Source organism: Corvus cornix, chromosome 3, assembly GCF_000738735.6.
Source record: "Corvus cornix cornix isolate S_Up_H32 chromosome 3, ASM73873v5, whole genome shotgun sequence".
NCBI classification, from domain to species: domain Eukaryota; kingdom Metazoa; phylum Chordata; class Aves; order Passeriformes; family Corvidae; genus Corvus; species Corvus cornix.
In genome coordinates, this window is record NC_047056.1 from 89,725,530 (window position 1) to 90,302,245 (window position 576,716).

Below are 576,716 nucleotides of genomic sequence, written 5' to 3' on the forward strand. Positions count from 1 at the left end.
CCTCTGTATATCTAATACTATAACACTAAAATTTGCTTGCTAATTTTGTGTCTCTGTTTACAACATCAAAATACTTCAATTTTCGTAGGTGTGTCACAGAAAGTGATGTAGATGCTGAGACGTTCGCATTGTGGTAGGTGTTTTACAGGGTTTGGCATATCTAGTTTGCTGAAGAGAAATTTCACAGATGATGTGCATACTGGTACCTGCAAATGCAAAAGATATCCAAGAATGGGTGCCAGTCGGTCTGTGAAAAGATGTAGTAAAATCCAGTGACTGGAATGTTAATTTAGACAAATTTAAAAGACATAAAGAAGTTTTAGACACAAAATAAGTCCCACTGCTAGCTGATCTCATCACAAGTCATCAAATAATGTATAAGCTAAAGCCTTGAAATTCATTAATATATCAATTCCTTCATTCTTCTCTTTCCTTTGTGGGACAAGGTAAAAATAGTTTCCTGGATTACTCTTAGTATACCCAGTAAGACATACTGGAATGGTTCAGCCTCGCTGCATTGTTGGGGTTTTACAAAGAAGTACCTGAGCATTGCCAACATGACAGGCAGGTCATAGTACATGTTCTAGTGTTACACTGCACAAAAGCATTATCCCAGATATAGAATTGAAAGAATAAAAAATTAAAAACTAAGATTACTTAGAGCTGTGAAAAACAAGGTTCACTCTTAGTAAAATTTTAGGAAAAATTTAATGAAAGAGATATTTAGGAGACAACAGCAAAAAAGTATTATGGCCGGGTGCTTTGGCAGAGGCAAAGGCACACCTCTACATCCAAAAGATCATCTTTAAAAGTACATTTCTTATTGCATATTCATCACAATCATGCATGATTCACAAATTCTTTAGAGTTTCTATGTATCATCTCATCAGCCTTATCTTCTTCCTTGGCTCTATTCCGTCTCTGCTCCCTCCATAAATTCTTCTCTCTCTGGTTTCTGTTTTTCCTCTTCTCTTATAAATACTCCAGGAATGTGAAGACTTTCTCTGCCTAGCTTTTCTAAATTGACTATATAAACGATAGACGTTCTACATCATGTGTTACATTACAGAACCTAGGTGAAGTTTTTCTAACATTAAGGAACATGCAAAAAGCCAACATCACAATACATTCATAACAATTATATAACATGTGAAAAGCCAACATCACAATACATTCATAACAGAGCTATCACTGAGATACTGACCAATTTAATTAGGGAACTTAAGACAGGCTATGTTTTCTCTAACCTTATACAGCTGTGGCCACAGGCTCCCTTTTCCAGTCAACAAAGACTGGAGGGAGCAGTCCACCTGGGACACTTGACACCCACCTGAAGATGAACCATACCATACAAGTGTTTACAGTGTAGGTATTAGGTGAGATGAATCCCAGCCACACCCCCAACATCTCCCATGATGAAAACAGGGAAGTATGATAAGGCACACTTCCAATATATTACTTTGGTATTAGGCAGGTAACAAATTTCTCTTAATGTGAGGGCTCTCCAATTCAAAGCCTTTTGGAACAGAAAAGCCCTGACATCAGACAGGCTCTGAGACTATGAGCCAGCATCAGCATTAACAAAATGAACAAATAGATTTCAAAACAAAAATCATGCATAAAATCTTTACTATTCTTTTGGGATGTAACTGCAAAATGTTCTAGTCCAAAAAGTATTTATTTAGGCACAGGCAATACTAATTGAATCTAGAACAAAACTGTCACCTTGGGAAGCACAGGACAGGCATAGCGGGCTCTCTCTGTTGTGGAAGGCAGATTTCATCAACCCACATTTGTTAATATCTGAGTGTTACTTGGCCAGCCTCGAGCAGCAGGAGGGCTGGGGCCACTAAGAGCAGCCACCCCAGCCACGGATATCCTCTGCAGTATGGAAAGGGGATTTAAGGCAGCAGACATCTTTCAGTAGTTTAACTTAAAAAACCAACAAAAAAAAAAAAAAAACAAACAAACAAAAAAAAACAAAAAACAAAAAACAGGGGGAAAAAAACCACCCCCCCCCCCAAAAAAAAAGAAAGGGGGGGGGAGGGCGCTAATAAAGGTTCAATCTTCAGATTTAAGACTACCGAGTCTACAGTTATGCCAAAACGTATCCTGTTTAATGTACAGTCTGGGTTGCTGGCAGACCACGTACCACGGTGATGGGCACATCTTGGTCAAAAAAAAAGGTGCTACCCACACGAAGGCAGCTGCCTTCCGTGATACTCTAAGGAAAGCCCGTGACTCACCACACGGTTTTGTTTTCCATGGAGGATGAGGCGAGGAATGTCGACATAGAGGGAGTGGACCAGGGCTGAAGGCACCCGTGGGCCAAGAAAGATCAGCCTTGTCCGGATCCTTCCTCGGGACCTCAGACGAAAACCCCTGAAAAGCAACTTCTCCCTCGCCTCAAGCCCGACTCGGGCGATCAACAACCCGAGCCCAGCCCCCGGGAGCGGCTGCCGGGCAGCTCCCTCACAGCGGGGTCCGCCGCGGGGGCGGGGGCAGCGGGCAGGCGCCTCCCCAAGCGGCGCCCCCGGTCCTGACGGCGCTTCCGGGCGGCCGAGCCGGGATGTGCGTCCGGGTTGGGTCGGCCCCAGCGAGCGGTTTCCTCTCGCCTTCCCCGCGTCCCTCCACCGCCGTGCTCTCAGAGGGAGCGCCGCCCGCCCGCTCCGTGAGGGGTTGGTGAGAGGGGCCGCGGGCGGCCGGGCGGGGATCGGGCCCGGGGCGCCCCGGGCCAGCGGGAGCAGGGCCGGGGCCGTGGGTGGGGCCGGGCGGCCGAGCCTCCGCCCTTGGCGTGGCTCCTCGGGCAGGGCCGGGAGGTGTCGGTGGGATGGATCCCTGCGCGGAGACCCCCGGGCGGCTGCCGCTCTTCTCGCCCAAAATGGCCATCTGGCTTCCCAGTGCTAACGGGGCTTGCCGAGCTCCGAGTAGCGGGGCGTAGGATAATGGTTAATGCGGTCAAGAAACATCATCTATCCGGGCGAGCTGAGCGACGGCATCGAGTAGCCCCGCTCTGCCAGCACGGGTGTGAGCGTGGTGATGGGCAGAGCCTTTAGAAGGGGAATATTTTCCCCTCCTTCGAAAGGAGGGTGGTCTGATTCTTGGGAGGAAATTTGCCACTGCACCTGCAAAATGTTACTGTGATTATATCCCAGCACAGCAAAACCTGGGGGAAACTTAGCTTTTATCAGGTGGGCAGTGATAAAGTTGCAGCAAGTCGGAGGGCAGTTAAGGGAGATATCACAGCCTTGGGATAGCTGGTTAAGGGAGGAGGAACACAAGCAGTGTTCTCTTCTGGCTTTCCAGTCACAGGGAATGAAATAGGAAGAAAGAAGAAGAGCCTGGTGTTACAGGTAGAGGTTTGGTTTTTTGGTGGTGGGTCAGTCTACACAACAACCACGCCTGCTGGCAATAGATGGGGTACACCTGCTTTGAAGGGGGAAATTCCTTTTGCAAGAGTTAGTAGGACTCACTAAAGGAGTTTAGACTAGGTGTGAAGGGGAAAAGGGATAAAACCAGGCTCCCTAGAGAAACGTTTGGGGGAGGTACACGTTTGAGGGTTGGAGATCCAGAGAGTGGTGGTGAATAGACATCTGGCAGCTGGTTGCTAGTGGTGTTCCTCAGGGCTTTGTGTTTGTGCCAGTCCTGTTTAATATCTTTATGAATGATCTCGACAAAGGGATTGAGTGCATCCTCAGTCAGTTTGCAGGTGACACCAAGTTGGGTGGGGGCCTTGGTCTGCTGGAGGGTAGGAAGGCTCTGCAGAGGCATCTGCACAGGTTGGATTGACGGTCCAAGGCCAATTTTGTGAGGTTCAACAAGGCCAAGTGCCGCACTTGGGTCACAACAATCCCATGCAGAGCTACAGGCTGGGGGCAGAGTGGCTGGAAAGCTGTTGGATGGGAAAGGACCTGGGGGTGCTGGTCAACAGCAGCTGAACGTGAGCTAGTGTGTGTGCTCAGGTGGCCAGGAAGGCCAGTGGCATCCTGGCCTGTATCTGCAGTAGTGTGGCCAGCAGGACCAGGGCAGTGATTGTCCCTCTGTACTCAGCACTGGTGAGGCCACACCTCGAGTGCTGTGTCTAGGTCTGGGCCTCTCTCAGCAAGAAAGACACTGAGGGCTGGAGGGTGTCCAGAGAAGGGCAGTGAAGGGTAATGAAGTGAAGGGTCTAGACATAAGTCCTGTGAGAAATGGCTGAGGGAGCTGGGGTCATTTAGCCTGGAGAAGAGGAGGCTCAGGGAAACCTTATTGCTCTCTACAACTGCCTGAAAGGAGGTTATAGCAGGGTGGGGGTTGGTCTCGTCTCCCATGTAACAAGTGATAGAACAAGAGAAAATGGCCTCAAGTTGTGCCAGGGAAGTTTTAGTTTGGATATTAGAAAAAATTCTTTATTGAAAGGGTTATCAAGCATTGGAACAGGCTGCCCAGGACAGTGGTCGCATCACCATCCCTGGAGGTATTTAAAAGATGTGTACATGTGGCACTTAGGGACATGGTTTAACACTTGGCAGACTTGCTGATCTTTGAGGTCTTTTCCAGCATTAATGATTCTATGATTTTGTAGTTCATTGGCTCCATTTCTTCCTCATTAAAAAAAAAAATAACCACCACCAAAACATAAGTGAAATATCTTTGCAATAGGCCAAATAAATTATTCTCTACTTCCAATTTTTATTACTTTTCAATTAATAAGTGTCAAGCCAAAGCTAGTTAAATAACTTGCCTGAGGTCACTTTAAGCAATCTGTGACAGAAACAGAAATAAATTGTACTATCTATATGCACCCTAATCTGTGTGATCATCTTGCCTCTTTCTTTCTATTCACAGTAATTTTATGAACATAATAGCTATTTACTTTGTTGACAGAATCAGTAGTTTCCTGAATAAACCAGAGAGTCACCTGAGACGCAAAGATGTTGGAAGAAGATATGGAGGTGGCCATCAAGGTGGTAGTAGTAGGAAATGGAGCTGTTGGGAAGTCCAGTATGATTCAGCGATATTGCAAGGGGATTTTTACAAAAGACTACAAGAAAACTATTGGTGTAGATTTCCTGGAAAGACAGATCCAGTATGTATTAAACAGATGACATGCTATTGATTTTTATCTCTCTCTCTTATTTCTTTTTTCTGCTGCAATCCTGAAATTTACAGAGGCTTGGAAAACAAGGCCTGCTGTTTCTGAAGCACACTAAAGGGAGTTGTTTTCTCTTTTGCACTGTGGACTGAAATTATATCCTTTATTCTCCATCCAAAATTTAAAATGATAAATAAAATCTGGAATGTCTGCCATACCAAGCTCTTTGACAAGTTTGCTTTGTATTCTACCACCTGTTGATTATTTTTTAATTTTTTTTGTGATTTCTTGTGAAGAAGTGAAACTGCTTGTGATAAAACAATTACACAAATTTATTAGCCAATATAGAAAAAAATTACTGTGAAAAAAATAATTAAGAGTCTTTATGCAGTATAAGCAGGTAATACCCAATTATGTTTGACAAAGTGGAAAATCTTATGGTAATGAGAAGTAAGAAAATTCTATAAATTCTGCAAGCTGATTTAAAAGACAAAAGCACCCTTCTTCAGGCACCTAAGTTTTGTTTTGATGTCCATCTTATTTTTCATTGTAGAGGGAACTGTAGAGGAAGAAGAGGAAATGGAAAATGGAATACAGATTGTCAGTAAAGAGCATATAATATAGTTGAGGGACTATTGCCATAGTATGTTGTGAAGGTGAATGATTATTAATAGCAAGTTACATTATGTTTAAATCCAGTTGAATTTTACTTGGATTACTCTTATAGTGGAAACAGAAGTATTTCCATGTAAATTGTTTTGATTTGTTCCTGTTACTGTATTGATCACATAACTGTCTTGTTTATTTCAGAGTTAATGGTGAAGATGTCAGGCTAATGTTGTGGGACACTGCAGGTCAAGAGGAATTTGATGCAATAACTAAGGCCTACTATAGAGGTGAAAATACCGTGTTTGTTGTTGGGTAGTTGTTGGGGGTTTTTTTCTGCACATCTCTAAAATATTTTCCTATCTTTGCATTAAGAATTTTAGTTATTTCATGTGTGTGACAAGCATGTTTAGTTGAGCTTTTTCAGTTCTTAAATATTTTTTCTCTTTGTGCAAGTTCTTTGTCTTAATTATGTCTGCTTTATGCAGTAGTGCCCTTTAGAAAACATTGAATGAAATGAGACAAATATCTGTGCAGAAACTGGACAGAATGTAGACATTCAAACAATCAGATGCAAATGTATATTTTCCCTCTGAAAATGTTTCGTTACTTCTGTGAGACACATTTGTCGTATTTGTAAATATTCCAAAAACTGTGGATGAGGCACATAGTAATTAATCCAAGGGGGGAAAAATCCACCAGTCATCCTAGAAAGACAGTTCACAGAGCACAGCAGTTCTTTTGCTAGTATAATCTGCCTTGAATATGTTAAAACAAGAGTAGTAAGAAAAGTGTATTTACTTCATAAAATAAACTGCATTGTTTGTGTAAAGGCAGCTTATCTATTTAACCAGTTACAAATTGCATACTTAACCTTTTTTTGCTTATAATTTAACAATGGTTCTGAAAGTCTCTCTTTTTGTTTTTTTAATGGGAGAGATATAAATTACTTGACAAAGATTCCACTATTCAGTTCTTGAAAACTAATTACCTGGTGATGGGGGGAAAAATATACTGCTATGGTATTACTTCATTTAGAGATTAAAAAAATTGCAAGACTGTAACGCCCTGAAACAGCTTGGCATAATTATTATTCTATGTTTCATAATCAATTTGTCAGCTAATAGGTGGTTATTTTTGTAATATTTCTTGTTGTTGCCTGTAATTGATAATTGCTATTTCCTCAATTGATTGCTTTTTCTTCTTTTGTCATGTGGATATAGATAATTCTTTTACTTTGCAGCTGACAAGTTGAGCGTATGGATTTTAGACGGTAGTACTTGATTCTCTTGGAGCTTTCTTTTTACTGTCCTGGCCTTTGGTTGTCTTGTGTGCTTTGCTCTCCCCAGTTGTTTCAAGCCAAAGACTTTTTCTCCTGGTTACTGGGACTGAGAGGCTAGAATATGGAGTGGTGAGAAGAACTCAGAGTACACCTACTGGCCTCACTTACCACAAGCAACCTGGTGGTTTAAAAACAAAATCAAAAATTTGCATGAGTATCATGAAATCTTGGTCATGACTGCTGCCCAGCATAGTGCTGTTAGATCTCTGCCTCGGAGTTCTTTGTACAGAAGTTCTTAGCTGTGAAGTCAAGCACAGTCATCCTGTACACATTATAGCAGCATGATGGGTATATAATAAATAGTTTAAGGTGTCAGGTGCAGTGGCTGCTCTACACTAGACTTTGACTCATGAAGGACAAGGGAAATTGGAAGAGCCTGGAATGCAATTTTGGTCAAGCTTCAGCAATCAAAAATCTATAATTTTTGTTATTATAGAAACAAAAAGTCAAGCTTACTTTGGAAATACAAGGATTTTATTGCTAATTATTGCTGATAAGGGGAGGGCACCTGTAAGGTAAGATAGATGCTGGCTTTTAATTTAAGGTTTGCTTCTCCCCCAGGTCTCTGTCCCGCTCTCATTGCACCAGGGCTTATGTATGCCCCTGGGACATTGTGTATTGTCAGTTCTTCAGTGGTCAGCTGCTCATCCATGCTCAGACATGAATGCTTCAGAGCTTCTCTCTGAGTGTTTCTTGTCCAGGGACCAAATTCATTCAGCCTTGCAGAGAAACAGAATTGGAGCTGACAGTGGATTTGTCGTGTAGTTTTCTATGTGCAGGCAAATGTGTGCAGCCGGTGTAGTTGCATGCCCATGATCACACAGTGCAAGGAGTCCAGCAGCCTAAAATCAGAATTGAAAGAAGCACTGTATGTACTTAATAATTTCTTTTTCATATTGTATCATGCATCTTCTCACCAGTTTCTATGTGACTGAAGTCAAATGTTTCTCAAGGCAGTATTTGATCACTTCTTCATGCATGTATCTTCTTCCTTCTGCTGCCACTAGTATCTTGAAGATCCTTTTTAGGTTTTTGATGGAACACAGGCATCTTGCTCATTAGTGTGCTACTCAGTTGCTGATTGGTCATATCCTCAGGATCCTCGTTTTGTTGCACAATAGTTCATTCTTCATAATCAAGCCTTCCTAGGATTGCTTTAGTTTGCTTTTGTCTGTAGCAACTATGATAATGGAAGGCCTGCAATACTTGGCCTGGTCCAGTTCTTTTAGATACTGTTAAGGAGGCATTAAATCCTGCTGAGCCTGTTAAAGACAGCCAGGATCCACAGAAGTTAGAATATCAGCAGTAAACAAGAATTTCTGGATGATGATACTGGATTTTGATCTCAGTGTGAGATTAAACAAGTCGCCATCAGTTTTATAGGGAGTATGTGTTTTCTGTCACAGCCTGGAAAAGCTGAGGCAAAGAACTGAGTGAAATGAGTAGGGTCAGGTATAAAGCCCTGTGAGAGTCCCCTCATAGCAAGGAATTTCCTTACACTTTTTCTATTACAGAGGCTTTGTACCATTATGAAAGGAAAAAAAATGTGGTTATGGAGTCTATGGGGATAGGATAGTCTGCCGAGGATCTTTGAGACCAATTCAGCTGACAAGTTCATGCTTTACTTGAATCAAATAGCACTAGTCTCTAATTTTTTTTTTTTCTGAATTGCTCTAGGTATAAATATTATGTCAGTGATTCTGCAGGCAGTTGGAACATTTTAAAATATAGTGGGTAATTGCACACAATCTAATTTTCTTCAGTACTTTAAAGTAGCTTGATGGAATAGCTTCTTACAAAAGAACTTTAATTTAAAATATTCATTGAGAACATCCTGAGCTGTTATGCTCCTGTTTGACACTATCCTGAGCCTTTGCTGCTGGTGTGTTGTACATAATCCATTGTATGAGAGAGGTGGTTTATGTCTCCATTAGCAGTGGGTGACTGAGAAAGTAATGTTCCTGACCCTTGAATACTGTCAGTGCCTGCATAAAAACAGGTCTTCACATGGCTAAATTCTAGGGTTTCTCTTTTTTTTTTCCTCCTTAGAGCTCTTATATGGACACTATAATTTCTTAAATTTTTTATTGAAAACAAACATACTGAGTATTTAGCAGATTTCTTGAAGATGAAAAGAATTTGGCTATTGAAATCTCTGCCCTGCAGTATCTTCTGTTGAGCTCTGTTGCCATGCTAACTTCTGCACCATACTGAAGCATACTGTGGAAAGATCATATTTGATACTGTTTTGCATTGAACATGAGAAGACAATGACTTTTGTTCTCTTCTTAAATAAGCATCTTACAGAGTTACTGGGTTAGTTAGGTCTGATACTTAAAATCCAGTGATCAAAAACTTTGGCAGATGTTTGGCAATACACAATGACATAAGTGTGTAGAGTTTGTCATTGTTGATGACACTTTGTTTTACTGTTGTTTGTTATAAAAATCTTGAAGGTGGTCAAAAATATTTCAGTTTGATTCTTTATTAAAGCCTGTCATGTAATTCCCTTTCAAAGCAGATATGGTCAAGCTGAGGTGTTTTTTACTGTCCTTGGCCACTGCATTCTACCTGTACTATATGTAAATTGAATAAGGTCTGATGTAGTATGCTACCTTCTCTTTACCTACCACATGCTAGGGCTTTTCCCTCTAAACTTACTGTTACCTGTGGTAGCATTCAGAAGGAATGGGTGGAAGGAGGAAGATGAAGTGAAAGCGTCTTTGTTTGGAAACTTCACAAAGGATTTCTTGGTCTCAAAACTGAACAAAGTGGTGCTTACAGATGGTGGGAGTATTTTAATAAATGCTCTCGTCTCCATTAAGCTACTTTGTGAGACAGCAGGCACATGCAAACTGACCTGCTTTGGAAAGAGTAACAAATTTTACACCCATGTCACAGGCATTGCATCAGAATAATTGCATACTTTAGAGTATGGTGTGGACAGTACGGAAAACAAACAGAGTTTTACAACACAAATAGTAGGGAAAATGACGGAAGGCTGCATTGCTACTTTTTTCCTGGTAGAGCTTCAGTTGAAGTTCTTAGGGCAGTTCTTACTGTTGTGTATAAAACCATAGCAGAAGAGTCTTAATATGCATGTGGAAGAATGTTAAAGAGCATAGGAAATATTTCTCAAGATAGACTGGGAACTTGGCTTTTAAAAAGCTAAATAAATCAAACCTAGTAAGAGAACTTGTGTGCTTTGTGTCAAAGAAATACAAAGATAAGCAGAATACAGGAATTGGGGGTACTTGGTGAAACTCAGAGATAAAATTCATACTGATCAAAAATTTTTCATGCTATATGATACTAATTTGAGATGTTCACCACAAGATTATACTAGAGTCTCAAAAACACTAGCTATTTGTTTTACACTCTGTTACTAAATAACAAGTGTATTGAAGACATATAAATAATGAAGCATTTCTGCATGTGTTTATGTGCAAAGAAAAGTAGTTTCTGGAGAATAACAAAAGACCACACATTAATATTTCAGCTGTGGAAGTACCTTCTCAGTATCCATGGAGTTTAATTATTGTTTATTTAGAAAACCATAACAAAAGGTTTTATATAATCTATCATAGTGCTCTGATAGAATGGGTATTAATTAGAAATACACTTATTTTCCCCAAAAAGCTACTAACAATTTACCTGAAATAATCACAATTTTATGTGAAAACTTCTTGAAGTTTTCTGGTTTTCAAAATCCAGATTACTGTACCACAAAGAATAATGTGAAATGTGCCTTACAGATGCTGCATACAGAAAAAAATTTGCCTTCTGGCTTCCATCAGTCTATCTGGAAAACAGCAATAAACGAACCTCCCCTTCCCTTCTTCCAGCTTCTCCTGTTCCTTTCCCCTGCATACATTCAGTATCCTGGAATTAGCTTTAAAGGTAACAGACCCATAGTCATCATGAAGATGGCTGTAATGATCAAAATATTATGGTAATGTATTTTCATTTGGGGAATCTGTGACCAGTGGTTTGACGCAAGCTGGTGGTAAAATTGCATGTTTATAGGAAAAACTTGAAAAATCCCTCGTATTTTAAATATGTTACAATTTATTTTTTCTATTGTTTATTGGCTACATTGCAGGTATTTATAATTTATTTGTGTATTTCTAGGAGCCCAGGCTTGTGTTCTTGTGTTTTCTACAACTGACAGAGAGTCCTTCAAAGCAATCCCTACGTGGAAGGAAAAAGTTGTGACTGAAGTTGGAGACATTCCCACAGTTCTTGTGCAGAATAAGATTGATCTTCTTGATGACTCTTGCATAAAGAAGTAGGAATTTTATTGTACTATTTTTAAGGATCAATACATGCCCCCTGTATACACAAGTTTTAAAAAGAGAAGTCTGTGAGAGTTTCTGGTGAAGACTTTGAGTATCTGGGTTGTCCCACCTGTGCCCTGCATCCAAACGTGCCTAGAAGCACATGGGAGCGGGTGTTGCTGCATGAGTGTAGATACTTGGGCAGATGTGCTTGCAAAGCTAGGAGCTTTCTGTTTGTTTCATGCTGCATCCTGAAGCCAAAAGTAATAGAGGAATGACATGAAAAGTTTGGTTTTGGCATAATATGATTCATGTAGGTTTTTTTGGGTTGGTTTTTTTTAATCAGAAAATCTAAAACTATAAATTTTCTCTCCTCTTAAAATTCAGTTACTTTTAAACTGTGCTGCGCACCACTGAAGGCACATTGTCTGTTTGGCCAGTGAATGCTTGCTAATATTCTTTGCTTTCTTTGTTTTTTATTATTCATTTTTATCAAAACATTATAATGCTATAGAAACATGTATGTGGTAATATTCTCAAACTGCATGATGCTGAATCTTCCTTACTGTATTTTTCTTTACAGATTTTATTGTCAGTTCATTCTGCCCTTGTGTACGTGACCAGTTTCATTCTTGTCATAAAATCAGCTTAACAAATGCTAACTTTTATTTACCACAGCATATCATGTAGAAAATATTGCATGGTCAGTTGATCATTCTCCACTTCTTTAATTTCTATCATCTTCCTGAGAGATTTAAATTATTTCTTCTTTTTTGTTGTTTCCTGCACTGCCTTTCTTTGTTGTCTGTTTGCTATCATTGATGGCATAAATCAGCTTCTGCTTCTGCAAAGAATTCTGAGGATTTTTCAAAGGAAAAGCAAAATTGCATTTGAACTCCTCCTTTATTCATGGTATGTCACTTAGGTTTGGTTCTCAGAATATGGTGTCTGCCTCAGTAACATAATCTTTCTGATGATGTGATTTTCCTTAGGGAAGTATTCATAAGTTTCTTAAACTTTAACATAAGTTCTTTTTCACTTCACAGAAAAAAAGTAATTCTTGATTTCATCTGTGCACTCATCTGATTACATAGCATACTGCTTCATTAAGATATACTTAAGGATTACTTTTTTGTTGCTGTTTAGACTTTGCAGTGATAGTGCTGTTAATTACAGCCTCCTTCCTTTTGGTTTCACCAACCCTTGGGAAGTTTCATTTAATGAAGTCAGTAAATACTGAAAAGAATTCCTTTGAGTCATAAAGAAACTGCATGTAAAATACCTTCTTTTTATAGTGGAGACAATGTAAAGAAATTAAGGATTAGGTATTTTTTGACTGTCTTGAATTTCTCAACCCACTTTGCCATATTTAACTTACCACGAAGCATTTTGTTTATAAGAAGAAATGCTGACAAATGAACCAGATATGGACTTACAAAGTTGTCTTGTGTTGTGCAGTGAGGAGGCAGAAGCACTGGCCAAAAAGCTGAAAGTGAGGTTCTACCGAGCGTCTGTGAAGGAAGACCTGAACGTGAGCGAAGGTAGGAGGTGCTGCGGTGGGGGCGTGTCCTGCTGCTGCTGCTCCCGAGCCCCCCCCGGGCTGGCGCCAGCTGGTACTTAACATTGCTGCACGCTGCTGGTGATCCCTTTTATGTTCCTTAGCAGCGCGCCTTAAACATACCTAAAATTACCTCGTATCAGTGGGTTAGGCCCATTTCTTTGTGCACATCTTTTCCTTCCACAAACGCACACAGCTGCAGTGTTTACAAGTGCCAATGTGTTAAGGTTCCTTAGTCCTTACGACTGTCAGTAAGCATGAGCTCTTAAAAAAATGTATATAGAAGTTCAATTATTGCAACATACAAGTTGTTGAACAGATTATTTTGTAATTGTTAATAGTTAATAAATAATTTATAGAAGCAATTATTTTATATTTTAGTCATATTTAGACACAGTACATTAAAAGATTGCATCTCTTGTAGTGTTTTGTCTACTGGTGATATTTAATTAGTTCCTAAGTCCCACTTTTTAATGTACATACTTAATTTCATAAGAGTAGTGTTAAAATTTTGAGTCTCTGTCTTTTGTGGGCTGGATTTGAATAATATGTACTCCCTAATGATATACTCTTGTTTAATTAGCCAAGATTAATAGCCAAGAAACTCATTGTTTCTTCTCTATTAACATCATTCACCATGGGAAAAATCTGCAAGAGAAAATGTAAAACTCTTCTGAATTATCTTTAAATGAGTTCAATTACAAATGTAAATAATCATAACACATCTGGGTTCTGAAAATTCTGCTTTAGTTGTATACTTTTTCAGATTCCTAGGTCAACTTTTTATGTGCCAATAGAAATGAGAATAGCATTAGTTAATTAGAAAAAAGTCACCAAGTGTTATTAATAGACTTGCTTTACATGACTACTATTATTCTAAGGCTTCTTGCAAAAAAAGAGAAATATATTAAATTCTACATAGCTGCAAAGAGTTCCAAGTTGCATTAATTGAAACACTTGGCAATATGTGTATGCCAGTTTTTTATAAGACTGTTGGGATGTTTCTGTGCAAGACTTCAGTACTGCAAACTGTAAGAGCTGGGCAGACACTGGAGTGACCTGGATTCTGCCCAGGCACACAGGCCTGCCCAGAATCACTCACTAGGTCATGCTAAACCTGGGGTGTGAAATGCACTTCTGTCACCATGCAGAATTTTGATACAATGGCACGATGATAATGATGATGATGATTTTTAAGCATTCTGTGATGTACCTTTTTTCTTCTTAACTCTCCAGTTTTTAAGTATTTGGCTGATAAATATCTTCAAAAGCTCAAGCAGCAAACAGCTGAAGACTCAGAACTAGTACATACAAGCAGTAACAAGATTGGTATGTATACTATAACAAAAAAAACCCCCAGAAACAGTATTTTGTGCCATCAAAGCTTATGGTCTCATCTGTTTTCTTATGGAATTAATACAAGGTGAATCAGGGTCTAATTATTACCTTCCTATCATAGGATATCATCTCCTTCTGTAAAATAACTTTGTGACTCTTTAAAGTTACAAGATGGTCAAACTGATCTACAAAAGTTTCTAGCTGATGTTTGGCAAGTGGCCTTTTACTAAATTAATTTAAACAAGATTGTGCAAGGATTTGAGAAGGATGCTTGTTGGGTTTTTTTAATGTAATTAGCATTAGCATTGCTCATCTCAATGTGGACTTAAAAGACTCATGGGGAAAGACTCTGGTGTGTAATCGGAAGGTGTTTGTAAGTTGCCTTCTGTAAAGAAACACTGAACTTCTCTAGTCCTTCTTTAAAGCATTTCTGAGTCAGTTAATTTATTTTCCTTAAAGCACTCCCTTTTTACTCAAGCCTTTTACTTACCATTATATCAGCAAAGTTTCTGAATTTAAAATCATCATGTTTTTCTTCGGTTATGTTACTCAACTAACCACAACTTTGTGCAGTTACTAACATACACATACACAGATGAGTGCATATGCTGCCCTTCAATTACAGAGATGCACAGCAGCTTTAAATACTGCCTGGCTAGTAATTGCAACTGCCTCTGTTTCCAATTTAGCTGCAAAATTGACCCAAAAATAGATAAAGCTGTTAAAAACTAGTGTATGCATTTGAGGTGCTCTACTGTGCCTTAGCAAGTGTTGCATCCAAAGTGTTAATGTATTATGCTGCAAGCAGTAATCAAATACAAATACTTCTCTTGTCTAAATTCTGTAGGTGTTTTTAATACAGCTGGTGGAAGTCACTCCAACCAAAATTCTAGCACTCTTAACGGTGGAGATGTCATCAACCTTAAACCCAACAAACAGAGGACCAAGAAAAACAGAAGTCCTTTTAGCAACTGCAGTATACCTTAGAGCACTTTTGGAGGAAATTAAGCAACTCAGAGAATTGGATGAAGTTGTGCAATTGAATACAGAATAAAGCCAGCTGTAGAGGTATTTTTACCGGTGCTTTAGCAAATCTTGTGCCTCCTTGACAGAGGGCGGATTTAGATGAACTTGCTGATGCTGTGGGTTTTTTGTGTGGCCGGAGACACCTGGTGGCGACACACAGAACCGTGGCTGCCTCGTGCACCTTGTACAAATTAGGCGAGCTTTTCCTTTTCCAAGGAATTACTTAGAGAGCTATGGACTAGGTATTGCTGAATTGCAAAGCACATTTAATGTAAGGATAATACTTACATGTATAGGTACGGACTGTAACTCTATGGCCCAAGGTAATGTAGCAACCTCGCAACTAAATTTCAAAGAAAATAATAGAATTGGTTAGTCAGGACACTACCAAGAAAAATGAAGAGCAAAAAGACACTACTTCATTTTATGCCTGACCATATTAATATGGATTCTGGCAGTCCTGTGGGTGCAAGATCATTGCATTATATATATGTGTGCTAAGGTATATGTGTAAACGTTTGGGATGAATATCTAGGCTTGGTTCCAATGTGTATGTTACTTGGAGATCAGCTAATGATCATCAAATAGTATCTTCCAATTGTCCTTTAAAAATGTTGCATTTCAGATGAGGCTTTCCAAGCTGCCACTGTGTATGTTTCACTTGCTATACTTTGGGCCTAAAAGCTTAGATTTAAAAATGTATGGTGCCAAAAATGTTCCTTTTTACCTAATGCTATGCTACAGATGTTTTGTAAGTTTGTTTTTCGCAGTCTTAACAGGTTGGACAAATAACATTAATAGCTATTCAGAAGGAACGTATAATCATATTCCTGTTCAAATTTGATTGTTGTATCCTGTGTTGTCTATGAAAAAGGAACTTTCAAAGTGGTGTTACAAAGTATTTATCTTATTTGAAAATTTTCATAGATGCCATAAACTAAGTTACAAGGGTCAAAAAATTGCAGCTGATATATTAGGGAGACGTTCTTGAATGTTGTCTCAGATTCAAAGTTAGCAGCTGCTTAAGGAAATCTAATTCTGCAAGATCAGAGACATGGCAAAAAATTTTCCAAGTACTTAAGTAATTTTACAGAATTGATTTAGATGTTTAGGAGCCCAAATCTAACTTCAAATTTATTTGGGCTAAGGCTCCTAAATCACTATGGTGCTTTTAAAAATGCTAAGCAAGATACCTTCTATTTAGCAAAAATAAACACTTTCTAATCCTCTTCAAGAGCATGCATGCCTTTTAAAAACTATCCATTTTGTTTACATGTTTTTGTATGGTATGATATAATTTTAACTTTCTAAGATTTCTACAAGTCTGCCAGTGACAAATGCAAAATATGCTGCTTAAGAAAAATATTCAGAGTTTTAATAGTTTTTTAAATGGTGTATGAGAGTGAAAATTGGTTGAGTGATCCTGTATATTTTTGAAAGAAGGACTTTTCACTATGTGAATTCGTGTAGGAAGCTTGACTGACTTTGTTTCTAAGTCAATGAGTATGAAAACTGAAATGTATTCTTATTCCCACTGTCTGCAGGGAGAGAAGTGGGTGGCAAGTTATGCACAAACACTAAAGATCTCTGAACTCTGTATTTTATGTTTACTGTATTAGACTTTCCACCGAGTACCATTGTTTCTTTGACGAGCTGTTAGAGATCTCCTGTTGCTGGCAAGAAGGTGGCCTTCACGGCACTCCATCCCTTTTACTATTGCAGCAAAACCCTGTGTTCTTCACCGTAATGTTTCCTGTATTTTCTCTTGGGTAAAGGCCTTTATTTTTTAACAAGTGTGTTTAATCACTGTATGTATAAACAGAGTCAAGTCCTATCTGTCTTAGCAGTTTAAGAAGTAAGGTACTTGGGATGACTGAACATCATGGGGCCACCTCACAAGTTAGGGTAGAATGTATGTGTGAAGAATTTTGACAGCTGTTTTTAATATAGAAACTTTTACATTTCATTGTTTGTCTGCAAGTTTCATGGGTTTTTATTCATTTTTCTTGAAAAAGAAACAAAACTACAAAGTGTCTGAAATATCTTTTTTTGCCTTGTTTGACTTTGTACAGCATACTGAAAAGTAGGTCTTTATTACATATAATGACAATTTGTACTATTATGTGTTATACTGTAACACACTGTACAATTAACATAGGCCATTTGTATTTAAGGTATGTTACTATAAACCACTGTTTTTAAGGACTCAGCAGAAATTTTCATAGGTGGAGACTTGACAGACTTGAAAAATTTAAGATATGTTGAAATGCAGTGCATATACTTTAATGTAGGAATAGTTATTTGCAGCATTCAGTAACAGTGAGTTTTCATTTTACTGCCATCTAAAATCTAAAGTGGCTATTTCTTTGCTGTGACCTTGCAGTGCTTGTTTTCCAGTATGACTGAGATGGAAACTGCCCAAATTAGCATTTTTCTGGGAAGTGCCCTGCATGTACACTGCTTGAAAATTTTGATTCTTTATTCTACTGGGGTTAGTGTGTTGATGTAAACCAGATGACTTGCATATTGCAGGAGCCCTTAGGTATTCACATCACTCTTCAGTGGCACTAACTTCTGCCTTTTGGAAGAAGAGACATGGCTAAATGTTTTAGCACTTGTGTTGTCCCTCAAGAAAAATTTTTATTACAAACATTCCTTCATTCTCCACTCAGTGTTGTCATTAAAACATCCTATGTTTTAGTTAGCAAAACCTACAGGTGCAGAGCTGTTAATAAAAATGCTCTTCTCTTTGCATCCCTGTGACTGCATGGTGGCTGAGGCTGTAGCTCTGTTATGCCCGTGGTACCCTGGATTAAGAGCAAGAGATGGTCATGCCACAAGACAAAAAATTCATTGCCCTCCTGTATGTTCTTTTTATATCTTTTGAATAGCTCATTGGCTGTATTATCTGAACGTTGTCACAATTCTTTGCCCTTGGCTGATAAAGCTACCATTAGCAGGAAACTTCAATAATTGTTAATGCCATAGTGAAATAGGGATTCACTAAAGAGTACGACACTACAGCTTTGTCACTTCTGTGTTGTATCCATTCAGTGAATGGGTGTTCTCCCAGTACGTGGGGCATCGTTAGATGCAAAACAGTAATGCTAGGGATGTATTTCCAACTGGAAATAGCAAATCTCAAAGTTGTATGACTGATCACACTAATTTTTGTGCTTGTGTGTGTGTGGTTAATTAAAAAAAAAAAAAATTAAATATTCCACTTAAGACAATTTTGAAGCTTTCTTATTTTCAGTGTTTCTTAAGGCAACACTTTTGTAGTCAAAATGCCTGAATTACCACACTCAGTCTGATTTCCTGTTTAATTTTTTTATGCTTCAGTAAAATATTTTATTTTTTTCATTATTGGGCTGCAACACATCTGACACGAAGTTTTCCTTCGCGTCACTTCTGTAGAGGTGGGCTAATCTAAGAGCATTGAGCAGCTGAACATGCAGCACTGGGGGGTTATGCACGGTGCATGCACGAGACTCAGCAAGGCTGCATTTGAACCTGTTCATGCACCCTTCAGGCTGAGAGCCACCAGGTGTTACCATGGTGAGTGACCGGCCCTTCTCCTCTGTGGGAGCCCATGGTGCAGCAAGCCAACACCCATGCTGCCCCCATTCCAGTGACAGTTCCTGAGCCCCTGCTGCTTTCTAAGTGTAGTCGTGGACCTTTGGTTGATGTTGCAGTACCTGAACACTAATTGTACCAAAATTAGAGAGCAAGGCTGGTCCACCAGGCTTGAATTCATCAAAACAACCTTGCCATCTTTTTGTAGGAAGCAAAAGATCTTTCTAATAAACAAATAGTATTGAGAGAAGAAAATAATTCTCTGTTAAATGTGGCATCTAAGCAGGTAATCAAAATTATAGAATGAAAAACACAGCAATGATTAAAGATGAAAGGTGCTGTAATGGAGTAGGAGAAACTTGCTAATGTTCCATATGGAAGTGTTCTATATGAGTCATCTCAAGCCAGGTGAGTCCTAGTACTGAACGAGGCTCATTCTCAGGTTTCTAGTAGGAGGGTAATTCTGATAGTTTTTCAGTTCTGCCAAACTCACTAAAGTTGATAGAAAAAAATTAAAATTACTCTTGACCAGGAGAAACACCACTCTCATTACGAGGATTAAGATGCATTGTTACTAATGGCTAAAAGAGGAAATGTACATAACTGGTTTTATCAACATCATGATCTAAAGTAAATGTAACAGATTTGTAGAAAAAAAAGTCAACATACTATAAATCCTCAAGCAGAAAAATAAGTGCTTAAAATTGAGTCTCTGGTGTACGCTGTTCTGTAAAATCCCTACAACTTAATTCTGCTGTTCTCTTGTAAGTGATACTAGTTGCATCATGCAACTTAAAACATGTTTGTTTGCTTACTGTTGAGTCTGATATGAGTCGCTACTTTTGTGGTTATATTAAATTGTCAGTATATTAAATCTCAAAAATGGCTATAACTACAAGCTGTGCAACCTCAATCTGATTGAGAAACGTGCTTGATTCTTGTGTGTGTGTTGCCAACAGCTGGGATCCAAGGCAGCACATGAGAGATCCTCAAAGGAACAAGTGTGGGTCCCCCAGTCTAATATAAATTGTGTTTCTGAGCTCTTGCCGCTGATTTCTTTACCATGTGGTTGAAATACAAAATAGGGATTCTTTTCTGCTCTTTCTGGTCATTTTGCTTTTCATGATTGGTCTGGCTAATACAGTGACAAGGTTTAAGTCAGAGCTTGTAGACTTTGGAAATGGCATTAAAGTATTATTAATATATCAAAGATGCCTGGTGCATGTTCTGAAAACAGGTAAATAGTCACGTGATTGTTGGTTGGGGGGTTTGCAGTGCTTTGGTATTTTTTCTTTTTTTAGTAAAACACAAGTCGGCATCTGTGTCTGCCTCTTTACCCAGGTATCTGAAGAATATTGGAAGTAACAATCTCCTGCTTCCTCTTGCATGCAGTTTTGAACACAGAAAATCAATGTGCTTGCTTAATACCCTAATAAGGATTAGTTGGCAATGTTTTAGGCTCATTACAGAGGCATTGGCCTAGATGACCTTCATAGGTCTCCTCTAACCCACCTATTCTGCAATTCTGTGATACTACAAGTGCTATAAAAAATAAAATTTCCTTTAGATACCAGTACAATGAAGAAGATCTAAGAAAGAAAACAAAAAACTGTAAACTTTTTGCCTGAGTAACTTTGTAATGGCCTTAAAATGCCAAATATTGAAGGAATATTCTAAGCAACAATAAGCTGTGTTCAATTTAAGTGCTGCACAGCATCAGTTCTGAAAACAACCCAGGCCATGTATTAGTGTAAAGGGTTTTAATACTGTTGAATAGCTGGAAGATTTTTTTAAAGGGGAATTATAGAATTAATATCACCAACTCTTAGAAACTTTTCACAATCTCAAAGCTGACACTTGGACTGCTTTTGAAGCACCCACCTGAAATGCTGTTTCTGCAGAGTAAATGCAGTGACAGTGACCTCACAGCAGCTGACGTTTCCAAGAAGTGCAGCTCTGAGTTCCCTGCAGAGCACCTGAGCCCAGCCACAGCGTTTAAAACCGTGGGGCTCCCGAGTACTGGTTGTGCAGGAGCCTAATGTGCAGCACTCTCACCATGGGCTGGTGCCCTCAGCGCATCCAGGTGTGACACTCCAGCTGTAACACCCCAGGCACTGCCACCAAGGCAGCTGTGCTTGGTGGCATCACTCAGATCCTTCTGGCTCCCTTCAGCTGAGCTTCAACCTGAGTCAAGTTCAGCAGGATGGTGGCTGAGCCACAGAACCCCCGCTCCCCTCAGGGCACTGCCACCCTTGAGTGAAGTACTGCAAAACTGGCTGCAGGGGGTTAAAAAATTCCAGGCACACCCTAAAATCTGCAACTCTTGACCGACAGCCACAGAGCTAGCTGGGTGATGATGAACAGCAGTTACTGTGAGTGAGAGGGCAGAAGATAAAAAACCAAAAACCACTCACACAAAGAGGTGAGTAATGCTGGATGTAGAAAGTACCATCCTACACAAGACACACAATAAATACGGTGTTTGCCAGGTGAGAAGTCAAATGTTTTGCTCTGTGGCTTCATAGATTATGCAGAAGTGGAGTAGTAGCTGATACTATCTTTCTATTATCTTTTAAAAGAAACACACAGCAACCTCAAAGCTACAACAAACTTGTGGGAGCAGGATGGTTCACCAGGCATGGAAGGGGCACTACAAGAGTTGGCTCATTTCTAGCATGGCTTGCAAACCCTGGATACATGTGCTGCTTTTCACTTCCTCAGTTACAAACTGGGGGTAGCTGTCTGTCTCTTGAAAAGTATTATGATCAGTTTATTCAAAATATTCAAAATGTGCAAAATTATAAATGGTAATGAGTAGGACACTGTGTTGTTTATGAAAATACTATTAACAGTTTATTAATTGTTTTGATTTATTGCCATGATTTGTCTTTTGTCCCCAAAAGTCTGGTTCACACACTACGTATACAGCAGAGAAAAGCTGAAATCTCATGATAGGACAAAACAGCTTTAGTTTAAAAAAACCCAGGAGAATGGAGGAAAGGCTAGATTTTCAGTTTCCGTCAGTTCAGCAGAAGCACAATTAACAATTTGCAATAGAGCAGTATCAACTCTACAAAAGAACTGATAGCATTCCTTATTGCCAAAAGAAAATGCCAATGCTACCAAAACCCATTAAATGCTTGCACCTTGCAATCAAAGACACCTTGGTGCGTGTGGCTGTGTATATACGTGTGTGCTCATACAGAGAATTTTTTTCTTGGCTTCTGTGTGCTTTCTATGGGCACTTGCTCCTCCTGCGGTTTGCCAGAAGTAGCCAGGAGGATGCGTTAATCCTGTTTACTGTTGCAAGATTGCCGAACAGACGATTTCTGATGCTCCAACAATGTGATGGACTTCTCGGAATTTTCCAAGTTTCTGAGCAGAGTCTCTAGGCGCCTTTTGATTTTCTTCTGATCCTCAATGGCACATCCGATGACCACAGACTGAAATTTCTGATCGATGGGTCCTGCTGGCACGTCGGACGTGCACGCACCATAAAGGGACATTAAGCGCATTTTGGCATCTTCCAAATCATCAAGGAGTTTATTGACGATCTCATCAATCATTTTGGTGGCGTGCAGTAGGGACTCCTGCTGCTGCGCGTTGCGGATGGTTTCTACGGAAACCTCCACAGTGAGGGTTCGGCCCATCAGGCGATTAGCAGTCAAATTCAGTTCTTCTCTCTCACCTCAATCGAAAAAGAGAAAATATCCTTGGTTACAGGCAAATACTTTCCTGTGCAAATAGCATCATCAAGACACTCAAACTGCTATAACTTAGCAGTAAACAACTTTTTTAAAGTAAGTGAAAATCAACAAGATTTCCAGAAGCCAGAAATGAGCTTTTTGCATTTGCCCAAATCATTTCATAGAAGCCAGTGTCTGATTTGAAATGAAGCATTAAACTCTACTAAAATTGTAAGCAATGTTTTTACACTGCTGACACAATGCTTGCTGTGCCACTTTAAAGCAAAACATACAATATTATCAGGAAACATTCAGTAGCAGAACTGGCTCATTAAGGACTTCTGTGCCATTCTGAGGGAGAGATTTAGACAATACGCCAGAAGGCTATAAAGAGAAAACTAGATATAATAAGAGACCATGAAAAACTGGTTTCCTATTTTCTGAAAGTACAGCTGCTTTTCAAAAATATGGACACAACATACTTCATATGTAGGCTTTTGAAGAGCCAGTAAACCAGCAATTTAAAGCACCTAATAATCAGGTTTAGAGAATATATTTAAAGCCATGAATCACACAACTGTGACAATGATCTTAATCATCAGGTTCTTACAGGCTGTACACTTTGTACCACTCATGCCTATCCAGTAGTCAAAATCATTTTCAACTATATTAAATCATCATCAATGTTTCTCCCTCAGCAGAGCTATGTTAATCTTGATTTTGAAAATGTATCAGTGAACTGAGTATGGGCTTTCACATACACAGTAGTGACACTCATGGTAGTCCATCCATCTGAACAGCATGAATTTACAGTCAAGAAGAGGACATCTCAGGATAATGGGTGACACTTCAACAACCTCAACTGACTCCAATGCTGCACCTTTACCAGCAGCAAAGATAGCTGCTCACACAGAGCTGCTCCCTAAGAGATGGGCTGATTTGACTTTGGGTCAGTTGGAGGGTACGGCAAAGCAGCTTCTCACCTTCACTGATGTGCCTCATGTCCTGGCTGTTCTGTATATTGTGGATCATTTCAAGCAGAATTTCTTTCTCTTGTTCCATAGCAGATGCTGCATCACGGAAAGCCTCTACCCTGTACATGGTTGAACCAAACAAAACGTTTGAATAATAAAATAGCTGTTCACCTATGTAACTGCCAAGAACTGTTGTTTTAAACTTCAGCTTAGAGTAAGTAGAGTCAGTTCTTAGTTATCCATGAGACAGACTCTCTGATTTCATGACCTTCTCCTCTGTCTTAACTTCATTTTTCAAGACTCAATATAATTTTTAAAAAACAAAAGGAGGGGCAAACCAAAACAACAGTAATTCAATCAGACCTAAATCTTTTATTTTACTGACAATGCTGTTCTGTCCTACTCCGTGGTTAATCTGGATATGCAGAGCCTGACACTACTACAGCCCTATAGCAGAAGTCCTGTAGCCAACTGGCATTACTATCAGCTGCTTAACTAGCAGAGAAAGGGACTGAGTCCCTGTCAGGGAATTTGGCAGTGAAGGTGGCAGCTGCAGAGATGGAGGCAACAAGAGGTCCTGGCTCCCTTGTGCCACCCCCAGACCAGCAGAACCCGTATAATCCGCCTGCAAAGCAGCGAACACTCCAGAAAACTGAAACACGCTGAAGAACCCCTTTTACAAAGGAGAAAACCCTGTGAGTGGGACAAAGCTCACACATTTTTATTACCATGGCAAGGATTACCCTGACACAAGTGGTGTGCCTTGGTCACTGGAAGAAGATGGACTGCCTGCCCCCTCTGTCACTGGTGCTTTTCATGGAACGATGCTCACTGTGATTCACACAGGGAGGAAGCTTCTGTGGGAACAGCTCCTATTTCTGGGCTTGCAAGGAAGCATGAAACTCTGTCCCTCCTGAAACCAGATCCCTACCCCAGTCCTGTTATTGTGCTGAAACTCACATGTAATGCAGTGAGGACAAGGGGAAAGTCCATCAGAAACTGCCGTCCCTGTAACTATTGGGTCTTGGTAAGGTGTGTGGTTCTGTGCTCACAGCCTGCCCTCCTCGTGCATAAGGTTCAGACCCAGCTTGCCATGGGCAACGTGAAAATGCCGCACGAGAAATCTGAGTCCAGTTTCTTAATTCATGTCTTATTCCCCACCACAGTTTTATAGAGGGGGCTTTTGCATTCAGCTGAGTCATATGGAAAAGAACACTGGAGAGCTCTAATGCAACACTTTGAAGACCTGGTACCAAAGAGGGCAATATCCCACTCCGTTGGCTTTTCTCTCAGACTTGAGGGCAGGGGCTTGCAGAGAACTTTCCAAGCTGGAACTGGCTGCAAGAGTTGCACCAAAACCATCAACTCTGCGTTCACAGGCCCCACGGAAAAGCAACAATATCATGTGAACCTGGCTGATGGTTTGAGATGCTCGCAGTGCACAGCTCGGGAGGTCTAGCTGCATCATGCGAATCCATCCATCTATCCTGAAATGTTTATGAAACCTGGCCAGAAAAGGGGAAACAAACCAAAACATTGTTAAGTCTCTTAGGTGCTCTGCATTCTTCAACATTACTGGGCGCTGCCCTGTGAGCAGTGGCTCAATGCTGTCTCTGCAGATGAGGGCGCATCTCCTGAGACAGGAATGGAGCTGCTGCTCCCTCCTCACAGGCTGGCTGAAGGCAGGTAACCAGGAAAAGAGCAGTAAGAGAAAAGAGGGGGAAAGAAAGCAGAAGAACGGGAGCATTTGAGGATATAGTCACTCTTCACATGCAGCCTGCTCATGAAATTGTTCTGTTTTACAAAATATTTCGCCCAATTTAGTCAGTGAAAGCACAGGCTTCAGGCCCTGCCTTTAATGTTCGTTCTGAGGAGGAGTGGGAAAAGTTAATGCAATGCAAATTCATGCCAAGAGCAAATACTTTTAATTATTATTTTGGACTGGTTAGTAAGAGCAATGAGGCAGGTGGAGTCATCTCATACTTCAGATGTCTGCACTTTATAATTTAGGAAGTCTACCAGTATTTCCAAAATGCCTTGCCATGCCTTTTTAAAAAACTAGTATTTTCACAATTTAAAAAATGCATTGTGCTCACTGGAAAGTTGTAAATCAAAATTTTAAAATGCAGAATTTCAATTTTGATAGTGTTTTTAAATCAGATTCTGTATATCATTGTCCTGACTTAAAAACTAAAGTTCTGCCTTCAGTAGATAAATCAGTCCATAATTTCCAGGGGCTTTGCTGAAAAATGTGGAAAAGCTGCATTGCAGAGATGTATCCTGAACTGGTACAGTTCTAAAGAGAGTGCCTAAAATATCATTGCTTCCAAAGGCCAGCTTGGTATGTGAGGTAGGACCTAAAAGCCAAACTGTCAGAATTAATGTTGCATACTGCAAAAAAAGAAAAAGATAGTTCACCAATTAGAGTTTTGATTGACAGTAATTTACCAAAGGTAATATAACCAAATCTTAAGAACTATTTTATTTGCAATAATTGCTTCTTCAGAATTATTTTTACCATTTTTTTAAACTGCAATATAGAGTGCCACACAGCAATGGGACAGGGTCATGTCAGAACAGTGCTCCAGTGGGAAAAAACCCCAAAAAACAACAAATAAATGGAAACCAGTCACACCAATCTCAGGAAGATAATGTGTCAGGATCACACCTTGCAGTCAGTTCTCATAACTTCTTTCCTAAAATGCATGGTTTCTTAACTTCACAGGTTTCTGTAAATCTTTCATTTCCATGTGGGGGGGATCCAAAAAAAAGTTGGAAGATTTAAACCTCTGACAGAGGTGACTGATGTGGGAAGGGGTGGAAATACAATCCAAGTCTCAAAAAAAAACCCCAACCAAAGAATAAAAGGCAAAGAAAAAAGAACACAAAATACTCATATTTATGCCCAGTTATCAATTATTTTGATGCAGCAGTATGGTCTTTTTTCTAAGAGATGAAAACCTCCAATCATATTTTTACTTGGAGTGTATTTGTTGCTTTGATCATCAACTAAATATTCCATCTATTACCTAACACTGAAAAAGACATTCCTTACTTCTGATTTTCCCTGTTTGTGAGCAATTAGCTGTGCAATGCCTTCCTTTGCTACATACCATTTACATGAGCAGAGCATTCCCGTGACAAACAGGTGGACCGGCCTGCGCTTTTGTTCCCAGATGAGAAACTTGACACCCACTTTCTTAGAACAGCTGCAATAACTCTGTCCTTTAAACTACAGACAGACTTAAACAGCCCACTGTTACAGCCCACGTGCTGGAGGTTCAGATAAGTTTTCAAAGGAAATAAGAAACATCTGAGGATGGAGCAGCTTTTTTCCTGAAATGGAGCTGAGCACATTAGAGGGAGACAAAACCGGGGGTTTCACCGTGGAATCCTCAGCTGCTTCAGCTGAGTGTCCACTCCCAGGTGAGCAGTCCTGTGAACACTGAAATGAATGGTGGGGGAATACGGGTGATCCAAAGAACAATATAAAAAGTACAAAAAATTAAAATCAAAAGTACCCAGCAAAAATCTGACTTATCTCATGTATCATCACACCTAAAACTGTTTTCACTTAACACAACCAACAGAACACAGTGACTCATAAACAAAGCCTCTGGTCTTGCTTCCAGCTGCTCCGAGATATCTTGGCAGTCACGGCAACACGAAGGTCCAAACCCTTACAAGGGGCAAACATGCCACCTGCCCCCCTTGCCACCTCTGCCTCGGGCACTCACTCCGTGGCAGCCAAATTAATTCCCCTTCCCTGCTCACTTTCCATACAGAAGAAAGCCCCTCTGCAAATGCCTATCAGGGAGATACAAAAATACCCCATTACTGTTGGAAAATAAGCTCTCACAGTGGAAAGAAAGGGAAAAAAAGGAAGGCTGTTCAAACTGGATCATTTTACAAAGGCTTTAAACTGGAAGAGGGTAGACTTAGATTAGGTATTAGGAAGAAATTCTTCACTATAAGGATGGTGAGGCACTGGAACAGGTTGCCCAGAGAAGTTGTGGACTCTCTTGGAGGTGTTAAAGGCCAGGCTGGATGGGGCTCTGAGCCATCTGGTCTACTGAAAGGTGCCCCTGCCCATGTCAGAGGGTTGGAACTCGATGATCTTTAAGGTCCCTCCTAACCCAAACCATTCTATGATTCTGTGATTTTCCAGAAGGATGAGGATTGCTTCAGAGTTCAGTTGACCTTAAGCAACTTGAGAACTGAAGATTGTTGAGGGTTTTAATTAAAGGCTGTAGTTCAGTTTGACAATTTTTCACTTATTATATTTACTAGCAACATATTGAGGGTCTATGGCAAAACCAAACCAGCTGGAAAAGGAGAAAGTTTGGAAGCTTTTCCTCCTGTCATTCAAATAAATTTGAAATGAAGTATGTTGATTAGTTGAAAAAAACCATAAAACTTGACTGACTTTTATCAAATTAGTTGGACTTTTTTTTTCATGGTTATTCCACATTTAGAATTATGGCTGGCTGAAAGAACCACAGCAAACTGGGAAGTTTAATTGGGGGTTTAATTGCTGGCTAACCAAACTGTCTGCTTTGTTTCAGAGTCGCTCGGCAAATTTAAAACACATTTTTGCATATTCTGATGTTAATTTTTGGATTATATATTCATCATGCGCCTAGACCTGGATGCAAGCAGTGAGACTTGTTTGCAGACAATGATTTTGTTTAGTCAAATTCTGAGAAGTCTGCAAAGGACTTCAAGGAGATTTAATCAAGCTAAGTGAAAGGCTAATATAACAGCACATCAAGTCCACTCCTGAATAATGCAAAGTAATGCAGGCAGAAAGGGGAAATAAAACTCCTGCATCCCACAGAGCTCTTCTAATTACAGGAAAGTCCTAGAAACATTCTGGGTGGTTCTGTGAAAGCTGCTGATCAATATGCAGCTGTAATGAAGGAAAGGGTGTGTTGAAACAGTACCAGGGGAGGTGAATCAGTGGCATCCTGCACATCCATCCACTTCAGAAAGGACACTATGTAATTTAACAGAGCTGAGAGGACAGGGAAGGTGATTAAAGGCAAGGTATCATCTCTCATGAGCCCAAACTGGGAAAAAATTCAAATGGTATTATTTAGGGAACGTCAAGTAGCAGAAAAAGTCAGGACATGGCACAACGATGAAATTCACAACAACTTTGGAAAAACACACCTCTGCTGCAGAATGCAATGCTGTTCACATTATAGTGACACGATTTAATACACCTCAGAGAGGAGGTGGACACCGACACAAGTAACAAGAACATCCACAGCTGAATCAGTAAGTGCAAAGGGAGGTTTGGAAGACAAGAAGCCTCACATGCCAGCATTCAGCACTGCAGCTTAAAGGCTTGCCAGAGTCTCCGAGAGCCTGAATGACACCACGTTTTATCCTCGGATTTCCTGCATCTTCTTATAAAGCACCTGCCCGCAGATGCGGGATGGGGGCGACAGGGTGGAACGACAGACACGATGCACGGCGGGCTCGTACCCGCCGTGTCACAGCTCGCAGACCGCATCCCCTGTCTGCTAAAGGCTCCCCACACCCTGAAGGGTGACAAATCCGAAGCAGCCCTTCGCGCGTTCTCTGAAAACCGTCTACTTTCGTACAGTCATATACATATACCCAGGCCACGCTGGCTCACCTTAGAGCAGCGGCTCCCATTTGTAAACTTTGTCGCCCATGAAGGAGAACCCTTTTTCCCTCGGTCCCCTCAAGAAGCCTCACACTGCCACCCCTCCCCCTCCCTCTGCCCCGGCCGGGGGAGGGCTCCGCGCCCGCCGCCGGCCCGCGGTGCGGAGCCACCGGCTCGGGGCCAGGCGGCTCCCCGGCCCCCTCCCAGCGCCCGGCCCCGGGCCCCACCTGAGCTCCAGCTGGTCCAGGTTCTCGAGCAGGCGGCTGGAGCGGTCGGCCATGGAGGTGGAGCGGTAGAAGCGGCCCCGGAGCTGCCCGCCCGGCTGCTGCTGCTGAGGCTGCTGCGGCTGCTGCGCCCCCTCGCTGGCCTTGGCGCTGATCCTGGCCTGGGCCATCCCACCCGCCGCAGCCGCCGGCGGAACCTCGCTGCGGCCGCTCCCTCCCCGCGTCCCGCAGGCGGCGGCGGCGGCCGAATGCCGGCACCTCGCTCATGGCCAAAGAAGGAGCCGCCCCGCCGCCGGCCCCCGCGGCCACCCCGCCCCCGCGCCGGGCCCGCGGGCGCCGCCTCACGCAGCGCGGCGGGGCCGCCCCGCCTGGGCCGGGGGGCAGCAGAACCACAGGACGGGCCAGGTCGGGAGGGACCACACTGGGTCAGCTGGTCCGACCTCCCTGCCCCCTCTCGAGTGAGGGAGACTCCACAACCTCTCTGGGCAATCTCTTCCAGTTCTCGGTCACCTCCACGGTAAAGAAGTTCTTCAGATTCAGATGGAATTTCCTGTGCCTCAGTTTCTGCCCATTGCCTCTTGTCCTATTACTTGGCACCACGGACAAGAGGCTGATTCATCTTCTTGACACCCATCCTTTAGGTACGTAATCACATTGATGAGGTCCTGTCTCAGTCACCCCTTCTCGAGGCTGAAGAGGCCCACGCTCCCTCAGACATTCCTGGTAAGAGAGATTCTCCAGACCCTTGGTTAAGCTAGTAACTCTCCGCTGGACCTCCTCCAGGAGCTCCATGTATCTCGTCTCTGCCCCCACATGCCCCCCTCTCCGCACACAGCGATGGAGCGGCAGAGCTCCCCAGCGAGCTGGGGATGGATGGGCTGTGCGTGGGGATGGATGGGCTGTGCGTGGGGATGGATGGGCTGTGAGTGGGGATGGATGGGCTGTGCGTGGGGATGAGACTACAGCAGTCGAGTGTTCCCTGTTGTGACCGCAGCGTCACCTGCCCCGCATCGGTGCCCGGCCACCGCACACCCGGACACGCGGCAGCCGTGTGGTGCCTCTGCTCCTCTCTGTCATCATCTGGGGCACAGAGAGACCCCGGGCTGCCCTGGTGCTGTCCCCCCTCCCCTTTGTGACAAAAGCAGCAAAACCTGGACCAGCCAAAAGCAGCATAAACTCTGGCTGTAGTTAAACCAGAAGCTATGGGAGGAATAACGATGTTTTCAATATCTATATTAACTCTGTGTGAGATGGGAGCTGTTGGTACGAGGATCTGCATTCCAGAACTGATCTGTATGGTTGGTTCTTGGTTTGCTCTTTCATTAAATAAAACAAGAAACTCACAACCACCCAACTGCTATTTTTATTTAAAGCTAATTAAAAAATGAATTACAAAACTGAAAACAGTGGAAAGTGCAATAAACAGGAGGAGAAAAAGTAAAGAAGGGCTTCAAAAATTCAGCAGCTTGAGAAGAGTGAAAAGTTAAACCAGAGGCAGCCCTTACTGCATGCAGAACCTGAACAGCATCCCTAAAAAAAAAAGGTACTTTAGATACTGCTTCTCATAGTGCATCTTTCTCCTGCCAACTGCAAGAGCCCCCTTCTACTTACAGAAAAGAAGCTGTTTCACCAGCTGTTATTGTCCAAGATTATACAAAAAGGCTTACTGGAAAGAAAAGTGTTTTATGTTCTTTATGTGCCAGAAAGAAAAGATATATCTATTTCATGGTAGCCAAGGTAGTGGATCTACATCTAGTATTGTCCCAAGAACATATTTAACTTGACTGTATGAAATGGTACCTTCTTTCTTACAAGCACCAGCAATTCAAGCCACACATAAGCTTTACTTGCCACTACTGTGAATATTTAAAAATGAATTTGCTTTTCCCAGAAGTCAAGGTTTGGGCAAATACCCCATGGCTCTAACAGACCAATTTTTGGCACCCAGCTAAGAGGGATTTTGTTGCACAGGGATACTGTTTTGTATGCTTATCCTGCTGTGATTCAAAATAGCTGTTTTCTCAGGCTTGTCCATTCAGAATGATATCATGTCCCAAGCACTCTTGTTAAATTAATTGCCTGAGTTCTCTTTGTTTTACGTGGTTGGATAAGCAAGGCTCATTGCCTGTGAGATCATGGAAATAACTTCATTTGAACAATTGTTCCGTCCATCTCTCTCCAGTCTCTATAGAAGATAATTAAAAACCATTTCCCACCCCAAACAGAAACCATTTGTAGCCATGACACAGAGTTTGCAATCATTTATTTCCTGGGATCCTTCTATTCTTCCCATGCCAATTTATTAAGCATCAATTAGATTGGGTTTAAAAAGCAGAAATCAAAGTAGCTGAACAGCTCTGAACATTTTTCCCTGGCACAGGTAAACAGGGGTTTAATTCCACACAGGTAGAAGCTACAACAGCTGAATCACAGGCACAGAACAGCTGTAAGTGTCCAAATGTATCACACTTGACTTACCCTCTTGAACAGCAAAAGGACACCTTACACTAGAAGGGAGAATAGCAAACTATGGAAACAAAATGCAAGTTTAAAAGCAAAAATGGTCTTCCACGACAAGTCTTGAAATTACTGCCTGTGGAAACTGGGATATTTTCCCTTTCAGAGACTTGGAAGGACCTTGAAAACTGCTTTTCCTGCTCTCTAGAGGAGGAGATTGCCCTCACCTCCTCTATTTTTGCCAAGGTATGTAAAGGGACAGTTAGCATCACTTTTTCAAAATAACAAATGGTTGGTCTAGAAAGACTGGAGTTCATCCTCACAGGAAGAAAAGTGATTCACAGCTGAATTGGGGGAGTTTTGGGGACACGAAAGGCAGGAATTGGGTCCTTTTGGGCCACAGGGCAATGGGAGGAGGAAGGGCTCATACCTGAAACAAAGCACAGATTTCACCCTCCTCTTTGCCATCAGTGGTGAAGCATGATAAGGACTGCTGGCAATGCCATGCTAATGTCCCTGTCTTCTCCCATGTCCCCACATCTGTGGTCATGTGAAGGACTGCACAGCCCTGCTCTGGCTATGGGCACCAGCAAGAACATGAGGAGAGGGTGTGTATCCCATTGTTCCCGCATTCCCGACACAGCAGTGAAAACACGGGCTGTCTCTTGTTTAAACTACAGCGTTGTAAAAAATGGGCACTGAATGCAAAACAGAGCAATGAACAGAAGTCTCATTCACATGCACGAAGTCCCTTGAGACAGCAGAAAGAGCAGCTTTCCCAGGTCTCAGACATGTGATGTATCTGCAGAAGTCCTAGAGCCAGGAAGACGACCTACACTAAAAGGTAACTAATACACTGCTAAATAGTACCTCAGTTCTAGCTTTGCCTTTTTTCAAACCCTGATATATACCTTGTCACATACCCTAACACTTACACATGAGCTGTCATGGAACAGGATCAAAGAGAAAGTCCACACCCAAGAAATGCCATGAAGGATTATTTTCCTGCCTTCACCTACAGGAACTTAGTGTTTTCAAGCTGAAAGAGGGGAAATTTAGGTTAGATACTAGGAAGAAATTATTTTCTGTGAGGGTGGTGAGGCACTGAAACAGGCTGTCCAGAGCAGCTGTGGATGCACCATCCCTGGAACTGTTCAAGTCCAGGTTGGATGGGGCTCTGACCAACCTGGTCTAGTTGGAGGTGTCCCTCCCCACAGCAGGCGTGTTGGAACTAGATGATTTTTAAGGTCTCTTCCAACCCAAAGCATTCTGTGGTTCTGTTAAGAACCTTCTTTGTGCGCAGGTATTCTGGAAACACAACCGTTCCCAGACATGGCTGAAGGATGCATCCATGGCTCAGGCCAGCCAACCAAAACCAGCCTGCAGTCTCCCCAGCACCATAACAAAAAAGACGGGCCAACCCGACTGTTCAGGGTATGTTTTCAATCAACATACATGTCTGCTGTCATAGTAGGCTGCCCCCTCACTTCACACCTGCTGAACCTGTGCTGCTGTGTCTTTACTGCTGTTGTTAGCAATGCTAATTAAAACTAGCCCTGGGTTTGCCTCTACACGCCGCAGTTGTTTTACTGTGTAGGCAAGCCCCAAGGTCCCAGGCCTGTCAGAAGTCTGAATGAAGCCCTCTGTCCCACGAGCAATCTGAGAGCTGCTATGACCATTTTGGGGCATGCAGCAGTTCATTCTCACTGGAGCAAAGTCAACGATTAAGTGAGCGAGTGCATTCTGTACAGCTGCAGATGCTCGGTTCAACAGTGGAGCTCTGAGCAAAAAACCAAAGGGAAGGACTACCAGAAATCAGGATACTGCAGTCAGTGAAAACCAATTTGCACAGATTTTACAAAGGGAACTTTACATTAAATTTCCATGCATGCAGAGCTTTTCCGTTAAAGTACACACTTGGCATGTATTTGCCATTTGCCATAAGTTTTCTGACTTGTTTACATCCACTTTTAGAATATCTCAGGCCATATTATTTGACCCAGATTGTTACTACTGAGCACCAAACCACTTGAATTAAGAATTTCTACAGGAAACTTGAAGGGATTTAGAAGAACCAAAGAAAAATGCAGATGCAGACTTTCATAAAGCTGCTTAGCTGGAAAGAATTGCCAGAAAGTATCTTTGTGCTAATGTCAGCCAATTTTTCTGAATTAATTTTGAAACAATTCGTCATTCATCCTCCTCACCACCTTCCAATTTACAGCAGTCACTGTAAACATAGCCAGGACACTGCAAGCAGATAATAGAACACTTTCCTTTTAAGAAAGACGATGGCATAACTTCATACCTCTATAAACTTAACTATATTTGGTAAAGATTTCATAAAGGTTTGCATTCCATGACCACTACAGGAACAGTGGTGGTCATTTCTGTATTCCTTGAAGAGCTAAGAAAATTAACCCACCACCCAAAAAATATATACAAAGCAAGTATCTTACAGTCAGCTAATATCTCTCTTCTTAAAAAATATTATTAAATAGCAGATGCAATCAGGCAGATGTAACACTTCAGTGCTCCAGTGACTTTAGTAACAGTTGGACTGACTTATTTGGTATCTCACCTTGTCTCTGAATATGACCAAAATGGGATTTTGTTTGACAAGAATGTGGCACACAAAGCACCAAAGAGTTAAGAGGCTTATACCAATCTCAAGTTGTCACGGTTTCAGTTTTGTAAAACTAAACACCTGCACCATACAGAAATTAAGAGCATTAAAATGAACAGCTGGGGATAGTCAGGTAGAGATTAGACTTTTTCCTCATTAAAGATAAATACAAAAAAGCACTACTGAATTACTTTAGACTAACAAAGGAGGAACTCAAACATCACCACAAAAGTAAATTCTCTTGAAAAGGGCATGACAAATCATTTCTAGTACAAATGTAAAGGATACTGGCTAAGGCCCTTTTAACAGGTTGTGCTTGTAAACAAAGGCAGATTTCTCAGCACATGGAGGACAAACCTCAAAAATTTCAGCCAGTTAAACAAGACTCACCGGACAAAACCATTAAATTCTGGAACACATTTACAAGACTACTTTTCCAGCGGAAGGTGTTCAACCACAAGATGTTGGTGAGTAACAACTCACATGTCTGTACATGCAGTGTTTTAAGAATCCAATTTTCTCTGCTCTTCTGGAAACAGAAGTATCACAAGCCTGTGATGGCAGAAAATTTCACACAGAAAAATTTGAGTTGAGAGAACCTCAAAGAGACCAACATTTTCTTCAAAATGAGGCCAAATTTCAAGAGGTTGCTAATGCTGCAGACTACTTTTATCATAAAAGTAATAGAGAAACTGGAACTCCATTTAGTTTTATAAAAGCCAAAGCATCAATGGTTGGGATTTGCTACTTGTTTTGGTAAGCAGATGACAAGGCCGATACAATGTGTTTAATAAATGGAGCTTCAAGTATACAGAATATGTGTGCACACTGGACTTTTTTTTTTTTTTTTTTTTAATGACACCCATTAAGTCATGGCCCATCAGGAACGAGCAAACTTTACATTTATGACAGAATAAAATGCTTTGAGAAATAAAGCACGTAACTAAATTTTAACATAGCAGACTTGGGAGACTATCCACCCAGGTTTTAAAAACTGTTGAGCAAAAGAACTTTCTCAAGCTGAAACATCCTTTCATGTGAAAGGAATTTGAAACTTTAGGATCTACATGAAGAAAAACCTGCCCAAAAGCTTCTATAACTTGGATGGAGATGCTTTTGAGGATGAATATATTGTTTTCTGTTTCATTCCACTCTTTAACAGAAGTACTGGGTAGGAAAAGTTCTGGAACCGATTTACCTTGTGTCAGTAGCTAAAGGCAACTCAAAATCTCCCAGAACAGGGCTTTCTCAGCAGCAGTATGAACTACACACCTAAATCTGACCAGGAGTACAATTAATCCAAGACTGGCAGTAGTAAAACCAGCAGCAGGCACAAGGGAAAAGCACTAAGAGGTCCTGTTCACCCTCTAACATTTGGGAGCCACACTCAAATGCACCGTAAGTGTTCAAACTATTTTCTGGCATTTGAAGAGTTTCTTCAAGCTGTATGATTGCTAATGAGTGCTGAGATACCTCACTAGATTCTTCATTAATTCTACTCGCTTCAGACATAGCAATTGCATCAGAGTTGTGATTAGAAATAAACCAGTGTCAGTCTTCCAGCTTTTCTAAGCATGATGACAAACAGCTGTAGTTATGCTGACTCTTTGGAATAGTGAGAAAAATCCAGCCTTCCCTGCCTCTTATTCTTTACAAAAAGTATCTGCTTGCATAATGAATATTTAAGGGTACAGCAGGTAGAAGCAAACTTGCAAGGTGAGTGAATCATAAAAAAGAATTAAGTTGACATTTTATTATATTGAGATTTCTTACTGATTGACAGCAATCAATAACTGAAGTATAACAGGCTGGTAAAGCTGGTAAAGTTTGCATAGGTATTTTTAAACAAAACTGAAAAAGATGACAGATAATTTTAAACACAGAAATAATTTCACTTAAAATAAAGACAGTACAAAAATAATTAGCACATTTACATTCATTTATCCAATGCCACCTCTTCATGAACAGAAGAGAGCAAAGACAAAAGTATATAGAAATATTACAGTTTAAATCCTCTCACATGTATTCCAAACAGAAACTAGGACATTTATTTAGATTCTGCTCCCTTAAAAGGTTGTTCCTGCCTCAGGTAAAGGAGAGGCAATGAACTCGTCAAACTTTAAGCCATCAAATCCAAATACTCTTCCACTATTGAAAAAACAAACACATTTATAAAAATAAAGCTGGTAAACTAACTGTACAGCCTGTGGTCCTGATTCTGACATACATAACAAACAGGACAGACACAAAATTATGGTCTACGAAGTGAGACCAGCCACAGGCAAGAGTCAGGCCATATGTTCAACAAACCTGGGATCTAAGCTTCTCTTTATAACAAGATTAGCCAGGCAAATCTGAGATAACTGGACTTTACTATTTTTATCTGTTGCAAAGACCACATGAAAAAGTAAATAAAGACAATGACATTTTGTGACAAAAAAAATTCAATACAAGAACCAATTTAAAAAAAACCCAACTGAACAACCAGGAACCCCAAAATACCTAGTAAGACCAGCCTACTAATTAGGCAATACCTTAAACAGCTAAATTGGAGACACTTAGTCATCACCCATTAGAATCAAATATGAAAAGGCTTAAAAAATTATTTTTATCAAACATAACACATTGCTGTGAATATGAATAAACTCCAGCTGTTCATCAGTATGACAGAGGACATTAGATTATTAATCTAACAATTCCAGATACAGATGCTTTTAAGGTGGCATTTCTGAATCCTTGTAAATATATAAGCAAGCTTCCATTTTTGTGAGCAGTTCTGATGGCATGGTGTTAGTGTACTGAAGTATCTTCATTTACATTTCCTCAAGGCTCCTTTTGATAGCTTCTTGCAGTTCTGCATCCTGCAGTTCTGCATCCTGCAGTTCTGCATAAATAAAACAAGATTATAATCTTAAACTGAAGGTGATAACTAGCCATAAACACAACTACCTTAATATTACTACATAAAGCACGTGCTTACTTCTGTGGGCAATGTCAGTAGACTTCAAAAAAACCCCTGAGAAACAGATGAAAATATTTTCTCTCCTTCAGTTGTATACTATCTTTTCAACACTACAAAATATGGAAAACACCTCTATAACGTTCAACTGTATTAACTAAGAGCAGCCCAATGATTAGTTCAAGACCATAATGCAACTATGTATTTACTGGTCAAAATAATAGCAAGATTAGAACCCATATGTATGTGCCAAGAAAAATAAACTAAGTACTGGGAAAAAACCCACATACACATAACAAGCAGAGAGGTTTCAGTATTTTTGTTCCAGTTCCTTAGCCAGAGACGTGTCCATAACCTATGTTCTGACTTGGCACCAGTGTTGTCACTCTTACTAGGTAGGCCAGACAAGTAGATAAAAAGTCATTATCAACAGTAAGAACAGTCTAGATCAGGGCTGTAGCAGTTTCGATGGTGAGGAGAAAAATTGCATTGCACTCATCTGGCTTCTTAACAATCTCAAACAACTTTCATATTACTCAAAAAAGAAACTCTGTTTTTGCATTACATTTAGGTTGCTTTGGGCACTAATTTCTTGGTGTTAGCGATCAAATACCATAAATTAGACAAGGTTTGTAAGTACAGCAAATATTAATACCAATAGTATAGCTGGAAAAATTAAAGCAGCTTTCAGACACAGTGTCATTCATGAAATTATTCATTTTCTGCTTTAGGAGGACACAAGCACATCCTGTTAAAAAGAAAGAGCTGTCTGTTCTTATGAAAAAGGAAATAGAATTTTAAAACTTTAATAATTGCTGGGCTGTTTTATGCAAGGCTGAGATTTGGAACAGAGATCATATCAACGACTGCTCTCCCATGCACCTGGACTTTCCTGTAACAGCCAGAACTACTGATAAAACAGAGTTTCTTAGAGAAAAATATTACATGGTCACAGAAACAAACAAAAACAAACAAACAAAGACAGAAAACCATTTGCAGACAACTGCTTGCATTAAAATATGTCGTTAGTTAGCCACTAAGCCTGTGCAAAAATCCAGAATAAGGTCCAATAATAAGTTGTGACTCATCGAAGGCAGACTACTTCATAAGGTCAGATGGCTCTGCACTGCAGCACCAGAAGTGGGACCTCCTGTATGCACCAAATGCCACTGCTATCCCAGTACTAGGGAGGGAGGCCTGAGTGCACCAAACTTTCAGTGCTGGAGATGAATGCTTGGACATTTAACAACAGTATTTAGTAACAGTTGGTAAACTTATAACTGAACAAATTCTGGGAACGTAATATTCTGTTATCAGTTTTATCACTGAGCTTGTACAACTTTTTCGTTTTTTTTTTTAGTTTATTTTACTTCCATCAGGTGGAGGGGAAGAATTATCAAGCCTTTCAACAATAAATTATTTTCAAAGTACATTGTGGTCTGTCACCAAAAATGCATGACTACATTAAACACCACCAGTAAGCTCAACAGCAAAAGGACGAAAACAATTTCATATAACATAAAGATAGGATGTGAACAGACAGATATGCTCCTGATTCAACCTTGTGCAAAAATCTACAGCTCTTTTAGGAGACCAGAGTGCTTTATTGTGAAATGATACCTAATCTTCAACTATTTATTCAGAAGTTCAAGTATTTAGTCAATAGTTCTACTCTGAGACAACAGGCATATTAAACTGGTGCAAAGTGAACCCAGTCAAGTCTTCAATTGATCAGTACCCTGGTGTCCCAATGAAACAGATTTTTAGTCTGCTGGCATATTTTTCAGGTTAGGAATTTTTTTTATTTATACCTCATCACAGCATTCTTCACTACTCAAGACTGTCCAGCATAGTTTAGAGAGCATTCCTAAGAGGTCACTTGCTGTAAAACTGATTTTAAGTTTAGTTTCTGTATAGTCCATAATTAATAGTACTCTTGAACACCGAAACATAAAAATTAACAGACCTTCCTGTTTGTTTATTTCTTCTAAGCTCCTCTTCACTGTTTCTTTCATATCTTCATCCTCTTCACTATCTGAACCTTAAATGCACAAATGAAACAAATTACACATTGCTTCTAATAAAGATATTAACAGCCTCTCTTGCATTTCTCTTACTGTAACATCAACTGATTTGAACAGTAGACTTGTTATGATCTAAAAAACATCAAGAGAAGAATACATTCCAGTGGTCGTTTAAGACAGCAACTCAAGAGACAGTTTTCAGCTACCTTCTTCCCCTTCTCCCCATAATTTACAGGCATATTTCTTCAATTTTTTATTATGTTAAAGCAGTAACAAGAAATAATAGCTGCAGAAGCTACCGTGTCTACTGCATTTGTGGGGGTTTTTTGTGATATTCAGTAATTAAAAAATGACTCATTTTCTATAAATTACTCACTTTCTATAAAATATATCAAGGATTTAATTATGAGAAGAAGTGCCTTAGCACATCTCTGCCTACACACAACTGCAGCTGTATTTTATTGCCCAAATACTGCATTTGAACAATGGAGTGCTAAAACTCAACCAAGCAGTGCAATTCAGCAGATGTTGCTGTTCAAGTCTCATATAAGCAGAAAGTTGATACACTTCGTTTAATCTGTTAATTCATCACAACCCAGCCCAGCCAAAAGTCCGCAACCTTTCCCTTTCTTAATAATGCTCTTCACAAGGCTGGTTTCCAGCTCCAGAAGGACTGCTCTATTTTGAAGTGTCTAGTAGGGATTTGTGTACCTAAGGTGGTGTGGGGTTTGTTTGGTTCGTTTAGTTTTTTCCTGGTTGTTTTTTCCCCATTAAACAGAGCCTCAGTAAAGTACAGGTTAAAAACCAAGCCAATGAGTCATGTTATGCATTCATTCTCCTCCTGCTACAGGCTATTGCTATTTTGGGAGATGGTCTCTGTAATGAGGTCTTACAGTATTAGCAATCAACAAGGTCTCCTACAGTCATACCAACAGAAGCACTCCCCTTAAAGTCATCACATTTATGAATACATCAATGTGCAACCCAAAAAAAAGCCAGAAATAAGACAGATATACACTGCAGTTAAAATGGTCTTTCTCCACTCACTTGGCAGACTGACTGTGAACTCTTTTTGGAGCTGCCTATTTCTGAGCAGAAGAGATACTAATTTTTACCTCATTTTCCAAAGCAAACAAAAGAAAGGAAAGAAAAATCCACACCCCCTCCTCCCCCAAAAGCAGTCACTACAATTACTAATGAAAGGGAAGAAAAAGTGCAAAGGAAAGGCTTTTCACAAGAGGCTTCTCCCTTATTAACTATCCTTTTAATCTTCCAGCCTGGAAGACATCTCAGACTGCTCTATAAAGTTTTATACCTGTTAGAGGTGGAACAGTTGAAGCAATGACTCCCTACCCCAATTCTTGGCATAAATACATATGACATAAAAACACTTCCAGGCATGGGACATCCATAGCTTTTCTGGGCAACTGGTCAAGTGTCTCACTCACTTAGTAAGTAACTTCTTCCTACCATCTAATCCAAATCTTCCTTCTTTCAGTACAAAACCATTCTCCCTTGTCCTGTCATTATCTGCCCACATAAAACGTCCCTCTTTTTCGTAAGCCCCCTTTAAATACTGGAAGTCTCCTTGGAGCCTTCTCTTCTCCAGGTTGAACAACCACAACCCTGTCAGCCTTTCTTTCCAGCTCTCTGATCATCTTTGTGGCCTCCTCTGGACCGACTTGAACAGATCCATGTCTTTCTTGTGCTGAGGACCCCAGAAATGGACACAGCACTCCAGCTGAAGTCTCATAAGGGCAGAGTAGAGGGGCAGAAACCCCCTCCTTGACCTCCTCTTTTGATGCAGCCCAGGATGCAGTTGGCCACCTGGGCTGTGACCGCACACTGTTGGCTCACGCCCAGCTTTTCATCCATGAGAATGCCCAAGTCCTTCTCCACTGCTCTGTTCTCATGCAGTTCTCCTCCCAGGCTGTACTCATGTCTGGAATTACCCCGACCCAGGTGCAGCACCTTGCACTTGGCCTTGTTGAACTTCATGAGGTTCTCATGGGCCCACTTCTCAAGTATGTCCAGGTCTTCCTGGATGACATCCTGTCCTTCAGGTGTGTCAACTGCACCACTCAGCTTCATGGCATCTGCAAATCTGCTGAGGGTGCCCTCGATTCCACTGTCTGTGTTACTAATGAAGATATTGAAGAGCACCAGTCCCAAAACAGAGCCATGGGGGTCACGACTTGTCACTGGCCTCCACTTTGACATGGAGCCAATGACCACAGCTCTCTGGCTATGTCCATCCAGCCAATTCCTTATCCACCAACAAGTCTATCCATCAAATCCACATCTCTTCAACTTTGAGATAAGGATGTCATATGGGACTGTGTTAAGCCTTTACAGAAGCCTAGGCAGATGACAGCACAGCCTTCCCTTGTCAACTATTGTAGTTGCTCCATCATAAAAGGTCACCAGACTGGTCAGGCAATATCACAGAATGGTGGAGATTGGAAGGGACCTCTGGAAGTTGTATTGGCCAGCCTCCTAGCTCAAGCAGGATCATCTACTGCCCAGGACTACGTCCAGATAGCTTTTGTGTATTACTGAAAATACAGTGCATGGGGGAGCTCCAAACTTGTTAGATATGAACTGACTGAGTAAAGTGAAAGGATCACCTTCCTCAACCTGCTGGCAACAATCTTCTTAATGCACCCCAGGGTACTGTTGGACCTCTTAGCCACCAGAGCACACACTAGCTCATGTGTCCACCAGGGCCCCAGGTCCTCTCCTACAAAGTCATTTCCCAGCTGTTTGGCTCTTGGTCAGCATATACTGGTGCCTGGGGCTGTTCCTCCCCAGACGCAGAACCTCTGCACTTCCCTTTGTTGAACTTCATGAGGTTCACTGACAGCCCACTTCTCCCCTGTCAAGGTTCCTCTGGATGGCAGCACAGTTCCTCTGGTGTACAAACTGGCACTCCCAGTTTTGTGTCATCAACACACTTGCTGTAGGTATACTCTGCCCCATCGTCTAGGTCATTAACATACATTAAACAGGATCAGTCCCAGTACTGGGACCCAGCTGGGTTCTGACTCCCATCTGAACTTCATGCCATTGATCACCATGTTCCAGGCCTGGCTGTTCAGCCAGTTTTCAATCCACCTCAGTTTTCTCATCCAGCCCACACTTTGTCAGCATACACTCCTGATACTCCAGACATCTTCTAATGAAGAATGTTTTATTTTGAGAAATCAGGCATGTCCTGGCTCTCTTGTCAAAATGCTCTGCACATGCTATAGCTCCCAACTCCTCTGGTGTCAGAGGAAAAGCAGTTGCCCAGTTTCAGAGGCAAGACATCTTAAGATCTCTTGTACTATTCTCTAGTACATTTTGTCAAACGCCCATCAGCTAAGAACCACTGACTGTACTTGTTCTTTCAAAAGAAATCCTACTGCTCACTATTGTCCTCACATACTGACATATTCCTTGTGGAAGAATGAGAAAGCAGGACAGCAAACGCTGGATGAATATAGAGCTCAGAGTGATTTTTTGACATTTTATGCATCTCTCAGAAACCTGTTCTGGGGAGAGACTGGTAACTTTCACAGAATGTAAGTGCCACCCACTGTCCTGCCATCACAGCACCACAGCTTGAACTTAGTTGCCCACATGGCTCAGGGTAACTCCCTCCCACTATGTCTGATCTTCTTTTGCAACCTCCCCGGTTACCACCATCCTTTCATAATTTCCATTAGGTTTACCAGCAGAGACGCGATTTCCCTTCGCTAACCTTCATCCTGCTTCCTTACCACAAAACACACCTCTTGTCTCCTATGTAGTCTCACACTCCACACTGCCCCTTCTCTCCTAAAATACTCCTTCTCTTAGTCTTTTCAGTAACTCCCAAACTCACCTGCCTCTTTCCCATTCCAGTGAACAGCGACATTCACATCACACTGTCTCTCCAACCGCTGACCCTTTTCCTTCTACAGCTGGTATCTGGAGTTTTAGTGCTACATCATGGATACCATTTGTTACCTCATTTCGGGATCCTAGTAATTACTTAGCCAAAAACTTAAGATCAGTACCCCACCCTTACCTTTGTTAGCAATCACATCTGGTATGTGCGACCATGCTGCCTTTAAAATACTGTTCCCTTGGCTTCCAGAAGCTTTTATTTTATTCCTTCTTTCCTATGTCCCTGGAGGATCCTTGCCACATACTCTTCCCCAATACTTACTGCTCTAATCTCTCTTCATTAAGGTAACATAATCTGTAAATGCAAGTACAGCTACTCCCTGCCGAGGGTTACATGATACAAGACCTCTCTTCCTCCATGCAAAGCAAGCTTCACTCTATGTATCTCTGCCTACAGATGCTCGTTCATCTGCTCATTCAAGAGTCGGACAAATAAAAATAAAGCTCTCAAGCCATCATTCTCCTCCAACTGCACTTCTTGGGAACTGTGGCCAATATAGTAATGATCACTCAGACTTTCATCTAACCTTTATCTTAGACACCTCTCTCAAATTCAAAACCAGATTTAAGCTAAACCTCAAGAATTTTTTTGTATGGTCTCAGTGGTGAGGTCTTCCCAGTTCATCCACTGGCCTACAATTATTGTTCAGGCTCATTACCTTAGGTCTCAGTCCATCGCTTTCTCCCTAGGGCATACACATACATTCACAGATGTACACAGGATATGCCTCTGACACACCAAACCCAGCAGTAACTTCCTGTTGTAGCTAAACACAAGGTTACAACTGAAGGGTGACTTTCTTATCACTCCGTACTGCAATAAGCTGTGGCTGCTGTAATAGAGGAATATATTCTTACTACAGAAACTATAATTCATTCACGGTGCATCACACTGCAGATGCTCATGCCCTTCACATTCAGGGAAGTGGGGGCTGGAGGCTGTGACCTAACTTCAGTCATTTGCAATCTGTTAACTAAAGGTTTGGAAAAAGCAGAGATGGGACATATGTAGCATTCACACTGGACCTCAAACTGGACCACACATGGATTTTCATTTTCACCCATGAAAATCTTGACTGTGGAGAAGGAAAGCAACAATTCTCAATGTCTTCTATAAATCGGTTCTTTTGTCCTCTTAAATTCTTTTGTTGGCTGTACATAAAACAAAAGCTTTTGGGCATAGTGGGAGCTAGGAAGCTTAGAAGCATTCATCAAAATGAACTGAAATCCTGCTCTTCCAAACATAAAAGCTCTCACAGAAGCTGCATTTGGTAGTATTTAAATACTTCAGGCAAGAGTAGCAGATTGAAGACGCAGGCTGACAACTCCATTTGAGCACAGTGAAATATACTTTATGGGTCAGTGAAAGAGGTACAGTGGCTATTTGGCAGATAACATTACATTAAGCACACCACTGATTTTGACAGGCTCGTGAGACAGACTAGCTCTTCAAAAGAAAGGACAAGAAATACTTCAAAAAATTTGCTCTTATTATTTAAAAGAGTCTGTTTTACATAAAAGCGCAGTCACTGAAGGATCTCATATGAGCATAACTGGGAGAGATACAGTTGAGCTAAAGACATCAACTTACACAAAAATAACTTGTGAACCAAAAAGTTGTGGCAATCCTGTCAGTGTCCAGATGGATATGGTAACCCCAACCTACCATCATCTTTGCCCTCAACATTGTCCAGCGCTCATTAAAAGTGTACTTTCTGTACTTTCAACCCACAGGACATCACAAGACATAGACAATGGAATAATGATATTTTTCTGCACACTACAAATTTTTTGTTACAAAGGAAGACATTGAAAATTCTTCTCCTCTGCACCTCCCAAACCACTTGATTAACATGCATGAAGCTCCCATCATGTGTTGTGGCTTCAGCATAAAACCAAAAACCTTCTTCATTTATGAGCTCAGGCTTGGCAGCAGCAGAGCACGAGTAAGAATGCCTACTCTTTTCATACCTCAAAGGAAATTCAAGCATTTCCTCCAACCAAGGGTTTCCTATAGTAACATACAGTTGGTATAGTATTGCAACATATGCAGGAACTTTTATTTTTATTTATTTATTTTAAAATTAATGCAGTACCACAGTTCCCACAGCAGTTGTGCTAGTAAAATGGTTCACAAGATGCACCTGTCAAATTGCCACATCCAAACACAATCGAGATGCTCAGAAGCTAATGATAGCTCCGTGAAGGTGATTTAGGGAAAGAGCTTTTTCATTTCGCAGCTCATCCAATACCAACAACAGTCATATTTTTCAACATGATTCTCTGTCGTGTTTCTCACTTACTTCTCTCTCCAGAATAGCCATAGACTTGAGAAAGTCACAAAGCAAGCAATTCTTGTTTGCATTTCCTTATACTCAGCTGCTCTTCTGTAACAGGTCAACAAGTTATACCAGCCTATGATACGCTGTACAACTTTCCATCTCAACCCTCCAATACTGGTTTTGCCACATTAAGACTTGCAAATGATGGCTGATGTTGCTGAGCAACACACTATGTGTGTACAATGTGGTGGCTTTCTCTTTTCAAAGAAAAGCTTTATAAACTCTTGGTAACAACATAATCCCACTAAGCAGTGAATACAGACCTATTACCAACAGTGAATTTTGTAAGACTCTGTTTTAATACAAGAGGGGGAGACAAAGGCAGCTCTTGATGTCTGGGTCCCCCCTTGCTGAAACTAACTAGAAAAAGGGGACAATTCTGTTCTTTACAAGTTTGCTAAGGAATGCCAACAGCCAAAGGAATCATGTGTCATTCCATCAACTTCCTGCTCAAGGATTTTTTTTTACAGTGCCCACATGCGTAACTTAAGTGGAATGCACAGTGAGCAGCCAGCCAGCAAGTTAAGGTTTGCAGCCTCTGGGTAGGGCCAATCGCCGTAACAGTAAATATTAATGTAGTAAAGGACATTGAAAGAAAGGTTAAATTAGGAAAATTCTGAAGCAAGACCAATTTAAAAAAACATACTGGAGTATAGTTTATACACAGAAAAGGGTTAGATCAAAGTCATCACCTCTGAGCTAGTATATGCCAGCAAATAAAGCTATACTAGAAAAACTACCCAGGCAGGGAGCTAAAGTACCCCTATATAGCAAAACAGTCATTCCCCTCTCCTCATGGTCTCATATCTTTAAGTTGCACACCAAACTATACCAGAAGTGAAGCCCATACAGCTGAATCAACTGCTTGCAAGTTACAGCTCTCTTCCAACTCCTCCTCCCAAAAAATATGCAAAAAGTCCACGAAGCAAAAACAGCCACCCACATTAATATACAATTATACAGCTCTAATTACATTACAAGAGATCTATCAGTCTAAGAATTTTAATAAACTCTAAAAGAAACCTTTGTACTGGGAATGCAATAATGTATAATATCACAAAATGATCTGGATTGGAAGGAACCTAAAAGATTATCTAATTCCAACTCCCCTGCCATAGGCAGGGACACTTTCCAGAAGACCAGGTTGCTCAAAGCCCCATCCAACCTAGCCTTGAGCACTTCCACGGATGGGGCATCCACAACTTCTGCAGGCAACCTGTTCCAGTGCCTCATCACACTCACAGTAAAGAACTTCTTCCTAATATCGAACCTAAACACACTCTCTTTCAGTTTAGAGCCATCTCCCCTTGTTCTATCTCTCTATGCCCTTGTACAAAGCCCCTCTCCATCATTCCTGTAGGCTTCCTTCAAGTACTGGAGGGCTGCAATTCAGTTACTCCAAGGCTTTCTCTTTTTCAGGCTGAAGAACTCCAACCCTCTCAGCTTTTCCTCATAGGAGAGGTGATCCAGCCCTCTGATCATCTTCATGGCTTTCTCTGGACTCATTCCAACAGCTCCATGTCCTTCCTATGCTGTGGTCCCCAGAGCTGGATACAGCACTGCAGGTGGGGTCTCACCAGAGCAGAGCAGGGGACAGAATCCCCTCCCTTGCCCTGCAGGCCATGCTGCTTTGGATATGTTTGGCTTTCTGGGCTGCAAGTGAACATTGCTTGGTTATACCCAGCCTCTCATCCACCAGTACCCCCCCAAGTCCTTCTCAGCAGGGCTGATGTGCATCAGATCATCTCCCAGCCTTTACTGACACCAGGGAAGGTGTAGCTTTATGGAAAATCCCTCCCCACTGAGAAAATGAACTCCACTAATGAAAGTGACAATTCTGTAATTAATATGCCAAGAAAGTTTACTGGTATGGTTGCATCTGGCTGGGAGTATCTCCATAATCCACCTGAAAAATCAAGATCAGCAAATGCTTGGGGTGGCCAGAAAACTCTATCAAGCACCTTTTCTGTATCAAAAGCACTTAAAATAAATTCCAGCTCACCACAATTTTTTTCTGGAAAACTATTTAATTATCCTGTTTTTTTCCCTTTAATCAATCAATGCCAATTCATCATTCAGAGATAGCACTTCACTTTAATCTTCTTGGTGGAACAGCAGCATCATGTTATAGCTCTCATAAACTTGTATCAAGACTAGCAGTATAATTTTTCAGAGAACAGTTTAGGGCTAATTCAGAAACAGCTTTCAGTAATATACCCTGAATTTGCAATCCCCCAAAACCACAACAAGAAGCCAGAAAAAGCAAAAATGTCTACAGAGAAATGTCAGGCCTTCTAGGAAAACATCAAAATGCTTCAAAATACTGACAAGTATTAACACTCCATCTCAGCTCTGGTACTCTTTGCATGAAAATGAGCTGGCTCAATCCTCTTTGATTATCCTATATAAAACCAATGTGATCATTTTAGCATGCCATTAGAATCTGGCACTTTAGAGAACTTAAAAATTTCCACTGAGATTTTTTTCTCCAAATGGATGTGTGAGTCATGTGCCAGTGAAGACAATTATGAAATGATAGGAAGTAGCCAGGAGGTCAGAGTTAAAATAGGCAGAAGTATTTTGAGAAAGGATGCTTTAGCAGGGTCACATTTGTTTCAGACACAGCATAAATCAAGCCAAACAGATCTGAGTACAAATTGATAAATATGCATAGGAGTGCTTTAACTTCTTCTTTAACTAGAAAGGAGTTTTCAGACTCAAACATCACTTTTGTCTCCTGCTAGAATAAAGAATACAGGGATGTCAGTTTGTTATACTGAATGAAAATGCTTAATTAAGTCTGTTTTCAAAACATGCCCAAAACATGATTTTCTGATCTCTTGTTCATTGAAATACCACTACAATACAAGAAGCACCAAGCAACAGTTTATGTTACTAGTGTAAGCGTTCCATTTTTTTATTGGAAAGAACTATCAGTTTACTTGAAAAATTGTGTTTAATGTTTACTTTCTACCTTTTGTGGTATCTGAAATGCTGTTTAGCAAGGCACACATCATGTCTCCTTCAATATGGTGAGGATTCAGGATGCGAGCTGGTCGCTGGGTCATTTTAAATTGGTTTTCCAGTTCCAGGAAGCTTTTGTCTCCAGAAAGTACAGTGAAAGGAATTTGCTTGGGCAGGTGCTCATCCAGACGACCAGCCTATAGGGAAACAAATGACAAGTGTTGAACAGAGATCATGTTTTTATCTCATGGCATGTGGCTGGCTTTGTGCAAGACAGGTCTTCATTGCAAAGTTTTCTACAGCAATTTATTCCTGCTTTTATGATCCAAGCCACATTATACCACTGTGAAAGGCACTGTTTCAAAAGCTGGATGCTCATTTCTTCTCTGTGTACAGTAGATGCAGGCAATGGCTACCAGAACAGTACAGATGGAGTATGGAATAAATTCCTAAAAAGCAGCATTTTAGAACTGTCTCCACATAAAAGAAGTCATCTGTGCAGAGCATTTTAAGAGTAACACAAAAAGCATAATGAAACATAAAACCACTGTGGCAAAAATGTGTTTATATAATTAGATAGCTAGTAATTTTATCTAACTGATAAAGCACTATATGGCTTCAAGCTGCATCAGGGGAGGTTTACATTTCCACTGAAATGGTTGCCAAGCATTGGAACAGGCTGCCCAGAGAAGCAGTGGAGTCACCATCCCTGGAAGTGTTCAAAAATCATGTGGATATGGCACTTAATGACGGTGGTAGTGCTGGGTTGACGGCTGGACTTGATGATCTTGAAGGTCTTTTCCAACCTGAACAATTTATGATTCTACTTTAGGAACACAAGTCCCCACGGCATCCCAGATTCCCGTCCCTCACCTGCACATCCCCAACCCTGCCAAAGCCCAAGGTCTACTGAATAAAGGCACTGCTCTTTGGCAGCTCAACAGAGTCTGTGAAACTGGCACCCATTCAACTCCATTGTGAAGATGGCTCGAGATTTGGGCTACTTGAAGAGAGACAAAGGAGTTACAATCACTCTTGAACAGAAACTGTAAGAAGTACAGGTTTTTTACTCTTCATTCCCTAACCAGCTCCCTCCCCTTCCACAACAGACTGTTGTCCTATTTGGGCTGATTTTTAAATAACTTCTCGACCATCTGTCTCCACTCAATCCAGGTTTATCATTCTTTATAGTGGACACAGAAGTCTCATGGAAAGAATCTAAAAATGTAATCTGCAATCAGTACTTAACATCAGTAGCAGATACCGTCTGCCACCCTCCTCTGGGTACAGGACAATAAAGCAAGCGTGCCCTAACTTACATGAACACAGAGAGCAAAGTCTGCTGCTTCTCTTCTGGTACTGCAACGTGGATGAAGAAAGAAACATCCAATCCTCTTAAGATAATTGTAAATTTTGCAATGCACTGGAGGCTTCCAGTTGCTGTATCCTCCTGTACAGTGAAGAGGAATAATATTAATAATAATAAAAACCAAACATGAAAAACAAACAAACCGTGGATTTGGGCAGAAATGCCTCTATGAATTAAGAATGCAAGAAGGCAAAAGCAAATAAAACTGTCTTCAAAGACAGAATTCATGTTGACCAATGTGAAAGCTAAGAAAAACATATAACCAAAATTCCCCAACCCTCTTGTTCTTTAGAAAGAAGGCAAAACAAAGTAGCTAGCCTGATACTACTCATTCAATTTTGTAAGATTTTTTTTCTTGCAAATCCTGACTTATCTTCTGGATATCATATGCTTTTAGACACAATGATGTGTTTTTTCTCCAGTTTGAAGTCCAGTTATGGTTAATGTGCAGAATCATAAGAGCTCTGGAAACAGTACAAGTAACAGAAATGCTTCTCTTAGGGAAACCTGTACTACAGGAGTAACAGTCAACATGCACTGTAACTGCCTGACACACCACGTCAGAACTCATTAAAAAGCGGATCCAAGAACTGGAGGAACAGATGAAACAATGACAGAGTCCTGACAAACCCTTGGATGCAGTCAAGGATAAGCAAAATGAGGCTACAACTGGGAAAAAAGTGCAGGAATTTTCTAAACAGTATGTTAGGCATATAGTTACTGGCTGAGAAAATAGCTGGATAATAAAGATGAGCTGAGTAAAGTGTCTGCTACAGACAAAACCAGTACTAGACTGAAACAAGTTGCAAGGGAAAGAAGCAGGAAGTCTCTCAAGAGAGGGAAAACCAGAGGAGCCTGCACCATAAAAATACATATGACACCATAAAAAGGCAAGCAAATGGAAGGACAATTTGATCAGAGTGACCAAGAATTTTGTAACATTCCAATGGCTAAGAAATAATGGGTCTATATTGCATTATCTGCTAGATGATAGAGTGGCTGGATGTGAGAAAAGATTTTGAATGGGAAATGAAAGCAGTCATAGATGGCACTCCATGTGAGGACATGGAAAACCAATGCTCAAGTAAACAGGCTGCAGAGGATGGTTTATGCCAACATGTCCACCTGCAGTCTGACAAAGAAAAGCATTTCTCAGTAGATTTCTCCTGTTCCCTCCTGACTCTGCTTTTCAGCCTAATGGCAAGAAGATGATATCGAGAATGATCTCAAAGATTTATTAAGAGTCTACACAGAAATGATTTAGTGGTATCTGTCCATGAGAAAAAAATGCTATTTGCAAGTTCCCATCCACTGTGATAGCCCTCAGTCACTGCTATTTGGGAAAGACTTGTAATCGCCAGCCCTGTTTTTTGGCTGCATAAATGTACAACATAAGCATTTTACCAGGGCAGCTGAAAACAATGACAGACCTGCATTCATTCAGTCTGTTAGCTCACAAATGGATGAAAGACAACTGAGTATCTGAAGACAGAAACAATACAGTCCAGACAATACAATGGAGGAACTCAAAGCAAAGCTAAGGCTATACTACAAACAGGAATAATAGAAATAATGCAGATATATCATATAAAAATAATAACTAAAATTTCAGAAATGTCATTTGGGAAATGCAGGAAAAAATGATGCTGTATTTTCACAGGTTAAGCAAACGAGAACAGCATGCCTCAACTAACTATGCAAACTATTATTATGAGAGGGTACCTACAATACTAGATCCAGATGTGCCTGGGAGCCTTAGTGTTCCCAGGCTCAAAACCAATATAGTTGACACCAATAAACTGGTAAATGTTTCTCTCAGATGAATATGACCCATTTTATTCACAAGTAACTCTTTAGCATATCTTTTTAGTTCACATGCTTCAGGGGCCATTCCCATGAGGCAGCCTGCATGCAGCAAACCCATTTGGAAGTAAGGAACTGAGTGGTGCTGATATGGGCTGTGCTGTGCCATCAGGCACCTGTGTTTGGAACATCTCTGGGCACAGAGTCTTACCCAGCCCAAAGGTACCTTTGGGTAAGAGTATTGTACTAGTAGGGGTTCCTAATGATACACCAGTAACACTATGGTTATACTATGATTAGTTCTTTCTCTTAAGTCAGAGAACAGAAGTTTCTGACAATACAGCTCAGACATCCCTAGGTTCGACCAACTTTTTCTTAATGAATCAAACCCAGGTTTTAACCTTGGAAAACAGTAACAGCACAGAAGACCTTGTCACAGCAAACAAGCTTAAGTCAACTAATGACAAATTAGTTTTGAGTAAATTAGATAGAATAAAAAGTATGACTGAAAGCCAGCATCTGAATTCATGTGGAGAAATTCTTCTTTACTAAATAATTCTTCATAAAACCCAGATATAGCCAGATATTTCTTCCAGTCAGATTCCTAATAGTTTCTAATCAGTAGAAAAGTTTTTCCAAGGCGAAGTAGATTGAGTGAATAACTGCAGAAATAAACAAGCCTTCAGCAATTAAAAACTACAACCAAACCCCAAATCACAACAGAATTCAAGGAGTGCACAGGTGAAGTGAAATCTGCCCAGATGTTCAAGCTGGGCAAAGCTTTAAAAAAGATAGTAAGAACAACCAACAGGTTATTCAAGCATATAGAAAAGAGAATGTACATAAATGAAGCAACCAAGCAGCATAGATGAAATAGAAATCTAGGACCAATAGGTGTAATATGGAAAGTGTAAGATATCTTTTATCTTGTTTATCTTATGAGACCCAACCTGGACTATTGTGACTAGTGCTGGTATCCCCAGTATAAGAAGGACATAGAACTGTTGGAGCAAGTCCAGAGGAGGGTCAGGAAGTTGATAAGAGGACAGCTGATAAGAGCACCAGCCTTATGAAGACAGGCTGAGAAAGTTGGAGCCGTTCAGCCTGGAGAAAAGGTTGTGTGGAGACCTCACAGCAACCTTCCAGTATTTCAAGGGGCCTCAGGGAAGCCAGAGAGGGACTCTTTGTCAGGAACTGTAAGAGGACTGGACAAGGAGTAACTGGTACAAACGGAAAGAGGAGAAATTTAGGTTAGATATTAGAATGAAAGTTTGTACTGTGAGGATGGTTAGACACTGGAACAGGTTACTCAGGGAGGTCTTGGATGTCTCAACCCCAGCAGTGTTACAAGCCAGGTTGATAAGGCCTTGAGTAACCTGGTCTAGTGGGAGGTGTCCCTGGCCACGGCAGGGGGGTTGGGATGAGATGATCTCTAAGGTCCATTCCAATCCCTTAACATTCTATGATTTAAAACCCCCAATTCAGTACTTTCTGCAGCTTGCATGTGTACAGGAATGCTGTTACAGAAAGGCCAAAGGTAATGACAATACAGGTAGGCGATACAGAAGTAATACTGGAGTAGAACACAAAACTTAGGAGAATAACTTGCTTTAACAGGGAAGATCAGAGGATTTGTCCCTAAAACTCCTAACAAGCAGATACCAGATTACAGGTCCAGGAGCACAGATGACTGTTTGAATCCCTAACACTTTACATTAATGGCCATACTTGGTTTGCCTTCATCAGCTAACTGGAAAATCTGTTTCTAAGGGGGGAAAAAAAAGTGAGCCAGGCATCAATAGGCCTTTCTGTCCAACCTGAGCAGCTGACAACTCTCATCTTTCAGAGTATTCTTGATTGTCTTCCATGGGAAGAGATAATCAAAAACACTTAGCAAGGAAGTGCAGTGCTACAGTACGTACTAAGTGTAAAACATACCCGACCTACAAATCTGGTGAGATGACACCTGTGTTTCAGGCCATAAATATTCTTAAACTATGCCTTATCTACACTTTAGTGAAGAAATCAATGTACCACAGACAAAAAAAATTATAAAGGCAGATACAGAGAAAACTGGTAGAAAAAGCATGTGGTGGACAAGAAGTTGGTTCAATAACAGTCAGATAAGCAAAAGTATCAAGTTAAAAGGATGCTACTGGCAGACTTTGCAAAACAGTATGATCTTTAAGGTCCTTTCAACCGAAACCATTCTATCATTCTATGAAACTCATGGCAATGTGAGTTCCATCAATCACCGGTATCTTCAAGATGGGATGTACACCTATTGTTGTACAGGATGACAAAGGTCACCCTTTAAAGAACAAGCCAGAGACAGAACAAAATTAAAAATGTAAGAATGCAAAATCATACCTTCTGGAACTAAAAAAACCAAATCAAAACAAAAAATCACAGCCTTATGAGAAGGACTTAGGAGTTAAAATAATCTCTGAGTATTATGGCTGTTCTGATAATTATGAAAATATGATACAGCTTAAGTAAGTTCACGATGGAAGCCAGAAAGACTCCTAAACAGTTCCACAATTCTGGAACAATATTCTAAAAGGAATAATAGGAGCAGTGGAGGTTTAGACTGAGTTTGAAAAGTTTAAGAACATTTCTGTTACACGGTGCCTGTGACACTGCGACTTTAAAAGCTCTAGTGGCTACTTGCTCCTGTTCTTCATTCTCTCAGATTCAAGGAATCTCTGCTCAAGTACATGTGTAGACTTGTTAATCTTTTAATTTCCTCCAAACGTTTTTTACCTTGAAAACCCCAGATAAATGTCCCTTGGTTCAGGTTAGCTGGCAGCTGTGTGAAAAAGCTTCCCCAGTTGTCCAGGTCCACCAACACAATATGAGTCATAGTACTCAGGTAGTCAAGATCAGGAAGTTCACCATCTTCAATGGGATAAAAAGGACAAATTTAAAATCATGTGACTTTCTGGTCAACCAACATGCTTTTGAAAATTCTTGCCTTCATATAAGTAAGTGAAAAGTTACCAGGAAAGTTACAAAACACGATGTTATTTGGTGACTGCATAGATTTTAAAATCAACTGAAGTAGCATTTAATAACACACTAATTAGAGAGAAGACCAGAGTCTGGCTATATGATGGTATAGACCTTGACAGTTTTCTGGAAAGCACAGAAAGCTGTTGTCCTGTTATTTTAATAACTCATTTAATATTCAACTGTGCACCCTCGACTATGGCAAGTCTCTGTGCCATTCAATTGCTTGCATGCATAAAAACACATAAAATGTTTAGATGTGCACTTTTTGCTATACTTCTAACATAAATGTCAACCTCTTAATCAAAAGCACTATGACACCACTAGTAATTAAGAAACACTTCCAATTTCTGAACACAAGGTACACCTTCAGCCTTCTCAATGTCATTCTTAGAAGTGATAATGAACTTGAAAAAAAAATTGCATGCTTGAGGAAAAAAACAATACATACTGGGAATATAAATTCTCAGCTGATACTGCTTTTTGGCAAGCTAAGAAAGCTGTGATGATGGTGATATAACAGGACTGCCCACACAGAAAGCACTAACAGGTTCATAAATATTTATATATATAAAGAAGACAAGTTTCTTTTGAATGTGTATGATAGATCATTTTTACACTTCTAGGCGTTAGATCCCTAACTGGGGCATCCTTGATAGTCCTCTTCCTTTTATAACACCAAATTATGCCCCCAAATAATTTGAAAATCAAATGTTTGAGTCTCAGGATTCTTACATCTGCCTGTTTGTTTTTTTCCAAGACTTCATACATGTGGCATATAACAATACATTGTGGAGTCTGAGGTTTGGAAATTCAAGTACTGAGAATTCAGTATTTGAGAAATAACAAGTACTAAATTCTGAGCTCATTTATAGACTGGATGTAACTAAATGGTATGTGACATGCACTGACAATGAAACAGAGTGTGTTAAGGACAGCAATACTTTTCTAATGTTGAAAGAAATTTTCCACATACTTTCACTAAGTTCTTCAGACTGTTCTGAGTCCTCATTTTTTATTTTCTTTCCCTCTACTGGGCCCTGAAGAGGAGACAACTGTGGTCTGTCCTGAGTTTTGGATGGAGATGCTTGAAATCGTTGCCTGTGAGGTTTTCTGAGCACACAAGCCCCACTTGCTGCAAACTTGAATACTGTGTCTTCTGATTCTGACGCAAGACTTGATAGATCAGGTTTCTGCAAGAAGCAGTGTTTCCCATGATAGTGCTGATGCGCGCTATGAAGATCATCAAAGTTTTTGTTGCATGCAGCACATCTAACAACATACATCTCTCCCTTAGGTTTCACTGACGTGTGACTCTTGAGATGACTGTTCAAATCAGCAATATTCTGTGCCGTTGCAGAACACAAGCAGCATCGAAACCATAAGTTTCCTTTTTGCAGCATGGCTTTCTGACAATTCTCATAATCGTTCCTCCTGTTTATTTTGGAGATGTATGTTGTCCGGCAACCACAGGTTAAAAGGTCTCCTTGTTCAACTGGGAGGAAGTCCTCATCCTTTTTTATTGATAGTTCCATCTGCTCAGGCACAAATGTATAGTCCACACTATGAATCTCCTTGTAATGGATTAGAAATTCTTCTTCTGTGTCGAAGAAGAGATTACCACAAAGGCCACAGAAGTATTTAGTCTGTATCTCCTGATTATGATGCTCTTGGAAGTGCCGCTGTAGTGTTCCTACTTTCCGAAAATGACTTCTGCATAAGCCGCACGAGTACCTGTGAAATGCGTGGCTTTCTAAGGACATGCAATGTTGTTTAATGCTCTCTTCAGACTCAAACATCTCCTCACAAATGCGGCACTGCCATTTTCCCACAACAGGACCACTTTCAGGGGAGAGTTCCACAGGGCTGGAAATGCAGTCTTTATCTTCACCTGCAGAAATGCTCACTGCGTCAGAAGCAGATGGCATAGGTTCATCTTCTACAGCTTCCTGCTCATAATAGTAACTATGTCCACCATGAAATTCAGTTACGTGTCCCATAATATCCTCTTCTCTTAGATCTACAGAGCACGCTCTGCACCAGAGAAGAAAATTAGTCAAGTGTGCTCCTCCATGGAATCGACTCATATGCAGGCGGATAATGCTTGAGTTTTCAGCCAGCTTTCCGCACACAGCACACTTGTGACAGATCCTATTTGCTGATAAAATGTGCTTTTCTACTGACTCTTCTGTAAAAAACTTTTGAAGGCATTCACAAAACCAGGCTTTTACTTTGCAAGCACTACCTTGACTTTGGTTTGCTACTTTATCTTCACTTTTATCTTTTAAATAACTCTTCCGTTTTGAAGGAGTAGACCCCATTTCACTGGTGGACTCACTTGGAGTCAAATGTCTTTTAAGCAGTGGTCTTGACCGATCCACAATGTGGCACAAATGGGACTGATTTTTATGTTTTCCACTGACATGGCAGAACATCAAGATGGACTCTTCCAGTGTACTAAAAACTCTAATGTTATGTTGAGTGGTTTGTTTATGCTGGGTCATCTGATTCTTATCAGCAAACAGCTCATCACAGTTCTCACAGTGACCTTTTGTTTTAAATATCTCTGCAACCTGGGAGATGCTTTTCTTTGACAGCGCCATAGGCCCAGAATTATGACAACGTGTTCTAGAATGGATTAAAAACATGAAGAGGTTATATCACAACCTGAAACATTTTTAAACTTTCAGATATACTCGAAATATTACCTAGTAGCCACAGCAATACAGGGAAACAGCGTCCTCTATGTACTTTAACCCACCTACTAGCGTGCCAACAAAACCATGCAACTAGATGCAATGTATCTAGTCTCTGACATTTGAAGAGAATTAGGTGCTAATTTCCAAAGCTAGAACTTCGATTGATGCTTATGTTGTTGACTGCATTTTCAAAATCAGCTCAGAAATAGTGGAACAGAGACCAACTTTTGTTGTTTTGTTACAGAAAATCAAAAAGGATCCTGACATTGATCAGCTTTCTGCAGTGTGGGGTAAAGCTAAGGGGGCAGGCTTTTGATTGTTTATTCAGGAAGTCAACATTCAGATGGTCCTAGCTGCCCTGAAATCCACTAGTACCACAAAAAGCACGTCTGGGTATCTGTCATTGATCTACGGATGTTCACATTATAAAGACAACTGCCCTACACAAACCTGAAATGAGCCGTTAATTCCATATGTGAGCGCAGTATCTTGAAGCAGGACATACACTTCACCTGGAAGGAGACCTCTTTGCACAGAGATATCAAGAGGTTCTTTGCAAAGGATGGAAAAGGTACTGGATGGCCAGACTTCACTGCATCTGTAAAATGGAATGGTAGAAAGTGCAACCACACATTGGAGTTTTTCCATAGAATTTCAGCTCTCTGATGACATAATTACTATTGTTACTTGTTTGTCACAGGGTTCAGAAAGCAAGTTAACAAGTGTCAGCTGAGCTACAGTAACTGTGCAATGGAAGCTGTAACTGAATCCTGAATTTTTTAAACTTCTGTAACTATCTTATACCTGAATCTGTTTGCATCTTGCTTTTTCATAGTTGGTGACTGACTTTACTTCCCTTTTCCTCCTTCTACAGTGCCAGGTCAGTATCTCTCTTAGGAAGGGTCTTCCCTTCTTCTCCTCCACCTATTACCAGCTTACTTAAGTCTACTCTTAACACATACAATTTTAAGCCATACAGCATTTTTTTTTAAAAAGCACACAATTTATTTAACAAGTTCCCATATACTCTGACCATCTCTTTCTTTCCCATGCTTAATGTTAATTCTTAAATTTTTAGATGGAGAACTTGCTGTTGTTCTGAGTATATGCTCCACATGTAACTTCCGGTACCAGTAGTATAAGAAAACTCTCTTGAAAAGAGAATGGGAAATGGTTTATGGATTAGATACTGTTCATGTTCTGCACCTTAGCAGGCAAATTCTCTTTGATTTTTCTGTTTAGTAAGATATGACGATCAGCAGGCAGTAATTTGAGGTTATGCCTTTTAGCTAACTTCACTGGCCATGATGATAATTATTAATCATGAAGCCTTACTAACGCAACGTAAAAAATGGAGGCCTCAAGTTTTTGTTCTGAGTTTGGCACTCTCCATCTAAAGAAGAAAACACTAACTTGTGCTTTTAATCTTTTCAAAGAAACAGCTCACCATTAATCTTTTTTAAAACCTATGACCTGAATTTAAAAGCATCTGCAGTCATCACATTCAGAATTAATAACCTATTTGAGAATAAAAGTACATTAGAGTGACAAAGCACAAGGGAAACTATAACCATGCAGCTGATTGTCACTTCACTACATGAAAGCAGCAGTACTAACTCGACCTTCAGGGGATTCCTTCAAAGCCTGCCTTTTCTGTACATTTCCTGCAGCCACTCAGGGGGAGGGCAGAAGTCGAAGATTAACTTACTAAGATGAGAAATACCTGAATGAATCCTTTCGGCCATGTAGGCTTATTCAGAGAGCTACAATGTCTAAAATATGGCTATTTAGCAGTTTAGCTAACACTGAAGTAAATGCTTTAATGCCTATTGCTTATGTCAGGAAAAAAAAGCCAGTACAGCTATGTTGGGCATTAACCCTGTTTGCAATGACCAGATCTTTCCTCTAGACTCTATTCATGGTTCAGGATGTTGCCAGCTCACAAATAACCAGTATTTCAGCCTTCAGCAACCATGCAGTCCGTAGAAGCCATCAGACGGGCAGCGATGTTCCAGCTCAGCACTCAAAATTTGCAATTATATGGAGAAGAAATTTTCACAGGTCTTTGCCATCAGGAATTCAAAGGACACTGACAAGAAAAACAGCCTCCAAGCTCACTACAGACAGTAGAGTAAGGAGAAGGAACACAACAGCCACTCTGACTGGAATTGAAAAAGAAATTTATGTGTTTTGTCTAAGTCTCTATCAACATGCTAAATGTAAACTTATTCAGGAAAGTAGTTTCACGGAGTCACTGGAGGATGAGAAGCTTATATGAAAGACTCAACAGCATCTCATTATAGGAAGTGTGATAGAGGAATCATTTCTACACAAAAATATGAATTTCAAAGCATCACATTTAAGATCTTAAAAGAAAAGTAAGAATTCATTAATAACAAACTTCAAAACCTTAACCTATTTTGGGCAGCACAAAAATGTAAGTCACCTCCTATCTTAAGGATGAATTATCAAAAAAAAAAATTAAAGGCAGTACACTTAGTATCACTTAGTAGCAACATACCACTCGGTTCAGAAACCTGGAGGAAGTGGTTCTCTTGTGACATATGCTGCAAACACTCTTCTCTTTTGGTGAAAAGGAGGAAGCAGTTTGGGCATGCAAAGCACTGAATATGCTGTGGAGGAATACCTTTTTTATGCCCATCATTTTCATTTAGCTGGAAGAGAAAATTATCTGCTTAGGAAAAAAATTAAGACAAGAAACCAGTTCCAGTTCTCATGTCCTCCCACTCCTCTCTAATTTCTGTGTTAGTATTTTCACTTTTAGGTTGTCAGCTACCACATCAGTATTTATCTACAGCCTACCCCCCTCTGCACTTCAGCTCACAAGACACTAGGAACTGGCCAAAGTACCACTGTCAAAGCCAGCTACTCATCCACACTTACTACACCATCAACTTCTCCATCCCCTTCCTGCACCACTGGGAGCAAGCATCTTCCCAGGGACTATGGGCTCCAGCAACTCTTAGCCATTTCCTCTACCCAGGCTCTCAGATAAAGCTCCCTCTGTCAATAAAGCAGCTCTTTTACCTCATGTCAGTTCTTCCCTAATCTTGCTAACCTTTAACTCCCCAAAATGCTGCTCCTCAGAGTAGCCTGAAAGGTCTGTGACTTTTGTAGAAGTCAATTCCTTTCACCTGCTTTGCCTTCTACATCAACTTCAGAGCTCTGCCTTCAGGGCAAAAATCCTTTAGTTCTCCTTCTGATATTTTTGCTTCCTTCTTTCTGTATCACTGCAAGAATCTTCATTATATGCTTAGAGTTTTGACTAGGATTATCTCCCTTACACAAAGTAATCCCATCTTCTCGCTGTCTGCAAGAGACACTCAGTGCCTTCCCCCTACCTTGGCTGCTTCTCCTGCTAATGTCCCTGGACACATCAGAGGCACAGAACTCTGAAGCAATGGAAAAAGAGCAGGGGACAAACTACGATGCAATCTTTCAGCTTGTCAGGTATGACTACATATCAAGAGTTATTACTACAAGCGAAATTTAGTCTGGTTTTCAGAATGTCTAAAACTGAGTGTCCAAATTTAATGTGGCTTTTGGAGACTAGGAGAGAATATTTGTTATCAAAACACCCAACTTTGAAAATGCTATCCATTATCCAACTGAACACCAGACTGCTTAAATAAAACCCCCATCTCCTTTCTGCTGCTTCTCTTCACTGTCACTTATTTCATCCTAAATTCTTGCCTTTACCTTTCAGAGTTTTGGAAATGCAAAAAAGGGGAATACCTATTGACAACACCAATAGATGGACAAGAGGCTCAAGACAGAACTGTGGTCCTCCTGAAAGCATACCAAAACATAGAACCTAAAGGTCAGATCTAAAGGGAATACTGTCAGGCTACACCAGGTGTTTGAAACACAGCAGAATAAGAAAAAACTATCTTGAAGTAAAAGAGAGGGAAGACAAAGAGGGTTAAAAAAGAAACCCAACAAAAAACCCCACCAAAAATCAATACATAATTTTAAGTCTTAAACCCTCTACTACATTCAATCAGGCGAGTTACTTATCCTTATGATCTTGCCTTAGATAAAAGATGATCACTGTACTGCTGAGAGGTTGAAAATCTTTCGCAGCATATCACACAGGCAACAGCATTATGTGGGGGTCCATGTAATGTGACTGTTGGGTCACAAGGAGAATGATCAAACCTGAAGAAGAAACAATTAGCAAACTAGTCCCCTCTAAATAGTCAAATAGCTTTTTTTTATGGGAAAAATTCTGTCCTTTGAAGCTATCGGACAAAACCCCTATCTAACCAACCTAAACTGTAAAAATTCCTTACTTCCCCTATCGTGAACTGTTATCAGCTGAAGTATCCTGAAGTATAGCTGAAGTATGTTCTGCAGCCTACCTGTTAAAATGGCCACTCTGGAGAGAAATCATACTGCTTTTAAGAGAACTACATAGACACTTTTATAATTTATTTATTTTTACCTCCCTGTACTAGTTCTGGTTGGGATGGAGTTAATTTTTGTAGCAGCTTGTACGGTTGTTGTGTTTTGGATTTATGAACAACAGTGTTGATAGCACAGATAAGTTTTAGTTATTACTGAGCAGTGCTTGCACAGTGTCAAGGTCTTCTCTGTTTTTCAGCCTGTCCCACCAGCAAGGAGATGTTGGGAGATACAGCTGGGACAGCTGACCTCAACTGGCGAAAGGGACATCCCATAGCATAAGACATCATGCTCAGAAATAAAAACTGGGTGGAGGAGGAAGGGGAGACAGTTGGGAAGACAAATGCCATCACTCCAAGTAACCATCATGTGTGATAGAGCTCTGCCTGTTGATTCCTTATTTTGCTTTGCATGTGCATGCAGCTTTTGCTTTACTTATTAAACTGCTTTTACCTCAGCCCAGTCTTCTCACTTTTACCCTTCCCTCTTCCACATCCCACTAGGGTGAGTGAGCAGCTGTGTGGGGCTGAGCTGCCTATGGGGGTTAACCCATGACATTCCCTTCAACTTCTCACCACCTTGCCCATGGACACATTCAGTAGTTAAAAGGCAGTATCTGCTGGAACTGAACACAGGCACACTGAGTACTGACTAGCAAGATCAGCTATGAACAGATAGCCTACAGCTTTTGCTCCTGCTTCCCTACATCAGGGGCTTTTCTTTTTATTTTACCATCAAATTGTGTAACATAGTCTTTTGCTTTATTTCAAGTTTGGATGAAGATACAACTAAACTGGAGTACAGAAATCTTACTTCTCAAAAAACCCCATATACTAAAAAATGCACGACAAGAGGAAGACATCAATTCTGAATGAAAAAAATAAACCACAAACACCAAGTAAAAGAACAAACCAAGAAAAAAACCCCCATGAAGCTCATCTATATAAACTGTAACATATTTATCGGCTCTCAAAATGAAGCTTTGTCAGCACAGGCAGTTTAAAGCAGACTTGGTACTGATGTCCTAAGTTAGAGCATATTCTTTTAGTATTATTCCTTGCACTGAACTCTTGCACAGTATGTCCTTACCTTTGAAGGTGACCTAGAAGAAGATGTACATTATCGAACTGTCTGTTGCAATGCATCACAGGACAATATTTGGGACTGCTGTTGACTCGAGTCTGACCTGCCCTCTTATAACCACCCCTTCTTCCACCGTTAACAGAGCCTGGTTTCAGACCTGTGTTACAAAACAAAGCACTTAACCAGAAGCTGAATTACAGAGGCTTAAGAAAACAAACAAAATAACACACAAGCCCTAAAACATCCCAAAATCAAACTGTAGTGATTCTTAAAAGCAAACTAACAATGCACTCACTGTCCTTCAATTCTACTACAGTAAGTCTGCTCTTTCACTGTCTCTTCAATTCCCAGCAGTATAACTTTTCAAACACTTCAACACCCTTCCTCCAGGTCCTCCAGGCAGTATTTTAAATTGATTAAACACTGTGAAGTCACACTTACTTACATTTTCCTAAGCAGCAGTTCAACAGTAATATTTTTTTTCTTCCTAGCAACTTTGCTTACAAAAATAATTAACATTTCCTTAATGGTTTTTAGACTCCCTATCTTTACTTTTCTAAGCAGCAAAGTGTTACAAGGATAGCTTTCCTGGAAATAAGTGCTTAAGAACTTCCAAATGAAATGCTATAGCAAAATTAATATTGTAGGGTTTGGTTATGCACAAGGCACCTGCAAGCTCAACAAAATTTTCACATGTTCTGCTCTGTAATGCAGGACTTCGAAATCATCACTCAAACTTAGTTTTCTATTCTCACCTGGCATTTTTAACCACTGGTCCACACATAACCTTGCAGCTTCTGTATCACTGTGTTCCCGAATAAATTCTAATTCTTGCAACCCATGAGCATATTGGGAATCAACTTTCTCCTGAGAGAAAAAACATACCAGACAACGTTGGGATTGAATTTGAAAAAAAAGAAAAAAGACTAAGTATGTATCCCAAAACTAACACATGGGTTCCTAAAAAACACGCCTACAAAAACATAAGTGAGGGGAAAAAAATCTTACAACTCAACTGACTTGTATTCAATACAATAAAAATAGAATGGGAAACGAAAGGGAAACAAAACGAAAGGGAAACAAAACGAAAGGGAAACAAAACGAAAGGGAAACAAAACGAAAGGGAAACAAAACGAAAGGGAAACAAAACGAAAGGGAAAGAAAAAGGCATTTTCACTTTGAAGACTAAATTTAAGTCTGCAGTTTGCATTACCTAATGAGGAAAGAGCCAAGCAGGAGGAAAATATTCTTTAACAAAAGGATCTTTCAGCCTTCATTCTCAAACTGCTTTAAAAGTTACACGGTTATCTCTGACTCCACTTTACAGTTGAAAAAGTGTAGGTGGAGACATAGACAGATTGCCAAATTCAATGTGGAGGAGACAGAATGGGGATGTAGGCCTCCAGACACCACGGCTACCTTGTTCTGTATCTAATCTAGCCTTTTACTCTCTTGTACTGCAGTTGCATAGTCTACCATAGACCATAACAAGCTGTAACTATAGTACAATTATGTGATTTTTAAAAGCTGTTAACAGCGTTGAGAAAATTAGGCTGGGAAGTCAGTACATTTCACCAGCTCTGGATTTACATTTATCCCTGTTCAATTCCAATTTTTCCCCCTTTAGAAACTGCACTAAGACTAGAAAATTGATCAGTTAAAAGCCACAAAAGAGACAAAGTCGATGTTGTGTTTCACACAATGACCCAGAAGCAGAAGTCTAGTTGCTAGTTTCAGGTATGCCTCACCAAATTTTTTTATTAGCTCAGTAGTGAAAACAAAGACACTTGTGACTACAAGGCCTTTATTATGCAATTCTTCCAAAATAAAACATATCCAATACCTTAAAGGCCTTGTTTTTCTCTTCTTTTTGCTGTTTCTCTACTTCAACATGGCGTGCCAGACGATCCAGGGTTGATGCAACTCGTTCCTTCTGATAGTCAATGTGATCCTTACGCTTAGTATTTCTCTACAATTGGAAAGTTAAACTCTTATTTGGTGACTGTTAAGTAACAGACACCAATACATTGACAAGTGATGCCCAAGCATCACGACATAGTTCAGTAAAGATACTCTTATCCTAAGTTCCATGAGCTACCTTGCTAGTTTTCTCTTCCTTTTTACCAGCATTTGTAACTTCTGTTAAAAAACAAACAAAAACAACCCTCCCCTCAACATATTCAAGGCATTTCAACATAAACATTAGCCTCACCAAGCAGTAGAGGAACATGATGCTGAGAATCCTAGAAGTCTCCAACAAATGAAAAGTTAAGTAAGTTCTTCTAAGTAAACAAAATCCCTCCTGACTTCAAAGCCAACAGGCAGCCCATCTAAAAAACTGAGAACTGCGATCATTCTTGCTCTAACACTGCCTACTATCTTCAGAAAGGCAGGTCATTAGCTTTTTCTAGCCTAAGGGATAGACCATATACTGTAGTTTCCTCCTCTTACACAGTCAGCTCTAGAAATCATCCCCGTAGTGTCAGCCTATGCATGTACAGAAGATCCACCTTTCCTTAATAATCAGGTTTATTACAAACATCCACTACTGCAACACAGGAAAACAAAAGTCAAAAGATAGTCACTGCTGCCAAAACCAGCTCTGGTAGGGTCTATCAACGCTCTTTTCAAAGGCCTTGCAGAGCAGGCAGAATAAGTTTGGGGGATAGATAAACTGATGAGCCTGCTTCTGACTTGCACATTCTTAGATTGGATTATGAAGGATTTGGCTGAACTAAAACCAGACTGTCACTGGAATAAGGTCATTCAAGCCATAAATTGTTCTTAAAAAGTTATTTTAGAAAGAAAAGGCCTGGTAGTAGATCAGATATGTTTCCAGGCTAGAAACTGGACACCCTGACTTCTGAGGCTGAATGTAAAGTGACATTTTATTTTCACACACTTGTTAAGATGACTGAAAGAGAAATAAAATTACCAAGGAAAAAATGGAGTGTTGGTATTCTTGCTTTTCACTCAACAGCAGGTAGAAAAATCAAAATACTTCAATACTGGTTATTTAGTATTTGTAAAAATACATCTAACAAGGCTTTTGTGAAGAGTAACTGATAGGAAAAAAATACAGAAGACCAATTACTTTATTCAATCAAGATGTCATAAAATACATTACAACATACTCACATGAAAATAACAACTGCTGTTAGGTTCTTCATCCTCACTGCTGACAAGATCAATGCATTCAAGGACAGGCCTTAAAGGTCCCTCCTGGAAAGGAAGTGTTAAAAATGCACACACAAAAGCATTAAATTGTCTTCCTCAGAGATAAAATGTACCATCTCTGCCATATACTGGCAGTTTGTTCAAGATATTAACAATCAACTATGTAGGGCAGGCTAGGAAGACCTACTGCCTGATGATGAGTAGCAGAGAGAAAAGCAGCATGGAATCCTCTCTGCTGCTCTCAATGCATCTCATTCTTTACATTCTTCCACCATTCAAGGCAGTAAAGCTGTTCAGCTGGCCGGGCATAAACAGTCCTCCTGTCTCACTGGGGAGAAGAGGGATGAAATCTTGGGACAGATGACAAAAACTTCTATGAATCAAGCTGCCAGCCTCCAATTTCCCCCAAAGAGTACTTAACTTTTTATGATTAAATAAATAAAGATAACATGGTTTTCTAAATGAAATATATATAAAAAAAATCCACTTCAGATTTGCTTCTGTAGAATCTGACAGCCTCTGCAATACTTTTAAGAAATCAAACCTTTATTAAACAGATGTTAGCAAGTAAGAGTTCAAAGACACACTCAGATCACCTGACTGTCCAATCAGTTAAAAAATGTGTTCTGAAATGTTTAGCTCTGATCCTAACAGCTGTACCTTCTTCAAGGGCAGAGATTTTTCTTATTTTCTTACTCCCAGGGTTCAGCAACTAATCAAAACTTACCAAATTGACAGCTGAAATGCAGAGTAACTTTCAAGCCTAGAAGTTCAAGTGATCAAAACAATAAATTTAACACAACTATTATTACACTTGTTTAAATGTCTTTTGCACACATTAAGTGTTCTTTTTCCTTCCAAATTCTGTGCCTTTTCTATGCAATTTTTGTGTACCGCTCACCTCCACACAAGACAAGCCCTAAACTGAAAATCATGAGAATTTTAATTACTTTCTTTCCAGCTGGTTCAACTAAATAGTAATGCAAAGATGGTGCCAAACCTGAGGATTCCATCACTATAGGGGAGTTAAGAAGCTGAGGATCAGAGAGCTTCATCCTACTTGTAACTCCCCACAGGATGAGTGGGGGAGTAAACTTGGGCACACAAGAGTCTGAGATTACACAAAAACAACATGGACAAGCTCTCCATGAACAGCTGAAAGCTGGGGCCTCTCTAGCTGTCTATACTGGCATACTTGGCATCCCGAAAGACAAAAGTATTCAGATGTACTAGCATTAACATATGCTCACTCTTCACATCTTATCAGCAGATCCTTCACATTCAAAAAAACTAAAAAAAAAACACCCCCCGCCAAAAAAAAAACCAACCATGAAACAACCAACCAACAACAAAACAAAGAAACAACTAACCAAAAAAACCCCCAAAATGCTTGACTTCTAAATTACTTCTCTAAACAATCTTCAAAAGCCATTCTTCTCACAAACTAACAGCCATGCCACTGAGCAATGAACAAAAGTCACAGCTACTTCCATGAGTAGAAGAATTTCTAGGTTTTGAATTCCCCAGGCAGCTGTGGCGTCTCTACCGTTATTCACAGCTTTGCCTGGAAGCATCAGTATTAAGTCAACAAGACTGCAATTTCACTATGCTATGCACAGTACCCAATTTAACTGTAAATACAATCAAATTTGTTTAACTGGTAACTGGTAAAGATGAAGCCTCATATTCATCTCTAAGGACAGTTTCTTCTCAAGCAGTTCTGTGAAGCTCATTTTTATTGCTTCCCAAAGTTTTCTCCAAAAGCCCTAAACTGTGGTATCTCTTTCCTGCCTTTCCTCATTTCACTCCATATTTGGATAATCAGGCCTAGCTAACAGACACCTTGTCCACTGATACACCATGCAAGGTGCTTTGTTTGTTGTTTCTAGCTTTACATGCATTCAGATCAAATACCCAGTTTACTTAAACAGCACAATTAAACTTCTGCATTATTATACACACACTAGCATACAGAAAGCATGAATATAGCTTTCATGTATGTGACAATAAACTTCTCTTTGACAAATAATTATGTGAGCATAACTGTGTATACACATGTAAACATAATTATTATAGGACAAGTTTACATTAAAATAAATTTTTAAAAATTGACATAAATTGTACTATTTGTGTTCTAAATCTTTGTCCCAGCAGACTTCCAACTTTTAAGACTGCTGAGAACTGACCAACATCATGAGCCAACATGCACGTAACAAGTTTTGATTTTTGTAACGTAGCAAATACAAAAATTCAAATCCCTGGCTGACTTGGGATGGGTGCAAAAATAAAAGAGTTGCTTCATAACATCACTACCATTTTATTCAGTTCCTGCTGTGATGCAACTAAAAGCCAGAGAGACAAATACTTCATTCGGAGTATCTAATAATTAACATCTACGGGGGAAAGGAAGCAAAACCTTTAAATAGTAACTACCATGCTTTAGCAAATCACTTGATTTGGTATATTAACTTAAGTCCAGTGCTTGGTGCCAACTGGAATTATCTATTTGTTCACAGGGCATTAGACCTGTGAATTTCTTCACTCTTGCCTTATCCTTCCCAAGTAAACAAAATGGGGGCAAGACCATCCTATCTTAATAAAGTAGGAGTAACAGCTTGCACTGCAGATTAAATTATATTTCTCTGGTGGTATGCAAAACTTAAAATGTAATGATTTTAAATGGACAAAATACGTTGCAATGAAGAACTAAAAGGTGGGAAATTATGGAAGAATAGTTTCAAGTTTCCTGAATGAGGGTGAATCAGATTAAAAAAGCTGAAAATATCAGGCAGCAGCACATTGACAAAAGTCCTTATCTGATGGAGAAAAAGCACAGTCCTACAGTATGAATTCAAACACCATAGTACAAGTGAATGAAATAGAAAAACAAACAACCCAAAACCACAAAGAAAAAACAGATCAAAGAAACAAAAAACCCACACCAAAGCCACATCTGACTGTCAAGAAGGAAAAAAAAAAAGAGAAAAAGGAAGAAAAACACAGATCATACGGCCGACAACTACTTGTTTTCTATCAAAATGAGCACAGGTTGGGATACCCCAGTGGCTTCTCTAATTCAATTTATATAGTCCCATCTTATGCACTGGGTCTTTAGGACATGCAGGTAACCAGGAGGCATCCATCCATAACATTTATGAAGAGTACAAGTTTCCAGTCATACACATTTATTATATGGAAATGGGATGATCTAAAGCTAGCCAAGCAGTCTAGAAATCCTTTAGCGAAGTCCAAAGTCACCTTCACTCAGAGGAGCAAATGAGAGATCTGAAGACATATTGCTGATATGAGGTGATGGCCAGGGTCACACACCTTTCCCCTAGTATTCATCAACTACAATAGTAAGCTCCTCACCCCAAGATATCAATCCTGCACAAAATTTGAGCAGAGTCATCTTCCTATATATAGCAGCCTCTCTTGGAAGCAATAGTCACTGGGACCACAAAGGATCCATATTATTCACAGGCAAAGCCAAGGAAAAAAAAAAGGCAGCCAGAAATGCCGATTTTAGTTCTTTTGTTTCAGTTCTCTTTAGTTACTGCTCTTGGTGCTCCAGCAGCCCTTCAATCATTACACATTCCAAGCTACACTAGTTTCCTTGTTCATTAATTACCCAGTTTGAAGAAAATGAAGCTTATTCAGTCATGATCACAGAATCACAGAGTGGTGTGGGTTGGAAAGATCATCTCATCCCAACCCCCCTGCCACAGGCAGGGATACCTTCCACTAGACCAGGCTGCTCAGAGCTCCATCCAGCCTGGCCTTGAACATTGCCAGGAATGGGGCATCCACAGATTCTCTGGACAACCTGTTCCAGTGCCTCACCACCCTCACAGAAAACAACTTCTTCCTAATATCTAATCTAAACCTACTCTCAATCTGAAGCCCTTCCCCTTTGTCCTCTCACTATATGCTCTTGTTAAAAGCTCCTCTCCATCTTTTCTGTAGGCTCCCTTCAGGTGCTGGAAGGCTGCAATTAGGACACCCTGAAGCCTTCTCTTTTCTAGGCTGAACAATCCCAATTCTCTTAGTCCTTCCTCACAGAAGAGGTGCTCTGCCCCTCTGATCATCTTGGTGTCCCTCCTCTGGACTCATTCCAACAAGTCCACGTCCTTCCTGTGCTGGGGATCCCAGAGCTGATGCAGCATGGCAGGTGGGGTCTCACCAGAGCAGGGCAGTGGGGCAGGATCCCCTCTCTCGCCCCGCTGGCCACACCACTTTGGATGCAGCCCAGGACACACGGGAATTTCTGGGCTGCAAGCAGACATTGCCAGCTCATCCACCAACAACCCCAAGCCTTTCTCTGCAGATGCACATGAATACTTTTGCATATATAATGAACTTTGAACTCATTAATCAATTTTGCCAAAATCAACCAAAAGATTAAGACGTCTCAGAGATACTCAACTACTTATAATTTTGGCAAAAAACCCCACCTATCCTTCATACTTGAGCACCTAAACACCCCCACAGAAAGTCTGCATGTTGAACTTTGGCTTTAATCAAACACCACACAAAATGGGGGGGGGGGGGGGGGGGGGGGGGGGGGGAATCTAGTTATTATTCAGTATTCTGTTCAAAAATGAGAAAATTCTACAAAAAACAGCTGCTAAAAATACTGGCATCATTTAATCACTTGACCTTAGTAACATGACTTGCTCCTTCAAGAAAAACATCTTTAGATGTGTAGATGTGGCTCCTAGGGACATGGTTTAGTGCTGGGTTAATAGCTGGACTCAATGATCTTAATGGTCTTTTCCAACCTACACAATTCTATGATTCTATGTGACCCTGCCATCCAGCACCACTTCACTGATGACAGATTGAGGCCAGAATGCAGGCAGCATGAAAAACATTCTGCTTCTCTTGGATCTCCAACAGATAAAAAGTGTCTTAAAGTTACATTCACATAAACCATGTCAGCATGTTGTACAATAGAGAGTGCCTCACAATTTGAGAGGATTGTTTAAGGCCTCTAACCCATTATTTCCTTCCTTTTCTAAACTGAGTACAGTGATTTTGACACTGATTTGCAGAATGAGCAGTGATTTATTCCATTAACTTTACTGGGACTATTCATAAAGCAAAATGCTATGCAATATGATTACCAGGAAAGTTATCTACAGTCCCTCATGTATCTCACTGATCACTGTAATTCCCCCCTCATCTGCTGGGATACTCAAGACCATATTTTCACTACAGGACCAACTGACATCATCTTATACCTTTCCAAGAAAGGGCACTTAAACCTTTAAGATCAAGTTGTTATCTGCCACAAACACTCACAAATGAAATTATCTTTATATTCAAGAGTAATGCTTTACATCGAAATATAATCATCAACAGAGTCAATAAAGACCCCCTCTCCTGTTTGCTGGACTACTGAAAGTGTATTTTTTCCAACAAGCACTGTGTTTCCACTACAAGATCTACTTACTCCAATGAACTCAATCTCGTCTTCACTTTCAGAAGCTGGTGATTGACTCTTGCGAAGGTTGTCAGAGCTACAAGACTCCATTATCTAAACGGAAACAAAACATACTACATAATTTCACTTTGTGAGTTTTGTTGAACTATACAGCATTTTCCATTTTATGCCTTCTTTGGCTTTGCAGTCTATCTGTATCCAACAAGTCTCTATCACTCTCAATTATCAGTGACACCAGAAAAAGCGATAAAAGATTCTGACTCGAATCACGCTACTGTATTTTTCCAAATATGTAAAAAGTGTCTTTATCTACAAAGCATGCCAATACCTACACTCCTCCAGCAGCCATAGCTGCAGTGTAGCAGCCCAAGGACATGCCCGGGCCTGAAACCCCAGGAAGAGCCGAGACCCGAGCTCTAGCCCAGCGGCGCTCAGCCACCGCCGAGCCGAGGCCGGCCCGTAACAGCTGCGGGCGACCTCGGGCGTTTTCAGCAGCTGCGGCTGCTTTGGGCCGCTCTAGGACCGCGGCAGAAGGCTGAGCGTCCTGCTCCAAAACAACGGCGGGGTCTGCGGTGCTGAATCACGTTCCCGTCCCCGCCCGGCCCCGCGGCACACGGCTCTGCGGGCTCCGCACGCCGAGCCTGCCGTGCTGCGGCTCGCCGGGCCCGCCCGCTGCCCTGCAACCGCCGGCCCCGCGGCCCGCACAGCGCTCCGGCCCCGCTCACCCGCCGCCGGCCCGCGCGGGCAACAACGCCCGGACCCGCCGCGTCCCCGCTTCCTCTGCGGCCCGGGGGCGGGGCTCACGGCTCGCCGAGATCGGGAGGTGCCGCCGCTCTGCCCAGCGTTCGCTATGGCAGGTGCGGGCGCTGCCGCGGCAGCCCCATGGCGCGGCCCCCTGGCCGGCGCTCCGGGCTCTTTCCTTCTTTCGGGCTCTCCCCCTCTTCCGGCCTCCCCTCGTCCGCCTTCAGTTGGGCTGCATCGAGTTCCTGCTCGGAGGGGGAAAACCCGCACGCCGCTTCCGGGGGAGGAGGAGGAAGAGGAGGCGGAGGAAGAGCGGCTATTGCGGCTGGCAGCCGGGAGAAATAAGGCGGCAAAATCGCCTCTCTGGGCTGGGCCGGGCCGGGCCGGGCCGTGCCGGGCCGTGCCGTGCCGTGCCGTGCCGTGCCGTGCCGCCGTCCCGCTGCCGCTGCCTCCGCCGTGCTGTGCGTGCTCAGCCGGCCCCTGCTCAGCCACCTCACACGGTGCTTTATCCAGCCCAGGCATCTGCAGAGATCCTTTGTGAAGATCTTACGGGAGGCGTTGCCAAGGGCACTGGTGAACTCCAGATACACAATGGCCGTTGCTCCACTCATCTACCAGGGCAATCAGTTTATCATAGAAGTTTGTCACGCTGGTCATCCTGATTTCCCCGTGGTAATGCCATACTGACATCTCAATGATTTTCTTGTCGCTGAGAGGCCTGGAAGTGGTTACTGGGATTGGCTGCTTCATTACCTTGCCAGGGATCAGGATGAGGCTAACTGTCCTGTAGTTCTTCCTGCCCCTCTTGAACATGGAGGTGGCATTTGCTTTCCTCCAGACTAAGGCACTAGCCCCAGACACTATGATCCATGAAAAATAATTGAAAGTGATCTCACCATGACATCTGTCAGTGCCCTCAGTACCTGTCCGTGCATCCTGTCAGGGCCCCTAGACTTAGCATACATATGCCCAGTTTGCTAATGTATTCCCTGGCTTGATCCTCTCCCACCAAGGGTACATCTTCCTTGGTCCAGCCTTTCCTCCTGATTTTTGGAACCTGAGTTCCTGAAGGCTGGTCTTGCTAGTGAAGACTGAGGCCTGTATTGCATCACTAGGTCATCTGCTCATTTAGCAATGGGTCCACATTTTTCTTAGGCTTCCTTTTGTCACCTGTATACTTACAGAAGCCATATGTGTTGTCTTTGACAACCCTAGCTAGATCCAATTCCAGTCATGCTTTTATCTTTCCTAACTTCATTGCCATATGCTTGAACAATATTTCTGTATTTCTCTCAGGTTAGGCATCCTGGCTTCCACCCTTTATATGCTTCCTGTTTGTGTTTGAGTTTGACCAGGGACTCCTTGTTCATCTACACAGGCCTTGTAGCATTTTTGCCTAATTTCCTATTCACTGGGATGAACTGTTCTTGAGCTTGGAGGAAGTGATCCTTAAATATTAACCAGCTTTCTTGAGCCCCTCTTCCCTCCAGGGCTATATCCCATGGGGCTCTTCCAGGCAGATCTTTGAAGAGGCCAAAATTCACTCTCCAGGGCTGTGAGCCTGCTTTTTATACTTCACCCTCCCCTCAGGATCTGGAACTCCACCATCTCATGCTCACTGTGGCCAAGGTTGCCTTGAACTTCATTCCCAACAATCTCCTCATAGGTATAGGTCCAACAAAGCATTGCTCCTTGTTGACTCCTTTACGACTTGAAAGAAGTTACCACTGCACTCCAGAAGCCTTCTGGATTGCTTATGTCCTGCTGTGTTGTCCCTCCAGCAAGTACCTGAATGGTTGAACTCCCACATTAGGACCAGGGCTTGCGAACACGAAGCACCTGCTATCTAGAAAGGGATTGGGAGATTTCTCCATTATGGTGTCTTGGAGACATTTCTTTGCTTACATGCAAGAGCTGAAGGTGACCTCTCCTACGCCCCACCTTCTTGATTTTGCGTTCTGTTCCTGCCCCAACACTGTTGATCTGACCCAGCCCACTGCGGGGCTGGAGCAGCGAGATGCCAATCAATCCCAGCCCCTCCCCTGGATGGAGTTTCCCGAAGAGGCAGACTCAGAGGGTGGGTTGAGGGGCGGCTCAGAAGCCTAAGCCGCACCCCCTGGGCAGTGCCCGGGTCCAAGCCACCTCCCCCGGGTCGGGAAAATTCTCGGTTACTCGGTTGTTCACTGGTTCTTTGTTATAGCTCCCGCCTCTCGGTTTACCCCAGTGGTTCTTGTTAAATTGTATCCTCCCCCTGGCTTGTAACTCATTGGTTGTTTTCCCCTTTCACCGGGGTTTTCAAATTCCCTATAAAACTGAGGACAAACCTGAGGGGGCCTTCCCATCGCATCGCATCGCATCGCATCGCATCGCATCGCATCGCATCGCATCGCATCGCATCGCATCGCATCGCATCGCATTCCATCCCTTCCCAGCTTGTTCGGATTGCGGAACTTCTAACAATAAATCTGTTAGAAGCCAGACCCGAACAGCCTCTCTCTTCCTTTGTCTCCGAGCTAACGTGAGCCGATCCCATCGGCTCCTGCCGTGTTCCCTCTGCCGAGAAGCCAGCTAGCCAGCCCAGCCAGCAGCTCTTTTCCTGGTGCCGAAGTCGCTTCAGCGATGCACAGAAGAACGCAGCTGGACTCGCTCTGACCTGGGGCACGCCAGAGCTCGTGCCTCGAGCACCAAGAACTGCGTTACATCTCCCCATGCCCTTTGCTTTTTCCTGTGTCCATCAATCCCCCACAAGGCTGCTGGTTACTCTCTCCCTTAATTCCTAGTTTAAATTCCTGCTTATGTGGTCAGTGATCCTACTGGTAAAAATAGCTTTGCCCTGCTTAGTGAGGTGGATCTCATCTCTGTCAAGCAGACAGTGATTTGCAAGCAGGGTTCCATGGTCATACAGCTCAAATCCTTGTCACCAACACAGGTTCTGCCAGCAAGTATTGACTTGTCCTATCAGTCCCCCCTCACTGCCATGATTGAGAAAACATCACTCGCACCCCCATGCCCATGATTCTTGTTATTTATCTGCTACTGCTCTCCTGCTTCTTCATATAATTACTTCCTGCCACCCAAAGTAAAAGTCAGTATGGATCATCTTCACTCAGTGCATTGGATTTGAGTGAGCTGAACAGTGTAAATGTCACCTGTGAGTTGCGTGTCAGTATAAAAGAGCTGCTTGCACACCCGCAAAGCACCGGTGTGTGCTTATCAAATCCTGTAAACGCAGGAGAGAAAGAGTTCAAGGCTGCATGTTAAATTTTGGTGGTATATGAGAGAATAAGCAACTATCAGCAATAACATATCACATACTGTAAGGATTAATTAGTGCTCTTGTTTTTCTTGAAAACATAGAGTTACTACTGTTAGTTTTAAGCCCCTTTCCATATGAATATAAAAGCAGCTTTATGACAGAAGATAGACATACTGAGCTGCTAGTTGTATCTACTAGTTAAATACTCATTAACAGTTGTACAACTTAATCACTCTTGTTGGACTATATAAACAACACCGATTTGTCTACTTTTATTTCATTATTAAAATAATGGAAACCTGACTGCCACTTGGAGAGTTATTGTTGCCTAAACTTTAGTATTTTGCATTTGTAACTTGAATTTGCTAATAGAACACTGACAGCAGTCATTCTGTTTGTAGCTTGCATTTGCACCTGATGACTTTTGTTTCTTGAGAGTAGATAATATGACAAGCTGTAGTAAAAAGTTACTAGGGCAGCAAGGTGGCATTATTTTTCCAAATTCTGAGACCCTATGCAAATGATGCTCATTTAAATATGAATTTTTCAGTAGTCATTCATGTAAATGTTTACTCTTGCAATGACCAGTCCAAAATTCCTCTTTGTATGTAAACAATACAGTTAAGGAAGAAAAATAGTAAGGGAATTGCCATGCAGTTATTTCCAACATGCCAACAAAACTCTGAATTCCAAAATTTGTGTATTTCATCTAATTCCCGTGAAAGAACAGTGTTCAGACTTTGGGCCAGCTTAGGAATATTCTTATGCAGAACTTGTTGGGGAGGCTAGGGGAGGTGAGGTAAGGAGAAGCAGGGTTTTTTGTGAGTTCTTCATGAGATCTCCAAGTCCAAATCTCCAAATGAAGTCTAGATATCATATGGGATATGGAAGCTGTTTCAGAGCAGACTGTCTTTATAAACTCAGTAATGCTCTCTAGAAACTAATTCCACATATTCACTATGTGCCCTTAATCATAGAGTAAGTTTAGATTAAACAATATTAGGAAGGAATTCCTTACTGTGAGGGTGGTAAGTAACTGGAACAGGTTGCTCAGAAAAATTGTGGATGTCCTATCCCTGGAAGTGTTCAAAGCCAGGTTGGATGGGGCTTTGAGCAACCTGGTCTAGGAAGATATCTCTGCCCATGATAGGGAGTTTGGAACAAGATGATCTTTAAGGTCCCTTCCAAATTGAACAATTCTATGATTCTAATTCAAACATATTCCAACATTCTTGCTTCTCTCCTTGCTCCCTTAAATGAAGCATTGATTGCCTTTATAACCATTGATTTCCCTCTTGTATCAAAATGGCATACTGCCACTTACACTTGATCTAGAAAATTTAGATATCTAGTGGTTTTGGTTTTTTTACTCCTATCTATATACCCTAATAACAGGGGACATGAACTCAACATGCATTAAACTCCCTGATTTATTCAACAGTATACTTTTTCAGTAAGATTTTTATCCTACTCTTCACATATCTCAATGTTCTTCCCACCTTAGAAAACAAGTGCCCTTCTGAGCACTTCATGATAAACAGTTACCAATTTTTTTTCCATGGTAACCTTCAGTTTCAATCTAATATGCAGTAATAGAAATACATAGTTCAAATTATTAGTTTTAGTACTGCTTACATTTTCAGTAGTAAGTCTCCAGTTACTAAATGCCATACAGTCTAATGGCACTACAGCTGTTAGTTTCTTCTGCAGCAGCCATCAGTCTTCTCCCATTCCGAGGACTGCAAATAATGTGTCCTCTGTCGCTCGTATCAGAAGAATTTTACACTTGGGAACACCACACATTTACATATCACCAGTTAATTTTTATTTTAATGAAAATTTTGGGAGAAGCAGCATTATGCTGTTCTGACCTCCCTTTCTATTACTTCTGGAGTTTCTAATCTGTGATTATCTAGTCTTCAATTTTGTGTTCTCAGAGTGTGTCAAGGTCATTTTGAAAAACCAGTTGTATTTTGTTCCTTTCTGGTCATACTGCAAGACATATGGCCCTTTTGTTAACGGTATACTTGTGTAACAGCTACTTATCTCCTTTCATCCAGTGGGATAACATAAAGAGGAAGAAACAGTATTTTTGCAGCTCACACACTTTTTATCCTTTGTTAAAACATTAAAATATCTTCTTTTTGTTATTGCTTTTGTCCAGAGTACCCACCTATCTCCCTGGGCCATGCCTGGGAGCAGGCCCTCTGCCCTACCATGAAACTCCTCCTATACTTTTTGTGGTGAGCTGCCAGCCCCACTGGTTTTCCACTGACAACTTACAGCGGGATCTGCAGCGCTGCACCAGCCACAGCGAGAGCAGCTGCTGACGTTCGGCTCCATCTACCTGCCCAAGGGCTCCAACACCTCCTGAACTGCACAACAGCTGCAGCTGTGCAGCATCAGCTGTGACAGCTTTAAGGTTAAAGTGCCCTTGTAAGGTGGGCCAACTCCTTCCCCAGGTAAAATGACGAGCTTTACAGAAGCTGGCTTCAGAACAGTTATTAAAGAAAAAGAAAAAAAACCAAAAACGAGAGAGAAAAACCCTAACCTTGTATGTTAGAGTGTACAACAGAGGCTGATGTAAGAAAAGACCCAGAAGACAGTGAGCACAATAAAACAGCACTAAGACATAGTAATGTTTCAATTTATTTGATAGAAAGTCGCTTCAAAAATATGATTAACTATATACATTATTATATATGCTGTACATACAATTACATATACAAAATATACATAATAGCAAACATTCTTCTGTTACATTTTATAGATGGTAGTTAATAGCATGAGATAGAACTAACATATTTCATACCTGCTTTCATCCTGATCCTATCTACAAGGAATTACTAGGTGAGAGATGAAAAAGGATAGCAAATCACTTAATTTGTACCCCAGCCCACACAAAAGTCTTCTCCACAGTGCCTCGCTCTAGAACAGTTAGATGTGCAGCACTTCCCTTCAGGGGTATTTGGCTGATAACCTTATTTTCAGATCTTTTTTCAGTGTTCACCCTAATATTATTTCTATAATAATATTAGGGTATAACTCAGATGTCCTGAAATCCTCCTTAAATCAAGCTAGATTTCTTTAACTTGATGTCATTTCATTTTTCCAATCTGATTCATTAGTTGCTTGTTTGCTGTGTTTGAAATAGATTCAGCTAATAGTACTCTGTTCTGGGAGGAGTACACTCAAACAGGAAAGCTATAGTCCCAAGCGTTCTCTCCTTCCCGTGTCAGCACACCGTAAACCTGAAATCAGTCAGCAAGGAAAAAAATCACAGAACCATAGAATATACTGAGTTGGAAGGGACCCATCAGGATCATTGAGCCAAACTCCTGGCCCTGTGCAGGACACCCCAAGAGTCACCATATACCCGAGAGCATTGTCAAAACACTTCTTGAACTCAGACAGGCTTGGTGCTGTGACCACTTCCCTGGGGAACCTGTATCTTCCCCTCCTCCTCCTTAGGCTATTATAGGGTTTGTGTGACTGCCAGCTGCTTCCTGGGAGATGCACTGTCAGATCTCAAGGGGAACTGCCCAGATACTGGGATTTTTCTGGTACCACGAGGAATATTCTGCCTGTCCACCCTTTCTCTAAGCAAGGGGTAGCATACCAAAATCAAACCACAGGAAGTAGAAGCTGGCAACTCTGCCCTTAACATTAGTTGCTTCTAATGAAGTGTCCTCTATTTCCCAACTGGAGGGACCAGGCATCCTTATCCTATGGACCTGATGGTCAGGGAAGAACAGAGAGCAAGAGCTACTGAACCAGCAGCAGAATCCCTGCAAGGGAATGGCTTCCACAACTAAACAAGCTTTCCTGGAGGACTCTTCCCTGAGCTACAAGGGAACATGGCTTCTTCCATTGCCTGTCCTACTTTGAGAGGTTAAAAATTAGCTGCTTCTTTCCTGTGGATATATTGAAAGTTGTAGTTTCATCGCCCTAAGAAAGTTTTTTCCCAAGTTAGTAGCATCCTTAAACATCTATTTTATTTCTTCTTTTCTGCTCACATGGCCCTGTGCTTTCTACTCCTGTGCAGGCCACAGTCTTCATTTCACTAGGAAATATATCTATTTTCTCTCCATATCACTATATCTTTTTTGCATTAATATACAATAGCTTTCTTTGATCGGTTAAACAGTTTTCCCTCAGCTGTCAAGGTGAAAGCAAGGGAATTATGGTTCCTCATATATATTCTTTTGGTAGTACTTTAAATAATGTTCTTTTCTAACTAAGGGGAACTCTACTTGAATTCTTCAGTAAAAGTTTGTTTTTTGAATTACTGCATAACATGCATATATCTTATAATATCTTAAATCCAAAGATATTAATATGGCTTCATTTTTATTCTAGACTATGGGATTTTCATTGTTTTGAGAAAAAAGTTCTCAGGCTTCTATCTCTGTCCACTGTTGGATACTACCATATATCTAGTACAATTTAGATATTATTTATTTTTTTATTTTATACTAGTTCTTAATCTCCGTTGAGCACGTGAGCTGGAATGAAACACCTGCCTGTTATTCCTTGTCTGAATTCCTGAGATCCTGTCCACAACCCTGGCTGGGAGAGGGCGCTGGTGAGCTGCTGGCGAGTTGAGACTCTACCTTAGACGAAGTGGGTTTGGGACGCTCCTGCTGACCTTCCGGGGTGGGAGGTGGAGGAGTCAGGCAGCTGTCACTTTGCTGAAGTTGTGCATTAGCAGCTGGTGAATCATCATCCTGCTGGTCTTGTGTACTAGGAGGAACAGCCGAAGAGATGATGCCCTGAGAAGCAGCTGTTGAAGCACTGTTGAGATAATTTATAACTAAGTTTGAGATTTTACCATTAAATGTGCAATTAGTACTGTTCTTAGTTTCCAAGCTGCAGAGGTTTTTTATTAGCTAGTTAAATAGTTTTCTTCATTCACATTCCCTTTTTCCTTGTTTCACCTCAGCTTCATGGATCTGAGATCGAAACTTGTCTGTCTCATTGGATTTGACTCCAGATTTCTTGTCTTCAATCATAATTGTACTCTGGGGAAAGGCGGAGGAGGAAGAAATAGCAGCAAGGAAGGATATAAAAGCTGCAGTATCACCAGTTTTTAAAGTTAGTAACTTGTGTGTGTAAGTGGTTACTAAAGGTACTGTACAACAGAATTTTCTCTACCCCCCTCTGTATTTCATTGCTGGAAGGTGGACTGAAGGAGTAACAGAGATTCTGAGCACTTTTAAATTGTCTTACTTTTCTTACAGGGAATATGTGTGTCATCTGAGCTAAAGGAATCACCAAGTTGTCTTAATTACTTACATGGTGCTTAACTGCTTTGACAGTGAGGGAATGCTTAACAGATATAAAAAAAATCCATTATAAATGCATCAGTTCAAAAGACACTATTCAGGCAATATCTGAATTGGTTACAATGGATGTTGGACTGGATTTTACATAAGCACTGATCAATAACAGACACAAAGGCATTTTTAAAATACCAAGTTTAAATTGGAAGGTCTATATGCAGTATTAAATAACAACCCAGAATTGTTTTAGTATAGTCAAGGTCCTCCTATCAAGGCTTCAGGAATACCGTGTACACTAAAGACTCAGGAATTAGCAAAATTTATGGATCCATCTGATGAAGATAAAGATTTAAAATATTTGAGATTTTAATACTTTCAAAGAAGACAAAATCTGTGATTTTGTGCTGTTATTTTTCCTGCTTGTGTTAAGGACAAAGAAAAATACTGCAGTGAATCATTGCATACTGTACGTTACAAATACACAGGACCTTTGATTTACAAAGTGTTCTCATCTCTAGGAGAAAAGCATTAACATAGTAAACTTTATTTTTGCCAGGCTGGTGCATTTGTTTATTGTTTCCAGATGGAAAAACCTGTGTATGCGGATTTTTCTAACAGATATTCTGTAAGTATTTCTCAAGTAATAATTCACAGACCACTGGTGGTCCATGGAGTACTACCAGGTGGCTTAGGAAGGAATTTTAGAAGCAAAGCACTGCTACTTTTCAAACATTTGTGTCACAACATAGTCAAATGTCTTGGGGGGGTTTTATTGTTGTTGGGTTTTTTTGTTTTGTTTTGTTGTGTTGGTTTTTTCTTATGAAGTGTCTTACAGTTGCAAATACAGATTTTAAAAACATGCAGGAGGTAAGTGAACCAGGAAGAAGAAAAATGTTAGTTCACTATAAAAAGTCTAAGTAAGCACAAATCTCTTTTCCCTGTCACCGTATTTTAATCTCTTGTCCTGTTCATTGCTCATTTCTTACCGTGTTCCTGAGGAGAGGCTGAGGCAGCCGGGCCTGTTTAGCCTCAAGAAGGCTCAAGCGGATCTTACCTATGTGCACTAATGTCTGATGGGAGAGTAAAGGAGATGGAGGCTCTTCTCAGTAGTGCCCAGTGGGAGAACCAGAGGCAATGGGCAGAAATGGAAACACAGGAGGTCCTGTCTGAACACCAGCAAACACCATGAGGGGCGCGGAGCAGTGGCACAGGGCGCCCAGAGAGGTGGTGGAGTCTCCCTCTTTGCAGATACTCAACTGAACTGCACATGGCCCTGAGCAACCTGGTCTAGGTGACCCTGCCTGGAGCAGCAGGGGCTGGACTAGCCAACCTACAGAGGTCCCTTCCAGCTCAACCATTCTGTGATATGTACATTTGGTGTATGTGGAAACAGCATGGTGCAAATGGCTGACTTGACCGACCATAGGCATGAGTTTGGTAATTTTATATTAGTTTCATTCGCAAGGCAAAAATGCCCATAATATGTAAGATGTTATTTAATAATTCCTCTGACCCAATAATTAGACTCTTTTGGCAGTAAAGGATTGCCAGCTTAGCTCTCCTACAGTACTCTTACAAATATGTACCAAAGAGGTGTGATTTTCCTTATATTCACTTGTGGGTTAACTGGGGCACAACAGGTGACATGAAAATGGAATTGACTGCTCTCTGGTGAGCCAGAGAATAATAAGAAAGGTAAATAATGCCAAATCTAAAATAGACATAGTGAGCAAAGCAACTCCATTTGTTTACTTCTGTATTCTCTTCCTGTAATTTAATAGTCTTGTGCTGCTTTGTCTGGAACCAATAACTATTTTTGTGCAGTAATGTTAAGCTGGACTGCTTCTGTACAATGTAATTTTTGTACAAGGTTATGGAAGTATTTACTGACTTGGTAGTGCATATACCAAGTAGGTAAATATGCATTGTCATCTGAATTTTAAGACTGCTTTTAGATTTTGTTACTATGAAGTAATATACAGAATTGCACATTGCAGGCATTTTTTTATTTGACTTACCAAAAGCTATGTTTCTGAAAAGCACCTGAGTTAAGATCTTTGCTTAAAATTGGCTTCTTGGTGCAATTGTTTAGTTTTTGTCCCATCATTCGCCTTATTAAAGCATCATCTGTGTTTGGAAACAACTGTTTTGTGATTCCTGCAAAATAAAGAGATGATATATATATGGAGCCTCCAAATCAGGGAAACAAGAGATGTGTGATCTAAAATATTTTTCTTGCATCTTTTAAAGTTCCAGCTACTTCAGCTTCCACTCTAGTTACTTCACTGTCTTTACAAACTCCTTCACAGATTTTGCACATGCTAGCTCCTGTTTTTCTTTGTGCCTTCCATATTGGTGTGCCTGCTCTTGGCAGACTCAAAAGGAACTACAGGGCCACAAGGGCTTCTGTAGTGAGTTATTTCTGCTTGCTAATCCTCTGTCCTTATGTTCTGTTCTTGATCAGAGTCCTTTTCCTATCCTCGTCAGTCCTTATGCCTCTGAATCTTACTTTTCTTTTCCTCAGTAATTTTCATTTGCAGGTGATGCCACTTTTTCTAAAAAATTCCCTTCTGTTTTGCCTGGCTACATTTTTTGAATGCAACAGTAACAGGACTCAACATGAGGAATGCGATTCCTGCTCCATTCTTTTCCATCATCTTCCCTCCCCTTTCATTTCATTTTATTTTGAAGTCCTACAATTTCCATCTTCTTTAAATAATCTGATCTACTAACTCATTTTCTACAGTCCTAGAACTCCCAAGCTTCCTTCTGATTTTTCTTTTTCTCTTGTATAATGTTGACACTTTTCTGTTGAAATTCCAGAGTATTCTCTTCTACCTTAACAAAGTTCTCTGATTTCTCTATAGGCTTTGTCACTGAATTCTCCACAACATGCTGTATTCTGTGTCCTCATTACCTTCTCTGCTTCCCTTTTCAGTTTTGCCTAGACACTAGTAGGATTTAGAATCATAAAATCATTTAGGTTGAAAAAGATTATTAAGATTGAAATCAACCATTTTTCTCATCCCATTAAATCTTTTTCATTTTTCTTATATGCCATTCTGAAACTGTCTCATCTTACTGCCTCTAAATATATTTTTACCATCCTACACACTGTTTCCTTTTATCTCTCTCGATTTTGGGCCTTTTTCTCTAACAAGGTTCTTAAGGAAAAATATTTTTGCAACTGATAACTTTTGAAACTGCTGGCTAACTTCAACAAAACTGTACTGAGGTGAAGGAACGGGAGCTAAGCTGAGAAGGGAACCAAGAGAACTGCAGAAGTCCAAGGGAATGGCAATGGGGGAGGGATTATAGTACAGGAATTAAGGCTATATTGTTCTAGTATTTAGTTACAGGTGTGAATCCAATGAAAATTTGGCTTCATATGCTCACAAAATACTGTTTTCTTTAAAGCTGGTACTTCCATCTGAAATTGTTTTCTGTCCTATGCACCAAATATTTTCTGCCTTAAACCTCAGCATAAACCAAATTTTGTTTGCTTCTCTGATCACTATTTCTGTCTCCTATACAGTCTCATTTTGCCTCTAGTGCTATTTAAAATGTCAGAATTCATAACATTCACTAAACTCCAGAACACAGTAGACATAATTTTAAATTTGATCCAAATGTGTCCTCTTTCTGCCTTCCCTTATCTGTTATCATCACACTCAAAGTTAACCTGATGCCTCAGGATTTTAGCTTTTATATATTTCATATCCTGTAATTCTTTAGTGTATAATTCTAAACTCCATATACAGTGTTAGCTACTCTTCTCCCATTTTGGTCAGACAAAACAATTCCTCTCTAGGCCTAAAACTCAAGGACACCGTACTGTCTCAGGCCACGAGAAATGTAAACAATAGTGAGTTGGGGGAGAGCAAACTTGGAGTAAATGACTTCATTACCTAAAGCTGTAACTGGAGGATTAACCCCAATATGCAAATGGACCAAACTTATAAATGTATGAAAACCCATGACCCCCTCATCCGTTTTGGGTGTAGGCCCTGGGGGCTTTGACTGCCCTGTTGTACCTGAAGGCCCTTCAATAAATATAACCACTTTTATTCTCTTAATTTTGTCTAGCTTCAGTTTTTAGGTAGTTCCACCAAGGCATCAACCTTGCAAGGGCTAAAATATTTACACTATCACTGTGCCTGAGCAGTCACCTAAATAAAACCCACAGAATTCATGCAATAGAAATACTACTGCTTAGCATTTCACTGGCAGTAATTTTAACAGATGGTTCAAAAAAACATGTAGCTGAAGAAGGAAATAGGAAACAGCTCATCACCTGAGTAGACCAGCTGTTAAGCATGACAGCCCCTCCCTTGGAGAAAGCCCCCTGTCAAGTCAGAGTCACATTGAGTAATGTTAACAAGTCATCACCTATGATTTCCTGAACTTCATTCTGATTCATAGCTGGTTTTGCCGCTTTATCCTTTGAAGAGGAGGACTTTGCACCTGTCAGGCTGTGTGTAGCCATGTATTCATGTGTATAAAGTGCTTGCATCAAGTCATTTATAAATTTTTGAGGTTTGCTCTTGTTACAAAGTGCAATCTGCCACTTTTCGATCTTGAACTGGAAAACAAAATTGGTCATAGGCATAACTATTGCAGTTTTCTAGAAATACTAAATAGTATTACCACTGAAATATCTTTTTTATTTTCTATTTTTAAACCACAATTTCAAAAGTAATCTCTGCAAACGGTGTGCTTGAGATAACACCACACTTGCATACCACTCAGCATTTGGGACTATACACACAGATTGATTGTTTTCCAGAAGGAAGTGTGGGGCACACTAAGGACCCCATGCATCCTAGCAAACCCTTCACCAGGCAATCCTTATTACTCACTAGTGGAGACAGGACATGTTCAGACACAGCAAAATCCTTCTGCTTGCACTCCATGCAGGCTGGCTGTGGTCCAGTTCTGGCATGGTTTCTGTACCGCCTTGGTAGCAGGGCACTATGCCCAAGCTAATATTCCTGCCTCCGAGCAGACATGCCCTAAGAACTGTGACATCTGCTCCTGGGCTTTGAGAGTGGCTTCTGCATGCAGCAGCGGTACAGCCTAAGAATTTGAACTCTCCTAATAGGCAATTTTGAGCTACCTCTATGAAGTAAGGCAGGTTGCTTAGAAAATGAGCTCTTTTTATTTCTTTGAAGATGTTAGGTCAAATTTTGTGTATTGCAATATGCAGTCAAAACATACCTTGATAATTCTTAACAGACTTCTTCGGATTTTAGCACCCCATGACAACACACAAGAATGATTTGCATGGATTAGCATGAACTGGTGCATAATAATGTTTATGTAAATTGTGAATGCAGAAGCTAGAATCATTCTTTTGGTTGTGCCTTCATTTTTTTCATTTACAGCCTCTGTGCCTTAGATTTCTCAATCATGTTCTGTTATAATTGCAGATAATAGGGGAACTTCTTTACTCAGTATCTCTGTACACATGTATTTCTACTTAACTGCTGGCCAGTGTCTGGAACAGAAGCAGAAACACACCAGCCTCCAATTACAAATCAACAGTTTGAACAGACTGTTGGTATTCTTCTTAGATTATCTTTGAAATACTACCGTTCCCCTTTGGCATCCAAACCATTAGGCTGGAAGTTATCCCTGGATCTTGGTATTTTCTTCATGCATCCACATTCTGCCCTTAGCCACAGATATGCAAGGTCACTGAAATTAAAGTGAATTTGAGAGTGTACAGGACACTGAATGAAACCTAATGCTTCTCATGGAAAGAGCATTCTGCACAAAAGGAGCTCATTAGTCATGTTATCAATGCAATTATGACAAATTATTTTACTGAAGCTGATTTTTTATATTATGCTATAGCAGTAAAGTTTATAATGTATAAAGTTTTATGCCTGAAATTGCCTTTTAACTGACCTGTTTTTCAGTCTGTTGGTCCTCATCTTCCACATTCAAAGTTACTGGTGAGCTGGAGTTACTATGCATAGCTGCATAGGAATCTGCTAATGGATTGTGAGATGCCTTCCAAACAGCATGTGGATGCAGACTGGACGTAGATGATGTCACTCCCCCTTTGAGCAGTGCTTCAGCCATCCCTACCAGTTCCTCAAAATGAGTGACTGCCTGTGGCAACACTGAAATCAGATGAAAAGAGAGGGGTAAAATAGTATTTGAAGCTTTCAGACTCCACTTACATAAGCAGGTATATTTTTGCAATTAGATTCCTTCATAATGAGAAAGACTCAAAGTAGTCAGCAAAGACATTTCAATATACCTTTTTCCTCTTCTCTCAAAGGTTTTCCTGCTATTCTGTTGTGCTCACCCATGAAGATCTGGCCTCAGTTTCTAGAATAGATCAGTTCAGTGCAAGGCTAAGAGGAACTATTTGTTTATACCCATCATGGCACAAACCAGACTATTTTTCTTTTTACAATCTCAAAATCTCTACAAGTCCACAAGCCTATTGCATATGGGCTAAGTGATGTCTGATTTTTTTCTTCATAGAAGTTACACAGACTGCAGAAGCTTTTCCCTTTTTTTAATCTATAGAGGATATGTTTTAAATAATCTTTCCTCAAAGTAATATTTTCAAATATAAACTTTTATTTCATCCATTAAGAAGAATCAATGCAGAGCAAAAAGGATGCAAGAGATGACATATCAGCAGGATACAGAATATTAAATTACAAAAAATACTGTAAAAGACTAATCCAATTGCTCAAGATGCAAGGAAAATGGACTTACATGTGTGAGAAAAGTTGTTAGATGCTGAGAAAAGGTTTACAAATAATATTTTAAAAAGTGGAGATGAATGATTCAAATCAAGATGAATAACATAAGAAATGCAGTCAAATGGGCAATGACTCTGGTAAACAGTTGCTAAATCATCTAACAATAAAAAAAACCAGATACCAGACTGTCTAGGGATGGTATGGTGTAGCTGGCAAGCGAAGGAGTAAATCCTCTTTAAACCTTATTCATTCACTAACAGTTTGAAATTTTGGATTCAGTTTCGGCTGCCTCAGAGTAAGGGACAGGGACAAGTGAGAGGCTCTTCAGAGGTGATCACTAAGACATGAAGGATTCATTTATAAAAGAACAAAATATTTCATCCCTGGGAAAGAATTAAATTTGGTGCACCTGAAACTAACTCAGATTATCAGTAATGAGGAATCACCAAAGTAATTAGAAATTAAGTAATTTCAGAATAAATAAAATATCAATTGATCAAGAAAGACTGCTAGTAAATATGGTTAGTTGGACTGGTCAGTGAAGTATTTGAGCTTAGCCAATGGTTACACAGCATACAGAAAGGTTCTCTTGGGAACAACTGGCAGGATTAGACAGATTTCTTCATTTCTAACTCTATGATTGCATGGCTTCTGTGTAAGACAGTAAGTGCTGCTGGAACTAAATGCTGCCATGTATCACAGACTTTGATGCTAATGGTAGGCCTTGATCATGTCAGGTGCTTGAGCATCCATAATTCCCATCCAAACGGCCTCTTTATAAATCAAGCTTTTCCTGACCTTCAGGCTTTCCTCTTCATCAAAATACTCCCAATTTTACCTTGAAGCATCACCAGAGACTGCCTTAGGCGGCAGTTTTCTCTCATGGTATCTGTCAGCTTCCTCTTGAGACTTTTAATTTTGGCACATAGTTCTACCTTGGAGAGTTGAAATAAAGGCTCTTCATCATCACTGCTACTTTCACTATATAGAAAGTTGCTTCCTGAATATGGTTCTCTCTGAAAAAAAAACCCCCAAGCAACTGTGATATCTACAGCAACAACAACATAAAATCAGAGCATCAAAACTAACATTAAAATATCTGGCTAAATCCAAAAATTGCCTTGTATAAACAGACTCAGTGCATTTTAATAAAAGCTGTTACCAAACATAGCTATTACTATTCCTATAAAAATTAAAAATGAAAGATCAGTGTAATATATAACTGTTAGGTGATATGTAACCTTTGTCTCTGTTCTCTATTCATCAGTTTTCCAAAGTAGCATCTTTTAGAACTGTTAGCTTCACTATGGCAAAACTCCTATGCCCCCCTCAAAAATACATTTAAGATTGCTTCTGCTTAATACATTAAAATTGATGAAAATGGATGTTTACCTGTTTGTTAATTAACGATGTTTCAAGCTGACTCAGGATGTTGGCAGGAGCAGATGCCTGCAATGATTTCTTTCTTTTTACATGTTTTACCATCTTCCCCTGTAAACAAGTGCATAATGTACCTTTGCATTCCTATAGAGCCTTTCATTACAGTATTTCATAATATACCATAAATTTTTATCCACTGTGCACTTGATATTCTTGGTTAGTATTTTTAAAAAATGTATTTGTAACTTTGTTGACTTTTATATTTTCCTTGCCTATATTTTGTCACTGCAGATCTCAGCAAAACGCACACCTCAGAACACCTGGTCCCTTCCCTTTTTTGTGCACTAGTCAGATTTCTGTCTTATGGGGGAAAATGCAATGGAGCTACAGAGCACCAAAGCCTTGAATAACACTCGTCTCTTGACATAGAAAAGGACAAAATCCATTGGCCTAAATAATTGCTCTGACAGCTTATTGTGCTGAGGTACCATGTGAAGGCTGCCTGTATTCCTACCTTTACTATACATCTTTTAATAGTGTGTTGTATCATTAAGAATCAATAGTTACAGTGTGTTTCATTCCTTTACAGACCTACCAATATCAGGCACATAAAGACAAAAACTCACTTTTTCTTTATCCAAGTCACTGTCCTCACTTTCTGAGAATATCATTTCTATCCTCTTCCTCTTGCCTTTTCCAAGGACTTGTATTTTTGTAATTTCATCTGCTCGTAATATCTTTTGCATCATTTCCACCAGCTCTTGGGGGTCATCTGAAGTGATGGAAAGGAAAAAGGCCAAAGCACAGACAATCAGGCAACTATACCTTAAAAGCAGATTTCATATCAGACAAGTGTTCTGTAACTGCACTCACCACTCATGTACACAACTTTCACCAGGTGCTTTTCTGTCTTTCTTTCTCCCACAGGCCAGTTAACTAGTACATGCTCATTAGGTTTCAGAAGTCTTTCTAGTTCATTGTCATCACAGGGAAGGTCCTGTATCCATGAAGTCTCTCCAATTTGCAGTGAATTATCATTTACAAAATCAAACAGTGTGAATTTTTTCATTGTTAAGTGGCTTTCTTGTCACACAGACGCTTCCTAAAGGACATCATAGGAAAAATAGCATTTACTGTGTCATGCCACAGGCATGTTACAACACTTTAAAAAGCCCCAAACAACCCTCCTTTTGCTGGATATTGGTAGTTACCTTGTATGGAAATATCCTAAGAAAGTGAAAACTAGCCAAGCAGCGAGTTGTGTCCCCGTTGAAGGGTGGGAGATGGTCTGTTTAATACCTGTACATCAGAGAGTTGTCTCCAAAACTATGCACAGAAAACAGCTTTCACTCACAGAGTCCTGGCTCCCATATTAATTTTATGTTCAATCTATCTCTGGCTGGGATCTCTACTACTACTTCATTTGTCTCAATAAAAATTTTAGTCTAGCCTCTGACTAAAAGATACAGGTGTGATAAAATATTTCCCTAGAATGAAGGAAAGTACGAGCTATGCATGCTATTAAGAGGGATGGATGATTATCATCTCATGGGCAGGAAGACAATTGTAGCCACAGAAAACCAACCCAGAACTACCCAGGACAACTGAGTGGGTGAGGTATGACACATCCTGGCAGTGGAAAACTTGATGTACAAAAGAAATGACAGGCTAAGGACTGGAAGAGAGCCGGGCTGCTTCATGAGGAATAACAGCAACAAGGAGAACCCAAACCCAAATATACAGCTAAATAATTTGCTTCATAAAACAATACTTTTAAAGCAATGGGCCATTCTGGGCTTTTTAAAGCACTGAGGTTCTATACTTCAGTATAGATCTTCTCTATACAGGAGAAGGGAACAAGTCATACTTTGAGCTTTATTTTCCCAATTAGGCAGATAGCCTTTCATGAAAGTGTAAACTCTACTGGAAATGTAACCAGTTCATTTAAGTGTTGCCATTATACTCAGAGAAGATATTTTCTACTTAAAAATTATTAAATCAATACATAGAAAATCTGATTTTGTCAAACCTGAATCTTCTTTCCAGCAAACATATGGTCAATTCATGAAGGTGGAATACTTTCACAGAGCTGAAAACTCATGAATTCCTAGATGTGACAGTGTGATTTGCGATTTACTTAGCCTCAATCAGTCAAAAGCAAATTTAGTGCCTCATGCAGAGGCTGTCAAAAAGGTAACTCAGAGCTAGAAAAGGGGAATTACATGGGGCTATTATGTCAAAGTGAGAATATCTGGCTGCAGTGCTCTGAGAAGTAATGTCAATTTGTTTGCAGAAGCCCAGTTTGCCACTATTCCACATGTCTGTGCTATGCCTCAAGAGAGCTAGCTTTCCATACAGGGGTGAACTTGTTAATTTGTAAGAGACAACTGCAGTCTTGTCAACATGTTTACTGATACAATGCAGCAAGCAGCATAAGAAATCACCATTGAAAGGAGGGTTAAATCACATTTTTATGCTGGATGTGTTGGGTGTGATAGCAGTAGGACTGTTAAGTATTACCTCACTGGAGAAAGGAGACTATGTTTGCAAGAATTGACATTACTTTTCTTGAAAGATCAGAAAACATCCATTCCATGCAAATTCTGGAAGAGGAAGCAGCCTGCATAACTCTGCCTAGCCTGACTCACCAGAGGCCTCATTCTGCCACTGATCCATGCTGGATGGATCCTCATACCACAGACAAGGATCATTCAAATGAATAAACATATAGACAAAGCAGAATGCAAAGGAACCAAAGTTTCAGCACTGACCTCACTATGGACAGGTGAGGTCCAAAATGGAACGGCATGTTTGTCTGCACAACAAAATACCAGATTTAAAACAGGTGGTGTATGCAATCACATTGGGCATCAGTATTCTTCCTTCTTTTTCAAAATGCTTTTGAGTATATACTTCACTCAGCTTAACATTTCTCATCTGGCTCGAATCTGCCTCTGGTCAACTCAGCACAGCAATCTCCACCACCCGGTTCTTTGATTCTCAAATGAAGCACTTTGATATTTCCCCCCTTGACCTTGGCAGCTGTGAGCTATTTCTTTACCCTCCTAAAAGCCCACATAAGAACAACAGAATTGCAGCAAAGTTAGAGCTGCCAGTGTGCTAAGAATAGCAACTGACTGATTGACTTTTATATATTTTTTTAATATTTCCCTGCAGTCCTCTAATAGTTTGTCTTTTGTCTCTCACTTTGTATTGAGACAAATATTCTCTGAGCCATGGGACATTCTTGTGGTCCGAACTTGTACAGGGTTAGCAAGCCAGCCCAGGATTTCCAGAGGTACACTGAATACACAGGCTGCTCACAGCATGCAGGGCAAGTGATGATTCCCCACAGCACTAGGGCTATTCACGTACACACTGTGCCAATACCATGCACATCAGTACCAAGCCCAACAGCTTTTGGAAGCTATCAGACTTGCCTACATTGTCAAACAACTTAGTGGAGGCAATGGACATATGGACTTCTGGGTGTTCAGAGCCCATGGTGCCACTGGTAGACACTGTGAAGCACACGGACAACAAAATATCTCGCAGTCTTTACACCAGGCAAGCACCTGGATCCGTGAAAATCCATCCTGCCACTCTAAGCTAAGGACAATTTTTACCATGGTCATGGCGGGACTTGGAGCTCAGCAATTTATCTACATTATCTCTAAAGTTCTTCTGACAAGATTCTTGCCTGTGGTCAGAGGGTGTACTAATAAACAGCAAAACCAATTTCACTGAGGGCCTTAACAGCTGCCATATTCTCTCAGCATGCTGAGAGAAGGAATGTTGCTGCTGTTTATAAAGGGACCAAGGCAGAAGAGCAGTTGAGGAGCAGCAACAGCAACTGGCCAGGCCCCCTGTTCTCTGCTGCAGCTCTACTGGACATCAGCCCAGCTGCTTGTGCTATGGGTAAGATGATGAAATCATTACCTCACCAAATGAAAGTATAAAAGTGTAGCAGCTTATTGTTAGTATTTTTATGTTATGGAGCAGCTTCAGCTCCTGCAGTAGACATTAATCAAACTACGTCTTTTCACACAATTTATTGTGACAATCCATGGGCCCTGGGGATAACACCTAACTGTCTGCTGGCATCATCTCTAGCCAATGATTAAAGCAAATGGAAAGGTAGAACAAAATGTCACTAATAAGGGAGAGGAATAGTGAAACACTTCACTTTCTGGAAGGGAAGTCCTGCAGTGTTTTCTCACCCTGACCTCCCACAGGAGTCAACGTGAACCTTGTCCAAGTCAGGACTGCTGGAGATGCTTCCCTCTAAAATTTGCCAAAACAGATCAAAGGCAAAATATAATGTATCGTCAGACAACAAAGTAACTTGGGCACTGGGATTAACCTTACCAAACTTTTACTGCCTTAAAAGTGAGAGGTTGTCTAGCCACATTTGGCTCAGTCACTGCAGAAAGGGAGGTGATTCATCTCACCCTATGACACATGTCTAAAAGCCAGCAGATGACTTACTGTCTGGGAGAGCCTATTTCTCTCCACCAACTACTCAGTGACTACAGAGATGGTGTGTCTCCTTGCAGAAGCTTGCCTGGTCCAACCCATCTTGTAATAGCTTTTTCTGTTTTTGAATAGATTTTGAATAGTAGGATAGATTCCAGCAGACCAGCAGAAGCTATAGGGAACTGAAAGGATGGCATATGAAATCTGTTAACATGTATCTGGTTGTCTGTTTTAAATCTTTCTAACATAGTTCTGCAAGTCATCAAGTAAGATTTCTGACACTGAATGCTTTGTTCAGTGGTTTATTTGCAGGATACATTATCATTCACAGGCATTACCCTGTGTGCAGCTACTAACCACAGAGACAATTGTACGACCTCTGAAAGCCACCTATGCTTTGCAAGTTATTTAATTCTGGTATATACTCCCTTTGAAAACACTAATTACTGATTTGACAAATACTGACGTGCAAATTTATGATTTTTCACCATTCTAGGTCATTTGTAGAAGGGAAAAAAGAAAAAGGAAGGAGCCATACAATTTTAAAGTTCTGCAGAGTAAGCATTAATTGGACTCTTAATTTTTACAAACACCTCACATATTGCACAAATGCTATAAATTTGTACACATGATATTGTTACTAAGCAACACAAAAAGCCAGAACAAAACCAAACCAAAACAAAAGCACCCAAAAAAACCCGAGGCCACCAAAATCCACAAAGGTCACTTAAAGATATAGGTCACCCTTTGTCTGACACAGTCTGTTCCATTCAGTCAGAGAACTGGCAGATGGCATGCTGAGATCATTATTTCTCTTTTTCTTTCAGTAAACACAGCGCAAAGTGTTACAAGTTTACAACATGAGATTGTATACCCACTTGATGGGTCTGATTCTGTTGGCTTAAAACAGGGTTTTGACACTGATTGCAGCAAATCAAGGAACTGTAGCACAGATCCATCATTATGGTAAATGGTCAGGCTTGCTACAGAGTTGCCTTAAGTCGGTGAAGAACTGATGAGACTGATTGAGAAAAAACATGAGAGACGTGCCCTTGCTTATCTTGTGCCTGGCTCGGGGGAGGCATAAGGACTGAACGATGCCAGGGGTGGAGGCCTTGCTCCTAGTGGCATCTCAGAGAAGCCCCAGAGGGAACCTGCATCTCTGTACAAGCCACGAGCCTCCTCTCCACTCAAAGACTTCTCCATGTACTCAAAGACTTTCTAGTAAAGGCTGTCTAGGTCAGACAGCCTTTACTGCCACCTCAGCAGGTGGAGGAGGACCAAAGTGTTTATTCTACCTTTTGTGTCAACTATAAATTCTGACTGAAAATAACCAAGACCCTCATTAAGCCCTACTTGCATATTAGCTTTCACATCCTAAGAATGCAAATGAAGAGAAATGAGAACATGCCTTACATGTACAATCATAACCATCAAAACCCCACCTACTACATAGAGGAAGGTGGGGTTTGGGGCAGTGAAAGAAAAAAAGAGAGAGGGGAAAGCACCTCTGCTTACTTGGGATCGGTTGATGGACTCTCTCTCCTGCTCCCCTGAAGGGATGCCTCTAGGTGAGCTTTGTGCCTCCAGTGCATTGTAAAGACCTGTGAATATTTTTATATCTCTATCTACCTATCACTGATAGATCTCTGTTACTATTACCTGCTGTAGTGACACATTGTAGTTAGTGCAGTCCTATCACCAGCAATCCTGAACCTGCTTTCCTGTTACTTCAGGAAAGGGTACTTTTTGTGAATCTGGATTGTGAAAGTTTTTATTGAACTCAGATCTATAGTACTGAACTGGTAAACTGCACTATTTGCAAATCTGTGATCATGCATGTTCTTATTGAACTCAACCAGGCTGGTAATGCTGAATCAGTTCTAATCAGAAGCTAAGCCCAGCTGCACCCAACTCTTCTGATTTCTGAGGACCAGGTGGAATGCAAGGGGGTTTATTTTAGGCCAAAGGTCTATAGCCTTAATGCAACACATAATAAAGCTAGTATTTTATTATGTACTAACATTTTATATTATCTGCCCTCTGAGTTCAGCTTTCAATTTTTCCTTGGAAAAAAACCAAACCAAAACCCAATCTTAACTGGTCTTCCAATTAATCTACCTCATAAAAACTTATTTATTTCCAATTCAGCATGATAAGTGGTCGTGACAGATTTGGTTTGTGTTATTTAGACTGGCATTTTTCATTTAACTTGTCAGAATATTAAATACAATGTTGATGAAAAACTTGGGACTGCACTGAAGTCTCAAAATTTCCAATAGCAGGTATGATGGAAAACGTGACCATATTTAAATAAGTTATATGCCCTGTTGTGGGTTCTAATCTTTTTTACCTGCAACCAGTGTAAGATTTACTAATGAATTCAGTGGAATTAGGTGCTGTCAGAATACAGAAGTGTGCTACTGCTCAAAAGATTTGCAGTGCAATATCTTAGTCATTTCTGGAAAAGATGATTCAAAAGCACAAATATGCTGCCCTCAGCTGAGAAATACAGAGTACAGATTTTCCAGAATCATCAGTATCGCTATGTTCCAAATTCAGCTGGGAATCTGGGGGAGCATCTATCAGAACACTACTGCAACTCTTAAGACTATAAACACACAGGAATGATCCCACTTGTCTTCCACAGGAAGGATAGAATGATAAGATTTTAATCCTGATATTCAAGAGGTCACTTCCTCACTGCAGATCACTATCCTGGTGTGACTCGCTGTGAAATAACCTGAGATACTTTTCTAAGAAGTGATGCTATTCATGGTAAAGCAACATCTTTACCTTATTTACCCGGATGGCCTTGACCTTAAAGCCTCTGCAGCATTTACAACTGCCAGGATTACACAGAGAACTTGGTGCAAACCTCATACCACACTCTAAAATCTATTGAGTGACCCAAGGAATTCATGAAGCCATTCCTATTTGTCACAATAGTGCCCTCTTCCTAGGTTTTAGCAACCTAGGAATTCTATAAAACAATATTAATATCTAAATATGCCAAAGTCCTTTGTAGGACTGTGGCTTAAATCAAAAGCTTAAAGAAATCTATTAGAAAAGCTCAGATTTTTGCATCAAACTATTAATTTTATTTGTTAAATTGAGTGATAGGAAAGGCTGAATAATGACTTTTTAAGCAAGTATATTTACTATGTCTGGAAGTACAAAACTTTTGTTCTAACCAATAATTTATTCAATCAGTGAAACATGGCATTCATTTTAATGGATTTTAAGATAGCAAGGTAGCATTATTACTGGGTTTTCAGTATAGGGTTCAGTTCTAGATTAAGATGCTTACATTTAGGTGTCACCGGTGCACCAGGTGCCTTAAGTTATTGCTGTAATCACTGGAGATACAGGGATCAATTTGGCTTTCTAAACAGGTGCCTAGCACCAGTGTTATTTGCTTGGCCTTCAGCTGCTACTCTAGAAGTACAACTCTCCCACAGGTCTTTTATCGCAACTGTCATCCTTTTGGAGATGTCTCAGCCTTGAGCAACTCCAACAGTCATATGAGTCAAGCCCCTACTGAGCACAGTTAAAGCTTCCTGGAGATTCAGCTTTTTTCAAGTTCTGTAGGGTTCAGTTCAGTGGCCTAAAAAGAAATGCATGGCGCAATCTTAGATACCAAAAATTATTATGCCTGGCCTCCAACTGCCTCTTCTGATGGGCACAGACTTCACACAGGGCTTGGACCCTCTTTCAGGCTTATGATGGTGGTTACTAAATCCAGGCACCTCAAATGGCACTACACCCAAATTCAGGGAAATGCATTGTTCTCTGGGCCTTGATGATTTACCCGAGTTTAAATAGGAGCCTAGATATCTCATATGCCTATAAACCATGTGCATTTATTTATCTGTATTTTAATCCACATTCAGATTCACATTAAGGTAACAAGACACCAAATAAAACGCAGGAAGTTATCTTAATTCTACATGACAGATTAGTATCTTTATTAAATAGCTGTTTCACAGCTGACAGATGGAGAACTAATACTCACTTCAATTTGCTTGTTTGTAAATGCCATGCACAACAAAATGTATTAATATACAGACCAAGAAATAAAACTCTTTATTTGTTGAACTGGATGAAATACCTATGCTACAGGAGTTTGTATAATCACAAGAAAGCTCTTTCTTTGCAGGTTAATATACCCAAACACTTAGAAGCAATACGTAGCCTGGAAGGAGAAACAGCATGGCTCTGTCAAGTCATACACTTGGCTGTGCTCATTATGCCCTGGCTTGGGTAATCCAATGCAACCCATCTTAACAGCTCCCAAACTATAAACATTAAAGAACAGTGATGCATCACTTATTTTGTCTAGAGATGTTTATGGGATCATTAGAGGAAGTTTGACCGCATGTAAATCTGTGCTGAGGTGCCATAACTGTGCACTTGCTCCATGCAACAGCCCAAGCAGTCAAATAACCTTTTCCTAAAAGGCTGAAAAAATACTAGACATACTTTCCATATGCAACTAATGCACTTTCAAATTGGACTTATTCAAACAAACCCTCTGAAAACCAGATATGAGAGGTTAAAAGAGGATCTTACTCTTTTTATGAGGTAGTAGAAGTTGTATCTTTCATTCTACCCCAAAGCATTTCTCTTGGTGGCATTCTCCCTTCAACTCTTAAAAGCAAAGAAGTGAAATATTAGCTAGAAAATTCCAGGCTTGATTTTTGGTGAGTATTTAATAACTTAGCAGCATCTTTACTATCTCTTCTTATATGTCGTTACTGGCTCATAGGTGAGTGATCATAGATGAGAAGTCATGCCTGATTAATACTCAAAGTGTTTGCTCTTTTACTCCAAAGCTCTTCCCCAGCTGCTCTGGTTTTGCAGCATTTTGGTAGATAGGAGAAAAAAAAAATCTCCAGTACTATTAAAAGGTCATGAACTAGAAAAAGAGATATATATATTGTCCTATTACTTCAGGGAATATTACTTCAACTAAGAGTAATTCTGCATGCACTTAAGAGAATTGACAGCAAGGCATCTTCCCTGCAAGGATAAAACCCACAAAACTTACTACCACTATTTTTTCCCTTCCTGTAAAATTAAATGTCTTTTTACTGGATGTAGTTCAACCTAACTTCATAAAGTAATATAACAGTGGAATGACCAGTGTTGTGTATCAGTTTGAAACAATCCTTAAACAACTTTCAATTATACAGTTAAAATACTAATGAAGTGCAATTCCCTCTGGGATGTAAGGCCACATACAGATTGACAACTGCTACTTTAAACACTGCCAAAAATGAATACAGAGCAAATTTCAACCAAGGACAAAGGGGCACACTGCTGCTGTAACAAAAAAAAAAAAAAAAAGCCATAGGAGCTTCAGCAGTATATTCCCATCTAGGTTCAAGATCAGCCTCTCTGTCTACAAAGTCAATTTATGCCCACAGAATTCCTGCCAGCATTTTTCCAGCAACATTATGAGCTGTGAGTGTACAACTGTATGGCTCACTCTCCATTTGATTTTCATTCAGTCTAATAAGCAGAGAGAATTTAAATAAGCAAGTTGTTTGAGCTGATGAACCCACAAAATAAGGACAATTACCTCTAAATATATAAAGCTGACAAGAATTTGGTTTTACATGGTCACCTGTGATACCTGCAGAAGGCAAAACGTTCCAGTCATGGAGGGGTTTAGTCTGTAGCACTGGAATCATAGAGTTTGGTCTTGGGTAAATCATACAACCTTTAAATTTATAGTTCACCTTTTCTTTTCAATGAACCAGAAATAATAATACAAATTTATCTAATTTCAAAGATATTGTGAGAATTAACTAATGCTAGCCATACAAAGCACTGTATAGAGTAAACAATTTAGCAAGTTTTGCAGAATGAAAATTTGCAATAACCATGCTGAATTTATAACATGTCCTTTCACATAACAGATTTCTTTTAAATGGGTTGCCTGTATCAAGCCAGAAAAATGTTGTTATTTCAACTGAAGAAAGTTTTTTATAAGGTTTAGTCATTTACCAGAAACTCTCACAACATTTCCTACGGTATGTTTAAGCTGCTAGGGTAGCACTGATGGCATCACATAACCTGTGAGTAGAATACTGAGGGGGAAAGTCAATTATTTCATCGAAAGATGTTGATAACACTCAGATACTATGATGTCTTCTGTATTTAGTTTGCTTGCCTCTTTGGTTTTGACTATATTTACTTTGGTTCTTGTTTGATGAGGAAAAATCCAAATATTTTGTTAGAAAGTATTAGATGATTGGAGAACCCTTCTAACCAGTTAAGTAGTCATTTTAGGCAGGATACTTTACTCAATTATAATTAATTAGTACAAACGCAGTCCTTAAAGCATACCAGTGAAAAGAGATGATCTTACCCTTTCACTCACTCAGCTACTCTTCTGAAATCATTTCATGTATCATCTCGTATTCTTATGTCCACATCACCAGATCCAGCATGTGACCTTTTTCCCTCAGCTCACTGATAAAGGGAGTCTTACACCTGCAAAATGAGGTCCAGAACACCTCAGTCTGCAGGAGCAGAGAGGTGCCTTCACAGAGCTGTGGAGTGCCCTTGAATCCCATGGCTCACACTGGGGGAGGTCAGCAGACCTCTGCAGATGTGGTTTCTCCACTCAAAATGCCATCATACTTTCTTTTTGCAATTTTTTTTTTGCCTTTCAGCCTAACCTATGGCATTCAACTAGAATTTTTAGTTTCTTTTAAAAAGTGTGGCTGAACATCACCTAAATTATCAAGGAATATGCACTGGCCCAGAGACTGTACTGGAATTCTGCAAGCAGGACAGGGGTAAGGCAAGAAATTATCTCCTCTTTCAGCCTTCCCGGGCAAGACTGCTAAGTCAGAACAGGCTATCATGAGAGACCAGCTCAAAGAATATTTGAGGTCAACATTGCCTTGTCTCCCTGCAGGAGGGCTGCTGCTGCTACAGCACATTCCCTGTTCAACTGTTACGCTAAACTGCAGGACTTTGACACTATTTCCATGTTGTTTCCCTACCTCACACAACTTGGGAGAATAGGTAAACTGTATTCAAGAGTAACTGCAACCACAGAAACATCCTCCTGTCCCTTTCCATGTCCAAACATTTGCTGGTCACCTCTTCTCTGTGGGTTCTCTGAAGCAGAACTTTCCTTTTTGACCCCTCTGCCCAGGTAGTTATCACCACCTCCTCCCTCAGCATTGCTCAAGTGAAAGGCTGCTTCCCGCACTCTGGCCAAAAGCTTCAGCTCTGCCAGTGACTTTGTCACTGCTCTGTTTGCCTGTGATCCCCATCAAAACAAGCATCTGCAGTACACTACATCCCACCTGCTCACATCTCTGCAAAAGTGCAGCCACATTATGTGTACTCTGAAATGGCAGCAGGACCCCTTGCTTATTGCAGGATCAATAACTGCCTTCTTAGATTATAAAACACTTAATTCCACTTCCCAACAACTTCTGACCTCCCCTCCCATTCCACCCCCTGTTATCACACAGTCTCAAGCTTTGTTACCTTCTTTTACTTCTCCTCTGCAGTGGCTTCACCTCCGGGATTTCCCTTCTGAGGTCAAATCTCAGATGAGAGGTTTTGTTTTAACCTTCTCTCTTCATTTATTTTGTCTTCTCTGTTTATCATCCTTAAGATTTAGGAAAAGTTCCCTGAAAAACATTCTGTATAGAATCTTAGATTAAAAGTGTGATACACATAAAACTTCCCTTAAATTCTCTTTATTACTATTTGGGGGAAAAAAATCTACCCACATGTAATTTGCTTATTTTTAATGTGGATGAAATTCAGCAATTTAAACTTTATTCACTGTGGAAATAATATTTTAACCACACTACCATACCCTGCAGTATTTAACAAGCACAGAGCAGTAATGAATATAGGGAAAGCCAGAACAGCAGTTTGGTGCACATGTGAGACAGTTGGCTCAAAAGCCTGGAGCAGCAGCTCTCAGAAAAATCATGCATGTCAGCATTTCTTGTACTAAACTCTACTCTCTTTAGCATTTGAAAAAAAATTAAGCAGCTGTCACGAAACTTATTATATCCATTTGGAAAAACATTATCCTCAAGACACCAGTGAGCTCTAACTCTTAGAAGGGAAAAGCTATAAACCTTAAACTAAAAAGCTTTCACTAGAAATTTGTCTGTCAGACGATTTCTATGCACTGTTACCTGAGAACAATGTGAAAAGAACCATTCCGCCTCAGTTCTCTGTGATTTACCGTGCAGTCACTGCTGTGCTACTTTTACTCTATCATCCCATTCTGAAACAATAAATCAGTGGAGAGCTAAAGCTGTCAAAAAGTTTCCTGCTCTCACAGTATCCTGCAGCGTGGCACTGCAGAACGATGCCAGGAGATCACACCAATTTGCTTCATATTTCAGTGAGGTAATGTGGACGATTTGAATAATCTCCAGGTAATCTGCATTAAAACCATTTTACTGCAGTGTACTGCGGTATTAGGAAAGATTTCAATATTGCACCACGTGATGCAACACAACCTTACAGCATTTGGCAGTTTCTAGGCAGTGAGGGAAAGCTTTGAATCCACGGCTGCAATGTAGCAACTTTCCATTTTACAAAGTAACATGAGAGACTGTTTTGGATTACTCTGTTGGTGTATAGCTTGAAACGATACAAAAATCCTGGAATAAATTATTATAGACCTAACCCCCCCCTTTTTTTTCCTTTTTTTACCTACATTCCCCCCCACCCCCCACCCCCGCACCTGGTATCATGAGCATCTTTCAAGGATAACAGACTTCCTTAACCTTAAGGGTACAGGAAATTGTTACAATGTTATTAGCCCAGTAATAAATTAATTTTAATAATATAGAGATTATTTTCCTGTTTTTATTTAAGGTACACAGATAGATTTCCCTCTCTGCCTTTCCAGCTTGCATATTTTTTTAGTTTAACTTAAATTTACACATATGTTTTTCTGTACGTTCATGTCAGTCATATAAAGCAGTAACATTTCAATGTTTCTCCGATATTTACACAGAGATTTTGATTATTTCTATGAAGTTTCGGAAATGTCCTTCAGATTTATGTGCTCACATAAAAGGTGCACGAAAATCACATGAGTTTTGCCTTGAATGAACCTTTTCCCCCAGTAACACGAATAAATGCAATATTGCAAAATGATACCTGGCTATATTTTCAGCAAATGATTTTTGTGTGTGTGTGTGTGTGTGTGTTTAGCAGCGTGAGGGAGTTTAGAACTGCATTTTCAAACACCTCAGAAAGAGTCTTTTAAAGTCTGGAGTATCACAGTAACAACCACAGAGGTAGCAACAGCGACATAGGTGAACTCTTGTCATCATCTGCATTAGCTACCTGCACACGGCAGGATTTTGATGCTGCCTGCGCTGCAGCAGCTGCGGCCCGGCGCTGAGCGAAGGGCACGGCGCTGACATTGGCTGCAGCGCGTTGCAGTTTCCTGCAGTGCGAGGGTCCCTGCAGGCGCTGCTCTGCACAGCCCCGGCGCGCAGACTGCCCCGTCCCGCCCGCACCCGGCTGCCGGCTAAATGCCGGCATCGGGGACACGCGGCAGCACCGCACGAGCGCCCTGCTCACCTTGTCAGGATGGATCTCATTGTCATTTCCCAATCCCTTCCCCCGCCACGAAACCGGCCTCGACCGACGCCTCGGGTCCAGGGTACGCCACAGACCCACGGACCTGCGCGGGCGCTCACTGCTGCCGACACCCCACGCCTCTGGGTCGCAGCCCCTCTTTTCCCACGGGGGGTCCCCCGGTACCTCGCAGCAGCCATTTTCCGCCTCCCTCTACAGCAGCTCCAGCAGTGATGTCACCGGCCGAGTCCCCTCGGCGGCGGGATGCGCCGCTCCTCGTTCCTTCCTTCCTCCGGCACCGGCGCTACCTTCTCCTTCTCCTTCCTTCTCCTTCCTTCTCCTCCTTCTCCTCCTTCTCCTCCTCCTCCTCCTGCCGCCGCCGCCCCGCCCCGCCGTGCCCGCGCCGGCTGCCATGCGGCGCCCGGCCCCGCCCCGCCCGCCGATGCCCGCGGGCGCTCCGGCTCTGCCCGCCGCGCTCCCCGCTCCCGGCAGCCGTGCGGGCACGGAGGGGCAGCCCCACTGCAACCATCGCCGCGGCGGCGGCGGCTGCTGAGTCACGGCCTGAATCTCATCCTGCTCCTCCTCCTTCTCCTCCTCCTCCTCCCCCGCGCCGCCGCCTCCCGCCCGGCTGCCGGCTCCAGCAGCGCGGTGCCGGCGGCGATGCCCGCCCCGCTGCCGGGGGGAGAGGCTGCCCGGCGCTGCCCGGCCCCCCGCCGCTCGCCGCAGACCCGCGCACGCACAGGGGCAGCCGGGCGCTTGAGCCATGATTGCCGCGGCTTTCCTGGTCCTGCTGAGACCCTACAGCATCCAGTGCGCCCTCTTCTTGCTCCTGCTGCTGCTGGGGACCATTGCCACGATTTTATTCTTCTGCTGCTGGCACCGCAGGCTCCAGAAAGGGAGGCATCCCATCAAATCCGTCTTTTCGGGTCGCTCAAGGAGCCGAGGTAAGAGACGCTGCCGGTCCCCGAGGGCGGTGGCGGCTGTCCCCGGCCCATCCCCAGGTTTCTGCCGGCGGAGGGCCGCTCTGGCACGGTTTAGCCGGGCAAAGGCTTTAAAGAAAATTCAAGCCGAGCCCAGGACTGCGGCAGCCTTGTCTCCACCCATCCCTTAGCGAAACCTCGGCTAGCGGGAGAGAGGTGAAAGGCTGGGAAACCCCCCAGCCCTCCCCGGTCTGTCAAAGCGCAGCAGAACTTTATGCTGAACTTCTTCCCGATGAATTAAATATAAATGCCGGGCGGAGCTGCCGGCTGTGCCGGGAGGGCCAGACCCGTCCCGGAGTGTGCGCCAAAGGGCGAGTGGCGGGGTAAACCCGTTAGCCGGGGCGAAATGCGAGGTGCAGCTGGTGGAGCCTGTGTGTCTTTCTGCTTGCCTTCCAGATGCTGTCATGAGAACTCATCACTTTCGCTCTGAGGTAATTTATTTAGCACGCAATTTCAAGGTCAGAAGTTGTTCTCTTTACCCGAGTACATATTGTCGTGGTCTTTTGTTAATGAAATCCCATAGTGAACTTTTCATTTTGCATGAAAGACATAATGTCCTCTTTCATTTCTTGGTTTGGTTTTTTTTTCTTCCCAAAACAAAATGAGCTCTTCATCTGTGTTACCCTAACCGGCCTGCCGATTTGTGTCATTCCCAAAGGAATTGGTTACTTGGAGAAAAGCTGTGCTTACCGGACGTGCCAGACATCCCTCTGTCCAAAGGCAGCCCTGAGCCCAGTTATTGACTTCGCGGTAATAGGTGCAGAGCTGGTCGGGTTTGTGACTGCAGAGCCTCTGCTCGCTTTCTTTGCCCACAGCCCTCACCTGCTCCTTGTCAGGGAAGTTGCCCGCTTGACTTGGATGTTGCCGTGGGAGATCCCAGAAGGATCCAGACTACAAGCCTGCTTGGCAGACACCTCAGTGTGTGACTTTGTGTTCAGAGGTCAGGGGAATCAAAACTCTTACATGCCAGTGCTGAAAGTATAACACAAACCCCAGTCACTTCCTAGGGGTTCTGAATGAGGAGCATAATTGCTGGGAAATTATGAAAAATAATATTTGTTTTAGTACCCACTTTGTTTCCATGCTGCCCTGTAGAACTCCTGTCTAGATATTTCTCTTGCCTGGTTTCCTGCTATTGATTTAAGGCATATCTTCATGCCATTGCCTATTATTCTGAAAGCCTTGAGAGAGAGTTTTGCACTCAAACGATATTTTTGTTTTAAATTATTTGCATTTTTCCTTACCCTGCTGTGGGTGTGAAAATTCTCCAATTATGACTAATGCTTTCAAAAGTGTGCATACGATACATTTTTGCAGCATGGTTCATATTGGCAATTAGTTTTAGATTCTTAACTATTTTGAAATTTGTACACACTGACGAAAAGAAGATGCCATAGGGAGTGTCCTATCTTTAAATCATGAAAAGCTTGAGTTTGTTGTTCAACAGTGCTTCAGTAAAGTGAACAAACAAATGTGTCCCTCTGGAAATCAAAATATTTTTTCACTATTTAGTTTATCCAATATGAAATGCTTGATTTCCATGTAAAATTCACTCAGTCCTGAGCCTAGATGGAGATGAAGTTTAATGTTTTGAAATACGTGCCATCCTGCATGGTCACACTTCAAAGGGAAGTTGGCAGAGTAATTTATTTTTGTTGCTTCAGCATGTGGTTATTTGTTTATCATCCAGTCAGAAGTAGATGAATTTAAAATATTTCCTAGAAGAAAAAATATTTCCTAGACCATTTAGTGAAACATGCTAGAGTAATTGTTATATTCTTTCATAATTTTCTGTATTTTGTTTAGATGGAGTAATACTGCAGCTAGTGGTCTAAACTGCCCTTTTAAATAAGTGGTGGAACTGTTTTCCCCTTCATTATCTGATGAGACTTTTGATAGAGAAACGATGACTCATCTGACATCATTAAATTTTCATTTTCCGATATTTTTTCAAGTAAAATGTTATTTTAATTAATCTAATGGAATTCATTAATGAAAAAACTGCAGGCATACTTCTAATAAAAATATTGGAAACATTATCTGAAGCAGAATTTGACATTCTCTATCTATATCATCACAAAACATAATGTACTTCCAACTGCAATGCGCTGTTGGTGAAAGCAAAGCATGATACATGAAAATACAGGTTTTGCATAATCCCCCCTCTCCCCCCACCAAATGAATGTAACATCTCAGCTCCAAGTTTCATAGCACAAGGTGCATCTGCTAGCTTCCACCATGCTTAGTTGTTTGTCAGGTGTAGTCATAAATAGTGTTTCTTAATTATAATAAGAGATAATGAAAAATAGGCTGATAGTAAATAGCAGTGGGTTGGCATTCATCTCCTGAGAGCTGGGTTCAGATCTGACTTCCATCACATGTGAACGTGCAGGTGGTGTAGCAGCAGTGCACAGAGAATTATAATTGCCCTATCTACAGAGCGGTTGGCAATTCCTGCATGATTGACTGCCTGCCAGGAAAGCCTTATATTTGGAAAAAATAGATGTGTGCAAATTTATGTTGAGATCCTTTGCCACAGCCACAGCTCTCATGGTGCATGCCTTCATTGTCTTCACACAGCGAGAACTATTGAATCCTTTTCCTTTAATACTGAACCACACACAAAAAAAATAAGACTGCATACTATGGGAGGGTAGATACAAAATTTGAAAATGTATTCATGATCATTTTCAGCCCTCCTGTTTTAAATTTTATATGCCACTGGTGAATTGAATCCACAAATAGTTCATTTTTGTGGGCCTTGATTTTTAATGTCTCTGCAAAACATGCCTCATTATTATACATCAAAAGTCTATGCAGATATTACTTATTATAGAATGAACTTTAACACTTGACCCCCTGCCTCAAAAGGAGGTAAACTTGCATGAATCATCATGAATATAAAGTAGGTTAAAGTCTGTCTTTGTTAGAGGTGCCTCATACCAGAAAAAATTAAACGGGAAGATGCGAGAGTTTATTGAGATAATACACTGATGTCTCCACCTCCCCACTAACACTCACTTACTACCATCTGAAGTTTGTCAGGCCTAATTTTTAATATATTTTTTATTACTGTCCTTAGGTTCATTATGACTATAGCTGCTCTTAAGAGTCTTCCATTCTCCAGGTACTATAGAAATTTCATGAAGTCACAAAGGAATCACACCCAGAATGGTTAATGTTTCTAATCTCAGGAGACCTAGATATGCCACTGCTTTAAAAAGAAAACAAGTAAATTTCCAACAGAAATATTCATTGCTACATGACACATCAGACTTTGATGTAGTTGTTTGTACTAGTCTTTCTTTATTTTGAGTATTAGTTTTAGAATAAAATGTCTGTGCTGAACTAAAACCAGACCAAAATAACAGTATAACTCAGTGAGAGTTTTACCAAAGTAGGGACCATGATTCATTGTTGGGGCTTTTTATTTTTATTATTATTAAAAATATTAAGACTATCAATAATTCACTAATGCCATTCTTCTTGTGCTCTCTGTAGAAGTTTTTTTTTTCATGAAGTAGAGGAATTTTCTCTGAGTACTTTGTGGGCTTGGTTGGGCTTGATACAATTCAATGTTTATCATTTTATACTTTAGAAAGAGGTCTGAAAGTCTTGTGTACCTTTCAGTTTAAAAGCATTGCTTAATGTGTTGGTGTTTCCACTTCTTGTGATTTAAATTTCTTTCTGAATTAGTTTTCCTTATAGTTGAAGCCTCTGGAGTCATTGGATTATGTGAGATTTTTACCTTTCAATTAAAAGGGAAGTAAGCTTCAAGCCCTTAGGCTGGAAGGAATTAATCTGAATGGTATAATTCTTAATGTCTTTTGATTTGGTGGTAAGAACTGTTGAAAAGGAAGGTTCTCATTCAGGATCTCTAAATGGTTGGGTTTTATGAGATTGTGAAGGGATAATTATGCTAATTGCTAAAGTAGCAGTTTTCATATTATTGGGGAAAAATGACCAGTTTTATAAATCTTTTGCCTGAAATTTTCTCTGAGCTGTACAGTTTTCTTTATCTTACCTTTTATATTACAAATACTATGACTTCAGGAACTGAGGGTATCGGTGTCAGTGGGCAGTTGTATCACTTTGTATTTATTTAATTTTGACTCACATATTTTCAGCAAGTTTCCTATGAATGCTTCCACTGAGACCTACAGGTATAAATCTACTAGGAAACAAATCAGTGGAAGTTTTACAGTCCACTGTAAATTCTGACTTCACATAACCCAGGTGGACCTAAACACACCAGTAAGACAAATAGGAGTTGACACTTTATGAAAAGACTGCCTGGGAGGGCTGGTGGTGTGTGTTAACCATGTCTGTAGCAAAGGAAGAGCATTTGGGTGGTTTGAGTTTTGCAGACCCCACATTTCCATTTTAGTACACCGAACAGTCGCTACAAGGTTGTATACATTCAGTCTATTTTTGTGACAAGACTGGTAGTGAAATAGGTCATCCAAGAATGATGACAATTTTTAAGAGCAAATGGATTTTCTAAATCATCCATTATGGTACAAAGGATGCAAAACTGTAGTACAACAGTCTCCAGGAAATGTATATATTACTTTTTTGACACAGATGCCCAGAAAATTGTTCATTAACTTATCCCTAAGTGTACCTTTGCCATAATCAATGCCCCTTCTGAGGCTGATTGTGAAACAGTTGCCTAAAAATACAGTTTTAGTTATCTTACAAAACAATAATGAATAGTCTTTGAAGAGTTGCACCATAATTCATCCTGTGCTTTGCAGTTATTTATAAACTGCTCCAGATATGTACAGCTCCACTGAAAGAAGAAATCAGCAGACCCTCCAAGCTGAATTTGAGTCTTCTGTTTGATCGGAGGGAGTGCATTCAAGGGGCACCAGAAATGTGCAGGACTAGCCAGAAAAATGCATTTATTCCCCTATTGAAAGGATGTTTCATTGTCTTTATGGAGCTGAATCAGACTGAAAATATTTTATTTTTGTGTTTGACATGATTTTCCCCCAGGATGTTGAAACTATTTTTCCATTAGCTGTCTAAGAGATAAGGAACAGGTTCAAAGGAAAGTAAATCAGAGACAAAAATAAATTGTTTTCTTAGATGTATGAGAGCACTTAGGTATGGGAATGAATGGAGAACTATAAACACAGGTTACACTGTATAAGGACAAATCCTTCTGTCCATTTTTCATAATATATCCATTAATGTGGCCCAGACAGAGTATGGCACACTGAGCTGTCAAATGGCAAACTAGGTATCACTGAGATTTGGTTTTCGATACGTTGTCTGTCCATCACTCTTTGTCAGCTTTAGTCACAGCAGTTCTGCCTTTAGATAGCCAATAAGCATCGGTCTGTGCTGAGGAACAGCCTGTTTGGCAATTGTATCACAAAATATATGGCAATTGTCTGGTTGCTGCAGCCTCTTTAGCTTGAGTGTCTGAGCTAAACTACCTCCAGAGGAGTTAACTTGGGTATTTGTCTCTGTACCACAATGTAGTGTACAAATGCCTGATACATTTATATAGCCTTCTGGTTGTCTGCATCTCTGCTCTGGCTTCTGATGGTCTGCAGAGCTTTGAAATGCTGAGGGGATCTCCTCTGAGCTCCATCAATCACCTGATAAAGTACTGACATTGTGTCATGTCCTCACGGTTCTTTAGCAGGACAGGGAAAACCACTGCATAAAGATACACTACCTCATAAAAGTACTTACTCTTTAGCTTGCCTTTAATACAGTTATGCTAACAAGCTCATGGCTATCATGTAAGTATTTGGATATCCAGGTTTCTCAGTATCTACTGTTATGTGTGGAAATGTGTGTTTTAGATGAGCTGCAGTTCACTTGTGCTGTGTGCCATTTAAATGCACACAAGCACAGCCCTGGTTCCAAGGGGATGCAGGGGGAGCATGGCTTGTGGCTGTCTGCCTGTTAACAGACACATGGTACACATGAACAGAATGGGAACTTCTAGCTGCTGCCTTTTGCCCTAAACTAACCTCAGACTGAAACCATGAATTAAAATAGATGAGGTCATACTTGCAGTGAGCACATATATTACCACATCTCCTGTAGAAACTGTTCTTACACAGACAGAAAGGATCATGCAGGGCTCCATAGATCACACACTGCTCAGAAAAGCTTAATCATCTCCACTGACTTCTCAGTTACTGTAGTTAGATTACAAGGGCGACAGATCAGGTTGTAGATGCTCTCTCAGAAACAGCTCAGCTCTTTAGGCTGAGGGTATTAAATGTAAGAAAGCACCACATGCACAGTACCTCGGGGTTGTGTCTGCTCCAGGGCTGTTATGTGTGTTTTCCTTGGGCATGGAAACCTCACCCACGCTCTCTTCCATTCCCAGACTGTTTTGAGTAGAGGCACCTTTGATATGCTATGGAAGAATGTGCAGAGCACAGAGTGAAGTCACCTTGATGTTTTCATGTAGGATCTGATTCAGCCGAGCTGGCTTTTTGGGGCCTGGCCATGTCAGACATGTGAGGATACCATCCAGAGCTGCAGCCTCTCACCCTGCTCCATGTGCTCTGCAGCCTGGAGGGGTCTCAGGCTCTGGAGAGTGGGCATGTGGGCTCCCCCAGCCTCCCGGGGCAAGGACTCAGCTCTGTGTGGCAGAGATGCTTTAGCAGGTCAGGCTCACAGTGGACACAGCTGATCTTGATCTAGTGTTAGCAAAGCTGCCTTGGTTTTTAGCTTATTCCTTGTGCTTCTGGTTCACCAGGGAGCCTGGGTACCTGTTACCTGGATACTTGTACCCAAAGTGTCAGCCCCTGCTGTGCTCCCTTGTGCCCTACTGCCTTGCACCAAGGAGAGTCAGAGCTTTGCTGCTCCTGACTCATCAGCAGGAATGAAACATGAGTTGCAGCTGAAGTGTGGAAACACCGTATCAGCTACAGAAACTAACTGCACTTGATGTTTGGGCAAAGACACATTTCTTGCAAGTTGTGCCAATGTCCTTATCTCCCCTGTCCACTCAGCTGTTTAAATACAACACTCGACTTCAGGACAGTAGGGTAGGTAGTAGAGCAGACTGAAAGTGAAACACAGATCCTACAGGCTTAATTGACAATTATATAAATTGATAGCAAAAATTATACTGAAATACATAATCGTGTCAGACTGAGGTATTGTATTTATCCTTCTTCCTTGTTCTAGAAAGAACAAAATGATAGAACCAAGTCGAGGCATCATTCTCTTCTGATCTGCTTCCACTGCCTTCCTTCATGTGAAGGTAGGAGTTGGAAAGTGAATTTGTTAGAACAGCATCCCCTTATGCAGCCCAATAAACTCACTGTAGGCATTTACAGCTTATAGCCTATAGGGCTTCTCAGCTGACCTAGTGTTGATGTCTGCTTCAGGATGTGCTGGATGGTTCTTCAAGCCTCACTGAATGCGTCAGTTAAATTTTTTATTGGTGGTAACAGGAACAAAGGCTTGTTCAGGTATGTTGTTGGTATCTGAATCTAGTTATCTTAATAGATAAATGAATTCCAGCCTAGGTATCTTTTTTTAAAGTATATTCCTGCTAAGTCTCTTATCAGTTATGCATCTATGTTATAATTGAAAAAGTACAGACACATCTTCATATGCTGTGGTCGGATAAATCCTACCAGTTTGTGTTTCAAACAAGCACACTGGACAGAAGAGAGTACTTTCTTTGTATTAGATGGTTGACAGTACTGGTATGGTTTAGCAATCTCTGTTATTTCTTATTCAGCTTCTTACCATATTTTTAATATTTAAAGCTAATTCCTTCTGGCAGATCCTCAATGTATACTGGACACTGCCCAAGATGAGGAGACATGATGAGATGGGAAATGGAGGAAGCAGAGCTGGAAAGGTGACATGCTAGGGGAATGCACTAGTATATTTTAAATTAAACCTTCCCTTGCAGACCACTGATCAAGCAGTACACTGATTTTTTTTTTTTTGTTCTTAAATAATTGTTCCCTTCCTACTGTAGGCTTGCAGTGCCCTGAGGTAACAGGGAAGGAACTGGGACAAGCCATCACAAAGCAGCCGTGGAGAGCTGCAAGGCTTCTTGTCAGAGAATGATAGGGCTGTGTGGAGAACAAGCCGGCTTCTGGGGCTTATAGCTTTAGACAGGAAAGAGTATTTAAAGGGTATCTTGAGGCATGACTGGGTGTGCCATTTGGCTATTTGTTTGCAGATCATCAGATTTTCCTAAAGTTACAACTTACCTGTGCTTTGATAGGAATCCTGACGTTATGTCAGGAAAAACCAAATGTCATGCTAAACAGCAGTGTAATATAGCATGGGTTATTAGACACTGTATTCTAAATTCACACCGAAACCTAGCTTCACACAAGGGTTCCTATGTATTTAATGGGGGGCCTGCTTAGGAACTGGAAAGCAGATTATTGATGTTCTATTTCATGAACTCGGTTGTGAAAGTAATCTTGTTCAGGTTATGTAAAAAGCAATTGCTTTAAATGCCTTTGAACATGTGGACTTATCTTGGAATATTACACGTGCCAAATCACAGTCTTCAATATCTGAGAAATGGTTCCAGCACTTCTTAGAGTTTAGATTTTAGAAGATAAGAATAATATCTCCTAAAATAAATATAAGGCATGCAAAGCAGCATCAGTGAAAGCTTGCTAATGAGGGAGTGGAATGAGAAATTGAATCCAAAATCTTATATTTTATGCTTTAAATCCTGATTCAGATCTTTATAGGAGTAACCCTTTGTAAGATTAAAAAAAATTAGTCAAGAGAACCATACCAAAAAAAAGGTTGCAGTCTATTTTTTTAGTTCTGATAGAATCAAAATAGAACGAACGCAGTTGCATCCTCCTTGGGTGTTAGTGAAGTAATACGCTCAGTGAGTGTAGGTAATCTTCCTGTGATCCTGTGATAGAAAATTTACACATTGCATTACTTAGCAATCTTTGCTATAGATATCTTGGGGAACTTAACTTGAATCTTGGATTTTGGGTTGAACTTGCAGAACTGGCAGTTAAATAAATGTTGTGGGGTTTTCTTTGGTTCTTTGTAAATTCAGGATGGAAATCTTTATGGAAGAGGAAGGAGGGAAATAATGCAATCTTGGCCACTTTTTAATTTAAAACCGTTCTTACGACTCAGATGGATAGATATATGCATATATCTACATCTATCTATCTATATTTCTTTTTTTTCTGGGTAGCAGAAAGAATCTAAAATTTCTTGCTTTCAGTGTGCAGGGGAATTTGATATAATAAAGTTATCTAATTAAACCTGTCTTTTTAGTTGGAGTAGGTATCCAACCATAGGGTTTAATTCTGTTTCAGCCTGTCTGTAAAACAGCTGAGAATGCCAGCATCTTGAGAAGGGTTTGACGCTATGCAATGTCTGCAGGCCCTAAGAGGATGTGGGTTGCATAGACCTGAAAGTTTCCAAGCTTTAAACAGTTGGTCACCAACTAAAGACTATTTCTTGAAGGCCATTAGTTGACAATGGTAACAGATGATAATTCTCATGCACATACAACCACTGTCCAAAACCTTAAAAGCAAGAATGCAAAGCTGGACATTCTATCTGAGCTTCTTTTGGCTTTGATATTCATTAACACACCTTAATCTACAGGAATTACTCAAATATCTGCAAAGGCCTTTGCAAACACTTGAGTTCTGCTGTCACTGAATTGTGGCCTAATGCTAGCTAGCACTTTCTCTGTGATTTACTGAAGGTAAACTGGGCTGCAGTCCAGTGCCCACTGAAGCTAATGGAAGGATTTCTGTTGACATTCAGCTGGATATCAGATAATGCACTTTTACTTCTATTGATGTTAATGCTTACTGTCTCTGAGAACCCATACTGGCTGGAAAGGTTGAGTTCCAAGATCAGAATTCTGACAGCCAATATATTCTACATAAAATACTTATACACTGGAAAAAGTGAAAACTGAATATGGTTTCTTATCAAGCATAAAAATAGAGATAACGTGTGATGAAGGCAGTAGGGCTAGTAGAAACTAGAATGGAGAGGAGAAGGATCTGGTGAATTAATACAATTGCACATTAAAAGAATGGAGGAGACAGAGATTTATATCACTAAAGCAATAATGCACACATGAGGTAGCGTTGATGTATTCATATGGTGTTCTTAAAGAATCAGACAAAGAATTGAAAATAAATACAGAAAAACAAAGACAGTGGAAGAAAAAGGTTATTTAATTATTATTAAAAATGTCCTTACCTGTAAATTTAAATAAAAGCAAAAGTTAGAAAAGTTTTTTTGGAAATGTCAAATTCCTGTTTTTATGATGAATAAATTAAGAATGAGAATAAGCAAAAACATAACAAGGATAGCAGAGTATAACATATTTGGTTATCAAATACCAGACCATACTGAAGAAATGGGGCAAATAAATACACATTATGTTGTTAAGAAATGCACGGTTGAGTATATTACAGAGAAAAGTCCTTAGCCACTTTCTTAATTTTTAGGCTTAAGATCTTCAGAAAGGGCCTTTTGAATGACTTTTAACAGTTCAGTGAGGACTACTTTCAGATGTGTAGCCTCATTGGAAAGAAGATGGGATGGGGAGTGTTTAAACAGAACAGAAAAACATGTTCTACTGTTATATAGTAATATATATATTCATACCAGTAATATGAATTTATAAGAGTACTGTATTGAATTATGGGGATCCATCAAGAGTGGTTTCCATGAATACGGAAATATAAAACTTTCACAGGAAAAAAAAGTGGTGGAAGAGACCAGAACCATTTCATGTAGAAGGAGAAAAATAAAAGAAGTCTGATGATAAAATGTGTATGGAATGGTGAATACCATATTGAAGGCGGACCAAAACCTAGTCACCATGGGTCTGATCCATCCTATTTAATTTGTATACTCACAGTATGGATGTCTTTGAGTGGTCAGCTTGGGCTGTGGTTATGGCCAATGGAGAGAAATGGGTGCTGTGAGGGAGCGGTTCTTCTGGCCTGCTGGCTTCGATGGCTCGAAGGGCAACCTGGGGAGGGCATGTCTGCTGATCTTTGGTTAGGGGAAATCCATATGTGTTTCTATAGACAAAAAATGAGTCACTGAATCAGAGTTGTGAAGTTAAAACTTGGCTGGATAAGGTATTTTTTTACTGAGCACCTTACTGTGAAAGTAATTTTACACAGCATACTCTGGCATGCAGTGGCCGGGCTGGCAACATTCATCATCCATTTGGGTATAAAGATAGAATAGGTTCTTTCAATACATTCCAGAGAAAAAGCCAACCAATCAATCAAACAACAAAAAAATCAAACCAAAACCCCCCCAACATTCAGAGAAGACTATAAAGGATGAATTTCAGCTAAAATAGGCTGATCTCCCCAGCCTGTTTCCTCATACAGAAAAGCTCATTTGAGACCAGGTGAGCTAGCCTTTGGCTCTGCACCAGCCTCCAGAGACACCTTTCCATTCCTGTTTTGTAGAGTTTGATTAGGAAGATCATTCTTCCTGGATTCAAACAGACTCTAACTGGAAGAATGCACATAAAGATTTTTGTGGAGTAGATAATTCCAGGTTCAGTTTGCCTTGTGTCTTCCTCTGATATGTCTAAAACTGATTCTGGTGGTTATGTGAGTTGTTTCTTTAAGGAAGGATACTTTAGGGTAAATCTTTGTGCAGCTATTTTGGTATTTGGAAGACAGGTTTTCTAAAAATACATGTTTGAAGTTTTGTTTGGTTTGCCTTGTTTCAGAATGTTACAGGCACAAAAATGAGTCAGGCAGTAGGTTCTGGGAATGAGCAACTCCCTCCCAGCGCAAAGAACAAGAAAAGGTTTTCATTGCCCAGTGACACAGCATTCACATGGTACTGGAAGCTACAAATTGCTTAATGGTGTTAGGGCATCCTCATTGTAATATCCATGTGATTTTAAAATCTCCACCTTTTCCTCAGTGATTTGGTCTCAGGTGGTGTACTGTACTTCCCTAAGCATTTTGTAACACTTTTCTGCTGGTCTGTGGGCACTGATTTAACATCTAAAATAGTGCTGTCTTTGCCAAACAAATATTTGTGTGACTTCCTTGTTTTTTATTTTGATTGCTGTATTAATATGATGTTTTTAATTCTGGGCTAAACTGTGGGATAAATAACACAGATGACACAAAAAGATTCTGTTCATTTCACTGTTTAGAAGGAATCACTGGCCATCCTAATTTTGCACTGAGCATAGGAGTAGCAGCTACCATATGTTACATCACTTTTAACGCCCGTCTTTGTTTTTGATTACCAAATTTTGAAATTTTCCAGATTTGCATCTTTTCTCTGGCAAAGTCTCATTTCAGGAATGAGTAAGCAGTTTGGGTTTTGGTCTAAGGACTCTGCCCTTGTAACTTTATCTTTGTAGATATGGAATTAATTTTCCACCCAAAATCATGATCCTCTGCCTTTATCACATTATAATCCTCCCCACAGCAACCATTTGTGATACTGCAAGCAGATTATGACTTCAAGAGAAGAATAAGCTTCAGCAAACAGGAGCAGATGAGCTCTTAAAGAGATAAAGATCCCATTTTCTTGCTAGTAATAAACAGCAAAAGTGAAAAATACAGAAATATCAAGGTGAAGCATTGTCTATAAACAGATTTTTCTGGAAATCACAGGTGACTTTTTCATATTGAAACATAATAATCAGTAAACCTTGACATATTTTGAGGTGATGCCACTCGGTGAGACAGACTCACATACTTAAATCCCTATTTGGCATGTGTTTCTAAGCACTTTCAGAGCTGCTTAGCTTCTATCAAATTCTTCTGTTACATAAACATACTTTCCCAAAGAGTTTTATCCAGCTAATGGGATGGGAGTGTGGTGAGGGAGCAGTGCAGAGTATATCACAAGGCTTTGGCCAGTAGCCCTCACATGTAAATAAAACATAATGCATTTAACATTTAGAAAATCTGTCCTGATTTCAGAATTTGGAACAGATTTGCTGGGTGTTTTGGTCTCTTAAGGAATATTTGCACTTACTATGGAATAATCCCTCATGCACACTAGCATTTTTTTCTAAAAGAAAATTTCTACGAGCAGTAAGCTCTGCAATAGTAGGCTCCATGAGCTGTGTTTTTCCCTGTTATTCTGAATAGTCCCTAGTATCATGTTGAATGATACATTGTAAGTATCTGTTAGCTATTTTACAGTGTAGAAAGGAAATGAAGCAGTAAGCTTTCCCACTGCAATAGTGTGGCAGAGTCTCACATTTATGTCTTTGAATGTTTGGAAATCCTTCTAAATCTGCTGGCTGCAGTGGCTTCCACTGTTCCACGGCTTGCTTTGGTTGATATCGACAGGGTCCTGCTCCCATTCAGATATGGGGTGTCAAGGTCTGTCCTTACCTATAGTCTGAATGATTCTATTGCTTCAGTAGAGTAGGAGGGATCATAAAAAAAGATTCAAGAAATTTTGGCTGTACCTTTGCATCAGATGTATTTCACAGCCCTGATGCACCGCATACATGAACCTCCCAGACTGACTAAGTAGATTTGGGCTCTATTTCTGTCCCTCCTCTCCAGTGTTCATGTGTTGAAGGTTGTTACTTGGAAGTTACTTCACCTTCACTTCTACCTTTTTACATTATCTGTTGCATGCAGTGTGTATTTATAGCAATTACTAGCATGTCTATGTAAGTGTGCATTTGTGTCTTTTGGCCATTTAAGGGTATATTTACTTAACAGAGAACACCTTTAAACAATGAAGATAGCTGTTTGTCTGTCTGAGTGTCCAGAACAGACTGTTGCTGTCTTCCCTTGCAGTCTCATGAACATTAGAGGAGGAAATCCAAATTTCACAGAGCCATACTTTTGATGGTTTCAATTTACCAACATAACAGCATTTTAGCATAACTCTTCTGAGATGATTTCCTAATTAAAACAACAACAAAAAAGGCAAAACAAATCATAAAACCCGAAAGCTAATGGAAGGGGGGAGAAAAAGAGCAGCAGATTTATACGGAAATGTACTGCTCCCACTAGTTTTCTGCTGGCAGGAATTCAGGATATTTAGATTCACAGCATAGATTTCTGCAGTTTTATCTAAAATCTAACCTTGCAGAAGTTTGATTCTAAAATGCTGGCTTTGTTGTGTAATGACTTCAGTGAGGTATTCTACTAGAAGAAAAAAAGAAAGTAGAAAATTAGGAATTCCTGCATCTATTCTTGGTTTTGAAAAGAAATACAGTCCTTAAACTGCAGACTGTTACTAAGGATGTAGATTTGGCTCACTTGTTCTGAAAGCTGATGCGACTAAGTGAATGAATATTTACAACTTGGCCAAGTTTAATATCAACCAACATTGTATTCAGTACAAATGGCCCTTGTCAGACTTGTGCATGCTCCTGAGGGGACTCAGTGAAATGAGAGAATGCTCATTGTAAATGCTCTGCAGGTAGCAATAAAGGGATAGCATTATACATGTTGCCATTAAAGGAATGAAATTCTGTAAGGCCATGAGCCATTCTGGATGATGCTCAGAGGTTTTCCCAGAAAGCCTCTAAAAAGCATTTCTGACGGGCATTTTTTCCTGAGTTTATTAATTTGGCCAAATACACTCATATTTCTGAGGTGATATAAATTGTTGCCACCTACCAATTTTTCTTCACTTTCATTCTCAGAAAAGAAGTCCACATTTTCAGCCCATGATCCCTAAAACCATTTCTCATGAGGCCAAGAATTAACCTGGAAAATTTTAATTATAAATTTTAAATTAGAACTTTTTAGTTATAAATAACTAAAAGCGTGAGCTTATAAAGAAAAGCAACAGGAGTTAGTGCTACTGGCTGTGTCTATAATACATATAATTGAGCAATATAGATCAAATGTGATATTAACAGCACTTGGCAGCATCTCTTTATTGTTACATGCAGTATATATGGACATTATGTTAATTTAAGGTGAGCATGCCTGTACCTTGAGTTGTTCAGATCCTGTGTGATTTGCTGTTGTTACACAGCTCCATTCTGGGAGATGCCAAACACGATGGTGGCTTTTTCTCTTACAGGGCTTTAGATCAAGTCCTCGCCATGCCAGAAGACGCGTAACACCTCGCCTGGAGGAAACACAGCCTATAGTGGAAGCTCACCATCTAAGTGAGCAGGAAACTTCTGTAAGAAAAAGAAAAATCAAGAAAAGCAGCCGGGTCCAACCAGACTTTTACCATTCTGTTCAAGTTACCCCGACTCGAAAACCTGTAAGTATTCTACCTTTAGGGATAAACAGCACTCAAAGTATATTAGAGAGCACTCAGAGTATATTACAGTCATGTAATATAATTCTAATTTTTGGGCTATTCATATTCTATTCCTTGATTTAAAAACCTTTTCAGTTCTCATATTCAGCAGCAAATCCAGATGAAAGTTTGTAAGACTGTATTTAATGTTGATGCATAACTCTAAAAAATAATCCAGTCCTGCAAAAGGGGTTTCTGAATTTTGATTTTTTAATTTAATATTTAGACTATAGACTATAATCAAATTAGATATTTCATTTGATAGTTTTATAGTGATTTTTCTTAACAGGTTTTTATAGCACATGTGCATTTTACTGAAATTCTGTACTCAGGTTTATCAGTGATGCTATGTACCAAGTATCATTACTGGATCCAATCTTGAAGTCTCTTCTACTTTATACACTATTTACAATCTTTCTGCTCAACAAAACTTAGATCAAATCTCAGAATTCTTTGCTCCTCAGTTTGATTTGCACACAGTTCTTTTAATACTCATAACCTACTTTTAGTGTGGAAATACAACAGTTTGTTGAAACACACAGTTCATAAGGTAAATTTGTGTGAAGACCTATTCTGTCCTGAAGGTATAATGCATTTCTCTTTTTAATGAGAGCTCATTGCTTTGATACATTTTCTGACTAACTTTTCTGTGCTTATATTAAGGGGCTTGAACAACTTCTATAAAGTTAGTATTATTAAAAAGGTAACTATTGAGCATACCCTAAAAAAGATTATCTTGAAGTTGCTAGAACCTAACAACCTTCCTGGACTGCTGTTAACTGAGCACCAAGAATTATCAGTGAGCTCTGAAGATGGCTTGAGGAAGCATTCCTTAGTGGAATTACATTGCCTGAGAGCAAAAAACTGGTGCAAAGAAAACCATAGCTGCCAATAACTGCCAGAATTTTTGCCTATGACCTGAATTTGTTTGTCTGCTTTCACTTCACTACTCCCCATTTTCCTCTGTTCTCTCATGCTTCTACTCATGATTTATTTTACACTGCTCATGCTTCTGTGGTTTAATTTTATCTGATGGATCTGTCTTCTACTCTTCTTAAAGGATCTGCTGTCACTTTCTTCTCAACCATCTCCCTTTCACTCCCATCCTATCTTACCTTCTAGACTACTTGTCTGGCTCTGTTACTAGGTCTCCAGCCTTCCACCAGGCTCCCTCTGTTCATTATTTCCTTCTGGTCCTTTCCCTGCTTCATTGTCCTTCCTTCACCTCTTCCATCATCAACCCTTTTTTTCCATACCACTCCTGGTTTCCTTTTTTTATTCCCTTTTTTGTTTGATTGACCATACTTTTTTCCATGGTAAGCCTATGCCAAGGGTAAGCCTGCCTGTCACTGCTGAGGCTATAACCAATTGCCACTGATTACCAACGTTGGAAAAAGAGCATCAGTGCTGCTGAATTAAAGAGCTAACACTGTAGAAATGGTGTAAGCAGCAAAACAAGCATTGAAGAATGGATTAGTTAAGCTAAGAAAGCCCTGCTTTTTCCCAAAGTCAGTAACGTGTCAGGAACTTCAGGACCAGCAAAAGAAAAGAAATGTGTAAGAATAGAAGATGTGCGGTGTTACTATATAACTTCACTTTCGTATCATTTCATGTGTCTACTGTCTGCTAAAATCCGCCACTGAAACAATAATAAATCCCAGATTTAGAGAAAACTTCTCTCAGTGCTGCCACCATTATGTCACTTCCCAGAAATTGCTTTTGCAGTATATCTTTTATACAGTTATATAGTTCTTCTGATAGCCTTTCCTTCTACTACCTTGATGAACTCACATTTCTAAAAAAAAAAAAAAAAAAAAGAATAAATTATCTTTATTAGAGTACAATCCAGAAAACATAAGTCACCAATTTAATTTCTCATGGACACTGTAAGTTATTCTGAGTGTATTATTAATGCCATGGTGACAGGGTGAGTAAGGTTTATGCCATTGCTATGACAAATCACTGCAGTGTTGTGAAGTTCCAGGCAGTTGTCAGGATGTCCATCCTGTAGTTTATCACATCTTCGTCCCACTTAGTCTCAATGTCTTGAAGTTGAGAGACTTTTGACCTTCATCTTTGTACAGTTTTACATGATTCAGTGCCAGAAATGCTCTTGTTAATCTGCATAATTTCTTTCCCCTTTTCCCCCCTGTTATTCCTAGCTCTGCCCACTTGAACCACTCTAAATAAATAATCTGTCATCTTGATGTTTACATTATGGCCATATTCTGCTTAGTCATCACTTGAAAAAAGTAATGTATGGTATCTGCTAACCAGAAGACATGATTTCTCCTCATAAAGCTGTTCTCCTTTTTGTTTTTTCCTTACTCATGCCTTTTTGTCCCTATTTTCTGACAAGAAAGGTATCTCCAAAGTAACTATAAAAGAACCTTATGGAAAGCATTTTCTTTGTTCGAGGAAATTTTAAGTCCTGAAATATGTTAGCCTGTGTTGTTGTCATATTAAGATACAGGCATAAAGACTTTTCAGATATTTAATTTAAAGCTTTGGTGGATATTTCGATGCTAGGCTTTCTTATTCTTGCTAATTTAGACTATTTTGTATTTGGTTGGGTTTGTTGTGTCTAAATCTTGTTTTGCAGTTTCCTAGCTGCTGCTATAATTATCTGAATTTGCTTGTATTATTTCTTACTTCCTGCATAGCAATTTGAGATCTTTCCAGTATTGTTCCTGATCTTGTCAGAACTAAATTAGTTGTAATTGTTTGGATAGGAGTACTCCCGCTGAAGACAATAATTGCTCCACTTGAATATGTACATGAGGAGACGTTTGCAGAAATAGAACATTTGTTTTCTCTGAAATTTTAATTGTTTTTTCTACACCTTCCAGGTCATTAATGGGGACATTAAATATATTTTGTGCTAATATTGATCCTTGCCAAGCAAAATTTATAAGGCATTTTCACTTTTATTCATCTTACTCTAGTGCAACATGAACATAGTGCGGTGGCTCACCCTTTTAGGGCACATTGTTATATCTCATGCCCTGTAGGTCACCCTCTCATTGGTGGCTGTATTATTTGGGCTGACATTCTCTATAGGTGACAGTTTTACATCAGCTTCATATGGAGGAGAGTACAGATACCTATTGCTGAGGTGTACTTTGAATTTTTGAACACAATGAAGCACTCTTGAGAACAAACAACTGTGGTTTTTAGGGTGATTACGTACAAGTCAAGGGAGTGTTACATATTGCTCCTTTCACAAACTGGGTACCTGATTCTCTATAGGTAATTACATTTTCTGAAGGTGTGGAAGGATGTCCCAAAGTCTCTTCTTGTGAGCTTGCTGCTGTCTAGTAATACTTCTCCAGGGCAGATTTTAAACTGAGGGTTCTATTACAAGCATTTTGGAAATATTATCTATATTTTAAATAGCGGTCTGCTCTGAAGCAAAGTATAAAATGCTGAAAATTATTAATAGGTGGCCTTGAGTTTTTGTAAACACATGTGGCTTCTGAGCTGTGGGGTCAGTTAGATGTACAGTTCTGCCAAAAAATGTTTGTATATCTATGAACATAATTGAAAAGAGATGCTGCCAAAGCAGAGTCTTTTAACATCTCTGTTGTTAAACAATTTGAAGGGCTCCTAAACTGACCCACTCATGCAGCCACCAAGGATTATTTATGATCATGAGATGTGGTACCAAAATTTGCACTTCTGTTTGTCATGATCACTCTAAGACATGTGGTAGATGAGACTACAGAGACTGGGTCATAAATAAACTTATTTTCTTCACTTTCAGATGTGAAAGCCCTCTTTCTACTCAAAAGTCTTGTACTTTACACATCCAAAGATGGTCTATTTTGCCCCAGAACAGTAGCAACAGCATATAATGAGGTGATTATCTACTGAATAGTGTTACAAAAAAAAGTATCTCTGAAGTAACCTACAAAGAATAAACTGATGACAAATAATCTCAGAAGCACTGCTGATTGTAGGTATCCCTCAGAGTCTCCTAATTTACCTGTTTCTAATTATTTTGAAGACCAGCCTTTGCTGAAGCAATTTATCTCCTTAGGGGTGGGTGCAGCATTGCTACAAGTCAGTACAAGGAAACCAGAAAGAGGTCAGATGTCTGGGAGGTCACATGCGAAAAAAACCTGATGTGAGCAGCTTCATTTGGCTCCACTGAGACTAATCCCATGGCTGAAGTGAAACTTGCACTGTAAAGACCCTGATGAAGAAACCATGAAAGCAAAGTTTGATCAATTTTTAATGCATGTAAAGCCATAAACTGTCCCACTCATGGTCTTTTCAGCTATCCTGGTCTTTACTTATATGTGTTTAACCCTTAAAACTTGTGGGAAAACCAGTATTAGAATTCTGTATGAAAAACACTTAGGAGTTTTTTTAAACATCTGATCCCAAATAAGTTGTAGAAGTCTCAGTATTTGTTGACACCTTACTTGAGAATAATTTTTTTATATGGATAAAGTTGTTCTAGAGGGCTTTTTAGCAGTTTTTAATATATCTCATTAAATAATATCCATTTCATTAATTTCCATTTATTCTTACTCTGATGTTATATATTAATTTTCCAATACCATGATGTCCTTTACATGCTATTTGAATGACCTAAAACATATGAGATGCAAAAATTGCCCAGCACCCTGCACAAGACTTGGTTAATTCCAACTATTAGCTATTTAATCTATAGATTGCATTCATATCTTCTCTCTTTTGGAGACATCTGCTCATGCTGGATTGTGTCTCCTGTGAATTGCATTTAGAAGCAAACTTGGCAAAACATTATCATACCATCTTTCAGCATTTTTATTAACATTAAATTAACGTTCTCAAACGTATGACAAAGCTGTGAGCTGTCAGATTCTGCATGCATGTGTGCACACACACATGCATGGGTCCTCTTTCAGGACAACCTGAGCACAGCCATAATGAAGAAACAAAGGGAACATGTGAATTCTTATAAAAAGGGAAACAAAACCTGCATTTTTCATTTCATTTTTAAGACTGCTTTGGTTTAACCTGGCAGGCAGCTAAACACAAACAGCACCACAGAGCTGGGAGTCTGCCCACTCTCTCCAGTAGCATGGGGGAGAGAATGAGAAAAAGGTAAAACATGTGGGTCGAGAGAAAGTTTAATCAGACAGAAAAGGAAGGGAAAATAATAATAATTGTAAAACAATGTACAAAACAAGTGATGCCCAATGCAGTTGCACGTCACCTGCTGACTGATCCCCAGCCAGTCCCTGAACAGGAGGCTGCCACCCCCAGGCACCTCCCCCCAGTTTTGTTGCTCAGCATCATGCCATATAGTATGGAACGTCCCCTTGATCAGTCGGGGTCAGCTGTCCCAGCTGTGTCACCTCCCAGCTTCTTGTGCAGGGAGGGCAGCATGAAAAAGAGTCATTGATGTAGTGTCAACCCTGCTCAGCAACAATTAAATCATCAATGTGTTATCAATATTATTCTTACCCTTAATCCAAAACATGGCACTGTACCAGCTTCTAGGAATCAAAATAACTCTACCACAGCTGAAACCAGGACAAACACTTAAAATATATTGATGAGAAGCTCCTGACAGTTTATTAGGTGATGGTTTCATAAAGTTTTAAACAAGATTTAAGCATCTGGTGATCTTAAACTTTTTAAAAATACCTCAAGGCACCTATTTTAGGTGCTAGGATCTTTGCAAATATGACTATTAATGCTAAATCCAGTCATGTTTGAAACGAAGAGAAAGCTTTCTGTGGCCATTGGGTTGACTTTGAAGTTAGTTCTTTTTCCAGGCATACACATGTCTACCAAGAGACTGTTTACATCTCTTTTTTGGACTACTGTGTTTTATTACTTTTCTGATAGCAAGTAATTCCTCACTGATAAATTCTTCATAAACAGTTTTGCCCAAAGAGTTCATTTTCCTGCTGTTCTTCCATCTTCTATGACCTCCTCCCTTGCTGCCTGCTCCCAATTTCCTCTTGGCTGCTTTTCCCTCTCCACCCTGCAGCTCATCCATTGCATTATAGCAATTGCCTGTTTCTTCCACTCCTTTTGCCCAGCTCCTAGGCAGTTTAGGTTTTTGAAGGGATTTCTTAAAGGTGTATTGCCATGGGTTTCACTAGGCCAGGGAGGTGATTGCATTACTATGTTAAAACTACTTTTTCCTAAAACACAACAGTGATATGTTAAGAATTAGATCTGGGATTTAAAATTATTGCTGTCTTTCTACTGATTTTTTTGTATAGGTGAGTTACTACAGCTATCAAGCACAGTACAGAAGAAACAAGTTAATTGCAATAGTGCTAATAATTGATGACACATGTATGGAAAAAGACATAGAAATAAGCATAGCAGTAGCAGTACAAATCTGCATTTAGAACACTTTAACTGACTTCAGTTAAATGCTAGCTCTTGTTTGGAGTGTTAAGGTCATTTGAATTGATTGTCCCCTGTGGTGGCAGATCATGCTTGTTCTGAGTGTATTTACTTAGATTTAAAGTTATGTGGTTGAAAATTGCATCAAATCTGTGTTATTTTTCTGTATACCATTGCAAATCATCCTGTACCTGTGGGCAAAGCCCTCTAATATAGCAGGATTTGTCTTGATAGGTGAGCTGATTCCATACCATTTTTATTTTGTCTGAGTCAATTTTCATTCCCAGGGCAAACGCTTATTTAGTGAAAATGGGATGAGAGCTTAAACCAGTCTAACTCTCTTCAATCTAAATTGTTCAAAGAGGGTCAAAGTGCACCCTTGGTCCTTGGAGCTGAAGCTAACTTGCTACTAAATTAGAAGTGAATGAGAGAAAATATTCTTCAACTGTTTTTTCAAAGAAATAGAGTTGTAAAATTCTGACTTGAAAAATGTCTAATAATTTTTTTTTGCCACTGTCATTTTGCCATGATTTCTATTAACTAGGATTTTGTGTTCATTGATAAAATTTTACTACATGCATGCAGCATAGCCTCACAGAGAAATTAAATTTTTAGCTGTTCATAATTTTTCTTTTTTAAATCCCAGTGTCCTTCTGTGAGAGCTAGTAATAGAAACCTAAGCTGCTAAAATGTGCTAGCAGTCTTAACTGTAAGAAGAAATGTTTTATGTATGTGATTATAAATGGTAAATTCTGTACAGTAGCTGAAAGCAGGTTAAAAAAAATTAATCAGTCTGATCTTGTTGATAATGTTGTTTGCACAACTTAAAATGACCAGTAATTGTCTCACAGATGCATAGTAATTATAGCTCAAGTGCAGATGTTTCCTTTTCCTTCACTGCCACAGGAGTCACTCTTCAGAGTTGTATTGTGTAACATCCTACTGTGGCACATAAAAGTACATCTTTATATAGCAGGGACTCCCTTATCCATTTGTATTTATATATAACACTACACATGGGTGTGATGTTAAAAGAATAGTTTGGCAGAGGCAAGTATTCAGATATTATGAAGCGCTGGAATTAAGGTTACACGTGCAGTTTTATTTCAGTGGATTATGCATCTGCGTTGTCATACAGGCTTTAATTGTATGATGGTGGTACTGGTTTTTCACAGGATGTACTCTGCATTCATCATAGGGTGGAAGTGCTCTTAGGATGACTCTTATGTGTAGGAGTTCTGCTGCAGAAGTTGTAAAGCGTATAAATGAATAAAACAGGAGATTGCAGGAAGACAGGATCTCTTATTTCTTTTAAAAGAGTGCTGCCTTGGAGGTTGAAGGGTGGGCACAAGGTCATTGTAAATGAACTCAACAGCTGGTTTAAAACATTTTTTTATCTTCCATTTTCTAAGTGCCTGAATCAAAGCATGTGGTTTGGTTTATAGAAGTTCTCAAGCTGCCATTCACCACTGAACTCTGTGTGTGCTGTAGTCTGAGTATTATTGATACGTAATTTTAATAGCTCTTAAAAGTCAGATCGCTGGCATCTCGATTTGACCTAGGTAAAAAAATTGACCTCCTGGTTCAGTTTGCATCCTGTGTAATTGGGATTGAAGCATACTACTGTAGTGATGAGCACCACAAAACAGTCTATTAAATAACAGTTCCTCCTTCACAGCAGTATTTGAAGAACATGAAGTAAGTTAAGTTCTAGGGCTGCTCATTGAACTGAGGATAACAAACAAAATACTGAATAACTGTTTCTGGAGTAAATATCACCAATCATTTGCCCTAAATAAGAGCAAGACTTTTATTGAGACCATTACTGAGAGTGTAATAGTATATGATCACATCATTATGACTACAGCATAATATACAAATAAACAGGCTGAACCAAGGCTGCATGGTGAACCTTAAGTCTGGGATTTGGAAACATTTTAGTACTTAACTTTTCGGCCTTAAGAAAAGTATTTTAACAGGAACTTTGTGTTTAATTTCCTACTGCTGTTAAAAACAAACTGGAAAAGCTCTGCTGTGCAGCTCACTGGCAGGTTTTGACACTTCGACTACAGTATGGAAAATTCTGTTGGATTTCAGGGAGAGACTGATGGCATTTGTATTCCTCATATGAATCAGTAACACAGGGGAAGAGGTATTTTTTTTTCTAGAGGAACTCTCAGATATTTGCTCATGGCCGGAGTTGGGGTGAAATTTCCCTTTCCTTCCAGAGTCCTTCGGGGAATGTGCTTTCCTGTGCTCATTCTTCCCAAGTGTGGCTCTTTCTGCCCTGTCTCCTCCAGCCTGCTCCTGACCTGCCTCTGCCCACTGCTAACTCCTTCCTTGCTGGCGAGTCCTCACTCCTCTGCTGACCTTGGCCCCTCTGCTCTTGCTCTGTCAGTTCTTGTTTCACTCCTTCATGTCACAGCTCCTCCCAGGTCTACCGGTCAGTCCTCTCATTGCTCTGAGGCACTTGTTCAAGCAGTCTCTTTGATTTCTGTGCCTCCCTGCAGCCTCTGGTTGCATACTCCATTCCTTGGCTCTTGTCTGTCTTCTCTGAAACGTTCTCACACACAGTTCATACCCTCCTTGTTCATTAAAATACCTTGTTCAAAGCCTCTTGCTGAGGCAGTACCAGTTTCATGCCAGCATGTCAGATCCTTAGCTCTCCCCCAGTGCACTTCCTCCAGCGCTGATGGTTACTAATCCCAGCAGTTACCTTGCAGATCTGTTTCTCCTGTAGTCTTTATCCACAGAGTCTGCTGCTCCCTTGAATGCTTTTCAGCTGCGGCTCCCAGACTCTGACAGGCTCTGTGTTTGTCCCTCAGGCTGTCAGTCCCAGTGTGTTTCTCCAGCCCTTTCCTCCAGCATGCCGGTTCCGGTGTTTGTCCTCTCTACATTCACATCATACGGCTTCTTCCTCTTGCTGGCTGAGCACGGCTGAGCGAGTCACGGAGAGCAGAAAAGAAGCAGCCTCCTGCCTCTCAGGTCTAGTGCCTGCCCCCCCTGCTCTCCATGCCTCTTGTCCACACTGCCATCAACCTGAAACCATGGCAAGCAACGATTAAATGCAAAGATTAGTTTTTCCTCTGGATCTCCAAGCTGGAAGGATCCTGGTCAGCTCCTTGGTGGGGATGGTAGGTGTCCCAAGGGTGGAGGTAAGAGCTGTGAGGGTGAAATTTGCTTGCTCATTCTGTGATGGTGGGGTATTGGTCTGGAAGATCTAAAGAGATCTGAGAGAGTCTTTGTTTAGGGGGTGCCAATCTGAAGGGATTTTAGATTATACATTGAAGACATTTTAATTGGGGAATTTGAACATGGCCTTGTTTAAAAAAATAAACTTGGTAAAATAACATTGGTAGTTACCTGAACACTAGGAATAGTTAAATCAAACTATTTACCTTTGCAAAGAAGAACTAGCAGGTGAGGAGAGATTAAAACAAGTTAACTTGCTCAACAAAACCAAAAAAAAGGTGAGAGGAGATAGAATGCAGGCTATGAATACACTGGGGAAGCAAAAAGGTTATTTAAGGAAATGAACGTTGTTGTTGCAAAAAAACCCCAAAAGACCAGGAATAAGGTTGAGGTGGCAACTAGAAGATCACTTGTAATCAAGACAGCAGGAGGTTCTGCAGCAGTTTTCCTGTCAGAGTAGAGAGATCAAACTCAAACTTTAAAAGCTTTACTTTATACTCCCTGATGTCAGGCATAGCAGATGATATTTATACCTCAAAGACTTATCACTCTGACAAATGTAGGCAGATTTTTAACAAAGATGGCAAAAGACTTATGTCTAGCTTAAAGCATATTCATATTTGAAGTATCCATCCCAAAGCCTCCAGTCTTCTCAAAAAAGATCACTGGGATATTTTTTACTGTTTACAAGTAACTACTGGATGTTTTCATAATCTTGCTCTCAGACTTCTCAGTCAGCCTTTGACTAAAAATTGTAACGAAAATTAAGCCTTGGGAAGGGAATATTTTCAAGCAAACTTAAGGAAACTAAAAATGGATTTTATAAGAGAAAATCTCATAATTTAATTATTAATAGTATGTGTGTAATTATAAGAATATGTATTTTCATATAGTTAAATGTTGATTGATTGCTGGATTGCTTCTTCAAATTTAGTTCTAAAACATGGAACTGAAACAGTCTGAAAACTTGTTTATTTCTATAAGGAGAGAAACTTATAAGTCAGGAGTGTTAACTGTTATTACTAAAAGCAGAACATCAGTACTACTGTTTTAGATTTTCTTCATGCCATTAAAAAAAAAATTCTTCTACGTCCTCTTTTTATTTTTTCTTGAAAACAATCTATGCCCATCAGAGGTTCAAAAGCTACTTAGAAATTTAATTTGCTCTTTGATTTCCAGAGTGTTTCCATACTCTGCTATACCTTCTATAGCAAGAGTAATTTACTTTGCTATTAAAACATAAATATATAATATAATACAGTCCACAATGAAAGGTTTAGGAGGTTGAGAAAAGGATTTGAAGCTAGATGATTTATTCCAGACTCTTCCTCTGTTACTTGATTGGCCTTGTAGGTGTAGTAGGCAGAATAAAACTCTGTGTGCCTTCCTCAAATCTTAGTTATTTTGTCATGTTATGTTCTTTTGTGTCTGGCAGCCCAGGGGGATCAGGGTCTGCCATATCTGAATAAAAACAAAATAGCTGCAATTAAAAATTAACGCAAAATTTATTTTTACATAATGGGAAGTTTTTTTACAACAGTTACATTCAAAAGTCATGTAAGGTATATACATTTCTTATACAGAAATAATTCATCATTGTGAGAACATGAAATACTGATATTTTAGGTATTAATATAGGAAGCATTAGTTTTGAAACAAGATAAAGATAATTATAACAGAAGAGCACTGATATTTTCCTGATGGTTTTAGCATAACAACTAATAAAATACCTATTCTCCATGCTGTAACTTCTCAGATACTCAGAGCTCAAAATATTATTTCCACATCTGCAAAATCTTCAGTGCCTTTCTGTTGGCTTCTATAATGTAGGTAAGCTCTTCCAAGATTAAATCCTGCAATTCATATTGAAAAATGAAGTAGAGGAAATAGATGAGGAATAAAGGAATGGATTTAATACATAACATATCATGGCTGTCGTGTTGATGATATTATTAAAGTGACATTCAGAAAGAATCCACATTTTTATTAGCAGTTTTACTAAGAAGCTTTTCAAAAGAACTAATGGCTTTGGCACAGTTATTAAACTGAATATTGTTTGGCCCCACTTGCATGCAGGTCTTGGTTACACTGCAGGAAGTATGCCTTGCTTTTCAACATATTCATTTGAAAAAGAAAAAATAACAAGCAGGTTTTCCTTGCTCAGCAACATACTTGCTTTTCTCTCTGATGACTATCTTCCTTGGTGGATGTTGCTGAGATCTGTGAAGATTGCTTTGACAGTATCTGATCCCTCAGCTCAATCTCACAGTTAACAGGGAGTTATAAATGTGGAGCATTTACCAGCTTTCTGCTCCTGACAGCAGAAACTCTACTTGTTGTAGTGTAATATTCACTAATTTCTTTTTTTAGCTACTAGAAGATGGTATCACTTCAGACCGATAAGTGCTTGTAATTTGGTGTATTTCTGCAGAATTCATACATGAGCTGCACAGTGGTTCCTGTTGCTCCCACTGCATATGTCCCATTCAAGGACTACTTCAATATTTTACCCAATCACTACTTAAAATAGAATGTAGAAGCAGTCATCAGAGCAGGGATCAGAGGCCAGCACTTCCATCTCCCCAGAGAGCACTGCATGCTCCGATGTGGAACGGCTATGCTCCTTCCTCTTTTCCCGTTCTACGTCCAGAAATCTTAAACTTTATTTTTTTAAACATTTTTCCTCAACCAGGAGGTTGTTGAGGAATAGTCTTCAGATTGGCTGCTGGGAGGTGAGGATCTGAGCCTAGGCCTCAAGCTTCTTTTGATAATAAGGAAAAGACAAACAGCCACTTCACTTCCCTTAGAGATCAAAAGACACTAGTGCTGTCTGCTGTTATGAAACATGACTGAGGACCAATTTCAGAAGAAGGTTTGGGTATGCCTTATGCCCCTGAAGAATGAGATGCTTCATCATCCCAAGTGACCAGTTTTTCTGACTGCTTGGTTCTACCAAAAGCTCAGTTTTGCATCACGTCTCTTTTAGATATGTAAGTAGGTGGCTATCCAATAGACATAGTTGGATATTACAAAACTGAATTGCAACACCCAAATGCATAAGTGGATCTAGCTCTTTATCCATTTTGAATTTCATGTCCTCAAATAACCTATTTCTTCCAGGAAAATTTCATCCATAATTTTATTTTCAAAGTGGGGGAATGATAGAGATTGATCTGCTAGCATCCAGAAAATGCCCCACCTTCTTTTGAAAGCCTAAGAAACCATGAGAATTTCCTTGTGTAAATAAAATCAAAGACTCAAAAATGCATGTGATAGAATAAACACTGAATGCTTATTTCCATCTTCTCCTGCCTTTAGAAAGCAAGAATGTAAGTTTTCTCTGCAAAGCAAGTAGATATTGTCTTGGTGTTTGAAAAGCCTACCTGTTTGCAAAGACAGTTTAACATAGAGCCAGACCCTGGGTGATCAGGAGTTTCAGAATTTTCGGATGTATATTTGCCTTCCAGCTTTCTGCTTATCGTTTTATAACATTAAATACAAACCCAGAAACTCTGCAGTAATTTTTGTATTCCTGATAACATAGGCACTTGGAAGTATGGGTGTCCTCGTGAGTGGCACAGAACCAGAGAAAAATACTAATTTCCTATATCTGCATTTACAATGGTGATTCTTTTAAGTTCATCATCATTGGTTTTACGTATCCTTGCTTGTACTTTCATTTGTGTGTCTGTTTTGAATTTTGATCATTTCTGACAACATGCGGTCCCAAGGGACTCGCATAGCCTGATTACATACATTGGATGTTTTGTATTCTGCATTGCATTATCATCTAATCAGGTTAAAGTGGTAAAGATTTACTAATGGGAACATTCAGTTGCCCTAGATTTTGCCTTAAATTTGTTAAGTTATTTTACTTTAAAAGTTGATCTACTTTAATATCATTCAGTCTGGGATGTTAAAGGACAAAAATAGCCTGTTACTTTCAATTGATATTCTAAATTATTTTAAATTAGAAGGAATTTTGCTGAAACATACTGACTAAAATCATTATTCCAGTGCTTCATTTCTGTTGATATTTTATCCATTTCCCTCAATGAATATAATAAAAGAAAGAAAATATATTCCAGGAATTGAGATAGTTCAGTGTAAGTGAAATATAAATAACTCATAACTAAACTCAAAATTAAATGTCAGTCGGTGTTGACCTGTACTTCCCACGGCTTCCAAAAACCAGCATGAAAGGGCTCACTGCAGTGGACAATCTTCTTAAAGATAAAATGTGAAAGTACAAGCTATTTGATTAGAATTCAGCGGGCCAGCACAATCTCTGGTGTGTCATAGGGTTGGGGAATTTTTGCAAAATGAAGATAATTTGGTGTCAGCCTTGCAGCAGCTTTTCCCAGCTGGTTTGCCTGACCGAATTTAAAACCTGACCTCGGCTAATGCTTCCTCACCCAGGCATGACAGTGTACAGCCCACCTTGACCCTTTCAGCTCCTATTTACAGGTGGCTTACCTGGTCTCTGATGGTGTGCATTACTCTACAGCATTTGCCAGCTACACCATCTTCCACTCAGTTTCCACCTGATCTTCTGCAGTGCCTCACCTATGACAAACAACACTGCTTTCCCTCAAGGGAAATCATGCCCTGGAACTTGGCCGAATCCCTCTTACAAGAAGTATGCTAAATGCTTCTTTGAAATCATCCCCGTTACTGGAAACCAGCTCGCTTTTACACTGGCAAGCCTGACTCTCCGGCGGCTGCTGCAATCACCTGATTTCGCAGCAGCAAAGGGAGCTCGGCTCTCGCTGCGCCGCTGCCGCGGAGCCCTCCGCTCCCGGGGACTCGTGTGCGCTGCGCACCCCCGTGCGGCACCGGCAGCGAACCGTGCCACGGCAATCCCGGGCTTTGCATGCCGCCAGCTCCGCTTGGCTGAGCTCCCGGGACACCGAGGGGCTTCGGCGCCCAGGCTGCCCCGCGCACGACTGCGCTGCAGGTGGAGCCGCTCCTGCGGAGCAGCCACAGAGGCTGCAGAGAGCCCTTCGGGCTGCTGAGCAGCAGCAGTGTGTAATCGGAGACAGAGAATAAGCAGCTATAGCAACTGGGCTGTGACCTTAGCGGCTGTCAAGCTAAGAGCAGTCAAGCTCTGACCCTTGCTAAGTCCCTAAGAGTAGGCTAAGTAAGGATGATCAATATTTTAGCGGATATAAAAGACACTTCACTCACGTAGTCCCCCCAAAAGCGTTGTGTATTATTACTGTTATGTTTTTCACTTGTGCACAGCAATGTGCTTTATAGAGAAATAACAGAAGGGCCTTACATATTTTGATTTTAACAGAATATGATAGCCTTTTTTTCTCATGTGTTGTCCTAATTGGCCAGGAACCTTTTTCAGAAGAGTACAGATGTTCTGCATTATTTTGTGTTTTTAAAATTGCTCTGATAATGGAATGCTTATTTGGGACTTACAGCTCTATCATGGAAAAGGTGTATGCTAGAAACATAGAGTCCAGTGGGATGAATGGTACACGTTTTGAACAATGCCTGTGCAAAAAGGGAACAATTACAGAATTCTTATCAAAGCTGTTAATTTAGTCAAGCAAAGTTGTTCAGTTCATTATAAACATCTTTGGAATAGCAAAGTCAAAAATACTTATGTGCTCAATACCTGTGTACACATTACTCAGAAGTATCTCCATGCTGAATAAGAAAGTAGACTGTAATTAAGTTAAAATTGACGTTTCTTAATGTTTTCTAGATTTTGCTGTCATTAAAAACTCCTTTCTGAGCTTTAGAACATTGTTCTAAAAATGAAACAACGTGGTTCTTGAAGAATTAAAAGCTAAAGTGGGTTTTGGTTATTCATTTGGTTACTGCATGTATTAATTAAGGTAGGATAACTTAAAAGCAGATAGCTAGTTGTAATACACTTAGATGCCAAAGACTGCTCTACCATTGCCTGTTCAGCTTGATTTCTCATAAAATATGTGAGTGGGTTCTTCTCACATAGCATATCTTCCAGTACTGTAGCAGAGCTGATTAAAAGGCAGATTCCTTTTCCCTAAACTTGACATCTCAATAGACTGATGGTGCATAATGAACGACCACTTCACAGTGCTTTTGGCTTCTATGGGTAGGAGGAGATGTTATCAAAAATAATAATGGGCTATGAAAGCCTCTTTTGAGAAAAGGAAATTCTACTGGATAAAATTTATAGCTTGCTTTCAAGTATAAATCTGAGAGTTGAGAGATTTTCCCCCAAAACTTCAATAGTAATTGCTACTGTACTTTATTCTTGCATGTTTCAAGCTGCTACATAAATACTAACAAACTCTTGCTATAGCACCTCACAACACTGTGTTTTGGCTTTTTCCAACTTTCATATTATAAGCTAGAAATGCAAAAGGTGAACAAGCTGAAAGCCAGGATCTGTCTCTGTGGGTCTGTGTGATCCAAAGATATTGAGGGTTGCTGATCAGCCAAAAGAAAGTACAGGCCTGAAGCAGAATGTTCAGAGCTGGGATTAAAGGCAACACTTTCTCTTCTGTGGCAAAATCTGGAGCTAAGGACAGGCTCAAAGAACCCAATCCCTGACTAAGCACATGAAGGGCCCTGGTAGCCCCAGCTGGTACAGCAAAGTGCCCTGCAGCAAGCTGAGCACTTCCAGCTTGTATCAGGAAGACACCTATATATGACCATCCTGCTTTATGAGATCCAGTTTTAGTTTATTATACAAACTGACAGCAAAATATTCTCTGCGCTAAAACTAATTATGAAGGCAATCAGAGCTGGTATCAGACATCTCATGTTTCTGTTTTTCTGCACTTACCTTTTGCTCTCTCCACGTCACAATACAGTGAACAAGCATTTGGTTAATTGATTTATGTATTCATTCCCTCCCTCTCAACTCTCACATTTTGAACATCACCATGGACTACTGTAGAAGGAGAAAAGAGAATTGGGATAGAAGTGAAGGGGGTCAGAAGGAAAAAACACTAATAAAGTATCTCCTCTTGTTATAGCAGATTATTTAACTGTATATTATTGTTAATTCTATGCAGAGCAAAGACTGTATCATGTTGTTTCTCTGGATTATGCAGATTCTGAGTTTTAATGGGTAAAATACCCCCCATGACAACTGACAGTAAAAAAATTCAGACAGCAACAATAAATTTTATCAGATCTCAATCACTGTACAAACTTCTTCTTTAAGGAAAAGTACCCCTTAAGCCCCTTAATAGAAAAAAATAAAATTAAGAAAAGGGCTAAAATACAAGTCTAAAATACTATCTGGTTTAGTATCAAATCTGGAATCTAGAATGGCTGAAAGGAGCTGTTGCTGTGTAACAAAATATGCCAGCTTTAAACTGAAAGAGGGTGGATTTAGGTTAGATAATAAGGAAGTAATCCTTCACTGTGAAGTTGGTGAGGCACTGGAACAGGTTGCCCAGAGAAGCTGTGGAAATGTTCAAGGCCAGGTTAGATGCAAGGGCTTTGTGCAACCCGGTCTAGTGGAAGGTGTCCCTGCCCCCAGCAAGGGGGTTGGAACTAGATAGTCTTTAAAGGTCCCTTCCAACTCAAACAATTCTGTAATTCCATGATTCTACTACACCTGTAAAAGTTGACAACAGCACACACCTAAAATTAACATAATTTGATGAGCATCAGGTTGCACTTTTGAAAGGCTGTAACAGTAGCTCCCACATAAAATGACAAACCCATCATTTTCTTGTCTGGTGCCTTGGAGAAACCACAAATCCTTACAGAAATCAGAAAACACAGAGTAGAAAGAATAGCACCTTGCTGTCCATTGTATGCTGATAACCTGTGTTTAATGATGTACCTTAAATTTCAACATGGTGCCGAACTGCTACTGTTCACACATCTCTGTTTTCCACTTTACCATAAACAGGGAAGTCAGAAATGGCAGCAGTCCTCTCCCTGCACTGCATCAGTGTTTATTTACGTTTCTGGAAGAGTTCTTTTTTGAGTAGCTGGGAACCCTAAAAGTCGATACAGTCTATAAACGCCGAGATCAGTCGTTTGTTTGCCGAAGCCGCCTGGCAAAGTGCGACCGAAGGCTGCCCATCGTGCCCTGCTGCCCAAAGGGGCTGCTCTGAGAAATTGTGTTCCTTCCTTCCCTGCTCCCCTCCGTCCGCGTTAGCCAGCCGTGCCGGGCTGTCCCCGGGAACGCGGGGCAGGAGAGGGCCCGGGGCGGTAATAAAAGAGCCCGGCCTTGGCTCCTGGCGGGCCTGGGTCTGTCCCAGGGGCGGATTTACCAGTAGCTCGGTGATGGCAATTTTTCCCCTTGTCCTGGCGGGGGAGCCAAACGCCATCGATCTGTAGCCGGGAAGGTTGCTGTTGGCTTTTTTTTTTTTTTTTTTTTTTTTTTTTTTTTCGGCTGTTGTTGCTGCTGGGTTTATTGTTGGGAAGTGGGAGGCTCATTTGCGAGCTGGTTGCCTAGCCGGAGGCCACGGCTCTACCCCGACATCCCTCCAAATGCACTTTCGCTTAAGACCGGCTATCTTTTGGAGGATCACCCTCGGCACTCCGCACACGCACCCCTTTCCCCTCTAAATTCACAGCAATGGTGAGCGGCGGCCTTCTCCCCTATCCTCCTTTTCCCGTGAGATGCTTTTCCACGCCACGCCGGGCGGGTATTCGCCGGCGCCACCTGAGGCCCCTCGTCCCGAGCTGCTCCCCACGCATCCTGTCTGTCTGTCTGTCTCCCCGTGCAGAGCTCCGGCAACGCGTCCTACCGATGCTCCATGTCATCCTCCGCCGATTTCTCCGACGAGGAGGACTTCAGCCAGAGGTCGGGGACGGTGTCGCCGGCGCCGGGGGACACGCTGCCCTGGAACCTGCCCAAACACGAGCGGTCCAAGCGGAAGATCCACGGCGGCTCAGTGCTGGACCCCGCCGAGCGGGCCGTGCTGCGCATCGCCGGTAAGGCGCGGTCGGGGCAGCCGGGCAGGGGGCGGCCGGGGGCCAGAGGGACCCCCATCCCTTCTTTTCCAGAGCGCGGCCCCGCCGGGCGGTGACTAAGCTCTTTGGCCGCCTTTTCCGGCTGGGTGAACTGATGCGTGTGGAAGGCGAGCCAAAACACGCGCAGGTGCGCCCATTAAACTTTTATGCGAAAACGCATCAGCGGCCGGGGGCTGCAGCCGCGGCGGGGGGCGGTTCAGCGGGGCCGGCGCTTTTTTTCGGCCCACAAGGCCGAGGCAGCCCCCGGCCGCCCTGGGTGGAAGCGGCGCGGGACCGCCCGCAGCGCGGGGAGAGGCCGCGGCGGCCGATGATGCTCCGAGGGGCGGGGGACCAGGCGCCGGTCTTTGTCCGCTCGGGGCTGGGGCTGCGCTCGGGGCGGACGGGGACCGGAACGGAGACGCCCCGGTGTGCCGGAGGCGCCGACGGGCTCTGGTCCGCGGCCCGGCGACAACTGATGTCGAAAATAGGGCGGAGGTCCGCATCTCCCTGGCGAAAGCTGGAAACCGCCTGTAAACGAATCCCAGAAAAATGCGGCGGTCCCCAACCACCCCGATTATATATGCGCCTCCGTAGGTGCTCTCCCGGGACACTATTTCCCAGGGTAACCCATCCTAGCGGCGCTATTAGCGGGGGCAGCGCTGCGGAGCCGGGTTCGCACCAGCCGCAGGATGCAGCCGCGAGTGGGGGGGTTGCGGAGCCGGCCCGGCCGCCCGCCGATCTCGCCGCCGCCGCCGCCCGCGGGCAGGGTGCGCAGGACAGGGGACCGGCGGGCCGGGGGCAGGGCAGCAGGGACTGCTCCGGAACGGGCGCGGCGGCGGGGTCAGGGCTGGGGGGCAGCGGGGGGACGCAGGCGCGGCGGTGACACCTGCGCGGGGCCGCGCCCGCCCCGCCCCGCCCCTCCGCCGGGATAGCGGGGCTCCCGCCCCGGCTGGTTGCCGGCTTGGGGTCCCTCCTTGCTCGGTCCCTGCCCGTGAGTGCAGCGTCCCCACCGGCTCCGTCAGTGCTGCGGGCGCCGCGTCCCCGCCCCGGCAGCCGCCACCCTCCTCGTCGCGGGGGGAGGCGGCGGTGGAGCTCGTCGGCCCCGCAGGCGGTGCCTTGGCGATGGGGCTGGAGCCGGGGTCTGCGGCGGGGAGGCGGCGGCCGCCGCCGGGCTGGTGCCGCCCCCTCCGCGCTCCGAGGGGCGGCTACAGAAACCCGAGCGGCCGCGGGGGCGTTTCCTCGGCAGGGCTGGCAGCGCCGCCCCCGCCCGCTGCTGCCGGGGCTTTTCTTGTGCCGCCCCCGAGGCTGCCGGCCGTTCGGAGCCGCGCAGGCGGGCAGGGCTGGGCTAGCTGCCGGCCATGGCTGGCTACCTCTCCCCTGGCGCGTATTTCTACGCTGAGGAGCAGGAGTACCTGCAAGCCTACGAAGATGTCCTAGAGAGATACAAAGGTAGGGCAGTGCTCCCTGCGCCGTGCCGCCGCACCCGCTCGGGCCGCTCGCCCCACCGGGTGTGGCGACTGCGGACCCGGGAGGCGCTGGCGGCCAGGTGGGGAGGACTGGTGGCCTCGCGTTCCTGCGTGGGTCGGTCTGGGGGGAACGGACGTGGGCGGCTTGTGCTATAAATATAAATACGGTGTCACCTCACCAGTGTGTGACAGGCGCTCTCGTGTGTTTAAAAGTCGCTTTTCGAGTGCAGTGCGGACACAGTGATTTATGTCTCGATGTGTTTTCGTATTTAAAGCTTCTGCTTTTCTTTACCTTTTTATTTGTTTGTTTATTTGGGCTAGGGCAAAGAATTAGCTTAGTTCGTGTAGAACCTGAGTTTTTTCATCGAATGCAGAAAAATAAGGAAAAAGGCGTTTATCATGACGAAGATGCACGCAGCTAAATTCATCTTGCTAGAAATGTAAATTACATTGATTTCTTAAGCATCGGGATGGAAGGGACGGTTTTGGATGATTCATTGCTGTTTTTCAGTACATTTGCTAGTACTAAATTTGAAGAAGCTTATCAAAAGTGTTACAGCTCTGATTTTAATTCAAGTGAGAAAGGGAGTTAACTGTTCATACTGAACCTTCATCCCTGAAATAGTTTTTACAGCATGTCACAGTATATGCTGACATTTGCAGTGCTGAGTCCTTTTGTAATGTTAGGGAATAAGATGCTAGATTTCGTATCTGAAGTTTTTCAGCTGTATGTCTTCAGTCAGTCCTGAAGATTTTTGTTAAATGGTTTCCACTGATGGGAATGGGAGTGGCATAGTTTAAGACAGCTTGATTTGAAGATACTGATAAGTAATTTTATTTATTCTGTGTTGTTAGTGGTAGTATTTGAAAAATAAAGCTTCAACAGATGGTTATTTTGACTATGAGAACTTGTTGGGTGTGAGTGTACTTTATACTGGTGTCACTTGCAATTTCATGTGTCATTAACAGTATTGACTAATGACTCCTTTGTGTCTGTTGCCCATTGTGTCAATGCAGCTATCGAGCATGTGCACCGTTTCTGTACTGAAATGCATTAGTACATTTCAGTTGAGAAATAATTGCCATTTGATGGTTGCCATCATCTTCAAAAGCACATCTTTATTCCATTCTCTCCTTTTTTTAAATCATCAATTTATATGCAGCTGATCTGATTTTTGCAAAATTTTGGAGATAGTGGACTGTTTACTTTGTAAATAACTGCTGAATAAACTTGTTTTTCTCCTTTGGATTACCTTTTATTTCCTGCTAGAATTAGGTTTAATAAGGTTCCTTCTACTACCAATTACTTGCTTATAAACCTGGGAAAGAGATTAGGCCTAATTTCGCCTGTTTCAATGGGAGTTTCATCAGGAAAAGAACTGAAAGGTTTGATTTTTTTTTTTTTTTTTTATGTTGGGGAACAGTAGGATTTTAATTAAATAAACTCTGAAAACTAATTTACTTCTCTGTAAGAAATAAAGCACATTCTGAAAGTATTTGAGTATATCATATTGTGGGAGTAACACAGAGTCCATTCACATGCTATTTTCAGTGACAGCCAAATCCTGAAATTATACAGAAGGATCCAATATGTGCTGTCTTAGTTTTTAATGTCTTATTTGGTATATTGGTATGCTGTGTTTTGCTGCTCGAGGTAGACTTTATTTAGCCATCTGGAGCAAAGGTAAAGATTTGGACTTGTTTTAATTAAGATATATTGGAAACCTGGAAAACGCATTACTTTTTAAAATGTGTTTTCAAGCCAGTCATGATTTCCCATTTGAGTCCCAGTAGTATGACTTCACTACAGTGGTTGTTGTTCTGATGACTTGCTATGGGAGCTGATCTAATCAGAAAAGAATTGCTACAATATAGGCTTTGAAGAGGGAGTGCCATTTCTCTGAATTTCTCAGTTTTGTAAACACCTCCTTTAGTAAATTCTTACTCAAATGTGAACTTTGTTGACTTTGTAAGATGAGCTTCAAGCTGTAATTTTAAAGCTGATGGTTCTTATTTTTTTTTTCCTTTTTACAGTCTGCAGAATGGTTCATACTCATCTAAGCCATTATCAGGGTGCCAAATTATCTATGTACCAGCTGTTGAGTACTGTAACTAGCAGAGTCAGCTGTACAAAACTCGTTGCCTGTCTTGGAAGGCTTGGGATCGTATGATGCCACATCATTAAGATGTTCAGGCAGTTTGATTTAGGAAGATAAAAGCTGCCCTTTTCAAACAGAAAAATGAATTTTTACTCTTCCTCTGTTTCTGTAGCCAAAGTAGGCTGTGGATCTTGAAGATCATGCAATACCAAGTACCTTGTTGCTTTAACGGTTGAAAGCAGGATATTTGTGTGTCTCCAAATTCTGTCTGCTGATCATGTCTCTTGCTGTGACAGTAAATAATTAGGCAACTGTTTGCTAAATCTGACATACCGCAGAAGTGCTGTTTGCTATGGGAGAAGAGAGTGTTGTTTTCTGATCCATGGTCAGCTCAGTTGCTGGCTGTCAACTTTTTTTTTTTTTTCTTCCTTGATTAGTAATTATTTGGCAGTATTTCTAAAGCATTTTGATGGAGGAAAAGAAGTCACATTATCTCAGATGTTTTAGAAATCAGGTCAAATCAAGCTACTTCTTCAGGGGAAAAACCTGTTTCTTTGTTGGTAGCACCTCTAAAAATTTGAAGGCAAACCTTTATTATGAAAGTGGCAATAAAACATCTAGTATTGTTTATCTGTAGCATTTTACACATTTCACATCTTGTTTGTGACTGAATAGGAAGATGAGAAATCCTACAAATATTTGTTAATATAACTAAAAATTAAACTTTTTCTCCAAAACTGTATTTGAGTTCTCTAGGAGGTTGTAAAGAACTTAAAAAATTATTCTTGGTGCTCTGTAAGTTACCTCATCATTGCCTGGGAACAAAATGTAATGAAATTGTTAGTTGTAGCCTTCTTGTTAAATAAGAAAATGTCCAATAGTATTTCATCTACATTTCATTTTTAAAACATTAAATGCCATCTCTGTCAGATGGCAGAGGAATGCATTGTTTCATGCCATTATTATTTGAGTATTAGAAGTCTGAATATTATGATTTTAAGCTGTAAATGCAGTATGTTCATTAGATTTCCTCTGCTATAAATCTGAAGTAATAAACTGAGAATCAAGATATGGATATATCATCCCTCTGAAATGGTCACTCTTTCATGTATTTTTCAGTTCAGGTAGCAAACTTTCATTTGAATAGCAGTTGCAACAACCGTTTTCTGAAAGATTTTGAACAATTATGTAACTAGGTTGTCTCCATTTTGACATCATTTTTGATATGGGCACATCTGTTAATGACAGCGTGATTGCGGTATCTGGAAAAGAGCTAATTCACGGAGTTAAGTGTTGACTAAATCGTAGTTATTCAACAATGTTCTTTTAACTATGCAAGCCCTTAAAATTTTAAATATATAGGATTATCTGGGCTCTGTAGAGCTTTTAATGTTCTAGATTTATGCATCTACATCTATAGAAAATTCAGCTTGACGTGGCTGCCCGTGAAAAATACAGCCTTGCAGTTCAGGGTTTTCACTAAATTGTTGCGAATGCTAGGAAAGGTGTCACATGAATGTTTTGTTTGGAATGGGTGCCTGATTAGTGCTTCCTTTGGCTACTTTGGGCTTGCTGCATAACCCTTCCTTGTGTCTGTAGGAAGGAGGAGTAAGTCTGGGACTGGGGACAGCGAAACTCGGGTGAGGTTGTTAAACTTTGGTGCATTCTGTTTCACTGTTGGTGTTGCTCTCCTGCTTTAAAAAGATCTGTAATACTACACATTCAGCTGAAGCACAGCAAACAGCTCTGGTTCTGTATTCTGAGAACAAAGACACTGGAGATGGGCGAGAGCTAGCAGGTCATCTGATGCATTTTGTTGCCTGTGTAGGGTTCAGAGACAATGTAATTTGTTCTAATGATTGATTGAGGTTAGTGTCAAGTAAAGCTGTTCTGACAGTAGGGACAGGTTTTGAATTAAGATAAAAACAATAGATGCCTGTTGTCCAGCTCCTTTGAGCTGACTTCAGTAAGGGAGCATTTATGCAGAATGGTTTTTATACATCTGAAAATGAATTGCTGCTGCATTTTAGGAATTTGGAGGCTCCTAAATGTGTTGGGTATCAGACTTAGTCCAGGGATATTCTTCAGAGAATATCTTCTTTATAGAGCAAAGACAGGAGACACCATGACAGATGCTCTTGGCTCTGGAATATGCGAATTTCTGAGTTTCCTTATTTATGCTTTGAAGTTGGGGACCTGAATTTTTAGTTAGCAGAAATCTTGCTCTTCTGGGCTCTTGGCTATGAACTAATTGGATCTTCTGCTTCAGGGTTCTGATTTTGAATGCAGAAGGAAATCCTGAAGTGAGTAATTGATTAGGTAGTTTCCACTATGGATGGTTTTCTTTGACCTCTTTCCAGATACTGGTAGTATCTAGCCTTCGGCTTGATCACTTTTAAATTTTGTTTTTCAAATGGGAAAGTTATTTTGGCTGACTAGTGGGCATGTGTGGATTATCCAGCTGTGCGTCACCTAATCCTTTCTTTGCCACTGTGCAAATCTTCAGCAAGACAACACTGTTGTTTCCCATGTTCCTAGCATACTTCCTACAACAGGTTACCTTCCTGGGAAGGAAGAATTGTAGCCAACAGAAACTGTCTTCAATTAGGGATGGAAACATAATAGCTTTTGTGCTGCCTGAAGTTGGACAAAATTAATGGACAGCTTGGGCCACCTAAAAATGTAAAACCTGCAGTTTACTCTCTTTCAACATTGCTCTTTATTAAGAGTAGAAGTTCTGACTTTTGAAGGGCTTGGAGATGGGATGTTTTCCTGAGTACCTTCATCCTAAATATGAACCAGATCTTGCTGATTTGACTTGTATGAGGTCTTCACTTGAGCTAAGTTGAAGAGGTCTTGGAGTAAAATAAGAAGAACTTGAATATTGGGCAATTCTGTGAGGTTTGTCTGTGTAAAGGCCTTGAGATTCGGGTAGCACTTTCTGAAGCTTAGTTTGATGGGATACATGAGCTGCAGCTGCTTCTCCATGATTTTAATAGGTACCTGTTTGGTTGACTAGGGCAGACAGAATTTGGCTATTGATTCAAATATCTTTGGTATGTGAATTGGAGTGGAGATCAAAGGTCTGCTTCGTTGCTTTCCTGGTACTTCCCAATTCCCATTGAGTCAGCAACATCTTTTAAATAGAGCTCATAGGAATATTCCATAATTCTTTTTTTAGGATGAAAACCAAGAGATGGTGAAGTATGAGGAGAGAAAAAAGGAAAATAAATTTCAGTCACTATTGTGTTAAAAGGCTTGTTTTGTCTCAGTTTATATTTTTGGTTGAGGTGTTAGTAATTGTTTTCTATGATCTATTTGGCTTATTTCTAGTGGTATTTTGCTTGGAAACCAGATTATGCTGTATTTTTTTCCCCTACGCTATTTAAAACACGCCTGATTTGAGGAATTTATTCCACCATTTCAGCATGTACTTGAAATTAAATGCTTTATAAAATAAAAATGGGCTTATTCACATGCTTGAATTTAAGTGCAAGTATTTTATAAGTTCAGGCTTAAAATAATAACGTTTTGTAAATGTCAAATATGAATGCAGCTTATTGCTGCATGCCTGAAATGTTTCCTGTAAAACATCATTAAAGCCGTTTAATTTAACAAAGCCTTGTTTTTCTGTAGTGGGTGAAAATATTCATGTACTGAATGCTTCCAGTCAACCCAGCTTTCAAACAGGTGAAACAATGCTTACAAAGACACTTCAGTCTGCTGGTTAAATCCTGAAGGGCATGTTAATAGCCAAATTTTACAAGTTGATCTGTGTAGGCAGCCTCGGTGCTTTTGTGGGGAAAGACTGGCTTTGGAAACCCACCCACGCAAGGCTCTTCCCAAGACTGGGGCCCAAGTAATAGTTCATCCTTTGATAAGGCATATTCCTGCTAAAATCAGGCCTCCTGTAGGGTATTGCAATTTGGCTGTAGCTGCTTTAAAAGCAAGTCATTGTGTTCCTGGATTTAATTTTATTTTATCTGGTACATAATTTTGCTGTGAACTTTTAATCTATTAATTCCTTGGATTTTGTACAAGATGACAATAGCTGCCAATGAATCTGTCAAAGGGTGAAGATTCTAGGCAAATGTATTGAGGGTTAAATTCTGCTCCTCGCAATCACACAATTAGTGTAACTATTTCTGTAAGACGAGGAGGATTAGTCCTCTGATGGGCTTTCCAGTGGCATAGGCCAAAATCTGCTCTTGATTATAGCCACATGGCCCTTTTGAACTTGGTTTGCTTTTATACATATCTTCATTGTTCAGCTTCAGAGTTAACATGTGAAATTACAGTATTTAATGATGTGTTCTGCAATGCATATAAATACAGATCAGCAGTTAAGTGGGGTTCATAACCTAATTGTGTTGGAAAACTAAATTAGTTTGGCCTGAGGTTCAGGTATCCAGCTATCTGACAGCTATGACACTTGGCACCATGTGAATCTAAAATTAGTAGAGCTCTTCTATACTGGGATTAGAGAAATGTGTGTATGTTTTAGTTCACAAAATGGGTAAAAGTCTGACTCTGTACACAGCTTTCAGAGGCATGTTTTGGGCAGTTTGCAGATGAGACTATAGGTGAACAGAGAAGTTCTAGAAAGTCTCTTGCTGGGTACTGAAATGGATATCCTGTCAGTCTGCTCACAGACTCTGCTTCTGCCTGATCAGATTACCCTCTGTGTGTTCCTCATGTGACGAGTCTCCTAGGCGCAGTTGAAGCAGCATTAGAAAATGAGTGTAATCATTTGGACAGACATTTTGCAGTAATAATAATGATAAAGCATCCTGAACTGTTCAAGCAAAACAGCTTTTTTTGAAAGAGAAATGGCACTTGCAGTGCTGTGGTTTTTATTCAAACAAAACTTCCGTTAATTTTTGTGGGAGTCAGGAATTTAGCTATTGATGTTAATAAATATTTAATGCTTTAAATTACTTTGCCTTTAGATAAATTTTTAATTTCGAGATAAAGGGTTTACATTACGTCCTAGGAATTAGGAAATGACTAGAGTACTTGTCTGGAGAAGCCACTGCTGTGTAGTTGTATGTAACTTCTGGGAATAAGGTATTGTTGCTAAGGTAGTTATGGTTTCAGAGTAGGATATTTTCAAAAGAACATATAGCAATGTGATTGCCAGTCCCAATGACCTTTAATAGCAATTAGGTTCTTCCCTGCTGTTTGTGCCTTGGAAATTTTCCTCCAGTTACTGTATGTTCATTATTGAGATCCACCTGATGTTGAAAACTATTTCATAATAGCACTTATTACAGATTAGTTCTGCATTTAAAACTCAGTTTTTGAAAGGTTTTAAAGATGAAATCTTCTCTGGTGGAAAATTAATCATAATTTTTAGAAAGTTGATTTCTGAATTAAGAACATACATTTCAAACATACTGAAATTTTCTTTGTAGAGCAGATGTGTTACTCAGGCTTTATGCCTTCTACCCTCTTCATTCAGTTTTTAAGAAAACAGTTGCTGAGAAACATTCGTTGTGGTTTTGGGTAGCTTTTTTTTTTTTCATTTTTCTTTGCTGGAAATTTTTGTCTACCTCCAGTTTACACTGGAGTTAAAGCAGCATTTGGCTCAATATCTCTTTAAAGTAGAGAAGAACAGACACAGATGAGCCACAGGAAGAAAGCCAAAGTTGATTAAGTCCCTCGATGAAATTACCTTATAATTTTACCATGCTCAACAGGATACTTTTACATTGTATTTTTGTTTCAATATTTTAAAATAGAGCCCTCGTTAATGAAGTCCATATACTTCTTGTGAGGCCAGATCTATCCTACCTCTGAGAATATCCACCCAAATTCTCATTTTATGCTGTTTCAAATTGTATTAAATGAAATCACATTCATTCTCATAGACCTTGTATGTTTCTACTTAAATTGTACATTTATTTTTGCTTTCTCATGGATATACATTTCCTTCAGATCTTGGATTATGCTGAGTCCAGCCATCCAACATGCTGTTTAAAGTGGGTGTATGGTAGGACTGAGCCGCATAAACCAATCATAATCTAATTTATAAAGATTATATTAGTGTCCTAGAAACAATACATGTTTATGCCTTGATACTTTGACTGTCATACTGAAGCATTGCTTTGGGAACCCCATGATACTCAGGAGAACTTAAAGAATTAAGTTTACACTTTGAGAGCTTGTGTGTCTCTGCAATAATTTGCATTTTAATACCAAATATAAGGATTGGATTAAATAATAAGTGGGGGATCATCTTTATTCTAAGCTTGAAACGTACTTTGAATTTGGTGCCCAGATTTTTGTAACCATTTCAGTGGCAACACCGTGAATCATCTGTTGGAGGTCTGGGTGTATGACTAAATTGTTGATGGATCTTTGTATAATTTGTGCTGGATGTTGGATTTATCTCTTTGTGTTTCCCCATCTAATACTCCTTGAGTCTACTCACTTCTGATCATTTGGCTTTTTAGGGGAATACTTCTTCATTGGAGGTCGGGGGAAACTTGTTTTTTTAAGAAGACTTTGTTCCTAGCATCTGAAGACCCAGTGCGATTCTGTTACTCTACCCTTGGTTCCCCTTTCTTCCTTCCTTCGTCACTTTTAAGTTAAATTTTAGCTGTAGGTTGGATTCCTTGTGGACCTGCACCTACAAAGTGCAGGCAGAAAATGGGTTTCCTTTGAGGTTCTTCCTGTGGAGTGAATTGTACTTCCTTGCCAGGCTGGCCCCTTCCCTCTCATGGTGGAAAAAGGGAAGACCTCTATTCCATTCACCTTCTGCCTGCCACTGGCACAGAGAGCACTCTGGAGCTCTGGCTCTAGTCCTAGGAAGCAGTGTGGGCTTCACTCCCTGAGCTGTAGTTGAAGCTGTAGAGATATCTTTGAGATCTTTCTTATCATAATGTAATGTAAAAACTGTGTGTGTTGAATGAGATTTCTCAGGCTATGTGGCCATGTGCTGGTTCCTGCTGTGCACTTGAGTTCCTAGAGTCGGGATCAAGCCTGACTGGGACTTGAGTATCAGGTCGTGCGCTGATGTGCTTGTGTCCTACTGTGAGCGAAATTCCACGCTAGTTTAATCCCTGTCAGGGAAAGTGCAGAGAGAGGGAACACCACCAAGGGGACAGACAATAGCATGATCACTTCTGAAATGACTGTTTCTTTTGCTCCTGGTTTCACTACTCTGGCTTGCACCTGGATGTGTGAGCATTGCTGTTCAGGGTGAGAGAGTCAGTCTGGTTTTGCACTGCCAGTGAAAGCAAATGCTCCCACCCTGCTGTGTGCAACCAAGTTAACTATGAAATGCACTGAGATGTTTTCTGTATCTTAACTGTAAGATGTTAACTGTATCTTAACAAAGATTTGTTTTCTATGTATTGGCTTAATGACTTGGCTGATAAGTAATTTTAAGTTGATTTATTTTCTTTTTTCTTCTGAGTAGATAGGTTATCACAGTATTTGTCTTGATGACTAGCAATTAGTGTTGACAAATGGCTCAGATGCTATATGAAATAATGGAGTCTGCTTGCAATTTGATTTTGTCAGTCTAGCAATATGCAAAAGGGAGTCTAATTAACATTTTGTGTATTTTCATAAGGTTTTTTTCGGTTATAATGTTTTTACTTCTATATTTCAAGATTAAAATCTCAGCTTCTCCAAGTTCTTTCTGTGCCATGGTGCTAAAGCATTTAATGGCTGTACATATTCTTCAGTGCTCCTACTATTGATGTGCTTTGTGATGTGAGGGTGATTGAATGTAGTACTTTTGTTGCATTGCTGTTTTATGTAGTATATCTTTGATATACTTTGATACCTTTTAGGTAGTTCTTGAATACCAAGTATAAGTTTTATTGATCTTTATGCAGTTAACAGTTTTCCACTGATGGTAGTTCAGAGATCCTTATATTCTGTTTTTAATTTGCAGGTTTGTTTTTTTTTTTTTTACTTTTTGTTTTAAATTCCATTTCCTATCTTGCAATTTATAATAATCCTTCTAGTTTCCATAAGTGAGTTTGAGTCTTAACATTTTGGAGTTCTCCCAATATGAACACATTGGTATCATCAGACAAGACTGATTTTTTTTTTTTTTTTTTTTTTTTTTTTTTTTTTTGTTGTTGTTGTTGTTTGCTGCCTTCTCCAGCTCTTTAGTAAATGTAGAATGCATTGTTGACTTCTGGAAAACCACACCATTCTTCTTACATTGGAAAACAGCCAAAATTCAAGACTATTATTCTGCAAGTAATTTTTCAGGCTACAAAAGGATTGTGCACTATTACCTAGTTGGTTTTAGTTAGCTTTTGTAAATATGTGTCAAATTTCCTTTTATTTACATGTACACACACACGTGTGTGTATATGTATCTACACAGCCATACACATAGCTGTTTTTGTTTCTAACTCAGAGGAAATCAAACAATTATGGGGGAATTTGGTTTATCATGACAGAAATTACCGGAACAGGGAAGTGGCGAAGTCACCATTCCTCAAGGGATTTAAGACGTGTAGATGTGGCATTGGGATCATGGTTTAGTGGTGGACCTGGCAGTGTTAGTTTTAAGGTTGACCTCAGTGATTTTGGAGGTCTTTTCCATTCTATTACAGAACATTACATTACATTACATCACAGTTTTCCATTACATTATGAGTGTTGCTCCCAGTATTTTAGGTTTGGTTTCTTTGTTTGTTTAACTTGTGTTTTCCAGTTACTCTTGGTGGAACTGATCAGAGCTGCACCAGTAATTTCTCAAGATTTTAATTTATTTCTTATGTATTATTTGGATAACAGTGCTGTATTTTAGTGTAGGTTTTTGTAAACAGGTTTTTTTTTTTCCTCTGATACCTTAAGTCTGTTCTGAATTTCTAGTTAGTTGATAGTAGATGACTATGTAAGCTGCTTGTAGTGGATGTGTTTAGCTTTCCTGTCTACATAATTTATTCTTTGAGACTTCTTCCTGTGATGGAACTTGGTAATTTTTCTGTAAAGGAGGCTGTGGGGAAAGGGAAAACAAAATGTTGTCTTAAAGCCTAGGTCCTTTCCTGGTAAAGAATTCATTCAGATACTTAGCCTTTACAGTGGCTTTTCTAGTCTCATTGTCTCCCTGATTCTGGTCATCCATGAACATGTGCATTATTGTCTGATTTTTGTATCAAGATGCTTCTTTACTTTTGATAGTTACTAAGTCTCCTGCTTTGTTTGTTATCCTGATTTTTCCCACCATTGTTTGGTTAGGGCTTCTATCTGACTAAGAATTTTGCTATGCCAGAAACTTTTCCTGTAGCATTTACTTGCTGGCATTAGACATTTAGCCTACTAGCCTTCTGGTACCAGAGTAAATTACACACCCAAAGTTCATGTTAAAAGGGACCAACATTGCGATCTCTTTCCTTTTTTAAAAGTTACTTTATAACTTCCCTCCATTATCTAGAAATGTCTGTGGTACATCTAACAGATGGGAAAATTTTAGAAAAATAGGGGCATGTGTGTATTGTAAAGCAAAAATTTCCCTTAGTATCTAATGTTTTCTCATTTTATCCTGCTAAGATATGTATTTGGTCAATGGAGCTTTGGTTTCAGTTCTCCTGTTTCTCTGTGACTTACCTGTTATGCTTTACTCTGTTTTATAAATATAAATCTTGGTTATTTTTAATATAAGTAATTTAAAGATACTATTATTGGCCTTTTTGAAATCCAACATAATTTTTGACATTTGAAATCTTAACTGCATTAAGATCTCTCACTGTTTGGTAGCCACATATTGATCTTCTAAAATTTTTCTAAAACTTGAACAAGAGGACATATGGAGTGAAATCCTCACTGTTAAATGTTAGTCATCCCCAGTCTTGTCCAAAATACTGACAGTACATTCTGTAATCATGCAGATAATGTCTTGTTAAATTATATCTTGAGACAACTGATCAAAACAAAGACTGAATCATGATTTCAAGATTTAACCTTTTAAAATTAGCAGTATTACTTTTTTTCTGATTTGGAAGGCACTAATGGCATTTTTATGAACTTTATATTTGCCTCTTCTCCCAATTGTCTTGCCCATGCTGAATGTTTCCTGATGGACACTGTCGTCTGCTTTGTGAAGGGTGCCATCCTTCATGATCTGGTTCTTCCTGTGAGTTTGTAAACAGGAATTTTCATGTGTCAGTTGCTGCTGATATTTTTAGTATGACAACAATTTTATCTGCAAGCGGAGCATTTTATCTCACATGTTGGGCTTTTGGCATCAGGATAAAGCTATTTTTATGTTTAAATTGGTATCACAGTTGCTGTTAGTGTTGGTTTTGGTAATGGGCTTGAATGTCCCAGCCCACCCCGCTGGGCTCCCCCAGCATCCCACAGTCTGGGACCCCATGTCAGCTCCCTGGGAATGACCCTCCAGTGATTCCGCAGCAGGGCTGGTCTCCAGCTCCCCACAGCCAGGCACTGCTGGGTTCCACCTGTGGGCCCATGGCCTGGCTCAGCCTCAGCCCATGCCCAAGGAGGCTCCCAGTGCCCAGAGCTGCCCTGGTTGGGCAGTGGGATGGGCCCTGGCTGCCAGACCTTGCCCTGCTGCCCCTCCATGAGAAGAACCCACCACCCCCAGCACCATGACAGTTCTGTTCAGACCCATCTTTTGCTTCACCTATTTGTTTGTCAATACTGTATAATTTCTTCACTTGTAATTTTGTCCTCTCTCCTGGCCTCATGGTATGTGCATGGCAACTTTTCCTATTAGAGTGTGGTTTACACCTGCCTGGCTTTCTGTACCTTCCTGGCAGGCCATGTTATATCACATCTTGTTTAATGTGCTGCCTTTGTGTGATGACTTGACAGAAAGATCAAATGTGTGCTTAAACATAATGGCTTTTATTATTATCATTCACAGTGCTTAATTGCTTTAACCTAACAACCCAGTGATGGAGAAGTACTAACCATAGAACAAGTTCATTGCACAACTTAAAAGGTTCTGAAAAGTGACTTTAACAAGACACTGAGAAGGTGGGAAGAGCTCCCTTAGGAGCTAGGAGAGGCTCACACTTTATGCATAAGTATTGCTAGTTGGAAACATAATTAATGTTTGGAAAATACTGTGATTCTTGTAAGAAATGCTCTGCAGTGTGTTGTTATGCTGATTTAATGCCTACCCCTCAGGCCACCCAGTGCAAGCAAAGAAATCTCATTTGTCTGGTCCAACCAGGAAATTAAGTCTGAGAGGTACCAAAGCCTTAATGCAAACTCAGTGATGTTTAGCAGTATGGGCATATGTAACAAAATCATATAGAAGACAAAGGACAAAATCCAGTCCTAAATCCTGCCTAAGTTGGGATCTTTCATGCAGTGGTCCAGGTTAGCTGCTTTCTACCACTGCCATCTTCTTTAGGTAACTGAATTTATGAGTATTAGTGTATCTGTGTCTTCTCAGAAATACTTCATTCCCAGAGGTGATGCTCTTTTCCTCTGCCTAGGGTTCACTGTATGCCAAAGGTCAGATAGCAAACTGCCTGAATGTTTTCTGTGGCTTACTAACCAGGGAAACCTAATCCAAAACTGAATGCTGCTTCTGTATGAATTTGCATAAGAATAACAGTGATTTGAGTGTTTGAGAGTTAGGGGTAATTTTAGGCCTCTCTGAGCAGGAAGAGTTTTATCTGCAACCAGAATGACAGGAGTTTTTCTGCTATTTGGTTAGGAATATAATGTTTTTCTTTTAAAACTGAGTTACTGGGTGAACATGTAGGAGTAAAAAGGCTGAAAGGAAAGCAAGTTGTAGATTGGCGTGCAGGAGAGAAAAGTGTAGGTTCTGGTCTTTGCCTCTAAGGTTGTCATTGCTTTTTGTTCATCTATGTTTATATCCATAAAAAATTCAAAGGATAGAATGAAACACTGAGCTGTACTCTACAGTATGGTGACACTTCCACGAAGAACCAGAGCCAGAGAAAGTCCACGAACTTATTCCACCGTGACAACCCATATAAAATGTGGAGCTGTCAACAAGAATACCAAGAGAGGTTATGATACTGCCATTTGAGGATGTAACTAACTTCATTGAAAGCACTGATAGTGTCCTCCACTCTGTTGAGAAGACAGGATCTACACAGTGATCTGTGATAGGAACTCTATAAAAATTCCAGTAGGATCAGATGTTGGCAGGCAGCCTGAGCAGGTTTTATGAAAACAGCAGTGAAGATTTGGAAGATAACTGAGATTTCCCTTGTCCATAACACCTTCTGTGCTGTCGTCTGGCTAAGAAAATTGAAACTCTGAGAAACTTGGGGAGCAGTGAGCATGGGCTGCTCTCCAAGGGACAGGGGGCCCAGTGTGATAACAAGGCTGGTGGACACGCTGCCCCCAGGGCCCAGACCCATGACCTGTGAGCGGGGCCAGCCTGGGGGAAGTAGCTGATTTGGATCCCCCAGGTGTTCTGAGATGTGCCCAGGAGCCTTAAGAGAATTCTAAGGGCTGATGAGTCTGCAGCAGTGGCTGTCACTCCAGTGGGGCTAATAAACACCTTGCTGCTGAATGTCTTTGCACATGCTACATCACTCCTTCCCTCCCTGCCCAATACAAGGTTTTACTTTACAAGGTCTACTCTGTAGAGTGGTTATTTCTAATATTGTTACATGTTCCTTAAACAAGATGTCTTTGCAGAGATTTCTTTGCAGTATCCTGTTGCTCGGGAAGGAAAGTTTGAGTTGTTCAATTGGACAGAAGATGTATTTATTCTGTATACCAGTATACTTCTTTGGCATGGTCTGGATAGGAGCTGCTGTGTATAGCCAAGGATGTTTTAGTTTAGAGGAGGGGATCATCTGATAGATGAGATTGAAGTATGCGTTAAAGTATGGAAGAGATTCTTGCAGGGTCTTGTACAGTCTCATGTAGACTTCATTACTGACAGTCCTTGACTATTTGTTTCATTACAAGCAACTTTTTTTTTTTTAATTACACTTTGGCTTGCCACCCACTGTAAGTTTTTCTGCATCTTGTCCTTATGTCATGACACTAAAGCTTCTCCTAGCTGTCAAAAAGCCCATTGCTGCAAGGTCAACTTGGGATCCAGTGATTTTGAAATTTATGAATCTCCCCATGCATAAATGTTGCCTTCATGACCTCATGCCAAATGAAATATCACTTGAGCTATTTTTGGTAGTTCTTCAGTGGCAGATTTCTACCTGAGTCTCCAAGCAATGGCATTTCACCAGGACCATGAAATTCCTGTGGTTCATTTCTGAATGATGAATTTTTTTTAAAACCTCCCTTTTTAGAACCACTTTTAGTACAGAATAAATAAATACATGTCTAATGTTCACAAGATTCTGATTTCTTTTACTGACTATTGCCTCTTCTGTTTGTTGTGGTATGTGGAAGCTAAGAAGGCACAGCTATGTCTTCACAGATAATCTTAAAGTGCATAACCTAGTTAATCTTGCCAAGATGCCAGCTGTCTGGTAACCTTTTGCTCCAGCTGAACATCAGGGCTCACTGCAGAAGACCAGTTGCTGCATCTTCCACCCACTGCAAGGATAGCTGTGAAGGGGAGTAAGTGCAGCAGCAAGGTAGTGTAAACTCCAAACAGCCAAGCAATACAAGCAGTACACTTTGGGCTGAACTGCTGGGTCAGATGTCCAGTTCAGAAAAACAGTGTTTCAGCTGCTGCTTGTCCAAGGCAGCTAAAATGGCTCTTCCATGTCTGCTGTGGAGAGCATGGTGTTGGCCAGACATGTGCAGAGGGAGTTACACTGACTCACTTGCAATAGGGTATGAGAGTTTTGTACACTGTAATCCGGTAAGACCCAGGGCACATGATCACTTCTGCCATTCAGAAATGCCCAGCCTCACAAGCATCACGGGTTTAATACTGCCTGCCTGCCTCTGAAAGGACTGTAATTGCTGTGTGGTGTTGCAAAAGGACAAATTGCTCTAGACTAAGATAAAACGAAAGATTACAGTGCATGAGCCAATCTGTATTAGCTGCCTCATGTGCCTGCTCATGCTCAGTGGTGAAATGGGATGTAACTAACTCTTCTTTCAGCAAGTACTGTGCTTCTAGGCACATCTGACATTTGCCTCAGAGTAACTGTGATGTATCTGATATGCTCTGTGTCCCTTTGTTGCCTGGCCTCACAGTACCCCACTTGTCTTGGGAAGGCATTTCCTTTTCCAGAATGCAGCAGTCAGCATGATTGATGTTTGCAAGGATTAAAGGTAAGGAGTTCAGGACAGTCATTGCAATACTTTGAAACCTGGATTAAACAGTTGAGGCAAAACTTGTTTTACGGTTGCATCAATGCTAGTAAATTAGCATGATCAGGACAATTCTGTGACACTGATGCCCACTGCCATGGAGGAGCCTTCATTCATGCTCTGAAATTCTTTTTCTCCACACTGGGGTACAGCCAAGCTCTGTTGGGAATGGTGGATGACCCATGCTCACCCTGAACTGTGCCTGAAAATTGTCTGGGAGGTGGACAGCTGACATGGGCTGAAAGCAAGCTAGAGGTATCTCCATCAAAAACCTGCTAGAATGGAGGGATTTACTTCTGCTTCCCATGAGCACCTGGCTGGTGTTTAATTTGCTAGTATGGATGTAGTCTGAAAAGTGTCCTAAAAAATTTTACAACTTTAGTTGTTTTATAATTACTAGGCTATAGTAAGTGTCACGTTAATTAAGGAATCTAAATTCTGATGTCCTATTTTAAGGAGTATTCACAGTGGTAAGATTGGAAAAATTGTATGTGCAGATTTAGAGCAAAGACTTTTTATTTTGGATATCAAGCTATGGGGAGAATTTCCAGGTTAGTAAGCGTTATTTAATTTGTTATGATTTTTATTTGTTTGAGAAAGTATGCCATCTGCTTGAGTAAGAGGCTTCAATGCTTTTCCTGACCTCTTTTTAAGTTGTTGCTTTGTAGTTATGAATTCAGTTTGTGTTTAAAATGGGTGTTTTACAAGGGAGTATTTCATTGCATAGGATAAACAAACTTATGCCAAAGACATTTCAGGAAGGATTGAAGCAAAAAAAAGGTGTGAATCTAAGGTTTGGTGGTATTACTACATGTTCCAAGCAATGCTTAAGAGGTCAAGAAAGTTGTATTTGAGCATTGAGAAGCTAGCAAAGCTTATGAAGTGTAGGTTAACCAAAGACGGTTGCTTTCTTCTTAGGCCTGATGGGCAAGGAGTGTGCGTAATACTTGTATGTATTTTTAATAAGATTTTCATATTGTTGGTAATAGAAAAGTTACTTGAACATTGAAATATGTCAAGTCCATGCTGCAGTTAGCTTAAGTGCAGTGGAAATGTGACTACTGGTTTAGAGGTGAAAAGGGAGTTATGAACAGTCTACAACAGAGTTAAAAGCTGAAGCCTTACATATGAACAGTATTTGCAGACTTGTGTTGTAGTAAAAATTTGGGAGATTGTGAAATTATTATGAATTGTGTGCTGCTGTTATGTTCTATCCTGTAGCCTTTGGCAGAACTGATGATGAAAAATGCAAAAGTAATTTTGTTATGTTGATGGATTGGATTCTTCCTCATGTGTTTGTTCCAAATAGGAGTTCAGGTAATGTGAAAGATAGATCTTGTAGGTAAGACTTATTACTTCTAAAAATATAATCAATTTGTATGGAAGAGGATTTTTAATCCTTTTTTGTATTGAAGACATTAATTTTGTTTTCTCAGAGTTGACAATAATAGACTTTTTTTTCCTAAAAATAGCTTAACTCCTTAAAACACAATAACTGATTTAAGACTTCTTCAGAAGTCCTTCAGAGAGCACTTAGTTGTGTTCTTGTGTATACACAAACCAGTGCTGTGGCTGTGCAGCATTAAATTGTCATTTTTTTAAATGTAGTGACCATATATAGTGTAAATATTCAATTGATAAGCTTCTAACAAAAGGATTTTTCTTTTCCTTCATAGCAAAAAAAATATTCTAAAATATCAAAATGGCATTTATAGTTTGAAAAGACCCCCAATAATATTTGGCAACAAAAAAACCAAAACCAGGTAATAAAGTAATGAACCTCCTAGCTTCTCAGTGGTCCTCAGGAGCTGCCAGTCGCTCTCTGCTACTCAGAGACATGGGATGTGACATGCAGATGACGGCCCATCATCAGCAAAATTTTGACAGGCTGTTGGAAAGCCGTGGTAGCCCATAAATGTTTTCAGCCACCAAGCATGAGGGGCTGTGATCTTTCCAAAGTGACATGGGAATGTGCCTTGGGTTCCAATGAACTCTAGGAAGCACGGGTACCCCTGAAATGCAGGTCTTGCTCTCTAAAGGGCCATGATCAGCACTTTCCTGGTGGGATTCTCCAGCTTCTGATATGGTTTTATGATGTGGCCAAGTGCCACATAAATGGTTTTTGGACTGCATGGAGAGGAGTATGTGTTGTCATTAGGGATAGCTGAAAAAAAAAAAGATCTAAAAGGGATCCTCTCATGACTGGATTTATTTATTTATTTAGTTAGTTATTTTTATACAGCTTATATGTTGATACAAGCATTTTCTCCCTATACCATGGCGGGTGGTTTTGTGTGTGTTAGTGTAGCTTGAATTGTGAAGTGTATATGTTTGGCCTGATTGCTGACATTTCTTTTTCTTATTTTAGATGTGCATAACAGTGTTTTATGCATGTTTCCCTTCTCAAACAATTTTACTTTTGTTTGGTGCCATTGCTTTGCAACAGGCATATGGTTTAGTACTTTGTAACAGATGTGTCTAGTTAAGCTGTACGATACATGGATTCTCTTTACATTAACTTTGCCCTGGACACCTAACTTTATGTTCAGACTCACTCCTTTGGCCACATTTAATTTGTCTTAGCTCAAGTTATACATTGTTCCCCAGTTTTATCTTTCCTGAAAACTTAAATTGCTCTCATTACCTTTTGGCAAGTTAGCCTAACTCAGGGGAGAGCAGCCACTGGATACATGAGATGCAGAGGGAAATTGAATTACTCCTCAGTCATTGTTTTCACTGGGATATGAAGATGATGGGTTAGCAGCTAATGACTTGCACTCATTTGCATTGTACCCTCTGACAGATTAGACTAGTTGAATAGTAAGCATCAGCCTCCAGAAGAAAAGATTTTAATGCGTAGGGTGATAATTAGAGTTAACCCTAATTTCAGCTTTAGATAACTCTGCTGGTAGAGGTAAGGGAAAAAAAAAAGATGACCAAAGAGCATATTCTATACCTGTACATCAAAAAATGTGTACTATGATGGCACCCAGGTTTTGGGCTGAAACATTTGAATTCAGAGCAGTTTCAGAAACATCTGATTCTCCAGCTCAGGATGCTGCTGGCTGATTTATGGACTTTGGGAAAATTTTTATACTCCTTCTCTTCAAGGCAACTGAACAATATAATTAGATGGAATTGTCAGCACTGTTTGAGTAATGTAAAGATATAGTAAAATGAACAGAAAGTGAAAATGTAAATAGTAGATAAAAAGTGTTGCTTTTTCAGTAAACTAGAACGCATTTAAAAGACTAAAAGAGCAGAAAAATATCTAAAAGCTGTGGTGAATACGTAAATCTGAGCTCAGAATATCATGCTGTGCTGCAAAGCTTTATTTTTACTGTGGTGGATTCATTATGTTTGTGGAGGTGTATGTAGCAGAAGCAGTAAAATTATAGAACTACTTAAACTGTACATATGGCAGACTAGGAAGAGCTAGTCTTAAGAAATATATGTTAGGCATGTACATACTTTTTTCCTTTATTTTTTAATCAGCATTTACTATTTTTTTCCCCTTAATACTTTTCTGTAATCTGAAATAGCATCAAATGCTTGTGGGAGCCAGATCCAGAGATCACCTCCTACATGAAATGCTGACATGGATACCTTGTTCTGTTCCCAGCAGTGCACAACAGGCTCTCCAGAAGTGATACGGAGTAACTGAATTTGTAGCAGATAAGATCAAAGGCAATACTTACTTTGCAAAAGTCAGTAGTTTCTTTTATGCTGCCACTGCATTTTGTGGCTTAGGTCAATCTTCTGAAGTATGAGGAATGAGTTCATTGATCAATTAAATATCTTTCTAAAGCAAAATACTCTGAAAGCATGTGAGTTTGTGTGACCACCCAGCCCCAGAAGGCAAGCCCTCATTCAACCCAGTGTTGATTGCTGATATGATACTCATGATACAGTGATTTACAGACACTTCCAGAAGAGCTGATGCCTTTTGTGGAAAGGAGACAATTCTTAAGGTAATGTTCTTGTTTTCGTGACTTTTCCTCCCATGTTGGAGTTACAATTACATTGCATAATTGAAATTGTCACTGAATAGGGTTAATAGAAGTTTGTAGGAAAAATGAGTTGGCCATAATTTTTTATTTATCTAGATTCTTTTTAAAAGAGAAAGTAAATAGCCATGCAATATGGGAGTCTTTTCATGTGAGAAACAAAACTGTGAAAAGGAATGCAGAAATTCCTCCAATAAAAAGGTACCCGCCCACATTGGGGCCTGAATAGATCACTGCTGTAATAAGGTATCTAAATTCAGTCATCACTTGAAGATCTTGATACGTGTCTTAATAAATAACACTGTTACTGCAAGTCTTGTAAGGATAAAAAAAAAGCTATGTTTTCATTAAGAGTTTACAACTAACAAAGAATTAAAGATGGAGAGGGTGAAGTGTGTGTGTGTCTGCATTATGTGTATGGGCTCGTATTGCCCTGATTGTCACAAGTGCTTGATAAAGCACGGGTAGCACATCCCTGCTCAGCTGTGCAGATGAGGGAGGAGATGATGTGAAAGCTTGGCCGAGTTAGTGATTTTGCTTTGCTTTTATTCATTTGAGGGGAGGGAAGTATTTCACTCCTCCATTCTCCTAGGGATGGAAAAGAAGCCTTTCTGTAAAACCGAGTGGCTCTGGGTGTGTGAATCTGGACTGTGCCAGATCTTCTACAAAGGGCTGCAAATCTGAAGACTGCCCTACAGAAAGGAAAGAGAGTAGTAGTTGCTCTCGTCTCTGCTGCATAGACTATGACAACAGATATTTATACTTCTAAAAGTTGATATTTTTTTGCTAGATTTTAAAAGGACTTTATGATTATATAATGGATGAGGAAATTTCGGGAGTATTTCAAGACTTTCGATAACACAGCTTCCCTCCCCTTGCCTAGTCACTGAATGTTGGTTGATTTCCTGTGTGTAGAATTTGTTCTGGAGAAGTATTTTGAAGTTAGGGTGTATAAGATGGTATTTGAGCTTGAGTATAAACTGGTTTTTGACTTTTTTTGGTGATGAATTACTGTGATGCATAGCTTAAGACTGAGTTGCCCAAAACTGGTCATGCTCTGTAAAATAACAAATGATTTTTGTTTCTTTCTATCTGTTAGTGGTAAGAGTAGTCCACCATATACAGGGTTTTTTGGGTAAAAAAGTGTAACTAGCCTGGTTGCATGAATCCTTTTCAGAGAAAGGTATGTTAGCTAGTGCTGCTGAGAGACATTTTTAAAGGCCCTTACTCATTAAAAAATAATAATAAATTACATAAGCATTATTTCAGACATGGTCTTCTAAAAATACTGTGCGATACTTGTTATAGAAGACTTAATATTAAATTATTCCGTTGCAGTTTTGTTTTTCCTTATTGCGGTTAATATTTCAGGGTATTTAAGTCACTTATATATGTGGAATTGCACTACTGCTTCTAACTGTTGTTGGCAGAATGCTAGGGAGTATCACTTTAAACAGTGAGACTAGCTGGACTAAAAGAGCCTGCTATGTCCATTGTGGTGTCAAATACAGACATGTAGGATATGGTTGCAGAAATCATATGACTGATATTTTCCCCCTTAAAAAAAATACTTTGAATTCATTTTGGCTGATCTAGATGTTGTAAGACAATTTGTGTGAAAAAATAAAACCCAAACTTTGACAAAATTTTTGACTTTTATCTGGTAGGTGTTCTGACTTCATACGTGCTTTTGGATTAATGTATTATTAGATAATTATAATATTGTTGTTGTATATGTTGTATATGATTTTCCTAAAACATTCCTAAAGTTGTGTATGGTTTTCCTAAAACAAATTATCTTAAAAAAAAATCTTCAAATGCCGTAAGATGAGAAGAAAGCAGATATAAATAGGAAGAGGTGAGGAACCTTGTGAAAAAAGTGCACATCATCTCAAGGTCAAACTCTAGAGTGTCATCTTCTAGTAGTGAGTTCTCTGAGGCTGCTAGGTCATGCACATTCTGCATATTTTTGTAGTAATAGTGTTACTGTGCAATTGCTTCATGCTGGGGGAAAAAAAGAAATTACTGGGCCAAAATCTCTGCTAAAAAGATCTATTATGATTTTCCTTATTTGAAGTTGAAACCCAACGTTGCAAATACCTGGATTTCATTATGAAAGGAGAATTGTTCAACACTTTTTTGTTTGTGGGGTTTTTTTCTAGTGGTTTGCCAGGTACCTGGCACCAAGGAGTAAAATATGACTTCATTTTTTTATCATGAAAAAGAAATGGGAAAACTTTGAAAAAATATGTCTGTTGGTTATTTTTTTGCAAGATAGAGAATATGGTAAAGATAGTGAAAAATAAAGAATATGATGAAGTGTACTATGCTGACCTATTTAGTCTATTTCATCTCACTGTGATAATCTTGGATTATGCTCAGTAATTCTGCTAACACTATTTACAAGAAACTGTGGTCTTTTTTTCACTTTCCTAAATGGTTTGAAAGTAACAAAACTATTTTAATAGTGATGGATAGCCTAGAGTTTGAAAAGTACTCATGATTGGAGAACAGTAATAAATGACAAAAGAATTGGCTTTTCAAAATTGGAAAAAATGAGATGTTTTCAAGGTGAAATATTCCAGAGAATTGAAAACATTGTGAAAATTATTCAAATGGAGGCAACAGGGCTTGCAGCCCTCCCCCAGTGCTTTCTTTTTGTCCTGGAATAAGCACCTTTACCTTTTGTAACCACAGTAGTCCCCTTGCCTGATTTGAGTGATTAAAAGGCTTGTTTGCACTAGATTTGAGGTTAAGATCACAGTTCTCCCCTCCTTGTAGCTGCTTTGACAGCACTGGAGTAAAATAACTTTTGCTGTGTGAGATGTTTGTTTCCTATATATGACTGTCTTCACCTTCCTTCTCAGTGAGAAAAAGACTCATGGTTTTGTTCATAAAAACATGCTTTAATATTTAATTAGTATTGAATTAAGTTTTTATTCATGTCCATGACAGAAATTATTTTTAAAATTCTCTAAACAGTTCCCCATGCTTCCCCGGTTGTGCTTGAGGGGAAAAAAAAAGTATATATACTTGCATTTTCTATAATTTTGCGTCAAGGTAGTAACTTTTGAAGTTGACCAGTTAAATATTAGACGCCATGCTATTGTGCCAGAGCAGAACGGCACTACCTCCTTCTGCACATTGAGACTATGCATTTTTGGATAAAGAGGACACTGACGTTCTGATTTCCAATTCTGCTGTCAGCAGTAATGAATTTTCAATATGCTACTGAAAGGTCTAGGAAAATTGGAAGGCAGAAACTGGCAGGTAAATGTGATGAATTTATTTTGGCCTTACTGTTGGATAAAGGAGAGCTGGAAAAGTCAGAGGCTGCCAAACAGAGCTTCCTGGCAAGAACAACTGCCCTACCTCAGGCCTTTGGAAAAAACACTCAGTATGACTAGATGTGATACAAAAATCTCTCTCATTGCATCTGGGAAATCGTTTGCAGCCTGTTGCCATCAGTCCAGAGACTGGAATGTTCGTGTCTCTGCAACTGATTTGCATCCAGGGCCAAGGCACAATAACTAAGATTGACTGTCATTGATGGATCTCTGTGTCATCCTTTTTTGTTCCAAGTCTGGTGGTTATGTAGGATTACAGTGGATTTTGTTTTTATAGTCCAATTTTTTTTTAATTACTGTTTTCCATTTCCGTGGCACCTATGCATCCCGGATGAACCTTGGCTCCTCACATTCTGTTGGACTGTGGATGAAGACCTTGCAACGAGCTTTGTGGCAACCACACACAAACTCCGTTGCAGATTGATACTTTCAAAAAGTTCAAAACAAGCTTGCTCTGGGTTTTTTTTTTTTTTCATTTTAATCTTATAAATTACTCTTGTTAATCTTACAATTTTAAAAGCTATTTTGAAGGGTTTAGCGGTGCAAGAGCAGTGTAATCTTACAACTGGTGAAGTAACTGTTATTTTAGATTTGTCCAGTTTTATATGAAGGAATCAGGAAGATCAAATTGGCTGGAGGAGTTAAGTTACTCTTATAACTCATTCTAAACAGGAAATTAAAGAGAAAAAAGCGCCCTGCTGTGAAAATAGTAATGCACTGTGAGCCAGCGTTGAAGTGCAGTAAATAGGAAAAATGTGGTGTGGCATTTCTATATGCTTATAGTTTGACCTGTGTATTGACTACATTTATTAATGCCACATAATAAATATGCATGCACAGTTCTGAATAAACAGTACCAGCAATCGATCTGCTAAGGTAGTACTGAACATGAGTATTAGTTGTCATCAGAGGTTCTTTTTATACTGGCAATAACTTTTACCAGGTGATGTAATTTTTTTTTCTGACCATAGAAGTGTAGTGGATTAACAAACTAAAAGCCTGTATAGTTTCTCAAAGAGGGGAACAGATTTATGGATATAAGATATTTTATTTCTAGCTTGTGGTTCAAGTGTGGTGAAGAAATGGTCTTTTGAATCCTTTCTATATCTTTCCAGCTGGAGAAATTTTAATGCTTTACTTAGGATAGTTAAGCAGTCAACTTGGCTATTTGGAGAACATTGTCCTAATTCTACAAAGATTGGATAGACTTAACGTTCTCTTCCAGGTATGTTTTAGAGTGCAGAAATTAAAATCTAACATGATTTAGATTATATTGACTTGAGTAGCTGCCTTTTCTGCATGATGCAGCACAACAGTTGAGTTCAGCTTGTCAAGTTGTGATGACTGTTTTTGCCTATCTGGGGTCTGCTAGGGAGCCTTCATGTTGTCAGATGGTGGAGTTGGCTTCCTCTCTCTTTTGACAGATGGGGAATCAGTTGATCTTCCAGAGGTAGTGTAAGGATGTGATTTTAATTCTAGACCTATCTTCAATACAAGCTGACTCCTCCAGACGATGGTGAAGTGAAAAAATGGATTAAATATTGAACCTTTGATTTTCTGTAGTTTTCCTAAAGTCATTTATTTCATAGCTTAAGTCTTCATCTGTGGTGATCATGGGGGCCTGCATTTGTTTTCTGTTTGTGTTTTTATTTTAGCCTTAGAAACATAGTTCTGTTGGAAGGCTGCTTGAAGCTATTGCAGGTGCTCTTTGTGATACCCTGCTGCTTAGTGAGAAGTACCAATATTCAACTGCTCCCAATTGCATCCTTTACCTAAGGTGATCATTTAGTCTATTTGAATTAGAATTTGAATACTAATAAAACCAAAAGAGAAGAAGTTTTAACTTTCAGATTTTGTCCCTACTTTCACCCATCTTGCTTTTTGTAAGAGTGCTCCTCAAGGTCTGGGTGTTTAGGTTTGAGGGAGTTGGAATCAGGAAGCTGGCCTGCCTGGGAGAACACATCCCTGTTGTTCATACTGCACAGCCATGAGATTTTTTTGGCTGGCAAAGTGACTCCTATAAAAAACTCTGATTTCCAGTGCCAGTTCTGGTTCTGGAAGCTCTGTAATAAAATGCCTCTTAAAAGTAGTTAGGTAACAAGACAGAATCCCTCAGCACTTTCCAGTTTCTCATCCCTGGAAGGGAAAAGTTGAAGTCAGTTATTTTAAATTCACTCTGTTTTATTTATATGCTGAATCCGATTTCTCGGTGGGAACACATATTGCATTCTGGCACTGCTACCTCACATATGGCTCAAGAGGCTCTGATCAGGTTTCTGAGCATGGAATTAATCCCATTCTCTGGCTATTTCAGCATCCCTTCCATCATCCTGGACAGTATCAGACCACTGCCAGGTTTCCACTGTACTAAAACTTAGAAAGTCTAATAATATTAACCCTACCTCCCCTCCTAGCTTTCTACATTAAGGATGTTGAGCAGTGCTTTTTTATCTTGTTTCTAGAAAATGAGAGACAGGGAGTGTAATAACATATTATTAGACGGTAATACTTAATGGTTACAAGAGGGTTTAGGGGTTTACTTAAAAATAAATTTAAATCACATTAACTTATTTTCTTCACAAAGTCCATCCCTACTGAAGTAACACTGTGCACAACTGCCCTTGGAGTAAAACTTAAGGAAGGAATTTTTGTTAATCACTATTTTGTTGTTTGACACTTAATAGGTGAACAGTGTTAAGACTGGTAAAAGAAAAGGTGAATTTATTCAGTTGTAATGAGCTGTCATTTTTCCACAAAGGAATTTTAAGACTCCTTTTCTAAGATTTAAACATTATATTGATACACAAATATACACTGAGATGTAGCTACTTTGATTCAATAGTCTGATTAAAAAAAGCCATCTCACTTACTTTGGGACCCAAGCTTTAGATACCCAAGTGAGAGGCTTAGAAATATTGAAGATTAAATTTTCCAATATTGCTTTTAAATCCTGTTTCCTCCTTGGTTGGTAAAGCATATTCCAAACATGACTTTTCTACATTTGTTAGCTCTACGTGTCTGTTACCGGTTTATGCACAAAAAGGTACAGGCACAAATTCTGTGATAATGTGGCATCAGTCAATACTAGTCACCTCAGATGTTACCTCCTCCCTGTCTGCTAATCCAAAAAGGTAAACCTATATGAAATAGCAGTTAATCTGAAGTAGGTGACTATGTAATTATGTTGCTTATTTATGTGGTTTTTTTTTTTATTTATGTAAGCTTTACTTAAGAGAATGGGCAGCTCTGCATCTTTAGTCCTCTTGCTGATGTTTGCTGTTTCCTTTCTGCTGAGTTTGTATGCCTCCATTTTGCCTAATGGGATATTATTTTGGTAACAAGTAAGGAGTGCATTCCCAAGCCTCTTCTCCCCTGTCTTTATTATACTATTTTGTGTTTAAGCATGGATAAAGCTATCCAACTTGGTATCAAGGGATCATGGTGGTTCCCTACATAATTCTGAATCCTATTTTCTGTAATGGAGCTGACCATTTGCTCCCCAAAAGAGCAGTGCTAAGGTCAAGGTTCTCATTTTCACTACTGCTGTTTCACGATGATAAATGTTTTTGAAAACTGTATAGCTGATTATTCAGACAAACACAAATGGTACACAAAGATAATTGTTGGCTTTTATGGAAAAGATGCACCTTTGGAATCACATCATGTGAAAAGTAATTCACAAAATTGTAACAGAAAGAAGGAGAGGAACTCCTGAAAATTAACTGTGCTGGAAGATGTCTCTCTACTAGCTCTCTTTTGGAAATGCAAAGCTCCAATGAGTGCCACTGAAGATGGATACCTGTGCTGGGAAAACTGTCAGAAAGCGTTTTGGTTGTCTCCTTGCTGTTTGTCTCCTGAGATACCAAATGTGTATGTAACAGAAGTGGGAACTGAAGGACTTGAAACTCTCAAGTTTCTAACTTCAATCTCTTTTACTATCAGGGAGATATAACTCCTCTTGCTCCACAGCTGTCAATACAAAAGACTTTAATTTTCATCTGTAGTATTCCACTGACATAAAAATATGATTTAAATATAGTATTGAAATCCATGGTAGGTTTATACTTGTCACTGCTTTTTATTGTCTTAGTCATCAATCTGTTTCTTAGCTACTTCAAAAGGGCACTACTAAAAATTGATGCTATTATTTTTCACTTATATATGACTCTTGTTCTGAAGCATGACTACTTGTCACAATCTGCATTTTTCAGTGGCTGTAACTGAAAGCTAAAGCTAAACCTTTGTTTTCCCAGAAGTTTTATGCAAATGAAGTCAGATGCTGGGAATTTGATTCTCATGTTACCCCCCTTGGTTGTTCCCTCTGTCATCATGCCTGTATCTTTGGGTTTGGTGGCCCTTTTCAAAATGCTGGAGAATTTTAGGATGCTTATCATACCATGGCCATGGGAGTGGGGCTTTGCCTCTGGGTAGTTTGGTCTTCTTGGCTGCACAGCTGTTGTTACAAGGATGGTGGTACTTTCCTCTTTGGAATCACAGTCAGCTCTCAGACAGTCACATTCATGTAAATAAAGCCTTCATCTTGATCTCACTGAGGTTAACAGAAGTGTTTCTCTTTGATTGTAACATCTTTTGTTCAGACTGTAAGCTTTTAAGAAGGTAGAAGTATACAAGGATTTAATTGTTCATATTAGGATTAACTGAGATTATATGAGTTTTTCAGTAGTCAGGTCACTAAACTAATGCTTATGATTCACAGTGGTGCAGCATGTTTGGGAAACTCATGCCACTGAAGTTTAAGGAGTTAGGTGTAAGACTGATGAATTCTGATATAGAATTGAGTCATTAATATCTTCCCTTTCTAATGCACTTGTCACAAATATGATACTTGACACTTCCTTATGTCATCATCTGGGATCAGAATTCTCCAGGTTTTCCTTAGTATGTCTTTCTCTAAATCACTGGTCCTCTTATTTTTGTGCCTTACAACACTGACTGTTGTTACTAAAACTTTTTCTGGGTTTTATGATTTTATAAGAATCTAAGTTTATGTTACAAATGCTAAGATTTTTGGCTTGGATGGTAACAGTGAAAATTTTGGTAATATGAATCCTTAAAGATTCAAAAGCTGAAAGCAATGGAAGTGAGGCTATTAAAAATAGAACAAACACACCCACAAAAAAACCCACAAAAGACTAACAAACCCCCAGAAAAAACCCTGCCTTTATGGATTTGAAACCATTCTTATTTAAGCCAAACTTGTCTTTTATTTTTAGTGTTGTGAATAGTCAGAACTATTTACAGATATCAGACATCGTAATACAAAAACTATATTTTGTCCAGATCACAGAGTTTTGGGATGGCTTTGAAAGAGTTACTGGGGCAAAAAAAAAAAAAATCCCCAAGTGCAGCTACTGCAGTTAGCCTCAGGTTGAATAGCAGAAAAAGAGATTTCCCAGTTATCTGTGGGGTATTTGTATAGTAGCACAATTTACAGTTGAGGTTAGGTGATCAGGGAGGGTGTGACAGAGTGCATGTTTATTGCTGGTGGCAAGTTAAGACCAAAGGTACTTGCAGTGCCAGGTATTGTTTTAATGACTTGACCAAAAAGCTTGTATTTACCTTCTGTAAAAAATAACTAGAGCTGCCAGCGTTGGAAAAGATGATGATAATTATTTAATTATGTGAGAAAATGATGGCTTTTATTATGCAGATCCTTTGAATTAAAAAGCCAGGTGAGGTTTTATGTACTGTCGAATAGACTCAGTGCCTTTTAAAGCATTTGATGTAGAAGATTAAATTAAAAGCATGAAAAGAACCTCCTCTAGGAAAGAGATTAAGATGTGAAACTCTCAGGTGAGAGGGAGTTAAAAATCATGGGTTTGTTTTTTCATTTGAAAAGGAGTTATTTGATTTACTTGCTAGAATAGTAGAGAATGCTGTAAGACTTCTAAATTCTTTCTTACCAGCTCGTAGGCTGTGGCTGAAGTCAGCACTAAACCTGCCCTGAAATAAGATTCAATTCTTAAAGTTCAAATAGTTGATTTGACAGCTGCCATCCAGAAGAATTTTCTGTTGAGCTTTTAAATCTGCAATGTTTCTTGTACATTTAAGTCTTCCATATATTTCAGATCATTCCCCAGGTGTGTTGACCCAAGATCTTTCCATAGTGTTGGGCAAGTCATTTGGTACTAAACAACTTGGGGACAAGAGTTGAAAAGCAATAGCAACAACATGCCTTCATCTACATGATGAATGTGTTGTATATGTCATGTGAAGTTATTGCTGGGAGCTGCTGCAGAAGAGCAAGATCACAGCTGTGTTCAGTGTGTTCCTTATGCAGTGCTGAATGTATGACATGAAGGGTAAGAGCCTGTGCTGAGGCAGGAGCTGACCTTATCAAAGGAGAAAATGGTTTTAAAAATGTATGAATCTTTCTAGTGCTTTTTATGGGAGAGCATGGGGAAAAACTTAGCTGTGCCTGGAACATGATAGTCCATTTATTTTCGTCATTCTTGGCCTGGTTTGTTGTTGTTATACTTTTGTTGAATAGTGATGCAAATCTCTCAGTTTCAGTGGTGATTTAACTTTGGCAAAGGAATTGTGTGGATGCAAGGCACACCCCTCATTATTATTTGAATGTTTCTATTACAGTGCCATTTCGGTAGATGGGAGGTGAGGATACATCTGTACTCTGCACAAAGGAAACCAAGTGCATGGGGATGTGTGGACAGATGGATAAAAAGATAATTTAAGATGAGAACTAGGATGATTTGTCAGACTGTTGATATAATCACTCTTATGGAAATCCAGTTTTTGGACCAAGACATCTTTCTTGAATGGAAAGAAAAGTAGATATTTCATAAAATTTTTATTCTATCACTTAAAATTTCTGTATATTTTGACATCAGATGGTCTCTTCTCTGTAAGCTCTGTTGATACTTATTATCACAGGGGCTAATCATTGCAGAAGATAAATAGCTTGCATTAGTACACAAATTCATATACACACCATGTGGAATGCCATGATGTGTTTCATTTGTAACTTTAAAATGTCTCTTACGAGAGGTTGTATGGCATGCTAAGACTGTGTAGATGAAATGGAAATTGTTCAGCCTTTCACCTGCAGCTCACTGGGGTGCTTCCATCACGACCTGACAAACGACTGGGCCCCAAGGGCACCCCAGCTCTGCGTGTCCCAGTCCATCCCTGCTGGGGCTCCCCCAGCTCTGCGTGTCCCAGTCCATCCCTGCTGGGGCTCCCCCAGCTCTGCGTGTCCCAGCCCATCCCTGCTTAGGCTTCCCCAGCTCTGTGTGTCCCAGCCCATCCTATGGGGGCTCCCCCAGCTCTGCGTGTCCCAGCCCATCCCTGCAGGGGCTTCCCCAGCTCTTCGTGTCCCAGCCCATCCTATGGGGGCTCCCCCAGCTCTGTGTGTCCCAGCCCATCCCTGCAGGGGCTTCCCCAGCTCTGTGTGTCCCAGCCCATCCTATGGGGGCTCCCCCATGTGCACACGGTCCAGGCCCCATGGCAGGTCCTGCCCCAGCCCTTGCACAACAGGGCCTGTCTCCAGCTCCCTGTGCCCTGCACCCAGGTGCTGCTGGCTCCAGCTGTGCTCTGACAGGAGGAAAGTTAAAAAAAATGCAATCCAGAACCTCTCCCTCAGATTTCTTTTCTTTGGAAGCCAGTTCAGCTGCAGCATTGTTGGACAGCCAAAGATATACACAGAAATGCTGCAGTAGTCACCTAGATTTCTCTTAATTTTGCTCAAGGTGGATTTGATTGTTTAATTGGTCCCTGTCCTTTCTCATGCCCCTTCTGGGCAGCAAGATAAAATATTTCTTCTTCTTGGACTACTTCAACCAGAACATGTTTCCATTTGTTTTAATTTCTTCTGCCAGGTGCTATCTGTCTTACAGCTGCAGTGAGACAAAGTAACTTTAACCTTTTACTCTGTCTTGCCTGGTTTGTTGACCCCATCACTCCTGGAACCCCAGTAGTGCTGTTGCCTTTTCCTCTGTTCTGCCTTGAGCTGGAGATGGGCCTTGACAGGCTACTGGATGAGCTGTGCTGCAGATACTGTGTATCAGCACAGTGCTAATTAATAATTCTCTGATGGTGAGAACAAGAGGGAGCAATGGCAGAAGCCTTCCCTTAATGAAGGCTGTTTTCATGGCTAGAAAAGTTCAAGAGAACTATAACTTCTGTTTACAGGTGCATGTGCAGAACAAAAGCTGTTGAAAAAGGCAAAAAGAATGGTATTATCAATTTCAAGAGTTTTGAAAGGAAAAAGCTGACTTTGGAGAAAGATTTTTGACTTGGGTAGGGAGAGCAGGCCCTAGTCTCTTACTGGACTAGTTTAATATTTTTTCCTCAGTTTTAAGTTAAAAGACTGTATAATTACAAACCAAGAGCCCTTGCCTTGGAATAGGAATTGGTAGTATGAAAGTTGCAGCTCCAAGTTAAAAATTTCAGCAAATCTTTACAGTTAGGTCTGACCAAAAGTCTGAGTGTGTCTTTAAAACAAACTAGGTAAGTGTTAATAATACTTGTTAAAATTTAACTGCAGGATTTAAATAAAGGGCTTGTCTGCACAACTTCCAAGATTCCTTGGTGGAGGGGGCTGGCTCCAGAAGAATATTTATTTTCATTGATCTTAGTCTGCTATTATCTAGTTTGTCTGTACAATCAGTTTAAACTGGAATATATGGTGATGGTATTCATCAGGTTAGGTGAGTTAGTTTAAAATATTTTTAAAATTTGCCTTATTTCTTGACTGCTTCTGGAACTGGTGTGCCCTCTTTCCAATGTATTCTGAGGTTGTGAGAATTGGGCGTGTCACTAAAAAAACCAGAAATTTTGGAAGTTGCAAATTTTAAACAGTTATGGCAAAGGTCTCAGAATGGTAATCAAGGCTTGTTCTAGGAGCTAGTTCAGAGGAATTGTACATGACTCTGAGTCAGTGTGGACCTTGTAGAAACCTTCTGTACGAATGAGGATGGGTGTATGGCTGAGCTGCAGCTTTTTGTCTCAGTTACTTCCCAAACCAGTTGAATTTTTTTTTCTGTTCATGGGTCTTGCACCGTAGTTACTAGAGTGATAAAATCCTGTGCTAAAATTGGTATTGGAAGGAGAGGTTCTTTGGAAAAAAGGGCTTTGCTGTTTCCTTCTGGAATTGCATTTCTCTTCTATAAGCCCATTGCATAACAAACATAACAACCTGGAGTTTTATTTTTATTATATATATGCATACATTAATTATATATTAATTTTTATTACATAAAACTATTTGTAAAACTATAGTTTTACAAATATGTATATAGGCTCTTGGGCAGACGTGTTACTTCATCTTGCTTTGCTTTCTGCATTCTTTGCTGATGGACTGGGTGGTAAAAAGTACAGATAGAGCTGGAAGATTATTTTCACTTACTTCCTTTAAACTTTTCTCGGGGGGGTGCTTTAGTTTAAAACAGTTTTTGAAGAAGTGCAGGCTAAAGATGGAAAAAAAAGGTTTGCAATAGGTGCCTGTTCCTGTATTTTTTGAGTACTTTGCACTATGGAAGACAGTCACTACCACAGTACCAATAAACTAACAAAGGAATGGAATAAAATATGTTTTTTCCTGTCTTTTGTCTTCCAACCTTCTATCGCCTCACTTAACTGCATGAAGACAGAAGAGTGAAGTACAGTTCACACTGTACTGCAGACGCACATCCCAGGGAAGTGGTGGGGGCAGATGCAGCCAAGTTCACCATCAGAGCACACTGACACCCTACAGGCATGAACAGAGGGCTCAGTGACTGTAGGAAAGTGACATGAATAGCTTTGGTGCCTTTATTCTGTTTCATATTAAACCACTCAGTTTTAACCACCTATTTATTTAGGTGTGTTCAATGCAAGTTAGAGGTTTTCCAGTGTACTCACAAAATACTGTGAGAACATTTAATGTCTCCACTCCTCCGCTGGACTGGCGGTTTCCTAAATATGTAGAGCTGAGGACCAGTGGGCATGTTACTGCTTTTCATTTATCATCACTTTATTTCTGTTTTAAATTTCAGATTTTTGTTTATTTTCAAGGGATTTATTTTGAAAGCGGGTATGTTTATGTATTTGTCATGTTTCTTTCTGAAGATGTCTAAGCAAGCCACTTTGAACAGGGCATGAGCTTCCATTTGCTGTTGGTAACCATGACTCATCGGTGTTATTTTTAACACTGTAACCATGAATTTATTTTTTCTTAAGCGATTCTGATTGTTTTTCCTACAGTTCAGGTTGGATTTTTTTGGCTACCATAAATCAATTTGTAAACCTAGGTTATATATCTGTAACACAGCAAGCTATCTAGAAATGAATATTTTAACAATCACTATTGTGTTGTAACTGGAGCTGTTAATGTAGGGTGACATTCTTGCCCCTTATTAGTCAGTGGGCTTTGTGCAGCTGTTCTGGATGGCATTTAGGGAGACAAGATCCATCACACCTACAGTTCCTGTAGAGTCCTTGAAAATGAGGAATGTCTCTGCCGTAGGCTGTATGATTTTTAAAAAAAGAAAAGTGTCCTTGAAAATCATGGACATAATTACGCTTGTAAACACATCCAGAGTCCTGCTGATTTGGTTCAGCCAGTCCAGTGAAGATGTAAAGGAAAGAATTAAATACAGACTTGGGTTCTTTTTTGTTTGTTTTAACTTCCTAAGGAACATTGTCCCAGCCAATCTTAAAAAAACTTTTCCCTCATATGTAATCGTATTTTCTTAGAAGCCAGAACTTGTGCTGTGACTACCATTCTAAGTAATGCTTTGCAAAATCCTGGTTTCCTTAATAACCTTCTTCTCCCTCCATAACAATTTCATGCATGTGTCCCTCAGAGATATTGGAGGCAATCCTCAGCACTGTGTGAGGATTTTCCAAGGAAATACTGATCTGCCTGTGAGACTGGACTCTGATACAGCTTTAACCTTTGTAATGTTAATAAATTTTGTATTTTTTGCTTTTTTTTTGGTGGTGAGCCATTAGCCTATAAAATGTTTGCCTCTGCAAAGACGGTGGTACCAGGCCTGCCTGTTAGACAGCTTTTTGCATTCTTTACCTTTTGATTGCTGATATTCAGTAATCTTTACTCCTCTAGTCATAAAAATACAGTGTTTAAAATACACCTTCTAGCACAAGTGTCCTGCACTTTTGCTTGAAAGATCTTGTCCTGCTGACTGGTTTCTAAGTCATGGACTGCTGCTGCAGCGTCCACCCCGGTTACTCCTTGTTTCAGGCTTATGGTCTGCACAACTCTGGATCTAGTATTTTTTTTTTTTTTCATGAGACTCACAGAAATTGATATTCCTCATAGTATTTTATAGATAATAAATATGTAGTCCCATTGTGTTATGGGGACAGTTTCAGAAGTTCTGTGTTGGGACTTTGCTGTCTGTGGTTCATGGAGCATCGTTGCCTGAAGATAAGTTTCGTTCATACCTTCTTCATTGTTATTAGTAGAAAATATTGCCTATTTTCAGGGGGATCATTTAATCAGGTCTGCTGTTTGTTTGTAGCTGTACCTTACACAAAAGAACACAATTTTCATGAGGTTGAATTTGCTGCAGCAAGTGTAAAACAATCCTGGTGTGTAGAACAAGCTGGTTGTTGACAAAATCCTATGGAACTGTAAATAAATTTCTCTTCACCCCAAGTTGTAGGTGCACCACTACTACCCTACTGTAAAATCAAGTATTTCATATCTTATCAGCATCTTGTGATTAGGCAGACTTTTATCTTATTTCATTACAGTAATTTCAGACAGTAATTAATTTGATCCTTTATTTCAGGCAGTAACTATTTCAGGCTTACAAGCCAAACTTTGGACTCTTAGCTTTTGGAGAAAAAAGCTCCTCCTTTTAAAGGACTGGGACATTTATAGAGACTCTTAAGTGGCATCTGACCTCACTTCTACTTAAGGTAGTGTGGGTAATGCAGCAGTTCAGATAGGGAGCTTTACTGCTCAGTGGTTAACCTATGGGACCAGGTGCCATAACCTGACCTCCTTTACACCCTTTCATATTCCCTCTGGCTGGACTGGCCATGGCCTTGCCTGCAAGCTGCAAAACAACTATTTTGGCCTGACAAACTCTGTTTGGGGTGTTTTTTATATGTGTCATTGCATAAGTAAGACAAGACTTTGATTTGTCCTTAATACTGTGGTGAACATACAAGAGAAGAGAGATAAACCAGGCCTGTTTTACCCAGTCCTTGGGCTGTTAGCCTTCATGGAAGTTTGCTCTTGGTTTCAGGAGCGTGGTTCTGGCTCTACCACAGTGGGCAACTTTGTCCATCCATCTGTTGTAGGGATGTTTTTCCTTCTTATTTGAATAAGAGCAGTGTAAGTGAGAAGGCAAAATCTCCCCTGTGACTGAACACGGTTCAGTTCCTTTTGCATGATGGCTGCTGTGGGCTCTTCTGGGAGCCTCTTTTGTCCTCCATGGTCATTGCTGTCACCTGGTCTCCTTTCCTCAGTTTTGTGACACAACTTTGTGTGTCAGGAGCACTCCTTGACCTGGTGCTTGGCTGGCGCCTGTCGGGGGGAGCTAACCAAAGCTCATGGGGTTCATGATCATTCTTTCTTAGCATATGATTTCTGCTTTTAGGCTGTCAAATCCCTGTGCATAAAAGCACTGTTAATTCTATATTGCAATAATAATAAAAAGCTATTAGAACAACATCCATTTATAGCCCAGTAATATTTTCAAAGACTAAAAATAGATCCTAACTTGGATGGAGAGTGAAGTTTTGTTCTGGCAACCCCAGTGGTGGTAATCAATCCCTCTGCCTGAGACAGGCAGGTGGCATGTCACTCAACTTGCCTCCCTTACTGTCATCCTTCTTCTGTTGGCTTCTGTTCCCTGTCTTGGCGTACGTTAGACTTCTTAAGGTTATATTTCATGATGTGTCAGGTTTGGTTATAATTTTTAGATCTTGTGATTCTTTCATCTTTAAATGAAAGAAAATAAGAACAATTGCACTGTGTTCCTGCTCCTTAACTTTTTCTGTAAATAAGTAAATATTGCAAATATTATATTTAAATAACAGATATGTAAAATCCATAATTTAGCTGTGATTTTACCTGTGACTATTTTGTTTATTTCCAGAGAATATTTTGGCATGTTCAGAGCTTTGTATTAACTTTGCTTTTTAAAATCCTTCTTCACCTTGTTTGACTTCAGTGACTAAGCTGAAACAACTAACTGCACTCTCCTGCCTTCCTTGCTTTTGTTGCTCTCTTTGGTTGTTCCAGTGGCTTCTCCTTGAATTGAGTCCTCCTTGTTCTTATTTTCCTTTCTCCTTTGACATTGTGATGGCTCCTTGGTGGTCCTACCTCCCATTCAGAATTTCTGGACAGTCTGATTCATCCTAGTGACAGCAGTAGTGAAGATGATTCAGAACTCCCTGTGTATTGATCCACAAACTTCTGCATGTTCAATCATCTTTCCCTTTTTTTTTTTTCTTCTTCTTTGTGTGTGTGTGACTGTTGAGAGCACTTACCAGCCTCTAAGGCTGAAACATGTGACTCTTCTCTTGAGCTCTTATTCTGAGGCTACAGAGTGGTTCTGGAAGCTTGCCTTTCTTTCTGTGCATGCAGCATAAACTTCCCTCCAGAGAGGTCTGAGTCCTGTACTGACTGCCACATTATAGTCTCCAGGTGCTAAGCTTAACCAGTCATTTCAACACTCATTTTTACTGAAATCATTATCTTTGTATATTGCTGCCCTGGAATCCTCTTCTTCCACTACTTAATGTAATAGCTTCTTGTCTTTATCTCCAGTACCACTCACAGCTCTCTCTGCTGTATCATTTCTCATTCCTTAAATTTTTGTGTTCTTCAGACAGTACCATTTTCAAAACTCCCTTTGCCTGTAGTTCTTGGGTTTGTTCTTTATCAGCTGCTGTTTATGCATGGCAATGAATTCTCAGAACTGAGCTTTTCATCTCCTTTGAAACCTTAAAATCTCCATCTCTGGTGACACTTCTCTTACCTACTAGACAGCATGGAGCTGTTATTCACAGGAAGTTACCAGAGGTCCATGGGGGAGTTTAGGTGTCCCAAACTCCAGGGGATCAGAAGAGCAAAGTTGTCCCAGCTCCTTGAGTGCTGCCTTGGCGCCTTGCACTGCACAGTAAAATCCCTGGCTGTGGTGGTGCAGTTAGATGGGAAGGTGCATTTAGGTGGTTAGAGTAAATTTAATGAAGAAACAGGGACCTGTACTCATATAATCCTGAATCCCCACTGACCCCTTGTTCAATAACCTTTGGTACTATCTCAGGACTGATAAATTTTGCATCATCATAATGGATGATTCAAATGGTACTGTATCTTCTTAATCTATCCAGCCATGAGTATGGGAAGGAAATGGTTAATTGAATAAAATATGCCATTTTAATTGGGTGCTTATGTGTGGAAATTCACTTTCAGAGTGTTAATTATTTCAGGATCATTTGTATCTAATTAATTAGCACTATTATTCCTTTTTCTATCCTGCGTTTGCAGCTCTTACATTAACTTAATTGTACCAGCATAGCCACACAGAGAAATTATGTGGTTTGCCTCTTTTACTCATGTAGGTGGGTTGTTTGTTTCATTAAAAACAGAAAATTTGTGATCATATTGAACTTTCACAGCTCTCTGTTAAGTTAAAGGCAGAAATACATTTTCATACATACTGTGAATATGTATGGTAAGTCTGAATTAAATGGGGAGATGCAGAAATTGGATAAATGCTCAGCAAATTTGCATGCTCTCTGAAATCTAGAATAAGAATTTAAGGTGGAAAAGATAATTTGATGATCAGGGCCACCTGCCTGCCCAGGTAGACTTCCCTCCTTAGCATGCTGTTTCCAGTTGCTTTCCATTGCTTTTCCAGATGGTTGTACAGCTGTATATGCTGTGTTGCAACTCTGTATTCAGTACAGCAACGCTGTATGTGAAAAGCAGTCACATGTCAGTCTTTAATAATTTTCCCATTTTTCTACTAAAAATCACTTTGCACATCTCAGCATGACAGTTCAGTCAACTGGCTTCTCTTTACATGAATGAAAAAAATGCTTTGCTGATAAGTCTTTATGAAGTGGATTAAGACTGTAGTGAAACAATATGCTCAAACCAGTTCAACTCAATGGAAGTATTTACTTTAGGTTTGTGTGGTAAACAAGAAAAACAGTCAATGAAATTTTCAAATTATTATATACTTGTGGTAAAAATAAAATGTGTTCTTTGGGTCAAATCTTTAGATTAAATTGGCTAGGATACATTTTATTTTAATATATTACTCTTTTTTTTAATGAGTTGACAATACATTCCTGGAAATCTGATAGTGGTTTCAAACCATGTGTGTGTTCTTTGTCTTCCTACAACACAGAAAACATCCTAGTAGTTATTTTTACATTTCTTTGTTGTGGAAGAGAATCTTTCATTGTTCGTGAAACTGAAGGGAGAACAACGGGTGAGTGTGCTGGTGGAGATGAATGAGGAGCAGTATCATATACATCCGTGGGGTAAACATCAGCTGGTGAGATTTTTTTTTTTTAATGCTCAAGGGTTTTGATTCTTGTTCCCATTATTTTGACATCCCATGCAAACCAAATTACTCTCCTTTAACATAAGTATATAAAAGAGTTTGAAGATCAGAGGAGGAAGAAAGACCTACTGATTTAGCCAAACCTAGTAGAACAGATCTCAGCTCGTATCCCTTCTTTTCAAGCTCTCGAGTCTGTTAGTGAGTATATTCATGTACTTTTTATGCTACATTAAAGTTTCATAGTCTTAGGTGATTCTGAAGAAATGGCCTGTGGACCATGCTGTTCAGAGGCTGTGTGTGTCACATGGAAACATTGCTGCTCTCCCTACAGTTCTGCTCTGCAGCAGTCTGGAGTTGGTACAGTCATGCAAGCACAGGGCTTGAAAGGCTGGCTGAACAGTTTTCAAAGGGAATGCTACTCTGGGTCTTCTTTTCTTCTCTCAGGACCTTTGCATGGGTTTCTTGGAACATATGCCACTGCTTTTTCTCCAAGGGAGAGTATAAAAAGCAAAGCAGAAGGACTTGATCAAAGGACAGAAATACCCTAAATCAGCGTAGATCTCTACTGGCGTCTGGGGATTTGGGGAAATGCCTGCAGTCTTCTTAGTGCAGTGATGCTTACTGCTGTGACCCGAGTTTGCACTGGATTGATGAAATAGGCTTTAGTCTCATAAGCCTTTGTTGTTTGGTTAGGCATGTCTTTCCAGTGTCAGATTTCTGTTAAAACTTGGATCACCATTTCAAAATATATAAGCTGTCATGTGGTGGTGTAGAAACCCATTTTTAATTTGTGTTAGAACTTCATTGATCACTTATGAAAAAAACCCCAAACAACCAAAAAACAACCACCAAATGTTATGATCTGATAAGTGAGGGCTGCCTGTGCCCAAATTAAGGTGAAAATGAGACTACATGCCGAAGTTAATAATACTGATTTTATTTAACAGTAAATGTGAGGTAGAGAGTTAGAAATAGAAAAGGGGGGGATGGGGAGAGAGAGAGATAATGACAGCAAGACGGATTAAGCAGAAGATAGTTACCACCCATGGATCCAGTGCCATCCGTTGGTCCTTCTTTACCCTGGGCTTCCTGCTGGTGGGGGTCCCAAGGTCATTCAAAACTTTCCATTGTTTATACATTTTAGTAAACAAAGGAGTTAATGCTTATTGGCTACACATTTCTCTTATTCCATTGGCTAATGTTAACTAGTCTCTTGCTTAGTCTTTCTGTTCTTTTGAGTTGGTGGATTGTGAGTCAGTGGTTGTGATTTTCCCACTGCAGGGATTACCTTTTATCCAGTCTGAGCTGACCAGCACTGTTGCTGAGTTGGCTTTCCTTGTGGCCCATAAATTCTGCCATTATCAGTGATACATTCTTCTGCCCCAGCTTTGTTTACCTCTCCCTAGGCCTGAGATAACACTTGGACAATAATACCACCTTTCTTACTGCAAGTTCCTGTCACAATGGCTTAACTTACAGTCCAAGTTTCAGGTATCCAGTGGTGGTTGGTGGTCGCAGCGGCCGTCTGTCCTATCACTTGGGATGATCTTGCTTGGTGATAGGTGTATGAGCAGTTGCTTCTTCACACGGTTTGCCACAGTAGGAATTTTTGTCTGGGTGCATTACCCGGGTGCTAGCCATATCTCCTTCCACCAGGTGTGGAGCTGTCACTCTGTTCTGTGCTTATCTCATGGCAAAGTCCTTGTGTGGCATAACAGCATCTGAGGCAGGCAATTGTAATCCATACATCAAGCTCACAAACTTATTTTTTTTTAAATTAGTTTAAATTCTGGTTGGAGAGGTAATTTAACATGGGGTGATGCAGCCATAAGTCAAGGGGTGCTACAATAGACTTTGCAGTACAAGGTAATGTCTGCTGAGTTTTTTGTTGGACTACTTACAGGCTTGTATGTGTCTTGGTAGGTGGATGTGACATTTTCACATGGGCCTTCTCTCTTATTTAAAAGGAAAAAGTCAAATAATACTGAAAACTGAATCGAATTGGAAACTGATTATTTTTGTGATATTTTTCCAGTACTGCTAGTTTCCATCTGTGCAGTTCTACTTCATTGGGCTCTTTGTAATAGTTAAATATGTGTCCTGCTATAGGGCTGGAGGGAGAGGTCTGCATAAAAGGAAATACTGTAGAAGGTCACTGAGCTTTGAGAGTTTTGTTCACAGGATATTGTGCTAATGCAGTACTTACCCAGGAGTGACACTCTGGGCACAAAAGAACTAAACATGGAGCTCTGCAGTGCTCCAGAGGACAAGAATGTTTTCTTATGTGACTTCAGTTAATCTGAATTGGTTAGTGATGTTTTTTAAAGGCCTAAATAAGAAAGTTGAATGCTCTATTGAATTCTTTTTTTCCTTCTTAGGTGGAACAGGCTTATAGGTAACCACTATTGATTCATTATTTCCTGGTGTATCTCCTGTGGCCTGCTTGTATCTCTTGTTGATTTCTTGTTTAATTCTTCAGCTATCAACTTTGAGGAGCTGGGACCCTTGTTTCATTTATGGTTCTAAATCTTTTGGAATGCTCATTGCTGGGACTGGGAGACACTAGAGGAAATGCTTTTTGAACTTAATTTCATGTCTCTCTTCTGATTAGTTTTGAAGTAGCTACTTAACCATTCCGAAGGGCTGACTGAGATTGTATGAATTTTGAAGTCATCCCTTGGGTTTCCTCTTGGTTTTGATGTATATGCACACACTGATATATAACAATGTTTCTTCCATACAGTTGTGGAAATCTGTGGGGTATGCCCAGCCGCTGCCCTGGAGGGACGACTGCTGAGATAAGGAGATTGAGCAATCTCCCAGCAGGACTCCCTGGAAAGGCAACCACTCCTTTGGGTTATGGCGAGGAAAGGTAGACCCGCAATCCTTTGGGAGACACTATGTAGATCATTTTGTAACCCATTGGTCTGTCCTAGACCCTCTGTAATCCATTGGTCCCCTTGCTGATCCCCTGTATCCCTATAAAAGCAAGATCAATGGGCCCCTGTGGCTCAGAGAGAGCTCGTCCCCAGCTCTCCCCTTCGCCGGAGGGGACCCACAATAAAGCTCCCTTCGTGCGGAGCCAGCCACACGGGCCTTCTCGTCTCTCTCTCTGGTCTGGCTTGGCCTGGAGGCTGCCCTGCAGAGCTGAGCTGGAATCACGAGCTGATAATGACTAAAGAGCTGACAGCTTCTGCAAGGGCCCCTCTGCCAGCAGCTGAGAGGAAGACACTGGACCCCGGGAAGGTGATTCCTTTCGGGACCATCTCCCTGGACCGGTCATCTCTTCCTGGATCACAGCCTCGGACCCCACCACCAGCTGCAACAGAAATCCTTAAGTTACATTCCTGCAAATCATACCAGAAGTATAGCTCTTCTTTCCAGTATTTTAAGTTTTACATATTATCTTCTGCATGGGGTGGTAAAGCCAGGCAGGTCTGCAGTTTTAATGCAGTGTTTCAGGTGTAGGACAGCTGAATTCTTCATCATCTTCAAGCATAGACTCAAAGTAGTGGCAGAAAATGGTTCAAGTGAAATTTGAGTGCAGTTTCCTATTGAGCCAGATGGGTGTGCAATTAGCAAATTGTTGAATGTTTTCAGGACCGAAAGTGTTTATTTGCCGTCTGTTGTGGTTTCATGTTCATCTGCATTTGTAGGGTTGAGGTGTGGTGTGTTACAGAATATCACAAGCTTAAATGGTGAGCCAGTCATTCTTGTAGTTTAGGGTTTTTTTGTGTGATTTTTTCTGCACATGGTCTTGATTTTGATTTTGGAGGTGGTCGTAGCTCTGTCAGAATGAATGCAAGTTAGATGATGGCTCATTCATCTGCACTTAGGATCAAACTCTGACCTCCAAAAATATCAAAAATACTTATTTTGTTTTTAGCAAACTTTAGAACACTATTCTGTGTTGTGCCTTCAGACTTCTTGTTTCAGCAAATACCTCTTGATGTCAGTTATGTCAGTCTGGGTTATGAATGTTGATGTTGATCAAACCCATCTGACATTCATGCTATCTTGCATGATCTGATGTACTTGGGAAGCAAATACTTTGGAAGCCAGGAAGGGCTTAGAGGGTTTAGCTACAGCAGTTGTTCATAAGCTGAAAAATATGTCTGTGGCCTGGTATGTGAATTCCTGGTCCCAGGTACAACTGGTTTACTACAGTTACTCAAAGTAAGTTGTTAAAGGATGTCCAGAGTCTGTCAGCAGGAGTGTGAGGTCTTCCATGTGTCCAGTAGGCAAGTGTACCCAAGCCATGTGGGCAGCTTGAGCTCCCTGGACTCCAGAGAACCCTTCTCCTCCTGGTTGACTATTGGAGTTCTTTCTGCTAGATCTGTATCTTACACAGACTCAGGGAACTGTGCTTATTTGTTGATTTATAGAATTGTGTCTTTTCTGTAAGAAAAAAACCATGAAGGGAAGCTGGAGGGGATGTTGCAGCTAATGGTATGATTTTATTGTTGAGTCTGTATATGAGAACTCGATAAGACCATCTAATCATTTACCAGATTGTTGTGGGCATTAGAGTCTAAATGTTGGATTTGATTTTACAGCAAGGTAGCAACATATCTTTCAGACAGAGCACAGTATTTTGCAAAGCTTTGTACAAGAGCAAATAGAACAGTTTACATGTGACTAAGGACTTTTTTGATTTCATAAGTCTTTTGATTTCGTTCCAAGTATACTACTAACATATCAAAGCAATTAATTTCAGATTTTAATAGATGGAAATATTAGTCAAACAGATTATCCTGATACCTAATTGTGAAGAATTGCAGCATTTCAAGGATGAGTGTTGTTCCAGATCACAACATTTAAACTTCTGTAATATTTTAAGTCTTCTCTCCATGAATTAATCTGCACTTTTGTTTAGTTCCTTCACTTGCAAGGCTGGGAAGCTGCTGAAATGGGTCACTGTTGGGTGAACAAACATGCAGCAAGTAAAGCACAGATGAAAAGACAGTATCTTTGGATTCTGTTTGCAGCTGTTACATTCAAGACAACTTCATTGGGAAGTCCACTTAAGTGATGACTGAATGTAATACAAAAAAAATGCTGAAGTTTCCCAGTTCATATTCAGTCCTTGTAATTTTTATTATGTGTTTTCCTCCAACTTTTGTAAGACTTCCCAGTCTTTGATGCATTTGTCTGTTGTCAAATTTAGTTCACATTCAGCCTACAAATTACACTGCTCATTTCTTTAAAGAACGTTTTTTCTGAAAACATCTGCATTTTTATAGTTGAATGCATAGTCACAGAAATGATGTGGCAAGTAAAATTTCCAATACTATTTTGTAAAAGAGAAATAAAAATATTCTGTTTGAGAAATATGTCAGATTCTAAACATTTTTTATTTAATGAAAGCTGAACCTTAATGACATAGAAGCTAGCGGGGGCTTTACTTAGTGGAATTCAGCTGTTAACCTCACAATGAGGTCTGAGTTTGGTCTTATTGGACTGAAATTCCAGGAAAACCATATAATTTCTAGCTCATTCTTAGCTCTTAGTGTGTATAGTTCACAGTTTAATAAAAATAGAGCATGAAGGGGAATCAGAATTTAGAATAAATGGGCAAAACTTTTTATTCCAATTCATCTTTGTAATCGGACCAGCTGTATATGTGACCTTTCATCCCAATGTGTAAGAGATTTGATTGGTTTTCAGAGGAACTGAAACTGGAGAGAGACTTAAATTCTTCACAGGCTAACTGAAGCAACCAGACAAATTAGGAGAAGACCTAAACTGAAGTTTGTATTTCATTGCTATTTAAGTTAACAATGCAAAGCTTAGGCTAGGTGTAAATTTGAAATTCTTCCATAACTATGTGCATATCTGATGTGACATGACATGTAAAGTGAAGCTTCATAGAAGCTGATGATTTGCCTGTCAGGAGAATGCAGAAAAGGAGCCACTGTTTTGAAAGAACCTTGCCAAATCAGTGTGGACCTCATCAGAGGGCAGCGGTTGAGTGGGATACATTTTCTGGAAAAACACAGGATGGGTGATGCCAGTCGTCAAATTTCTGTTTGTGAGGGTAGCAGTTGACTGTGAGAAACATTGGGGAAGGCCAGTTTCACCTCACCAGTGTCCCCCTCTGACGACAGCTGGTAGTGAATGCCTTGGTAACAATACGAGAATGATCCAGTGGGACTTCTCCCATCCTTGGGTGGTCTGTGGTTAAAGACACTGCTAGCAGTGATGGAAACACCAGCACATAATGCAAGCTTTTCTTCAAGGGTTTAAACATAAATAAAAAATGTTTTGGATGTGAGCACTTTCCCTTAGGTTATTCTGGTTGCTGATGGAAACTTCACTTGCATAACCTAACTTTCCCCTTGGCACTGCATCAGTTGCAGATTTCAGGTATGTGGGAGTATCATAGTGAGAAAGTAGCTCCTTGTGCCTCGTATTTTTCTCTGAGAAGCTGCATGTGTATATACTCAGTGGCAGCATCTTTCATGCCTCTTTGTGTATGTGTGGACCACATAAGTGGTAGTTGAAGCTTCCCACCCCTAGGCCAGATGAGTAGGAGTTGAAGCTTGTCACGAAGGAGGAAGTGATGGAATTAGCAGAAAGTGGGAAAGAGAAATGAAATAATTTCACCTGAATGAAGAAGACTTTAAAGGTAGGGTTTAGGTTTTCATTATTTTTAAGTGAGCCTCAATTAAACAATACATTTCAAGAGTTTGTTGCCTTACTTATGAATGCCTAGCAGCATTCATTTTTGCTTGCATTTCTTAAACAGTAGGCTATATCCTACGTGTAAGGATCCTCTGTGTACTGCTTGTCTGCCCTGCTGCTTCCTGGGATTTTTTTTTTTGGGTCCTTCACCAGGATGAAACCCCATCATTATGTCTTACTTGAAATCTCTTATCCAGATTTCACTATCTAGACTCATTAAATATATGTATAATTATATATACAAATAGTTTTAATTCTTCCTTCTCACATGTGGGCCATGCCTCTCTGTTGCTCCATGCCCATACTTTTTTCTTCTATATTTAAACTGTGTACATTACCAGTCTGCCTCTGTTTATCCACTTATTTTGTATTTGTCTGACAAGGTGTCTATTCAGTCTTTCTAAAACCAAAAAAGTAATGTGATGTTGACTACAAGATGAGTTCTTACAAACTGCTAACATTATTCCCTAAGCTGTCCTGATACATGAATACCAACAGGGACATAAATGAAATACTGTGAGTTCTGATTTCATAAATCCAAGAGGAAGCTGATCAAATTAAAAAAAAATTACAGAGGGGGTAAAATATAAAATGTTGCTTTCAAGCTTGACAGATATCTCCTACTCATCAGCTGATTTAAAAATAGCACCATTATACATTAAAATGCATGAAGTAGTGCTTTATGTTTTATATTTCAAAAGAATATCTGTAGCAAAATATTCTCTGTTAGAGGAAACAAATGCCTGAGAAGAATCCAGATTCTCACATGAGCTTATTGTGAGAAAACAGACATATTTACCCAGGGCTCTAGAAGGTGAAGATAACAAGAACTTAGACATCCTTTAGCCAACAACCTAATTTTCATGACAAATACTAAATGTCCATTGCAATTCTAGTTCTCTGTTGCTTTAAGTGCTTAAGTATTTCACAGAGCTTTGGGTTTGGTCCTGGAACTATCACACTTAGACTCATTTATCTTTACTGTACTGGGGTTGATTATATAAAACCACCTAGCCCCTAGGTTTATTTTTTGAGAATTTTTTAGCATTTTTACAGGACCTTACCATAGCTTGATATTTTTACAGTAGGAAGGATATATATTTTTTTTATTATGGGAAGAGCATTACTGAAGTATGTAAGATTTTACATGCCGTGTGTCTTAATGGAAGTTTGACACAACAGCACACAGTTCATAGCACTGGTCAGTTCTTGTACACTTTCATAATGGAATTTTACTTTATTTGCTCCTAAATTGATCTAGGTAAGGTTATAATTAAGAATACTCACTAAATATATGAAAGATAATTACCTGTCAGTAAGGTTATTTAGCCCTTCCCTATGGAAAAACCTGCAGTTTAACTTTTCAAACTAGCCTTGTTTGAACTGAGATTTTACCTTTCTGAAGACTCTTTCAGATGGTGATGGGTTTGTTGAATGTCCCCCAGTTCCTAATTAATGAGCAAGAATGAATATTTGATATAGACATGGGAGGCCTGTGAGAAGTTAAGCTCAAGTTTGGATGAGCACGAACCTCCAAGATAAGGCGTTTTAGCACAGACTGGAGAACTGGATTTGTTCCTGATTTCTTACATATTTTGTGATTCTGGGTAATGCCCTAAAACAAATGTTTTCCCAAGAGACCATACATTAATTACGCTCTATTTTCTGAGTGTGATGTTGGAGATTCCAGGGTCTAGCTTACAGAAGGAATGTTAGTAATGCCAGAGGAAAACCTATCACAAAATGAATTTTGTGTTCAGAGCTTGAAAAATGATGAATGAATTGGTGTTCCATATTCAACAAGAACATGAAATACATAATTGAATAACTGTTCCATAAATGAATAGCATTTCTTCTACGTTATAGACATTAGTTTCCTAAAAACGTGCTAAACAATACAATATGTATTATAAATAGCAACAACATGTGTAGGAAAACTAGTGCATTTGTATATGAGTATAAATATAAGTGAGTTATATGAGTATTACATGAGTTTTCTTATATAAATATAGGAAAACCACCTATCAGGGCTTTTGTAAATACCTGGGCAAATGTAGAAAAACCTGTTGACTATCTGGACATTCATATGTGCAAACAAATATCAGCAGAGAAGCAAACATAACTTAGCAAGGCCAAAAGCTGCCTAAGAAAAGGAGATACCCTTTTCTAGGTTTGTCACTGGGTGTAGAAACTCCAGACTTTGATATTGTCACCATTAGAATGAAGAAAGCAGCATAGAAATTGGCAGCTCATTTGGAGAATAAGGAGTTTGTATTCCTGCACTCATTTTGCATTTCCTTACGTCAGTGTGGAGATGAGTGCATTGTTCTGCTCATTCAAACTGGTGGTGTCTCGTGTGGTTGCTCAGAGAAGATTTCAGGTTTGTCTTCAGGTAGAGAGGAGCACTCAGTGGCTTCTGCGTGTGAGTCCCAACAACCCCAGGCAGAGCTAGAGGCTGGGGGCAGCGTGTCTGAAAAGCTGCCTGATGGAAAAGGACCTGGGGGTGCTGATCCACCATGGCTGAACATGAGCCAGTGTGTGCCCAGGTGGCCAGGAAGGCCAGTGGCATCTTGGCTTATATCAGCAATAGTGTGGCCAGCAGGACCAGGGCTGTGATTGTCCCTTTGTACTCAGCACTCAAGTGTGGTGTTGAGTTCTGGGCCCCTCACTACAAGAAAGCCATTGAGGGGCTGGAGTGAGTCCAGGGAAGGGCAATGGAGGTGGGGAAGGATCTGGAGCACAAATCCTGTAAGGAGCAGCTGAGGGAGCTGGGGTTGTGTAGCCCGGAGAAAAGGAAGCTCAGAGGGGATCTTATTGCTCTCTACAACTGCCTGAAAGGAGGTTGTAGCAAGGTAGAGTTGGTCCCTTCTCCCAAGCAACAAGTGACAGGACAAGAAGAAATGGCCTCAAGTTGTACCAGGGGAGGTTCAGGTTGGACATTTGGTGGAATTTCTTCACAGATAGGTTGTCAAACATTGGACCAGGCTGCCCAGGAAAGTAAATGAATCATTATCCCTGGAGGTATTTAAAAGACATGTACATGTGGCACTTAGGGGTGTGGTTTAGTGGTGGACTTGGCAGTTGTTTGTTAACTGTTGGCGCTCCATGATGTTAAAGGTCTTCTCCAACCTAAACAGGTCTGTGATTCTCCCCAGGTGAGCACGGAAAAGGCATCAATGCCATGTGTTGCCTTTGGTGTAATCCTCTAAGTGAAATTGACTTCCAGAGAAACTGTCCTGAATTCCAGACACTTTGAGCCATGTAATTTTTTTTAGGGGTTTGTGGAAGGGAGCATTGGTGTTAGAAGGATCTGGGTCCTGAATTTGTACTTAGAATTGAGGAATGACAAAAATGCACAGAAGGAGACCTTAGTTGCAGCAACTGTTTTTAAGTCCAAATATTCTAACCTGAAACATCTTTAGATGGCTTTGTGTTAAAGTGTAGGTTCATAAAGTAGTCTATTAAGACTTGGGGACATTTTACTGAGGTACTTTCCAGGCACATAAAGCATAAGAGACTTTGAGTTTGTCTGATATGTCAGAATAATGTCCGCAGGTAAAAGCGGACAAGCTCAAGTTGATTAATTAGCCACAGAGCGTTTCTTGTGATGATCTACAGATGAGATTATCTAGGAATATGGGCTTTCTTGCTGCAACTCCTGCTTCACCTGCATTCTTAAATTACCTTGGTTTAATAAGAATTCTGGCTGCTGGGTTCAGGGTGACTCTTCTTTCCATGCTGCTCACTCCTGGTAGTGGAAAAAACCAGACTTCCTGGTTTGGAAAGCTCCACATTTGTACTCAAATGGGTATTAGTGCACCTAACATTCAAAAAACCCCCTCAAACACAGATCCCAATTTATTTCTCATTGTGAGGTAAGGCCAAAGGGCTCGCAGTTTTGCTTGCTCGGACAGCACATGGGCTGTTTGTTCCTGTTTTTTTTAAAAAAGGGGTGTTGCTACTCTCTGTCAGCCAGGAGAAGCCCTGGTCACTCCTTGGCTCTCCTTTCCCTGTAAAAAAAAGGAGCTCTGAAGTTTTGAAGGGCAGAATGAGACAGTGTGCTGAAGATGAAAAGGAGGAGAGTGCAGAGCTGGTGGGAATCATGTGCTGCATGGGTCAGTAACACAGCCCGGAACTGGGCTGGCATGGCTGCCTGCGGGACAGGGCAGAGCTCTCTGGGGGGAAGCTTCTCTCAAGGGGCTTTCTATGGGTTTCCTTCCTTAGCTGGTGTTTATGTGGTCATTTGCCTGTTTTCTGCTTCATCTGGGGTGTTTCATTTAGTGTGTTCTGCTCTGAGCTCGAGCACGCTGAACACTGTGGCACTGTGTTTTTTCTCCTAGTGTGCATTTGCTTTTCTGGGAGCATTTGGTTTCTTTGATTTAAAATCACAGTTGTGGTGTTTTGGTGACTTTTTTCCCCCCTTTAATCCTGGTGTTTTTCACAATATGTCAGGTGTCAGCTTTCCTCTTATGCATTTGGGTCTGCAGTTATAGAATTTTTCTCTGAGTGCTTGTGTAGTGTGATATATATATATGTTTATAAAGGAACACAGATAGTAAGCATCAATTCTTCTATGTATGTTGCATTTTAGTTGAATATAGAGTTGAAATGAATAGTGACTTTGTATTCTAACAAGAGACAAGACAGTGAATTTTTCAACTTTTTTGTTTTTTAACTGTCATCAAAGTAACATTTCCTAAAATGTAAACTTCTGTGTACTTGGTCAAAACTAGATGAGGTTACCATAGGAAAAAAGACACATTGTACATATTCTAAAATTCTGCAGTTGAGAAACTTTGTGTTCTTTTTAAAACAGCTGCCCATAATTGAACAGTTAAAAGTGAAAGTGGAATTCTTTTATTTCTGAGATTTTTCTGTTCTCTACATTTACTAAATCAGAGCTTTCGCCTTATTAGGATAAATAACTTATGTCAGAAGTGGTGTCTTGCTAGATGAAGGCTACGGAGAAATTTATATGTTGCAAAAGATTTTCTTATTCTGACAGTTTTATTTTTCCCAATAGTACAGCTTTGTTCTTTAGTTTCTCTTTCTCCTCTTTATTTGGGTCTTCAAGTAGAATAAGAGACTGTAGAGCTGTGAAGTGGGAAAAAAAGCATGTGCCAGAAGCTTAGAATATCTTGAGTAGTGTGGAAAAAGCATTTAGGAGACAGCAACTATACAGAGCTGAACATACAAGTACACTGCACATACTGCCACAGCGAGCTGTGGCTATGAAAGTTTATAGGTGTGTTAGAAAGGACTGGAAAAAATAACAGAAAAAATGTATATATGACTATTAAATGCAAAGATATGAATGAGCATGTAGAAAGTCTGAGTCACATAAGAGGACTATGCAAAGGCTTCACAGGCTTTCACTTGTTTTGTTTTTGCTTTTGTTTCCCAATACTTATTTCTCACTACTGTTAAGAACTGCATATGGTGCTCAGTTTGACCTGGGATGGACTCTTGTATAATGTCATGATGTTTTGAAAGACCCAAGTATCACACCAGAGACTTCAAAGTCCTTGAAAGACCTTTTGTGAATTTATTTTAATTGATTAATTGTTGTATTTGACCAACCAGACAACAGTATTTTTTAATGTAAAATACAGGATCTGGTTCAGTCTTTTAGTGATGGCAGTAGGTATATAGGGATCTTGTTTTGCTACCTGAGATCATTGCTCATTCTCAGCCACACTGCAAATAGCCTGAGTCAATGAAACAGCTGTAATTGTGTTGTACAGGCTGAAGGGCTCTTGCTATTTTAGGCTTGCACAGGTGGTCCCAGTCCTAGAGCATTGTGACTCCCGCTCTGGGAGCTCCAGGCTGGTGACCGGGCTCTGTAGCAGTTGTACTGGCTGTGGCCCTGCACAGGTAGCTGGAGATAATTCTTGTGCTGGAGTGCTGGTTAGGTTTTCTGCAGTGTGGCTCAGTAGAATACATGCTCCCTGCCCATAAGTGGGATGCTTTCTTACCCTGAGCCTATTGCTTTTATTATTTCTTCACAGTGTTTTGTGGGCAGTCATTGATGCAAACTGCCACGCCAGGGAGCAAACTGCTGGCAGTGGCTGGGTCCCATATCTGGGTTAGTGGACATCTCTGTTTATTTCATAGAGGGTTAAAAGAGAGTCCTTTCCCTGACTGAAGCTGTAACTAGTCCTGTGTGTTTGAACAAGGGTGCTATTCCAGATGAAAACATAATGAATGAAAAAGTTAGCTTTCATATTTTAACAGATTTGCTACTGCTAATACATTAGTAATAATTTGATTATATAGACTATGAATAGCATTTATAGCTCTTAAAACTTTGCCATGACCTTTGCAGTACATTTTGAGTGCCAGTTGACTTCTCCTAGGCAGTTAGATTTTTATTAGTAGGCTACTGTCATACGTGAGGGGCTGTTGCCCTGAAGGAACTTACCTGGAGCTTCAAGAAACTGTTTCATATCATGTTGTGATGTACTGAAAAGAACAAAATTCTGTGCTATTATTTTGATTAGATATTTTTGAGCTTTTGCAGGCTATACCATTAAAAAAATTTATTAGAAAATTAATTTTATAAAGGTATTAATAAAAAAACTCCTGCATCATTTGTAGAGCTGTTAAAACATTTCTCTTTCCTTTTTACCTCTAGATGAGCGTGACAAAGTACAAAAGAAGACATTCACAAAATGGATAAATCAGCATCTCATGAAGGTCAGTTGTTATTTCTGTCATGTCTGGATGACTGGTAGCTACAGCAGTGATTGTGTCTTTTACTACATGTTTCATTTCAGGATGCAGCTGTGTTACATATAAAGAAGATCTTAAATTGTGAAGTTTATGCATGTGCTTTGTCTTTGAGGAGTCATGGGGGAGTTGAAATGCTGCCCAAGGTGATCTAATTGAGTACTTGAATTTGAAATTAAAATGAGTCAAGGTTTAAGAGACTTGATTTCTTTCTATAGGGCTTGGCTCATTTCTGGAATTAGTGTGTCATGGCTGTAGCACCACAGCTAAGGCAAATGAAAAAGAAAAATATTTGAAGTACCATGCTGAGGACAGGGGAATGACTTTGAGAGAGAGATCTCTAGATCATCCTGTGGCATCAATATGCTGCTCATGGATAAGAAATAGAGGCTTCCTAAGGGCAAAAGTCACTTTTCAGTGGCTTTCTTTAGAAAAGCAGTGAACTTTGCTTCAGGGACAAAGCATGTTATTTTAACGACATGTACAGATTTCAGTCGACAGAGAACTAAAAGCTGAGAGTTTACCTTCACTGCATGGCCCTTCAGTTCTAAATTTAATCTGCTGTTTCAGTGCCAGCTGTCTAGCGTAGACATTTCTCTGGAGAAACAGATTGTGTGGTTACTTGACATAACTTGCTTTGATATCCCCCCCACTCTGAGTTTGAATTCATGCAAGAGTCATATTAAATAAAAATGTATCTGCAAACTGTCAGAGTTGAGATTTAATTAATGAGTGCCATGTTCAAATACTGTTGGGAAGATCTCCTTGTATTCATGTTTAGAGAAAACCAGAGTTTTTTAGGGAACAGCTTTATTATTTCTCTCTGTCTGTTGCCTGCTCTTGCAGGTATTTGAGAAATATTGGACGTTGAAACAGAAGAGAATTTCTACAGGGATGTGGATGTTTAAAATTACCTTTTTTTTTCACATCTTTTAAAATTTAGAAATGTATGGAGCTCTTGGAAACCAGGCTCAGAATTGAAGTGGGGGTCAATTTTGTCTTTAGCAAGAGACTTCTCTTGCAGAGGGATCTTTTGGTCCTTCTCACTATGACTGAGCCAGAAGGAGTGGTCCTGCCATCAGCCTCTGCACAGCATACAACCTTTCTGTGGGCAGGGTGAGTCTGGAGTCACAGAACTGCTCATACCGATAGGTTTTCTTTTGTGAATTTGTTAGACCCAAGGGAAACATGCTGTATCTAGAAACAGCTACTCCAAGGACCCCTTCTATGCAGAAGCCTCCTCCTAGTATTCCTGAAACATCCAAGTGGCCCCATGTCCCTGCAGAAGTCTTTTACTTGCTAAGGAGAAAAGGCAAAAGGCAGGTCTGCAACCTTCCTTTTCTGAGTTTTACCTCATGTTTATAGGAAAGGTATCCATTATAGGATGCTTCAGACAAATTAGATTTGAAGGAAAAAAAATCCATCCAGGAAGGTTGCCAGTACTCTGGCAGTAAAATGCAATATCCAAATTAACCATCAGGCATTTCTTCATCTAATTGAGGGCAATTGTTGTCATGTTTATAGGGGCTATTCATCTTTTTGTGTATTAAAGAAGCCTTTTAAAAATGCAGCTTTAGTTTTCTGTGGGATGCAGAAAAGCCTATCTGAAGCTTTTTGGAGAGCAATATTTAATACAAGTTAAAAATAGTGCCCTGTTTTACAGAAGAGCAGTGTACAGAAAATTATATTTCTATACAACATCATTTTACACATTTCTAAAACATGCACAGTCGTCATTGCCATGCTGGAGTAGCTTAAAAAAGATTTAGACTCTAAACCCATAAGGAAATGAGGGCAAAGAGTTCATGCTAAAACCTGTTGCCTTGCTTGCCAAGGTCAATGGCCTTAGGCCTTCATTTTCAAATAGTTCTGGGTTGGGTGATTGCAGAGGTAGAGATACAGATAGATGAGACAGATGGGGTGTGTTGACTGTGTGTATTGCTGGCCTTGATTTTCATCTCAGATTGCTCACTTTAGAATTCAGTTTGAGGGTTGCTAACTCACACAAATATAGTTTGACTATAGCTCTTCCATTAGCTTGGAATTTATGTAGCAATGCAACTTTATCTTCTGGAAGTAGTTTGAAAGCAGGTAGTGATACAGTTGTCAGATTTCTGTTCTTAGACCATTGTTTCTAGAATGGTGACTTGTATGGAAATTGAAGTCAGTCTTTCAAATGTTCTCTATCTTAAGACATAAGGGCATATTTACAAAAACACTATGTTGTGGAGGGAATGTAGAAAAAATATCACAATAAATGAGTGCATTTCTAGTGGAGACAGCAGGACCTCTCCTAGTCAATGCACTAACTTGAACCTGAGCCCTCAGTTTCATCTACCTTGTATTTAATACAAATTATATGCAACTCATATTTGCCCATTCACTGCCAATAACTTGTTTCAGACAAACCAGGATGGGAATTGTCTCATTTCAGGCATTGCAATAGGTTTATTTGACCCGGTTACCCAGCCTTCTCTAGTAGGTAGCTGAGGGAACAGGCCCTTCTAAATGTCCCCCCACTAAGATATCTACCTAAGGGGAAGATGAATTGTATCCTAGAAATACTTTTGCTCCACTGACTGTAAAAGGAAGTCAGTGTGCTTTAGCTGTCATGTGTAGGGTTCAACAAGAAGTAGAAAAGATGATAATGAAAATTATGAGAGATCTTGGGAAAGACCAGACCACGTGTGTGGATATGAGCCCACTATGGGCATGGGGATGGATCACATTTTAATTTCATCTTTTTTTCCATCCTATTTGTGTTGTTTTCTTTCTCCTGTTTCTTTTCTTTGTCCCCTGATTATTTTTTGCTTTTTTTATCTTTTTCTTTTCTCATCTGTTTTCACATTTTCCTTTCTTGTTTAGTGCTTTCCTTACTCATTCTAGTTAATCTCCTGTTCTCCTGCAGTCCTGGAGAAAGTCCTGAACTTTCACACCTTTCTACCAGTATATTCAAGAGGTTTTATTCTAGGTCAGCAGCAATGACGCTTTTACGAGTTATCATCTTTTGTTGGGGAATGGCATGGAAGCCTACTGTCACTTCTAATTAAGTTCAATATTTATGGGATTTACTGAGTAATCACAAACAAGAAGATGACTGATAAATATTTATCCTTCTGTTGCCCATCTCTAGTTGCATTGCATTCAAAGCATGTAAGTGCATAATATTTAAAATTCAGTGTTAGCCCCTTGTCAGTTTAGTTGACTAGTAAAGCATGTTGTGTACTTTGCTAAAATAGAAACATAGTCACTGCAGAAATATTTCCTGCTCATGTTCTTGAGACACCTAGTTTTATACAGCTACATAATGTGTTATTTGCAAAATTCTGCTGTTTAAGTAGTATTTGAATTCCACAGTTCAGGGTCAAGTGGACTGTCACTACATTTTTTAAATGCTGAAATTTTTCTTTTGAATTGATAACAGATTTTCTGAGAACTAATTGGAGCTTTAGACTTGCTAAGGCTACTGTTTGCTGTCTGGTGGTGTGGCTCCAGTTTAAATGTTATCTTTTATGTCTTGTTGACATACAGACTGGAGAGGTGAGATATTGGACTTTAGACTCACCTGCTGCTGTGGTATGGGCTTCCAGGGAGAACTCACATGCCACTGTGGTGGTGGGGTAGAGATCTCTCTTCTATAAACCAGCCTCTGCTTCCAGCAAGTGTTTCATGCTGCTGCTGTAAAAATAGGGTGTTAAATCTTGCTAGAGCAGTAAGTAACCCTTGATGTGACAAGAACAGGTAAATGTGTGGCTGCAAGTTTTATTCTACTGTAGTGTTCACATGGTCCTAAAGCACCCAAGGAGAAATCCAGCTTCCATGAAAGCCCAGAAATTCTTCCTGACATCCTTTGAATTCAAAACCCCAAAACTTAAGAAAATAGTGAGGCAAGTGTAAAATACAGGTGGAGAATGAGATAAAAGTCAGAAAATAAAAGACACTGTTGATGAAAATGGAGTAAAAGCAGATAAATTCCTCTTTGGGGTTGATTTTCTTTTTCAAATTAAAAAAACCAGATTCTTTTGTAGTGCCAGGTCTTAGGCATGAGAGATTAAATGGGCTATTTTGAAATACTTTGTTTCTTTATTAGAAATTATGATGTACAGAAAATAGGATTAAAGGCAAGGCAAGCAGAGACTGGCTAGTGATATAGCAAACACCCAGGTATATTCCCTTCAAGGGAAAATGTTTCTTCCTTTTCATGGAAGAAAAGGTTGTAGAGAGCCTCTTAACTGACCTTCTAGCAACACTATGGGCCTTTGGGTGCCTGGGCAGCTCCCTGGAGAGCTGTCCTGTCCATGGCACTGACAGGGAGCCCTGACACCTGGTGCCACCCACAATGTGGGTTGGGTTTTGGGACCCTTGGCTGACCATGCCTTGGGAGAAACATGCTGCTGATGAGAGCAATGGGCAGCATCCCTTCACTAGTCATTAGTTGCTCCAAAAGTCACTTTTAAAGGTGTTCTTAGCAAGAAGGCTTTTGTAAGTAGCAGGATAAAATGCTTTTGAAAACTATTGTTTTAAAGCCCAGTTTCAAAATCATGAACTGTGTTACAGTCATAGTGCATTAGCGAGAGAGAGAACAGCTTTTTGTTGTGCAAAGACGGAATGAATAATTCAGAATAGCAACCTGAAGTTATTGATTGCTGTGTGTCCTTCAGGCAGCACACAGTTTGCAAATGGCCTCTTAGGTCGATTGCTTCGTGAAATGTTCAGGTATGCCTGTAATGGCAGCAGGATCGACCGTTCCTGATGGAGCACAGTCATTCCTTGCTGAAAGCTGGCACTTAACTGACACTAGTGGCTATCATTTTAGATAGCACTACTCTCAGTATCTTCTTTTAAGCCATGCAGTTAAGATGTCATTTAAAATTCCCCACCTCTGCTTTTAGAAATGAGTACTTTGTAGCTCTACATCAGTATTTAAAGGATGAGGCACCTGGTGTTAATCTAATGGTAGTAGCTTTTTAAAAAATTCTCAATTTAATACCTTTTGATTTTGAAACATACTCAGAAAAAGCTGCTTCCCCTCCCCCCCCCGTCCCGGTGTTAAATAAAATAAGACTGATACCTTGCTGTGCTGGTGCATCTAAATAAGCTTTGTATGCATTCCTCCCACAGTTTGTTCTGACAGCTGCTGCAAACTGTGTTGGGTGCAACTTTTGTAAAATCCCACTTCCATGTGGTTTCCAGCTTGCTTTAGGCATTGGGTGCAGCTAAAGTATTAGTATTTCCTCCTCTATTTTGGAGTTCAGTTGTTTAACTACACCTACTGTTTCCAGGTGGACAGAAGTGTATTTAAGTTTTTCTCCTAAAAGTTTCTGCAGTTGAATGTTCAGGACAATTCTAAAAGGTCTCAAAGTGTTTTTTCTTTGAGACATGCTCCTTCTAAGAAATAAAGTAACTCTTGAAGAACATCATCAGTTAATGATATATAGAAATTTTATTATTTTCCCTGGAAATATGCACAATTGTAGTTTATTCATGCTGAGCTGTGTACAAATTTTTTCAAAAATCTTCTACTTGGAGGTAAACCACACTGCTTAGCATAATCTATAGCTGTTTGCAAAGCAGCTCAGCAAGCAAACTGGGGGCTTTTTTGGTGTTTAATCAAAGTTTAGATGAGGGAATAAAGTAACCAGGAAACAGTGAGGAAAAGTAGTGACAAATGCCAGATGTTAAAGCTGCAAAAGAGGAGGAAATTGTACAAAGTTTTAAAGGCTTCATGAAATGCATCATGAAAGTCTCTCTGCCAGTAAGCAAATAAATAAAAAATAAAAAAAAAAATTCAAGTCAATAAAAGCTATGCCACAGATTTCAAGTTTATTTGATCCTCTCTAATGCATTCAGACTTTGTGACTAATTGGGAGTAGGAAAGAGAATAATTGAAACCAGTAAATTAAATATGCATGAAATATAGGATAGCTTGAGCACATTGATATTTTTATGGCATGCAACCCTACTGAACCAGTTGAGTACATGCTTTTATGTGTGTTGAGTTTTTTAAGAAATTGGTTTATATAGGTGCTCTTTTATGAAAGAATGAGTATAAGGAGAACTAAGTCTGCCATGCGATGACTGCATGATCAATTAGAACCACTAGAATCAATATGCTTCCTATTATAGACTTAATATATTAATGTATTAATTCATTCTCTTTTTGTTCAGTCCATTGTTTGCAATTAACTCTCAGCATAGATTTTGTTTTATATTATTTATTCCTTGGGGATTGCAAGAGATAAAATTCTAGCATTTGCAATTAAGTGTTGACTTTTTAATTAATTGTTAAATTATGCATGGACTTATTTTTATCTATATACTTTTGATGTATCTGTTTCTAATAATAATTTATGTATCAGTTTAGAAATACTAGGGCTTGATCTGGCTCCCTTTGGGCTAATGTAACTGTGCCATTGGCTCCAGTGGGAGCAGTTTTTGCCCCAGTATGTGGGCTCCAGACAGTGAGCAACTTCAAACATTTAATCATAAACATTACCTAAGTATTTTGTTCTACAGCAATATTTCATATACTCTGGAAAGCAAGGCTTGCCCTGAGATAGTGTAGATGTGTGACTGTGTGAGGACCTAAGAAGGCATCAGAATAAACATGTTTTTTCCTATAAGGAAACATGTTCTCTGTTAAAGGCATTTATGGTGCTTTGAACAGGGACATTTAAAGATAATCACATAGTGTTCACAACCCTCCTCTACTTAGAATATCTTGAATTTAATTGGAATAATATTTTATCTGCCAACCTTAGTATATTGCCTGCTTCAGGCATGTTTGGAGTGTATTGCCTTTGGTGAGGGTTAGTTTTAAGCTGAGTTTAATGTTATTAGCATTGTATTTGCATACTTTAAACAATTCCTCCCTGGTCAGTTACATTTGACAGCATGTAGTACAGGACAGGAATGGTGAAGGCAAGTTGGAAACGCAAAGGGTGATGAGAGCTGGGTGTACTGAAACACTGTGGCACGTCTCTGGCCAAAGATAAAACAGAAAAAAAAAAAGGGAATGTGGCTGCTGTTGATTGGAGGCATTGAGCTGGATCAAGGAAGTCGATGGTGGATTTTTGGTCACTAACTTAGCATTGGAAAGACAGGACTGTGTAGCGATGGGGAAAATCATTTATCCTCGTAATTAACAGGAGGAACAATGTGGAGTTCTGCATTTGAACACCTACAAAGGAACCTTCCATAGCCTACATAAGAAAGGCATTTCTGTGGCACAGCTCAGCTCATCCCCAGGATGGTGTGCAATCCACTCTTACTGTTTTGTTCCCTGCCTGCTGCAGGAGTTGGGGTTGGCTGCCTCTGGTGTGGACAAGTTTTGTGAGTGAAATGCCATCCAGAGGGAACTTCAGCCTGCCAGATTCAGAAAGTTGCTATCAAAGCTGCCTGGTTAGACAGGTCTGGACTGGCTGGGAGGGACTGCTTCAAAATCCAGAAAGGGAAGGCAATTTGCAAGCAAGTGGTTGCAAATCCCAGGCTTACTTTTTGAAGCAAAGAGAGAAGTAAGAAGTAAAAGGAGGATAATGAATGAGGGAAAGCGGTAGGTAGGGTCTCCTGGGGAAGTAATACAGGAGAGGCAGAAATGCAGGAGATCTGGCAGTTATTGAAGGTGTTTGTGTTAGAGACACAAAGGCAGGCTACAGACAGGCAGAACAGATAGGAGACACCATATAGAAAATACTGCTGCTTTCAAGGTGTGTGAGATACAAAGGAGCTGTACAAGAAGGGGAAATGAGGGAAGCAGGACTAAAGGCTTTTATAAAGTTAATAAAGCAAGGTGGGGTAAAATCAGAGAAGTATAGGGTCCAGAATGAATTAATGTTACATGGAAGATCACGGGAGAAGGGCTCTGTAATTACGTTAGTTTATGAAGAAAAAAGAGTATAGATACATTACCAAGGAATAAAAAAAGATGAATAGTTTTGATCAGTGTAGAAACGTCAGAATTATGCTGGTGTCTTCATTCTACAAAATGCTGACTTGATGAAATACATTTTAATAAGATGAGGGTGAAATTCAGATAAGGAAAGAACAGATTGAAGAATATTTAGATAAGTTATGTTTTCTTGTCACACAGCTTTATTTACTCCACAGTTAGTAACTAATTGAAGTGATTTGTAACATTTTATCATTCTATTTAAGAATTCAGAGGAGAGGGGAAACTTCTAGAAGTCTGCAATTACAGTAAGTATAATACCTCTTCCCCAAGGAGAAGAAAAGAATGAGGAGTTATGGACCTTGCAGGGTAATTTCTCTCCCTGGAGAGACTGTGGAACATCTGGTCTTTGAAAGCAGGTGGACAAAAGGGAAGTGGTGTAAATGGTATGTCTGTACTTTTTTACATGTCTCGTTAGCAGATTACTGTCACAAAGTTTGGATGAAAAGATGACAGATACAGCTTGCTGGGGGTATTGCCGTTAATAACTGTTGCAACTGCAGCTGGAACTGGCACTGGGAAGAGCCAGTGCTATCGGCTGCTGCTGCTGCCATAGCTGCTGTCAGGTGCTGCAGCAGCATCATCTGGCTCTGGGAGGCAGCACCCATGAGCAAGGAACTTCCACTGAGAGGGAGCATCCCAGTGCCTGCTGCCCTCACTGTATCTCATCTTCACGTGAGCTTTCAAGCTCTGTGCCTTTACCTTGTAGGGTGAGGTATACCTGTTTCTCTGACACTGGCTGTACATCTCTCTGGCTCCAGCCTTTTGTCATGTCAGCAACCAGCATCATCCTTGCTCTGCCACAAATCTTACAGGGTTCATTGCTTTCCCTGGGCTGTGTTGGCTTACGCCCAGGGAGCTCCTGGAACTACGCATGAGCTTTTCATCCTGCCTGTGGGCAGCATGGTGCTTAGGAGACAAGGAGGCAGCTTGTAGTTCTGCCTTCTCATAGACAGGCTTGTGGGCACTGGCCGCGTAACTTCTGATCTTTGCATGGACAGGAGGTTTGTAGCCATCTCTAATAAAGTAGTAAGAAGATAAGTTTGCTTGGAAAATCAAAAGTAGGTTGTGGTAGCTTGAGTTTGTTTAGTCTGAAACTGAGAAGACTGGGAGGTGGACATGATAACGTGTCGTCAGTATGTAAAAAGTGTGCAGAGGCTGGTGAACACATGTATTCTGAGGTTGAACTTTAAGGGAAGGGACAACAAAAATGTCTGTTTATTTTACAGAAGATTTAGCTTGAAGATTAGTGAGGAAAAGTGTCCCTCTCTGTAAAGCAAGTAAGTGTAGTCAAACATTGAAGCACTTGTACTGTATTTTACATTTCCTTCATTTGGATTTTCAAGAATAAATTAGAGAAGCATCTCTGGTGTTTTCTAGCCAAGCTGCACAGGACTGAGTGAGCTGATCTGTTCAATCCTTTTTAACATTACACTTTTACTATTCTCTGGCAGCCTTCTAAGGCACAACCCTTCTCTGGTGAAGTATTATTCAACTTTTGAGTCTTAATGCTGATCACTGCCAAATTCCTTACCAAAGCTTATACTTTTATTAATTTAGTGATTTCAATCTGCAGTAATCCTATAGTTCCGGTGAGAATGCCTTCTTTCAGGTGGCTGCCATGTAAAGTGAAGCTTAGTGATGTTTGCTTTATATTCTTTGTTAATTATCACATTTATACCTTTGTAAATAAAATATTTTTAAAAGGGGACAGAACAGAAGAGACAAGTGAGGCTTTAAGCAGGTTGTGAGTCGCATTTTCTTTGTTTGATTTTAGTAATTTCTGAAATTTATGAATATCTTTAGTCTTATACACAAAAGCATTGGAACAAAGTGTACTGACCTGAAGAAAAATCGAGAAGGATTATAGTGGTGCAAAAGAGGGAAGAGAAATGGACATGCTTGCCTTGAAATCCCAACTGGTGCAAGAAGTGTTGTTGGGTGGAAGTATGAGTGGCGTGGCACAGGACTTCACCTGACATGCCACAGGTGGCATCTGTCCCTCGTGCTCTCTTAGAGCTGTCCACAGAATGAAGGTTAATTCAGTGTGTTACATTCTAAAACTTGCTGGACATCTCTGTGACTTTATATTTTAGAACTTTAAATTGTAGCAGTGATGGAGTAGATTTCTATCACTGGACATTTTATGTTGGTAAATATGCATTTCTGGTTGTGAATCTGCATGGGCTCCACTGAGGTGGATGTACTGATCCCAGTATGCAAATTTACAAGCAGATGACCAAGACTGTGCCCAGGATTAACAGCAGTGAGGGTAGTGCTGTGATAATGGTAATAAGTAAGTGGAGTGGGACAGGGGTGGGGGGGATTATATCTTGAGTGGTTGGATTGGTGTTGGTTGGGTTCCAGCCCATTACTCAAAATGTTTTGAAATGTGTCTAGTTCTGGCCTCCTCAGTACAAGAAAGACATGGAGCTCCTGGAGCAGGTCCAACAGAGGGCAACAAAGATGAATTAGGGGCTGAAGCACCTCTCTTACAAGGAAAGGCTGAGGGAGCTGGGCCTGTTGAGCCTCGAGAAGAGATGACTGAGAGGGGACTTGTCAATATGTATGAATATCTAAAGGATGGGTGTCAAGGAGATGGACCAGGCTCTTCTCAGTGGTGCCAAGCAATAGGACAAGAGGCAATGGGCAGAAACTGGTGCACAGGAAGTTCTTGAATATGAGGAAGAACTTCTTTACTGTGCAGGTGACCAAGTGCTGGAACAGATTGTGTAGCCTCCATTATTGGAGATATTTAAGAGCCATCTGGACACAATCCTGTGCAGTGTGCTCTTGGGTGACCCCATGGAGCATGGAGGTTGGAGCAAATGATCCACTGTGGTCCGTTCCAACCTGGCCCATTCTGTGATTATGTTAATGGCGCCAATTTTTATTTCCTGTAGGAAGTGGAAAGGACTTTGGACATTTAGGACACTTGTTTAAAGTTCTTCTGTACAACGATGGTGTTTCAAATATCACACATCTACTGAAATCCACAAAAGGACTCCTGGATGTGCGTCTTTATGTCCTACTGTTTGTTATATGTGTAAGATTATGCCTCTGCTTGCATACTTGCTTTGGGGATGTCATAGGTTAGCAAGCGAAGTCTCGGAAGTGATGTTCTTACAGCTTTCCCCTTAGGAAAATACTGGAATGCATTTCATGAAACAAAATATGGGAAGTTAAGAAAAATATTTAGCAAGATTTAACAGTGGCTGGATTAATTTTTTTTTAATTGAACAAGAGTATATTTATACCTTGAAGCCATACAAATATTTTATGATTCATAGAGTTATCCAGTTATGTGGTATAATTGAAGGCCAGGGCAAAATAGAGTATATAAAAGCAATGGATGATTGAGTTGTCTGGGAGAAATGTGAAGGTTAATGTAGGGGAAAAAAAAAGTGACTGATTTGAGCTTTTAGATACAAGGACAGGCTGTTAAATGGGTGGAACACAGGAAGGGTGTTATTCTGATAATAGAATGCAAAGCATTGGCCAGATGAGAAAGTGAAGGATGCAATCAAGGATGAATCTTCAGTTAGAAAACATCTGTTATAAACAAAGATCAGGGGTGTTGAACTCACTCTGTAAAGGAGACTTGTTTAAATGTGCCTTAGTAAAATCATAAAGGAATTTTATGAAATTGAGTAACATCATCTGTGTCTGCTGTTTGTGAGAATTAATACCTAGAAATGTATTCAAGCAGAAAAATTACTCGTGAGTATGAAATAAAGAACTGTTTATTTTCCGTGAACTACAAGAATTGTTTCCTGCAGAGTGGATTATTAGACTGTCCAGCAAACGAAGAGAGTGAAAATGAGTTTTGGAGCCACTAGGCCTAAAACTGGATTTGCCAGGCTCTGCTTGCAAGTAAGCAGGAGGACAGAAGAGACCTGGTGTGTGCCAGCTCACTGCCAGCCCTGGCTGTGGGCCCATGCTGTCTGGCTGGGGAGAGCAAATTGGGGTGTCCTGGGCAGGGTGTCCGGCGCTGGAGCTGCGGGAACAGCACCATCTGCAGCCCAGCACTCCGGCCGCCTGCGCCCTGCCCTGCGCGGAGCCGGGGCTGCAGGTCCTGTCACACCGCTTCAGTTCCCCTCATCAAGGGATGCAGTGATTAAATTCTCTTAATTAAATTTGCGTGCTTGCTTGTTTTTAATGGAATGAGTGAAGTTTAGTATGGGATTCAGTACAAAACAAGGATTGTGACCAGGGTGTGTGTTTGGAGTTCGGGTCTTTTCACAGCAGTGAGTTTTGGGTTTAGAGTAGGAGATTAAAGAGCAGGAGTGACTCGGGGAGCCTGTCAGTGTACGTGTCAGTCTGCACGGAGCTTTGCTCCTTGATCTCTTGGCATGACACCAAGCTGGCCATGGAGCACAGCTCAGTGCCTCACTGCCCCACGCAGCACAGTGGGGGGAAATTACCTGCGGAGGAGTGGGCCTGTGGTGTGTTGAGCAGTGCTCATTCTTTACGTGGGGGAATGTAAGAATTCTGTTGAGTAAAGTAAGTACTCTTGAAGATGTTTGAAGAAGCAACTTGCTTGGCAGATCCGTCACATGGGAATATTTTGACAAATCTCATATTTTGACAATTACATGCTTCACAGATCTTGTTACAGCCTGTTCAGATTTTGAGTGTTTCTCATAAGTCATACTGCTTGTGTCAAGCTAGTAAACCTTTATTTTTGTACACAAATACGACTTTTTGTATCAGTGGTTTTTCTATTCTTTACTCAGGGCATAGGTTTATTTGTTACCATGCAGTTAGAATTGCCACTGTGATTTCTTAATTTTTAAAGATGAGAGGACTAAAACATGCATGTTCTCAAAACTTACAGAAAACTGTTTCTTCATAACTAGCAATTTTAATAAAAGTTTTTCTTTAAAAACAAGCTTAAGTATGTTTTTAGGAAGCTGAAACATTAGGGAAACTCATCAGGGTGTCAGGATCTCAACAGTGGCCACAGAATTTTTCCAGCTCTTTGAATGCGGGTGGGATTTGCTGTGGTACACTGTAGTAATAGAAGCTCTTAACTATTTATCTATTGTCTTGGTGAAAATTGTTATACTGTAACTGAAATGAGTGGGAGTTCGAAGAGATCTTTTTTTCCACGGGCATTGACTCAGATTCTTAAAGAATAAATTTGAAGTTTATTGTGAAACTCACAGTGGCCTTGAGCCAGCTGTCATTTGGACTTGTCTGTGACCTCAGTGGTAATTAAGGACTGACCCCTTTTTTCCCTGAACACACCCCTTACAGTTCTAACTTTTGAGCCTTTTCCCATTTTCCTTTGGAAAATCTGTAGTGCTTTATGTCTGGGCTGGGCATTTAATTAACTTTGCTTCCAGAAGCAAGGAGAGCAGTACTTGAAAAAGACTTTCCCAGGCATTGTGGTCTGAACAGCCTCAGTTGGATCTGTAATATTATAATTCTAGATAACTCCTGCGTAATGACACTGATTTTATGAAGGCTTGACAACTGAACTTCAGTTATTCAAAATAAGTATGGTTCAGCTTTGATTCTAATTTTGCCCGTTCTGGAAACCATAAGAAAAGGCCTAATTTGGCATGTTCTCACATTAATCAGTGTGGCTTAATTATAATATAGAAAGGGAGACTTCTGATGTTTTTAAAGAAGATACTTGATTATAGTAGTCTGCTTTCCTCACCCTGTAAAAAATTGGGTAGTTTTGCAAGTACACGAGCACAAAACTCTGCCTTGTTTCCAAGTCATGCAGCTTGCCAGGGCTACAGTGATTGCCTCACCTGCCTCAGGGATTTCCTGGTGGCCTCCAGTACATGGGCGTTACTTAGAGTTGTTCCTGCTTGATCCGATTATATTCTCTCTCCTACCTCTTCTGTCTCCACTGTAGATTCTGCAGCACATTAATGTTTGTTTCTGCTTCTTCATACACTATTTCAGTTGGGAATGTGCTCCCTACGTTTTAGGTGCTGGTCTGGAACACACTACACCCTAACATGAAAGTCTGAGGGATCTATGAGTATGCTGGGTGTGCACCCACTGTATACACAGAAATGGGTACAACCCTATTTTCCTATCCTATTTACTTCTAAGTAAGAAAAAGGGTGTGATTCTTCTTTGTTTTAGTAGAATCATCGTAGAAGCATAGAATAGTTTGGGTTGGAAGGGACCTTCAAAAGTCACAGAATCACAGAATAAGCTGAACTGAAAGGGACCTTCAAGGATCGTCCAGTCCATCTCCCAGTCCTGCGCAGCACCATCTCCAAGAGTCACACCAGGTGCCTGAGAGCATTGTCCAAACAAGTCCTTCTGGAACTCTTGTCAGGCTTGGTGCTGTGACCACTTGCCTGGGAAGCCATAGTCACATGGCTTATGGAATATAGTCATGTGGAAGCCTGGGAAGTCATAGCAAGGGAGAATGGAGCTTTCCTTACCACAGGCATCATAGTATACATGCCAGAAGATGGAGACCAGAAGATGAATCACTTCTGAAACAGTGCCTTACATTCACTGTCTTCTTTTCACTGGTGAAGCCATTTTGCTTTTCTTGTTTAAGTTTTGTCAGATGCACCTCAGCCACTCACCGTTTCCCACGTCTTCCTTAAAGAATCTCTTCTCATGTCCAAATTATCAAATCTGCCACACTCACATGAGTATATTGCAAAAAGTTGCCTGAGGGCAGCATGTAACCTACTTCGTGTGTGGACTTTGTAAAATGTAGGGCTGACAATTCTGTGATTTTATTGAAAAGCCACAAGAACTGTTAAGAAATGCCAAGGGCTCAGCAGATCCCACACATCTGTCCAGGGACCCCCATGTACATCCAGTATTTGTGGTACTGTGTGTTCTGAAGGAGGCTGAATGTGGCAGTAAAGAGCAATGAAGGATTTACATTTGTTTCTTGTAATTTAAAAGAATTCATTATATGTGTTGAGAGACAAGAGTTGCCCAAGTGATAATTACGCAGAGTTGATGTTTCAAGCTTTTTTGAAGTGTCAGTGTAGGATCTCTTGAGGAGCACAAGATGCTCCTTTTGGAAGAAGTGATCTGATGCTTTGAGTGAACATGCTTGCTCACATCAGTTGCCCAAATACAGCATTTTAGATGCTCATCTGCTGTTCAGAGTATTGGAAGAAATTCCTTATTATGTTGCCCTGTTACAGGACGACTGGCACAGTATTTCCTAAATAATGAATCCTCACAGTAATTGTCAGCCAGTGGCAAAACTTAGACAGATGCATAATGTGTACTGCTGGTTTTTCCTGTTTTGACAGCTCTATGCCAGCTTTTTCATATCCAGTGTGAGTTCATCTCTGAAGTGTCTGTGATTTTTGAGAAAGATAAACTGGGGAAGGTGGTTGCATCTGTAATACTTAGGAAACCTCAGAGCAGAAGAAACAAACAGAAGGTCAACAAGTAGGTGCTGTGAGATACAGACTAGCAGGATAACAAAGTTATCTTGCATCTAATGGGAAAAAAGAGCAGACAACAGAAATAGTGGTATTTTCTCACCCTTCAATCCAGGTACCTGTACATTGGGCAAGTCCCCTGAGTTTTATGTTGAAAAGAGTGTGGGCATTGACTTGATGCTGCACGGACAGTTCTTCACCTGTGGTGGTGCAGGGTCTTTGAGATGGACACCACATTCCTCTGTCCTTAACCTTATGTCCTCCCATGCCTCTGGCCACTGCACTGTGGATCTGTTCCGGCTGGGGATTCTGCTGGGGAAGTGCACAGTGACATATCCTGGGTGGTGGGGCAGGCAGCCCTCTCACAGGGTTTTGTCATAAAGAAAACTTGCCTACTTTTAACAGAAAGAGTTTAGTACTTGGGTTGATATAATTCTTTGAATGTCAAAATAACGAGTCACAGTTGTTTTGGGTTAAAGATTAAAACTCTTTGTGCTTTTCCCCTCTCAAGCATTTATCATAATTGAATCTTGTATCAGGGACATCAATGATTTATGTGGCTTCCCTTTTCTTTCCTTTCACCAGAGATGTAGTAGGAGAACACCTGTTCTGTTTCTTTGTTCAGCTTAACAGTACTTCAGTATTATTAGAGAAATTTTTTCTTAGAATTTTTTTTTACATTAAATTGCTTGTAGGATTAAAAAAAAAGTAACTAAAATTAAAATGATACTATTTTGTGTATGTGTGTGAGATTGTAAAGCTATGTATATGTATTAGAGTATTGGATTGTAACTTGAACTGGCTGTGTGTGCAGTCTGTGTAAACATTTTGGAAAATATGTTCTGTAATTCCTCATGGAACAGTCTTCTAGATGACTTGTTCTGGCTAGTCTTCAGCACAAGCATAAATATGTTCTGATACTACTCTCAATTAAGACGATGGTGTTTGTGAAAACAGATTGCAGGGTAATTTCATGTTTAAAAATTCGAGTAAGAAATCTTGAACTGAAAAACATTTATGAAGCTAATATTACGTGTGGAGATGGTTATTTATGCAGCAGGATGAATCTCAAAATTCCCCCAAAAGTGTGGCAAGCAGAGCTGTTATATAAACTCGAAGATCTGGGTTGATTGTTGCTGCCCTCATCACACACATATGTTGGCAGTCAGAGTGTGTCTCCCATAGATTTCATATTGGAAGTACAACTCATCTCTAGCAGAGGTGAGGAAGAAGAAAATTTCTGATGTCGTATTTTATCCTAAGCTTAGGAAGTTTCTGATCTGGTGGTTCAACAGGAACACCAGGGAGCTGACATTAAGCTGTAGCTGGAAAGCCCTCAACCTCTGCCCTAGGAAGTCAAAAATCTCTGATTCTGAAAAATTAGGTCCCTTCTGTCACATTTAAAGAGCAGCTGGCTGAAATGGCTTAAGACATTTCACATAAAGTTATATTTAAGGTATTGGTAACAATCAAGAAGTTGGCCTGTGGACAGATATCTCCCAGATTTGTTGTGCCTGTCAGTAAAGGTAGGGCTTCCAGCTGTCTCTCTTGTCATTGCAGCCCCTCACTAGATCAATCTAATGTCATAGTTCTTTGGTATGGTGTGTAAGGTGGATGTGTGAGTCATTGGGAGAGCTCCCGAAGTACTGGGAAACCTGGGCTGACAATACATGTTGTTAATTGGTGGATGGTACGCCTTGATTAGAAAGTGTGTTACTTTCGGCATGACTGCAGTGAACATGCATGCTGCTGACAGTACTTGTCTGTTGGGTACTTTTTTACAATTCATTGAATCTAGCTACTGTTGTCATAATGCTCACTATTTAGGTCTAAATAGGAGAGTATCTGATATTGTTTAAATTGTCAGATACTGATTTTTTTCATTGCTACATGCATTCATTACATGTAACTTAATATTGGTTTTTTTTTCCCTTTTCTTTAAAGTGATATAAATATGATGGAACTGTGCAAGTGCAGACACAGATGTGAATTTTGTCTATTACAATTAATTTATATTTGTAAATTTGTCATGAAAGTGAAGAAATTAAAAAAGCAATGCTGAGGTATAGCTGAAGTTTATCTGTATTTTAAAAGATATGTGTTAATATGAGCATGAATTCTCAGGTAGAAACAGGAATCATGTATTTAATTTTTGCATTTATCTGTGCAGGTTCGAAAGCATGTGAATGACCTATATGAAGACCTAAGAGATGGACATAACTTAATCTCACTTCTAGAAGTCCTTTCTGGAGACACCTTGGTAAGCTTTTGTATCATAATGCAATGGTTCCAGATTGTTAATTATGCACTTTCTCTGTTTGTTAACTTGTTGGGTATTGACTGCTGTAGATTTCTTGGATATTTTCTGAAATCTGTGACCTGATACAAAAGACACAAGTTGTATTTCTGTTGGTAAAATATGCTGGTGTGAATTCTGTGGGGGAGTGAAATCTGTTCTCTTCCTTTCTTGTGGTTAGTGAGACTTCCATTCATAATAGGGTAATGCACTATTTCTTCTGTTCTTTCCTTTTCTTTCTGATTTTTGTTTTAACAAGTATTGGATGCTTAATATCTTTTTGCATTTAAGGGAGTAACTTACAAATAACAAGGATAACATGTCCCTGAAATGGTCTAACACACTCCTCAGGTGTCATTTCCTTTCTTTGTGAGCATTACTTCCCTTGCTTGGTATTTGTTCTCTTCATTATGTTCTTCTTTTCATGCTCTTCTTTTCATTTGTGGTCTGTCTTGTGTTTTTGCTGTCCTGTCTCCTGTCTGTTATATTCATTAGCCAAGAGAGCGAGATTTTTTGAAGACCTTACGGTTGGTGAGTTCAACAGACGCATGCGCAAATGAACAGCATGAGGATTTGGAGGATGAGGATAAGGGGGTAGGTGCCGACCCCCATAACTGTACTAATGTAGTGTTTGAAGTGTGGTGTTTGCTAATGTAAATTCTTAGTTTGGTGTGCTGCAGTAGTGGGCTGTAGAAAGGACAAAAGAACTTTTGTTGGTAAACCAGGATACATGTGTTTATGGTGGAGGTATGGTAAAGACAAATTTTTATTCAGCCTTTTTGTGAACGCCTAAAATGCGAATGTTCAAGATTTCAGTTTGTTTTTTTTCATTAAACTGTACAAAAACATGGCACAAATGTGTACTAGACAACACTCTCCGGATGCTATAAAATAATTGTTTTAAATAGTAGATAGGGAAATACCATAAATCTATTAAATTAAGACTTTTTTAGACTTGCAGACAGTATTGTCCATATACAAGTAATCTAGACAAAGATTTGAAGGTTCTTCTTAGTGAAATCAATGGCAAAAAATTGATTTGTCTTAATTAGAAGCACCAGTTAACTGCGCCCATGGTGTGTGTGCCAAAATATTGGATAATATCTTGAAATAAAGTAATTCAGTGTGCAGATCTGTTTGTTAGAATTTACCACACGTAGTAGTGATTTTTATCAAAGCAGGTAGATTAGAAGTCAAGCAACAGCTTTGTGTTGTGGCTGCTAAAAATACAGATAGTTTGCAGGGTTTATCTTTCTTGCAACAAATGCTGAATTATCGATTCACTATATTTTGCCCATCCAGAAGGGAAATATCTACTTATAATGTGTAAAACGTTGGGTGCTTGTTAGTCTGAGCGAGCTGTTTCCTGCCTTTTTAGACCTTGCACTTTGGTGTTTGCTGAAGCAACTCACTGTCATAGGGCCTGAGTGCCTCCCTGGCTCCCGTGCGTTGTGCTGCAGTTGTGATTGCAGTGGAATTTGTGTGCTTTTTTTCTGGAGTGCAGCATAACTCAAAACGCTGCATTTTTAAATAAAAAAATATTTCCCCTCTGAGATGCTAACTGTGTATTTTGGGATTTACTATACCTTCCTTGTTGTGGAAAACCTAGTTCCAGGTCTGCAGTCCTTAATTCCATCCGTGGAAACTCTTTGATAGCAAGGACTGTAATGCTTGATCCTGAGTTCCTGGTGTGAAAAACAAGGGGCTAAATAGGAGATTCTGTAATGAAAATTAAATTTTTTTTTTTTTTTCAGTTTATGCTTCTTATTCAACTTCATTTTCCTATGTTTCTTTTTGGGAAGCATCTGAAACTCCAGAGGGGGGTAAAAAGGCAGTTAAGGAAGGCTTGGGCTTATCTGTGTGTTTCACAGTGATTATCTGAGGAAATGCTCATATTCATGGCTGATCCCTAGCAATTATAGTCCGCTTCAGTTTATTGCTGTGAAAGTTTGTGAAAAATCTGAAATAAGGAAGAATAGAAGGACTTGGATATGATGTTGATGGTATAAATTTAACTGCTTTCCCATGCTGATCTGTGACAGCTAAGTATGCGTTTTCTGTGTGATTCTTCTTCTTGGTGATTTTGCACTAACTGCATGCAGTTTTGCCATGTTTCCATTAACACACCACTCATTTTTATTTTAGAGTTTCTTCTTGACAGTTTTGACTTTGCTTTGAGGGGACTGACTTGTTAGTTTTTTTCATGCTTTAAAATGTTCTACCCAAGTCAAGAGTTTAAACTTACATTCTACGACTGTTTATGTTACATTATTCTGTTTGGAGGAAGATACTCTTTTTATTAGATGCTTTAAATAAATACGTGTAGATATCATAATGATTATGCAGTCATACCATTAAGCCATGAAGTTCCATACAGAGGTAAGCTTTTCCATCAAGAGTTTACCAAAACAATGTAAAGGTCCATGACATTACTTCTGTTTTGTTTTGCTTAATACATTGTAAATATTTTATAATAATGTATTCCAGTTTAGTTTCTGTAGGCAGTAGCCCTCTTGGCCTTAATAGTACTTTACAGGGAACAGCCTGCATGCATCGAAGTTGCAGTTGGGGACCAGTGATCTGTCTTGCCATCCACTGTACTAAAAAATAACTAAGTTAATATAAGTAGTTAAAACGCACTTTTCCACCAAAGGTATTGACTTCATTAAAGCTGTAGTGCTTCAAATACATAGTATCTGTTAAATCAGACTGTTTGTACTTTTGTCTGATGAGAAAATCTCACAACTCCTGTTTTCGAATTGTAGCCCCGAGAAAAAGGTCGGATGCGTTTTCACAGACTCCAGAACGTCCAAATTGCACTTGACTATTTGAAAAAGCGCCAGGTATGATGAAAATAATAAAAAAAAGAATTAATGAAAATTTTATCACCTGTAGCTATAAATAAAATAATTTATCCTGCTTTGTCTCTTGTGCATGTTGTGTAACAGCTGTTTGTGTAGGCTTGGCTTTATGTCATGCTTGAGATGGTTAAGAGAGATGTAGGAAAGGTAGTTTTATGCCACCCTTCCCTGAGCAATAACAACACATTCCATATGCTATATGTTGTTAAAGAGGAGAAAATTATAGGTGAGATCCTTAGGAGTTGCTTATAGTAAATTTAACTGTCTTTCTTGCTGCCAGACACTAGTTGGTATGCAGGTTTGTTCACAATCTAATTTTTAGTGCACAGTGCCAATTCAAATATATTAGAATGTTGTGTGGGAGTTCCTTGTTTTGATTGTATTTGTTTTGGGAAAACTTTCTCAAACTTTGGTCCTGATTAAAGCAAAACTGGTCTTTTTAGACCAATTACAAAGGTGTTAGAGCCACCTGGGCACTGTGGAAGATTCAGGCTGAATTTCACTTTATAATATCTCTTTTTAGCCAGTGTATCTCCACACTGTTGCGTGGTTTTCTGCTACTCTGAATTTCTTTACACTTTTCAGTATCTTTTAAAGACTTACAGAATTCTTGCTTTCTCCCCTTACCGAATGGCAATTTAAAAAAAAGCCAAAACATGTAAGGAAAAACTGTTCCTCCCTATCCATCACATCCCAATGAATTGACACTGAAAATCGTTCTGATTGGTTGATTTAAAAAACAAGAATTGTTTTTGCTTCTTCAAAGGTTTGAGAAAATGTGAGGTAGCAAACCATAAACAGACACTTAATTTTGTTATGAAACCAGATGTCCTTTTGCATTTTGAGAGAAATTTCAAACTTGCCTTTCAGGTCACTGGATGGTATGTTTGCACTGAGAGCTCAATCCCCCTTTGCTGAGTTCAAAGCAAACTTTTCCTGTTAACCTAAGTGAGCCACTGAACTAGTACACTACAAAGTAAATGAATGGCTACTTGACAGTCACAATGGCATTTTTATGCAGCAGGACCTTGGGACTTGTGCTGCACCATGCCTTATTTATGCATGGCAGACCATGTGTATTAAAATGCAGGAGATTTAGGGCTGTGTCATCCTCATGTTTATGAACATGCACATGCTGCCGTCGACTGTGATCTAAGGATTTTTGTGCTCTCTTTAGCCTCGCAGCTTTGTGAAGATGGCTGTATTCTAGCATGCAAAATGCTTGTAGGCCTTTGGTCTTGGCAAATTGTCAGTGGGGCTTGCAGTTGATTAAAGTTTCAGCCCTCTGGTAGGTGTTTCTGAACTGTATGTAGCAGGTAACTTGCTCAGGTTGGCTGTATAACCTCCAAATACAATGCTTATTGTGATTGTAGGGCAGAGAGATCCTATATATTGGTAATTTTGAAGCCTGACTTGAGAAATTAGCAAACAACAAGCTGTGGAATACACTGTCTTTATTGCAGGGAGTGAAGTTTGGCTTTTTTTCTCCCTCCAAATAGTTAATATTATGTCTGCAGATAAAAAGAAGGACATGCCTTTGCTTGTTCAGTTGATAGCAGGGTATATGTTGAAAAGCGTGTGCATCTAACTTTACTAATGTAAGCATAAAATGTCTTTTAGCTTAGTCATCTCTAACTGCTAGACTAAATGCATGCATAATACATATAGAGAAATTAAATGTGTTAATAAAATCAGACCAAAAAATGGAATTATTGAACTCTGGGTGTGAGTGTATTGGAGTGTAATAGCAGCTCTTGTTTTAATCTATTAACCATTTGCTTATAGCACTATGAATGAGTACAGCATCAGAAACAATAATAATTGTTGTCTTTATTAAGCCATTGGTTACTTAAACATGATACTAAATTCCTAGTTTTATCAAGCCAGACCTCTGTTTTAGCAGGCCAGTTCTTCTGCTGCAGAATTCTTGCTCAAGTACAGGAAAGCATGGGGTGGAAAAACAGCAGCGATAACTTCCCAGTGTCAGTACTGCCCTGGGACTGATAGAGCAGCTACAGATCATTATATTCATGTTGTCCTGCCATGCTCTGTTGTGCCTTCCCCTTTTGACAAGAGCCGAGGCAAAGGGTATTTGGCATGGGGAACAGATCTGCTGGCCTGGTGACAGCTGAGAAATTTCTTCATCTCAGTGTGAGTGGGAGAGGGCAATTCCTGGCAGGCCACTTACAGGCAGAATGCAATTCCTTTCTGCTTTTGAGAATTAAAAAAACCCAGCAGAGTAGGCTCAGGAAGTGAGTAGTACATCCTTTACAATCATGCCTGTGTAATGCAATATGTATTTGCGATGTATTTATTTCAATTTTGCCTGTATTTTCTTTCTGTGATGGCAGGTGAAACTGGTTAACATCAGAAATGATGATATAACAGATGGGAATCCCAAACTGACTTTGGGGTTGATATGGACCATAATTTTGCACTTTCAGGTAAGCCTGGTTTTGCTTGACAATATGTTTTCGGTCAGATTCTTGCATAGTTGTGAGGAATGTCAACTTAGACAGGACTCCGCAGATTTTATCTCTTCTCTAATGTGTTTCTGAAGGTTTTGATGATGTATCTTATTTCATGATGTAAACTGAATCTCGAGATTTTATTTGCTAATTTCCTGTGTGTGGAGTGATAGAAAAATAGCTTCTGTTTTGAACATCATTAAAGACAGTAATTGATGTATTCCTTCCAGCATTTGGACATATCCTTCTTGTTTTATTCTACAGACTTCTTTCGATGTGTATTAAAATATATTGAAAAGTTTAAAATATTGTTTTCATTCAGGTTCTGCTGCTGTATTTTAAGAAGCTCTGCTTTCAGCCTCTTCTAGTAGCTCCTCCCATGTCAGCATTTGTTTCTAGCCCCAGCGATGGTAGCATGGGTCACACTAGGTGGCACTCTGGTTGTTGTACACTGGTGGGATTGTGTACAGTATAATGCAGCCTTACAGTGTGTGGTGTTAAATGGCTCCTCAAAAGGAGGCTTGCATAATGGTCCTGGCTGTAGATGATGTAATTCAGATGACAGATAATTCCCATTTAGTGACTGCAGCATTGTTAACGATAAACTCCCTGCTGTGCAGGCATTTTAAATGATCAGAAATTTGCAGGATCACACAGAAAAAACATGGTTCACTTAGGAGTATTCCACACTGGATTTATGACTGAAAAAAATTTCTTAAAAAACCCCAGAAAGGCTGCTAGGATCTAATGTGCCCTTCTACAAATCCTAATGAGGAGCAAAAACATGAATAGGGCCCTGATATAAACAGGATGCACATCTTAGCCCAGACCAGCATGTAGAATAAAGGAGAAACCACTAGCGAGGGCCTGGAGTTCCCTCAGCTCCCCTTGTCACATCAGTCTTTGCTCCCATGTGGTTATATAGAGAAAAAAAAGCTGGGTGTAAATATATTTAATCATGACCTACGGGATTAGGCTGTGATTGAAAATTGCTCTATTTTAAGAAATAAAGATTATTAACGACTTACTAATAGAAGCTGTTAGTGGAACTTAAACCTTTACTTGATGTGTATTTTATGTTTCTGAACCTGAATACTAGGCTGTAGGTTGCAATACCTACCCTGAATGCAAAAGAGGTTTGTAAAGTGGTATAAGACACACACCCTGCACTAGCCTGTGCTTGCGTGACATTTACTACTATGCCACTTGCTTTGAAAAATATGGCAATTTGGTGTCATTGACACCCATATATGGCTGCTTTGGGCTCAGAACGTGAAGTTCAGAAGAATGTACATGCTTAGACTACAGGTTTTTTGTATTTCTTCACTTAGATTTAAAATGAGAGAAAAATCTGAACGGAGACGTGTACCAGTGGAATCTTCACCAAGGGATAAAGCTTTGTGATAATAATTGTGTTTATGCATGGAGTAATCCTATAGTTATCAGGAAAGTTGTGATTAGATTCAGTTTGAAGTTAAGACACCTAAATCTGGGTGCTTATGGAAAGTGATGTTCTTATGCAGTTGTCTAAGTTGTCCCTTTAATCTGATAATCAGAGTGATAGAGGGTTAGTCTATACAGTTAATATAGCCTAGACAGTGAGTCAACTAACTATCTACTAGAGGTTCACTCCACTCGACTAAACATAAACATCTGTGCTGTTGGAGATTTATGAGACACCCATGTGAGTATGAGAAGCATGACATGGATCTTATGGGAAACCCACTCTCATCTGGGAAGAGGCAGATCAGGCAGGATAAACTGCTTCTTAAATGGTGGTAAACATGTTTAGCAATGGATCTGAGGCCTGGAGGGCTAGGCAATATGGAGGGTGAGGCTGATGGAGCAATTCAGATGCCTTGAACGAGACGCCTAGAGCACCTACGGAGCTATTCCTTGTCCAGCATAGTTGCTGTGTGTGTTCTGAGATGACACTTCATATCCAGTAGCATATGCAGTGGGAAGCAGGTTTCCTTAGGTCTTGTGATGCATATGCCATCTCCATGTGGATATCTCAGATAGCTTTAAGTGTCTCAAATATTCTAGGTGGTCAATTGACTTTCTTATGTCTCTGCTTCAGGGTGTGAAACATTGCTGTTGATTGTACTAGCCAGATCCCCAGGGCTTTTGATTCAGTCTCCTGAAGACAGGTGGCATTTGAGTGATGTCTGAGGTGTGCTAGAGTATGCAGGACATGTGTGTGGACTTCTCTGATGAGACACCACACCTGTGAGAGACTCATGATCTTCTGTATCTGCAGCTGGAGGCCAGCTGGGATATTGCACGATATCTCAAAGAGCTCCAGAAGCCCATTTTGAGGAAACTAAATCCTGCCTCCACTGCATAAAGTGGTCTCTTCAAAACCTAGCCAGAGTGTAAACATGAGTATCTAGACACCTAAGTGGTGGAGTTTTAACCTTAATTACCCCTTAATTTTCCCAGCATTTGAGAAATAGTTAATTTCTCAGTGAGCATAAGAAGCTGTTTTCTGTGTGATGTTACTGGCTCTGCTACATATCAATTATGTGTGTTCTAATAACACTGCAATCTGGGAAATAGTCAAGATGGCAGAGAATTTTTTTGGCTGTTGTTTGTGGCTTATTGTTTCTCTGAGTCATGGTCCATATCTGGAGGATATTGTTTCCTCAAAATAGAAAATCCCTCTGATTGTTGGAATGATTTAGTGGAAAGACATGATAAAAAAAAAAAAAGATAATACACATTTGAGGATTATGTTTCTCTTGCATCTGAATTGCATCTAGAGATGGTGATGGCTTTGTGAATTGGTACCCATAACTAGATAAATATAAATTTTATTCTGAGTTACAGCACTGACTTTTGCAGCTGCACAAGTCCAGAAAGTATCCATTCTTCTGTGTCCCAAGTAATTACATAAGAGATACTGACAAGCTTGAATGAGAAATCTGGTGGATTGTTAAACTGAGTATGTAAGGAAATAACTTACTCTGTGGGTATTGAAAAACCCCAATGTATGTGTGCTACTAGGATTTATGCAAGCTTTCAATGTACATATTTCACATGATTTTAATAGTAGGTGGCTTAGTTTAAATTCAGCTTCATAATGTCATAACTGTTATAAGTTATTTTCCTGGCACCTGTAGAGCATGCTGAATCGGTTTATAGTATTTTGCATAATCGTAGGCTGTAGGTATAAATATCCAAATTAATACTTTCATGGACTCCTTCTTCAACATCCAATACATTTTCACTGACAACATTGGAGATGAACAACTATAAATGAAAGCAGCATTTGTCCTCATAAAGTCATCACAATGCTGTGAAAACTGGTGATCATTTCTTTTCAAACCACTGCAAACATTCTTTAACAAATGTTAAATGTTTAAAATCACTTGCAGTTGGTTGAAAAAAGCATGCTGAAGCAAAGCAAAACTTTAAACTTTGAACTTCCATCTAGCTAAAATTAGGCCTTTGTGAACTCAGACCTTAAAAAATTTCAGAAGGTTTTAAGTCATGACTCAATTGACTTTTTCTATTTCAGTTTCATCATCATTTTGCAGCTCAGGAACTGCCATTAAACATTTTTCCTTCCACTCTCCCCTGCTTTTTGCTGTCAGACCTCTGCAGGATGCTGCTTTCCAAGGTTCTGGTCAGTGATGATTTTGTCCATATATTACAGTACTGTCCAGCCCTCTCCAGCCAGATGGGTACTTTCTCTCAGGCCTCCTTCAGCACGTGTAACCTCTTTACATTTCTCTTGCCAGCCAGCAAATACTTCTTTTTGCTGCTGACTCCCCATAAACCTTTAAGAAAAAATAATTTTTGATTAATCTGCCCCCAAGCAGTCTATAGACTGTTGATTTGGTCCAGCATCAGCAGTTAAACATTTACCAGTGTTGGTGAAAGGGTGAGGCAGGTGGATTTGTAAGGCTGTGACCTGCATACAGGGTGGCCAGAGGAGGAGGCAGCTCAGCTGTGGTAGCCCATTCCAGTAAATGATGTGCAGAAGACAGAGGGATATCCCGTGGCAGGGGTCACCATTCAGTAGACATGCTGCCTGCTTTCCTGAGGTGGCCACGTGTAATCTGGAGAGCTGGGTCTGGCCTTCAGTCACTGTTCTCCTGGCAACCATTCCTGGTGCTGCCTGGGCTGTGTGCCTTGCAGCCCGAGGACTGAAATTTACTCTGCCTCTGCTTTAAAATAACCAGAACAGTTTTAGGTCTGGTCTTCTCAGAGATTTAAAAAAGGAGCTATGTGGCCAGTTGTCCCGTCTGTGACTGTATGTGATTGTAGAATAAAGTGTGTTCCACGTTGTAGCTACATTGTCTGTCATTAGCCAATACAGCAGCATTACCTGTCCTTCAGCATTTGTTAGGGTATACTTGTGATATTTTATTTCTCAGCTGAACTCCTAGTTGTTTCTTCTGTAATTCTTCAGTGATTTGTAAAAAAACAAAAAGTAAAATTCTTAAGTCTTTGGTAAGAAAATGAGGGCAGAATTCTTGAAATTTCTGGGACTCACCTGAATCACAGCAAGGGTGAGAGAAGCCTGAAGTCATTAATGCCATGAAACCACCAATAAGGAGCAAATTCCTATTTTTGTAAGCCAACTCACTGGATATCAAACCTCTCCTGTTGGTGACTGTGACTTGGTAGTTGAACATCTCTTTCAGAATTTGAGGAGTAGTTGCCAGTACCGCTCAAACAGCTCCAAACCTTTTGTTTGTGCTGGCAAGCCTTTGTTTTTGTCGTTGTTCTCTATCTTGTGCAACTTTAATTTTCACTTTCTCTTTGGCTTATGTTTATCTCTCTGTTATTCTGCATGTGACCTTAGGGCTGTGCAACAAAATGCTTGCTGTTTATCTGGTATGCTGTTTTAGTACCGTGAAATGACACGTCCCATTTGTGCTAAAGGCTCCATTACTTGTGCTGTGTTGAGCAAACACACTAAAAAGAGGGGAAAGGGATCTTAGATCCAGGAGCACCTGAAAATGTATTCCTAGTAGGGTTTTGATAAAAGATATCTGGCATGGTCTGATTGGCAAAGGGGAATAACTTCTGTACAATAATTGCTAACTATATGAGATGAATGATAAAGCAAAAATTAGCAGTGTACAGAGGGTGAATGGTATCATCATTTTGCAGACCAACAAATACACAGATATTCAACAACATAGCCACTATAATGTGTTATGCACCTGTCCCACGTTAAGAACATAATGCATTTCCCAGTCACGGACATGCCTGACAAATTACAGAAATCTCTGGTTAAATGCAAACCCGTACAAATCTGTGTGAGCTATTTCATGTTTCAGTGCTAATCGTTTGTTTTCCATGTCTTAAGATTAACCTCTTGTTTGTGATTAAGCAGCCTCTAAGACAGATCAAATTGCAAACAAGTGTTGGTCTAATTCTTTATTTAGGTTATGCTTCTTAAGGGGTTTTGTGCCAGAAAAAATCTGTTGTTAATCTCCCCATAAAACTTTGCGGCATTGGTGGGTATAAATTTGTATGTTTTACAGGTTTTGTTTAAAAGAATACCAACAAAAATCCCAATACCAAAATAAAGAAACACAGCAATCCCCGGTAGTATTTTTAACAGCTTTGATTACCTGGATCTCTGGCTTAAACCAGTGCTGAACTTCCACTCAGGTCTAGTCAGATTAGTCAGATGTCCAAGGGAAAGACCTTGGTGCGGTCGTCACTATGTTGTGGTGATTCTCACAGGCTTCAGAGGTAGTCTCTTGATATTCTAAAGAATATCATCTATCCATTCTGTAGCTGACAGATTTTAGAAGAAATTTCAGTTTCCCTCTTCTGAATCTCCAGTGTAAACCTGTTAACTGTGTCTCTTTCCTTGCTGAGACCAAAGTTATGACTTAATAAAATTTCAGTTAGCTGAAAGGGGTAATTTTTTCTTTAGTTATTAGCATTTTAATTTATCATCTTTGCTTATTTTGCTTAGGGTTTTTTATATAAAGAACCCCAACAACTGATATAAATGCATTTATCAATTCTGTTGTCCTTGATCTTTTCTTTGGTTCAAGAGCATAAGCGACTTAGAAAGTTAAAGTGACTATAAAGTTACTGTTTGGTTCTTGGGAAAAACAAAAGGAACAGCAGAAAGAATTGTTAGCAGAGAGCTGATAGCCTTCTCATGAATAGCTGGTAAGTATTGTTAAAGTGGTTAGTAAGTCTCAAAAATACCTATTTCTAGGAAGACAAAAAGACATAAAGGCTACTAATCATCTGCAGAGGTATATTTGGAATGCATTTATTTCTAGCTAATACTTAGAAATGGATAAATCATAGAGCTGATAAATCATAGAGAATATGCTGAGATGGAAGGGACCCTTCAGGATCATCAAGTCCAGCTCCTAACCCTGCACAGGACACCCCAGGAATCACACCATGTGCCCTGAGAGCATTGTCCAAACACTTTTTGAGCTCTGTCAGGCTTGGTGCTGTGACCACTTCCTTGGGGAGCCCGTTCCTGTGCCCAACCATCCTCTGGGTGAAGAACCTTTTTCTAAACCTAATGCTCTGCTGCCACAGCTTCGGGCCCTTCCCTCAGATCTTGTCACTGGTCACCACAGAGAGATCAGTGTCTGCCCCTGTGCTTCCCCTCACAGGGAAGCTGTAACTGCAATGGGGTCTCCCCTCTGTCCCCTCTTCTCCAGGCTGAACAGCCCAAGTGACCTCAGCCATTCCTCATACGGCTTCCCCTCCAGACCTTTCACTCTTCTAGGACTAGCTGCAGTTACACCAGGTGTATTCGAGTAAATTGACCTGGAATATGCAGAAGTAGGGCAGGATTTCTGGGAACACTTATACTGTAACCAGCGTTTTTGAACTGACTCTTGTATTTTTGCAGTCTCATTTTTTTTTTGATTTTACTTCCGAGGCATCTGATTTTTTGAAAAATTGAGTTATTCTTAAGAAAAATAATCAAAATTTAAGGTATGAATGAAAGAGGATTTGCAAGATCAGGGACTCTATGAATTACTGATTGCATTACGAAATGTAATTGGTAGCTATAAAATAACAATACGTGTTTCTTCTGGCCTATCTTGAATTAGATATGATTTAACATTTTTGTGACAGTCAGTGTGCTACTGAATCTACAAGTGTTTGGACATAACAGAGTGTTCTTTAGGGACATTTTCTGTTTAAAAGAAGGTGGTATCATGCTGACTGTTAAACAGACGTAAACAATTTAAAGGAAATATGTATCAAATCACACTGCAGTAAAGCACAGTAAAATAATATAATACTGTTTAGAAAGCTTGATACCCATGTGTATTAACTGAAAAATGCACTTGCATTGAAAATTTAAATTTGCAGTATTTTTAAGGAAATTCTTGCCCCCTGTGAAATTTGCAGAGGAAGAACAGCGTTAGCAGTGTACATGTGGTAGGTTAGTTTAACACATTTTAAATTAGACAGCCTGAAGATTTGCAGTTGTTCATTCAAATGCTGGACACTTGTCTTTAATATTTTGCATAATTTCTGCTTTATCAAAATAATATATTTTTATGTATATCTTAAGATTATTATACTATGATCTCTTTAACCTTATATTATTACTAGGCATCTTGTTGTTAAACCAGAAACTATATCTGTGTCAAATGAAATCAGCCTTGGCCCATTGCACTTTAAAGTCCTGAATCATCTTTTCTGATGAGAGAGAAGACAGAGAAGTACATATTCAGGTGTAAAAGCTGGGGGTTTTTTTGTACAAACACAGGCATGTCATTTAGAAATATTTTTTTTTTAATGTATTTTTCTGTTAATTAAGGGGGGCTGTGTCAGGACCCAACACAGACCCATGTGGAAGTGTGCTTTAAATCAGTAAGTCCTCTGGCCTTAGCTGAAAGTCACTTTTCTAAAGTAATTTTTCTTAGCAGACTAGAATACAACTTTTTTATTGTGAGTAAAAGGAGCATTGTCACAAGTGCCCCTGTATGTTGAGCATGCTACAAATGCAAATACAAATTGAGGCTATGAAAGAGTGTAGTCATAGAATAAACGTCTACTTCGAGAAGAAGCATGTTAGCATTGTGTCTGTTCATAACTGCCCATCTGTCACAGTATTCTGTGGTGTTACAGTATAAAATTTTCCAAGCATTACTGTCTAATTTTACCCCAGTGCCCTGACAGTAGTCAACAGTGAGCAACTGTATCCTTGGAAATTCTTTGGAGGCTCTCTTAGTTCTTTGTTGTATTATTCATTCTAGATCCTGTCAGTAAAATGTGGAATACTTCACATTTTTTGAGAGACGAACTGGCCTTTAGGGATAAAGCTTCTGGGTCTCATTATTGCAATTCCTTTCCAAATAAACAAGGGAAATTCAGTGGTAACACCTGATAATGCCTGGCAAGTCGCTCTGTAATTCTTTCTCAGAGTGAGAAACCATATATATCTGTCCTTGGCAAAGTATGCTGGTTTTAGTAGACTTCCCATATCCATGATAAAAACAAAGAGGAAAGTTAAAAAAATTTTTCCAAACAAAGTATACTAGAGATTAGACTTGCTTGCACTTTAAAAGTGTATGCTTCTACTTAGTTTTAAGTATAGTTAGATGCTTCTTGGATCTTGCGTTCAGAGCTACACAGAAATGCCTTACAGAAGCATGGGAGGAGGATAAAGCTCCATTTTTATAAACAATAATCCTAAGGTCAGTTTTCTAGATAGATTGGCTTTTATGATTTGTTTCACTTTTATCTGCCAGGAGGTTTAACTCTGCTTCAAAGTTTCAGCCCCAGTACGCAGTGTCACTGCCCTGAGCAAGCTGTTGTGCTTTTATGACGGCAGTGAAGCAGCAGGTTATTTATAGCTGACAAATCAGTGAAAAATCACATTAGCCGCTATGAAAACTCCACATACAAATAAAAACTTGACCCCCAGCAAGCTGTCAGAGCAATTTCTGATCCTGTAGTTTAATCTTTCCATTTGTGGATCATTGGATAGGTAATAAAAACATATGAAGTGCAAAACAAATCTGCTGACTAAATCCCTGCTATTTACTGTGCTGCTTGCTGTTGGATTTGGAGTGTAGCTAATAGTTTCAAAGGTTGCTACATATTTTTCTGCTTTATCTTGCTCAAGTTACTAAGTGAAACAGGGAGTTAAAATACATGTGAGAAATTTCTATTGCTCATAAATGCTATGTCATCTCTGTGAAAGGCAATCAGCATTACAGCCCAATGCTGGAACAGTGATGTTTTTTTAAGAGGATTGGTGGCCAGAAATAAGCCACAGTGTCTAATCAGACACAGGCCCTGCCTGGGCACCGAGCCACAGCGTTTATTGCGTGTGCATTTCTCATAAGCAAAATGGCTACGTACTGAGGCGGGTGGATGTGAAGTCTGGAAGAAATTACGGTGGAAACAGCAGTTCTTAACTTTCTGAGGAGAGTTTAAGTGTATATAAATACACGGGAATGAATGAAACTGTGTGGCTGTGAGTTACAGACAGCCAAATGGGGAATGTCTGTGGATGTGTGAGGGCTGAAAAGGAAGAACAGTGTTTAGATCCTGCCAAAGCTCCCTTAAGTCCAGATAAACATTCCCCTGGAAGAAAATATTTCAGAAGAAAAAGGAGAAAGAAATCAACTGAGGAGGGATCGGATTCAGTGCACGTTAAAGAAAATGAAGAAAAAAGACAGTATGAAGTGGAGATTTCAGAAGACATCGGGATTCATCCCAGGGGTGTGGGACTGGCCGACTTCTTCCCCGGGAGAGTGACAGTGGCTAGTAATGCTCTGCCTGTGAGTACAGACCTTTCAGCTGATATTGCTAAAGCAAAAGTTTTCTCTGCCGAAGCAAAGAGTGATTCTCTTTGTGAGGAGAGCTTTCATGGTGATAATCAGAGGCTCGCCAAGTCTGGTGAAACAGACACATGGTTAAGGGAAGAAGAGAAGAGAAATTCAGAGAAACATTGTGCATGGAAAAGGAAATATTCAGAGGATGATAACAGGAGAGAATTAGCATTTCTGAAGAAATCCAGTGATCTTTGTTATAGAAAAGGAACTACCTTGGATTCTGCTATCCATATTTTAGGCAGACAACATGAAGAAACTGAGTTAAACATAACTTCTTGCAGAATCATGGAAAATGTTTCAGAAAGCAGTAAATCTGGAAAGTTGCATCCCTTTCTTTCTGAAAGTAAAAGTGATCCATTACTTGAACAAAAGTGGTTTTATCCTGATGCTGTACTTTCCCATTTGCCAAAAGAAAAGGCATTGTTTAGCATTGCACCGAACAGGAGCAAGGTAAATATTTTGATACAGTACATTATCCTTAAAAGTTAGCTTAGAATAAGTATTTGGTACTTATTTGAATAAGTATTTTTTCTATTACAAAAATATCTTCACTTTGCGGAGTATAAACCTTTTATCCATGCTATGATACTACATATATTTGTAGGACAGAACATCACACTTGATCTTTTTCAAAGGCTATGTAATAACTCTATACTTTAGGGATATTGATATATTCTTGTGCTATTTTCCTCTCTGTAGTTTGATCTGTTTCCTAATATAGGAAAGAGATTTTCATGTTAAAATGTTGCTAGAAGGTGGAGTGAATTTTAGGGAATTTGCATTCAGTATTTGCAGTAAATTTTGTGACCAGCTCTTCATGGTCTTGTAATTCCTTTGGGTCTTGTATCAAGGAAAGGAATATTTCTAATTCTCTTCAGTTATGGCCAGTAGGAACTGAAGAATGATAGAGCTATGTAGGCAGCTTGAAATAGAACAAGAGAACATTAATCATGTTAATAGCACTCTACACCTCTTTTAAAGGATCTTTCCTCCCAAACTGCCTAGATGCCCTATTAATATTAATTATTGAAATTCCGTCTTCCTCTGAGGGTAGGATTATTTTATTTTTATAGTAAAAGAAAAAAAAATACATTCTTAGTTGCAGAATATCTGAAGGAAAGCAAATTTTTGGTAACCATGCTTACCAATTCAATCCATATTTCCAGTTTTGCCCCACTCATCTTCAGGACAACTGAAATCTGTACATGTGAGTCAAATGCTGATACCGAGATCTGGTCCAAAACTGGTTCCCCTTGCTCAACAGGGACATATTAGCTTTCAGTTGAGTGAACAGAGGGAATGGGCATATGCCAAGGGTACTTGTTACATCAAAGAACTAATTAAATGTCTTTTGCTTATATAATTTACTTTTCTAACAGAAATCAAGCAATACTTTTTCCGAGCTTAGTTTTTAAACATAGATAACACACCCAATTACAACACACAGTACACAGTAGTACAAATAACCTCCTAATACACATAGAGATCTTTGCCCTCCTAATCTTAGCTGGAATTCAGGAACAGCTTAGGAATGTTCTTTGATTTGTACAAAATGTCACTGCTGAGTAAGAGGGTGTGAGGCTTTGTCTGTTCAGCTAAGCATGGCTGCTTTTTCCTGTAGAATGAAAGTAATACAGCTCCTAATATTGCTGCACTTACTACTCCAACCAGGTCTATACCTCTTTTTACCACAGAGGAAGGGAGAAAAAAAGAAGACTTCTGTTGAGCATGCACCTCAACAGATATTGATAAAACACTGCATGAATATGAAACCTACTGACATGTCAGGCTAAATGTCTCAGTTGCTGAAATGTCTGGCTTTCAGTTCAGCTCCCTTTCTCAACCCAAGATTCTCAGTGTAAGGAATTTTAAGAACACTGAGGTTCGACCTCTAAACAAAAGCAGGAAAATCTAGATTTCAGACTTTAATTACTGTACAAAGTCATAACCAATTTCCTTCTGATTGTTTCTGAGAACTAGGCAAGCATTTTAATGCCTTGTATTTCTGTCTTTTTTATACTGAGTGAAGCTGGTATTTATACAAGTTTGCAAAGGTCCAGTTACTGGCCTGAGCTAGTACACAAGGTTTGCAGTTAGCAGTCTCAGCTTTACCGTTTTCTTTGCTGTAATTACAGAGATCAGTAGCCTTCCCTCACCTTGTCAACTTACCCATGCTGTAATGTACTCTCAGCTTACACAGTGCTTCAGATGTGGCTGGTAATTGAAAGCACATTGGCTGTTCAAACTGAGGCAGGCACCAGAGGAAACTCTTTGGAACAGTTGGGTAATTTGCACTGTAACAGAAACATGACATCTTACCCTCTGAAACAGTATGGTCCCCCTCTATTGAAACATATCCTTTGAGTTTCTTTCTGTGGCACAGTTTCTTATGCATGTAAAAAATTATGATTTTGTGTTCAAATATGTGCTACTTCATTACCTCTGTTTTCCTGATTACAGAACTCACCTTAGAGGCATCTACTGAAGCGTTGCTCCTGGCTACTCATTAATAGCTTTGAGAGAAAAGTTTGTTACTCTCTGCTGAGGCCTAATAAGCATTTCTCAGATCATAGTGTGGCCTGGGAGGGAGACAATACACCACCACAATCATGCATCTCTAGCCCATTATATACTTTAGTGCAGTTTAGTACATTATGTCAAGTTTAGACTTGGTTCAAAACATTTAGGATAAGATGGTATCAGAGGGAAGACTTCTTACTATCTGTATGAGTCTTACTCTTCTTCTGTTTGCAGTGTGAAAATGAATCACAGAAATCCAGCACCACTGTTGATCTCTTAGAAAGTCTTCTCCACTGCTCTGCTCTTTGGGCTCCAAACTGCATCACTAAAATCAGTGCAAGGAAAGAGCTCGAGGCTTTTTAGTGTTTGGATTTTGTATACTGTGTGATGCAGTGGGAATTTACAGGCTGAGAAAAAGCATGTGCAGTAGCAGACGTGAATGCATTCTCCCAGTTATAAGCAAGAGAATATTTAGTGCCAGTTAAGACCTTGATCCTGAAATAGAAGGCCTGTTTAGAGAATTACCTCTGTTACTTTTTCTTGCATAACTTTTAATTCACAGGCTTTGAGATAATTTATAGAACTGTGTCTCTGGCAAACAACTGTTCAAGCTCATGCAAATGCTGTAATTCGTTCTTTCCATGCTTAAGGAACAAATGTGCTCTAGTTAAGCAGTTTATAGTGAGTAAATGATAGGTGTGTGGGATACGAAATGTTCACGCAAACTTTGCTTGGAAGGACTAAATTTTATGAGTAGAAGATTTGATTTTCCCTTAACTTACTTTCTGTTCTAGTATTCTTAGTTTAATAGCCCTTCTGTTTTTCTCCTATGGGAAATGATGTTAGAAATACTGACAATAATGCACAGTTGGTGGAAAAGTATCTGTACTGCCCTTATGGGATTATCAAAGGAAAGGTGTGCTCTCTCCCTCTCCCTTTCACCTTATTTTGTTATGGTAGTATTTTACTTGTTAATAAGTTTCAAGTTAATAGGGCATCTTGCAAACTAGAGCCCATATTTCTAAGTATATTAAATATAACCATTTGACTCACCATTTCACTTAGTGTATTTTTATACTTTTAAAATACTAATTCAGTGTTTATGAAAAAGTCTGGAATGTTAGCCTTGAAAGCTGAAATACTTTATTTAGAGAACAGAAGTGCTCAGGCTGTTTTAGGTCTCAGGCTGATGTTAATGTTCCTTAACCTGTGGTGAAATGGGCTACCTCCATGAATGATGAAAAGCCTATTCCTTTTCTTCAGATGGCTAACTAGGGTGCTTGGAAGATTTTGCATCAAAAACCTGTTGATTTTCATGTAGTAAACTGAATTAACATTTTAGCCATCCAAAATTTCAGCTGTGAGCTTCCCTAGTGGTCATATTCAGAATAAAAGTTCTCCTTGTGTTTGTGTCCATGGCTAAAATGTTGTTTATATCTAACAACAGGTACAAGTACAGTCTTCAGATGTTACCTTGATGTATGAAATTACTTGTTGCCAGAGGAATCTAATGTGCACTCAAACATGCTGTGTTTGCACTCTCAGCAGTCTGAAGTGTACATAGCCATCCCTGCTCAATTAACCATGAAGGAGCCTAAAGGTTTGAGCTTAGCAGTAACGAAGGTCTATTAGCAAATCGCATTGTTACCTTGCTCATGCTAGAATATATTAAAAAAATCTGATAATTAAGGATTACACACAGAGGACTTTCTGAAAATGACAGACAAAAAATATAGGTTTGGGTTTGTTTGGTTTTTTTTTTTTTTTTTTTTTTTTTTTTTTCTTATGCTAGACATCTGGCACTTCCAGATGACATCATCTCTTTCAGAAGCGCTGTCCAGATAAGCAGTAAATGGTTGACTTCATTTATATTGTGATCTGGTTGTTCTGCAATGAATAGAAACTAAAGCTACTGAAAAAACATTTAGTTTGCTTTCTTGCTTTGAAATACCAAACAATAAAGCTAACCCACAGGAAAAAAGTCTTACACTGCATCTGAGTTCCCTGGATTTTTACAAGAAAATTTTCAGTGGTTACAAGTTGGTCTTCTGCCACGTTGTATTTTCTGTTGTCTTTACATACACAACTCATCCCATCTATATTTCATTCAGTAAATACTCTTTGCAGGATTTTGATACCTAGAAACTTACAAATGATCAAACTGCATGTGTTGTCTACTGTGTTTTGAACACAAAAAAGGGGTTTTTTTTCTTTCTGTTTGATCTTTCTTTAAAATCTGCTGAAGCTGGAGACAATAGGATGCAAAAATGCTGTCAGATATTCAGAGGTTATTTAGGGGCTAGTTGAACAGTTAAAACTTTTTCATTTTAGCCTTGGTGTTTGTATTTTCCCCTTACCTAGATCCAGCAGATACAATGGCCTGTGATAAGTATCTGAAGAACTGCATTCACAGCTTGTGATTTTGTGGTCACTTGAATAGAAAATAATGTAAATTTTTTCCCTTATATTAAATTTATTTACAATTTACTGTATAGGTGTAAATGCTCATAATCCCCTGAAAGTATGAGAGATGATAAAGCAGAAATTGCAGTAAGCTCTATTGCCCTGACATATTTAAAGCTCTTCCTTTAGTTCCCTGCTTCCTAGCGCTTCCCAGCACCTTGTCTTAGGCAGCGACATAACAACATCAGTAGTCAAGCTACATATCTTTCTTCTTGGCACTGTGTTTTGTGTGGCTCTAGTGTGAGAAAACCCCATAATTTCCAGCCTAGCCTGTTGGAATTCCCCCTGTCAGAGCCTAGACAGAAGATACCTTTGTGTGCAGAGATTCTGAGGCCAGGAGACATTGTTATGACCATCCCATCTGACCTCATGAATGTAGCTGCCTGATGTACATTAAAACAGGGTTGCTGGAATTGGCACAGCTCAACTGAAGGCTCTTCTGTACCTAACTCAAGTACTTAGAGTTGTTTGTGGGCAAACCTGCCCTGAGCTGAGGCTGGCTCTGGAGCCAGAGCAGTCCTGTGTCTCCCTGCAGTGCTGAGTGTGTGCTTGTGGGGAGCAGCCTCTTACAGGGCAGCTCACAGAGGTGCTTGTTGTCTACCCCCAAACTGAGGCATTGTCACAAGCCCTCTTGTCTCTGCCCAAGCAGCTCTGCCTGCTTTTTGTATTAGCTGAGCTACAGTATTCAGGTCCTTATGGTACCTGGATTCCTGTGTAGTTCATAATAACCTTATATTATATATCTTGTTTGGATAAGTGGTAAAAGGCGGTCACTTAGAAAAACGACAACATGCCATAGCACTTTCTTTCTCGAGGCATGTCTTATTTTTCTTCCTTTTCAGAGTTTACATTTACAGTGAGTACAGTTTCTGTAGCATGAGGTACAAACAATATGTGTACAAATTCGGGAAATGTCTGCATCATATTTATACTGTGGTAATTTTCTAAGGAAACTGTCTGAACTTCATTAGGAGATAATCTAATATACTGTAAAGTAGTATTTGAGTGTAAAATTCCCAGTACTTTCCTGCTTTCTCTGATATGGAGTTGATAATCCTTAAATAATACAAAACGGAACCTTCTTGATCAGACAAAATTTTTATTTATAATCTTTCAGTCTTTTAGTCATTCCTAAAATACTCCTCAGAAAATTTTGCCTTAAAGCTAGTATTGTCAGTTTTCACTCAGAATGACTGTTTTGTTACTGAATTCCAGAGCATGTGCTATAAATTAACCTGTTTTAAGAGAGGAATTTCACAGCTAAATAAATTATGAATAACATAAATACGGTTATTGTACAAGTGTGACTATATACATATAAAACATATTGCATTTTATATATACTTATATAGCATTTATATATAATAAATTATCATAATAATAATACATATTATGGATTAGATGTAACTGTAGTTTTTACATTAACTGTGTTTTAGATATCTGATATCCATGTTACTGGGGAGTCAGAGGATATGTCTGCTAAAGAGAGACTGCTCCTGTGGTCGCAGCAAACAACAGAGGGTTATGCTGGAATACATTGTGAAAATTTCACTACCTGCTGGCGCGATGGAAGATTATTTAATGCCATCATTCATAAATACAGGCAAGTACTCTGTTTGCTCCCTTGGAAAATGTTAATTAGAGCATTTTAATGTACAAAGAGAGAGGGCTCTCTGGTTTATGTTGTAATAGCGCTGCAGCTGTGGGGATGACACTGACTCTTCCTCAGTGATTTCCTGCTCTTTGCAGCCAAAGGATGCCTCATTAACCTTTGCATGTCCCTCCTTCCTCAGAGAAGTATTTCCAGGAATACTGTATGTATTTAATGGGGCATGTTCAAGCTGTTAGGAAGGATGTTTCCAGAATTCAGTCTTCTCCACAGTCCCTTTTTGTCATACTGATGTTTAAGTGTAGTTGGGGTAGAGGCAGAACTGACCACCAAAGTCCAAAACTGCACTGCTGGTGAAACAGTCAACTACTGTATGATCTGGGATATGTCTGAGATCTGTCTTCTTCCTTGTGTGACTTTACCTTTGGAGTGTAGAGCTTCTTCAGTGTTCATGTGTGGAGCCCAGATCTACTCTGAGATGCATTTCCTGTAAAAGGGTATTCTCATGGAAAATGTGACCAGCTGGCTCAAGTGTTCTCAGCCTGAGAAGGGATTTGTGCTTTGGTGACCATACTCTTACAAAGTTAAGCAGACACTATAGAGTCACTGGTGGCTGCGACTAGAGGCTAAAGGGTACAGGATATTAATCTGAAATACAGCTGAAGATGTCTACTGACAGGGGAGGATTCCTAATTCTGGATTCTAAGTGAGAACAGGTTTCTCTTGACAAAGCTGACTTTGGCATCAAGCTTATCAGAGGAACAAGATTTAATCATTGATGTGCTCGCTGTTCCCTCTTGGTTGGTGACATATCTTCCTTACTGTGTATTTTTTTGGTTCCTGAATTGACTAAGAAGGTTTGTGTCTTAGAGGATCATGTGGGAGAGTATTCTGCCTGCTGGGCTAATTAGTGTGTACTGATCTGTCCTTGACTGCACAAAGCTTTCTGGGTTTATCATAGCACGTGTAGTTTGTACTGTATGCCCTGGAGCATATCATAAGGAAGTTTAAGAGTACATGATTTCGTTGGTATAATTTGAAGGAGTGTCCCCAGTAAAGGCAAATTCGGTGTTTTTTCATGCACATCAAGCAAACAGAGCCTAGAGCAGATTATTTTGTTCTTGGATTTCCTTTTGTGGGACCACTTGGCCCACCACAGAAGGAAGTCTAGGCAGACACAACATACATGTGATCCTTATGGGGATTAGGACATTAAAGTAAAATGGGAGACAAGTGCAGCCTTTTCCTCACAGGCTGTGTGTAAAGGCTGTGAGCATCACACACAGTGCTAAAAGTCCCTGAGAAGCTGGCTGTGGCAATGCATAATTTTGTGGTAAAATGAAGCTGCATTGGAGTCAATGAGGTTGTTTTCTGACTATGCTTCTGTTCTGGGTAGCTGGTCAGGGAGGAGGTGCATGCCAGCAAGAAAGTCTCTTTTAGTAACATTGGCAAGACAAAAGGAAATGGCAAAAGACGAGGGTGTTTTACCCAGGACAGAGCAGCCAAAGGAATGAACATAGCACAGGCAAGTATTTGATAAAATAAACAATATGAAAGATGCAGAGGGATTGGAGAGAGAAAAAAAAAGGAAGGAGCATAATGAGATGGAATAATGGAAAATATTTCCCAAGCTTCTTCAGATCCTTGTCTCTTACACAGAGCAGTGTAGCCTTTACTGCTCAAGCAACTGGTAATTGTGGTACGGTTCAGTTATTAAATAAAGAAAAACTCAAATCCTGTCCTCTGGCTGTGCAAATGTTAATACCTTGGGATATGACTGAATTGCTGTGCTGGAACAGTGTTCCTGGCATTACTCCATGAGTTTCATTCACAGTGTTTCAGCAGGGAAGAACAGGCACCTTTGACTCGAGTGTGTTGCACAAAGCAAGTGATTCAGTGGCTGAAGAGCAGAGTCCCCATTTTGTGTGCTTCTGTGCCGGTTTCCACTGAGCTTAACTTCCTTCTGTAAACATAACTTCACCTAAGGATTGTGTCCTTCTCAGGAATGTTTACCAACCTTATCTAATGTGGCTTTGCTGTGAGAAGTTACAGGTTTTTGGATTCCATTTCAGATTCTTCCACTGATTTCAGTGAGTTTCTGTGTTTCTTTCCTCTTCTGTTTTGTACCGTTAAAACAGAGCTAATAATTTCCAGCTCTTGCTCACAAGAGAGGAATGATCTTCCCAAACAGTCATCTGATATTTTTAACTGTATTGTTTTACTCCAGAGACCTCTTTTAAAGCTTGGTTTGTCTTCTGAGCAATAAGTAGGTTAAACACTAAAAAATCTGCACAGTTCTGGCAGTGATTCTCCATTTGCTCTGTTTGTCTGTTTTAGTAGCTCCCAATTTGTGGATCGCAGGTGGTGTCAGGAGCTGGTCTGAGCATCCTGTGGATGCTACCAGCTGGTGTGCTCCACCAGGGTGGATGATCAGATGTGCCTGCTTGGGCACATCTGGAGTGGGGTGGGACCGTGGTGCTGCCGCTGTGGAGTACCCCCGTGGGGGCACATCTGTCAGCTGTGTTGCAGAGTGGCAGCCCCTGCACCAGGTGTGCTCTGCTCACTGGAGATACTTGTCTGTACAGAAGCACCCTGGGCTGGGAGGAATATCAACTCTGCAGATGGGGGATGGGGCTCTTCAGGTAGGACATGACTTCCAGTCCTGGAAGGGATTTAACTGGGCTCAGACCTAATTTTAAGGGCATGACATTTAGTGCTATGACAGTACAACCCAGAAGGCTCCAATACCCAGGCTTGTATCTAGAATTGCAGTTGTGCTGAGCCACAGTAAGCTGGATGTTGGATGGAGAGCATGTGCTTACCCATGCCAGGGCACAGCCACGGGAGCTCCCTAAAGAGGTCCATCAGGGCAGGGTCTGGCAGCCAGGGCCAGTTCCACTGCCTCAGTCACGAGTGGGGCAGCCAGGGGTGCTGCAGGGCAGCCCCAGCCCTCATCACTGGGACCTCCCTGGGCGTGTGGTGAGGCTGGACCTGGCACGTGTGTTGCCCACAGGTTGGCTGCACCACTGCAGGGGCCATAGCTCAGCTGTGGGCCAGAGGCCAGAGCACCAGCAGCTCCCAGAGGACAGCCTTGGCTCACAGCCCTGGCACCAAGGCTGAGAGGCCTTCTCTGGATGCGCCATAGAGAACACAAGCTATATGAGTCCAACATGATCTCTACAGTCAGTGGTACACGAGATGGGGAGATGTCACTGTCCAGTTCCAGGTGACAGGACAGGAGTAGCAGGCCATAATTACCTCCCCTCCAGGCATAAGTGATTTTTTTAAATTGCAAGTACGTACCAGCTTCAAGACTTCAGAAAATTGCTGAAGCTGTGAAGGGCTGGGCGAGGAGCTGGGCTGTGACTCAGCCGCCAGCAGGCAGGGAGTCTCTCCCTTCAGCAGAACTGGCAGCCTGCCTTCTCTTAACAGCAGGTTAGAATTGTTTCTTTTGTTTTTCTGTCTTGACAGAGGATCTTTGCACCTCTTAGTCCAAGCTAGTTAAGATTTGTGATGCAGAACTGCAGGTATAGTGCATGGACTCCCCCAAGAAGCATGGGAGATGCCCCATAGGACTGGGATACCCACTGCAGCATCTTGGTGGACATTGGTGGTCCAATGGGTGACCCAGGTTCTTCCCTGTCTCCCTGTCCTTCCTGCACCCACTGCCGTGCTGGCAGTGCTCCACTCCAGTGTCAAGCAGGGATGTGGGCTGTGTGCAGGTGCTGGATGGAGCACATGCACTGTTGTCAGTCACCTGCTCTCCTGAGCAAATGCAGGATATTTGTTTTCTGTCCTCTTGAGCAATGAGGATTTGTTTGTCAGAGCTTCTCATAAAGGCCTTCAGTTACTTTCTCTCTTACTTCTAAGAGTATGAGTGACTTGCCGGTGATTTTGTAGTGCTCTTTAAATCAAGGAAAGTAATTTTATGAATAATGGAAATGAGAGGAAAAAATTGCTCTATTTGAGGTGCTTGGATCCATATACCATTTGATTTTTTTCCCATCACCAAATTTAGAAAAAGGTAATTTTTTCTATGTGAGAAGATTTCTTATGTTTTCAGCAGTTTCCAGTGGTCTGTGTTTATAGGGTAAGATTGCAGATTGCTTGGCTGCGCTTTTGAAGAGTATACAAAGTTTCCATTTGCACCCTGTGCATGGTTAAATCCCTGGGAACAGGGCTTCACACTGACCTCAAGAACTGCCTTGGGGGGGCTCCATTGCAGGCCCTGGAGTTTGCTTTAATCATAGAATCACAGAATAGTTTGAGTTGGAGGCGCCCTAAAGATCATCTCGTTCCAACCCCTCTGCCATGGGCAGAGACACTTCCCACTAGACCAGGCTGTTCAGAGCCCCACCCAAACTGGCCTTGAACACTTCCAGGCACGGGGCATCCACAACACTGGGCAATGTGTTCCAATGCCTCTTCACCCTCACAGTAAAGAATTTCTTCCTAATATCTGATCTAAACCTACTCTGTTCTGTGGGAATACTTGTCCTTAGATAGAAAGACCAAATCAAAGTATAACATTAAAAAGTGAGTTTTAATACTGAACATGACCAGATTTGTATTTAAATATATAAGCTTTCACACTGTTTTTTGAACCTCCACACCTTTCTTCAGATATGTGGTCAGGCCATTAGTGAAAGCTACAGATACACCCAGGAGATTCAAGAAGATGCTGTATGGCTCATCTGTTATATCATTTGCCTTTTTTAGCTTAATTTTTCATTGAAGACGTATGTCATTTCATTCAATATGTGGTGTTGGAAGAAATCTGACTTCAGGCAGTTTCTAAAGTACACGATGTTCCTTTTGTGCCATCATATAGTGCATAGCAAAAACCTGTAAGCCAGACTTTGGAGACTGACTTTAATCAGGGTGTAATGCCCAGATTTTTCTGGAGATATTACCATCTGCACCCTGGGATCTTCATCCTGCACCATTATCACCTCAAGTATTTCTAGTCACTAGGCCGTGTTTTGGGTAAATGCTCTTGATTTGTGTTTTCTTTCTTTTTTTTTTTTTTTTTTCTGTACATACCTTTTGCCCAGAAAGAAGAAACACTAATTTTTTAGAACTGTATCCCAGCTATATCCCCTATATATAGAAACAGTTTGTTTCCATAGAGAGTGAAAGCCGCTCTTAATTCAGTAGGAGTCATATGCCAGATTGGAGCTAGTAATCTACATTGAACTTGGCAGATACATTTATTTTACAGCAAATTCAGATGAAAAGTTATACCAAAGTAGCAAAACCGTTGTTTTGATCTCAGACTGCCCTGAACCTTTGTTACACAAGGACTACAGGAAATTTCAGTTAAAAAGTGTCTGAAATGGAATTTAAGAAATAGTAAAAATAATAGCTGTGAGATCTACAGTTGGCACCTGTAGATGCTTCGTTAAGGACAATGGATGCTGATATTCAGAAAACAGACATGGTCACAGACCAACTCATCTTAGTTTCTAAAGAAAAAAGATGTGGTATAGAAGACAGGAAAAGATTATCACTCGTGTATGTTTTTTGTAAAAATATGTGCACTCCTTTATACATTTTATTTTTGTATTCTCACAGCTTTATAATAGAGAGTTAATTTTGATTTTACCATTTACAAAAGGAACTCCAGCAAAAGCAGTATGTTCTTGTTTAACTAGATAATACCATTTAATGAGTACCCTCAGTGGTCCCTGTATGGTGAAAACCAGCATCTGTTCAGGAAGCCCTGCAAGCTCAGTTCCCAGATAAAGTCAGTTTTTTAAGTTCTAGTCTCAGGTGTTAGGTCTGTTCTAGTAAATGAAATGGGTCCAGCCCCTGCTTTCCAGCCCTGAGGGTAAGTGGTACAGCAGAGCTTGTTGTCTGCATGGCTGAACTCTCTCTCTGCCCCCCCAGACAGGGTGCAGCTCCTTAAGAGCAGTCCTGGGTCAGTGCTGTCCCTGGAACAGGGCTCATGTATCGCCTTGGAGAATGTGGTCACAATGGGCCACAGCCATGCTATGGGAAGAACCAGTAGCTAAAGGTCATGGGCCCTTGCTCTGCCTTCTGTACACTCAGATATGTCCAGTTATGTCTGGACTTCTAGGTGAATTTCAGCAACCATACAAAATGTGAAAGACTGCTTAGTAGGAAAAGGGATAAAATGTGTTCAGGTCAGGCAGCAGTCTGACAAGCAAGCAGGACTACAGTATACACATGAAAGGTTTAAGACAAGAAAGCAAGTGAGGTTATTTCATGTAATGCTGTACCAAGGCTTGCCAAGACCACATGTAGTCAGTTGTCTCTAAATTTTGGCACCACCTAGCAAGTGTTAGAAATGCTACATAGAGGGAAGGGGGTGATAGAGTTAAAAGGGATACATTTTGAGCACAAGAAAAATGTTATTACTGTACTGTTAAAGAAATACAGGGATCTGATGCAGAGGAGCCTTTGTTACTGGTAAACTTTGTGCAAGACCTTAATGATGTCTGTAGTTTTAAGTTGCATACAGTGTAGTGAGTGAGGGAGGAGAAGATGGTTACTATTCCCAGACAAATGAGGAACAGTGACTGCATGGAAGAAATGTAGGTACACTGAGTGCTTCATGTGGGAGGAAGAGGAATAGAAGCTGCAGTTTGTTCCCAGAGGAAGCAGCATATGGAACATGTCCATAAATGCTAGATAAAGTGAGAGAGACAAACTTTCCAGAGTCACAGTGCTTTTCTTTTGAAATATTGCTACCATAACTCAGTATGCTTTCAGAATTACGAAGCGGATGTTTTTCTGAATGTGGGTATAGCAGGGAGCAAGCTAGATTGCTGCCTGCTAAATAACTGTTCTGGTTTTGGAACAAGCCGTTTCAACCTGACCCAGGATGATTTGCTGTGTAGATACAGTTGGTTGAACACTAAGCTCCCGGCCGGCAGTGCATGTGGCATCCCTCTGATGTTAAAACGTGTTGCAACTGCTCAGGTACTGACTTGAATACATTCCTTAAGGGAAGGCATGGTAACGCCTCAATTTGCAGAAACACGTTGAATGCCCTTGGGGAATGAATGAGAAAGAAACTAAATATTACACAGTGTCAAGCCTTAAAATGCTAGGGGATATGTTTGAAATAAAGAGATTAGTTGGGTCTGCTAGTTTTGGCTTGCTGTTTTGTGACTTGTACTTCATTGTAACCCAGCTTTAACACACAGAAAATTTCAGTTTGCCCCCCCTTTCCACCCACCTCATTGTGTGGTTCTTACTGTTTTCAACAGGTTTGATTGTGTAGAATAAACAAACTTGGCGTTAAGAATTGGCAGTTTGGGAAAACATAAACTGCATTTAGGATGCTTAAAAACACTGATAAGCAGACATGCTTTTAATATTACTTGCCTGAGTATATTTCTAATGGATTTACAAATAGCAAGTTACCTAACCTGGAGTTTAATTGGATGCACTCAGAAGAATTCTGTGATGGCACTTGGTAAAGGCTGTATTAAAATAGTACTGGAAGCGTGCCTGCAATTTTAACATCTTGTGTTGTGGTGGTGGTTAGCCTTAGTGGGTATTAGATGGAAGACTTCCAGTCAGTTGGGTTGATTAATTTCAGACCTGGACTTAAAATGATCTCTGTGTATGTTATGCTGGATCCTACTGCTAAGTAGCAGCTGAATAGCAGTTTTCTTTTTGCAGTAACTGAGGGGGAAAAAAAAAAATCTTGGGATTAAATCAAAGCTTTTATCTTGTCATTTTAATGGGAATAAAACTTAAAGTAAAGCTTTGAGTTGAAAGGCCAGGTTTTTTAATTCGGGTTTCACATGTTTTGTACTCTTGGATTGGCAAAGACCAGGACACCTAAGGCTGTCAGCAATCTTTATCTAAAAGGATATGGTGTCTGAGCAGTGGGGGCATATGTGCCCACAATAAATCACACAGGGAAAGGTCTTGATCCTCAAGGAATGCCTTTGGCAAATTTGTGGCACACTGAGAAATGGTTGCCTCCAAGACAGGATGGCACAATGAGCCTTTGGGAAATTGTTTGAACTCATTACAGTACCTCACCCCTTCTTCCTTGTCGGTAGCTGTATTAACCCCACTGGGAAGCCATTCTGTCAAGCAGCCACTGCAGTGGTCTGGAGGGAGTATTCTCAGGATGCAGAACAGAAAAATAATTTGGTTGGGTTTCTTCCTTGTCTCTTTGGTATTCAACAGTTCAAGGTACATTATTTGTGCTTATTTTTGTGGATTGCATGGTGTGGGTTGAGGTTAACAGCTATGAGCCTCATTCCTATTTAAATTTTATCATAGCCAAAAAAACCAAAGTTGCTGTACCATTTCTGGTTTTGTAATGATGGAAACAGCTCTTAGTACTAAGAGAGTGTAAAATCTGTTTTTAAAGCTACTGAAAGGACTAACAGATCCTTTCTAGTTTCATTCATGTGTGTACTGAATTTGAAACCAGCATTGCAAACTTACTGCCAAGTTGTGATTAGGGTTTGTTTTGCATGGCTAAAGATGAACTCCGCATTTAACTAAAAGATCTTTGATACTGCAATGCCACAATTGTGTTTTTATCTAAATCACTTGGTACAGCAAGTTACAGGTAATGTTTTTCAGTGCTAACAAAAGTGGGACAGGAGGCTTCAGTAGCTTTATTAAATCCAGTGCTTGTCAAATCAAAGGCATGCTCAAAGAAGGAATTACCTGAATTAGCTCTGTATGTTGTTGTGGGCTAAATTAATGTTAGGGCACCTGACAGCTTTTGCTTTCTTTATTTTAAGTGCAGTTAAAGCATTCATTCTTTTTCTGTTGGAAATCTTGATATGTTGAGATGTCTGAAGAACAGACAGGAAATGTAAATAGTGTGCCCTTGTTATACTATCTATTGCAATAGTTTTTTCAGATTTATTCATCATATCTGAAAATTTAAATGAAAAACTATGAAAAAATAAGCAAAGGAGAGCTGAAGAGTTCAGATCACATGAGATTTTTTCAGTTCCCAAGGGACTAAAACGGCATTATTGTTCATCTTTATAGAGGCATTGAGTGAAATCTGTAGAGATACATAAAATCACGTGTAGTGCAGGCATTCTTGTCATACCAACAGAAGAGGACAAAACCAAAAAGAGGATACAAGGCATAATGATCATATGAAATGCATTAACACAGTATGTAATTGAGGCTGGTGACCTGTGGAACTTTAGAAAAATTTTTGCCACATGCTTGAACAAACAATAAGCAGAGCTGTATGCAGCAGCATGCTTTTTGCTTTATCACAGTTGCAAAGATAAAGCTTTCCTATAATGACAGTTTTCTAATTGAAATCTTTGATTTTCTCTGAATTCTGAAGTGTTGCCTAACTTCAGTGACATCACAGCTCAGCTTCAGCCAGTGGTTCGATGCTTTGGGGTAATTTTTTTTATCACCATGTCATGTGTGAATCGAGGGCTTCTGAATGAGGGGGAGGTCTAGGGTATAATGGAAGATAGTGTTGACTCAGAGTTGACATTTTATGTCCTTTCCTCAGCATGGGGTTTTTGACACCAAGGAGCCTGCTACAGAACCTTGTGCTGTATGTCCACATCGTGGTCCTTGATTCTGATGCTGGACGAGATTAATGCCACGAACTCATACCTCCTTGCCATTTTTAAGCAGAAACTCTCCTCTTCCTCTTCTCTAAATGATCAGACTATCCCTGAAAAAAAATCAGGAAAATGTGGTAGGCATATGTATTAGCAAAGAGTACCTCCGACACTGTGATTAGATCACAGTGGTCACGACTATGTGCAGAGTACTGCAAACATGGGGAATCAGTGAAAGTGTGTGGGGCACAAAGAACAGTATGTGTTAGTTGAAGTCCAGCCATCATTCTCATTGTGTTGTTGACTCAGTCTTTCTGAAGCAGGTTCTTTGGCAAGCTGTTTTGAACAAGACTTAGATTTGTACCTGATGTGGGGACAAATTCTTTAGTGAGTTCCAAAACATTGACTCTATGCATAAACTGGTGTAAACAAACACTTTGGTATTTTTGAAACTATGTTAAGAGAGAAGCTAAATGGTAGGCCTAATTATATAGGTTAAATACTAGACTTTACTTCATCATCTCATTTGCAGAGCTCCTGGGAAAGTAACAGGAGATGCATATTTGAAGATAGAGCTAAAATTTCTGTTTTACTTGAAAATTTATTATTTTTTAATTCCTTTCTCTGCAATGTTTCTATTATTAACCAAAATCTCTAAAACAGATCATAATATATTGCTTGTGCTCTGCCCTGAAGTATATGTTTAATCCTATCTGTTCCAGAAGTTGCTCCATTCTTGTTATTGAAAAAAAATTTTATTTTATGACTGTGTGTTCTGGCATGGTCTTTCATTTGTTCTAGTAATCCTTCCATCCCTAAAAAATGCATGAGTCTTTCTGGCACCCGTCCTTTTCATTTTTCTGTGAACAGTGAAAAAAAATTGTTTAACTTCTTCAAGCGTTTTCTAATTACAGCAGTGGAAAAACTAATTGGACTGTAGTGACGTGATGCACTTCACTCTGCATCTTCAGTTATGGTTTTCTCAGAGTTCTGCTTGAAACTCTCTATGTTACTGTTTCAACTATATATAAGCCAAGAATGAAATATCCTTTAATGTCAGGTATTACTCAGGTAGCATGCAGAGTTTTGACTGAAAAAAGAGTTGGAGATTAAACAGTTTAGATGGTTCATGTAAATAACTTCAAGCTTCTCAGCCTTCTGAAGGCATTAACAGTATTTTCATGTGGAATATTACTCTGATGTATATATGTTTTAATAAAGATAAACATTGTTGTAACTTGAGCAACTGTCATCCCGGAACAGTGAGGAGAAGGAAGTGATTTCTTCGTCAACTAGGAAATATAAAGTTGAGTTAAACATCTTTTTCTGTTTTGAGATATCAAGTCCCCTTCAAATCTAGTCTTTTATTTTAATGGGCAAATATTTTAGCTGCTAGTTTGGATCTTAAACTGTTTTGCTAGGTATTAACCTCTGGAAATGAGAAAATCTACATGTACCTTACATTAGTTATTATACACAACTCTTTGATTTCAAGGACTCTTTGCAGACCAGAAATATCTGCTGTTCTTCAGATACTGTTCTCTTCCTTCTCTTTGTGGTGCTAGCTATTGTTTTCTTGAATTTATTATAATTTTGTCAGCTTCCTAATTAAGGCGGTATTAATTATACTTTTTTTCCCCATCACTTCTGATACAAATTGTATCTAATTTCTAACACCTACACTAAGATTTCAAATGGCAGGCACCAGTCTTTTAATAAATTAAATGATTAATGACTCTCAATGTAGAAGCCAAACCCTTGACTTAGGTGTGGCTGCAGCAGAAGCATCTTCTTTGCATGGAATGTTCCAACTCAACTGGTGTTTGGGATGTTGATGTGTGTTTTCATGGCAAGGCCCCAGCCTGCTGAAAAATCTGCCATAAGATGACTCACAATATTATGACAGAAGGTAGAGTCATTGTATGTTACTTAAAGGGCATTTAATTTAATTTGTTCTTGGTTATGCATAAAACTATTTAATAATGCTATGCAAATGGATATAAAATATATTTATAATACATGAAAAATAGCTTCTACAAAACTCATGTTTTTTCTCTATAGCCTTAAAAAAAAATGTTTCCATGATGGACGATGCTTTTAAATCTAGTGTTTACTTCAACTACGACAATTAAATCAATATTGGAGGATACTCATCACAGCTGCAATTTCAACAGTTATTGTTATTTCCAGTTAGTGGACTGGTAGCTCTGCAAGCTTACAGCATGTAAAAATGGCATTTATTTCTATTTAAAATTGCAAAAAATCCCCAATATTAAAACAAAGGAACAGTATGGCAATCAGTGATTTCCTGAGCCATGTTTTTTGAATGCATTTTTCTCGGGCTAAAAAAAGTCCTTTACTGAGCTCTGTGAGGTAAACTCCTTTTCCTGTGGCTTTGCAACATATCCCTCTACTACTTCTGAAGAGGAAAGGGTGATCCACAGAGGGATCACCAGGCAGCATGCTCTTGCTGTGGCTGGTGCCAGGTGCTTTTGCATTCAAGTGATAATTCTTGTTTTTTCCCTTTCATAAACCATCAGTGGACTTGTTCTCAGTCAGCTGCGGAGCCTTCATCTGATTTAAAAAGCCAAAGGCAAGCACTGTCAAGACAGACATGAATGCCATCTTCTGTAGTATTTTCTCGTAGACCAAGACTTTAGATAAATACAGACCAGTTAATCTATGTCAGTATACTATGTGCTAAGTGTATAATTAACTGAAAATGGCAGTATTCAGTGCAATTTTCCCTTGTTCTTAAAGTGAAACTGTAATATAACCCAGTGCTGGTAGGAGTTGTGGGATGGGAAAGTATATTTAAAAGGTGGAGAGGCATCTCACAGTGTAGGCTCTGCTTCAGCTGAGTGCTGAAGCCACAGCACTGATGTAAAATGATGTATTATGCAGGAGCAGTTGTTTTTATTGATTTCGTTACCTGTATTGCAGTGAGACCAATGTTACCTCTTCTTCATCTCAATGAAAGCTTTATTCTAAGGAGATTATTGTGTCAGTGTCTCTGCAGCTTGCAGCTTGTTTTCTGGGAATAGTCAAGGCTTTTACAACTTGTCCTTTCATGTTCTGAGAGCTGGCAATTGAACAGGCAGTAAAAATGATTATTCTTGGGACATTTTTATCAAGCATGAAACAAATGTAAAGAAGGCAGGAGGAAAAAAATAACCAAAGCAAAAGTGTTACGCTTACAAGAATGTGATTCTCTTGTCAAAACTGCTGGTAAAGCAATCTTTATTACTCATACCATCTCCATTAATGAAATGGGAGATGGGGGTGCTCAGTTTTCTTTTCTAGTACTGTCTTTTATTTTTCATGGATTTTCTGTGCTGCTGAGAGCAACGGCTGATATTGGTTTCATTGCATTGTTTTCGTTGCACTGGAATTCAGAGAAGAACAGCGTGAGCTTGATCATGTTCCCACTAAGCATATTGGAAGTGGAAAGCCCCGCTGCCTTAGGAGGATTATATTGCACTGCTTGTGTTTTATTATTAATTAAATGTTCTTTCAAGGCATAATGGGTGTAGTATTATTATCTGTCTTGTAGACTTCTCTTCAAAAGAGCACAAGGAACACAGTGATTCTAAATGGCTGAAAAGAAATAGATTTTTATTTACCGTGTCCTTGTAGTTGGTTCAAAGATGGGATTGTATTGAGTTTCCCAAAGTTAATACAATTTTGTTATCAAGAGAATTTGGGGTGTAGCCAAATGAAATGTTAACATTCATTTTGAACAATGGTATTTAACAGTTTTATTTCTATGTGTTGCAATTATTTAAAGCTTCTACTTGGTAAAATTAAGAAAATACTTTCTCTGGAAACAAAAATGAGAAAATTTAAGAACTGAATTGTTTGCTAAAAGTTGTATGCCAGTTTTTTTTTTCTTTTGGGGTTTTGTTTTAGGTTTTTTTCATGGTGAGTCTGGTTTTCAGTAGTGTAGGATTTCAGTAGCAAAGGTTTCAGACCCTTGTGGCTCTAGTTGACTTCAGTGAGATGAGCTTTTGCTCAGCATGTTTGAAAATCCCTTATTTCTTTTTGGTGGATGGCTGTGAGGATTCCAAGTGCTGAAAGAGGGAAGGAGTAACACACTGACAATCACAAGACCTAAAAGCCAACTCCTACATAGAAAACATAAAGCACAATATTAGTTTTGAAGTTTTACATTAATTTAAAACAATAAAGTAGTGATGCTGGTACAGGATAGTACTTATGGGCCTTAAAAATATTTATAGGCAAGATGGGCTTAAGACAATAATTCCATTAAAACATGCTTATTGTGGCTGGAAATGGAGTTTAGCAGGATGAAGGTGTGGAGGTTTTAAGTGCATGGGGCTGAGAGTTACCTATAAAAGTGGCACCAATGTATATCTGAAAGCAGGGCTTCAATGCATTTGAAGAAGACCTTTAAAGCTCATCAGGAAAAGATTGAAGGGATGTTTTTGTGACTAAACTTTGTTACTATGCGGCTTCTGACGTGCTGAAGAATTTCATGCAGAATGACTGAAAACTTGTGAAAGTAGTAGAAATTAATTCCCTCCTGTAAAAGACAAAAATGAATTTAATCCCCTCAAGGGCAGTAAAAGGACAAGGTGTTGTAATACCATGTCGATGCAAATGAATAAATATGCTTAAGAAAATAGAGGTGTATATAAGGGATGGCTGGAAACTAGTTTGTAGATGAAGAACTGAATGTTATAATTTTCTGTTGCTTGTGTTTCTCAATTAGCAGTGGTCTCGGCTTGTTCACCCGATTTTAGTGAAATCCTTTTTTAATGAAAACTGTTGCTGTATCCATCCATGCTCATGGTTTGATTTACCAGTACAGTTTATTTAAAACTGGTAAAGAGTTGTAACCAAGTGTTGCTGTTTTTATTTGACAGGCCGGACCTGATAGACATGAGTACCGTTGCTGTTCAAAGCAACCTTGCAAATTTAGAACATGCTTTTTTTGTAGCAGAAAAACTTGGTGTTGCCAGACTTCTGGATCCTGAAGGTAAGAGAGCTGCAGATGGCTCTGTTGCAAAACCCCCAACACTAAAATAAAATCCAATCTGCCTGCAGGTTGTAGCATATTTGTGGGCATTCTTACAACTATGTGATAAAGCACTGTTCTGTCTGGCTCTTTTAGATGTCGATGTTTCCTCACCTGATGAGAAGTCAGTAATAACTTACGTGTCATCACTTTATGATGCATTTCCCAAAGTACCAGAAGGTGGTGAAGGCATCAGTGCAAATGTAAGTAGAAGACCACTCGTGCAGTGTGTGAGCTACATTAATAAAATTCTGAATTTCAGATCCAGAATGTTAGCTAGGTCTTCCATAGGACTGTTCTCACACTTTTCTTTGACGTGGTTTTTCTAGGCTGAGATTTTAGAGTCTTAGCTATTTCATATCATGGACATGAAAATATTTGTGCTAAGAGCTTAACTGTAAACAGTGTGCCTGAAGTTGGAGATAGATTGAGTCAAAGTTCTTGTTTTTCAGTTGTGGATGTATAAATTACGCCAGCTTGAAATTTACTAATCTAGAAAATATTTTGTTTTCAGTAGAATTATTTGGGACCAAAACTGAAGACTGAAATCATATATTTGGAAACTTGAACTGATCTCTAAAGAGCAAATTAATACTGTTTCAGAATTGTAGGATTTCAAAAATCCATTTTATTTATGTGTGAAGACTTCAGCCTTCAAAGCTGAAGCAAAAAAGAGCTCTTAGATTATTTTAATCTCTTCTGTAATCTGGATTTTGCTTTGTCAGGATGTTGAAGTCAAATGGGTTGAGTATCAGAATATGGTGAACTACCTCATGCAGTGGATCAGACACCATGTGACAATAATGTCTGACAGAACATTTCCCAACAATCCTGTGGAATTGAAGGTGAGGTGTGGTGGTTTAAACTCCTTGTTGGAATTACACTTTATCTTACTGACTCAAAGCATACTTGAACAAATGACGTGCTTGTTGATTTATACAATCAAGTCAGCTGTAGAACAGTACTACTCCTTAACCTTTTCAAAGTATAATCAATACATTGCTAGCATATGAACAATCAAAAGGAAATCTATAGCTTGTCACTGATTGTTTTTTGTAGAACTCTAGTAGAACAGTATAAAGATAAGCTTGTGAAGTATATTAGGAGAGGGTTTAGAGGCTAAAGTTATATTTGCTGTAAGTAAAAGTTGATGTTATTTTTCATGTTTCTGTAGGCACTTTATAATCAATATTTACAGTTTAAAGAAACAGAAATTCCACCGAAGGAGACAGATAAATCAAAAATTAAACATCTATATAAACTGCTAGAGGTAAGTTTTAACATGCATTGAAATGTATAGAAGTTCCTTTTCTGTGACTTAAAATAACAAGTACATATGAATTGTTAAGGTCTGGATAGAATTTGGACGCATCAAACTTTCTCAAGGCTACCATCCAAATGATATAGAAAAAGAGTGGGGAAAGCTGATTATTGCCATGCTGGAAAGAGAGAAGACCCTTCGGCCTGAAGTGGAGAGGTATGCTAGTGAATATTTGACAGGCTTTGTTAATATATTTTCTGTCGTTTTAACCCATATTGAAATTCGTAAATATCTTTTTCTATGATAATGTCCATATTATTTTTCTAGATCAAGTATTTCTGCCTTTGTTCAAGGTCTGAAGTTCTCTACCTGCTTGAGGCAGGTCCAGACAGAAACAACTTTGGTGGTCTCAGAAGGTTGTTATGAGCAGCATCTGTGCCTCAGATCATCAAAGCACTTATACGCATATATAACCACTTCCTTTGTGCAGTTAGTCAAAGCTGGGTTTATATCACTTCACTGTCTCATTTCAACTTGATTTCATATGAGCACCATCCTCATTCTTTACATGAAATGTGTATTTTTCTTGGTGCACAGCATTGTAGGATGACATCCTGTGTAGAGGTTGTTTAAAAAGTTAGTGGTACTCAAGAGCACACCAAGTGTTTAGATGTGCAAAGGCATAGTAGCCTTCTGTGATAGGCTGTGTGACACTTCTATACCTCACTGATAACATACTGAGCATAATTAAAGTTGTGATGCAGTCTGAGAGCATTTTTTAATGGTATGTCTTTTTAAGTTCTGTGGGAGACACAGGTGCTATCCATTCATTAATTAAAAAACCCTCTTAAAGTTAGATTTTTGGGGCTTTTACCTGTGGGTAGATATAGACACCTGGATCTGGATTCATTCTGCTTTACTTTATGCATCCAAAGGAGACATCTCAGATTGGAATCACTTTCTAGAGAATCTTGTTGCTGACTTTCTGGTGACAACAGGATGACCTGGCTCTCTGAAACTAGGTGTGAAGAATCCAGACCATTGTATAGGAAGTCCTCAGCAAGAGAGATTTCAGTCAGGACATCCCAAAGATAGTCAGAGTTGATTAAACGTGTGTCATGCTTACAAAAGCAAGAGCATGACTGAAATGGCAGATTCAGTAGGAGGTGCTGATTCACACACCTTACTGTGAAACAAGTTCCTATAGAGGAATACAAAGTTTTCCACACAATACTGAGTTTTCCCTCTTAAGCAGAGCACAACACTGGAAAGCAGCAGCAGAAATACGGCCTGCTAGATCTTGTAGGTTAATCTGTCCCAACCTGCCAAAAGCAAAGTGTCTGGCTTCACCAATAGAAATTCTGTTCATACTTGCAGAAAGCTGGATTATCTTTGTTGAGAATGTGTGTAAATGACTTTAGTTTATTTCTATTTTGTTCATATGGGCTGAGCACAGATAAACAAACATGAACTTAACTTCCTTCCCATATTTAAGAAAGGGTAAACAGACTTAAAAGTGACAGATCATATGGTGATAGTCACTACATGGCGTGGTCACTGTAAAATGAGAGAGAGAAAATTTCATTAAGTGATTCTGGTTTAGTCACCAAGTTAAAAGTATTGATTGATGTAGACACAAGAATATCATCCATGTTTGTTGCATTGGTTACCAGTGCATCTTATCATTATGAGGTGTTAATACAGCTGCTGGGGTGAAATTTGATTGTGGCAAAAATGTGACTTCAGCCAATACTGAAATCTGGTAAGTAATAAAACTTTGCCTGCAAGTCTGGTAAATACATCTCAAAGTATCAACACAAACAGACAATGTGTGTGGCCTGATTGGTGTATGGGGTCAAAATTAATATGGTATCAATGAGGAGGGTGCCAAACTGAGCTCTAGTTTGCAAAGCTAGCAGAGTTTGGCATTGCTGCAGGGGTGTGTCTGTGCCTTTGCCGAGCTCTTCTGTGTAAACAGTCATCTTATGGAATGGGTGCGGTTCTTCAGGAATTCTAAAAGCAGGGGGTGAAATACTGAAAAAATCACCCCATCCCAAATTCTGAGTTAAAATGTAAACTTAAGAGCAGTGATCAGATTTTTCTTACTTATTTTGTGGTCAAAATAGCTAGAAGCAATTGGCTGTGAGTGTGGAAGAAGATGAAGGGAAATTTTCAGGAGGACAGTGTAGTGGGACAGGATGGTTAATGAAGATGCATGCTTGGACAGTGGAGGAATGATGGTAGGTTGGATGGTGTATAGGTTGGATGGTGTATAGGTGTCCCAGATCATATTGTTACAAGCTGATTAACCATGATACTCCCCCAGTTTTATTGTGCAGTTCTATTTGAAGGAAAAGGAGCACAGCCTGAAGGTTACTTGTATTCTACTGTTGAGCGTGGATTTCTCTCTTCACTCTTTTTTGAAGCTTTCCACTGAAGAGTCTGAGAAACACTGCAAAGAGTTCTTTTAGTTCTTATTTGGTTTATAGTTATCTAGTGACACTTAAATAAAATATTTGGTGTGTCTGTTTCCTAGAGACGCCCCACTGTTGCTGCCTAGTCTGTACTTGCAAAGCTTTAATGCAAGGTAGGGAAGCCAAAAGCAAGGTAGCGTACATAGCCCCAGGTAAAATCCTTTGAAGAGCTGGCAGAATATTAATTGCTGGGTTTTAAATGTGCATACTGAAGCCTATATAAAGGAGGAGTCTAGGTGTTTCAAAAGCCAGTAGTGGAATTTCATCCCTAGAAGCTGTACATTTTGCAGGAGTTTTATCTTCATTTTTCAGCAAATGCAAACAGCCAGAAGAACTGTGCTCTGGATGTAAAAATGAATAGCAGTAGTTACAGCTATCATAGCAGTGATTCGCTGTTCAGCAACAGCACTAGTACTCGAACCAGCGTTGACTCTAATGAGAATTTCCTTTCTGTTAATTGTGGTCCTACACTGATTAAATCTTGTATAAGCTTTGGTAATGGAACCTTAGAAGGGAACAGGTAACTTGGCATATGCATTTGTGCTTTGTGTTAGATGCTGTTGATTAATTTGTTTGTTTTTAAAGTCATGCAACATGATTGTAAATATAAATAACATAGTACTTATTTATTTTCCTGAAATGCTTTGGTATCACCTAGGTTGGAAATGCTGCAGCAAATTGCAAACAGAATTCAGCGGGACAGCCGGAGCTGTGAGGACAAACTGATACTTGCCCGGAATGCTCTGCAGTCTGTAAGTCAGTCAGTGATTTTACTTGTCTGTTTTCACAGACTTATAGAAGTAGAATGGCAAAAAAAATCTTAAGGATTTATGAGGGCAACCTTAATAGCTGCTACTTTTATTTTCATTGGACTGTTAAGGTAGCATTTCTTCAAGAAAATACCACAAGTTGCCTAGAGTGAGTTCTGTTACTGTTTCGTTTTTTTTGGTCTGTAGTTAGATAAAATGCTTTACAATTGTTTCAAGATCAAAATAAGTTTTTAGAAAAGAAAAGGAATTCTTAGAGCTGATGTCTCTTTGCTTTAGCTGCGAGGCTTATGACTTTCTCTTATTTATTAAGGACACCAAGCGATTGGAGTCGGGCCTCCAGTTCCAACATGAAGCAGAGATAGCTGGGTATCTTCTTGAATCTGAGAATCTTCTCCGCCAGCAAGTGATTGATGCCCAAATTCTTATTGATGGAAAATACTATCAAGCAGACCAACTTGTTCAAAGGTACTTTACAGTGCATTTGTGTGAATAGATAAATGTCCCAAATATGGATTCCCATTATGGACCAAATTTTCAGTTCTTTATGCATAAACTTCGTGGTCTGTCACTGGGCACGCAAATATCAGGTATTCCAATGGGTACATTGCCCACAAATGTTGAAGACAACAGGAGCTATTTGTACTCATTTATGGAAATGAAGTAAACTCCCTGAACATGCCTTAGTGTTTAATGTTTACTGGATATCTGTGTGTAAAGATGTTAGCTTGCTTTATTGCACATAAAATACATTTACAGTTTACTAACTCTGATTTTTTTAAATGGAGGCAAGATTTCTGGTGACAGCTGTAGGTGTATTAACAGGTAATAAGTGGGTAACATTAGGTTATGTGCAGTAGTGTGTGCAGTGTTGGCAGAAAGAAGCATTTAATCTGCATAATTCAGTTTTATGAAGAACTGGCTCCGAAATTTTTTTGGGATTCTTCCTGGACTGGTTGAGACGAAGCGCATAACTCCTTGGCAGTGAACTGTAGGTGTTTGATCTACTGCAACGTGTAGTATCTTGTAAGATTTCTGGTTTGCTGATTGTTCCCTGGAATTGTGTATAGCGCATGTTAGTGCCCATAGCATTTTTTCAGTCATTGCCTGATTTCTACATTTGTTATCTGTATAGAACTGTAAGCTGACATACCCTGTACTTTCTGATAGAAATACTTATTTATAAATATTTAAGTGCAACTAAAGTGTAAGAGATTATGTGAGTTCGTATCACTATTCAGTTGATCATGATAAACCTTAATCATAAGCATTCATTGGGGTTTTTTTTAAATTTTATTTTAACAGAGTTGCAAAACTTCGTGATGAACTGATGGCCATACGGACTGAATGTTCTTCCGTGTACAACAAGGGGCACGCACTGACCACAGAGCAGACAAAGCTGATGATATCAGGAATAACCGAGAGCTTAAACTCAGGATTTACAACAAACCTAACCCCTGAATTAAATGCTGCAATGACCCAAGGTTTAACACCTACTTTGACTTCTTCCAGTTTGACATCTGGCCTTTCATCAGGTCTTACTTCCAGACTGACACCAACCATCACTCCCACTTATCCACCAGGCATCCCACCACGGTTAATTCAGAGCTACGTGACAGGAGTAGACAGCGGGGCTCTGCAAACACTCAAACTGATGCAAATCAGAAAACCCCTTATGAAATCAGCTTTTGTGGATCAGAATTTAACAGAAGAAGAGGTGAACATGAAATTTGTCCAGGACCTACTGAGCTGGGTGGAAGAAATGCAGGTAGAATCTTTGCAGAAACAGTCCACTTTTAATTATTATGTTTACTTTTTGTACATCATGGCTAATCTTTTCTTCCTGTTTGTAAGGTTCAACTTGATAGAGCAGAATGGGGTTCAGATTTGCCAAGCGTTGAAAGCCATTTAGAAAATCACAAAAATGTCCACAAAGCTATTGAGGAATTTGAATCCAGCCTTAAAGAAGCCAAAATCAGTGAGGTACTGCACCATCTTCTTTATTTCTTTGATTGCTTTCTTACTGGGTGACCCATTAACTAATGTTGAATTTTAGAACTGTGTTTGGGTTTCATAGTCTTACCTCTATTTCTGATCTCTACACGACTTATGATGAAATCAGAATGGTTTAACGTATCTAACCTTTTTATTGTCTTTTGATCTCATATACTAAATACAGATCCAAATGACTGCCCCTCTTAAACTCAGTTATACAGAAAAACTGCACAAACTGGAGAGTCAGTACTCAAAACTCTTGGTAAGTTTAGTCATACCTCTTCCATGTTCAGCTTTTCGGTGTGCATAATTTCTGATAAGGGATGAGCTTTAAATTCTGATTCTTGTAAATCTTTTTCATTTCCTTTTGATAAAGAACACATCAAGAAATCAGGAAAGGCATCTAGATACTCTTCACAATTTTGTGTCTCGTGCTACTAGAGAGTTGATATGGCTGAATGAAAAAGAAGAGGAAGAGGTTGCATATGACTGGAGTGAAAGAAATCCCAATATAGCAAGAAAAAAGGAATACCATGCAGTATGTATTGCTAGTATAATCCAGAGGGAATTATTAAGTAATCTTTAATAATTAGAGAGAGCTCTAAAACTTTTTTTTTGTCTGAAAAAAGGAATTAATGAGAGAACTTGATGAAAAAGAAGAAGTTATAAAATCAGTACAAGAAATAGCTGAGCAATTGCTTCTTGAAAACCATCCAGCCCGGCTAACCATTGAGGTAAGTTAGTAAAACCAGCACCAAAACAGACAAAGTTTTGGGATTTAAAAGAGCAGAGTTTTGGAGGAAAAGAAGGGAAGTGCAAACTTAGAGAAAATTGAACAAGACTCTAAATAAAGGGGCCTTTTAAAATTTCCTCTTCAGCATCTCTGTTGTGTTTATCTTCCAGTTTCCAAAAAGTAAAAACACTTTTATAAAGTTATGGTTACACCTTGGATTGCTTAGATGAAATCTAAATGTTTCTGGTTGAGCAGTTAACTTCTAGACTTGTTGATACAAATTGCATTGAAAGACTGAGGGCACAGAACAGTCCTTACGTGGTTTCTGCCCTGTTGGATTGAAAGAAGTTTCAGTAAGGGCTTTTCTCATCACTTACTGTATGTGCAGGTTCCTATTATGATTTAGGGTTGGTTTCATAACTTATTTGTCAGTGAATTATGAAACTTGTTTGGATGTTAAAAATCTGACCGGGTGATGTGATCTACTTCAGGCTTGAATCTAGCTCTATGTTATAGGTAAGCAATTTACAGAAAATTTATTTTACCTGTTGTAGGGTCATAACAGGTTTTCAAAGGAGAATGTAAAACACTTTTCCTTGTAGACCTTCAAGAAAAGAGTAGATACAGACAGTGGCTGGTAAAGACTGAAACAATAAAAAGCTGATTTATTATAGAAGAATGAAAAAAGTCAGAGGGAATGTATTTTTATTGTTCTTCAGCTCTGCGAGTTTACATCTGCAAAAATGGGAAACATGAAGAAAACTCCTCCCTTCCTTCCTTCTCATGACATCTACTTTGAATAATACATGGCATTTTATGTAATGTGGGCAATTCTATTCTTTAAAAGTATAGGCTGCTCTAATTGGTGTGGTGTATAAATACACTAAGGATGCATGTTACGAATGCAGGCCATCGCAGTGACGGTGACTGTGCAGGTTATTGCTGACTCCAATAGTGCTATCCTGGCATATTTATAAAAAATATCCTTTTAAAAAAAATACTTTTCTACAGAACAATGTATGCATTAATGCATCAATTTTAAATTCCTGGAAGGCAATGGACAAACAGTTTTGAGCTGGGAATGAGAGGAATTGAAACCCCGGGACTCGGGGTGATTTCCCGCGGGCAGGAGCGCCCCCTGCTGACGAGGGCGGGTGCGGCGCGGCTCCTCGGGGCTCCCGCGCTTTGCGTTCCTGCGCCACTCCTACAGAAAATCGGGAGTCACCCACAGTCCTGGGGGTGGGTTCCGCATCGTGTATGCAGTGCGACTTTAATGTACGAATTGTAGCTAGGCAAGACTCCAACTGTTTTGACCGAGTAAATAGGGACGCAGAGTTGTTGATGAGCTTAGACCTGAGGAATGTCAGGAGCTGTACTCCAGCTCTTGCTGGAAGCTCTGGCAGGGATTTGTTTGGCCAAAATATGACCAGGCCACAGGATGGCGATTTCACAGCCCCTCTGGGCAAGTTTTGTTATGTTTGACTATGCTGTAGTGACAGGGTTTCTTTCTTACATCTAATTGGAATTTTCCTTACTGCGGCTTGGTTTTCCAGGGTGAAGTGATCAGATTTACCTGTTTGTGTTTGCCACATTCCTTTTGTGTTTTCTAAATTCTGTAAAGGTATGCAAGTTTCAATTTTAATTTCCATTTGTAAAATACATCTCCTTTTCTTAAAGGCCTATAGAGCTGCAATGCAGACACAATGGAGCTGGATTCTTCAGCTCTGCCACTGTGTTGAACAACATTTGAGAGAAAATGCTGCATATTTTGAGGTAAGAAAGTAAATCAATCAAAATGTGAAATGTTTTAGGTTTCGTCCATAGTCAAAAAGTTTCACCAAAAGCGCTAGTTGTTCTCTCATTGTAATTGTAGAATTAATATTTGTCTTGTACAATCATTAGATGATAAGCCATGCTCCCACAGTGTTGCCACAACTCTGTTTCTTCACTACAGTTATATCAGTTCACAGCAGATGACAATCTGGCCTGAGATTTTTTCAGTGTTGCAGCTGCAAGTTGAGACTCTGAGAATGAAACCTTGTTCTCTCCCTGTCGTGCACAACTGCTGTCAATAGAGCTTCTGCGTCTGATGCAGCATGGAGGGTGTTAGTGATGGCCACAGGAGAACATATTCTAGATGATTATTCCAGGACTACTCAAAGCAAATGGAATGTGCAGCATTAATAATAAACAGAGCAGAGAACACCCTGACAGCAGACACATCCAATGAAACACCCATCTGATTATCTCATTGTCACCCATTCACATACTCAGCAAATGATGCAGTTACTTGCATGAGCTGGATAGACAGAGGAGTTTTTTTGTTGGTTTTGTTTATTTGTTTTAAAATCCACTCATTTAAAACACTTAAATGATTAGGATGAACCTTAGTGTCTTCTGGGTTGCATGGTTGAAGAGAAAGGGAGGTGATGAAGGCTTGAGATGCCTTCGTACTGAGAAGGCTGAGAACCCAAAGTTAGGGAAGGGACACTGGAGAAGACAAAGCAATCTGAGCCCCTAGTGATAGGGGGAAGAAACTGGAATTCTTGATTTAAGAAATGAGGCTTAAGGCACAGAATGGGATTTCACTTCCCAATCATGCCTAACCAGGATCCTTGTTTGGGCATGCAGATACCCTTGCAGAACTGCCAAGTGTGGCAGCTCATTTCTCTTCCTGCACAAAATGTTTTCCCCAGCTGTGCTGCCTGGATTTTGCACCTAGTTTCTACAATTTGTAGGCTTTTTCTGTGCTTTCTATATGAAAGTAATTGAAATTCCAAGGAAAGCAAGATTCACTTAATAAAATTTTTTCATTACAGGAATGGTCATTAACTGTAGGTTCAATAACTGCAGAATTAATTTTGCATGTAGCTTGTACCGAGAATAACTGGTGTTACAGTGTGTGCCTTTTTGAAGAATACATTTAGGCATGAGATCATGAGTGGTTGAGTGTGGTAGAGTGGTCACTTCAAGCGACGAGAAAAGCTTGTCTTAAAAGACAGCACTTCAAAACTTCGTTGTGGCTGATTCTGTATTTTTAAAGTTGTTTAAAAATAACCCAGATAATTATTTCATCCTAGTTTTTCAGCGATGCCAAAGAAGCTATGGAATATTTGAAGAATTTAAAAGATACCATATACCGAAAATACAGTTGTGATAGATCAAGCAGTCTACATAGGCTGGAAGACCTTGTCCAGGAGTCTATGGTAAGATCTATGGTAGGATCCTATTAGCAGGAGTTAAAATAAAACAAGGTTGTAGTAGGATATAAAATTTGTTAATATTATTCCTTTAAAGTGAAGGAAAAACTGCTGATTTTTCAGAACTTATAAATAAATGACTATTTTTCATAACTTTCAAATACAATTTTATTTATTTATATTTACAATACCAGATGTGGGAAGAACAGTGGCTTCTGAAAGATCCTTTGTTTTTGTAAAATGTGTTACTTTTAGGAAACACAGTAGAAGGAGTCAGAGGGGAAAAAAGGGTAACAGGATCAAAGAAGCAGTACTGTATTCTGGACATCTCTTATGACGTATTCTTTTCTTAAATGTTCTAGGAAGAAAAAGAACAACTCTTGCAGTATAAGAGCACAGTAGCAGGCCTTGTGGGAAGAGCAAAGGCAATAATTCAGCTGAAGCCAAGGAACCCTGACTGTGTACTCAAAACATCCATTCCAATTAAAGCCATCTGTGACTATAGACAAATTGAGGTTAGAAACTAACATTTCCTCAAACCAATTACAGATGTAAGAATTCAGCTAAAGTTTCATTAATTACCGTGTTCCTGGAGAAAGCTGGGCTGTAAATTTCTTCCACCCTAGTAAACAAGACCAAATCCTTGGGTTGGAACATTGGTTTTGTTGTTGTGTTGCTTATTTGTTGACAGCATTTGCAGAAGTGCTTTGTACAATTATTTTGTAATGCTTGGCTCATCAAATTTTTCTGCTTTTCTGTTAATACTAGATAACTATTTACAAAGATGATGAGTGTGTATTAGCAAACAACTCCCATCGTGCTAAATGGAAAGTCATTAGCCCAAGTGGTAATGAGGCCATGGTTCCATCTGTGTGCTTTACAGTTCCTCCACCGAACAAAGAAGCAATAGATACAGCCAACAGGTAGGGACAAAGTAAAACAACCTATTTTCTATTAAAATCCACTTACGTGAAGCTTGGGTTAAAAGAATATCTCACAGTTGGGGTTTTTTTTGTTTGTTTCTTTTTCTTTTTCTGTTTTCATGTGTTACCCTGATCTGAAGTTGGAATTTTTTTTTGTTTCAGAATTGAACAGCAATTTCAGAATGTTCTGGCCCTTTGGCATGAGTCACATGTAAACATGAAGAGTGTGGTGTCCTGGCATTACCTGACAAATGAAATTGAAGCTGTTCGGGCTGGCAATGTTGCCTCGGTAAGTATTATGACTAGGAAGCATTCACTGGGAAGTCATAGGATGCACTTCTCAGGAATCAGTGATTTGCAGCAATCCACATCTTCCTGGGAGTAGCTGGCAGCAGTGGCCAGTGCTGGGTACTGGTGTGGAATGATCTGCCTTGCTCCAAGCAGTCTTTATATAGCTATAGTTAGGTAAGGAGCAGAGCAATGGAAAACTACCTGCAGCCAGGTCTCCTGGTGTCAGCAGAGACCTCTTAAAAGCAATGAGCAGTGACTAAATTCTGAATTTTGTTCTACAGTAGACACTCTTTCTGTATCTATGTTGAAAATATCTGGGGAGATTAACTTCATCTGGCTAAGGTTTATCTTCCTGAAAACCCCCATTATTTCCTCATAACAACTGCAACTGCATCTTTTTAATAGCAATGGAACAACTGTGAAGCAACATTTAGTCTTTCAAGGTGAAGGCAGCTGAAAACTCATTCCTCATAATGCATTTTTTCGTTCTTATATGTATCTGTAACTTGAAATTTTAAATAGCTAGTTAGGCCCAATTTGTCAGAAATGGAATAGTGATATAGATCAAATTATGATTCTTTCTGGCTAAAACTATGTGATGTCACAGACTGTTACAAATAATATTTGCGATACCCAAAATGACACTTTCCCACCTAATTTATCACTGTTACTGCTGGAAAGAGGAATCTGAGATAATTCTTGAAGTGTCCCTACTTGTCCTTGCTGTTGTTTGTTGCTGCATGGCATTAGATGGGAGAAATGAAGTCTGATGTAGGGTTGGCTTAACACAGCCCATTCCTGATGTGCAAGATAGAAAAGGATTTTATGTTGAGTGTCAATTATCAGCTGTCAAGTGGACCTACAGCTAAGGAACAGTAAGCTTTCAGAACCTCAATTCTTTGACTTTACCATCTTAGTATTTGATCAGTATTGCTTTTTGATAAAAAGCATTACAGGAACTGTGTGAGTGATGCACCATTGCTGACCGTGCTTTGGGTCTATAATCTGTTTCAGATAAAGACAATGCTGCCAGGTGAACATCAGCAGGTTCTAAGCAATTTACAGTCCCGCTTTGATGATTTTGTGGAAGACAGTCAGGAGTCCAAAATCTTTACAAGCTCTGATACAGCACAGCTGGAAAGGGAAGTTAATGTTTGCAAGCAATACTATCAAGAGCTTCTCAAGTCTGCAGAAAGAGGTAAGACTTAGCTTAGAACAGTAGAAAGATGCCCTTATGAGAGAGATTTTGTTCTTGATCTTGAGATCTCTTTTATCATGTTGATACTGTTACTGCCTGTGTTCTTTTGAACAGTCATTTTAACAATGCAATTGCATTGTATAGAAGCTCTTAATATTTTTTAGAGTTTGTATATATTGAGCTATGTAAAAATATTGATGTGTTACATAATATACAGAATGCTACAAAAAATTTACACCTAAGAATTTAATATGTGCATTACATCTCACTGCTTAGTTCTGTGTTCCTTGTTTTTGAATGCTGGAAAAACAACTTGGTTACTTTGTTGAGTTCATAACAGAATTAGAACTTTTTTCACCCTGTTAAGGCAAGGAAAATGTCATAGCTTTTTTCCTAGCTCCACAGGATGCCTGTAGTTACTGCTCTCTTAACTGTAATTTTAATACAGTGAGAATGGAAAGCTTAAAATATCTCTTCTGATTTACTGTTGAGTAGTTGATGACTTAAAGAAATACAGTAGTGCAAAGCTGATTATTTCATTAGCATAGTTCACTTCAAGAAAGACGTGGTGCCCTGTGCACCTGAAAGAGAGGATTTAATGTGCCTGATACCACTGAGTATAGCAATGCCTCCATAGGGGTAATGCCTTTGCCTGTGCCGAATGATGACAGACAGGAATTTTTCATGTGTGAGGAGATGATTTAATAAAAAAAAAATCTAAGAGTTCCTAAAATTTGCCTTAATGGAAATTGATGGCATTTTGGCCAGTCATGAAAAGACCTGTAGAGCAATGACTTTATAAAGTGTGAGAAGTTGTGGTGCAAATGACATGATGACTTTGCTGGCTAACATGTGCCTTAATTCTTTCAACAGAGGAGCAGGAAGAATCTATTTACAATCTGTACATCTCTGAAGTCAGAAATATCAGACTACGACTGGAGAGTTGTGAGGAGCGGTTAATACGGCAGATCCGGACACCAATGGAAAGGGATGATGTACACGAAAATGTGCTCAGGATTTCAGAGCAAGAGGTGAGCCTTTCGAGAAAGTCTGTTTTACCTAGGAAAAGTTTTATTTACAAAACAAACATATCCAGACTTTTAAGTGTAAGCCAGGAAGGTTTGCAGTGTACCTTAAAAAGAGAAGTAAAATATTTAGCTTGTGTTTATGAGAAAAAATATACTGATCAATGGCAACTCCATTAGTTTCCCTATTACACGTGTTTCTCTTTAATTTTTTTCAACACTGTCCACATCAAAAAAGCAAAGGAGGGCAGATCTGTACTCATAGTGATATGTAGAATATATATCAGGTTGATGGAGGATGAAAGCACTATCAATCACCTTTCATTTTACAGAAACTGAAGAAAGAACTGGATCGACTAAAGGATGACTTGGGAATCATCACAGATAAGTGTGAAGAGTTTTTCAGTCAAGCTGCTGGTTCACCTTCAGTCCCTACTTTACGCTCTGAGCTCAATGTTGTTATTCAAAACATGAACCAGGTTTACTCCATGTCTTCCATTTTCATAGATAAGTACGTACTAGGCTGTCTTCCATCACATGTTTTAGTTTACAGTTTTTTCTTAAATTAAAACTATTTGTATGAATAATACTGATCAAGGAAAAGGGAATTGACATTTTAACATGGTATAAAGGGGGTACCCTGTGACATGAAAAGGCTGAAAAACACAAGTGTGTTGAGTGTTGGTATTGATGGTTCAGTTAACAGGGGGTCACTCTTTTTCAGATTAAAAACTATAAACTTGGTGCTGACGAACACCCAAACAGCAGAATCATTAGTAAAACAATATGAAACTAAGTTGTGTGAAGAAGAGGCAGTAACGGCTGACAAAAACAATATTGAAAATCTGATGGGTACATTAAAGGTAAGAGCTGGCAGATGCCTTTTCATGGGCAAGTAAAAAAAAAAAAAAGACAAAAAACATCTGTCTTGTAACACCTGATTTGGTTATGCTACACTCTACAGTGTATCAAACATTGGCTTGTGTATTTAGTTTTAGGAGGTATTAGGATTGACATTTCAGAAAAAAGTGGCAGCTTTGGAGTACTGGGATTTCGATATTTTGAAAGCATGTTCCTGCTGTTGCAAAATGCGTTGAAGTATCTGAACTTCCAAAAGTGGCACTTGTTAATGCTGCAGTAAGATTTTCTTTTCTCTTCAGAAGGTAGCATATACTTGAGGTAACATAAACATATATTTATGTTATGTAAATTTGACCACAATAACATTCTTGCTACTGCTTTGGTGTGCTAATCAGGGTTTCTTAGGAAGTTTGGCAGATATCTTTGAGAAATTTGAAAGATTGAAGTTCGGCATTTTTTGTTTGCTGTATATAACTCATTTTGATATTGCAAATTATAAGTAATGCTTTTTTGCTTGGGATGATGATTGGGATCTGCCAATAATTTGTTTTGAAAGCTGTAGTTTACAAGGTGAGTGTGTTCATTTGATGTCTGTGTTTTGATCTATGTGTTGTGGGGATTGCTGTTACTTAGAATTATTTTGCGGTTTATTGCTTCACACCCATTCCGGTGCTACTTGAGTATTTGAGCAAGCAGAAGTAAAATATTAATTAAAACATTTTTGATTGATTCATTTATACATTTTACTCAGGTAAAATACTAGTTTATAAAATAGCATCATAATTTAGGAGTTATTTAAAACTTTTCATTTATCACCTACTAGCAATGGAGATCTGAAGTAGATGAGAAAAGACAAACATTCCATGCCTTAGAGGATGAACTGCAGAAGGCAAAGATGATCAGTGATCAGATGTTTAAAATGCACAAGGAACGTGATCTTGACTTTGACTGGCATAAAGAAAAAGTTGATCAGTTGGCTGAGCGGTGGCAAAATGTTCATTCTCAAATTGAAAATAGGTTTGTATGATTTTTTTATTATAATCTGTTCATGTTTTATACTGTTTGTTTTTTTTAATTTCTGAGGAAAAACAATCAAATTAATGTTAAAACAGTTCTGAATAGTTTTCTGAACTGTTTTTGGAATGTGCTGGGATGAAGACCTTTGTTGTGCAGTTGACAACATTGCCTTACTTTTCCACTAGAAATGTCTGTGACTATTAGGCTCCAAAAGATGAACAAGATACAGAAACTTACTACTTATCTTTACACAGTAAAGATAAATTTCTTTTTTCTTAAAAAAAAAACAAGCCTGCAGAAATGGTAGGCAGTCAAATGGAAATACCATCTGTTTCTCCACATAATTAGTTCTGATGGGCTAAATTGATGAGCTGATTCATTGGTTATGATTGGGTTCATGTTAATTTGCTTTTAATTACTCAAGTGTTGAGTCTGGAAGTTCTTAGCTTCCATTGACTTCTGTGATAATTTTGGTGCAATAACTTTTTGGTGAAGTGCCTATTTTTTTAAATATCCAGTAGAGATAGTGCTCTAAATTCAGCCCTTTACTGTCAAGTTGATACTGAAAAAATTTGCTCAAGTGCACATGCCTACACAGATGTGCAGATACAGCAGAACACACCCACCCGTATTTCTGAAGGACATGTCCATATATGGCATTCCTGGAAATGCTTTTTTTCTTCAGCCTCTACAGTTCTGTTTCCTGTATGTAAAGGAGACTGAAAGAAAAAGTATGGGCAAGTTGAGGAATTCTCTACTGTACAGTCTGAATCTGTTTCCTTTAAAATGTACTTTAGTTTGTCATTATAGAAAGCCTGAACAAGAGCATTGAAGATAGTGCTGTTGATGAAAAAGTTCACACAACCACCATTTTTGTCCTCCCTTTCTAAGGGGTGAACATACATTTGGGTGCAATATTGAAGTTATTCACTTGTAATTAACTAGTTTAGTTGTGTCTATTTAACATTGCTGGAAGTTAGAAGGAAGATGGGCAAAAGGTGACTCACTCAAAGTTGGCCGCAGAATGGCTGGCTTAAGTTCCACCTCTGATTTTTTGTCAGTGTAAGTGTGTCAGAATTTAAATGATTAAACAGTAGTTTTATGAGGTACTGAAGTGTCCTTATTTCTTCAAGAGAGTAAGTATGAACTACATGCTCTCCTCCCAGGACTGTATCCTGAACAGAAAATGCTGAAAAATAATTGCTTATACATAGTGGCTTCTGGTGTAAATAGGACAGATTGTGGTAACTGCAGCCCAGAGCTGTAAACAAGCTGCTTTCTGCAAATATTATCTCTGCTTCTTCCTAGCGGCTTGACACTGATGATCATTACACAAAAAGTATGTACAAATATTGGCTGCAGTTATCATGATCCTTTCCCTTTTTCATGGTTATTAGCTTTGAAACATGCCTAAGTATGAAACCTGAGCAATAAAATTTCCTTTCCTTGCTCTTTTTTAGTCTCCTTTTGGCATCTTAAGAACAACACTAGAGCAGTTCAAAGTATTCATTCCAAATCAAACTGTAAAAGGTTGTTTAATTAGTATGTTTATTCTGCAGTGTTGAGTGGTCATATTTATATGATATTTTAAGTAGACTCATAGAATATCCTGAGTTGGAAGGAACCCACAAGCATCATCAAGTCTTAACTCCTGACTCTGCACAGAGCAGTCACCAAAATCACACCACAATAACAAGTGGCAGTGTAAGGATCATGAAAGAAAATCTGTCAGTATTTCCCTCAGTGTGGAAACGACTTTAAAGAAATACACAAAACTCTCTTTTCAGGTCAAAAACATGATTTAAAATTAGATGTACATGTTCAATTACTTTTGCACATTAGCATATTTACAGTCTTTAGTTTTAGTGTAACTCCTGCTGTTTTGTGGGAAGCATGGAGAGTATAGTGAACCACTACTTGACTCCAGCATGACACACTCCTCCTTGATTCATAGGTCACATTTGAAATACTCTCACTTGTAACAAAGCTGACTGCTGTAGCAGAGCCCTCCCTCTTTCTTGGAGTATCCTGTGCTTGTGGAGTTTCAAGCAGTTGAACACACTAATGAGGGATATATAGAGTTTCTTGTGTAGTAGGATCTCTCCTGGATGTCCTTTGTGACAAATGGAAAGACTTCATCAAACTGGGAGCCCTGGTGTTTAAGAAGTGAATTTGCTGTTTAATTTAGTGTTATTTTAGTATGTTTATACTGTGAACTGTAGCAGAGCTAAGACATTTGAAGCCTTTAAAGCTGTATTTGCCGTAGTGTTGTAGTTTTTGTCTTTAATAATCATCTTTTCCGCTTTGATTTGTCTTCTAAAATAAAATCAGGTTGCGTGACTTAGAAGGTATTAATAAATCTCTCAAGTATTATAAAGATACTTATAATTCTTTGGACACTTGGATTCAACAAGTGGAAGATACTCAGAGAAAGATTCAAGAAATACATCCTGAAAATAGCAAAGCATTGGCTAAACAATTGAACCAACATAAGGTATGAAAGGGATGTCATTGTGGGAAAGCACTGCTGTAAGCACTGACCAACAAGTTACAATACCAGTGATCTCAGTCTTGTTTAATTATATGAGGGGCTTATATCCATCAGCCCTTACTGTAGAACTCCAAGTAATCACCAGATTTTATGATTTTGTGTTTATAATGCAGCCATGAATACATCACTCACTGACTATTGTCATTTTATAGACTAGATTGTTTGGTCCTCAAGGTATGCAAGAACATCAAAGCCTTAAAACTTCTGGACAGTCCTTATCACATAATTTTATATTCAGTGCTGCTTTTTTTTTATTTATGGATGTAGAAATACTTTCATGGAAGCAGAGCTAAACACAACATCTGTCTCCTGCAAGAAAGAAATACAGTTTAAATAAACAGGATAATAAATTATATGCATGAAAGGATATATTCCTGATTTTGTTTTAAGTTCATTCACCAACTATTAAACCTGTGAACCTGATAAAGCTGAGGACATAGGCTTGAGCATAATTACTTGTACACACGTGGATAGGAGCATATTAGATGTTAGATAAAGTAGATGTTATTGTAACATCTATTTATATTAGACACTGTTAGATAAAGTAGAAATGTTAATTATAATAGTAATAAAAATAACTTTTTAAGGTGAAAATGTACATTCATATTTTACAGATGCTGGTTTCTGAGATTGAAATGAAGCAAAGCAAAATAGATGAATGCCAGAAGTATTCAGAGCAATACTCAGCTGCTGTGAAGGTAACAGTTACATTACACTTATAATCCTATTTTTTTAGTGTCAGTATCATGTTTAATGCCAACAATTTTGTGTATTTTCTCTTCTACAGGACTATGAGTTGCAGACCATGACCTACAGAGCTATGGTTGACTCCCAACAAAAATCTCCAGTAAAACGCCGAAGAATGCAAAGCTCATCAGACTTCATTATTCAAGAGGTAAATCGGTTTCTTATGAAACAGGAAAATGTGAGTCTTTGCTTAAAACAAAGTAAACACAAGAATTCAATTTTGGATTTATTAATGATTAAATATGGTAATCTTAAAAAGATTGGTTTTTTTCTCTAGGTACATGATGTAACAAATATTCTCATTTGTTATGCTGCATTTTGGTAACAAGACAGTATAATGCAGCTGATTAAAACAAGTCACCCAAATTATAAAAAACTGTTTGAGAGTTGTGCCTCAGTAAAATTGTTTAGAACTACCTCTGGACTGGATCTTGATAACAGTAAACAAGAAGTTCATCTTGACCATAGTAAAACCTTCCATATCAGGACACTTGGATAGATTCTAAGGCAAATCAGCCTCGTTTGGGTGAGAAAGATAAATCTGTCTCCCTGACACCTGTTAGAGTGAGGAATAGTGACAAGCATGGCTTGCCCCTCTTAAAACCTTTTCTTATAGAGGAAGAATCAAGCGACTGTGAAGTCAAAACATTGTCTTCTGTTTCTTCTCCTTATGGATCTCCTCACAGATTCTTAGGATATATTTGTTCAAGTGCACCTTGTTGACAGCAGTGAACTTTGGAATCAAAATTAGAACTTTGGATTCCACAATCATAATTTTGAAACCAAAATCAGGATAGGTTCTAGAGCAGTATCTATCACTTCTTTCACGCTTAATGGGAGTGTTTACCTCTATGACACCTACCCCCCTTTTTTGTTTCTCTACAGTTCATGGATCTGCGGACTCGGTACACTGCTTTAGTGACCCTGATGACCCAATACATTAAGTTTGCAGGTGATTCTTTGAAAAGACTGGAAGAGGAAGAGGTAGGTTCATTCTCTGTCAGTCAACCAAGCAAAAAGAACATCTAGGCAAGCAAACAGCAATACACCTGTTGGAATAATTCACAAAGTTACCAGCAGATATGGAAAACTAAAATTCCTTATGTAGTGCACATTATACAGAAAAAGTGTTAACACTGTTATGATTCAGATAAGCAAAATCCTGTACCATCCATACATTTTACCAGTTCTTTCACCTAGAAAGATCATATGGTTCATTAAATTCTGATGGAGATGTAGTTTAAATTTAAATACTAAACTTTCAGTTTTAATACCCTAGGGCTTGGTCTTTTGGGTAAAAGCAGACACTAAGATGAAGGTAAACTACTAAGATGTAGGCTTTTAATATTCCATAGTATGCATTCTGGTCCACTTAACAACATACAAGGAAGTTCTTTCAACAGGGAGATGAGATGCCCTCTTAATTAATTTCTGAAGTTAGTTTGACCCCTTCATTTTTTTCCTTCTGCCTTTCTACTGTATTGATTCCTTGGGGTCAAACAGCATTTTATTTATGCTTAGAGTTGGATCTTACTAGCAAAAGTAGGTTATGAAATTAGGCAGAAAAATTATTCAAAATACATGCTTGCTGCAGAGAAACCTTCCAAATAATTGAGAAAAACCAACCTTCTAAATTTTTCACTTTCTTTTGAAAACTGTCTCTCAGAAAGAGATTATATAGTCATTCTTTAAGGACGACATTGTTTTAGTATAAACTGCATAAATTGGATAAAATTGGAGAACACCACCATATGGGTATAAATTTTAATGTTATTGTTACAGGAAAAAAAAGTTCATAAATGAATGTTATATAATTCTGGTGCTGATTTTGTCTTTATTGGCTTTTCTTGCTATTGAATACCTCTGAAGCAACGCTAACAACAGCATGTATCTTTGGGCATCATCAAGTGGTGGAGCAAACTGATGGAAACACATAATGTTTGTTGATAGGTAGCCATTATAACTGAGGATTTAGTATGACTAATCATGCTAATGGCACCAAGGATAAAAAGTCAAAGAACAAGGATCAAGAAATTTGTGAATGTCAGTAGACTTCACGTTCTTCGAGAACAAGTGGAATCTTTCAAAATGTTTTGAGTTTCAGTCTGCTCTGAGTCTCCAGGATTGCTTTTTTTGAAATCAAGTAGCCCCCATCTTCCTTTCCTCCTCTACCCCCTGTCAGCCTTCTAAATCTTTGGTAGCTTCTTTGAAGGTAACTTAAGCAGTTTTCCATTCTCAAAATAATATAACGGGTTTTTTTTCTTTTTAATAAGGGTAGCAAATCAGAAAAAGAATAATCTTTTTCAAAAGAGGAATGAGGTTTGTTTTCTTCTGGGAAGAAAAATTCTTCACAGACCTCTGAAATCTGTGATTGTTCCAAAATTTTCTTTTATGCCAGCCTTTCTTCCTACCTCTCTGTATTTGAGAAATCAGAGAATAAGGTAAAAATAAGATACTTTCCTTCATATCTCAGTTTAATCCATGTGCTATCATGCTCAGAGTTTACCAGAAGACAATCAACTCCAGCAACCTGGGAAGTCAGCTGAAGTCTTTCAACATTCGGGAAGTAAAGAAGCTCTTGAATTGAGAGAGGAAAAGAAACCTAATGAAAGCATGATGGATGCAGAATATTTGCAAAAACAGAACTCTTCCAGTAAACCTGAATACACAGAAAATAAATTGGAAATGAACAGAAGAAAGTTAAATGTAGAGAGATGTGATAAAATCAAAACTGATAGAACATTAAAGCAATGTCTAAATTTCAATGGTCAAGAAAGTAGCATTAGTGGCAACAGAGACAGTAAGCTACATACAGAGCAGGAGAGTTTAATGGGTTTTGGTAATCAAAGCAAAGAAGAAAAAAATGGCAAAAAAGATTGTTTTGTTTCAACTGAGATCTGTGTGAGTGTGAACAATGATCCTGGTGAAATGTTAAATGAGCAGATTACTAATAGAGAGAGACAGAAAACAGAAGGAATGTCAGAGAAGTTGCCTGAAGTGGAAATGATTCACAAAACCACAGAAAAAAAAAATTCAAGAAAGGCAGGGAGTGATGTTTCAACAAAGCAACAATGCAAGATGCAATTAGAAACTGATTTTGAGCTAATAACAAAGAAAGCTGAAGTCAGTTCAAGAACTGGAAAGCAGGCCTTGGGTATCAGCCCTTATGAACAGCAACATTTTTCACAGGGAACTAATTTTAAATGTCAGTGTAAAGAGCATTGCTCTACAGAAACCAAAAGCCGTAATACTTTAAAATCTGAAGACAGAGGGTTTCAAGTGTGTGGTGAAAAAGGTGATTCTCTTTCAGGTGCAGGGGATGCAGCACCTTTAGAAAAAGTTGCATCCTCTTTCAGAAAGCTGACAGTGCACAATGGAAGTGAACAAACGAAGTTAAATTTGCAATCTATGAGCAATCCAGGTGTTTATTGTCATGTTGAAAGGGATACTGACAAACTGCAGAAAGCATCTCTGGATAAAGGTTACCTCTTAGCAGAAAATGAAATCCTAGAAAAATCACATTTAAATTCAAATGAAGTCAAGAGTACAGTGCAAGAAATGTTGACTGTTTCTTCAGGAAATATTTCAGAGGGTCACTGTGCAGCAAAAGTCTCTGAATCGTATCCATTAGATTTTCATGTTTCACCTGTGCAGAATGATCAACATTTAGGTACAGAATTGTTAGGAAATGATGGTGATTTAAATGCAAATTTAGGTGTCTCAGGAGTTTTTTCTGGAGGAGAGCATTATTTTCCATTATCAGAACATGAACTAGCAAAAAAGCTTTTGAGTCACAATGAGAAAATAAGCATGAAGAAAATACCACAGGGTAACATTTATGGTTTGCACAACATAAATAGAAGTGGGAAGAAGCAGAGTGGAGAAGACAGGCTAGAACAGGGTCAGAAATGTAAAGATTTATTGCTAGTTTCAGAAGTAGACAGTAGAGATGAGGATAATAGCACAAAGGTCCCTCGAAAAACCACAGGACTCCAGAAAACATTTAGTGAAAAATTAGGCAAAAAAGCCTCATTTGAAGAAAAAGAAAATAAAAAAAAAAGAGACAATGATAATGAAGAGAAAAGGAGCACAACTATTATTAAGGTACCAGAGTTTTTATGCAATGCAGATGAAAGAGTTAATCTAAGAATGATTCTAAATCAATGCAAATCAAGATTTGAATTGCAAATTACATCAAGGTCAAGTGATTTAAGATTGATTGACCATAATTTAAACAATGAATATGCTAATTATGCATCAATTACTGTGCATTTTGAGATGCTTAAGTTTTTTAAGTTCTTAGAAATTAATTTTTATACTTACTTTGTGTTAATATTTGCCATCCTTTTCTCCACCCAACTGATGCTCAGCATGTTGATTAGAAAAATGAAATCTAAGATACAGTTTGTGACTGTATCTATATTTTTAGGTCTTTTTTTTCAAGCACAATACATTAGAGTTTGTGTTTATGTGAGTATAAGAGATCTGATAAATTGATTTAAGTGTTTTGTTTCTGTTGGGGGCTGTTCAAAATTATAATACAGGGAAATACAGAGAGGAACTGAAGAAGCTGCCTTTGCATTAGCCTTTTAGGAAATGTCTCAGATATTATATGAAAAATCAAGTAAATCTGGTAAATTTTAAGTAACCCAACAGTTTGCTTGTTTGAAAACATTGCTGTCATTACCCTTTGTGCCCTGTTTGTATGATCATAGGAATGAATATAGGTGTGTTCTTACTTCATGTTAGCTCACATTTGGTAACTTAGCACCACAACAGGGCTAATGAAGACAAGGTATGTATAGTTTCAACCATAATGTTACTGGTGATTACACATCTTCCTTAAAAGACTTGCTCTGGATCTGCCAGTATATGGAGACTACTAGCCAACTGATTTTCATTAGGATTTTCCTAATTACCATGTTTACACTTCTGTGTCTGCACTGCAGAACAGCTGTACTCTTACTAGTCCCCCAGCTAAGCCAGTGGAGGCAGTGGGACTGGGGAGCAAACTGTGGAGCCCAGCTGTACTGGGGTTTGGATACTTCTCTTTCTGGAGCTGCTGCATCTTGGCTCTAACTCTAGATACTGTTTCTTTTCTTGGAGGGGATTTCCAAACTTTTCTATGTCATTTGTGGTTGCAAGCTTAAATCCTTCTTTCAGCACCTGCTGAGCTGATTGAGAAATGGTAGGCCACTTTCTCCTTGGGAACTCTTGCACACTGTGTTTGGCTCATTGTTTGCTCTACCTATTTGTTTGGAGAGAAAGCCTATGCGACCTGTTTGGTGTTGCTTTCTGCTAAGAGGCATCTGACTGAAGTGAGAGGCTTCAGGACTTCTTCACTTTGTGGATGTCTTTGTCAAGGGTTTCATATTTGGCTAGTGGTAACTTCCTGAAGCCTTCAAGAGAAGGTGATGGTGGTGGGAACTGCTCATCCTGCTTTCTGGACATACCATATATACATGAGTAAGTATTTTCCCTTCTGCTTTTCTAAGAGCCTAATATGTTCCATATGCTGTATTACAAAAAGTGCATTCTAACTTACCCTTCTCTTTTACAGATTTTAAAGAATAAGGAAGCATCCACACGTCAGGCATATTCAGATCTAATGGCACAGCAAAATAGTACAGTTGCTGAGAATAAAAAACTCATGGGAAAGGTAAAAACACTTGAGGAGACATTGGAGAATATGAAGAAACAAAAAATCCAAGTGGAACAGGAGCTCCCTAAAGTGAGAGAAGCTGCAGAAAAAGAGCGGAAGAAGCAGCAAAAGGACATGGAGGAGATCTGTCTTCAGAAGACCAAGGCTGAACAAGAGGCTAAGCAATGTCGTATAGACCTAGAAAGCATTGAGAAAGAGAAAGCAGATGCAGAGCAGGAGTTGGAGTGTGTAAGGCAGTTCATTTTTCAGGCAGAGACTCAAAGAAGTATACTGGAAGAAAACCTCCGTGCTTTTCGAAATCAAATAGAAGAAAGCACTTTTACCAGAAGAAACCTTGAAGAACTTCTAAGAAGAAAAGATACTAATCTTCATGATTTAGAGAAACAAAAAAAAACCTTGATGCAGGAACTGCAAAAAAAAACAGATGGAGAGGAGAAACTTATGAAGCTCATCAAGCAAATGGAACAAGATCTTGACTTTAAAGGGAACCTATCAGAAATAAAGCTGCAAGAAAGAGAGAGAACTGAATCCAGAAGAAAGATTATTGAAGGCACATACACTGTAACTAGAGAAACTTCCCCGCCAACTTTTACAGCTGGGCAAGGCAGCCAGTGTAGGATTGATTCTGAAATCATGAGTTTCCAGAAGAAACTAGAAGCCAAAAAGGTAGAAGAACTTAAACAAAAGATAGATGATCTGACCCTTGCTAACAAAAAAGCTGATAAAACTATTAAAGACCTGAAATATGAACTGAATGAAATTGAGCTTCAAAAATCATCAACAGAAGAAAAGTCTCGTTTATTAAAAGAAAAATTAGATAAAGTTAACAATGAACTTAAATGCCTAAAAATTAAGTTGGAGGAAAAAGACCAAGAAGAACAGAGATATTTGCAACAGTTGAAAGAACTGGAAAGGCAGCTACAGAGAACCACAGGTAAAGCTGAAGAGGTGATGCAAGAAAATATTGATCTTAAGAAAATTAAGATGAACTATCAGGAGGAGCTGAAATCTGTTCAGCAAGAAAAGACACAGCTCAAAAGAGAAGTAGAGGAATTAACCAGATCACAGACAAAAACTGAAATCACTATCAAACATTTAAATTCACAAATCAGTTCTCTTCAAAAAGAGAAGCTAGCAGCTGAACACAGAACACAGTCATGCAAAGGAGAAGCAAATAATCTTCAAGACCAGTATAAGAAAATAAAAGAACAGTTGCTTGAAAAAACGAAAGTAGAGAAAGAAAACCAGCATGAAATTCAGATGCTGAAGAATGAATTAACCAAAAGCAATCAGGTGTCAGAAACATTGAAACAACAGATAGAAGACCTTAATAAATGGAATACTGAAACAAAACTACTGATGAAGCAAATTCAATCCGAATCAGAGAAGATGGCTTTGGAAAAACAAAATATTCAGAGGAAAAATGATGCGTTAAAAGCCCTAGCAGATGGTTTCAAAGAACAATTGCGTACAACAAATGAACAATTGCACAAACAAACAAAAATTGAGCAAGAATTCATATGTAAAATCAAAAGCCTAGAAGTTGATCTTGCAAAAACAAAAGACTTAGCTAGTGACTATAAACAAAAATGTGATAAACAAAATGCTTCCACCCTTAGCATTGACCGGGAGGTTAAAAATTTAAATGCTCAGATGAGTGCTCTAACTATGGAAAAGAGAATGAGTGAGCAGAAGATAGTGCTACAACAAGCTCATATACAAGAATTAAGTAGCAAATTAAAAAAATTGCAGGATGAACTCCATCAGAAAACTCTGGATGAACAGATGGCACGCAAAAAGATGATTCTGTTTCAGGAAGAATCCATTAAGTTTAAACATTCTGCAGAGGAATTTAGGAAAAAAGTGGAAAAACTACTGGAATCCCATAGCATCACAGAAAAGGACATTTCCGGTATAAAGCTAGAATGTGTTGCTCTTCAACAAGAAAAGCATATGGCTGAGGAAAACATCATGTTGTACAAGAGGCAAATTGAAGATCTGCAAGAAAGGCTTAAAAAATGTCACGAACAACTACAGCAAGGGAAGCAGGCTGAAATGGACTATCATCAGAAGTGCAGGAAACTTGAGGAAGAATTGGAAGTGCAGAAGCGCGTGGTTGAGAGCTTGAAACAGAAGATGGATCTGCAGGTCAGGGAGAGTGAACACAGGTTTCTTTCATTTCAGAATGAAGTTCAGCAAAATAATAAGCTCCAAGATTCTGGATTTAAATTGAGCTGTGAGAGAAGAGGGAATGATTTCAATTACCTGAGTGAGACTGCAGCTAAAGAATTTGAACAGCCTCCTCCACATACAAAACCAAGCTCACCTTTGTTAAGGCAGAAACAGGGGAGATCAGGTTTTAAATCTGATCAAATAGAAGGAAATACATTGTACCTGAGTGCTGATGATACAATACCAAGAGAGGTGCAGTTTCAGATGTCAAGCATAAACCAATCATCAGAAGATTCAAGTTCGCAGTCTTTTACAGAGTTTGTTTCACAGATGAGTACGCAGTTCCAGATAACTTTTGATAAAGCAAACCAAATCTGTGGAACATCTGAAAGGGACACATTGAGAAACAGAAACCTACACAGTTCCAGGCAAACCATTAGACATGGAGAAGACACAAAACATGAATTAGGAGTGGTAAAACTTCATCCCTTGGAGGTACACACTACATTTTCTGAGGGTTTGCCTTCCTAATGCTGCTTTTTACTAGTCGGTTTGGTTGGTTGGTTTTAGTTATGCTTTATTACTATTCTGTTTAATATTTCTAATGTTTCTACCTTGGTGAAGGGAACCCCTTCTGTCTTACACAAAAAGCTTCATGTTAGACCTTACTAGGTTTGTTAATGTCTAAGAAAAGTTATTTTAAAAATTTGTATTGAAAATAGGAATTCACATTCACTGTTGTATCATTATTGGTCAAAGTAAGCCTTGATTAACAGCAGTCTGCTCTTATAGAAGCAAACAACAGTTACTGATGCTTAGTCTAGTCATATTCCTGTTATTGAATAAATATTTGAAATGGCAAATGCACTTCAAAACTCAAGCTCTCTATATATCTCTGCTTACCAATTTTAGTAGCAGTTCTCCTTTCTGACTTGCGTTCAAGTTCTCCCTTTGGTTTCTCTGGTGGTGGATTTAGGAGTGAACTATGTACAGCACAGTCTGCAGTTGTATTTCTCACTGTGTCAAAAACTTCCTATTTACAGATAGTGGAGAACAAGCACTATGACATGCATGTTGAAGTCACAACATTAAACCAAGAGAATGACAAGACTTTTGGTAATGAAGAGAGAATGTTTCAGGGATCCAAAACTTCCGAAGGGTTTAGGAGAGAAGACTTTGCAAAGATGAGCTCTTTCTTAGGAGAAGAGGTTTTGAGAACTGTTGATGATGCTACTCAGCTGGAATATTTTACAGAGGAATATGATACTATTAAATTTCAAGGTCTCCGACGTGATGTAACTGCCAGACAGTTGACTGAAGTTAAACTTTTAGACAAGCTCACTGTTGAGCAGCTCATTTCAGGGCAGAAAACTATTGATGAGGTTCAGAAAAGTCTTGAAAAATTTTTAACTAAACCTACAGCTATAGCTGGGCTGTACCTTGAATCCAGCAAAGAGATAGTCTCTTTTGCTTTAGCAGCAAAGAGAAAGATCATAGGAAAAGCACTGGCGTTAGCATTTTTAGAGGCCCAAGCAGCTACTGGTTTTATTATTGATCCCACAACAGGTCAGAAATTCTCTGTTGATGATTCAGTTGTTAGAGGTCTTGCAGACAGTGAATTTAAGAGTAGACTGCTTGAGGCAGAAAAAGCTGTTTTGGGTTATTGCTGTTCTGGGAAGGTGCTGTCTGTGTTTCAGGCTGTGGAAGCTCATCTTTTAGAAAGACAAAAAGGTAAAAATATCCTTGAGGCTCAAATTGCAAGCGGGGGGGTTATTGATCCTGTGAGAAGTGTTCGTGTACCTCCAGAAGTTGCCGTGCAGCTTGGCTTGCTTAATAACACCATTTTAAAATTTTTGCATGAACCTTCAAGTAATGCAAAATGTTTCCAAAATCCAAATAACAGGAAAGCTATGTACTACTGTGATTTGCTGAAAATGTGTTTGTTCAGCATAAGCAGTAAGTGCTTTCTGCTTCCAGTTGGTGAAAGGAAAATAAGCAGCCCGTCAGCAGAGAAAAAACATAAAACTTCTGTAGTAAATGTTGACACAGGAACTGAAATGGCTTCATATGAAGCTTATAAAAAAAATTATATTGATAAAGCTACATATCTTGAGCTTTCAAAACAGGAATTTGATTGGAAGGAGTCTACGTGTTTTGACTCTGATGGCAATTCTTTTCTTTTGCTTACAGATCTTAAAACAGGTGTACAGTTTAATATTGAGGAGACATTAAATCAGGGTAGAATTGACAGAGCATTAGTCAACAAATATAAGGAGGGCTTAATCACCGTTAATGAGTTTGGTGATATATTAGTTAGCAGCTCACAGCCAAATAAGGACTTAAACAGTCCTATTGCAGGGTTCTGGCTTTCTGAAACCAATGAAAGAATTCCAGTCTTGAAAGCTTCACGCAAAAATTTGGTAGATAGAGTTACTGTGCTCCGATGTCTTGAAGCTCAGGTTAGTACAGGAGGTATAATTGATCCATTTACAGGAAAAAAATACAGTGTTTCAGAAGCTTTGCAAAGGGAGTTAATTGATGATGGTTGTGCCAAGCAAATCCAGCAGTGTGAGCTGCTCTTTACTGGGATCATTCATCCTGTAAGGAACACTATTATGTCAGCTGTTGAAGCCGTGCATTTAAGTGCCATAGACAAAGAAATGGGCATGCGCTGTCTGGAATATCAGTACTTGACTGGTGGCTTGATAGATCCAAAATCTCATTCCAGGTTAACAATGGAAGATGCAATTAAGAATGGTATTATTGATGCTATCACAGCTACAAAGATGAAGGATGAAAAATTGCACAATAAAGTTTTAACATGCCCCAAAACTAAGAAGAAGATAACCTACAAAGAAGCTTTAGATAGAGCTGTTTTTGATTGTCACACTGGGCTGCGGTTGTTAGAAGCAGCTCAGCCTATGAAAACAGGAATTTCCAGTCTTTTCTATAATTCATAGTGGACGAAAGATATAAGTACTCATTTTGGGCTTTGCTTTAAAACCTGTTAAAGTTAAGGAAAAGATCTGTGATGGCCTTTATGGAAAATCATAAATGGTGTTTTCTAGCATTAATTACTTGCTGCAAAACTAATTATTATGAACAACTAATAAGCAGAAACCACTGAAACTGGAATTAGATATTACTTATTGCAAAACTGAAATTTATAGACAGGCAGATTCATAATTTCAAAATGCAGTCTATGTGTTCAGTCTTTACCGGCAGGCCTTGTCTGTCATTACCTTACATGTAGGTAGTGTAAATGAGAAATTATACTGAGGTTGGTGAAGTTACTAGTAGTGCAAAGTGGGTAGATTTAGGTGAGACAAAAATCATATTCTTACATTAAAGATTGAAGGGGATTGCCCATTTTTTGGACTGAACACAGTGTAGTATTTCATGTGACCTGTTACTTAAAATTACAAATCAGTTTGCAGATACCATTTGTTTTACAAGAGTGGCAATAAAATATACAAGATTAAATCTGCAGTGCAGTAAGCACACATGCATCAGTACTTTTTCTCACACTGGTATTTCATTAATTTTAATGGGCTGTTTGCACCAAACAGTTGTGTGCCCTGTCCTGAGTTTTTCTCTCATTTCAGGTTCTTTTTTTTTTTAGAATTGTTTTCTGCTCTAATAGGCAAATGAATTACAATAACACATCAAATTTAAAAAAAGATCCATTGAAATAAAATGTTTTCATTTCTACTTGTGATACATGGAAGGGCTTAAGCATGTTTTCTCTGTATTGATAAATGTCCACCTAACAGATTGTGTATATATATGAAAAGGAGTATGTTTTCCTGTGCAGAAAAAGATTAAATGTCTCAGTATTTTACTTCTACTTTTCTTGTTTCTGTAGACATAAAAGCAATGTATTCTTCCTAATTGTAATTTGGTAATCCATGTGCATAATTTGCAAAATACTGTTATGCTATGCTGGTTGTACATATCCTTACCTGAGGGTAATGCAAAGGCAGCAATTCAAAGATAGTTTATATGCAAATTTTTTTTAGATTTTATCTGCTGAGTAATGGCTGGGAAGCTATGCTTTTTCTTGCTATCAATCATTTTATAATGATTGTATGTGTGTATGAATAAGCACCTTTATCATAATTACAAATCACTTGATGTATTATTTTGTTAATGTCTATAATTATGTGGCATTTTTGTTCCTACATCAAAGTGTCATAGTAATGAATGTGGTGGTAAATAAAAAGAAATCATTTTATGTTTGTGGTGATGATAATGCCATTGTGGTAGAATTGTGTTTCTGTGGACATTAATGTTACATATTTCAGCAATTTACATTTACATGTTTTTTTACAATTCATGGCACTCATCAGAAATCAGTGGAAGAGGAAAAGAAGGAACATGTTGAGAAAGCTGGAGATTTACTGAAATGGGTGTCAAACCTCAGCAAGACACTCGGCAAAGAAGAAGGAGAAAAGGCTGAAAAGACAGATTTACCTAAGCAGCAGGTACACAGATGTCTTTGATAAAGCACCACTTCCTCTTTTTAGGTTTTTGCATAGATTAAATTCCAAAATAATCCATAAACACTTTTTTTTCCGCCCTACAAATCACCGTCCACATTTTCCTCAGTACATAATTTCACATTTGATTGTGAGTAGAGAGTTGGGTAAACAGACATCAATGTTTAGGGACACAAGCATATTACTCAAGAATAAGCTCCCACTGCTTTTTACAGACCTAGCATGTGACATATTCTGACACTGCAAAATATCAGTTTAGAGAAACCGGACCCTGCACGCCCTTTCTCAGCCTTTGTAGAGGGAGAGTGCATCGTGTCAGGACAGCCTTTTGGGTACCAGGAGGGAGAAAGTTGGTAGGAGGGGCCTGAAGGCCAAGCTTCTATTTATTTGCTTTTCAAAAGTTAAAGAGGGGTTCTCTTAAGGGATAGTCAAAACTGCTGCCCTAGGAAGTATAGCAGGCGTTGACTGAGGCCTCTTTACTATCACACTAGTCCACAGGCTGTTGGAATGGCTCATCTTGGTGCCGTTGTATTTAACAGGACATTGTCACTGTGTACAGTTGTAACTCTGACCATAAATTTCCATCTGTGAAGTTTCCTGTCATTTCTAGGACCTCCTCTGCTAGGCTGGCCCCATTAAATAGCTTAGTTACACCTAAAAAGGTTTCAGTAGGTGCACACTGAGCAGCAGAGGGACAGAGCAGTGTCTTGTCCACATCCCTCAGTAAAGGGCTGGATGTGTCATCATACAAACATAATTTTGGCCCTCTTGGCAGCCTGTTCCTGTGTTTTTATTTTGGTGATGCATTCTGGTGCCACAGTCACTGGAGCAGCATCTGCATAAATCCTACTTTCTGTTGGGAAGGTTGGCAGTCTTGATGACCACTGCAGCTTGTAGCTTTTTCAAAGAGGACCCAGTGCTAGCTCTGAATTTGTCCCTATATCTACAGGAGGAAATAAGCTTGTATTGATTTGAACATATTGATTGGTAAATTAATAGTAGTTAGGATCAGAATTTGCAGAAGCATTCACTGCTGGTCCTCTTCTGCCCTTGTTAATGACAACACTGCAAACCTTTATCAGTGTTGGGCCAGCACTCAAGTCCTTAGGACATCTCAGCTTACCATGGCATCTGTGGGTGTTGTCTACCCTGTCCAGCCTGAGTCTCCAGTGAGTAACCTGTGAGCTGGCTGTCTTGGCTTCCTGTGGGAGATGGGTGTTTGCTGAGGGTCTTTGTTTCCTTTGTGAAGTGGCACGATGAGGTAGCTGCACCTTTCAGAGGTGCCTGGGTTTGTGCCTCCGCTGACTAGCAATGGTGCCTTGACAAATTGTGTAGAAACATGTAGAAACTGGTGATTTGATAGCTAATGTCAGCTGAAATACATTTCACATAGAGGATTAGGGTGGCTGTGGGGTGTAGTCAGGTACTGGGAAGAGAAGCTGATGCCAGTAGTGACAGGGTGCACACAGCAGCCACAGTGACACTGGCTCCCTGAGTAAAGGGATCTCATGACCCCACCTGCTACTTCAGCCTGCTCACATCACCTTGTGTAGTGCATCCAGTGGTTCTCTTGGTTCCTGTGCAAGCAGCACAAGTGGTGAGATAGTGGCTTGCTGGTGGTGATTGCAAAGGGAGACTGTTTGGGCCCTTTGATACAATGCGTACAAGGACAGAATTGGTTGTGTCCAAACCCAGGTGAATGAAGGGCCCAAGCACCTTGCCTGAGATCTAGCATCTGTGTTGAAAATATCTCCAGCTGGCAGAACTCCCTTTTGATAATTTGCCTTTATTTAATCAAAACGGGTCCTTTTCTTTGAAGAGACTGCAGGGAGTTTCTCAGGAAAATTAGATTAAATTGCCACAAGTTCCTCTTCCAGAACAACTCCTTTAGTGGGGATGACACAGAACTGATAGTGTGAAGAATATTAATTAATAATTCCTTTTTTCCAAGTTTCTCATGTTGCATATGTCTCTGTTACTGAATTTCATGAAGGTGTGTGGTCTTCTGATATGTTTTTTCAAAAATTTGTTCTCTCTCATTTTGGTGAGCAACTTCTTGAACATGACCATCTTACACAACTTTTATAAAGCTGCTATAAACTGTGCCAATTATAATAAGTAATTTTAAATGATTGGTTAATTTTCCATCAAATAACATTTTGAAATATTCTATTTGTTTTGCTCAATAGTTTTCTAAAAATAGCTTAATTAAAAGGCATATCACAATGACTTATCCATATATAAATTATACAATTCCGATAAATAATACTGCTCTAAGGATAGCCAGTATTTTAAAAAAATCAAACTCTTATATTATTGAGATTAGTCCCAGATAAAAATACAGTTTTGTTTGTTTTTCTTGTTTTTATTTATGTACATAATGAGGTCTTGAACACAGGTTATTTATTTTTCAGATTTCCCTTCATGAAATGTCAACCAAGAAAGAACAAATAGCTGAAGCTCTGCAGACTACTCAGTCATTTTTAGCTAAGCACAGTGACAAGTATGCCATTTTTTATTTTTCAAATAATGTAAATTATTGACTCAATACATACTGTTTACTTAAACAGAAATCATATCCTCATCTTATAGTTCTAATTGCATTTCATGTACAGTTTCGGTTTTTTTTTTGTCTTCCCATTTGGTGAAGCTTGATGCAACTTTGTTTATTTCAAGAATTTGATTTGGTTTATATACCCCTGGTCAGCTTAAAGAGATTAGACATTTAAATTTTCATTAGAAGTCAAAATAATTAACAATTTTGTTGTAAATGAGTACTTGAACTACATGTCACAAGATTGTTTCATCTGTGTCTGAAAAGAGATGGTTTAATGTAGTTGATGGACCACCCCGGGACTCCTGGTTTGATATATGCGTGTTCCAGTAATCCCCACTGTAGCAGTTTAAGATACTAAATTGCTGACATATGTCATGACTCCTTGCTGGTTATGTTACCTGTTGACTGGTAATCAGTAGACAAAGGCCCATGCAAAGGTTAAATGCTTCTTTTCCTGAATTACTGCAATCAGATTGTAGCTTTCTTGAACATCTTTGTAATTAGGCTGTATTTTTTCCAGACTACTTGTATTTATGTCTGCTCCCCATTTTTAAGTAAAGGTAGGCAGATCACTCCCAACAAGTCAAAAATTACCCAGAGATCTCCATCTTCCATTTTTTTTTCATAACAGAATGACAGATGAAGAGAGAAATGAAATGGAAAAGCAGGTTAGATCCCTCCAGGAGAGCTATAGCTTGTTATCCAATGAAGCTTTGAAGCAGCTGCAGGAAGTACATCTGGGTGATGAAAAGATGGAAGAAAAGGTAACAAGATTGAAACTTAGCTTTCAGTCTCTCTTGAGATTTACTGCATGGTTTTCAAACCACACATGATCAGCAAAAGCAGAAGCTGCAATTAACAGTGTGTGGAAGGAACTTGGTATTTAATTGACTGAAGGTGGTGTGTATTTGCTATGAAATACTGTATGTGACCTTACCTGTGCACATGAGCATTCTGTTCATCAGACTTCTTTTGTGAAGAGTCTTAATAATGTGTGCCTTGCATGAAGAAAGATAAGCAATTCATTCATCTCTTAACTCTTCTCTTAAAAGCCATTCTTTGACTGCTAGATAAGTCTGCGTTTCTGCTGCAAAAATGATATTGTAAAATAACATGTTAATCTCTCCCATATATCACTCAGAAATGTCCTGGAAGAGATCTACTTTCCATTTTTCTTAAAATTTTTCTGGGTATGAAAACAGGAGGACATAATACAATTAGCTCTGAGACACTATGAATATATTTGTTAATGGATATTAGACTTAAATATGGAGTTCTCAAAAATTATCTTGCAAGCGAGTGTTCTCATATACATATAGAGGCAGAGTCTGTGTAATGAGTTCAGATAACGTTGCCAAACTGACTTCATGCTTTCCATGCCAACTAAATGCAATATTTGGTGCTAGAGTATCTGATTCCATATTGTTGAGTGTATATACAGAAATGCTGTATGCTGTAAACATGAATAGCATGGTTGTGTTGAATCACATACTGTTTCCAAATATTCTAACCTTTCACAGACATTTATAGCATGAAAATGTGCCTTTCAGGTATATGTTCTATTTGCTCTCTCTGCAATAATTTCTTCTATTGTCTTTCACTAACCCTGTTTATGTATGCAAAGCATAGGTTTTCAATTCACAGATGCATGTTGGTTTTAAATCTTTTATCACATCGTGTGCTGTTGAATGACTGACATAGATCACTTGCGCATTTGAGCTGCTAACATTCACAACATTCCTCCAGGCCTGGTAAGTACATGTTTTTATGCTTATCATGCGTTCAAAGTCCAAAGAAGATTTTAAATATACAGTCCAAAAATACTGATAGCTTTTCTTTTATATTTCCTTTTAGGTGAATAAAGTCATTGCTGGTGTCATTGACCAAACAACTGGAGAAGTCATTTCAGTCTTTCAGTCTATTTTAAGAGGTTTTCTTGACTATGACACCGGAATTAGATTGCTTGAGAATCAGCTGATTCTTTCTGGAATAATTTCTCCAGAATTAGGAGTGTGTTATGATTTGGAAGAAGCTGAAGCTCATGCCTTAATTGATGAGCAGATTCTGTTGCACCTGCAAGAATTAAGTAATGCAAAGAAGCTTATGTCAGAATCATCGTTAGCAAATATTCCAGTTGTTTCAGCTTTAGAACAAGGTCTAATTTCAGAACCTCTGGCTGTTAAAATTCTTGAGAATCAGCTTTCAAGTGGGTATTTGATTTTGCCATCTACTGGAGAAAAGCTGTCTTTGCAGAATGCTTTCCAGAAAAACCTCATTTCTCCAACCTTATATGCAAAACTCCTGGAAAGAAAAGACACATGTAAAGATCTCATAGACCCCAACTGTGCCGAGAAAATTTCCCTTGAACAGATGGTTCATAGAAGCATAATACATGAAGCAACAGGGTTAAGACTCCTACCTGTGAAACCACAAGAAAAAGGGAGAATTATGTTGAAATGTGGAAGGAGGGTAACTATTTTGAGGGCAGCCCATGAAGGGCTCATTGACAGGGAAACGATGTTCAGGCTGCTGGGTGCTCAGTTAATGTCTGGAGGAATCATTGACCCTGACTCAGGGAAGCGAATGACTGTGGAAGAGGCCATGAGACAAGGAATGATAGATCAGGACACTGCCTGTGGGATCCTCACACATCAGGTTAAGACTGGTGGAATCCTTTGTCAAAATTCAGGACAACGCCTGACTGTTGATGAAGCTGTACAATGCAACTTAATATCATCTACCAGTGCTCTGCTGGTATTAGAAGCACAGAGAGGCTTTGTGGGACTAATTTGGCCTCACACTGGTGAAATATTCCCTGTATCAACTTCTTTGCACCAAGATATGATTACAAATGAGCTGGCATTCAAAATACTGAATGATAGAAAGAAAATAGCTGCACTTTACATTCCAGAAACTTGTGAAATAATCAGTCTTGACAAGGCTGCAGAATCAGGGATAATAGACAGTAATACTGTATCTGTTTTGACCAATGTGACTTTACCAGATAAAATGCCCAATGTAGAAGAATTAAAGTCTCCTTGTAAAAATGCTGCAAAATGGTTATCGACTTACGAATTTCTGCCATCTGTATGTCATGACTGTGAGGAGGAACATGAAGATTCTGGCACAGAAGACCCTGTATGTCATAATCTAGATCAAGCTAAGAAACTATTCATGTCTTACCTGATGGTAAATAGTTATATGGATGCCAACACTGGAGGGAGACTTTTGTTATATGATGGACAACTGCAAGAAGTCATCAATATGTTGCTGGAAGGTGATAGGACTGGGTACAATGCTGGTGTGTCAGAAATGGAACTTAGTAACAAATATGTAAGCTCAAAAGGAATTAACCTAAAATCAGTAGACAGTGTTCAGGGTGATCTTTCGGGTGCTGAGAATTTTTGTAATAACAGGAAAGTAAATCAATGTGATGATTTAAGGAATTATGTATCTTCACAAGAAGATCTCCATGTGTGTAGGCCAGATGTTTGCAATACTCTTGGTACTGAGCAATCAGAATATACACAGGAGATTTTGTTAACTATCCCTGCAGAACTCAGAAATGTAGTAAGTAGCACTCAAAATTCCATAAAGAGAAATGAACTCAGAGGTTTTTTGGAAGTTTCTGAGTGGACAGAACTCAAGCATAATAATCAGCGGACAAATTTAGGAAACATTGAAGGATACCTTCCAAATGACTCAAATACATGTCTTATTTCAGAAACAGCAAACAAAGAGATTTGTGTGGGAGACAGTCTGGATAATGAAAACAGGAATGATAAAATGTTACAGAATTCCTTGAGTGTGAATGATTTGTCAGATAATGAAACATGGAGGGAGCTGGAAAGGTGCACAGAATATGGGCCTCACATATTTCAAGCTGACAGTAGCAGAATGGTACAGGACAGCAGCAAGAAAGATAACTTTCAGAGAGGTCTTGGTTCATCCATCAGTGCAGACACTGAATGTAGACTTCCAGAAGAATTGGTTAGTCAATGTGGTGTCCCACTAAAGTTTGAAGACAATGGATATGGTGAGCAACCTCTACAGGAATATGCGGGTCCATCCCTAGAGGGCTGTCCCTGCATACATGGAAGGCCATCCCTGGAGGATTGTACTGATTTTCAGAATAAACTGTGTCTAGGAGACAGCATAGACATGCACCATAGGTCTTCATTGGGTGGTGATACTGTCATGCACGATGGACCACCTCTGGGGGACAGCAACAGCACAGCACAAAGACTGACAGTAGAAGAAAGTGATCTTGTATTCCACAAGTTAGTGCCGTGTGACAGTAGTTCTGACTCATCAATAGATGGGGGCGATGGCATCCCACAGCTTGAGAGTAACTGCTTGCAGCATAAATTTGGTGAGGTGGCCTCTGAAGAGGACAGCTCTCAGTTGGATGATGGTGATGATGATGATGCCTATGAAACACCTCAGGGTGATGATGATGACAGTGACGTCTATGATACTCCACAAATTGATGATGATGATTCCTCTGACACTTCTCGAGGTGATGAAGGGTTTGATACCTTGCAGTTGGGGGATGATGATAAACCGGAGCCAGAACTGGCTGGAAGATCAGTTCCATTAGGTTTTCTGGAGGAGAGAGGTGGACGAATAACCCTAAGAAAAGAGACCAGCTCTTTGCAAGAACTTGCAGCTAATGCTGGAGAGAATGTTCGTGCAAATGTGAAAGGGCAACCTGAGACCATAACTATAGCTTCTGCAAATGCCAAAACTATGGAAAAAATCCCTGAGGAAAGGGAAAGAATGGGGAGTTTTGGAGAGAAGGAGCAAGAGTTACCAGTTACTGTTGAGAATGAAGGAAGAAAGGAAGGAGCCATGAGCTATTTATGGAATATGTGTGAAGGAGATGTACAAGACAGGAATGAGGAAGTTGAAATGAAAGCAGGAGGTGACCTGTGTGGGGAGGAATATGAAGGTACACAGGAGGAAGATTATGAGGAGGATTATGATAGCTATGATGACTCTGACACTGATTCTGACAGTGAAAAAGAAATGGATATTTTTTATTCACATCATCAATGTATAAGTAAAGGTGACCAGCTGTTAATTTCTGTAGAAGATGTAGAAAGGAGCAATGAAAATAATCAGAGTATTGATGACTGCTGCCATTCTTTAGACCACAAGACAGGATATACTTTGCATTTCCAGTCTAACCATGAAAATGGAAAACTATCCTCAGTAAAATGTGAGTCAATGTCAAATGTTTCTGAAGAAAGATGTGTTGGTCTTTCATGTACAAGTGAAGAAGATAGACAGGAGGAAACAGAAGATGACTATGGGACTTTTGTAAAAAGTAAACACATGTCACAAGATACTACTGAGCCCGTTCAGTCTGAAAACACCTTTGACACTAAATGGATATCCACTAAGAGTGAAGAGAGTAATGAAACACAGTTTAGGGTTCCAGGATCTCAGCTTCTTGATGATACTGTGAAATCTGACATCACTGTGACAGCCTACCTACAGCAAGCTACTGATGATGATGAAAGTACTTGGACAAATTTGCTTCTCTCAGAATGCTTTACTGATAGTGTGAATAAAGACAGTAATACCATGCCAATGTTAGATTCAAATCATGGGGAAAGAAAGAGAGAGGCACTATTTGCAGAGGAAAAAGTATTAAATTATCTGGAACAACTAAAGGAAACTTCATCCCAAATGCACAATAAAATCCCTACAGATATGCCTTATGTGAGTGATAATAGTTCACTTAGTGACCCGGTACATCCAGTCACCAGTTGGAAGCATGGTCAAATAGAAAGAGGTTTTGAAAATCTAACAGAAAATAAAAATAGAGTAAATATTATGGAGGAATGTGATGTCATGGGGTTAAGTAATAGTCCCATTCAGATGGAAAGCCTCGGGGCAATATTTGATGCAACAGTAATTAAAGCTGATAGAGAAACTCCTGTTGCAAGTGAAGGAAAAGTAAATGTTGATCAAGCTTTTCTTGACATTCAAGGTGCAAGATCAGATGAATTTAAGAGAGATGTTAACATTTCTGCTTCTTTAAAACAACATACAACATGCATAAAAGAAGGTGGCCATTCAGAACTCGATAAAACTGAATTCTGTTTTGATGACATGGAAAGAGGGGAAGAGGGTATACAGAATGAAAAGGATTTTCTGCTAAATGTGGAAGAAATGCATTCAAGTGAATTTAACACTTTTCCCCCATCTGATACAGAGAAACCAAAGGAGATTAGCATAACTAAAGAAACAGGGAGACTTAACTGTCAAAATACTGACAATGTTCTTAAAGACATTCCAGAAAGCAAAAGTGGCAATGATAGTGAAATCTCCCCCATAAAACCAGATGCTTTAGGAAGTACTGAGGATGCCAAAGAATTAGGGGATGGAAGTGACATGCTACCTACTGGGAGACATACCCATACCACTGATGTTTCTTCTGCAATTCTGAGTAGCATTGTGGATAACTTGAATTATGGTGCCCAGAACGAACATGAGATGCTGAAAAACACAAAGGGAGAAAATGTCATGGTTAGTGAGACTTCCTCCCTTGGAAATGGTTTCAAAAAACAAATGTCCATGGAGTCATTGCAAAAAGAAATGGGGCCCTGCAAAGATTTTCAAGTAAAGGAAGGTATTTCACAATCAGCAGATGTGTCTGACACACTAATGGAAGACTTACAGAATTTATTGCAAAGGAAATTGAATATGGGACATATTTACTGCAAGCAGGAAGGTGAACCCCTAAGTTACTCTGATACCAGAACTTTAATGCAAAATTTACTTAAAATGGTTAGAAGCACCCAGCTTGCAAGTGAAATGTCTAGTGGGTCAAATCTGAAGCAAATAAGCAATGCTGTTAGAACTGCATTAATGGTTAACACGCTGTGTACAGAGCCCAAAGAAAGTGATGCTCCTTCACTGCTTTGGCCTGATTACAGAAGTCCTGATCTTCTTCATGATATTCTGAAGCAGGAATCCTGCAAGCAAAAGACAGCTGATCCAGATGAAAGGAAGAGTGAAACAGACGTAAGAGCTCCTGTTCCCAAGCTTGCTACCACTGAATTTATGGAAATTTTTCAAATCTCACCTGGAGATGAAAGTACAAGCAAGTTAGAGGAGCTGATAAATGGTTTGCTTATGAGCTCACAGGTTGCTGGTACCACTACAGAACATGAGGGTAAAGGCAAAGGAGATGGGCTTTATTCTCTTTCCTCAACAGAACTATCAGAACTTGGATCAGAAATTGATGAAGGAAAAACACTGGCAGATAACACAACCACTACTTGGAAAAGTGATCAGGAGCATGGGAAGACAGACAGCCTGTCCAAAGGCTTTACTGAGCCTGTTTTCAAAACAAAAGAAGCAGTTGTGGGAGACACCCCCACTAGCATGGTAAGTAACAACAGTGGTATGTGCTCAGTGTCCTTTGTTAAAGGAATTGCATGGATCTTTCCATGTGCTGGACAGAATAATTGAACTGGAAAAATGGTTGAAAACTCAGATTATAAATTTAAAATAAATCATAATAAAACCAAGGACTTTTATTGCTTATTTTCAAGTCAGTTTGGAAAATCTTTTTTTAATTTTTAAAACTTATTTTCAGTTCGATGGAGTACAGCATTGTTTAAAGTTAACAGAGAAAATGCGAGAACATTTGGCAGTGCTTCAAGATATGAGAAACCACCTAGATAAACAGCAGCCTATTAGTAACAGCCTGGAAATACTGAAAGCTGAACTGGAACAGCTAGAGGTAAGTAAATTGTTCTTTATGCTTGTACTTCAGTGGTGGGTGGTAGGAATAGCCCTTAGATTTTAAAAGAGAGATTTAAAATATAGTTAAAGCAATTCAGATTTAAATGTCTTTCTTAGTAACTTAATGCATTTTATATATGTTCTCTTTGTAGTCATTTGAATCAGGACTGGCTACCTTTGCAATTATCCTAAAAAAGGACATGAACTTGGCAGAAGAATTCTTAAAGTCTTGTAACAGGGATATTCCAGAAGAGAAACTTAAAGAGCTAAAGATAAGCTGTGACTCTTTGCAGGAAGCATTTTTGGTGGTCTGTGATAGATCTTCAAAACGAGCAAAGCAAATAGTCAGCGCTGTTGACTTGGAAATGGTATGTTTTTATCGGCATATGGTTTTACCTTAATTTTCTTCAAGGTAATTGGGCTAAAATAAAGGAATTTTCTTTTTCTTTATTTTACCTTAGTATAAAGATACATGTATCATTCAATTTGATATGGTAGAAAATGTGACTAGACTCCAGGAGCATAAATAAATATACAACTTCCCTTTCTAGTCTAAGCTTGCAGGATTACACCAGCAACTTTTAAACCAACTGCACAGATTTTCAGACTGGATCACAGAGAAGAGTAAAATCATGCATGACTTCACAAAGAATACTACTGATATAGAAGAGGTGAAGAAAAGTTTACAGCTGTTTAAAGTAAGTGCTCTTTATGGCAGGTGTTGATGCTTTTGGGAAATGTTGCTCCTTATTATTAATTATTAGCTATGTTTGTTATTCCTTCTCAATAACCTCTACTGCTTAAAGAGATGACTAGAAGTAATTACTTAAGAAGGCAACTACTTGATAATCCAGTAATAAAATCTTGTTGATTTGCTTTTTCACTTGCAAAAAATGTTGATAAAGTTAGGATTACTGAGAAAGCTATTGGTTCTACTTATATTGTTGCAATAAAACTGAGCCTTTTAGAAATCTAATTTATAATACAGATATTTCCGTGATTAAAATTGGGTCTTTATGCACAGGGTTCAGAACCTTTACTGAAGTTTAATTGCCTTCCAAAGCAATTACATGTGAGAACACAAGATGGGAAAAGATAAAAAGCCTCTTCATTACACACCCCATAAAATGAGTAATGGAAAACAAAGCAGAGCAAATTTTTAGTAATGTTCATATGCTTCCATATGTATGAATAATAAAAATAATTTTAGTTGTTTTAATGTGCTTAGAGTTCCAGAGACAGGGGCTCCACAGGATGTAGCTATTGGCAGAATTTGCCACATTGCTAGAAATGGTGACATTTTTGCTGTAGAGTTAAGAATAGGAATGATTTCAAGTAAATATTTTAACATTTCTATATCTTCAGACCTAGAACCTAGAAATGTTATACCTAACCTGCCATAAATCCTTTAGAGTTGAAGTTTTTAGACAGTCAGTTTTCAGACATCCATGAGAGAGCAAAGAAATAGAGACATGCGGTTTTTATTACTTGGATACAAGCTGTCCTGAGGCAAACCATGCACAAGTTCTAATGTCATACCTGAATGTGTCAGAATGATTCTGAGTTTTGATTTTCCATGGCTAAACTGTCTACCAAAAGTATTTTGCAATAGGGGCTAAGAAGAGATGGTAGGGATACTTGTGGTTTATTGGTACTCAGTTTTTCTTTGTTGCTAGTAATTCCCTTCACTTCATTTACAGAACAGTGCTGCAGAGCTCAGCTGTAAGAAAATGCAACTGGAGTCCACTGCATTTGATGTTCAGTTCTTCATTTCTGAACATGCTGAAGATCTTTCTCCTAATCAGAGCAAACAGCTGCTGAGGCTCTTAAATACCACCCAGAAATCTTTTCAGGAAGCACAGGAAGCAATAACTTCTCAAGTGGAAAGTTTAGAGATTCAGTTACAGGCAGTGCAAGAGCTGGGTGATCAGAAGGTTTGCCTTTCTGTGTAAATGTGTGCTGAATATTTCTGTCTATGGATGAGGAATTTTAATACCAGCATGCAATATTGAGCATATTTCTATCTTTTCCCTTTTTACTACAGATACATTCATAGTTCTACAAAGATGATATTGATCAAGTTTGGTGAATTTTTGTCTTTCCTTGGTGGGAAGCTGAGGAAACTCACAGAAACAGCATATGAAATTATGAACAGACACAGGTCTGCTCTTTCTAGCAATGAGAGAAATTGACTTGAGGTTTCTCACAAGTGTTGTTTCTTCAGCAGCTATATCAGTAATTGATCTGAGCTATATTGATCACTGAATTTGCTATACCATTGCATAACACTTTGGTCTTGCTGAAGATTTTATTTTCCTTTAATTTGCCAGCTCGTCTACTTATGTGATGTTTTTTCTAGATCTTTGTAGTCCAAGAACCAGATTTGTTAAAATCCGTGTACCATGGATTGTTTTGACTGAGATGGGTTAGAGGGACAAACATATGAGTAAATCAGCCAAGATACTTGCAGTTCTAGGTGTGGGCACTGGGAAAACTGTGCGTCAAGTTGGGCCATCTACTACTTCAGCTGGCACAGCTGCAGCTGGCAGGCGTAAGCAGCCTTTGTAGAGTCAAAAGAGGCTGATAAGAGCTGCAGCATAACAGCACCTCTTCTTCTTTTAAAGCAGCACTGTTAAGACTCAGGGTTGCCACCTCAGCCCCTGGTTTACGTGTAAATAAAACTTAAAAGTGCTTTAGCGTTCTGAAGACTTGGTATTATTTTGCCATTCTAAGAACATTTCTTTCTACTATATTTTGTAAAAGAAGCATAAAATTGAGTATAGGAAAGGCACAGATAAGTTTTGTAGGACTTTGTAACAATAATGAGCTTGCATGTTTTGTTCTTTCCTACTGCTTAAAAAGTCTGCAGTTTCTATTCAGGTAACATATTATGCATACTGAAAAGAGCTAACTCACATTCACAACTAACCTCTGTTTTGATGTCCTTTTTTTCAGAATTAATAGTGTTTATCACAGGTTTCGAGCGGTTAAGAGATGGGATTTTCACTCCTGTTGTTTGGAGATTTCATCCTTCACATATGTGCATGGCCAGACTTCTATTGGGCAATTCCATCAAACATGGTCTCTTTTACTTACAACATATTTGAGGTTTCTCCATAACTTCTGTATATTCATCTTGCTCTTTGTACCACTGCTATCATGTTTACAGCATACTTTTAAAATTATTGCTTTGCAGTATTGATGTTCAAAGATTTCTAATATCTATTAGAGCGTTGGTTCCTGAAGTGAGGACTTTTTGTCTTATTGTTCAATTGTATTTGGCTCTAATATAGGCTGTGGCTGAGCGGCAGCAGGAATGCAAAGAGAAACTGCAGGAAATCTGTGATTTGCTTACACAGACTGAAAATCGACTCATTGGACAGCAAGAGTCTCTTGTTATTGGAGACAGCAAGGCTGAGCTGGAACAATACCAGACCAAACAGGAGGTATGCACAATTCTAGTCAGAGGAGTTAAAGACGACTGAGTGCAGAGGAGAGTGACTAGACTCTTTTGTTGAGTAACAAGGCTTGTCATGTGAGAGGAGAGTAAAATAGATTTGTTTGACCTACCAAAAGTAAAGGCTTGGTGGCATGCATTTAAACTGCTGCCTGTGAATACACTCCAGTATGTGCCAGTGGGAGAAGAGAAACTTCCAAACGAGGAGACACTAGAATAGGGAGTATGTGCTACACATTTCAAGAAGCACTCTTGAAGTAGGCATGAATTTTGTTAATATATTAGCTTGAGATTGTTCCTGTTGAATGTGATAAAATGCATGTTTATTATGCTAAAATAATGTAGCCAGCTTTTTAGCTGGTATCAGGAAGTGTTTATTCCTGTTCACAGTACTTTGAAAAATTTAGCTGCAGGGTTTTCTCTTGCCTGAGGCTTTCCATTGTCTCACTCTTGTTTTGTTTTGAATTCTGTTTCTTATTAGTGTTTCTTGCAATCTCTTTGGTGTCCTCATGTAGCAAACCCCTTTCTGTTTGTTTGCTTTCCTTGCTCTTAGCTGTATCCAGTCATCTATAAACTTTTAGTCTGTCCCGACTGACAGCAAGTTTATGAGAGTTAAAGGACTGAGGGGCTTGGTACTCTTCTTCTTCCTCTTTTTCCTAGTACTAGTTTACTATACTGTAGAGCTCCAAGTCAGATTTAGTAATCTGTAAAAGGAGAAATTTCCTTATTCGTCTTGTCTTGCTTCACTTACCTTTGAAGTAATATATCTAGTTCGTCAAAGTTGTTTTTAGAGTCAGTCAGTCATACAGACACCCCTGGGGTAGCTTTTAATATCCCTTACCTGTCTTAAGGATTTATGGCCTAAATGGGGTATTCATGGGGAGTGAAGAACTGATACAGCATATGCCTCATTTTTTTTTCCACCAGCTGTTTGTGACTGCCTAGCAGACTAGTTGTTATTTTCTGACTGATTTCTTGGAATTGCCATTGAAAAGTGTGTCTTAGGAGGGAATGGGGGTTAAAAATGGTCTTTTATAGATCAAGTCAGAGCTTTCGTCCTCAGTGTGCTGTTTGAAAGGGAGCACAGAGGGGTCAGATACGGGGTCCTTTTCTTGATACAGGGTCCCCAGGAAAATCTTTCTAATGTACTTCCTGAAGTGTTAAAATGAGCTGCAGTTTTAGCTGCTATATTCTATAATTGCTGCAAAATCTTTAGTCTAGAATGAGAATCAAATGTTCTGTCTTGCAGCTCCAATATTGTTACACTGCATAAAAAGGTGAAAAATGTCATTTTTTCAGTAACTGGGTGAATGTATTCAGCAGTGTAATTATGGAATTAAAGCTCCTCTCAGATAATTGGGAGGCAGACTAGGAAAATTGCTTTGGGTAAATTAAAACTAAATATCTGTCCTCTATGAAATTCAATGGATGTAAACATTCTTGAGAGACTGAAATATTATGATTGATTACAACTGAAGAAAAAAAATATTTGCATGCCATTTCTGGCCTGAAGAAACCCAAAAAATATATAAAAACTTTCATCCAGGAAAGATGATTACAATTTTCTGATTTCTATTCAATTGCCTTATTTTCAGCAGCTTTATCTCAGGATAGAAATGGACCAGAATTTGTCAGGAGACTCACTTTACTAACTGCACTACAGCAGATTTACTTAACTCTTGATTTCTAAAAAATAAGATGTATGTTCTTCTGTGTACATGGAAATGCAATATTTGAACTGTTAAAGGGAAAAAAGTGGCCTCAGTCTGAATAGGACTGTAAGCAAACAGATTTGCAATTAAAAAAAGAAAAAAAGACAGATTGAGCTGCAACAACATTGTCAGATGTTGATGTCTTTGATTTTAATTGTTGTCTACCATGTGTCATGTGCAGCTGGAAAGGACCAGTGTGGTGCTTATCTCTAGAAGAGAGATACTTCCAATAAAGTTAATTGGACAAATCTCATGAATAATTTACTTGCTCCTATTTTCTTTCTTTTTTCTCAAAAGGAGATACAAAAAGACATGAGAACAAGTGCCCAGACACTGGCAGAGATTGTGAAAAATACTGAAACCTTCCTGAAAGAGAATGGAGAAAAGTTGTCACAAGAAGACAAGACTGTTCTGGAACAGAAACTGAATGAAGCTAAGACAAAGTGTTTGCTCCTTAGCCAGAAGGCAGAAGAGTCCAAAAAAGAACTGGATAAAGCTATGACAACAGCAATTAAGCAGGAAACAGAAAAGGTTTTTAGGCAACCATTCCATACCTTTATTCAAACCTTTTTCATGTCGTATGGTATTAGTCGTGCAGCTTACTGTTGTGTGGTGGGTTGACCTTGTCTAGGTGCCAAAAAGCCATTCCATCACTCCCTTCCTCAGCTGGACAGGGAAGAGAAAATTTAATGAAAGCTTGTAAGTTAAGGTAAGGGCAGTTGCTGTCACAGGCTAAACAGGCTTGACTTGGGGAAGTTAATTTATTACCAATCAAATCAGAATAGGATAATGAGAAATAAAAACTAAATCCGCCCCTCCTTTGTTCCTGAACTCAGCTCTGGAGTTCTCTCCCTCATTCCCACTGGTGCAGGAGGATGGGGAATGTGGGTTGCAGTCAGTTCATCACACGTTGTCTCTGCCTCTCCTTCTTCCTCAAGGGAAGGATTCCTCACACTCTTCCCTCACACAGGAGACAGTCCTCCATGAACTTCTCCAATGTGAGTCCTTTCCATGGGCTCCAGTGTGATCCCTTCTAATACTGTCCCTGCCCGGCTCTGTGGGGTCCCATGTGCACCCCCAGAAGCACGGGTGGGTTCAGTGTTACAGTCGGTAGCAAAGAGGTGAGAAGGGCATTTGCGTGCCTTCCAGCAGGAGCATTTATTGCTGCTACACTGCCGAAGGGTGCAGAGGCAAATAGGAACATGAGCCCAAAACTCACGGTTTTGTCTGGGGGCGGGGAAAAGGCAAGACTAGGGAATGGGGACCAATGGGGAAGTTCTGGGGGCGTGACGAGGGTGGTAGAGGCTGCCAGCCAACCGGGGAATTCAAACTGGGGTAGATTAACACAACAGAACAATGCATCCCGGGAGAAGCCCCCTTGGCCACCCCAACACCAAGTGGCTCCTGTGGTACTAGGCACTTGTCTTACTGAGAACTCTCTGTCCCTTGTAATGTATGTTCACCGGCCACCACAACTCCTCCTTTCTGTGTCAAACAAAAAGGCCTCCTCTGGGGATCCCAAAACCCAACGTCCCAAACAACCAAACATACACAAAACAATGACAATGATCAGAAGCACCCACAGCCCAATATCCCCATAAGTCCTAAAATCTTTCAGAGGATTTTCTCTCTGGATGCTGGAATGGATGCTCTCATGGGCAGTGGTGAGGTTGAAGCAGCACAGTTCTCCTTGGGCTGTGGTGCAGTTCAAGCATTCACTGCTGGTGGTACCAGGAGCATCCAGAGGATGGCAGGATGATAGGTGTTGGGTGCTGGGCACCATGGTGGTGAATGCAGGCACAGGCTCTGGCAGTTGCTTCTGTTGGGGTTTCAAACAAAGTTAAAATTTTGCAATTTCAAATTGGGGGGGGGTGGGGGCGTGTGCTTTCCCTTCCCCCCTCTTTTACTTAAAGGTCTGGGGAAAGGGGAATGGTGTATCAGTAACAGTATGGGTATGGGAACCTGTGTCTAGGGAATGGATAACAAGTAGTAAATAAAGAGAGGAGTGCAAGTTAACAGAAAACATCTCAGTAGGAGTATTGGGGAGTATGGTTGTGGGAAAGGTGAAGCAGAGGGATGGTGGTAGGGAATATTAACTGTTGGGAAAGCAACACCCTTCCACAGAGTGCAGTCCTTCAGGCACACTGTTCCAGTATGTGGAATGACCCCATGGGCACAAGTTGTGCCATGAGCCTGCTTGAGTGTGGGGCTCCCACAGGGTCACAGCCTCCTCACATGCTCTGGAGTGGGGTCCTCCCGGGGCTGCAGGTGGATCTCTGCATCCCCTGGTCCTCCTTGGGCTGCAGGGGCACAGCTGCCTCACCATGGGCTGCACCATGGGCTGCAGGGGAATCTCAGCTCTGGCACCTGGACCACGTCCTGCCTCTCCTTCTGCACTGACCTTGGTGTCTGCAGAGCTGTTCCTCTCATATATTCTCACCCCTCTCTTCAGGCTGCTGTTTTGCATGCATTTTTTTTTTACCCTTTTACTATGTGATCCCAGAGTTGCTATCACCATTGCTGATACTTGGCCTTAGCAAGTGGTGGGTCCATGTTGGAGCCAGTTGGCATTGGGTCTGTCAGACATGAAGGAAGCTTCTGACAGCTTCTCAGAGAAGCCACCCCTGCAGCCCTTTTGATTCCAAAATGTGTCCAAGCAATCCCAATACATATTGATAAATTGTGTAAAGGTTAATATCATATTTCGTTTGGGTAACTAATAAACTGTTGGTTTATTCTCTTATAAAATGAACAGCAACCTCAATATTAATCAAAAATTTTCTTTGATGTTAATGCATTTTAAATGGTTTATTTGTATATTTATTTGATATTTTGTGATCCTTAAAGAAGATTCCTAAATTGAAACTGTGAAATTTCTATGTAGGTTGCAGCCATAGAACAGCTGGAAGAAAGTAAAAATACAATAGAAAACCTTTTGGATTGGTTATCAAATGTGGATAAAGAAGCAGAGCATGGCCGGAAATTTAAGCAAGTAATAGAACAGAATGGAACACACTTTGAAGAAAGAGATGTGAAAGTTTTGGAAGGAGAGGAGGATGATGTCAATGGTAATCTGCTGGAAATGCAGCAAGACATTGAAACTCGGGTGGATGGACTAGTAAAAAGCACAGATGATAATCTGAACCAGCAGTATCAGAAAGTCAAGGTATTGTTACTGGGTTTATTCAACATTTAGGTGCTAAGTGTATCACTCCTTATTCAACATAATAAACTCAATCTCATCCTTTCTGTCCTAGGCTTTGGAACAGGCACTAGGAAGACAGTAATACACAGTGGTAGGAATTTCAGTAGTTAGAATCTATTGCACATTTGTCACTTTTTTGCTGTTACTATAGTTGTTTCATGCAAAATAAGAGAAAGGACACATTCTGCAAGGTAAATGTAGAATCTTTGTGGTGAGTCTATTATTATTTTTTGTCGTGAGGAATTGATGCAGGCAAATAAAATGCAAAACATAGCAATATGAATTCATACCCTTTGTGTGACTTCTTCAAAAATCTTTGCAATACCCAAATGATTCATCCTCCTTTAGACCCCTGTGAATACTGATTGCAAATTGCTGCAGATAATAGTTTACTGAAATTATAGTTTTCATTCCCTACAACTTTAACACATGGACAAAGCAGTGTTTGAATGCTTCAGAAAGGTGAGTTACATAAAATTACGGTGCAGCATTTTAAAAATAAATTTTCCTGGTAAGATAATTGGAAGCATTTAAAGTAATAAGAGCTCAGTTTTATGGTGTTTGCTGACTTACATCTGAGAAACCAAGAACCTTTAGGTGTGAGCTGATTGACACCTTAAAGAAAATTATTATGCTTGTAGCTGACAGTATTTTGGATTTTCTTTTTTATTAAAAAACCCAAAACCCAAAAGCCCAAAAGCAACTTAAGAAAATAAGATTATTGGGTTTTGCGTACATGATATTTTTACATCTACTTTTTTGACAGTCATTTCTGCACCTAGTGCCTACAGAATAATTGATCACTGTACTCATGGAAGAAAAACATACTGTTTATTTTACATAGCTAATTTTCATGGGAGTAGAAGACCTTCAAGAATGAAGAATTTTTTGAAAGAATATATTTGAAATATGTTTTTCATTTGGAATACAGTACTAGTTCCTGGACTTAAATTTTTTTATGGGATTGAAAAATTTACATGCACAGATTGTGTCTTGATTTTTAATGTCAACTGTATCTGTTTTATTACTAACTTTATTTGTTAAGAATCATGGCTCTTGATTCTGAAAAATGAAATTTTAGAACCCAAGTAATAATTTTTGTTCACTGAGTGTAAGAAGAAAGTATCTGTACTATGTTTGATGCTTTCACTCCTTTAGGTTTGCTTATCTGTAATGGTAGCTACAATATAAGTAATGGGACATGGAGAGTTTTGATTTGGAAAGTTGCCTACCTTTGAATGTTTTATTTGTGAAATCCCATTTTGAGACAGAGAATTAGGAAAATTTTGGTTACACTAAGCACACTACCATAAATACTTAGTAATAAGCAATTTAATTTTATTAGGAAAAAATGTAAAGAGATTGATAGTGTCTAGTTTTGCTCTACAGAGTTGTCTTTGAGAAGTACAGGGGAAAATGCTTGTGTGATAAATACATCCAGGTACTGCTGAAGTTGCAATGATACTTGAACTTTTCCATATGGTCATGGCCTGTACATCTGGCAAAAATTACCGCTGAATGTGTTGTAAAATTTTTTGACTGCACAGAAATATGATGACTAAGAGTCACACTTTCACTTAAATTACTGAGAAAATGTGGGGTTTTTAAATAAATAATATGAAAATCAGAAACGTCTTTTATCATTTTGATTGTTTTACGTGTCCTTTTATAAGGAACCACGTGAGAAGGTGCTGGTTCTAATTTATTCTTCTTTTATTTGTAGGCTCAACATGAGAAAATTATTTCACAGCAGCAGGCGATCATAGTAGCAACTCAGTCTGCTCAGGCACTGCTTGAGAAACAAGGGCACTACCTCACCCCTGAAGAAAAAGACAAGATGCAGAGGAACATGAAAGAGCTGAAGGCTCAGTATGAGACTGCTTTGGCCGAATCTGAACGAAAAATGAAATTGACCCATTCTCTAAGAGAAGAACTGGAGAAATTTGATGCAGACTATAGTGAATTTGAAACCTGGCTGCAGCAGGCAGAACAAGAACTTGACAATTTGGAGGCAGGGGCTTCTGACTTCAGTGGTATTATGGTCAAACTGAAAAGGCAGAAGAGTTTTTCAGAAGATGTTATATCTCACAAAGGTGATTTACGCTATATTACAATTTCTGGGCAAAGAGTTTTGGATGCTGCGAGGTCATGTAGCAAAAGAGATGGTGTGAAGGTTGACAAAGATGGTATCGATACCTCAGCTACATATGCTGAAGTGCAAAATAAACTGGATAGAGCTTCAGATCGCTTCAAATCTCTCTATACTAAGGTAAGTTTTATTTATACTGAATAGGAATGACTATTGTAATTGATTTAGCAACTTGTGTAGACAGGAGCTAGCTGATGAAACAAACACTGTGGGAAAGTTGTAAATTCTTTGTTTCTTGAAGTTAGAGCAAGATGGTTTTCTAGAAGATCTACTTTAGTCAAGTGTCAGACTATTAAAGGTCTGAATGGATGATACTTTCTACTTTGTGTTATAAAGAAGAAATGAGACCAGAGTTCATTGTTCTTTCCAGCCTTAAACAGCCTCTGAGACTGTGGCAGCTCAGAGTGTCTTGGGTTATGTTTTGGGGTGGAAAGAAAATTGTAATACTTTCACATGTATAATGTTTCTTTATGTTACTTGCAGTATTTCCCACAACTGCTTATTTACTTGTCTCCCTACTAATAAAATGAGTGTAAAAAGAGAGAGACTATGACAAAAATAACAGGTGAAGTTTAGATTTTAATTTGTATCCTGAAATATTTTGTCCCAATGTGACCTTTGTTGTCAGCACTAGGCATGAAAGAACTTAGTGATTTGAGGACAGCGGTTCTTTTCCACTGCTCTGCCAAGTAAACATTTTATCCTTAACAATCTCAGATTAGTGTCTAACTAATGAGTAATTAGCAGTGCAAAATCCTCTAGGTACCTCAGAGAGGGAAGATAATCTAGCTCTCTGTGCCAGGTTCATGTATGGAATCTGTCTGATAGAACTAGGCAAACATCACCAGCTAGTCTCACATGCCAAATTTCCAGCTGTTTTCAAAAAACCAACAGTGTTGTTCAATATTGATAATATCCCAGAACTGTAAACTTCTGAGATAATTATTAATTGAACCACTGAAGAGAGAGTTGCTGTCAGTAGCCCTTGAATGTGCTATTTCATAATTTTCTAAGGTCATAGGTTCAAACTCCTCAGTAGAGCTTTAATATCCACTGGTACAGTGTTGATCTGCAACAGTGGCCATCTTTGTCTGGAAATTTTTATCTCTTTAATGTTTTCATGCTCAGAAATGTAAATTCTATAAAGCCATGTATTTGATTGCTTGATTAAAAAAGCAGTGTAAAACTTTTGTTCTCGGTTTGTCAAGGCAGCTCTTCTTTTACAAAAGCACATTTTCCTTTTCCCACTTAACTAGTATGAACAGGGAAGCTAAACTGACAATTGCATTGGCATGCTCGATTTCTTCCAGTTGGTTTATTTAATTAGTTTGAGTGTGAATGTAAAGATTTCATAACAAAATTTTCAGAGAGCTTATTTTTATGCACATAAAAATCCCATGCCAGCGGCTTGATTTGTCAATTTTCCAAATTCTATCCTTCCCATATATACATTTAGAAGAGTTATAATAGACATGCTTTTTTAAATATTTGACAATAAATATGCAGAACAAAGTAGATCTGTGGAGTCTTTAAGGACAGAATTCTAAAAAGTGAGATTGTCCAAAATTAGTGAGATCTTCTGAGTTGTAAATGAATTTGTAGTAACCTTTTTTGCCTTTTGTAAAAGCTTCTTGCTTTTAATAAATACTTAGATTGCTTTTACTTTTATATTTATGTATTTGCACATGTGTGAGACATGATTTCATAGGCTTATATGTTGAAGGAATCTTAAAGTCAGTTCTTGGTTAACTCGTTATATAAATAAGAATGTTCTATGTCTGCCCACCAGATGGAGACCAAGTACCATACAGTGTCTGGAAGGTTCAGGATATAAATATTTAACATAACTATTTATAAATATTATGACTTGCTACAACCAGATTTTGCTTGTGAAACCATCTCCAGAAAGTCTGAAAGAGTTTCACTGACTTTTTAATATGACAATTTGCTGTAAACATTTTGGGGCATCCTAACATATAGGACTAATAGGATCTTGTTCGGATGACATTTTTTTTAAGTGAATAAAAACAAAGTGTGTGTACAATACCCAACCATATCACTTTGGATTCACTATGCAGGTAAGGTAGTTATGAAAACAGTACTCCACTGTTTGTATTTCAATGAATATACACATCTCTTCTGATTTTTCATAATAATTTCTAGCTTCCACTGGCTTTCTACATTTCTACTTTCCATTAGCTGTCTACATTTTTGGTGCCAGTGTTCTGATAAAGAATCTTTAAATTGCTGAATCAAAAATTATTCTTGAAGCTTTTCTTATTCTAGTACAGCAAGTAAGATTCCAGTTTCCCACCTGCATCAGTTATTTGATCCTAAATCACCCTTTAGGAGCACAAACTGGTAAGACCTGCATAGCCTGTCCAGCTGTCATGTCTTAGTTCAGAAATCAGTTAGACAGTGAAGTGATGGCAGGAAAAAATGATGCAGTATTACAGGAAGGAATGTATGACTTTGAGGTTGGTATGCAGCACACAGTTTAATGCCTGCGTATTTGCTTGTTTCTTTTCTACTATTTTAGTGTAGCATCCTTGGAAATAATCTTAAAGATCTGGTGGATAAATACCAGCATTATGAAGATGCCTCATCTGGACTTTTGTCGGGTCTCCAAGCCTCTGAAATAGCTGTGAACAAACAACTATCAGAGCCAATTGCAGTGGATCCCAAAAATCTCCAAAGACAACTCGAAGAAACCAAGGTGAAAAGCTGTAAAATGCAGCAGTACTTTTGTCCTAAAAGGAGCTGCTTTTTGTCTGAAAAACAGGATAATCTAATATAATTCAAGTGGCTGCAGGCCAAATTGTTGCCTTGCATGTGGGCATACAGCTTCTATGGTTCTGAATTTTGGCTGTCCAGAGCAATATCCGAAAAGCGCTGGGTGAAAAAAAATGGGGTACCAAGATGCCATTAGCAGTGGTGACTGCGTGATGTGTTTTCTATCACTTTGCTAAGATAGGGTGAAATCTGGAAAGTTTTTGAACTAAGAAAGGATTTAGTGCTTATGGTTTGCTATCAGAATAAGGCTTGGATTGGGTTCCAGATAGAGAAGTCCTTTTGATGGTTGTCTGTGACTCTTGATTTTTTTTCTGTTCACGTTTGCGTGTTACTTCATTATGAAAGGGATAATACCAGGTGAACAGTGTGATCTGAGTAGTCTTGTTTGCCTGTTTCAGTTGCACCTAGTGCTATACGCCCAGCAGAGAGTGAATTTAACATAATTTGTACTGCATAGAAAAATGATATTTTTTATTTTTCCCCACTGAGGATGTAACTCATGACTTTATGTGAATCCAAGTATCAGCAAGACAAGTTAGTGATAGAGCTTGGGAAGGTAAAACTCTGGCTATCTGTATAAAGTGTAAATTTGGAGGAGGCTTTAGAAGTATAAGGTGAGTTATATAAAGTTTCATGCGGTCTGTCATCTTTGAACTGACTGTTATATTTTCATAAACACATTCAATCACCTATACTATAAATAAAATGCAAGATTATTTGTTTTTCAGTGAGCAAGACCATTGGTCAGGCACTTCCTCACTGCTTTGTCTGTGCTTGGTGAAGTATCAGTGCAGGTCAGACACACTTACTATTGAAAAATGATAGTCAATAACTTTTGGAAAGTACAGCTTTAACCATTTCCCTTACATCAACCTTTACCTCTGGTATCTTTCAAATTGGCTGCTGGAGATGCCTAACACTTTGGTGCATGACAGCAAAAGGAGTCAAATCACAGCTGTGTTTAAGAAAATGAAAGTAAAAGTGTAGATTGTGAACTCCTAACTATTGAATGTTTTAGGTACATTTGTGCTTCCGAGCACAAGAAGAGTAGGAATAAAACCAATTACAATTTGAAGCTTCATTTAAACTTTTTGTTCCTTATGCCAAAATGAATTATATTCTCTATAATGCAAATTTTCATGGAAGTAATACAAAAGGAGTGAGTACTAGGGTTCTTTTTATGAAATGTCTACATGGATTACTTGCCACACAAAAGAGCACTCAATGAATATGAGTTGGGAAGAAGGAAGAGAGTACAAAATGTCAAAAGATTCAAAGGAAGAGAAAAAACAGGAGGCTGAAGAAAGAAAGCCAATTAATGGAAGCAAAACAAAGAGTATTTTGAGGAAGTCAGGTGTTGCAAGTTAAAGCTGTCCCTTGTAGCCAACGCATGCAGCTGATAATCCAGCTACACACAGACCTTGGCAGCATGGTGAGGTCTAATCTTTTTATGGGGATTAACTGTTCTTCAGAGTATTCTTCGCTGCCTCTGGCATCAGCTTGCTTGCCTTCTGTTAGCATACAAGGTTTTCTGGTACATCTTTTTTTTCTTTCTTTTTTTGTTGTTTCTTTTTTATTCTTTTTCTTTCTGCACAAGTACTAGCCTAAGCCTCTTCAGATCTCTCAGACTCATTGTGTCAAATGGGTCAGCAAGATGAGGTACTGTGCTCTGGCACAGTCTTATGCTCTGGGTACCAGTGCTGAATGCACTGACACGACTTCTTTGTGCTGGCAGGGCACATAGGATCTTTTGATTCATATATTCATTGAGTATCAATGAATATCAAAAAATAAATGAGAAATCCTTTCACTTTAGACTTCTGTAAAGTTCAAGTGAATCAAAACAAACACTGGGACAGTGGCCAGAAATAATTTAAAGACTAATTGCCCTAAAGTACTCTTACACACTGGAGAGACAAAGCCACTAGAAGCTGATTCAGCCTTCTTGTCTTCATTGTCTCTGGAGCAAATCATGGCTGGGCTAGTCTCTGAACATGTGTTCCTTGGTTAGATGGACAAGCCTAGGCAAAATTCAGCCGCACTGTTTCAGAGGCTCCTGACTGTGAAGGCAATTATCTTATTTCAAGCTATTCCTGTTTACTCTACAGTATCAGCCTGATCCTTTGTCGATACCACTGGTGGTGAATGTGTAACTGCTGCTGTTGATTGTGCGCTTTTCCATCTGAATTGTTCTTAGATGCTGAGTTGAAAAATATGTTTATAATGTAGTCTGTACAAGGGGTCTTTAGAAACAATTAAACAAAAGACACATTTGAAGTAACATGCAAGAAATAAGTTGAGTCAGACAAGTATTCTAAAACATAAGGTAAAAAAGATGGTGAATGAACTAAAACAAGGGCCAGAAGGTTAACAGCAGCCATAACCACCAGTCAGGATTTTTCTTAAGGTGAGGTCACAAATTGAGTTAGTTTATTCCCAGCACTAAGTTTAGGTTCTGTGACATATCTCAAGCCTTGCTTATGTAAATATCAACTGTACTGAAAAGCATAACTGATAATAGTGGAATTTTACAGGTTCTTCAGGGACAAGTGTCTAACCACCAAATTGCTGTAGAAAAACTGAAAAAAGCTGCTGAAGTGTTATTGGACACAAGGGGAGAGTTGACACCAGACAAAGATGAGATTCAAAAAACACTGGGTAAAATATTTGCTTTTATTAATGCCTCTATTTATCACTTGTGTCTGCATGCAGGTTCTGGAATAGAAAAATTATAGTTTCCACATTCTTGTGTCACTGTCCAAGTCCATGTTTTGTTGAGTCATAAGTCATTACAACACAATAACTTTATTGTTGGTCTCTCTCCTACATTGATCCATATGCTTTTCACTGTCATTTCATTTTTTCTTTTTACAGAAATAGGAATTGCCGAGCAGAGGTAGTGATTTGCTGAGGATCATAAATTCTCCAGAGAAACATGACTCCAAGGAACCTGTTTACAAGCAGTTATTTGAAGTTTGCTTAGTTTAGGAGTTATTTCCTTCCAACTTTAAGAAACTGTCTATGGAGGGGTTGACTCTGGCTGGCTGCCAGATGCCCACCCACCTTCTCTCCCATTCCCTTTGCTCAAGTGGATGGGGGTAAAAATTAAGATGGAAAAGCCCATGTGTTGAGGTAAAGACAGGGAAATCACCACTTACCGTTTACTGGGCATGGACAAAATAGACTTGACTTGGCAAAAACTCACTTTCATTTATTGCCAAATAAAACAGGTTTGGGAAATGAGAAACAAAGACAAATCACAACAACACTATGCTCCATCCACTCTTTTTTCCAGGCTTACCATCACTCCTTCCTTCCTTCCCAACTACTCCCACTTCCTCCCTGCCAAACAGTGCAGTGTGGGTGGGAAATGGATGATTGTGGTCAGTCCGTAATTTCTCTGCTGCTGCTTCCTCCTCACACGTTTCCCCTGCTCCAGTGAGGGACCTCTCTGCAGGCTGAAATCTTTCATGCTAATACTGTTCCAGTGTGGATATAGGCTGCATTTCCTTCAGGAAATATCCACCTCCTCTAGTGTGGGGTCCTCTACATGCTGCAATGTGGTTATCTGCTCCTCCATCCCCCCCAGGCTTCAGGGGAATCTCTGCTCCAGCACCTGGAGCATCTCTTCTCCCTATTTCTTCCCTGACCTTCATGTCTGCAGGGCTGTTTTCATACTTTTCCCTCATTTCTTAGTCCCATGCAGTGTTTTCTCTTTTCTTAAATACATTTTTAGCAGCACCACCAGTTTGGTTGAGGAGCTCAGCTATGCCCTGTGATGGGTCAGCTGGAGTTGGCTGAAACCATCTGTGTCTTCCATGGGGCAGCTCTTGACCTCCTCTCACATGAGCCAAAAAAACTTGTCACTAACAAACCCTTACCACCTACTAATACTCTTTCCTATCAGTAGTGAGAAGTAGCACAGCATGACATTCACCCCTGTCTGAAGTTTGAAGGTGCTCTCTGTGTATCACACAACTGTCTCTTCATGAAATTCCATAAGTAACTTGAAGAACAGTGAAATAAAAACCTGTGGCTTGACTTTTTGGAGTGAGTGATGAAACTCTGTAGGAGATACATGGAGCTTGTAACTTCCAGAGAGTTATCTCAAGAGTGTTGAATGTCTAATGAAGAACCATCTGGATGAACCTCTCAGGTCTCACAGTAACATAAGAGACAATTGTAGAAGACCTGTCTTAATACTCTGCTATTTTATTTCTTGGGAACAGTCAACAGCTGTCTTAAGCTAGAGCTTCATGGAAATCAGTTTCTAACTCTGGGCAACTACAGCTGTATGCTGCTCCCTCATTTCCCTTGTCTGGTGTGTTTCTTGGCTCTGTTTGAAATTTTTCGTCTTTGCTTCCATGTTTTTACTGACTAAAGCTGCTTTTTTTCCTTCGTTCTAATGTAGCAATTTTTGACTCAACTTACGAGAACTGGTGAAGTGAGCTAAGAGCTTAGTTTGGCTAGAGGAAAAAAATTGAAATACATTTTCTTTTTATCAGATGATATTGTGGAAAGATATGACAATTTATCCAAATCCGTGAATGAAAGGAATGAGAAGCTTCAAGTAACTCTGACACGATCCCTAAGTGTGCAGGATGGTTTGGATGAAATGCTGGATTGGATGGAAGGAGTTGAAAAGAGCCTTAAAGAACAAGATCAAGTGCCTTTGAATTCTGCTGCTATTCAGGATATTATTAGTAAAAGCATTGTAAGTAGAATTCTTTGAAAGAAGAAACATCTGTTTGATAATGCAGATTTCAAGAAAGAACTGAAATCTTAGGTTGGCACCTTTAATGGATTCAAAATACTTACTAAAGAGGACAGTTGTGTCAAGTGAAACTGCACATAAGGATTTCTGTAGCTGAAATAGACTATACTGATGGTCTCGCCGTACTGATTTGTTGTTTTATGTGGTAGACGAATTTCACTTCTTAAAATGTAGTTGCAAGTAATACAAAGTAATTCGTGTGTGTTTCAGATGCTAGAACAAGATATTGCGGGTCGCCAAAGCAGTATAAACACTATGAATGAAAAAGTGAAGAAGTTCATGGAAACAGCAGATCCATCCACTGCATCCACACTGCAGGCTAAAATGAGTGAACTTTCAGGTCGGTTTTCTGAAGCAAGTAACAAGCATAGAGAGAAGCTTATGAAAATGGAGGAATTGAAGACTAAAGTGGAGTTATTTGAAGGTCTGTCAGAAAAACTTCAATCGTTTCTAGATGAGAAAAACCAGGCACTCAGTGAGACGGAGGCACCAAGAAAGGATGTTAGTGAAGTGTCTCAATACATGCAGGTACTGTAGCTTTCAATTTATATCTGTTGTGCATTCTTAGTCTAACTCATCTAAGTGACTGCATAAGAAACAAGGCATGTTTTTTCCCCACTTTGGTTGGTTAGCTAAAATCAAGAGTTTAATTTTGAACAAGTGGTTGTAAAGTCTAATATGAATAATGTCATCTTATTTTGCAGGAAGCTAGTGTAGAATTGGCACAACACAAGAAGGATCTGGAAGTTTTGAAGAAGCTTCTTGAAGAACTTTCATTCCATGCTCTTCCCGGAGATAAAGCACTGGTATTAGAAAAAGTAAATGCTTTGTCAAAGAAATTCAAAGAGGTAGAGGAGACGATAAAGGAAAAGTAAGTTGAATAATCATAGTGTTTCCATTTTGGCTAATAACACAGTGTGAATGTTGTGATTACTGCTATCCTTTTGCAGGCAATCTCAAGATATTGCAGTTAACCAGAGTAAGTGAGGGTTTTTTTATAGAAAGAAAAGATTCTATTTGAAAATGCCTCTGTAGTTAGTCTGTCTGGCTCAAGAGCTCTAAAAAGGGCCATAAAGACAAATAATTTTTCAAATTTTGTGACATTCACATGATTCTTGGTAATTTTAAGGAAACCCTACTTCTCCCCTTCTTTGATAGAACACAAATTGCTGCTTGTGCATATTGTTTTAGAGTACCATTTGGCATCAGGCTGCAAAGGAAAACTGGAGAAATTATAAGAGATTCCATAGAAGTTACCTTTACAGTAAAACTAGATTTTGCACGTTCTGCTTATATCCATAAAATTAGCTTTTTGACACTTTGAATTTAGGAATAGTAATACCAGGTTGATAATATTTGTTAGTTTAATTATTAGAAGGAATACTTTGTCATTCCTTTGTCTTTAATTGTTTAGAGAAGAGGATGTATCATCTTGTCAGAAAGAAATGGATACTTTTGAGCTCCTTGTAGAATCATTAAAGAAATGGATAAAAGAGACAACAGAACGAATTCCAGCAGCACAGCCCTCTCTGAATACAGAGGAGTTAAAGAAACCTTTGGAAGATACATTGGTAAGCCATTGCAAGAGAAGTGAAATCTGGCTGAAGGAAATAAGGCATCTATTACTAATATTGAAATACAGACCTAAGGTGTAAGCAGTCACAGTAATTGGGACTGGGGGGCTTGCAGTCTGCATTTACATTCCCATTTGCTTTGTGTGGTTTGCAGCAGATTCCCAAATAGCAAAGTTGTTCCTTTCTGTACTACACTAAATCTCTTAAGTCTGAAGTCAGTTTTGTAATGAACAAATGACTATCTTTCTTAACCAGAATTTAAAAGATGAATGGACATTAAAGGCACCTGAACTGCAGAAAATGAATAGCAGAGGAACTTTGCTGTGTAATCTAATCACTGCTGTGACTTCTCCTGCCAAACTGAGAGCAGTTGCCAAATCAGGTATGCTTTCGTATAATTAGGTAAGCCTAACATTTCAGGAATTTTAAAAACCTTTAAGACAAAAATTTAAATTATTTCACCCTTGGATTAGCATTCTGAATATTATGGCTTGTGAGAAAACATTTAGCCATGTCTCTTCTGACCATTGTTTGCTGTGATTCTCATTTAAACTGTCTAGCTGCTGTAGTAATTCAGCACACATTCTCATTGTTTTACTCTGCCAAAATAATGTAAAAGTGCACTGATGTAAATGATTTACATGTCCTAGAGCTGTTATGTAATTCCCAGATAGTACATAAAATGACAGTATCACAGTTGCCTTCACCTCATCCCAGAAAGCTTCTGATAATGAGAAATTGACTTATTCTGATCACTGTTCGGTGCTTCACATATCCATCAAGGCTTCTGCCAGCAGGAGAAATACAAGCCTTGTTTTGCAAACACTGATGTACCTGCACAGAGATACCCGTGTAATGGCCAGAAGGCTATTCTGTGACGCCAAGCAAACACAGAAAGGTTTGCGGAGTCGTGGAGTTTTTGTTAGAAGGGTAATGAGGAGATGGTTTATATAAAAAGTGAGCCTAGATAAACCTACTCATCCTAATAAGATATCGTAATTAGTATTAGTCAGTGTTTTAGTTGAAACAACGGCACAGAAGGGAATCAGCTTTGTATCCCAGCATGATTTTCCTGGGCCAAAATGTGTTTTCTGTCTGGACATTCAGCTAAATTCTATTTTACTGGTAATCATAATTTAAAGATAGCAAGTCTATTTCCATGATTTTTTTTTTACTCTAGTGTTAAATATTAGTTTGTTTTAAAGAAACCAGTAATTCTGCCAAGTATCATTCCAGGCATAGTTCAAGGATGTTGGGCGTTTCAATGGCCATAAGCACATTTTCAGTCAATTCTTGAACTGACTAGATCTGGAAATAAATTCAAGTGTGTTGGCCTTCACTGGTCATCTGCAAATATCTGGGAGGCTGGGGACTGACACAGGATATCTCTTGGGCAAAAGTAGAACACTTTCTTTCTTGTATCTCTTTGTAATAGCTGCCTCTGGTTTTGGTGGTTTTTTTTTTGTTTGTTTGTTTTGGGTTTTTTTGTTTTGTTTTGTTTTTTTTAACTTTAAATAAAAATATTTAAAGAACATTTTGGAATCTTCTATTTGGGCTCATTCCCCTGCCTCTTTTTCTACTCCTATGCATCCAGATAAAAAAAATAGTTAAATAGCTATCACATAAGAGCAGCTATAATCCTCCAGACCAGAACATTTGCCCTCCTTGACAAGAGCTGTACTGTGTATCACTTTATCACTGTTATAAATACCAGAGTCCAGCTAATAGAGCGTGAAGATCTACAAGACCCTGGCTGGAGCCTGTGACGTCTCTTATCTGGTTTGTTTTCTCTTGCCATCCTCCAGCTGCCACTAATGTGGTCCTCACTGTCCAGCTGGTACCAGGGGGTGGATGCATAGCCTTTTCCAAGGCAACCATTAATCTTCCTCTGTTAATTGCTCATCTGGGAATACATATGTGCAGGAGAGCGGGAAGTGAGTCTCCTTGCAGTTCTCTGCAGTGTGATCATGTGGCCCTGCTCTTTGGTCTGACTCCATTTTACAAAGCCCATTAGCTCTGGTTTCAGAGGCTCTGATATTATGTTTAATTAGTAGGGCTGCCTCAGTGAGTGGCTGCCTCTGAGTGACAGTAAGGACTTCAGGCATAACAATAAGAGTGCCACGTTGCAATTCCTATCATGGAGCACATGTTTGAGTCTTGGTTATAACAAGATAGGGATCAATCCAGTTGGTATTGAGAGCTGTCTGTGCAGAGTTACAGTGCTGATAAACCATAGAATCATTTTAAGTTATAAAAGACCCTTAAGATCATTAGGTCCAAACATTAACCAGCACTGCCAAGTTCAGCACTAAACTGTGTCCCCAAGCAGCATGTATACATGTTTTTTAAATACCTCCAGGAATGGTATCTCAACCACTTCCCTGGTGGGTAAAGGTACCAAGTAAGCAGTGCCTTTGGTTATGGTGTCTGCAATGACCACTCTGGGCCTCTTTGCTGTTTAATGTTTAGTGCTCTCCTCAGTTGCAGCATTTGCCAGCTAGTCCTCTCCCAGGCTATACCCATCATGGGTGGGTAAAACTGTGCTCTCAGTAGCAGGGTCCTTTTGGGGAGAGGAAGGAAGTGATGTTAGCAATGTGGTTGTGAATAGGCCTCATAGCTAGGGCATCAACCTTTGGCCCTGGTCAGTTATTTAATACAGCACTGTGAGCAGTAGGACTGCTTATACATCCTATATATGTGCACACTTCTAAGTGCATTCATCTACACATCCAGCTGCTTGGCCTATGTGATACCACTTATGGTACTGGCTGGCTGGAGCTTCATTCTGGATGTTGTAATGACAGCTATGGATCATGCTGTTTTGAAGAGGAAATGCAATGCTGGGATTTTGGTGGGAAAAGGCCCAGATAAGCAAGAGGCTTCATCTCTTTTGATCTCTTTTGACAGGTGGTACAATATTAAATGGTGAAGGAGGAGCTCCAGGAACTCAGGATTTCTTGAAAAATAAAGGTCAGTAAAAATTTCAGCATGTGATAAAGAAATGTTGCTTGTCAATTGCTGTTAAATATGGAAGTATTTTTTAGATGTTGTACATAAATCTGCTTGTGGCAGTCATTATTAGACTGAAATTTCACATCACCATCACGTAAGACAACTACATTGACTAGGGCATGACATTATAAGTACTTATTACAATACCTCCCAATCTCATCTGAGATTTCTGAATCTGAATTCCGATTCAGAAATCTGATTTCTGAATCAATATATACTTTTATAACTGTATACAGGGATGGCTATTTTCCTGTAATATGTGACTTTTGAGAAATACCTTCCTATGAACTTTGAAACTTTGACACCCCTCAGCATTCACGACATGCATATATACAAATATATGTATACAAAACACCCTTTTTATATACATTTGTGTCACTGTGACCAACTCTTTTGTAGAAACAAAGGAACTTTTATATAAGGACTTTATAGTAGCTGAAATGTAGCCCAGTATATGAAAGTTTTGGTCATGGAACTGTTACTTAAAATATTGAAACAGCAATGGGTAGAAAGATTGAAATGTGTTTGTGCACTTGTATGTATTGAAATAATGATTTCTGTGAAATAAGAAGCTCTTGATAATAGGAACTTAACTCATTCAGAGGTAGTGTTGCCACATTTAGAGGGGATTGGAAATAACTCTAACATATTCAGTGACTTCTTATTTGGGGAGCTATTAGCTGGTGTAACTCTGATTAGAATCCATGCAGTATTGTTTCAAGGGCTTGGAACTTCTAACAGTCTTTGTGCACCTCTCTTTGCAGAACTGACAACTGTTCAACAAGCTATGTCTAATGTAAATCACAGCTATGAAGATTTGGGAGTTTTATTGAATGAAAAGATTTCAGAACTAGAAAGTATGCTTTCAAAAATGCAAAATATTCAGGAAGAATCAGCCTCAATGATGCACTGGTTGCAAAAAATGGACAAAACTGCATCAGATTGGGAAGCTGCTCCAACAGATAGTGAAGCAGTTAAAGCCCAAGTTGAGCAACATAAGGTACTTCGTGCCTTCAAAGAAATACTTTTTCTTGTATTTATTAGGCAGATGCTATGAAATAACTGATATCTCAGCCTAGATTAATATTGCAGAGAGTATTTAAATGATCCTACTAAGCATATTAGTCAGGCTTAGAGCAAATCTGGCAAACTGTGTCAGTGGAATAAAGGAGCACTGTGTCAGGGAGAATGAGTTTTGCAGGTCAGAAAATAATAATTTCGTTGGACAGTTTGAAAAGGTGAGGCTATACTGATTATGCAATAAACTTCTTTGATCTTAGTGGTTTAGAGGTATATAATAGATTACTTGTAGTATCTGAAGGGCTGTATGTGTCCAAAAGCTGTTTCTGCAGCTGCTGGTTCACTGACGCTTCACAGACCTCCCGGTCTCTGCAGCTGCAGCAGCTTATGTCTCTTCCAAGGCAGTGTTTCTCTTCAGCAGCCCTGTCATGCTTGTTAAGTTATATAGCTGCACAACAGTCTCCTTTCCCCTTTATAATTGATATGAGAAAACCACTGAATCAGCAGTAAGCTTCTGTCCTGTTTCAGCATTGGACACATATGCTTCCCTAGCAATGAAGGACAATATTTACACATGTAAGGTTCATCTATAAAGGGAAATGTAATGGATAGGGAAAATTCTTTTCTTGCTTGTGATTGTCTATAAACAAAGACAGAATTTGATTTAACTGAGTGTCTTTTATATTTGACTGGTCACCCTTAAAAATTAACCTGACCAGCTACCAACTTCCTCAGTTGGATAACATTCAATCCTAAAATTCAGCCTAAGTGTGAAAGAAAACCAGCTCTTTATTTCTTAACAGAGAATGTACAAAGCAAACATGATCATCTAACCTGCAGTGTAGTAATAGAAAAGTATTCACAAATAGTTGGAAAACTGAGTGAGTGCTCAGGCAAGAGTCATCTGATGCTTTGGAACTTTTACTAGAAGTTCTAAATCAGGTAGAGTTTGTTCAGTGTTTATTTTTGTGGGGTTTGGATAATTAAAAAGCAGCTCTGTGAGGCAAGCTTCATTACTTAAGAACATTCTTATAAGAGCCCTTTGCCAGGCATGTAAGATATGTTCACTTCTGTCTGCAAGAACAGCATTAATTAGGATTTTCTGGGGTATCTCAGTCTTCTGTTAGGTCTGTATTTAAAACCCTGATTCTCTTTAAACTATGGGTTTAGGGGATCTACATGAAATAATCTGTAATAGCAGATTATTTATTTTTATTTTTATTATTCATTTACTTCTACTGAGGTAAATGAGGCCACACCATACTCCTCTGTCAGTGCTAGCTAGGTTATTTCTGCTGTGAACTGTACTTTGCATTAGTCAGTTTGTCTTCTGTACACAAATAGGTTCCAAGTATATGTGAATATGATGGGACCTAGTAAATCTTATTTATTTGAATAGTTCTGTCACTTGTTCAAATTAAGCAATAATTATTAATATAGTTTATATCTCTCAGGTTCTCGCTTCCAAAAAAAATTGATTAACAAATTATGTCACTACAACATGTTTTGAGATTCGTAGCAGGAAAGTAGTATATACAGGCTAAATATTTATTTTTTATCTTCATGTTTGGCACCTCAGTATTATGGACTGCAAACTTTACCATTCTTCTTTATTCTCTTACTTATTTATTTTATCACCTAAATTTTCAGCTTTTTGAAACTGAATTAAAGCAAAGTGCAAATAAAGTGCAGGAACTAAAGGACAAAGTTACAGAGCTGTTGGAAAAGAACCCTGACTCTCCTGAGGCGCCTAAGTGGAGACAAACATTGGATAAAATAGGTACTTCTATAAAGCTGTATTATAGCTCAGACTGATTGGGAAGTTGTTTTATTATGAGTTTTTTAATTTATTAGCAATAACTAGTATTTTTAATACCTTGTTTCCTCTTATATCTTAAATTCTGTGGAAATAACTCCCTTTGCAAGAGTGCAGATCTGAAGTAATTCCAGTGATGTCCATGGCCTTTGAATTTGTATTAGTGCAGAGGCTTGACTCTCTGTTTGAGAGGCTTTATCGTATTCAAATGGTGTGCAGCTAAAACTTGACTGTCCAGTTACTGCTCCAGATATATATTTTGTTCTTACAAGATATAACAAATTAAGCTGATTCTAATTTCATGTAAAGAATGGTTTGAGTTGTTTCTAGTGCTCTTCTGCATGATTTTTTTCCCCATGTACTAGTGGCTTTTGGCACTCTGTGGGTTGCTAGTTTTTTGCTGTTTTCTAAAATTGATTGTATAAATTTTGCCAAAAAGAAAAAGAAAAAAGGCTAATGAAAAAAAAGAAAATGACCATGTTTAATCAATAGATTTTGAGACATTGAAGTGCCTAATTGTCATGAGCTTTAAAAAAATTTTTACGTTACTCATATTTTAAATAAATTATAGGTCAATAGCATTGTATGTCAGTCTTCTTTCATAGTGATAGGCATTTCCATCGCTCCACCAAGAGTAATTTTGAATCTGAGAGTTTTTCCAGTCTGTCCTTCTTGTAAGTGAAACTCTGAAAAGTTTAAGTAGCAGGTAAGGTGTCCAACAGACCTTTAGTAGTGTTGAGAGGGGATTCATACAAAATTAGCAGAGGACTGTAAAGCAGCAAAAAGCACTGTAAAAAATTGGGATGAAAATCAGGAACAGGGAGAGTTAGCAAAATACCAGAGCTGACTGAGCAAGCACTGACAGTATCACAGAGGGGAAGGGGGAGGTTACAAGATTAGGACTCAAAGGCTGCTCTGGAAGCCACTTGCCCTAGTGGAAAAGACCACAGACTGGCATAGATGTGAATCTAAGCTTACCCAGTGCTTTTGAAATACTTATGTGCAGAAGTATTCTCATTGCCCATCATTAGGTATGTGGTTCAGATGTTTTAGATGAATGGTTTTAGATGAATGATACAGACATTTGAAAGAGTTAGGCTTTTTCAGAGGGCTGTTCAGAGTTGAAGCCTGATTTCAGGCTTCTGAACACCCTTGAAAATATATGGGGCTTTTTTACTGAATAAGCAGGAAGATTTATCTATCTAAATGAGGCACCTGAGTTATAACTGAGTACAACTCTTTGCCTTCTATGTCGTTTGAGACCAAGGCCTAAATTTGGGGGTATTTCATTTAGTAATATTCTTATCCAATTTTATTAGATGTTGTATATTCATCACTCTAAAAATTCCACACGTGGCTGACTGTCATCCAAGTGTATGTGGGTCTGACTTTTAAAAGATGTTATTTGCAAAGTCACTGCAATAAGGCATCTGGAGTTAATCAGCAAGAAGCCTTATGAGAGAGCTCTGTTTGTGTTTCATATATAGTCTGCTGTCTCACAATCCATCTGCTAGAACATGCATGCAATATGCTAACATTATCATTGTTAGATTCCAAATGGAAAGAGCTCAATCAAGTTACGTCTGAGAGACAACAAAAACTGGAGGAGTCTTCAAATTACCTGACCCAGTTCCAGACAGCAGAAGCTCAGCTAAAGCACTGGCTTGTGGAAAAGGAGCTAATGGTCAGTGTGCTGGGACCATTATCAATTGATCCTAATATGCTGAATACACAAAAGCAACAGGTTCAGGTGAGTAGTGCCAACACACATTATTGATTTAAGTTTCTTCTGCCTTTTTGCTATTAGCAAAGTACTATTTTGCATCTAGAGTAGAGCATGGTTAGTATAAGCCATTAGATTTATTTATCTTTGGGTATCAGCTTACGTAGTACTTAACTACAATAATTACAAGAAAAAATTATCATAAGAGTGAAAAGAGATCAGAACAGGTAAAGAAAAATGTGGAGGAGACATTGATCCTCTGATATATCTTTTTGTTTGTGGTTTCTCTGTAATGGAATGTAATGTCCCTTTGATTTTTATTAATGTGACATTTTACTGTCATTCCTCATATACAGTCTGTAGTTAGAACTCTCTTTTTGAGATTTTATTCCCTTGACTGTGCCAGTAGCTAACAAAAATATGAAGGCAAGTGAAATGCATTACTGTGGATGGATATGGGGCCAAGGGTGTCAAAGACAGAAGAAAAAGTATAATGAAAAAATGGAGTAATTTATTGACAGCAACACAGCAAACTTCAGACAAAAGAAACAAATGTGGAATCAGATGAGGTTGCGGAAGGTAGAAAATTTAATTTCAAACATTTCTATTGCTGCCAGTTATTCTAAACTGATGGGAAATTATTTGGTTTTGAAAAAAGAGTTATTAAAGCTTTAATATCAGTATTGTTTAAAATGAAGTGTTTAAAACATGAACTGTGTTCCAATACTATGTGAAATACTATGACTCAATATTGGTTTGGAAGTGCTTCAGAAGTCTAGACAGATGGCGTAAAACTATCAAATATCACTTAACAGTCCTTAAAAATTCAACCTAATTGACTTAAAAAGTTTGGAATGTTCTCTAAAGTAAAACCATTATATTTGTCTCTTCTTTTGCAAGCACTGAGACTTAACTGTCAAAAAAACCCCTGAGAACCAGTGATATAAACTTTAAAGGTCTTACACTTCACATTCAGTCATTTTGTGAATTAGCCAAATAGTCTCTGTTCTATAATAATACATTGCAATATTATGTCAGAATACACCTTTTTTGAAGTTCTATCTTAAGACAAATATCAAAACTGTCTAGGAAAGAAGACATTGCTGGAAACTGAACAGCACTTATTTTGCTTGGTGTCGTTACTTAATTACTGTAGTGTTAACAGAATTCATTGTTAACTTGTATCTCCTGGTTGAATTTCCATTAGATGATGTGTAAATTTACCTAATTTTTTCCTCTTTCTTTGATGTAAATACTTGGAAACAACACAGTTTATGAAGAAGGCACATTTATTTCACTGGCTTTTAAACTTGGATACACTCAATAAGAGAGCTTAGCTACAACAAATTCTACATGATTTTGTGTCAGAAGCACTTCTTTTTTTCCTGAAGTAAATTCTTTTTAAAATTACCTTTTTTTCCTAGATTCTGCTCAAAGAGTTTGACACCAGAAAGCCACAATATGAGCAGTTGACTATGGCTGGGGAAGGGATTCTGGAGAGACCTGGTGAACATCCACCCTCACATGAAATTGTAAAAGAGCAACTGGCAGCTGTGGCACAAAAGTGGGACAGTCTAACCAGCCAACTGAAGAAGAGATGTGACCGAATTGACCTAGCCATTGTGAAAAGCATAGAGTATCAAAGTTTACTCAGAAGTCTGTCTGATAAGCTAAGTGCCTTGGATAGTAAACTAAGCAGCAGCCTGGCTGTGAGTACACAACCTGATGCTGTGAAACAACAGCTGGAAATTGCTAAAGAAATGAAGGAGGAAATAGAACAGGAAATGAAGAATATAAATGCAGCACAAGCTCTTTGTGAAGAGCTGTCAACACTGGTTGGGGAAGAGTATTTGAAAGCAGAACTTACAAGACAGTTAGATGGCATCTTAAAATCATTTAAGGATATTGAGCAAAAATCAGGTCAGTATTTATTTAAAGAAAACAGTAACTAAGGCATAAAATAAGGCAAAACTTTGTGATAGAGGTGTTAAGTGAGCTGAGCCTGGTGCCAGCTCTCTATCCAGTCCAACTCCCAAGCAGCTGTACATTAGAATTTAGAAGAATCCCCATACCTTGAAAAGGTAAGAACAATGCTTGGGATCGCTAGTGGATAGTTTGAGAGAGAATTTGGAGTAAAATAGAAAGGCTGCTTTTGTCATGTCTTCTTCAGGTACATATTCACTGAATTAGAATACCAATAGAGGATGCTGTTCACTGATCTAACCAACTTCATAGGGGCCGAGTAGAAGCCAAAATGATAATTTCTAGGCAAACACCAGTTAATGGCTTAGTGAAACACAATGGTAATTGTATAAAACTGTCTGTGACAGAAGGAGGCTGGTAGTCTGCAGCCTTTCCTCGCCTTGTGAACAGCAGAACTGAGCAAGTAATACAATGCAAGTGATATTGTACTTTGTTCTCCCTAGCAGCCTCTGTTTTAGGTTTTTAATTTCCTCTGGTCACAAGGAACTTCAAAGAATCTCCCTAGGAACATGTATTGCCTGTAGGCCATGATTTAGACTCTACAAGGTTATACCACTTAACATTCCCTGTGCTTACACTTCATAGTACCATGGAGCACAATTGTGTGTTTTTTACTGCCAGAATCTGCCCAAATGGGATCCATGTCTGACACAGACTGGATAAGCTCACCTCATTTGATTCATGTCCTACTACCTTCAGTGCTCTGCTGTATTTCAGGAATGAGTCTGCCCCTTGCAAGAAACTTGGTTGTCTTCCAGTCAAACACCACATACCAAGGACTGGCTTTCTTTAAATTAATGATCATGCATAATAGAATCAATATTCGTTATTATTTTTTCACTGAATACTAGCAAGTTCTGATAACGAACCTGTGTGCTGCCTTCTCCTTTGTAGATAACCATGTTCAGCAGCTTCAGTCAGCATATGCTACTTCTCATCAGTTCCAGCAAATGTCTAAGGACTTTCAGGCCTGGATAAGCAAAAAGAAAGAAGAGCTGAACCAGGCTCGTCCTGTGTCAGCCAAACTTGATGTCTTGCAATCACTAATTGAAGAACAGAAAGATTTTACTAAGACAATGAGCAGTCAGATTAGTTCATATGAAAGAATTGTTGCAGAAGGAGAAAGTATTTTACAGAAGACTCAAGGAGCTGACAAAACAGAATTACAATCCCAAATTGCCATACTCAAAAATAACTGGGAAGAAATGAATAAACAGGTAAAAGAAAGGGAAGATAAATTAGCAGATTGTCTGGAGAAAGCCCTCAAATACAAGCAGCATGTAGAAAATCTGCAGCCATGGATAGAGAAGTGCCAAAGTAACCTGTATGAATTAAAAGTTGGCATAAACCCTGTTGAAATAGAGGATTCTATTGTTCAGGTGAGGGCATGGCAGAAGGACCTGGATAAACACCATGGGATGGTGGAACTATTAAATAATTCTGCTGAAAGTTTGCTCAACGCAAGTCAAACAGATAAAGAAATTGTTGAAGAAGAAACTAAGAAGCTGAATCAGAATGTGAAAGTGGTTACAGAAGAGTTACATAAGAAGAGAGACTGTTTGGAAAATATGGCACAAAGACTGAAAGAGTTTCAGGATTCATCCAGGGAAACTGAAAGACAGCTTAGAAGTGCCAAAGAGCATCTGGAAGCTCATGACTCACTTGGACCGCAGTCATTCAGTAACAAACACCTGACAATGATGCAGGCCCAGCAGAAAGCTTTGCAAGCTTTAAAGCCTCATGTCGATTTAGCAAAAAAGCTTGCCCAAGACCTGGTGGTAGAAGCTTCTGATTCAGCAGGTGTTTCTGACCTTTTGCTCCAAGCTGAATCTTTGGAGCAAGAATACACTGCAGTGAAGCAGCAAGTTGAGGATAGGTGCTCCTTCCTAGAGACCAAACTTCAGGGAATTGGCCATTTCCAAAACAGCATCCGAGAGATGTTCTCTCAGTTTGCAGAGTTTGATGATGAGCTTGATAGCATGGCTCCAGTGGGGAGAGATGTCAATGTACTGCAATCACAGAGAGAGGACATAAAACATTTCATGAAAAAGTTGGAGGATCTTATAATGAATAATGAAAATGCTAATAAAAATTGTAAAATTATGCTAGCCACAGAAGCTGAAGCTTCTCCTGATCTTGTTGGTATAAAGAGAGACTTGGAAGCTCTGAATAAACAGTGCAACAAGCTACTAGACAGAGCAAAAGCCAGGGAAGATCAAGTGGATGGTACTATTTGCCGTGTTGAGGAGTTTTACAGTAAGCTAAAAGAATTTTCCACTCTGCTTGGGAGAGCTGAAGAACATGAAGAGTCACAAGGTCCTGTTGGAATGGAAACAGAGGCTATTAATCAGCAGCTGAATACATTCAAGGTAGGAAGATTGCTTTCTTACTATTATAAAATATTTTACCACAATGCCATTTTATTGTATGTCATAGTGAAAGGGACTGGTTAAGTGCAGATCTTAGAGGAGTCTTGTTTCACAGCAGACTGTTCTGTCTGTATTCTTTTTATCTGTTTTAAATGCTCTAGAGAAGATTTCCTTTGCTACAGCTTGGCAGACATTGGGAATTTTGCATCTCATCTCCTGGTTCCTGCGCCCCAATTCCCTCTTCACCTCTCTTCACTCTCTTGATTCTGTAATCCATCTGCCTTTCCGTTTTTGAGAAACTGCATATTGTCTCCATTTGATGTCCATGTATTGCACAAGTTCCGTCTTCACAGTGGTGTGAATTTTAGATTCCAGTGTTCACATACCAGCCCACATTCACTTTGCTCATCTGAGTAGTTTATTTTTTTTTTTTCACCTTGATGTAGACTTCAGCATACTTAGGTTTAAGATGTTACCTTTTGCCATTTTCTGATACACTGGCCAGTTTTACCTCACCGAATTCCACCCTTACCTAGAAACATCCTAATAAAAAGAAAACAGGCAAAATAATCCCCCTATTATATTTGGAGTTCTCTGTAGCAATAGTTATCCAAAATGCACTCCAGAGCTTCTGTGTGTAGCTTTTTTTAATATGCCAGCTAGCAATCCATGTGCAGCTCCAAAAAATGCATTTCAGTGATAGCGAGTGTTAATTGAGCTTTGCTGCTGAAATAAGTACAGGTATCTGCTTGGTTTAGGTTACAATAAATGAATTTCCAGTGCTCACCAGAAAGATTTATAGATGTAAGTAGTGTTTGAAAAAGATCATAAATCTCCTAATGGCTATATAGTAGCACTTAATATTCTGCACTGCTTTGGTTTCATTCCAGTATAATACTGCTTCAAATGTTTGTATGACTTGTGCATTGGTTGACACTTAGTGATAAAGCCAAACCTTCATAGCAAGATTTGATAAGCCATACTGTTAAAAACTTGATGACCTCAGAAAAGAGTCATTACATGGCTGGCCCAACAGAGGGTGCATTTTGCTTGTTTAAGCCATTTTAGAAAGGAAAATTAAACCAGAAAGCTTTCATCTGGGAATTTCAAATGGAAGTTACTGTGAGCTTTGATGCTCTTTGAGAATGCATAAATAGAGACAAAAATCTTGAACAAATAGTTACATTATGAGGATATTCCATTAGACTGGGAGGATTAAATTTGTATGCCAGTCTATGCTAACAAGTCTATCTCAATTTAAAAGAGAAACAAATGGCTTTTCTTTGTATATGATTAGTAAAACACTTAGGATATTGGAAAATAGCAACAGCTCCTGCTGTGAATGCTCTTGCTTACACTGGCCACAGTACAGGACTTCAGTTGTAGCCAGTTTGGGATTTCTGATGTCACCACATTTCTTACATTTTCAAACATTAGGTGCAGCTTCAGGTCTTACTTAATACATATTTTATACAAAGAATTGTATATATATAAATATGTATTTTATTATAAAGAAAAATGCTTCTGGAGTGTTAGAATCTGATGAGCAGATGCTAGGAGAATCCAGTTCCCTGTGTGTTGTCTTAGTGTTGTAGTTAATCAGGGCATTGGACACAACACAGCAGTTGAGCAGTTTGGGAGTGACAGACCTGCGCAGACCTGTGGGGTTAGAGTGTCCCTGAAACACAAGAGCTTATGTGGTAAGAAGGGCCAAAAAACCCTGGAGAGACTTGAATGAGAACAGTGATAGCAGCATGTTTATATCTAGAAGTCTACTCTGGGATTTTATTTATATTAGATATTTATAAGCTTAGAAATGTGTTTTGCTTGAAGCAACTATTTTAGGCCATGCTTTTGCTTATGATTAAAACCACAATGCCATTAAACAGGAGGTGAAGAATGATGAAAAAGTGAAGGGGCTGTTTAAATAAGTGAAAAGTAAGTGCAGAAATAAAACAGCAGAGTGAGGAGCCTTTGAAGAAAGGAAATGGGGAGACCAGAATGGGAAATTTTACTAAGTGATAGTGTAGTTAGTGAAGGGATACTGATAGCAGCAGGATAGGGATCGACTCTCCTAATATTTGGTGTCAGTGCTACTGGGGCATATCAAAATTACAGTAAGTAATCTATCTGTTTATACTCTTTGCCCTTCCAGAGAGCAGTTCTACCTGAGGCAGCAAACTGTAGGGAGACTGGCTCCCACAGATCCTGCTCCACTTGTGGTGTGTTTGTGTTTGCTCACCTGTTTGTGCACGTACACAAACATGACCTGAAAATGTAGCTGTGGCCACAAAACCACTGTCCGGCTCCTTATGTCTTTAGCTCCTGTGGTCAACTATAGTCAACTTCAATTCCTCAAGAGTAAAGCAAAAGAGTTGTTCTTTAGTGCAGATGTATTAACATGAAATCTTCACTCTCTTCAGGGAAGGAGCTCATGTAATGGGCCAGAGGTGGTTTTTGTGGTTTAACCAATTTTTATGTACAAAGAGCTAGAGCTGTGTGCATCTTCTTGGCATGACATTAAAACACATAATGTTTTTTTAAAAATAAACTGGCTTTGAGTTGTATTATATATAGATATTTAAAAAACATATGCATACTTATTTATACTTCTTCTTTGTGATGTACTTATTCCAGTCAGTACATAGTGTTAAATTGAAAGTAGTTGCCGTCACTGTTAAACTATATTTATTTACAATGCAGTTACAAAATTTGCTTTCAGTAAATGAAAATCTTCAGAGCAGTTCATTTCAAAGTAGAGCCATGACTCTTACTTCACTTCAGGAAGAGTATAATCAAATGAAGAATTTATGTCAATGAATATAAAACACACACAGAAAATTACTAATTAATTTGGCTTTGTAAGACAGTTTTTACCCCAAAGACTGTATGCAATGTGTAGATTAGTCCTGAAAGGAAATTCCAGTAAATTAGGTTTGTTAAGGTGTGGTGAATCTGCCACCATTCTTCAAAAGCAAAACAAAAACGAATTGTGCAAATGGACTGAACTGAACACTCTGGGTTTGAGTAAGCTGCAGTGCTAGAATGTTTGCAGTTGGAGAAGCATTTGCAGCTAGTTTCTCTCTGAAATAGAGAAAGAACCCAAAGTTTAATTATTTTACTTTCTGAAACTTTTTCCACAAAAATTTCTTTTTACTGTCATTAAAAGTCATTCTTCTTAGTAAAACCAACATGGCGCTTTTACAGCTTTCATGAGTATGTGGTTCATTTGATTTCTGCTTTTATTTTTGGAATAAAAGTAGATATAGTTGTTAGAGGTTGCCTTCTAATTGGACTTTATGGGAATTTTTAGGTAGCCTGAGTATTCCTGCCAATGAGCTTGAACTAAGATTTTAATTGGCTTATGTTATAGAACCACAGAATTGTTTAGGTTGGAAAAGACCTTTAAGAACATCAAGTCCAATGTTAACACTGCCAGGTCCACCGTTAACCATGTCCCTAAATGCCACATCTACGTGTCTTGTTAGTTGTGTAGAGGGTGTCTGTCCTCTGATTTTTTCTTTGAAGGCAAATAATGTTGAAAGCATAATCAGAAGTTTCTCTTGAAGTTTCTTTTTGAGCTAAGTGTTGCATATCCCATGCGCTGTTTACTAACCCTAGAATAAGATACTAAAATCTTCCATGGGATTTACTACAGTTAAGGTCTGTATTGAAAAGCAAAGGTAATATAAGCAACTATTAAAATTTTTTTAAGGGTTGCATTTTGAAAGTGACTTATCCATCATACAAAGGTCTTCAGCAGAAACAGTGAAAAATGGTAAATTATTTTTTAACTGTTAAAATAATTTTGCTGTTGAGCAAATACAGACCAATTTCAGTTATACACTTCCCCAAAAAAATCATGCAGCACTTTGTGGATTCAGCAAGGATCTATCTGGTTTTGGTTGTTGTGGGTGAAAATAACCATGGATGATAGGACCGTTTATCAAAAGCATCTAAGATTCTTCTTGCATCTTTACCATTAGAGTGTATTCTCTGCTAGAGAATCCAGAGGTGATTATTTGTTTGGCATTATTGTAATGTTATATGGCTGCTCACCAGAGAGGAGGAAGAGAATTTGTCTTGCATGACCCTAGTGTTTTGGTATGTAGCTGACTGTTTATCAAGTAAATCAATAAACATGAGGTGTGGTATATTTGTATTTCTCGCATACAGTATATCCTGCTTTCTGCTTAATGTGGAAAGCTCAAGCTGATTGTAGTGAATGCACCGGGTTAAGTTTTAGCACTAAGTGCCATATGCTGTCCTTAAACTGAGGTTTGAATTGCCGCTATAACTGATGGCTGCTGTGACACAAGCAGCTCAGGTCATTAGGGCAATGGCTTCTACTGGAGTGGAGCTGCTTGGTCATGGCAGCTCCTCCTGTGCTGTTGGCAAGTTACCTGTGAGTCTCCCAACCCTTCACCTCCGTGAATATGATCTAGAAGTGTATGTGCAAAGTGTTGAACTGTATTTAAAAGACGTAAATGTCCCAAACTGGAATCTTTGTCCTGATAGGCTGGTTTTGAGCTGCAATAAATCCCCCTGAAAAAAAAAAAAAAAAGTATTTCAGATATAGTTGGGTTTTCCCCATATTTTAATGTTTCTTTCGGTGGGAGCTGGATTCTTCGGAAGTGGCTGCCGTGTCAGCCAGCGCCGCCCTAAGCTCTTGCCTCACAGCCCAGTGACCAGACTGAAAATAGTCGAAACTGTACTGAACGTCTCACTTTGCATGTCAGGTGGAGCAATGTGTGACTATTCCAACACCTAATCTAAACACTAGGCGAGTTTGGGGGATTTATTTTTTAAAATAATACACAGGTTAAGTTTCGGTGTAACTTTGGGAAGGAAGCGTCCATTGAAATGACGGCTTTGTCAGCCAGGGCGGTGGGGTGCGGGGGCGGTGAAAGGGCTGCTGCATTCCCCGAGTTTCTCCCGGGAAGGCAGCCGGCCGGAGCGGTGTCGGCCGCTCCCCCAGCTCTCAGGAGCGGGCTGGGGCGGGAGTGATGTCACCGCCGGGCGGGCGGCGAAGCGTCCCCGCCGCCTGCCCTCGCCAGCCCCCTGCACGGCACCGAGCGAGAAGCGAAGGCGCGGGCGGCTGAGGAGATAAGGAGGCGGCGGGGAGGGACGGAGGGAGGGGAGCCCCCGGGGGAGCCCCCAGAGCGGCGCTCCGGGCGCGGGCGGGCCGGTAGCAGATGTTGCCTGAAGAGCGAAGCGGGGCGTTCCTGGCGGCTGGAGCGGGGCGAGCCGGGGCGCTGGGCGGCCGCGCCGGGCGGGACGCGCCGGCGCTCCACGGCGGGGGTTTCCGTCCCTCGGCTCCTCGGCAGCTGCGCCTCAGAAATGAGGAGGAGGCGAGGGCAGCCCGCTAGCTGCAGCTTGTAGTCGGAACCTGCCGAATGTAAACCTGCCGTGCCTTCGGGGAACGCGCCACGCTTGCTCGGCTCTGCAGCTGCCTTAAAGAGCTCTCCAGGATGGCATCGGGAGAATCGGTCTGAAACATTCGTTTTCCGACGGTCTGCTCAAAGGACGCATTGGCTTGGCTGCTAGAAAGTGATGTTTTCCTGTGGGACTTGTGGAGGCACCACGAACAAGCCTGTTACAAGAGGAGGATAAGCTGCCTTTCAGATCAAGGTTATTTATACCTACTGCCAAAAAAGTAAAGGGCTGGTTTATTATTCTTACTGTTCTGGATTTAACTTATTTCCCCCCCACCCCCCAGGATTTTATCTGTGCCTTGGTCAGGACCATACAAGCCACTGTGGATTCTGTCTTTTTAAGCTGCCACACCATGTTTTATTTATAAAGAAGATGGGACCCTGCAAACCAGCTAAATGGATTACAGTTAAGCAGTCATGTACAGAAGATAATGTACTGCCTTCTGTAACACTTGTTTGGGAGGCTTATTTGGGAGATTTCAGATACAGATTCTGACCTTGAAAAATAAATGAAGCCTTCCACTGAATGTTTGAAATATTTGGCCACTGCTGGTTTCTGCTATATTTTGTTTTTCTGTGATATTGGGACACTTCTGTTACTTTCTTACTGAAGCACTTTGTATTTTTGGGGGGTGGGAAACCTCATGACCAGGTAAAGTCAAATTTAAACGGATGCACTGATTATGAATGACCTCAGCCACTTCATATCTTATGATGTATATTTTTGTATCTATGCGTCTTATGCTAAGGGCAAGTTTACTATTTCTTCAGATTGCTAGTGTCCTGAATCTGTGAAAACAGGGGTGTGTTTGTGTGAATACTTCCAACATGGGGAAGCCACTTAGCAGGCCAGACTGTCTACGTCAGAATCCTCCATGTGTTGGCAAAGGGGAAGAGGATGAAGATCTAAATATTGAGGACTGCTACGTTCCCCAGAGGTCTATCTATGACACTGTGCGGCTGAATGAACAGATTGATTCAGGCTCCAAGGGCAGCCTCTCTTCGAGGCATTTTACAGACCGGACCTTACCCTACAGTCACAGAACACTGGACATCAGTACTTTGTGCTCCAATGGTGCCCTTACTTCTTCCAGTGTTTTTGAGCTCCGAAGCCGTGAAGCTAACAAGTTAGATGAAAAAATGATCTTTGATGCTCTTAAACTGAACAGCGATATAATTCGAACAGCTGGGTTACCCAAAGCAAAGTCTCACACAGAAAAGAAGGAGCACAGACGATCGTGGAGAATGCTTGTTCCACCCAGCTTTCCAGATTACACTAACAGAAGTGAAAGCTCCTTTAATGAAACTGCTGATATGTCAGAGGCAGCTAGACTAGACAAATGCAAGTGGGGTACGAATTCTCTTACCTCGGAAGAGGATGATTCTGGTTTATGCAGCCCTCCAACCGAAAGAGAAGATAAACAAGATACACTGTTAGCAGGGGAGCAAACTCAAATGCGAAGTCTGTCTTCTGCAGAAGATATCCATGCAGTAGGTCAGTTCAGACCATATATCCCAGCAATTTGCAGAGAGCAGCAAACCCCACTGCTTGCAAGCATGAGTGTCCCTGTCAAAGAAAGCTGCAGACTGGCTTTGCATGACATTTTACCCTCTGGAAAAGTAAAACAAAACAATGCCCAGACATGTGAGAGTGATCAGGAAGAGATGGAGGGGAAATACTCTCACTTACAAGGTTTCAAAGAGAAAATTCTGTCACATGAAGATCCTCTTCAAGGTGATGGAAGAATTATTACCCCTGGCAAAAATGAAGTGGAAAATGCATATGAAGTTAATGAAAAAACTAAAATACGAGTCACAACAGTAGAGGAGGATTATGTGGATGATGTATCTCCTCATGTAGATGTTTATTATGCTAATGCTGCTGTAAATACTAGTGACTTGGATTTTGCAAAATATGAAATTTTATCTGATACGGAGGAATGCACTGTAGCATGTACAGGCTCAAATGAAATGGCATTTTCTGTTCAACAGCTTGAATTAGATAGCACTGTAAACTGCCCAAAAGTTTTCCCAGGGAGAAATAAAGGCAATATTTGGACTACTGGCATCCAAGACACCTTGGATACAGTCTGCAATGGCCTCTTGTCCAACAAGGTAATTAAAAAACAAACCATAGATTTGTGAAATAGTTGTAATATAACCTTAAAGATATTTGTTTAAAACTATAAGTTTTGCCGTTATTGCAAAAATGCAACTTTTAAGAAATTAATAATTAGGCAGATGCAGTAATCAGTGTCATTTGCATAGCACACATGGGCTGGTCAAGGTAGGTGAAATGGTCAGTATGGGAAATGAATTGGGGGAAAATTCTGAGGGGGTGATTACTCCAGCTGTTTTGAGCAGGGTTATTTATTGCCCAGCTGGTGCCTGTTACTCCCGACGTGGAATGCCTCCTCCGTGCTCTGTGTTGGTGCTCGGTGTCTGCACTGACTGTGGTCACAGGCAATGCCATTCAAGGGCAGCTACAGCCCATGTGTTCAGCCTGACCAGCCTTACTCATCAAGGTGCAAGCAACAGTATCAGATGGTTGTGGTTGCCAAAGCAGGCGGATTAAAGGCTCACCGCCTCTTCTGAAAGCTGCCTTTTGCATTTGCGTGCCAGAAAGCAGATCTGACGTTACAGTAGTATTTTACAAGCACAGGATCTTGCAGTGCTTTGTGAGTGGTGGATGAGGTAAGAGAGTAAGGGAAGATTTGTAATAAGGAAAGGGTGTTTGTCGGGTCTGTAATTTTTTTCTTCCCACTCTGGTTGAAATCTGAGATACTTCAAGCTTTGTTGCTAAGTTGTTCTGGTAAACTTTGGCCTCAGCAATAATTGTAATTTATTTTGAGCTTCTCTCCACAAAGAATGTGTGCATTTTTAAAGGGCAGATTATGGAGATCTGTCCCCTCTGTGGTAGGACGTTGTTCTCAAAAGATGAGACTTTATGGCACATAAAAGAAGAATTTGTTATTGATTCTGTGTTGAAATATTATTCTGCCTCCTCCCTACCCTACAGTCAAGAAAAACACATTCTCCTTCTTTAAGGAGCAGCCAACTCATTGCACGCTCTCAGTTTTCATGTAACCACAGTCTTAGAGTTTGTAAGGGTTTTTTTGTCTGTAGGAACAAATCTCTTAGAGATGCTTAATTTATTTTACCCCTCATGTTTAGTGTATTTCCTGTAGCTTCTAGATTGACTTGTCAAGCTGGTGGAAGCGTGCTCAGCCACCTGAGGTCTGCAGCTTTGAAAGCAATCACTTGCCACAGTGTGTTTGGTGCAAAAGAGGAGAGTTGCTGGTACATTCAGAGTGATCCCTGCTTTTCAGGATGCTGAGAAAGGTTGCTTTGAATGCACTAAGTGTACACCAAAACTGTTACTGAATGCTGCTATAGAAATTGAAGGATTTAGGGTCAAAAGTTGAGCATTCTTTAGCATTGTTTATTCATTGGTTATTTTTCACTGGCCTGTGTAATTAATTCAAGGGCTTCAGGCCATTTTCTGATCTCATTGACACTTGAGTCAGTGCAGCTTAATGCTGCTGAATACAAATGGAGATTTACATCGCTGTTGCTATTGGTAATAATCTGGCTCTGAAAAAGCTTAAATACCTGCAAGAGTAAAATAAAGCAAACACAAAACTACTCAAAGTGCTGTTGGGCACGGTCAAAGCCTTGGTGATTTGCAAGAGTATCCTTTGAATGAAAGCCCATTTTCCTGAGTGTCTGCTGGGATACTGTTTCAACAGCATCTGTAGTGCCTGCTCCTCACTTGTTACTATTATAATTTCCTAAACCGATTTTAAAATATCTCTTCCTTCACTGTTTCTTTGACTTAAAACTTCGGCTTTGGTCCTAATTTGGAAAAAAAGCCCAGTTGTATCTCTTGGTCTGTGCCATTTTTGTTAGATTTTATAGATAGGTAATTAAACAGGTGACTTTCTCTAGTCTTTTTTTTTTCCCCCCCCTCTATCAGAAGTTTTCTTTTTTTCACCCCCCAAAACTTCCACCACCTCTCTTTTTCTTGGTCCCTTTCCTTCCTACCTATAACTACTCATGGAAATGTAAGCCATTTCCCCTTCTATGGTGTATTGAATTTACTCTGTTTAGGTTGAGTCTGTTCTGTTTAGATTTATTAATGCTTTTTTAGGAAGGTCCTGACAATGAATGGCTTCCTTTCTTCTAGACACCAGTTTTAAGCAATTTTTTTTGTTGCATACTGTCATGTAAATACCAGATGAATTTTATGTCAGAAGTTACCATGTTTCATGACTGTCTTGGGTTTCAACTGCAGGTATTCCAGAAAGAAGAAATTGAACCCTTACAAGTGAAACAACAGGAAGTAAATTGGTTGGGTCAGGGCCTTATTCAGAGTGCTGCTAAAAGTACCAACACAGAGAACCTTGAACATGACCTTGAAGATGTCAACACCCGATGGAAGACTCTTAATAAGAAGGTTATTATCTTGTATACTATTCTGCTTTAGTTGCATTCTGCCTTTTGATTATTTGCTTGCTGGTATCTTTCAAAATACAGGAAATTAAATATTCACTAAGAATATGAATTATATTTACTTTACACAATCGCTTTGTTTGTAATTCTAAGGATAAAATTTATATCACTAATAGCCAGAGGTGTTGCTGTCATTTATAAGGTTTTGCCAAACTTTCTCTAGGTCTGTCCTTGATTTTTATTCAGGAAAGACTCACAGAGCCATGAAATGGTTGGGGTTGGAAGGGATCCCTGGAGATTCAGTCCCACTTTCAGTCATTCGCATATTTTTTCACTTTGTTGTATTTGCTCATGTACACTGTTGTACCTGCACAGGGCAAAAATACAGCCCAGCTTTGCATGACTGGTGGAATGTTTCCTTTACCTTTAGGACTGTATTGCTTGAGACATCAGAAAGTACCACTGCTTTGAAAAACTGGCTGTAGATGTTTTTCTGTACTTCAAGAGTCTTCTTTCAGCAGTAGCTGCTGTTGGAAAATGGAAAGGGTGGGAAGTAGGAATGGTGCTCAACTTCTGTTCTCTTCCTGAAGGAGTGATGCAGCAGAACCAGAGACACCTGCAGTTCACCTACTTGCCTTCTCCTTTCCTATTTTTATTTCTCATTCATGGCATTATTGGCCCTTATTAAGAGCTGCTACTTTGGATTCCTGGCTCACTCTATAAAGAAAATAAAGACCGTTTGAAATGCGAACATCCCGTCAGTATATTTCATAATGCCGGAGCTGTATAGAGGAGTATCTTGTGAGGAATTACTAGAGCAGACTGATATACTGGGAGTCTGTTTTTTTCATTGGATGTCTCCAGCCCCAAGAGATTGATGCTGAATTGTGACATAGTGCTTTTATGAATAGCTACGACAAAAATGAGAGTATTTATTAGCGATATTGACAGATGTTCCACAGGTTTTGGCTAATTATTTCACAGAAATAAAATGAGTAGGTGAGATCCTCTGCTGCTTTTTCAGGTTGCCCAGCGTGCTGCGCAATTGCAGGAAGCTCTTCTCCACTGTGGGAGATTTCAGGATGCCCTTGAATCTCTGCTTAGCTGGCTCATTGATACAGAAGATCTTGTGGCTAATCAGAAACCACCATCTGCTGAATTCAAAGTTGTCAAGGCGCAAATACAAGAACAGAAGGTAAGTGAAATGGTTTCAGAATCTCTCTCCTTCCACTGGATCAATGAGAATAAATTCCCAGTCTTTGGCAAAGTATAATATCTGTTCAAGTGTATTATATTACACTGGAGTGTGCTGAGGTGTTTAAAGGAGCCATCTGTTCAAAACTCAGGACTTTGTCCAGGGTTGGGAGAAGTGCTCATCTTCTGGGATATAAGACAGAGAGTGATACTATGCAATCTGACCTCTGGTTAGAATTATTAACATTATCTGGAAAGGATGTTAAAGATCCACTGGAAAAAGAGAAAGCGAAAAAGGTAGGAAATAAAACCTAGTAAATTTTCACTGTAATACTTCCAAGATAAGATTGCAGATTACAGATTTAAATACTTGGCTCTTGATCTTGATGTGATCATTGTCAGTAGTTAGTTGGAGTCCCATTGGGAAATGGCCTGTGCTAATGTAGAAACGCTATCAGTGTCATCAACTCTGGCGTATTTTAATAATGGTTATAGAAAAGAATGATAATCTAGCTGATAAAACATACAATGCATGCAGCTGGACTGTGTGGCCCACTGCCACCCAAAGATTTAAACAGAGTTATGGCCAGTCCAGGTTGTCATCTTGGGATTCCTGCAGTGGCAAAATGTTAATGTTACCAAAGGCACCTAGGGAATGGAGATGGGGAGGATTGTATACAGAGGCATATTTTTTTCTTTACAGAGAAGTTAATGTACTACACTAGATTGGTGAACCCAATTGCATCTCATACAAGTGATGAGTTGATTAGACAATAGTTTTAGTATCTATTTTCCCATTTCTCTATGTATCAGAACATAGAGTATGTTCTGATACATATCTATGTATTTGGCATCTGTGATGCCAAATCTAGAAGGGCATGCAGTTTTCCCACAAATGTTCCTGTAAAATGTAACTTAATTCTAAATAGCTGGATTACTTCAAGGGTATTAAGTAGAACTTTTTCCTCTATATGTTCGCTTTTTGGGCTGCTACACGTCCTTAGCTCAGAGAAACCAGGGATGTTTGGGCTTCATGAAACTCCAGTGTTCTTAGGAAAACAACTGAGAAACTAAAATGAGCCTGCGTTGGTCAGGGAAGGGGTTTATGTTTGTGATATGTGTGTCTCTTTGATTACCATTGTTCACACTTTTATCACAATATAGGCATTGTGGGTTAGTTTTTAGGTTTTTTGTTTTAACGGCTTTTCAAGAAGTCTGCTGTTGTTACATTTGTATTATTGCAATATTTCTTAATAACCTGGTGCTTGATTGCTTTCTCTATAGCTTCTCCAGAGGCTGCTGGATGACCGCAAGCCCACTGTTGAAGCAATCAAGCGTGAAGGGGAGAAAATTGCGGAGTCAGCAGAGCCTGCTGATAGAGTGAAAATCTTGAAACAGTTGAGTTTCCTGGATAGCCGATGGGATGCCTTGCTCAGTAAAGCTGAAACAAGGTATTTGAAATTCTTTCATAGATTTTAAAAATGTAGACATAGCATGTGATAGATGTTTAGAAGCAGCATGTGGAACTCTACGGTGTGAAGTACTATCATTCTTTTAATTACATTACTTCTTAGTCTCTTGATATTGATATAATGGGTCCTCTGAAGGAAAAGTGGAGAAAAATGACCTGAAGAGACCTAAAGCTCTTAAAAAAAAGTTTTGTCTAAGATGTGACAATCTACTAGGATTAACTACATATGTATCTTCTGAATATTTTATCTCTGTTAGTTCATTAGAATGCGGGTGTTTTGATGCAGGAACACGTTTTGCAATAGAGTAAAGTGCAAATTTTGCACCTAACAAATAATAATGGTATTACCTTGGACCTTCAAAGTCCTGACTTGCTGCTACAAGGAGGGGGTACTCAATTTTTTCCTTTTTTTTTCGGATATCGCCTACACAATTAGTTTCTGCAGCTTAGAGGTCTTCATAATGTCAGTTGCAGATGCATGCAAGGTGCTGAGCTCCCTTAGTTTTCAAGAGGAAAAAGGACCTTTCAAGTATGTAGATATATATTCTAGCAACACAGAAAGCCCTATCTCCTAAAAGACATTGCAGTCCAATTCAAGTTCCAATTAAAAAAACTCAAATGAAATCCATGCACATAATATCTGTGTAAACACAGACTTACATTTGTGACTTGTTGTCAGTGTGTAAAATACCTGTAAAGTGATGAACTGTGAAGTGTCTTTGAAGAAATCTGTGTTGGAAGGGCTACTGAACGTGTTTTCTGGGTAAGGATTTGAGAAGGACAGTCTTTTTCAGAGTAGAGAGAAGAGTGCATGAGACATAGCCCAAAAAAAGGCACATAATTGAGAGTAAGAGAGGACTTGGGAAGTTGAAGAAAACAAATTTGAAGTGCACAGTGAAGCTTTACAGTGAAGAGCAAATGGTTGTGTTGGTACTTCAAGTAGTATTGAGCTCACCTCACCTCTGTTGTCTTCTATTCCTTCTGGAAGCCTCTCTTTAGCTGAACCTGTTTTGTTACCTCATACTAATAATAGGATTATTTAATTAGTCAACCACTAATAGAACATTATTTCCTTCTTTTTTTTTTTTTATTGAAGGAATCTGACTCATTAGCTGGGGTAAATGTTAATGTCATGTTTAATTTAATAATATCCTCCCAGTCTGATGACATCTAATTACAAATGAAATTGCAACTTTTTCCAAGCCATCCATTAGCTGCAAGCTTGTCTCCATTGTTCTTTGGCTGGTCTCTAGAAATGAAGAAGGAATTTGAGAATGATGTTGAAAACAATGTAGAGTACCCCACAGAGTGTTCCATGGCTAAGTATGTCAAGTCTACCTTGTTTATAAGCCTTGGAAAGCACATAAATGTAGCTTTTATCTGGAATGAGATCCTCGTTTGAAAGATGATATTGTGATGTTTTCATGTAGAACAAATCTCCTAAAAGCCTGCTTGAATGGCATTTGTTCAGCACTGCTTGTAGAGAAGTCTTTGCTGTAATCAACAGTCTTCTCTGACATGTAATAATCTGAACGACAAATGTTTTAGGTACTGCTTTTCTGTTTTGGAGGTCAAGTTTCTGTGCTTTATTAGTGTTGTCTCACTAACTTCAATGAGAGCTTTTATCCAGGACAAGAGATGAAATGTAGAACGAAATAATTCTGTTCTCATCATTGAAAAAAATGTTTAAAGACATTTTACAACACTGAAGAAGCATGACAGTATATTCTCGTTCAGTAAAGCCTTTGCCTAACTTAAAACATGTATAATAGTCAAGGGAATGTAACTTCACTCTTTAAGACAGCTGGAAACTTGAGAACTATCTTAACTGGGTGTAAAACAATGTTTTGATAAATTCAGTGATAGATTATTTTTAGCAAAAAGTATATTAATAAAGTGATATTATTTTTATTTGCAAAACTGGTTTATTAGACAAATACCTTGGAGGTGTTTGTTTGGTTTTAATTTTGATTTTTACTTTACCTTGCTTTTCATTGAATATCATGGATATACATCTGTTTCATTTGGTGACTGGTTCTTACAATGAGATTGAATTATTTCTGGGTTTTTTTCAAAGGATTCAAGGGGCTTTTTTTCATTATTAAAACTGTTTCACACTTGCTTCATTATAAAAATTAACCATTCCCTGGGTGTACTGATAGGAACCGTCAGCTGGAAGGCATCTCGGTGGTAGCACAGCAGTTCCATGAAGCTCTGGAGCCACTGGTGGAGTGGTTGACAGCCACAGAGAAGAGGCTTGCAAATGCAGAACCCATTGGAACGCAGGCCTCCAAACTGCAGCAGCAAATTTCTCAGCATAAAGTAAGATACAAACCACTCACCTGCTTTGGTCATTCTTTTTAGATGCTTCTGTAAAGCACAACACAACTGGCAAAGCTGTTGCACTGTACTCATTTTACCATACAGTTTCATTTTTTTTCACTTGTAATTTAAGTTTTATATATTTATGTTGGCAATACGTCCTTTTTTGTTCAATTTTTATTGAGTTCCACTTACATTTATTTTATGTTTTTCTGATTTTCTTTTCCATTATTCTTCATTATTTAAAATAAAATATAGGCCCTAGAAGATGATGTCCTAGCTCACAATAAGAGTTTACATCAGGCCATTAGCGCTGGTCAGTCTCTAAAGACTATGAGCTCCAGGGAAGATAAAGATATGGTGCAGGAAAAGCTAGATTCTGCTCAGGCACGATACATTGAAATTCAAGAGAAGAGCAACAGCAGGTGTGAACTTCTCCAGCAAGCTTACAGCAATGCTCAGATTTTTGGGGAGGACGAAGTTGAGTTGATGAACTGGCTGAATGAAATCCATGATAAACTGAACAAATTGTCAGTCCAAGATTGCAACACAGAATTGCTTGAGAAACAGCACTCTGAACTACTGGTATTTTGATTTCTGTTCATTTCTTATTTAACTCATGTTTTTAATTTGATTTATATCCCCATACTACATTTATTTTCATTAATATATCTGGTTTAAAATGTCAGTCTGATTATTCTAAATAAAGATAATATATTTTGTTAGGTCTGTGCTAACATAAATGACCTTTATTCTTAGGATCTTCAGGAAGAGATTCTTCTTAGAAAACAAAGTGTTGATTTGGCTATACAAAATGGCTTAGAGCTTCTCAAGCAAACAACAGGTGAGAACTTACATGAAACTATAATTTTTCATACTTTTCTTTTACTTGGAGGTGCTAAAGAAAATTAAAGTGAAACTTGTAAATATGGTTCATATTTACTGGTTAAAGCAATCATAGTTGTTTATTTTAATAAAGGTTTGAGGTCAAGGTAGGTTATGTTTTGGGATCAATTTTACTTTTAATGTAAGTGAGCAAAAGCGTTTTTTTTGCCTGTAGAGAATTTAGCCCTTGAATCCTTTTGTTATTTTTAGTGGAAAATTATTTTAGTGAACCTGCATTCCATTCCTAATAGCGAGTTATGGACATTACTCATAATGGAGGGCTGTTTGGCAGTGGACACAGTGAATTCCCTGCAGACATCCACAGATGAACAAGATATTAGACTACCTATTACTGCAAGGGGAAAGCTTCATCCGTGGGAACTAATGCTGTGGGAAGGGTTGCATTCCAGTTCTATACAATATGTCTGTTCTGTAGAGCAACATCTGTCCAGATTTTCTAGTACTTGTAAAGTTCTTGAACCCTTTGAGACATACATATGTTTGCACAGGGTGGTATTATCCTTTTCTGTTCCAAACTTTGACATTGCGTGTAGTCTATAAAGAAATCTGAACGTTCCTAATAAGGCTAATAAATTTCAATGCATTGTTTTTCTTTTAGCCTTTTGAGTTCTGTTTCAAATGGACAGCAATGAGGGTGAACTGTGATTGAAAGTCTAATTAGTAATAGGTAGATTTATTTTTTTGTTCTTTACATTTTCAGTAACAATTTTATATCTTTTATTTGGCCTTTTTAAGAAGTATTTTGAGTATAAGGGTGGATTTTTTAAGAACATTTGTGTTAAATATTGGATTTAACCCCTTACTTTCTAATAGTTTAGTAAAGCAGAAAAAAGGCAGAAGGACCGATTCTGAACTGACGTAAACTTTGTAGCTCTGTGGGCTTTACTGATGGTAGGACAATTTACAGCAGTCGAAGATTGACCTTGTCACCTTGTTTGGGTTATTTTATAAATTAAATACTGAGGTTTCTGTAATATGTGGTGTTCGGGATTTTATTTTATTTTTTTGTTGTTGTTGTGGTTTTGAGTTTTTTTGCTTTTTAATATTTGTGATCACAGGAAATAACATCCCTTTGATATTTTAGGTGATGAAGTTGTAATTGTTCAAGATAAACTGGAAGGCATTAAAACGAGATACAAAGACATTACAAAATTAAGTTCTGATGTATCCAAGACTTTAGAGCAGGCTCTGCAGCTTGCAGGCCAACTGCACTCAACTCACGAGGAACTCTGCAAATGGCTTGATGAAGTAGAGATGGAGTTACTTTCATATGAAACTCAAGTACCAAAGGCTGAAGAATTAAGCCAAGTACAAGAAAGACAAAAAGTAGGTTTTAGAACCTGTGAATTATTTACTGCTCTGTGATTCGGTGAGGTTTTGTGTTAATTTACGCTTGACGTGAAATAACTTTTTGAATAATTTTGGCATCAGATCATTTGACTAAATGTAACAGTAGTTAAGAATCAAACTCCCTTTCCAGAGTCATGTGCTATGATCACTTATGAAATTGGGCTGAGGTTTATTTTTAGCATAAGAGAAGCACAACATTTTCATTTTATTCAAGGACCTACCTAAGACTGGGAAACCTCATAAGTTGTCAAACAAAGTTATTTTAGTTCTTTAGCTGTGGCATGGATAAAATCCTGTAAAGTGTCAGTATTTTAAACATATATTACTAATTTTGTTTAACAAGATTTAGTTCAAAAGAAAAAATGTAGTATAAGCTCCATGGTATGGAAAATGTTGAGGGGGGAAGCTTAAAAAAATTCTGTTAAATTTCTTTAATAGATGGGGAGTTCTGTACAGGTAAAATTTCATTCCCTTGCGTGAATATGTGCTTGAAATTCTATCCAGTCATTGTTCATTGCAGAAATCATTTGAATTCATCATATTTTGCTATACTGAGTGCTGATTTCATTTGCTGATGACTTAGTTCTTTAAGGAGTTGCAGTTTGCAACCATCCATTAGTTTTATTTTCTTTGGATGCTTCATGAAGTACTAACAATTCTTAGAAAATTTTCAGATGGTCATACTGACTAGAGAAATATATTTAGGTTAGATTCTGTGGAAAATTCTCTTAAGAATCACCTACCTTTCTGTCAAACAACTTACAGTATCAAAAAGCAAATACATATTAGGTGAAAATAAGTATTCTAATTTAGCCCTTTGGTTTGTGTGGAAAACAGTTCTCAACTCACGGGGTAGTTGAAAGTATGAAGAAACTGCAAACTGCGTTATGTTCCGTTCATATAGTGCCATGTTTAAATGGTTTAATTGTTTTAAATGGCCTTTTACAGGAGCTGAAAAAAGAAGCAAAGAACAACAAAGGCTTACTGGACTCTCTGAATGAAGTTGGCAGTGCCTTCCTGGAGCTGGTGCCATGGAGGGCCAGAGAGGGGCTAGACAAGATGATAACAGAGGACAATGAACGTTACAGATTAGTGAGTGACACGATCTCTCAGAAGGTGGATGAGATTGATGCTGCCATCCTGAGATCCCAGCAGGTACTGAAAACTGTTCTTTGGACAGTAACAGTCTCTGGCCATGTGTAGTTGGACAAAAGCTGTCCTTTAATAATGTTGCCAAAAGTTCATTATACTTGAGCAGCAAAAGGCCCACTTGAATAAAATGGGACTCCACTGTTAAGATATGAATGCCAGAAATCTGTTAATCTGTACGCTTTTGTAGCTGTCTCCCTTTCTGTGGGTGCAAACAACAGTATTTTAGCTAAAATTGCTGTTGCTACCCTGTGGCTCCTCACGTCGGAGTTTGCTTAAGAACTGAATGGCTCACATCTTTTATACATCATGTTGTGTTAAGTAAAATATGGTCCAGATCCTGAGCCACCTTTTCTGGATGTGGCACTGATACTGCTAGGTTGGCCACAGCTTTTAGCATCAGCTGCTTGTCCAGCTCATCTGTGCGTTACACAATTAACAGCTGGATGACCTTGTTCCAGCTGTAGTGGAGGATTTAAATAACACTTGCTTTTATTAGTATCTACAATGCTTTTCTTCTTGGGGCCCAAAACCTGAGTTATTTAATATGTGGAGGTTTCTGTACATGCACAGAAGTATATATGGATACCGTTTGAGAACTGGGCTCCAATTTTGTCACTGAGTAGTCTCATATTTAAGCCTGCTTATAAATACATTGTGAAAACACAATCTTCCAGTGTCTGCCTACAGTTCAGGCATAAAAATGCTGGTGGAGATTTCTACTTCTGCTATATAGTTCCCATAAACAGTTGTAACAGGACAAGGAGAAACTATGTGTGATAATTTCAAAATTTGCCATGAACTGACTAAAAGAGACTGTCAGTAATTCAGATTTTCTTCTAAGTGAGCTTAAAAATAAGTACAGGTTTCTTTTTAAGGGGTTTGCTAATTAATATTTTCTTGTCTCATTAACCTGATATTAAAAAATGAAGGGTGATTTTTTTTTTTAATGAGTGATAAGGTGAGATAGAAGATTGTATCTTAGCTCTCCTTCAGATTTTCTGAATTCCATGACTATGTTGCATCCTCTAGTGTAAGTTGAGCAGTTTCAGGTGCAGACATGAAAAGTTCAGAGCTGCTATTTCACTAGCTAATGTTGCAAAGGCACATTGTGCTCTCATCCTGCATACCCCTAACCTCCACTTCAGCCAACCCACATCACCACAGTAAACTCCTACACACTATATCCTGTGATAAGTTTCAGGTGCTTAATGTGCTTCCAGTAGAGGATAAGCTACTTCCCATTTAGCTATGCAAAATAAAAAGCATTTTTGAAAAAGCTAGTGCTCTTTTAAATTTGCCCTGGGGCAACTTCTTCAAGTGCCTATACTATTAAGAAGTTTTGGGTAGAGGACAAAGCTGCTGAGAATTTCATGATAGATGTTCCTGGACCAAGGTGAGGGGTGCAGCCGGCAACACAGATGGTTAGGCATAATGGCTTCATGTTGTGAATGGAAGCTGGAAGACTAACAGACAGATGAAATGCCCAGCGTTTTTATAACTACCTGGGCAAAATGGTCCCAGACTGGTGGATTTATCTTAGAGATAAATTCAGCTGCATGGTTTAGTCTTCATTTCTCAAGACTGTGGGCATTGGTGGGGTCCTCTAGTGTAGGAGTCCTGTGTAGAAACACAAGGTCATATTCTACTTTGGGCTTACTTGTTCTTCACTCTAAAGCAGCCGTAGAGAGTGCTTTAGAAAGCATTCGTGGAGAAAATCACAGCATCATCATATTCAGCAGTCATTCCTGGTCAGAAGAAAAAGTACCACAATGAACTATGCTTGGTTAAACTGGACAGGGATTAAGTAGACAATTTTATAGTTACTGAAAGTGTAGCTCAGGGCACATAGGTAACTGCCATGTATAATGGGAAGAAAACATTTCAAATTTTGGATGCAGAGAGTACCAATTTTATGCTTTTTATTCCTTTATGTTGTTTTTAAGCATCACAAATTGGAAATCCTATACTTTTAGCAAATCGAGTTTAGAGTTCTGTCCTTCCTCAATGCTATTTAACTTGGAAGTTTCACTGCCATGCCTTGATTTTGTTATTTCCATTAAATGTTTCCTCAATATTACTTACATATCTATGAATATTTGGTATCAGGAAGTCACACTGCAGTTAGTTTGTACATCTAACAGATTTGAAATCATCTTCTCCCTTTCTATAGTAAATAGATGGGCTTCTGAAAAACTTGATTGTGAACTGTAGTTTCTAAAGGCAGGATTTAACTACCACTGGCACATGTGCTTCATGCTAACGTTTACGGTACTGATTGTTTCAGAACATACCTTTCTAGTAGGATGTCACAATACTTAGGACAAGTCTTACTTTCTCTTACTTTAAATGAGAAATGACATATAGTGAAAAAGAATATTGTGCTCTTTCATGTCACAAATGGATTGTAAAGTCTGAAAAAGATTGACTCATAAAGAATGAAATCAGAACTGCATCTTTTGTTTTGTGGGACTCATGATTAACCACTAAGACAAGTCTGAGTTAGTGACTAACATGAATTCCAGTTATATTAAGGAGCAGGGCTGTTATGGACCACAGCCATAAAGGCACAGACCAGCATATTTTAAAGACAAGTGGGACTGAGAGTGTTCAGAAAAAGACTTCTGAGGAAAGTGTGGGCATCAATAACACAAGAAGCTGGTTGTGACCTAAAACATCCTGACACACTTTCACAATAATTCAGAGCTATATTAAGGTTCAGGTAATTTCGGGGAGGAGCCAGAGTTTTAACTAATTCAATAAATAAATTCTTAGTAGTTTCTACAATGTGTATCTGATACATCCCATGCAATATTTCTCTATGGCTTAGGCTCAAAGCTGCCCTGATTGAGTACTGCAACGTGTGTGCTAAGATGCATGCCTATAAACTTGATCTGAAGAGAGAATGTATGATTTTTTTTTTAATTTGGTCTCACATTTCAGAAGACTTAGATCCTCACATGCTTCTTTTCATGCTTTTCTTTGCAAATTAGTAAGAGACAGGTCCTCTCATTACATTAGTGCTTTTAGGTAATTTCTAAAACACTTAAATGTTGACTGACTGTAGTCAGAAGTCAATCTTTTAGGAAAAGGACTGGCTGCACCCAAATGCTAAAAAAAAATTTTGCATTTAACCCGAGGCCTAGATTTGGATGAAATCTTGTCTTCTCTAAATTTGGTGAGGTTTTTGCACTAACTTCATTGAACAGTGATTGTTTTGTCCTGATCATTTAATACCAACACAGCTCTTCAGATTAATAGGGTAACATCAAACAACTGTGTCTCAGGATAATTGCAACACTAGCAGTAATAATAAACACAGAGATGAAAAAGACATGTGAAAGAAGAATAAAATGAAAACAAGCAGTCTAGTTAAAACTCTGAGATTATTACCCATTTTTATTTTCCTATGACTGTTAGAGAGCTGTAGGCTTTGGAAAAAGTATTTGCTTCTGTTGCTTTGTTGTGCTTATGAATTAGGCTGCTTGTATTACAATCTCAGAACAATTTTGGGCATTGTATTTCATTTATATAAAAACCTCAAATGGAAAGTGAGCTGCTATCTTTCTAAAAATTCAAAAATATGCTATTTATTTTTTTTCTTTAAATTTTTTGAAACAGTGATTCTAATTTCATGTCTGTAGAACTGCTGAACTAATTCTTGTCTCCCTCATTTAGTTTGATCAAGCAGCTGATGCTGAATTTGCCTGGATTGCAGAAACAGAAAAGAAACTGATGTCACTGGGTGATATTAGGCTTGAGCAAGACCAGACCACTGCTCAGCTGCAAGTTCAAAAGGTAAAAGAAATGCATTTCCAACTGTCATGTTAATTATTGGCTGGCACACTCTCCATCTAGAAAAGGTACTGGCATGATTTAATTTTCAGTCCATCATAATTAATGCACTTCAAAACCAGTTTTTGCTCCAAATACTTTTTTTCTTCTTATTATTATTCTAACCAATTTTTTATTGTGTTTCAAGGCTTTTACCATGGAGATTTTAAGGCACAAAGATACTATAGATGAACTTGTTAAATCTGGGGATAAGCTTATGAAAACATGCACTGAAGAAGAGAAACAGATGATGAAGGTAAAGTCCCTTAAATTGCAGTTACAGTGGTAGATATGCAGACAATATATAAGTAGAAGGATTCCTATAGTGTCTTTTTAAAAATATTAATGCAGAAGCATTAATTACAGTCACTTCTACTCTGAGGATTGTAATACTAGAGGAAATGCTGTTGAGTATTGCTCTCCTTCCTTCAGGATGTTAAAAGAACAAACGCTGTGTACTTGCTTCTTTGCCTGACACTAATTTGGAGTGCCATTTATCATCTTCATCCATAGTAAATAGCATTTTAGCCTATAGATGATTGAGTGAAGAGGTATTACTCATCTGGGTTGATGTGTGGAATCTGGCAGTTTATCTTCTGAGTTCTTTTGGGTCAGTGATGCTCTGGGCGTGAGCATTTCTGTGCCGAATTCAACGGCTGTGCACCTCTGTGTGTATCTTTACTTTCATATCTGCTGATTTCCATGTAGACCTTGCTTGCCAAGATTATTCCATCCTGTCACAGCCCATGAAAGGCATTCTTATGGCTTTGTTTGTTACACACAGACATGGTGAGCCCAATGTCAGGGCTGCAAACGTACAGATGGATTTTTCGTGTTGGCATTTAGGAAGGATTAGTTGTGGGGTTGGGATTTTTTTGCTAAATTACAGTGAGACTGGATATGTTGTAGATTTAGTCCTTCCAATCTGTGAAAAACAATGCTTCAGTAATTGTGTTCTGCTGCAGGATCTCTAAATTTGATTTTCTCTTAAGTGAATTTAGAATAGATGAGATGTTCGGTCTATGAAACTGTAGTGATAAGGCAGAGCAATTTTGTGTGAGTCTCCACTAAATGTTTATTTGTCAAAAATATTGTATATCTGTGTGTAAAGGTTATGTTCTGTCCTCTGGATAGCATCTCTATACTTAATTTACATGCAAGACATAACAAATGAAAGGATAGCTTGTTCTGCCAAAAAAAAAAAAAGCTTCTTCACGTTCACTGTCTTGCTTACATGTAGTTTTTCAAAGGCTAGGATTTATGTGCTTTGTCACATACAATATTTCATAAACATGATAACATGGGCAGTCTTCCACAGGAAAAATGTATAGCTAGTAGATACTTTCTTTTATTATCACATGCCCAAATACAGTAAATTTGTAATGTATAAGCCTTTTAGTTCTATCACTATTATCTATGTTATTGATGGTAATACATTCTCATTAAGTAATGTATGCTGACCTGGAAAATAATGTTTTGTGGTTTCTGCAAGTTTGTAAACGACAGTCACGAGAGTATATCCTATCATTTTGCCAGAGTGAAAAAAAACCCACCAAAAAACCACCGAACCAAACATCCCAACAGATTTTATGCATTGTTCCTTGCTTTGATTCAGAAATGCTGTGGAAGACTTAGTTTCTGCCAAGTGTCACTGAAGATAAGTGTCTGCAGTAAGGAAGTTGGGCTAAGATCTGCAGTCAGATCATTTGCAGCTTGACTAGAAGCTCTATGAATAAAGTGTTATTTGTAAATATCAGTATTATTAAATGTATTCTAATTATTTTGCAAGTACTCTGCCAAATTCTGATCTCCCTCACTGTTGATTCTGTCCACCTTAAACAGTGATACTGTAGAAACTTGAAAATTGAAATGTTATTCACTGTAAATTGGTACTATAATTGTCAAAGATGTTTAGAAATGAAGGTAATAGACACACACAAAAATATACTTTTAAAAAATTAATATTATTTTACAGAAAAAAATTGAAAGCCTCTTACAGAAATATGATGCAGTCTGTCAAATGAACTCAGAGAGAAACCTCCAGCTGGAACGGGCTCAGTCGCTGGTTAACCAGTTCTGGGAGACTTATGAAGAGCTTTGGCCATGGTTAACTGAAACAGAAATGATCATCTCTCAGCTTCCTGCTCCAGCCCTTGAATATGAAACTTTAAAGCAACAACAAGAAGAACATAGGGTAAGCATTTTGCCAGTGTTGAAAAAGGTAGTGTTAAAAACCGGGAAATCTTTTGCTTAGAACTGTGGAGTACTCTTCAAAATTCTTGAAACCCAAACAGATACTCTTCTGTTGAAAAAAAAAGAAACCTTAAATAATAAAATAATAATACAGAGTAAATACATTTTCAGTCATGTCTCTACTGTTTACCAAATTGTGCATGCAAGCAAGAGTCTCTGGGGAAGGCAGCAAGTGATGTATAAGCATAAAAGAGGGCTAAAAGGTAATAGTTGCCATTGTACTGAGAGAACTGAGCACATAAAAGTTATTAATTAAGTATATTTCAAAGTACACGTTAATGTCAGTATTGGAACAAACCAAACCCATAAACAGAAAGAACAGATATGGGATGTTAGAGCAAGAAACATAAGGGGGGGGGAAGGGGGGGGGGACAATCTGTTTACAGATATAGACATATGCTGATCTTATGTATGTATAAAAAATTTGGCTTTTGTTTCATTGGTAACATTGAAATCAAACTTAGCTGAGTCAGGAAGATGAACAATTAGAGGGCCAAGAATTGATTGCTTGGGCACCATGCAATCCCGTAGTAATTTATCATGTCAAGAATGTTTGTTTTGTAATAATTAAAATAAATAATTGTTTACCATAGCATCACAAAATAGAGGTAACAGTGTTGTAGACTGGCCACTGTATGGATTCTCTTACATGGATATATAATCAGTTTGGATAAAAATTAAGGTGCTTCACAGGTGACTGCTCATATCACATGGAATCAGATGTATCCCACTGGGGTTAAAAACCTGCGTGTTTTGGCAGATGCAAAACCTGTATGGCCACTGGAGATACCTGTTTCTCCCTGCTAAGCATAGGGTAACTAGTGTTCTTTTTATTTTAGCTGCCTCAATTAAGTGACTCAAGTTAGATAAGATGAACCCTGGCTTCAAAGTCTTGTTTACTTTGAGACCAGCTAATGAAATGTGCCACTCTTACGGACTGGTAAACACCAGGTTCACGTATTTGTCTTCCTATTATGTCCAGAATGAACAAACATGTTCTGTTAAGACTAGCTATATAACATAAGCTTTACAAACTACCTTGATTAGTCACCGTGAACCATATCATGCTTGCTTTACTTACAGGATTGTTCCTCATGTACTTTAATCATGCTGCTTCTATGAGAAGCCTTTCAGATGAGCTTCTATTTTTGCTTTTTCCCCAGGCTATGCCATTAGCTGAGATTTGTTTGTTAAATAGAAGATTAATGTCTTTTAACACGTAATCTGCTCTGAAACACTTGTTTACTAGAATTGTTTACCCAATGGTATGTCATGGAGAAGACCAAATAATTTGTTGTTCTGTTAAAAAGAAGAAGAAAAAAAAAAGTAGTTCCCAATGTGAATTGAGAACCTAATGTTTCTGTTCTGTTGTATTTACTGATTTACTGTATTTATCCTTGTTCCAAGTTCTGGAATTCATAGAGTTGATTCTGTGTGAGTTACATGCAGTTAGTTTGGTTTGAAATGAGCTGTTGGCAGACTATTAGCATAAGGTTTAGACCCAGAAATGCGTGCTCTTGTGGCCTTATGTCAAGTCATCTCTTTGTGCTCAAAAGTAGAACATACAAAATTATTTTCTAAAAATTTTCAAACTGTTCTTAGTTTCTCCTTTTCCTCCTCTCTGCTAATCAATATTATTTTTCTTGTGGCAAGCCTTACAAACAGAGTTACATTCAAAGTAAGTAGTTAGAGTCAGGAGGGGTTATTTTCATTGCTGTTGTGTCATTAGGGGACTGAGGAGTTGTGGTCACTGTCTTTCCAGTCTCCTCAACGTCTCCTCTCCTGGGGAGGAGCAAGGAAGAAAGCCAGCATCTGGATTCCTTTTAAGGGAAGGACCATAGTTGAAGAGAAGAGAACTTATTTACACTGAGACTGATACAGGCTCTTTTCTGGGTCTTCATTAATTTAAACAAACTCTCAACTGGGAGAAGCAGTGCATGTACCTCTTGCGTTCCTGCACTGGAGCTGTGCATGGAGTTCACAGCACTGAGAGGGACAGTGCCTCACAAGACTGGGATTTTTCTGAAAAGGGAGAGATTAAATGAGAAAGTAAATAAAATGACAGAAGGATGGGGCTACTCACACAAAAAAACCCCTTTCCCTTTTGTCAGTTCTATGGGTGCAAGCAAGAAAATCTGAAATCCTTAGACAACTTGGAAGACACCTTGTGACATTTCCATTCCTCAAGCCTCTGCACAGTTTTCACTTCTGGGGTGGATGATGGGAAGGAATAGACAGCTGAGATCAAATATAATTCACTTACTAATTACTTGTTAAACATTGTATAAGTTCAATAATAGTGCTGTTATGAAGACAGAGGGGTCTTGTGGCCAGAGAGGGAGACTGATGAACAAGGTTGATTGGTCTCTACTGATCACCCTTGCTTGTCCTTTTGTCCTTTTCACTGATATCTTTGACCCTCTCTTGTGCTGGTTTCCACTTCTTAAATCACAGGTAATTTGAATTAATTTTCTTGCAATGTTGGTACCTCTCTCTGTGATGTTCTTCAATGAAAGGCTTTGCAGCAAGTGACCAATATCAACATGAAAAGTATACATGTGGTGGTGTTACGCCCATGTCTGGAATATCACTGCCATTTCTGTCATTATAGGTCCTAAATACGATGGGCAATGTCTGTTGTTAGCATCATATGCATAATTAGCATCTTATATTTTGCCTGTAATCATATGTCCTACCAGAGTGTTGCACAGGCCTTTCCAGTGTGTCTCTAGTTCTGATGTTTTATGCCTGGATAGTTCTGTGTTGGAATGGGAATGATCACTGGCAAAGCAGTCATTAACTTTATTTCTGCTTTACATTAAGATGAAAGGTATTTGTTTGGAATTTCTTGCCAGCTGGATGTGTTGGAAGTGTGGACAGTTGTAATGTGGTGTGCAAGGGTAAGAAACTGATAAGTTGTTTCATTTGTTGTAGCAACTGCGTGAGCTGATTGCTGAGCACAAGCCTCATATAGATAAGATGAACAAAACTGGGCCTCAGTTGCTGGAGCTGAGCCCGGGAGAAGGCTTTTCTATCCAAGAGAAATACGTGGCAGCTGACACCCTTTACAGTAAAATTAAGGAAGATGTCAAAAAGCGAGCACTGGCACTGGATGAAGCCATTTCTCAGTGTACCCAGGTATCAATTTAAGTTTAACGTATAATTGGGTTCATTCAACGGAAGAATACACATTGTCATCTTACATGCATATATCAAGACTAAACTGCTGTTTTATCTGGATTTTTTCAACCTAATGGTCTGTGAATGTTCATATCGCTGCTAATGGCGTTGATTTTTCAGTATCTTGAGGGGTTATAATTTTATATATTGGTCAGTATTATGACTTTGCAGCTGCTGAAAAATGTTTACAGCTGCTTAACTTAGAAGTAAAAGATCTAGTGGTCTAAAAATGTGGGATTTGATTTTCACTTTCATTTTCTCTTACTGGTCTGTTACTAGCTGGTGCTTCATTTATAAACAAATGTCACTTTTGATCAGTTAAATTGGGTATATTTATTTCTAGGAATTGGCAGCTGTAGTAAACAGTTAGCAGTGGAACTAGTGGGTAGTTAAGCAGTGGCAGTAGCATTGGCTCTTCGCTGCAGACTCCGAAGAACTTAACGTTAGACGTCACAAAATGTCATCAGCATGAAACTCAGGTCAAGTCCACAAAAACTGCATATTCTAGCTTCATCAGCCTATGAAATGAACTTCAGTAGAGTATTGCCAAGTGTCTTATTCTAGCAACCATTAAATATTGGGTTAATTGTCATTAAATCCACATAGAAATTATTTTACTTGACCCCAGATTCAGAAAAGAATTCAGTAAAACTTTGTACATAAACCTATACAAAAACCTGAATAAAAATGCTTTGTTCTATACTACTGTTTTTATAGGAAATTCCCCTTTTTTTTTCTCTGTTCACTGGAAATTAAGTACTGTACTCTGCTTAGGTCATAAATACTAAACAAAGAAAAACACCTTGAAGACCTTACGAATTCTACATTCTAAGTAATGTTTTGTCAGGTCATTATAATTAATGTCATATTCCTAGCCCCTGCAGCTGAGTTTAGGAATGTGAGGCAAAACTAAATGACATCAAATGTCATCCTGCTTTTGGACTTGTTATAGACATTACATGTTGTATATATATTTAACGTACAAACTTTCAGTCATTATAAACGCCTTCCTTATTCACACCTCTGAAATACGCCCGATTATTTAGATCCTCTTTTTTTCTTTGTCATAAATGCTTTGCCCCCTCCATGTGTGGAGCTGCCAATTTGAAAATCAAGGTATTTGCTTAGTATTAGAGTCCCTGTTTTGAATGTGATAGATCAACATGTTGTACTGGCTAAGTACAGAAAGCAAGAATTAGAAATGCATTATTTTCTAACACCTAGAATATAATCAGATGTTGAGAAATTACTGAATTATTTATGCAATACTTTATGGTTCATTTTATATACCTAAATGTATATGCAGATGGCAAAGCAAAACATTCTAATGCCCGCAGAATGTAATTTTATATAATCTTTTTTATGAAGATATGTGAATATGTATTATCAGATCTCTGAACTATGATGTCTATGTCAGTTTGTCTAGACAGTCCTTGAAGGGCAGTTATTTAACTCTTCAGGTTTTAAATTATATTAAATTGCACTATGTATCAAAGGAAGGACATAATGTATGAACCTAGAATGAGAGATTGTAATGACTTGCAATTTCTTCCTTTTAAGTTCTAAAGCACTTTGTCTCATTCACTGAAGTTGAGTACAAGGAGGCCCACTGAATGCACTGACAACTTAAAAATGTAACACATGTCCTAAAATTAGACCCAAATATTGCCAATTTAATTTCAGTTTTTATAGCTTTTGTAAGGTTTTGTTGCCACAATCAGTTTCTCAGAAGTCTTGAATGTGGGAAGGCTACTTTTCTTTCATAACACATTTTGTTGGCTTCTGTGATATTCACACTTCTAATAAAAACACTGAGGCCCGTAACATTAGTCACAGAGTCTGATTTGAAGCGGGTTGTATGGTGGGAAAAAGTAATTATATTTATATTGCCTGTGTTCCTTTGAATAGAAAGGATGTAGCTATTTGTTTACATAAGGTAATCTTGTTTTGCTGTGTTCTTTCCAGCATCATTTCCAAATGTTGTCAGGAGTGCTTTTATAATTGCAAATTTAAATGCACCCACAATTTATTGATTTCTTTCATTTGAAAGGGGCATGGTAGTGCAAGATATTTAGGAATCTCTATTAATACAAAAGCATATAATAAAGGCTGACTTTGGACCTATCCCAAAGTCTGAACCACGTTAACACAGCTATAATTGAGTTTCTGAGCACCTACCTGGGCTCAGTCAAACATGGATGGATGTAGTATATACACTGTTGTGTGCTTTTAGTTGCAGAAAGTAACATACCTTTACTGCACTAGCAAGCACTACCTGGCCACTAACAAATGTCTTTTTGCACAACCTTACATATAAAGCCTTTATCAGAGGTTGTATGTCAGTATGTTGGTCCCAACAGAAAGTGCATGTTTTTAATAGTAAGGTACATATCTTTCTAAAATGATGAAGTCAGAAAGCCATGACTCTCTAAAGCTACAAACTACTATGACTTTCACAGGACTAAATGTAAGTGGATTCTGCCATATGTATAGTACCCTCAGAGGGAGTGTCTCAGGACTGAGCCCAAACTAAATAGTAAAATTCTTGAATTTGAGAGAACATACCATTTTGCAGGGGTTTTTTTGTAATTTAGATATTAAAAGGGCCTAGAGGGAGGTATTGCAAGTTGCATATACATGTGTTGGATAGAGATGATAATTTTAAAATACCTTTTTCCAAGATAATTTCAGATGCCCTTTTTTAGTTTGCTGTTTTGGTTTTTTGTTGTTTTGTTTTTTGTTTTTTTCTAATTTGTCCGCCCTTTCCTTCTGTCCTTTACCACCCTCCTAGTTTCATGACAAGATAGATCCAACTCTCGAGAGTCTGAAACGCATAGTTGAACGTCTGAGGCAGCCACCTTCGATCTCGGCAGAGGTTGAGAAGATTAAAGAGCAGATCAGTGAAAATAAGAACGTGTCCGTGGAGCTGGAAAAACTTCAGCCAGTGTATGAGACACTGAAACAGAGAGGGGAGGAAATGATTGCTCGCTCAGAAGGCGCTGATAAGGATATATCTGCTAAAGGTAGTCGACTGAGGAAACTTTCATGTAGTGGAATTGCAGTAAGCTGCAACATATAAAATTCTTCATTTCTGATGACCTCTAATCTGGGGAATGTTCTCCTGGAGAAGCTGCTAAAGATTTATAAAAACAAAGCATTCATTTAAAATAATTCATTGTGGAGATGACCTTTCTTTTATTTTTAAAGGCCATTGTGTTTGTTTCCACTTAACATTATAAGGATTCCTGCAAAGAAATATTTTAGACTCTAAATTTTAAAATGTACACATATGTTTCTGCCGTAGAACTGGAGAGAGATTTATGACCAAGAATTGTTTGCCAAGGTAGTAATGTAGTTCCTTTGTTGTTTAGCTGTTCAAGATAAACTAGACCAAATGGTCCTAATTTGGGAAGACATCCAGACCTTGGCTGAGGAAAGAGAGGCTAAACTGCTGGATGTAATGGAACTAGCTGAAAAGTTTTGGTGTGATCATATGGCTCTTGTAGCTACTATTAAAGATACTCAGGACTTCATTCGAGAACTGGAGGGACCTGGAGTTGACCCATCTGTAGTCAAGCAACAGCAAGAAGCTGCAGAGGTCAGTAGAAAGTATTTTCGTGACTTGAAGTACTTTATTTGAAGTATGCAGGGGAGAATATATTATTTTTTAAAGACTAAGAGGGATAATTGTGTAGAAATTTACAATAATGGTATCTCAAGAGTCTACAGTAAATAATACATATCAGTGCTTAATTGCAATGAGCATGCAACATGTGCTTGTCATTACATTTCCTTATTTGTTTGTAAATATGTATATAATAACCATCTCACTGAGGCTTTTAAAAAGTTATACATACTTGAGATTCCTCGAGTAATACGTAACATCTAAATGAAAGGGGTAAAAATGTATGATGCTCTATGTATTATCCTCTAAGCCTGTAATTATCTATACTGATAGTTAAGTGTTTGAAGGCTGAATGATAACCTCTGACAAAGAAGACACTCTGATTAAAGAAATCGAATTTAAAACTTCTTGTTTATTTTTTCCATCTCATGCAAAATGATATCATAAACCATTGTTACAATTTAGACTGATGTCAGCTCCTTTCATCTGACACTGCAAAGGAATGCTTATTTTCTAAGCATCCAGGTGTAAGTCCAAGTGACTTGAAAGAAAAAAAAGGTGGAATCCTGCTGTGTTCTACCTTGAAAGCAAGCTATACATAGATGATTAAATTTAGTATTAGCAGTGTTGTCTTTTTTTCTCTTTGTAGGCTGCTAAAGAAGAAATTGATGGACTACAAGAAGAACTAGAAGCAGTTGTGAGCCTTGGCTCTGAACTTAGAGCTGCTTGTGGAGAGCCTGACAAACCTATTGTCAACAAGAGTATAGATGAGGTATGGGAAATGCAGATGCTTAGGTCTGCTATGTGACATGCTTGCTCAACTGAAATTGGTATATTCCCCACAACCCCAACAAATTTTGAAAATAAAAATTTTGTGGCAAAAGTGAGACACCCCTGAAGCATTTGTGGTAAAGTAAGGTTTGCCTTTTGGGTGAATGAATCTTAGTTTAGATTAGAATGTACACACTGTTTTATTTCATTGATTTATTGTTTAGAACTTTTGTAAAAGATTGTTTTAAAAAAAATTACTCACTGATTAATATGGTAGGTGGCTATTTCTTGCAAAAGTAATGCTAGAATAAATTTTGGATGTATCTGTTCATGCCAAGTGAGACATCTTAACTGAGACTATCCTGTTTGGATGACTATAAAGTACTTTTAATTTCTCTAGTGTTCACCAATGTATGATTCTTTTAAGATATGTTTATTATAGTGATGCAACTCCAAATGATTTAGTAGTATTTCCTCTATTAGCTGTAATAGCTCTGTTAATAAAAATATTCAATCAGTATTGAAGTTTACAGCTTTTATAATCCAGAACCTCTACTGAATTCTGAAAGAAATTAATTTTGCAATGATAGGGAGAACAAGAGTGTTAACATGGAATAAATGTGAACTATTCATGCTTAGTTTATTTGTATTATTGATCAGTGAAGAGTTAGTAGATGCACATTATATAGCAGTAGAATTCTTTTGTCTATTGGAGTAAATTGTGCTTACTTGCAGCTGAATTCTGCCTGGGATGCGTTAAACAAAACATGGAAAGAACGTGTGGATAAGCTTGGGGAAGCTATGCAGGCAGCTGTTCAATACCAAGATGGACTCCAGGTAAGATGATGGGATGTACCTAACCCAGCCTTCAGTCAGTGGGATTTAATGCGGTTGTAGTAAAAAATGTCATGTGATTAGGTAGGTGACAAGTAATGCACTGTGGTTGTAGTGACTATTGTCTTCAGTAGGCAAGGTTTTTTTCTAAAGATTGGTTGGGGTTGATTTGTTGGGGTTTTTTTGCATTAAAGAATGCATATGTTGGGTTGTTTTCTTCATGTCCATATATTGCATTGTGTTTAGATTCAAAATTAATGTCCCTTGTTTGTTGATAAGAGCAGAGGTTTTTTGGCACCACACATTCATAGTAGTTGTGCTCACATTTTCTTGTGATAGTCAATGCTTCATATGGTAGGCAGGTTGAAGCTGTGACACATCTTTGTGGTCTGAACGGAGCGGAGTACAGGTCCGTATACCCACTTGCTGCTATTTTCTTTGAGTGGAGGACAGTTAAAGCACTTGAATTTTATTCCACCTTTTTTATAAGCAAAATGTTTGAGTATTTTAAGCAAAAATATTACTAACATAACGTTGCTAGACCGTTGTACTTAGTATAACTTATCCTATCACAATACTTTAGAAGATGATTCCTTTTTTAAATTGTAGGTAAATATACCAGCAGTTTTAAGATATCTTGTACATTGTGCTTCCTAGAATTGAGGAAGTTTAAAAAAAGCAGAGGGATTGTACTGTACATGACCTGTAAAGGTCTCTTCCAACCCAAACTATCCTTTGAATCTATGATCTTTTCTCTTTATATACTGCTGGGTTTTTTATAGTTGTTTGGTTGGTCAGTTTGGTTTGGTGTTGTTTGGTTTGTTTGTTTTTTCTTGGTGGAATTACCGTTTTCCGTGGTTCATTTGATCTTTAAAATTGGAATTTCGCATGACACTGAGGGCAGTTACTTCTCTGGTGCAGATCAAGCAGCAGAACACTCCTTAATAATAATGCAACATACCTATTTTGCAGTGTACCATCACTGTGGATTTTTCTCTGGGTTCTCCTGTGTTCCTACTGTGCAGAGATTGACTAGGCAGTTAGAATCATCACCATTTGGTTTAAGTGCTTTCTGTTTCCTGTGGTTGTACATGGTACATCCTACAAGCTTGGTACTTTGTGAATGAACTGTATTTAAGTGCTGTCTTACACTCATTTCAATAGAAAATATGAAAAGTATTATGAAGAGTTTGTTAACTACAGCTGCATCACCCTCTTGAGCACGTTGGACATAGTTCTCCTTTTCTCAGGGAGCCATGTAGCAGCAGGCAGCTCCAATGAGTTGTCCTAAGCATTTCTCCATGATGATATCTCCACAGATAACAGGCAGGTGGAAAAGGGCCTGGTGGAGGTGTTTTTTCCCTTGTGCAATTACTCAGATTGATGCAGCTGTTCTTAATCCATTGGAGTATTCTTGAGATTCTGCACTATTGGGAGCAAAAGAAAGCATCAGAACTGGGGAGACATAATTTATTTTTTTTAAGACATACTGCATTATCCTACAGAGATTCATTCTAGCTCAGTTATGGTCCTTCACTGCCTAGTACGTACTGATTGGGCAGTTCCATGTTCCTTACACAAACAGCTTTCTTCAAAAGAAGTTTGTTTGTAATCCTCATTTAAGGTGTGTTATCCACCACCTTCCATTTTCATTCCAAACAACTGTAAAACAGCATTTCTCTTGTATTTACCTTTCAAGGGATTCATAAAAATTGCAGATTTTACACAAAGTAGAGTGTTACTCAGCATGAATAATTCTGGCAGAATGTTGCTGCTCGTAGAAGTCCAGTCTTGCAGAATGTACACTCCTGTAACTGTTACGTGGATATTTGTTCTATTGTATTGAAAAGAAACCTAGGTTTTGCTGGGAAAGTTATTTTCTTTGAAAGAGCACATCAATACCTTCTCAGAAAAAAAAAAAGCTCTGATATTTTACTTAATACAACTTTCAAAAATAACAGCATTTCTCTGCTCACACTTGAATATCATACTGTGATTTTCAGGCATTATTTGACTGGGTAGACATTGCTGGCAGCAAGTTAGCATCTATGTCCCCAGTTGGAACAGATCTGGAGACAGTGAAGCAGCAAACAGAGGAACTTAAGGTATGATCTAGCAATTTATTTCCTTTATATTTCCATTTCTCTGTATTTTTCTGTGTTGTTTAGTATCTTTTGGGAGTCAAAAGCAATTTTCATTTTCAATTTTTAGTAAAAAAGAATTTGCATGAAAATTTAAAAACATTTCATTGCAAACTTTTCAGTTTAAAATGTGCTTAATTTAAAAATCTATTCCAAACTTTGGCAAGACTACATTTTATTTTTCCTGATTGCGTAGAAATACTCATTCATTCTCTTTCAAAAGCTATAAAATTATTATGTACAGGATTCTTTTGCTATGACCTTTATGTTTTCTGGTTTCTAAGATGAACAGTTTCTTTAAGGCTCTGAGAGAAGGCCTCCAGAGCTTTGCTTCTGCCATTAGAGCCTTTATTTAAATGGTCACACAGATCATGACATTCCCAATACATGAGTAAGGAGAAAATCAAAATTCCAGTCTAACTTAGAAACCTGTCTGCATGGATCTGTACTTGTGACTGAATATGCTCCTGACATTGGTGTGCTGGTATGCCACGTTTAAAAAGCAGAGATTTGTGATGATCAGAGAAGGTTCTTGGTTCTGTTGCTCACTTGTTGATTTTGTTGTCTGTGGGCAGGTTGTTTTATGTATTTTATGATGTAGCTTCAATCGAATCATGACCTTACATAGTTCAGAACATACATACACAAGCCGCATTCAGACTGTTGGCACCAGTTGCATGTTCAAGAGGGAGTTCTACTAAAGAAAATTTGCTTTCACTTCCTGTGAAGAATAATTCCATTTGAAGTTTAAAGCATTATCACCATCACAACCACAAGAGCTAGGACATAGAATTATTCTGTGATTCTGTAATCATTACTTGTATTTCATTTATTTCTATTCTTTTTCTATATACCATAGCAATTTAAGACAGAAGCTTATCAGCAGCAGATAGAAATGGAAAGACTGAACCATCAGGCAGAACTATTGCTAAAGAAGGCAACACAAGAGAGTGACAAGCACACTGTTCAAGACCCTCTCTCAGAGCTCAGACTATTGTGGGACAGCCTAGAAGACAAAATTATAAGTAGACAGGTAAATAAGCTTGGAGGTGGGGGCTTTATTCATGACTTAGATTTTTGTGAAAAACTCTTTGTTATATATAAGGCTTATAAACTTACACATTCCTTTTAGTTTGGAAACGAAAAGAATTATATATAGTAGGATTTGTGTTGTACAATTAGTTGCGTTTTTAAAATATTTTTAAATTTTCTTTTAAAATTCTCTGTCAGTAATGCTATGTTGAATGATTTCATTTTGGCTATTTGATGATGTCTTAAGTAGCAGTTGAAAACATGTTTGTATGTGCAAAAGTAATATTAGCTGCTGAACTGAGCAACTGAATAAAACGCCATTAACTTAATATTAAACTATTTCAGTCTTATTTCCTTAAATTATCAAGCTGAGAGATGTGAAAGAGAGTCCTCTGAAGTTTATTATTTTTTCTAAACTGAATCATTTCATGACAAGGAAACGGTTTTAAAAAGATCATGCACCGACTTGCATTTATATTGAAATTATGTTTTAAATGATAAAAAGCTACCGATACATCTGATGAAAGAACCTTCAGACTTAACTCTGCTCTGGTTGCATGGCTTCTTCCAAGGCCAGGAATTTAAGCCTGGAATGCAAGGCTTTATAAGGGAATTGCTGACTCAGCTGTAGTTATAAAGCATTGCTTGTACTGGGTAACTGTTTCTCCCTGGTTTTTATTCTGTCTTAATGTGTGGACGCTGTTCTGGATTATGGTGACTAATGGTAATGTAAGACAACTCAATTGCATTGTGAAACTATTTTATTGTTAACTTTATTTTTACTGTAGCACAAGCTGGAAGGTGCCTTGTTAGCCTTGGGGCAGTTCCAGCATGCCCTGGATGAGTTACTGGCATGGCTGACACATACAGAAGACTTGCTGAATGAACAGAAACCCGTGGGTGGAGACCCCAAGGCTATTGAAATTGAACTTGCCAAACATCATGTATGTAATTAGAATTAATATTAACTGAAATATTCTTTTGATACTTATCTTAGGGATGAATCTTTTATTAAAACTTCATACCTGATAAATAGTTCTCTACATATATCTTCGGATTTATCGGATTATAGCTGAAATGAAGACTTGGAATAAATAATATCTTTCCTCTTACTCCTCCACATTCTTTCCTTTCTTGCATATGCCGTGCAAGTGGCATAGGTTTTAGCCAAAAATAAACAGTTCACCCCAGTCTCCACTGCTAATCGCCTTTCTTTGACGTAGGAAACTCAAAAGTTACTGAACCTGCTACTCTCCCTGATGCAATAATCTCCTTGATTAGTTCTTTTTTAGCCAGGTCTCACAAACTGCATGACTGTTGCATATCTTTGGTTCTTTCTTCCCTCTCAGAAAATAGTGATTTGTTCTGAATTCTCCAAAATTGTATGTTAGTTGGGTTCAGCTAAGAATGCTTCTCCAAAAATTCGTGCAAACTCCCATCTTTTTCTCTGTGTTCCTTATGATGTGGGGTTAAGGGATTTCTGTTTGTTTGTTTTAGTATTTTTACGGTTCATTGTTATTTTGGAGCCCATGGAAGAATGCTTCTGCTGTGCCTTTATTTTTAGAATATCTCCTAGGAGTATGAGATCTTCCCTGCCTCTGTGTGTGACTCTGTGCTCTTCATGATGGCTTTAAGATTTCAATCTAACCTTATAAATCCTCTCTCTTTAAAACTGCCATTTAATTTTTGGCCTGCATATGACGTAAAAAGTACTCAGAGTCCATTTGGGATTTTGAGAGACTTGATTGAAATTGACAGTACACAGATAATTAAGGTATTTTCATTGTCTGTGTTAATGCAGCTATGCAGCTTCTGAAGGCTTTTGGGTGGTGAGTTGGAACTTGAACAGAACACAGTATCTGCATACCCTATGTGACTATTGTTATAAATGGACCCTTTTAAAACAAAGTAAATAAAATTAGAAAATCAGGTTCTGCTCCATGAACCTTTTACATTCTTATCGAACGGAAGTGTTTTACTAGTGAAGAAGCATCGAGACATCATTTATGGCTCTGCCGAAGGAGTTCAGCAAACACATGAATGAATCGACTTCCTTTTCGTAATACAGAGTGTATAGGTTAGAAAGTTCACACAGTAGTGCATCCTGTGGTAGGCTGTAAAAACATCCACCTCTTGAATAACTTTGGAAAGAATAGACCTTGTTCTTAGTGAGTCTCAGCAGGAAGGAAGGGATAAGATGCATCTGCTTCTGTGAATATCTTTTTTCACCCTGTTAGGAAAATAAAATAATGTGGTTCTTAGCTTAGAAGAATTAAAGTAAATGTGATGTGTATTTCATATTCAAGGTCTACTTGTGACTTGCTATTTCATATTGTGCTCCATGTAGTTTAAGTTCCTTTTTATTTAGCTTTTTATTTTTTCTGTAGTGCTAGCATTTTGATGGAGGTGAGTTTGAGTCAGACCCCATGGAAGACAGCAGTCATAATCTTGAATTTCTTGGGTGGGGTTTACTATTCTCTTCCCAACCATTTTGCTTATTTCTTTTTCTGTTTTATATTAAAGCTTTTCTTGCCCTACCCCCCATCCTCCTGCAAACAGCATTTTTTTTCCCCAATGTACTTTTTGCCTTTTATGGTTTTTACTGTGATTGGTGGTAAGAGATTTCCAAGCAGATGGAGGAGGTCTTTTGGTGTTAGTACTACAACCATCCCCCACCTTTTGGCACAGGTCAAGTGTCCTGGTAGCCTGACATAATGTGAAAGGAGTTGTAGCCGTGAAATGCTCAAAAAGACGTTGGGGCAGTTGGGTTGTTGTATAGCACAGCAGGCACATACTGTTCAAAGAAAAACCCTGTTAAAGAAAAACATATAATAAATTAAAAAGTGAAGAAATAATTATTCCCTAGCACTTCTAGAAAACTTTAATAATTTCAGAAATATATGTTTGCAGAAGGAGGATATTATTTTTTCCAAGATACAAAAATAAATTTCAGTGTTTCATCAGAATGGTCTGTTACTGCTTTTGATTGAAGATGTCTTAGTTATTAGCTTTAATTTCTAATACCTGTGCTGGTGTTAAGCTACTGTCTTGTCCTTGGACTACAGCTAGCTCTGTCACTAGGAGTGCCTTCATTCAGTGACTTACCCATATGACCATGCTGTGTTACAATTGTAGGTGTTACAAAATGATGTTCTAGCTCATCAGTCTACGGTGGAAGCTGTTAAAAAAGCAGGAAATGACCTGATTGAATCAAGTGCTGTTGAAGAAGCAAGTAATTTACGGAGCAAGTTGGAACTCCTGAATCAGCGCTGGCAAAACTTATTGGAAAAAACAGAACAAAGGAAACAGCAGCTGGACAGTGCCTTGATCCAGGTGAACAGGAAATGATCAAATGTAGAGATAACTCAGAAAAAGTGTCTTTTTATGTGAAATACACAGATACATTAGAAGTTGGCCTAAATCAAAACCATGATGCAGACGCTCCTGAATTTGGAGAAAGTTTGAATCCAGCTGTATCTTCCACAGCTGGCTGCTGTCCCTTCCACAGCTGGCTGCTGTCCCTTATAGTGCTGATATAAGACTTCAGCTTTTGGTCTACATGTTTGTGAAGGCTGAAATTTCTGTATAGGTCTATTATTTGGGGAAAACATTGGTCTCACAGTAGTTATTTAGACTACTTTCAAGATTTCTATGGTTTTTGGTTTTATCCTTTTGATTGAATTGAGCCAGTTTATATTTGTTTGCTTTTTCCTTTATTTTTCTTCTTCTTTCATTTCTTTTGATTACTACAAATATCTGATTAAACCAGTTGCTAATATGCTTCTGCATGTGAGATGGTATTGGAAAGGACAGCATTTAAGTTATCTCTAAAATGATATGGTATAATTTAGGCCCAAGGTTTCCATGGTGAAGTTGAGGATCTGCAGCAATGGCTGACAGACACTGAACGTCAGCTGTTGGCATCAAAACCTGTCGGAGGCTTACCAGAAACAGCAAGAGAGCAGCTTAATGCACATATGGTAAGTATCAGTATTAGAATGCAAGTTGCATTTCAGGACTACCTACCTTTTAAGAGTGTTTTTGGTAAACACAGAGTGTGTTCTATATATCACAATGTCTGTACAGTGTCTTAAAGAAATTTAATAGCCTTCAAAACAACACTGTTATTTTCAGTGTAGTTTAGTAGCCTGTTGGGACATGCCCAAAGCTGAACCATATTAGTGTTGAGACAAATAAAATAACTTTTGCATCTTTACAAAAGGTGTTTACAGATTTTTCAGTGATTCCTCTTCTTCTTCTCCCTTCTGACCCCATAACTAAATTTATGCTTTTTATAAGATTCAAAGATGAACCTAAAAGTGACCCACATTCACTGAACCTTGATTTAAGAGACTTGATCCTTTATTTTGTTACCTAACCAAAGCTGATATTAAAGTTATCATTAGCATGGAAGTAAAAAGGACTAGTGGCACGTAGAGGCTATGCTTTAATTAGAAATGGCAAGCTGACCAGGATGCCTGAATTATTCCCTTCCTTTCTCTTTAAGAAACATTCTGTGGATTTCTCTGCTCCCGTAGAACCATAGAGCTTAAAAAAACCCCCTTAAATTTGATCTCTTACCTCTAAAGAAGGTGGTTCTTACTGCTCCATTTGTGTAAAATCACAATGTGCTATTAGGCCAGGATATGAGCCCAAACCTGGTGATCTGAACTTCTGAACTCCTGGCTCAGATTTAACAGTGATATTTAGTGAACCATCCCTGAACTTGAATATGCCTGATACTTCCAATTAGAATGCTGCATTGTCATAATGTTAAAAATCAGGGTTTTTTTGAATGATGCTGAAGATCATTTTTCACTCACCAATGTGGGGCACATGTTTTTCTTCTTTTTTTTCTCAAAAATTTGCCAGTACCTATAATTGATAAGGAAACTAATTGACAGTTTTAAAATCTGTTAAGACAGGAAACTAGATCCAAACACAAATAATCCTGTGGTTTTGGATCCCTACAATCCTTTTCTTTTTGTCATAAAGGAAAAACAAAAAGGGAAAAAAATAGGTGGTGGAGTTTTCTTCCCCCTGTGAGAGTGGAATATAATCATGATTCCCTGGAAGTCACTGGTGGTCTTTCCTTTTTTTCATCCTGCACTTAGTCAGATCAAGATGCGAAAATTTTCCATGGAAGGCTTCAGAATTTTTTTTCATACATTCATTGCTATGCAAATTTTGTATAATGTTTGCAGACTGGTTAGTTAAAGGACCTTTAAATTCAATGTTCTAGTTGGAGGAAGTCTTGACTGTCCCCCGTGATATGAACTCTAGATGTACAATCGCTCCCTAACTGTACATGTACATTTTAACAGGATGTTACTATCCTGGTGGCCATCTGCAGGCATTGACTTACTATCAACCCTTAAAATAGAGAAATTTTTTTCCTTTTGGTCAAACCTTAGTGAACATGTGCAGATATGTGTTAATTCTCTCTCTCTTTTTTATTTCTTTATTTCTTCTGAAATGTTGAGGCCACTTGTCATGTTGTCTACTACATTCCAAATTCAAACTTGGCTCTAACTGATACAAACCATGTTAATTACTGATGTGAAACTGAAAGTTTTGCAGTGTATTTTGATTTGCCCCTCTTTGGAAATATTATGAACCATCTTCTCAAGTAAAAGGCCTGTTTCTACAGGTATTAATAAAAGATCCTTCAACCATGATTGGTTCACAAATGGAGTTGAGATTGGGCTGCATTTCCAGTTAAAGCAACACCAGGAAAACAAATTATATGAAGAGATATTACAGGATACCAGTAGGAAGGGGGCTTAAAAAGATGCCTTTTAGCTGTCCGAGTGCAGCTCAGACCATCCCCCTCCTTTTCGTAAAACAATCATTGTTTTCAGTTTCTTCCTGAAGTAGTAGGAGGAAGCAGCCTCGGTGACACCACTTTCTGTAGTCCTCAGAAAGAAGACAAAGAAACTTTCTGTTGTGTCAAAATCTTAAGCTCATAAAGGAACGTGCTTCTTGCTTTGCCATCCTATGTGGTCGGGTACAGCCCTGTGTACAGTATCTCTTAACCCAAAGAAAATGTTTGGTTTGGGCTCTTGTCCTGGGAATCAGAGGAAAAAGTTATTTTCCTCTTATTTGTAAGCCACTTATTCCTCATCTCTTTGAAGATGTTCCTCATTTGAGAGTCTGCAGCAACATTGTTGGTACATTTTGTTTTCTCTGTTACCAATACTGATCATGTCTTTTGAGTCAGAGGGATGCATGGGCTTTTCCAACCAAGACTTTTTCCAGCTTACCTTTGACATGGTTAAAGAAGCATCATTAGAATAGTTAACAGGTGAAACGTGTTGTTACCATTATTATTCCACTTTTCTTTAAATGTCTGAAATGTCTTCAGTGCTCATGCCTAGCAAGTGAAGGAAGATACAGACTGTGTACAATAAACCAGCCCTCCCAAGTTGTCCCACCCACTTTTGAAGGGTATTGGATAGCTCTGGGCTTTCAGCACACTGTGTAATGCTGACACTTTTTGTGTTTTGGCTACTGATGGACTTTAAACCAACCAAGTTGTAGCAACTCTTCTTCAATAAGTACGTACTTTGCCAAGCTTTGGATCTCAGAGAAGACATTGACAGACAATACAAGCTTTCATTTCCTGAAAAACCGGGTCCTTCATGTGCTCATTTGGCTTTTTATGAATTACATGTGTTTCCTCTATTAGTCTTAATCATACCTGCTAAATGTTGGGGGAGGAATAAGTATTATACTGGTACTTATAAAGAGTATTGAATTTCTACTTTATTTATTTTTGGTTCTTTCTTTATTTAGGAACTTTGTGCTGCCTTTGAAGCCAAAGAAGAGACATATAAGTGTCTAATGCAGAAAGGCCAGCAGATGCTTGCAAGATGCCCAGAGTCTGCTGAAACAAACGTTGAGCAGGACATAAATAACTTAAAAGAAAAATGGGAATCTGTGCAAACAAAACTCAGTGAAAGAAAAGTATGTGTTTTTACATAAAAATAGAGGCGTAAATCATGTATTTAAGTGTGTTAATGATCAGTGCTTTTATGGATGCATAGTTGCCTGACTTTTTAGATTTAAAATCAGTTGTAGAGACTGGTGTAATTCAGTAATATGTTTAGAAAGTACTGGGGAAAATAAAATTCAAGTAGTTACTCCTCCCCAGTTATGGATAATTATGGTGAGAATGGCAAAATTCTGTTCCACAGAAATACTGTTAAGGCTCATTTGGTAGGACTAGGGGTTTTCTGGGTTTTATTGCAGTAATCGTAGACATGAGAGACTGAATGATCCTTCAAGTTTATCTCCTCCTCAGTACAGAACTGCTGTGTTAATTTTTCTAGCTTTTAGCCATTTTTTTCTTAAAATTCTCAAACTCTTGGCCTTTTGCCATTTACTTCAAGTGAATACCTTCTGTTCTAACAGATCAATAGCATGATTTCACTGATATGCAACATACGTTTTCTTGTTATTAATTTCATTTTGCTTTCATTCCTTCACGAAATATAGTCCATTTGTTCTAACTCAATCAAACAAAAAGGATATCCATAATTGCAAACAGAGAAACTATCTGTACAGCCCTGATAAGTATAAAGCACAAATATTTAACTCACAACTTAGCTGTATTTTAAAGTAAGAATGCTGATGTCTTTTAAGGTAATTACAAAGTAAAAATGACAAACGAATTAATACCCAATACGAGCACCTTCTTGCAGGAAGCTGTAAGGTTGGAGTGCTCAGTGAGGTCAACAGTGTAAATATTTGAAAATTTCTGACTGCTGTCTCATGATCAACAAAATTCTGTATCCCAAATTAGTTTCTGTTCAGGTAACCAAAATGACAATTGAGCTTATTAAAAAGAAAAGAAGTGCTCTAGAAAAACTTATTCTTCATTTAGTGCAAGAGAATAAATTTGATGACTTACTTGAGGCTCTTCAAAGTGCTCTACCACCTTAGATTTCTGAAATTCGACTGGTTTTGTATTGAACTTGATAAATCCATATGACCCTTTTGGATTAAGTAGTAGGAAATATGTTCTAATGTGGAAAAATTTATCTTGACACTAGGTGCTGTATTTTCTAGTCATCTGTTATACATAATTTTACTGTAACTCTTGTATCCATCTCCTTGAATATGGTCAAATATAGGCTGTTATTTTAAAACTCAGAAACTTTGAGTTGGAAGAGTGTTTTAAATGCTAAACTAAAATGGTTTACTCCAAAGTGCTGAACTAAAATGGTTTCCTTGGCTGAAGCCCCTGCACAATATCAGCTGCTAATAAAGTATGACCTGTCCTTACAGACCAAACTGGAAGAAGCCCTCAATTTAGCAATGGAGTTCCACAACTCGCTTCAAGATTTCATCAATTGGCTTACACAGGCTGAGCAAACTCTAACTGCAGCTTCTCGGCCAAGTCTTATCTTGGACACTGTCTTATTTCAAATTGATGAACACAAGGTATGTAAAGAAACAGATGTGTAATGTTTTTCTCCCACTCTGTGGAGATACTGTAACAATGTCCAAGTGAACCCTATAATGCTGGCACTCGGAGAAGCATTTAATTTGTTTTAAAATTGTATTTTATAGTCTTTCTCTCTACATCATTCTTTATCAGACTGGTTTTTTTCAGTGTTTACCCAATACAGTATTCAGTAATTTTCACCCTTTTTTTTCCAAGGTTTTTGCCACAGAAGTGAACTCTCATCGAGATCAGATCATAGAGCTGGACAAAACTGGAACCCATTTGAAATATTTCAGCCAGAAACAGGATGTTGTCCTTATTAAGAATCTGCTGATTAGTGTACAGAGTCGATGGGAAAAAGTAGTCCAACGCTTAGTTGAAAGGGGAAGAGCTTTGGATGATGCAAGGAAAAGAGCCAAACAGGTAATGGGACAACAGCTGTTACACAGCTCTTTGAACTTAGTTATAATTGCATCCAGATTCTTGAGGAATATGATGCTTTAAAGCACTTACAAAGCAAGCCTGGTGTTAGTGTAACAGACAGTGTTGAGTTAGTGGAGCGATTTCTGTGATTCAATCCCAGAGCACTTCATTTTGGAGGTGAAAGCATCATTTTCAACCCAAGCAGTGACTTCTGTCTGCAGTACAGGATAGTCTGAAAAAAGGAAGTTACCGTATGGATTCCAGATGTGTATTAGTGCCATCTGTCCTCAAAAAGTAGTTTCACAATCAACCCTGTATATTTTAAAGAATGTGATGAACCTTTTTCACAAATGCATGGGAGAGTTCCTTAGTATTTTCTTCTTGGGTCTATGTTGTGTCCTGATTATACTCTTCACTTATCACTCAGTCTCTTACATCAGTTACTAGACCAATATCTTCTGTGTGGTAAGATATCTCCATTTATTTCCTTATAAACCTGGAAAGGTTCTTTTTTAGGGGGAGGGGAGGGTGTTTGCAGAGTTTTCTTTACTTGGGAGCATTCTTGTTTTTTTTCCTTAGATACATGTTTCCCTCACTGAGGAACATAAATGATAAGATGCAAAATGTGTGAGAGGAATGTAATCTTAATCAAGTGTCAGTAGGGAGTTCTAGCTTCTTTCTATTCAGGGGAACATGATCATCCAAGATTTGGTGATGATCACAGCTGAACCACGTTCCAATGTTCACCACTACCACCACTCAGTTCACAGAGCAAGAAGTTCTCTGGGCAATGAATTAGCCCATAAACCAATCACACGTTTCTTATTTTCCTGCAGTTTCTCTTGTGCATTCACACACACAGCAGTTCTGCGATGAGATGGATTTCATCTCATTATGCATTTACAAAGCTAAATACAGTGTTATTAAGATGACAACTGTGCGTGTGGAGTGTGGAAGGAGTACTGAAGGCTACTGGTGTCAAGGCCTAATCAACAGCCCTGAACAGCAGTGTCTTAGATGCCTTGAAAGGTTTCTGAACTGGTTTCTTTTGCCTCCATGTGTAGGCAGACCAGGCAAGAAGAATTTTTAAAGAGAGAGAGAAATGACCAGTTTAGAAAAATCAAAACCCAAAGGGATGACACTTTGTGAAAGCTGGTTGAATCTTTACTTTTTCCCTGCTGTCTTCCTTTCTTCCCTGAAGTGGTCTTTTTTTTGAAACAGGAAGGAAGATCAAAAACCTATTCCTTGCTCGTCAAGATAGCATTTGATATAATGGGAGCTTTTATGAGTGTTACAGGGAACGTCTTGGGCAGTCACCCAGACGGAAGTTTTCCCCAGTGATTTACTGCTATGGTCCCGTACAAGCAATAGCTAAGCCCCGTTCTTTCTGTATTTACTATCCATTGCTAAAACTGTAGGAATCTAAATGACCAACACATCAACAGATGTTAGCAATATGTCTCTGACAGATACATATGACGTGTGCACATCATGTACGTTAAAGGTTGTTAACTCACTTGGGGAAGGAAGGCGAAATACAGTGGGCACATGGTTGGACCAGTTCTGTTTGAGAGACCAGGGAGAAAAAACACATCAAATTTTCTCAAAGTTTGCCAGTCTTGGTTGGGGTTTAATGTTTCTGGACTGTTTCATGAACCAATGAATTTTAAAGTCCGTGCAAATCTGACTTTTCTTTAGTTCCATGAAGCCTGGCATAAGCTTATGGAATGGCTGGAAGAGTCAGAGAAATCTCTGGACTCAGATCTTGAAATTGCAAATGACCCTGACAAAATAAAGATGCAGCTTGCACAGCACAAGGTGAGTCATGACATGCAAAATGCCCAGTGAAATGTAGGTAAGTCTTTCAGCCTTGTACTGTTCAATCAGCAAAGAAAGTAGATTTGTGGCCTCACTGCAATGGGGTTTTTATTCACATCAAATTAAATGATGGTGTTGTAACAGGGTGTGAATGAAAAGAACTTTTCACAGTACCTGATATGTGGGGGAGTGGTTAACAATGAAGAGGAAAGAATAATACGCTGCCATGGAAACTTTAAAAAACAAATTAATACTATTTCAGAATAGGGATCTCTGAAGAGGCTTTCTCTAAGTTCTTAAACCAAAAATTTACTGTCCGCTTATTTGGGTTGAGATTTTCCTTTTAATACTGCAGGACAAATTCAAAAGTGAAAAATAATCTTGTGTTTTGATTGGCAGTCACTTTTTATGTTGAGGAAATATTAATGAAATCCCGTAGAAAACACTGTGGCAGTATTAGAGCAAATACTGCTCCCATATTTCTCTTTAAGGGATTCAAAATTCTGAAACCAGCTTTTCAGAAATTCAGCTGTGAATATGTAAAAATCTCTCTCATTCACTTGGGTTTTCAAACTTGTAATGATAATGTAAAAGCTCTGTAATTCCATCAGACACAGAGCAATAGCAAAGACAGAAGTCTGTACTTCATTTTTACTTCTGTAAAATGCCTAGAATAATATATTATTGAGGATTAAGTGGATGAGTGGTAGAATCTTCAGAGATAGATTGTGTCTTAAGATTTCTCTTGGGGCAGTTTCATCAAACACTAGAATATTGAAAGAGCATTCATTTTTCTACATTTTGGCATAAATTTACTTTTTATGTCAGTTTTATTGTTCCCCATTTACTCCTATTTTTTCATATGTCACAATATCCTCTGGGGTTTGCATATCTAATTTTTTCTTTTCACTGTAGCTTCTGGTGATTGCTTTTACCTCTGACAAATTTTGTCATGTATATTAATGACTACATCAGTCTGCTTTATTTTTTTTATCATCTCTCAGGTTGCATGTCGTGTTGTTTATCAACCAGGAAAATATTCTCCTTTAATATAGCGAGAGCTGGCAGTTGGTCAAGCAGAAATACTTTTATCTCTGTCTGCTGTTAAAACTTTTAGATAAAACCTACATTAACATTCTGTTATACCAACTCTGCAATTTCAGTTTGTTTCGGGATTGCTGCTGTTGCCAGAATTTGAAGTTAGTGATCTGAATTGGCAGGGGGGGATCTTGCTGTTAGGATAGTCTGACTCTTACTAATCTTCTAATCCATTCACTCCTCTCTTTTCTTTATCTATTCAAACTCCTCACAAGTATGGTCAATGCTGGGACTTTGCTTTGAGGTTTTCAGAACTTTCTACCTGTATTCTCATCCCATATTCAGAAATGTTAAACCTGATAAACTTGATATGTACTTTATACCTACAGCAGTATGTTTTATGAGACCAAGCTTCCTTGAATAGTTTGGCAGATTCATTACTTCTGTCACTGATATTTTTTCTTCATCTTCTTTCATGTAAAAAGCCTGCTTGAGTTGCTTGAATCTCATTAAGGAATGGGATGAAATTGGTACAGGGAGATAAGGATTGAAACTGGTAATCTGGAGAAAAGATATAAATGTGTGTGAGAGAGGGAGTTCTGTGAACTTTGTGACTTTAAACTTCAAACACCACCCTCTCAAGAAATCAGCTCAATTGTTTTTTAATGAGTTGTCAAACCTCCCAACACTGCAATGTCCTTCCTTGTATTTTGAGTCTTTTCCTTCCACTCCCACATATACCCTGTGTCTGTCTTTGTCTTTTCAGTCCAGCCTTGAAGGTTTCCTTGCTCCATTTAGTTAAGGATTTTGCTATCCCAACTGAATGTGTGCTGTAAGCAATAATTTGGATTTGCTCTTTGCCAGTTGTTACTGCCAAAAAAAAAGTCCCTGAAAAAGAAAGCCCAAGATAATATGTTTTCTCTCTCACTCATATCTAGCATGTTGCCAGGGACTTTTGGGGGTTATTTGTGGTCTGTTTATTAGAATTTTTTTCTCATTTTTAGGAGTCAGGAATGGAAAAACCCGCACTAGGTCACCCAAACCATTCCTGTGGTAATGCTGAGTGTTCTTACAGCACATTTATATGAACCTGGCTAATTTTATCTGTATGTGCCCATCTTCCTGAGAAGGAAGGTATCTAGCTGAAAAAAATCTCAGTGATTAACTTACCTGACTGTTCCTGGCAGCTTAAACCAAATCTACTCTGTTATACCTGAAGTCAAATGAAAGTAGATAAAGTTTACTCTCAAGGAATGAACTAACTGCAACCCTTTGCCATCTTTAAATCTGTTTTTCCTGTATTATCTTTCTGTGGCAGAAATTTAATTGTGATTCCTTGTGCAAATCCAGTAACATTCTCTGTGTAGTGTTAAGTAGTTAGTAGTTAAGTAGTTAACAAAACTCCTCAAATAAAAGAAACATAGACATGTTTGTATTGAAGGAGCTGTTACAAAAAATTGATTATTTTGAAAATTTTATTTATTTTTACTGTAGTCCTAACTTGACAATTATCTCTCTTCTTAAGTTTGTTTTCTTGTTTTATATGAGGAAAATGAAAGAATAGTAAGGAAATACTAAATTACAAAACAAATGTTGCTTTTTTGGTAACAAAAATGAAGAAAGAATATTTGATTCTGTATATAAGGGTTTTCTAAAACAAACTTGTGATTTATATTTTTTTCAACTGATTCCCTGCTAGCAATTTATGAAGGTGTGAAATAAAAGAATTTCAAGCATTGCTGCAATTTAAAAGCTGCCGTGTTGGGCTGGTGTTGTCTTTTGGCAGTGTTCCTTTATTTAATTATTTACTCTGTCAGTAATTTATTTCCTGTGTGGCATCAGATGAACTGTGTTTCTTGTGCTCTTCTGTGCCTGTGAAAAGATTCCAGAGGATCTGTGCAGAAGGAGCTGTCAGAGCTGGCAGGCGGACTCTGTCATTGTCATTGTCCAAAGTCCCAGGGCACAGAAACCTGCTTGTGATTTTGACTTCTAGCACAAATTGAGTTATCGGGGTGTTACCTGGCTGCTGCATGTGCTTGGAGGTTTCCCAGCTTGTCCGTGTTGAGCTAAAACAGAATAACCTCTGTAGTTCTTGGGGAGCTCTACAAGTGGCTTGAAATCTTAGCTTGTAAGAATGCAGTGCAAAGAATGCTCAGTTAATGGCTCCCAAAGTAGCAGTTCTTTCACATCCTTCTGACCACCAGGCTGAAATTTGGGAATATTATGGTAGGACAGGAATCATTGCCCTCGCTGAAGGAGGGATTTTCCCAAAGTTGTTCCAGTAAGCATAGAGCTACATTTCCAAAGAAGGACAAAAGGCAGGGGTCTGCTAGTGTCAAGCCCCAGGTGTACTGTGGCACTAGAATAGAAATTTTGCAGTGAGTGTAAATTATTCTTGCAGCAACATTTACAATTTATATTGCAAATAGTATGTCAAAAACTAATTAACAAGGGCCTTTAAACAGGTAATGATACATGTTTGGGGTTTTTTTCCCTATATATAGGAATTCCAGAAATCTCTTGGTGCCAAACATTCTGTGTATGATACCACCAATAGGACCGGACGTTCCTTGAAAGAGAAAACCACCTTGGCTGATGACAATTTGAAGCTTGATGATATGTTGAGTGAACTAAGAGATAAATGGGATACAATTTGTGGAAAGTCAGTGGAAAGGTAAATGAAACTCAACTACTTACTAATCAAATAAGAAAAAGGCTTCTATTTTTGGGATTTTTTGGTAAAAATAGAACCAGAGTGGCTAGCTTGTCTGATAATTAAGAATGCCAAAGCAGTAAAATACTGCAAATGCATGCTTTCCTAATGGTATGGAAGAAGAGCAGGGGAGGAAGGGGAAGGAAGAGCCCTTTAAAAAGGGAAACTGATTTGAAGTTCTTTGGAGGTGCTGGTCAACAGCTGGCTGAACATGAGCCAACGTGTGCCCAGGTGGCCAAGAAGGCCAGTGGCATCCTGGCCTGTATCAGCAATAGTCTGTCCCACAGGACCAGGGCAGTGATTGTCCCCCTGTACTCAGCACTGGTGAGGCCACACCTCGAGTGCTGTGTCCAGGTCTGGGCCCCTCACTACAAGAAAGACACTGAGGGGCTTGAGTGAGTCCAGGAAAGAGCAACGAAGCTCATGAAGGGTCTGGAGCACGAGCCTGATGAGGAGTGGCTGAGGCAGCTGGGGGTGTTTAGGAGGCTTAGGGGAAAAGGAGGCTTAGGGGAGACCTCTCTACAGCTGCCTGAAAGGAGGCTGTAGCCAGGTGAGATTGGTCTCTTCTCCCAGGCAGCAAATGACAGCATGAGAGGAAACTGCCTCAAATTGCACCAAGTGAGGTTTAGCTTGGATTTTAGGAAAAATTTATTCTCTGAAAGGGTTGTGAAGCATTGAAGAAGACTGCCCAAGGAAGTAGTTGAGTCACTGTCCCTGAAAGTGTTCAAAAGGCATGTGGATGTAGCACTTGGGGACATGATTTAGTGGTGAACACAGTGGTGCTGGGATAGCAGTTGGACTCAATGACCGACCAGTCTTTTCCAACCTTAACACTTCTATGATTCTGTTATTTTATGCTGAAACTGTTTTCCTAAAATGTATAAATGATTTGTGTGTGTGTGTGTGTGTGTGTGTGTGTGGTTGTTTGGGGTTTTTTTTCCCCTCTCAGACAAAATAAACTGGAGGAAGCCCTGCTATTTTCGGGACAGTTTACTGATGCTCTGCAAGCTCTCATTGACTGGTTATACAAAATTGAACCTCAACTAGCAGAAGACCAGCCAGTACATGGAGACATTGATTTAGTAATGAACCTGATTGACAACCACAAGGTAGTTCCAAAAATAGTATTTTTTAATTACTGGATTGCTCATAAATGTAACATTTTAATGTATCTTTATCTTTGACTAATCTGTAATTTTTAGAAATACGAATTAGTTTTGTAACACAAACGTAGTCAACAATAGAAAATGCTATAAAACATACTTGAAAGAGGACAACTCTTAGTGACTCATTGACACCAGTTAGCACTGAGATATTCTATTTGATTGTGCTACCCTGTGTATTTATCAATATCATGCCATAAATCACAGATATGCATTTGCGAATATGTGTCTAGGGGCAAGAGATGACAAAAATCTGGGGCAGACAGCTCTTTTTTAGTTTATCTGCTAACCAAATGTCCAGTGCACTTGTCATGACTACAGCCTTTCAGACCTGTGGGGCTGCTGTATATTTATTGAGAAAAGTAATTACAATGCTAAAGTTGTGCACAGATTTCAACTAGACCATGGCCCAGGAAGCTCATGTTGGAAACCTGCAGTATTTTCTTACTGAAGTGGTTTTGGACATGGGAACAAGTAGGACATGTTGGACTCTACCTCTGAACCCCAGTTTTGCAGTTCAGTATGTCAGAAGAAATGGCTGCTGAGGTTACTTGTATTGCAAAGGTGACACACCAGCAGAGCTCTGCAGCCTGGGAGGATTAGGAGGTGAAGGTCCCTCTGTGACTTTCAGTATCTCATGTCCACTGGAGATTTTGGGCCTCATAAAAAAAGTGTTTGGAAACAACGGTAGTCTGTAAAAATTAGCCTGCAATATGCTTCAGTTGCTTCTGAAATCCCACTGTCCATCCCAAGTAAGTTGCAGTCAGTGGCAGGGCACACTGTAATTATCTTCTTTTAAGATGACTTCCCTTAAGTAACTGGAGCTTGTTCCATCTGCTAATGTGAACATACTCCCACATAAATATATGAATAAGCAGGAAGAGCCACAACCTTACAGTTAGACCCCCAGATGGGGATTGTTTTGATGATTTTAAACCCTCTCCTTGATTGCTATCTTTTGATCTGATCTTTTCCTGCCACAGCCATCTTATGTGTTAATCACTGTGTCAGATCAATTGCTTTGATAAAGAATGGAAAGCCAGCAGTGGTAAGGAGAATAGATTTCCCCTGCATTGCACCAGAATGGATTCTTGGGATCTGTCTGACGTTTTCCTACCATATTCCAGTTTTATTATTATAGAAGAGAGTATTAATATCTTCCTATGGAATCTAACAAACAGAACCTGGGTGTTTTGCATCACCTAGATGGAGTTATTCTTGACAGAAATAAATCTGTGTTTTTATTTCTTTTTGTAACCAGTAGTTTTCTCTTATTTTTTACATAAGTATGCCTTAATGAGTTAAACATTTCAAATATATTTGATGGTGTCTAGGTTTTCCAGAAGGAGCTGGGAAAAAGAACAAGCAGTGTCCAGGCTCTGAAGCGCTCTGCCAGGGAGCTGATAGAAGGCAGTCGTGATGACTCTTCCTGGGTCAAAGTCCAAATGCAGGAGCTAAGCACTCGCTGGGAGACAGTTTGTGCCCTGTCAGTATCCAAGCAAACACGACTGGAACAGGCTCTTCGGCAGGTAGAGGAATAATAATGTTGCTACATGTACTGTACGAGAAGCAGTGAAAATATCTTGCAGTTTAGTTGCCAGAAATTTAATTTCATTTTCACTTGATGTCATTCACTCTCATTTCATTTGAAAATACTCATTTACTTGCTCATGCATTGCTTACCTTGTCTATCCCTCTACCACAGCACATAAATAGTGCCTCTTAGCATTTATTATTACTGTTATTATTAGTCTCTACTACAAATGCAAAACAAATGTTTCAAAGACCTTACCATCTAAGGAAATCACTGAAGTTACAGACAAATATGAAGGATGATAAAGAACTATGCCCCTTTCACAAGAAGCAGGGGGTTGCAATCATATTTATGCTTTTTGTGCCCTACTAGAAAGAAGTAAATTTGGGTATTGAAAACTTCTTTACATTGGCACAATTACAATGCACAGTGAGGTGCTTTCAATAAAAAATAGAGTTGTGCTGAGTGCAGTCACGACCTAGAACAGTCTGTGTATGTCAGCATTATCTGGTACCCATCCCAAATAAATAGGTGTATCTGTATTATTTCCAAACCTGAGATAATATGGATGTACAGCTCTCTGAAGATATACTAGTTTGGATTGATGCTAGGATGGGGCTCCTGCAGTAGCAATGTATCCACTATGTATAATATTCCTGCTCTGCTTTGCTCAGCAGACACAATCCTGAACTTACCACAAACACTAATTTTGTCTGAACATGGCTGTACCCAAAGGTGAATCTTCCTTGTTTTCTCTAGATACAAAAGAGTCACTCTCCAACAGGCTGTCAATTCATTTTGCTTAACTGGTGCTTTAGGCTGTGCAGACAATACGGTTCTCATCTCTCCAGCTGGTCCCTGAAAGCACCTCCTGTGTAATTTGTCAGTGTAAAAGCAGAACATTCTCAACTGAGCTGCAAATACACTATAAATTAGATGCCTAAAAGCATGAACAGGCTTTTAGGCTTCCTATAATTTTTTGGGAAGCATGAGCTGTTTTTACAGTTATGAACATGTAGTGCTGTGTATCATTGACTTTTTAATGGAAAGATAATGTGCCGGTACTGCTGGATGATTAATGATTCCAAATGTGGGCTCAATCTCCTTGTGTAAGCTGCAGTGTGCCGGTCAGGTCACCACATGAGTGACCATGACTTCTTGTATCTTAACAGGCAGAAGAATTCCACTCTGTTGTCCATGTCCTTTTGGAGTGGCTGGCAGAGGCAGAGCAGGCTCTTCGTTTCCACGGCGTCCTTCCAGATGATGAAGAGGCCTTGCGTACACTGATAGAGCAGCACAGGGTAAGCAAGAAAATGACCAGGATCCTCTTCATTCTAATTGCTCTGATAGGTGGCAAAATTAGAGGAAAGGAGGCAGCAGAGTCTATCCCAGGTAGTTCTATCCAGCATCCAGTGTTGGGTTTTGCAACTCTTTCTGTAGAGAAGCTAGAAATTTAATGTAGTTAACAGTTTGATGCCCAGACTAGTCTTGGGCTGTTGTTTGAGTCATTTTGGCTTATTAAGGAAATAATGGGCCTTTAGAAATTTGCTGTAAACATTTAGAGAGAGGTGCAAACCCCTCTGTGGGGTATGATGCCTGTAATTACCACACAGACTGCTACAGTAGCAAAAGTGTATCTGTCTCCTTAGCACCATTGACCAAACTGGCATATACCTTTCTTGCAAGGTCATTTGTAAATGTCAGCAGAATGATGTTGTCATGCATGAACCTTTTGTCATGGCGAAATGGTGTGCTGTCATACTTCACATGCATTGGCTACTGAAATACTGCACTGGCATAGGTACTGCAGATAGTAGATTACAGGCCATCAAACTAACTTTGCAGTAAGGAAATGGGAAAATGGCTAAGTAAGGATCATAGAGGTCAAATTTTCACTGTCCTAACAGGGGGCTGCAAACATGCACAGTTGAGCTTACACAAAACTTCTTGTAAATGCAGTAGTGATAATACCAAGAGTGTAGTGCCCACAGTGTTATAGAACAAATTATAAGTCCTGTATTTGTTCATCATTGCTCTGAAGAAAGTTATAGCAAAATTTATGAAATGGAGATTGGAAAAGCATCCTGTTTAAATTGAGTTTGATAATATTTTTATGCCGAGGAGTGCATGCAAGATGCAACTATTAAATGGCTCTTAACTAAGGAGTTTTCAAGGTACTTAGAATGCTGTTTTGAAAAAGTTTTCAGTTTTAACTTAGGGTCCTGGAAATTGGATGCCAGTCATAAGCTAGCAAATGTATGTATGCATCAAATGTATGTATACATCAGCATGTGCTGATGTAGCAACCTGACAATGTGTTGACTAATGTTGGCAGCAGCAACCTGATGCAATGACATTTGTCTTTTAGCTGCCTTTCCTCCACATGTGCTTCACCAGTTCCCTTTTATTTGATTTTTTTACTCTCCTGAATACAGAGAAAAGAACTGAGTGAAATCTTAGGTCCACTGAAATAATTAGAAAATAGAAATTGAAATGTCTTCCTCTGCACTATAGATGGACTAGCAAAATATTTCTGTACTAAGTTCAAAATTTGTGCTGCCAAAGCTGAAGCGTAACTTGGAACCCCAAAGCAAAGTTTGTCTCTGAGAAACCCTGTCCGGCTGAGAAGGATGATAGCTAGCACAACACAACCAGTCTTGGTGCTAGATGTGGCCATACTGTACTTAAATTTTTTTAGTAGGCTTTAGAAGGTGTTCTCCCAACCACATTTTCCTCTTCAAGGGCAAAGAATAGAAATAGAGAAACTGTTAAGCTAAGGAAGATTATGGCACTACAGTTTTTCTACTCTTGTTGAGCTTTTGACGGGGTACCCTTCCTTCTTGGACCAGGGTAAGAGAGCAGAGGAGGCTCCTGTTCTGCTAAGTTCTTTATTTCATAGTCTCATAGCTTTCTTGAAGGCAGAGTTCAAGGGGGTTACATGATAAGGCCAAACGACAACAGCAAACAGCTTCTTCTTCTAATTCCAGTTTCTTCTGTTATTATTTTTTTGTTACAGAAGTGTGGATTATATTTGTTAACTGACCAATAAGATTAACACACAATTCTAGTTTTCTTTTTCTTAACCTATCCTGGTCTAATTCTAACAGTCGTAAGTCTTACACAAGTGTTACACATGTATTACACAGATTTGCATATACAGTTTCTATCAGTTCTTCTTGTTTATGTGAACACTCCATCTAAAATATGTGAACAGTACCATTCTATCTATATTTTGTCCTAAAGTAAAGAATTCTGTGAAAAGGTACCACTGCTGCAGCAAGAACTGTGTTTAAGGTCTCTGCTACAGCTTTTTAATGTTTAAGGCACTTAGCACATATTTCTACTAAAATTTAAAGATCTATATTTCTATTTCACTTCAGTGTGGCTTCATGTATCTTAGCTTATTCAAAGGTTTTAATTCAACCCCTGTGCTTTGGCTTTCCTCTGGGCCTGAGTCCAGAGAAGCTTTTACTCCAACATACTCTCACAATTTTTCTTGAGTAGGTGATATCTCCTTTTAAGCTTATAACATTAGTTTTCAAGAAGACAAAAAGAAAATAAGGGAAGAAGTAATATATATTATTTTTAAATACCATGTATGCATTATAAAGCTGCATATTAAAATAAAAATATATGACTGAAATTATTACATAAATATGAAATGTATCTTCCTTTTGTCACTGTGACTCATAAAATAGTTTTACTGCATTTGTATTCAACTACATGTAGAAATGCTTCTTCAGGACAATATTTTATCCAAACGGTCCATCTTTATGCCTATTTCTGATCTTTCTCTTCTTGAATATTGCACATGATTTAGTGAATTCTGCTATCTCAGAGAGATATCTGTCACTTGTCTGCCTGTCTAGGGACTGAGCTGCAGTGGGTTAATGCACTGCATTGCTCAATGAGAAGCATCCCATTTCCTCTCCTGTAAATGTGTCTGTACCACTGTTTTGCCACAGAGTTCAGTACAATTAGGGAGAGTTTAATACACTGTGAGTAGTGCGTCATAGCTTTAATTCTTGAAACGTTCTAGTACAGCTGGGCAGGGGAACACAATGGGGGTTTTTTGCCCATTTTCCACCTGACTCTGGCTTATTTTGGTAATCTCTCATTACAATCCAATTCAACCTTTCCAAATCCATGTTGAACTGAAATATTGTAAGGATGCATGCGTTTTTGTGAAAGAAGGTGTGCTATTATGATTTGGGTCTTAAACTTTGGCAATAATTTAAGCTTAAATCAAAATCAGTTAGCAACAAATACATTTAAATGTAGAGCCTACATATTCCACAGTTCTAGAACAAGGTAGAAGAGATTATGTCTTTTACACTTTTATTTCATAATAACTTCATACTTACTTTATAAAGGCACAGGATAATGTCATCATGAGTTGATGAAGAACCTGCTTTTATGATGTTTTGGTGATTTTGGGTTGTCTAGGATTTGACTTGGCTCCTCTTTAGTTTCATCTTTAATCCAAAATAGCCCTTTATGGCCAGAAAGAGGAGGAGTTAAGCTTTCAGAGATGTGGTTCCTTTTTGTAGCCTAATTAAAGATGTTAAAGTATAACAAAAATTTTCACTAGACACTGAGAGATATTAGCAGTTCCAGTTAAGGATGCTCACAAAGACACACAGACTTGCATAACATTTAGGCAGAAAAGTAAAACCATTGTAGTAGTGATGGTTAACCAAAAATAAAAGGGCAAGGGGAAAAAAAAAAAAAAAAAAGAAAGAAATGCAAGCTATAGAAAGCATGGGAAAAGTCCTCCTTCCGGTTGTCTTTTTTTTTGTTGTTGTTTCTGCCTCACATCCAGTTCTGGTCCTGCCATCATAGGAATACCAGTGACTATCAGCTTGGGTGCCTAAAGCTGTAAACATCCTTTTGCTTTTATGAGATTTTTCCCACATGCTGTGTCTTTCCCCCTCAGCTGCTGAGTTGTCACATTTGTGTTAGTTTAGTATAGCTGCTCCTGAACTCTGTCATCTTGTCTGAGCATGTAATTATAGTTGGACATTTCCAGCCTCTGGTAGGAGCTTGATAGTTTATTATGAAGAAGTACTGTAACTGACAAACCAAGTCGTTGAAATAATACCAATAGTGATTCTAACCATCATATATCTGGTTTACAGCACTTCCAAATGCTGTGATTTTCCTTTGTTTCTTTATGAAGGGCATGCATCTTTAGAGCATGGGGCTTTTAAGGAGCAGCAAGCTTGGGTTTTAGGGCTTTGTTTTAGTACTTTATGTGGAATAGGCTTTTTAAACACTTAAGCTTTTCTCATACAAGTCAAACTCGTCTCTTGCAAGTTGGATCTGCTTGATCAGTCAAAAGGCTCATGACCTTCCAGATTATGCACTCAGATTTCTCTTGCAAGTTTTGTCAGCATCTAATTAAAGTTATTACCTCTGTTTTAGGAATTTATGAAGAAACTGGAAGAGAAAAAGGCAGAACTGAATAAAGCAACAGGTATGGGAGAAGCTATTCTGGCTATCTGCCACCCAGACTCCATCACCACCATTAAGCACTGGATAACAATCATCAGAGCCAGGTTTGAAGAGGTCAGTATATGTTGAACCATCTTCATTGCAGCAGTCCATCTTTAATTAGAACATGGCTGACAAGTAATGTGGTAGTTACACTGTGAGGAAGTGATCCAGCTGTTGAGAACTAAACATTTAAAATACCCGTGGTGATGGAGGTGAATACTGTGCTTCCCTAGGCTTTATTTCAAAACTTACAGGGCTTTAAGAGCTAAAGCAGATGGTCAAGCTTCTTTGTTTGTATGTATTAAAGGAAATACTGTCTGACACTTCCCAAGTGAGGAAAGCCAATAGTTTCTAGGGAGAAATTGAGAAGTTACAAAGGAAAGAAAATACAAGGCAAATGTAAAGGATTCTGATTTCATTGGAGAGGATTTCAGTCCAACATATTTTAAATCTAGGATATCTAAATTATTTAAGTCGCTACAGGTAGGTTATACTCTCAGCTGTTAAGGTGATATTTTCTGTTTTATATTAAGCTTGAAAAACAAAATCCTGGTGATAGCAAAGTATGGCTTCAGGAGTGCCCAGGAGGAGAACTGACACCAAATCCTGTGTGATTCACTAACTCACACATATTGTTAAAATTCTTATTATATTGACTGAATGTGCTAATTACTGTGTTTAGCAGTGCCTGGTCCTGAATACCTGTGGAAGAAATGTGTTGAACTAGGAATTCTAGTGACCTAGCTATTGTTAGTGATCAGCCACTACGTTTAACAGCTTTGATATTCAAACATCAGTAGGCCTAAGAAGTAGCTCTGGGTTTACAGTTAGCAGAGCAATTTTAAATACATTGTTAAGAATTTCAGATGTGCACATACTCACATACTGGTTTCTTCGTCAAGGTCTTAGCATGGGCTAAACAACATCAACAGAGACTGGCAGGAGCTCTGGCTGCACTTATTGCTAACCAGGAACTGCTGGAAGCCTTGCTGTCCTGGTTGCAGTGGGCAGAGACTACACTAACTGAAAAAGATAAGGAGGTTATCCCCCAGGAGATTGAGGAAGTTAAAGCGCTTATAGCCGAACATCAGGTAAGGATTATTAAGTGACATGTGTCACTCACGTGGGGCTCACATCTCAGCTAGGCTTCATGACCAAGTGTGAATCTCCTTTGCTATTTTTTCTTATAATGATTGAATACAAGCAAGGATAATACTAGGAATGAAAGAAGACCCACATGAAATGTATGATAGTGCTGCCACCTTAGAAATAACGTTGCAGTGTGGCTTTACTGATTGGATTTCAAAAACAGGTTTATGAAGTGCCAGAGGCAGCTGCTGGTGTAGGCAGTGCTCATAGACTTACCCCAGTTTACACAACAGAGCTGGCTCGCTTCTGTGAAATGTAGTTTGGACAGCAAGATCTTGGAGGCAGAATTCTGTTATATATCACCTCACCGTATACAGTTAATAAAGGAATTTGACAGATTGGTTTTTAGATTTAGCCTTCTTTCAACAGCCAGGCCATAGTGATCTTAAAAGCTTATACTGCTGATTTTTCTTATCTACAAAACATTTATCTGTGTTTATTTTGTGAGGCTGGCATTATAAGTATCTTTCTGTGCCTTTCTTTTAACTTTGGTGTTTTGCTATTGTGTGCATTTTTCATTCCCATGGTTACTTTTGTGTATTGTTAATTAAGATCACCTCTATCTGATTGCAGACATTCATGGAAGAAATGACCAGAAAACAGCCTGATGTGGATAAAGTTACAAAGACCTATAAAAGGAAAGCACTTGAACCCTCTCCAGTACAATCTCATATTCCTGTCCTTGATAAGGGGAGAGCAGGAAGTAAGTAACAGTGTGTTTTGGGGTGTGTCACACATACCATTGCTCTATCTATAAAGTTTACAGATTGCTAATAATCTAATAAGTTTGATTAACTTCTAGTGAAACTGTAAAATTCTCTTGGCTGACTTTTCTAATGACTTCTCATTTTTTATTCATTGTGAAGAAATTTCTAAGAGCGGACAAGTATTTTTACATTTTGTCCTAATCTTCATGAATAGCTGTTTTTAAAGTGTGAAGCCTTTCCTGTGCCCTTAAACTTCCAAGAGCAAGTACATGCGGAGTCTTTGCAAATCTACCATTATCTGAAAGTGCAAATAACTTCACATAAAGATACAGAGACAAAATTGTGCTCTTACTGTCTATAAAATTGTATTAATCCAATTAGAAGTGTATTCAGTGGAGTTGAATGGAAAGTGAATCATCAGGTGCGGAAATTGCTTTTTGTATTTTTAGATATACTTACCCATTGTATTTTATACTTGCCCATACATGGAGCCTGCTTCTAAAATGAGGTTGTTTACTTTGCAACTCTGAGAGATTAACGAAGATTTAATTTAAACTGTGTGGTTTGACTTGTGGAACCCTCACTAGCTGCTCTGGCTAGATAAAAGAGACTGTAACCACCACTGGGTTGTTCCCCAGGAATGATAAAAAAAAAAGAAAAAAAAAAATCATCCCATTATATAGAATCATCTTGGGGTATGGGTATGATCTCCTTATTTGAGACAGGAAGGAATAATTTTAGGAAGGTCAAGTGCATTTCTTGTAAATGTTTGTTTTGTTTGAGCTGGGTGAGACCTGTGCATTTTATCATGTTTTAACAGGAAAGCGTTCCCCAACACCAGGCATTTATCCATCAGCAGCCCAGGCACAAATTGAAACCAAGAATCCACGGGTAAACCTTTTAGTCAGCAAATGGCAACAAGTCTGGCTTCTGGCCCTGGAAAGAAGAAGAAAACTTAATGATGCTTTGGACAGACTTGAAGAGGTCAGAAAAGCACTGTACAGAATAGACATACTTTTTGCATAATTTTCTTTACCCTGGATTAAATTGCCAATACTGTAAACAACTTCCATATTATATTGTATGACACAGCTAACTGAAAACACTGTGGTACATGTGCTTTAATGTGCTGTAAAAGCTGTCATCCTCACTTTAAATGAGGAGAGTTGAGATATTTAAAATGCTTGCATAGGTCCTCAAAGAATCAATTATTCAACAAAATGCAGATGGTATCTATCTCATTGATGTTCTAGATTGATGGATTTCAGCTGAAAAAATGTTCTTTCTGTTTTTATTTAAGCTGAGAGAATTTGCCAACTTTGATTTTGATATCTGGAGGAAAAAATACATGCGATGGATGAACCATAAGAAGTCTCGTGTGATGGACTTCTTTAGAAGGATTGATAAAGATCAGGATGGAAAGATTACAAGACAGGAGTTTATCGATGGAATTCTTTCTTCAAGTAAGTTTTAAAATTAACGTAGTGTTGAACTTAGAACAAACATCTCATGAAGTCATCTCGTCTAGATAGTCTACACTATACAGTTTATTATGTTAGAAGGTCACAGATTTCCTTTTTGAATTTATTAAGTATTACTTTATAATTATTTTACTTGAAAATATTTCTAGATTCTAGAAACTCTTTCCAGTTATTTTACATTGTGAATCGGGTTACAAATGTCACATTTATATTATTACCTAATTAGTAGTTTGATGGTTTACTGAACTCAGATTGTCATTCTTATAGTATACTAGCTACTTCAACAATTACTTTTTGACTGATTACTCATAATAGTAAAAAGTACCTTATATAACCTACAGATGATTTTCAAGATCAGTTCATAGGACTATATGATTTTTATTAAAGAACTTACATGGAATAGTCTCAATTATAGAAGGAAACTGTGTAATTTTTGAAACCAGTGTTTCGATGAGCCATGACAATATTCATATACCTGTATAATAAGGCTTAAAATGCTGAGCAATCGAACTAGGAAAGGAATTTTCCTAGCTCTCCTGATGGATTGGTATTCCTTAGGTGTGCACAGTTGGTGGTAATGTAAGTCTTCCACAACATGTATGTGATCATGCTTCCTTTTAGGAACAGACTCATAACAGATAAGGGCCTAATACTTAAAATAATCTTTTATCTTCAAATCATGGAGACTTTTGCTTTGAACAGTAATGATTCAGAATTGGGCTGCTCCTAGTATTTCATTTTAGTGTTGCTCAGTAGGAGAATATTGTACTGTGTATATTTCCCCCCTACTTGAGGAAATAGAGTAAAAGATCACTATATGTGAATATTGCTGTTTTGCTTGAATTAACAAAAATTTATTAAAAAAACCTGATATCACCAAGAGGTTAAATAGTTTACTCTTTTAATGCAGTTGGTATCAATTTATTATGACTGCCAAACACTCCTGATATAATCCCTGTTCATCACCTTGACATTTTCTTTGACCATTTAATCAAGAAATCTCTGTGTGGGTTAATACTCTGCATTGTGAACTTGGTCTAAAGAAGGACTTCATGGAACACCATGCATAGATCTACATTGGGAAGGCTTTGCATTCCAGATTTAATTAGCAGTGAAATGCTTGCTTGACATCTCCTCACTATTTTGTTAGTGTTTTATACACTTTGAAGGTCAAAATGTTTACCCTCCCCCCAACATATCTTACAGTTTATTCTGTGCCCTTGCTTTTGTGTCTGTCTTCAAGCCACACTATGGTGCTCATTTTATCCAATATCTGGGTAACACCGGAGATCCGGATTGGTTTTTTTTCAGAAAGATTCCTTCACTTGTTTGAATGTCCTTATTTTTTTGATAAGCACTATCTGTCACCAAATGCCTAATCACCTTTTAATATTTGTGATAAAGCCTCTCATTGTAATGGGATTGAAAAGCCAAAAAATTTAACTTGTGTTGTTGTCTTTGTCCTGCAGAATTCCCTACAAGCCGACTTGAAATGAGTGCTGTTGCAGACATTTTTGATAGAGATGGTGATGGATATATTGACTACTATGAATTTGTAGCAGCTCTTCATCCAAACAAGGATGCATACAAGCCTCTCACAGATGCTGACAAAATTGAAGATGAGGTATATTTTCTGCTTTCTTAGGTTGCATTCTGTTCTCCTGGAGTAACTTTTTACAAGAATTCATTTTGTTTTCACTCCTATGTAATTTGAAGTTTACTAGGCACACAAATCTTTAGAAATGTGGTATTTACAGTAATTGTCCTGTTGTGGTTTTTTGCAGGTTACAAGGCAGGTAGCGAAATGTAAATGTGCGAAACGGTTTCAAGTGGAACAGATTGGGGATAACAAGTACAGGGTAAGTCTTTTAAGGACCTCAGTTCTCTCAGCTGTCTTCATATGACTCGGTTTACACAAGGAATTAGGCTATATGAATTCACAAAAATCTTGAATGACAATTATACATTTTCTTTAAGATTGTCAAAATTTTTGTGTCTTGTTAGAACATATAGACTAAAAATATGGAAAATTCCTGCTGCTTCTCTTTCTTTTCACTTAAACTACTGAAGCTGTTTTCAATCAGGAATTTTTAAAAGCTAACTGCACACATCCATACACATGCATACGTACAATGTCTCCTCAAAAGCCGGTCTTTTTGCCTGGATACTTTAACTGTTTAAACTATAGCTGATTTTCTATTAGTTTCATAAAAACAGTAACTGATATTTTCTTGTGGTATTTGTGTTGTACTTCAACAATCTTTTAACAAAGTGTATTCAATCATTTTTACACTCTTTTGTCATTTTATTGGAACACGCATACTTCTGAAGTATAAGCGAAGTGTTAGATAGCTGCAGAATGATTTTAGATCTCAGAAAAATAAATATCACACAGTAGAGAAAGATCTGCTACCCCTGGATTCAATAACCAGAACAATTTCAGGTAAAATATGCAATATTTGGCTAAGAGAGATTAATAAGTACTTGTAGATTTTAAGAGACCACAGAAACAGCAATGGGAAGGAAATGAAGGCCTTGAATATTTTCCAATATTCAGTCTCTGGATGTCTGGCTACCTGCTCATGTCTCAAGTAGATACCTTATTTAGAATGTCTAATGTGTTAGTTTGCATGTGTTCTAGAGTCATGTAGAGAATTTCCTGTAAACTAATCGTGTCTTTCTTCCATTTTTCATTTCTTATCAGTTCTTCCTGGGAAATCAGGTATAAACCAGTGGAATGTGTTATGAAGTTTCTTTTTTCCCTTTTTTTTTCCCCCCCCCTTTTCTAACGCATAGTGATTTAAGCTTGCAATGGTCAGTCTTCTTGCCATCCTTTCATTTTCAGCTAATTCATTGCTGGTCAGCTGTGGTATTTCTTTAAATGCTATGGAGCATTCCTTGTCTCAGGATCCCTCCTCTACAATCCCTCACCTGCTTTCTTTGGTCATTTTCCTTGTAAAGGATATTACTTTTAAAGGAACCATATAATAGTCAGCAGCAATTCCTATAGCAAAAAAATCTTGAGCATTTAAACTGCAGTTGTAGAGATTACGATTATCTAATCAATTTTGAGTTTTATAGTCGAATCCTTCAAAATTCTGTTATATCTTTTTAGGCCATTCGATTAAGGGCTAATCATGGTAAACAGACCCCAGTGTCGTATCACTTACTTAATTGAAAATTGCACAAAAAATACTTTCATCTTTGCAAAAAAGGGTACAATCTCTACACAATCAAGCAGACTGATTAAAAACCTAGCTGATTGTTATTATTTTATGTACTAAGGCAGTGAATCATTAAATATGTATTTTGGAAATAGGCAAAATAAAGTTGCTGTTCCCATTTAGGCTAATCCCTCTCCCAAAGTGTTTTCAAGGATCTATGGCAAGTCTATAATGTATCGGAGCTGTGTTTAAGAATACCTTGTGTCAGCTGGGTCACTGGTGAGTCCTCCCTCAGGAGGAAACACTACCCAGCCCTTACTCTGGTGCTACACACTGATACACAGCTTCCTGAAGTGCTAAATTGTATCTGCCCCATAAGAATGGAAACACCTTATGCACACCAGATATCAGATACTCTTACTGTCTTATGCTTTTAAAAAGGCAATAACAGATGTAATCCATTCTGGACACGCTGGTGTTAACAGCAATAGCCGTTTTAAATCTCAAGATATTGAAAATGTGGGTGCACTCTTGTTTACTAGCAGAGACTATTGAAGTGTAGAAGAAAGTGCAGAGCAGTGGATAATCTTGCCACATGCCTCAAGCAATATATCTAAGCAATAATTTAAAATATTTTCCACATATAGAACAAGTCTCTTTTTGAAAGAACTGTTTGAAATTATGTTAATCCTCTTATCTGTCATCTGTACTCTCAGATCTGGGAAACATAAAGCATTTCTCGAGAGCATCTAATTCTTACTGATGCAGAACGGCACCTACAGGCTATTGTTAAGAAGAGGCCTTTTTGTAGCTTAAACTCCCTTATGCTTTTACCTCTGGTTATTTTAAACAGTGTTAAAAACTGTTTAAAGAAAGTTGGTATCCAGGCTATTTTAGGAAGGAAATCAACTGAGTTACCATGAGAAGAAATGCCATGATAGATACTATTGTATTACTGTGTGACTTTCCAGCCCCACTTTCTGAATTAACTGCAGCTAGGTGGGCAGTTTCCACAGCGCACTGTATTTGACCCTTGGTGTGCTTGCCTGATGGGGTCTAACTGACTAATTAGTCTGGGACAGGGAAAAAAATAAAGAAAAGAAGGAAGATACTATCTTCAGAATTGCTAGAAAAAATTTTTGGTTGGAACAAGCCAATGAAAATAAACAGCATCAATTTGAATGCCATTTTTGAAAAAACTTTGATCTATATATATATAAAATGGTTGTTTGTTTGGCACATATTGAATGCATTATTAAAAAGTCCTTACAATAATGCTCATGTGAATGTTCTTACTTATAACAAATACAATTTATTATTGAATTAAGAAGCAAGCTTTTCTTTTATTTGGTTCCTAAAAGTAATATTCCTTTAAACTTATTCTCTCTTCTTGGCTTGAGTAGTTCCAAACAACTGAAGTCATCTAACAAGTAGGGAGCACGTTTGTTGTGTGGTTTGTTCAGTCCCCTCACTGGAGCGAGTAGGTACAGTTGAATTATGGCCAGCCTTCTCCAAGGGTCAGAGATTCTCCCAAAGAGGTGCATTCGACTCCCATTGGTTTGAGTGAGTGCTCTGCATGTTTCTGTGAGTGCACTGCACTTGGCCTGGTGATCTGGTGTCAAAATACTTTAGTACTTCTTTCTAAAAAGTACTGAATTCTTCTGGTTAGTTTTCTTGCGATTGTGAGGTCAACATTTTGGTCCTGCTTCCTTTGATCGGAATTTGAGTGAAGGTACCGCGTACAGGTCTTGTTACACAGGTTCCAAGAGCGAAATATACATTAGGCGTGGCCATCAGCCCAAAGGAAGAATGGATTCATAAAGGATCTTAGTCTGCAGCAGATTGTTGTGCATCTCTGAACTGTGAAGAACCTTGATGTGTAGACACAGGAATGACAAACATAATGATAGTTATTAATCATTCATTGCTTCTTTAATGTTCCCTTCCCCACACGCACCTTGCTATAGGGAAACAGTGTCAGCACAGTAGTGCTATACCTGAAAATATTCCCACAGATGAATCAATTGATAGAACTGTGCAACACTCATAGCACATTGAATTTCCAGACCATATACTGGTTGTGTGAGGCCATGCTGCCTTCCTTTCGGCTGACAACATTAAAAATCAAGACTGTTGCAGACGAGTGTTTGCTTAAGATTTTACCAGTGAAATAATGCAAATAGGTCTTCATTAATTTGTACAAAAGCAGACTGTAACCAATTAAATAATGTACTACTAATTTTGCTTCCTTTATGACCTCAGACATTTGAGAATCAAGCATAAAATTAAACCTGAGTTTCTTTCTTACCATCTTGCCATCTTCTTTTGATTAATGCAGTGCCATCTGATTTGAAATCTTAACAGCCTTAATAATCTGCATAAATAAATTGATTTTTTTAGCATTTACTAATAATTAAATATCAAAATAAACTTTTTAAAATGTCTGATTTTTTTTAACTTATCAGTGTTGAACTGCATCTGAATGACTGAGAACCTCAGACTGTCATTTGATTTTTATTCCAGTTTGGTGACTCTCAACAACTGCGCCTCGTTCGTATCCTAAGAAGTACGGTCATGGTCCGTGTTGGAGGTGGCTGGATGGCACTTGATGAGTTCTTAGTGAAAAATGATCCTTGCCGTGGTATGTATCAGAACTGTTAAAGACTTGCAGCATATTATTTTGATGCAGTCACCATTCATTGTCTCAAGATGAGATTGATTTGCATAAAATAACCAGTTGTTGTAAACATCATCTCACTAAATGTCACGTTTTTGTAAACTTGAAATCACATGGTTGAGATCCTCTTCAGTTGCACTGATGTATGTCTGGAATAACTGTGGTGTCTTCTGCACAGTTCCTTCAGTGTTATAGTGGTGTAAGTAAGAACTGAACTTAGCCCAGATAGAGTTTATGGCACGTAAGCAGCTTGTATGACTTGGCAGAAATAGCACACAGAAATGTCCAATAAGACCATCTCAGCAACACAATAAATCAAAATAAGGCAGTTGAATTGATGAGTAACACCACCATCACAAAAAACCCTGGGCAGTGACTGTTCCCAGTCTTTCAGTCTCTATAATCTTGTCTTTTGCTTGGCATCTTCCCCAGAAGCACTTTGTAGAGCCCTGAGCCTTATACAAAGCAAGTGGAAAATGTTCTGGTCAGGAGGAGGCTGTGCTCCGGGGGAGCAGGGAGTGCTCTGTCACTGAGCCCTCCAGGGCATTGCATCAGTTGTGCTGTGTTTTCAGTACACAGCAGTGGAAAGCCCACTTCTGCGGTGAGATGGTAGCCTCTGCCTGGCACTGTTCTTGGAGAAACAGTTGGAGAGGAGCCATTTGTGAAGGGAGTGGGAGATACACAAGTCAAATAGCAGCCAGAGTAGTAAAACTGCAGGAAGATTATAATGTTCACTATCTTTACAGTGACCTGATGTTCTGTAGCTCGGTAATACCACCCTGTTACCTAGCAGCATAAAATATACTGCATTTTCACTTCTTAAGAGTTCTGTAGAATATAATAATAATCATCCTCATCAATATTGTAATAGCATGAGAACAGCACAGAGAGGTTCAGGAGAGGCAAGCGACCTAGTGAATGAAGACAGTGATATTGGCTGTCCTGTGGACCTTACTCCAATGTCAGCCTTCTCATGCAGCTTCTACTTTGGGACAAGTTTCTAAACAGCTTGATACAGACCTTGAGAGGGTGGAGACATTGTATTTGTAGCAGCTGTCATGCTAAGTAAGGGATGTTAAATCCAAAAAGAAGCTACCACAAAACCCTGTTAAATTCAAAAAGAACAAAACCCTGTAAGGATTTGCAGTGTGTCACTAAGGCCTAGAAACCTTTGTCTATGGGCTTAAAAGGTACCCATAAAACTTCTTATCGTAGTATCATAAAACTGATGTCATAATCTTATGATGACATATGTGACTTTTTTAGCAGGGTTAAAAATAGTCCTTTTGCTTACCAATGTATTGCATATACTGTTTATTAAATGTAAGGGTTATATTATATTTATTGGTGTTACTACAGGTCTACCTAAAATTTAACACCTGATTTTGCACTACAGAAAAGTCATTTATGCCTGCAGAGTCATACTTCTTTTATTGCTTTCTACTTCTATTGCTCAGAAGTGCAGGGTAGTAGAAAATAAAATGTGCCTCAGAAGGTCTAGCTTCATTGAAGGGTTAACTTGGTTAATTCTGTTATATACCAAACATTTTTCTTAGGCCTGTTGATGGGTAGACTGTTACAATTCATTCCTAGGTTGACTGAGAGATACAATACTTAATAACTGTCCAATTAATTTATTGGAATTCCTTATTACAGTCCTCAGTATTGTCTATAGTACTTTATCCCTTTTTCTTGGGTATGTGTGAGCAGATGTCAACACAGTGGCTCTAAAGAATACTGTTCTCTGTCAAATCAGCATCACTGGACGTTGTTCATTGGTACCTAATCCTTGTCTGGTTGAAGTCAGTGAAGCAGGTTCAAACGTTTCCTAAACAACTTCACCTAGCAAATTTGCATTTCCACCAAGTGCTCCTCATGTATTCAGATAAATCACATTGCAAAGAACTGTTGTCATAAACAGCTTTAAAAGTATTGCACCTAGTCATATAAAATCACTTTAGCTTATATTACTTCTTTAAGTCAGCAGATAAATACTGTTGTTACACAGGTGTACTTGGGACTGTAGCCGAGTCTGTCCCAATGCCATTTCTTTTTTGCCTAGGAGACCTTTGAGAACTCACCTCAGAGCACTTAGGGGCAGCTTTTGCGCAAGTCCTGTCTTTTGGCCTGGTGCTCCAAGTCTCTTGCATATGCAGCTGCTGTACTTGATTTCTTCTCCTGCTAACGATTTTCTTTAATGTGACCCATGTCCTGTGTCATTTTTTCTAGTTCATCATCACGGGAGTAAAATGTTACGTTCGGAATCAAACTCTTCAATTACCACTCAGCCTACTATAGGTTGGCAAACCCCTCTCTTTGTCTCCTTCTCCTCCTCTTCTCTCTCTTCATTTCCTTCCCGCTTTATATATATATATATATATATCTATATACACTTTTAACTATATGCTTCACCCATCATATTTAGCTTAATATGTTCCTACATGGGCTGGTGCTTTGCAAGCTAATTTTTTGACACGCTTGAAGAGTGTTTCAAAAACAATTGTCATTCACACTGACACAGTTAAATGCTAACATGTCTTGCATTTATTCATGCAGAACATTCTCTCATATGTGTGTCTGTATGTGTGTGTGAGTGCTTAGCCACCAATTACCTCATCATAGTTTGGGTTTTATGTTCATCATTGCATGTTGCCAAACTACATAACTTCATAGTTTTGAATAAATATATTTGCTGCTTTCCTGTAATTTGTATTTAGCTGTTTCTTCTAGAACATCCAAGCAAGTATTATTTATTATGAATAGCTGTAGAGTTAGCAAAACTGCCCATCAGGTTGTGTCTATGTATTAATAGTTGATTGATTAACAATGATTTAGCACGTTGAGCATTCCATTATCACGCTGACTTCCTTTGACAGTGGTTCATTCCTGCTGGCATAAAGTATTAGAATAAATGAGTTCTGCACATAACTCCTCTGTGTCCAAAATAAATGCATTACACAGTAATGCATTTTATTTATTGTTAAAATGTGTTGGAGTTGGCATGGCAAAAATGGCAATAAACAGCCTTGTGACAACGTTCATATCTGACTCAATGAACACCTTTCTTTGCAGCTAAAGGGAGGACAAATGTGGAGCTGCGTGAAAAATTCATTTTGGCAGATGGTGCCAGTCAGAGCATGGCAGCTTTCCGACCAAGGGGCCGTAGATCACGACCCTCTTCAAGAGGTGCTTCTCCCAACAGATCTACTTCTCTGTCAAGTCAAGCTGGCCAGGCAGCTGCCCCACAAGCTGTTACTACAAGTACACCGAAGGTAAGGAGAAATGTACAAAACTGCACTGGTTAACAAATGGGATATAGATTGAATTTTTGGGTTTTTCCTTGCTCCAGTAATATTGGTGCTTTCTCTAGCCGATGGAGAAAAAATACCTCCATTTTATTTCATAGTCTGGGGAGGATCTGAGAAGTGTTTTGAATGTGTTTCCTCTACTGTTTGTTTGCAACATGGCAGTAGAAAAATTTCTACATTTAAAGTGCCCCATGAGCTAACCGGCAATTTGGGAATTGCTCAGAAAGATCAACAAACCTCTCCATTTCATATGAAAAATAAACTCTGTCATGTCTTCATTTTAGAACATTTGTCATTAACTCTTTCTGCTTAGTTTTTATTTCTACTGAGATTTGATTTCCCTGTAAAAGCCTGGGTATCCTTCTCCATGACATTGTTTTCCTCTACTGTCCTTCATATTTTGATTTACCATTGTTTCATACAGACACCACATCATTTAACACGCAACTATGGTAAACCATGGTTGACAAACAGCAAAACATCAACTCCTTCTAAGCCACCAGAATCCTCAGACTATCCAGGGTCATCTGCAGAGGTACAGTAAGGACAGAAATTCTAGTCTAATGACTTCCTTCACTAAAACTGTCACTTCACTAACAGCCCACTAGAGTTTCAGTGCTTCACAGCTGCAACATCTGTGCATATTAATACATTGTCTTTATTTTAAACATTTGTCAAATTATTTCTTACCTTTTTTCCCCCCAAGTTTTTTGGGTTTTTTTATGTTATATTTTTCATGTTTTTTTAATTTTAGGAAAACTCAGCCTCAATGAATTTGTCTAAAGCTCAAATGGTCAATAAATCATAAAAGTATGGAATGAAATGGTTGAGTAAATGTGGGAAAGTACTTTAAAAAAAATAATAAAGCATTTAGTGTACTTTGCAGGTTTCTTTCCTAAAATTGTTTACTTTGAGTTCATGAACTGCAAGCACAAGATTAATAAATCATGATCCCTAGTGCAAAATCACTAAATAAAAAAATACCAAATCAATGAAGAAGATGGCACAAAAATCTGGATGTGATATATAAATCTTTACAAAAACTGAAAGTTTTGTTCAGGGGGTAGTGACCAATCATTGCTCTAACAGGATAGCTATTTGATGACTTAACAGGAAACTAGCATGGCTTACATGGAAATTGACAGTATAGCAATTAGGATTGTGCTGACAATTAGGCTGTACGACCAAAATTTGAAGGGGGTTGGAGCCAAAGTGTTTCCTCTAATGTCATTACAGTCAGTGAAAAGATTGCAGCTGGATCAGGCTGCACACTGATGTGTCATTTGTGGGAGTTACTCTTGCCCTGGGTTGGATGGAAGGCTTGTAGAGGAGAAGCTTGTGCTACCACCCCCTCTGTTGTACCTACTTTTCACAAATCTGCACTTTGCTGCCTATTGCTGTTCATGTGACACCTTCTGGTGCAAAGTTTCCATAACCTCAGCATGGCTTTGCTCAAAGATGCACAACAAACTTCTCCCCCCCTCCTTCTGTGCGTCTTGTGCACACTGCAGGTGTGTCTGTGGTTACAGCGCTGCAAACACACAGGGCTGTTGCTTAGAATGATTAACAGCACAGAGTTTAGTCAGTTGTCAGTTTCTAATATATTCCTGTATTTTCTTTCATCTATTAGCTGGTAACTGCAGTGAAAGATTAATTGATGGTACATTAAAGGGTTTATAGACATGGAAAGGTGTTGCTTTCATTGAATTACAATGACAGGAAAGCAGCTGGCCTGATTTCATATGGGGGGCACTGTATTTCTTATCTGCTCTTCCAACTGCCAGTAGTTTCAGTGAGTTTCTTTTATGTAAACCAGTGTGGTTTAAGATTATAAATGGAATGGTTAGGGTGGGGTAGGTTGCAGTGAATTTCTAAGGCATTCTGCAGCATTTACTGCCCAAGAGAGGAGTTATTCATTTTATATGTAAACTGAAGTTCAGCTTAGGTGAAAACTGAAGAACCAGCTAGTTTTATTTTTTGCACTGGTGATTCTATCCCAATGCCTTGCCCAGAGTGCAGCAGCTTCAGTGGAGGTAACTGTTCCCTTTCTCCTTATCGTCCCAAGCAGTGTCTGCATAGCAGAGATTCCCAGGGCGTGGCTGGCTGTATGTCAGGCACTGAACTCAGCTTTAACGAGGGTTTAATGTTGTGAGCTGCCCTGTCAGAGCCAGCAGGTTGTCTGCTCTGCAGCAACTCAGCGCTCTTTTGTTCAGAAGTGCCAGAAGTGGTCTGAACTGGCAGCTGCCAAGCAAGCTCCTGCCAGGCCTCTGCTCTGTTCTTAGCTCAAGGCAGCTTCCAACACGCTCCTCTGCATCTCGGTTTTCAGTACCTAATTCTGCCTACAGTCGTATGGGGATCAAAGGCACACAACACAGGATCTTGGGATCCAGGCCACTCCACAAACTGCATTCATCACTGCACTGGTTGTTCTTATTTTTGGATATTTATGTAGTGTTTTTGTGTTAATTAAATTACTATGAATATGGTAGTTTTCATCTTATTTGCATACACCTCTTATTTAGTGAGTGATATGCATTTTGAGATCTGAGGATTCAATTTTTGTGGCTGTGAAAGAAATTTTCTGATTTGGGGCAGATTGTAAGTCAAGACTCATTTCAGAAATAAGAAAGCAGACAGGGTAAGACTGTGTAGTAGAGACACTGTAAGACAGTATATTGACAACTGGAGCTTTTAAAATTAGTCGTATCCCCCTTTTTTCTGTTTTTTTGTTGGTTTGGCTTGGTTTTTTTTCCTCCTAGCACAAGGTTTTTAAAATTTGGTAGCCTTGTTTCAATTTTAAAAATATTTTCATCACCTATAACTACAGACAGAATGGTGGAAAATCAAGTTATGCAGACATAAGATCTCAATATGTACCATCAACTAATCTTACAGGCTTGACTAATTATAAGAAGGTAGCTTTTTTCTTTCTTCATATGCCTTGAAATACACTCAAAGATGCTAAAATGTTAAGCAGACTGTTAAAATTATTTTTGTTGTTGTTTTACATTTGGACTACTTCAAATGCAGACTGCTAAAGGAACATTCTAAACTTCATTCTAAACTTATGAATAATGTTCATAGTGGCTCAAACCAGTATTTCAGATTCACAGTGAATGTTGTTATGATGATCATATTCTAAGCTATGGAGCACCTATTACCAGTCCTTATCTTCAGTTAAAAAAGCATTTGTTTGTTGTGTTTTGTTTTGCACAGGGAACACCAATTCAAGGAAGTAAACTCAGACTGCCAGGATATCTATCAGGGAAGGGTTTCCACTCAGGAGAAGACAGTGGCATCCTGTCAACAGCAGCTACCAGAGTCAGAGCTCAGTTTGCAGGTGAGTGAATTGACTTCAGAGATTGATCTACCACTTGCTTTGTTTTCCAGCTGAATATTTAAGGTCACTTTAGGGTTCAAGGGAGATGTCAGAAGAGTGGGAAGGAGTGAAAGTCCTACTGTCTGCCCATTGCTGAGGGCACACATAATCAGGCTCTCCGTTCACATGTTCAGCTCTGGATGTGCAAAATCATGACAGCAATCTCTTGACAGTGGTACCTCCAATGTATCTGCCCAAGGAACTAGGGAAGGAGCACTTACTTAAAGGATCCAGTTCTTTACAGTATTCAAGTTAGTCTCCATTGTGTTGGAGCTAAGGGGTCACTTACTCATGACATGTCCATTTCTTTTGAAAGAACTGCAGGGAGCAGCTGTAGGTGGAATTAATGGAATTAATTATTAATGGAATATCCCATAGAGATTTTAAAATCAGTATACAAAAATAGAAAGCAGTGAAGCTGTGCTCTTCCAGGATGCTCAGAGCAGCTCAGTGTAAGGGAGAGGGCTGGATGGTTAGAACAGAAGATAGCTCTGCTGGCTTTCCCTCACAGCTTAGGGCTCTGCAAAACATACTCAGCGGTACTGGAAAATCCTGATCAAAGAGTACATGTCTTTTAAATTACGAGCCACCTAAGATTTCAGTTTCAACACAGTGTTCTTCACACATACAGGGAATCAGATTTGTGAAGATCAAAAATACTTAATAAGTAATTGGAAAATTATGAAAAACCACATTAATTGTTTTCTGTTTAAGATTCCTTGTTGTGTTTTTTTTCTTCATGGCACATTGTCTGGGCAGGCTTTTACTTAGCAGGCTTGCTGAGAGCTCATCTTCTCAGCCCTTTGATGGGCAGGATGTATACTTTGCCCTTGTTTAGCTGCAGCTTTCATCTATATGGGTTTTAATTTGTTTTAGAAAAGAGGGGTACACATTTAAAAATAGTGGTATTCATTTTCATCTCCAAGATGCCTATACTTAGAAATCATGAATGCATGAAGAGACCAGGTACTGAATTTTTTTTTTTTTTTTTCAATTAATAGCTGAGAAAATGGCAGGGGAAAGAAAGGCTCTGGCTGTTGAGTGAAGGTACAATGCACATCTAGTAAGTCAAGAAAAGCTGCCAGGATAATGCATTTTTAATGAGATGTGCTAGTGATGAATATGTGTCAGCATTTGGTCTTGCCTTTGCTTCTCTTTAGTGTAAGACAAAGCATCATTTAGCTTGCTTGGCAGAGGTCTAAATTTTAGTTTGTGCAACGAGGAATTTTTGGGGTTGCCAAACACCCAGGAAAGGACTTTTCCATCCTTACCTTTTATCCTGATAGTTACCTTCTCTCTTTCTAGAAACCAGAAGAACTCCAAGCAGACCTGGTAGCCGAGCAGGAAGCAAGGCTGGCAGCAGGTCAAGCAGCCGCCGAGGCAGTGACGCATCTGACTTTGACATTTCAGAGATCCAGTCTGTGTGCTCGGATATGTCAGAGACTGTTCCTGCTACAAGCAGACCGACACCCCGAGCAGGTTCTCGGCCAGGATCAGCCAAGCCTTCTAAGATTCCAACTCCCCAGAGAAGGCCACTAGCCAGCAAATTGGACAAGTCCTTGAAGAGATAATATGATTGGCTCCATAAAGGTCTTTTCCTTTTGCATTAAATATTTAAGTTCCTAAGATGTAAAATATTATGTAGAAATTATTGTGAAATATTGCAAGAGGTGGATTTTTAATTCTGCAGATGGCCTTATTTGTGTATTTGTCTTCTTATTTTATGTGTATAATTTTTGTCAGATTCTTTTTTGTTTTGCCATATCCTGTGAGAAGGGGAAGAGTTCTAATGTAAACTAACAGTTGTACACAGTAACATGTAGAAAGTACACTAAAATAATTGCTGAATGTACAGTGTACTGAATGTACAGTAAGTCTCTGCAACCTCAATAAAAAAGGCCTATCACTACGTCATTAGTTAACAGTAAAGGATACCTCATGATTTTTCTTTAAAAAAGAAAAAGAGAATACTAAAAGCCAAAAGACACAATTACACATTTTGAGCTAACTAAACAAACACTAAAGGATGTATGTCAAAACTACTAAGGAATAGAAACACACATTCACAGTACCCTTATTTATACAGCATCTCCCAGAGAACTCACAGAGTTAATTAAGCACTTGCCAATAATATGATACTCCAATACCTTGCAGCATTTCTGTGCCATTGCTTTCAATGAGGCCAGACACATTCTGGATATCTGAACTATTATTCTGTAAGAATATCAATATAAAGTGCATTCATGTAAATGTGAGGTTTTCTTTTGCTTGAGTGGATGGTAGCACTGTATCATTGAACTCATTTTGTATCAAAGCAATTTTGCTTGCAGAAAGCTCAGAAATAAACATGTCCCTTAACTTTATTTCTATTGTATTTCTTATTTCACAGGAAGGTAATTTTCTGTATTATGTTCTAGAGCACGTACCATTTCAGATGACCAATAATTACCCTAGGAACACAGACTTTAATGTTATTTCCCATTATCAGCTATCTGATTTTGGTTAGCTACTGTATTTGTTTAATAAAACACTAAATTGCACATATCAGATCATATGAAATTATATGTAATTATTGTGTGTCGACAATTATTTTCTCACATTAAACTGTGTCATTTATATACCATGTATAAAAGTCATAGAGAGTAATTCACTTCCTCTATTAGTCAGGGAAACATTTTAGCTATTCATGGATTCATTGAAAGGATTGCTAATAGTTCAATTTCACTGGAAAAAAGGTGCAGCTTCAAATGGGAGTGCTGTAGCATGGCTGGATAGATGCTGTGGTAAGTAGTGACAGAATCCCTAGAAATTTCAAATGTCCTTTGATGATATCAGAAAGACCTGGGTGGGATTTGGCCAACATGGCAGGCCAAATATCTAAACCTGACTGTTCATATATCAGAAAATGCCGTACTTTTAGTAGAGGAATTTTAGGGGAAGACTGGATAATGGTTAACTGCTGACACTGAAACAGAAGCTTGGTTGATCCCATGAAGGTGATGGTGAAACCTGCATTTGCTGCTAATGCTTCTGGCAGTATTACTAAGAGGATGTTGTCTCAGTTGTCACAAGAGCTTCCTGCAGACTCACAAGTTGACTCACACCATCAGTTTGTAAGGAACAGATAAACAAAATAATACTGAAAAGATAATTGAATCAATCAAAACCCACTTGCATTAGGATTTCCTTCAACACAGACTTGTACAAAGGTTTGTAGAAAGCCATCACCAACCAGTCCTACCTGGCTTGGGAATCAGCACATGTGTTTACCGATTACTGAAGCATCGGTCTCTGCTGCGCTGCTTTATCTTTCCATTTTTCACCTCTCCTGCTGCTTCCATTCATCCAGTGATTGCTTTCCTAGAACATTAAAATAGATCAGGATGACTCCAGTGCTTTTTGAAACCCCTAACACCCTTGGATAGGTTTCAACATTTACAGGTGACAACTGAAGTATCTCTACTTGTAAGCAGGAGAAGGGAAAAGGATAGAATTTAGGCACTTGCATGGATAACTTGGCTGTAAGAGGTGATGGTGCCCAGTGTGATATTCGTGATGCAATTTTTTTAACCACAAGACTGGTGTTCAAGGATGTAGGGAGGACAAATCTAACTCCTTTGCAAGAGTACGAACTTAGTTCAGTACCTTGTATCCCAAGAGCAACCTACTACACAGGAGGTAGTGTTGGCACTTATTGAAAGCACCTTTTATATTGCAGTCTTAGCTCAAATGTATTTTTAATGCTTCATTAATTATGCAACTTTGTGGAATTTTTGCATGACTACATTGTAACTTTATAGAAATATTAGAGAGGTGACCAGCCTCTGAGAAATCCAATGCCAGCTAAAACCAAAGGACAAAGTAGATTACTATGACTGTCTAGTGATTACAAAATGGGGGAGGATGGGACTGGCAAAGTGGGAAAGTTCATTTATTAGCTGGAGAGAATCATCCAGTGTCAGAAACCAATTTAATAGTAAATTAAATAAGACTGGGAATTCAGTTAAAAAGCCTAAATCTGCCTCCAGATGTTACACCTTAATTAACTTCTTCCAAAAATTAACTGCTTTAGGTTGATACTAAGAGACTTTTCAAAATTCTGTTCCCTGTGATAAAAAGTTCATACTGACAAAAGTCTGAAAATAAACAATGGATGCTCTGGGCTTCTGTGACCCAAGGACAAATCTGCAGAATTTTGTGGGAAAGGCATATTGTGAACATACAACAAAGTGATAGGTAGCTCAGTTGTAGTGAACTATTTTTGTAAAGAAAGTATTCAATTTCCGTCTTTCTGTAAAAAAAACTTTTCTACTTTGGTACCAGCATAAATGGGAGATGAAGGTTTAGCCCTACATGTACATCATGACCTTATTCAGTTGCATGAGGTTTTATGTAACCTCATCACTGGAGATGCATTTTTCACCCTTTTATTACCTTCCTTATAATGACAGGAGTTGATCATAAATGCACCAGCCTGCTTGGTGACCGTGAGTCGATTACAACTCAGTGTGGCCTAGACTATTATACCTGTTTGTTCTGTGATTGTCCTGCGCCAGTGAAGGAGCAGAGGTGATGGGCAGGGAAAAAGGGCTGGACAGCCAATGGCTATGGGAACCATATTGTTAAGGGAATAATGTATATTTAGCACTTGGAAAAGCTGGCTCAGTTCTAGGTTCCTTTACTTTTTCATTTTCAGCTTTCTACCTTTCTGTTTTTCTGCCTTCAAAGTGGGAAAGTTTCCACAGAATTTTCTGAAATCTGATGAAATCTGTAGTGATCTAGTGATGCCTCCTGGCCTAGGCATCCTCAGATTCAGTTAAGGTATATTGTGAGCTTCTTACATTCTAATGCAATAGATGACAGTAATTCAGGCTTTGCCTCCAGCACATCTCTTCACAAAAGCATAGGAATGGTGCTATATTTAATCTTAATTTTAAAACTAATGCATTTCATCAAAATAAACTGATGCAAGCAGCTATGCCATATCACAGTGAGCAGCAGGGTTTGGACCCATGGTTGCCATAGCAGTGACAGTGCTAGCAGCACCCCACAGCTTGCACACGAGACAGGGGCTGTAGTGTTAAGTGTGTTCCTCAGAGTATGTGGCAAGAAGACACATTGCTGAGCACTTGCTGTTAATGTTCTGTAAATAACCACAGTGATGGAAAATGAGCATTGCCTCGCTTGCTGCGTCTCAATACAGCTGCCCCAACTGCTTCCAGGTGTTTCTGGTTCTTAGGCTGTTTGGTAGCACCTGAGCTCATCCTGGAGAGGTTGTATTTAGCTAGATGTTTGGTCTGACTGTGGGTTATAGGAGGAAGTGGTGATGTTAGGACCTTTATATACTTGTGCAAGGTGAGTAGGCTTTTAGAGGAGAAAAAGAATGTGCTTCCCTAATGAAACTTGTTTTCTCTGCTGAATTTGAATAATATGTTTGCAGACATGGAGGTGGGAAAGATGGTTGGCTTGTTTGCTTGCTTTTTTTTTTTAATAGTGCACGTAGGTTACTCATCTCTGTGGAAAAAACAACCTCTACTTCCTGAAAACAGGAACATTGTAGAGGAAAAGGGGGCTCTTCAGAAATGGATAGGGCAGCATCTTAAATTCTTTGTAACTTGCACAAAAATGCTGGGTGGCTGATGGTATTGAGGTATTTTCAAGTTCTCTGGTAAAGAATTGTTCAGAGTTTTGCTGTTGCAAATGAAGTGGTATCTGACCTTGTTGCAGTGGGGATACTGCAACACGCATATATCAAACCAGGAGTCCCGTGGAAAGGAAATATATATGGACAGACAGATTCTTGCTAGATGTTTCAGAGATGTTTATTTCTCCAGCCGCATGGCCGGAGCTCTGCCGAGGAACTGTTCCAGTCACAGGACCAAGGGTCCTTCTGCCCGCGCAGGGAACACAAACCAACCAACGGGAACGAGGCTGAGCAGGGGCAGGGAAACCCCGTGTCTGTGCCCTCAGGGCCCCTCTCCCAGGGTTACACGGCGGGGGAGGGACCCCAACATGACCTGAAGCTAAAGGAATCTTGAGGGTTGTTTTTTCATAGTTAAGTAGTTCTTCTGAACTGAAATTATTTAAGTAGTCTGAATTGCAGCTTGGGGTGCTCAAACTGTTTTTTCTCTACTGAAAGGTTGAAGGAAAGTGTGATGAAGGTGAATTGTGTAACTTAGCTGGAATCCTGGCTGAGTAAGGATGAGAGTGTTAATACATGTGTTATTAGCACTTGGATGGTTGAATATGAGTAAAAACCCCAACCTATAAATCAGGCCCTGTCAGCATTTACAATACTATTTGTTCTTCTGAGAGGAGGCAGATGGAGTGGTGATAGCTTTGTCCTCAGGGAAAGCTGATGTGGAGCTTTTTGTGGGGGTCATGGCAATCTTTACAACATTTGGAAAATTATCCAATACCATTTATTTTTTTTCCTCTTTTTGGGGCTTCATCATGGCTCCTCCAAATCTTAGAGTCGTAGGATAATTTAGGTTGGAAAAGACTACTAAGATCTTTCTCTTCTTTAGGCAGAACAATAGGCACCTCTATGAAAGAGTTTGCAGTATCTGGGCTATTTTTAAAGATAATGCATTCACATGATAAAGAAATATCTCTGTATTTAAAAAATGATTTAAAATGATTAAAGTATATGACAGGACGTGAGTGGGGATGAGACAAACAGGCTTGTAAATATGAAATATTGAGGAAGTCCACATTTGCTTATCAGAAGAGGGGGTGTGGCTTTAAGCAACACTGATTCAAAGCTTTATAGACCAAACCAACAAAAGAAGGTAATCAGTACTAGGTAGTGCTCACCAAAGACTGAAGTAGCTAAACTGCTACTTGGAGTCCTCTTGTCTTCTATGAGCATGAGAGGACTGAAAACTGTCTGATGTATAATGGATGCCCTTTCCAGAAAGGTACCAGTAAGCTTGGGAAAAGTGATCAGTTTAGACTTGGAAAAATGATAGACACAGTAATAAATGAGATAATATTGTAAGCCTGAATAATTATACTATGGAAGAGTTGGCTTTGCTTTTGGAGGGATGTCATGCCTTAGAAGCTGCCTGAAACTCCCTGAAAGGATCAGTTATTGTGGACAAAGGTTGAGATTGACCACATGGCTTTGCAAAAGAGATCAGTAATTCTCAAAGGAGTGAGCACTTATGGGATCAGAGGAAAGGGCTTACTGAGGGTAAATAGCACATTGAAAGCTAGGAAAGACAGCGTAGGAGAAGGTGCTTGGTTTTAACAGAGGAAAGAGTTCTGCAATGGAGCCCTGGGCAGGTTTTAACATAAAGCTGCAGATGCTGGCTCAGAGGTTCCTGAAGTGCACATTGTTGGACGAGTGCTCTGGAAAAAAGCATCTCTGCGTTTCTGTGATTCATCGTGCCTCCTGGGGGTGTGCATTGCTTTCCACTGATGCTGGGGATCCTGCAGTGACTAGCTCAGCCCTAGCCAACTAATCTTTAGATGGCTAATTTAAGTAGAATGAATCCCACCCCAAATTAATGAGTTTATTTCAAGCTAAGAATCACTGGATAAAATTTTCCTGAGAGGATTGGGAAATTCTGTTTCTAGCTTTTATTACTTGCACACCTTTTTGGTGCAATAAAGGTATTTTCAGGTATGCAAAGTATGGATCATCATATAATTTTGCATCATTTCTAGTCACATTCAGGAAACGCAAACCATGTAAGAGGGATGGAGAATCCCATCCCATACTTTAGGAGCTTGTGAACATTCCTGGGATCCTTCAGCAGCAAAGCCAGGTACGACAGTGTTCCTCTCTGTGTTGCTCCCAGTCACACCTACCTCTGCAAGGCACCTGCAAATCCTGTTTCCTTTAAGTTTTCCAAGTATTCACCCTCCTGGGATCCACTGGCACAAGGGGAAATGAACGTGTCTTTCATGGGACAGTGGCAGATCATGCACAACCTCGAGACCTAAACCAATAAAAAACCTGAAGTAATTGAAAAGAATACCATGTTGACATGCTTCTCTTCCTTTCAAGTGTCATGTGGATCTAAGGAAGGTAAGTGTTTTTTCCAAAAGACATGAGCTATTCATTAGTATGGTGTGATTGTTTTGGTTATTTTTTGTTTGTTTTGTTTCGTTTTTTCCTATTTGCCTTCTAAATAAACACAATTGAGTATGGCCATGCATGAATAGCTCTTCCTGGAATGAAGAAAAGTAAGTAAGTAACTACTTCTTTGAACAGTTATCCAGTGAGAAATGAAGCCGGAGCACAGTTTGTTATACTGGAATTTAAGGGCTAAGCATAGACATTAATTTTAAAGCAAATATAATTTCTTTTGTAAAAATATAATGAGATGTAGTAAACAAACCGCAAATCAGTTAGGCAAGCCGAAGGAAGGCAAGATGCTTGCAGTGGAGGCTATTTCCATGCATTGCTATTGTTTTTTCCTCATGAGTATGTTTGCAAATAGAGTTGTTCTGAACTGTACAATAGCTCTGCAGCATTTCCTATTAAAATTAGCCAACTGAATTTTCCAGCTCATGTGTATGGCGCTGTAGCAGGAACTGAAGTGATGCTTCCTGTGGCCAGATGGTGAGGAGGATGTGTGAGCTCCAGCTTCTGAGCGCACCTGGAGCTCCTGGTTATGGTCCCATGTAGACAGAGCTGTCTCCTCACCCGAGAGACCTGGCAGTGCCTCTTGGGAGGTGGTGCCTCATTAGTTCTGCTGATGCTTGAGAAGAGTGTGAGCATGATCACAGTATTTTCAGACCCTGAAACACCTTAAGTCCACTGATTGGGTCACTTGGCCAATGCAGGCTTCTGCATGGGACTTCTTTTTTATACACATGCTGTCTTTACCTAGTAGAGGAACTATTGAAGAAATAATCTTTAATAGTTTGTTATCTCCACATGATTCAGGGCATTCATTTCTCTCTTTTTTTTCTTCCCCTGCTCCTCCAACACCTCTAGCTAATTAGGATTTATTAAATCTTTCCACATTTCTGAGGAGGATTTTATTCTCAATGATGTAAAAAATTTTAATGTAGCACTTGCTAATGGAAAACCTCTTCTTAATTACCACTGGAAACTTCCACCCCTGAGTGAGAACTTAGCATTTGGTAGCTTTAAAGCTTTCCATGTGAGAGAGCTCCTCCTCCCCTCCAAGCTCCCACTCTGTTTCCAATAATGTGTGCAGGGCTCTCCAAAAATGTTGCAGTGATCTCATCCAGTAAAATAACCCTGGTCAGTACTAGCCCAAATCCTCCATTAGGCTGGAGCTGGCTACGGGGGGCATCAGGCTGCCACCACGACCCTCTCCCCCCACTGCAGGAAAGATGCCCTGAGGTTGGGGCTCACTGTCCTCTCAGAGGCAGAGGGTAACAAACCGTGTCTGTGGGCAGAGCTGGTGGCTGGCAGGGGTGGCAGGCAGCTGCTTGGTGGCCTGGTTTCATGAGAACAAGAGGTCTGTCATAGCTGCAATGGCTCACCCCCAGCAGCAAGAGGGTTTATCCCTTCCCACCCATTGGACAGGCCACGCTCTAGTGAAACACTAAGAGAAGCAAACAATTAGTCAGGAATTTCCTAAATAACAATATGAGCTAAAAAGGGGGATTACCAGCTGGAGTTGAGTTCTTCAATCACGGATTAAGGAATATTTTCCTTGTCTTAGATATATGGCCGCCTGTGTCCAGGAATGTCTTTTCATATGATCTTTATATAAGTCAGTCTCTGGCCCTGAATGCTGTGTTATTGAACTCTAGGGTATAAGATATGATCTCCAGTACTACATAAATAAAAGCAAATATTTTCAGCTGAGTAGTTAAATGATGTTGAGGGAGTTTGAGTTCAAGCACAGTGATCTAATTTGACTGTTAAAAAATTAAATAAAAACTCAAAAAAATATTTAATTGTGCAAAGATTGTGCTATGATTGCTAAAGAACAAAAAATATTCAGAACAACCTGTTGGGCAATATTTTAGGCAGCTACATTAACATCAAGGGATGGTTTAGAGAGTTCAGTTTTGGGGGTTGGTGCTGGATTTTTAGCAATTAAATGTGCATGAGCTTACCAAACTGAGGTCCTTTGGATGTATATGTGGTTTGGAAGGTAGAGTTGGAGATAAAATCAGTTGGATTAAAACACAGGAGGAGAAAGACATCATTGGGTTGTTGTCATATTGACTTGCAAGGAAACATTTTTGCTGTAAACTCACATGTGTAGTCTCAGACTGGAGCACCAGCTGTGTCTATCTCTGGAGAGATCTAGCTAACAATGTGTGTCAGAAAAAATTACAGCATAATTTATTCATACCTCTCAGAATAGCAGAAATAAGGCTGAAATCCATGTGCTTGAAAACAAAAGGTTTTGTGCTAATTCCAATCCTGTCCAAGGATGGTCTACAAGAGTGATAAAATGCCACGGCAAAGAAAAAAGCAAATTAAAGAATAGTTCCTAATCAAACTCTTAAATAAGTGTTAAATTCAAGGAAGAGCAGATTTGTCAATTACAGCACAAACTTTTTTCCTGGCTCTGATCATTGGGGTGTGGGGCAAGCTTGGGACTGACTTGATCAGGCCAGGAAAAAGATGGCTAAAAATCAAGTTCCATTTAATTTTTTTAAGTCAATGTTTAGTTGTGTTTTCTGTCAAGGTTATTCTTCAGTTAGGCTTTCAGGAGGGGAGACCAGCCAAAAGAAAACAAGGAGTCTCACATTCAATGTCATATCTTGCAAGAGCTATTCTTTGGCAGGGCTTTGTTCTCGCAGTAAAGCAGGAGATGGACAGTGCTTCTTCAAGCTGATACAACGTTGGGAGAGTTTTTTCTTGAAGAGATGTTGCAAAATGGTGTAAAGAAGCAAGCCAGAGTTTCAGGCTGGATGATATTGGGGCATTTCTTAGGCTGGTATTTCTGTAAGAAACCAGTATAAAGTACTTGTGTTGGTGATTGTTTTGTAGTTAAAAAAAAAAAGAGGCCAAGTTACTGGAAATATGAAAAATACCGTAAGTGATAGTTTCCTGGCTAGTCTTGGTTTGCCTCAGAAATGCTTTGGTGATGCTATGCTTCCAATGAACATTAGTATAACAAAACACATTCTGTTTCCAGCCCTTCTGATGGTGACTCTCAAATCTAACTCGTTCTTGTCTGGTTTGATGCAGTGGTTACGGCACTCAGCCAGCACTTTTCCTTTGTCACTAAGGCTGTATCAACAGTGATGACTAGCTGAGCTGGCAAGGTAGAGATGGCATTTCTTGTTCACAGAGTCTGGGGTTTTTTTCTTGGATTTCATGGTTCTGGGTGGAAAAATTATGATGACTATTTGGTACTTCTGTTGCCTGTGGTGAATGAAACCAAGATATAAAGAGCAATGTAAGAATGCAAAAATCAGTAGATGTGAGTACTTTGAAAAATCCCAAATAAATGCAAGCCTAACTTTAATCTTTAGTGGTTTGCCTTAGGATGTATTTTCATGTTCATACACATCTCTCCCTAGCATATCAGTTCACCTGGAGAATGGAATTCAAAAGGTACTGAAACACTTTTCTCTTTTTTCTTTCTTTTTTTTTTTTCTGAGGCCAACAGGTGGTTGATTTAGAATGGGATAAGTATTCTGTGTACTTCCAAACTTTCCCTTATGTTTGAGATATCATGTTATCTAAGTCTTGTTCCAAAGAGATGTTTAAAATTAAAAAGCAGATGAGATGGGAGAGCAAAAAAACCACCTCTTGGTGAAGTTAGAATTGCTCTGAACAATGTGGTTCAAAGAGCAAATGTTCAAATGCCTCTTGTTTATAAAGGTGCTATGTACCAAAGCTGTCTTCAGGACAGAAGTGTTCAGTCCTCATAGGGAGTGTCCTAAATACAAATTAGGGTTACTGTGTCACTGCTGGTCCCTCATTCTGGTATCTGTAACCTCTGCAGAGTGCTGCTCTGCTCTTACCATTTTACATCTAAAGAGTAGGAAGAAGGGAAGCAGGAATATGCCACTGCTGTAGATAGGAAACAGAGAAGCAGATCAAGCCCTTTGGCTGAGAATATTCAGGAAATTAGCCGGCAAATCAGGAAACTGTTTTGGCACATGCTAATCTTTATCCTCAACCTGAGAAGAACATCAACAACAACTCTTTCAAGAACATCATTATTTAATTATGTTTGTTTAGGAAACTAAATTTAATCCTGCTTGCCTGAAAAGACATCCTGCCTTATCTGGAAATTTAAAATGTGATTAATTTTTAAAATAGCTACAAGTCCGTGTTTAGCCATACAGTATTATCTGCTGGAGAAGGCATTGGATGTGCTAGCTACAAATGTACAAGTCAAGCAGTTACACTACACTGTGCCCATCGAGCGTTTCTGCTAGGGAACGCAGGCTCAAGGGAAACACAAACATGAATATGAATTCATCTTTCAGTTTACGGCTCTGGAATGTTTCTGTTCTAATAAAACCAAAACACTGACTCTTTCCCAGCAAAGTTATAAATAGAAAATAGGCACCCTCCTTCTTATACAGAAAGATAAACTGCAAAAGGAGATTAAATTGGATGTTTTTTTCATTTTATGAACAAAGTGCTGATGTTTTACTTGTGTCTCAGGGCTGCTGCACTTCTGCAACATGCAGCTGCTATTTCTCCTTCATTTTCCGGTGCAATTGATTTATTCTCATGACTGAGAATGGCATGATGCAGCACAAACAAGACAAATTTGCACAGTGGCCCCTCTGTGCCTCTGAGAGGTGAGCTGAAGGTGATTCTCAAGTCTTTATGGCCTCAAGCAGCTTTGCGGGCTGTGCAAACCATGCAACCAGAATCCATTAGTGACAGGTCAAAATGTACTTCTGCTGCTGTTTTAGAATCGCAGGACCATTTAGGCTGGAAAAATCCTCTAAGATAATTAAGTCACATAATTAGCCCAGAATTTCCAAGTCCACCACTAAACCATGCCTGTAAGTGCCCCATCTACACACTTCTTAAGTATCTTCAGGGATAGTGACCATTTCCCTGGGCAGCCTGGTCCAGTGCTTGACAAACCTTTTTGTGAAGAAATTTTTCCATCTAAACTTCTTCTGGTTCAATCCACTTCATGTTTATTTGGGTCTGGAACTTGCTCTGTAGATGCTGTAGAGCTGGGAGGAGTGGCTGATACACCAGAGTGTTGTGCTGCCCTTCAGAGGGTCTTGGCAAGCTGGAGAAATGGTGACCAGGAATCACACAATGCTCACCAAAGGAAGTATGAAGTCCTCCATCTGGGAAGATGTAAATCCAAGCACTAGGATATTCTGCAGTCTGACCAGATGGGGAACAGTTTTGCAGAAAAAAAGCTGGGGCTCCTGGTGAATACCAAGTCGATGTGAGCCAGCAGTGTGTCCTTGTGGCACAGGTGCCCAGCAGCCTCTTGGGTTGCACCAGCAAAAGCTCTGCCAGCAGGTTGAGAGAGGGGATCCTTCTGCTCTGCTCAGTCCTGGTGAGGCCAGGGGGGCTGTGTCCACTTCTGGCCTTCCCAGTACAAGACATGGAGGTAGTAGAGGGAGGCCAGCAAATAACCACATGATGAAAGGACTGTGGCACTAAAATGAGAGAGTGAGAGAGAGGGAGATGTTACCTGACTGGGGCAGAGATGGGAGAAAAGATGGAGACAGACTCTGCTCAGTGGTGTCCTGTGAAAGGAGGAAAGGCAATGTGCTCAAGTTGGACTACAGGAAGAATACTTGGAGACTTTGCTGTGAAGATGGCTGACTGCTGAAAGACATTGCCTAGACAAGTTGTGGAGTTGACATCCTTGGGAGACATTAAAAACCTCACTGGATGTAGTCCTGCATGTCATGTTGTAGCTGGCCATCCCATGAGCGGGGTGTGGCTGGGCTAAATGATGCCTAGAGGTCACTTCCAACCTCAGCAATCCTCTGATTCTGTGACTTGTAACCTCATCTTTAGAATATACAAATTCTTATTGTTAATGATATTTGATATTTATAGGATGTACTACTAAAGGAGTATTGAGGAGCATCAGCTGTGGCTATGGCTCCCAGGGAGCTGTTTATACAGGTAGACGAGACTTAGGACCATGAAAGAGAAGGGCAAAGCAACAAAGGGATTTGCTGAAGGCAAGCTGCAAGCCTTATCTTCCCCACTCCTTGCACAGTACTCTATTCACAAGTAGGTTTTTTTCCCTCCTCCCCCCAGAAACACTCTGGATTTTTTTTTTTCTGAGTCTGTATGGGTAAAAAATGAGATGTGAATGCACAGATCTCACTTATAACTATACTAATATAGATTATATTTCTGAAGCAAATTTGCCCTCTATTCAGCAGTTGGGGGAAACAGAGGTACATTCATTCTGTGAGAACCTCTTCAAAGATCTATTCACAGCCACTCATGGGAAGTGCTACATTGCTGGGCATGTGTGAGGGGAAAAAGCACTTTAATTGAATGCATGAGTATCTAACTGACTGCCAAATTGTGACTGGCCTCTGTGCAGGCCCAAAGTTGCACATGTTCTTCTGGGAGCAAGAAACTGCTGTAGAGACATGCCATCCTCTTACCCTATGAGCTGCCCAGTAGACCAAGCATTGCAGAATGAAGACAAACCCTTGCTCCATCAAGGTGGCCATGGGAACTGAAAACAAGGCTTCTAGCAATACAGATCATTTATTTGGCTAAAGGACCTCCTAAATGTGGCTTCTATCTGTGTACAGAGCTGTGAGCTGTAGGTACTCTGAAGAGAGCTGAATGCTTTCAGGTTTGTGTAGGAAATGCTGGGCCTTGAGCCTAGTCTGGGGTTCAAAACTACTGTGAAGGAGAAGGAACAGTTTCACGGTCTTATGCAGTATTCTTTTGACTTTGTCTCCATGGGTATCAGCAAAGCCTTTGTCTCTGTTCAAATTTAATTCAAACTGTGTATGTCTGCTCAAGAGCAAAATTTGGCTTTAGCTTCCCTATGGTGCTGTGGGATGTTATTCTACTCTGTAATATGTGCCCACAACTCTTGCTCCATGGATGAGGAAGAAGTCACAAGTCATGTTATTTTTAAATGTGGACTCCAGTTTCATTCACTCTACCTTTGCTTGCTTGTTGTATCATATGTTTCATTTTCTGTCCTTCCATTATTAAAAGCTAATCTACTTATGTTTCCCTCGAAAAATACCCTGATGGATACTGACTAATAATACAAAGCATCCATAAAGAAGCTGAAGAGGATGGGCAAAGGCATTCAGGGATGCACTTAACACTGTTCATTAAAAATATGTGAATCTTCTTCAGGAGATTTGATAAACATTGATTTTGCTTGTAGAGAGCAAAAGATAAAACGCAGCCCCCCTCCTCTTTTTCTGCAAAATGAAAGGAACTGATGTAATTATTCTAAATCCAGTACAATGAAGTGCCGTCGGAGCAGTGCCAGCAGTGTATTTCCTGCCAGTGTCTGCTCCTCCAATCAGTTTAATTATGAGCAATTGTTTGGGTTGTGCTGTGAAGAGATGTTAGAGAATGGAAAAAAAAGAACATACTTTAGGTTGCTATTTTGCAACTGATTCATGGTTTGGCAGAAACCATTAACTAGATTTTATGCTTTACAACACTGTAATAGTATCAGCGTGGATCAACCTTGCCATATAAGCACATACAGCACAAATCCACCGTTTATTTTGACAAGGTTCTAGTTGAAGCATTTGAAAAATGCTGAAATAACATCAGCTATTGGCTAGAATTTTTGGTTAATTATGTGCCTGCTCTTATCCAAGGGATCTAAGCAGGCTATGAAAAACTGGCTATTGTTAATGTCTCCTATGTTTATCTGCCATGTCAAATTTTTATAATAATTTTTCTTGTGCTTGACACACTTCTCATGTCTTTATGCTACATGCAGAGGCATTTTGTAATCCTAGATCAGTTCTTTTGGAGGGGCAGACTGGGGAAAGATGGTTCTTATCCCAGCTTGCAGGATTGCTCTCCTTCTGATTGTTTTTCTTGGGATGCTGAAGGCTTAATTAAGCTAACAGTATTGCTCTGGAAGTGAATCCTGATTAATGTGTACTTCAGCTTGTGTGGAATAGTCTCAATGCAGACTAGAGAGGGTGTTTACTGGGACAGTGCCTCCGTGCTGAATGGTCTTTGTGCAGAGATCTTGCAGGACAAAACCCAAAATGCCATTAGTGCTGCTCGGCAGCCTGGTCAGCTGCCAGGACGGGAGCCAGCCGGGCATGGCACTCAGCTGTGGAGGGGAGGAGGTTCTCACATTGCTGAGCCTGATGTAGCCACCCTTGGTGTCATTCCTCTGCAAGCAAAGGATTTTAGATTTCAGACGTTGTCAGTACTGATCAGCAAACTAGAAAAAAATCCCTTGGAATACAGAAAACAAAGAATTGCACTGGTGGCAAGTGTTAGTTTCAGGGGTTCATGCTTAGATTTTATATGACATGCTGCAAGAGCATGCTCCCTCCAGGAATGTCGTATAAACTATCCCAATCTGGATGCTATTCCAATATAAGACAAAGGATGCACTTGTTTTCATATCTGCTAATGCAAAATGTTGATTCCCCCCCTCCCCCCCACTCTTGTGTGAGCTGTGTACATGCTTTTGTTTTCTGATACCAGAACAAATCTTGGATAACTAACACATCTCTCCTTGTACTGAGTAATATAGGATTAAAGCAAATAAATTGTGTAAATGCTGCAGGTGGCATTTTGCATCTCTGCCAGGTTCTGCAGTCTTTACATTAAGCATATTTCTTAGATGTATCTTAAGCCTGCAGAGTTCAAGGGGTACAACGGTCCAGCTGTTTGTAAAATGTGGGGATCCAGCTGCAAACCATCTGTGACTTAGGCTGCTCTAATCCTTCTGTTAAAATATGAGCAATGGTAATTTCTAGGAAGAGAGTTCTGAATTTCAACAGAGTTCAGAAATAATAGTGAGAGGAACAGAAGTCCTGCGTTTAGTACTTTCTTAGATATCTGCTTAGCCTGAGGATCATTTGAGAGATCATATTTTGCCTGATGGGGTGCTGCACCTCAGTTACCTAAGCATGTCTTGGAAAACCATTTTCCATCAGGAAGCAGCATTCTCTGTGAATAGGAATCCCTCCTGTGTTGCAGAAGGAACAGTAATCTTGGTTGTTCCAGGAAACAGAGATAGGGCAAATGAAACTGCTGTTTAGAAAACTAGGATCAACAGCATAATTGGAGATAAGACCATGTGATGCATTGTAGATGTTACCAGGGAAGAAGAGATTAAAATGACTCTATTCTAGGTCAATTGACTAGAATAAAACCATGAAATATTATTTTATTCTAGCCACTGACATACTAATAAATAAGGGCAAAGGTGGGTCTCATAAAGAAATTTCCATTACCACTGATGTTTTTAGCAGTGTATTTTATCTAAAAATAAAATTTATGTTGCCAGATTTAAAACTTCTATTTTCTTCCAGCTATATTCTTAGAGTTACCCAGAAGAGTGTTGTTGATTTGAGAGCATGGCTATGTCCTGCTCTGCTGCTGCCTTCTGCTGTACCCTCAGGAACACTCAAAACGAGATGAGTGCTTACCTTGGTCCTTTTACCAGTCTCATCACACTGCTTAACATTACTTGCTGATTGGAAGCTTTTTGTGTCAGGGGAAGTTGTGTTCCCCTGACATCCTCTGGCTGTTCAGTGTCGAACCTCATCTTTCCTTGTACTGCCTCATCACCAAATTTTCACTTGTGCTAAGTTGCCTCTTTTTCTAAACAAGTTATGACTACATTGAAAGGCACAATTCCCTAACATAACCTTCATATGAATGTTGGTATTTGATTTATTTCTACATTTCTTCTCCCACCTTTAAAAATATTATTTTATAAAGGATCTCCCCTTTTCCTTAACACCAGCTTTTGTTTATTGTGGGTCTTTGGGAGGGATCTTGTTCAACTTGCTTTTGGAAATCCAAGAAAACTCCTTCAGGTAGTGCAGTGACTTGCAGTGACGCCGGTAGTGTGCTGAGACATAACTCCCTTGTTTTCTGGGAACACTCTTCCTCAGGCTTTCACATTGGTCTGTCTGCTGCTTGCATTTTTTGCTACAGTTTCAACTGATTCCTCAAGTCCAGAGGTGAAATTTATTGGTTATCAAGATAACTATTCAAGTGACAGAGAACTCTTGAAGGAAAAAAAAAAAAAAGAAAAAAATTAACACTGAAATTGCCTCTTCATACTTTTCTGTTACTGTCACTATTTTATAGCAATGGCTGGAGTTGGTTATTAATACCAAGGAACATTTTGGTCGCTATATAACATCTCCCAGTAAAGATTTATATGGTCTTTGCATACAGCTTAGTATATAGATGAACTGTGGCATGGCAGGACTCATGCAGTGCCTGAGCACTTGTACCCAGTCCCATCTGTGGCATTAAGCTGTTGATTGAGGCCAAAATCACAGCAGAAACCTTTCCAACTCTTGCCTTCATATGCAATTCCTGGGCACAGCTTGGGAGTTGGGACCAGTCTTCGTCTTGTGTTAACAGCTGTTTTGGAGGCAGTGCCTCCCCCCCATCCCACCTCCCTTTTTGGTGGATGGATTTAGTGGTAGGGATGTGAGTTGCTCCGTGGCATCTCACGGCCTGAGTGCTGTAGAATGGTCCCAGCTCTGGCCAGTGCACATCTGTAGCCATGGTGCTCATTGTGCCATCATGGGGACTCTGCTGGATAGCGGCCTGCGACTGCCTTTGGGTGAGGGGTTTTATCTATTTATTAATTTTCATTCAGGAAAGCATCTTGGAAGATCCCAGTACATCAGCTTTTCAGTGAAAAGCTGAGTGAGCTATTGTTGATTTGCACAGATTTACATATATTCCATTTGGAGACCATCAATGACTTTCTTCCATCGCATTTCTTCTGTGTGGATTTCTCCTGAAAAGCTACCATGAGGCAATGCCTGTCTGCACGTGTCCCGGCTCCTGTGGCTCAGTGGCTTTTCTTGGCCTGCAAAAGGTGCCCTATGATCCTCCAGTAGTGCTGGCTCTGTGTGTGCCCTCAGCTGAGGGACACACGTGCTTTGGATTTGCAAGTTGGTCTTTTCAGACTGTTTCCACACAGCACCAACCGCCCCCCCTGCCCCCCCCCCCCAACTTTGTTCTGTCTCATCACAGAGCTTTCGGGTCTGGGCTGCTGCTGTGAAATCAGTGCGCCCATCTTCATGCAGTCCTTGTGCACAGTGATCACAGGTAGGGTCCTTCAAAATGGTCCCACCTTTTTGATGTTTTTCACTTCTCTGACAGTGTTACATTCATGGTGTTATTATTTCATGGTACCCACTCATTGAAATATCTTGTGGTGTTTTAAAGAGCCTTTATTTCACTGTAAGGTTCCTCAGTTTGAGTGCCTTGCCATGTATTTAAAGCAGATAAAAGTCTTTGGAAAGACACTGATACTTCCTCTTCTCCCATGTCTATTTCCTTGCAGTGCCCTCACCAGAGTAACCCCGCAAGTAAGCTCCTACTACACACAGGAGAAAGCAGTAGCCACCTTCATGGGCCTCCACAGGCTAGTCTTTTCTACCCAGCCTATTTTTGTAGTTAGTGAGCTTTAAACTCCAGGAAGATACCCCATCAGAGCAGCACTGTGGCTCTGGCTGTGCCTGGCCAGCTTGAACAGACCAAAAGGAAGATTAATTGACTTGATCTGACAGCATTAACTTTCCACTGAGACCCAAACTAATATCTCTGTGCAGCCTGTTGGCCTTACAGTATGTAATCAAAAGCTTGTCTGTTTTCATATTCTGTCTCTGACACTGGCCAAGAGCAGATGCTTTGGCTAATGATGTTTATATCCAGACCATCTTGCTGAGAGTTACCCTCAATACTGCTAAAATGACTATTCTACTGTATGGTATATATAGGACCTTCAATAAGATTGATGTTAAAAACCCTCTACATAGTATTACACAGCAGACAGTGTAAGAAACTCTCTGGGTACTGCTATAATCAAATTATTTCAAGCTCACACTTATTGTAAATTATCTGTTTTAATTTTTTTTCACTCTCAAGAACAGTTTGCATTGTGGCCTTAGAATCCTTTTCATGGGTCTCTCAATTCATCTCTCCTTTCATGCTGTTGGCTGGATTATAAACCCTGCAAGCAGAACTGGCTTTGCACCCTTGTGCATGCTTTTAGTGTTTTAAAATCCCCTAGTTTTAGAATAATTTTTTTGTTGGTCAGGCTACTTTACTCTGCAAACCTATTCATAAAGATAAAAACTTTTAGGTCTCTCAAATGTTCTTATCAGAAAATAATGATGTATTATGACCTAAATAGTAAAAACCCATTTCATTCTCTTTCTAATTATAGAGCCATTTTCCACAAGCTAAGCAATAAAAATACTTGGCTGAAGGAAACTTATGGTTTTGTTTTTGGGGGTTATTGGCTTTGGATTCAAAATTAACTTCTATCCTTTGGTTAATTTTTCCTACTTTGCCTCATAAGAATTCTCCTTTGTTTGCAACTTGTTCTGTAGCTGAATATGTGAAAAATGTGAAGATGGAGACCTTCATGGAATCACTATGATCAGTACTATTCTTCACAAGTGTAGATTTAATTTCTTTACTTTTCCTTTACTTTTATCTACTTGTTAAGTTTGTGCCTTCTCTCTGTATCAACTTTCCTTGTTCTGGTGTGGTTGCTGTCCAAGTAGAAAAAGCATTAAAAAAAAGAATTCCTATATCTTTCAGGTGCTAGTCTTCTAAGTAGTACTCAGTCAAAAATGGTTGTGGTTATCATCTGTTATTTGTGTTGTTTCTATTCAGATATGCTAAAGGGAGTCCTATCCTGCTGGATATGCTGTAATTTTTCCAGTTGCTGGAAATGCAGTTTCTAGCAAAGTGTTGGTTTGTCTAACTGGATCACAGCTGGAAGGCAATCCAGCCTTCCTGTCAGAAGCATCTTCTACACACAAATTCACAGGCCATGCACATGGGCCTGAGAAATCTGCCTTCTACAGATTTGCCACTTTTCTCTTGGCATCGAAAGGACTGAGATAAAATTGCCAAGACCGAGGGATGCTGCACCAAGACAACGTCTTACGATGGTGAAGGGTCACCACCACTGGCAGCAGGGACTGCTGTACCCTCTCTGCTGGAATCAGATCATGGTGATTTTGGACTGAGGATCTGAAACAAGCCTATTCTTGGGGTTAAAAAGAAAGATAGACCTGAAGGGAATAAAAACTTTACTATACAAATTTCAATGTCTGATCAGTAATTAAAGGCCACTACAAAGTCTAGGAAAACAGTACCTGTTTAATTCTGCACTGTGCCTAGCAAACAACTTGAGGCCATGCTATTTCTGTAGTAATTCTGCTGCTGTTTTTAATGTTATTGCATGGGGAATGATCTTCTACTCCAGATGTTACAGATATTCTGCTAAACATTATTTAAATACTGATTACTGATAAAACCAACACAGAGTATTGGGAATGAGGAAGGAGGTGGGATTCTAATAGGTCTTTGGTGATCTCTACTCCATATCTACTTTGCAGAAAAAGAAGAATTCTTTGCTGTAGGAATCTAGAAGCAGGTAACATAAAACTCATCTGTCAAGTAAAAAAATACCTGGAAAGCATTAAAAAAAAAAAAAGGCCACTAGTCTGTTTGAAGCATAAAATACCCTGTCCAGAATACTCTTCAGAAAAACTGCACTTTAGACAGAGCAGCAGGGTTAGTTGTGGAAAAGAGTAACTACTTTGAATGACCATGATGGACAGAGAGTGTTAAAAATAGGCTAAAAAATGGACTATAGGGGAAGTGGACAATGAATCTGGTGTTTCAAACCCTCTCATGAGGCTGAAGGTCAGGAGCTGTAAAGAAGCCCAGTCAGTAAAGGAGGTTAGCTTGACAGAAGCATCCATAGATGGTAATGAAAGGAAGCAATTAGGCCAGCTCCTCCCATGGTATTCTGGCATCTTTTCCAAGAACAACGAAGAATTTGGATGACAGGATTAAATGCAGTGCTGCTCTGTGCTAAACCACTGAATGCTCCTGGGAAGCAGCTCTTACTCTGGCTTGTCATCCTAGGAGATGGGTAGCAATGTTAAATGCAGGCTGTGGAAGGGCCCGACTATTCATCCTAAGGTGTTGCTGGCATCCTTGGTTCTCCAGGCACCTCTTTCTTCATGGGTGGCTTCAATTTTTGTTATTAATATACTTACTGCCTTTGAAGGAGCTTGTTAGCACAGGTACCATCCCCAGCAGCTATCAGGATCTCTCTTGGCCCAGAGGTGGATCAGCTAATTGTGTGAGTTGTGCCTGTACAGGATAACAGCCCCTCAGTGGGCTGTGTGCCAGCACTTCCCAAGCGCTGATGCCCATCCCTCAGGAGCACGGCTGAAAGCCTGTTGGGACCTGCCCCAAATCCTCTCCTGCACAGACAGCACCAATCCCTGTCTGCACCTCCACTGCTGCCTGCAGAGATGGGGTTATTTCAGTAACTTTTATCACTCTGGGCACATTGGCCTCAGGGCACTGTCGGACTGGAGTGAGACATGCACACACGTGCTGCTGGAGCAGTCTGTGCTGAGCCCTGCCAGCTACACAAGACATTTTGGTCTCTGTGCAACATGCTTCTTTTTCTTCTTCCTTCTGGAAGACATACATTATCTAGGGTTTTCATTCTCCTGGGCAATCCCTTGCTTCCTTGGATGAAATTTATTTTAATTATTTAAAATTTCAGAGGAGACTTGGTGCTAAATGCTGTCTACAGAAAATTTCATCTTCAGCCTGTTCAACACAGATGTCTTTCTCTCTGTGGGGTAAGCACCCCCATACAATTTCAATGAAAAGAAATTTCTTTTTTGCTTTTTCCCTTTGCTTGCTCAGTTTTGTTTCCTTTTGTTAATTTTCTTGCTCGCAAGATTGTTAGACTTAGCTGAGAATTTAGAACCCTACTCTTTGCGTGATCCTCTGGGTAATTACAAGTCTCCTGGGCTAGGTGCAAGACCTGCGTGGGTTCCCTACTGCAGTGCTCTCTGCGGCTTCCAAATCTGGAAAATCTTTGCATGTTTTGTGTGAGCTTCACATAATTTCTCTAGAACATAGAAGAAACAGCTAATAGAAGAAGAGATTGTAAAGCTTGTAACCGAGCCAGTTTCTAAAGTTAGAGTGGGAAGGTATGCAACCATTTAAATCCAGGAATCTAACCAGCACCCAGAACAGTCTGGTATAAACCTGTTGGTAAAGAGTTTTGATGTTAATGGAATGCCTAATGAAGGTATCATGCTTCTCACTCCCACAAGGGTCATTCCTCAGTGTCCACTAACACACCTGTTTGCTAATTCTAAACATTGACTCGGGCTCCTTGTTTTTCTCCACTTAGAAATGTGGCTACAACCAAAGAGACCATAATTGAGGACAAGACCAGAAAGAAAGTAGCCAAGATAATGAAGGCATCAAGAAGAAAAGAGATACGTGGTGAATGAGAAAACAGAGAAGCTTAATGGCTTTGGTGCAAAGCTGCCAGAATTTTGACTGACAGGTAAAAACAGTTCAAGAGGCCTGCCTTTTTGATAAGGACAAATGAAGATACTTTAGGATTTGAAGTGTAGGTAATTTTCCAAATGTTGCTTTTATTATAGAACTGGGCTGGTGGAGACAAACACGCAGTTCTGGGGGGATGATGATGCCAGATTCTATGAGTCAGATTCTGTCCTGAGAAATAGTTTGGTAGGCAATCATAAGCCAAATGTAAAAAATGAAATTAGATGCTAAATTTCATACCAAAGAGGAAAAAAAAAATAGAGGAGTTGCAAGCTGTGGATAAAGTTTTGCAGATCTCAGGGCTCAAGAAAGGTAACTAAAACATCAGTCAGTAAAGATTCTGCCAGAGTCCACTAGATAATGAGGTAGAGCAAATAATTAAACATCAGTCTTAAATCACATGTTATACTATTTTCCTCTCTGTGATGGTTATGGTGACAATTGTTTAATACACTTAAGTTTCTCCTCACAAAGTTAGGACACTATTACCAGTTTCCACTGGTGTATCTGTTTCAGCATATGCTTTTGTAATAAGTAATTTTATTTGTAGTGCTTGCTCCTTAGATTTTTCTATTAGTATAGATTTTAATAATGTATCAAGAAGTAATTTGGTGCTCAAGAAGTAATTCTAGTTAAAAAAAACAAATCAGCAACCTGAAAATCAGCAACAGAAATACTCTCATTTTATTGAAATAGTTGTCCTAGAGCATTGTGTGTATCACTATCAATCAATTCAAATTCACTGTCAAATCTGTATAAATTAGTAAGAGGTAGCACCTATTCTCTCAAGTCCACCCTCATATCTGGACTACACAGAGCCATCAGATTCCTGCCTTGAGAGTCTCTAATACCCTTCCCAACTGTCTTGGTAACATCCCAAGTTCATTTTCCATGGTGAAAGCCTGAAGGGGAAAAAAATCCAGTAGTTACAAACTACAAGTCCAGCAAAGAGATGTAATGTCAGAGGTACTGTATAATGAGATGTCGGAAGTGACTATTTTACTGCTTAATGTATTGGTGAAATTTCAGATGTGATTCTGTGGACATTGCATTCTCAGGAAAGATGTGGATGAGAGCTGGACAGAGTTCAGAAATAAAGAAGTAGAAATATAGAGATTTAAAAAATCTTGTCCTATGAGTTGAAGGCAGTGGTGATGTTTAGTCTAGAGAAAAGAAGACTGAGGAGAGGCATGATAACACTGTTTGCTAAAATATTTTAAACGATACTCCAAGGAGGAAGGGAATAAATGATATTTCATAGGATGAAAAGCACAAGAAACAATGTTCTTAAATAGCAGTAAAGGAGACTTCTGTTAGATTTAGGGGAACAGAAGCTGTTCTAATATTAAAGACAGCCAAGGAATGGAGGATCTCGACAGCAGATGTGAGAGGCGATGGGAGCCCATTTATTAGGATTCTGTAAGAAATGACTATACGTATATTCTGCTATGTAAATATCCAAAGTATGCCTGGAAGAATTTAGCTCAGTTTTTTAGCAGCTGTGGTGAGCTGCGTAGTCTCTTATGGATAATTGAGGGTGACCATTCTTCCACCATGACATGAAGAGAACTAATGTGAAAAAGGCAGAAGCTGTTGCTCATCCCATGTAGGTGGTTTCAGTCACTCAGGGCATGACACCTGGGTTTTGGTAATGCAGAAGAGGGGCTCTAGGGCTTTGAAAAGGAGGCCTCTGAAGGCAGGCATGGGTTCCAGGCAGGTGTCAGCTCTGTGGGTGCTGCTGTTCAATATAGAAATGACTTCGCCTTGAACCTTTCAGGGTGGTTTCTGCAGTCTCAGTTTTTGTCTATTTTCTGTTCTCCAAGTGCTCCCTGTGCTAATGCCAGGGCATCCAGCTCCCATGAACTGGAGAACCTTGTTCTGCTTATGTATATTTGCCTGCTTGCCTTTCAGCTTTCACTGGCACCCTCTGGGCAGCAAAGACTGCTTGGGCCACGTCCATTCCTTTCCAGGATCCAGCTCCCCTAACCAGCATATCATGCCATGGAATTTTCTCTTGAAGCAAGACACTATCGGCACTTGATGCTGTTTTGCTGCTTAAGGTCTGTTTACAGTCTGGACAGTCCTTATGCACTGTTGTTTCCAGAATCTCTCTTTGTAAACTGTCACTTTTTGCCTTCCTTAAGAATTATCCTGAAGTCCATATGCATGGGATGGCAGCCAGAGGTTGGTGGAACTGATTTAAGATGTGAGCTTATCTGCCTCATTAAATAACCAGAAGAAGCTGGCTGCAACTTTCCTTTAAAAAGCTCAGTCATACCAACAGCAGAAGATTAGGGTATAAATAATCCATTTGGCAGGGTTAATACAAAAATACCTCTCTGTTGCTCAGCACTTGTTTTTCATCCATTTTCTTAGTTACGCTGCCTCACTGCCTCTGGCACCCACTATGCAGTTTCTATTTTAGGCAGCTCCCTGAGTGATGGCTCTCAGGGACCACGTTACGGGGCTTTCTTTTAAAACTAGTTTTGTTCCTGGCATGCCGGTGGCATGGTAAACGAATGGAGACCCCCTTCACCAGCTGCACTTTGAAATCACACAGAGCAGGTTTAAGCAGATAAGATCATTTGTCTAAAGGTGCGTCCTCAGCTCTCCTCCTTCCCTGGGAGTGCCTTCTAGCTGCCTGAGACCCTCAGCCACCCCTCAGGCTATGTGCACTCCCTGCAGTTTTGTTGTCTAAGCCTCAGGGATCAGTGCAAACTTCAGGAATGAAGCTTTCCCTCTTTTCCTCCCCCCTCGTTCCTGGAGGCTGCCCCGGCCATCTGGCTGCATGACTCATGGCTTTTAGACCCAATGAGGGGCCGAGACAAAGGAGCCATTCTTCAGCTCAGACTCTGAGCCCGTACAAAGGCTGTGAGATAGGCATCTCTCTCTCTCCCCTCCTGGAGACCCGGGCCCTCATTTAGCGCATGAGCCCCCACGGAGCTGGCATTGTGTCCTGCTGCTCCGCTGCTGCCGTTCTTCGGCACCTCCGGCTTCTCGGTTTCCCGTGCATGCCCAGGTTTTTTGTCCCAGCTGCGAGGTGTCTCCTCCCAGCCATCGTTTGCTCCCTTGCTTGGCAAGATGCTTTTCTGTTCCCAGCTGCAGCTTTGCCACTGCGGCGTGTAACTCAGGACACAGAGCGCAGGGCAGTAAGCTGCTGCTGAAACAGGGCAGGAGCCCTGGCTGCCTCCTCGCTGTCCTAGGCCCTGCTGGACCTCCATTGCCAGACAGGAAAACTATTTTTCTGAACAGAGCAATGCTACGTTGCCTAAACATCCATCAAATCCTGAAAAGAAGTGTCTTACTTCTGCCTATTTACTGCTTGTTTCTGGGCTCTCCATGAGCTGTTTATTAAGATACAATTGTACCTAGTGTATTTCTTTCTAGTGGGCTTAATCTCTCACTGCAGGAAAGAGAATAAACCACCCTTGTGCTATGTTTGAAAATAATTCTTGTTTTGTTTTCTACAATGCTAGTTAAATGGATAGTTGTAACTGGAAGACTCTTAGCAGATATTCCGTGTTTGTGCCTGGAAAATGCAGGTAAAAATACAGGTACGTCTGTGATGTCAGGGCTATCATATTTAGAAACTAATGTATTTAGTCTTTGCTTCATATGTTCTGGGCTGATCAGAACTCTGTGCTCCCAGGTGAACTTTAAATCACAGTCGGTTTGCTGTATTCCAGGTCCCAGCTGTTGCTCCAAGTGAGCTGTCTGCTGTCCTGGCAAAAATACTGAACTAAAAAGGAGAGACAAAAGAGGAAAGCAATGAGTCAGTTGTAGACGTGGGGGAAGGTCCTGGTAGAAGAGTAGAAGCCATCATCTCTTTCCTCATATTTCTGCATAAAGTGGAGGTAATCTAGCAGTTTAAGTCAGGGAAGATACTGGAGGAACCAGGCCAGGCAATAGCCAAGTGATACCTCAGTATGCAGTGCCAGGCTTCCAGCTGTGGAGAAACTGTTGATTCTCATCCCAGTGGTATAAATGTTGTATGCTTTGTCAAGGCTGAAAGGAAGCTCCTGACCCTTTGCTGGCTTTAGTGCTGTAAAAGGACCAGAGTTAAGCAGGCAGAGACCAGTGGAAGCTAAGTGGAACCTCACAGCAAAAACAGTGGGGAATACACAGTGAGCAGGGCAGGGTGACACCCCCAGGCCCAACGGGAAGCCAGCAAAACCTGGAAAGGAAAAACTCTAGCTCCAGTGTCTGCACGGGTGTCTCTCTGACAACCTTGGCAGGACAGTTCAGTCCCAGAGAGCCGGGTGGGCGAGATGTTTTTCAGCAGCTGTGAACCTGGTTATTGTGTGCACTGGGCCACTCCTGCTCTTTGCTATTGTTTTACTTTTCCGGCTTTGTTCCTTTTAACTTTTCCATCTGATCAGGCTCCATTGCAAATAATGCTACTGTAAACAACCACTTAAGACAGCTCCATATGCTTTAGAAATAATATCCATGTTTTCCAGCTGAGAAACAACAGCACTGAATGAAATCTGCCTAGGATCTTCAGCAGGCCCTGGTGACCTTACAAACACGGCACTGGGACAGTTATTGAGTCAATCCCTGCATTCTGTAGAGCAGAGCACTTTTCTTTTGCAAGACTTCCACTCTGGTGCCAGCAATCACTCTAAGAGCATTGTGTTTTCTGTATTTACATTTACTAGAGCGTGTGCCAGTAAAAATAACTTGCTAGAGTCATGTGAGAGTATGATGTATAATTTAGGTGTACGTACAGGTACTTTGTGCATTTTAACTACTCAAGACGTATTATATATACTGATGTCCCACTTGGGTAGGTATTTCTTATGGATAGTTCATTCAGATCCAAGAGGAAGCAGGATCTTCATTCTACTTTAGGAGTTTTTAAATTTAGGAATAATGCTCCATAAAAGTCTGTGTGTGTGTCATGTCAGTGCATTCCCCTTTCCCGATTGAAATCTCACCTCTTACTAAAAGATTTCCTGTCTCTTTTTGCATTTTCACTCAGCTACCAAGAATTTTACGTTATCTAAAGCATCAGCTGCAAATATGCTTTTGCTGGTTGTATGTCAGTCCTGAAGGAGAGCCCTGGTATCTTGCTGCATCCCCCAACTGCTCTGCTGCCCTGGCTCTTTGCTGTTCAGCAGTTCTGTTGCATGATTATTTTCTTCACTTTCACTGCCTGCAGCTGAGTATTTACAGTACAATCAGCTGCCAATATCTTAGTGAAAAACACAGCAAAACTTTTTCTGTTTCTGACAATTTCTACTTTTGCACAGGCTACTCTGTCGTGAATTCCCAGGGATATAATCAGGAATACTTTGTGTTTTCCTCACAGCCTGTTTTATGGTGTCAGAAGGATTCACCAGTGCACTCACGATGTTATCTAAGTACTCACTAATACATACCTTCATCCAGCTGATAGCTCTTTGCTTAATTTATTATTTAAACCACTGGATTTTGCCAGTATTTGCCTGGAAAACCCCCTGCGTGGTTCAAATTTCTGTCCATAATGTGTGCATTGTTCCCAGAATGTGCTCCTCAATATTTCAGCCTGAGCTTGTGAACTGACTGCTTAAAATCAGCACCAGAAGCCCAACAGTTGTCACCCTTGGGATGTGGGCATCTGTTCCCCTCTCCTGCCAGGGTGAACTCCAGTGCTAGAGCTGCTCTGTGGCACAGGTATTGCCAGCTCAGTGTAAATGTGAGCAGATGCTGGGGGCAAATACAGCTGTCTGTATCCTTCCTGACTCCAATTCATTTTGTGGTGACTCTTTGTTCTACCTTCTGCCTTGCTGACATTATAAAAATCAGTAGGAGAGCTCATTTCCAGGAGGATACCCCAACCACATAATGAAGAGAGTGAGTTTTTTGCAAGCGATAGGACACATGTGTACTCATTAGTTAAAGGTATTTTACAGCTCTTGTGATTTAGACTAAAGACTTTTAGACAACATCTGTTTTATTCTTGGCAGTCTTTCTGCATTCAGTCTGTCCCTATAAGAAAGGTTATTATAAGTAGCTTTCCATGAAAAATCAATGTAAACTAGATGTATCTGATATTCAGGTTATACTAAAGAGAATTGCACAAAATCCATTAACAGGTTCATTAAAATATTTTCCTTTTTTAATTTGGCTTCCAGCTTTGAACAGCCTTCAAACTTTTCCATTAGTGCTGCTGACTCCCCTTTCTGTTAAGCTAAAAGCTGAGATAACGTGTGCTCAGAGCAAATGAATGATGCAAGATGATCAGTATGCCAATACAGCTGTGCTGGAGATTTCCAGTTGCATTTAAACCACTGGTAAATTTACGCAAGCATTTCAGAGAGAGGACTAATTGGCTTCGAGGCAGAGCACAGTACCTTCCTCCTCTTGATATAGATGTCATTAGTCCTGGGAAGAATGGGAGCACCACACAGTTATTTATACAGCAAGCACTGTTTGTTTTAAGGCATGATCTCTGATGTGAAAATAGTCTCAAAGATTCTAAAAACTTATTTCTGACTAAAATAAACAAATAAGTAAGGTCTTGTAAACCAAACGAAGAAGTATGGAACTCTTCCAGTGTTTTTATGAAGTCATTTATTGAAACAACTCAGTGATGAGGATGTTAAAAGAGGAATCTTTAGTAAATATTTTGCTGCCCTCCACTGGACAAGCAACAGCATATCCTCAGCAAGCAGGGTGCCACGGGACGCTTTTACTTCAGATGTAATTGAGGCCGTGTGTTCTGCCTCGAGTGAACATTACACGGGTTTGATTTTTGAAGCTAAAATTGGATCGTTTTGATTTTAAACTGAACGATATTAAACATCTGGCTGGTAAAGCAGCAACCCATCTGCTCCCTGTGAAGGTGTGGACCAGAAATTGTTGCACATTCAGGCTACAGAGGGATTTACTCTTTTCCCCAGAAGAGCAATACAGAAGTGGAGGGTTGTGAATAGATACCTGGAAATAGGAATTATTTACTCCTTTCTGTACTCCTGAAATATTTTGATCTATGACTATGAGATATCTTCAGGTATCTATGCCTGTGGGTGGATTTTGTGCTTAGTCATTGTACGTAACTTCGGCGGTTTATAGCAATGATGTCATGTTGACCTTGCCATTAATTCATTAGCAACTTTGTACTTGCTGTAGTCCTTGGCAGAGAACTAATATCAGTATTGCCTCTAGAAACATTTACTACTAAAATGTTTTCTAGTTTGAATAATGTTCGAGATGATAGCCTGAAAGGATCACTTTATCAAACCAGGAGTCAGTCACTGGGGCTGAAGAGAAAAACATTCTTGTGAAAGTAGAGAAAGGACAGTTTAGAAGGGAAGGGAATTTGCAAAAAGCCAAAGAGGAAGCAGACCTGCATGGACAAGGGTTAGAATTGGTTGCTAAGAAGGCTGGAAGAAGGCTACATTCACTAAGTACCTACGCTTGGGAAATTTCCTGTGTAAGGGACACTTTTAATGACCATAGGCTTGATACATGATGTGGCAGAGTACTTCCTTTGGAACTCATTATGTTTCCATCTTTATATTACAGAGCATATCTCGAGCTGACCCACTCCAGCAAGGGACAGTTGTTGGGTTTGGTTATGAATATTTCACCACTTATTTTGTTGTAATATATTTATATGAAACAGAGGAAGTGGGAACAAGAACAAGAAACATTAATTTGTTTGTTTTCAGTCCAAGAAACTAGGTGTGATTCATATCAGACTATAAAAATGATAATCAAACATGATAATCAAATCCTGAAGAGCCTGAAACTTGGTGGTAGCTGTTTGTATGTGGATAGCCACAGACAGCTTTTTTTAAAAATGTTCATGTAATTTGCAGTTGCTTAGTATTATAATTGGAAGGATTATAACAGAACAGATTTCAGCTCCAGTCTTAGTTTGAAATCTACTTAATATCTACTATTCTAGATTTATTTTATCCTAGTTGATAATCATGCTGCTACTCTCCTGATTCAAGTTTTACCTTACTATTTCTCTAAAAGTCAAACATCTGAATCTTTCTTGTTTATATCTGTAATGTTTTCCTGCATGGAAAAAGTTTTACCCATCACAGTGTATCCATACCAGATGGTTGTTCTTGTGGCTGCCACTAACACACAGCACTTGGTTAGCTGTGTTAGAGGAATTTTTGCATTTGATTTCTCTCCCTTTTCTTCATAACAACATGTAATTTTACTCACCATAAGGAATTTTATTCAACAAAAAGGAACAACTGTTTGAGCTCCAGTTCATATACAATTTTTTTTTTATGTTGTATTATAGGAATATTAAAAGCAATTGTTTTTCTCCAAGGTATCAGGTACCAAATGTGCAGGCTGTATTTTAAGGTAAATATACACATATTTTAGCAAAAATGACTTTTTAATCATTATGAAGTGATACAATAAACATTTCCCTATATTAAATTTAGATAGAAATAAAAGTAACTGGGTGAACTAATAGAACATTTTAAGCAAGATTTTGAAATGTGGCATTTGAGAAGTCCTTTGATCTTTATTTTAGGAAGTGATTTCTATGTGTTGTTATTTATCTGAATTATCAGTATTTAAAGCTCTATGCTCCAAATGCATATTGTTGTTGTTGCTGCAACTTCCTAATATCATAGTTATGCTGTTATCTATGTTTTGATAAGATTTGTATATGTCAATACACGCATCTCTTTACTCCTCTGCCTTTTTCCTGTTCATGAACAGAGACAGGCTGATGAGAAAACAATAATGTGGATTGGCTGTTGCAAAACCCAGCAACTGCAGGCTTGATGCTGAGAAGGTCAGAGCTGGGCTCAAGTGCACAGTTTGAGTTACTCAGCTGGAAGTACTTTAAAGTGCTCAGCTGTCCCTCCCTCTGGTGTCCAGGGAGGCTTTGGAGAGTATTCCTGGGACTCATTGACCAGTCATTCCTCTTCTCTCCAAGAGATACACACGCATGCAATAGTTATGCACATATATGCACACCCCAGCCCTCTGTGGGGCAGATCTTACCACTGCAAACACACAGGCAGGCAGCTGCAGATGCCTCTTTACAGGGATCAGAACTGGAATGAACAGGAATGGTTTGATCAATGGGAAACTGGTCAACTTTTACCTATTCTCACCAGAGGTCATCTACCTACCTCCCTGCAATCCTAGAGGAAGCAGATTTTTGCTTTCCAGGTTAAAACTGAACAAACTGAGATTTGTTTTGTCATGAGTAATTTTGATCTTTACCTTTAAAAGATGAAGAGCGCAACTCCTCCTGGCTCGTTCTTATGGTGAGAATGATGAGCAATAAATCTGTTTAATATCATACTTTCTTATGTAGAAAAAAAATCCATGTCTGGGTAATTAAATTCAGGAAACAGGAAAGAGAAAATCATCAAAACCATGTGAAAAAAATAATCTACAATATAAGGTACAATAATCTAGTGAAAGTTTGCAGAAGAGCAGAAAGCTGACTTCTTAGAGCAGACTTTCACAGTAAACTCTAAGTGTTACATTCAACACCTAAATTCACTTCTCAGCAAAATAGGGTTAAATTCTCAAAGGTTGTTAATACATGTTGGTTGAAATTCTATTATTTTTCCAAAAGATGGGAGGAGGTGCTATATTAATGTTCTAGCTATGGAAGATGCTATTTGCTGCTTTCTTATTGTAGATGATTCTTCAATCTAATTTTCAAAAGAATTATAATGCATATTTCTAGACCATGATTTTATATATTTACATGTGTAGCATTTAGAAATATTTTGCTCTGTGTAGAGGTAGAGTATGTTTAGACAGAGATTCAGAGCACATTAAATAAGAATACTTATAAGGGTTTTTACATTTTTTTTAGTGTCCATACATAGGGGTTTTTTGTATAAAAATCACTTCAAGTCTAATGCTTAAGAGATTGTTCATACTGGACTATCACTAATAGTGATCAGAGTTAACAGTAAATGTCTGATTGATAAATACATATCTAATGTATCATACAATTAATGCAGTGCAATTTCAGGTCATTTTGGTTCTACTGGTGATACTCTTCAGTACCTCATTGTGCCTGTATTTAATCAATGCTGCAAGTGTACGAACATAAAAATGGTATTTTGTATTCTTTTCTCCCCACATCTGAAAATTCTCATTTGGAATTTGTTGAAAATACTACTTTTGTTACAATAAACATGCTATGATGAAGAAAAAAGGAGAAGTAACCATGCTTTTTCTTCATCATTTTATCCATGATATTTTGAAATTTAAATAGTCCAGCAAAATCTGTTAATAATACTAAAATACAGCATGTTTGTGGGTTTGGTGTTTTTTTTTTGTTCCCCTGAGAGAAATAACCTTAAATCTTGTGGAATTAACAATGACCTCTTTTGTTATAACATAACCCTCCTTTATTTTTCAAGATACACATATATTTATGTGCATTATGTATTTATGTGTATATATTTCCTTTGTCTACACACAGAATTAGAAGACTTCCTGAACTACACCTTCATTTAGGATACAATTTATTATTAAGTTTAAAATTTCTCATGAAAATGAACAAAAAACATCAAAAAATTATGCTATTTTATAAAACAACTCACCAAATTTGTTTCTAAATCTGTGAGTGGGTCTTTCAATGTATTCTGAAATTGTAAATCTCCTTTACTTGGTATAGTGTGTTGTATATCAGTATGGAAACACTGGTACTGAGCTCAGTGCATGGCTTCAAGATTTCCACAGCCAATCCAGTGCTGTCACAGTCCATGGTCTGCAAGACACCAGCAGAGAGGCACCGCAGCTAAGTTTACAGAAACGAAGCCCACACGTAAATTAAGTAAGTGGATGCAATTGTGTTTCATGCAGATGGATAAGAAACACATTTCCTGACAAAACACTCCCTTTTTATGTCTAATTGCCTATGGAATAAGCAACTCTGAAGAGCAGAATTTTTTTTCCCAGGGCAAGAAGTCATTGTTAGAGCAGGGGAAGGAAATGCCTCATACCTTCCGACTAGTCTATTGGTTTGAAAGTGCATTTACTGTAGAATGCACCAGGTAGCCAAAAGAGGGAAATTATTAAAAATTACATTGAGCTTTCTTAAGGGAGAAATCAAGTAATCAATTTAGGTGCAGATTCAGAAGATGTGGGGAACTGGGACTGTGTGTTCTCCAGTCCAAACCATCCTAAAGCTCCAGTTTTAGTAGGCAATGAGGAAGCAGGTCCATAATTTTGTCTTTGTTTGACTTCCTCTGAGGAAGCCAACAACCCCTTGGGAATCACCAGGGCCAGAGCTGTGCATGCCCTTGGCCTTCAGACTTTCCTGGAAAGAATAGGAGCATCTTCATTCCTTTGAGTTGCAAAACCTGACAATTTTAAAATATAGTCCAGGAAATAACCAAACCAGATATATTTTCTATTGGCAGCACTCACAAGGTGTTTCTTGATAAGTATCTACCTCTAAATCACAATTCCACCACCGAAGTCAAACAGATGGGCAAAAAACTCTACCAAGGGCAAGTTTGTAAGGATCTACCCCAAATAAATGAAAGAAATAAAAATATTTCCAGACTCTGATACCCAAACTTCTTCAGCGATTCAGATGGTCTGGGGCAAGTGAGATAGGCACAGGTGAAAAATTCAGCTCATGAAATGTAGCCCACTACAGAAATCCTACAACAAATCACAGCAAAAGCATGATGTCAGTTATAAATCAAGCTCTCTGTGATTATTTTTAGGAGACAAGACAGTACTAAACAGAAAAATTGTTGTTTTAATTGCAACCAACACAAATAAAAGCACCTTGAGATCACTGACTTTGGATTTGCTGGAAGGCAACCCACCCCAAAGGATCAGGTAAGTGGGCAACCTGCCCTTGGTAGTCTCATCCTGCTCTGCTGTGCAGCTGTCAGAGCAGTGCTGAGTGCTGCACAGACCCACAGGGAGAGCAGCCCTGGTGTCTTCAGCAGAGGTTTGTTGGAGAATAAAAGTGTAAATAGTGAACTTTTCTTCTTTGAACCTCCCAGACACATGCGTAATTAGTCTCAGGAAGCCTCATGCAGCCAAATCCTTTAACTACTCATCTTAAAATGTGTTCCTCAACGTCTCTTGATGTGGTTATCTCTGCTGCATTAGAGGGCCATGGAAATAGCCTTGTGAGAAACCTTGGAAATTATCGAATGGATCTTTTCTGTATTTGTCAGTAGGCAGATTCTAACCGCCCTTACATATATTTTTCTTACAGTGTGACTTACCCAAAGGGCTTCCCATCTGAGTAGTCCATCATTGCAACTTTGAGTTTGTGAAAGGCAGTCTGTGGCTTGGGTGGAATTTACAGCAAGTCAGAAATTCTGGCAGCAAAGACCATGTTGTCATTCATGTCCTGACAGAAAGGCAATCTCCAGATCTCTTCTATACCACACCAGATCAAACCCTTATCACTAGGACTGTAAAGAATGCAAGGAAAGATTTGGATGGTCCTTGGCACAAGATAGCACTGAGCAAGAAAGAAAATAATGCAAAATTATTTCTTGATTGTTAGAAGGTCCATTCTATCTTTTAAAGTGAGGAGAGCAACACCTAAAGAAATGAATATATTGTGCCACGAAGCCATCAGCTGAAGTCCTCTTTCGGTTGGTGGATCAGGCAGGTGGGTCACTGTTTCCTTCCTCCTGGTACCTGATGGTGTGTGATGCTGACTAGTTCCCCAGTGGCACTCACAAGTGGGTTATTCTTCTGAGGGTTTAACCATTTTTCACTAGTGCACCCTTTTCCATCCTTGTGTAATCTCTTCAGGAATGTCTTCTTTTCATTACAGTCAGTATCCTTTTATTTTTCTTCTGGTGGAACTTTTGTTTTGGTTTTATTGTTTGTTTGTTTTGTTTTTTAAGTCTGCCAGAAGCAGTCACTTTTACTGGGAATTTTTAATAATCTTCGGGCAGATTCTCCACCTCATGCCCCCCTCCTCCCACCTTTATTGATCTTATAGAAATTGGGAAAAAAATTCCTGATTTTTACTAGAATAATTGAGCTTTTAATTGTGGGAAACTTGGTTTTTTTTTGTTTTGGATTTTTTTTTCTTTCTTAAAAGAGTTACCCCTCTTAGGAGCTCTTTACAACTTGTCAGTGTTTTTCTCGCAAAGGGAATTAAGTATTATTTACCCAGCTCCTCCCTCTAGTGGTAGGCAAGTTTTCATGCCTGTGTGCCTTACCATCGACATGTCACACAATCCTGTGTGCTGGTGGCAACCTTTCTGTCTGTAAATGCAATGCTGTGGTTACTAACTAAGCCTGCTATTTGTGAAAGAGTTTACTGTATTAATTTTAACATTTTTTTGTGGATCCTAATGGAGGAAATTAAGAGGGAAAGAAAGCAGTTGGAAGAAAATTAGGTACTGTACTTTGAATTAAAGGAGCGCTGTTCCTCATAAAGCTGCAGACAGTGACTGTTCGACCTAAAAGTTTCAGTTGAAAATTATTTTATTGTTGAAATCAGTAGAGATTAGAAGACTCTGCCGTTTCTCCACGGGACCTGATATCTTGTTTGAGGGGGGAACCTACTGAATAAAATGTAGAGATCAGTTTAATCAGCAGAGCAGTGTCTGGGCCTGCGTGGTAGCAGAGGCTTCATCAGGCTGATGGACACGGTAGCTGCAGTGCTTGTGCGGTCACAGGCTGTGTCCAGCAGCAGAACGGGGCTGGGGCTTTGGTGTGTGCATTTGTTTTACTCACGTATTTGTTTACTAATTAGTGTCATTGTGTGTGTGGTTAAAGACAATTACTTTATGTGTCTCTGAGATAGTCTTAAAGCAACTTGAAATTCACCGTAACGCAGATAAAGCCTGCTTGGAAGGCTGCCGGAAGCTTCCCGATACAGCCAGGCTGTGCTCTCTTCCTGGCAGTGCAGGCTTCCTCTCATGATTGCTTTTCCTGGTGATCATTTAATATTAGCTTGCCAGTTCTCCCTAATTCTCAGTGATTGTCTAAGAACATGCAGCTTTTTTTATTGACTGCACAGCTGAAATGAATTTATAGACAGAAGGAGCAAGTTTTGGTCTCCACTCACTTGGTATATAAAGCAAGAACATTTGGAAACCACGATTTTTTTTGGTCAAAATGAAGAGACTGATGCTCATAATGAGTTCTGCCTGTGGAGGGGGCTTAGAAGGGGATTGGGGTTTAAGAATGGATCAGAGCTGCTGTGCCCATGAGCCAGCCTGGTGCTGCATAGGTCACCTCCTGAGGGGTGCATGGGTGCCCTGCTTGATGTGGAAATTGCAGGAGCCCAAAACATTTATGTGATTGCACTTGCAGTGCTTGCCAAGGGACAGCTCTGCTACGAGAATTTACAGCCTTTCTAATGTGCTCTGAGAAGAAGCAGCTTTGCAGTTCCTCACACAGCAAAAACAAAACCAAAGCCAGAACCAAGTGCTGTTCCCAAGAGCTTCTTGCTGCAATCCCAGCTGGTTGCCTGCACTTGGCACAGACAGGGGCTGTCTCTCTCCACCTCCCTCTACCTCCTCCCTGTCTGCACAGGCTTTGTCTTCGAAATCATCTTCCCAGATGCAGGGGAAGAAAAGGCCTTCCAGCTCTCCAGTGCTTGTTCGTCTCCAGCTTGCAGAGTCACTGAAACTCATTTGCCAGCAAATTTGCCTTTGGATGGAAATCAGAACTCAGAAAACAAATAATGCCTCCTCATTGCCAGCATGGAGAGAGTGCTGAACTTGGTATCCTGGAAGCCCATCAAGCCAGTGTGTCAGCAGCATTCAGCAAAAGCATGGAGCCCCAGGCCACCAGATAGCCTTTAAACACAATCAGCTGTTCCTGAGAAGCTTTCCATGTCCACATGGAAGTGATACTGATTTCCTTTTATAGCCCATTATTCTTTTAACACAACTACCAAGGGCAAAAATGACAGTCTGACAGAGTTATAAGTATAGCAGCCATATGCTTCAGTTTCAATATCAAAACAAGGTACCACCTTTCTCTTACCAAGTCAGCTTTGAAGCAAGTAGGATGAGAAGCAGAGCAGCAAAGCCAGGGTGCGGGTGGTCAGCACAATTTTTTTGATTGCCTGCACACTCTGATCCCACGAAAATCTACAAATTTCTTCCCACACCTCTCCCTTCTGCCTGTGAAAAAGCACCTGGGCTCCAGAAATTTGGCCTTGTGTAGGACTTGCTTGGCTCCTCTCAGCAGAGAGGAAGCAAGGGCTGTGGTGTGTTGAGGATGGCTGCTGTGGGATTTGAGATTTTAATCACTCATTAAGAAGTCAACATACACTTACGATTCTCTATGGGGAAAAAAAAAAATTTCTCAAACTGAAGCATTCTGGTGTCACTCTGAGCAAGCTGTCATCCTAACAGCCAGATCTAAAAGTACATGGAGGAAGCTGAGAGGTGTTAATCATTGCTCTCATGGTAGGCTCTGCTCTGGTACCTGATCTCCTCTGCGCTCTGCTGTTACGTGTTGTACATGTGTGATGTGAAGATTTGTGAAGCTCAGCTGTCACGTTTGCCAAATGCTGTAGGCTGCACTAGAAATGCTGGTTTCTCAGCCATGAGTGTTACTCAGAATACAGGCTGCTGTGGGAATCACTGCTAGGGTTACTAATGGCAGCATCTTCTCCTTGCACCTCCAGGACTCTACTGAGCAACAGGGTAAAACTACAATATCTTCTGCCTCAAGGTTCACCTTGCTAGAAGGTGAAGAGAAAGTGCTCTGCTTCAGCATGGTCATTTAAAAATGCTCAACAATAATAAATTCACTTAAGATGGCAAAATGCATTTATCTGTTGTTAGCAGAGTTCTAGCTGATCCAAGAGAGTATGGAATTATCAGAGTTGTGGCACAAATGCACAATTTTAGTGGATTTCTATTTTCATATGTCTCTGATTAAAATTTTTTTTTATTTCCTTACTTTTCTTCTTCAAGCAATAGTAGTTGTTTAAGGTGAGAAAGGTCTGAAAAGGGTACATATTGGATGGAATAGCATTTGCTTTCTATTCTGTGTGCTTTAAAAGTCTGGCATATGTCACTACCAGACAAGCTAACATTAAATTTTAAGGAGAAAATTAGTACCTTGACAAAGAACTATGCCAATTTTTCACCAAACTTTTTATCTGAATTTTTTTATCTGTAAATGCTAAATATAAAAGCATGAGGGAGGATAATGAATTTCTTTTACAAATGATATTAGATGCTTCCTTTGTGCAACTCCTTTAAGTCCATGGAACCTTAGGCTAAGAACCTTTTTCTGTATGAAGATATGGAGATTGCTTAAAGTTACATAATTGCTTGAAAAATTAGATGAGGTCAGTAATATAAAATTGCTAATTTGGTTGACAAGATTGTTAATGCTGTAGCATTTTCTGTGTTATGGATGCATTTCTCTTTCAAAGGGGGACAGCTCTTTGCCTGTTGTAAATTCATCCTGCAGTACCTACGTGTGTCTCCTGCAGCTTAAGTGTATTATTAGAGTCTAAAGTTGAAATACACATAGCATAATGTTATTATCTTCAACAGAACCATAAAATTGTTATTACTGAAGACAGCTGGTAGTACAAATGACTTTTTTCCCTCTGGGGAGTATCTGAAAGACTTGAAACAGAGGACAGCCCACAGCAAAAGCAGAGAAGGTTGATTTTATGACTTGTCTCCTACATGAAGGTTTTATATTGCTCTTACTGTCATCTTTCCACGTTCCATTGTCTAATTTCAACCAAATGTGAGTCATCTCAGAGTAAGTAGTCAAGGTCCCACAAGCTTTGGGAAATACAAAATAATAAACTCTAACAAACGAAAACCTGAACACCAAGAGTGGCTGGGGTTAGCACTCTGTTTTGAGCAAGACAAACAGAACTCAGCCTCTCTTCCTGGCAGCAGGAGCTGGTCAGGCAGCAAATGCCATCTCTGCCCTGTCAGAGGTCTGGACCAGCTGCAGCTTGTGCCAGTTTCCCCCATGTGCCAAACTGTGAAAAGGTTGGCAGAAAATATGGAAAGAAAACAAGGGCTGAATAGTCTGTAGGGCAGATATGTAAGGATCAGAGGTGACAAAGCATAGTGAAGCAACCTTCATTTGTTTTCCAGTGAGTCTCCCTGCTAGTGCAGCCATTGCTATCTATGGTTTCAAAACTGAGAAACAAATTTGAAAGTCCTGTGGCAGGGAAAGCCTTGGTGTGCAAGTGGTGATACCAGTGGCTCAAAAGACAGCTCTCTTCTTGCTGAGTGAACACTGAATTGGTGTTGCAGGATTTCTGTAGAATGACACCTTCCTGACCATGAGCTTTTTCTGATGACTTTCAGAAATCCATTTCTGGTTTATCTGAATTAACTTCTTTTTTCTGTCACAGAAAAAGAGAGATTAAAACTTCCCCTGTCTTTAGATGTAGATGGATGTTCCTAGGGAAGATTTCTGTCTCACTGAATCTGGATTTAACCTTACAAGGAAATTAAACCTATCTGATAAGATCACAGATATTTTCTTGTAATTTTTTTTTATTTTTGTAAAAGCCATATTTAAAAAACCCCACATTTGAATATTTGACTATAAACACAATTTTAGCCTTAGCTGGATACTAGAAGAAGGCAGTGCAGCCAAACATTGTTAACTAGACAATTACAGGAAATTTAGATAGCTTTTTAATGAGATTTTTTGATGGAGTTGTTTCTATATTATTTTCCTAATGCTTTTAAAGCTCCTTAACTACAGGGACTACATTTTCTAGAAATTTGTACAATTAGAAGTGTGTGAAAGAATGTTCTTAGTGCAAACTTCTGCTTCTGCAGACAGCACAAGGAAGTAATGTGCCAGCAGCTGCCCCCTCTGCAGAAACTTGCTGATGGTTTATCCAGGGTATCGGGATAGGCTTGTATATCCTGGGCACGAGGTAAGTGTACTGGAAGAGAAAAATAGGCCCATTTCACAAATCTAAATGTAGCTGAAGCCCTGACATGAAACATGAAGAACTTTTATTGGTGTAATATTATACTTGATTTTGTTCTCATTGAGCTAAAGCTGAAGTGAGTTTTCCATTTCCTTCAACAGGAACCAAGGGAGTTTTCTACCTGCAGGGAAAAAAAATACAGATTTATTGGGTTTGAATATCCAGCATTTGGTATTGGCAGGCTACAGAGGTCACTTCTGACCAGCAATTCCAGCTGGCTCCAAGGCAGAGCCCATCAGTGGCAGCAGTAGCACCTCTGGGACAATAACACAGTTAAGAAAGGGGAAAAAACATTAACTGGGCAACTGCAACCAGAGAAGAGAGGAGTGAAAATTTGTGAGAGCAAGAACTCTTCAGGCACCAAAGTCACTGAAGAAGAAGGGGGAGGAGATGCAGCAAGCACTGGAGCAGAGATTCCCCTCCAGCCCATGGTGAAGAAAATGAGATCTAGGGAAATGAGACCATGGGGCTCAGGAAGGGTTAAGCTCATAAGTTCAGAAAGGGTTAAGCTCGAGAGGCTATTTCATTCACTGCTTTGGCTGCCAGACCTGTTGCCTGGGAAATGATAGCTGAGATACTGCATATTTTAGATCTATCATCCAGCTTGAGTTGTTTCCCTGATGAACCATATAAATTTGAAGCTACTGGACAAAGGGAAATGGGGGTTTAATCCTTTTAACTGCTAGAACACACCTCTCTGTTCTGGTCTTCTTAGCATCTCTCTCCTCAGTAAGACTATCAAGGGAATGTGGAAGATGGAAACAACAACCATTCCAGAACTTTCTCCTTGGGGATGCAAGGGAAACCAAGGCACTTGTCTGTAAGTGACATGAGACTGAGTAATGAGCATCAGGAGCCATGAGCAGGAAGGATCAGCCAGTCCAGGAAGGTACAGGAGGACATAGGTTTTCTTTGATGAGTGCAGAGCTTTTAAAACTGCTTTAATATGGCTGCTGGGGATTTTTCAGAGGGGTTTTTTTTTGAATGTATCTTATCTGCACTTTTTTTTTTTTTTTTTTTGAAGGTGTCTCACTAATTATGAGATTTTTTTTTTCTGGATCAAGCAGAAGTCAGAGAAGAAACTAAGAAAAGTGTAGTCTGCCCTGAGCCACCAGCACTGAATGACATTTATTTCACTATCTTCACCTCAGCTCAGCAATCCTGCAATTCCTTCCACTCTGAAGGCAAAAGTTACAAATGATTGAAACTGACTGATGTGATGGTTGGCTGAAGAAAATAAGATGAGAGCAATATATATTTATACTTTAATAGCTGTCCTAACATCTCAATTTTCCCCAACTTAGTGAAGAAAAGTTCAGCCCATGGACTGGCCTCTGTCTGAATGTGCAATGGGTGGATCAAAGAGAGACTGTGAGCTTTCTTCTGAGTCCTAGTCCTGTAAACACTAAATTGTTCATACCACAGCTCTTATGGCTAGTCACACGTAAAGATTTGCTGAGCTGACGATTTCAGAGCCTGACGTTGTTCAGAGTTTTTTGTGATGCCTTCTCTTTTTAAATCTGCTCTTTGTGGTGGCAGATAAAGTAACAGCTAGGATTTTCCCGTTGATTTATATGAGTTTTAGTAAGTTTCAAAAAGCCTTTTAGATGGAAGAGGAATTTTATATCGATTTTAATGCAAAATGTTCTCCATGAGAATAGTTTCCATGTTGGAAAGTAAAATCTTCTAATACCAGGAAATGCCCAATTCAAGACTGATTGTATTTATTATACCACAGCATTGCTTCAGTAAATCATACAAAGCATACAAGAGACAATGCTGTCTTAGGCACAGCTTTTTTCCATTGTTGACTTCAGTGTTTGGCTCTAGGTGTTCTTATTTAATGATATCTGAGCTGCTGTTAGAAAAAAAATCCTTTGTTTTCCTAAGAGCTTTTATCAGGCAGCTATTACTGGAGTGTCTTCTCTATTTTCTGATGAGTTAGTTTTATTTGACAATACCTTGTATGACTAAGGAGTATTTTTATCTCTCCTTCAATGCTGTGAAACTGAGGAAAAAAGAACCAAGTTTGGAGTGGGGAGAGGAGACCCTACTACGATATTAAGAAACAGGTCAAAGCCCCTGAAAATTTATGTTCCAGCATATTTAGCTGCTCACTAAGGCCTTGGTATTAGTTATCTGCTCATAATCACACAGAGAAGGACATGTTTTCTGGGACATCTTTTGAAATAAACACAAAGGAGAGATTTTGTATGAGCTATCCACTGGGTGGCAGAAGTAGATCAGAAAAAAACATACTCAAACAGGAGGGACATACAAGTCTAGCCACTAAACTATTTTGTAGCAGCACTATATCAATCTGACACGTGAGCTGGATGTATTTGAGAATAACATCTTATGAGATATATATTAGATAGAGGGTTTTTTTACTCTTTTCCCCTTTCTATATGTAAGAAGAAGTAGACTTCTGGACGTGCACATTCTCATCCCTTCTTTCTTTTTTCCTCGCCAACTACAGGGAGAGCATTTTCAGAGCAAAAGAGGGCCTGGACTGCCCTGCCTTCTCATCCTTTTATTTCCACCCCTTTTGATGGAAGATGTTGAGGCCTCAGCTCTGTTCTGCTCTGCTGTTCTGCTCCCTCCCCGAGCAGAACATGCTGCTTTGGAAAAATTACAGAGGGAGGCGTCTTAAACTTCGTCTACTCCAGTGTTGCCATAGCTAAAAGCAATTGTTAGTATTGATACAATGAAGATGCTTGCAAAGGTATGTGTCCCCAGGTGATCCAGGTCCTTGAGCTGATCGCTTTTACAAGTAGCTGTCCCTCTGTCTTGCCTGGGTTTGTAACTCAAGCCAGATTTGCCAGTTTAAGAGAGGAGTTGAACTCGTTGTAAAATAGTGTGCAACTAGTTGTTAAGAGATGTAGAGGGAAGCTGATAAATTTAATAGTGATTAACAATCCCCACTCCACTATGGTTAGTAACTGACAAGGTTGAAGTGAGCACAGTGAAAATGGAGGCAAAGGGGCAGGAGTTATGGACCAGTTGACTTGGAAAGCAACTATGAATCAAGAGGTAAGCTTTATCTTTGAAAATTTTTGTAATAAAAATAAATTTAAAACACAGAGTCCATGTTCCTGTCACATGTAATTGTTAGAAGCAAAGCTCACACTGTGATCCAGCACGCTTCCCGTGGGTGTGTGCACGCCCCGTTGAGATAACTGAACATCCTTCGTCTGTCCACTGTAAAGCCCCAAAATCCTAAGTGACCTAAGAGCCTGAATATAATATTTTATAAGAATATAATATAACAGTTTGTAAGAATATAATGGTTTGGTTCACCTCCTGTTTCGTTTTTCTGTTTTGTGGTTTGTGTCTTTTTTTTTTTTTTTTTTTAATGCGTTCTCTACAATGTCTGTGAGAAGGAAATATAACTAGTGTTGTCACCGTTTAGGATGTTTTTACAGAGAATTTGGCCTTGTCACCAGAATTTGTCTTTTACATCTGCCTGTTTCACTGCCCTCCAAACACTCCTGCTTCAAAACTCACTCTGTTCCCCCTTCTCTGCTCTTTGTGGAGTTCCTGCTTTCTTGCCCTGCCAGGGCAGAAGAATGATGCAGTAACCAGCATGGTTAGTCTCTGTGAATACTTTTTCCCTATTAAATTCAGTGCTCAAGATCGTCTTTATTATGTGTTTTATTATAGTGAGGCTGTGAGGACTGTGGTTCCTAGAAAGACGTGCTGCCTGGCAGGTGGGCAGAGCACATGGGGTTGAGCTCAGCATCTGGAGGATTTTGTCTAACTGCGTGTAGGGCCATTGACCTGGAATGCTTTCAATTTACAAGGGTAGTTCCCAATAGCGGATTTCTAGCATTCTTTCTTTAGAGGACCATGAATGCCAAGTTGTAATAACTAAAATGAGGTCAGCTATGTCAGGCCCAAGTACACTTGACAGCACACTTTGCAGTCTCTGGAATGAATTGGATGAAAGAAACCGTTGAATCTTGTTCTGGCATGACCTATTCCCTTTTCTTAAAGTAATTATGGCAGTATTATTCCACTTTTAACTCTGCCATTATATGTACACAACCCTATGACAGTTTACATGCTTTTTCTGACCCACATGGTATAGATTTTTAGATAAAACTGCTTATAGCTATATTTTGTCTAATCTTTGAGTAAAAATATGAAGATATGGAACCATTGAACATGCATAGTTAACTACACAAAATTCTGTATTCTACACAAATCTTATACACAACTTGTTTTATCTGTATTTGAAAATCAATAGTTTCTAAATAAAAGTTAGCATTCTGTAAACAGGTGTGATACAAATGAACAACGTGTTCGCTATGTTGATTTTTTTCACCAAATAGCAACAATCCTGGTACACAGCAGCAAGAGTGGTGGGGGGAAAAAGGAAGTTTTCCTATAGTCCATATATTTTTATTCCAGGTGAAAAGTAAGAAAGTTAGTCTGTGGGCACACTCACTGAAGAATTGCCCATTATTCAGGTCCAAATTTACTGTAAGGAACAAAGTCTTCCAGCTAGGCTCAGTTCTCGGAGTTGTGGCATGGTGAAATCACAGTACTATTAAAAAAAAAATCATCTAAATATTTCCTGGATATCACTTAAAAAATGCCAAGTTTTGAAATCTGAATGAACATTGGAATATTATTAAAACATCTCAGAAAACTAACCCTAATCAGGCCTTTTCAATATTTAATTTTGATGATGTGTAAAATGCTCAGCATAAAATTTGCTTGGAGAAAAAGGAGCATACCAATTTCACAGTCTTAAAAACAAAGAAAAAAGCCCCTGAATACAATAAATATACAAGAAGAGAGTGCTGGTACTGTGGTTTGGTTGGCTTGTTGTTTTTTTTTTTAGTTCCAAACATATAGCTGAGATTACTTGGAATTCCCTACTGTACTTAAATAACACATGGTCAAATATGTTTTATTTTACCCTTGCATTCTGTAGCAAGGAAAATTAAATCTAAGACACTCTACACTAAGCTACTGGGATGGAAATAGTTTTTATTCATGGAACACATAGGATAATCTTTGTTATTCTTAGTACTATTTTTCTTTTTTTCTCATGTTACTATTTAGAGAAAGAGAAGAAACTTAAGGCAAAGTTTAGCTAAACATAAATTGTCATTAATTTATACAAAAATTGAACCAAGTACTCCTGGGCTATTGCTATCAGCCCAGGAGACATTATGGTCTTAGGGACATTGTATGATGCTGTCATGAGCTTTGAACATGCAGTGGCTTACAAAACTGCTTCTAGTAACTTGAGTGTATACATTTTCCAAGGAAACAGTCCAGATTTTCCGAATAAAAGATGCTGAGTGGAAGGACATACTGGAATTGAAGAAAAAAAGCCAGGGTGTGGGAAATGTTAACTCACAGAGCAGTTGAGTAATGCCAGCTGGTCCCTGTTCCATTCCCCACTGACCTTTCTGTAAATGAACCCTGGGCTGACTCACCCTGCAGTCCCACCTCCACACCTTGTCTGCCCTCCCTCCCTTTGGGGCAGCTGAGAGCTTGCAATGGCAGTCACCTTCATTTGGCTCATTCATAACAGCAATTTGGTGTTTGGACTTGGGGGTTTTTTTGGCTCCTATGCATAACATCACTTTCTTTTCCTTGGGTTAAGGTAGAATTTAGCATAATGTGATGTAAAATTGCACCCTTTCAAAAAAGAAGCTAATTTTTGCTTTTGTTTTTCTGTAAAGTTCACCTTAACACCTTTTTTTAAAGGTTCTTCAACTGAGTATTGTCTTCTCAACTGCCATCCTTTTAATTATTTGCTCACAACTTAGAGGGTTTTGATGCCAGTTTAATATGGTACATGTATTACCAAGGAAAACCAGCTCAGTATCACACAACACGTGATCTACTGTCTTTTTCTCACATGTCAAAGGGCAATGAACAGTGATGATTGCAAGAATATTATCTATTTATCTTGAAAGAAAGTATTAGTCTTGCTTCATTTCCTAGGTTTCCAGAAATCAAGTTCCCAAAGACACTGGGATCAGATTTTATGTTAGAGACACAATTTTATTGCACCAGTTTATTGCAGAACCTTGTGTAATAACAGGATGGACTTGATTATACTTTGAGCAGTAGCACTTGAAACGACAGAACTGGAAAGAAAATTCATGCCTGTTTTCTGAACCACTCAGGATCCAGCAGACTTGAAAAGGAGTCAGAAAATCATTGAGCCATCTCAGTGAGCCATTGGGGAGCAAGGCAAGCCTTGCGTCATAGAGGCATCATGCCATTTCCGGAGTCTATAGCTCCTCAAATGCAATTCCATTTCATGTCCTCTTTTCTGATTTTTTCCCCCTATCTTCCCCTCATGTTTTCCTTGTTTTTCTGGCTCTATGGTCATATTTTAGCTCTTGAAAGGGAAGGGGGAATAATCCATTTACTTAGTGGGAATTTGTATGTGTTAGGCAGACTGAAAGGGAAAAATTGTTATTTCTGGAGGTGCCAGAAGACTGATATACTGGAGCTTTTCCAGGTATCTCTGTTAAAAACACCTACTGAATCTTAGGCTTGCCTTGAGCATTTCTGATTAACTTAAATTCATAGCATCCTTTCACAAAAATCCCCATTATCTGTTTTTTGTGATATTGTTATTCCCCTGTTTCTTGTACTTTGACAGCTGTCTTTATTAAATCAAGTGAATGGTTGACAGATTGTTAAGAGTAGACATATTCTATAAAATGAACTTCCAGTGCCTGTTTCTTGGAGTTAGGAAGAGGAGTCTAATAAAAACTGTGTGCTTAAATATGTAGTATTAGAACAGTGGACTAAGAATAAAAGACCTATGTTTCTGTTATAAAATCTGTTATAAAAACAATGCAAGCCTTGAATAATCCCAGCACTCTTATCTATTGCAGTCAAGATCATGAATTGTATTTTATTTGCTGTAAATTTATAGGAGTATATGAATTTTCAGTAGAAAGTAAATATATAATATTTTAATTGTATAGATTGTAGAATAATATGGGAGTACTTTTCACAAACTTCTATTATAATTTAGTAGTTATAAGCTTTTATATGGAAGGCTAGAATATGAACCAGGCAGTGTACTTAAGTAGCAACTTAATGCTGCTTGCTTAACATTGTTTTCTCATTTGCTCGCAACTTACAGGTTTTTGAAAAATAACTGAACAAAGGCAAAACCAGGAAAATAGTATACACAGAGGAGGAGGGATCTCTTCAAAAAAAAACCCCAAATGATGGAGAGGGAGGAAAGAAAGTGGAAGATGAACTTTTGTTTAAATATTGCTGATAGGAAAAAAAATTCCCCTTTTTGAAATCCTAGCCCCAAGGAAACCTATTTCAGTTCTGTCACTGATTCTCATCCATGTAAATTCTATCTCTACATCAAGAATAAATTTCTAGTATTGACTAGGCTATAGCACAGGTGCAATATTTTGTGATGTCTGAGTTTGCCTTAACTCACTTTGGCTTCTGTATCTTTAATGTCAGTGGTACATAGGTAATGATAAAAACTGAAATGTTATGAGTTATTAATTAACATGAGAAAAATGTTGCTCTTGAAGTGCAAACAAAGATTACTTGGTTGATATTTGCAAAGGAACATGGAAACTGTTTCATTTAAAATTAGGAAACTGAAAAATTTGGTCTTAATCTGGGAAACTGAAAAAATATTAAAGATGATCTTCTTTGAAGTCAAAAGTGAATAACATAATAGTGGGAATAATAAAAAATACAAAAAAAAATAAGTGTAAGAAGACAATATTTTTAAAATATTGGTAAATAAAAAGTTGATAAGGTATTGCCTGGGTAAAATGGGAATTCTTTATTGCTGGGCACCTTTAAGAGTAAATTAGGGAAACAGGTGGAAGAAATGATTTAGGATGGGGACTATGACTTCATGATATTTTTTCCCCTTACTTATGATTCATTGACTTCCATGTCCTCAGCTTACCTTAAGCTATCATTTTTTAGGTATTAACAGTAATGGCTGACTTCTTAATTGACTTTCAGTATCTCTTTTAATAATTAGCAGAAATTTATTTTTCAAACTGATTTTTTTTTTCAGATACGTTTGGGAATCTCTGTAGAGTGCATCTGACATGTATCATCGGACACATGCGGCTACGCACATCTGCTCATTCGGGCGCAGCATTTGATTATAGGCTTAGCCTGTGGTTGGACTCAGACTGATGCGATCTAGCTTAAAATTGTTTGAATGTTTCCACTTGCTTTCTGGACTTTAGAGGAGACAGAGTACAGCTGCTCAGGTAGCATATCTGATTTGGTCATCTGAAAGCTTTCTCCAGTGTTCCTGAAAATCCACTTTACAAAGTGTCATTCTTAGAAGTCATCCCGAGTTTGGGATGAAGTTACTCTCACTAGACCTGCAGCTGAATCTAAATAACTAAACACTTTTCACTTTCCATCATTGTAGTGTTAATTGGATGCATATTTAGGCATCTTGTGAATTCACAAACATCCTAGCAGTCACTCTGGATTCTGTGCTCCATGTATCTGGTAGTTCTCGATTCAGTAAGTAAATTTATGACAAAAATGGAGGATCTCCATAATAAATAAATGAACTTTTGAAGTTCTCTAAGTTTTGGTTTTCAACAGTTTTTGTTCTGTGTCTGTTGAGGTTGTCAATTTTGTTTTCAAAGAACAAACTTACTAGAAAACTTTGACTTATCAGAGGTATATAGAAAGTAGATGGAATGAGTCAGACATCGCATAATTTAGAAGTCATTCCCTTCTTCAGGATTAATCTTTTGACTATTTCTCAGCCTAGAAAAGTGGCTTGTACTTTCTGCTCTATAAAAAAGTTGTATGAAATTGCTCTAGAAGTCACTCTGCCCTCTCCACATATATAGGAACTGTCCATTATTTTACTCTCCACGTTTTAGGACACAAGGCTCCAGCCCCCATCACTGACTTTTTGTCTGAGGAAAATTGTGTGATCCTTTGTAAATGAGCATTATTTCTCACAAATTTAAACCCTGGCTCTTAAAAAGATTTGGAGTACTTTCCACTTCTACCAGATGTTCCACCCATGTTTTATGGGAACAGATGAAGTCATTTAAGGATGTGAGGATGTTTTTTGATCCTTGGAACTTGGGTTATACTCTTCACAAACATCTGAAATGTCCCTGGTGCATTCAAGAGTCTAAATGGAATTCTGTACCACTGAAGCAATCCACAGGTTATCATAACAGATGCTTTTATTTCCCCTTCCATCCCTCTATGATAATTCAACTTGAAGGATAACCATATATTCAGTAAGTTAAAACTGTGAATATATTCTGTTCCTTATCTTTTTTTTTCCGAAGTACCTCTTGTATAATAAGGGGGATGATCTTGATCTTTTTGTGAATGAAGACTTCTGTAATCAGAAGTCTTTATGCACCTTCATGTCCCTATTAGAGGTTTGATACAGTTATAAGTGTGGAAGACGGTGGGGATCGCTGCTTCAAGCCATCCTCTAACGTGAAATAGAATTTCTTTTTAATTACTATGTGATACGCTAGAAGATCCAATGGGAGAGGGGCTGCTTTGTTCCAGCAATATGCCATAAGTTACATGTTACTGCTGCTCCTCGTCATATATGCCCACCTCTTCATTATACTTGGAGGAGACAAGATAAAAGTAATTGCTCTATTAATTTCCTTTCACTGTTTTCTCTGGACATTTCTATTGAGTTGGTTCTTGGACTTCTTTTTTGATTCTTGTGCTGCTTTTGGACTCTGTCTTTTTTAGAAGCTCTGAACTACCAACCCTGTTGCACACTGTCCCCATGATGCCTTTTTCTTCACTTACTTCTGGTCATTCCTTTCCCTTGGAGCTCAATCCTTCATCAAGCTGAACTCTAAATTCTGCAAAAGAGCTGTCCCAGTTTCAAAGAGTGGCTCATAGTCTTATAGATGTACATGCATCTTGGTTTATTATCTTTCCAACTCTATTTAATGAGCCCTTGCTCAGAATGAGGGCAATGACAGAATGTTCTGTCACCCCGCATGCAAGGCCATTGCTTCAGAAGGTAACACTTCTTCCTACTGACATTGAACTCGAGTATTATCCTGAAACCCCTTAACTCTATTAGAGTCCTGAGGATTCCCATGACTTGGATCAAATCCATTACCAAAACACCTTGATTAGAAACCTTAATACGATAACAGCGCAAAACAATTTACTGTGAAATAAAGCACAAAAAGTAGGCTGTACTTCTCTTCTTGTCTGCAGTGGCAGAGGATTAGTATTAGGTACAATTTCTTCAACTCAACCACCTGACCACTTCCTTTGTGTGGGTCAGTAACCAGTTCAACAGCTCTGCCACTTCCAAGCCATGGATGCCTTAAGAGAAGTGCTACAGAAAACCCAGGAGCTCTGGGGTTGACCAGTTGCTTCTAAAAACTGCTGCCAGCTCTCCAACAATCCTGGAATTTCTTTTCCTGTAAGGTGGCAATCCTCAGCATAGGTTGTTCTACTGTCTGATGCCTCTGAAGTCTACTGCATCTCTACCACATGGGTTGGAGCCAGCTAAGAAACATATTTTCTCACTTCTGCACCCTGCAGTACTTCAGTGCTTTCTGATTACCTTGACAGTTTTGCATCTGGAACAAAAAATTGCTTCCATGAAATTTCCATGCAGTTTCTGCTCATTACTTGCTACTCTGGATCATTGTTTTTGTACTGTGTTCTCTTTTTTCATCAGGAACCATTTACAAAATGATTTTTTACTTAGGCTTCAGAGTTCTTCTCTGGAGCAGACTCTTACAGGAATTGCCCAATCAGCTGCTGCCTTCCTGAGCATCCAGTCTTCTGCTGGCAGTAACAATGGCAAGCCAGGCAATCATTAAAGTTACAGCCTTTCCTACTGAGAATCATCTATTAATGAAGAGCAAAAAGGTATTTAAACACAATTCTAATAAACATTACTATCTAAAGGCTGTTTATTGTTTCAGTTCTTCTTGAATGTGCTAGATCAGAAACCCTAGGCTTTTGTCTTGTTCCTATTATATCCAAAGCAACAACAATGAAATCACTGCTAAAATGAAGTACTTCTCCATAGAGGTGCTTCCCAGAATGATTATTACATAATTTACAAGGTCAAAATCAGATTTTTGGAGCTGCATGTTATCAAGCTGTTGTAAGATAATGATCTCATCACAGAAAATGTCTTGAGTGTTAGCCAGTGCAAATACATTTAAAATAATTTTTGCCTACAGCACTTCTAAATTCAATTCTGAGCTGATCAATACAAATTATATTAGTTCACAAGAGAAGAAAATAATTTATGATGTGGTTTACAAAATGCCTCAGTTACAGGACAGCTGTTGAATTAGCAAATTCCCACACAGTGCACGAGAGTACTACAGTCTGCTACACGTAGTCTTTCTTCCGTGATTAATCCTACTTTCATACTTTTCTTCTTTTTTTTTTCTCATGGCAAATGAGAGTGACTTTATCCAGGAGAGCTTTTTGTACAATCCAACTAAATGAAAAATTATACAGTGGGAACAGATTCTGTATCTTGAGTTATACTCAGTGTGGTACCATGAAAATCACAGAATGGTTTGAATCGGAAGGGACCTTAAAGACCATCTAGTTCCAACCCTCCTGCCATGGACAGGGACACCTTCCATCAGACTGGGTCACTCAAAGCTCCATCCAACCTGGCCTGGAACCCTTCCAGGAATGGGGCATCCACAACTTCTCAGGACAACTCTAGTTCCAGTGCCTCACTATCCTCACACTGAAGTATTTCTTCCTATTATCTAATCTATATCTAATCTAGTATCTAGCTTGCCCTCTATCAGTTTAAGGTCTAAAAAAAGGTCTAAAGGTGTAGAAGTGCCTATTGAACTAATATAGCACTATGCAGTGAAAAACTTTTTTGAATGGATAGAAATCTGTAATATTTCTGTAAAATCTTACAAGTCAAAGAACTATTTTCCAAGTTTAGAAAATTCTGTGCATTTTAAATACTCTTGTCTTCTGTGTAAATGATTAGTAACTGAAAATCAAATGCACTACCCCTCTTGTAAAGACCTATTTCATCCATGAGAGCTATTGACATTATGTAATTTCATTCCAGATTTGTATTATTAATGATGTATAAAGACCTAGTTTAAATGTTCACAGAGAAGTTTCTGCTCAGTGATTACATAAAGAGACCGGGTTCCTAAAGTGGACAGCCAGTTTAAGGGTTCATATCACTGTCCTGGAGTGCCTACATTAGCACCATTAACCTATAAAGAGCTGTCACTTAAACTGTGGAAATACAGCTTTTCAATCACGCTTTTTTAAAGCAACGGCTTAAATAACAGGGATTGTGGAAACTTCTGTTTTGCAAATCCTAGGCTCCAGCTACTATTTTCCAGTTGTTTCTTCTCATGCATTAGCTCTAGTTTCTCTTTTACCAGCCCCAGTCCCTGCTCACCGTAACAATGCAGAATTCATTTCAGAATCTTGACTAGGCCTCTATGGTAAACCAAAGTGTATTTATTGGAGAAGTGATGGAAAATACAGAAACATTGGTTTGCCATAAGGTCATTAAATTTCTGTCCCTTAAAATACAACCTGTTCCTGCAGAGATGGTTTAAGAATGTGATGTGGTTGCTGACAGCATAATTAAGTAAATGTCTTGCATTGCTAGTTTTCTAAAGCATAACTTCTAAGTAGTGTGATTACTACAGAATCTGTGTTTATTAGCATTTCCTACTGAGGTGGTGCATCTCTCCCCCTTCTTGTGCTGGTACTTCTATATTAAATCTAGTTTTGCTGATTCCTTTGCCAGTGATTGTTTAAGCGACCTTAAAACACTCATTTGTGACACCTTTGTAAAGCTCAACGTTGTCTAGAATGCAACCTCACTGGGGTGTGAGGTCACGCCCTGGTGTCCTAAACATAGCCTAATCTCTTACAGGATTTTGCCATTCACAGCCAAACATATGATTACCAGAACCATAAGTACACTTTGGGACATAGTACACTCTGGGACATCTGCTGAGGTGTAAAGAAGTATTGCTATTTACCAGAGTGGGGTTGATCCAGTGAGGTTGATGAGAATTATCTATCATAACACAGGTGTAAATCGAGCTGGTTCAGCATCTACGTTTATCTCCGAGCTTACTGATTCCTGGCTGACTTCTTACTATTTAGTGGCTCATTGTAGGGGTGAATAAAAGTAATAATAGGCACAGAATTTCACTGAGACTTCAGGCTAGACAAACCTGAGAACTAGAATGATGTTTTGAAGCTAGCAAAAAATATTCTTAATCTTGAAGCACAGAATATTCTGAGTTGGAAGGAATCCACACAGGTTATCAAGTCCCACTCTTAAGCAAATCCCATCCTGGGACTGAACCCAAAACCTTGGCATTATTAGCACCATTCTCGTGGCAACTGAGCTAATCTCAGGGCCATAGGTAAGAAATATCAGTATAGCTGTCTGCAACACATAGAAATGTCTCTATTTTGCACGTGATCACTAGTAACAAATACAGAAGTTGGCATAACTCATTCAAATTACATGACCTGAACTCTACTGATTGGAAATTATCTAAATATGTATATTTTTTAACCATTATGCAGAATGGTACATGAATCTAAAAGATGCTGGTTCATGACCAGTGCTTTATGCCCCTCCACTTCATTTGCTCCATTTGTCCTGCACTGTGTTGCAGCTGTGAGAAAAAAGGGGAATTTGTGGCTGGCTAATTGGGGCTTGGGAGAATTGACCTTCACATGGTTTCTCCAGTGCTGAGTCATGCTAGCTCCATGACTCACATCCTCAGGACGATGCCCTGCAAACACTATATCCACACCAATATGCACACCATGGAATTCTGAGTCAAGCTACTAGTGTGCCAGTTATTACAGCAGCAGGCCTATATAAATAACAAACTGTTTATTAATGTATATTTTATATTTTCCAAGCTTCTCCATTGACACAGCACAGCTATGTTCCTGTCTATTCTGTCCTTTAAAACTTCACTGAGCAAAAGAAAATGGAAAAATTAAAATTCTTCCTGAGCAAGGAAGAGCAACAATGTGATGCTTGTTTCAGGAAGAAGAAAACAGAAATAGAAGAATAAGTATACAGGTTTTGAAAGGTACTTTTCTTCATCCTAGTCAGTAAAACTTGAATCTTCAATATATTTAGGTAATATCAGTGTACCTCCTGAGAGTTTTCACAAGGAAACAATTTTCTGTCTACATAGCCTTGGCTAAAGTGACTTGTTTGTAAAATAACCAGAAACTTAATTTGAAACCACAGAATCCTGAGACAAAGAAAGGCATCGAGAACTTTCACAGTGTGGGAGGAGGATGACACAATTTTTGATTGCCTGAAGCGAGATAGGAATGTAGTGGAGACCTCAAAATGACTAATTTGGATGCAATTTGTGCTTAGACTTTAGATTGCCTTTTCATTCCATTTAATTTCATTTTCGCATGCCCCCACTGGACACCATACTGTTTTTTACTTTACGTAAGAACATTTTTTCCCCCTCTTCAGATTCATTATTTAGGAAATAACATCAAATGCTATTGACATGTAAACAGCTAAAAAAATCACCATTTAATAATATTCTAGTAGGAAAATTTTAATGGGTGAATAAACACGATAGCAACACAATGATCTACCGGGGACTGTGTTCACATCCACTTTGTGCATGATCTCTTCTACCATGACCAGCATAAGGGTTAACAAGACTTACACTTCTATCCCATTTTTTGGTGTAAGTCAAACAAAAGAATTTTTTTGTGAAGCCTGGGAGATCACTGGTAGATTTAAATCACGAGACCATGCTTTATTACTGCAATTTTCCAGACTTTAACTGTAGATTTGGTTAAAGGCAAAGTTTATACATATAGTGTTATAACGCTTCTAAAGTAATTCATAGGAGATAGATTGGTTAGAGTATCATCAAAGTTTGTAAATGATTCATGTCACATGAATGGTGGGAAATTTTTCATGCTATAAACAGAAATATCATTGTCATATAAACAATGGCTCAGAGGTGCTACACTGAAAAATATTGATTCTATTAGATCTAAACTCTCTTAAAATTGACATTTGCTATTATGTACTCTGTCCACTGTATAGTTATTAATATTTTTCATGAACTTTTTTAGCTAAAATAGGTATTGTCAGCTCTATGGCAGTTCATTTGCAGAATTTCATAAACATCTCTGTTCTAGAGGCTCTTCTTCTAAACTGGAAAAAAATGTACAGAAAATACACATATGGACATGTCTTCAGACATATTATATATATATACACATATATATGAATGAATTCACTGACAGCAATCAAACTGCATCATCATAAAGTGAGATATACATTGGTTCATGGCTGAGCTGCTCAGTTTCCAAAACATATGGTCAGAGGGAGGATGGGAAACTATCAAAGATGTTCCTTTCAGAACAAATAGTGTCTTTCTGAGATGCAATTTAGAAAGAAAAAGCATCTTTTGATCCTTTGCTGAGTTTAGGAAGACAGACAACAGCAGGTTTGATTTTTAAAATTTCTGTCTTATTTGCACTTAAATAAAAGGTGAAAGCCCTTTCTGTCAAGTGCAGAGATGATTGCCTAAACTTTCTGTGTGAGTGGGCAACACAGACACTTCCTGCCTTCTTCATTCACAAAAATCTGCTGCTCTTCAGTGATCCTCAAAAGAGGCTACCTGTTAAAGCATATTGGGGCTACATTTCAGCCCAGACTTGCCTCCTGGCTGACTGAAACTTAGCAAACACAAGCTTGTACACAGGCACGGGTATCAGCCAGGTAGGAAACATCTGAGTGTGGATGAGGTCTCTTACAACAAAACAGATTAATTGGTCATGGGTACTGGTGTGCCCACAGTAAAAATAGCCCACGATGTCTTGGAAAAGCATCAAGATGACAAGCTGGCCCCAGATCCTGAAAATGGCAGTAGCAGAGGGGGTGAGGGCCTTGAGTATGAGAGCAAGGAGTCTCTGCTTGCGACTGCTGGCATCCATAAGCCATACTGGTTTCTAATGTAGGTGTCTGTTACTCACAAAGAACTAGGGAATCTGCACTCCCCTTGGCACCTATCAGCCTCGGAGCCATGTTAGCCAGGCATCCAGTCTGATGAAAACTAACACTGTGCTATTTAATTAATGTTTTTCTCCATATGTGTTCTTTCACAGAAGGGCAGGGACCGTGTGACACAGCTCCGATGTTCTTCCAGAGCTTCATCGATGTGTAGTGCCAGACAAGAGGAACATCGATCACCTAGGTACAACCTGTAAATAAATAATTAGGGAATGGCCCCAGAGGTCTTCGATATTGCATTGACTGTGCCAAGCTGGCTTGCACACCTCTTTCAAGTGTGGGGACTCTTGAAGCTTTTGTGAAGTTGGTGAGGGACACCAGCTCCTGGTTTTAGTAACACCTCCCTACATATAAAAGTCATTGTCAGCTCATTGTCTGGTCATCCAATTCCTAAAGTGTTCCCACTAGTCTGTCTCCTGGATATAGCAATCACTGACGCCAGGACTCAAAAGTCATTCTGTCCCTTCACCTGGAAAAGCAAAGCTGAATGATGGGCAGGAGTATATCGCCAAACTACTGCAAACCACTGGCGTGCCCCTCTGGTATCCAACAGCTAGCTGATCCCCGATGCAGCCCGGCGTCGGGATGCTCTTTCAGACCGGGCAAAGCCTATCCGACCCGGGACCGTGCGGGCGGCGGGGGCGGCACTCGTGGGGCAGGGGCGCACGGGAAGCACGGCAGGGAGCCGAGGGCGGCGGCCCCGGCCGTGTCCCGCGCTGGCCCCGGGCCAGGCAGGGCCGTGCCAGGGCGCGGGGCCGGCGGGGCGGCGCTGCCGGCGGGGGCGGCTCCGCGGGGCCGGGGCTGCCGCGGCCGGGCGGGCGTGGGGCAGAGCGCGGCACAGCAGCGAGCGCAGCCGGCGGCAGGGGGGGCACCGCGGCGCGGAGGGACGGTGAGCGGCCGCCTGCAGGTCAGCGGGGTCCCGGGGGCGCGGGGGACGGGCGGGCTGCCCGGGGGTGCATCCCTGCGGGGCCGCATCCCTGCGGGGCCGCATCCCTGCGGGGCTCCCCTCGCTGCAGGGGCAGCCGGGACGGGGACAGGCATGGGCCAGGCACAGGCAGGTGCAGCCCTCGGGGCGGCCTCGGCCACCGCTCCGCAGCTGGGCAGCCGCCGCGGGAGCCGGACGTGGGGACCGTGAGCGCTGGGGAGCCGCGGGGCTGAGATAGGGAAACTTGTGCCTCCTTCTTAACGGGGAGCTGACGGGGGACCGTGTCACTGAGTCGGGGTTGGGTGTTTTTCTTTTTTTGCAACGTGACTGCGGTGCGTGCAGCAGATTGGACTAGCATGACATCCTCGCTTAGTTTATTGGCACGAGATGAAATAATTTATGTCCTGCTATGTCCTTCTGTGCCGTACAGAAACCTGCTTTATTCTTGCACTGTAACCAGCACCGGGTTACTGGTTAACTTCTTCAATAGTTTGTGGCATGGAAATACAAGCTTTACAAGAATAAGTAAAGTAGAAGGGTTCATAATAACTGCAGTTATACTTGTAACTGTACCTGGAAAGAAAAATTTGCTCTATGGACCACTTCTGATTATTGCTATTTAGTTGTGTAATGCTTAGATACACATGGTATTTACTGTGCTGAAAGGATCTGGTCTTCAATTTGAGGATCTAAAAGGCTGGGAAACCAGTCCACTGGTTGATTCTGAAAGTCTTGTAGCTTTCAGGCACCTGAGAAAGCCTTGTGGATCTCTAAGAGTTAGTAAACTTCCTTGGAAGTTTTCCCCAAACCTTACTGATTGTGGTGGTTATTATATATCACTCAAATATTTATTCGAATACATAATACTGAAGTAAAGGATGAGCACAAAATCTTTATTTGAATAATTGTGCTAAGTAGTTTCCTTAGAAAATTTAGTTTTCAGCACGAAGACTTTGACAGGATACAACATGTTAAAGATGTGCAAAATCAAGACAAATTTCATTTGGGGGATGCATAACAGGAGTGTTGCAGATGTGTGATAGCATCTCTTGGTAGTTGTGACTTTGGGGTTTGTATCTGGTATCAGTACTATCTGGGATTCTGGAAACCAAAGTTCCAGCAGCATCTTACCAGTTTGGCAGGAGATGAGTATCAAAGGTGGTCAGAGATCTAGAAAACATAATCTATGGGAAAACAATGAAAGAGCTGGAATGTTGCGGTCTAGGGAAGCAAAAACTGATGATAGATGTGATAACAATCTTTAACTGTGTAGTTGGTTGCTGAAGAGTGTTGGGAAGCAAACTCTTCTCTACATCCCGTGGAGGCATGACAAGAGCCAGCTTGCTGAGCTGCTGCAGAAGAGATTAGGTTAAATTGGTAGGGAAAGTCCTGTCTAATTGTACAGGTAATTGAGCATTGATTGTCGAAACAATCGCTTACCATCAATACTTAAGACAAATGTGATCCTGCCTTCCTGTTGTCAGAGATACTAAATGACCTCTCCAGATCCTTAAAGATTCCAAGGGTGGCAGAGGCAACTAGGAGGCCAGCCTGTGAGCTCATACACTCTTAATGATGATCATGCATATCAAAGAACCAACTTTGTGAGGTGAACACAGCTCAGTGATCCATTCATAATATTTCACTCCCATGCCCAACTTTTATACTAGATTTTGTGATTCTTCTCCCTTCTGCTCAAACAGCATTTGCTGTTGAAGTCTGAGAGCAGTGGTGAATGATCTGCTGATGAACATCACATCTTGGTTTGGCACCACCACAGCCAGTAAACTGGCTTATTGGTAAATTTTAGGAAATTTCAGCTTAGTTTTGAAGTACAGTTCTGCAAAGCGCATCACATTGTTTCCTTCAGGTCCTCAGTAATTACCAGAGTGGCTCAGGAAGTCCATGAGGCAGAACTACTTTGGTTTAATTAATGTCTGTATTGGCTTTGATTATCATCTTGGAAGGTACTCAGAATATAATTCAGTTCTTAAACATACTTTGAAATCTGTAGTTCGTCCTACTGCATTTAACAAAGTTTTGCCCGGTGCAGTTATTAGCCAAACTAATTATAGAAGTAGCTGACTGAAATGAGCCTTTCTTCCCTTACCTCCATTGCCTAGAGTTTTTTGCTGCTTTGCTCAATATTTATTCTTTTATTGTGTTATTCTTTGCATTGATTATGAATTTAAATGTTAATTACATTAAAAATTCTACCACATTCTTTGCTTCCAGAAATTAGCTTCCCAATCCAAAAAAGGATCACTTAAGTTTTTTTAACATCCCTATTTTATAAGAGTGGGAACAGACAAGGTCTATCTGTCTTTCTAGATTATTTATTATTATTTTGTGTCTCTGTGTTCTGCCCTTACTATTTGGAGAGGCATTGAATAAAACTGATTCAATCTTTCCAGGGTCTCTTTATGAAAAAAGAGACCCTTTCAATGCTCTTAGTAATCTGTTTTATTAAGATGTCTTTGTTTCTGCCTTTTTTCTCTTCTTTGAGCTGACATGACCAGAGCTGAGCCCAGTAACCCTGCTGAAGACGTGCTGTTCCTGAGGCATCTTCTGCTCCTTGCTTCTCAGCTGCTTTCCATCACACCCGCGGTGGCGTGGCAGGCTAGAGTGCTTGAAGTAACCAAGATATGCCGTATAAAATGTCTTTCGTTTGTTTTTTCTGGTCTGTTGCTCTGGACCCTGTCAGAGTTTCTCTGAATCATGTTAAAGGATGAATTTTGTCAGGGCACAGTAGTGGGGGCTCCCCATGGAGGGGTGTCAGGGACAAGCCTGACCTGTCCCACTGCCCCAGCACAGAGTCTGGGGGGCACCAGGGCAGCCCCAGCCCTGCACATCTGGTACCACCCTGGGAATGAGGCCAGGCTGGGATGTGGGTCTGCGCTGGGACCTGGATTGATGAGGTCTATGGCCAGCCTAGGCTGGGCTGTGGCATTGCTGGGATAGGGGCTGATGGCCCCGGAGGGCTGACATGGGGCCTCAAGTTGTGGGAAGGGACTGGTGAAGGCCTGTTGGTGCCATGAGCCCATGACACATTTCAGAGCTTCACTGATCCAAATTTTGTGTTGAAAATGTGTGAAATCTACCCATTAGCTCAGTAGAGGGTATCTGAAATATCTGAAAATGTGGGCTTTAGGGAGGGTGAGCCTACACAGACTGGAAGGCCAACTTTGCCACCTGTCCCAGGGTGACAGTCACAAAGAGACTGCCTGAGAGTTTAGCTCTCCCAGTTACACAAACCAGCGTGGCCTCTAGAAGCAGTATTTTGCAATGGAGACGTGTGTGCTTGAGCACCCCATTGTTCTGCAGCACCTCCTTGGCCTGCCTGTCCTGCAGTGTGTCGGGCGTAGGGTTTGCTGTCTGCTGTGCACACCCTGCATGGAGAATCCAGTGCACCTCCCTGAGCGCCGGCGGCAGCCAAGTTCGGATCTTTGGGTTGAAGGTGGCTCCACCAGCCAGGTCTTCTTGTAAGTAGCCAGTGCTACTTGTCTGGGGTAAAACCCCATAATAGTTGAGCCTTGACATTTCTTCCCCGCTTTTGCCCATGAAAATAGGCTGAGACTTTCAAGGCTTCTGTGTTCCTTCATTTAGAACTGGTCTGGCTGTGGAAAAACACAATGTATGGTAGAAGAAAACTTAGGCCTGTGGGAGCATAGAAAAAATGTCTTGAGAGACTTTTTTCCTCTCGCTGGTTTCTGTGGTACAGGGATACAGTGAGACTTAGAAAAGAAACTGTTCCAAGTTACCATCAATGTGCACAGGCATTGTTTTAAAGCTATGCTGATTGATTTAGCCTTCGAGGGTAGATGTCAGGCGTACTATTCATGAATAACAGCAGATAGAGACCAGGGAGATGAGCAATGTTGATCATACTGAAGAATAATGTGAGTGCAAAGGAGAGTACAAAATAAATATGTATCAACCTTTTGGAATTTTGTGTGATTTATATAATTTTAGTGTTGGATTGAGTAACTGATCTTTTCATCAGTGTGTTTCATGCTGTAGTAAACGAGGATTTAAATAGTGAGAAGTTAATAGCTGCTCTAAGTAAAACACACAGGCTCTGGAATGAGACCCAGTCTCTATAACTAAGAACATGCAAAAATTGCAGGGAAGTTTGTTTGAACTTGATGGGGTGCAAAATAAAACTATCATTATGCCAGTGAGATTCACATTTTTCCTTGAATTTTCTGTCTGTTCAAAACAAGCCTGTTAGGTATACTGTAATCTACTGAAATCTACATTTCCACCTTGTATATTTGTACTTGAAGGTCGCTTCATAATTCAGATTTTTGTATTCCAAGATTTTTCTCTCTCCTGTGGTTAGTTCTGGTAGCTTGCTCTGAAGCTCTAGTTTGAACTAATAACAAAGAGAGGCTGGAGGCTTCTTAGTAGTGACAGAAATAAATACAGATGTGGCAAAATGAGTGGGTTATGGAGATCACAGAGGGGAAGACAAGGAGGGACTGGGATGAACTGCAGGTCCTCTAGGGCAGGAAGGGTTGAGAAGTGGACGCAAGGCCCTTTGCCTGTTGGACTAGTGGTGGGGGTCTTCTGGCAGCTGACAAGGGGACAGAGGCATGAGCAGGGCTCGGGGCATTTTTAGGACAGGGAAGGTTTGGCAGAGATTTGTGGCAGCAGGGTCTGTTTTATTTGCTCACACTTTCCATCCAGACCAGTTCTTCTCATTGTCTTTTTCGGTGTCCCACCTTGTGGGGTGCCTTTTGTCGCCTCTGCAGTCACCCATTTTTACTCAAGCTAGCATTTTATCTTTTCTTCTTCTTTGCCCCCTGCCAGTCCCTCCCAAGTTTTGGGAAAAGGGCTGGGATCTCAGTGTCACTTGTTCTGGCTGCTGGGAAGGTGATAAAAGGAGGTGTGAAAAGAGGTGAGGGGCCTGTGAAGAGGTGAAGAAAGCACTTCAGTAACCGTTTAGAGAGAGATTTACTCCTTCTGGAGTCCTGCATGGCATGAGAGATGTCTGGCAGGGAGGTACAGCAAGTCTGCCTCACATACACTCATGTGTGTCCTTGGAGATGGTGGCACAGTACTGTGTAAATAGGTGCTAATCAGCGGTTCAGGATGTAGCTCTGCCATTCTCCTCTTCTTCAGCATAGGTAAAACCTGCTGTAGAAGTGGACTGCTTGCTTACAAGTATGCAGGTTTGTCTGTGGGTGTAAAAGATGTTGAATGAAGAAGTGATCATTGGTGTTTTATATGTTTTAATCGGGAAGTTAAGATTATCTGGGAGGGCTTTAAATGTGGCATATACACAGCTGTATATGTGCTGTGTGATAAAACTTGTAGGATATTTAAAAAATATTTTTATCTGTTGAATATGCTAGAAAAGTGTCTTTACCCAAGCTGCCTTTGAAAGGGAGAAATTGAGTTGTCAGAATGAAGAGTGCCCCATCTTTTTTGGTTGGAGTGTACGTTAACACTGCCATTTGACTAGCCCAGAACATTTTTGTATATTTTGAAGACTGCTTACTCTACCCAAAGCTCTGTATTTTTTTGCATTTAGTCCAACTTACCCAATATACAATATTGATTTACATTATCCAAACTGAAAGTTCTTTTCTCTTTTGTGTAAATCTTCAGAGCCATGGTGATGATAAAACATGTCCTAACTTGCCTGAATTCATTTTTATCTGACATCAACAGAAAGTGGAAGAAAAAAACAAACCCTGAACTCTAGTTTGAAATTAAGCCAACAATTTTTAAAGCATGCCAGCTCGTATTTTCCAAAATATGTTATAACAATCTGTACTTTCTTCATTAAGTAAAGTTAATGGTTTCCAAAAGTTTTCTTTTCAGTCAACACTGTTTCAGCATATAAAAATGATCCCAATTAAGGTGGCTTGAAGACACATAAATGAAGAGTTCTGCAGCTGGTATAACAGCAGGAATACATCTAGGCTTAGCCTCTAATAGACACTTGGGAAGTCTTGTCAAAAGTACCTTGTGCTTCTTTTGGTCTCAGTAGGTAATTCCAATTCCCACCCCGTTATGAGCTCCCTAATTTCACAAGAGCTTGCAGGATCACGTATGGAGAGGTCAAGATAAATTTGCATAGTTGTATTAAGAGTACAATTTATAAAAATATCAGATTATTGGGCTCACTTTAAAATCTGTGGTATAACCTTTGCTTCAGAATTGTATGAACTTTTGCCAGAGTAGCAGAGGAGTTGCCAGCAAGCATGATTAGCTTTCTAGACTATGAGTGTAATGCATACATTTGAGGGAAGATGTATGAAGTTGTACTTAATTCTTTTCCTGGTACTGGACACTGTAAAGGTTCAAATTATAGGTGCAATTAGAAAAGTACTGCCCTCAGTGCTCTCAAATGTATTAATATTTTTTCTTAGTCTTTTAACCACCTGGGATACCCTGGGTGACTCTCTTGGAGCTGTGGCCCAGAGAGACTCCATGAGACAGAGATCTAAGCAAGGCTGTTCAAATCTCTTCCTTGACCAGATCAGTATGTTCCTCCTTACTTGCACTTGGGATCTGACTCTGGTTTTCTACTGTTTCCCCTTTCCTCATGGTACATAGAAAAGATAGAATAATATTCCCAGTTGATTAAAAGGGCAGAGGAGAAAATAAACAGTGTAAGCATAGCTGCAGTGTCTCGTGTGGAGAAGAGAAGGCAGACACATCTGTGCAATGACTTACAGGGTGGGTGAATTACACAGAACATGACTTGATAGAAGAAGCGGAAATGGACCATGCAGAATTGTTAGTATTGTGAATTCACTCCTTTCTCAGCTGTGGGAAATGTTCAAAAAAAGTATGCTTTGGGAAGTGGCTCTGAGATTAGACTTTATGCCCAAGATAAAAACCCAGGGAAAAGTTACATGATGCTGGACTTCCATTTTATCAGAGGTTTGATTACCCATGGAAAGTGGGCATGGGAGTCTCTAGCTCTTAAAATCGGGCTTGATAGCACAGGACTGTGAGGGGTAAAGTAGATCACTCCTGGCAGAATATAAGCTGAACTGAATGTCAGTGTTTCAGAAAGAAGCTGTGTGCCTTCTTTTCCTGAGTGGAATGGTATCTGACTAGTTATCACATTTTGCTTAAAAAGTTTCCATTAGGAGGGAGCAGAACTGGGTGGGTGAGAGAATGTTTGAGATACGTGAGATTCACTGTCAACTCATGGGATAGAACAATGTGGAAAAGTACAGCCAAGAACACTGGAGTTAAAGTGCAGCCCTTCATAGCAATTTATTTTAAGTGAAACTGTATGTGAAAACATAATAATACCAAGAGTTCATATGTGGAGGGGAATTTTCAAAAACAACACCCTAATTATCTTTCCTACTGAAAAGAGATTGAAATTCTCGCCTACTGAAAAGAAGTTCTCTTTTTATTTCAGAAACTGTCACTTGCAGAGAAAGTGAGCATCAAATGGCAAGCCTAAGAAAACCAACCAAATAAATTAAATGGTTTTTTGAATAGTTCTGTCTGGAAGTTAAGAGTAAAAGAAAAATGGGGAAATAATGCCAATTAGGAGACTTGGAGGCATTTTTTCCTATCCCTGAAAAGTAAAATTGAGAATTCTTCAGGTCCTATGTAGAATGACACAAGCCATGAGAAGTCATTGATGATAGAATGTATCTAAATGCTGGTGATATATTAAACTGTGAAAAACATACCCTTGCAGTACAATAGAAGATAAAATGATAAAGGAATTTTTTGCTGTTTTATTACCATGGAAAAGAATAAGGGGTAGGGAAGGGGAGGAAGATTTACTGAATAGGAATAACAGCAAATTCTTTTTAAAGGTCCTAGACAATGGAGGTTTATGTTTGTTATTCCCTGGTGAATTTTCAATGAGGAGAAAGGAATGTAATTGTATGCCCCTGTGATTAAGTCCATTTGCTGTGCAAAGGGGCCCACATGGCCATGGCGTGCTCATGACTGGGCTGAAATGAACATTGACAAGTTTTGCCAAAAAGGGGAGGGAAGCCGGAATGCAGAAGATTTCATTAAGGAGCTCAAAAGAGAGGACAGCTGCACCTAATTTTCAGAAGCACATAGTTGTCTTCGAGGAAGCTAAGCAATACAAAGAATAAAGATTAATTTTTATTTCCTGAAGAGTAAAGACGTTCCATTTATTTTATCTCTTATTTTCTTTTCTGATCTGGATTTAAATAAGGTATTTGCCCTCAGAAGAGGTGTTTCTAGAAAGGGAGAATTTCTTCTCTATGTATGCATAAGTATACCTGCTGAGTACTCACTGTTGTTATCAGTAGTTCATAGTTTGATGGTACCTGACAGTAGTAAGTAAAAGGCATTCAACAAAACCATCCTGGAGCTGTCCAATACTGAGCATTTCCTTTGAAGAAGACTTGATTTTCTCTGTTCTTCAACACTTGACCACATGCAGTTTTGGATTTGTTTCGTGGTCACTGTATCTGATTTTTAAATAGATTTGGGTGTACATGTCTCCTGCTCATGCAGAATTACTTATAGGATGCCTTTGAAAAGTTGGGCAACTGCAGGCAATTAAATCTCGCTCAGAAATCAAAGAGCTATGAGAATTCTGTTATATGGTGATTTCATTCGGAAAACTCTGCTACATTAATACCACAATAGAACTCAGACACTGATGATTGACACCTGAAGTAAATATATAATCACTGTAAATAATGAACCTATTTTCTTTGAATAAACAGGAAGTACCCTTTCCTGGAAATGAATAGGTCAAGATGTTGAGTACCATGGTAAATGGTACCATGGAAAATATTAATTTTGGTACCATGGAAAATATTAATAATTATTACAACAATTGTTACGAAATAATCCTATGTCCTTTTGAGACACAGACATTTTCCTACTTTTTTCCTGACATAGTTATTTTCTAGGTGGTTTTTTTTTTTTTGCTTATAACTTTTTCACTAGTTGATATTTTCAATCTATTTTTGTTTTCATGGAAGCTTATTTTACAACATGACTGAAATGAAACTGGCTTTCTGTATTTGTATTTGCACTTTTTTCTCCTTTAATACTGTCTGAGAACCAATAATCACGTACATAGAGTTCATCTTCAACAAGTCCATTCCAAAACATATATGATAGTATTGATTTTAAAGAGCTAAAATATAAAGCAATGCTTATATATTATGTTATAGTTGCTAGTTACTATGGCTAAATTATAGCTAAACTGTGTGAATTCTGATGGATTATATAGCCCAGATAAGAACCAAGAATGTAATCACACATTTTGGAATAAGGCTCAGAGACAAGAAAATCCATTTGAGTCAGAGTGGATCTATTTCTTATAGTTTAAGTACGAGAACAGTATATGATACTATCTACACCATATTTGGCTCTTGATACTATGCCAAAAAATGCTTTTTTTTTTAAGGAGATGACCGTTAAACAAAATCAATCTGAGATTGTAAATAACCATATGAAATTATTTAGCTTATTGTGTGGATTATCTAGAATTCACGTACCACTTATGTAATTACTGAGGTCTTAATGTACCTGCAAATACCACAATTTTTGCAGTAACAAATACAACTTCTATAAAATTACCCTGAATGGATTAAGTTAGCATTCTCATAGGATTCAATATTTCAGTAGTTTTGTATTTTGTAAATGTATTATCAAAATTGGAGGAATAGAATTTCAAAGAATACTTCTTTTTGTTTCTTTTACATGAAAAGCAATGTTAAGTGGAGGTTTGAGCATTGCATATCATTCTGTAACTGGAAATAGAATAGCTGGTATTTAAAGTTTCAGGTTATACGATGTAACGTGTATGCTTATTTATTTTGATGGCTTCCTGATCTGTTTTGTTTGCAGGCCCAATTATACAGACAATACTCTGTTTATTTAGGCCTCAATGCAACAAATTACAGACCAGGTGCAGATTTTATGATCCATTGAAATCACTATTCTTTTTTTCTTTTGAGTGGAAACTGCAGCCTATTCAGTCATTTTAAGTTGAAGAAGTCACATTCTGTCTGCACAATAATTGGTTTTGTCTAAACCCACAGATGCAAGTTTTACAACTTTCAGGTAAATGCTGTATTTATTTTTACATGTCTGTGTTAAATTTGACATATTTTTTATACTTCAGCACAGAATGTAGACAATAGCGTACTTTAATGAAAAGCAATTTGTCCATCTCTCCCTTAGTATTAAATTCTGTACAAAATTCTTTATATTCTTTGGCACAGGTAAGATAACATTATTATTGGCTTGTAGCCAATAGCACACTTAACAGGTTCTTTAGGATTTTCCTCTTCAGGATGTCTCTGAGAAGAACTGGAGAAGTGTCTCTCTGACACTCAGTGATGCTCTGTAGTGCTGACAGCCAAGACTTGCCTGGCAGAGGCTGTGCCTGACTCCACACTACCTTCACCACCAGGAGGTTGCCCTCTGGTACAGAGGTTTCAACAGCTCTTAGTCATACTGTGTTCTTACCTCTTACCTTACTAGAGGATGTAAATATACAAATAAACCTTTATTGCATTTTTGAACCTGTCTTTCTTTAATGTGAATTAAGTCTGCTAAAATTTTTTTCTGTGAAGCAAACTTCATAGATTGGGAACATCACAGAAAAGGGACTATGTTTAGAAACTTCATCTGGATCCATTTTGATTTCCTTTTGTGTATGTTGTCTAACATAAATTATTTATTGCTATACATTGACTAAGTTGGGTATATAACTCTTTTCTCTTTATTTTTTTCCATGTGTATTAAATGGCTGTTTATGCTGCAGTCTTACTATATTTTCAACAGTTTATCAATCCCACAATTTAAAAGCTAATAGATATTTTCTAATAACACTATAAAAATTATTATGAATCTCATCATCATTATGAACAAATATAAACCAAATTATGTTAGTTCTCCATAGCATAAATGCAGGCAATGATAAATCTCTAGATTTTGGGTTGTACCACAACAAGAACCAGCAGCACCTCATTTTGTACTAACTGCTTTGTAACTGGTATTTATAAATTAACTGGAGCAAAAAATGTGAAAACTTGCTATTATTACCTCCAACATCTTTAGTGTTCTGATGAAAAATGGTCAGACTCTTGGGAATGTTGGCAGACTGTTAAGAATTGGATATAATTAAAAAGGATCACTCCCAAAAGGAAGGCTGCAGAACACCATGGTCTGAAGCGTCTCTGCTGGCAATGCTGTTAAACTGTGACTTTTAATTTACTGTAGGAAGTACAAATTGACATTCAACACATGCATTTATCTCCATAAGCCTTCTTTATATGAGGTCGCTAAGACTTCATGCATAGTGCTTTTGTCCAACTGTATAATCCTTAGCTTCCAGTGCCACAATAAACCCTAGAAACACTGCAGGTGTTTGCTCTGAAATGCTGTAAATGGTGCTCAAGATGTGTTCTTGGGAACACAAAATGTGTTAGGTTTCCCTCTTGTGTATGAATTCATCTTTTTAAACAAATGAACAAGTAAAGCTGAAATCTACCACTTTTCTAAGAGCATGAGTTTGATATGAAAAAAGAAAATCTCATCTCAAGTTGAATAGCTCTGGAATATGTCTGAAAATGCGTTTGGCATCTTTAGAAATGTCAAATTTCTGGTACAAATAATAATTTATTCCTTTCACTTTTTTTTTTTTTTAAACTTTGTATTAAAACTTACAATAATATAAAATCTGGTTTTTTTTAAAATTTGTGGTATTCCTCTGAAAGCTAAGTTGTACACCTGGTTAGGCAAGAAAGCACAACCTGTACTTTGTTTAGGCCTGTTACCATCAATATACTGGGTAAGCAACTTGCCATAGGTCCTAATAAATGTGCCATGTTGATTTATTCATCCTTTTGCAACCTACATTGGTGACATTTCTTAATGGACTCTATAGAAAATAAGTTACTTATGTCTTGTATATTTTGAGATACGGGAACTACTTTGGAAAAATTAATCTGTGCTTTTGAAAAAAAAAATGTTCCCTATACTGCTCTAACTTCTACTGGCCATTTGATTCACCTGTGGCTCATTTAAGTCAAGTCAGCTGATTCAGAAATGTGACACTCTTGAATTATTAAGGAATTCTAGGCCCCTTCATGTCAAAAAGAAGCAAAGAGCAGAACTGCTTGCACTGTTCTCTTGAACAGAAAAGTTGTAAGTGGAATGGTATGAAGGAGACAGAATGGAATCATAAGATTCTTAAGGCTGCAAAAGACCTTTAAGAACATCAAGTCTGACTGTCAACCCAGCACCATCACCACGTTCACCGTTACACCATGTCCTGAAGGGAAAGTCTTTGGCTGTTTACGGATGGGTTATAATATATAACCCATATAATAGAATATGTTATCTCTCAGAATAGTCTGTGGTGGGTCTGCTGATAAATAATATTTAACTGTTGCTCAAAAGAGGGAGAAAAGTGCCTGATTTATTCCGGTTCCCTGGTGGGAACTTGAGGTGTGTGGGTGATGAGTGCTTATGACTGTTTGGTATCACTGCTGAGTGTAGTAGCAAGTCTCATGCCTGGGGGCCAGACAATTCTCTAACCCGTGTGTTGAAGATTTCTTCATAGACATAGAGTGGGAGGAAAGAATTTACCTTCTTCCCATGAGTAAACTGGCAAGATGGAACAGGATGCAGCCTTCCACCCCCACTCCATCCTTGTAGTGCCAGCTTGTAGAGGATTGCCTGCAATGGCAGAGGAATAATTTTCTGCAGTTTTGAACACCGAGATTTCTAAGAACTTCCAAGAGCAGAACAAACTTGCATAGCCCTGTCTGTTGTTACTGTTGAAAAATCAAACAACTCTCAGTTTTGAAGGTAGTTCTCCTCACAGTATCCTGGAGATTTAGGATTGCACTCCTATTGTATTATTAAAACCTTATTAGTGAACTCTGAAGATTAATCAATATGGTGGCCAATAGCCCAGATAGACTGGAGTTCGAGAGAAGAAAAAAAAGCGAAGATATAGGAGGTAAAAGGTTAAAGCAGTATTAAGTTCAGGGACTTTTCCTTAGTGAGAACTGAGATGGTTCTGCTAGCTTAGGAGTGGGACAGTCACTCTCCAGCATCATAAAACGGGAATGTGATAAGCTAGGCAGTTACGATACAGAGGGATGTATCCATCTACAAAGTATTGCATCTGAAAATTCAGACACACAAAGACATGTAGGGAATATTTTTAACATGTTAAGAGAAACATTGATCCCTAAACAGTGAAAGGGAACTGCTGGAGTTATTCATGAAAGGGGGAAAGCCACCACTACTTGTTAAAGAATCACAGGCAGTAAAAAGGCACTTTGAAAGCTGAAGGTCTGATGGATGTCTTCTACAGGGGCTCATGTTGCCTCTGAGCACAAGATTAATTCCTTTTTGAGCACCTTTGAAGTGTCATAATAAAAAAGATACTATTTTGTCATGCCTGACTTCAAACTGAAAGAACTTTGGTGGACATTTCACTTGCAGGAATATGTCTGGGTATTTTGTGCATGTGATGGGGTGTACTTTGAATACCTAAACTTTGTCTCCTGGTTACTCAGCTGTCTGTGGCACTTGTTGCCAAAAAGGTAGGTCAAGATATGGCAGAAATCTCTGAAAGCAGAGAAATACACAGGAATCTTCTACAGAGGGAATACCCAGAGACAGGGGTTGTATAGTGCAGGACTGCTGCCCATCCTGCATCTTTGCTAAGCCTTCTTGATGTGGATTGCATTCAACTCTGCAGCTACTTTGTCTTCAGTTGCTTGGTGGACTGAATGAAACCATATGGTAGGCCTAGGACAGAATTTTATACTTTTGAAAAGTAATAAAAATAATTGTCTACATATAATGGGCTTTAAGAGTCATCACAGTACAAAGAAAGTGAGCTGGATTACTTGCTGGAATATCTTTAGCCTTTTTGCAGGTGTAAAGCAGCTGGGTGTGGAAATTCTGCATGGTTTTAATTTTTGCTTGGGATCATACTGATCTGGAGATGCGAATGTTTCTCAAAGTACCAAATTTTGGATATACTTGAAACAACAAATGTTTGTTTTCTCCTTTGAGCATGCATGTGCTGAAGTTCTTTTTTCTTCCCTCAAAAAACTATTTAAAATCTTAAGGGTTTTATTTAGCTCCACTGAATACAACTGTAATTCTTTCAAAGTTTTACTAGTTCAGGTCCTAAATTCCTCTAGAATTTCTGTTTCCATTCCTTCAGCCATCACAGCCTCCTTTGAGTGAATTGTGAATATTTTGAGTGAAAACAAGACTAAGTAAAAAGAACCGTATCCTTAAAAAACGTAGAACTGGAAAACCTAAAAATCCTTTTTATCTATTCACCTTATATGGTTCTTCTTGCTTTGATCTCAGTGAGTTTGTATATTGTTAAAATGCTAACATAAAATCAAATGTTTTAGATGGCAGTCTACTTCATGTTACCTTTATATATAGTCTAAAGTACTACATAAAATTGAATAAACATTCATTCATTCTGTGGTATGAAACAATAACATTAGGTTTTGAAGCTTGAACAGACAGTTTAGTGAGCTTTTTGTGTGACTATGGATTACCTTTTTTTTAAAGATTAGTCTGATTTGTGTGTAATTGAATTTTTTCCAGAAGTGATGGAAAAAGAGAGAGACAGTTAAAGAATTGCAAAGGCCTAGGCTTTCAAATGAAGTTTTGATGCCTTTGGCTAAAGCAGGGGTCCACATCATTATTCTTATCCTCTCCAGCCTTTGACATTACTTATACTAAAACAGATAATAGCATTAAGTGTAATTTGTGGAAAAAGACAGTGAATAACACAAATGGGCTTGGTGTGTGCTGGAATCCAAGCCTGTTTGGAGGATAAAAAGGAGAAAGGAATAGAAGAAAAAGATAAGAAGACAGAAAAATATAATTTCTGTTTCTGATGCTGGTCCTTACTTGCAGGAGGCAAACAAAGCCCGTAGACTTATTCTTTCCTTTACACAGTAAACTTATTTTAAATCCCCTCTTATGTACTTCTTACTGCATCTCTCATGTTTTCATGGCAAATGTTGCGGTCATTGCATTGCAAATAACATCTTAGTTAAGCCAACTCTACCCTCCCTTTTTTAAAAGTGGAGAACTAAAATAAAAAGATGAAAAGAAAATAAATGTAATGGGAAAAGAAAGAAGTGGGTGAGGAGCTATAAGCAGAAACGTGTGTCTGACATACGAGGACCTAATTGAATCTGGTAGCACGGACTGTTTAAGTCCTCAGCTGTCTTGCTTTTCTGAGGACTTTGAGACCACAGAAGTAACTGATGAGCAATTCTGTGTATCTCTTGTCAGCTAGGCATGAACCAAAGGTAGTCTTTTAATTGCATTAGGAGTTCTTACTTGGATTGGTTCCATTTTTACATTGCCTTTATGACTCTTTTTGTCAACGTTCATTGTTAGAGATTGTTGTACCTTTCTCTTAGACTTAAACTGATTTCTATAGTGGTTTCATTGCTAAATGATATATAATTACATGTAATTATAGATAATTACTTCATTATATGATTTCTAGTTATTTCATTATGTGCCCCAATGATCGTTTCCCTTGTCACTGGCCCAACTGAATTTTAAATTCCTTAGTGCAGACAAAATGGTCTCCCAAACTATTGCACCAGCTAGTAATTATATTAAATTGTTTTCTTTTCCTGTTTGGTAACATAGATACTTATACATATGCGCAGTCAAAATTTGAACTTTTGGATTTGCTGTAGGAGTAGGTTGAAACATTTCTTACGCAGAATCCTGTTACTGTATGCAAGGTTAATTTCAACTGTACCATTTGAGTGTCAGATTTTATCCTATTGATTAGCTGTTTTGTTTTTCTTGGGTCCATCCAAGGAGGGAAAGTTCTGTGGGATCTCAAGATGCTTGATAAGAGAGAAATAACAGCACAGGCTTTTCACAGAAGGGATTAAATAATGGTTTCCAGGGAGACTTCAAATTCATTTGTTGCAGCCAGAACTCTGAGCTGCCAAGTGTGGTTACTTACGTAAGTTGCCCATCCTATATTGTTTCCCAGTCAGGCGTGTATCAGTCCAGTAGCTCAAATGCTGTGGTAAGCCTCCTTTTTCTTTAACCCGTAATACCTAATTGCTGGCTCCTGGCACAGAATCCTCTTGGAGTGGGAATAAATCCAACAAAGTACAAAGTGCCAGAATAAATTGGATTTAAAAGTACAAGTCTTCTGTGACTTTAGATGTTGGAACATGAATACAGACTGTCTCTGCTGTAGGCTGAAGGAATACACAGGTTTGTGTGCTTTACTGAATCATGTGAAAAATAAACAGTTAGCCCATCCTATTTAAGAGGATTATTTGCTTTCAAAAATATAAATCTTCTTACTTGGGTTATAATATGTATCAACTGCTTTCTTTAGTCTTCCATGTATAGCATGGAAGTTGGTATAAAGGCTTTGTACAGTTGATACAAAGCCTTCTTTCCAAAATCTGCTGAAAAGATGATAAATTCTTTAATCCTCTCTGCACCTTTATATAATCTGCATAATAATTTATACGTCATATATATATATATCAAAGCTATAAATATGAAGTTTCATCTTAGTGTGTAGTACTAATTCTTATGAGTTTATTTTGTTCATATTGAATACCTCTAATAACAGGAATTGTAATCGTGTTGGAGAATAATTGCATTTAAACTACTGGTCCATTGAATTTTTTTCTTACCTATCCCTAAAATGTCTTCTGGAGTGAAGATTGAAATGGTTTGCTTTATCGGTAATTTTGGCAATGCTCTGTTGACTGTTAAGTCATATATTTTTAATGAGAGATTTATATTGTATCCGTGGCACAAATTAATGAAATATCAAACATAATCTTGAACTAGTAGTTAATGCCTTTAGTGAGTTTTGAGGGAGAAATACAAAATAACATTTGAACAGCAAAGCAGACCATGCTAATGTGTACTTGAGGGACAGCAGATATATATGCAGAGGCAGGTGAGACTGATTTCTGAAAATGCAGATGAGATGTGATGTAATGTTTCTCTGAGGTCTCCAATATTCATTCACGTTCTTTGCATTCATCTTCAGCTAACTCAGTTGCTTTGCCATCAGCTCTGCACAGCTCCTGTTGCTGCAGCTGTGGACTTGAGCAAGAGGTCTTTGTCTGCATTCCTTCTCAATTTTTCATGTGTTTCTCTGGCTCCATTTGGAGATCTCCATTTTTTAGTCTGTCTACCAGGTAAGCTTTTAGATTTATAAAGGGAAAGCAAACAAAACTATGCCTCTTAACTTTGATTGCTGTTGTAAAAAGAAAGATAGCAAAGGTGGTGGAAATGGGTCAGATGGCCCAAGCAATGCCCACACTCGGCTTTTCTTTTTAAGGTAGTCCAGGCATTGCTTTCTGCTAGGGTTAGGAAGTAAAATACCTGAAACTGTGCACTATGTATACTTTGCATTGCCATTTATTTACATATAGACTTAGTACAGCTATTGCTTAGCCAGAATGGAACTGCAACTACTTTTCATCCTTGTTGCACTAATACTCACTATTAAAAAACCCCAAGAAAACTCATAATATGTGTCACTTAAATACATAATTTTCTTTCTTGACTTCTCTTAATAAAACCCATCCATAATCATATATTTAATATTGTAGAAAACTCCTGGCATGAATGTAATTATACTGCTGATTATGCCAAAATAGTTTGTTCCAACATATAGAAATAGAAAGAAATGGGATGAGGGATACTGATCACTGTGGGAGATTTTATCTATTTATATGCACATCTTGCATTTATGTACATATATGTATGTGTAAACCAAGCCTAAATTAATTATATCTTTACAGTCTCACCCTTCTCAGGAGATGCTGTTATTCTTTTAAATGTTTGCAGGTATAACAACCTCATCAGTTGTGCCCACCAAGAAAAATAAATGAATAGGAGCAATATGTGGAAAACATGAATGCAGAATGGGACTGAAATCCAAGTGGAAATAAATAGAGATTCAGATGAATTACTTGAAGAAAGAAACTGACTTAGAATAGCCTCACAGTCTTTTTTAACGCCTAGGACTGATAGTATTAGGTAGAGATGGGAATAAATAGTTAAATGTAAATTGCCCTAACATTTTATTTGAAAATCGCATTAGTTTTGAAAATGGAAGGAGCAAATATAAAAAGGTTGTGATTCAAGATTGCGTTACTTTTCCACATTACTTAATGCATATTAATCAGGATTTTCAGGGTTCCTTTTTCTTGCTGCACAGTTCCTGTAGTATTGCATGAGTTTTGAAAATGCAAAGAATCTGCTGTATGTCCTTCCAGTCATTATTGTTGTAATGTCTTCATACTTGTCCCTTTGTAGGCCAAACTTAATGATCTCCAGTTGAATTGAGAAATGTTTATGCAGTGATGCAATATGAGAGAAGTGTTAACTTATACTTGGAAAGCTAGCTAATATATATAACCTTTAGTTTGGTTATTTTCTCAGAATGCTGGAAAAGGTTAAAACCATACCCTTCCTGACTTTCTTCTTAGGCAGTAACTAGCAGTGGGAAGAAGCGAAGGAAGAAACTCTTCCTTTCGGTGTAGTTCTTCAGCAAGAAATCTTCATGCAGCAGAGAAGCCAGGGTTTTCGAGAAATCTCTCTCTATGAATTTGAATAGTGACAAAATTGCACTGAAGAGCAAATATTTTTAATTCTGTAAGGTTCCAAATTGCTCTAAGTTTCCTCAGAGTATTCATGGGAAGAATAAAATTATATACTTGTCTGGGCACTGGAAAAATAGCAATGGAAAGACTGCATCAGTAAATTGCCTTTTGAGATACAGAAGGTGCTGCTTTTAGGCATCATAAATGCAAAGTGGAAATACTGCCTAACCTGCTTAGACACATAAGTTTTCTACTGAAAATTTAAACTGGATGTGAAATTATTCTGCTGTGCATGCATATGGGAGATGTCATTTGAACCTTTGTGCACTTCAGTGGAGGAAAGCTGTTCTGGGAATTGCATGCCTTTGCCATCTGTAACACACTGACAGTCTTGAATTCATTCGAAAATCGAGTAGAGGCTGTTGGTTTCAGTAATGGCTGTACCACATTTCCACTGTATAGGAAACCTGAGTTCAATTCCCTTCCCAGTCAGCAGAGTTCAGTGGCCCTGTTGGTGCAAGTGTTGCTGCACAGCAAAATTGCATTGCCCAGAAGAAAGCAAGAAGTAAGTTGCAGGAGCTGTCCAGTTGGTTAAGGTCGCCTAAAATGACACCATGTGGATGAGTTGCTGTGTCACCAGTTTCCAAACTTCCTTGAGTTTTCCTCCTATGCACAACAAAAAGTGAATGTGCATAGGGTAGTTTGTCACCTGCCTCTGACCATGCCCTCATAGGGTATGGGCAGATGCAGCCAGGTTTTATTTTACCACCTTTCCCTCCTGCCTTTGGGGAAGACAGAAATAATACTTTGTGAACTCTGCTCTGGTGGAGAACAGAGTCTCAGCTGCTACCGCATTGGTTCAAGGGTCTGATGTTTAGTAGCACTGCTAGGGCCTTACCTTTTGTGTAGTCTCAGATGCAGAGAAATTTGCGTGAGTCTTCATGCAAATCACTCAGAAATGTGTGTGCTCTACAGCCCCTCATTTTGGGAGCTCAGAGCAGAGGCCTTTACATAAGCTGTTTGTTTTCCCGTTGTCTGAGATAGGCCATTTTTCCTCAGGGGACTGTTTCCATTCACTCTAACATCCCTTTTGCTATCAAACTGGCAAGTAAAATACCAAGATAAAAAGCATACAGTGAAAGAATGGCCATAATGAGTCACACTAAAGGTCCACCCAACCCAATATCCTGTCTCAGTTAATATCTCATTAAATCTTGTGGCTTTAATTTAAACAATTTTGTGGAGCTGGGAGATAGCCAAAGGTTCGCTCCTGGCACCCTACACAGTTACAAAGCCAATGGTTGTAGCGCTCTGTCCCATTTAAAGTGGAAAAAGCGAACAACTATGAGGATCCTTGAAAATACTGTAACATGTGTGTATTTCTCCACTAATACTCTCTCAGTCTGCCACCCTTTACTTGAGCTGGATGTATTTATTTGGATGAATCTGTGTATTTATTTAGTAATTGTGTATGAATTTCTCCTGCATCAACTTCCATATATCAAAAGTGGTTTGGTATAACTGAGAGGTGGGAAAGCAGTTCTATATATTTTCCTGATTACGTTTGGTAAAATCACAAACTAATCACTAGGGATAATTTGGAAAAGACAGAGGCCAAAAGTTTTATTTAAAATATTAATTCCTGGGTTGGGTGGTGGTTTTGGTTTGGTTTTTTTTGTTTGGTTGGTTTTTTATGTTTGGTTTTTTTTTGTATGTGTTTTTGGTTTGGTTTTTTTTTTTTTTTTCCATGTATCCTAGCATAATATTGTAGAATCACAGAATATCTCAAGCTGGAAGTGATCCATATGGATCATTGAGTCACAGCTGTTTGCAGGTGCAAACAAAATAAGGAGCAAGTATGAATCCCATATCCCTCTGTTTGTGCTGTGTTCTGACGGGTTTGCCTTCTCTTGCTGCTTCCCTGCACAATCTGACCCAGCTCCTGCAGCTCCTGCAGCAAAATTTCCTGTAGCAGTCAGTAGAGCTCTCAGGGGCAGAGAATAAAGCAGTGAGCACTTCGATGGGCCGCCATAGAGACAACTTTCTTCTCTGTTTCTCTTAAAAAAATGGAGATAGAAGGGGCATGATCAGCACTGAAGAAATTTGGCTTTTGGCAATGGCAGTGGAGAGGTCCTGGGCTGATATTAGTGGCGGCCTCTCCATGGTGGAAATAAGGCACTTGAGAAAGTATTTTCTGTAAGTAGTTTCAAGTACACTTTTGTTGCCTGTTCAATAATTACTGTGTTGACAAGATACAGCAGCTGGCTCTCTGGTGTTGTTGGTTTGGCATCTCATTTGACTGTTAAAAGTGCAGTGCTATAATATTATTTCCTCTCTAGTAAACTGAACATTGGAATCTTTGTTGTCTGTTGCTTAAGCTCTGGGTTTGTCCTTTTAATTTTGGTTTCTATTAATAAATCCATTTTGGACAACTAAACATTTATTTTGGTTTATACTTAAAATGAAGTTCTCAAGTACAGGCTTTGTTGAAAATGAAATAGAGGATTCTCACAAATGGAAAATATGTTCTGTCAAGGGAATGCAATTTGGTTCTGTGAATCAGATAAGCTTGTTTTTACAACTATTTTACTGATTCCTTTTAAGAAGTTTAAGTTGGACCATGTTTCACTAAAAGAAATCTTGCTGTGATGGGATGTCTTTCAATATTAACGACATACTCTGAAGGCTGCCGTAGCATTCCTGATGCCTCTCTGTAGCCCAGGACAGCCAGCAAATGCTGCTTTCACGTGTACCTCTCCCACGATGAAGTATTAGTGTTTCTGTGGAGCAGCTCCTTCCTCTGAGGCACAGAACTTCCTTGCAGGCACCTGCTTTCCCCTTCCCCTTCTGAGCATCTGCCTCTTTCCTGTAGCTTCCATCACTCCTGAGGATCTGGGAGGCTCATCCCTGAAGGTATCAGTGGGTAAGTGCTTGCTGAAGGATGAGCAGAGATGAAAGGGCATGGTGCAGTTTAAGGAAGGCATTAGTGGTTTCTGCAGGGTTGGTGAAAGGAGAGCAGTGCCGGCGAGTAGGATCCCAGTGTCCTCGCCTCACCTGAAGTATCTGTGCCCATGACACAGAGGACATTCGAGTTCTATGTTGCAGGCAGTGTGTTGTTAAAATGATTTTTTTAAATTTAGTGTCCTGTTTTAATTCCATAAAAACATTACAGCATTAATGGTAGCTGGCCCTGTACTCTTTTTAGTGAAGACTAATAGCAGTGAAGTCACTAAGTTGCTTGTTATTTTGTTCAGCCTTCTTTTTCGAAACTGTACCTTATAATTTGTTTATTTCTTTTGTGTTGTTGGTGGGAGGAATCAAAAGGATTTTATAGTTTCTCAGGCTCAGCACTGTGCTTTTTTATATGTATATCCGCTCTCTGTACTGTAGTCTATCTTGGTTTTTTTTCAGTTATAGGCTGACATTTTTCTGATATTCTAAAAGCATGCAATTGTCCTTGAGTCTCCTGCTATTCAAATTGCCGCATAGATTTAATTTCATGCGTTCTTCTTTGATATTGCTCTATTTGGCCTCATGAGAGATGTGTTTTACCCTACGCTAAGCACTTGCCATGGAAAACGATGGAAGAGATTTTAGACTGATCAATCGTACAAACCATCAAGTCTGAAATAATCTATGTAAATTGTCTACCTCTACCATGGTAATACTTTTTCATGTATTACAAGCCTAATACACAACTTCATAATTTTAAATAGATCCTTTTTGAAATAGCTGGAACAGGAAACTGCCACTTGATCTGTTTAAATGAAGGTGGTATCCCAGTATTTGTGTAGCAGCATTGGAACAATGCATCTTCTGTCCAATCCCATAGACCCCAAGTGTGTCTGATTTCTTACCCATTCTGACACAAGGTAATGTGAATAACAAAATATGGGTCTACCTTGCAATTATCTGTAATCTGAAGAAGAGATTTAATAACAGAATTATTATGGTTTTGCTTTACTAACTTTGGAGGATTATATTAGGTAGGTGTAACATTTCCTGGAAGTTGACTTCTGTGCCGTGAAATGAATTCACCCTGAAAATTGCATTTTACATTGGAAGATGAGATGAGATGAGAGAATACAAAAGAGATTCAGTATACTTTCTTTTAGAGTCTTGAAATTAATGGATATCTAATACAGTGATCAAAAAATGTATCTTTTATCACTATGACACTATTTTTTCTATAAACATAATGAATAAATATTTCTTAATTAAAGTAAATTTGTCAAATAATATTTTTAACAGCAATATGAGACTAAAATTGCCTGACAGGGGTTTATAGTTCATAAACCATGATAACAAAGGAGACATAAACAGTGGAGAAAAAATCAAAAGTTGAAGATACATGTAATTTATGCAGTCTTGGATGTTACAATACACAGTCTTCAGGGCTTGACTTTGCTGGGGAAGGGCTGGGGCTTGCTGAGATTCTGACTCCTGGTGTCAGTGTCAGCCCTGGGGTAGAGGAGTGGGAATTGTCCCACACTCCCTGAAGTAGCCAGGTGTGTGGGTTGAGACTGAAGTAGCACCTTCTCACCAGTACTTGGTGCGTAAACACTTGCCATACTTTGGATCTTTTGGTAATGTCTTTTGATAATGGCGTCTGAGTGGGATAATGGGATAGTGTTTGGACAAGTGTGACTAGGAATATAACCTACTCGTGAATGTGCCTAGCAGGAGAAGTGTAGAGCACCTTGGTGAAAACTGGGCTTTCAAAAAAGGGCTGGTGGGTGTTGTTGAGTTTAGAATCTCAGTTTTGGGCTTACATGCCTGACTGACACTTCTTGAGTCAATGGTTCATTGCAGGGTGGCCACATCTGGGCTTGCAGATTTGATTCAGAGATGTTCCTCATACACAGTTTTTAAACTGCAGAAGCTTGGATTTTTTTTGTAATATAATAAAACTGTATTTTCTTTTCATTTTTTCCCATCTAGTTTTGTATCAAGACCTTGAGAATAAAACACACATGGCACAGATCCAAACATTTTTTCAGATGCTGTTAGTTCTTCAACTTCATGATTACATCTCAGCTGAAGATGGGGAAACAAGAGCAAGTAGGTGTTAATTTTTGCATTTCAGATAAGTGCAAATTCAAAACATGCCTTGAATTTTTAGTATCCATTTTGGTGTTCACATGTACATTTCTGTTGATGGTGATTTTATTCCAATATAATTTTCTTGGTGAAAACCCCATAATATATGAAAAATAGCTTCAATGTCTTACTTCTCCATTAGGAGGGGAATATTTTTTTTGTGTGTGTGTCTTGGAAATGCTTAAGAGGGCAGATGGAACTGTAAAGCTCCAGTATTGATTTAAAATTGAATCTTGAGCATTTGCATTTTCATTTCTTCAGAAGTCATGTTCTGAATAGCTTAATGTTATGTGAGAAACTAAATAAGGAAGAATAAGTATTCTGTGAGAGGAAGTTGAGATAACTCCAGTTCTGGGACAGACCTTCTTGCATATTCTTCAAGACTAGCATCTCAAACCCCACCAAACCATTTTTTTACTCTAAATCTGGTTTATAGAAAAGAAAACATCTACCTGCTCTAGAAGGCTCCATCAAAATGAATACTCTGCTTTTAGCAGAGTCTAATTATATTGAGTCCCTCCCAACTGAAATTAATCTGTGATTCATATCCCTGGACCACTGAGCGATGCACTCTGCTCACCCTTTGCTCCTTCTCCCAGTGTCTTTTCATCACCACCTGCATCGCAAAAGCATTTCTCCTGCAGACTGTGGTTGCTTTCAAGGAAGGTGAAATCTTGTTTTGACCAGAAGTGTCCATAGGCAGATTTCAGGATAAGGCAAAGCTCTCCTTCCTGTGGTGGAGCTGCAGACTTTCACAAAACAAAAGGACAGTAAGCCCCATGACCTCATGTGCCATGAGATCAAAATAATCCCTCCTGGTTTTGGCCATGTCCTTGGCATGTCATGTGTCAGTTATCAAAACTTCTTTCATGGTGAATGGAAGGCAGTTCCCTCCTTTAGAAAGTTATTCCCTCCATCTGAGAATGGGCATGTAGCGTGGATAGGAATGCCTATGTCTGTCCATGGCCTGTAGTTGGCAATTTAGCCTAAAAACTCAGTTTATGACTACAGCTAGGAGAGCTGAATCCATGCCTAAGTTATTATGCAGTTATACTGTAGTTATTAAATGCTTATGTGATTCTGTATTCTGGAGGTTGAGCTCATTCACTGAATACTTTTCTTCTGCAAAAATCAGAATATGCTACCAGCAACATGCAATTGAGATTCAGGATTTTGTAATACTAGTTCTGTAAATGCCATGTAGCAGTGTCCAAAGTCAATTAAGATGTATTTGTAAAAGGATTCTGTAGTATTCAGAATATACCCTTCCTCCACAATGTGCTTGGTTTGGAAACAAAAAGGAGTTTTTATGTTTATCATCTCTGCACATAAGATATGAAAAGACCCAATATATATTCATGTCTGTTTATTGAATGGAATACAGTTGCCAGCTAAGGAACTGAATTCCAGAATTTCTCATAGTTGTTTCTGGTGCTAATGTAAAAACCAGAAAATGGTGTGGTTTTCAGATACCAAGTTGGATCCGTGTGGCTTACACAAACAATCTTGCACAAGTTTGCCATGATAAACTCTGCTAATTTTTTTTCATCTGGAATGTATTTCTCAATAAAGATCCTAATAGAAACACTAATTGATAGAGAAAAACATTTACTGTGGAAGAAGAAAGTGAAAGTGTTCAGTAAAATATTTGTTTGACTTTTATTTTTTTTTAGGTTGCAGAACTGCTCCGGCAGATTTAGTTTTTATCTTGGATGGCTCTTACAGTGTTGGCCCAGAAAACTTTGAAATAATCAAAAGTTGGCTTGTCAATATTACAAGAAATTTTGACATAGGGCCAAAGTTTATTCAAGTTGGAGTTGTCCAGTATAGTGATTACCCTGTACTTGAAATTCCCCTCGGAACTCATGAATCCACTGAGAAGCTCATCAGGGAAATGGAGTCCATACACTATCTGGGAGGAAATACAAGAACAGGAAGAGCTATTCAGTTTGCCTTTGACCATCTTTTTGCAAAATCCTCAAGATTTTTAACAAAAATAGCAGTTGTTCTCACTGACGGAAAGTCCCAAGATGAAGTCAAAGATGTAGCAGCAGAAGCAAGGAAAAATAAGATCACTTTGTTTGCTATTGGTGTTGGCTCAGAAATTGAGGAGGAAGAACTTAAAGCCATTGCCAATAAACCTTCATCAACATACGTATTTTATGTTGAAGACTATATTGCAATATCAAGAATTAAAGAAGTTATAAAACAGAAACTTTGTGAAGGTAAGCGATTATAAAATATTTTTAGATGCACAAAATGTAGTTCTGTACACATATTTTTTCATTTCACAAGCAGAATACATGATTCATGCAATCTAAGGGACCTGATACTCTTCACCCTAATCTTTTGTTTTGATTTTATTTGTGGAAATTCCTTCCAAAATGTTATTTTCTCTATCAAACAAAGAGAAAGATATATTTGGGAAAGATACAGTGTTTTAACACAGTAAGTGTTTAATTTCAATATCTATCTTTTTGCCCTAAGCCCGAATTTTCTTCATTGATAAAGTTTAAAAACACTAAAATATTTCAGCAATTCTCATAGTGCCGAGAATATAGGGTTTATTTTATTGATTTCTTTGTTGCAGCTGATACTCATGCATAATCCAGCATTTCTTCTAGACAAGCGAGAGGACAGACTGCCATTACAACAGGAGTACTTCTGAATACATACTTCTTCTAGTATGTATAGAAAAAGCCAGAAGAAAGACTGCTGGCAAAAATAATAAAATTGTAGAGTGGTTTGGATTGGAGGGGACCTTAAAGGTCATCTAGTTCCAACCGCGCTACCATAGGCAGAGACACCTTTCACTAGATCAAGTTGCTTAGAGGCCCATCCAACCTGGCCTTCAGCACTTCCAGGGATGGGGCATCCACAGCTTCCCTGGGCAACCTGTTCTAATGCATCATTGCCCTTACAGTAAAGACTTTCTTCCTAATACCTAATCCAAACCTACCCTCCTTCAGTTTTAAGCCATTCCCCCTTGTCCTCTCACTACATGCCCTTGTGAGAAGTCCCTCTTCAGCTCTCTTGTAAGGCTCCTTTCGGTACTGGAAGGCTGCCCTAAGGTCTCCCCACAGCCTTCTCTTCTCCAGGCTGAACAACCCCAGCTTTCTCAGCCTTTTTCCTACAGGAGAGATACTCCAGCCTTCTAATTAACTTCGTGGTTTCCTCTGGAGTTGCTCCAGCAGGTCCACGTCCTTCTTATGTTGTGGCCCCAGAGCTGGACACAGCACTCCGGGTAGGGACTTGGAAAAGTGGAGATGTCTGGAGCTGTAGCAAGCTGTTATGATGTTTCTTAGAAGGTTTTTATGGAAGAGTTAGCCAAGACCAACACTGTAAAGTGACTCTGACTTTAGAATGCTAACAGCATTACTGCATTGAGTTTTCTGATAATTTTGTAAAACAATGGCTTATATATATAAAAATGATAGCAAATTGCTTCTAAGGTGTATCACTCAAACTCTATGATGTCAGTGGTATTTTGTACATTTCATTATCAAGAATTTATGCAAGTCCTGTTTAAATTGTACCATATTTCTGCATTTAGTAAGAGTGAAAAATAGATTTTATTTGCTCTCACTTGGAGTATCATCTTCATTGAAAAAATATGGTGATCCTTTTGTTGAGGATATTAATGTTTATTTCTTGCTACATTAAGTGAAAATCATAGTAATTCCTTGTGGCTGATGTAGTAAGGTGGTCAGTCCAAAAATTAAGTCATCTAAGTGGAGCTAAATTATTTAATAGAACTTAATGGAGGGAGAAATTCCCCTGAATAAACACAAAATAAACACAATAGTTTCTTTGAATAAAGTTTTAGAAGAAGTGCCATTGTATTTCATCAAGATGGATTTTCAGCTTTCAGCATCAAGTTAACTAGTATCCCTTAAAATTCAGCTGTGGTATTTCACATGATTTACAGCAGTAATCTGTGGATGTTGACTATTTACACCAAAGTGTACTTACTCTTTCACTTGAAGTGACCCTTTGCATTGTCTCAGTTATGTTGTGCACTTCCCTTCTGAGATGGTTCTCCTGCAGAGCAATCAAAGCCACTTGGCAGCTTCATTTCTAACCACAGTGTCTTTAGCCGGTGAACTCCAAGCCTGGAATTTTTATAGCTAAGTTGTGTGTTAATTAATTAATTTATTTATTTATTTACTGGTTATCCTGTTGTTAACATTCACTTTGACTGAGGGAGAGGAAGTTCCATGAGGGCCGAGCAGTGGTTTGGCTGTGATCAACCACATGAAACTGCCTGAAAATTTTGCAATTCTTTTTTCATGGTCTTTGTGTAAATGTCTAAAAGATATGCTGGTTTTTACCCTATGGAGTTTTAAAATTCATTATTAAATGAAGATAGATATAAGGCCACAGGGGCAGTATTTCCTTTCTGGACAAAGGAGGCTGAGGTTTGGTGGTTCTTGGAGCAAGCATTGCTTTTACGAACAGGTTTGTGGGGGAAGGGCTCTAGTGTGCCTTTTGGGGACTCTAGTGTTTGTTTTAGAGTACATCAGGGGAAAAAAGACCTCCTGAACCTGTCAGCCAGAATGGAACCAGATATTTAAGGAATATTTAATATGTATTCTGAAAGTCAAATGTTCCTGTACTATCAATATTCTATAGACCTCCTGAACCTGTCAGCCAGAATGGAACCAGATATTTAAGGAATATTTAATATGTATTCTGAAAGTCAAATGTTCCTGTACTATCAATATTCTATAGCAAAAAAAAAAAAAATTGTGTGTCAGGAAAGAAAACCCAATGCAGACCTCAGAAGTTTGTCTGGAGGATGCAGAGAAAACTTCCTTTGTGCCACAGACTGAGATTTAACATAATGAAGTTATTTCACACTTTAGGAAGGAAAATAAAGCATCTGAAAACTATGAAAACACTAGAAGGTAACAAGATTTCAGAACAGGCTAGAGAGTTGAAGTGACTGGTACTATGGACTGGAAATACAACCCCATTTCCAACAGAAGGCAGCTCTTAATTTTGCCACTGATTTCTGCATGCTGTTTAATGGCTCAGTTAGTTATCAAAATAATTCTGCCAGAAGATTATCCAGAAGACCCAAAAAAGATCTACTTGACTGGGAATTTTTTATGTAATTCATCAATGTGCCCCTGGAAAGAAAAAATAGTTTCTTAATGTGTAATTTTCAACATGCTTAATTTGTTTGGTTGGTATTGGTTTGGAACAGTTATTTTGGCCTTGATCCATAATAATGGCCCTCTTACATAAAGTATTCCTATTTTGGCATTAGTTTTTGATTTTAAACCAAATTTGTCATACTGTAACTGATAAGAGACCCTTGTGTTCATTTTCTTGTCAGTGTATATGTATGTGATTGTCTGTGATCTCTGTTAATTGTGATATGACCATTATCTAGCTTTGAAATAAATGAATTAAGAAAATAGGTCTGTGTCAACAATGCATACTAGAAAATAGCCTGAAAAAAAAGGTTCTGTTAGTCTTACTTAATATCCTAAGTATGTTGACTGAAATCTGTGTTTTGAGAAGAATAAGAAAGAAAGTTTTGTTGGACTGTGTATTTCTTTTTTTTTTTTTGGAAGCATTCAGGAGGTAGACATTTGAATTTCCAAAATGCAGGCAGAGTTCTTGCAATTCTTTCTTGTACAACAGACAGATAATTTATTTTTGATTTGGAAGTCAGGTTTCATTTTGCTGTGGGGAGGAAAAGAAAACTAAGAGGAGTTTATGTGGCTTCTTGCTGCTGCCCCAAGTACCCGTGACATGTCCCCTTGGGATGGATTGTCCTTTCTCATGACAGACAGGGTGTACAGAAAATCAGCAGAGTTTCCTTAGAGTATATATATCCTGCCTCCCCCGCCAGAATAGGCTAGCTTCTGCCTGCTCTGGGGATAGTTAGGAAGGGAAGTCATGCAGCGTTTCTCATATTATGAAAAGAAGCCAGTCTAGACCTTTGAGCTGATAATTCCCTGGCACAGAGACAGGAGTTTTCCAGCCCATGGCTGGTCCAGATGGAGATTAGAGAACTCTCCACCCCTTCTTTGGAATGTATTCCTAACCTCTTCCCTGTCTATGAACTGATGCTTTTCTGAAGAAACAGTGGGAAATGAATAATGATAATTTTTGTACACAATTTAGCATAATTTTAATAAAACAAAAAACTTCTTTTCATTGATTTGTTACCCTAATACAATGTTTGCTTCAGTATTAAGTTTCACTGTCCTATCTCTTTTTCTTTTTTTTGTTTGAGACGACTTAGGTCCACTGTTTTTGTGTAAGGATAATTAACCAGGATAACATGCAGCTAACTTACGCTTCCACAGAAAATATATCACACACTACTTTTCCATTGACAATAACTTCAGGCAGATTTCAGTGTAACAGACAAAACAGCTCAGAGTCCATTCTGAGTTAATTTAAAAAAAAAAAAAAGTCATAGATAATTCTACCTTTCTCCATTTTCAAACTAATTTTATAGTTGGGAGGGATGCTAAATCCAAATTGCTAGTGCACTTTGGAAATTAACATCTATAATCATATATAATTTTGAAACCATACAATTTTAGAAATTCAATTATATTTATTAGCCAGATAATTTAATACTCTTTAACTACAATTACTGACATTTCAAAATAGTATGTGAATATATTGGCAGTAATATATGACATCTTAGTATTCTTGCCTCAAGTCCCTGAGGATCCCGCATAGCACTTCTCTCATGTTGTACTTAACTGACAGTTAAGTACATAAATAAATATGATAAAAAAACCTAGTTGGGTGGAAGGTTACTTTTTGGAAGTTTTAAGTCATATTTTGAACTATCCTTACATTTGTTATTTTTCAGAGTCTGTTTGTCCAACAAGAATTCCAGTGGCAGCTCGAGATGAAAAAGGATTTGACATTCTTGTAGGATTAGGTGTGAAGAAAAAGGTTAAAAAGAGAATTCAAATATCAACCACTAATGCAAAAGCTTATGAAGTAACCTCACATGTTGACCTCTCAGAATTAACAAGGTATTGAATTTTATAAATATGCTTCTATATTCAGTAAGATTTTTTTTTTGCTTTAAATGAGAAGGACTTATTTAAAATTTATATGAATGTTCAAGTACTGTCTTCTTTTTTCCACCCTTCCCCCTTTTTTAGGAATGTGTTTCCAGAAGGTCTCCCTCCATCCTATGTGTTTGTTTCCACTCAAAGATTTAAAGTAAAAAAGACGTGGGATTTATGGAGAATCCTGAGTCTAGATAAGAGACCACAGATAGCAGTCACTATTAATGGAGAAGAGAAAACATTATCATTCACTACAACAAGTTTAATAAATGGCACACAAGTTATTACTTTTGCTGCACCTCATGTAAAGGTAAGGAGTATGTCACTATCATGATGGAATACTTCTTTAAGTACTCATTATTCCACTATTCCCCTCTTTGTGCAAACCAGTTTTATTGTTTTCTAGTATAATATGAAAGTTCTCTTTCAGTCTTTCTTCAGTAATTTCCAGTGAAGTACTCCAGTCTTGTAAGAAAGATTGTCTTAGCTGCAGATGAGACAGAGGAATGGAGGTGGAATGACCGCATTCTTGCATTTGTAGCAGGAATATATGTGCAGCCCAGAGATTGCCCTTCCTGCCACAGGGAATATTATTTAAGTGAACAGAGAGGGCTAATTCAGCAGACAAAGAATGGGAAAGATTTGCTGCTGGAGCTCTTCATGGCCAAGTGGGTTTGACTTTTCTGGGAAGCGGAGGCCTGCATTCAAATCCCTACTCCAAATCAGGCTGAAAGAATTTTAAATATAAATCCTCAGTGAAGGAAGGACTCCTATCCAAGGAATAGGTCTTAACTACTAAGCTTTTTCTAGGGAGAGGTATTTTATCCTTCTGTTACTGGATGGAGAATTTTTTCTTTTTGTTTCCAAATTTCCTCTGACTTTTTATAATTATTAGTAGTCGAAATAATTTTATTTTTTTAAGAAGCTGTGTTAAACTTGATTTACCAGAAACTGTGAGAAAATTCAGTTTCAAGTCAATAATTAATTTGTATTTATCTATTTCTGGGAGCTGCAATGACCAATCAGTCTTATTCAAGCAGTCTCAGGTATCCATGAATTTCACCATGAAAACACAACTTTTGTGGGTTTTTTTTCTGTTGTGTTTCTCCATGCTTGCCTTGCTATTAAGAAGAACAATAATTTCATGGCTTTTTTAGAGCTATGTGTCTCTAAACACACTATAAATATCAATATCCTCTTAATTATAATTTTTCTTTAATAAAATTTATGGTAATTTATCACTTTCACTGGAAAATGGAAATGTTATGTATTCTGATCTGTTGTTTATTTTGTCTTCTAATGAGAGCCATTGCAAATAAATAAAAATACAATCTGCAAAAGAAAATAAAATAGAAACAGAGGTGCTTTCAGAGGGTGTATATTATTAAATGAAGTATGCTTGATTTCTGTTTAGGTCTAAAAAAGGTGACAGATTTATAACATACTGAAAGATGTATGTTTCAGGTTATGAAATACGAATTTAGTGTGGGATTAATCTCTGTGCAATTTAGCTAGGCTTGGTTGAAGAGCTAGATTGTTTTTGAAAGCTTTAGAAGCCTGGGGTTTTGTGAGAGTAATGCCTGGTTTGCTCATTACGGTATTGGGATTCTTTCCACCAATAGCACACCATCTTTTCTTTCATAAGAGATGAAGTAGAAAGACTTTCAAGTACCAATTTGTTTTCAACATGATTGATGATCTGAAGTGTTTTGAGACATTATACCCCTGCTGAAAAATAGGCTTCTGGCTGCATATTTTTAACAAATACAGGTTTGAGCATGTTCAAGGTAATAGACTAAAAAAAAAAAAAATCTATGTGAGTTATAAAAGAATTCTGAAATAGGGATTGATTTTCACCAATTGCCAAATTTTCAATTACAATATTACTTGGCAATACTTTATTTGCCTATACAGTTTAGAATTATTTGTATGGAAAATGTGCAACCTTGGTCATCTCAACCATTAGCAGCAGTTTGATTGCTGAAGTGCAGTTTTATTGTTATTTAAATCGAAGGCATTTTTAAACAATGTTGTTTTCTTCGTTTTTCTTAGACATTGTTTGATGAAGGCTGGCATCAAATTCGTCTCTTAGTAACAGAAGACTTTGTAACTTTGTATATAGATGGCCAAGAAATTGAAACAAAGCCATTACATCCTGTTTTGGGTATTTACATCAGTGGCCTAACCCAAATTGGAAAGTATTCTGGAAAGGAGGAAACGGTACAGGTAGGCATACGCTAAAACTACAGTAATTCAGTAATTCTGCTGAAGGTTAACATTGCATTGGTGTCTTCTCTTTTCTAGAGCTTACTCTTCTAACTTACAGTAGACTGAAATTCAGTATACAAAATTTTAATAGTTAAGAGAGAAAAAAAATGGTCAGGAGGACTTAGAACAAGTGATGTATCCTGTGACATGGATGCTTAATTGGTGTCACTGATTTCAAGGACAAAATTGATGCAACGTGGTTGCCTGAATTTGGGAAACTATGTCTCAAAGTAGGAAATTTCCTCTGTGCTTGACATTTGCATATGATTTCCTTCCATCAGGGTGTGGGTGATGCTGGTAAAAGAGGAAAATTTTGGTCAAGTTTCTTTCTCCATGCTTTGCAGTCATGATAGTTTATGCTAGAAAAACTGACAGTGGTTTCATTTTATTTGAGAATATACCAACAAAGCAGAATGGCACAAACTTTTGTTTACCTGATGCCAGTGTTTTTATTGGTTGCTTTTTTAAAGATTTATGTTGTATATTAAACACTAAACATTAGGGATGCCTTCTGAAGCTTCATCAGAATTTACTAATCCTCCATCTAATACGAGCAGGTCTGTGCAGAAGCATCTTCCCAGGTCTGTTAAGGCAAAAAGAAAAAGGTTGGGTTTGCCTGTGCTATTAACTTGTTTCCTCAATGGTACTGGAAGCTAGTGTAGTTTGTGCTGCATGTGTTTGGATTTATTGCCAATGAATATGGATGGTGATTTCTGCTATTTTTTAAAAAATTCTTGGATTGATTATTTTTATTTAAATAATTTTGTTACAGTATGTTTAATTGGTTGCACATATGAATCACTGTGAGTAGCCTAAGAATATTTCTATCTATTTAATTGATTTTTAACTGTAGTGAACATGCAGACCTCTAAAGAGTCTTTTATGTTTTGAATTACAGTTTGATATACAAAAACTGCGAATCTACTGTGACCCAGAGCAAAATAATCGAGAAACAGTCTGTGAGATCCCAGGATTTGTGAGTATGATAGATGAACTTTTGAGGACTATTTGGCATTTTTTCACAAATCCCTGTTTAAAGCTGACTTAATGAAGTTTTAAAACAAGTTATGCTACATTGATTCAGCTGGTGCAAACACATGCTTGTTACCTGTGAAATACCAAGTGACACAGACTTTGTTTTCAGCCTTATTTTTTCACAAAGGTTTTTACAAATTGTTTTAGTTTAGGTATTTAATGGTGTAAATTTGATAAATATATATATGAGTATAGAAGAATCTCAGCATCCTCTCTTAAAATTTCAGATTTTAAGCACTATAGATTAATAAAACTTCTAGGTTTTTCAGCGTAAAATTCTTTGAATATGACTTTTGAACTTTTCTGATATACTCCTTGCTACTTGTCAGGTCATTTAATTTGTTAAATTTTGGTACATAATCGGCAAACCTGTATTTCTAAATCACCTTCTCCTTTTAGAAATATCTATGCTGAGGTCTGTCATAAATATCCCATTATCCGAAATGTTGCCAAGATTTCAAGAAGTATGTTAAAGATAAGACAGAAATAAAACCAGGATTCTATGATTCATGTGCACAATTAGGAAGTTTATGGGGACCCTTTGGCCTTTTCTTGGCCCTCTCTTTGGCCCTCTCTTGGTCCTCAATTATGCACTGAAATGTAAAACATACACAAACAGATTTAGAACCCAGTCATGACTGACAGAGCCACATTTAAGCATTCAGTTCCCATCTCAAAGCATGAGCATGAGATTGATTTATACATGCAGATTAAAAATACTCTCCTTTGTTTGGTGTCTAAAACAAACTGAGCTAAAGATTATCTGCCTCCAGTGTCTTACTATATAGACCCACAATCCTCATGTTGTGATTTGATTTAGTATCATTTTGCTGGTTTGACAATAGAACCATTGAATGTCCAGCATCCAGATTTTATTTTTTCTCAGTCTGGCATGGATTGCCAGCTAGTCTGTTTTTCTTCTTCCTCTTTGGGGCCAGTGTGTCTATTGCATCCTTATCAGGGCTTTTTCAAAATTCACAACTTTCAGTAAAGCAGCAAGTAGGTGACTGGATTATTAGCTGTTTGGAACTCTGACTCTGTGTGTCAAGAACTAATGGGTGCCGGGAGACTTTTGTAAAATTAGGTTGGAATCTTGAAGAAAATAAAGTATTTGGCTATTTAACTGCACCACATCTTTTTGCTCTTTACAAATTAAAATAGGATATGAAAAGTAATCAAATGAAAAATATTTTGCATAAAGAAAGCAAACACTAAAAAGTCTGTCACATCTTATGTTCACTGCAATTTATCAAGGGAGTTGAAGCCAAAAGATTGCTTTTTGCCATTTTAGTTTCACTGGCTGTTGTTGTAAATTAAATTTGGACTTTACCCATGAAATTCTGGACTCCTTCAGAAAATAAAAATGTTGGATGATCTTCAAGGAGGAATATGTAGTTTGTGGTTGTATTCTGTCAGTGTGGTTGTGTCAGAGTTCCTGAAATGAGCAGAGGCTATATATACTAATTACAGCCCAAATTAATCCCCTTTCCCAGAGATACCTAGCTGCATGGTAATTTTAAACTCCTTCTGTGATCCACGGAAAATGAAAACTTTCTCAAGGGGTTGCTTAAGCTGAAAATTGAATACAGAGGAAGCACTCTCTGTCTCTGTGTGTATGGAATCTGCAGTGATTGCATGCATTAGAATACTCCTGTGGACAGTGCAGCTGATGGTGGCTACTAAACTATTAAGACAGACAATTTCATGGTTGCTCTGCTGAAGTATTGGGGGTTGGATTGTTCTGTGGTATATACTGGAACAAAAATCAATTGTTAGCAGAGTCTAATGCAGTCACAGGAAAGCAAGAAAAAGTCAGCCTTGCCTCTGTGCTGCTCTGTGTTTTCCCAGATGCTGGATTCAGGCAGAGATCAGAGATTTCAGAAATATTTTGGTACATTCTCTGACATGAATGAATAAGCAGAGGAAATTTTTGATGAGAAGTTACTTCTTGTAAAAGGTTTGACCCAAATCTAAACATTTAATGTGTAAATATTGACGTGGTTTAGTATTAATTGTCATTGTCTTTTAAAAATTGCTACTGATTACTCCCATTGACAGACCCTTAAACACAGTTAGCTAAATTAATTTCATATGCATGGATAGCAGCTGCACATAAGTCTCAGAAAGTCTAAAAATTTGAATTATAATTTCTTGACGGTTACAGCCCGTAAGTTATGATTGGTTTTGATAATGTTTCCAAATAAGTGGATTTTGCTTTTTAGAAATATTGCTATACTTTTAAACTGTGTTTCTTCTTGTTTCAGAATGGAGAGGTAGGCTTGATCCTAAACTACTCAAACTCAGTTTAAGGTAGTATTTGACTTTATATAAGCTTCTTAATATTCTAGGTAATATACACTTTGTTTTCAAAAGGGGACAGAGATTTGCTAAGTTTAAGAGTGCTGGACTTCCATTGCTTGAACTCTAGTCAGTAGAAAAATTAAAAAGAATTTTTGTTAAAAACCACATGTTTACTAGAATAAGTGGTCTGATGTTTTCCCCCAGTTGGATTTAATTGCTGCTATTTGCAGGGCTGGACACTTGCAAAGGGGTGGGGGATATGCACAGTCAGGTAGCTGTTACCTGCATCGTGCTAATGGGAACTCCCTGAACCGGAGCTTTTCTGAAGGCTTAATATGACAGCTTCCCTAACCTTCCCTGTAACTCCCAACTTGTACCATTGCAAAGGAAACATGGATCTGCATTTTGATCAATCATTTGACCCCAAGAAAGAATTCCATTCAAAAAACATCTTAAAAGGTGTCATTATTCTTGAAAATATGAGTAAATTGCTATGGAAAGTTTTAGATAATAAATACAAATCTGTTTTTTGCAGCTTGGATTCTTAAATTTTTGCCTTTCCATAGCTCTAAGAACTTGCTGGGTTAGGGTTGATGGGTGAAAAAGAATTCACTGAATCTAACTTCAACATATAGATTTAGTACAGATGTACCTATAAGAGATTTTACTTAGTAGCTCTCCCCTTGCCTGCCTTAGTAAAGCACTGAGATTTTATGTGGGGTTTAATGGTGAGAAGTAAATATCACAAAAAAAAAAAAAATCTAGAGGGTTATGTGATCTGCCGAGGTTTAGTGTTTACTGCTGCAGGGAGCATGGTTTGGGGGAGGTCACCTAATGGTCTTTGTAGGATGGGCACTCTTGGGACCAGGACTAGTGACCTCTAGGAGTCGGTGGTAGCAGGTGTGTCCTGCCTCTCCTCAAGTAGCTTCATAGTTGGAGCACATGCCTAGGAGGTAGGAGAGTTGGGGTTTATCTTTTCAGGCTTGCTATGCATGATAGCATGCCAATGGTTGGGATCAATATGCTATACTTATTTATTACATCATTTTACACATTTTTAAATGAAATTTTTATATTTGAGAATTGATCACACTTCAAATTATGAATATAAATTAGCTAGGAGAAGAGTCATGTTGCAAGATTTAAAATTACCAAACTATATGACAAAATATTTGTGAAAAAAATGAAGTTACAGGTATCAGCCCAATATTGGTACTTACTTTTTTAATTTTTATTCTGGATAAAATGATTTCATGCATGAAAAGTAGTTGGAGGGCAATATTCAGATAAGCAGAGGTTCCATCTGAACAAGGGAGTGAATGCCAGGACCTAAGTGAAAGGCAGCCTAAGGAAAGTCAGCTTCATACAGTGTTACAATATGTTTGTTGCCTGCCTTTGGCATATGTGCTGATGGCTGTTTTCACTCTTGGTAGTGCATGAACGGTCCCAGTGACGTAGGCTCAACACCTGCCCCCTGCATATGCCCACCAGGAAAGCAAGGACCTCCAGGCCCCAAAGTAAGTCTCTGTTCTGTCTTGTTGAGCATATATGACCTGTGTTTCCTTGCTACTCTTCAGCAAATGATGTTGCACTGCTAATTGTTTGAGAACTAAATGATTTTCTAACAAAAGCCTTTTAATGGAGAGGGGTGTTTCTTCCTTCTTCGTAAAAGAATGAACTGGATGCTTACTGGGAGAGTTCCACTTTAGCTGTGCTGATGACCTCCTTTCAGTGTTGATGAAGAACTAAAATGAGAACTAGACCGAAGCTGCTGAAGTCTAACACGACAAACTTGATTCCCCAGTATTTTGCTTTAGTACCTTTCTCAGTAACTGTGCTAAGCAGTGCTTACAGAATTATTTATAAGTGTAGGAAAAAAACCCCAAATCACTTGTCTTTCATTAAGCAAATGGATAAAAACCTTCTCTGCTGTCATCATAAGAGGTTACAGTATGCTGTAGCTACCTCAAGTCAAAGGGCTTCTTGATACAGTGGAAAAGGTTTCTGATCAGGGAGTTGAAATCCACAATATAGAGATCATCATTATTTTTTAATGTATTTCTGTGGTCTTTTACCTTTTTTATTCTCTTTTTACCATATTAGAGAAAAAGAGATAGAGAGAGAGAGAGAGGGAAAGAGAATGAAGTATTTATAATTTTAAGAGAATTGAAAACCACTTCCTGTAAAGTAAGAAGGAATGTGAAATTTCAGAACTAAGATGACCTATGCCTATTGCCTTACATGCAATTTTTCTACTACAATGCTAACCTATGACAATTTGTTTGGGGATAATTGAATAATACAGGTGACAAGATGGTGCCTAACACAAAAGGCTGCACAAAGTGAAAAGGAACGCAATTTAAGATTGAATAGGTTATCTCAGTTACAGTATTTATTAACTTTTGAATACTGGACTTTAGAATCATATGAATTTAAACTTAATTTTTGTGCTTGTGATATTAGTGGGGTACAATAAGTTGAATTAAATCAAAGCAATTTAAAAATAGAAGTAACTGATATTTTAAGCTTTTCAAGTTAAAAGCACAAAATTTCACAGTTAAATAGTATATTTGAAAGCAAATTTATTTTTCTCAAATCCCAAATCTGGACTTCTTAATTTGGACAACAATAATTCTGGGTAACTTATTACTTGTTTAGCAAATGATAACTGTTATGCTTTTCAAAAGAGACATTATTCTATATTCTCTCTCATTTAGTTCAGCATTACACTTCTGTGGTTTATATGTGAAAAGATATTTTTTCACAGTCACATTGAAAACTAGTTTCCTGTTTCCCTTCTAATATCCTCCCTGTTTATAACAGTTCTGCAATTTTAACTGACCCACAGATCTGTTGATGGTTGAGGCTGAAGAATCGGTATCTGCTTAACACTCCTGCTGAAGTAAAATGGTTTTATAGATCAAGTCTTACTGGATTTTGCTGAGTTCAAATCAAAGCTGTCAGTAAAATAAACAGAAAAGGTCAATACTCTAGGAGGATATGTTGAGTAGGATGTTAAGTTCCTGCTGTATCGCCATAAACATGAAGCCTTGGGAAGCAACTTTTCTTTTACTTTAATCTGGTCATAACAGTGATTATCAAAATAATTGCAATGGCTTTTAAGAGGAAATATCAAAAATATCTCTTTCAGAAAGCAATTGGTAGAGAGGAGTTTATTATTTTGCAGGTTTTAATCCTGTCTCTTGCCTTTTTAGTTTTTTTTATCTTAAGAATTAGGCTCAGCTAAAGCAAGTAAGAGATTTCTTCAGAAAATAACTACTTCATTAATGAATTCGTTAATACGGATTGTTTCATCTATTTGATGAAAAGTGTTTCTATTTCTGTTGATTAAAATGTTAAAAGACTTGAAAGCTTTTGAGTTGGTGAGTCAAATTTGTGCTGTAGCCGTGTGTGGACTGACTTCTCCAAGTACTGCACAAGAAGCTGGGGAGAAGTAGGGGAGAATTTTCCCAAAAAAGATCAGTTCTTTTTCACTGTAGGAATTGCTCCTCAGTAGTAGGTCCCTGGCCTTGTAGAGACTGTTTTGTGGAATGTGTTAGGGTTAAGGTTCATTGTGCTAATTTTAAAATACTCTTATAATATTGAAATGCTTATGTATTTTGTGTGTTCACATGTTGCTTTTCCACAGGGTGACCCTGGGCAGCCTGGGAATCATGGTTATCCTGGTCTGCCTGGTCCAGATGGTAAGCCTGTGAGTACTAAAAACTTAGTCATATATTGTAAATGTAAAACTAACAGGAGAAAAAACATGGAACACGATTTTTGAAATTTAGATGATTTTGTCTCCATTCTTTGAAACTGTGAATGTCATTTAAGCACTATTTGCATGTAACAGCTGTATGACTATGTCAATGATACTATTTTTGTTTCAAGGAAAATACTGTAAGTATGAGTTAAGTACTGTTGTAAAGCAGAGAGCAGGCTGTGTGTGCTCCTGTCGGTCTTTGCATTACTTTGCAGCAGTTATGTTACCACCTTCAGTCTTTACTCCTTAAAAATTTTTTCACTAGAAAACTCTTCAGGTCACCTAAAATCCTATCTGGCTTTTTTTAGGGCTTGCTGCTTGCTTCATGTAATTTCTCTGTAGGCTACCTCAAGTAGTCCCTCAAAATATGTAGATATACATGAAAAATGTTAAAAATATAGATGTTTTGTAGTTCCAAACTGGTTCATTTAACAAATGGAACTGGTGATTCCATCTGTAAGCAGAGTTAGTTTAACCGGAAGAAAATAGGTGCTGAAAACAAGAAATGTAATTGTTTCTAAAAATTGAAAATTTCCCTGTTTTAAAATTGAAACCTGACCATGGTTACCCTGATGGCCCAGATGAGCGGTGTGTACATGAATTTTTTCATCAGTCCCACAAACAAATATCCTAAATTTTTCTGTGATATAAAATGTTTTTATACTTTTGTTCTTAAACAGCTTTTGATAGCTATTATCTTCAGAGTTTTTTTGAACCAGAATTAGAGATGATAATCTGAATTGAAACATTCAATGCTTTAAAATACTGCGTTTTGATTTTAGACAATCCTGAAAATGGGGAAGTGTATTTAATCAGAATAGCTTTTCAGTTGATAATTGGTGGTGCTAAAGCTTAGGAAGAGCAGTTCTGATCTCCTATAAAAGACAGTTATACAAACTGTCTGAACCTGGAGTTGCATGGGAGAAGGTGTCCATCACATGCTGATTTCTGGAAATAGGTTTGCAGTATTGATAAGCATAGCAGGGCTGCCTTTAATCCAGATAAGTCTGATATTTTGAAAAATAAAGTGATATCATGTAAGTTTTAATGAAAGCAGAATGGACTGGGTGGGTATTGGTAGGGAAATGTCAGTTTCTCTTCTCTCTTTTAACAAAGAGATTAAGACTTCATTTCTGAAGCATCCAGTCGGCTACAACAGATTATTTTAGAAACAATTTGTTATGACTCTTTCATACTTTTATGAACAGGTTTCCACTGCAAGGCTATTTATCTTCCCATAAGCACTGAAATTTGTAACAGCATGAATAATGAAGGAGAAATAAATTGATACTGTAGACCTACTGTAATTTTGTAATCTGGCAATTATGGCTTATTTTTTCCTGTGAGTCATAGTGTGCATAGATGGGCATTATCTGAACATAAAAAAGATAACCAAAAGTATCTCAGAATGTGAATCAAGAAGCCCCACTAAAGGAGAAATTGTATCACTTTGCTGAAGAACTTACGATATTTGAAGTGCTTGCAGTTAAATCTTATAGCTTTATTAACTGACTAATGTTTCTGAAATATCAGTTGTAGTTTTTGCACTTGTTCTTTGTAAAGACATAATTGCAAACCAATTAGATCATCTGCAGCTCTGGCCAATGCATTATTTTTCCTTACAGTATATTCTTGGGTGCATTCCAGGTGGCTTTTTAGCCGTGAATGGTGAGAGACCCTTTAGATTCACTGTGCAGGAAAAGAAGATTCCCCTCTCTGTCTTTTTCTTTCTATTTTACTTTTGTATTTGCTAATACAACTAGCACATTTTCTGTGCTGTCAGTGATTTTTTTTTGTTTGGGGAAACTTTGCTCATATGAATCTTTTTAGTTTTATGTCCCGGGGAACTCTGAGAAACAAGCTTTTAATTCAGACAGCACGATAGGCTTACAGGTAGTTGTGTAGTCAGACTTGTTTAATCAAATGGCTTTTGCATGAAAAGCTTTTCCTGCAAAGTCAGTCTTTTCTGTTCCCAAACACATTTTTATGTTCTTCTCTAAAGTCATTCCAGTTTGCCTATCTGTTATTAATTTTCTTGGAACAGTATAACTGGTCAACAAAATGTTTCTTCCTCTGAGAAAGATTTTAGGCATGCATTTATATTACTATATGAAACTGAGCTTTAGAGTAAAACATCTAATAAAATTTAGTTTGCTGTTTGTGGGCTGGCTATATTATTTTAATACTTAAAGTTAGTTTCAGTCCAGAAAAGTTGAAAAAAATTCCTATTAGTATCTTCAGTCTTACCAGAACATAGTTGTTTACCTGGTCTTATCCAGTAAAATTGTTTGCTCTAATAATTGGGGAAGTGAACATAAAGATGACTTATTTTCAATCATTTCTTAAATCTTATTTTTATTAGTTTTGTTTAGAGTATCTTTGTTTTTTCCCCTTAATTGCCACCTCTGTTTGTCTTCTGATAAATACAGAAAAGATCAATTAAAAGAACTGTAAAAAAGAATGAAAGTGAGAAGCATAAGTAATGAAAATACATTTTTTTCAATCAAAAATGTAATTCAGAACCTGAAATTAATAAATTGTCTAGTCAAGAGAAAAGCACTGATAAATAAGTGCAAGGATAAAAACAGTATTTGAATCTCAAATGGAACTCATTTTAATGAACATTATTAATCAGAAAGAAGCAGCTGGAGGGATTACTGGCCCTAGAAGCACTCAGCAGCCTGACTGTGTGGTCACAAAGCCATTTTTTATTTCAAAGGATGCCTTTTTTGTACTGGGGAAAAACTCAAGTTAAGGGGAAAAATAAGTTATCAGAATCTGTGCAGTGATCACTTGTGGGTAATAGAGGTGATAGGTTATCAGTCTGCTGACAGAAATTTAAAAACCCCACTTATTTGTCAATTTTGAACTAAGAACCATGGAGCTGGCAAATCTGGACAATTTTCTAGTATTCCATCTAGTTTCATCCATGAAAGTTTGGATCAATTTGCCTTGTTGTTATAGTATGTACAAGAAAATGAAATAAGAAATGAGAAAAAAACCAAGCAATTTAAAAAAAAAAATCTGGTGAGACTGACTTTACTGATACATGCAGATACAGAGTTCATAAGGTATCAAAAGCCTCACATAATAAGTAATTTCTGATCATTCCAATATATTTTTTTAAGTATTATAGAACATTATTACAGCTGTATTACCTAGAGTTTAATATTTAGTGACCAACTAAAGGCCAAATCTTTTATGATGTATACATAACTATAATAGCAATGATGAACTATTTCAACAATACTTTTGGAATGAAAATGGATAATAGTTTCACGTATATATAGAATTTCCTGTGCTATTGGGTGGTTTGCCTGGGATTTAAGTTGTTACAAACTCCGCAGCTACTTTGTTCAGAAAACTTTCATAGTCAGAGTTGATAATTCAGCTGTGAAATGCTGCTCTCAGTTCCAGGAAAAGACATACTCCTCAGTAACACTGTGGCCTTGTTATTGTTAGAGGAAATCTTTTTGCTCTGTTCTAATCCAGTCATGTAATGGCTTCCCTGAGACCTACAAGTCTGAAATTTGAGCGATGCCTGAGGCTGGCTTGTGCTGCAGGGACAGCTATAGAGTTCAGACAAAAGACCACATCACTACCTGCAGCAGATGCCAAAGGCAGAGGTTATGTATGATAAGGATGAACATCTGAGCAGTGAGCAGGAATTAGACTCCCTTGGTACATCGTTGAATCTCCCAACAGCCTGAAGCTTGGGAACTTTTTAAGCTGCATTTATGACCTTTTATTTAATGATTTTGATGGACTGTTTTTTCCTCTGTGCTATTTGAGAACATTGTGTTTAGGGAAAATACACTGCTAGGGGCTCTGAGTTATGAAGGCCTTGGCAGATGATGGAGTAGCTAATGGAGGAAAGTGCAATGAATGCAGAAATAATAAACATGGTTACATGTCTGCATAGTTACAACAATTTCTGTTCTTTAAGATGTAATGTATTTTATGAAAAGAGTTTGAAGACGTGTCTTATAATGCTTTAGATAATTGTGCTTTAAAGATTTTCTGCAAGAAACTTGCACAAGAGGTCTGCAGACTTTTCAGGGTGTTTTCCTAACACCAAGTTAAATTTTCCTTTTGCAGTTGAATTCCATCATGCTTGGTTACATCACCCTAAAGAGTTATTTTTAATTAGAGTTTACAGTTCTTGAATATCTTTAGACTGTTACTGTTGATCCTTGGTTCCTTCCCAGCCCAAGAAGTAAGCTTGCTTACTTCTCCCTTTGTCTTTCCCAAGTAATCCTGTGTTCATACCTTTGTTGTTTATGTTGCTCATTGTCTCCAAAAGCTTTTCATTAAGGGACTATGCAGTGCAGTTGTCATTGCCTTATCCATACAGCCTCTATTTTTATTTTTATTTTGTCTTACCAGATGGGATATGCCTACGAATGCTGTCTGAACTTTTGTCCTTTAGGTGTGCAAATGCATTGCAGATATACTTCTGAGGTTTCCTCTGCTATTGCACCCAGAGTTCTCTGAATTAGTACTTGTCACATGTCCTTCTTGCTCAATTTTTTCCCTTACAGGCAAACTAAGTTTCTTTTTCCAGTAAGGATGATGACAGTATTGCTATTTTTTTGTGGCCTTTATGTAAGTTCTTTGACCTAAGAAGTGTGTTCCAATTTTTTTTCCTTTGAATTATTTGTAAATTATTGCCTTTTTCTTTAAATTCCAAAGTTTCGTTTTATCTGTGATTTTTTTAAATGCCCAGCAGTCTGGGACAAAACTAACCTCAAAGTCCTGCTATTTATCACTTTCCTTTTAAGGACTTTCAGGAACTAGAAGATGATCAGTACTGTTCTCACAACAGTAAACGGAGACAGAAATTTTGTATAATCCTGATTTCAGATGAACTGATGTAAAATAATGAATAAGAATATAAACATTGTCCTGTGGAGTAGTGCTGACTGACAACATTGATGAAACATTACAGGAAGGATTCACGTTAAGACACATACATTTAATATTTAAATGGGTACAGAGACCCAGGGTGTCTAAATTCTCATAATAGTCAACAGGCACTTAACATATACCGCAAAAGATACGGGATTTTTATGCTGTAAGGTATTTTGTGTTGCCCATGCTGCAAGACAATTAATGCCTCCCAAATATTTTGTGCCACTGTCTGCTAACACTGGGTGGGTATCTTAAGAATCTCAAATGGCAGGAGCTGCCTATATTTAGGCAACTGGATTATAAACTGAGTGTCAAATTCAGAGGTAACTATAATACTTCTCACGCTATTTGTGTGTCTTTGGAAAAGTTCATGAGAGAATACCAAGCCCAGATAAAAACTATTATTTTTGGTGGCAAATTTAGTGTGTTCATCCTATTTGAAAGAAAACCTTCAGTCCTGAACTCATCAGTTGAAAAGGGAATTTTCCCTTCTGTCCCTTTTACATAAAATGGCAGCTATGGCATTGCTGTTCTTGCAGCTTATGTATGTATGCCACCCAGGTACTCCTACTGAGGGCTTTGTGACTAGGGAAAGAGGATTTGAGCTGACTTTAGTGCAAAAAACATGTAGACACTAGCATGTAGATTCATGATCCATAATCCATACTGCAAAAGGAGTAGTGATACAAATATATACTCAGTTTTTATGAAATCTGTTTTTTTTAAATTATATTTTATTTTTATTTAACTTGCCTGAACAATTGCTGTGTTCTTTGTACCAGATAGTGATTCTAATTTTTGTGACTTTCTGTGAATTGCCTTTTGAGTCTTCTCTCTTCCAGCTTTCCATTAAAAGAACGCATTGACATTGTGTTTGATTTGTATTGAAATCACAATATTGAAATTACAATATTTAGCCCTGAGCTAAATGTGCAGTTTTGTAAGCTGAAAACTCTTTTGCTGTCCTCCATTCATCTTGAGATTTTGAAATTCAGTTCATCCAGGAAATTGTCCTCTTCTACTTCTTCCCCTGCTCAGTTAGAGGGAGAGAGGAAATTGCATTACAGAGATCTAAATTATGAAATGAAGTTTTATTTGTATAAAAGTATATCCTACAGAAAGTCATACTTTTTGTTTGTTTGTTTTCTGTTTTTTAGAAGAAAAAAGTAGATAAACTTTCAGAGGCATTTTTTGATTTGGTGAATTGTTTCAGCTACCCGGGAGGCCTATATGCACTCTGGGAATACTATACCATTTACAGTTAAAGCTGATTTTGCTAGAACTGCCTTGAGCGCTAAAAGTAGAATGCTTGATAAAGGATCCATGTATGACAGAGACCTAGAATTCTGTTTACTTCTGTATTAAACATTACCAGCTGGCTCATCGGGCAACTGCTCAAATGTCTTTTGGGAAGAGGGCACTGCAAGGACTCTCTTGTATCTAACCCAGCAAATAATTTTAGCTCTGTTTATTATTCCTAGGAAGCTCTGACTGATTTAAAGAAGAAATCAGACAAGCACATTGTCTCCCTTGTATTGAAAAGGTTCTATTAGCTCCTTTTTACCAGTGTGGAAATCACCCCAGGAAATTTGGTGCTAAGATTTTAAGATTGAAACCCATTTGGAAATAGGATTATTACTTCTCTCAGTTAAAATCAAGATCAGATTCTGGGTGTTTGAAATTGGATAGCCCATTTAATGGGATTTATCAAATTTAGTTTTGTCTGCCTGTTGACGTGTCTAAATCAAATAGCCTCAGAAATCTCTTCTTGTTTTATATGTTTTCTCAAAAAAATCCTCTTGGGTAGCTCATTTTGTCCACTGCAAGGACATGTTTTCAAATGAGCTATGTAAAATTCTTATTCTTCAGTAACTTGCCTCTCTTAAAGGATTCTTTAAAGTCCTTGTTAATTTTGCATGAAAACTGGCTGTCTTTGCTGTACAAGTTGAATCAAATCTATCAAAACATAGACATATATTTTGGATTCTGTAAAGGTTCTCTTGTTCTGCCAGTGTTGATTTCTAGTAAAGCATTCCTGAAATTCTCTTTTCAACTCATGAATTATTTAGTATTTCTTTTTGTAGTCCCAGTCATTCAATTTTTTTTTTATTTGTATAGACTGTTATATACCTTCAAGTTCATAGCTAAGTGCTTAGTATCAAGAATGGAATTTTTATTATTTAGAGATATTATAAAACTAGCTGCATAATGTATTAGAACATACCTTGTTTGTTAAAACTTATTTCTGTAACTGGATATAAGCCTTTAAAAGTCCTGGCACGTTTCAGCTATTTTTCTTAAGAGAGAGAGAAAAAAATGTGTCTACGTATGTGGATTAATTTTTTTTTTTCCAGTGGAAAATAAAACAATATGTTTGTTATGCTTTTGTGTAACAATTCTAAAATAACTGATTTTAGCTAAAGGATGGAGGCTGAGAACTTCAGCTGCTGATATGAAAGCTTTTGAAAGCTGAAATCTAAATCCCAAATGTACAATTGTGATAGCAGTTGCTAAAATCTGTGACCTAAAATTATGGTTTCTGACAAAAGTTCTCTAGTAAGCAGGAGGATTGATTTTTCTTTAAATGGGTGTTTGGAAATTTGTGTTTGTTGCTTTTGAAAAGTCACAAGTTTTGGTTCTTTTCCTTAGGGATACCAGGGATCAGCAGGAACTCCAGGTATCCCAGGATCTCCAGGGATTCAAGTAAGTTTCTATTTCATTCCTAGAATTTGAATATCTGAGAAAAATCCTGCCAGGTCTCTCTCAATATCTCTTGTTTGTCATTGAGAGTTGAGGTGTGGGGAATGAAAAGGGCTCAAGGGGTGTAATGACATCAGAGGCCGTCCTTGGGTGAATTGCTTTGAAATTCATATGGCTTTGGATTTGAAGGTAGGCTGACAATTAGACTGCAAATCTAAACAGTGCTAGGTAAGGCCTCTAGAAGATGGACTCATCTGCAGCTTAGACGTTTTTGTCTTGAACCAGAAGCCAAACAGTAGTTCCTTCAATTTTTCTGTGAATCACTAGCAGTGATCTGAAGTCTTGTCATGGTGATGGATTGCCCACAATTCACATGTTCAAAACAAGGTTTCAGATAAAGCCCAGAGTGATGGAGGAGAATTATTTTTCATTGTTGTATTAATTTAGTAATCCTTACTGAGACAGTTATTGGAAACCTGTGCTGTATTTTACTTTTGGCATGATCCAGTCTGAATGACAGTCAAGAATTTACTCATTTGTTGAATTAAGTATCTGAGAGCATGCTGGGGCCAAGAGCAAGCCTGCAACATGGCATACATGAAGGCTGTCTGACAGAGAATTGAAAGGGACATCTCTGGGCTAGTACAGGCTGTGTGACATTCCTTTTTTCCTGGTGTGGTCCTTGGTTAGAGCAAAAAATTGTTTCGGTGTTCCTCAGTCATGGGTTATGACAGTGTGCCATGTTCATCCATGCTGGGTACACATTGCACTTAGTTCTGCTTTTGTGTCCAGTTACCAAAAAGTTGGAATCAGGCAGCTGACACATTGGGTCTCTGGCCCGTGTTGTGTTACATTTATGTGTCTCATTATGTATCAGATTGTATTTGTATTTGAGCTGGTGTTAATATCTTTCTCAATCTAGGGACCTCGTGGCTTGCCAGGTATCAAGGGAGAACCAGGAAAAGATGGGGCAAAGGTAAAAGAACCCAAACAAGAATAATAGATAAAAGGATTTTATTCTTACCTTTTATAATTGTTGGTTGGAAAGGAAATAGTATCAGTATTTTTACATGAGTGTTCTGTGAGAATTGTTTACTAAAAGGATAATAAGGAAAGACTAAGAATCCTAAATTTAAACTCTGAATCTGGTCTGTTTTATTTAATAAAGTTTATATAGGCTTTAGCACTGCCAGTAACAACTTTATTGCACTGAATAACATATATTTAGGAAGTGTATCTAAGTATGGGTACCTGAAAGCACAATACAGACATCTGTCAGAATGGTTTCTTTTTAACTCTTTTCGTCCTTTTTCTCTTTAAGTGAGTATCCTGATAACCTAGGTAGGAATTCCTGGATGGCACTTTTTATCAGGAAACACTCACTAATTGGAACCAAAACTTTTTGTGAAAGATTCTAGCTGAGGTGTAGCCAGTAGCTTGGAGCTATAGACAGATGTGGAACCTTATATGTAGCTCCATTCTGGTAATCAAGATAAACTTGACTCTGAATCTTCTGCATACACAGTGAATAAACCGCCCATTGGGTACTGGCAAGTGTCATTGATATGTAATTATCTGTGTCCACCCTTCTCTCACTTTTCTGCCCTACATTTAGAAAAAGTTCTAAGCTGATTGTGATGACAATTATTTTGGTTTTGGTTTATTAAAACTTCAAAGCCCTTTCTGTAAAACAAGCATTCGTTTTCCCAACAGATCTTAGAATTTCCTTCTACAGTTCCCAATAAGCAGGTCCTTAAATTCATCACTGTTCAGCAGAATTCTCAAATTCATGGTTAGAGCTGAAAAATTGCTTACATGTTCTGTGCTTTATTCATCTCAATCTAATTGCTTTTAGAGGTTAATCTAGTAGATCAGTCAGTATTGGGCCATGTGTAGAAGTTAAAATGCTGGTGGTGAAAAACTCTAATTGCCTGGCAGTGCAGGGTTGTGACAGAATATTTCCTATTGCTCAGTCTAGCCTTGTTTAAAATGTGCCAAGAAATAGGGCTTCCGCCAGTGTTTTAGAGAACATTTCCATTGTAAAATAGGTCTTGCCGTTAGAATTTTTTTCCTGGAAATTCAGCCCAAATTTTCATCTCTTTATTTCACCACATTACTTGTAAAGTTTCTCTAGTAGCTGATTTAAAACTGTTTCAATTTCCAAATGTTTTAGTTTATCCAATAATTGAACCACCACTTCTGAGCAGAAATGGAGACTCCATTCTTTTTCATTAAGAAGCAATGCATGCGTGAAGTGTTAATTTTATAACCTTTGCTGATTTTTGAACTCCATTCCATTGTCCGCTTTTAATATTTATTTGTTGAGAGAGATTGTGATAGCATTAACCCACTATCATTCCTGTGGTCATGTTCCTGCCTACTGCAAATATATGACAGGCCTCTCCAAATCTGCTTAGGCATGAATGGCTTTGATAAACAGCACTGAGACATGTCCTGGTTTAACCCTTGTCTTAGAATTTGAAATATTATATGAAATAACTTTCTAAGCATAGTTTACTATTCCTCCTATATGACTGAAATATATTAAACAAATAAAAATATATTGTTCAATATAAAAGTAGATATTAACAGGAAGAAAACATTCTGATTGTCCAAAAATGATTTTGTGATTAGCTGTTTTCTCATGTGAAGTAGATCTTGTCTACTGAAACAAGCAACTAGGATTGCTTTTATTGTTTCAAGTCAAGTAGTGGCAAGTTGTAATTTAGGGTTTTGTTGTTATTGCTCAAGGGAACTTGCAGACAAATTGTCAGTTAAATTTCAGTACCAACAGCAAAAGTTTGGAATTCCTGATATCTGACACCTCTGAGAACAATAAAAAGAACTGATATTTTGCCTTGTCTTTTCAATTGCCAACTGCTTTTACCAAAGTGGATTCTTTCTTCCACTGAAATGAGATCTCATTTGTCAAATTGCCATTTCTAAGTGTATTTTGATTTAATTTTGTTTCTTTTTTAGAGAAGGTACTTAGTATCTTATTTTTTAATACTTCACTCATCCAGAGTAAGCTGGTAAGAAATTTCATAAGGTCAGTAGGTCTTCGATATTTTCAGTAAGAGGTAGAAGCAAAGCCATTCCAGATCTAGGAAATTTCCTTAATCTTTGGGAATTAGGAAGGGATGGTGGAATTATCATAGCTCCTACAGAGATTTTCAGGTTTTTTTCATCTTTTAAAACTAAATTGCTGCTTTTGAACCTCCATAAGACTTACTAAAAGATTACAGTAAATTTAGTCTAAAATTTAGTGATTAAGCTTTTTCTTTTATGCAATGAATTTTGTTTAAAGTTCAAACATCTCTTATCAGTCATCATACCAATGTTAAGAAGGTGATACAGTGATATATGGCATCTTTCCACTATTTGTTGATCACAAGAATATGAATGTTATTATAGTATATTACCACTATTTTGATACAAAGACTTAAAATATGTTTGCTATTTCAGGGTGATAGTGGACTACCTGGTTTTCCTGGATTACATGGGATGCCAGCACCAAAGGTTGAAGTTAAATATTTCTTGTTACAATATTCCTGGGTTTCAGCTTGCCCTGTAGTTTAATTTAAAGGGAAAACAAGTCTATATACAATACTATTTCAGAGCATTTGATGAATTTCTCAAAATGAATAGATATGAAGGTGTTATTCAGGGAAGATACATGCCATGGGACTTCATTACATAGATATCAAACAATAGAAATACCTATTATTTCATTTCTTTTTTGCTCTATGGGATTTTATATTAATTCGATTTTACTACTACTTAGAGGATTCTTCATCACAAATAATGTTTTTAAAAAATAAAAACAATTACATGATTTTCTTGTCATTCTGCTTGAGTGACATTACTTTGAAGGACAGTTCTGGTCTATCACAGTGAGTTTAGTTTATGTGTGTATTCCCCAAAACAATTTTCCCCGTATTTTTTTCTCATTTATTTTAGTACTCAACTGAATTTACCTCTTAGTTTTTCCAAATTTGTGTTTTTAACTCTTCAAATAAGGTCTTCAGAAAAGTCCAGCCCTTTTCAAGGAGCTGAATTTTCCCTTAGGTTCCTGCCTATACTGAAGCAATGAGAATCACAAAGTGCCTTCTATAAAAAGTAGAAGCATTAACCCTGCAAGCTGTGGATCATCTCACTATCAGTGTTGGACATTCTGGCCTTCTCCTCTGGGAAAGCTGGGCAAATTCAGGATTTGCATTTAAGTCTTGAGCATATCTTTTATATCACATGGAACTCTTTGCCGCCTTTGTGTCTGCTACACATGTATACTTTATATATGTATGTATATATATATATCTTTATGTAACTACTTCTATTTTAAAAATTAACTTGCTCACATACATTTTGTTTAGGGAGAAAGAGGCCCTAAAGGAGATCAAGGAGTGCCAGGAGTATATGGAAAAAAGGCAAGTGACTTTATAATCACAAATTAAAGCAAAATGCTGTTGGTATTTGTGATGGGGTGACCTTGACTGGCTGCCAGGTGCAAACCCCCAAGCACTTCTCTCAATCTCCCTTCTCAATAGTACAAGAGAGAAAATAAGATGGAAAAGCTTGTGGGTCCAGATAAGAGATATCACCTGCCAGTTACTGTCACAGGCTACTTGGGGAAAATTAATTTAATTTATTGACAACTAAAATACGTTTGGATAGTGAGGAAAGAAAACCCCAAACAACTAAATCCCCTTCTCCTTCACCCAGCCATTTCCCAGGCTCAACTTCCCTTCTTCATGGGATAGGAAATAGGGAGCAAGGTTGGGCAGTCTTTAAGAGCTTCTCCCTGCTCTTCCTCCTCGGCTGCTCCAGTGCAAGTCCTTCCCAAGGGCCGCAGGCCTTCAGGGCAAACCCAGTCTTGCATGGAGTCTCCATGGGCGGCACCTTGCTACCACAGCTCCACCATGGCCCCCTCCAAAGGCTACAGGGGAATCTCTGCTCCAGGACCCTCTTCTTGGTGTCTGCAGAGCTGTCACTTTTCTCCTCTTTCCTTACTTTATTGGTGTCATGTTTCTGCCCCTTCTTAAACACATTCCGCAGCACCGCCCCGGCTGTGGGCTCAGCCGCGCCCTGCGGTGGGTGGTTGGATCCGGCTGGAACCGGCTGTGTCCGGCTGGGGCAGCCCGGCCTCCCCTCACGGAGCCCCTGCAACCCCTGCTGGGACCCTGGGCAAGGGAGCCCCAGACAACATAATTCATATTTTTATAACATGTATTCACAGAGGACGTAATTCTTCATTTACAGCTCAGAAAAAATGTTCACTGGTTTTACTGGGTGTATTTATATTTAGTAATATCAAACACGCTCTTCTTATTTGGATGCTTTGGGAACTGTCTTCATTCTGTTTGTGGATTGGTGCAATTCATTTTCACATAGCACAAAATGCATGTATTTTTTGTAAATATGTCTATGGGGTAACGCACCATATATGGGGCATATGTAATATTTATATTGCAAAGAGGTCTGTTTTTTAATACAGATGTACATATAACCAAACAAGAGAAAGGGAGAAGAGTTAGGGGAGTGAGGAGAGGACCACATGAAAGGAGTGAGGCTGATAGTGGATGGGAAGAGAGATGTTTTAATCTGTAATTTATATAAAGCTGAGAGTATATTTTGGCCATCCAGTGTTTACAGCTAAATTTTCACCTGTCCTTATATTTTCTTCATATGTTTAGTCTAGAGTTTTAAGCAATTTGGAAGAGGGTCTGTGTTAGCATTTCTATAATTTGAAGCATATTTTTGTTTATGTAATGGGGTCGTAGTTATTAATTGACAACTGCCTGTGTTAAGAAACAGATCTTCTGTACATTTTCAAAATAAGAAATAACATACATGATTTATTGGTTAAATATATTGAATTTGCCGCATAAACATTGAGCACTACTTACTTTTCGCTTGCTGTTTTTCTCAGGGTTCAAAAGGAGAGAAGGGTGATACAGGGTTTCCAGGAATGCCTGGGCGATCTGTAAGTTTTCTGAAGATGATTCGTCGTTAGCTTTTCCTTGTTAATTCACCTACTGATTACTGTTAAATGTTGCCACAGGGAGATCCTGGTAGAAATGGGAAAGATGGATTACCAGGCAGTCCTGGCTTCAAGGTATGTAGAAATGTATATTAATATCTTGATAAAAATCCTCAGTAGCATTGCTCTGGTGTAAACATACCCAGTTTATTCTGTGGAGAATTACTGGAAATTAAAATAACGTTGTTACTGGGAGATGTGGAAGATTACTGCAGTAATAAACAGACTTCATTGTTTTCAATTGTTCTGTGAGCAGAAGCAAAGCTTTTATTAAGAGTGTGTTAGTGATCATTAGAGATGACTATTACACTTTATCTCCCTTATCCTTTTGTATTTCCCTAACCCTGTGATTCTGTTAAAGAGGTTTATATACAAGCATACACTGGAGAATGTAATTGCTTTTGAAGGGAGCTGCAGGAAAATTAGGGGGAAGTACCTTTGGTATTGGATTAATGTTTGTGTTTGTATTCTCTTCACTATGCAGTGCTGTTTGTATTTAACGTAGAACAGTTTTTCAAGTCAACTAGGTATGTGTCTACTGTAAAAAAGAAAACAGGATCTGGTATTTCTATAATGTATTGCAGTCTGTGAGCTCACTGGATGTTTTGCTTGCCAAGTTGTTGTTTGCACTGTTCTGATTTGTGAAAACATCGACTTTAGCGGTATCAGTTTTAAGTTCACAGGGAAAAGATTTTAATAATATCTGATGTTAATGCTCAATTGAATTGATCTAAAGAAGTTTTTCAACAGCAGGTTTGTTCCTATAAGATTGTTTTTTAGTAATAATGAAATTATCTAGGGCTGCTCAAGATTAATGTTCCTCCAGTGTCCAAAAGTGCAAGTGTACTTCTGAGTGCATTTGTCTAAATTCATATTGCTGTATTTGGAGATCTGGGTCTTCCATTTTGTGACCATGCTTGTGTAGAGCAGTTGGGGATGCAGCTGGGGATATCCATGACATCTGCTGCAGCAGGGAGATATGACATAAGACCTGTGAGAGACCTGAAACATTCCAGGCAGCAGCTGTCAATGAGGTGGATCCAGGGTAATGCCAATGGAGCCTGGAGAGCAGATCAGCTCAGAGAAGGCAGACTCGTTGGTATCAGTTTAGTTGTGTACATAGAAAGCCTCTGGTGCATTTGAAATGCATTAATGTCCAAAACATACTCAGGGAGCTGAAAGATATGACATAAGTCCTATTGAAAGCCAGTGCCTTTCTGGAGCAGGAGTAGACAAGATACCATTGGGTATGTCAAATATGACCAAATGTCTGTGTGTGGGCAATGGAATTCGACTCCTGGTGTCTGGTCAGCTGAATCAATCCTCCATCAACCGTCCCGACTAGACTTCTGTTATCTGTGATATGAGCTTCGTTACTCTCCAGGAATTTATTTCAAATGTCCTCTCTTATTTTATATATACCTATATTTATTTTATGTGTATATATATATATTTCATATATATAGATATATATTTAGATATATACACACACACACACAGATATCATTGCTAAGTTGGAGGAGAAATTCCTTCTCTGGTACTGTAGAAGGTAGGGAAAAAATTAGATATTAGATTTTTTTCTTTTCTGGTATTTGATAACATAGACTGGTAATAGTCACAGTTAACATTAACATAAAATTTTAACTGTCACTGGTGGTGATTTAGAGTGAAGCATTTTGTTGCTAAAGCATGGATTTTGAGAGTACTTGCATATGTTTTATGCTTGTAAGCAATATACAGAGAATTCAGTATATTGTGTGAATGTGTGTACATTTAAACTGCAAGACATTTTCTGGACTGTTCTCCTTACTATTGTACTACAAAAATATGACATGCTCATTAGTTTTTATTAATTTTATAATATAATAGTTAATAGAAGCCATATTTTTCATTCAAACATTTTGTTAGCCTGACTTCAACATCTGCTTGCTATAAAACATTGCTTCATTCTGGGTCTCTAATCAAATTCAGAACAGTAACAAACAGGCTGTCTTTGAAGGAAATTTCTGCTGGCGCTTTCCTGGTTTTTTACAATATCCATTTTGGGAAAGAATGTGGAAAAAACATGGCTTGAAACCCAGATGCTACCCATTGTAACTTCGAGTCCAGCTTTTATAATTTTAAGTTAATTAATGCCAGATTATTTTATACGTGTGTGTATATCTAGCAACATCTATATCTATATCTTTGCCTTTTTTTAATGTGCTTTTACTTCTGGAATTATTCAACATTTCAGAATACTTCAGTATCATACATACTTTGATAAATATTTGTGGTACTGCTCTATTCTGAAGTACTTTGAAATATTTTTTCATACCGTTATTTATACTAACAATTAGACAGTAACAGTTTATTATTGTTTTATGCATTTTTTCTACCAGAAAAAACAGAAATTAACAGAAATTGTTGTTCTGAGTGAAAAGAAAATTATCTCTCATCTCTTTTTGCAAACTGATAGCTGTCAGACACAGCATGAGGGAATATTGGATTGATGACCCTTCTTGCTATGTCTAATACTTTTAAGGGATGTTTATTTGGTAAAGTCTCAATGTGTACTGGTTTTAAATTTTACTTATGTTAAAAATATTATTTAAAATTTAAATCTATTTAAAATTATTTTATTATGAAAATAAGGGGCTTTTTAAAGTATTTTTTTGTTTTAAAGGGAGAAGTTGGGCAGCCTGGATCTCCAGGCGTAGAAGGACATCGAGGAGAGCCTGTAAGTGATTGAATTGCTGACATATCCTTATGTATAGATTTGTTCGTTTTGTTGGGTTTTGTCTTTTTTTTCTTTTCAGTTAATGGCTGTTATACTTCATGTTTAATTTATGTTGGTTTGAATTGGTTGATATGTCCATTTCTTAAAAAGTGCTTGTTTATTTTCTGCCATTCATCTTTAAATTTTATTTAATTAAAAGAAATAAACAAGCCCTTAAAGTCAAAGATGCCTTAAAAAAAGATTCTTAACCGTATCGCTGTTGTATATACTGAAGTATATATATACATTATAAAATTGTCTCATTATTGATTTCTGTCCTGTTGATGTTATGGTATAGTTAGATGTTAATAATTACTTACTTGAGGTAAGATTCTAGATGGGTTTAACTCTCATTTCTGCTACATGGTGTATCTTCTTTCATATACTTGTTAATGGCACTTTTAAAGTCCATTTTTCACTATGTGCCACTGCCTTTCCTTTGTCCAGTTTTACTGGCCTTTTACTTCCTTGCATCTTCTTACACCGTATTATCTGCATGTCTGTTCTTCTTGCTTGGCTGGGGACCACGCTGCTTCATTTTGCTTTGCTTCTTTCCAAAGACTGAAGTATTTGGTATACCAGTATTTGGGCAACTCCTCAGGGCAGCTCGTTTTGCCTCCTCTTAATATCTGATAGCTGGGCTTTGTCCTCTTTGTTTCCTCGTTTGGCTCTTTAAGGTTGGCAGACGGCTTGAAGCAGATGAGCCAAGATACAGGCTTTGAGTGCTGAGAGACAGCCAGCTGTCTTCAAACCATCAGTAATTCTTCTGTAGGCCAAGAGCAGTAAATGCAGCTCAGTTGGTGGAACACTGCCTTACAGATGAATTACATTCTGAATTACATTTGGAATTGTAAAATAAGAAGATAGAGCTTTATACTGCAGAAATTTTGTGGTATTCAATGTAATGGGAGGCAGTCTGAGTTACATGATACTGAAATCTGATAGACAGTTTTGATAATGAGGAGTCGGAAAAAGTACTTCCAGCAGAAAAATTCTCGAACTTTTTCATTTAAATTTTTTATACATTCACCAAAACCTCCTAACACATTTTGAGTAGACTGCAAAACACTGAGAAATCATGCCCAATAGAGTTTCTTCCCACTTGTCGGGCTTAAGTGAAAAACACACATAACCCCTCCCTTGGCTTTATTTTTTCCTCTTTTTCTGCCCCAAATAACTGTGAGGTGTTTTAACCTTTTACAGTCTATGGTATCTTCATATGTAAGAAAGACTGAATGTGAATGTTAATTTAATATAATAAAATACAACTGAAGGGATTTTGGTATATTGTAAGTTGATACACCGTAACAAATGTGTTGAGTTCTCTTATTGTCCCTAGCCTTATTTTGTCTCTTCATTTTTACGAAAGAAATGTTAGTTGGTCATTGTGATTTTTTAAAAAATTATTCTAAGAAATGGAAGGGAAAAGGCACTTCTAACCTAGCGAAAACTAAATTTTTAATACTTTAACAGCTCTCACTCTAGTGTGATAGCATTGGTTAAGTATGAACTATATCTACTAAAGAAATATATTTTGGTTTCAAATTAATATAAATGCTTCACAATATAACATTTTAAACAGTAATGTAAACTCATCACTAAAGTCTCATAATTTTGCTTTAAAGGGAAATGAAGTGGTAGATTTAAGACATTAAAAGCACTAAAAAGTCTGTTAAAATCACTACAAAATAATACAGAGGGAGACTTCCAAAATAGAAACAACTACAGAAAATTTAAACAATTTTAATAAGGCAAGCCAAATTGCATTGTATGCTTCATTCATAATCAGTGGAGGTTCTGAAGAGTAGAAAGTCTACATGCTGACCATGAAATTGCCTCAAGGTCACCATTAGGAAATGTAAGGTACTGAGTCATCCCTGCTCATCTGCCTCTATTGCTGATGTAGCACCATCCTGCATGAGCAAATGCAGCGCTCCCATCTATTTAGGGCCTGGAGGAGCAAAGAGCAGGGCAGTTCAGTGCAGAAACATTGTGGTAAAAGTGTGTGTTTGGGTTGTGAAAATGAGAGCTATCCACAGCTGTGAGATATATGGGCTCCTCTATTCAATTGAGGGTAATTGTCTTTCACCTATTGGAAAGTGAGCTGGATTTTGGGGGCTGTGAGTGATGTCTTGTGCAACTTACTGCTTCTGTTTCTTCTGTTGTTCCCCCAATGTGTATTTCATGTCTAACATGTAAGCGCCTCCTCTTGGCTCCCCTTCTGTGGAATTCAGTGTGATCTTCTCTGGTGGGATACCATTAGAGTTAGGGCACTGGTGTGGAAGAGAGGGATTGATCTATGCTGTGCCAGCCAAATAGGCTGCCAAAGCACAAGACAAGCCTTGGATGATACAGGTGAAGCTGGATGACTTTATATCATTAACCAGCCACATGCAGCTGTGGCCCTGGGACAGCTCAGCAGGTTGCGTGGATATCCCACCCACACAAACATACATGCAGACAGTCTTTATTGCTTTCATTCAGCCACATTAGTGTTAGACATGGCTTAATTTGTTAAGTTGATGATTTAAAAAATAGTCATCTTATGATCTGTCTTGCTTTAGCAAATAAAAATAATATGGTTGTGAAATGAATGCATCTTGAGACAACATCTAAGGAGCAACTGTCTAGAATGGAGAGCACGGATGAACTGAACTCCCATTACCTCCAGCCTTTGAGATGTGTGGTTATTTTTTGGACAGAATACTTTCTGGTATATTATTACTCTTACTAATCCCCAAAGTTACAAACAGTAGAAGTAGGTTGTAAAGCTAAATAAATAATTTCAAGCTATGTGCTTGATTTCCCTCAGTAATACCATTTGGAACTTCAGTTAACCAGACTATCCCAGTTCTACCCACTCTGTAGAACAACATGTGACAGTATGGACAGAATAATTTAGATGGGATTTAGTGAAGGTAGTAATCAAGCTTATTTTCCTGATGACAAAAACAGGACATGCTGTCACTTGAGTAGTTTAATGGCTAGTTATCTATCTTACTGATGACAGGCTGCTTTGATAAATACATTTTTTGAGGCAACAAATGTCTGTAGTATAAATAAAGATTTATTTGAGATTAATTTCAGCCTGGCTGCCTTTTTTAACATAGGTAGGGTTTTTCAGAATTGGATTTCAGTGCAAGCTCCTTGTGTTTGCAATTATGCAGATGGGAACTCTGAAGTGAGTGCTTGTGGGTAAAGCTGGCAGGACATTTATAGCACTCTTCTAGGCCTAGCATATGCTCTCCTGCCACAAGTAATATGTCTGAGCATTTGCAACTGCTCATGTTTACTCTCCAGAAATCATATTTTTCAGAAATACATCTGCAAACACTTAAAATGGTAGAGTTTTGTCTCAATATTTAGGTCACATTGCAAGACCTCAGATGTGGCCTCATTTGTGCCAGCGATAGCAGCATAACATGACTTTCAGCTTCTGACCTGACTCCCACTGTTATACCTATGCTCCTGGTTTGTCTGTTGATCTTTCATAACTGCATCAGGAATGCCAGATACAGATCAATGCAATCTCTGAAAAAATGTGTGTTTTATGCTAGGCAATGATAGCAGAATTCTTTTTGAAACCTGTTCAAGATACACTAAAAGGTACAACAGAAATTGTACTGTCTTCATAATGCAGAAATCCTGAAAACAAACTGGTAATAGCTAGGTGTCCTGTATGTTTGAAAAGTAAACATAAAGTTAATGTAATTCTACTGCATCTAATAGCTGTGCTGAGATTGATAGAAACAGGAAAAAAGGAAAGAAAATTCCTGACTTAGTAATACAGTAATACGCAGTGCAAAGTTTGGGGTGTTTTTGTTACTATTATTTTCCTCTCTGTGTCTTGTAATGTTTTGCTTGATGCACCTTATGTTGATGTTATGTTAGTTTGTACCAATTTTAGGTACTAGGATGCCATTTACTCAACATTTGTGTCTTGTATTTGCATTTACATACTGAGTTATGAAACACTGAGGATAAAAGCAAACTTAAAAACTCTATTGTATATTTGTGCAGTAGGCCTTGTGAAAAAAATTCCTTTCTGAAAGTGTTACTTTGTTTTTTATGCACCTAGTCTGATTATTCTATTTCTACTTTTAATCTCTTCATAGATTAAAGCATAAAGATCCTCTTGTATTTCCAGTGCTCAAAAGATCATGTGTTGCATGAATTTATTACTTGTGGAAATATTCCACAGAGCACTAAATACTCATTCAGATTTTATATCACCTTAAATTCGGCGCTGCTATAAAATAGTGCTCTCTTTGTAAGTAGGATATAAAAAAGAAATTATTTCCTACGTTTAAGAGGAAATTACGAGTTTTAATAGCAAATATATCAGTTTTTAAGAGAAAAGTGGTCAGGAGACTCAACAAAGTGGTTGGTGTGAGTCTATCAAAATTTTTAGTTTCTGATCTGATATTCATGCTTTTCCACTAGTCTGAGATGCCTCGATAGTAGGAGCTGAACTCTGATGGCCTGCTTTTCAAAGGTGTCAGCATTGCAGTCATAAGGGATGTAAAGGACTAGCATTTTCTCTGCAAATAATGTCTTGTGGGTCTCAAAAGAACACCTATTTCTTTTTTGAAAATTCTTTTACCTGTAAATAAAAAAATAAATTGTTATTTGGGTGGGGTGATTTTTTATACATAAACAGCTGATAGTGATGATTTTTGTAGGCATATTCCATTCATTCTTTCTTTACAAGTAGGTTTGATTAGTTCAATGTGCTTTTTAGTATTGATCCTTTATTCCTTCTTCTAATATCCAAATTGTTGAAGTAGACAGGGCAGAGGCTTGCTGATGACTTTCTGTGTGCTTGAGCTATATAACAGATGTTGTTAATCTTGCTCTCACTTGAGAAAGGGGAAGATGACAGCTTTGACTTCACAATACTTTTCAGCAATCATTTGTTAATTACATAGTGCTGTAAGCTCAAACGTTTTTTAGACTGAATGGAGGTTTTTCTGTCAAGTGTAACTTCTAGGCAGCTGTATGTATTTTGAGCAGATTTTCAACCTAGGTTATCTTCATTCTGACTGATAAGTTATTTTAATTAAATTCATTCCATACTATAATTACAGAAGAGTTAATTGCTGTTAAGAAGATAAATATGAGATTAGTGCTGTAATGAAACAGGTAATTAGAAGACTTCTAGAACTTCAGGCAGGCTAATCTGAGTTCCTTTATTATTCCCAGTTGACAAAAATGATACAAGACATGACAGCATAGTTGCTGATCCAAAGCGCATTGAAGTCAATGGAAAGATTCCCATTGAATTCAGTCTGGACTGGGGCCACAGTAAATGCTGTAATTAACTTGGACCCACTAACCTAATGCAGCTTGGAAAATAATGCCGGCTTTTCTAAGTTGTAAAGCTAAGAGTTCTCTCCCATCTAATTCACACTTTCTGCCTGTCCATCATGATTTCTAATTTTTAAATTTATATCCTCACACAGTGCAATTACATTAATTATAATAATTTGCAATAATTATATTATCTTTTTTGGTTTTGTTTTGTCTACAGAGACTTGGGAAAGTATTTTTTGTTATTTTTTTCCTTTAATGCCATTTTAAATTTGATAATTTTGGAAAATTATGTAGAGAAGAGGTGGCATGCCCTGCTAACATTTCTTTAAGACTGTTTTACAAATGCAATGTTAAAAAAAGGAAATTATTAAAAGTTGTAAGGAAATATGAAAGCTCTAGTTGTAAACCCATTGTGGGCATGAATGGCATATGCTATAAATAGTTATAAATGGTACTCAGAGTACTCTGTTTTCTGCTTGTATGCTGTAGTGACCTTTTATGGCTACTTTGGCACTTTTCTTATTAATTCATATGCTGATACAAATTAGATGCCAGCATTCCTTCCCTATTGCTGCTGTTTTGTGAACATAGAGATAGAAATTCCTCTAACAAATGTGTTGTACCAATATAAAATCTTTCTATCAACTTGATGAGCTGTGTTACAATAAACAGGTGCTTGTCATTTGTTAAAATCTCTCTTAATAATTTATTAGTCTTTTATAAACTGAAAGAGAGTGTTAAAACAGTATGATTCTGAAAGAATTGTCTGCAGTGAGCACTTAAAGGTGCAGCTTTGTTAAAGAGTACAGTAACTATCTTCCAAGCACAAAATTAGTGGTAGTGATGATTTATTTGTATTCCATGACTTATTCCAATGAGCTAGACCCATTTTTACACAAAACCACGGGATCTTCTGAAGAATCTGATTTCTTCTATGCATTAAAATAATTTGGGGTGTTTATTGGAAATATTCATGTAGAGACTTTAAGCTTGATATTATTCATCTTGGTTATCTGTACTAGAAAGTGAGCTTTAATTGCCAGAAGAAGTGCTTTGGCATAAACTTATTCTGTCTGGAGTAAGACACATGTTCCACCTGTGTTTTTTCCCACTGAGGGAATGATGATATGTAGCTTGAGCCTTTAGCTGTCATGTTTTCAGCTTGGCTAAGGAGGAGTCTAGGCATCTGGTTTGAAACCAAGAGTGAATCAACTTGGTGGTATGGATGTATTCATTACACATCCAATATACTCTCTCATGGTAACACTCCCCAAAAACACATTTAAATGTTTGTCTGTTTAAATGCTTGTGCATTTAGGAAACTGGAGGCCTTCACATAAATTGCAGAGAATGCAATATGCATGTGCTTATAAACATCACTACCTTTTTTCTCAGTACCAGAAACTAGATTTTCTTGGTATTCATATTGCAGTGGGTTTTTCTGTAGAAATTGTTATTTCGGCACTTTAACATTATAGCTATGCAATTTGACTTAATGTATTTTTAAGTGGGAAGACATCAGTTTACTACACCTGATTATCATTCAAAAACATTTCTGATGAATTGTTTTTGTTACTTTGGGCAAATGAAGTACTGATAAATTTAAACTATATTAATGTACTACTTCTTGGACTGAAAAAAAGACATTCTAAAAAATTGCTGGACTTGATCAAATATAGATTTTTTGAAAAGTTGAATGGACAAATCCACACAACTGTAAATTGATCTTGTGTTCTTTATCAGAAATTTCTTTATTCTCAAGTATCAGTTAAAAGTGTATTTGCTGAATTGGCTTAAAATAAGAACTAAAGCAATGTAATGTGTGTGTGCCTGCAATTGGTTAGTTCATCCTGCTGAGAGTAGCTAGTAAAGATCTTGAAAGTTAAATGGTAAAATGGAATAAAATATGTATGCCTGAAGTGCTCAACATTCACTTCCTTTGACATGTGATATTTAAAAAAGGACTCATTTGCATTCTTTTGGATCCACCTGATGTCAGTAGTAACATTTAGAGCATTCCTGAACTTGTGTGCTAATTTCATTCAGCCAAGAAAGGCTTTTCTGAAGAAGGAAAGGCTTGAAGAGAATGTTTGGACTTGTATATGTTGTATATTGGGATGGCATCTGACATGTTAGTGCCAGGAAAGTTGATGTTTATACTTCTGGTAGTCATTGTTTCACATGTGCCGATTTAATCTTTAAAGGGCAACATCTCCTCTTATTCTTGCTATACAATTTTCTTCTTTACATTTTATGACTTAGGTAAATATCTGCTGGGATTTCCACTGACTGAAGACCAAAGAGAAACTTCCCCCAGCTAATTACTGTACTTAGAAACCAAATAGAGAGTAGAGTATGAATGAAGAAGACAATCGGTTAGAATGTAGCAGACACACATATTTATTATTTCAGTTGATTTCATTTGCACATTGCTGTTCTATTCTATGCTTCGCAGCATGCTTATGGTAAGTTACTAAACCACAAGTAGGAAGAAGTTTACCAAAAGGATGTTTGACTTTCCTTCCTCTGATCCAACTTCAACAGAGTAGTAACAGTGTACCCAGTTTTCTAGCTAGTCATCGTTCTTCTTCAACATGGGAGAAGCCAGAGAAAAAATTTGTTGAGTCCTAAGAAGGTCTGAGTTACAGCCTCCTTGAGAACTGTGGTCAGGGTAGTGATACAAAACCCTCTAGCTGTAACTGCATCAGAGCTCTAAGTGCTGTATCTGGCATCAAATCTACAGCCTGCATTCTGAGAATTACCCAGAATGGCTTTCATTTCACCTCATACAGTCAAGTAGATATATTTAGTCTATTTCTTTGATATGATTTTTTCTACAGTGAAAATTATATCTGCATTCAACCCATCATTAAATACTTGTCTCAAATAGAAGACAAGTATTTATTGATGGGTTGGTAATTTTTGTTCTGGCTCTCTTAGACAGTTTAGATATTTGGATTAATTAAAGTTATTTTAATTGAAGCCCTCCAGAAAATATGCTGGAGAAAAAGAAGCAAACAACTTATAGCAGGGCTTCTTTGTTAGTTTTGTGTTCAAGTGGTAGTTGGGCTGTCAAAGTAATTAGTTACTTGTTGTGTTTCTTCTGAGTGACCGTCTTGGTCAATAGCATTGGATTATTCTTGTCCACCAAGAGCTTTAAACATGAAATTGAGAAGCCGATACTCAAGTCTCAGAACCTCAAGTAAATACAGTGCTAGAAAATTAGGGGAAATTTGTATGGTAAGTGTTTCGTTTTTTAATCCTTACATGTTAAAATTACTCTGAGTTGAAGCTATGGAAAGTCTTGTCAGAATACAGTCTTAGCTTCTCATCCATAACAAAAATCAAAACAAAACAAAACAAAACACCATGATCTTTAATCAGAGTGAATTTAAATCCATTTTCAAGATTTAGCCATTATTTTGGTTAATATTATTAAACCATTTTAAGAAGAAACCTTTGCCTCTTACTGTGCAAATTGATTTTTTTGCTTTAGTAGTTAGTTTTAGTAATGAAATTTAGTCTTAGTGATTGCTGAATGAGTCAAGGTGTGATTTTCTTTCTTTGTGCTCTGGAAGGGTTTCGTGCCAGTCTTTGTTCCAGCTTTTCTTAGCTATTTCTTAAACATGTAACAACTGCCAAACAGATGAAGACTAAAGGAACTACCACAGAACTGTTTCTCTGGGAATGGATAGGAGTATGTAGAAAATGATTTTTTCCCCCACCTGTTATTTACTGCCAGATTGTCAGAGCTTTTGGGACTTTCTTAGCCAAAGATGCAGGCTGGCCCATCCTGCTTAATAGCCAGCAATGGACCAATTCTGTAGGAATTTTACAGTCCCTTTTGGAACACAGTCCTGCTGCATTCTGTGACCAATTTCACAGAATCCACCAAAATGAAAAGAAAAAAAAAAAGGCATGATTTGTTGTTAAACTTACTCACTGCTAATTTAACTGAGTGGTTCCTTACTATGGGAAAGGGATGTGGCTGAAAAGTCTGTCCTGCATCAGTGTGACCTGTGTGAACAGAGCTCTTTGGTTATGTGTTGGGTGTAAGGAGCAGAGCAGCACTGGGTGCCCTTCGGGGAGGCTCTGCTGGCCTCAGCCTGCCCTGTCCTATGTGTGCAAGGTGCTCAAGTGCTGTGACCCATCATAAGTTTTTCTCCATAATTTAAGTGGTGGAGAAATTTTAAAGCATTCTGAAGGCATGTAACTGCTTGAGTATCAGTGTCTTTAAGTGTAAGTGTCAAATATGGGTCAGTTTGTCAGGGTTTAGAAGTCTGTAAGATTTCTAGACAGACTGGATGTTGGTTTTCACAGTCTCTAAGGCTGGTGGTAGCATGATAGGCAGAGGGAGGGCATCATGGTGTCACCTGAAGGGCTGGGAGTTCAAGTTTGTCTGCCCACCTTTGGATCCATGAAGATTTGGCAAGTCTGACGTTCATATTCTTTTGAGGGTTCTTTACAAGAAACAAGAGTAACACTGATTTCAGCCTGTGACAAGATATACAGAGTTTTCATTTTCTGTTAGTATTTCCAGCTTTCAGATTATAGTTTCCAAGGTCTGTGTTGTTGGCAGTGCAATAAGGGTCACTCTGTTCCACATTAAACATGTGTGTTTTATTGCTAATAACTGATTTGCCAAAGAAGTGTTTGAAAGCTGTGGTCTTATAACTGCAAAGATCTTGGTAATGCTTTTTCCTTTCCTGAACCTAATTTAAAGCTGCTATGCTAGTCTGGTGCATAGTCATTAGGTCTGTGGGAATGCTTCTTTGTATGTAGCCCTTTTTTTTTCTTTCATCAATTGCAACTACTCAGTAGTAGCAGATTCAGCTTCATTGAATTTCTTTCCCAGTTTTATACATTATCCAAATTTGGTTTGTGTCTTTCATTCTATTAGGATTATCAAGGATTTGCTGTAATCTTTTAAAAAGTATTTTGACTGTTGTACTTTCATCCAAATTATGTCTTGACTTGTACTTTTTGCATGCCTCCAGTAAATCTCTCATGTATCATCAAATAGGCTTTTTCAAGTAAGGATCAGTAATACATAAAGAGTTGTATTTTTCAAGTGTTTAAAGGGATCATGGGAACATGTGGATAGATAGATATCTTTTTTGTATCTTGTTCTATTGCTGTAATTCATGTAATGTCCTTTAGGGTCTTCCCAGAATCAGAATTGCAGATTTTTCAGAGTAGAAGGAACCATTTGATTGAAACATAAATCAGAGAAGTCACATATGCTATAAAAGCCATCTTTTTATCAGAAGAAAATAAGATAATAAAGAGAGTTATACTAATGTTCTCTACATCTACCTGGGGAACTGACTGCAAAGTAGTTTGCTCATAACAGAAGAGCCTTTGGAAATAACTCTATAATTTCACATCTTCCAGAGAAGAGATAAAATTTTATGATTATGGATATGTTACCTGTAGCCTAGAAATTCCTACTTTCCATAATAGGGCATCCTGTCCTAACAGGCACAGAAGAAATGGGAAATATTAAAGACAGTAGCAGAAAATGAAGAATAGAAATAAGCTAATATGTACTCATTTTAAGACTTAAAATAGGTTTTGTTTTGTTTTAGAAAAAGGTCTTCTGCATGGTTTCTTCCACTGTTTGCAAGCATAAAGTTAAACATAAGGGTGACGCAAATAATCCTGGTACTAGCTAGAAAAAGTGGGAAATATTTTGAGAAATGTAGCTTGTGTCTTAAGTAAAAATGCTTATATCTAGTTAAAGTGTATATAAGGCCCCAGGCAATTTCCTTAATGGATTTTTTGTGAGGCTGCATGGAAGAAAATCCATCTGTTTAATATAATCCAAAATAAAAATAGACACCTGATGATTAATGAAAGCTACAAGAAAATTTTTCCAGGGATTGTGAAAACATTTTCCTCTTACAGTTAAATCCATTCTATCTGCCAGATATTATCAAAGAATGGAAGATTTATTTAAATTGCTGAAACTGGAATAAAAGAGAATATTTATACAGAATTTTATAACTATCATAATTGAGGTTCATCATCACAATAGAAACAAATTAATGCTTTTGGGTGTTCTGAAGTCCCAGCTGTGCAGGCTGCAGCTGAGGAAGACTGCATCCAGGGCTTTAGTTGCATACCAAGATGAGTTTCATTTTGCGATGATATTGAGACAGAAGTAGACATCAAGGTGTGTGGGATTTGGCTGCCTGGGCATTGCCACCAAGAGCCATTGGATTTGTGTGAGGACAACTGCAGCATTTGGCATGCACGACACAGCTTCTAGAGCAGAGTGACATCTTTTTCAAAAGGTAGATCTTCGATCCCACAGCACCTTCAGTGACACTAGAGATTATTTCAATTATCTACATGGCATTCAAGCGTCACTTTAGGTCCTGGGGTTACTCTGCATAGCCTTCCCAGGCCTAACCAGACTTTAGAAAGGCTTCTAGGTACACGTAGGTGACACAGGGTGGAAGATAAATGATTAAACAAGCAACAGAGGCTGAATAAAGAATAAGGAGAGTAGTCCTTACCCAGTCTCAAAAAATGTTGGTTAGCTGCCAGACAGGTACACAATGACATTAGCATTTAGGCACAAACTCAGCAGTATGTGGTAGAACTGGAGGTAAGAATTTTTAGATTAAACATGATTTTAAACCAAGGGATTAGATTTGCTAGACTATCTTGCTGACTTTAAATTTCATGTGACGATGGCACTTTCTGATTAAGGCTAAAATAATGAATAATATTACAGGCTTTTATGGGGTAAGGGAGGACTTCCCATTTAAGGGAAAATTTCAAATAAAGGAGGAAGACATTGGAATGAAGTGAAGGTAATTGAAAAAGTTGGATTGATGATGCTGAATGAACTGAGGCAGTGCTTGCAATTAACTTAATTTTTAAATATGTGTCCTGGGGTGATGTTACGAAGCCGCTTTATTCCTTAACTGTGGGATATGCCCAGCCACTGCCCTGGAGGGATGTCTGCTGAGATAAAAGATTTTGCAATCGCCCAGCAGGACTCCCTGGAAAGGTGACTACTTTGGAGTCATGGTGAGGAAAAGTAGACCCACAATCCTTTGGGATACCCTATGCAGATCATTCTGTAACCCATTGGTCTATCCCAGACCCTCTGTAATCCATTGGTCCCCTTGCTGATCCCCTGTATCCCTATAAAAGAAGACCAGTTCGCCTCTGTAGAGAGAGAGCTCGTCCCTGGCTTCCCTTCGCCGGAGGGAACCCACAACAAAGCTACCTTCGTGCGGAACCAGCCATACGGGTCTTCTCGTCTCTCTTTCCGGTCTGGTTTGGCCTAGAGGCTGCCTTGCAGAGCTGAGCTGGAATCACGAGCTGATATCACTAAAGAGCTGACAGCTTCTGCAAGGGCTCCTCTGCCAGCAGCTGAGAGGAAGACACCGGACCTCGGGCAGGCGACTCCTTTCGGGACCATCTCCCCGGACTGGTCACCTCTTCCTGGGTCACAGCCTCGGACCCCACCTCCAGCTGTATTCCTTAACCGTCCGCTCAGTGCCCAAGGACGCTGTGCCTTTAAGACGGACCCGGGGGGCGGGGCCACGAGACTGAGTGCGGGGCAGTTGAACGGCTCAGCCCAACGGCTCCAGGGGCTCGGGAGGGAGCGCGCCGGGAGCACTGTGCTCCTTTTTGTTTTCCTTTGTGTTCCAGCTAGCTGGGAGAAGGTTCTGTTGGTTTTTTTCTTGTTCTTTTTTTCTTCCCTTGCCTCACTGCCTCCCTTCCCTCCTTGCTGGTCCGGGGACCCTGCGGGGGTGGCCCTGGCTGGTCTGAGCCCGGCTGGCTGTTCTCTCTCTGGGAATTTGTCATATTTTGAGGGTTTTTTTAATCCTCTTCTACCCTGTTTTCTTTGCGTGTTAATAAACAGTTCGGTTTCTTTTTCCCACTTTCACTTTTTGTGACCCACTTGTCTTATTGGAGGAAAAGGGGAGGCCCTTTCCTCCTGAAGTTTTGTCTCCAAAACCGAGACAATATGAAGAAACACTGAATAAACCTTACATGAAGAAAAAGGGGAGCAAATTAACTGATTCAGAAGTATAGAAATGCTTCAACTGTTACAAGGACAGAAATCAGTAAAGCACAGGAGATGGTTTGGTTTTTAGCTATTCTGGCTAGAAATGTAATGCTACTTTCTGTTGGCATTATAGCTGCGTATGTGATACATACAAACCATTTAACATGCATTTTTGGGAAAGACAAGGAAAAAGAAACTTTAGAATTACAACTCCTTTTCATGTTATATATGAACAAAATGTGCTTGATAGTTTTGCAAAGGACGTCGCCAAAGGCAGTTTTTTTTTCTATAGGCCAGTGAATCATGAATTATTCCACAGCATTAATTCTATTACTCCCAGTGGGTGGCAGTTTTCCCATTTGTAGCAGTTCCAAACATTGTTTTTCCCTTAGTGGCAGAAAAATTGCATGATGAATGTGTTTCATATTAAGTTTTGATTAAACACAGGCATTTGTGATAATTTTATTTGCAATATACTCTCCAAAAAAATTAAATCTTTGTCTTACAAATGGTGTAAAAATAATTGCTTTGCCTCATACTTTAAAGTAAGAATGCATTTTTTGATAATTGAAGTAAGGTTTCTTCGACGGTTTAGTTAGTGTTATGGCATCTTATTAAACATTACTTCGTATTAAAAATGTCTTATTACTCATGGGGCTAAAATAAAATATATGCTCAGATTCTGAGGATTTGTATTGTGTATGAAATCTCTGTTTGGGAACAAGACACATTTCCATAGCTTGAGTTGGCTTTTGACTTAGAAGTTAGGTAAGAAACTCTTGATACCTAAACAGCCTTTTACCCTTGTCTTCTGAGAAAGTGCAAATAATTCTAATTGGCATAACCAGAGATTATCCATGTAAATGGAAGTAATAGATTGGGACAGATAATGAGAAGAAATCAGTTTTAAATTTTTAGGTAATCTGGAGCTGATCCTACAGAAATTAGTCTTTGTAATTATTGAACCATGGAAGCTACACAGAAAAATAATTAGTGGGAAATACTCATTCTCCTCCTTTTATACCAGCTGACATGTGGAGAGTAACTGAAAATCTCCACCCCATGTACTCTGGAAATCACTTACATCAGCATAAGCAATAGATGCATTCTTAGCTGAGTGAATGTCAATGAACCGTAAGAGAATTTTAAGGTCTGGACCAGCTCTCACTGACTTAAGGGCCTAAGTTCCACATACCTCAGTAGTGCAGAATCAGTCAGAAAGGGAAAAAACCAGAAATGTGACTTAGTTTTACAATTGCTCTTGGAGTTTTGTCTTTCTTCGTCACTGATATAAAATGAAATGTCTTGTACCAGCAATTTATTTTAACCAAGAAAGATCAACCCAGCTCAGCAGGACACTGTGTTTTTCCTTCTAGGCATGCTTATATCATGGTAAATAATTTGTTGTGTTGGATAAGTGTGTGGAACTGTCTTCTCTGAGCCCTCCAAATTGCACAGAATTGTAACTATGGAAAGCTTTGGTACATTCAGGACAACAAGGTTGCTGCCTAGTGGGATGTTTTTTCAGCATATATGAAATTCTGGTTTATATTACAGGTACAGACACCCATAATTTGGTTTTATATTTTACAGCTACAGAAATGAATAACTACATTATTAAATATTATATTAAATAATTATCTTAAATAATTATATTGAGAACTCACAGATAGGTCTGGAAGTTCCTAAATGTGGTGACAAACGTGCCCTATTTCCCATCTCATTATTTGTGCAAAAGATCTAAGGTTTTGCACAAAAGAAGAGTTATGTAACATAATGTGAAAGCCTCAGTATGAGGCATTATTTTCAAGTTCTTTTTATTACATTATTTGATCTTTTCCTTTCATGATAGATACATTAGAATTTTGATGGTCTGTAAAATGCTCAGGATATAATCGTTAACTCATATGCCACTGACCAATGAACTGTTTCTGCTTGTCATTATTTACTAGAAGTGGGTGTAAACTGCAAAACAATGGAACTATCTTTTGCACAGGTGTAATCCATATGGAGACGATTGGGTTATGGTTGTCACATTCGTGTTATTTTTTTCCCATAGAATGCATTTGTTTTGGTGGTGTCTAGAACAGTCCTCTTGTCTTCACTGCAACATATTATTTTCAATATTAGATTAAAATGTAAAGTCTGTTACCCAAATTCTTGCTGCAAATTAATCATGGTACAAGTAAGAACATTGTCTGTCCAACAAATCTGAATAGTTTTTACTTGAGAGAAAAAAACAGACTTACTATGTAGGCTTCTGCTTTAAGCATATATGAAGTTTTGTTTTAACCTGAATCATGTTCAATTAAATGATCACTGGAAGAAAAATGTGATATATACTGTAGAGCTGAATGAGCAATGATGTTGAGGAAATGGCAGAGATCTTCATGTATTTATGGAGGTAGCAGCTAGTATACATCAAATAAAACTGTATCTGTCTCTTTAAAGTCACTGTATTTTAGATGAGAAAATATGATCTGTCATACTGATGGTGCCGCTGACCAGGGCTTTTGCTTTAACTTATGTGAGGAATCTTACGGATAATGTAAAGTGGTTTCTTTCACTGTGTCAGTCAGGGTTTTGGAGCAAGCAAGAGCATGTGAGCCTGCCCAGCAGCAGACGTGGACTCCTGCAACAAAAGCAGTGGGGAACAATTCAACATTAGTGTTTCACTGTATCCCTAGATAAGTTTGCATGTTTCCAGCTGGAGCTCTTTCTCCTACGTATTTTTGCTGCTTTGAGGGATTTTTATTCTTGGGTTTTTATATTGTTTTTTGTTGTTGCTTGTGAGTTTATTGTTTGTTTTGGTTTTGGTTTTTTTTTTTGGTTTTGTTTTTTCTTTTCCTTGCCCATATTTTGAACACAAACCATTTAGGCAAATGCTGAAAAAATTCTGGTGAAATTATTCCATATATTTAAAAGGTTTTCTATTTCCTTCTCAGGGAATTCCTGGAATTCCTGGAAATCAAGGAGCAAAAGGACAAAAGGTACTATTAGCTGTTCAAAATATAGTTAAAATCTGTACTATGTATACCCATTCCAAACTAAGGGTTCAGGCTTAGAGAAGAGTTTTCATAGTGGGGATTTGTGACATCAAATCAATGCTGCAAAACAATGGAGATAATTCATGGCATGTTTAAAAATCTCTCATTAGTTTTTATTTCAACTATTCCAGAAGGAATGAATAGTTTAAAAGAAACCATGCTAATTTCGTAATACCTTGAGAAACAATCTTAACTAACTAAATCCGCATAATTAAAGAATATATTAAAAAATTGTTAAGTATATGTGCATTAGTCACAGAATTTTTCTCTTTATGTAAAAAATACAGGGTGAGATTGGACCACCAGGTCAACCAGGAGCAAAAGGGTCACCAGGAGATACTGTAAGCTGAAAAATTTTGTTATTATGAACAAATAATTGTGGTGTTGTCCTTCTCTGCTTGTCATAAACAAACATGCAGTGGCAAATACAGGAGCAAACTACCATTTTCAGGTTGAAAAGACAAGGCTATGACAAATGTAAGTTTTTAGCTCAGTGACATATTTGCACTGTGGAAATTCTGACTGAAAGCTGTGAACTGTTTTTTTCTGTTACCCTTGCCATTACTTTAAGCCTCTGAATATCTTGACAAGAGGCGAGAGTACATTTTTATAGGTTCTTGGATTTTGCAGGTTGTTAAGAGATTGTATTGTTCAGTTTAATAACTCGTCTGTCTCACGATTTAGCTCTCCCATCTTTTCTTGAGGTCTTTCCCTATGAAAATCTTCATCAGTGAGCTTCCCCTTGACGTCCAGTAGTCAGGCTGGATTTCATCCATTTTGATAGACAAAGGGGTTTCTGGTATCACTTTGTAGTGTTAAAATAGAAGTAGTATATATTTATATCTTCAAGGACAAATGCAGAATACTCAGTGGTTCTCTAAATGGGCCTTGATATTAATTCCTCAGTCATCAGTACTGTCACGCTGTTAAGACCATCTTAGTACCTACCTTTCCTTGCATGACAGCAATAATCTTTTCAGGCACCATTCTTTCCCACTTTCAGTGACTGCAGGGTTGCTGTGGTGGCTTGTGCCTCATTTGGTTGGATGACAGGACCCTTGAAGGAAGAAGATGCCAAGGCTCTCAGTGTGGACCTTATAATCCTCTTTTTGATGAATCTCTTTAACATCCTAGCTAAGGTTACCATCTTCTGGACTGTGTAAGGGCAGACCTGATACCAAAATTAGTTGGGCTTACATCCCACTGCAGTATTCCCTATTCTGAAGAGAATCCTTGTTTGGATGAAGGTTAGCAACATGTATATTTGACCATCTTGGTATGTGCAGTCTTGCATAACTGCATGTCACTGCATGCCAGATTAGCCATCTGAGTATGAAAGTAACTACTAACCTCAGCATCATTTAGATATTGGTGCTGGAGTATGCTACTATGAGGCCTCATAGTATGGCCTCTCCCTCTCCTCTCCTCCCCTCCCCTCTCTTTCCTCTTCTTACAGTTCCTTAATAAAATATATATGATCAATTAAAACTGAAAGAGTTTTTGTTGGAGACAAAAATTGAAATTAGTTTCAGATTTTAAAAATTCTGGGCTACTCTGTCATCCAGAATATTCAGGATTTCCTACATTATAGACTTACCCCTGTCCACACAGCAGCTCTTCCTTTCCTGACTGCCGCAGGCACAATCACTACATTACAGATATCAGAAAGCTTTTTTTGTATAAAGAGAGTACATTGGTTAATTTTCTTTTCATGAATTTAGAGGACTTTTGCAGCCACCTAAAGATCTTCTCTGGAAAAAATAGATTTCCTTGACAACCAGGTATTGCAGTTGTCCAGATCAAATTTGCATGAAACAGTGCCTGAACTGAAAGTTCAAGTATCCATACACTTAGTTAACGTGAACATTTGCTCTCTCACCTGTGCCTCCTAACTATTTTTATTGCCTGTTGCTGGAATTTTTTTCTCCATTTCTTTCTGACCAAAGTTGAACAAAATGCCAGAGGGAAGGCTATATCATCAACTATAATAAGGCCTTGTGGGATTCCAAAGCGTGCATATTTATTTAACTCACCTACCATGTTTTCTTTAAATTTTATTTAGATAAATAACATCTGGTTCATGATACACTTGAAAATAATTTATTCCTCTTTCCTGTCAACTCATTTAATGTATTTTTTTGTCACCTGATAAATTAAATAGGAGATTGATGCATGGAATATTTGAATATGTTATATGCCATTAGGGAATTTAAACCAGGAAAGATAGTGGGATTTTCCTTGTATTAGTCACACTGAATATGTTTGTTCCAGAAAAAACAGATGGAAAGCTTGTGGATGGTCTATTAATAGCTTGGGAAAATTTTTCAGTAACAAGTTCTTCTTTGGTAATGACTATCCCTATTGCATTGCCAACACCAGCAATTTATTAATTTACCTGCCATATAATGTCAGCTCTGGAAAATAGGAGAGTAATGCTACGTTTTATGTCCTTGAATTGTTCTACATTTTTGTTCAGGACATTCTCTTCTAATTTTATATAGTTTTCAGATCATGTTCTCAAGCTTTTCCTATATTGTATCTGAACATTTCATTCTTGCAGTGTGCTGATTTCACTTAGTTGTGTTGGTGTAATTTTTTAAACAAGTTAAATATGGCCTAGTAATGAAAGTGCAAGAAAGGGAACCAGGAAAAATAGGTTTTATTTCTCCTTTTCCTGGAGATGTATACTTGATCTTTAATTATACTAAATGTATTTTCTGATTTTCCTTGTCTGATATGTGTTTGCAGGTCAATGTGGATGTGTACACATAGCTGATTTAATTGAAAGGAAAAAAAGCAGCTATTCTGTACATATAGTATTTCTACTTTGTATAAGATAAAATGAATGAGGGATATTTTTGATGAGCATATGCCACTTCTGTAATCCAAGGACTGATATGGGTTTCACTGGAAATGATCTAGTGAGGTGGCAGAGTGTAGACTCCCAGTGTGTTACGTGATATGAAACACAGGGCTACACTGAGGTGGCAATGTGAAAGGAGCCAGAAATCCCTCAGTCACATTTCTTGTCCCTTCCTGCAATACCTCCCCAAACTTGTGCTCACTTTTCTCTATTGATTAATGTGCTAGCCAGGAGAAAAGAAGAGAAATCTGAGGAGAAGAAAATAGTCATTGCACAAGGTTTTTTGGAAAAGGAAGGTAGTCTTCAAGGAATGCAAAAAAAAGATCACAAAATGAAGAGAGCTGTATTTCAGAAGTGAGGTCAATAGATAACATCAGATTTGATTTCAAGCAGCTAAACTGAATTATACCTTACAGCAACATGAAAATTAATAAAACCTTACTTTGCTATATAAATAAAAAGAGGAAAAGGGAAGAAGCAGGCTTAATGTTCAAGTGAGTTAAGACAGCATTAATATAATCAAGATTAGGCGCCAAAACCAAATTATTATTTTCTTAGTCTTCTTGCATCAAAGCTGGTGCTTAACACAGTCCATAAGCAAATGTTTAATGGGAATACACAGTCTCTTAGGTTATGAGTGTAAACAGTCCTCAGAAACTTCAAGCCAGCTGGAGAGGAATTGGTAATTCTATTCCAAAATGATGGAAGAAATGGGTTGAGGTAAACCTTTGTTTACCAAATAATATATTATACTAGATTAACTGCATCATCTTTGATAAGAAGACTGATTTTCTATGTAAGTAAGAACAAGCATATCTACTCTTCAAAGTTCAGGAAATTGTTGGAAATTATTCAATAAAATTTCTAGTCTTGTGTTTGATACAGTTTATTTGTATTTACAGGCCTGTGTCTGTGGCCTAAAGAATAGGTTGCTATATTTATTAATGGAAAGTTTCGGTGACCAGCACTTTCTTATCATAAATTGAGAAAAAAACCTGAATTAATCTTTGGTTAATATATATTAATCTTTGGTTAATGGTAAAGCACACATTAAATACCAGAAAACTGTCAAAATTCCGAAAACCATGGCTACAGAATTACATCTTGTTTTAGATATTCTGAATCTTTTCTTCTATTGCAGAAACAAAGACACCCTTTTAGTTTTAGAAAATGAAGTTTAATATATTTCTGCAAAGCTGAGTTGTAATCTGTGTAAAAAATATGTGGTTTTGATTACATGTAACTTTTGAGAAAAGTCTGAGATAATGTCATGGGAGTGAACTGTTCCTAACGTAGTACTAAATGGAAGGTGATTGCTTTTATTTGTATAAAAGCAAAGATCAAATAACAATGACAGCAAATTTTGAAAATATTATCAGTTGGAATAACTGGTAACATTTAATTCCTGACAAGTTAGATTTCCAGGCCTTATTTAATTGACTTTTTTTATCATAATGCTTTTATTTTACACTGTGTCTTAAGCACACTCTCATAGCAGATTGTATTTCACAGTATTTATGCAAGTCCAAGTGAAACAATAATAATATATTGTTTTTATTGTTGTGTGCAGTTCTAGAGTAAAAGTGAAGTGAGATGAAGTGGTGAAAAAGACAAATGTTAACACCAGATGTGGAAAATAGGATTAATGGGAATTCCTTCCTGGAAAGTATGATTTCAAAGAAGGATTTATTTTCTAATGTATACGTGAGACTAGCTTTAAATGGAAATTAAGGAAATCACCCTTTGATGATTTAATACTCTTTAGCTCATATTTTATGTAGGGAACATACAGCTAAACATGCCTTTATGAATACGATTCCATTCAAGGAGTCCAAGGCGTTGTTTTGGCTTTGTACATGTGCAGAAGTGTCATGATCTGAAATGGCAGAAGCTATTGGGTTCTAGAATGAACAGTATAACTTTGAAGGTTTTACAGAAGATGCAAAGGTGTGGCCCCCAAAGTTAACTGCTCCTGATAAATCTCTTAAAATTTGCATAAGGAGTCAAGTCATGGCAACCTTTGAGGGACACACAGTCAGAAAGGGGAAAGAGAAAGATGAAATGGCTCAAATACTTCTACTGGTTTTGGAAACCTTAAACAGAAACCAAGAAACTTTTGTGTCACTTTCAGTTATAACTAAGGATGGATTACAGACCGTGTCGTGAGTTGCAGAATTTTTTCCTCTCAGGAGTATTCCATGACAGCACTGTTCTTTTCCCCTGTATGTTTTTTTTTTTCCATTGCACAGGAGCCCTTCATTAGACCATAGAAGATCTAAATAATCCACTGTAGTGGATTATTTATTTATTATTTAGTGGAAAATATAGCCTGTATAGTAATAAGATGAAAGATGTATTTTCTGTTTATTTCAGAAAAGAAATAGAATAATGATGCTACTAATTCAACTGAGGTCATTATTCCTCTGTTTTAGTACAGAAATGTCTCTGCCTTTTTCATAAATAAATAGGGTTTGATGGGACCAGAAGGCTCACTTGGTCTACCTGGAGCTCCTGGGCCCAAGGTAAGTGTTTGAGTCAATTTGCTTGTGACTTTGATAAATGACTGCTTTGTATGCAGATTTGATCTGGACAATGCCAGGATTCTGCATCTCATTTTTTGGTGTATTGAATATTGGTGAGCAGCTGTATGATTTTCCCTGTGTTACCTTCTCTGATAGTTCAGTCTTAAGAGAGGTTAATGTAACTTAGTAAATGGTGCCTGTCATCCTGTGAGGTTTTAACAATTGTAGAAGTGATCATGAGACTTTGTTTCAGCTTTACAGTCCTGGAAAATGTTCTGCAATGCTGGAAACCAGATAATTCTCAGTATACATCTGAACTTCTTTCCCATGTTACATTTATTTATATTTTAATTGTGTTCAGTAATGTTATGTGCTGTTTCTTCCACCCGAGGAGCCAAACTTATTTCAGATGTAACTTTATTGATTGCACTGCAGCTACAGTAAGAACTAATTTCACCAATGTTCTCAATAGCTAAAATAAATGCTATAAATTCTGATTGGTTAGTTTAACCTTTTAATTTAATCCAAAATGAGTTTTGGATTAAATTGTAATTAAGTATTGAATTGTATGTCCTAGAGAATATTTAGAAATATAGAATCCATTTCTCAAACTTTGTATTTCCATTTCAATCCATTTCCCCTCAGACATTATTTTACATCCAAAAGTTCGTATGCATTTATTTAAAGTTGTATACTGACAGTAGCATTTTTTTTAAGTGTCAGTGTTTTCTATGGTCAAGAAGATTGAATACCTATGATATGGCTAAAAATTAATTAGCTTTATTTTTGTCTGTGAAAAATGCTTTTGTTTTCTATATTTATCTCACTTAGAGGATAAGCTGATCCTTAAAAGAATTGTTCTTAATAAGCTCATTCTTACAGAAGTCTATCACGAAGTAGTCAATAATTCTTTGATTTAATGAAAATCCTCATACTGAATATATGTCTAATTCTATAGGCTGCAATAAAAGCCAAAACATAAATAAATATTTTGACTTGGACAAATCCTAGGATTCTCAGAGTTTTATTGAATAAGATGATGGAAATGTGAAGTCAGTACACAAACTTGACTGGACAGGTGAGCAGAAGCTGGCAGATCATGTTTTGTCATCAGTATCTCACATTTCCTGAGAGAAAATTAAACCTTCAGGCTACCTGTAATGGAGAAGAACTTTAGCCTTTCAGTCACTAGCTGTGCCTGTTTTTAAGAGTCTGTTTCTCAACAGTGTCTGTTTATGTTTGCTAATCATAAGACAAAACATAATGATGTACCAGCCACACTCCTACATTATTATATAGGGTGATAAAGGCGAACCAGGAATACAGGGGAAACCAGGATCATCAGGAGCCAAGGTAAATATGATTCTGGAAGTATTTTAGTTAAAAAAGGGATTTATTTACTTTTCCATGATTTACTAATTTTCCATTATTTCCCCTGGTTAGATATAAGGCAGTGTGTTTCACAGTAAAACAGTTGTTAACACCACATTGCATCAGAATTCATTTGATGACTTATTCTTACTAATTTATACTAGATTTTAGGCAATGTCAGATGTTCATTAAGTTCAAACCTGCAAACACTGCCATTACTTGAGATACTATTTTTTGTCTAATTTTGAAACATCAACTGTATTAAAAGACAATAAAAATAGATACTGGAATACTGAAGTTAAGAATTAGAATCCCTTTTGTGTCTTCTCTATGTTCACTATCCCTTCAAAAATCCTCCAGACATTTCAATCATGTTCAGTTATAAAATTCCAAAATATCATAGCCAAAGTGTATCATGTTGCCTTGAGAAACATGCAATATGTGTTTTTACACACAGCACATCACTGACTCAGAGCTATTGTATTTCTCAGGGAGAACCAGGAGTACCAGGGGCTCCAGGTGAACCAGGCTACCCAGGCATTCCTGGCACACAGGGATTAAAGGTAAGTATTTTTTCCATTTTTAATTGCATCTTTTTTTGGAAGTGCTTTTCTTATAAGTGATCATTATTAAACAAAATCCTTTCTCTAAATACATTATTATTAGATGACAGTTGGACACATTTAAAGCAATAATATGTCCATCCTGAAAATTTTCTTCTAAAGGATAAAGCCCTTAATGTGAAGGCATTTGTGGTGGGTTGAACTTGGATGAATGCCATGTGCCCACCAAGCTGCTCTATCACTCTCCTCCTCAGCAGGACAGGGAAAGCTGAGAAAATAAGGTGGGAAAAAAAGCTCATGGGTCAAGATAAAAGCAGTTTAATAAAGGAAAAGGAAAGGCCAGCTGTGGATGCAAAGTAAAAAAAAAAAATTATTCTCTACTTCCTGTCAGCATGTGTTGTCCAGCCAATTTCCAGGAAGCACGGCTTCAGTACACATACAGGTTTGGAAGACAAATGCTGCAATAATGAAACTTCCTCCCTCTCCTCTTTCCTTTAGCTTTCTTTTATTGCTGAGCAGCCATCTTATGGTATGGAATATCCCTTTCAGTTTAAGTCGTCTGTCCTGGCTGTATTGTAGAACCATAGAATGGTTGTGTGGAAAGGACTTTAAAGGTCATCTAGTTCCAACCCCCGTGTCATGGGCAGGGACACCTCCTTCCACTAGACAAGGTGTCTCAAAGCCCCACCCAACCTGGCCTTGGACACTTACAGGGAGGAGGTATCCACAATGTCTCTGAGCAACCTGTGTCAGTGCCTCACCACCCTCAAAATAAAGAATTTCTTCCTAATAACTAATCTAAACCTAGATTCAGTTTGAAGCCATTCCCTCTTGTCCTGTCATTAGAGACCCTTGTGCAAAGTACCTCTCCAGCTTTCTTCTGAGCCCCCTTTAGATACTGGAAGGCTGCTCTAAGGTCTCCCCAGAGCCTTCTCTTCTCTGGGCTGAACAACCCCAGCTCTCTCAGTCTCTCTTCATGAGAGAGATGCTTCAGCTGTCTAATCATCTTCATGGCCCTCTGCTGGGCTTGATCCAGCAGATCCATATCACGTTTAGGGCCCTGGAGCTGGACACAGGTGGAGTCTCATGAGAGTGGAGTGGAGGGGGAGAATCAAATCCCTTACCCTGCTGGCTACACTGCTTTTGATGCAGCCCAGGATGCAGGTGGCTTTCTGGGCTCGAAGAGCACATTGCCAGGTCATGTTAAATTTCTCATCCATCAACACCAACAAGTCCTTCTCTGCAGGACTGCTCTCAATTCCTTCTCCACCTAGCCTGAATTTGTGTCTCCACCCAAGATCTTGCCTGGCCCTAGCTTACCAGTGAAGGGGGGAATTTGGAGAGAGCCCTGACATTGTGGGGAGCTCTACTCAGCAGTACCCAAAACACTGGTATGTTATCAACACCTTTGTAGCCACCATTGCAAAGCACAGCACTATGAGGGCTGCTATGGAGAAAATGAACTCTTTCTCAGCCAGACCCAATACGGCATTACAGAAATAGAATTAAATCAGGCATTTCACTTTCACAAGAAGAGAAAGGTTGAAGGGTAAAGAGACAGTAAGATAGAAGGGTGGTGTTACAATTAAAGTTTAATGAAAATCCCATGCAGAAGTATTCCAGTACAGTTCATCTTCTGCTCCAGAAGGCACATGTTTCCTGTATGTCCAGTATCATATAGGCCAGCCTCACATAGATGTCTTACATATACTAGAGTACTTCACGTGTCAGTAGACACATATGGACATGCTTTACATTGACTAGAGCATGGAGTCAGTGTCATAATAACAGTTTAATTAGTTTCATTATCACTGTGTATTCAGTTCACTATCTAAGGGTTATGTAAGGCACACGTTACAAGACAATTGCTGCAACTCATACCTTCTGATCAATGAATCAATATGATTATGCAGAAGTGTCTTATTGTTTAAAATACCCCTGTGTTCACACACATCTCACAACTTTGACATAATACCTTACTTACACATTCTACCTACTTACACGTTTCACTTGCTTATCTTAGACTACTTACACATTTTCTCACTTATTTATACTTTTTACAACGTCTACATAACACAGTACTTATGCACTTTACTTATTTATACATTTTACCTACTTTTGCATACTATTCTACTTACACATTTTACAACTTTTACATAATACAGTACATATACATTTTACAACTGCTATGCATGAGATTTCACATTGCTTGATTGGTTTCTCGATTTTGTCCATAAGCTCCGCGTGCACCTTTCTGATAATATGATTGGTTTTAACCTAGTGTGGTACAGTCCTTTTTTTATCTATTCCTTAGTGTCTTGGTATTTAGTTTTTCAGCTTCTTCTTTCCAAATTTAGCACAGTTTACCTGTCAGTCCCGGATGAATTGCCGAGGGCTCTAACAGGTGGGGTTCCTGATCCAGGCAAGCAGCATCGAGATGATGGCAGCAACAAAACCCATCCCATGATCAGCAGTCAAGTTAGTCCAGGAAATCCAAACAACAAGTCAGCAAAGAACAGAGAGCAGATATAAGCCTCTTGCACTTCTGCCCTTGAGCCTTCAGACTGGAGCTTAAAAACCCTCTTGGGGCTGATGTGCTGCAGCTGAAAGTGGAAAGGCCAGGTGAAACCAGTGAGGGTAATTCCAGCCTGGTCCTACTCTGAGGGCTCTGGTAAAAATAGCTAAAAATTGTTTGGCTGGGGCACACTATCACGGCTTAAATACTTTGCAATAGACAATATTCTTTTATGAAAAATGATTTTGTTAAATATATGAAACTTCTCTAAATTTTAAACTGAAGAAGCCTTTGAAAAGGTCATTCATTTTATATGAAGATGCAAGCTAGCTGGAGTTAAAAGTTGTAAGTATGACAAACTTGAATTATTCAGGAAGAAAAGTGCAGTTTGGGCATCTGACAGTAAAAGTGAAGCCTTTCAGCTATAGATGATTTTAAAACTTGAAACCATTCAAGTACAATAAAACCAAATACAGCTGGCATAAATGTCTTCTTATGTTCTGGGATTTTCAATCAGGAAAATATTTGCTATGTCAAAAATCTCCTCTTCACTACTGTTTAGCATTTAACTAAACATTCATTTATTTTTTCCTTCCCAAAAACCCCAACCAAACACACAAAGTTTTGGCTCTTAGAAGAAAGCTGACAAAACAGACCCAAAAATCTCCATTGTAATTATTTTCTTTATTAAATGCAGTTTTGCACACCCTCTAGAGATGTCTTTTGTTTCATGAGCTGCTATATTCATGGTGCAGCGTTTTGATTTATGTGTGTTTAAATGTAAGATGTCAGAGTTAGAGTAAGAGCCATCTCCCATAACTTTAAGTTTCTTTTTCAATTAATGAAGAGAGATAGGCACTTTTCAGAGTACATATTTCATATCTTTGTTGTTAAGTGGAATGAACATTTTTCATGCACTGCCTGTTTCTCTCCAGTGTCAATGAAGAGATGACGTTCAGACGAGTTAATAAAACTACATACCTGACTTTCAAGCACTGTTTACACCATCTGATTGCCAACCCCCCCACTATTATTTACTTCAAACATTTCGAGTCAAAACAAGTGGGTGGAAATGGAGCTTAGTCCTTAAATATTTTGATTTAATTTAAATATAGAGGGGTTTGTGATGAAAAAAAAAGCTTTTTCTTTAGTTTGTTTTGTATAACTTCTGCATGTGGTAGTGCATTCAGCTGAAATTTAACCCATGAGAAACATTGCCTCCCTTCCTGCCCACATCTTCTCCTCTCCCATGCACTGAGTAGATAAAATCCTGCTTCCTGCTGGATTTGCCACCTCATTATATTGTATTTTTAAATTTTTTACTTGGTATGTGAGTATCCACTTTCAGTTTTGATGATTTTGATTCAGTTTTGATCCACTTTCAGTTTTCTTTTGATGACAAATTCCTTTCTTAGTATCGCTTTCTGGACTTCTTCAGTGTTTTGACATGGGGATAAAGTGATTTGTTTTCTTTCAGTATTTCTTTCAGTTTTTCTTCAAGAAGAAGCTAGATGTTTCTCTTGTAATTACTGTGTTAAATTAAAGTGCAGACTACATGTCTTAGAGGTGACCCATGTTAAAATGGAGACCTTTCTTCTAATATTTTACAGGGAGACAAAGGAAACCAAGGTGACACTGGCATCCAGGTATATCAACTTTGTTTCTAATGGAATCATCTGGCATTGCTATTTATACAAGTCTTAGGTATTAATTCAGACAGTTTTCTTTAAGATTAAGCTCCACAGAAGGTTAACTTGAATAGCAGCAGTAACTCTCCTTCAAGGAAATCTGCCCAGTATGGCCAGCATGAGTTTTCAGCTGCATTTCTGGGGGCCTGAGCAGGGTATTGGCATTTGGTGCAGAGCTGTGCGGTCCTAGCAATGGTGTAGGCGCAGGGCTGCAGGTTGTGCTGCTGCCCCAGAGGCCTGGGACATCACCCAGGACTGTCCCAGGGTACTCTCTTTCCCTGCCTGCAGGGCGCTTCAGGATTACAGAAACATAGTTAAAGTAACTCCACCTGGCCTCTGCCTACCTACTTTACTATTAACATGTGGGATTGTCCTCCTTGTTATCTAAAATCATGGAAATACCTAAAAGAAAAAGAAGAGTATCCTGTCACTACTCAGATCCTGAATTGGTTCCTCTGTGTTCAGTGTAGAAATTTCATTCTTCTGCATAGTTTCTGCTCTGATCTCTTTGAAGAGTATTTTCAGATTGATTTGTCCTGGTTTAGAATGAGGTTTTAGTAGTTAGCTCCTTGTGTATTTTGATCGTTTAATTACATGTCCTAGATAAATGTGTGTTTTATAAAATGTGCTTCTTTTCTGAAGGGACTGAAAGGAGAAAAAGGAAGACAAGGAAATCCAGGCTTACAGGTACTGTTAAAATAGTGATCCTACTTCAAAAGAGCTGTAGTGATCCTAGTTTGAGGCCATGATTCTTTTTTTTTTTTAACAGTTCTTCCATCAACATGTATTGGTCTTTGCATCAGGTGAAATACATTTATGTACAACATGGTAACATATATAAATTCCCTCTTAAACATTCTTAGTATTTTTAAAATAACAAATATAACACATACAGAGAAGATGGAGTAACACTTCTCTCAGCTGTGCACAGTTGAAGGCTGAGAGGAAATGCATGAGTTGGAACACAGGAACTTGATACACAGGGAAAACATTTTGCTTTGTGGGTGGTCAAACACTGGAACAGGCTGCTCATAGATATTGTGGCAAAACCTGTCTGGGCAGCATGTTGAATTGATCAAGCTGCATCTGTTCTGCAAAGGAAGTTGAATCCAAGGAGATCACTTCCAACCTACATGTTTCTGTGTTCTGGGATATTATGTCTTGAGAAACAGACTGTAAGTGCATTTCTTTTATTATTGTAGTAAATCCGTAATTATAGAATATTTTTATAAAACACTTAGAAGTAATACAAAATGCAGATAACAGCACAAAGTGGCTTTCGTGTAAAGGTTATGAGAGTGATACTTGAGATGTTAAGATTTTGCATGTACCATGCTATGCAGTTCATTACCTCCTAGACTGTACTGGGAGTCATTATTGACATCTTCTGTGCTCAAAAATTACAGATGTTTCCTGTTCCAGCTATAAATCAATGAGTTCCAGTTGTTTCTCTTTAACTCTAGGCCAGTGTATTCAGATTGTATCATAGTTGGCTGTCCTGTTATTCCGCAGAAAATAGCTGTTAGTATTTATAAATACTTGTTAACTGCATAATCTATGTTGTGTCTAAACAGAGAAGTATTTTTTAGAGGTACATATCTAAAACAAGACTTGGAATGAAGCCACAGTTGCTTTTTTCAGAATTGCGACATTGCTACAGCTGCCTGTCTAGCCAGAAGGACCTGATTCCTGTGGATTCTGGGCAGGAGATCTAGACTGTGTATTAGTTAATACTCTCAGAGATATGTAGGTTGAAAATAGTTCATTATTAAACCTGAGCAGATTTTTAAAAAAAGAAATAGTTTAAACTAAAAGACAGGTTATTGACTTAACCAAATGTAATGTCCTAGACTAACATTTTACAATTTAAACTTCCTGGTTTTTCTTTTCGTAAATAATGGACATTTTTTTCATCTCTTTATTTTTTTAATCATAAGGGAAAACAAAGTGATAGTGAAAGAAAACATTTTTTTTTTCAGACAGAATGATGCAACTGAATTGCTGTTGCTTGCTTTCTTTTCTTTGGAGAAAGCTGAAAAAATAATACAGACAGAGTCTAAAATTATTTCCCATGCCTATCTGGTTTGGTCAGCAACCAAAGAAATCAGTTGTTTAGCAGACAACACAAGGTCTTTCCAAGGTTTCTCAAGACTCCAAGACACAACACAGGTTTCCTTCTCCATAAGAGTGATTCAGAAAAGTGAGCTGCCATCTTGCTGTGGGATGTAATAGTAACACCATTGAACCACTGGGCAGAAATGACACCGAAATCATTTGCCAGCATGCAAAATCTGCCTTACTACTCAGTCTGTATTTCAAGGGTCTGAAATTAATTTCTGCCTAGTAAGACAGTATTAAGCAGTTTGAATCAGGAGTTTACTTTTGCTAGGATACAACATGTTATTTCTTTGTAAAGTGAATAAGGTTTTGTCTCTTAAATCTATATTGTGTTTATATGTTTATAATATGTATGATATATTCCCAACTTATCCTCTTGGTACATGATATTAAAGGTAATACTGAAGTGTTCATTCACCCTGATATAAATTTTTCATCATTATACGCAGTTTTATTTTTTTTACTATAGCAATCAGAAAATCTTTAAAAATTAACATTTGTGATTGATTACTGAAAACAAAGGACAAAAATATTAATTTTTGATTCCAAGTAATTTGGCTCAGCCTGCTTTTTAAATTTCTTTTTCATATTATTTTTTAAAGGGAGTAGAAGGATTGAGTGGAGAACGAGGAGAGGTAAGTATTTTTGCAATGATAAATATAGTATTACAAAATTATTCCATTTGTTTCTGCAAATTATGTGATCTGTAAAATGTGTGTTTAGTCTTACTTCTGTACTCATGTCTATAAGCAACAGAAGAGAAATTGAAAAATACCAGAGAAGAGAAAGACGTATTAGTTAAAAAGAGACAGAATGAAATATACATTTCATTAAAAATTATTAAAGCCAAGCATATACTTTAAGAGAATTAAAAAGCCAAGAAACAAACCAATAAAAAAAAAAAGAGAGAAAGGACCGGTTGAACAGAGAACATAGCTAAAGAAAAAAGAATCTTTGTGTTGCATGGTGTTGAAAAATTGGTATTTAAAATATTAATTTTGTTGGTTATTATTTATTTCAATATTTTGTAAAATCATTTTGTAAAATCATTGTCCCATTAATCTAATTCTCCTTCAAAATTTCTTAGATATTTTTTGTTCAACCTTTTTCATTAAAGTGTTTTTGCATATCAATAGCGGATGCATTAATTGGAAGTTCCATTCTGATAATTAAATTATTTTATGCATTTTAACATATAAATTGTTTCATATGCTTCTGTGATTCTATGAAATACTTCATTTGCAGTTTAGCTTACAGGTGTTTTGCTACATTATTGCCAAAACTGGTAAAAGATTCTTTGTATACTATTGAATTAGTCTCCTTAAATATTGTAAATCATGGCAATCATATATTTTTACTGGAAATTAATTTAAATGATTTCTTACTATGTATTAAACTGTAATGATGTCATTGTGTTTACCTATCAAACCTATAAAATTATTTTATTTTCTATTTCTATAAAATATGTTTTTTGTTAGACTCTGATTTCTTAATAAGTTTCTTCAGCCTGTAAGTCTCAGCACTTACTGAGCTCTTTTCCTTTCTTTACTTTTCTTTGCCAATAGCAAGGGTCAGCAAACAAGGCCACACATGGGATGTGGTTGAGCATTAAAAGACCAAGATACACTGCAGAAAATTTTCCCCCTACAGTTTCATTTGCTTCTTGGCAAGTTCTTCAGGCAGTTCTGCTGATGCTTCCAACATTTTCTCCTGGTGTTTTTATACTGGCTTCTTGCCTCTAATGTTTCTCTACAGTTGATGTGATTTCCCCAGTATCCTCTGGTTCTTAATGCTTTCTAGCCCCTTTAACATTTAGTTCAGATAGATCAACTTCCAAGTCTTTTATGTAAATATAGTCCATAGTGGTAAAAGGAATTAAAATTAAAACAAAACAAAACACCTCCTAGCTATAAAACCATTGTGATTTCAGATCTCAGCACGTATAGTTTCTAGTGTAGCTACATAAGCAATATGTGTTTATCTCTGAGCTTTGCTGACTGTTTAAATGAAAAAAATACCTTTGCAATTATGTAGTAGAAATGAGCAAGTACAAATCTACATGCAGTAACTAAGAGGATCACTTCTCTGTGACTACAACATTCAAGATGACAACATCAAGAAAATAAATTACAACTACAACTTTGGAAGAAGTTGTATCTGAATTACATATGACTTTTGAAGGTATGGTCTGCTTTTCAGGTCATCACCTGAACTGGCCATCTTTCCAGCAGTACTCTTAGGCACTTGAATGACACATGTCACATTTTGTCTCATTTCTCTGTTTCTTTAAGAGCAGGTACTACCTGTCTGATTTTACAGGCTAGCTCATAAAACTGATTAATCTGACGCTGAATTTAAAGCTTGCTACCCTGTAGTAATTCCTGTAGAGAACTCTGGGCATTGTTACTAATATAGACCAAGCCAGGAAGCTTTGAATTTTTCTAATGTCAAGAATTTTGATAAGTAATATAGGAAATGTTACAAAGTAATATAAATACCATAATTTAAAATTCAGTGTAAGTCTATGGAGACTGTATGCATGAGTATTTCTTAAACTTCTATTATTTGCTGCAATAAGTTTGTCATATATAATAGTCCTGTTCTGTTTACACAATTCCATCTAAAGTAGTTGGAAATGGAAAAGAAATTTTTGCAGAAACTGATAACATTATGCAGAAGCTGTGAAAAAATGGGAGGAAATATCTCATAAGGGAGCAAACATGACTTTAATCTTGGGCACATACTGATGTTCTGTTGGCTCCAGAGCAGGGAAAGAGTTCCACATGAACTATTGCAGTAGGTAATTCCGTACACAGAACCATTGCTTTGGTGAAGATGTATCAAAATACTTTCCAGCATTTTTTTTCACCTTTTCCACTGAAGCAAATAGACTACAGTTACCATCAATCAGATGGGAAAAAAAAGAAACAAAAAAATCCCTAACTGAAATATATGGGGTTTTTTTGTCTTATACACTGCAGATATAATGTAAAAGGCTTGATTATTATAGTAAGTTCTCAGGAACTTCAGTGGTGCCAGAATTCCACATTCAATTTTTCCGGCCTTCTAAGGATTTTAACATACTATAAAAATTTTTCTAATTCTCAGAAAAAAGTTATTAAAAGCTTTCCTTCCATGTGTTTATAATGAATACTATTTTTTAATTTTTAAGTTAAATGGGTCTTTAAAGTTAAGAAAAGGTAATTTATTTCTAGTTCTCTTCGGTGATTTTATCTGAAACATCTACTAAGGAATCTGAAAACTTGAATACATTGTAGTAAAATAGATCTCATCAATATCAAGTTAATTTTCACTGACATCACATTAATTTTATGAAGATCTTCAATAAAGATTTCTCAAAATATGTTTGTTTGGTGCTACCTAGCTTCCAAATGATCTGTGAACATATAATTGGCTTTTCATTGATTTTTCATTCCAGAAAGGTGAGAAAGGAGATCCAGGCATTCAAGGCATCAGTGGACAAAAAGGAGAATCTGGTGTCCAGGGTTTGATTGGACCTCCTGGTCTCAGAGGTCAGCCAGGAGATAGAGGACCCCCAGGACCACCTGGATCAGATGGAAAACCTGTATGTATAGGACTTCAAACTTTCAATTTTGGGTACCTTAAAAACCGCAAAGAAATGTGTGCTCTGTTATTTCAACTGTTTTCTGTTCCTTTTAGGCACGAGAATTTTCAGAAGAATTTATTCGACAGGTGTGTTCAGATGTACTGAGAAGTAAGTTTGAAAGCTTCTTTACTGTTGTTTCCTTGTTTGAAGTGCTAAAGAAGTTTCCTGATAATTACAGAACTTCTTGAAAGCAACTTCCGTATTGCCGATTTATCCCTTGTTTTCCTATACATGTTGAACTATATTTCCACATCACAGGTTCCATACTTTACCATCTTGATTTCTAAAGGTATTATATTCTCTTAAGAGAGGGAACTGATTTTGTATTAGTGGTTGGGGGCAATGCTTCTACTGTTACAACACTTTAAGCAACTTTTTCTTTGAATTCTCCCAGCCCAGTTGCCCGCCATTCTCCAGAGTGGAAGACTACAAAACTGTAACCATTGTCAGTCCCAAAGTGCTCCCCCAGGACTTCCAGGACCACCAGGTCCAAGAGGCCCTGAAGGCCCAAGAGGATTTCCTGGTTTACCAGGGAATGATGGCATTCCAGGGCTGATGGGCATTCCAGGTCGCCCTGGGGCTCGTGGGACAAGAGGTAGAGTGTGCATGTGTCACAGTGCTAAAGGCCTTCATGCCTTGGTTTTCTGCTTCTAGTTTTGAATGGGATTAGTGCAAGGTGGAATAAGAGAATAGCTGGGCTTGTATGGGTGAAATTGTGAACATGGAGCAGTGTGGATGTTTCACCGCTTTCGGGGAATGTGTGAGAGAAGAAAGAATACAAGAACGCAGCCAGATAGTTACTGTTCAGTTCTACTATCGTCAAACTCTGTTTTGATCTTTTTAGAGAGTTCTTAGTCTCATGTAAATGTTTCTGTCTGCATTTAGATTATTTTTTTAGATCAAATATGCCTAGACATAGATTTCATAGTATTTCCATGTTTTCTGGTTTCTTTTCTTCCAAACTTGTTTGTTTCTGCTATTTTAGGGAACAATATTTATTCATTGGCTACTTACTATCTTGACATCCAGCAACTTTTATACTCCTTTTGATTTCCCCACTTTTTGTCCTTTTGTTCTTTTCATCTCAAAAGGATTTTTATGATTTGTTATGATTTTCTTAAACATTCTGGATTCTTCTTAGGCAGGCTAAGGTTTATGCTATTGGGTAACTCAGCTGTCCAAGCATTCCAGCTGATTTCTGTGATGTATTTGCAGACTTTATATTAAGTATATGTATGTACTCTTGAACTAGAGCAAGAAACTGGGTGGAGTCCATAATTTGGTAACTGGTAGCATCAAAATAATCAGGAAAGCTATATGAAATACAGCTAGCTAGTAATGTGCCAGTGGTAAGCAGACAAATGGTTGGTAATTATTTACTTCCTATGTGACTTATTAACTGTGATCTAGCACACCAAATTCATTTTGGATGTAATGATGATTTGCTTGTACTGTTTTTATAATTTAATCTCCAGTAGGAGAATATGCCATTTTCCTCTGGAGCTGACACCAGCAGTTCTGGCTATTCCATAAGAGTTGGAAAAATAGTTATATGTTTTTATGAAGAAACTGAATTTACTGGGTTGTACTAGTGTAAGAGAGCTCGTATTTTGACCCTCACAGTATTTCTCTAGTGGAGATTTAATTCTGCTCTGTGTGTTGTGGGACATTTTCTATATATTCTGTATTCCACAGGGATTATGATGAAAAACTTAAACCTCCTTCATACAACTTACTAAAAACTTTGTTGATAGGAAGGTAATGACAGCAAATCTCTTAATTACCTACATCTATTCCCTCAGCTGATAGTGGCTGTCTGCTTAACTGTTGCTACATCAGGTCTAAATTCAGTAGAAATTAGGATAATTCAGAACCCTGTCACACTGTGCAGGTTACAAGAAAAGGCTTGTTTTAAATCCCATTATTTGCTTCTGAACTATTACATATTTAAGTCAATAAATATTATCAAATGCTGATTTTTGACTTCATTGGATGAAAATGACGTGTAAAGATATGCATGTGTTTGCTAATTCACAGGACTGCCAGGGAAGAATGGTGCAAAAGGCAATCAAGGAGTTGGTGTTCCTGGGATCCAAGGCCCCCCAGGACCTCCAGGTGAGGGATGGTTCGGGTGCGCAGATTCAGTGCATGCTAATAATTTTTTTAAATTGTGGTTTAGAAAAAATGTTGATGTAATTTGGAAAAGTTTACATAGTTTGTACACGTCTTAATTACCACATATGTTTTAGGGTAATGCCTGTCTCTTGCATACCTTATAAATTGCGATATAAGACATTATTTGATATAAGACAGTGTCTTGGTTTTGAAAGACAGGTGTCTGCTAAGGAAGGCAGAAGCCTCCCTTGAAGTGGCAGATATAACCCCTTTTCCTCCGAGTTATTATAATTTTGAGATCAAGGGCCTTTAGGCAAAGGTGTGGGAAATAGGAATAACAGTTCTTTACTATATCTATCTATCTATCTATCTATCTATCTAACCAGTCCAACAAAACAACAACTATGGCAGTAACAGCAAACACAAACCCAGTGCCAGCCTTCTCGGCTGTCGGGCCCTTTCCCCTCGGGTGCAGTTCCGCTCGCAGCCGGCAGGGGCGCTGGCGGCTCCCGGTGAGCAGGGCAGGTGCGATGGTTCCCCCGCGGCTGCAGGGGGCGCTCCGGAGCGAGCTCGGGAAACCCGCGGCACCGGTGCTCCGGGGATCCCAGGGAAGGATGGAACAAAGGTTTCACAGACCCCACACGGCTGGCCCCGGTGTCCGGCTGGAGCCTCGGGAAACAGCAGGCTGGAGCGGCAGGAACGAGCACAGATCCCAGAGGACAGATGAGATGTACCCAAACGGGGAACCCCCCCGGAGGTCGGGCAGGCAGGGCAAGCACGGCTACAGCGAGGCAAAGGCTCGAAGCAGCAGCGGGGCAGGGCGGCCACAGCCCAGCCTCCAGCAGGGCAGGGGAAAAAAACCAGCTTTGGGATCCTGGCGTTGTTTCCAGCAGAAAAGAAAAAAACGGCCGAAGAAAAGAACCAGCAGCTCCTTTCTCTGCAGCTTCTCTCTCTGAACTCCGAGAGCCAACTAACCCCACACCCAGGTGAAAACAAAGGAGTAGCCAGGCCCACCCCACCCCCAAATGGCAGCTCTTTTTGTCGTTCTTAAATACAGCCATTTGTCCCCTAGCAACATGCATATGGGAAAAAATTCCTTTAACAGAAAAAAACTAGGACTAAACTAAAACCCCAACAGATAGGTCCTGTAGAGATTGGTATCTGAGACTGCTGTTTCTTGATAGATGGACCCTGAAGTCAACCATTATCTGAAAACTGAGCCCTGATATGATGATGTGACTTTTAAGCGGTGCTGAGTGAGGGAAAATATTCTTCCTAACATCAGTGTATGCATACAAAATGTAAAGTTGAGTGTTTGGAAGATACAGTAGGGCCTGATTCAAAGCCAGAGAAACAAACAGAAATAGGGGGACTGATTCTTGCAATGGTGGTTCCAGATTATATGATAAAGTAGAATAGTGCACTAAAGCAAATTTTCATATTTTCCTTTAAAAGATATTTTTATTTAAAGTGTTTTCGACATGCTTTAAAAAACATCTTTATGAGATATCATGTTGTTTATATAAATATATAAGCAGTTTGTGATAAGAAATGTTTTTTGTAGGAAATAAAATTTTCTTTATCTGCATACTTCACCAAAGAGCAGGAGCATTGTGGGTCCATACTTGCTCATTTTCATTTTAATGTAATGTATTTATTTATTTATTGCATTTGTGTTATTAAGGTCCTGAAGGTCCACCAGGGGTGAGTAAGGAAGGACGTCCGGGAGAGCGTGGGCACCCTGGTAAAGATGGAGATCGTGGCACTCCAGGAATGCCAGGACCAGCTGGACCCCCTGGAATTTGTGACCCATCATTGTGTTTTAGTGTAATTGTGGGGAGAGATCCATTTAGAAAAGGACCAAATTATTAATTTGTGATATGATAATTTAGAGGAATAGTTACGGTGCTTATCTTTCATGGTCTTTCAAATCTCAGGAAGGTGACCAGCAATAAGCCCATAAGAAGGAACAAAAGTACCTCTGACATTAAAGAATTATAAATAATGATCTCAAAGGTTATACATTCCTTTAGACAAGAAACTCCGAAACTCCAATCACTTTTTTTTATACCTTGCACTGGTTGAATCTCAAGTGTTTTTAAAGAGATTATCAGTTTTAATAGAAATAAAATTAACAATAATAGTTGGTATTTAGTATTTAAGGTCTTATCATTCTCCTTTTATCTCTTTTTACCAAAGAACGTCCTTTGCAAAATTGCTGGAAATACCACTGGGAGCAGAATTAGGTCGTAAATGGCATTGGTCAGGTACAAATAACTGTGAAATTTTTCACATGCACCCAAAATACACAGTATTTGATTTTTAAAGAATATGGCTGGCTTTGATATCATATGTGTGCAAATTTCATTGCCTTGTGTACATTTCATATGTCATAGCTCCAGGTCTTCTGTGAATGAAAGCATGTATCAGATTTTTATGAATTAAGACAAATACTTGCACTCATCATGGAAGAAACGTCACCTATTTTGCCCTGCAGCTCTGCTTAAAACTAAGGTGAAATGCAAGGGTAGAACTACAGGTTCAAGAGCCAAGGTTTTATTGAAGATGGTGCTGTCAACTACTAAACGTCAAAAGCTTTCATGTGGGTGATTCAACTCCTATGATAATAGCATTAAAAATAAAAAAGAGCAAAAGACTGGCATAGCTGACTTTCAGCTATGATTTAACAAAATTAAAGATTAAAAATATTTGTACAACCCCAATGTAACAGTTCTGTGTAATGAAGTATCAAATTATATACCCTTTGCTGTTTCTCCTCAAGGACTGCGTTGCCAAACTGAAGAAGCAGGTTTACAAGGAGAAAGGTCTAACTGGTGGCTGACCAGCTGCAGTGTTTGTTATGCTGTTTCCTTTTTCATTTTAAGCCAGCTGTGTGTAATTTTCATTGTATGCTTTGCTAATTAAGTGTATTGCTTGCTTTTACATAAAGAGCAAAGGCACAGTTCCCATGAGAATTTAAAATCCATTTCTTAAATTAAGGCAGAGTCCTGTATTGAAGTTAACCGGTACTTCATAAATCACTTTTTCTAATGTGTTGTTTTTCTGTTGTCCTAGTATCAGAGACTGTTAATATGCTTGACATTCAAGGTAAAATAAAAGACACACTTTCTAGTAAGATGTATGGTGCTGTGAGTTACGAGTCTGAGAGGAAGCAAAACCAAAACCAACCAAACAAGAGCAAGCCAGAAGGACCTCTGGCTGCAGTGAATACAAACAGAAGACCAGAATTCCTTACCTGTAGAAGAATCCTCTTGATTTTCAGCCAGTCTGATTCATAGCTTTGTTTACGATTTCATTTGATCAAATTAACACATATATCAGGCTTCAACTTTAAAAGTAGTGGTGGTTTTGTCATCCCATTAGTCGTATTTGACTAATATTTTGAGAGTTGTTTCTGAATGATTGACTGAGGATCTATGAGTAATTTCCAGTCTGCATCTATTATCTGGCCCTTTCTTGTAGTTTTTGATATGTCTGGCCAATTTCGATTTGAGCTCAGCTTTTGCTTTTCTGTCTGCATTTCTGTGCACTGTAGCAGTGCCCTTGTAGTTCTTGACAGGTGTTTGTCTGCTTTCCAGCTGTGGTACGCTTCTCTTTTGAGCAGACTCGGAAGCTCACAGTTCAGCCAAGGTGGTGGTCTCTGCCTACTTCTCTACCTTTAAAGGGGATGAACTGGTTTTGTACTTCCCGGAAGAGAGCTTTAGAAAAACTCCCTGGCAGGTGGTAGCTCCTTTATCCCTCATGGAATTTTCCCATGAAATCCTTCCCAATTTAGCTCTGAGAGAGCTGAAATTTTCTCTTCTAATTTAAACTGTTTGTTCTAGTACTAACCTTCAGTGTGCTCCAGTTCCTCCTGTTTGTTCCCCAGGCTGTGTGCATTGATATGTATACACTTGAGGTGGTTGGTCTTCTGGTTGTCATCTTGTCAGGCAGCTAAAGAACATTTGTCTTAATTTCTTTTTTTTTTTTGTCCATGCAAATAAAAGAGATAGTTACTTTTCCTCTGCTCCTTCTGGTATGTAAAGTAGCTCAGTCTGGCCTAGCATGAGTAGTTCTGTACAGTCCTGCTCAAAGAGTACAGTCTAAGCTAGTTACAGCTTTAAAGCAAAATCTCATGTTGGACCTATTTTATTTTGTATGATAAAACAGTAAGAAAGACTGATTTAGTAAACTAAATAGTTAAGAGGCTTCATTGAATGTAAAACCAACTTCCAACCCTTGATCTGCAAACGGAGGAAATTTGAAGCTCAATTTATTTAATTGCCTAAACTGCTGAGCTGCTTGGATGCTTTGAGCTTTAGTGCTGCTGTATCTTTGGTATTGTGCTCTGAATTTCAGTCTGTGCAACTGTCACATTTTTACAAAAAGAATTTGGTTTTGACAAACCGGAATTTTCCAGAGGACATGCTAGCCATCTAGTCTGTGCAGGTGCCTTTTAGAAAGTTAGTAGTAACAATGTAACTTAAATAAATGAAGACAAACCCTTCAAAAATGTACTTCTCCATTGTTAAATACCCAGGAGCAGGATAGGAAGTGTCTTGCATCCCATTGAAATGCATATGTTATGAGCCTAGGAACCTGTGATTTCAGTTATTGCTCCTTAAAAGAGTTTATCAAGACAGAGTTTAGCAGACTTCACAATCATTTAATTTTCTGACTTCATTTGATATAGTGGGATTATATGGCAGTGTAGGTGTGCCCCAGCTTGTATCTTGATGGGATCTTTTAACTGAGAATATATTTCCAGATCTTCATCCGATTCTGTAGTAAGAGGTTAAACAAATGGTATAAACTTGAGGATTATCCAATTAATGATCCACAGGAGAGAGACTTTTATTTACTATTGATGCAAATGATATGAGGTTCTTGCAGATGTTGATCTTCAATCGGAAGCTGTGAATTAAAAAATTCACAGTTGCAACGTGGCACCATCTAACTACCAGATGTTCTCTGGAAATAGTTACTAGAAACTGTTTACTGACTCTTACTTACTCTCCTCATGATAGTCTTTAAAACTGGATCTTGGGCTAATTTTTAAGCAGGGGGAAAGATGCAAAAAGAATTTGTGGATTTTTTTAGTAGCATCTTGCTGTCTAATCTTAAGAAATACTCTTGCTGGTTGGTCTAGCGCCTGTTGGTGTCAGTAGAGGAACTATGATTCACTACACTAAATTTTTAGTATGCCTTCAACTCATAATATGTCTGTGTGCAAAAAATAGATTTAATATTTACCACTTTACTATGCTCATTGATTGCTGTTGTCTCTCAGATGCTGAGGCATGTGCTTGGACATAAAGATGCAGAATGGAAAAGTATTACTGTGGGAACTGGATTTTTTAATGAAAGCCTAGTGCTGTATGGATGGAGCTCAGCAATTTTCACCTCTGAGAATCATGATCTTAGAGAAGTTTGGAGTAAATACATATGGAGTGATGTGTCTATATATAAATATATATGATTTAGTAAAAGACCAGATGTCACAGATGGTTTCCACATGTGCAGATTTATTTGGTGAATATATACATGCATATACTGTGTGTGTATATATATGTGTGTGTATATGTACCATTCTCAGTTCATTTGTTTAATTGAAAGATATCATAGTCTTAAAAATAAAAAAGTAAAAGGATAAAATAATAAAATCATAAAATCATAAAATGTCTTGGGTTGGAAGGGACCTTAAAGATCAGCTAGTTCCAACCTCCTGCCATGGGCAGGGATATCTCCTTCCACTAGACCATCCAAACTGTCCTTGAACACTGTCATGGATGGGGCATCCACAACTTCTCTGGGCAACCAGTTCCGATGCCTCACCACCCTGACAGTATTTCTTCCTAACAATCCCAATTCTCTTTCTTCCTAAGAGAGGTGCTCCATCCCTCTGATCATCTTGGTGTCCCTCCTCTGGACTTGTTCCAACAGCTCCATGTCCTTCCTGTGCTGGGAACCCCAGAGCTGATGCAGCACTGCAGGTGGGGTCTCACCAGAGCAGAGCACAGGGACAGAATCCCCTCCCTTGCCCTGCAGGCTACGCTGGTTTTGGTACAGCCCAGGATGTGTTTGGCTTTCTGGGCTGCAGGCTGACATTGCCAGGCCAGCAGCTCATCCACCAGCACCCCCAAATCTTTCCCATACTGGATCTGCTCATCCCCCAGCCTGGATTAATACTGAAGGTTGCCCTGACCCAGGTGCAGCACCTTGCACTTGGTCCCACTATACACCATGAGATTCCCATGGGCCCACTTCTTGGGATTATCCATGTCCCTGAGGATGGTATCCTGTCCTGCTAGACTGTGCAGTCTAGTCTGGAAATGCAGTCTTGTAAGAACTGAACTATCACCGTCCTTTTACTGCTTCAGAGCCAAGGTGTCAGCTTCAGGAGTAGCCAGCATATTTGAAGGCTGGTTGGCCTTTCAGAGGAGGAGCTGAGAATTGCTAGCTATGCATCTTTCAGAACTAGAGAACCTAATTTCTCAGAAAACTCAAGGTTCATGAAAATGAAATTTCTTTTCAGCGCATCTGACTGTCCTGGCAATGAACACTGTCAGAATCTGTCACTATAGTTCACGTGGATTGAAGCAAACCTCTGTGAAAAGATACCATAAGTTTTTCCTGTAGGGGAAACACATAGATGACAAAGAAAATACCTGTTAATCCATAGTCAACAGAGACCATAAACCCTTTTAAGAGCTATTGCCTTCTGGGGTGCTATTGAAATGTTTAAAACTTGAATTAATATAAAGAAATTCACTGGGTTATTTTCTTCTGTTGATAAGCGGGATTTTCTCATAGAGGACATAATCTATGTATCTTGGAGAATCTAAGTCCATTTTAACAATGGGGAAATATTTACTATATGATTCTTGATTTTTTCTTTACAAGCATCTTTCCCCTCCCAGTATTTGCATAAAAGTGCTTTTTTGTATCAAAAAATATTATGATGACATTCCAGTATATTGTAGTAGTCGGTGTTATGGTTTTCTTTCTTGGCACAAAATGCAAGCGCTAGATGATTTTCCAGAAGTTGTATCTGGCCACTCAGCTAGCTCTCCCTATATTGGCAGATTAAAGCTCCTTGGTTGTCTGCCATAGGCTTAAAGAACTAAAGTGCTCTGTACTGATTTTCTGACACTTTTTCCCAATTTTATGCTTGTAAAAGTAGGTAGTGTTCTTCCATTAAGGAAAAGGTAGGTGAGAATTCATCAGAAGACTTAGCCATTTGACTGTTACATCATATATCCATAATGCTTCCAAAATTTCTTTCTCATGTTGGAAGCTTGTAACTCCAAAGAGTGTTGAATTTGTTGTTTTCCAATTTTCCTTTTTTAAAAAATGAAAAAAACTCATGGTATCTCTGGGACACATTGAAATCACATATCAAATATAATGCAAAAAGCCCAATAATACCTAGAAACTGTGTTTCAGATAAACAACATTATTGGACTGTTGAAAAATATAATGCTACCTGAGAGATGGAGAAAAATAAAGTTGTCTTCTAACTGGGACATGACTCTTCAAGGTATGCAAGGCTCTTACTGATGTGGGAATTAATGCTACCTTTAATGTAGCCAAGATGGATCCTGAAGAAAAAAAAATGGCTTAAGCAGGAGTCTGGGTAGCAAATGAAGGAGAAGGACAAGGTCATCCACTTTATTTCTTTAATATAATATGTATTGAATGAATTGTGCTTCTCCTTGTCCTTCTCAAAAAAAATTGTGGGATAGTACACTGTGGGTATAACACCCCTCTTGATATGAAGTGACAGACCTCCCAAAAGTGAAAGCTCATGGTAAATGTGACAGTGATGAGCACCAGGAATCTCTGACCAAATCTGGGACCAAAGCTCTGGATGAGAATTCAAGGGTTCAGATAACTGTCCCACCCTGATACTATCTAACTCCTGCTCTGGAAATTGGCTAGCAAATGCTAGCACTAAACAGTGTTTATGTTATGAAAGTTTAAAGATATTTTTTATGTACACATTAGTCCTTTTACAACGCTTGTTAGGAAAAAACCCCCAAACCTAGAACTGAGGAAAAAGAATCTGGCTTTGTGTGTTGTGGTCACATAAATCTCATACTGAATATCCAAAGCCATCTGCATTGGGGAACTGGATTAGTTTGCCTTCCTGAGGGAGGGGCTGAACTGGCATTCATAAAATCCCCTATACTTTAATTTTTCCCCTTGCACCAGAGTGTCTGTTATGCCCAGGAATCCAGCAGCCAGCAGCTTTCTCCAGGGCAGTTCGTTCTTACTCAGGCTAACAGAAACACAGAGTTCAGAACTCATTTACTGTTCAGTATTCACTGTAACCAATTCACTGCTAAATTATGAATCAAATCTTTTGTACACACTGGTGTTTGTTAGAGGTTCTTACCACATGCCAACAGGTGTATATACCACTGAGCTCATACAAAAGCAGCTACTGGTGGTACCCACAAAATACCAGCTGGCAAAAGCAAACAGCTATTAAAAGTTACTATCAACATTCTTTTAACAGGTAGATTTAGTAGATAATAAATAGGAAAACTTACTTTTTCAGTGGATAAACTCAGGCAGGACCTGTCATGAGGAAGCAAATTTTATATAGCTCAAAATAGAAGTAGGTTAATATCAATTTTCCTTGCAATGACATCACTGCCTAAAGGATGTCTTTGTATTACATGCATAGTGGGAAAAGCGTGAGAAACCTTGCAGCAATATTTTGATAGTAACTCATTGGTGAATCTTTGTAAGTTTTACTGGTTGAGAAGTTGAAAGCATAGCCCTGAACACTGCAACATTTTTTATTAAAAATTGCATGAAGGGTGAGTAAGCTAATATTTAATGTATGCTTGGTGATCAGCTGACAAGAAGTAACTTGGAGCTGGGAGTGGGATAACATCTGTGAACATTGTGGTGTCTCCTACTAGGGAGACTCCAGCTCCTGTCTGTCACAAGCTGGAGCCCTTATTGTGCCTGCATATGATAAGAATCACAAGAGATGAATTGATTAATTTGCAGCAGGCTGAGGGTGTTGTTGCTGAATGTAAAGCAGCTCAAATAAGTTCCCAGCTATAACAGAAAAATGAAGAAAGCAGTAAACTGGAAAACAGATATCAGAATTAAGCACTTTGGGATGTTAAATGTTTTTGGCAACAAAGAATGGCTCTGTGACAAGACTACATGTGGAGAATTTTGATGCATATTTGACTTATGACAGGTTTGTCTTCAACAAGTGTCCCCTTTGTGGAAGAGTTGGTTTTCACCTGAGTTGTTAGCAAACTAGCTGACCTTCTAGACCAATTGAAAAAAGGGTTAACAGCTAGTGGTGGCTGTCTTTCTGTGGTCTGAGTATTTTATTTATATATGTAGCTGGAACAGTGTAGGCTCTACATCTGTGGGAGTGCTCTGCAGCCATCTAGCCAGGAACCTGGCATAGAAATATATGTCCTGCTGACCAGAGTAAACTGGAGAGAAAATAACTGAAGCCTCCTTGTCTCCTCTCCTTGTTACATGTGGCATAGGGGTACGACTAGAGAAGCATGGATGTCATAGAAAAGAACTGCTGATTGGATCATCTGTTTTGGAAATTAAGTCTCAGCTTTTAAACAGAGTAGAAGGCACAATATTTTTTAAATGATAGTAAGAGCAATATTGGTTAAAATGAGAGAGTCAAATTCCAGTGAAATGATACATTTTATAGAGTTAATACTGTTACAGTGTGAAATCTAAGAAACTAGAGGCACAGTTTTCATTTTGTGTTGGGATATTTTATTTTTATGATTTGAAGGCCAGATTATATCTGTATGGTGATCTTCTGCAAAGTGTAATACATAGAAGTTTCATGATTTTTAATTTTCTCTCTTTCCTACTGTTCTCCTCCCTTCCCTCACAGCCATGGCCTATCTACTTTGGCACCCATTTGTAACTTTTCCATTTACAGGGACCCTACATTACATTCTTGCATTCCTTTCATGTGATGCTTTGATACTTCCTTTGTTCTTTTTTTCCCCCCTCTATCTGCAAAGGACTTTCTTTTCTTTAATTTCAGTTTCATTTTCTTATTTTTCTCTCTTTTTGACTACATTTCTGCTTTTGTTAAGTGGCATGGCATGGTCTGTATGTGTCTTTATCCACATCTTCCTTCTACTTCAGTCTCTCCTGCTGTGCTAGCAATGCTCCTGCATATAGGAAGTGCAAAAGGCAAGTATTTCCTTGGATCTTGAGGAATAAAGTGAGTTACTGGCAGAGGTGCAGCCCGTTGAGAGTTATGTGCATATTCCATTAGCACCATGGGGTTGTTCCCTCTGGTTGCAAAGTTGTGTGAGAGAGAAAAGACTGCTCAGAGGAGGGGGCAGCTGCTGAACAGATCTGCGAACAGGACTCACAGAGCCAATGTTGTAAGGAATCTTTGTGTGGTGGGAAGGAGCTCTGAGATATTGACTGCTTCTTTCTACCTTGTGTCTTACCAGAGCTGGAAGGACCTGGTAGTAAAAATAGTTTCTCTCAGGACTAAACTTCTTGCCTGTTTGAGCCTGGTTTCCTGCATTGTCCAAACAGCAAATACATCTCAAACCCTTCACCATGTATCCCTTTCTTCGCTGCTTACAAATTGAGGCTGAATATTTCTTTTATTAAACAAGTTAAGAGTTGGCTAGAGATATAATTAGATGCAATCTAGTGGATTGCAATATAATTTTGCAATATAAGTTATATCGTGCAGTATAAGATAGTCTAATATAATCACGACGTAAATATGTGATATAAGTGGCAAGGTGCTGGAACAGGTTGCCTGGAAAGCTGTGGATGCCTCATCCCTGGAAGTGTTCAAGGCCAGGTTGGAGGGGCTGTGAGCCTTGGGCAGGACACCTTTCACTAGACCAGGTTGTTGGAGAGTGCTGTTTCACATCCGTGCATACGATATGAACATTTATTCCTTGCAAGATTATGCAATATGTGCATTAAGGGTATTACATACCATTGACTTCAAGGAAGTCAAGGAGGCAAATTTCAACATCATTTTGAAACTCCTCAAGATTGAGAACCACCTTTTCTCAGTGTTACAGTGATTTCTCACATTTACTCTGTCTTTGTGCCCATATGCCAAATAAAGAAATAACATTTGGAAAAACTGACATTTCAATTTCCAGTAAAAGTACTTGGATCATGTGGAGCTTTATAGATACATAACAAAATGTTCCTCATGCTTAAATCAAAAACTTAAACAAGTTGTCGTCTGTTAAAATGCCCTGAGAGCAATGGGCACTAGGTGTTGACAAATGGAAATTAATTTTTAGAGCAAGTGTACTTATGGGAATTCTTTTGTGGTTACAGGAGGTGTTCCAGCATATCCTTGATGGTAAGCAACCATGTTTTCCATGCTGGATGATCAGAAGGAAGACACATGACTTTACACTTTGGCACATTGTTTTCAGGCAACCTCATCTGCTTGTTTTCCTTGTACATGTAGTAGAAAGGGGGATATTTTCTCCTCTTCGTCCTGCCACAGTTCTTCAGTGTCTTTCTGGAGTCACTTGCCTTAAGACTGTGGGAGAAATTCCAAGTTAAGTGACAGGGATTTCTATACTTTACATCTGCATTACAAGTGGGGCCAGTTGAACTTTCCTCTGTCAGTCTTAACTCCTGTTTTGCAATTCTTGTGTTTGCGGAGTGCCCAGCTTGATATCCAGGAGGTCTTTCACATCCATTTAGGTTCAGAAAGACTTATAGTCAACCCACCTGAGGCTCAATTCACCTGCATACAATGTTTAAATGTGTGTGGTGTATGGTTGGCTTCTGGATCCCTGTGTGCAGCTTGTGTGAGAGGCTGTCACTAAGTTACCAGACATGTGAGCCTTCAGAAATTACTTCCTTTTCTTACTTTTGTTATTGCTTATCCATTGGATCACTGAACTGGTGAACCAGTTGTGTATTGTAAGTAGATGAGTAAACTGCTTGGGGCTATTAGACCTGGAAGTACTTGTAGGCTTCAAACTAGACATGTGTAAGTGCTTTACTTGTTTGTGGCCTTCTAAATAGTGATATATATATATTGCTGTACATGTGAAGAAGTGTTTAATAACAACTTTGTTAAACTTACTTTATCCCAGCACTTCTGTGCTGGGATAAAATTACCATATGGTCTTCACTAACAAATTATGTTCTATTGATGAATAGGGCTTTTATAATGTGAAAATGTTTAATTACAGGTATAGCTGAGGGATCAAATTTTACCTGAAAAGATAATTTTCCTTCAAATATCAATTTAGACTATGCAGCTAGGTCACAGGTCTTTTTCCAATGGAAAAAAAACAACAACCCAACCAACCCAACAACACAAATACCCATCCCCCCCCCTCAACTTCCCCCCAAATAAAACAACAAAGCTAAATGCCTGGTCAATGTAGAGATTACTCAGATCACTAACACAACAATAAATAGTTCTGGTACTCAAAGAAACATTTCCAAATGCTTCCAGCTTTTACAGAAATAATAATTGTGTCCTAGAGCATGAGGAGGTGATTTCATATACTTGTATGTTAAATAATTTCTGTTGTCTTTCTCGATTTTATTTTTTTTATTATTATTATTATTTTATTTTATTTTATTTTATTTTGCTTTGAAAGAACAACTAGGATGAAGTTGTTCACACTTTTCTGAGGAATGAGCAGTTACTGTCATATTCCTAGTGAACCAAACCACATGATGCTGAGTAACAGGATTTCAGGATGAAAAACAGAGCCACACATTCACCAGACTTTGGTGGGCTCCAGACAAGGTTTCTGAAACAAATGTTGAAACTGAAGAATATAAAAGAAACAATTAATTTTAGGAATTACTGCACCTTTAACAAGCTTTTGCTTCTTACCATATTTAGGTACTAATTTTTAAAGAAAACTAAGCATCAGGTTAGAAACACGGGGTTGGATGTTGTCTGCCTGAAAGCACTGATTTGGGTGTTTTTTGAAGAATTTTATTGGTAAATTCCTGGCATCTGACTTAGACAAATTACTTGAAATGAAAGGAGGGAATTTGCTTTACTACAACATTTCTAAAACAAATGGAAAATCCCAATGCAGCTATTAGTAGTATATTTTAATGCCATCTCATTTTCTTTTTCACTTTGCCTCGGGCTTAATGTTGCAAGTCATAGTAAAAAAAAATACAGTATGGATAAACAAGAGTGTCATTAGTGACTTAGTTATGTGAAGGAGATGCAAAGTTCTTTGAATAGCTGCTGAGAGTGAGCTGAGAGGGAAAGATTTAGGGAAGGATCAGACTTGGATTCTGCACTGGAGGCACCTCCCTCAGTGCTGGGGAAGAGAGCAAAGCATCCATCCCATTAGCCACATTGGAATTAAGGCTTTTGAAGTTTTCTCCTGATAAGCATGAGTATGATTATAATTTCCCTTTCCTATAAAGTGGTCTATGTTTGAAAACACTCATCCAAAATATAGGTGAGAACCTTTGATTTGTGCTTGAGACTGAAGGGTTCCGTTTGGCTGACAGGAGCAGGAGGGAGAGAACTGCAGGGCAGCTGTGGGGCACCTGCCCAGAAGTTGTGTGGGAAGTGGGAATGCTACTGCTGCCTCCAGAGAAGTTCACACGTCTGAATGCCCATTGCCTACAGAAAGAGGTTTTGAGGGGAACCAACTGCACTACTTGCAGTTAAGTGTCTTAAAAGTCAGACCACTATGTTGTGCTCCCACTCTGGTGGAAAAGTTCACAGGGCAGCCTGAGTTAAAGAAGGAGTGAAAGCACTCCTGCGTAATCTTTAAGTCGGTGTTTCGGCTGGGAGCTTGAGTACCTCAAGCCAAGAGGTCTGAAACTCCTCCCTGATTCCTGGATGTTTCCCCTAGTGCCTGGGTGTGTCTTCTTGCAGGTGGGCTACCATGCTTTGAAGGAGGTTTTAAGTGGCAGACCTGGCTGCAGCAGAGAACCTGGAACAAGGGTCATGGCAGGATTTCTGCCGGGAACAACCCAGACCAGGCATTCTGAATAAGAAATAAGCCATGTGCCAAGTTTCTCCAGTTTGCTGGTGTCAGAGGGCTCCTGGCACATCCTCTGCTGCATCCTGGAGCCCACTGAGTCCTTTGGGCTGAAACTGCTGCCTTCATACCCCCTCTCACACAACCAGAATTTGACCTGACACCACATGCAGTGTAGGGGGGGAGTTTTGCCCCTCTACTGGGGTAGAGTGGGAAGCTCTGAGAGCATAGTACCCTCAAGGGGCACCTGGAATAGTTGGAGGTAGCTGGGCTGGGCACAGACCCTGTCAAAGGGCCAGAGAAGACGTTCTGTGCCAAAACCTTCTTGGTTTCATGTGGACGGTGGAGATAGGGCTTGAATTCGGGCACCAGATCAGCTTCACATCTGTTTTTTAGAAGCAGTTTTGCTGCTGTCTAAATACTTGGGGAACTTCAAAGGAGAAGGTGTGGCAGCACTGAAGCTGGGCTGCTCTCTGCATCCAGCAGTGGCACACTAAGGGGGATTTTAGGATCACAGCTTTTGACTGAAACATTCAATTAGTTTTTTTGTGGGTTGGGTCAGTTCCAATCCTGTGCATGGGCCCAAATGAATATCCAAAATTACTACACACATAAAGGACAAAAATCTCCATACCAAGGTTTATAATTGCCCTCTTATAAAATTCCTCATGCTATTCCATCCTGAAAGAATATTAAATTGTTATGTTTCCTTTGTTTCACAACTTTGTATATTTTTCCATTCCTGGAAAATCAAAAAAATTTTGAAGTAAAAAGACACAAAAGAAGGGAAATAAGGGGGTAGGGGGAAGAAGCCCACAAGGCAAATAAATCCATTACAATCAAACAAATAAGATGTGTATATATATACAAATGGGACATATTAAAAAAGGCAGTCAGGAGACTCAAAGCCTTATTCTCTGCTTGAGCCCAAACTTCCGTTAAAGAACATAGCAAAAAACTAGCTGAGAAATTCCATACATAAACACATAATTACTTATTATTTAATTGTGAGACAGAATCTACATGAAATGGAAACCAGTAGGGTTTAGTAGTTGGAGGAGGTTGCTATTTTCTTCAATCTCTTTTTTATGTTCTCCTTTTTTTTGGCAAAGCAAGATATGTAGGACAATGAAACACATTTTTGTGACAAAAAAAGCAAAGACTATTTTACTTACGTTCAATTTCTCACTGAAATGCTTAATTTCCTCATTCTTACTCCAAATTTCCTCTAAACTGGGTATGGATTCCTCACTGAAACTATGTTTTCTGAAATCTGTGAGTTAAACTGCTCAGTTTTTTCATACTCTGAAGGATTTTGTAGATCACTCCCACATTCTTCCTCAAATACCTCTTTTCAGTTCTTAATCTACTTTTGTATAGGAGTCTGTGTCATCCTTATTGTCTCTTTTTCTGCGCTTTTCCTAGTTGTATTGATGCCTTTTCCTGGTCTTAAAATCAAGAATCAAACATTGTTAGAAGGGAAAAAGGGATTTTACCTTGGTATTTATTTTAAGGATCCTTTGGTGCACATGTCCAGGTCGAATGCACCGAAATGCACACCACAATGCACCCCCAAAAGATCTGGTGTAACATTATAGGTTTTACTAATTAGCATATCTATCAAAGATTCCCCAATGAGAGGCTCAAGTGAGCCCCCCTCCCCAAGGAACCTTCCCCTGGATGGTTCTGTCTTGGTTTACAGAATGTGTTCTGGAGAGGACCTTGGGGTCTGGGGCACACTGATCCCTAACTACGAAGCTTCTGTAATGTTTAGTCTCTTAGCTTAACAAACAAGTCCAAGAATGTAGGCAAAAAGCACTAGGAATACAGAAGTTGTAAAAAGGTATAACAGGGGTATAAAAGAAAAGGCAAAAAATCTTCATGGCATCAGTATGATGTCCTGAAAATCATAATGCCATGGCATGATGCAGTGGTTTTTTTGTTTTCTGTATTGTTTTTACTGTTTTTTGACGTTTTCTTCCTTTACTGTAGTAATTCCAAATAAGATTTGATTTTTAACTGTGGCTGAACTTTAAATTAATGTTTTCACAAATATTCTCAAAGCAACTCTGAAACCTTTGAAATGCAATAAGAAATTCAGACACATCTTTCTGTATCCGTACTTAGGAATTCTTTTTCCCCTACGTCCATAGACTTTCCCTTACTGAATAATGGTTTTCATCTTCAGGCTACTTAATTGCTTGGTAACTCTTTCTAGTGAAAACTGTTTATTGCCCTTTTCAGCCACTCTCAGATTTTATGATCCTGTGTACATCTCTGCCATCTGCGAACTTTGCAACAGTTGTGAACTCATTATTTGTTCCATATTTCCTATAACTTCTGAAAGTATGGAGCAGCAAAAAAGACCTGAGAGCAGATTCCTGCCATCTCAGTCTAATTTTTTTTGCCTAGCATTGTGTCTTTTAACCAATTACTAATCTCCTGGAAGATTTTTACTCCTAGTGCATGATAGTTTCTTTTAGCTTAGCAAGGGGTCTTGCTGAGAAGCTTTGAAGAATCAGGCATACTCCATTCCAGTGATCATCCTTAGCTACATTCTTATTATTTTTGTTTTCTTGCTCTGGTTACCTTTCACCCTCTAGTTAAATGTTGATTTAGTTATTTAAACTGTTTTCTTAACCGAAATATTTTTATTTTCTACTTTTCTCCTATTTATCTATACTTATTTTTTCCATTTTTTTGCTTATATCCTAACTTCTTGTTCAAAAGCTCTCTATCATGCCTGATAACCTTTTTAGCCATTTATTTTATTTTTTAATTAATCCTGTTCAATTGTTCTCAATCAAGTTAAAGGCGAAGGAGATCTGGAGGGAATGGAGAGGAATTTTTCCCTGCTCCAAGGGTACTGAATTTACACTCGGCTTGTTTTTTCTGTGATTCTATTTTGATTTTTGTCCTATTAATTACTCAGGAAACTCCCTGGCTACTTTTCATGGATTTTTTTGCCTAGATGTTGGCAGTCACATAGACATTTCTTGTTTTGCTTGAAATTTCACACTTTTTTTTCGATTTTCTCCCCAAACCATACTTTGTTATATAAATTTGTTGAAAGCATGAAAATAGTAAAAAAGGTTTTCTCCATGGAATATTTTGAGACTTCTGTGTTACACAGTCCATATATACTATAAAATGTTAATGTTGTCATCCAAGTTAAATGCATTATGAGTGTCTCAGATAATTTCCTTGAACAATAAACCCTTCATATTTCTTCTGCATTTCATTATGGAGCATAAAATACCTTAAAATATATACTTAACACAAGATAATTTTATCTCTAAATATAAGGAGTATTCTCTGTGCTTTGAGAACGTCTGATAACATATTGATGTAGAGGAAAAGGGGAAATATAGTAAGATAGAAGAAATATAAAGTATTCTTCAATGACTGGAAAATTGAAGAAATCCCACTGAAAGCAGAAAAAGGCCTATTCCTGTGGTCTAAAAGTGGGGAAAAGTGTGAGGCATATGTACACAGGTGTAAGATCAGAAATAGAAGATTCAAATAGACTTCAAATTCTCAAGAGACAAAAATTAAAACAGGCTAAACAGGCTAAAATGAAATGTTTTATTAAAATTCTTATTATGATTAATATTATTAAGAATACGGGACACAAAAAGAGAAAGGTCAGTTAGTGAATATTTAGATAGCATATTATGATATGAGACTATAGAGTTTACTTTGGGAACAAGATGAAGCAATTCATTGTGCTCTTCTTGGGGAACTCATGGAGGGCCAAAGAATCTTTGGGAACTGGTAAAAGGCAAAGAAATTGCATTTTACATAGTAGGAAAAGCAGGTTTAAGTGGGGAAATATTAAATTGATAAAAATTCAAATAATTGCTTGTCAATAAATATAATAGTAAATAGAAGACAAATTTAATATACTTCCTTGATAGAATAAATAGTACAGTGGACAAAGGGGAACATCATTTATGATACAACTGGTCTTATGTAGGCTTTTGGTTTGCCCCACATGGGACTGTCATGAAGAAATTAAGAGGTGTGAGGTAGATACAAAACTCTACGGACGCCCTCAGTCAAAAAAGTCTTTCTGGTAGCTGGCTCTTAAGGTGGCACATTAGTGACATGAAATCAGCTCCCCCTGGGGCTAGTGCCTGTGTAAATTTTCATGTGTGGCATGTACTTGGCACTGTAGAAAAACAGCAAGACATCAACTGATAAGTTTAAAGAAAACATGATTGCAATTTGAAATGGCATCGCTAAATTGCAGGAAGAGTGTGAAATCAATACAGTGAGTGATGATTTGGTAATTTCATGGTCATCCTGACAAGAATTGCTTTCTAGCTTCTCATCCTTGAGCCACTTCTGCCTGTTTTAGGAAAATAATATAATAGCCATTCTGTCTTGTATTCGAGAATTGCACTTTGGTCATTTCTCCTCTGTGTGAAATACATCTGACCATGTGTAGAGATAAACATTGCAGACATTTGTACCTGTACTCATAATCTATAGTCAGGAGAGAGAAATAGAATGTGATTTTTTCTCATTTTAATGTAAATGTCCAAACTAGGCTAGATTAAATCCTTTCTAAAAGTGCCTGTTCTCATTTACTGAGTACTAAGGATTACTATGTTAGGAGTAGCATCTAGACTGGAGTTATATTAAAAACAGGCAAGATTCATCCTTCTCTCTGGCTGAATCTGTACTAGAAAGTGAAATGCTGCCAATGAATGTTTTTTTGTCAGTGAATAGCTGGAAAACTCCCTGGAATGATGACTGATGTTCTCCCAAATAACTGCCAGGTTCAGTTCAGAAGTGAAAACTTTTCAGAGACCTTCTCACTAAGACATGTGCATGTAGGCACATATAAACACCGTGTTTTAGACACCAAGACAGTTCATCAGATTAAACATTGCCAAGTCCATCCCAGCTGACCTTGTTGTCTGGGGAAGTTCCTTACTCATCTGCCTGGGAGAATTAATAAATCATTAGCTAACTAGTACAGGAGTGTTAATGTCCCCTTCCTATTTCAGAGCTCCTGTTGCTACCAGCTCTTGTACTTTGGATGTTTACACTGGTTGCCCCCACAAAACTTTTGTCCACTTGGTACTGTTTCAAGTATCTATGGACAATCACTGTTCTTATCGTGAGTGTGGTTGCTGTTTACCCCAAATCCTACGTGCATATATTTCCAGGTAACACCTAAACCATCTTCCTACTGTATTTTATTTCTGAACAAGTGAAATCTTTGTTAATGCTATATCCAAGAAATCTCTATTGTTCTAATCAGCTAATCATTTTGAAGATATGAAGGCTTCCAGATTTTGCTAGGGTTCTCTACTTCTGGTTGAAGTTTAGGATATAAGGTATTCAGCAACCTGACAAATTACCTTACTTTTTTTCTGACTCTCATGCCAGTTTAATCAATTATCCTCAATGACTGAAATTTCTTCAAGAGTTTCAGATAACTCTATCCAAGAAGTTTCCTTCCTTTCTTTTTGAGTGCTGCAGAATGTCTATGCAGCAGTGTCTTTGTAGCATAAAGAAGGAAGCCAAAGTGCTACCAGAATAGGTATGCACATAAACACAGCATATTTTCTCTTCCTTCTACTAACTGCTTTTATTTTGTCATTCTGTCCCTGAAGGCATGTGTGTATCTCATATTATCCAAAAGAGGTCAGTCATTGTCTAGCCTTTTCGTACATTGAGGAGAGTTGAGGAGAATATAACATGAGCCTCTGGCTCTAGTGATTTCTAATTGCTCACTTTTAGTCCCAGAGGAACCATCAATCCTTATGTGGGTTAGCAATGTGGTGGAATAGTCTGTGATTCAGATGAGCCCTGGCAGCTTTTCTCTAAGTGGACTCCAGGCCCTTTGCAGTGGCACTTTCTGATACTTCACAAGTCAGCAGATCATTCTTTCAGCTTCCTCAGCACTGAGTCCCAGAAGCACTGCTCTTTGAAATGTATAAGCACCACTATAAAGAAGAAGCAGAGGCCTTAGGGCATATTTTTTAAATCAGTAGGGTAGATTCCTTGCAGGTCACCAAGACAGAAATCAGTTGTTGGCCTTGGCTGCTGAGGCTAAGCAAGCAGCATTTCCTGCCTGAGGAGCAGCCACATTCCTTCTCTCCTGTCAGAATTGCTTCAGATTCCCTAGATAACCTAGAGCCTTCACACTTCCAGATCTTCTTCTGCTTCAGGCAAATACATATTTCTTATATTTCAGTCAGCCCACTTCCTTGTCAAGCTCTCCTGCTGTTCTTGAGAGGACCTACTAAGAACAAGTTTTTTGATGGATTTTTTTGTTTTGACTTCCTGACTTTCAGGAAGTGGATGTAAAACCCAGTCTTTAAAAAGTCTGTATGAGTAGATGCTTATATTTATTGGCACCCCTGTTTGAACACAGCTTTTTTCAGAAGCAGTGGAAGATCTGCCAAGGAGATGCCTCCAATGAAGGCCCATTATGAAGGAGCCCTCCTCCACTGAAGGCCCATAATTTTTGTCCTTGCATATTATTATGATCTTCGTTTTTGCATTCTGTAACTGACAGGAAACATATTTGCACTACCTCTTCATTTTCCTTTTTTTCCATGGTTTTCTTTAGGTGGTTACAGAAAGCATTTTTTGTAATTAATCATTAAAGCCTAGAGTATGTTCCTACAAGATAGTGATTACAAAAATGGATACAAATAAGTGGTTATTATAATAAATATGTCATTTGGGAAGCCAAGTAGATGTTAGTAGGCAGGATAAACTTGCAGGGCAGAGAAACATTGAATAATTTGGATTAGAAAGGTTTTCTGGAAGTAAGCTGGTGTTTCTGCTCAGAGAAGGGCCAACTTGGAAATTAAAGCCAACCTTGAAGTTAGATCAAGTTGCTGATCCATAAAATCAGCATTTTTTAGGGCCCCTTAGTTATGGGCAATGCTCACATTTCATGTGATAGCAGAAGCTTTTATTTTATACTATTTTTCTGTACCCAAAATGCTTATTTTTATAGATGTAGATTCCTTTCATTTGACGAAGAGACTACAATACTGGGTATATTAAAGACATGATGTAGACTGGACCACAAACCAAAGCAGAAAAGATGCCCAGGAGCAACAGACAAGGGCAGGAACAGAAAAAGTGAGTTAATGTTATAAACTACTTATCACCAGTGCACCAATCAAGGCAGAGTAAGAGAGACAATAGATTGGAAAAGCATCCTTTTATTGACCTTTTGCATCATTGGAGAGCACAGTTCCATCACAAATATAATTTTCTAGCTGTGGTATTCTTAAGGGAGGGGCAAGAAGAGGAAAATAAGAAGGGCTAGTCTGAACCTTGCCATGGGCAAGTAATACACATACTGGAAGGGTTCCATACACACCACACATTCCTGTACAATATGTGCTTCAAAACAAATTTGGGATATGTGATCTGCTTCAAATATTTGTATTTTGTGGGCTTGTACAAACTCAATTAATGCATTGTCATATTTGATGCTCCTTGAAACAATAATGCTTTTGGTTGCACTTAATTCTGTAACAACTAGTTCCCTTCTGCTTTAGCTTGGCTGTTGCCAGATCAGGATATCAAATGAAAATACAGTGGATACTCAGATCTACTTTTGAAACTAATAGCTACTGTTGTGCAGACCAATAGCTAGTATCCTAATAGTAGAACTATTTTCTAGTGACATAGCAGCAAAAAGCTTTGGTTTTCTTTTGATATCTCTAATTATTACCCAAAGTGAATCCTACCCAATCTGCAAGAATTTACATTGTAGTGTAGTTCCATCATTCAATATTCAAAATTTACCATGAAGGAACAAGACAATGCCATAAGCTTATCAAAATCAAAAGGTGATCTCAGAACACAGTTGCAGCCATCCAAGCCCTCGGAACTTGTAAATAACATTACTTATCAGAATTGGTTATGAGCTATTTTTCCTCTTTCTTCTTTTTACTTAGTTGTTCGAATACACTGAGGGCAAAACAAACTAGAAAGTTATTTAGCATATGTTCTTTGAAGTACTTAAAATTGCCAGGAACCATCTAATCCTTAGCCAAATTATTTGCACAGTTTGTTGAGTTGGAAAAAAGTACATGTGGCTGACACAAAATTAAGCAGCTCCTGTGTGCAGCTGGATTTGGAAGAGTATTGCTTGAAATCTCTAAGCTAATAGAACTACCACATGTGTTGGCTACCAAAATGCATCTTGTTACTTGTTGTAGGCCATTGCCTATGGAAACTTGCTTTCCTGCCTGATGTTAAAATGTAGCACTTCTTTCTGTAAACATACTAAGGAGAACTGTAAATTTCCTTACTAAGACACATTATCATAGCCTTGGCCTGTATTTAACACGATGTGCTCTAAGTTCAAGTATATTGTCTTTTTAAAACATTTAATTACAAATATACTGCTTTGCAGTTGAAACACTCCCTGAACAAATAGTAATATGCAGCAGTGTCTGTTTCTTCAATTTGTTTTTCCTTTCCAAAGTGTATCAGTATTTCATAAATGTCATCTGGATTATTGAAGAAAACATGCTTTTAAAGAAAATTATTTCGATGATGAAATCAATAAGGATATAGGAAACTTGTCAATTCCTTACTGCAGGAGTGAATAAGACATACAGTACATTTGGAAGCTGATTATGTGGAATTAGGCAGAGAAATACATGTCTTTCAAAATATGCTTCTTTTGAGGAGCATAGAAAGAACACAGTTTTTATTCTTGAATTCTTAACCAAGAGGAAAACTGGAACTCTGCACTCTTCTACTCATGGTGCTCCAGGGAACACCTGATTGTTACTGTGCACCTTGCATTTTCTTTTAATCAATTTGATTTAAAACTCTACTATGTCAAAATGGCAATCACTCCACATTTACTTTTCATTCAAATAAATAACAAATTTGTGGAAAAGAATCAATGCCATATTGATTTAGATTATCTGTCCATCATGACTTTTATTTTGCACTTTGCAATGACCAGTAGCAGGCACTTAATATAAATTTAATATAGATAGAGTAAGCTACACCTGCTCACTTCCCTGGAGTGAGTTCCTCATTTATGACAATCAGTGGTTGTAAACATTCCCTGAACTGTGTGTCTCATCTGGACTGTCCTGCTATGTAGCCTCTGATGGATCTATTCTCCATGAGAAATTTTTAATGCCTTTTGGACCCTTTTGGACTTTTGACCTCCCCAACATCCTGTGATAATGAGTTCCACAGCTTAATTTTGAATGAGATCTAATTATGTGTGAAAAATTACTTCCTATGTTTGTTTTAAACTTTCTGCCTGATAAATAAATTGGGTACTCCCTGAGTATTATACTAAGAAAAACAGTGACTAGTGCTTCTCTATTCAATTTCTCCACATATTTCATGGTTTTATAGACCTACATCACGTCTCCCTTTTGTTATGTCTGTCCAAACTGAGAGACTATGTCATGTCTTCTTGCATTAAAATGACTCCATATCTTTTTTCAAAGATATGCAAGGATATGTAATGATGGAACAGTGAAGGTGATGATGCTCTCTATGACAACAACTCACAGTAAAATGACTGTGACTCCATTCCTTTTCCAAATTAGATGGACTTTTGGCCAGACAGTCCTTCTGACTACTGGGCTGTTTTAAAGTGAGTCTCTGCTTATATGCATACTTTTCTCAATCTATCCCTAAAAAGACAATTTTCAAGACTAGTGTATAGCTTCAGATATTCTGGTTAAATTTACACTCTGGAAGTACTCTGTCACCTTTGCTTTTGTCTTTTTAGCCCCAAATCAGTATACTTATCAATGTTTTTTTTTCTAATCTAATAATTAAAAATTGGCATTTATTTGCTAGATATTCTAGACAATGTCTGACCCAGTGACTACTAAAGCTACACTATGTTTTCATGACCTGTTTACATATTAATAGGTTAGTAATGCAAGTACTTAATCCATTGACAGAATTCACACCTACAGAAAATGAGGTTTCTCTGTCCAGCTGCTTTGTGTCATGCAGCAAAGACGTGCAATTGACCTGGTTTGCAGCAGGGCAGCAGTGCTGACAACCAGAGCTGTGTGCAGAAGGAGTTGTGGGGACCAATGGAACCTGAACTTCTATTAAAAGTGCCATGTACAGAGAAGTAACTGAGATCCCAGATGTGCTGTGTTTTCTTGTATTTCCAAATGTGGCACTTTTGTTTGTATCCAAAATAATCAAAACTGCAATAAACTCTATTTTTGTTACATGAATGCTTTTACCCTCTTTTGATTAAACATTTTATTTTATTACAGTATTCAGCAATCTTTTGCCATTAATATTTTTCAGGTGTATACAAGTTATAATCTGTAAAAGAAAGCAAGTACAGGGGGCAAGGGGGGAGCAGTCACTGTGTCAGTGACATTAAAATGCAGACACATTGTCAACGTGAAACTCCTTGGCCTTTGGATCTTGTTATGTTCTCAGGCTGGGTTCCCTAGGTTTTGCCAATCTTTTGGTGATTCTTGGTCATATTCCAGCAAGCTGGGGCCAAGCTTTAAGTATTCTGGAAACTGGACTTGGTTCAAACCTTAAAATAACTCATAGTTTGGGAAAATATTTATATAAAACTTACTTTCATTCAGTCAAAATTCAGTGTATCCATAGGAGTTTTATTTCTAGTTCTATATCTTGTATGAATGGATCTCTGTAACTGGAGTCTGAAGCTGATGAATACATATGGAAGAAGAACAAGAGAAAAAAAGCTTACTTTAACTAAAAGTACTAGCTGGTTTTGCCCATTTCCATGAAGCAAGGAGTGAGATGAGTAATCTTCTACCATTCTACATTGTACAATTAACAAGGTTCAACGATCCATTGCAATATAACAGTTTTCTGGCAAACTGTGATAATAGGATCACACTGTGGTCTTAAACTGTTCTGGGGCCACCGTACCATGTATTGTACGCCCACCTAGAAATAACATAGCTCATATGCTAGAAAACGTCTGAGATTCTTTTCAAACATTTTCTCTCACACACAGCATTTGTAATGGTTCACTTCTTGCAAGTTAAAATGTTTCTCACTCACAGAGAGGTCACATAGACCCGCAAAAGGCAGTTTGACTCAAGTCCTACTTCTGAGGGAGGGGGTGCAGTTGCAGAAGCCCACAATATTGTCACCTGTGTGTATGTTAGTGGATGACCTCACTGGAGTTTTTCAGCTCAGCCTCAAAACAGTTCCTAGAATAGCAAACAAACCCCAGAAGTCTAAAATGTAGTCTGTGCAAAAGTCCATGGTGTGTCCAGTATGAGGTGGAGCGGTTTGGACACAAACAGGCACAACTGGTGTAGCTGGGGCCGGTACACACTAGGGGGTGCTGCTAGTGTAGAAGGAAGAGACCAGCTGGTCCCAAGGACCCATAAAGGATCCTGAAGGCAGTAACGTAGACATAGGTAAAATTAATTCTTGTCTGCCAGCTTAAGTCAGTTTGCAAGATCAGGCCTCTTTGCATAATTTAATTCAGAAACAGACTTAAGACAATGGGAATTTCTCAAGAATCTTTTAGATGCAAACTTTATATCTCATTTTACTCTGTAAGATGCCTGCAAAAAACAATTTTCTCAAATGTAGATTGCATATTCATTTAGTAATTTTGTAAAATTAATGTTGATCGGTAACTTTTGCAAGATTTATTTCAGCTTGTGATTCTAACAGCTCTTCAGTTTAAGTTAAGAGGATGACAGGTCTGTTTCTTTGAAAATATCATAGAATCATAGAATATGCTGAGTTGGAAGGGACCCATCAAGATCGTGGAGCCCAACTTCTGGCCCTGCACAGGACACCCCAAGAGTCACACCATGTGCTTGAAATTATTGTCCAAACACTTCTTGAACTGTCAGGCTTGGTGCTGTGACCACTTCCCTGGGGAGCCTGTACCAGTGCCCAACCACCCTCTGGGTGAAAAACCTTTTCCTGATATCCAACATAAACCTTCCCTGACTCAGCTCCATGTCGTTTCCTTGGGTCCTGTCACTGTTCACCACAGAGAAGAGTTCAGTGCCTGTGTCTCCTCCTCCTCTCACAGGAAGTTGTAACTGCAGTGAGGTCTCCCCTCAGTCTCCTCTTCTCCAGGCAGAACAGACCAAGTGACCTCAGCCACTCCTCATATGGCTTCCCCTAAAGGCCCTTCACCATCTCCCTGGGCCTCCTTTGAATGCTCCCTAATAACCTAATGTCTTATATAACTGGATTTCAAGGCTTTGGGATTGTAATTATAAATGCTTTCAATCATGTTCTATAATATTTCTTTAAAGTCAATCTTTGGGATGTCAACTGAAAAAAATGCATGCAAGCACAGTTGACATGAACTATTAAAATATTTAGAAATAACCATTTCCTTACAAAATGGTCCTAAGCTTTTTGCAGCCTAAAATTCAATAGCATTTACTCTTATTTGGACAAATTTTGAAAGAGGTTTACAGAGGCAGATAGGGGTATACATACAGGCTTGAATATTTGTATGAAGCCTATCAGGTGGAAAAATTTCATAATTGACATTTTTTTCCAGAAGACTTTACTTGTTATTCACATATTCACACCTGATCTGTATATTAGATGACTTTGCCTCAATTGAGCCCTCAGTAATCAACTGAAGATTTCTTGAGGGTGCAATTAAACTGTATTGTAATTGTTGAAGTCATTACCTGATCTGCTGTTTTATACGAACACAGAGACTACTTGGGTAAAATCTAATACTTGGCCAGGTCAGCCCAGCAACAAGAGAAGTCACATCAGCTGAAATTCTCTTTCGCATTATTATTCTGAAAAGTAGAGACTCAGTATTTCTCCAGCATGTATCTCAGGAGTATCTCTATTAAATTAATGTTACTTGTGATGAGATTACCTATTTATGATAGTGTTAGTTAAACTTTACTCTGACATTTATTTTTTGTAGTTCAGGATAAAATTATCTTAAATGCATTATTTATTTGAAAAGGAAGAATACTCCTCTGCTTCCAAGACCACACAATGACTTCTGCGTATCCCAAATGGCATTGGATGCCTGTGTGAGGACAAGTGAATTGAATCATTCATACTAGTGAAAAAGAATAAAAAGGTGACACTGATTGTGCCGTAATCAAATCTCTCCTGATGGGAGAGAGTTTTTAAAGTCCTTGCCAGGAGTTAGTTCGAGAGACAAATGGAGACTTTCAGCCTTTGCTGCTGCTAGATAGTTGTTTATTAAGTCTTATCAGAGGAACAGTCACTAGCATGACCCAGACACAGCATAGAGCAGAGAATGCAGGAGAAAGCCTAATTATCAAGATTTACACAGCCTTTTAAAGATAATTTAACCAATGGTTACTAAAAATGTACATTATTTTCACTTTCCTACCAATTATTCAGTAACACAGCCAGGAACTGTGGAATTCTCTATCCAATCATTCCAAACTACTTTTACTGCAGAATATGGAGTAGTAGAAGAAGAAGAAGAAGGTTTGGAGAACAACAACAATCCTCCATTTTGATGTTTTTTGCTCTTATCGATTTACTACAAAGAGAAGCCCAAAACCTCTAAATTTTTCACCCTGTGACAATCTTACATAGTAGTCTATCACCTAATTCACACCACTGTATTTTCTAGTTCTTGTCTGATAGTTGGCAATTTTTACCATGGACAAAGGTCAAAACAGTGTTGTTCAGGGGAGTAAGAACCCTTCAAAACAGGCAGAGAAATATTCTCTGCACTCTGGGTTCCTACAAAAGGTTTTCCTTTATTTCAGAAAGATGTCTTATTTGAGAGGATCATGTAAATTACGTTTACTTTTTGACTTAAATGTTTTATTCCTATGGCTTCATCTATAATCTTAACCTAAGCTCCTGGAAAATAATTAGCTTCTATCCTTCAGACACTTATCAGAAGGAAGCCTCCAACTCACAGCATATACACAGTAGTCACAGCCTTACTGCCTATCCAAAGTCAGCGGAGTATGGCTATTGCTGTTTCCTAATCAGAGCTGTTTGGGTGAACAGCTGTGGGAACTGACAGGAAGCTCATCTGGAGTCCTAGGCAATCTGCCCCAGTGTTACTACCTAGTCAGTTCAGCTGACGTGTTTCATCCCCAGACATATTAAAGCAGTTGGAAAGATGCCAGTAGACTCCAATGGGCTTACATCACACAATTATATGACTTATGGAGAACTGGAAATTGATGGGCTTTTACTTTAGCTAGAAATTCTTTTGAAATCAGTGTAAAGTGATATGGGAGTATATTAACAGATATTCATCTGTTGTTGTGATATATTCTTGGTTTCCCCTAGGTACTGCCATTTCTGAATATTAAGGAGTGAATGAACCTGACATTTAATCAAATATTTCCTTCCCACTGTCTGGACAGGGATGGAAGCTTTGCAGCATGGAACTGCAAGGGCACTCGTATTGGCACAACACCGCAGCTGTCTGCATCCTTAGGCAGTGAGGCACTCACAGAGCCCTCAAGGCACTGGAACGGTTATTTCCCTAAAATAGCTTCAGTATTCAATTCCCACTAAAGGAGTTTCCTTTCTATTGACAAATTAATTGTCTGACATAGACAATTGCAGATGTAATTTTCATGAATTTGTAAAAAAATTTGAAAATTTACTATCTCAAGCAAGTCTTAGCATTCTCTATTCCCTGAATGTCATGTTATTATCCAGGCTCCTTACCTCTGTGTAAGGAGAAGGCATGAATTAGCGACTTCTCTGTGGACAATTGGGAACAGCTCACAACATTTAAATGATATGTTAGAAGCAATTATCCACTCTTCATTTTCCCCAGAGTGTTCTGAGCCTCCACACTTAAAAATACTCAACTGCCTTAGTGAACTCAGTAAGGCTACAAGCAAAAGCTTTAGGATTGAGCCATTTGCAGTAAGTTTGGTCTTCAGGGTGCTCTTATTGATTTACTTCCATTTACAAGGTACTGTAAGCTGGGCAGTATATAAAACACTTCTGATGTAATATTAAAAGATGAAATTGTGGGTTTGGACTATTATTGGCTAGAAATTTTGAGATTCAGAAATAAATATACTGAAGTCAGAGTCAATCCAAAAAGCAATCCCATAGGCATGCCTGTTTCCTGGCCAAGCATTGTAGTCTTCCTATACTGATGCTTTGCATTCATATTTAGGATTTCCCCAAAGGGCAATAACTTCTAACAAGACAGATTTTAATTTCTGCCTTTTATAGACCCTGTAGCTCTCTCAGGAATGCCAGGAAGATGTTTTGCTGGATAAAAGGTTAAGTCATGAACCAGCATTGACTTTGTGAAATGGATTGGTCTGAAATATTCTACCATATATACTGTGTAACACACAAAGAGTTAATACAATTCATATCATGTGTGCTGACTATAAGGAATCAGTGTTGACATTCATGCAGGCTTGTTTCTATAAGGAAGTACTTCAGTTATTGCCTTTGTCTTCTATTAATTTCCTTTCCTTTTTGCCAAGAAGCATGTTTTTTTCGAGTGAATCATTAGTTTTTTTCCAACATGATTATTTTGTTTAGCTGAATTTTGAGGCCCTCTTAATAATCTGGAAGGAAATCTTGATAAGAAGCAAAACAGATTTTGAATTAGTTGTCTGAAGCCATTTTTACATTCCTTTAAAAAGACCAAGGAAATATTTCAAAGGAGTTCAAAGGCAGGGAGTAGAACATTTGGTGCAGATGTGATTATATGGTATATGACTGCAAATGAGTGGCAATGTAAAATGTACATTTTCATTATCAAATGTAAACAAATTTGTTTCTTATTGTTTCTAGGGTTGTTTTTTCTCCTTGTTTAATTTTGTGGCATGTATTGATTGCATTCAGCAGCTGGGTTGACTCTGGGTTCTGAATTAGAGTTTTTTATGTGACCATAAGCCTGTGTTGAGAGTTAAATATTCATATAGTTCACTACAGCTTTCATTCAGTTGCAACTATTTTGATAGGCTATGCAGTATTTATGTATTATAATAGCACACAGCTCTGTGAACAGAGTTTCAGTGCTTTTGGACCTTCTACGTATTTGTCTTGGGTAGATATTGAATAAAAGCTGGGCTGGTGCTGCGGCTTTGAGGCATTAAAAGAGTCTCCCTTCTGTTGATCTGCCTATTTCCACCAACTTCATGAGCTCTTTGTCAAATTTGCTTAAATTTTGGTTACCTTGAGACCAGAAGTTTGTGGGCCGGATAGGATTGATAGTATGGTATATTTCTTATTTTATTTTTAATATTTTTTACTGAGTATCCATACGAGAATAACACACCAGTACTGAACATTGTCTGCTGTTATATGTCCCTTACTCTCTCCTCAGCTTTTGGCAATCATTGGCTTAGGGATTTCCTGAATTAGATGCAGCATCTGGACCATCATATTTTAATAGCCACTGGTGGACCTTTTCTCCATGAACTTGTCTAATCTCTTCTTTAACTCCATTTATGCTTTGGCCTTAACAACATCCTGTGGCAATGAGTTCCAAAATGTAATTATGTGTTGTGTGAAAAAGTACTTCCTCTTGTTGATTCTTAAATACTTGTTATGGGCAAAGTGCATTCTCTGCTGAGTGATAACACTGTTTTCTTTACTGCACTTGGAAGCAATCACACCCTGGACAATAGGTGTTCCCAGCAGTAGGCCAATGTGGCTGTATGTGGACATCAGTGAGAAGAGTGACAGGAGACAAGAGAATTGCCTAGAGGCCCCTGGTTTATTTGACTTTGTTCTGTCATGAGACTGTACATAAGAACATTATGCCCTTAAACAGGAATTGCGCTGCTGGGTCATTTATTGATGATGTTTAACAAAGTGGACAAGTGTTTACTGTAGGCTCTTCCTCTTCCCGTACTTTGCAAATGAACTGAAATATAAACTCCAATTGACCATACATGGTTAGATGCAAGTTTCCATTGCCCTGTGTTTAACAATGTACAGTTAATATATTATGCACTAAACACTTGTGTTTGCAACACAGATAATGTAGTTGTCTAACCCACATGATATACTTACTGTGTCAGGGTCACTTTTTTTCTGGCCAAAAGCTCAGAAATAGCAGCTGCATTGAGGGATGTCATTGTCCAACCAAGCCCCCAAGTAGCAGCATCAATACAATGTTTATTTCTAACAAAGTTTTATTTGTTAGTAAATGTTTTCCCAGCTAAGTGAAATTACTAAATGTTTAGAACTTACGCTTTTTACTTACGCAGCATAATAAGGATATAATAATAATACTCTAACCCAATATTACTAAAGAAACCAGTGCCTGAAAGGTAGGAAAAATTTTGTGCAGCCAGATCCTCTTATTCATGTCAGCAATGACCGAAAAGATTACGACAAAAATAGCTCTTTTGTGAGTTTATTTTGGATTATATAAAGATGTTTACTCTTTGAACTTGCATTTGAAGTGCAATCCCACATTTTTAAGAGGAAGATTCAAGAACTGATATTACTGTAGACGACAGTCACTCTTTTCACATGGGTTTTGAAGATTAGAATTAAATTCCTTTGAGAACATACCTGGTTGCACAATAATGTGTTCTCTTTAATTTTTCATTAAATGGAACACCTATTTAACATGCAATAGAAACAAAAGGTGGCTAAAGAAATACTTACTCTACTTGCAAAGGAAAATGAGATACTGTTTTATGCTCAGATGACAGACTGTCATAATATTGCTAAGCAGTGAAAGTGTCTTCAGCTGAAGCCATGAAAATGCAATATAATCTACAGAATATATTTTGAGGGGAGACATACTGCATATTCTCTGTTGTCAAATTTTAGGCAGCTCCCTAGACAGACAATAGTCTCTCTGTCTTCCCTTATATAGAAAATCCTAAAAGAAAAGAAGATCTTCAAAGAGAAACACTTAAATTCAACTCCTGTGCTGAAAAGAGACACTACTACAGGAGGTTATCCATTGCTCCTATTCAGAATTGCCCTTTGGAAGTGCATGTGTCTCCCTGTTAGCTTGAAGTTTGGTGATGTGAATTTCCTCCTTGCAGGTCTCACTTCGGGCAAGTATTGTGAACTCTTTTGCAGGTGCTAAGGGAACTCAGAATAGTGTAGAAATTAAATAGAGGGAAATTACAGCATTCACATGGACTGTGGGATTTAGTTAATGAGGGTTTTCACTTCCTTCTAGATATTTGCAAACATTTGAACCCACTGATTAATGCAAACTTAGGAAGTCAGAGTGAAATAATTTCAGTCAGTACCATTCAACTTACATTTCACATGCATTTCTGTGAAAAGTTTTCTTCTTTCCTTTCAAAGAAAACTAGCAATTTTCTTCTTGGCAAAATAGTCAGTAATAAGACAGTTGTTTACAGCCTGGCTTGCACGGGGGCTTTTGAGCTGTGCTTACAAATCATCTTTAAGATACAGTGGTCAGGATAGATGAACTGCAGTTCACAGTGGGGTACAGTATAGTCTTCAAATATTTATAACTGACACTCTACAAATACCTAGTTTTTAAATAAAATCAAGAAATCCTTGCATTAGCAAGAGCAGAGAGGGTGAAATAACACAGAGGATTTATTGGAAAATACTTGTGAGTGTTCAGGACAGGCTTAAAACATGTAGCCATATGGTCAACATATGTATACATTAGC

At 38.8% G+C, this 576,716-nt stretch overlaps 6 protein-coding genes across 31 annotated transcripts; 3 read left to right on the forward strand and 3 right to left on the reverse strand.

The window, feature by feature from the left end:
• Nucleotides 1–2,535: 2,535 nt before the first annotated feature.
• RAB23 (RAB23, member RAS oncogene family) lies at nucleotides 2,536–20,002 on the forward strand. 2 transcript variants are annotated; one of them, XM_039569133.1, is made up of 7 exons: nucleotides 2,536–2,682; nucleotides 4,867–5,068; nucleotides 5,885–5,970; nucleotides 11,154–11,310; nucleotides 12,758–12,840; nucleotides 14,094–14,186; nucleotides 15,043–20,002. In XM_039569133.1, the coding sequence occupies exons 2-7, from the start codon at nucleotides 4,914–4,916 to the stop codon at nucleotides 15,180–15,182; spliced, it is 714 nt and encodes a 237-aa protein (XP_039425067.1). In that variant the 5' UTR covers nucleotides 2,536–2,682; nucleotides 4,867–4,913; the 3' UTR covers nucleotides 15,183–20,002. The 2 variants fall into 2 exon arrangements, with proteins under 2 accessions (XP_039425067.1, XP_039425066.1); XM_039569132.1 differs by having other exon boundaries at nucleotides 2,537–2,678.
• Nucleotides 20,003–21,624: 1,622 nt separating this feature from the next.
• Nucleotides 21,625–29,659, reverse strand: BAG2 (BAG cochaperone 2). Its single transcript, XM_039569134.1, has 3 exons — nucleotides 29,320–29,659; nucleotides 23,467–23,576; nucleotides 21,625–22,485 (listed from the first exon to the last, which is right to left on the reverse strand). The coding sequence occupies exons 1-3, from the start codon at nucleotides 29,484–29,486 to the stop codon at nucleotides 22,085–22,087; spliced, it is 678 nt and encodes a 225-aa protein (XP_039425068.1). The 5' UTR covers nucleotides 29,487–29,659; the 3' UTR covers nucleotides 21,625–22,084.
• A 6,461-nt stretch (nucleotides 29,660–36,120) lies between these two features.
• Nucleotides 36,121–72,597, reverse strand: LOC104693332 (E3 SUMO-protein ligase ZNF451-like). 3 transcript variants are annotated; one of them, XM_039569135.1, is made up of 15 exons: nucleotides 72,355–72,597; nucleotides 71,639–71,722; nucleotides 66,145–66,228; nucleotides 64,850–64,975; nucleotides 63,762–63,873; nucleotides 63,013–63,163; nucleotides 61,551–61,677; nucleotides 60,020–60,173; nucleotides 57,949–58,096; nucleotides 55,776–57,427; nucleotides 54,554–54,688; nucleotides 49,938–50,068; nucleotides 48,629–48,815; nucleotides 39,325–39,399; nucleotides 36,121–37,283 (listed from the first exon to the last, which is right to left on the reverse strand). In XM_039569135.1, exons 2-15 carry the CDS (start codon nucleotides 71,717–71,719, stop codon nucleotides 37,213–37,215), a joined length of 3,234 nt encoding a protein of 1,077 aa, XP_039425069.1. In that variant the 5' UTR covers nucleotides 71,720–71,722; nucleotides 72,355–72,597; the 3' UTR covers nucleotides 36,121–37,212. The 3 variants fall into 3 exon arrangements, with proteins under 3 accessions (XP_039425069.1, XP_039425070.1, XP_019144918.2); XM_039569136.1 differs by having other exon boundaries at nucleotides 71,639–71,742; nucleotides 72,355–72,572; XM_019289373.3 differs by lacking the exon at nucleotides 72,355–72,597 and adding an exon at nucleotides 71,962–72,179.
• Nucleotides 72,598–78,257: 5,660 nt separating this feature from the next.
• On the reverse strand, nucleotides 78,258–103,425 carry BEND6 (BEN domain containing 6). Of its 6 annotated transcripts, XM_039569499.1 has the most exons (11): nucleotides 103,264–103,425; nucleotides 101,005–101,162; nucleotides 99,866–99,990; nucleotides 89,887–90,115; nucleotides 89,640–89,785; nucleotides 89,026–89,124; nucleotides 88,472–88,649; nucleotides 86,819–87,036; nucleotides 85,298–85,490; nucleotides 82,927–83,065; nucleotides 78,258–80,420 (listed from the first exon to the last, which is right to left on the reverse strand). In XM_039569499.1, exons 4-11 carry the CDS (start codon nucleotides 90,080–90,082, stop codon nucleotides 80,153–80,155), a joined length of 1,437 nt encoding a protein of 478 aa, XP_039425433.1. In that variant the 5' UTR covers nucleotides 90,083–90,115; nucleotides 99,866–99,990; nucleotides 101,005–101,162; nucleotides 103,264–103,425; the 3' UTR covers nucleotides 78,258–80,152. The 6 variants fall into 6 exon arrangements, with proteins under 6 accessions (XP_039425433.1, XP_039425431.1, XP_039425432.1 ...); XM_039569497.1 differs by lacking the exon at nucleotides 99,866–99,990; XM_039569498.1 differs by lacking the exon at nucleotides 99,866–99,990 and having other exon boundaries at nucleotides 103,081–103,425.
• Nucleotides 103,426–103,812: 387 nt separating this feature from the next.
• DST (dystonin) lies at nucleotides 103,813–396,050 on the forward strand. Of its 16 annotated transcripts, none has more exons than XM_039568018.1 (105): nucleotides 103,813–104,021; nucleotides 104,454–104,515; nucleotides 119,070–119,258; nucleotides 137,546–137,753; nucleotides 191,741–191,802; nucleotides 209,345–209,434; nucleotides 209,966–210,064; nucleotides 212,236–212,313; nucleotides 214,683–214,775; nucleotides 231,022–231,188; nucleotides 245,623–245,735; nucleotides 245,871–245,977; nucleotides 246,500–246,619; nucleotides 246,949–247,044; nucleotides 247,124–247,251; nucleotides 250,168–250,261; nucleotides 250,590–250,744; nucleotides 251,582–252,044; nucleotides 252,131–252,259; nucleotides 252,456–252,533; nucleotides 252,648–252,809; nucleotides 252,901–253,005; nucleotides 254,682–254,777; nucleotides 256,085–256,210; nucleotides 256,567–256,719; nucleotides 256,973–257,127; nucleotides 257,290–257,416; nucleotides 258,433–258,616; nucleotides 259,490–259,647; nucleotides 259,974–260,152; nucleotides 260,366–260,504; nucleotides 261,326–261,519; nucleotides 263,851–264,013; nucleotides 264,685–264,768; nucleotides 264,858–264,965; nucleotides 265,703–265,801; nucleotides 267,317–268,921; nucleotides 277,001–277,135; nucleotides 279,565–279,653; nucleotides 280,339–280,471; nucleotides 281,562–287,108; nucleotides 287,320–287,466; nucleotides 287,621–287,836; nucleotides 288,020–288,166; nucleotides 289,169–289,402; nucleotides 290,762–290,914; nucleotides 292,935–293,168; nucleotides 295,522–295,803; nucleotides 297,566–298,111; nucleotides 300,531–300,707; nucleotides 303,319–303,442; nucleotides 305,290–305,498; nucleotides 305,769–306,086; nucleotides 306,263–306,429; nucleotides 306,973–307,129; nucleotides 307,388–307,514; nucleotides 310,040–310,102; nucleotides 310,909–311,144; nucleotides 312,815–312,944; nucleotides 314,531–314,730; nucleotides 316,128–316,623; nucleotides 317,581–319,055; nucleotides 328,785–328,946; nucleotides 329,967–330,137; nucleotides 331,421–331,587; nucleotides 333,770–333,929; nucleotides 334,188–334,514; nucleotides 334,689–334,773; nucleotides 335,920–336,161; nucleotides 337,134–337,340; nucleotides 341,013–341,132; nucleotides 341,317–341,424; nucleotides 343,144–343,362; nucleotides 346,356–346,559; nucleotides 349,393–349,624; nucleotides 349,973–350,199; nucleotides 350,876–350,998; nucleotides 351,733–351,834; nucleotides 353,835–353,936; nucleotides 354,832–355,005; nucleotides 355,793–355,948; nucleotides 358,140–358,337; nucleotides 358,856–358,984; nucleotides 361,800–361,970; nucleotides 363,294–363,449; nucleotides 363,670–363,876; nucleotides 365,575–365,694; nucleotides 369,237–369,406; nucleotides 370,395–370,554; nucleotides 371,943–372,137; nucleotides 373,315–373,443; nucleotides 377,567–377,710; nucleotides 378,541–378,729; nucleotides 379,361–379,490; nucleotides 380,315–380,478; nucleotides 380,795–380,957; nucleotides 382,445–382,599; nucleotides 382,760–382,834; nucleotides 383,680–383,697; nucleotides 386,663–386,780; nucleotides 389,046–389,114; nucleotides 389,889–390,088; nucleotides 390,549–390,659; nucleotides 393,341–393,464; nucleotides 394,809–396,050. In XM_039568018.1, the coding sequence occupies exons 1-105, from the start codon at nucleotides 103,841–103,843 to the stop codon at nucleotides 395,072–395,074; spliced, it is 25,140 nt and encodes an 8,379-aa protein (XP_039423952.1). In that variant the 5' UTR covers nucleotides 103,813–103,840; the 3' UTR covers nucleotides 395,075–396,050. The 16 variants fall into 16 exon arrangements, with proteins under 16 accessions (XP_039423952.1, XP_039423954.1, XP_039423955.1 ...); XM_039568020.1 differs by having other exon boundaries at nucleotides 104,454–104,488; XM_039568021.1 differs by lacking the exon at nucleotides 267,317–268,921 and having other exon boundaries at nucleotides 103,815–104,021; nucleotides 104,454–104,488.
• Nucleotides 396,051–451,729: 55,679 nt separating this feature from the next.
• On the forward strand, nucleotides 451,730–547,279 carry COL21A1 (collagen type XXI alpha 1 chain). Of its 3 annotated transcripts, XM_039569545.1 has the most exons (30): nucleotides 451,730–451,818; nucleotides 475,377–475,496; nucleotides 477,209–477,760; nucleotides 482,380–482,548; nucleotides 482,681–482,897; nucleotides 484,640–484,813; nucleotides 485,754–485,831; nucleotides 488,155–488,163; nucleotides 489,625–489,708; nucleotides 491,841–491,903; nucleotides 499,518–499,571; nucleotides 500,491–500,544; nucleotides 503,034–503,087; nucleotides 503,942–503,995; nucleotides 505,498–505,551; nucleotides 505,630–505,683; nucleotides 508,274–508,327; nucleotides 524,657–524,701; nucleotides 525,046–525,099; nucleotides 530,090–530,143; nucleotides 531,443–531,496; nucleotides 532,006–532,077; nucleotides 536,203–536,238; nucleotides 536,923–536,967; nucleotides 539,001–539,033; nucleotides 541,838–541,984; nucleotides 542,080–542,134; nucleotides 542,421–542,621; nucleotides 544,064–544,141; nucleotides 545,826–547,279. In XM_039569545.1, exons 2-30 carry the CDS (start codon nucleotides 475,409–475,411, stop codon nucleotides 546,011–546,013), a joined length of 2,874 nt encoding a protein of 957 aa, XP_039425479.1. In that variant the 5' UTR covers nucleotides 451,730–451,818; nucleotides 475,377–475,408; the 3' UTR covers nucleotides 546,014–547,279. The 3 variants fall into 3 exon arrangements, with proteins under 3 accessions (XP_039425479.1, XP_019146456.1, XP_019146459.1); XM_019290911.1 differs by lacking the exons at nucleotides 451,730–451,818; nucleotides 475,377–475,496; nucleotides 477,209–477,760; ... (1 more) ...; nucleotides 482,681–482,897; nucleotides 484,640–484,813 and having other exon boundaries at nucleotides 485,786–485,831; nucleotides 488,155–488,200; XM_019290914.1 differs by lacking the exons at nucleotides 451,730–451,818; nucleotides 475,377–475,496; nucleotides 477,209–477,760; ... (3 more) ...; nucleotides 485,754–485,831; nucleotides 488,155–488,163 and having other exon boundaries at nucleotides 491,841–491,895.
• Nucleotides 547,280–576,716: the final 29,437 nt, after the last annotated feature.

Excerpts from the sequence above, each read along its gene's own strand:
- RAB23 (XM_039569133.1), top strand. The coding sequence starts at position 4,914 with ATGTTGGAAGAAGATATGGAGGTGGCCATCAAGGTGGTAGTAGTAGGA. Across the intron at positions 11,311-12,757 it reads GATGACTCTTGCATAAAGAA|TGAGGAGGCAGAAGCACTGG; the intron begins GTAGGAATTTTA and ends TGTGTTGTGCAG. Across the intron at positions 12,841-14,093 it reads AGACCTGAACGTGAGCGAAG|TTTTTAAGTATTTGGCTGAT; the intron begins GTAGGAGGTGCT and ends TTAACTCTCCAG.
- BAG2 (XM_039569134.1), bottom strand. The coding sequence starts at position 29,486 with ATGGCCCAGGCCAGGATCAGCGCCAAGGCCAGCGAGGGGGCGCAGCAG. Across the intron at positions 23,577-29,319 it reads CTGGACCAGCTGGAGCTCAG|GGTAGAGGCTTTCCGTGATG; the intron begins GTGGGGCCCGGG and ends AACCATGTACAG. Across the intron at positions 22,486-23,466 it reads CATGAGGCACATCAGTGAAG|GTGAGAGAGAAGAACTGAAT; the intron begins GTGAGAAGCTGC and ends TTTTCGATTGAG.
- LOC104693332 (XM_039569135.1), bottom strand. The coding sequence starts at position 71,719 with ATGGAGTCTTGTAGCTCTGACAACCTTCGCAAGAGTCAATCACCAGCT. Across the intron at positions 66,229-71,638 it reads ACGAGATTGAGTTCATTGGA|GAGGGACCTTTAAGGCCTGT; the intron begins GTAAGTAGATCT and ends CTTCCTTTCCAG. Across the intron at positions 64,976-66,144 it reads ACAGCAGTTGTTATTTTCAT|AGAAATACTAAGCGTAAGGA; the intron begins GTGAGTATGTTG and ends TTCCAATTGTAG.
- BEND6 (XM_039569497.1), bottom strand. The coding sequence starts at position 90,082 with ATGAAAAAATTCACACTGTTTGATTTTGTAAATGATAATTCACTGCAA. Across the intron at positions 89,125-89,639 it reads GTGACTTGGATAAAGAAAAA|GGGAAGATGGTAAAACATGT; the intron begins GTGAGTTTTTGT and ends ACTTGTTTACAG. Across the intron at positions 85,491-86,818 it reads ACCAACAGACTGAAAAACAG|TTCAAGATCGAAAAGTGGCA; the intron begins GTCAGTTAAAAG and ends TTTGTTTTCCAG.
- DST (XM_039568018.1), top strand. The coding sequence starts at position 103,841 with ATGATTGCCGCGGCTTTCCTGGTCCTGCTGAGACCCTACAGCATCCAG. Across the intron at positions 254,778-256,084 it reads AAAATGCTGCATATTTTGAG|TTTTTCAGCGATGCCAAAGA; the intron begins GTAAGAAAGTAA and ends ATTTCATCCTAG. Across the intron at positions 280,472-281,561 it reads ATGAAAAGATGGAAGAAAAG|GTGAATAAAGTCATTGCTGG; the intron begins GTAACAAGATTG and ends ATTTCCTTTTAG.
- COL21A1 (XM_039569545.1), top strand. The coding sequence starts at position 475,409 with ATGGCACAGATCCAAACATTTTTTCAGATGCTGTTAGTTCTTCAACTT. Across the intron at positions 482,549-482,680 it reads GACCTCTCAGAATTAACAAG|GAATGTGTTTCCAGAAGGTC; the intron begins GTATTGAATTTT and ends CCCCTTTTTTAG. Across the intron at positions 536,968-539,000 it reads AAGGAAATCCAGGCTTACAG|GGAGTAGAAGGATTGAGTGG; the intron begins GTACTGTTAAAA and ends TATTTTTTAAAG.